The 492,787-nt window shown below is 40.5% G+C and overlaps 6 protein-coding genes, 1 long non-coding RNA gene and 3 pseudogenes across 26 annotated transcripts; 6 read left to right on the plus strand and 4 right to left on the minus strand.

Annotated features, from left to right (window-relative positions):
* Positions 1–24,741: 24,741 nt before the first annotated feature.
* Positions 24,742–251,297, plus strand: DIP2B (disco interacting protein 2 homolog B). 4 transcript variants are annotated; one of them, XM_047866182.1, is made up of 38 exons: positions 24,742–24,973; positions 132,809–132,880; positions 152,263–152,391; positions 171,852–171,977; positions 182,748–182,960; positions 185,803–185,958; positions 186,401–186,523; positions 189,820–190,017; positions 192,575–192,666; positions 194,255–194,365; positions 196,206–196,329; positions 196,946–197,055; positions 200,152–200,254; positions 201,401–201,465; positions 203,504–203,597; positions 204,086–204,205; positions 205,819–205,933; positions 206,750–206,889; positions 207,545–207,681; positions 210,700–210,780; positions 213,931–214,058; positions 215,857–215,971; positions 219,520–219,721; positions 224,397–224,506; positions 224,629–224,709; positions 228,312–228,435; positions 229,652–229,773; positions 231,004–231,115; positions 233,306–233,415; positions 233,904–234,034; positions 235,648–235,816; positions 236,847–237,017; positions 238,039–238,100; positions 239,278–239,335; positions 241,364–241,438; positions 242,918–243,095; positions 244,904–245,027; positions 247,157–251,297. In XM_047866182.1, exons 1-38 carry the CDS (start codon positions 24,874–24,876, stop codon positions 247,407–247,409), a joined length of 4,734 nt encoding a protein of 1,577 aa, XP_047722138.1. In that variant the 5' UTR covers positions 24,742–24,873; the 3' UTR covers positions 247,410–251,297. The 4 variants fall into 4 exon arrangements, with proteins under 4 accessions (XP_047722138.1, XP_047722140.1, XP_047722139.1 ...); XM_047866184.1 differs by having other exon boundaries at positions 194,255–194,347; XM_047866183.1 differs by having other exon boundaries at positions 186,401–186,520.
* On the minus strand, positions 142,700–147,710 carry LOC125169790 (60S acidic ribosomal protein P1-like; annotated as a pseudogene).
* Positions 250,137–265,625, minus strand: LOC125170072 (uncharacterized). The gene is made up of 4 exons (XR_007153888.1): positions 265,537–265,625; positions 256,114–256,201; positions 255,557–255,753; positions 250,137–250,304 (listed from the first exon to the last, which is right to left on the minus strand). It is a non-coding gene; the product is annotated as an uncharacterized LOC125170072 (long non-coding RNA).
* LOC125170070 (proteasome subunit alpha type-6-like) lies at positions 254,132–255,048 on the plus strand (annotated as a pseudogene).
* Positions 265,501–348,084, plus strand: ATF1 (activating transcription factor 1). Of its 12 annotated transcripts, none has more exons than XM_047866211.1 (9): positions 265,833–266,182; positions 266,519–266,655; positions 272,418–272,516; positions 315,237–315,356; positions 318,060–318,160; positions 334,898–335,028; positions 339,371–339,553; positions 339,639–339,798; positions 346,584–348,084. In XM_047866211.1, the coding sequence occupies exons 3-9, from the start codon at positions 272,424–272,426 to the stop codon at positions 346,726–346,728; spliced, it is 933 nt and encodes a 310-aa protein (XP_047722167.1). In that variant the 5' UTR covers positions 265,833–266,182; positions 266,519–266,655; positions 272,418–272,423; the 3' UTR covers positions 346,729–348,084. The 12 variants fall into 12 exon arrangements, 11 of the variants coding, with proteins under 11 accessions (XP_047722165.1, XP_047722172.1, XP_047722167.1 ...); XM_047866212.1 differs by having other exon boundaries at positions 266,579–266,655; XR_007153887.1 differs by lacking the exons at positions 265,833–266,182; positions 266,519–266,655 and adding exons at positions 266,735–267,919; positions 342,544–342,663 and having other exon boundaries at positions 346,584–346,720.
* Positions 348,085–366,085: 18,001 nt separating this feature from the next.
* TMPRSS12 (transmembrane serine protease 12) lies at positions 366,086–392,995 on the plus strand. Its single transcript, XM_047866207.1, has 5 exons — positions 366,086–366,674; positions 367,347–367,542; positions 379,319–379,587; positions 389,225–389,367; positions 392,468–392,995. Exons 1-5 carry the CDS (start codon positions 366,443–366,445, stop codon positions 392,717–392,719), a joined length of 1,092 nt encoding a protein of 363 aa, XP_047722163.1. The 5' UTR covers positions 366,086–366,442; the 3' UTR covers positions 392,720–392,995.
* A 9,704-nt stretch (positions 392,996–402,699) lies between these two features.
* Positions 402,700–412,565, plus strand: TMT1A (thiol methyltransferase 1A). Its single transcript, XM_047866220.1, has 2 exons — positions 402,700–403,563; positions 410,977–412,565. The coding sequence occupies exons 1-2, from the start codon at positions 403,066–403,068 to the stop codon at positions 411,211–411,213; spliced, it is 735 nt and encodes a 244-aa protein (XP_047722176.1). The 5' UTR covers positions 402,700–403,065; the 3' UTR covers positions 411,214–412,565.
* Positions 407,708–409,464, minus strand: LOC125169791 (heterogeneous nuclear ribonucleoprotein A1-like; annotated as a pseudogene).
* Positions 412,566–428,054: 15,489 nt separating the features above from the next.
* HIGD1C (HIG1 hypoxia inducible domain family member 1C) lies at positions 428,055–443,484 on the plus strand. The gene is made up of 3 exons (XM_047866221.1): positions 428,055–428,226; positions 432,733–432,867; positions 442,963–443,484. Exons 1-3 carry the CDS (start codon positions 428,055–428,057, stop codon positions 443,025–443,027), a joined length of 372 nt encoding a protein of 123 aa, XP_047722177.1. The 3' UTR covers positions 443,028–443,484.
* SLC11A2 (solute carrier family 11 member 2) lies at positions 428,207–481,252 on the minus strand. Of its 6 annotated transcripts, none has more exons than XR_007153886.1 (18): positions 480,532–481,240; positions 468,370–468,441; positions 466,297–466,445; positions 465,632–465,757; positions 464,639–464,758; positions 463,143–463,249; positions 462,541–462,611; positions 462,370–462,437; positions 460,899–461,054; positions 460,088–460,246; positions 459,183–459,269; positions 458,110–458,229; positions 457,816–457,965; positions 456,489–456,562; positions 455,725–455,878; positions 453,868–453,921; positions 448,253–448,418; positions 428,207–428,915 (listed from the first exon to the last, which is right to left on the minus strand). XR_007153886.1 is itself a non-coding variant. In XM_047866188.1 (18 exons), the coding sequence occupies exons 2-18, from the start codon at positions 476,102–476,104 to the stop codon at positions 448,341–448,343; spliced, it is 1,836 nt and encodes a 611-aa protein (XP_047722144.1). In that variant the 5' UTR covers positions 476,105–476,107; positions 478,581–478,664; the 3' UTR covers positions 447,151–448,340. The 6 variants fall into 6 exon arrangements, 5 of the variants coding, with proteins under 5 accessions (XP_047722144.1, XP_047722143.1, XP_047722146.1 ...); XM_047866188.1 differs by lacking the exons at positions 428,207–428,915; positions 480,532–481,240 and adding exons at positions 476,014–476,107; positions 478,581–478,664 and having other exon boundaries at positions 447,151–448,418; XM_047866187.1 differs by lacking the exon at positions 428,207–428,915 and having other exon boundaries at positions 447,151–448,418; positions 480,532–481,252.
* Positions 481,253–492,787: the final 11,535 nt, after the last annotated feature.

The raw sequence follows: 492,787 nt of genomic DNA on the forward strand, positions 1-492,787 counted from the left end.
TAAGGTTTGTATCTAAATGATGCCTATGAGTTGTGTGAACTTGTTTGGGGTTTTTTCCAGCAGTTCTCTGTAACTGATGCGGGTTGGGCATTTATTGTAGTTCAATTATTTATTTGGTTCTTTAGAAGGAGGAATTTAAATGTCAGTTTTTTCTCTTCATCCTTCTGACTTAACACTTCTTGGGCTGTTGAAGGCTAAAAGTATATACAGATGATATTGAGTGCATAGTACAGTGGTTTTCTGTCATAGTTCTTACTGCATGAAGAGAATAAGAGTCACACAAGTTCATCGCTTTGCACTTCATAGAGAAGGTATACGGAGATACTGCAAACCTGTCTCTCTTTCCTATGCTGATAATTGAGGTTTTCATAATCTCTAGGGCCTGCCTGTCTCTATCAGTTTTGCAAGTATAGACACTGGCATTCAAAAGAGTGATCCATCTATAACTTTATTCAACTGGATTTTGGAAGAAGATAAGATCTTTCAGTGATAAGGGTTTATTGTTGTTATGTGCTCGATTTGCATGTGATCAAATGACATGCCGATTTTTATTTTCAGTTCCTAAAATTAAGGTAGCTTGAATATTGTTTCACATTCCTTTTTAAATAACCAGGTTGGCTTTGCAAAAGGCTTAATAATAATGGAGTGTTAGCATCTGCCGGAGCAGAAAATAGTATTTAAAAGTTACTGAACACTTTCTTGAGCTTTATTAGTTACAGCCTTAATATTTAGTCTCTTGGCTTAAATATCCACTGGTTTTACTTTGACACAGTTGAACAGCACTAGGGTTAGGTCTCCTGATATTTGTGTTGGGCATGTACATTAACCCTGTTTTAAAATAACATACCCATTTTGTTTGTTTTTACAGAAAAGATAAAATGCAAAGAGGACAGTGTGTTCCTTTTGAGGATTTTTATAAATTCTTAATTATATGATGAAGTTTTTTCCCAACTTTTTATATTTCCTTACGATTTGATGGTCATTAATTTAACTTTAGGCTTTTTTGGTGTATGCTAACTTAGCTAGTCTGAGCTTCCAAGAAGATACATAGACATTTCAGTTTTTAATTAATTGAGGACATTTTAAGAAGTTGAAAGAGAATTTGTTTTCAAGTTGAGAGTAAATTCTCTTTCAGAATCGTCTGATTATTAAATAATTTAAAGTTTATTTTAAAAAGTAGCAACTTTTTATGAATTGTTGAGTAGACTGTTCCTAAAAAAGTACAACTCCTATGTCAACAGGCTGTGTATAAAATAAAATGGTTTTATTTTCAGTTTTTCAGCACAAAACACTGATCAGTATATATAAGGAAACATCTATATCAAGTTGGGGTTTTTTTTTGTTGTTTTTTTTGCCTGATTTACATGTCTTTTGAGTGACCCCTGTCAAATGTTCGGGGTCGGGGATCAGAACCAGTTATCCGGCTCCTGTTTTGTCCATTGCTTAGGTTTGTTCCTGTTGTCCAAACTGCTCCCTCCCCCCAACCCCCCCCCCCCACAAAAAAGATGGTGTGACACATGCTCATGCATACTATGTTAAAATGAGTACATCCTTGTATTTGTATTTTTGTTTTCAACATTGCCAAGGTGCTACGGGAAATTAAAGTAACACAAAATTAGAAAAAATAAAATTATTTAAAAGCAGAACTGGTTTCCTTTTCTCCAGGTGGTTTATGTCTAATGACTGCTTGTGTTTATTTTTCCCTAATTTTATATGTTGCCCACTCTCTAGTTCCATCATTATTCTGGTCTCAGCTCTTTTTGGGGGTGGGGTTGGTTTGGTTTGGGGGAGTGGGGTATCGGCTGTGTGAAATTTCTTCTGCAAAGTGAGGGAAGAGAGAAGATTCAGCTTTATGATCCTAGGGTTTTCTTACATTCTTTTACTGTCAGAAGCAGATGTTGATGGGGCGGGGGGAAGGGGGCGGTAGAACCAAGGGCAATGTGAGGTTTAAGGATTTTGCTTTCATGAGGCAGATTATAGCCTGACCTGAGTATGTAGATTCTAGGCTTTCAAACTTTTTATTTCTAAGAGAAAACCTTTAGTTTAGCTCTTCACCACACCTTTGCTTTGTATCAAACTCTAGATAGAGCTAAATGATTTGGGGGGCTTTTTAAAGGGAAAGTTCACTGGAGAATTTAAATGAATCTTTTAATCTCTCCGTCTTTAAAACTATGTTACGGCAATAATGGGAGAAAAAGGCAAAGATGGAAAAGCTGAGAGAATCTCTGGCTCTAAAACAGCTGATTATTGTAAAAATGTGAAAGCCCAACATTTCTTTTTTAAGTTTATTTATTTGGAAAGAGTGCCTGCAGAGTGTAGGGAGGGGCAGAGAGGGGGAGTTGGGTAGAGAGAATCCCAAACAGGCTCCATCCACACTGTCAGCACAGAGCCCAATGTGGGGCTTGGACTCACAAACTGTGAGATGACCTGAGCCTTTTGAAACCAGGAGCTGGATGCCCAACCAAGTCACCCAGGTGTCTGTATCCGCCCCCCCTTTTTAAACATTTATTGAATATAGTACTAAGAAAACACTAAAGTATTTCATAGCCATCCTGCCACAGTTTATTCTTCAATTGTTAAGATGAGCTTTTTTATGTAGCAAAATGCTACTTAGTAGCATTGCCCTTTAAACAGCTTTAATTTGATAATGAACAGTTAGCTTAATGAAGATAATATCAGTTAGTAAAATGTTTCCAGTAATAATAGGTTTACAAAGTTGTACATTAGCAAAGCCTTAGGGCCTTAAGTCAGTAGGTTAGTAGTTTATTTGGGCAAGAGATGGGGTGTATAATTTAAATTTCTTTATCATATCAGGACACAGTGTAATTGTGTATGCTTTTTAGTGGACTAATAACCAAATTGGTGAACTCAATTATGTAGGCTTTGTGTTGTATTTAAAATGAATGGATGTGCCAGGAGCCTTATGACTAAAATAATACATATGTAACCATGCCCTTTATATTTTAATTATGCCTTTTGGAAAATATTAATCTAAATATATATGTCTCCCAAGTTTAAATTTCAGTTATATGCCCAGAAATTTTTTGCACAGTTTAACAGTTACTGTTAAAGGATTGTGAATTTCCTTAAAACTCTGGGATAAAAACTATCGAGGGTGTTCTTAGTTTGTATGAGGGTTGATAGGATTAGGAATACACAGGAAATGATCAGCCCTCCCGGGAGGGGAAAGCATTAACTTCCAAGCTGACTCTTGATCAGTATGTGTTGGCTAGGTAGGTAAAGGGATGGGAAGCATACCGGCAAATAGTGCAAGTGAAAAAGGCAAATTCAGCATAATAGTTTGGAATGAATAGAGCATAGATTTCAGTAGCGTGTGGCAAGAGAAAAGCTGAAGAATTTCATTTGTAGATAAATCGTAACCAATCATTGTATGCTAAGAAAATGAGTTTTCACTTGATTCTGCAGGGAATGAGAACCACGAGAAAGCAGAGGGTTATGGTTAGATTTGAAGTTGAGAACACAATTCTGGTGTCTATGTAAATAGTTTGGGATTGGGTTGTCCAGGTGAGCAGGATGTTTGGAATTAAGGGAACAGCCATTAAGATAGTGTGGTAGATTAGGACAAAGGTGTCTACATCCTAATCGCCAGAACCTCTGAAAGTTACTTTATATAGCAAAAGGGATTTTGCAGCTGTAATTAACGACCTTGAAATGGAGTGATTATCCTGGATTATCCAGGTGAGCTCAATATAATCACAAAAATAATCATAAGAGGGAGACTAGAATCAGAGTCAGTAGATGTGATGATGGAAGAGCAAAGTGATGCATCCAAGAGCCAAGAAATGCCGGCAGCTTCCAGAAGTTGGAAGAGGCGCAAGGAAAAGATTCTCTCCTGGATCCCCCAGAAGGAACCAGCCCAGGCAACATTTCGTTTTGCCCCATAAAACTCAGATTTCTGACCTCCAGAACTATAAAAGAATAAATGTGTTCTAAACCACTAAATTAGTGGTAATTTGCTACAGCAGCAATAGGAAACTAATCAGATGGAGAGAAAGGGTCAGATATACATGCTTTTAAGGAAGTAGAATGAACAGGATCTGTGTTGTCTGGTTGGATGTGAGAATGTGGGGAAATTTTTAGGATGCCTATAAGACATGTTTGGTAAGTAACCTGACAAGTCATGAGTGACTTAAGATCAGAAGTAAGTTAAAGAATGAGAAGAGGGCTAAGTATAGAACCCTGAAAAAATGTCGAAGTTGGCACGCGTGTGTGTGTATAATCCCCATGTTTTGGCAAAAATGAGGAAAAATCAGTTTTATGTACTGTTACAAGAGTATAAAATGATAAAACCATTTTGGAGAGCAACTTGGCTATATTTAGAGAAAGTGACAAGCACACCTTGCAAAATCATGATTCCACTTCTGGGTTCTATACCCTGGGGGAACTACTGGACTTTATTCATGGACACTACAAGAATGTTGCAGCTTTTTTATTTTTTTCCAAACAATGAGATGCTAAAAACAATGTCCCTCGATATAATGTCCAATCAACTATAGTATGTCTTAATGATGGTATACTGTACATCATTTAAAATGAACAGGAACAGCTCTTATGTGTCAAAACAAGTTAGATTGGCATATAGAGTTTGATACCTTTTTTAATAGTCTTAAGATTACTATATATTACGGGTACATCTTTTAAAAGTTATAAAAATGTACTAATATGTTTGGAAATGATACAAGCTGCAGGATGGTGCATACCTTTTAAGTAACCATCTTTGGGGAATCAGGAGGGTGTGAGATAGAACATTAGGGATGCATGTATAGGCCTTCACATGTATCTATAATGTCTTCAAAGTTCTGAAGCAGAAATAGGTGGTGAGATGGATAAACAGGTATAATTCTTTACACTTAAATATGTTTTCAAGGGGCACCTGGGTGGCTCAGTCGGTTAAGCATCCGGCTTTAGTTCAGGTCATGATCTCATGGTTTGTGAGTTCAAGCCCCACATTGGACTCTGCACTGACAGTGCAGAGCCTGCCTGAGATTCTCTCTCTCTCTCTCTCTCTCTCTCTCTCTCTCTCTGCCCCTCCCCTACTTGCAAGCTCGCTCTCCCTCTCCCCCCCTTCTCTCAAAATCAACTTAAAAAAACTTTTCAAATAAAAACAATTTTTAAAAATATAAAAGAAAAAGTAGCAGAAGGGATGTTAAAGAAATTAAAAGAGAAAATGTAGAGTGTTCAAGATAAATGCCACATAAGTGAGATGACTGAAGATTCCATTGGATGTGAAAATTGGGCAGTTACTGGTAACAATTACCAAACTGATTGAATAGACTATGAATGGAAGCCTGGATAATACAGGGTTGAAAAGAGGTTGGAAAGTAGGTAGAGGGAAGCCAATTGCCTATTTTAAATGTCCAGTGGTGGAGCTGGATCCAACTACATAATCTTACTCTAGCCCCTATCTCTCCTTCTCTACCTTCTTCCCTCTCTCTTTTTTCCCCTACCCTTCTCTCCCATGCCCAGTCTACTAGCTGTGTATTGGCTTCTCAAGTGAGCTTTCTCCATGTGACAGGAAAGATTGAACAGTAGCTCTTGCAGATTTATAGGGCCCTTGCAGCAACTTCCAGATAGGGAACGTATTCTCCTCCCTAGTATCCACATAGCAAATCTTTTACACAACAGGACAGATCACCCTCAAGAGTTCTGCACTTTTATGGTCTCTTAGCTTATGATTTCCAGAAATCAAGAGACATGATACTAGCATCCATGTATCATTTAAGTATCTCTTATCTGTTACTGCTAAAATTAGATTTTCTTGATTTATGATGAGTTTTAATTTTTTTCATGTTTATTAGCCATTTATTAGTATTACTTATTTTTCCATTAGGTTGTCATTTTTTGTTTACTGGCATGACTCTTTTTCACGTTCTGGATATTTCATTGTTAAATATATTGGAAATAGATTCTTACCAGTATTTTTTAAGATTTTTAACTTCTGCATTGTCTCTTGTACTTTTAATTGGTTTTGAGGCCCTATCAACCGTTTCCTATATGACTTGCTTAAAAAGCCTTCCTTATCTTGAAGTTATTAAAAATTTTTTTCTATTTTCTTCTAATACTTAATAATTTTGCTTTTTAAATTTTAGCTTTAACTTTTTAAATGTTTGTTTATTTTGAGGGGGAGAGGGAGAGAATCCCAAGCAGGCTCCATGCTCCACATGGATGGACCCTGATGTGGGGCTCAATCTCACAACCTTGAGACTGTGACCTGAACCAAAATCAAGAGTCAGATGCTTAACTGACTGAGCCACCCAGACGCCCCTTAAATTTTAGCTTTAAATACATTCAGTTTATTTTGGTGCATTATGAAAGTGTTTAACCTATTTTCTCTGAATAGCCTTTGGTTCAAAAACCATTTGCTGAATACATGATCTTTTTTTCCCTTATTTGAGATGCCACTTTTATCATAAAGCAAATTCCCAGTTATGAATAAGTCTGTTTCTTCAGTATTTATCAAATTTCTTTTATCTTATTCCTGCATTAATAACACCCCATTTTAACTCCTATAGCCTTTCAGTATATTTTGCTGTCAAAGGGCAAACTGCTCCCATGGTTGATTTTGTTAAAATCTCTGGCTATTCTTGTGATTTTTTTCTTTAACATGAATTTTAGAGTCACCTAACAAATTTTGTTTTAAAATTCTGTTGGGGTTTCTATGGATATTATATTGCACTTACAGGAAATTTTGGGGAAAGTAACTTTTTGGTGTTGAGGCTTATAGCTTTATAGCATGCTTTGATCTCTTCAAGAACATCCTCCTTTTAAATTTTTTACTTTTAATTTTTCTTAACTTCCCTTGAGCCTTTTATCTTCTATTTAGCATTAGCTTCTCAAGTTACAATTTAGAAAATTGGAATAGGATTTTGATAAAAATTGCACGGATTTTTAGAGATTAATTTTTGGAGTATTGATATCTTTTTTTTTTTTTTCCATTTAGGTCTTCTTTATTTTTTGTTTGTGTATTTTAAACGTTTATTTTTGAGAGAGAGTGGGAGAGGGGCAGAGAGAGAGGGAGACAGGATCTGAAGTGGGCTCTGTGCTGAGAGCAGAGAGCCCGATGCAGGGCTTGAGCTCATGAACCTTAGAACATGACCTGAGCTGAAGTTAGACGCTTAACTGACAGAACCACCCAGGTGCCCCTACTTAGGTCTTCTTTTTTTTTTTTTTTTTTTTTTTTAATTTTTTTTTCAACGTTTTTAATTTATTTTTGGGACAGAGAGAGACAGAGCATGAATGGGGGAGGGACAGAGAGAGAGGGAGACACAGAATCGGAAACAGGCTCCAGGCTCCGAGCCATCAGCCCAGAGCCTGACGCAGGGCTCGAACTCACGGACCGCGAGATCGTGACCTGGCTGAAGTCAGACGCTTAACCGACTGCGCCACCCAGGCGCCCCTACTTAGGTCTTCTTTTAGAACATTCAGTTAGCTTTTATAGTGTTTTTTTATAGTGTTGTTCATTAAGCTTGTGCATTTCTTATTAGGTTCATGCCTACTTATCTTTTGCTGTAACTGAATGGATTTTCTTTCAATTCACTATTGCTCTAGAACAGGAAAGTTATTTATTTTTACATGTTGACCTTAATTTTAAACTCTATGAGAGGATGGGCTTATTTCAAACACTGTATCCCTAGCACCTACACAGTGCCTAACGTGTTATATTAATTCAATATGTTTGAGTGAATCAATTAATGAATGAATGATGGTACTTTAGTCAATTCTGTTGGACTTCTAGGTAGACAATATTTCTAATTTTTCAGCTATTATAGTTATGAGACTTTTAGTAAACATTGTTCTGCATGTTCATATTTTGAAGTATTCTTTCTCATACATAGACAGCAATATTAGATAAAATTACAAAGCGATGGCCTTATGCATAAATAAGAAATGTTTCTCTGTACTTAAAAATGTTTGGATATTGGAAATTTTTAAATATATACAAAAGTGGAAGAGTATAAACAACCTGCCTATTCTCATCGCCCAACTTCTGTTATGATCTTAGCCAGTACACGTCAATATCTCTGGTGAGCATAGATGCAAAAATCCTCAATGAAACATTAGCAAACAGAACATAACACATTAAAAAATCATTCAGTATGATCGAGTGGGGTCTATTCCTGGGTTACAAGGGTGGTTCAATATTTGCAAATCAATCAATGTGATACATCACATCAATAAGAGAAAGGATAAGAACCATATGATCATCTCAATAGATGTAGAAAAGCATTTGACAAAGTACAATATCCATTCATGATAAAAACACTCAAAGCAGGTTTAGAGGGAACATACCTCAACAAAATAAAGGCCATTATTGTAAAACCCTTAAGAAAGTAGGGATAGAAGAAACACTTCAACATGATAAAGGCCATATATGAAAGACCCACAGCTTACATCATCCTCAATGGGGAAAACTCAGAGCCTTTCCCCTAAGGTCGGGAAGAAGACAAGGATATCCACTCTCGCCACTTTTATTCAACATTGTATTGGAAATCCTAGTCTTAGCAATCAGACAACAGAAAGAAAGAAAAGGCATCCAAATCGGTAAGGAAGAAGTAAAACTCTATTTGCAGATGGCGTGATATGTGTAGAAAACCCGAAAGACTCCACCAAAAGACTGCTAGACCTGATAAACGAATTCAATAAAGTTGCAGGATACAAAATCAATCTACAGACATCTGTTTGTTGTATTTCTGTACACCCATAATAAAGCAGCAGAAAGAGAAATTAAGAAAATTCCATTTTCAATTGCACCAAAAATAATAAGGTACCTAGGAATAAACCTAACCAAAGAGGTGAAAGACCTGTACTCTGAAAACTATAAAACATTGATGAAAGAAAATTGAAGAGGACAAAACACACGGGAAGAAATTCCATGCTCATGGACTGGAAGAACAAATATTGTTAAAATGTCTATACTCTGCAAAACAATCTACACATTTAATGCAGTCCCTATCAAAATGCCAACCGCATTTTCCACAGAACTAGATCAAACAATCCTCAAATTTGTGTGGAACCACAAAAGGCCCTGAATAGCCAAAGCAATCTTGGAAAAGAAAAGCAAAGGTGGGGGCATCACAATTCCAGACTTCAAGTTATATTACAAATCTATATTAATCGAAACAGTATGGCTGGCACTAAAATAGACCCGTAGGTCAATGAAACAGAATAGAAAATTTAGAAATAAACCCTCAAATGGTTAATTAGTCTTAGACAAAGCATGGAAGAATATTCAATGGAGAAAGACAGTCTTTTCAACAAATGATGTTGAGAAAATTGGACACCAACATGCAAAAGAAAGAAACTGGACTGCTTTCTTACACCATCCACAAAAACGAGCTCAATATGGATTAAAGACCTAAATGTGAGACCTGAAACCATAAAAATCCCAGAAGAGAACATGGGTAGTAACTTCTTTGACCTCAGCCATAGCAACTTTTTCCCAGATATGTCTCCTGAGGCAAGAGAAACAAAAGCAAAAATTAACTACTGGGACTACATCAAAAGAAAAAGCTGCTGAACAGCGAAGGAAACAATGAACAAAACTAAAAGGTGACCTACTGAATGGGAGAAGATATTTACAAATGACATGCCTGATAAAGGGTTAGTATGCAAAATATAAAGAACTTATAAAACCCAAAGCCCAAATAATCCAATTAAAAATGAGCAGTAGACATGAACAGACATTTCTCCAAAGAAGACATCCAGATGGCCAAGAGACACATGAAAAGATGTTCATCATCACTTACCATCAGGGAAATGCAAATCAAAAGTACAATGAAAAAAACAAAACAAAACACAAACCCCCACCCCCTACAATGAGATATCACCTCATACCTGTCAGAATGGCTAAAATGAACAATTCAAGAAACAACAAGTGTTGGTGACGATGTGGAGAAAAATGAACTGTGTTGCACTGTTGGTGGGAATGCAAACTGGTGCAATCACTGTGGGAAACAATATGGAGGTTCCTCAAAAAGTTAAAAATAGAACGACCCTGGGGCACCTGGGTAGCTCTTCCCGTTAAGTGTCTGACTTCGGCTCAGGTCATGATTTTGCATTTTGTGAGTTCGAGCCCCACATTGGGCTCTCCACTGTCAGTGCTGAGCCCACTTCCAGTCCTCTGTCTTCCTCTCTCTCTGACACTCCCATGCTAATTCTGTCTCTCAAAAATTAAAAAACAATTTTTTTAAGTTTAAAAAAATAAAAATAAAAATAAAATAGAACTACCCTATGAGCCAACAATCATACTACTGGGTGTTTACCCAAAGAATACAAAAACACTAATTCAAAGGGATACATGAACTCCTATGTTTATAGAAGCATTATTTACAATAGCCAAGATATAGAAGCAGCCCAAAAGGTCCATCTATCGATGCATGGATAAGAAATTTGTGGTGTATATAAACAGTGGAATATTATTCAGCCATAAAAAATGAAATCTTGCTATTTGCAATGACATGGATGGAGCTAAAGTATAATAATAAGCTAAATAAGTAAAGACAAAGACTATGATTTCACTCATATGTGGAATTTAAGAAACAAAACAAATGAGCAAAGGAGGGGAAAAGAGAGAGAGACCAATCAAGAAACAGACTCTTAATTGTAGAGAACAAACTGATGTTTACAAGAGGGGAGGGGGTTAAGGCAAAGGGTTAAGTGGGTTATGGGGATTAAGCAGTGCACTAGCCATGATGAGCACTGGTGATGAAAATAAAAACTTAAAAAAGAATCTCTTATCTATAGGCTACACTTGCATCTATTTATTTTCTTGGTAATTTATTTATGGTCTGTGAACTTAAATTTTTTTTTGATGTTTATTTATTTTTGAGAGAGAGAGAGAGAGACTCCGAGAATGGGTAGGGGAGGGGCAGAAAGCGAGGGAGACACAGAATCTAAAGCAGGCTCCAGACTTTGAGTTTTTAGCACAGAGCCGGACTCAGGGCTTGAACCCACGAACTGCGAGATCATGACCTGAGCTGAAGTCGGACGCTTAACCGACCTAGCCACCCAGGTGCCCCTAGTCTGTGAACTTTAAATGTAACAAAAACATAAAGCAGTGAGCATAGAGCCAAAACTTTTGTCTTGTGGGACTTATGGGCGAAGAACAGACATAATAGGCAATGAGTTTGGATCCAGCAGGATAATGGGAACCAAAATTGTTTTGCATGAAGGAGGAATGAAGGACAAGTCTCATTGCTTTCGAGTGAACACTATAGTCAGTCTCCCAGATATGAACAATTGTTTAAAAAAAAAAAAAGCTGCTGCCACATGAAGAGAAGTCTTCATTGAAGCCGTGAGCACGAAGAATTGGAAAGAAATGCTGGCAAGGATGTGGAGAAAAGGGAGCCCTCATGCACTGTTGGTGGGAAGGTAAACTGGTACAACCACTGAGGAAAACAGAATAATAGAAATATATGACCCAATAATTCAACTACTGGGTATTTACTCCCCCCCCCCAAAAAAAAATCCCAAACACACTAATGCAAAAGATATAGACACCCCTATGTTCATTGCTGCATTATTTACAATAGCCAAGGTATGGAAGTAACCCAAGTGCCCATCAATACATGAATGGATAAAGAAGATGTGGTATATATGAATATATCTATATTCATGAATGGGATGTTACACAGCCATATTGCCATGTGAAACAATAAGGATGGACCTAAATTATTACGCCAAGTGAAATAAGTCGGACAGAGAAAGACAAACATCATACGATTTCATTTATATGTGGAATCAAAAAAAAAAGTCATGGAAATAAAAGGTATAGCATAGGGAGGACAGTCAACAGTATTATAATAGTGTCGTATGGTGATAGATGGTAGAGACACTTGTGAGCATAGCATAATGTTTAAACTAGTTGAATCACTATATTGTACACCTGAAACTGTATATGTGCTGAAATGTAACATTATGTTTCAGCTATGCTCAAACAAAATAATAATAAAAATGAAAACATAGCCGTGCATCTAGACAAATAACTACTTTAGAAGATATATCAGTAATTCAAGAAACTGAGGACATATAACAAGACAAAATGCTATGAAATTATAGTCTTGTAAACATTATATTAAAACTGTTCAATGGCAAAAAAAAAAAAAAAATGTCACAGACTTGAGAAAAGGAATTGAATCAAGCCACTTACGAAAGCTTAGTAACCTTGATGATTACACTGGCCATATCTTCAATATTATTATGGTGCAAGTACTTTGAATATACCTAGAATAATTTCCAGAAGAATCAGTGGAAGTAAATGGCAAAGAAACAACTTTTGGTTTGTTTTGAAAGAGAGAGAGAGAGCACAGTGCAAGCAGGGGAGGGGCAGAGGGAGAGGGGGAGAGAGAATCCTAAGCAGGCTCCACACTTGGCATGGAGCCTGACACAGGGCTCAATCCTATGACTGAAATCATGACCTCAAAAAATCAAGAGTCAAATGCTTAACCAAATGAGCCACCCAGCATGCCAAAGAAACAACTTTTGAGGAGAAAATAACAGTTCTCACTGAGCATCGAAGAAAACAATGAATCTTAACACATTCTGAACAGCTATGCAAGGATGAGATAAATTAAATAGATACCTAGCCACTTTGTAGTGAAACTATAAAACATTAGGGATAAAGAGAAAATCTTAAAAGTTTACAGAGAAAAAACGGGTTACCTGTTTTCTGAATAGGAAATATTCAGTGTAAAACAGGTAGGAATAGGAATACCTGAATAGGAATACCAGCCTGATAGCAGAATTCTTACCAACAACTCTACCTGCCACAGGACGATGAAGTCTCAAAATGCCAATGAAAAATGATACTGAACCTAGAATTTTATACCCAAGTAAGCTATCTTTGAGGAGTAAGGCAAAAAAAAAAAAAAAAAAAAAAATATATATATATATATATATATATAATGATTGATTAATTAATTAATTAAAATAAAATAAAAATGGGGCACCTGGGTGGCTCAGTTCGTTGGGCACCTGACTCCAGCTCAGGTCATGATCTCACACCTTGTGAGTTCGAGTCCCGTGTCGGGCTCTGTGCTGACAGCTCAGAGCCTGGAACCTGCTTTGGATTATGTGTCCCTCTCTCACTCTGCCCCTCCCTCACTCATGCTCTGTCTCTCTGTCTCTCTGTCTCTCTCTCTCTCAAAAAGTAAAAAAAAAATAAATAAAAATAAATACATAAATGTTCAGACACTAAAGATCAAGGGAATTTATTTTCTATATACCTTCTCTGAAGAAAGTATTAGGGATGTACATCAGCAAGAGCAAGCCCAGGGGGGAGACATGAGATACAAGAAATAATGTTAAGCACAATGATAAAACATCAACCAAAGTTAACTTGATTATGCTTTTTATTTTTATTTTTATTTTTAGTTTTAATTTTTTTTTTTTTTTTTTTTTTTTATTTTTGGGACAGAGAGAGACAGAGCATGAATGGGGGAGGGGCAGAGAGAGAGGGAGACACAGAATCGGAAACAGGCTCCAGGCTCCGAGCCATCAGCCCAGAGCCTGACGTGGGGCTCGAACTCCCGGACCGCGAGATCGTGACCTGGCTGAAGTCGGACGCTTAACCGACTGCGCCACCCAGGCGCCCCTAGTTTTAATTTTTTTAAACGTTTATTTATTTTAGAGAGAGAGAAACAGTGCAAGCGGGGGGAGGGGCAGAGAAAGAGGGAGACACAGAATCTGAAGCAGGCTCCAGGCTCTGAGCTGTCAGCACAGAGCCTGACGTGGGGCTCGAACTCACTAACCGTGAGATCATGACCTGAGAGGAAGTGGGACGCTTAACTGACTGAACCACCCAGGTGCCCCTGATTATGCTTTTTAAATGTTTGCATTTAAATAAAACTAAAATTAAAATTCTAGATCAAAATAATAAGGATGGAGATTAATAGTTAAAGATAATTTGGATGCTCTGTTCAGGATAAAATTTTTTTTTTTAATTTTTTTTTCCCCAATGTTTATTTATTTTTGGGACAGAGAGAGACAGAGCATGAACGGGGGAAGGGCAGAGAGAGAGGGAGACACAGAATCAGAAACAGGCTCCAGGCTCTGAGCCATCAGCCCAGACAGAGCCTGACGCGGGGCTCGAACTCAGGGACCGCAAGATCGTGACCTGGCTGAAGTCGGACGCTTAACCGACTGCGCCACCCAGGCGCCCCACAGGATAAAAATTTTTTTTTTTTTAATTTTTTTTTTTTCAACGTTTATTTATTTTTGGGACAGAGAGAGACAGAGCATGAACGGGGGAGGGGCAGAGAGAGAGGGAGACACAGAATCGGAAACAGGCTCCAGGCTCTGAGCCATCAGCCCAGAGCCCGACGCGGGGCTCGAACTCACGGACCGCGAGATCGTGACCTGGCTGAAGTCGGACGCTTAACCGACTGCGCCACCCAGGCGCCCCAGGATAAAATTTTTTTTAAGTTTATTTGTTTATTTTGAGAGACAGAAAGTGTGCACATGCAAGTGAGGGAGGGGCAGAGAGAAAGGAAGAGAGAATCCCAAGCAGGCCCTGCACTGTCAGTGTGGAGCTGGACGTGGGGCTCGATCCTAGGAACCACGTGATCGTGACCTGAGCTGAAATGAAGAGTTGGACGCTCAACCAACTCAGTCACCCACGCACCCCAAGAGAAAATTTTTATTGTTAGAACTTTCAAAATAGTTGCAAAAATAATAATACTATCTGTACCTCCCAAACCAGCAGAATAAAGAAGTATTCAATACTTTATTAATTCAACAATGGGAAGAAAAGACAAAGATTTATAAACAAAGCCTTCAATAAAAAGGAAGCAATAGGTCTTAATATGTCAGTAATCATATTAAATATAAATACATCTAATTTGTTAAACAACCACACGGAGAAAGGGAGAAAGGTTGAAAAATAAAGTAATGAAAAAATATATTACAGTAAATACTAATTTTAAAAGGGCTGGTATAATAATATTAGGACAAAAAGAAAGTGAAAAGAACATTAGAAATAAAGTATATATTATATGACAATATAAGGAATAGTCTAGTAAAAAAGTGGCATAATTTGTTGTAAGAGTCCATCAAAAAGACACATCAAGAATTCATATGCACTTAATTATAAATTTCAAAATGCTTAACTAAAAACAATATAATAAACTAAAAACCATAACAACAAACTCAAATGGATTAAAGATCTAAATGTGAGACCCAAAACCATAAAACTCCTAAAAGAAAACATAGGCAGTCATCTCTTGGACATCACCCTTAATATATTTATAGCAAGGGAAACAAAAACAAAATTAAACTATTTGGACTACACCAAAATAAAAAGCTTTTTCACAACAAAGAAAATCATCAACAAAGCAAAAAGGCAATCTAGTAAATGGAGGAAGATATTTGTAAATGATATATCCAAAAAAGAGATTAGTATCCTAAGTAGATCAAGAACTTATGAAACTCAATGCCCCCAAGCCAAACCACCCAATTAAAAAATGGGCAGAGGACCTGAATAGACAGTTTTTCAAAGACATACAGACGGCCAACTAATACATGAGAAGATACTTAACATCACTAATCATCAGAAATATAAATCAAAACCACAATGAGATGTCACCTCACACCAGTCAGAATGGCTAGCATCAAAATGATAAGAAGTAAGTGTTGCGGGGGGGCGGGGCATATCGAGAAAAGGAAACCTTGTGCACTGTTGATGGGAATGCAAACTGGTGCAACCACTGTGGAAAACAGTACAGAAGTTCCTGAGAAAATGAAAAATAAAAATACCATATGAGCCAGTAATTCCACTGGTGACTATTTACCCAAGGAAAATGAAAACATCAATTTAAAAAGATATACGCACCCCTATGTTTCTTGCTTCGTTATTCATAGTAGCTAAGAAATGGAAGCAACCCAAGCGCCCATCAATAGATGAATGGATAAGGAATATGTGACATCTATCATCTATCTATCGTCTATCTATCTATACAATGACTATTATGCAACCGTAAAAAAGCATGAGATCTTACCATTTGCAACAACATGCATGCATGTAGAGGGTATTAGGCTAAGCGAAATAAGGCAGACTGAGAAAGACAAATGCCATGTGACTTCAATCATATATGGAACCTAAATTTAAAAAATAGGAACTCTCAGGGGCATCTGGATGGCTCAGTCGGTTAAACGTCCAACTTAGCTCAGGTCATATCTCGTAGTTCTGGAGTTCGAGACTCGCATCAGGCTCTGTACTGACAGTTGGAAGCTTGGAGCCTGCCTCGGATTCTGTGTCTCCCTCTCTCTCTGCCCCTCCCCTACTCATGCTCAGTCTCTCTCTAAAATAAATAAACATTAAAAAAATGTTTTAATAGGAACTCTGATACATTTCTATGGGAGTATTAGCTGCTACAACTTTGGATAGCCATTTGACTTTCCAATAGGTAGTATAGGTCAAGGTGATCAAATGCAAAGACCAAGGTATATATAACAAATTCTCAAATATGTACTCAAAAAGATATACACAAGAATATTCTTGCAACTTTGAATGCAAAAGACAAAAACAAAACAAAACAAACCCTAAATCATAAATGTCCAATAAGAATAAATTATAACATATTCTGACAATAGCATATCAATCAGCAGTTAAAATGAATCATCTAGAACTACATGTAGCTACAGAAAGATGTGTACAGTATGGTACCGTGCTCATAAATATACAGAAGATAATATACATTTGTAGAGCTATATTATTTACAACATACGTATGTAGCAAAAGTATAAAATCTTGCAGGAGATGAAAGGGTTCACAAGGACTCAAATTCTTCATCATGTATTTCTTGTAAAAAGCAAGATGTGGTAGGGGCGCCTGGTTGGCGCAGTCGGTTAAGCGTCCGACTTCAGCCAGGTCACGATCTCGTGGTCCGTGAGTTCGAGCCCTGCGTCGGGCTCTGGGCTGATGGCTCAGAGCCTGGAGCCTGTTTCCGATTCTGTGTCTCCCTCTCTCTCTGCCCCCTCCCCCGTTCATGCTCTGTCTCTCTCTGTCCCAAAAATAAAGAAACGTTGAAAAAAAAATTAAAAAAAAAAAAAAGCAAGATGTGGTAAATGTTAATATTTCTTAAGGCAGTATTAGTAGGTAGCCACGTGTTATATTACTCTTTATACCTAACTGTATATTGGGAATATTTTATAATTTTCCTGCTGGTCCTTTATTTTAAGTGAACATTTTTAGAAGAGTTTTAAATTTACTGAAGATTGCAAGGATAGTACAGAGTTCGTAGGTCCTCCTAGGCTGGTTTCCACAATCGATAACATCTTACATTACTATGGTATATATGTTACCACTAAGGAATCAGCTTTGGTACATACTATTAATTAAACTCCACAGTTTAGATTTCATTAGTTTTTCTCTAGTGTCCTTGTTATGTTCCAGTATCCCATCCAAATGCTACACTATTTGTCATTGTCATGTCTTCTTATGCTCTTCTGGACTGTGACAGTTCCTTAGATTTTTTGTTGTGTTTTATTTTTGATAACGTTGACAGTCTTGAGGAATATTGGTCAGACACTCTATAGAATGTCATAGAATGTTGATTTGGGTTTTTCTCATTATTAGGCTAGAGTTAGGAGTCTTGGGGAAAAAGACCGTCAAAGTGAAATGTAATTTTTATCCCATCATATCAAGGGTTCATACTAACAACATGACTTATTATTGATGATGTTGATGTAGATCACCTGGCTGAGGTAGTGTTTGTCAAGTTTCTTCTTTCCACAGTCTACTCTTTTTTTTTTTTTAATATTTATTTACTTATTTTTGATAGAGAAGGAGAGCGCAAGCGGAGGAGGGGCACAGAGAGAGATTGGAAGACACAGAATCCGAAGCAGGCTCCAGCCTCCAAGCTGTCAGCACAGAGCCCGACGCGGGGCTTGAACCCATGCACTGCGAGATCATGACCTGAGCCGAAGTCAGATGCTTAACCAAATGAGCCACCCAGATGCCCCCATACTCTACGCTTTGGAATCAAGTCACCAGCTATGGCCCACACTCAAGTGGGGAGGAGTTAAGCTCTACCTTATAGAAGGGAGGAGTTAAATTATCTGGAATTAAATTAATAAATTTCTACATAATTTTGTATAGGTTACTGTTTGCCTTTATATCATTTCCTACAGGGTATCTTCATCCAAATAGACTTGTTGTTGTTGTTGTTGTTTTTACCCCTTGTTATACACACACTACATGATGGATAGCACTAGAAATAGAAAAATTTAAACAGGTTGGTCTCATCTATGACAGCATTCTAGTCCTTACTCTGGGTCTATGACTATGGTTACGACAGCTATGGCATAATGGGGATGAGTCATGCAAAGTAATTGACTATTAGAGTTTAAAAGGCTCAACTAGCTTATTCTATTTTATTCTTTGCCTGCCAGGATTTCACTTAAGATCAGAGTGAGGAAAGATGCCTTTCCTTTTGAAGCACACCTCAGCCTGCACCAGTAACATGTCACAACACAGGAAGAGACCCTTCTTCCTGATACTTTTCTAAACCCTCCTTAGTTGAAAAGAGTTTACTGTACATTTCTGCTGTTTTTCCAGTGGTTTCATACAGACTTAAGAACATAAAAATCTCCGGGGTGTCTGGGTGGCTCAGTCGGTTGAGTGTCTGACTTCGGCTCAGGTCATGATCTCACAGCTCGTGAGTTCGAGCCCCGCATCAGGCTCAGTGCTGACAGCTCAGGGCCTGGAGCCTGCTTCGGATTCTGTGTCTCCCTCTCTCTCTGCCCCTAACCCACTCACATTCTGTCTCTGTCTCTCTCAAAAATAAATAAACATTAAAAAAAAAAAAAGAACATAAAAATCTCCCAGTTGATCGTGAGATGTTGTTTCATCTCCCAGAACTCGTTCCTTTGTGGAATATCTTCCAGTTTCTATAGGACTTTATTATATAGTTTCAATTATAGGTAGGTTTTATGTAACCTAAATTTTCCCAGTATTCAGTTTAGGGGTACAAGTGAGAGCCTATTAACCTAAATGCAAAAAATGTATTGCTTCTTCCTCCAGGTGAGAGACTCCCTGACAGGATTCTTTTCCTGTTCTTTACCCGACTCAGGCACCTTTGGGTGTTCCCAACAGGTGGATCACAAGTCATTCCAGGTTGCTGCTTTCTGCCACCATCTTCAGGACTCGGTGGCTGTCCCTCTGTTCTGACCTTTTGTTTGCCAGCCTTACCACTGCCACTCTCTTCTGAGGGTATAATTATCCAAGAACCTAGCAGGTTCTCAGGATTCTCCTCAGATGTTCTCTGTTTATCAGGGTGTAATATGTTTCCCAGAATTCTGCTCCCTGACCCCTAGCTGACTTCCATCTGGGCCCCTTGACCAGGATAGGGTAATATAATAACCTAGCAGCAAGGAAGGCTGAGTATCTGGCAATTTCAGCCTCTGTGATGGTAGCTGGGCTCTCCGGACAAAGTAGAAAGGAGGGGAAATGAACTTTGGGTAGACAGCTCCCAGCCTCTGTTGCAGCCCACTCATTTGTGGCAAACTTTTATTCCATTTACACATAATTATGAATGTGTATGATTCAATCCAACAAGAGGCTATAACAACTGTAAATATCTATGCACCCAACATTGAAGCACCTAAATAAATACATAGAGCAAATATTAATGGACGTAGAGAAATTGATGGTAATACAGTAATAGCAGGGGATATGAACACCCCACTTACGTCCATGGATATATCATCCAGGCAGAAAATCAGTCAGAAAACTGTGTTTTTGAATGACACATTAGACCAAACATGTGTATAATTCGCTCACACGAAATTTCATTTCGTCTCTCAACGGGAGACAACCCCACCGCTACTTCCTCCAGCTCCAAGTCCAGACCTCTGGGACCACGCAATTTTCTCCTTCATATCTGGGGATGATGCCTCATGGACCAGCAACCTGGAGTTGTAAGTTAACCGTTTCCAACACATGCCATAGACCAATGGTCTAGCAAACATGGTCCTCCCATCAGCAGTAGCGGTGTCATCGTGGGACTTGTTAAGGATGTGAATCGTTGGGCCATATCCCAAACCTATGGAGTCATGACCCAGAGACTTGGGTTGGAAGTCACAATTTGTGTTTCATAAGCTTTCCATGTGATTCTGATGTATGCTAAAGTTTGAGAACTACTGCGTAAGACAATGCCAGACAACGGATTGTAAGTACAATGATATTCCCATTCAGAAAGGGGAATATTTAGCAGACACTGTCCCTGAGTACATATCATACCTGTTTTTATTAGTTTTTGCTGTGTAACAAATGAACAAAACTTAGCAGCTTAAAATGGCAACCATTTTTTGTGCACATGGCATTGGCCATCTGAGCTGGGATCTGTGATCAACTGGCAGTCTATGGCCTCACTCTTATACCTCGGCAGGGTGGGTTTTTTTTTTACCTAGCTAGAGCAGTGGGGGTAGTTGGGCCATGTCTCTCCTCATCTAGTAGTTTAGCTCCTGCTCATTCACAAGGCAGTGGTCTCAAAAGCAGAAAGACAAATGCACAAGCACTTGCCAAGTCTCTGGGTCATGCTTATAATTGTCCCATTAGCCAAAGCAAGTCATATGATTAAACCCAATGAATAGGAGGGATTTACCTAAGGATATCGAGTACAGTGAGGGGTAAAAGGGGTTATTGCAGGGGTGCCTGAGTGGCTCAGTCAGTTAAGCGGCTGACCGGCTCAGGTCATGATCTTGCAGTTCACCAGTTCGAGCCCTGCGTCAGGCTCCGTGCTGACAGCTCAGAGCCTGGAGCCTGCTTCAGATTCTGTGTTTCCGTCTCTCTCTGCCCCTCCCCTGCTCATGCTCTGTCTCTCTCTCTGTCAAAAATAAATTAAAAAAAATTTTTTTTTAAAAAACAGGGGGTAGATTGCAAACAGTCTACCATGTTGCCTGACAGGACTAGTGAGGATGCCCAACCCTGGTAAATGGAGTGAATGTGTTAGCTAGTCTGGCAGCCTCTGGTTCTGATCTCTGGAAGTGGCGTGTCTTAGTTATCCACTGTCCTTCATGGGCATACCTAATATGGGCATTGGGTATATGTCCTTAGGGGCAGAACTCTGGCAGCCATTTTTCTGTTGGCAGGAGTTGGAAGTTTCGAGATTGCTTATAGTGTTGAATAATTAGTGGCAGCTAAAGCCAAGTTTGGAATATTTTTGGCAATACGTATGGTACAAAAACTTAGTGGGGTTCTGGACTGTTTAATCCAGTCAATTCCATGTGCTAATAAAGCAGGTAAATATCTAGACCTGCCCTGTCCAACCAGGTAGCCACTAGCCATAGAACACTTGAAATGTAGCTAGTCTGGATTGAGATATGCTGTTTCTTTTTACTTTTTAATGTAGTAAAATTTAACATTATACATGTGGCTCACATCGTGTGTCTGTTGGACAGCACTGATCATTCCATAAACCTGAGAATTTCAGCCCCATAGCTCTTGTCTCTCTACTCAGCAAATATCTTCTTCTCCTTTACTTTAAAGGACCTTGAGGCAATTTGAAATTAATGACCTCAGAGGGAGGAATATCACCTTTAAAAACATTTCTTTTAGTTTATTTATTTAAACATTTATTTATTTTTGAGAGAGGAAAAGCTTGAGCAGGGGAGGGGCAGCGAGAGAGGGGGACAGAGGATCCAAAGCAGGCTCTGTGACAGCAGATGTGGGGCTCGAACTCATGAACTGTGAGATCATGACCTGAGCCAAAATCACTCAGCCGACTGAGCCACGCAGGCGCCCCTGTTTATTTATTTTGAGAGACTGAGAGAGAGATACAGAGAGAGAGGGGGAGAGAGATTCCCAAGCAGGCTCAGCGCTGTCAGCACAGAGCCCTACGTGGGATGGATCCCACAACCCATCAGATCATGACCTGAGCCCAAATCAAGAGTTGGATGCTTAACCAACTGAGCCAACCTGCAGCCCCAGGAATCCCATCTTTAATGTAATCTTTCCTGCTAAGCTTATTGTACTCATTACTAAATTTACCTCCATCTGACAAAGACTGTTTAATGAAAGGTCTTGAGGTTCTTCAGACATCAGCAGCCACAATCTTTTCAATTTTGTCACCTGTTAAATCTCCCATGTTCTTTCTTCTGTTTATCCTAGCCTTAACTTGAGAGATCTTGGCTTTCCCAAGCCAGCAAAGCTCCACCCTGTCATCCATGTCAATTTCAGTTGCAGTCAGAAAAGCTTCTTAGCAAAGACAAACTTACCCACCTGTCCTCCACTGGGACGTCTTCAGACAATTTTTCTTTTGTATGAATTTACTGAAAGCCACACCAACTTACTCCCCAAATCTTGAATTTTCCAGTTATTTCAGCTGCAAAACACCCCCAATCTACATGTGGTGGCATAATAGCTCACTGGATGTTTTGCAACCGCACTCAATCATTTCACATTTTGCTCACTTGTAATACTCCATTTTTTGTTTTATTTTTATTTTTACTTTTATTTTTATTTTTATTTTTTTTTGGAGAGAGACAGAGTGAGTGTGAGTGGGGTGGTGGGGGAGCAAGGGAGAAAGAGAAACGTAAGCAGACTCCACACCCAGCATGGAGCCTGATGCGGGGCTTGATCTCACCACCCTGCGATCACGATCTGCACAGAAACCAAGAGTCAGATGCTTAACCTACTGAACCACCCAGGCGTCCCATAATACTCCATTTTTAGGTAGTAAATTGAGCATCACATGGGAAGCTTTTGGCTGTAAACAGCAGACTATGAAACTAAAACAGGCTTAAACCTATTTTCTCATGTAAGGAGAAGCCTAATATAGGTGGTTCCAGAATTCGTTATTTTAGCAGACCAATTCTGTCAAGTTCTAGGTGATGTCTCTGTGCTCCTCTTAGCTTTCCTCTTATGGTTGCAGGATGACTGCTGGCACCCTAAAGTGGACAACACCCAAAGACAGGAAGGAAGTGAAGGGGCATTTTCTCCTTGTGCATGTATCTGTCTCATCAATAAGGGAGATCATCCACAGATGTTCCCCCTCCACTAGTTCCCCCAGGGGATCACACACACGCCAAGGAGGGCAGAAAAGTGTGTGTGTAGCATATTCAGCCTCAATAGGGTTGGTGTGGTCTAGTGACAAGGAAAGAGGGGGTAAGGGCTATTGGGAGGGTAAACAAGAACACCTGCTAAGATCTTTCTTGTGGTATTCTGTTGTATAACAAACCACCCCGAGCTTAGAGGCGTAATAGGATAACCATTTTATTATGTTCGCAGGAAATTTGGACAGGGCGTGACAAGCATGAGCTGTCTTTGCTCCACATTGTTTGGGACCTCAGCTGGGAAGACTCAAATGTCTAGGGGCTGGAGTCATCTGCAGGCTTCTTCATGTTGGGCTAGGATGATGATAAGGCTGGGCTGAGCTGGGGAGGTTGGGCAGAGCACCTCATGTGGTTTTCCATGTGGACAGCTGCCTGCATGGCTACTGAGTTCTCAGAGCACCCTGGGAGGGAGGATCTTCAGAGGGGTTCTCTGGAGAGGGAGAATTCCAAGAGAACCAGGGGAAGCTGCATGGCCTTCTAGAACCTAACTTCAGAATTTACATAGTATCACTTGTGCCATATTCTGTTGGTCAAAGCTGTCAGAAGCCCTTTCAGATTCAGGGGAGCGAACCTGGACCTCACTTTTTGATGGGAGGAATGTCAACCAATTTGTAGACCTAAAAAAATTCTCAACAGTCCTACCTAAACCAGAGGACACACATATATATTCCTAAGATTCTCCTTACATTGTTGCAGTTAAAAGGAAATTTCCGTCTACTCCTCAATCAACCATGGTGTCACATTTCTTTTTTCAAGCTGAAATTCTTTTCTCAACTAAAAAATAATTTTCCTTTCAGCCCATAAATGGTACAATACTGTCTAGAAACTCCTACTGAATAGATGTTGTGGCCTTTTCTCTCAAAAGACCAATTCTGGATCAGTACAAAAGGGGCTGAAATCTCTCAAACTGTGAAGGGGAACTTTGGCATAAAAAATATATGTATAATACTATGATAGAACATGAATGAATGACTATTTAAAGCATCTGCTCCAGTATTTCCTGGTAAAAATACACAAATGTTTGGATCCTCCTTACATTGAATTAAATATTAATATTTTTGGAATATCTATTAAGTCAAACATTGAAGAGTATAAAAAGATAAGATTAAGTTCCCCACTTACAAGTAGTTAGAATTTCTAGGTAGAAGGAAGGAGATTCTCCATCCATTGCCTTAAATGCTAGAACTGAAATAGAAACAGCTCCCGGGAAGTGGGACTGGGAAGTCCCAGTAAAAGAAAAGGCCGGTGATACAATTACAAAAAAAAAAAAAAAAAAAAAAAAAAAATCATTTATCAGTCAAAAAAAAAAAGCGGCCTGAGTTCTGGTCCTCAAAAATGGGTAGATGTCAATCAGGGGGAAATGGAGGAGAGGACAAGACAAAGGCATACACTACTAAGAGAAGTGGAAAAGGTGAGGCTTGGGTCCTCTGAAAACTTGCTTATGAGCTCGTTAAAAGGTAAACGCTACGCCCGTCCACGCTGACATCAACACCTCGAGCTCCTTTCGCCTAGAAGAGCTCCGGGTAGCGGGCTTGGACTCGTCGTTTTAGGAGATTCCCAGTAGAGGGCGCCGTAAGCCCGCGAGTCCTCAGCGACGCCTGGCTGCGGAGGCGGTGCGTCCTCGGCCCGGGGGCGGGGCCACCGCGCTCACGTGACTTTTGCTCATGGCGGCGGCGGCGGCGGCGGCAGCGGCGGAGCTCGGCGGCCGGAGCCGGATCCTGTAGCCCGGGTGTGGGCCCGCGTCAGTCCGTCCCTCCTTCGGCCCCCTCTCTTGTCTTCCGGAGTGTGGCTGGCGGAGCCCGGATGGCGGAGCGAGGCCTGGAGCCCGCGCCGGCCGCGGTGGCGGCGCTGCCGCCCGAAGTGCGGGCGCAACTGGCGGAGCTGGAGCTGGAGCTCTCGGAGGGTAGGAGCCGGGCGGGGGGAGCGAGCGCCCGGGCGCCGCTGCGGATCGCGGCGACAGGGAGAGCAGGTCCCCGCCGCGCGCCCTGCTGGCCGTGCGGGCGAGGTGGGAGGAGGGTGCCGGAAATCTGGCCCGTGCTCCGAAGGGTCGTCTTCCCTGCTCTCGCACCCCATGAAGTGGGTTTCCTGAGGCGTTCATTGTGTTCTCTGGGTGGGGGTTAAGCAGGGGCTTCGGGGAGAAGTCCTCCCCGGGCCCGGGCTGTTTCTGCACTCCCTGCCCCTCAAAACCCGAGACAAAGCTGCGCCCTCCCGCTTCTGCCCGGGCGTCTGGGCACGGTGGGGGTGGGGGTGAGGCTGAGGCTGAGAGCAGGGTGGCTGACAGCTTTCGCCTGTCCTCTACCCTTTTCGAGGGGAGGGCCCCATGCCTGTTTCAGCTCCCCTCCCCCTTCCAGAAAAAGAGAAAGATACATGGGAAATCCGCAGCATTTCTTCTTCCTCCTTCTTTAACAATGCGAGATGCCTCCCCAGTGACAGGAGTGAGCTAGGAGCAGGGTGGGCCACTGAGGGTCCTAGGGAGATTGGAAGCAGTGGCATTAACCCAGAGAGAGACCCACTGTGCTGTTTTCACACCACCTTTGTCATAAGGGTTTTTTTTTCCTGGTGCCTGTATTCGGGGTGAATTTTCCGCATCTGATCACCTTTTGGAGTCTTTGAAGAGAGAAGGAGGGTGACTACCGGTTACATGCAAATCCTGGCCGGCACCCTCTTTCTTCTGACAATGGGTCGGTGCAAGGAGGGTTGGATTTATTTTGAGAATTAAAAGAATGGAGTAAATCGAGCCACTGTTATTAGAGAAGTCCCTTGGACAATAATGAGAGAAACGTTGCTCTGTTGTGGGCATGTGATCAGGCTTCTTGTGCAGTTGTGATCAGTTCTCCATAAAGTTCCTGTTTTTATCAGGGGCTGACTCTGAGACAAAAGCAGCATTTTCTACAAGCTTGATGTCAGTACTGTGGTGGTGTTCTCAGAGTTGCATATTCTTACTGAGTTCCTTGCCAAAGGCCCTCTTTGCTGGCGTTTTTCAAGTGGATTAAATACTGTGGATTTGGAAGAGAAGAATGTGACAAGTTCCCAGGAGAGTTCGGACTTTTTGTTTACTTATCAAGACATTCTCTCCCCCAGCCCCCTCCCCCCCCCAATCCTTTACAATGAAACCCCAGAAGTGGATTTTGAACGTTGCAAATCCTGTTGGGCATACAAGGAAATAATTAATTTTTAATAACCCTGTTAGGTTTTCCCAATATATAGGGAGGTGCTGTTTTCATGTGCACTTAATTGCCAACATATTATTTTTCAATTAATCAGATAGGAAGGTGTTTTTTGCCCATCCCCAGAATCAGTGGTGGTGGATGAGTTGGTTTCTGTGACGTTATTTAGAGCCTTACCATCGGTTCTGCCTCTCAAGATAACCTCATTCTTCTCCTATACTAAAATATTGTCATTAAATCTGTAATGATTTCCATTCAAATCTGACTTTTAAAACAGTTAACTTCATAATAACAGATCACCTATATTTGATTAGCCAGAAAAGGGAGCGCTTTGGCTGGTTGTTTGTGTCAGAATGAGATTAAAAATAGGAGTTGATTGCTTTTACACAGAGGGAAATCCTGGAAGCTCCTTATTCTTGGTATATCGGCTTCCAGCTGATTATTGTTTACTTCTCTGAATGTTTCTAGAAATGATTCCGAGGAACTGTTTCTAGGACTAACACTGATTAGCTCACCTTTCTCTGGTTTAGAAAGGTGTCAGACTCCTATAAACTGAATGTCAGGACAAGTTCCTGGTTTACTTTCTGATGCAGGATTGCTTTGGTTGACATATACTTAGTTTGAGTTAGTTTCGTGTAGATTTGTGCTACGTTGTCCTGTATCTCTTTTAGCAATGGACAACTGGGAAAAATACAGTTGAAAAATCTTGGGCCTGCAGTATCAGCATCTTGGCCATCTGTCTTTTTCTCTTGCTTAAAAATACAGTACAGAGGATGCTTGACTAGAGAAATAGGTAGACGTTTTTAGGGCTTCAAGTGAAGTGAAAACAACCCACTATCCCCCAGATCTATAGCACGGGGTGTATTTGTGATGTCTGTAGTATATTTTGAGTGAATCCTGCCTGTTTATTGTACATTTTCTCTACAGCTGCTGCTCTGACAAAAGTTTTTTTGTTTTTTTTCTTCTTTTTTCCTTTCGAAAAAAATGTGCTTTTAACTGTGTGTTTGTCATGTATTGCTGGTTTGGGGGAACTTATTCCGTGATTTTATTCTTTTTTTTAAACGTTCGGGCCATAGTTGGTCCTAATTATAGTGATAGCCTGAGCTGTATACTGTGAAAGAAATTTCTTTGTGCTTGTCTGTATTTTCGGCTGCAGGCTTTGGTCATAGCTCCGCCAACTCTGGGCCGTAATGCAGGTTTGTGCCTCTGTGGGCTGTTTGCCGCAGAGCGCGTTGCAGAGCCCAGGGCTGTGTCTGGTGCTTCAGGCAGGTCACCGTGGACTTAGCGGAGAAAGCTCCTCGAGAATCATTTAAAGTTGAAGTTACAAATAATCGTGAGCTTCTCTGGAGATGAATTGAATAGGTAGGAGGTTTCTACAGGTATTCCCCTGCTGGGTATTTTCTTCATGATCCACATATATTCTTGTTCCTGCCATATCTATTACATGTTTGACAATGAACTCTGTTGTCTGAACTTTATTCACATGTTTTACTCGAGTGTATGCATCTAAAGTAACACTAATGATGAGATTTATTTGTTGAAACCTGTCATACAAAATACACTGTATAATGATCCTGTGCATTATGTCATCTGGGCTTTGCTGCAACTTGGTGATTAGGTAGAATAGATAGATGTTATTACCACCTCTCTTACCTTTTCTTTTCCTTCCTTCTTTCCTTTCTGTTTTCACAGAAGGGAAAACTTCGAAAGGTTAAGAGGTTAAGTGTTTTGGCTAAAGTTGCTCACGTAATAAGCGCCATTATCCTAAGCTGCCATGTAATTATGGCATCTGTTACCATCGGATGATTTAAATATCTTTACTGTTAGGGCACACGCTGTTACCTCTCATTTTTACTCTAAGGAAATGCTATGTAACAGTTGTGTGCCACAGTTCTAAGTAGTCCCCTTGATTCTCTTTCTGAAATCTCTTCCTAGTCTGTCATTCACTTATTTGCTTCAACAGACATTTATTTTGTGCCTACTATGTGCTACGGATACAGAGGTGAGCAGGGCTCTGTGTCAGCTTTTAAAGAGCCCTGGATCTGGTAGGGATGTCACCTAAATACCAACCAAACAGTATATGAGACCACGATAGAGTTTTGTACAGAGGCTGCCTTCTAAGAAAAGAGGAAGCTATCTGCTTTGTCGTTGTGAAAAAGAAACAGCAGAGAACTATAAATATAAGATGGGATTGTGTGTCGAGACGGGTGTGATCTTGCCGGTGCAGTTCAGTCGTAAGTATGAAGGGAAGAGGGACATAAATCCCATACTTCTGTGGCTTGTCAGAAGGAGCTGAAGTCTTTCAGTGTCCAAAGATGACAGTTGGGAAAGTATTCAAGACAAAATAACACAGGAAGGACTCCTGCCTTTTGTGACTTGAACACTTCTCTGAGCACAAGCACAACAAATTCAGTCACATCCTCCCTTCTCCTATTCCATCACTTATCTCTGGAGTCCTCAAAGCATGGTGTAGGGCCCACCTTGAAGGTGGAGGGATAAGAGAGGGCCCCTTGCTAGGAGTTGAAGGGAATCCTCTTTAGGAGTGGGGAAGCAGTGGGGGAGTGGAAGAGGGAAAGGGGACGATGCTGGCTAGAGATCATATTTCACAAGTGGGCAAGTAAAATTAAGGGACCAGGAAACTGGGGAGGCCCTCCTGCTTTATCTACAATTGGGAAAGTGGTCCACTTTCCCCAAAATACGTAGCACAGTTGTGAATTCATAGGATGTCCGTTTATCAGAAAATTACATCTAAGCAGTTGTCCTACCTAATGCTCGGAGTATTAAGGAAAACAGGGGTGTGGATTTTTAAATAACACAAACTGGGCATTAGCTAAGTGGTTTCCCCAAAACTTGCATGTGTATGTTTTTGGTGGGCTACATTTGTCTTACGCTGGAACTCATCTTTAGGAACTGCAGTCAGAGCCTGTGGCACATTCCTTTGAAAATCCTCATGGTGACACATTTTCTTTGAGGGTGGAGCTTCATTTTATAGGTTACTTGGAATCAAGTAGAGAAAAACTGGTGATGTTCTTTTGGAGTCCATTTCGGATCTTTTTTTTTTTTTTTTTAAACGTTTATTTCAGAGAGAGAAAGAGCGCGCGCGCGCGCGCGCGCGCAAGCAAGTGGGGGAGGAGCAGAGAGAGAGAGGGAGACACAGAATCTGAAGCAGGCTCCAGGCTCGGAGCTGTCAGCAAAGAGCCTGACATGGGGCTCGAACCCACGAACCACGAGATCATGACCTGAGCCAAAGTCAGGTGCTTAGCTGACTGAGACACCCAGGCGGCCCCTATTCTTTTGGAGTCCAAACTAGGTGTGATCGAAAAAATTAGAGCGATTGTAAACTGACTTGAGTTGTGACTGTCAAAAAAGTAGAATGACGTAAACTGGTTTTGAGGGCAGTTCCAGAAGACAAGTGACAAATTGGTTGGTAGAATGAGTCACCTACTGTAAAGGAGAGTGCTTGTTTGGACACCCTCGTTCTGATGTGTTTTTTGAAAAATTCTTCTTTTTTTTTTTTTTTTAATTTTTTTAACATTTATTTATTTTTGAGACAGAGAGAGACAGAGCATGAACGGGGGAGGGGCAGAGAGAGAGGGAGACACAGATCGGAAGCAGGCTCCAGGCTCTGAGCCATCAGCCCAGAGCCTGACGCGGGGCTCGAACTCACGGACCGCGAGATCGTGACCTGAGCCGAAGTCGGACGCTCAACCGACTGAGCCACCCAGGCGCCCCGAAAAATTATTCTTGTTTGACAGCCCCATAGCATCGGGCTGGAGTTTTGAATGAGAGAAATCGTTAACCCTTCACTTTCAGCCCAACCCCTGGTGGCTGCTTAGCACCTGTGTAAGGATTAGCACCTCAGGGGTGAAAGTTCGGATGATCAGCCAGAACGGGCCCTCACACTATATTTGTATCATGATTAGTACACTTCTCCATGGTCCTCTCTCAGGAATGCTCTTTGAAGAGCTCCTTCCTGCTTGCTTGCCCAATATATTTTCTAATATATTTTGATTGTTTTTCATTTCACCCCACTGTAAGCTCCTCCAGAGGTAATTCATATCTTAAACTTCTTTAAACAGCCTCCCAACTATTTCTTTCTTGTACTGTTTCTTGTAAATTTTGGCTCACTTCACTTTGATTTGAAGTGAGACATAAAGTCCCTGTCTTGGGGGTTTGACTTTGGTCTGAGGCAGGGTTGTGTAATCATTTGAGAAGCACAGATTTTGGCATCTGTTGGGCCTGGGTCCAATTCCTGGCCTTCACTTACTAGCTCTGTGACCTTGGACAGACTTTGTCCCCTCCCTCTATTTAGTGTTTCCAGTTCTTAAAGGAATGACAATCTCATTGGAGTTGTAAGGTTTAAAATGAGCTGACTATAATGTGTGGCATTCAGTGGTCACTTGGTATGTGTAATCTTTATTGTTTCTGATAGTGAATGGATGCATAGTGAGTGGCTGTTTTTAATATCTTGTGTTACTTAGCAGAATATGGTTCTGTAGGAAGTGATGACTGGAATCAATTTGTACACGTATTTTTTTAAAGTAAGACCTCACTCCACCATCAGTTGCTCCTGTCGGCACCCTCTACCCTTAGTTCAACACATGTTGGGTCACTGCAGACAGTTGACTGGGGCAAAAAAGAGTAGCTGGTTTGTTTCATACAGACATCTGGTGTGTGTACATTTCCAAGCCTGTAGGTTCTGGCAAATGGCTTTGAAATTTAAGCGTGGTTGCTGAGACTCAAGCATCTAACAGCTATGAAAAGGCACATGTGGGTCTCAGAGCCCTCAAATAGTTTTTGTCTCTTCCTTTTCTTAGTCCTCCGTTTGTCTTTAGTGAACAAAATCTTTCAGTTCCTCCTTCAAAAGTTTTCTTGGTCCTCTTTTTTTTTGAGTTGTGCTTACCACCAACCTTGTCTGGTCATCTATCTTTAGAGTCTGATTTTTGTCTCCCTTCAGCTCTAGATTGATCCTTTGTTTTTTAAAGATACTGCTTTTATCTAAAGTCATTGCTAAATCCAAGGCTTTTGCCTCTCATTTCTTTAAATTCTAAGTTTCCTAAAAGCAAGGATGGTCTCCTATATCCCCTATTCCTAGAGTCTAATGTAGTGCTATTGTATACATCAAGTAGTGCCCTCTCTTTTCGTGATTGATCATAGCCTAGAGGCGTAAGTGAGAGTTTTTCATGTTATTGTGTTTTTTAAAAAAATGTTTAATGTTTCTTTATTTTTGAGACACACACACACACACACACACACACACACACACACAGTGCGAGTGGGGGAGGGGAAGAGAGAGAGGCGGGAGACACAGAATCTGAAAGCAGGCTCCAGGCTCTGAGCTGTCAGCACAGAGCTCAACGCAGGGCTTGAACTCATGAGCTGCAAGATCATGACCTGAGCCAAAAGTCAGATGCTTAACCAACTGAGCCATACAGGCACCCCATATATTTGTGTTTATAATGAGCAGTTTGCTTTCCCGTGTGGATGCTTGTCCATGAACAAGATCACTTCTGAAGGCCATTTCTTTGGAATTCCATTGCCAATCTCTTTGGATTCATGAGTTGGCTTCAGTGGACCTGGAAATGCTGAAATCATGTGTAGAATTTTGAACATGAGTGCTTATGCGTATCTTTTTGGGGAGCAGAGTTTATAGTTTTCATCAGTATCTTAAAGAGGGCTATGAAGCGGAGTTAAAAACTGTTCTTATTGGGGCATCTGGGTGGCCCAGTCAGTTAAGCATCTGACTCTTGATTTCAGCTCAGGTCATGATCTTGTGATTCATGAGGTTGAGCCCAGGGCAGGCTCCAGAGCATGCTTGGGATTCTCTCTCCCTCTCTCTCTGCCCCTCCCCACTCTCAAAATGAATAAATAAACTTAAAAAAAAAAAAAAAGAACCATTCTTAATAGCTTGTGAGGAAAGCCAAACTCCCTCCACTTCCCTCCTCAATACTCAAAGCCTTATCTATGTCAGTTCCCACCCTTATCCCCTTTCCTTCTTTTCTCAGAGGAAGAAATATCCCCTTTGCTGTTCTACGGTGTATCCCTCTGACTGTATTCTCAGTCCCATCACTTCTCTGTGATCTTGGCATCTTACTCCATTGATTGATCTGTTCATTCATAGTCTTCATTCATAGTCTTTTTTGTCTTTGTCTCTCTCTCATCTTCAGCCTCTCACTTAACACTTGGTTCTCAGTTCCTTCCCTTCAGCCTATAAATACGCTGAAATTTCTCCCAGTTTAAAAAAAGCAGCTTCCCACAGTCGTGTATTGGAACTGTTTACTCTTATGTGCATGCATTCTCTCCCTCTCATAGCTCCTAGAAGGTGTGGCTTACATTTCCTCTCCTTTCTTTGTTTCCTTTGCTCGTTCCTTCATCCATTGCTTCTGCTTATCAAGCCTCTGAAACAACAGTCTCCAAGGGCACCGATGACTTCTAATTTCAGACTGAAAAGTACCCACTGGACACAGTATCTTTCCCTGCAGCATTCAATATGGTGAACAGTTATTTTTATAAAACTCTCTCCTTCCTTACCTTTTACGGCATCATTTCCTTCCGGCTCCCTAACTGTTCCTTCTTATGCTGTCTCTTGAGCTTCTGTTTCTCTTATCCGTCTGATATGGGTGTTCCTGCTATCAGTCATTAGCCTTCATCTCACTTCACATAAACTTGCTGAGTAATCTCATCCATGCCCAGGGCTTTAGCTCTCTTGGCTGTGAGGTGGCTCTCTGGTGTGTATCTCTAGGCCTGACTTCAAGCACTCTGCTCCAACATCCCACTGGTTCCCCCAGACAGCCGTAACTTAGTCCGCAACTGTTCTCCTTATTTCAGCCTACTTCACAAAACCCTGCTTCAGAATGTCCATTTACTTGGGTCAAAAATTTGAGGGTCATCCTTAACTTCTAATGGATCACTAAATCCTGTCAGTTCTTGTTCCTCCCCTCCATTGACCTCGTTTTGGTCTTTGTTCGGGCTCTTATCACCTCTTGCTGAGATTGTTATTGTAGTCTCGTAAGTCATCCACCTGCCTCCAGACCCTTCTCCCTCCAGTCCGTCTTTCTCTATTCTGTGATGGAATGATCATTCTGAAACACCGATCTAATCATGTCCTTGTCCCTGTTTAAGACTTTTCATTGGTTTGACCCGTGACCCACCCACAGGATAAAATCCAGGCATCCTTTGTGTACCAAGATCTGCTTGCCTTTGTAGCCTCATTTCCTGCGCCTTTCGTGATTTTCTCCCCTCTCTCGCCATGCATGCCTAGCTACTTGAGCTACCCTGAATGCACTGGGTTTTTTCATTTCCCTGCCTTTGTACACGTTCACTTTCTCTGAGAAATGCCCACTCTGGCATGTTCTTCCCCCTTTTATGCCTGGTTTACTTCTTTTCCACTCAATTTCTTATAAGAAGCCAGCTTTTCTTAAGCTCTCTTAAGAAGTTAAGATCTCTGTGTAAGTAGCCATCAATTATCGAGTGCTTATTATGTAACAGGCCCTGTGCTTAGCTCTTTATATACCCTAGCTGGCCGGTAAGTAGCTGCTGAATAAATAGCTCTTTTACCATAATGCGAGAACTGAGCTAGCTTTTAAAAAGCACCTGAAATGGAGAGGAATACAGTGTGTACCGGACCTGGTCTCATAACCTGATCTTTCCCTTTCTCACTACCAGTGACAGTATCATTCTGAAACAAATGGCAAAGAGATCAGAACAGTGGATTTAACGGGGCATCTGGGTGGCTCAGTCGATTGAGTGTCCGACTTCGGCTAGGTCATGATCTCACAGTTTGTGAGTTCGAGCTCCATGTTGGGCTCTGTGCTGACAGCTCAGAGCCTGGAGCCTGCATTGGATTCTGTCTCCCTCTCTCTCTGCCCCTCCCCTGCTCATGCTCAGTCTCTCTCACTCTCAAAAATAAATAAACATTTTAAAAAACCAAACAGGGGCGCCTGGGTGGCTCAGTCGGTTAAGCGGCCGGCTTCGGCTCAGGTCATGATCTTGCGGTCCGTGGGTTCGAGCCCCGCGTCGGGCTCTGTGCTGACAGCTCGGAGCCTGGAGCCTGTTTCAGGTTCTGTGTCCCCCTCTCTCTGACCCTCTCCCGTTCATGCTCTGTCTCTCTCTGTCTCAAAAATAAATAAACGTTAAAAAAATTTTTTTTTTTAGGGGCGCCTGGGTGGCGCAGTCGGTTAAGCGTCCGACTTCAGCCAGGTCACGATCTCGCGGTCCGTGAGTTCGAGCCCCGCGTCGGGCTCTGGGCTGATGGCTCAGAGCCTGGAGCCTGTTTCTGATTCTGTGTCTCCCTCTCTCTCTGCCCCTCCCCCGTTCATGCTCTGTCTCTCTCTGTCCCAAAAATAAATAAACGTTGGAAAAAAAAAAAAAAAAAATTTTTTTTTTAAAAACCAAACAGTGGACTTAATGGTCATTTAGAATTGGGTTAGGTCTTGTGTTTGCCATTTATTGTGTGATCTCAGGCAGGTCTTAGAAATGTGCTTCTAATCTAAAACTGCTGAAGATAGGTGTGTGATTTCCGTTTTGTAGAGACTTGTTAAAGAACGTGAAGCCTGAGAGTACAGTGTGCTGGGATGGGAACCCAAGTCTGCTTGGCTCCAAACTCCATGGGTTTCCACACTGCCATCTGCCTCTGTCTCCCTGAATCATGTTTCAAATCATTTCAGCAAAATTCTTTTCCATCCTAACTATTGGGCTCTAGTTTTCTTAGGATGCAGCTTCTGTCTGTGGAGTTTTGGAGGCGGGGCTGCCTGGAGAGGAAAGAATGGGAATGTTCTGTCCTATTTTCTTTTTCTTTTTTTTTTTTTTTTAATGTTTATTTATTTATTTTGAGAGAGAGAAAGAGAGAGAATCCCAAGCAGGCTCCATGCTGCCAGCACAGAGCCTGACGCAGGGCTCGATCTCATGAACCGTGAGATCATGACCTGACCCGAAATCAAGGGTCAGACGCTCAACCGATTGAGCCATCCAGGCGCCCCTGTTCTGTCCTATTTTCAGAGAAGAGATGTGAAATTAATTTTTCTTCCTTGAATTGAGATGATGATGATGAGAAGCTGAAAGGGGGAAATGCAAGAGGAAAATATTTTGGATGCTACACAGGACAGTCCTAAATGAAGATCCACGGGTCTGTTGTCTTTGAAAGGTCTTTGGTTTGCACTGATCTTGAGCTGTAGAGAGGATTGTGGTTACATTCTTGTTCAGAAAGTGTTTTTAGTGTTTTGTTTTTTTCTTAGGGTATTTAATGTTCAAATTTAAAGTCAACGTAGAAGTTAATGCAGGTACTTCTGTGACATGCACTTTATTTATTTATTTATTTATTTATTTATTTATTTATTTATTTATTTATGAGAGAGCATGTGCATGCACAGTGGAGGGGCAGAGAGAGAGGGAGAGAGAATCTTAGGCAGGCCCCATGCCCAGTGCAGAGTGCAACTCGGGGCTTGATCCCATGACCTTGAGATCATGACCTGAGCCGAAATCGAGAGTTGGATGCTTAATGGACTGAGCCACCCAGGTGCCCCTGTAAATGACATGTACTTCAATTGATTATTTTCTTGGAATTATTTCTTGTTTTGTGAAGGAATAGTGCTCTAATGTCTCTTTATTTTTAGAGCATTATTGCTTTCATGGATGAATTAAAGCGTCTTAGGGTTTTTCTTTCTTTCTGTCTCCTTTTTTTTCTGAAGAACTTGGATTCTGTTGTTTCAAGTTACTCATAGCCTGGAACTTGTGGGTTTTAACTCAGGTCAGGCATGCTTGCGTTACAGTGCTGACCAGTCTTGTCACTGAATCTCCTTTTAAAAAATCAACCCCGCAGGAATTACTAGGTAGAAACTTCTGATAGTTTTTTGTTTAGTAAATCTGTGACTGAAGCAAACAGGCTGTCTTACATTTTTTTTTAATTGAGGTAAGGTTTCACATACAACATTATATTAGTTTCAGGTGTACAACATAACACTTGGATATTTGTGTATATTGTAAAATGATCATAGTAACTATAATAATTTTCATCACCATACGTAGTTACAAAATTTTTTTTTCTGTCTCAAAATTTTAAAGAGTTGCCATTCTTTATTGGATTTTTCTCTGGTCTGGAGACACTTTCATTTTTAAATTAAACATGTAGAAAAAGCATTGGTATGAATTTTTCTCCCATAGTTCTTTGCTTGTTTTTTTTCAAGGACCAAGGGAAGTACTGGAAGATGAACTTCCTGTTCAAAAAACCACCTTCCTCATTTGTTGGTTCTCTAAGCTCTGATTGCTAACATTACCCCTGTATGATAGCTATTTTTCAGATGATCTCAAACATAGAAGTTATTTGCATACATATTCTCACCTCCCTTTGTGAGCTGTTTGAGGACAGCATGTGACATCCTTCAGCATAAGTGCTTTTCAATACTTATTCAACCAGTGAATGAGTCTAGACCCTGTCATCAGCCTCCCTGTCTATTCTTATTTTTTACTAGTCTCCACCGGACTCTTCTATTATAGTCAGACTGGTTTCCTCACCCTTTTTCCTGATCGGCTCATTCTTTTCTTTCTGCCTTTGCAGTGACTCCTTTCTTTGTCAGGACTGCCTTCTTTCCTATTAAAATTTCCCCATATTCTAGGGTCTGGCTAATGTTCCCTTGGTCATGAAGCCAGCTGACTGCTTTAGTTCATATTAATCTCTTCTATTTTTAGACCATCGTATGCGGTAACAGAGTTTAACACCTAACTGACCACTATTATTTGTTTCAATTATTTTGCCCCCTCATTTGGACTTTTGTGAGTGTAATGGCAAGGTCTTCTACCTTTTGGAACTCATATAAAGTGCTCAGCATATCAATATATTAGTAAAGGTGTGCTGAACACATTTATTTATAAGACCTATTGAAAGGATGAGAGATGCAAGGAAGGCAAATTGCCTTCTTTCAGGGAGCTTTCAATCTAGTAACTTCCCAACAAATAGCTGTTTGGGCTTAGACAATATTAATATGTTAATTTAAGTAATTGTTTTTTAAGCACGTAGAAGCATTTTTGTTTTCTGCTTGAATGATGACATAGCATTTAAAAGGGTCCCATTTGAAATGATTCTGGGAAGATGGCAGCTTTAGCACATCTCTACTGCCCTCTTTTTATAAACCCAGTTTAAATTTGAGAGCTTAGAACAAGAACGCCAAGAGTTAGAGTGGGAACTTACGAAGGCAGAGGACTCAGAGGCTAGATCCAGGAAACCTAAGATGCATACAATAAAATTTTAGAAGGAGAAATAAGTAATAGAAGAAAAATGCCCTGAGCTGAGAAAAGATTGCAAATTGAAAAAGACTGCAGATTTGAATGAGTGTGCTGTGTTCCAGGCAAGACTGATGAGGAATGGCATAAACCTAGGCATCTCCTGATAGAATTCCTGAATTCACTGATAAAGAAAAAGACATCCTATGAGCTCCTAGATAGAAAGATGAAGTTAAAACAGCAACAACAAGAAAACAGACTGTTCTCATTTGCAATACTGCAACTTTGATGATGGTGTGAGAAACATCCAGAAACTATTGAGAAAAGAGGTCTCTACTCCAGGAATCCTGTATGCAGAATAGATATGTACCCTTTGGGGAAAAGAAAGCTCTGTGAGTGTGCAAAGATGCAGAGATTGTATCACCCACAGGCTCCAATCTAAGCAGTGTACCCTAATGAAACAGATAATGTGAAACAGAGACCCCAAGATTGGAGGAAGAAAGGGAACAGTGATGGATAATGGACTTTGACGTAAGGGTATATATGTTATATTTATATAATTACATTCATAGCAAGTGACAAAGAATGTGTAATATAAATGCTAAGTAAGAATTTTTGAAACAGAAGAGACCTATTACAGCAGAAAACCTGGTTGTCTGAATGAAATAGACTAGGGGTGCCTGGATGGCTCCGTCAGTTAAGCATCTGATTCTTGATTTCAACTCAGGTCATGGTCTCATGGTCGTGGGATGGAGCCCCGCATCGAGCTCTGTGCTGAGTGTGGAGCCTGCTTGGGATTCTCTCTCACCCTCTCTCTCTGCTCCTTTCCTGCTCACGCTACATGTCCACACTGCATGCAGTGCTCTCTGTCTCTTTCAAAATAAATAAATAAACATTAAAAAAAATAGTCTAAATGATTTCAGCAAAACTCAGACGTTGTGGATCAGGGTGGTATGGGGATGGGTGGGGTGTAATAGCATTCTTTGCTATCATTGGGATGTTGGCAGGGGTAAGTATGGGAATGAACTGCCTTGGTGAGGAGAAAAAGGCTTTGTAATAGTATTAATTTTTTTTTTCAAATACTTCAGGGTAAATATCACAAAAAAGGCACAGGATCCATGTGAAGAAAATTATAAACTCTCAAGGATGTAAAAGCAAGATCTGAAAAAATGTAAATATATAACATATTCCCAGATGGGAGGACTAAATATATATAAAATTAACAGAAATTCATTACAGCTTCAGTGGAGAGTTCTTTGGGTAGTGGGGAATTAGATAATGATCTCAGTGTGCATATAGTAGAATAAATGTTTTGGAATAGCCAAGCAAATTTAGAAACAAAATAGTGAGGTGGTCCTTGCTTTACCATGTATTAAAGCAGAGTCTAAAATCACTATGCTCTAAGCGGGATGGTATTAGCATTTGAATAAAGACGAATGAACAGAATAAAGTGCCCAAGTCCTTGTATATGTAGGAAAAATAATTCTAAAAACATGAAAGTTTCGTGAGCTTAGACCACTTGTCTTCTCAAATTCTCAGATTAGCAAAGATCTTAAAATAAGCTGGCTGGGACTCCATAGGACATCAGAAATACTGAACTTCTTTAAAAAATGATTTTTAAATGTTTATTTATCTTAGAGAGAGAGGCATGAGCAGGAGAAGGGCAGAGAGAGAGGGAGGCACAGAACTTGAGGCAGGCTCCAGGCTCCATGGTGTCAGCACAGAGCCTGACATGGGGCTCAAACTCAGGAATTGTGAGATCATAACCTGAGCCGAAGTCAGATTCTCTACTGACTGAGCCACCCAGGAGTCCCAGAAATACTGAACTTCTTGATGTTCTATTTATGCTGCCAAGAGGAGCACACTGGAACCAGAAACAAAAGACCTTTCCTCTTGCAGTGTCTGTAGACCAGCTACAGACTAGCTTAACGTTCAGGCATCAGGCAAAAGAAAATTATTTAAAGGGTCCATCTTAATTTTCTCAGAACAGGCAATGAAGGGTAGATTGGGAGCTGAGAAGCAATAAATTGAAAGCTGACATACCCTTGATTCTTCTTTTTCTTTCAGTCCAACTCTCCATATCTAGTTCTTCTGTAGTTTTTTTCATTTTTTATTTTTTTCATTTTTCATTTTTCATTTTTGAGAGAGAGGGAGAGACAGAGTGTGAGTGGGGGAGGGGCAGATAGAGAGTGAGACACAGAATCCAAAGCAGGCTCCAGGCTCTGAGCTGTCAGCACAGAGTCTGACATGGGGCTAGAACCCAAGAACTGTAAGACCATGACCTGAGCCTAAGTTGGACACTTGATTGAGCCACCCAGGCGCCTTAGTTTTTTTGGTGCCACCTTGAAAAGTATCCTTAGTCTGTTTCTCTCTAACACTGTTCACTGCTAATCATTGCCTGGCCTGTTCATCTCTGGCTTGGCTAGCTCCTTCCTAGTATCCTTGCTGTCTTCTCTGTCACTGATTTCCACATAGCAGCTACAGAGAGCTTTTTGTTTATTTAGGTTTTTTTTTAAAGTTTATTTATTTATTTTGAGAGACACAAAGAGAGAGAGTGCGCATACAAGTTGGGGAGGGGCAGAGAAGAGAGGGAGACAGAGAATCTCAAGAGGCTCCGTGGTGTCAGCACAGAGCCCCATGCGGGGCTCCATCCCACGAACCGTGAGATCATGACCCAAGCTGAAATCAAGAGTTGGCTGCTCAAGCGACTTCACCACCCAGGCGCCCCTACAGTGAGCTTTTTAAACCACAGATGTGATCATGTTGCTTTTCTGCCATAAGACCCTTCGATGGCTTCTTTTTGCATTAAAATAAAATTCAGACTCCATTCTGTGGTCTCTAAGGCCTACACAGTCCCAACCCCTCATCTGTTGATCTCATCCACTGTGCTTCAGCCACATTGGCTGACTTCTCTCCTTCCTCTTCTCTTCCTTGTCTCTGTTCTGTTTTTTACTCTTTCCTCCCTCCCCCTGTTCTCTTTCCCTTTCCCTTTTATTTATTTAGCTGCTATTTATTGTGGCCTACCATGTGCCACACAAGTACAGGCAACAGAGCAGTGGTTACAGTAACAAAAATCCCTGCCCTTAGGGGGCTTACATTCTGTAGGAATAGACAAAAATTAGTAAGTAATCTATTTTGCTTGTCAGATGGTAAAAATTTCAAAGGAGATGAATCATGAAGAGGGATACAGAATACGGGGGCTGAGTCCGTGGGTACAATTTAAAATAGCGTGGTCAGGGATCCTAAGATGGCATTTGAGCAAAAACCCAAGGGCAGTGAGTCTCTTTTCCTCTTCCTTGAACTCACCATGCTTGTCCCCACTTCAAAGCCTTGTTTTTTGCTTTGCTTCTGCTTGGAACACTCCTCTCCAAGATCTGTGCTTGGCCAACAACTCTGCCTCCTTTCTGTCTCAGCTCAAAAGTTACCTTCTCAGAGATGCCTTCCCTGACTGCCAGGTTCAAATAAGTAACTCCTCCCATTTCTCTCCATCACATCTCTCTTGTTACTTTCTTTTTCTGTTTTAAATTTTCTGATTAATGCATACCATCATTTGAAATGATCTTGTTCCTGTATTTATTTATTATCTGATGCTCCCCTAGTAAAATGTTAGTTCTGTAGGGGACCTTGCTGTCTTGTTTCCCTGCTGGATGTCCACGGTCTAGAATAGAAGACTCTCAGTAGACACTTGTTCAGTGAACAGATGGATTTTGCAGGCAGGAGATTCCAATGGGATTCCTTAGATGGTGTAGCTTTACAGAGTAAAGAAGTGTGGGCTTTGGCCCCAAGGCCTCTGGCAGGAAAGAAAGGGAGCCCCTGTGGGAACTGGTCAGGACTGGAACTCAGGGGCTCATGGTGTTCCTGGCATTTTCTGGTTAGTTTCTGAAGTGAATTTGTTTTTCCTTTGTTTCCTCACCTGTTTGTGCCCTCTGATTTTCCATATGACTTTTATAGCGGGTGATGTGTCACAACTTTCCATTTCATCAGCCTACCTGGCTACTTTGCGCATTCAGTTCGGCTGGTGTTTATTACAGAAGATCCATCCCACACCTGGTACAGTGCTTCACGACCACTGGAGCCACACCACTGAGCACCTCGCTCCCTGCATGCAGGGGACGCACACCCCTTCTGTTTCACTGTATTTTGCCCATGCAAAGTTGATTCTCTTTTTGTTTTACTTTAACCAAATGTATTACCCACATGATCTGATCTGAGGTGTAAGCTAATTGGGTGGGTTTTTCTGTAGACCAGATATTGTCAGCAACCTTCATTTTGGTTTAACTGGTTGGTCCTGGTTGAGAAAAGCTAAATATTTCATATGCCTGTTTTTCGTACATCTTTTCTTGGCCACATTATATCTTTTGCAAAATGTTGGAAAACCAGGGGAGTGAAATATTTAGCCGTGTGATAAATATTAGGTTTGTTGAACTAGATCAGGCCTTTGGTCAGTTTAACCTAGCATGTGCCAGTTAGACTCTGAGGACACTCATGAGCCACCCATAGTATGTCCAACTGTACACACATAACACTTTTATTCTAGGTCCTACCAGTTTTTTCTCAGGTGCCTATTTGAATATCTGTGTCCAAGATATTGTTCAAACACTAACGTAAGTTGGCACATTGCATAAATACAGTAAAATCTCAAATATTCCATTTATTTATTATTCTGTCATGAGCTTCTAGTTTATCTTTGTGGTTGAGAAATAGAGCTTGTGAAACATCTTAATAATTAAGGTTATCTTATTTCAGTAAAGACTGAAAGAAACATGATTAAAATGATTACCGTGTTGAAAAAACATTACTAAGGTGATTGTTGTTAATTAGCAGAAGATCACCATTGTCAGAAGAAGTAAATTCTTCAGAATCCTGAATTTAATTTGATCACCTTCTAAGTTTTCCTTATAATTGTTCAAAGAAAGAGTTATTCATTAGTGGTGGGGCTTCTTTCTTTTTCATTTTCTTGTACTCAGTTTCAGTTGTCTCAGTTTTCTTACCGGTAAAATGTGGATAATAATAGTGTTTATTTTATAGGATTTATGTGGGAACAAAATCAGTTAATACATAAAAAATATTTACCTGTTACTAGAACAGTGCCTGGCACCTGATTAGCACTGTCTTTTATGCCACTATGCTGCTGTTAACTTTATATATTCCAAAACTGCTATCCTTGCAGAAGTGGTGATCAGTGAAGACTATCAGAATCGGGTGTATGAACCCAAATTTGGTTTCTAGCTTTATCTAAGACAGGATGATAGTTAAAGCCATGAGAATAGATGAGTTCACTCAGGAAAGAGCGTGTGTCATGAACAGACAGGAGTATTTCAGACAGACCCCTAAGAAATGCTGACATGGGCAGAGGAAATGAAAACCTGTAAAGTCAAGTAGGAGGAAGTGGTTGGGGGTTTAGCAAGAAAGCTGGAGAAGGAAAATCAGGAGCGTTTGAGGTCAGAAAGACAAAAGAGGAAATGATTAAATGTTGCAAACACAAGAATGATAAGGATATGATGGATTTGTTGGATTTAGCCACCAGGTGGTTTATGAATTTGGTGAGAGTGATTTTAATGCAGTGATGTGGGAATCTGAAGCCCAATTATAATGGGCTAATCAATGAATGAGAGGAAATAGAAGAATTTCAAAAACAAAACAACTTTCAGTAAATTTGACTGTTATCAGGAGGATGGGACATGACAGTTTTTTGGTAGTTATTTGTAGAGATAAGATGTTGTGAACAGCATCTTTATTGCCTCATAAACCACCTAAAGAATGCACGTATAAGCACTGAAGGTGCTTATGCAAGGGGCATTAGTGTACCTGGAGCATTTTTGGGAAGGAGCACCTGTAGTAGTATTGCACGGTCTCAGAGTTGACAGTTGAATAGGAGTTCGGTGAGCACACAGACAAGGGAGAAGGATACTTTAGGTTTTGAGAAAAGCATGGATTTGTGCATCATTGTAGCATGTTTGAGGAATTCTGATGATTTAGTAACTGCTAGAGCATAAAGGTAATAAGCTCAGTAGTCCAGTGGGCCTGGACAGGTGAGCAGCGTTGAGAGCATGGCAGGGGTGGGCCTTAGAATCTTAAATTTTATCGTGTGGGTCCTTGCTTCTCAGCGGAGTTTGTGTGGATGTGCCAGGAGGTATGCAAAGCTATAGGATACACACAATACGTCTTCTTGGAGTAGACATTTAATTGGATTTGGGGGAAATTATGGTTGTATTAAAACATGAATATATTATACAGAATCAAAAATTAAAGACAGAATATCATTTTATATTTAAAGATTTTTAAATAACATATTTTCCTGGCTGGCTTCTTCAGGCTGTGCCTTGTGCCTCTTCTAGCCCTCCATCCCCCATCACTTTTCTTCAGGTGGAAGAGTTGATCCATCCATATAGGTGATGTGCAATCATTGCAGAATTGTAAGTAGGAGTGGTTGACCTCTGTCTTTGGTAAAGATTGCCCCAGAGGAGGGTGATTTCAGCCTTCTGGGTCATACAACCAAAGGGCACCACTCCCATTGAATATAATGAAGAATAGCCCTGAATAGATAAGAACAGAGCAGGAGGACAAGACAGGACAGGGGAACTTGTTTTTTTCTTTTTTTTTTTTTAATACGTGAAATTTATCGTCAAATTGGTTTCCATACAACACCCAGTGCTCATCCCAAAAGATGCCCTCTTAGGACAGGGGAACTTCTAATGAGGCCACTGAAATGAGCTAGTGGTCTCTGCAGTAGGATTAGGGAAGAGGGAACAAAAAGAGGTATTTGAGGAGGCAGAATTGATGCAACTAGTGTAGAAGAGGAGGGCCTATGATATGATAGCAGAACCGGGGCTGACTCCAAGTTTTCTGGCTTAGCATCTTGAGAGGATGATGGCACAATTTCCTAGTACAGGGAATAGAGGAAAGAAGAACAGTTTTGCCTACAGGAAGAGATAAATTCAGTGTTATTGAGAGGTCTTTGGGCCATGCAGGTGGAGAAGCAGGTGGTTGGCGGTGTGTGTGTAACTCTTTAGAAAAGCCTGTCCTGAAGATACACATTCAGTATTCCTGAGTGGTCATCACTGACCATGGAAGCCGTGGGCATGACCGAGGTGGTCCAAGGGGAGCACACTGAATGAGAAGAGATTAAATGTAGAGCTCTGGAAGTACCACCGTTTAAAGAGGAAGCTGAAGAAAAGGAATCTGAGAAAGAGTGGCCAGGGAGGTATGCATGACCAAAGTGGGAGAAGAGCAGAGTAACAGGGAATTGCAAGAAGTGCCTGTTGCTGCTGAAATTTAACCAAAAGTGGACTGAGAAATGCCCTTGAAATTTACAAGTGGAGGAAGTCATTGGTGATGACTTTTCCCTGAGCTGTTTTAATTGTGTTGTGGCAGGGGACTGCACACCTGTTGGGAGTAGTGCAATAAGGAATCCAAGGTGGAAGAAGAAGTGGAAGTAGAGGCAGGCAGTGTATACTGCTCTTTCAAGCTGGGCTGCGTGAGGTGAAGGAGAGAAAGAATAGTAACTACAATGCTTATACGTTTATCTCTCTGCATACGAGAAAGCAAAGTTGCGTGAGGAGAGGAATTTCCTTTTATTCACCCCTTTAGCTTGAGGTAGAAAAGAGCTCCTGGCACCCAGTAGGCGCTCAATAAATATGTGGTGGCTGTATTAATGAATTATGTTAAGAAGGGAGAGACTTGAGCATGCTCCTTTGTGGGGGCAAGGGTAGAGGTTTTGGAGAGGAGAGGTTGAAGGTGTAGAGTAGAAAGGACATGATGGAACGTGGTCTCCGTGAGTCAGGAAAGTGAGATCCCAAGTACTGCTGGAGTGGTTATCCAGGATACAGGAGTGACTCCTGAAGACACAGAAGGAAAGGAAGAAAGGACGGGAACAGGGGCAGATATTTATAGGTGGTGGAGGAGGAAGTTGGGGGAGTTCTCTCCTGATGGTCTTATGAGTATTCTCTGAGTTAAAAATAAGAATGAGTATCATGTATATATCCTTGGAAAACGCTTTGTGAGGTCATACAAAAAAGCCACTCCCACTCAAGCAGCTATGCTTATGTGGAAAGTCCTGGATACGTAATTGTAGGCACACACGAGGTTGTGGTCAGTGACATAAAGGGTAGGTGAGGTAAGGCTGTGCCAGGGAGCATGAGTAAGAGTAGGTGAGACAAGAGGTCTCCAGTCTCCGACATAAATGTAGGGAGTGGCTGAGAGCTGAGAGAAGGGAATATACATACCAGTGAGAACCCCAGTTTGTTGAGACCCACAAACAGCACGAGATTGTCCTTGGACTCCCTAAGGAAGTCAAAGGAAACGCAGTGCATGAGGCTCACTTTTCCCACTTTGAGATACAGTGAAGAGAAACTTGAGCCTTGAGTCAGGTAGAGTAACTCTTTGTTAACAAGTCCTCTGGTTCTAACCAGGCTGGTTTTCCAGTGATTTATTTCTGATTCATTTCACAGGAAACTGCTTTCCCAACTTTTGACAACCTGTTATCTAAAATGATTGGTCTGTTTAGAAGCAGAGGTAGTAGAAAGAGGATGTGACAGTATCTCAGTGAGTCATAAGGAACAAGACATGACCATATTTGTTCACCTCGTCAGGTTTTATCTAGAATTAAAGAATATTAAAGTGTCCATTTTGTTTCAATTAACAGTTTAGTAATAAATTCTCACTTGTTGAGAAGTCTCTCTTTTTGATCTCATCAATTTCAAGACTACATATTTCTCAGGAATTTCTGACAGGGAAAATACAGCAGTCAGGATGGGTTTTATGGTCTTCTAGATTTCTGTTGAATTTAAATAACCCAAACAAGCTGATTTTTTTTTTTCTTTTGCTATTAACCTTATGAGCCATTATTACAAATTGACCTCTGACAGTGAAGCTGTACAAGGCAGGCTAGAGTTGGCCTTGAGTCTGGCTGCTTCTGTTTTTGCATTTCTCACATGTTAAAACATGTTCCCTGTAAAGTGAACACAGGATCTTTCAGAAGGGGATCAGATTCTAAGAGTAAAAGGTGTTTTGCTTAGAGCAAGTTGCAAATTGTAATCACTTACTTAACTGCCCTATCAGGGAAAACAAGTTCATAATGTGAAGAGCACCTGTCACTTTTTGGAGGTGGAGAGAAGTAGCTTTTTTTCTTTTCTTTGACATAAGGTGAAATCAGAGGCTGACTAAGCTATGCTAATTATGGCTTGGTATCACAATTAGCTCAATACTTAGAATTCATTTTTTTGAAGCCATCCAAGATTTGATGGGTGGTGGGGGAAAACCCTCTGTGTCCCCACCTCACTCCCCCACGTTCTAAGCTTTTTAGCCATTAGTTGAATAGTTAGAACTCCAGGTAGGCCTTTATTTGGAGGAAGAAAATTAACTTTATTGGCATTCTTGATGAGAACCAAGGGAAGGAGAGTTATCTAGTCAGTTTGGCATCAACAAGCTGAGAACCCATTTCTCATTTTCATGGACAACTAAGTTGTAGCCAGATCCCTATTTTCCTGAGTTTAGTTGTGTGTGTGTGTGTGTGTGTGTGTGTGTGTGTGTGTGTCTGTCTGTCTGTCTCAGAGACAACACTCAAGAATTCTGAAAGAGACCAGACGTCTGGACCCTTTTACCAGATTCTCATTTCTGTTGGCTTTTCTGGGAATCAACTGGGAAAGCATTCTGAGGTGAGAGACACATCAGAGGCAGTGAGTGAGGTAACTTGGAAAAGATCACTGAGTTCAGGTCCCATTTCTGCTATTTACAAGCTGTGACCTCTCTTAGCCTCTGGGAGATGAAGTGGCTAGATGAGAGAACCTAGGTCTTTGCAGCTTTTCATTCCTGTGATGACCTGTATGTTTATGAAAATACATGAAAAGGAAATCCTATTTTAAATTCATCAGGATAGTTATTATTTAAAGAAACCCGTATATAGTGGGAATCATCACTGCCTAATATGTAGTCAGTCAAAACTTATGTTGAGTTTTCTCAAAGTAAGGCACACACTTAACTATTCAGGATGTGTGCTGTTGTTGTTTTGGTCTGTTGAGGATTAAGGGACAGGACTTTAGTTCTGAGTCTTATAATTTACAGCTTGTTGAATTCCCCCTTTAGTTTATCTCCTCTCCCCTTTGCCCTCCCCTCCTCTCCAACCTCAGCATCCTGTGCATTTTTCATCTGTACTGCTTATCAGATTACTTTATAGTTGTTTGCTTACATTTCTCTCTGTCCTTCCCAGAGGCTGGAAACCACGTCCTATTCATCTTTACTTTTATAAAACATTGAGGAGAAGAAAGATGGTGAGATGTCAGGAAATAGGCAGCAGTAGAGTCAAAGATGGCCCAGGGAAGCCCGGGTGGCTCCGTCGGTTGAGCTCCTGACTGTTGATTTTGGTTCAGGTTGTGATCTCAGGGTTGTGGGATCAAGCCCTGTGTTCGGCTCTGCACTGAGCATGGAGTCTGCTTGGGATATTCTCTCTCTCTGTCTCTCTCTGTCTGTCTCTCTGTCTCTCTGTCCCTCCCTCTCTCTGCCCCTCTCCCTAGTTGGTGCTCGCTTGCTCTCTCAAAAAAAAAAAAAAAAAAAAAAAAAAAAGCCCAGATTTTGGTTTGGGTGACCAGGGGAATGATGGTGTTACATATAGAGACAGCTGAGGTGCCGGTTTGGAAAGAAGGTGGTGTAATCTTGGACAAGATTGAATCTGTGGCACTGTCAGAACATTCAGGCAGACTACTCAGTAGGCAGTTAGCAGTGATGACTTATGTCCTGGGGCAGTTGAAGGATTTGGGCATCATCTACAGGAGGCTCATCAGGGTGAATCAGATCTTTGAAAGGGAAAGTAAAAAATGAAGGTAATGGGGAATGCTGCCCATATTTAGGAAACTCCAGGATAAAGAAGAGTCCTCCAGAGTGCCAGGAATGATGACAGAAGTAGGAGATGGACTGGGGTGTGCGGTACCATGCTTTTATGGAGGTAAAGACTTAACAGTGTTAAAGCTGTAGAGAGGTTAGGAGAATTAGATGAGGGAACGCAGATGGTTGGATTAGTCAGTTCTGGTCCTGTGGCTGAATCAGAGGCTAGATTAAAAAGTGATGAGGACATAGAAACTATGAGTGTAGGCTTCTCATTTTGAAATTGGGAAAAAGGGTTGAAAGAACAAGGGCAGATTCAAAGGAAGACTTATTTTACTTTGTTATTATTTTTTAATAATAGAGGTTACTGAGGAATCTTTATAGGCCTGGGGAGACTAAGAAAGGAGGCTAAGAAAAGATTGAGTTGGCTAGGGGGGTTTGGACACAGACTAGATCCCTGAGGGTGTAAGGTGAGCTTGAGATCAGCAGGATTGTGGGGCTGCCGTCCTGCTGCAGTGGTGGGAGGGGCACCTCTCCCAAGACTGTAGGAGGGTTTGGTTGTAAAAACTGATTGGGGCTGGGAAATTGGTGTGGGATTAATGGGAAAAGATTCTTCAGAAAGACGGAAGCATGGAGTTTTGAGAAATGTGAAAAGAATTAGAGCTGTGGGAAAGTTTGAGAACAATTAATGAAACAATGAAAGCAGAGCCAGAACCCGTGAGGCCAGAGCCAGTGTGGTCAGCATGGATTTGGAGTGGACACGGTTGCGTGATGTTTGTGTGGAACTATGATATCAGGATGTCATACAAGTCATTAGTGTGAATGTCAGTGGCCCCCTGGTCCAGAGAAAAGCAGAAGGCAGGTTGTAAAGATGGGAACGTGCTCTGAGGAGGGGTGGGCTTCAACACTGTGCCATCGTCCTTGACTTCACAGCTCAAACTGTCCCATGTTGTTGATCACTGAGCATTCCTGTGTTACTGTTTTTGCGTGTATGTGTTTGAAGCAGGAAAAAAGATTATCTTATTTAAGGGTTATTGAAGGGAAAAAAGATATGAGAATACTTGTAAGAATGCTATGCTCCCCCCCACCCTTGTAATTTAAAAAAGAATGGCATGGGAATTGTTGAAAAACTCTGTGAAATGGAAAAATAGTTTCCTGCCTCCCCCAGTCCTGCTTCCCAAATGAAATCACTTTTTATCAGTTCTGGTGGGTAACAGTATAATTTTCAATAATATGTTAAGTCAACTTACAATGAGAAATTTATCCATTCCTGTATTCTTTTCCTCCTGAATTTTTTCAGTTATACTATTGTTCTTACATTGTCAAGGTAAATAATGTTTATATTGTTTTGTGTAACAAGAAGTAGTCTTTGTGCTGTGTATACACATTAAGCCTAAGGGTTTATACCCCACAAATACCACTTTGCAATATTATTATTAAATAAACATTACTTTAGAACCTAGAAGTGCTGTTGGGCATGTGGAGAAGGAAATAGGATGCTTTATCATCAAACCCCTGCCTCAAAGAGAACGGTGCAAACAACAAGATCTACTGAATCCACTTTTAATTTCTTTTTAGCTTTCTATGCTCTGTCTAGGTCTTACTCAGCCTATTGTTTCTCATACTTTTAAGTTGTCATTTTCCTTATTTTTAAAAGAATTTTGGAATAGTTATTTTTAGTACGGGGTGCATGAGTGTTAAACTTTAAGTCCTTGCCTAATGTTGTTACCTCCCGTTGATTGTCATTTCTCTGAATGTAACCTATTTTTATATCATGGAGGCTTTTCGGATTTGCCTTTTGTCCTTGGAGTTGTGAAATTCATTAGGATGTGTCTAGGTGCGTGTCTTCTTCATCCTGTTTGGCACTTGGTAGACTTCTTTCAATCTGTTTTTATTGGCTGTCTTTCTACAGCTCAGAGGGACTTTGTTTTATTACTTCTTTCCTTCCATGTGTCTTGTTTTTAAAGTATTTTGTGTTTTCTCTCTCTTTTTTAAATTTCCTCTCTTTTAACAGCAGTTTATTCTTTTTTTTTTTTTGCACATGATAGCCTCTTGAATCTGTGTAGATTAAAAAAAATTTTTTTTAATGTTTATTTATTTTTGAGAGAGACAGAGTGCAAACTGGGAGGGGCAAAGAGAGAGGGAGATACAGTATCCAAAGCAGGCTCCAGGCCCTTAGCTGTTAGCACAGAGCCCGGTGTGGGCTGGAAACCATGAACCACAAGATCATGACCTGAGCCGGAGTTGGACACTCAACCGACTGAGCCACCCAGGTGCCCCACTCTGTGTAGAACTTTTTAAAAGTTCTCTTCTTTTTTTTTTTAATTTTTTTTAATCTTTATTTTTGAGAGAGAGACAGAGTGTGAGGAGGGGAGGGGCAGAGAGAGAGGGAGACACAGAATTCAAAGCAGGCTCCAGGCCCTGAGCTGTCAGCACAGAACCTGACGTGGGGCTCCAACCCACGAACCGTGAGATCATGACCTGAGCTGAAGTCGGACGCTCAACCGACTTCAGCCCCTTTAAAAGTTCTCTCCTAATTCCAGAAATATTTCATATTTCTTTTGGGGGCAAGTTCTCCCAGTGGTCCATCTTGGCCCATTTTTTCCATTTCGTAGGGAAACATTTCCTCAAATGTCATCATTGTTCATGATTAATGTGAACGGCTAGGTTGATTAATTAGTATAGGTAGTTGGCATGGTTTTCTTCTGGAGTTAAATTGGTCTTATTATTTGAATTTTTCTTGTGGAATATCACATACAAAAGAGTATATATTATGTGAAACACTGTTTAAGTAAGAGTAGTAAATTATCCATGATCTAGTTTAGCAACTAAAATCTTAATAGACCCTTGAGGGCCCTGTGGACTGATTATTCTCCCTCACCCTCAAATGTAACCATCATTCTGAATTTGGTTACTCGTTACCTAATTTTTCTTTATAGTTTGTTTATATCCCAACAAAATATTTAGTTTTGTAAGTTTCTGAACTCTTCTAGTGGAATCATGCTTTTTTTTTTTTTTTTTTTTTTTTTTTTTTTTGCTTAGCATTGTTTATGAGATTGATTCCTGCTGATGCAAGTTATTGTACTTCTTTTTGTTTTCCTGCTGCTCTAGCATTCCACTGCATGAATTCATCTCAGTTTGTTAGTCTGTTCACCACTTGGCAGATATTTTAGTTGTTTCCACTATTTTGCTATTGCAAACATCATTGCTATGAATATGCTTTTATATGTCTTCTATATTTAAACATATGTGTATATGACTCTAGAATGAAATAGAACACAATCTTTAGATAGGAAATTGTGAGGGATTAAAAATTCTTTAATAAACTTCTTTGTATTTTCCGTAGTTCCTTAAATGCCCTTGGTTTTATGTTCTGGAATTAAAAAAAAAACAAAAACTAACATCTACACTCTTTTCCTTTGGAAAATACAGAAAAGGGTATGGCTTAATAAGAGAAATTTGCATTAGTAAATGTGGAAAGAATCAGTGCAACTTTCATGTGTTAAGTATGATTTTTGCAAGCTTACTGATTTTGTAGAATCTTTGGCAGTGCTTTTGTATCAAATAAGTCTATTTGTAACTACCTCCAGGCTTGAATTATAAGTGTTTCTGTCAAGTTTGTAACTTTTAAAACTTGTTTTCTGTTATTTTCTTATTCATCTGCTGTCAGTCACTCAAATTGCCTTTGCCAGCGTTATTCCCAATAAAGGAGATCCATCAAAAACTGTTGGTATCTTAGCCATCAAAAAGAATGAAATCTTGCCATTTGCAAAGACATGAATGGAACTAGAATGTATTATGTTAAGCCAAATAAGTCAATTGGAGAAAGACAAATACCATATGATTTCACTCATATGTGAAATCATAGGAGTTTCATGTTTCATCAAAACAGATGAACATATGGGAAGGCAGGGGAGAGAAGAGGGAAACAAGAGACTTTTAAGGATAGACACTCTTAAGGATAGAGAACACACTGAGGGTTGATGGAAGGAGGTGGGTGGGGATGGGGGATGGGCTAGATGGGCGATGGGTACTAAGGAGGGCACTTGTGATGAGCACTGGGTGTTGTGTTTAAGTGATGAATCACTGAATTCTACTCCTGAAACCAATATTACACCGTATGTTAACTAAAGTGTAATAAAAAAAAACAAAAACAAACTTTTGCTATCTAAGCAAATAGAATAATTTTAAAGTGTTGAAAAGATTTAAGAGTTTTATTATAGGTCAATTGGCTTATGGATTATAAAGTTTTGGGGTTTTGTTTTTAGAGCCTCAGTTTCTTCAGACTAAGGCATACCTATGCTTTTGATAATAAGCTTTGATACTCTGCCTAAATTACATAGGCTTGCTTGGGGTAACAATTTTTCTATACCTCACTGACTCGGCTGAAGTTGATTGAGCAAATAGAGGCATTCAAAGCAACTGATCACAGAGCTCAGGAAGTTTTGATTGATCGATAATAGATCTAATAAACTTGGCCTCAGACATAGAGGAAATCCATTTTAAATGCCTCTAAACTTTGTGGAACCATTTTGTGTGGGCCTTCATTTAAAGACGCACCCCCTCGGATAAGCAGTCATGGGCCTCTGGAGTTCTCTCTCTAAGGCAGGCATCCTTGAAATATTATGGGAGTTGGTTGAAACTTTTCTGGTGATCACCATTGTAAGTAAATTTGGATAATGGAACTGGTTTGAATACAAGAAAGTGCAAGCAGTTTTCCTCAGTTGGGTTTATGAATGAATGTATACCTTGGATTTTGGAGGGATTCCATAAGTTTCTTGCACCATCTCTTTGCAGCAACATGTACTGAACAGACTCGGGAAAAATTTGGCTATGATGCCAGTCTCGGTTCAGGAAAGTCAAGTTTCAGAGTTGGGGTGGATGAAGAAAGTTTCTTGATAATAGCTCAGACTTAGCGTATGGCTCAAGAGATCAGAAAGTAAAAATTGGAGTTGATGCAACAACCCAGTTAATGTTCATATTGACTAAAATGTGAATACTTAATTTTTGTATTGTCTCCTTTTTATATGTCACCAAACAAAATACTTGTGATCTTTCTGTGCCCTACTGTGGGAAAGCCTTATTAGAAGGTGTATTGTGGTCCTGGCTGACTTAAAAATATTTGTGAAAGTATTGTAGAGCAATGTTAGTTTTTCCCATACAGTATGTAATATTCTTTTTTTTTTTTTAATTTTTTTGATCTTTATTTATTTATTTTTCTTAGAGAGAGAGTGTGCAAGCAGGACACAACAGAGAGAGAGGGAGACACAGGATCTGAAGCAGGCTCCAGGCTCTGAGCTGTCAGCACAGAGCCCAACGCGGGGCTCAAACTCACGATCCACAAGTTCATGACCTGAGCCGAAGTCAGACGCTTAACCGACTGAGCCACCCAGGCGCCCCTAATGTTTTTTTTTGATTAGCCCCATCCCAAACAAAATTTAGAGAGTCTGGTGGAGAAAATGACTCAAAATGTTGTATTCAGAGTTTTTGTTACTACTTTTAAGACATGTTAGTAAGTGAAAGGGATCCACAGGACTTGGTTTGAATGATACTCAAAACCCCTGAGAGTGCTTAATGTGTTAGTAATAGTTGTAATTCTGGTTTGAAATTTGCATCACAGCAGTATGAGAACTGAACTGCTGTACTTAACAGTTGGAAGGGGAATTGTTTTTAATCCATGGTCACAAACAACTTCTGTTTAGAGAACAGAGGGAGGCAGACTAGGAGAAATACAAATGGAAAATGTTACTCTTCTGTTGTGGTTTACTGTAGTATTTCATATTCCCTTAGGTTTTGGACTAGATTTCTGCAAGAATTCCATAAACTTGAGGGGCAGGTGTGATTGTAGGCTATCTGACCTTTCTAGGTTGGAACTTTCTGGAATCCAATGTCTTCTACTTTCTAACTTGTTTGGTGAGAAAGTACACACACATGTGCGTGCATGCACACATACAAATAGGCAAGCAAGAAAATCTCATAAATAGAATGGTGAAAGGCTGCAGCTGTCTTAAAATTCATAAATGTGTTCCAAAACTTAAGTTTTTTTCATCGCTGTAGATGTGTGTTGCAGTATAGTTTTTCCTCTCTTCATTTTCCCTTATGAAAGGAAAAGATTTGATATTTCTGAGTTACCACTTTCCTAAAATCTACTCATTTTGCTCAGATCTGTGCTATGTATAGGGTGTTATATTCCTGCCCACGTCTGATGTGGAAGAAGACACACAGACAGGAGAGTGGGTGACTGACTCAGAAAGATGTAAATGATCTTATTATACTTGAGCTGCGACCACACCTAGAAACCTTGACAATAACAAGGCCTGTGTTTGATATACCTCACTTGTTAAATCCTGTCTGGATTTTAGCGTGTCACATGTGTGTTGTTCATCAGCAAAGTTAAACAGGTGCTAGAACAATTACAAAGCTTTAATCAGACTGATGATTACACTGTTTCCCACTTTGACCATACAAAGAAAATGAAACATAACCAAAACAAATTTCTAGTTGTTTCTTGTATTGTTGGTTCTAGTTCAGTGGTTTCAGTGCCCTAGGTCCTCCACCAAGATAGATTTTCATAGGCAGATTCATTAAGGTTAAAGTAATTGTAGTATTTGTGGCAAGTTGTTAATGTTTTTAAAATAGCTTTCACCTCATTATAAAAACAACTCATGTTGTTAAAAAAAAATAAAAAGGAAACGGAAGAAGAAAGTGAATATTTCCTTATACCTAACACCCAAGTATAAATACTAACGCTACTTAAGTAAACTTTTTTCTGTCACTTTTCTATCTAGATCTTTTTAAAAACAGAGGTAATACAAACACTGTACATTAATTATTATAATGGAATTTTTAAAAATAAAAATAAGAAAATTGAGGTAATACAGTAAATTCAGTTATATCAACTTAAAAAAAATTTTTTTAATGTTTATTTATTTTTGAAGGAAAGAGAGACAGAGTGTGAACAGGGGAGGGGCCGAGAGAGTGGGAAACACAGAATACGAAATGGGCTCCAGGCTCTGAGCTGTCAGCTCAGATCCCAACGTGGGGCACAAACTCACAAACCGCGAGATCATGACCTGAGCTGAAATCAGTCGCTTAACCAACTGAGTCACCCAGGCGCCCCAGTTATAGCAGTTTTTATTTTGAACATTTCCTATTTCATTGTTCTTTAAAAGCACTTAGTAATGTTTCATTGGTTTGGATATAACATAATATTTGAACATTCACCTACCATTGGAAGTATAGTTACCTTTAAATTTTTCTACAGTAAACTTTTTAAAGTAAACTTAAAAAAATTTTTTTTTTAAATGTTTATTTATATTCGAGAGAGAGAGACCGAGCACGAGCTGGGGAGGGGCAGAGAGAGATGGAGACTGAATCTGAAGCAGGCTCCAGGCTCTGAGCTGTCAGCACAGAGCCCGATGTGGGGCTCAAACTCAGGAGCTGTGAGATCATGACTTGAGCTGAAGTCAGATGCTGAACCAACTGAGGCACCCAGGTGCCCTAAAGTAAATTTTTTAATAGACGTGTAAGTTACATGTAAAACAGTCCAAATAATAAACATATAGCTTAGGAAATTTGTAGTGACTTTTTACAAAATGAACACACCCCTGAAACTACCACCTAGATCAAGAAAGAGAGCATTTTTTAAAAGTTTATTTATTTATTTTGAGAGAGAGAGAGAGAGAGAGAGAGAGAGCGAGAGAGAGCGCATCAGCAGGGGAGAAGCAGAGAGAGAGAATCCAAAGCAGGCTCCATTCTGTCAGCATGTGCTGTCAGTGCAGAGACCAATGTGGGGCTAGAACCCATGAACCGTGAGATTATGACCTGAGCCAAGATCAAGAGTCAATGCTTGGGTGCCTGGGTGGCTCAGTCGGTTGAGCATCCAACTTGAGCTCAGGTCATGATCTCATGGTTTGTGAGTTCAAGCCCCACATCAGGCTCTGTGCTGACAGCTTGGAGCCTAGAGTCTGCTTTGGATTCTGTGTCTTCCTCTCTCTCTGCCCCTCCCTGCTTGTGTTCTGTCTGTCTGTCTGTCTGTCTCTCAAAAGTAAATAAACATTAAAAAAAAAAAAAGAGTTGATACTTAACCCACTGAGCCACCTAGGTGCCCCAAGAAAGAGAGCATTAATTACCAGCATCCAGGAAGTCATGCCCCTTCCCAGTTATTAGATTCCCGAAGTTAATCACTACTGTGACTTCTGTCATCAGTGATTCGTTTTGCCAATTCACAGTTTGCCAATTGAATTTGATTGGGTTTTGAATTTCACATAAATAGACTCCTACCTATGTTCTCTTTTATGTCTGACTTCTATTCAACATTGTATCAGTGAATTTCATCCATGTTGTTACTTATTAGAATAGTTAATTCTTTTTCATTTTGTACAATATTTAATTATATGACTGTACCACAACTTATTATTCATTCTGTTGTTCATGGGCATTTAATTTGTTTCCAGTTTGGGCCCTTATGAATTTCGTATATATATGTCATTTATATGTATATGTGGATATATGTCCAGTAGAGGAATTGCTTGACTGTAGGAATGTGTATGTTCCATTTTAACAGATTTTTTTTTCCAACGTTTATTTATTTTTGGGACAGAGAGAGACAGAGCATGAACGGGGGAGGGGCAGAGAGAGAGGGAGACACAGAATCGGAAACAGCCATCAGCCCAGAGCCTGACGTGGGGCTCGAACTCACGGACCGCGAGGTCGTGACCTGGCTGAAGTTGGACGCTTAACCGACTGCGCCACCCAGGCGCCCCCAGATTTTTTATCATACAGTTTTCCAAAGTGTTTATACCAACTTGCATTCCCATCAACAATATGAGAGTTCAGTTTGCTCCTATAGTCATCGACACTTAGTATTGTTATTTCTTACTTTTAGCCATCTAGTAAATATGTAGTAGTAGAATTTCCTAGTGATTTTAATTTGCATTTCCTTGATGTCTAATGATATTGAACACCTCTTCATATGCTCATTTACCTTTTGGATATCCTCTTTTGTAAAGTCGTTTGTTGAAGTGTTTTGGCAATTTTTAAATTGTGTTTGCCTATTTCTTATTGTTTTGTAGGCATTCTTTATCTGTCCTGAATATGAGTTCTTTGGTTGTATGCATTGCAAATATATTTTTTCTGTGGCTTGACTTTTTACTTTCTTACTGGTATCTCTTTCTCACATAGTGCCCTTTAAGAAATTGACAATGTTATTTTGGTAAAAACGTACACACTTACATATCCAGGACACTCCCTTGGAGGGTAGTGCATAAAAGGAGAATAAAATCAGAAGTTGTGGTGTAGTTAGCTCTGCCCAGCATCATGGCGATGGTTAGCGTCTCCGGAGGTGCTCTCTGTCTTACAAGTAAATATGGGCCCTTGGCTGCAAGAGGAACCAGTGGAGCACATGGATGGATCAGTAAAAAATTTTCTCTAACCCTGATAGACTACTAAAAGCTCAATCCCTGATAATACTGCCTTAGTAGAGTAATTGTGTTTTAAGATTTTTTTTAAAAAAAAATACAGCGTGGAGCTCAAACTCACAACCCCTGAGGTCAAGAGTTGCATGCTCTACCAACTGAGCCAGCCAGGTGCCCCGGTAATTTTTATATGAAGTATTGCACAGATAACTTAATGCTTAAGTTGCACACAGTAGTTTAGGATCTCAATACATTTTAATCTGCCCATTTGAAAAATAGGGATTATATAAACAAGTAAAAGTTGGCTTTATTTTTCTACCGAGTTAGAATAAAATGAGAGCTGCAAGCCAAAAGTTAAAAATGTAGGTACCAAAGGCAAAAAAAATAGAAAGGTAGTATGATTTAGTGGCTAGGAACTCAGGTTCTGTGTTAAATTGGAATTCTCGCTCTTGAATTTACTGATTTGGCAACTTAGGTATGTTATTTAGCCTCCTTAATTAAGCTTTAATTTCCTTATCTTTGGAATGGGGATAATAGGGAACGTTAGGTTTTGTGAGGATTAAATGTGGTAATTAATGGTAAGTATCTGGCCCATAGTGAGATCTCAGTAAATATTTACTATTATTAGGAAGTAGAGGTTAAAAATAAAGATTAAAAACATTTATTTATTTGTAAGGACAAACTAAATTTACACATGCTTTCAGGAAACAGGGTTTTTAAGGGAATGAGAATAAAATAGATATTGGTGATTTCAGAGAGTTAAAATTTTATATATTCAAAAATTGTTTTATCCCACATTTCTTCTTTTGGGTTCACAGTCATATCTGGGTTTCAAGTTGCCTCTCCTGTTGTCTGAGTTTTTGTTCTTTGCAGGCTCTTCCCGTCAGCATGTGGCCATGGACACCAGGAGTTCATCCTATACAGCCCAACCATGTGCACTTAAAAAAAAAAAATTACTTGCACAGTGTTTTAAAAGAACTTTCTTTGCTAAGAAATTTATCTCCCTCAAGAATACTGCCATAATTTTTTGTGGCAAATCATCCTTTGATTCCTTTGGAGAACAGTGTGGGGATCCCAGAATTAATTATCTTCTTTAAGGGTAGAGAAGTAACACATAGGCACTGCCTCCTGGTTAAGAATTCATCTCTATCCTTGCCATGATTTGAGGTTCCAAAAAGAAAATAAGATGTATTTTTAATATCTCGTAAGAAGGGAACTGAGGACTAGTTAAGTTTTTAAATACTTCTTCTTCCATAGATCTTTAAATGAACGAAAGGAAGGAAGAAACTTCATGAGTATCATTCTCTTCTCTACTGTTATAGATTGTCTAGTGCTTTTTTTTTTTAAAGCACTTTTTATTATGGAATATCTCAAACATTAACAAGAGTGGAGAGATTAGTATGGCGAATCCCTGTGTACCCATCACCCAGCTTAACAATTATGAGCTTATGACCAGTCTTATTTCATACATTCCTGCCATCTTCTCCCCCACCCCCTTACTATTTTAAAGCAAATTGCAGGTATATCATTTCATCTCTAAATGCTTCAGTATGTAGCTCTAAAAAATAAAAACAAAAAAATCTTGGAAATAAAAACAAAAGAATCTTTAAAATACAAACAAAAACCTTAATACCATTGTCACCTAAAAAACACCTTCATTTCCTCAAATACTGGGGCATGTGTTCAGAATTCCTCCAGTTGGCTCATTGATTTCTCTCTTTAATTTTTTTTTTTTTTTAATTTTAGAGAGTGTGAGTGGGGAAGAGGGGCGGAGGGGGAGGGGAGAGAGAGAGAGAGAGAGAGAGAGAGAGAGAGAGAGAGAGAGAGAGAGTGAGAGTGAGAGAGAGTATTCCAAGCAGGTTCCACGCTCAGCACAGAGCCCAAAGGCAGGGCTTGATCCCATGACCCTGGGATCATGACTTGAGCTGAAATCAAGAGTCAGCCGCTTAACCCACTGGCCACCCAGGCACCGCTTTTCTCTCTTTTTTTTTAATGGTTTGTTTGAATTGGGTGATTACAGTACTGTTTTGGCTGTTGGGCCTGACTTCTGTTCCCTAGGCATGCTGTTTGGACATTGTATTTCATGTGTGGATAGTTTATAGCCTTGGGATTTGGGGGAGGGTGAGGTAGGGGACTAGTAGGGAACATAAGAACCTTTAATGAGCATAGGCCGGTTTGTGGTTCTGATGATTTGAACAGGAGGAAGTGCGCATTGGCCTGTTCCTTCAATTTCACAGCACGACTCTCCTATGCTCACTGTTGCCACTCTCCTACTTTCCATACTCCCTAGGTTCTGCCTCCTGCCTCCTTCACTTCCCTGGATGCGTTTAATCTGTAGCTCAAGTATTTTATGTTCTTCTGTTCTTACCCCTCCTTGGTTCCTTGCCTCATTATCTTTTTTTTTTTTTTTTTTTCTTCCTTATCTGCATGTAAACCTTTGGAGGACAGGCACTTCCTGTTTCTACCTAAGAATTCTGGTACCTAGCACAACTTAGATTGAATTAGTGCTCAGTAAACATTGTGGAATTACAAACTAGGTTTTTTTTTATTTTTATTTTTTTAACATTTATTTATTATTGCGAGACAGAGACAGACCGTGAGCAGGGGAGGGCAGAGAGAGAGGGAGATTCAGAATCCTAAGCAGGCTCCAGGCTCTGAGCTGTCAGCACAGAGCCCGACGTGGGGCTCAAACTCACGAACTGCAAGATCATGACCTGAGGCAATGTCGGACGCTTAACATACGGAGCCACCCAGGTGCCCCTAAATTAGGTTTTTAAAATTAATATTGTTATACTTGATTACAAGATTTCAGATCCATTATAACACATCCCTTTGTATTGAAGTAAGTCATGATGACTGAAAATCTATGTTAGGCTTTGCCCTTGGCCCTTTACATGAATTTTCTCTAATTCTTGTGATCTAATAAGATGGAATCCCCCTTTTCTATTGGTGGAAACAGAAGCTCAAGAGGGTAAATAGTTTTCTTAAGGCCGTACTTGTCTATGCTTTTCTGGCTCTTAAGCCAGCCGTCTTTCCATTACACCACAGCCCCTAAAGGGTTGGTATTGTCTGTGGGGGAGAGAGAAACTGATAGGAAACCTAGCGTACTGTCTTTGCCTCCTGAGATAGTATTCAAGAAGAGTGGGCAGAACCAAATCAGAACACAGTTATCAAGAAGGCTGTATAAAAACAGTTTCCATGAAAGGACTAGGGAGATAGGAAATAGACCAGGAAATAAATTGGGAGGGGCAAAGCAGGAAAAGCTACTTAGACATCAGACTGGAAGGACTGGGGCAGATAGGAGGCTGGAGAGGCAAAGATAGAGAACAGAAAAAGGTCAAGGTACAGACATGTGAGGTTTGAATCAAATCTCACAGACATGGAGTTCTTCTAACAACAGGTCCCCTTATAGCACAGTTTAATGTTTCTTGCTTGGCTGGAGGTGGGTCCTCAAAGTGAAGCACTAAACTGAACAGAGCATGAGAGCCAGGAATGCCTGATTAATATTCTTAGCTGCTTGCATGGTGCCTGACACATAGTAGATACTTCATACAGGTTTTTGAGTCAGTGATGATCTTATTTCTAATCTTTAGCGTTGCTGACGTGGAAGAGATGCTGAGAACACTATAATTTTGTAAAAGCACATTTATGTTCAACTAACAGTGTTCAAAAAGGAAGAAAGAAGTGGCTTGAGATTTGGGCCTGACATTTGGGAGAAATACTGAGAGATGTGTTCAGAAAAGGAATTCCTTTCATATTTGGACTTCGAAAAGGAAAAAAAAAGGGGCAAGATAGCTGAGGTTAATAACTTGATACTTGGTCACCGATGTAATTAAAGTCAGTAAATGCCTTTTGAACACCTGTTAATGTGCCAAGACAGTATGCCAGATACTGTGCTCAGCTGGCAATATTGCATAAATTTGTAGCACCCTCTTTGGGAACTCACAGTCTAGACTAGAGGGAGACAGCAAACAAAAACAAAAAACCAGCGGCAGTGCTTATCATTGGTGCCTTTGTGAGAGTTTCCCAAAGGGGTCAAGGGAACACAGGGAAGAAATTCTGTAATAGGGTTAGCTTCAGCTGAGATAGAAAACCCAAATTAACAGTGGTTTAAGTGAGATAGAAGTCTGTTCCCTCTTCTCTAAATGTTTGGTTGTGTGGATTAGGGCTGGTGTGCTATTTCATGACGTTAGAGTATCCGTGTTGTCGCTCCGCCGTGTGTGTGGTCCCAGACTCATGGTCTGAGGTCGCAGCTTCTTCCCTCAGGCTGCAGGATGGTCAAAGCAGTGAAGAAGACGAGGCGTACAGCTACCTTTTAAGGAAGGTCCGTGGGAACTTGTGCTTACATTACATTGGTTAGAGCTTAGATATACGACTCCATACCTACCCATGTGCTTAGTTAAAATGGGGTGGAGTCTCTAACTTAGGATAAGGGGAGGATGAATTTTGCAGATCAACTAAGTCTTCCGCCACTAGTATCAGATTTTACCTTTCATAGAAGGTGATGCTGAAACCAAGAACCTGAAGGTGATCAGGGTTAGCCAGAAGGACAAGATAAGGAGGGCCGAGGAGGCACAGAGACGGGAGAGGTTGGCAGTTCATAGAACTGCAGGTCTTAGATTTGGCTTCAGCATTGGGGAAGTAGAAGGGAATGGCCTCAGATGAATCTAAAGAACTATTTTAATGAATTTGTATTTCATTCTGTAGTCAGTGAGAGCCCCTGAAAAATTTTAAGCCGAGGAGTGACTTGATAAATTTTGAAAGACAAAGTTTTGTGCGTGGTAAGCCTAATTCAGCTCAAAGGCCACTGAGAGAATTGTAGTGTTCTGGGGGAGAAATGATGAGGTGAATTTCAAAGTGATCATAACAAACTACTTTTAGTTCCCCAAGCCTGCTAAATGTTTTTTGTTTTGTTTTGGTCCCTCACTTTTTATTTTTATTTATTTATTTATTTTCGTTTCTCAATTTTTAAAAATCAAACTCACATACCATAAAATGCACTCTTTTAGTATATGTGCTGCCGAAGCGAGCACAAAATGCACTCTTCTATAGTGTACAAATCACGGGTGCCTGGCTGGCTCAGTTAGCAGGGCATGTGACCGTTGATCTTGGGGTTATGAATTCAAGCCCCATCTAGGGTGTAGAGATTACTTAAAATAATAAAAATCTTTTTTAAAAAGTGTACAAATCAGTGGTCTTTTTTTAAATTTTTTTTTCTTATTTTTTTAACGTTTATTTTTGAGACAGAGAGAGACAGAGCATGAACAGGGGAGGGTCACAGAGAGAGGGAGACACAGAATCTGAAACAGGCTCCAGGCTCTGAGCTGTCAGCACAGAACCTGATGCGGGGCTCGAACTCACAGATTGTGAGATCATGACCTGAGCCGAAGTCGGCCGCTTAACCGACTGAGCCACCCAGGCGCCCCAAATCAGTGGTCTTTAATAGATTACAAAGTCATGCAACCATCAACACTTTCGAATTCCAGAACATTTTTATCACTCTAAAAAGAAACCCTAACCTATTAGTGGTCACTCCCCATTCATCCCATCATCCAGCCCCTGGAAACTACTAATTATATTCTGTCTGTGAATTTGCGTATTCTGGATGTTTCATATAAATGAAATCATACAATATGTGGCCTTTTGCGTCTGACTTCTTTCACTTAATATAATATTTTTTCAGTATTCATCTTCGTTGTAGCATGTATGATACTTCATTCCTTTTTTGGCTGAATAATACTCCATTATATGGATATAACATATTCTGTTTATCCATTCGTCCGTTGATGAATGTTTGGGTTGTTTCTCCTTTTTGGCTGTTATGAACAGTGCTGCTGTGAACATTCACCTACAACTTTATGTATAAACATATATTTTCAGTTCTCTTGGGAATATACCTAGGAGTGAAATTGCTAGATCATATAGTAACTCTAAGTAGCTGTACCATTTTATCTATCTATAAATATTCAAAAAAAATATAAAGCTATTTGGCTTTAGTGAGCATCACTTTCTAAACATTGAATTTCACTCTTTTTTTAGGGGGGAGGAGGGTATCCTTTTTATAAAAGTGACAGACTTACATGTTTAACTTTATTGATTCAACTGGTAGTTAAAATCTGGCTGAAAAGAATGAAAGACTTCTGAGAGGTAATAGTTTTCCTTGTGTGATTGAATGATGACCGTACAGAACTAGCCAAGAGTAATTTAAAAATACTTAGTGTCAGTATTAATTGGTACCATCTTTTTTAGATCATTTGGCAGTAACAGCAGGGTTAATTTTGTATAACCTGGGATACCACAGTTGCACATCTAGGAATCTCTCACAATAACAGTAGCATGAACAGTAAAAATATATGCAGCGAGATGTTAATCGAAGCATTATTTGTAAGAGGAAAAGTGGGAAATATCCTAAGCTCTTGCCAGCAGAAAAACAGTGACATTATCTTTACTGTTCATCCATTTTTAAAAATGAGCTAGAAGGGCACTTGGGTGGCTCAATTAGTTAAGTGTCCAACTTGAGCTCAGGTCATGATCTCACTGAGTTCGATCTTCCTGAGTTTGATCTTCCTGAGTTCGAGCCCCACATCAGGGTCTCTGCTGTCAGTGCAGAGCCCACTTGGAGTTCTCTGTCTCCCTCTCTCTGCCCCTCCCCTGCTTGTGCTCTCTCAAAAATAAATAAACGTTAAAAAATAAAGTAAAAAATGAGTTAGAGCTGTATACGTGTTGAGCTAAAAAATGTTTATGAAATACTGTTAAGTGAAACTAATCAGGCTGTGACACTGTGTATAGCATGACTTCATTTTTGTTTAAAACGAGTGTGTATATATTAAATTTTATATAAGCATAGGAGAAAACATGAATTTTAGTCGTGGTTTCCTCTGGAATTGGGTTTAGAGAGGCAGAGTAAGGAACTTTCATTTACTGGATGTACTTTGAAAAAAAGTGAGAATTATAGGTGACTTTTACAGTTTTTGTGTGTACTTTTCTCTCATTTTTCAAATAAAACAATCTTAAGAAAAAACAATAACAGAAGGTATAGATCCAAGTAAGCTACTTTAATTTTTTTTAAGTTTATTTCTTTTTGAGAGAGCAAGAGCACTTGTGCGTTTGCACGCGTGCTAGAGCAAGGGAAGGGCGGAGAGAGAGAATCCCAGGCAGGCTCCACGCTGTCATGGCAAAGTCCAGCATGGGGCTCGCTCGACCTCACGAACCGAACCGTGAGATCCTGACCTGAGCTGAAATCAAGAGTTGGATGCTCAACTGACTGAACCGCCCAGGTGCCTCTACGTTAATTTTTAATTTAACAAAGATGTCCTTTAAAATTGTGTGTGCATACCCATGTATATATTTACATATACATACACATGCACAAACACACTTACAGATTGAGTATAGTTGGATATTCAATTAAACACAAATGCTTCGTATTGGCATTTATTTAAAGTGCAAAACACAAAGAAGTATTTTTTGCATATCACAGTATACAGTAATAGTTAAGTTCTTCAAGAAGTGACAGGATTTGTTCTGGAAATGTACAGAGAGATTTCTACCTTTGCAGTGGTATGCGTTAGAGTTTCTTCAATGCAGGTTACAGCTTGTTCATGTCTTTGAGTTAAAGTTTAAATTTTATGGTAATTAGCCAACTGCATGACCTTTGAAACTGAACAAAGAAAATACTCCAGAGCAGTGAAACTCTCATTACAACTGCTCCAGGTTTGGACAATGAATTGGAATTCCTTTACAGTGGGCAAGTCAGGGATAAGAGTCGGGGCTGTTAGCTGTTAAAACACATGTGTGGTTAGTTGTTATGATTTCTAAATATTATATTTCAGAGGACATTGATAGCCTATTTAAATTTATCTTATAATGATCTTCTTGACACATGGAAATGTGTAGTTTATGTCTGTGAGTTCCTAATTTTGTTTTATCTGAATGATTTTTAAAGAATTTAATGGGGCGCCTGGGTGGCTCAGTCAGTTAAGCGGCCAACTCTTGATTTTGATTTAGGTCATGATCTCATGGTCAGTCGTGATGAGATCAAGCCCTGCATGGGGCTCCAGTCCCAACACGGAGTCTGCTTAAAATTCTCTCTTCCTCTCCTTCTGTTCCTATCCCACTCTCTAGCGTGCTTGCGTGTGCTCTCTTTCTCTTAAAAAAAAAAAAAAAAAAAAGGAAGAAAAAAGAAAACTTAATGACTTGTTCTTTTTCAGGTATAGAAATTTAAACTCTTTACATAATGAAGGAAAAGTCCTACTCCAAATTTAAGAATCAATGTATCTGGTTTTACCAGGTTTGGAAATTTTCTTGAACTTCCCTTCAGTGTCATTGGCAATTTAGATTCTAGGGACTATTCAGTTTGCAAGTTAGCTAGGCTTCTGTTTTCCTTCTTCAGTCCCCTGCCTGCAGAATAGTGGCCATTTTCTTTGCGCTAGTGAAGGAAAATAAGATGCCTGGAAACTATGAATTTTAGTTTTTAGGCCTGATTAGTTTTGTATGTTAATGGATAACATTAAGTTCTTAAAATTTCTATGAGAACTCATGGGTTTTAAATTTAGAGTTAGTAACAACAAACTCATGGGATCAGCTTACTTTTTGAGACTTGAAGCTTCCTGCAGATTTGGACAGTTTCTTCATTGGGTTGTTTTTTTTTTTTTTTTTTTTTTCCATTCTTTTTCATGAGACCATGGCATTCGCAACTGGATTGAGAAATTGAACTACTCAGAATCTTGACTATGAATGTTTAATGAGAGACACCCAGTTTAAAAGAACAATTAGCCTCTAAGATATTATTTATAACCATTGGTATATTAATAGCTCTATAAAAGTTTCCCATATTCCCGAGTTCCTGAGGGGAATGGGTAACCTACCAGGCTTTTCCATCCATCATGATTCATTTTTACCTTATTGAAAAATTATCTTGAACAGAAGGAAATGAATAGGCCTGGTAGAACCAGATTTTAAACAGTGCTGTTTCAGCTGGAAGGGAGTGATTTGTCAATCAGTGCTTGTGGTAGCTGTTAATCTGCAGGCAGCATATTGGCCAGCTTCTGTGCAGTTAGTAATGTAGGCCAGCAACAAGTGCTGCCTACAGCCGTCTCAAAGCAAGTGACAAATTGTTATTTTTCTAGGGATTGCATTTAGCTACAAATTTAAGTTTTATCAATAGTGTTTTTAAGACATGAAGCATTTTGAGGACTAGACTGTCATTTACTTCTTTTGAAGTCTGTAGTCAAAAGCAGTTTACATAGTGTGTATATTTGATTATCTGCTTTATGCCAAGCACTGTGCTAAGTGCTTTACATATATTCTGCAAAAGCCCTGCAAAGTAGGTAATGTTATTTTCATTTACACATGAGGACTAAACACTGATCAGATTTCTTTTGGGGTCAACTTTCGCATTTTCCTTTCCTTTACCTCTTTTTTGTTTTTTTTTTTAAATAACATCTGCATTGAGATATAATTCACATGCCATAAAATTCACACTTTTAAACTAAATGTACAATTTAGTGATATTTACTACATTTTCAGAGTTTGGAACGATCACCACTAATTTTAGAATATTTTCATCGTCCCATAAAGAAACCCCAAACCCATTAAAAAATCACTCCCCATTTCCCTCTCCCACAACTGTAGGCAACCACTAAATTACTTTCTGTCTCTGTGGATTTGCTTATTCTCGATTTTTCATATAAATGAAATCATAATAATATGTGGTCTTTTGTGACTTTCTTTTACTGACTTTTACTTTAGCCTTTTTCTTTTAAAGTGTCAGTCACATGTTAAATCAGTCAGAGTGGTTGACTCAGTGACTCAAAAGAATTTCCTACGTGACCGATGCCATAGTGCATTTTAAGAGCAAAAGCCATTTAAATTTGAGTCATGGTTGATGGAAGTCAACCAAAAGTGTATGGCATATTTCTCTAATTTCTTAAACAGAGCACAATTCAACTCTTTATTAATAACATTGTGTTCGTTATTTTGAGTGTTTAGGGCCCTGTGTGCTATGTTGCTATGTTGTCCTTGGGCATTAGAGGTACACAAGACTGTTCATCTCTGTACTGACTGGCCTCTGACTGCTGTGCTTTAGCAGTTTCTGATACTTCTGACATCGATTAATTTACTTTGAATTTGAATAAAATTTTTTCTTAATTTTCCCCACATCGTGCAATGCGTACACAGTATAGGAAAAGTAAAAAGATCGTAGGTAAGCAGAAGCAATATGAAAAATTACACATGTACCACAGAGATAACCATTTTTAATTTTTTGGTAATATTCCTAAAGAGAATATGTGTGTGTGTGTGTGTGTGTGTGTGTGTGTATTCTTAAAAAAATAAATAAATGAACACAGGGGTGCTTGGGTGGCTCAGTTGGTTAAGTGTCTGACTCTTGATTTCAGCTCAGGTTATGATCTCGCAGGTTATGATCTCGCAGTTTGTGAGTTTGAGCCCCGCATCGGGCTCTGTGCTGACAGCACAGAGCCTGCTTTGGATCCTCTCTCTCTCTCTCTCTCTCTCTCTCTCTCTGCCCCTCCCCTGCTCTCTCTCTCTCTCTGCCCCTCCCCTGCTCTCTCTCTCTCTGCCCCTCCCCTGCTCTCTCTCTCTCTCTCTCTCTGCCCCTCCCCTGCTCTCTCTCTCTCTGCCCCTCCCCTGCTCTCTCTCTCTCTGCCCCTCCCCTGCTCTCTCTCTCTCTCTCTCTCTCTCTCTCTCTGCCCCTCCCCTGCTCTCTCTCTCTCTCTCTGAAAATAAATGAATATTTAAAAAAAAAATAAATGAACACATGTCAAAGAATTTTTACAGCCTAATCAAAAGAGAATCCAAACAGCAGATACGTGTATAGGCAGTCAGGAATGCTGAAATGAACCTAGTAGTAGATGTAAAGCTGGTGTTTTTTTAAGGGTGGGGGAGAGCCAGGTAAGTAGTAGTGATAACATTTCCTCTGGACAAAATTCATTTGCATCATTATGAATTTTCATTTAAAAAAAGCTCAGGCAGTGATGGTGATAGGCCCAGACTTCTGCAGAATCAGATAATCCTGAAAGAGTGTGTCTATATTCTATTAAAAGGACATCAGTAATTTTTCTTACAAAATAACTTTTAATAATTGCATGCTATTTCATAGTATGTTTGTAACATTGCATATTTAACCTTTTCCTCATTCTTGGACATTTAGGCTATTTCTCTTTTTTACCTTTATTCATTTATTTATTTATTTTTAAATTTTTATTTATTTTTGAGAGAAAGAGAGCCAGAGAGCTGGAGTGTGAGTAGGGGAGGGGCAGAGAGAGAGGGAGACAGAGAATCCAAAGCAGGCTCCAGGCCCTGAGCTGTCAGCCCAGAGCCCAGTTCAGGGCTTGAACCCACAAATTTCGAGATCATGACCTAAGCTGACGTCGGACGCTTAACTGACTGAGCCACCCAGGTGCCCCTGTTTTTCAACTTTATAATAAACAAAGCGTGTTGCAGTTTTAAGCGCTGTATCTTTTCTTAATTGTTTCTTTGGAATTGATTTCCCGTGTCCTGCCTGTCTTCTTTAGCCCTACAGTTACACTGGAATAAGCCGTGTGTTTTTACATCTCTGTTCTTTTACGTAATATACTCCTTTTGCCATTGTAATTTTTTACGTCAAAATTTAAGTGGCTCCTTTTCTTATCTTTCACTCCTCAGGCTGGCTTCTAGGTGCCTTTCAGATGCCACATGTTAGTTCCTTTTCTCAGTTCTCTGGAAGCACTTCCCACACTTTTTTTCTGTTACCTTTCTGCTTCTTCCATTAGACTTTGAGCTCTGGACTGTGAGCTCATTGTGGGCAGCAGTGGCATCTTCTCTGTCTCCAACATTGAAACATTGCCTGGCATGTGATAGACCTCTTCCTGTTTTTATACAGGTGTTTTTTCTATCCTCACTTTGGGAATTAAAATTTGCCTTCTCAATTCTTGTACAGCCCTTATGTCTATACTACTTGGGACCCTATACTACTTGGTATTGTAGTTCAGTGCTGAGTAAATCTTCTTCATAGACTGTCATTTCATAAGGCAGAGCTGCAAGTCTCATTCTTTGTAACCCCCAGAGAACATAGGGCAGTGCCTTGTGAGCAGCCATAAATGTTTGCATTGAATTGATTCATATGCCCCAGAGGGCCTGTGTTATTCATTATGCCTCTCTTCCCACTCATCTGCCTCTTGTTTGCTTGTTTCTTCACCTACGCTTTTTCCTTCTTACAATTTTGTGTGTATGTCTGGTAGAAAACACATAGCATAACATTTACTGTCTTAACCGTTAAAAAAATTTTTTTTAAGTTTATTCATTTTTCAGAGACCGAGAGAGACAGAGTGTGGGGGGTGGGAAGGGCAGAGAGAGAGGGGGACGTAGAATCTGAAGCAGGCTCCAGGCTCTGAGCTGTCAGCACAGAGCCCGACGCAGGGCTCGAACTCATAGACTGTGAGATCATGACCTGAGCTGAAGTTGGATGCTGAACTGACTGAGCCACCCAGGCGCCCTGTGTCTTAACCATTTTTAAGTGAACAGTTCAGTGGTGGTCAGTATATTCACATTGTTGTGAAGCAGATCCCTAGAACTTTTTTATCTTGCAAATCTGAAACTCTGTACCCCTCTTGCAGTTGCCCTTTTCTCCCTCCCCCTGGTAGGGAGTTACCAGCTCCTCGTAACCACTATTCTACTTTCTGTCTCTATGAATGTGACTCCTACAGATAGGTCATGTAAGTGGAATCCTATAGTATTTGTCTTTCTGTAATTGGCTTATTTCACTTAGCATAATGTCCTCAAAGTTCATCCATGTTGTAGCATGTGACAGGATTTCTTTCCCTTTTAAGGCTGAATAATATTCCATTGATGCATATACCAAATCTTATTTATCCATCCATGGCTTAGTAGATACTTAGGTTGTTTCTACCTTTTGGTTATTGTGAATAATGCTGCTGTGAACATGGTGTGCGAACATTTCTTCCAGACTCTGCTTTCAGTTCTTTAAAATATGTACCCAGAAGTGGGATTGCTGTATTAGACTCCACATCCTTGCCAGCACCTGTTATTTTCTGTTTGTTTGTTTGATAGTAGCCATTGTAATGCGTGTGAGGTGATATCTCATTGTTTTTTATTTGCATTTCCCTGATGACTGGTGATGTTGAGTATCTTTTCATATGCTTGTTGGCTATGTATATATCATTTTTAGAGAAATGTCTATTCAAGTCCTCTGTCCATTTTTTGATTTATAGATCTTTTTTTGTGTGTGAATTGTAGGGGTTGTTTATATATTCTGGATATTAACTCCTTATCAGATACATGGTTTGTAAATATTTTTCAAATATCATCTTTATTGATATAATTAACATCAAATTGTAGGATATTTAAAGTGTACATCATGGTGATTTGATATATGTATACATTGTGACACGATTCACCTTATCTAGTTAATTAACACATCACGTCACATATTTTTATTCACATATGTGGGAACATTTAAGTTCCATACTCTTAGCTAATTTCAAGTCGACGATGCAGTGTTATCAACTGTAGTCACCATATGGTACATTAGATACTCAGACCTTATTCATCTTAGAGCTGAAAGTTTGTACCTTTTCACTAACCTTTCCCTGTTTCCCCCACCCATCAGCCCTGGTAACCACTTTCTTACTCTCTGTTTCTAGAAGTTGTTTTGTCTATAAGTCTGTAAGACTTGTTTTGTTTTGTAAGTGATGTTTTTCAGTGTTTGTCTTTCTCTGTCTGGCTTACTTCATTAAACATAATGCCCTCAAGGTCTATCCATGTTGTCTCAAATGGAGATTTGTAAATATTTTCTCCTATTCTGTAGGTTGCCTTTTTACTCTTGTGTCCTTTGATGCACAGTTTTTGAGTTTAATGTAGTTCCCTTTATCTATTTTTGCTTTTGTTTCTTGTGCTTTTGGTGTCAGAGGCAAGAAATTATTGCCCATTCTGATGTCATAAAACTTTTCCCATGTTTTCTTCTAAGAGTTTTATAGTTTCAGATCTTATGTTTAGGACTTTAATCTATTTTAAATTAAATTTTGCATGTGGTGTAAGATAAGGGTCCAACTTAGTTTTTTCTCGTGCAGATATCCAGTTTTTCTAGCACCATTTGTTGAAGATTCTGTCCTTTCTCCATTGACTCCCTCTCACCAGAGCTGTTTTGCAAATTGTCATTTTATTTGTGTGATCACTTGATTAAATCTCTTTCTCCCACTGTACTGCAGTATCATGAAGGCAAAGGCTTAACTGTTTTGCTGACCACTGACCACCTAGCACAGTGCCTGGTGTGGCACTTACTATAAATACTCAGTATTCACTGATTGAATACTTGTTCTAAGCAGTCCCGAAGGGACAATCTGTGAATTGCAGATCAGTTTGAGAATCATTGCCAGGGTGTGGTAATGTAGGACTAAATTATATACCTAATGACGTTATTTGTTTCCTATAAATGAGAATGTTACTCTGACAGCCAATACTAAGTACTTTTAAGATTTTCCTTAAAAGAGGACTTTGGCCATTTTTGTTTTCCTTTATTCTTAATTTTTTTTACTGAAATTTTGTATTGAAGTTTTACACGCACATATTTTTTTTAAGTTTATTTGTTTTGAGAGAGCACACGTGCACTAGCACCAGTGGGGTAGGGGCAGAGAGAGGGAGAGATCTCGAGAATATCAAGCAGGCTCTGCTCTGGCAGTGCAGAGCCTCACGCAGGACTCGAACTCACACACTGTGAGATCATGACCTGAGCCTAAGTCAAGAGTCAGACACTTAATGGACTAAGCTATCTAGGCACCCCCACATGCACATATTTTATTTATTTGTTTCTTTGTTTGTTTATTTATTTTTAATGTTTATTTTTTGAGAGAGACAGAGCATGAGAGGAGGACAGGCAGAGAGAGAGGGAGACACAGAATCCAAAGCAGGCTCCAGGCTCTGAGCTGTCAGCACAGAACCTAATGTGGGCTTGAACCCACGAGCTGTGAGATCATGACCTGAGTGGAAGTTGGACGCTTAACCAACTGAGCCACCCAGGAGCCCCACAAAGAGTTAAATAATTTTACAAGATTTCACCACCCTTTCCACCCAATTTCTTTCTGCAGAGAGAACCTCTTTTAATGAATTGTTTTAGGTTTTACCTTTATGTCTTTAAATAACGTGCATACATTACTTCTTGATTTTTATTTTGTATTGGCTTCCCATCTTTGCCATCCACCTATACTTTCCATACCACTTTTCTCTCCATATAGTCATGGCATAATTTTGATTAAATGTTAGACCAATATTCATTGTTTACACTATTATGATAATGTAGATGCTGTTCACAGCTAAATTATGTAGTATACCATGATTATTTCTTTCCTGCTTAAATTTTGGGTGTTTTTTTTTGGAGTTGTTAGGCTTTTAATTTACTAATTTTCTGTATATTTATCATTGGTAGGTCTTCATACTGTCTCAGTTGCATGAGTCTCCCTCTGTGTGGTCATTCACATTAAGTGTTCTGTCAGTCTTGCTTTCTTGAACAAAGTCCATCCTCGAGTCTTCTGACCCACTTGGGTTCATTTAATTTTTTAAAATATATTTTTAAGTAAACTCTACGCTCAGCATGGGGCTCGAACTCACAACCCTGAGATGAAGAGTCACATGCTCTACTGACTGAGCCAGCCAGGTGCCCCAGACCCTCTCTGGTTTAGATGGTTTGATCTCTGGGTCTGTGGCACAACAGTAGATTGCTTTTGTGTCATCAGTTGCATTTTCTGTTTTCTGGGTCCTGTATCTTTACCTTTTTGGGTTTACTCCCTCACTTTGGCTGAGTGCATGTCTGAAAGACATCTCTACATGTCTCTTATTTTTTTCAGTATAGAGTTTTACCCTCAGCTGTGCCTGGTATTAATCCATTCTAGAGATGCTCTATTTTACTCTCTCTCTTTTTCTATTTTACTCTCTTTAGAGAATAAATCTGTAGTCTCTAGTAGGGTGAGGAAAGGGCATTCTCTTGACTACATGGAGGAAGGGAGAAAGGATCTGGGAGTCTAACTTTTCTTAAACAGACATTCAACAAATCTTCCTGTTTGTAACTGACTTTCCCCCCATTTCCAGGGGGGAACTGATCCATTCCTGAACCTTTTGGATTTTCATAGTGTAAATCACCCAGCTCCCCCATTGCCACCTAGATTCAGCTTTCTTGGGTCTGCCAAGTCATCCACCCGCTTTCCAAATATCAGAATTTTGTTGCTGCTGTCTTTTAGTAATTTTTTGTCTTTGTGGGTTAATACTTATTTTTTCCCCCCTTTTCTGCTCTTTAATGAGGAAAGAGAAAGCAGAAGCTGTGTGTACATTCTACCGTCTCTGACTGGAAGCTCCTGGAACTACCCTTCAGCTCTTCTCTTCCTTGTGAGCTCGTCTTCTACTCTACTTTTATCTACTTTGCTTCTGACTTCTAACTTTTACCTCATCTTATTCCAACCCCAGTCATCTGTAATACTTATTTTTTTTCCAGCTTATTGGACCTTTTACGTCGTGTTTCCTTTTACCCCACACTTCTGTGGTATCTCATGTTCTTTATTTCTGGGTTCCTCTACTAAGCAGAGTAATAAGCCTTCTCTGCCTTTGCTTCTTGTCAGTTTCCCTGCTTTCCAATATATCCACTGATCAAAGGGTAGGTTCTAGCCTGTTTCATTAGTTACTCAAGAAACTGTTCTGAACAACAGCAAAAACCACACACACATCTTTAGAAATTAAATCTTTGTTGACTTAACACATGTCCTAACTTTGCTTCTCTTTCATTCTTGCTATCCTTTATGCTGTGTAATGTCTCTTTGACTTCTCATCTTTTACGAATTACTCATCTATGAATATGTCTTCTTCCCTACAGGGAAGACAGGTATTGCCTTTTTTTTTTTTTTTTTTTAATTTTTTTTTCAACGTTTATTTATTTTTGGGACAGAGAGAGACAGAGCATGAACGGGGGAGGGGCAGAGAGAGAGGGAGACACAGAATCGGAAACAGGCTCCGAGCCATCAGCCCAGAGCCTGACGCGGGGCTCGAACTCACGGACCGCGAGATCGTGACCTGGCTGAAGTCGGACGCTTAACCGACTGCGCCACCCAGGCGCCCCAGGTATTGCCTTTTTAAGTAGACTAAACATTGTGAGCGAGAGAGGAAACATTATGTCAGGAGGGCTGAGTTTATTGCCGTAGATGACATTAGATATTTTGAGACTTTCTGAATGGCTAAATCTTGATCTTTTGCCTATAAAATGGGGGTGCTGATTTCTTCCTACTTTATAGGACTCTGAGAAGGAAATGAGATAGATTGAGCAGAGTGACATGTAAGTTGTGTGCCCTGCCCCGTCTTGCTTTCTGCAGACGGTCCAGGCTGAGGTTTCGGAGCTGATTTCCTGTGTGTGGTGTGTGGCCACCAGTGGGACTGCGTAGATCCCCAGGGGACATGGCCGTGGCTTGGGTGATCTCTCTCCTTTTGGGTGGAAGCCATCCTTGCTCTGTCTCCGTAGTCTGGCAGATCGGAAGTGTCGGCTGTAGCATTTTTATAGGGACACTGGTGTTCTCAGAACAGTGGCAAGGCCCTCCCAGGCAGAAGCATCTGCAAGGAGTGCTTGATGGTGGCTGACACCTGCTGAACTATGGGTAATGGCCTGCTCTGGAGGAGATATTCTCCCTGAGGGATCTGCTGGAGCTCATGGTGGGTAAGAGACAGCAAAAATCTTGTTACCATTAATGTGACCGCTTTTGTGTGCACAGACTGCTTAGCCCTGGAGGAATTTAGGTTATATAAGCTTTGTGATTCTTTGTATGTGGATTCTAGCATTCTTGTTTTTTTCTCGTAAGGGTGAGCTTGCCCCTCTGCCATGTAATTGGTACTACTGATTTGTTTAGCTAACCATTTCTTCAGGTTTCCAGGTTAGAACCAGGAAAGCCGAATATATAAATGGTAGTGGTGTAGCTAGTAAAAGGTTAACATCAACACAATCCAGTGTAAATTGTCACAAATTTGAAGGCTTATGGAGTTCTATTCTATAAATGAACTCAGTCTCGCTCAAAGACTTTTTAGATATTGCATTGTTTTGATCAGTGTCCTTAGGGGTAATATAAATAATACAAAGAAGTGAATAGTTCTGGATAGAGCAGTGCTGACTGAAGACATCAAGGTGATTTAAGTTTCTGTGCTCCTGCCGAGGGTAATGATTGAGAATCATACACTACTAGAATTAAAAAGAACCTTAGAAATTCTCTGTTCTAACATTTTTTATAGATATGGAAATTGAGTTCCTGAGAGGTGAAGTGGTTTGCTTGAGGTCGTGCTTAGTAGCAGCACTGTATTTCTGAATGTGTTTTCTGTCTTCTGTCTCTTTCTCTCTCTCTTACACAAATAAAAGTAAACATTAAAAGAAAGAAAGAAAAAAGAAGGAAAGAAAGAAAAATAAAGGAAGAAAGAAAAGAAAAGAAAAGAAAAGAAAAGAAAAGAAAAAATCTCTGAATGTGTTTTCTGCCAGTGAGGAGTATCTCAAGAACAATTTAGGAACTTGCAGTCAGAGGCCCGACAGCCTTTGTTCTTTCCCATCCCTCACTAAATGACAGTAAAGAAAAAAACAGTAAGCGTTAACTCACAAGGACAAAACAAAACCCTAGAAAAGGCGACAGCAACAAAATTTTGGAAACTGGAGAACAGGTGGATGGTAACTGACTCAGCAGACCCAAGAAAGCTGAACCTAAGTGGCAGTGAGGGAACAGAACGATTTACAGTAGGAAAATCCAACAGGCTCAGGAATGGGCTGGACCAGTTCCCCCTGGAAGTGGGGGGAAAGTAGGTTACACGTAGGAAGATTTGTTGAAAGTCTGTTTAAGAAGAGTTAGACTCCCAGACCCTTTCTCCCTTCCTCCATGTAGCCAAGAGAATGCCCTTTCCTCACCCTATCAGAGACTACAGATCTTTTTCTTTCTTCCTCCCTCCCTCCCTCCCTCCCTTCCTTCCTTCCTTCCTCTCCTTCCCTTCCTTCCTTCCTTCCTTTTTTCTTTCCTTTCCTTCCAGAGAGGGTGCAAGTGAGCAAGGACAGAGAGTCCCACGACGGTCAGGGTGCGGAGAGAAGCAGGGCTCACCTGAAGCAGGGCTCGTGTTCACTAGAATTGGGGCTTGAGCTCACCCAACGTGAGGCTCGAGCTCACCTGAGGTGGGGCTCGAACTCATGAACTATGAGATCATGACCTGAGCCAAAGTCAGATGCTCAGCCGACTGAGCCACCCAGGTGCCCCAGATTTATTTTCTAAAAGGAGTAAAATAGAGCCTCTCTAGAATGGATAACACCAGGCACAGCTGAGGGCAAGGAGAGCATACTGTCAAGGCAGATCGAACTTCTGTGTGATTTTATCCATACTCAGTATCATATACTCAGGTTGATTTAGTTCCAAACACAGAAGAACATGGGTGATTAGGTGATCCCCTCCTCTCCCCCCACGTTCCCACCTTCCCACCTTCCCACAGGACACACTTCTTATTAACTATTCTTCCACTGAAGCAATCATTTAGGTTTTTGGATAACATTTCATTTTTCCTTTTCTTTCCTCTCCTTAATCTTAACATAGAAGAGGAAGGTGGTGTAATGCAGTTTACAAGGTTGATGGTAAATGTTTTGTTGGATGTTATTTCAGCTTTATCCCAACAATTGTACTAATCAATAATGGTGCTTTAAAATAATTGTTAGATTTACTGGTCCCTAGGTCTTTATCACTTACAGAGTATCTTAGATGTTTTGTCCATGGGTGTGGGGATGCAGTACAAAGAAATCTAAAATGTATTCTTTGGCCTTGTAGAAAGGAAAAGGTATAGCACACCAAGTTAACTGTCATTCTTTGTGTACAAGCACAAAGACCGGGTGAAGAGTAAAAGAAAAATCTTGTTCTCTACCCTCAGAGAGTTTGCAGTCTGAAATGGTCTTTCTCAGATTAAGTTCTAATGACTATTAATTTTAGTTGGGGATTACATCTCTAAAAGATTCAGTGGTTTAGTTTCTTCTTTTTGAGATTCACATTAAACAGTAGCACATTAAATGCTTAGGCAGTTGTCTCGCAAATAAACTGTTTTAACATTTTTATGGCTCAGTATTTCCAAACTATTCCATAGGATAAAAAACAGAAAATAGCAACCTGTGTAAGAGCACCTTCCTCTAACTCCCATGTGAATTAGATTGACAGTAAATTATATTTAAAACATCAGCCTTTCCTGCCCTATTTACTCAATATGGATTGTTTAAGAAAAGTTAGACCCCCACATCCTTTTCCTTTCTCTTCTCAGCCAAGGTGATTAATAATGTGAATATTTGAGATTTTATTTTTGTTGTTATCCTTCATTTACTATGCTTAGGAGCCATCATTTTATTTTTTATTTTTTAAATGTTTATTTATTTATTTTGAGAGAGAAAGGGAGAGAAAGCATGAGCAGGGGAGGGGCAGAGGGAGAAGGAGAGAGAGAGAAAGCCAATCAGCCTCTGTGCTGCCAGCGCAGAGACTGATGCGGGACTCGAACCTGCAAAACCATGAGATCATGACCTGAAAGCAAGAGTCGGATGCTCTACTGGCTGAGCCACCCAGGTGCCCTTCAGAGCCATTATTTTAAATCAGAGACATTTCAGGTTTTTAATGAAAGCTGACAAAGTTGTTTTTATGTTTCTGCAGTTTGTCATAGTATTTCTAGACATGTTAAAAGGCGGAAGACTCTTCTGTGGACATTTTCTAGTGCTTTTATACAAAGACCTTTATTTATTATTGCTATCTCAGGTTGTAACTTTGACGTAGTTAAATTGTTTTTTTGTTAAGGAGAGCTACAAATTCTTTCTACAGATAGTGTCTGTGGAACTCCTCAGAATAGAGTGAATTAAATTAGTGCAGCTGTAAAACATTGCCTCTAAGATGATGGAATACCTTGATTTATGGAAATTACATTCCCAAGAAGTTGTCTATAAAGTAATTTTTATATGTAAAAATTTGTTTTATCACATAAATAGGGAAATTAATTGACTTAGCATAATATTCTTCGATCTCTTTTGTCTGTTTTTCTTTGAGTTCTTAATCTAGTAGTAAGGGAACATGTTTTTTTAATCTCTGTATTGCTAGGACCATCAAGCGCTACTTGATTGAATTAAAGAGAATAAATAAATAATATAGTATCATAATTCAAATATTTGGAATCACTTTCCCAAGTGATATGTGAATTGTTTTAGTTATCTCACTGACCTTGACTGCCAGGAACAAGCTTTCAAATAAAGGGTGGGTGGAGGAGGGGAAAGTGTTACAAGCTGTTCTTCCAGATTTCAAAGCAAGTCTTAAATAATGGTTATACCTCATTACAGAATACAAAAGATTATGGGGCATCATGAGGGAGTGTTTATGGTGATAAGGTTAGGAAGGAAGTTATCATTTAGGTCTCTTCTGCACACAGGGTTGGAGCAAGTGCTTAAAAGCACAGAGCAGGGCTTCCCCATCCCTGATTTTCAGCAATGCTATTTATATATTTGAAAGTTATGAAGGGGGCGCCTGGGTGGCTCAGTCAGTTAAGCGTCCGACTTCAGCTTAGGTCATGATCTCATAGTTCGTGAGGGGCTGGTTCGTGAGTTCCAGCCCCGTGTGCGTCTGTGTTGACAGCTCGGAGCCTCTAGCCTGCTTTGGATTCTGTGTCTCCCTCTCTCTCTGCCCTTCCCCTGCTCGCACTCTGTATCTCTCAGAAATAAATGGACGTTAAAAAAAAAGAGAGAGAAAGTTATGAAGTTAATTTTCTTTTAAAATATCCTCAGATTTTTTTTATGGTCAGATTAATTTGTCACTTAAATATGATTCATTAGGACAACTTTATGGTTATTGTGGGGTGGGGAGAACTAACTGATTATAAATCAATATTGAAATGTAAGCGAAATACTTAGTCATGTTGGTGCCAAGGGAATAATTTTAATTCTTATGGACCACCAGATCCATTTTCACTACCTTGTAAGATCAGCATTTCAGTTGACTTAGTTGCCACAAAGAATGTTTGTCAAACAATTTAAGGTTAAAAACCACAGCTCGATTTACTTGTGGAACCAGCAGAAGACCAGTGCATCAATTTTCATTCAGTTCATTTGTTTGGGAGCTGCTGGTTGTTTGGTTTCAACACATGCTTATGTTTTGTTGAGATGTAATTTCTTCCACTTCTTTTCCACTTCTTTTATTTTTTTAAAAGCTGTTTTATGTACCTTATTAACTTCTTTGATTCTGAAGTCTTGAAATATTGACATGACATGGGGTGAGTTTATTTTTCACTCCTTAGGTGACACAGATTGAATTAATCATCTATCTCAGTTCACGGTCCACCATCAGCAAGTCTGTGCGAGTCCTCTCCCCTCACTTTTAAAATTAATTAATTAGGGGGGCCTGGGTGGCTCAGTCGGCTAAGCATCCGACTTCAGCTCAGGTCGTGAACTCGCGGTTTGTGGGTTTGAGCCCCGTGTCGGGCTCTATGCTGACGGCTTGGAGCCTGGAACCTGCTTCGGATTCTATGTCTCCCCCCCCTCCCTCCCCCTCCCCCACTCACACTCTGTCTCTCTCTCTCTCTCTCAAAACTAAACATTAAAAATTTTTTTTTAGGGGCGCCTGGGTGGCGCAGTCGGTTAAGCGTCCGACTTCAGCCAGGTCACGATCTCGCGGTCCATGAGTTCGAGCCCCGCGTCAGGCTCTGGGCTGATGGCTCGGAGCCTGGAGCCTGTTTCCGATGCTGTGTCTCCCTCTCTCTCTGCCCCTCCCCCGTTCATGCTCTGTTTCTCTCTGTCCCAAAAATAAATAAAAAACGTTGAAAAAAAAAATTAAAAAAAAAAAAATTTTTTTTTAATTAATTTCTCTTTTACCTCCACTTTCTACTTTTGTTCCCCGTTTCCCATAGTTAACTGTTCCAATGGGGTTGGTTTATATCCTCTATATATGTATTTTTGTAAATATGTAGTAGGTTTTTTAATTTTTATTTTATTATTGATTAATTAATTAAATTTGTTTTTTTGGTGTGTGTTGTTAAATCTACTAAATGGTACTGTGCTATATAGGCTTTGTTCTGGTTCTTATCCCCATCCACTTCCCCTGCCCCCACTTTTGAAGGCCTATTTAAGGACTGTCTTTATTTCTGTGTATATATCTAGTTCTTTGTTTTGAACTGCCATTTACTCTTTTGTGAAATGATTTGTTCTCTCAGTGTTGGACACTCGGGTTACCACAGATAGTGGGATACACAGCCTCGCACTCATTCTCTTACGGTTCTGTGGGAGAATTTCTCTGGACGTATGCACAAGAGTAGATTGCAGTACTTTGTTTGATGGAGTGCTGCCAGATTTGGGCTGTTCCTCAGTGTGTGCAAAAGGGTCCTGTTTCTCTTACCTTCCTGCCAGCACTTAGCTTTAGCCATCTTAATAATTTTTGCCTATCTGATAGAGCTAAAATGGTATCTTAATGTTTTAATTTGCATTTTCCAATTACTAACAAATTGCAGGATCTCTTTGTATACCACGAGGGCCATTTACAATGCCTCTTCAATGAATTACCTGTTCATATCTTTTGCCTGTTTCTTTAATTAGGGTTCCTGTCTTTTCCTGGTTGATTTACAGAAGTCTTTTGTCTAGTTTAGAACATTAGCCTGGTATTTGTCTTTTCCTGGTCTGTCATACATTAATTTTTCCAGTGGTGTTTCTTGTTGAATGGAAGCTAAGTGTGATATAATAGGTCTATAATATTTTACATTATGGCTTTCTAGGTCTTATTAAATATAATGATATTCTGCATTTTTAATTACATGTTTTATAATTCAGCGTTTCACATTGGGTCTTTAATTTATCTGAGTCCATTGTTCTATATGGCTTAGAATAGTAACCCAATTTTGTTTTTCTCCACATAGTGAGACTCTTCACCGAACCTCACGAACTAATTTGTGGTACCGCTGTTCTTATATTTTATATATCATGTTTCTATATTTCCAAGGCTACGCATTTTAGTTTGTTTTATTATTGGGTGCATTTACTTATTCTCACATCAGTACCACCTGTTTTTATTACTCTACTTTGGGCTGTCTTAAAAAGTCATAGCGTACATAAATTGAAAAGATGTATTCTTCCTCAAATTAATCTTATAGAGTCAGTGTTGTCTCAGTTAAATTCCATGTTTTTTTTTTTCCTTGAGAGATTTGGCAAACATTTTATAATTTGAGTGGAAAAATAAAGGTGTTTTTCAAAATTGATTTACCTCTTTCAGATCCTTTTAAAATTATCCTTAGTAATTTAAGTTCACAGCTTTTCTTGTGCCATCTTTGGCATTTTATATTTTCCAGAAATTTATTCATTTCATCTCTTTTTTTAAGAATATAATTTTTATTTTAGAATAAGTTTAGATTTATAGAAAAATTGTGAAAATGGTACAGAAAGTTCCACCTGCTGTTGACAAATTCTTTTGGCCTTCCCTCATATTTGTTTCATCTTCACTCCTGAAGAATATCTTCAGTGAATTTAGAATTCTGGATTGACAGTACTTTCAACACTTTCAAAATCCAGTTCCATTGTCTTCTGGCTTCCATAGTTTCCGATGAGAAATCTGCATTCATTTTAACTATTGTTCCCCTATGTGTAATAAGACATTATCTCCTGGCTACTTTTGAGATTTTAAAAATAATTGTTGGTTTTTAGCATTTTGATTACAACGTGTCTGGCTGTGGTTTTCTTAAGTTTATCCTGTTTGTAGTTCTCTTCAATCTATAAATTTGTATCTTTCAAGTTTGAGGGGTTTATAGCCATTATTGTTTCAACTACTTTTTCTTCTTCATCCAGTTTTTTTCTTCTCTCCTTCTGTGGTTTTAATGACATGGATATTAGGCCTTTTCATAGTGTTTCATAGGTCTTCTGAGGCTGTTAAATTTTTTCTTTTTTTTCCTCTTTTTCAGATTGAATCATTCTGTTGATCTGTTTTTTATCTTCACTGGATTTCTCTTCTGTTGTCTCAGTTCTGCTATTCAGCCTATTCTGTGACCTTTTTATTTGACATAGTTTACTTTTCTATTGTAAAATTTCCATGTGGTTCTTTTAAAAACACTATAGGGGCACCTGGGTGGCTCAGTCAGTTAAGTGTTCGACTCTTGGTTTCAGTTCACATAATGATCTCATGATTTCTTGGGTTTGAGCCCTTTGGATTCTTTCTCTCCCTCTCTCTCTGCCCCTTCCCCACTTGTGCTGTCTTTGTCTTTCTCAAAATAAATAAAGGAACTTAAAAAAAATAAAAACACTATATATTTTAAAATAATTATGGACTTACAGGAAGTTACAAAGAAATGTACAGAAAAGTCCCAGGCACTTTTCCCTCAACTTGTCCTTATGTTAGAATCTGGTATAACTATAGTATGTTATCAATACCAAGAAGTTGACATTGGTACAATCCACAGAGCTTATTCAGATTTTTCCACTTACACTTTCACATGTGTGTGTGTGCATGCACACACACACGCGTGCCTGTGCAAGCATATGTGTGTGTGGTTTTGTACAATTTTATCACAGGTGTAGTGTCATGTAACTACCACCACAATCAAACTACAGAATAATATCATGATCTATTTGTTCTTGTTTATAGTTTCTATTTCTCTGGACACCATCTACCTTTCTAGAGTGCTTACTTCATGGAGCATATTATAATAACTGCTTTCAGTTCTTTAATACTTTGAGTATCTGTTTAATTTTAGTTTTAGTATCTATTAATTGTTTTTTCTCCCAATAATTGGTTATATTTTCTTGGTTATTTGTATGTTGAGTGATTTTGGATTGTGTCCTGGACATATTGAATATTATGTTATGAGACTTTGGGTCCTGCTAAAAACCCTCTGAGAATGTTGAGATTTTTTTTTTTGTTTTAACAGGTAGTCAACTTGATTAGTTTCAGATCTCAGGAGGTTTGTTTTTACCTTCTGTGGGTGGTAAAACCACCCACTGTCATTTCAGTTCTTTGCATTTGCTGTGCTGTTTGGAACTACTCTGCCTGTGTACCAGTTAGACTTGGGCAGTGCCTTATGTTGTAATTCAGGCTCAGAGCCTTTGCTTTCCTTCTTTGATTTGTTTCACACTTACAAACTTGGGACTTAGCCTGAGGCTTGGATCTGTTCATATATAGAATTGGGATCCTCTTTCAAGTTTTCTCTTGCTTGATATATCTCCCACATTCTTATACTCCCAGGGGTCTCTGTATGTATGTAATTTTGTGACTGGACCTGACCTCATGCAGGGCCAGGAGAAGGAAAAAGGAGAGAGAGAAAAAAAAAAAAAGGGAAACTTATTTTGTACTCTGGCTTGCTTTGACTGTTTTTTCCAGTCCTCTGGGCAGAATAAGGAAGTTTCTCTCAGTTTCAGGAAGTTTCTTCCACATATTTTTAATGTGTGGATCTGCAGTGACATTTTGTGGATTGGGCGACCTGGACCAAGCCATTCTTGGGTCAAATCTGAGCTATGAAGGAGTTAAAAAAAGAAGGGGGGGGGGGCAGGAAACTCACCAGTACTATATAATTCAAGTTTTGACTTCCTTCACTTATTTGTCTGCTATTTCTTTACTTTTCACAGTCCTCAGGTGAGTTTCTGTTTATATTTATTTCAGATCTTTTAGTTGTAATCAGTGGGAGCCATAGGCTGTAGTGGGCTTATTCCAACTTGGCATCTTTGGTAGAGTATAATTTGTTAATTTTAGTGCCGAGGAGCATTAAATAACAGAACAACTAGTTAAGGACTTGGATTTGTGGAAGCAGAGAAATTAGCCAGTCCTCAATAGAAATTTTCCATGTAATTGCCTCTTGGTCTGGGTAGATACTGAGCTGTTAGCATCCATGAATGTGTTAAGCCTTGTGGGGGTCTTTGAGTAGGGAGCTTTGGATGCGGTTAGTACCTGATCCACCTTTCTGCAGATTAAACATATTAGGTTGAATCATATGAAATTGGTAATGTTTGACTTACAAAAATGGCAGTTTTACATGAATCAATCTACAGTTAACTCTCTGTTGTGAAAGTTGAAGAAAGTAAAATCTCAAGTTTAAATACTATCCGTATTAAAATAAGATCATGCTTGCTGCTTTCACAGGCATATTTAAAATCTCAGATGTATAATAAAGTCAAGAATGGACATTCTTGTCGTTGGACAGGCAATGTAGGAAACTGTTCAGGGGAGTCTTCCAGAGACCCAGAATAATGAAGGCTTTTCCATTGTTCATACATGACTTTCAGGTGTCCTACAGGAAACTGGGAAAGGGAGATGGTGACATAATGAGAAAGAATGACACAAGCATACCAAATTTTTTTGTTAAGAGATATTTTATTTCATTTTTATTTTATTTTAAATAGGCTCCATACCCATTGTGGGGCTTGAACTCCCGACCTTGAGATCAAGAGTTGCTTGAGCAACTGAGCCAGTCAGCTGAGCCAGCCAGGCACCCCAAGCATACCCACTGTCGTAATCTCATCCCAGAGTGGTCGTATTGAGTTGGTGAGAATGAATCTAGGTACGAAAGAGGCAGAAAATGTAGTAAATGTAGTCTGCATTTGTCACCTGCTTTCCAGCACCAGTTGTGAAGGAAAACATGAATCTCTGCGGGGCAGCTAGCCATCTTTGCCATACCACCTTTGGATCACGTGGAAGGTATCTTTTTTACCGTGTGTATTAGTGTGCCAGGCTGCCATAACAAATACTACAGCCTGGGTGGCTTAAACAACAGAAATTTATTTTCCCACGGTTCTGGAGGCTAGAAGTCCAAAGTCAAAGTGTCAGCAAGTGTGGTTTCTTCTAAGTTCTCTCTCCTTGGCTTCTTGCATAGTGTGCCTTCTCATTGCATCTTTACACGGTCTTTTCTCTGTGTAGGGGTATTCCTGGTGTCTCTTGTGTGTCCAGACTTTCTCTTCTAATAAGAAAACGAGTTTGATTGGCTTAGGGCCCACCCTAAGAGCCTCATTTTCATTTACATACCTCTTTGAAGGCCCTGTATTTCAAATACAGGCACATTCTGTGAGGTATTAAGGGTTAGGGCTTCAATATGTGAATTTTGTGGGAGGACACAATTCAGCCCATAACACACATGGTATGCTATAAATGTATGTGTTTTCACTAAAAGTAGTCATACTTCATTAACAAAAGGAATAAAAGAATGTTAGATCTGTAATTATACTTTCACTGGATCTTTAATAAATCTTGAATTATATAGATAAATGAAGATTGCCAGTGTCTCATAAGGCATTTTCCCTTATTTATTAGTCAAGGGGAAAAGTCTAGTGATGTAGACAGTTTGGTTTTCAGTGAATGTGATCATGTGTTTTTCTGTCTCCCAGAGTCTGCTAAATGTTGAGTCCTTATTGTAGTTTTATCTAAGGAGTGTGTTAACTACTGTGATAGTAAGGAGAGTTACTAAACATGTCACCTAGAGGAAATTCTGCATCATGGGCTATTCCCTTCTCCCCACACTCTATAATGTAGAAGTATATCTTTAGTGTATATTGGACTTTTGGAGGAGAATTTTGTTTCATTGTGACTTGTTAAATGGCATTCTGTTACTAAAAACCAAGGCTGTGTTATCTGGTTGGTAACATCCTATTAACCTACCAGACATTTGAAGGTGGAATAGAATGTGCATATGCATTCCACCATCTGAACAGTTGGACCCCTTCTCTTGGCCTGCTGTTCTGTCACACCAATTTCTAGTGGGTAGAAGTGAGACTTTTAAGGGAAGAACGAAGCTCTTAAACCCTTTATACATGGTAATTAAAGATTGCTTAGCCTCACTGTTGACTGTCAGACTTTCTTTTTTTTTTTTTTTGAGTTCTCAGTACATACTGTCTTTCACCAAATAGTTGCTTGAGATTCATCTCTTTTATAAAACTATATACTCCACCTTTACGTGAACTATTATTTTTAAAAGTTACATAAGTATCAGATAAATACTGATCTTTTAAAAGATTTTGTTTTGCCATGTTTTTGTATTTATTATGAAACTAATAAGTTTAAAAATTATCTAACATCCAAGGAGTAACAGTTGAGCTTCTCTGTTGATACCTGCCGCTAGTTTTTAAATTTAGAAATCTTTTGCAATTTGTTGTACAAAGTGTTCATTTCTTTCTTTTTTTTTTTTAACGTTTATTTATTTTTGAGACAGAGAGAGACAGAGCATGAACGGGGGAGGGTCAGAGAGAGGGAGACACAGAATCCGAAACAGGCCCCAGGCTCCGAGCTGTCAGCACAGAGCCTGATGCGGGGCTTGAACTCACGGACCGTGAGATCATGACCTGAGCCGAAGTCGGCCACTTGACCGACTGAGCCACCCAGGCACCCCCAAAGTGTTCATTTCTATGAATGAAGTTATCTGACTCCTTTGTGAGAAATTCAGTAGTTTGACTGGATTTTTGCTGTCATGATTCCTTTACGGCTCCTGAAAATGAACTCTACAACATTTTCTAAGTCCTGACTGAAAATGAGAATGTTCTCTAATTTTCCTTTAGATGTGATTTAATATCTTCAGATCTTGGAAACAGATCTAGGAAATTTGTCTTTACATTCTGTAGTATATAGTATATATTCATTCTGTCTCTCTGTGTGTATGTATGTATGTATATTTGAACACCCAGAGTGTTCTAGATGTATTAATTCATTAATTATTAATTACCTTCTCAGTGCAGACATTGTGGTGCACAAGGCTGTTGCTGGCATTCTAAGGTGTAAAGATATAGGCAGACAATGTGTGGATATATGATGCATAAACAAATACTTTCTTGAGCAGTTTTAAATTTGTAGAACAATATTCTCAGAAGTTTTGGCTTCATTCCCTCAACAAAACTTTTACTGACTGCTTACTGTTTAGTAGACACCGGGGATAGCAAAATGACTATGACCCAGTTCCTGGCCACAAAGTGCTCCTCGTCTAATCAGGAACTGATTTCTAATAAAAAGGAAATTAAAATTATATGCTAAGGTAAGTGATAATGGAGATATGAAAAGAAAATGCCACGGCGACGTAGGGGAGGAGTTGGTAAAGGATAGGATTGCCAGGAAAAGCCCCACACAGAGAATGCATTATTGTTGGCCGCCTCTTGAAGAATGACTTGGCTGTAGGTAGATGGGAGTCAAATTCTCTGTGACCCTTGGCTTTTTAATGATTAATAAGATTTTAACACATCTAGGACTGGGAGTTTATTTAAAAGATGCATCTGTCTTTCCAGTTTAACCTTTAGTGTAACTAGTCCTTTAGGAAAAGACATTTATGGGTGCAGCTGTATGACAGCGTTTGATGTTTGTTCTTTTGAGTCCCTTACAACAGAGCTCCAGTTATACTGCTTTGCTTAGGTTGCCCTTTCCTTTTTAACACAACATATTTCTTACTTGTCTTCATCCAGTCTGTACCAGCAAAGCAAAACTTAAAACACACACACACACACACACACACACACACACACACAAACTTGGATCTATTATTCTACTTTCTCATCCTTATTTATCTTCCTTTTCTCTTCAAAGCAAGGATGTCCATCACATGCTGATATACAAATATTACTCCCAGAATAAGAACATAGTTACCTCAAACTTTGCTGAGTAGTATATGACTCCTTTAAAAAAACACACAAAGGAGATTTGGTTTTTTTTTTTCTTCATTTGTATATTTATATATTTCTTCATTTATATATGATGGAGTTAAGATATGTTTTCTAGAAGAATATTTTTGCCGTTAAGTAGAACTGAAAGCATTTGCTAAGGAGAGAGTTAAGGGTTGCTAAATTTGTGGCCAGCTGGATTGGTGGTGTGCTGAGAATGCTTTTGCAGCAGTTTGATTCGGCAAACATTTACTGAACACTGTGGTCAGAGCCCTACTCCTAGACCCTCTGATGGATAGGAAAATGAACAAAACACAGGCTCTGTTTTGAAGGACCTTCCAATTCACTACACTGTTTCTGAATCTCCTCTTTTCCATTATCCGGCTTTGTCATTTCCCAGATAGTGAAAAGCAGAGCTCTAATCTATCAATTCTGTAAGCTGAAAAGTCTGTAAAATTAGTTTGCTTAAAATGTTGGTGGCTTTTTCTCCTTCATGCTGCCAGTATTAAATAAAACAACAGGAAACATTTTGTGCCTCCTTCTGTAAATTAACATTTATAGAAGTGGCTGCTTTTCATAAAGCATCTTGATCCAGTCCCTCTCGTGCTGTGACTCTTCATTGATAGTATTAAATCGGATCTGAGCAGCTCTAGGAGACAGTTGAGAGTTTGAGAATATGCCCAGTGTCAGCAGCTTGGCTAGAGTGTGCTGTTGAAACAAAGAACACTCTTGGCATCCCAAAACTGATTAGACACGAGCCATTCTGCATGTGAACTCTAATAAATAAAGCCACATAGGGTGTTCCCTGCTTTCATTTGGGCAGAACTAAACATTTAAGTATCTTTTTAGGCTTCCCCCCTAAATCTAACCCTCACTATTAGCACATAATCCAGAAAATTTCACAGAATTTTTTGTGAATTTGTAAATTTCACAAAAAAATCTTCAAATACAGCTATTTATCCAGAAGCCAGAATTCCGGCTTTATCGGCCACAATACCCAGTTCCATTCTGCTTGAACATTTACTATATAAAGCTCTGTGCTGGGGTGCTTTGGGGTGTAAAGAGACAAGTAAGATTGAATACCTTTCAAGTAACTTACAGATTTAGTAGAACACTCTCCTCTAGTCAGTCCACCTGCCATCCTGCTGTAAGTCCGTTTCTTCCTGGCCTTCCCTGCTCTGCAGCTACCTACCGTGTGGTGTTGACTCAGACTCATTCCATATGGTGATTACAGCACAATCTGTGTAACCTTTTCCTTAATGTACAGTAGGTGTTGGAAACAGTAGAGATGTGTCTTGAGCTCTGGACAGCATCTACAGTGATTGGCGGAAAAACCCGTTGTCGCTCTCATCACTTGAGGTACTATTTCAGGGCAATTTTGTTTTCCTAATGGAGCCCCATGATTTTCATGGTTCAGACGAACAGGACCCAGGTGGGAGGCAGTCTTTAAAAATGGTTAGTCTGATTTTGATTACATTTCCTTGTTCTTCAGAATGTGTATTTTCCCTTCTTCAGACCAAAAACTGCACGGTGCACTGAATGACAGTGTGGGCGGTATTTTGCGTGAAGTCGCTAAATTCACTTATTCAAATGATTTGTCTTCTCAAGTATTTTTAAAGTGACCAGAGATAAATATTTATGAATTATATGTAAGTACTTTGAAGGGCATTTTGGAGATGTGTTTTTCTTAGCATGAGAGCTAAATTGCCTTGCTAACTGAATTCCAAAATTAGGCAGTCCTACTCCCTGGTCACAGTGGTGATTAATTGAAGGCATATGTGGTATACAGCCCTCCACCCACCCCATCTCCTACAAGTGAGGAAGAAGGGCACAACCAAACTGTTTCTTTTCCCCAGATTTACCAGCCAGATCAATGCCTTCCCTCCTCAGGGTAGAATCATCTAAGTGGCAAAGAAATGCCAGAGCTGTTACTCCCCTCTAGCACTTGGTTCCTTCTCCCATGCGTGGCTTACACAAAGAATCTCCTGGTACTAGGGTAGGAAATGGGAGCCTAAGTAGGCCGGAGAGTAAACCTTTGTTTTGGGAAACAGACCTTGAAAGCAGTTGGCCTCTTGGACATTATAGCAAATGTTTGTTTACCAGAATCATGAGAATTGTGTGTCCATAGGCACTTCTTGATGCCTTTCTGAAACAGCTGTGATTTAGCATTCTTTCCTGGGCAATAAGGTCCACAACTTGGTTTTGCGTTGTCCTTTAGCATTTTAAAATACATCTGCCTCCCTGTCTCTTCTCTGTTAATTTTCTTCACAGACCCTTTTTCTCACCGCCCCACCCCCCACCCCAGTGTTTCCCACAATTATAGACAATTTTCTTTTCACTTTGCCATCAGTCACTTACATGGTTTTAACTGTTTTGTATCTTGATGATTTCCAAATCTCTCTCCTGCCCAGATCTAACTCCATACCCTGCTCTGAACTCCATATTAGTCTATCTGACACTTTGTTTCACAGTTTCATCTAAGAATAAACTTATCTCTTCCACCCGCTCTCTCAGCAGCAGCTCGGAAACTCTTGCCCTTTTTTGTGTGTTCACGGTTTTTGTGAGCGGCACCTCAGCCTGTCCACTAGGTTAGGCTAGAAACCTGCATGTCACCTCCAGCTCTTCCTCCCTCTTTATTGCTTATCTCTCAGGTCAGGGGTCAGCAAACTGTGGCTGCTGGGTCAAATCCAGGCAGAGACTTGTGAGCCACGTATGTTTTTAAGCAGTTATTTTAAACAATCAAAGAGCCCCTATGTGACCTGCAAAGCCTAAGTATTTACTGTCTAATCCTTTACAGAAAAAGTTTGGCCAACCCTGTCCTATCATTTCTCTCTCCAAAACATCACTTTTAATTGTTTCCTTCTCTCTATCCCCACTGTCCCCCTCAATCTTGCCTGTGCTGTTTTTCACTTGGACTAACTTGGTAGCCTGCTCACTTGTCTCTTCCTCCTGTACTGTTGTCAGATTTCTTTATACAAAGCTAATCATGTCCCCTCTTGTTTAAAATCCTGCATTGTATTTTGCCCTTTTCTGCCTGGCACAGCCTCTTCACCCTTTAGAATTCTGCTCAGTTGTCACCGTTTCCATTAAGGCCACCTGTCTCCTATGCAGTTATGCCCCATTCAGCCTTGTTTGTACCTCTGCAGATTGCATTCTGAGAACTCATTTGCCATTCAATCATCCGTACTCCACTATGCACACCTTGCAGGAAGGTTCTGTGTCCTATTCAATTTTATATTCTCTTTTCCTAGCAGTGCCTGTCCTGTTGTAGGAACTGTAATGAATTAATACTTATGATGAGTGCTTTGAAGAATAATTTTTATTCCTAAGATATGAAAAATATTAGTAGTCTAAAGGTATCATTAATCAGTTTGACTTTAGTAGGCAGGATTAATAGCTTCTAGGTATGGGGACACCTGGGTGGCTCAGTTGGTTGAGCATCTGACTCTTGATTTCAGCTCGGGTCATGATCCCAGGGATTGTGGGATTGAGCCCCTTGTTGGACTCTGCTCTGAGTGTGGAGCCTGCTTGGGATTCTTCCTTCCTTCCTCCCTCCCTCCCCCCCTTTCTCTCTCTCTCTCTCTCTCTCTCTCTCACTCTCACTCTCTTTCTCTCTTTCTCCTTTTGCCCCCTCTGTAACTAGCACCCCCTCTCTCTCTCCAAAAAAAAATTATATATATGTATATAGTCTATACATGTATATATGTATATTCTAGATGTTTGGTACAATCATGCTACATTCTATTGATTTCTCTGTTTCTTAACTTTGAATAGTAAATTTAAATTTTTTGAGATTATTATAGATTCACATGTGATTATGAAGAAATAATACAGGAAGATCCCAGCTATCTTTTATTTAGTTTTTCCAATAGTAACATATTTCAGAACCATAATACAATATCACAGCTGGGATATTCACATTGATAGACATGATATAGAACATTTCTATCACCACAAGGATTCTTCCTGTTGTCCTTTTATAGCCACACCTGCTTCTCCACCCAGATTAGCTTCACCCTCCCCTACAGCAACCACTTACCTATTTTACCTTTCTGTAGTTTTGTCATTTCAAGAATATATAAATTGAATTAGAGTATGTAAACTTTTAAGATTGGATTTTTTGTTCATTCAGCATAAATTCTCTAGAGATTCATCTAGATTGTTCTGAGTATCAGTAGTTCTTTTTGTTGCTGAATTTTCATAACTTAAAAGATGAAGCAGTCTCCTATTTGTATATCACTTCAGTTTCTTTAAAAACTACTTAAGGGGCGCCTGGGTGGCGCAGTCGGTTAAGCGTCCGACTTCAGCCAGGTCACGATCTCGCCGTCTGCGAGTTCGAGCCCCACGTCAGGCTCTGGGCTGATGGCTCAGAGCCTGGAGCCTGTTTCTGATTCTGTGTCTCCCTCTCTCTCTGCCCCTCCCCCGTTCATGCTCTGTCTCTCTCTGTCCCAAAAATAAAATAAACTTTGAAAAAAAAAAAATTAAAAAAAAACTACTTAAAATTTTTACCTCTTGTTCTTTATGTGCAAGAATGTTTTTCAAACTTCGTGCTCTTAAATTATTTAGGCTCAAAGAGCTTTTATGTGTATTGTATCTATCATTATCATATTAGAAATTGAAACAAATATTTTTTAAATATTTAATTTATTTAAAACATCAATAATAAGGGACACCTGGGTGCCTCAGTCAGTTAAACCATGATCTTGTGGTTTGTTTGAGCCCCGAGTCAGGCTCTGTGCTGACAGCGCGAAGCCTGCTTAGGATTCTCTCTCCTCTGCCCCTCCCCGGCGTGTGCGCCCCCCCCCCCCCCACCTCTCTCTCTCTCAAAATAAATAAACTTAAAAATACCCAATAATACATCTATTTTATGTTATCACAAGTAATACATTTTTATGAGAAATTATATTTTCCAAAACAAAACAATTTTAATGAGAAGAAAAGCACTGTTTTACATTCTTGTGACCCTAATGTCTAGATTCCCATTTCTGCTTCTTCATTTAGTCTATTATGATAAATTGTTTTGTGGAAGTACATGAAGAAAATTTGGCCTCAGTTGGAAAAGTCAGGAATACTTTAATAGACTTCTTATATAACTGTGGATATTCTTCTTTGATACTATACCCAAACTCAAGTGGTAGTTTATTTACTTTTTAAAGTTTATTCATTTATTTTTGAGAGAGAGTAAGCAAGCAGGGGAGGGGTAGTGATAGAGAGGGAGATAGAGAGAATCCCAGGTGGGTTCCACACTGTGTGGAGCCCCATGCAGTGCTCGAACCCATGAACCACGAGATTATGACCTGAGCCGAAATCACGAGTTGGATGCTCAACTGAGCCACCCAGGCACCCGTCAAGTGGTAGTTTATTAAAGGTTAGTTATAATATGGAATATGAAACCATGTAGATTAATATTTCATAGTAATGTTAAGCTAAAATCCTTCTACCTGTCTTGTACTTTGAATGGAACTCTTTAAAAAATCATGTATGATTTTTTTTTTTTTAACATCATGCATTGGTCATTTGGAAAATATTGAATCATTGAGTTGTGTACATCTTCTAAATTATCACACATTTCAGTATACAAATACCAAAATTTATATTTGTTAATATTGCCTCCAATGTCATAAGGAAAAAATGCTAAGTATTGAGAAGCTGTCAAGGTCAAGTTTTCCAAAATTTTGAGTTTTGCTTGAAATCACTAAAATTTATCATTGTCATCAGTGCTGCCAGTAACAGACTCACTTCCTTCATTTTAAAGAAAATATCTGCCAGATATTCAAATCTGAATACCTACAGTTTGTCCATCATTTATTCCTTCACATAGAAATGGTGTTAAATAAAAAGGCAACCGGTTCAGCTCATAACTCATTTATGCAAGTGCTTTTCCTTGAGACAACACAGAATATTAAAAAGATGTGGCCTTAGGCGTCAAGATGTAATGAAATCAATAACTTCCACTGTGAGTACGTAGCCTAGGTTGCTACCATCTTGATTTATGCTAAGGTTCCAGCAGGTTTACTCACATTACTGTTTACACCATCAGTGCAAATAATTTGAGTGTGAAGTTTGAAATCCATTGTTATGGATAAAGAATGAGAGGTAAAATTCCAAATAGCCTTTTCCACAATAAAAAAGGCAAATAATGTCCTCTATCATTATTCAAATATTTTTTCTTTGTGGACCTCCGTAAGTTCTTGCGGGACCTCCAGAAACCCATAGACATGTTGGCGAATTGCTGATTTACAGTAAAGTACTTTCTTACTCAACTTAGTTCTTTCTCCTTTCTCTAATTATTATTATTTCTCCTCGTCCTCCTTTTTCTCTTCTCTTCTCCTCTCCTCTCCTCTCCTCTCCTCTCCTCTCCTCTCCTTTCTCTTCTCTTCTCTTCTCTTCTCTTCTTTTCTTTTCTTTTCTTTTCTTTTCTTTTCTTTTCTTTTCTTTTCTTTCTGCTATACCTTGTAGGTCACTAATCTGGGTTGAATATCATTACTGGTCAAATCTCTACTCCCAGCCGGCAGCCTCTGACAGGTACTAGGCAAATGCTGGGAATGACCTTGGGAACCTAGGAGAAGACCACTTCACAACCTCCCTCACCTTGGCCTTGAGGGACAAAAGCAACAGGGAAGGGCCACAAACCTGCTAGCCTTGTTGGCTTGCTGTGTGTGCATTCAGGAATTGGTCACATCACATGGACCTGAGTCCACAGGGAGATATTAACTATGAGTCAATGCTTTCCTTCTGAAGGAGTCTTTCAGGCTCTAGGGCAGGAGAGATTCTCAGGCTCCTCCATTGGTCTCTCAGACCCACACACTCTAGCCCCACACCTTTTGAGTCATACCATAGTCTTCTCGTTCTAATTATCTCCAGGAAAGGGCCTCCAATTTCTTGGCTGTAATAAACCTTAGGAGTTAAGAAGTTTTCCTTTTGAGTACTCTAGATGTTCCCTTTTGTAATTTAAGTCCATTTCCTTTAGTTTTGTTTTTAACGAAAATAAATTGCTGTGAACAGTGCTCCTCTTGCTATTGCTTTACATTTTGAAGACAGTTTTATTTTTTGTACCTTCGCCCCCAATCTACTTGAACCTTTCTTCTCCTTTCAACCAAGTTTTAGTCCAGTAGTTCTGGACTGGGGTGATTTTGTCCCCCATGGGACATTTGGCCATGTCTAGAGACATTTTTGGTTGTCACAACTTGGGGGGATGTGATCAGCATCTAGTGGAGAAAAAATCAGGGCTTGACTTAATTTCAACAAAATCACTCATTATGCTGTTACAATGAAATTTTCATAGGATTTATGTTTAGATGATAGAAGCATCCTACGATGTGTAGCATAGCCTCTATTAACATAGAAGTGTCTAGTCCAAAGTGTTGATACTGGTCGTAAAAGATTCAGCTTTGTAATTTGTTACCTCTTTATTAATGTGTTTTGCTGAGTGAACAGTTTGGTTTTACTTTATATGTGATCTAGAATTGTGGTTATATTTTGGAGAAAATACTTTGATTATGTTCGGAATAATTAAGGATTTTAGAGGTAAGTTACTCTTTTGACTGTGACTTACTTTTTTACCTTAGGTCATAACGCATCATCAGTTTCTAAACCTGAGTGAGTAAACTGCCTGATGACTTTTAAAAATACAGATTTTGGGGCCTCAGCTGAGTCTTAGGGAAAGGCCTCTAGAAATTCCTCTAATTAGCCAGATTTGGGAATCACTGAAATAGATATGTATTTATAAGCTAAAAAACTTCTAAGACTGCCATTGCAAAGAAAATGTTCTTTGTGGCTCTCAGTGATAATGCACACCCTCCTGGGCAACCAGTTCTGTCAGTAAAACCAGTCAGGTAACCCTCAGATTGGCAAGGCTGAACTAGAGCAGTGGTGTCCAATAGGATTTTGGTTCTTTCCAGCCTTATGGCATCCAGTTCATCTTATTTGCCACAAGTTTGGTTTTAGAAGAGGGTGGGGTGAAAGGAGATGTGGGAGGGATGGAGGAGAATGCCAGTAGAATAAAAGAAATAGGCTTTACCTGCTGATTTCTCTTCCATAACCTCCATTTGCTACCCACATTCACTACAATGATAATTGTCCATAAAAGCTATTTCTGGTATAAATAACCCCGACCAAAGCAGTGGGGACTGCCCAGTGGAGAAGCACAGGACTATTCACTCCATTCCTGCTGTTAAGCATGCTCTGGACCCAGTCCTTACTTTACTTGTGGTTGGCTAAAAGGGAAATCAGTGAAGATAAGGTTGTCTATTACAGTGAGTCTGTGCACTGTGGAGATTAGAACATTGTTGAGGCAGGAAAGAAAAGACAATGACCATTATTTTACTTTTTTCTTTTCTTATGACTAAAATGCCATCTTAAAAAAAAATTTTTTTAATGTTTATTTATTTTTGAGAAAAAGAGAGACAGAGTGTGAGTAGGGGAGGGACAGAGACACGGATTCCAAAGCAGGCTCCAGGCTCTGAGCTATCACCACAAAGCCCGAAACGGGGCCTGAATCCATGAGCTGTGAGATCATGGCCTGAGCCAGTTAGACGCTTAACCGACTGAGCCACCCGGGTGCCCCTAAAATGCCACCTTTAATAGTGTGATCAAGGCAGAGCCTAGTGTGAGAGAGCCTGCAGCTGAGTTTTCGAGTCAGGTCATGGTTACCCTCCTCATCTCAGGCTGCGTTGGCCCCGGGCAGGCCTCATACACTAAGGTACATGGCACAGTGGGGTCGGCTTGATCCCCAAAAAAGACAAACAAAAAGGGTAGGAACTTTGGAAAGGAAGCACATTTTGTTTGCAAGGCTCATTAGCTTCTTTTCCTGATTAGTTGTTAAGGAAGCAAACTAGAAATTTATGAAACTGTGGAATATTTATATTCGAAGCATAATTACATTATTATTGTTTTTACCTTTTTTTAATGGAGATTTTCTAACATATACCAGAGTAAGTAGACTAGTGTAAGGAATCTCTGTGTACCCATCACCCAATATCAATAATTACCGACACATGACTAATTTCATAATACTCTTCACTCACTTTCACTATCTCCTCCATGCCACCCTTTATTGTAAAGCATATCTTAGGCATCAGTCTATAATGTCATCCAGAAATATATAATATATTCAGTCTGTGGTCACATTTCCCTGATCATATAATTTTTTTTTTTTCTATTTGGTTTGTTGTCTGGTTTCTTTTTAAAGGTGCTGATAATCAGATGACTGAATCAAATTCTGGGAACGTGTAGAGAGCCCGTGTTATTCTATTGTGTGTATCTGTGTGGAGGGAGGAACATTTACTTGTAGTAGATCAGTGATTTCCAAAGATGATACCACAAATCTAATTCTTGATATAAATTTACATAATAAAGTTGGTGGAAGGAAATATTTACTGTGTGCAGAAAGTGTTGCTAGAGTTCCACGTAGACATAAGCCCAAGCCTCCCAACAGGCCCATCACTGCCAAAAAGCCCAGCTGATTATTTGCGTTCTCAGAACTGTTTTGTACCTTTTCCTCAGACCTCACAGACTTCTGTTCTCTCAGCTGATGGCTTTGTTTCATGCTTCTCTGAGAAAATAGATCTGTCCAGAGGGATACCCTCACCTTCCCTCCACCACATCTGTAAGTTTTGGGGTAGCGGGGGCTACTCCACTCTCATGTCCCTCTGGTTGGTTATAGTGGAGCACATATTCACTTCATCTGGCCCCCAGCCACTGCTTCAGTCCCTTTGTGCTGAGCATCCCATCTCCTTCACAAGGACCATGCCACTTCTGTGACCACCCCCCCCCCCCCCCCCCCCCCCGCCAAATCTCTTCTCCTTCAGGCTCTCTTTTTCTGCTGGAGCATTCCTGTTCATATACAGATGTGCTCTGGTGCACTCCATCTTTAAAAAAAATCATCCCTTGTGAAGTCAACTTCTCTCTATAGTCAGTGACACATTTTTCTCCCTTTCACAGCAGAACTTTTCTTTTCTCTTTTCTTTTCTTTTTTCTTTTCTCTTTCTTTTCTTATCTTCCATTCAATCTTTTAGACCACTCAACTCTGGCTTCCCTTCCTCACGACTTCATTGAAACCATTCTTGCTAGGAGCACCAAGGTTCTCTGTGATGGAATCTCGTCATTTTCATTCTGTCTCACAGACCAGCCCTTCTTGTTCTCTTTTACTGCCTCCCCTTGCTTTGCCTGACCTCCAGATGCTGGCATGCCTCCAAGCTCAGTTTTGGGGCTCGCTTCTCTTTATTTGCACACCCTCCCTGGGTGATTTCACCCATTCCCATGGCTTTGAATTTCATCTTTATGCTGATGACTCCTAAATATGTATCTGTAGCACAGAGCTGTCCTCTAAGTTCTACCTGGAGATCAGTAACCAATGATTCAGACTTTATGGGCGCACAAGAGAGTTCTGCCCCCCCCCCCCCAGTTCTTTTTAATTTTAGTAAGTGGACCCTTATACATACACCCAGTTGCTCAACTCAGAATCTTGGGAATCATTTTTTTTTAAGTTTATTTCTTTATCTTAGAGAGAGAGAGAGAGAAAGAGAGAGAGCGAGCACGAGCAGGGGAGGGGCAGAGAGACGGGGAGAAAAAGGATCCCGAACAGTGTGGAGCCTGACACAGAGACCAGTCCCACAAACTGTGACATCATGACCTGAGCCGAAATCAAGAGCAAGACGCTTAACTGACTGAGCCACCCAGGCGCCCGCTGGGAATCATTTTAAATCCTTCCCTGTCCCCATTCAGCTGTTAGCATGGCTTATCAATTCTTCCTGAATACCTGTCTCAAATATTTTCACTTCTCTCTGTCTGCACTTCCACAGCTAAATCACTATCATTTCTCAGCTGATAACTACTTGAGTTTCCTAATTGGTCTTTATGTTTCCATTTTTGTCTCCTATACATGATTCTGCTTGCAGCAGGTAGAGTGCTCTATTAAAAACGTTTAACCATATCATGTAACTCCTTGCCTAGTGCTAAATGATGGCATTTCGTGTAGAATACATTATTACTGATTCCCATTTTATTCTATTACTATAGCAGTCAAGGTCCTGCCACCTGCTTCCAGCCTTATCTACTGCTTTTCTTTCTTCCTCATTATGCAGTGGCTACACTTGTGCCCTTTCACACCAGGATCTTCCACCCCCAGGGCCTGGTCACTTGCTGTTCCTCCACATGGACTGGCTCTTGTCTTTATTATTCTTCGGGATGCAGGTTAAATTAAAAAAAATTTTTTTTAATGTTTATTTATTTTTGAGAGAGAGAGACAGAGCACCAGTGGGGTAGTGGCAGAGAGATAGAGGGAGACACAGAATCTGAAACAGGCTTCAGGCTCTGAGCTGTCAGCACAGAGCTCGAGTGGGGCTTGAACTCTGGAAGGGCGAGATTATGACCCAGGCCAAAGTCAGACTCTCAACCGACTGAACCACCCAGGTGCCCCAGGATATAGTTTAAATGTTACCTCTTCTGAGAGCCCTTTTCTGATCACTCTTCCCAAAGTGTCCACTTAACCCCACCTCAGTCTGTTCTTTGTCATATGATCTGTTTTTTTTCCAGCAAATATTTAGTAAGTGCCTACTCTGTCTCTGACACTGTTCTAGGCACTGGGGAGATAGTGAACAAGGTAGACGCACTCAGGAAGCTCACATACAGCGGGGAAACAGAAAGACTGCAAATATATCCTATTCCGACTGTGATCTCTGCCGTGTAGATAAAAGAAGCAGAGAGGGTTTTGAAGTAAGGGATGCTATTCTAGACAGTGGCCAGAGGAGGAGACATTTCAACAGTGATTTCAATGAAGTGAGAGAGAATTCTGTGAAGGCTTGGGGGAAGAGTGTTCTAGACAGAAGAAACAGCAAGTGAGTCACAGAGGAAGAGCGAGTGGGGTGCCTTAGACTGGCCGGTAGGTATGAGGCCAGAGTGGAGTGAATGAGAAAGAGCAGAGGGAGCAAAGCCAGATCTCGGGACCTCATGGGCCATGATAAGGAATTTGGTTTTTATCCTGACTGTGAGAACGTTTGAACAAAGTAGAGGCGTAATCCGATTCACATTTTAAAAAACTCACTCTTTCTGGTGTGTGGAAAATAGGGCAGAGGCCAAGAGAAGACACAGAGAGACTAAACGGAAGTTGACTGCGATAATCTAGACCCACAAAAACGGTGCCTTTGTAATTACCTTGGGGATGTGCTTCTTTTCCTGAAATGCATCTGGAAATATAAGCTTTATAAGGTCAGGGATCTTATCTGTCTGTTCAGTGCAGTTCCTGACACCCAGCACAGTGCCCAGTCTTCAGTCAACATTTATGAGTAAATGAATGAATGACCTTTAAGTTCTCATAATGGTGGCATTCTGTGAACCTGTGCGTTCTAGATGTGGCCCACTTACTTGTGTCTGTGGGGGCTTCTGTCTTTTCATGTGTTTAGTGAGGAGCTCCGACTCAGGAAGTGATCTCTATCAAGGCTCTGCCGATCTCACTGTGGATGATCATGTACCCTGTTCCCCGTTTCACCAAAATGGAAAAAAAAAAAATTGCAAAGGAGTTGAGCATGCACATAAAAACAAGATTTGCATTTAAAAAATTATTTCAGCTATGGTCTTGAGTAAAATGGCTTGGAGAAAGCAAGAGAGTTCATTACTTGGAAGAGACAGGGGAACTGGGGCAAGTCCGGGCAGGAGCTGACAGTGGCCTGGACACGGAGATAAGGGAGAACGTCAGAGAGGTAGGGGGACTTTCCCAAACTTGCACAGAGCTGAGGCGGGAGCCCAGACTTCACATTCCATTACAGCACTTCTACTTTGCCACGTCTCTCGAGACATTTTTAGTATCTTAAAGAAGCCAGCTTCTTAGGAAAGTTGTGATGTATGACACCAGTGAGTCTGGTTAAAAGGAAGGCTAGTGGGAAAAAATGTCACTACAAATATCTAGATCAAAATTTGCCTGCGCGAAAATGTGATTTGCTTGTATATGTGTCTTTAGACAGATTCTCAGGAAAGCACTAGACTGGAAAACCGGAGAATGATATTTTCACTGTATGTATATCTTTTTTGTATCTTTGAATTTTGAACCATGGGTGAAATAAGTAGAAAGGTGCCTGGGTGGCTCAGTTGGTTAAGCGACCGACTTCAGCTCAGGTCATGATCTCGTGGTTTGTGAGTTCAAGCCCCGTGTCGGACTCTGTGCTGATAGCTCAGAGCCTGAAACCTGTTTCAGATTCTGTCTCTCTGTCTCTCTCTCTCTGTCTCTCTCTCTCTCTCTCTCTCTGCCCTTCCCCCACTCACGCTCTGTCTCTCCTTCCTTCAAAAATAAATAAACACATAAAAATAAGTAGAACACATGAATTAAAACTTACACTGGCCTGCTCTTAGGTGTCTCTCTCAGGTGCAGCCACTTTGTTTTTACACCTGTGCACCTTAGGCAGATGACTTTCTGCACTCCAGATGGAAGCATATATGAAGCTTCTAGATAAAATTGGAGCTCGATACAAAGTCAGGAGCCCCTTGTCTCTTCTCTTACCCTTTCCCTTGTCCTCTTATTCATTTATTTTTTTAGGGTATACAACTGTGATGATTTGATACAAGTATTCCCTTGTCCTCCTGGATTCTGTGTATATCTGTTATTGACTCTGCCCAGCCTTTAGACCCCCTTCACATTGCCTTTCACTTGCTATCTGGACCTTATTCAAGTATTTATTTGATGACTGATTAATGCGGTTACTTTTCTGCCACTCCCTCTTTTGGATACCTGCCCTGTTAGAGGCTGTGGAGGTGTCTGATGGAGAGAGAAGATTTTTCATGAGGCAGTTTGTTAAATTTTGTCTGAAATAAAACTAACATCATCATTATAATTCATAGAGATGCATAGAAATGACTTAGAGCAGACTGTGATAGCCTAGGAATTTGCCAGGACTGTCTTACTATTTTTGTCCTTGTCTCACTATTTTTTCGTTTTTTTTTCTTCCTCCCCTTAGTGTCTCCTGTGCTTTGAGATCTTACATTTTAACCTTTCACAATTCATTCTGAAAGTCTGCATTATACATTGTATGTCACCCATGCTTTTCTCATCTCCTCTTCCTGGTTCTTTTCAGTTTTCCATTTACTTGTCAGATATGCAGGTGATCTGCCTCCATTTCTGTGTTGGGGCCTCAGAGAATAAAAAGACAAGCAGTGTTATACTTTAAACTCTATCCTAGTTGTGTTTGAAAACTCTATGTAGGAAAGAAATTTTAAAGAAAATTGTCTCTTGAAATCTTTTGCCGTTATATAGGGTTGGTTTTTTTTAATCCTTTAAAAAAATGTTTATTTATTTTTGAGAGAGAGAGACAGCATGAGCAGAGGAGGGGCAGAGAGAGAGAGGGAGACCCAGAATCTGGAGCAAGCTTCAGGCTGTGAGCTGTCAGAACAGAGCCCGATGCGGGGCTCGAACTCGTGAACTACGAGATCATGCCCGGAGCTGAAGTCGGATGCTTTAAGGGACTGAGCCATCCAGGTGCCCCTTGTTTGCTTTTATAAAAATGTAATCTATAGGCTTGGATGTGTTTTGGTAGCTGTAGAATACCTACAGATGTGAGGAAAGTTACACTTAAATGTTCGGATACTGCTCACCAAGAAAACATGCCTTGAAGTAATGTATTGGTGAAACAGCTGTGGAGATTGTTTTGTTAGTACTGCTGCTGCACCGTATTTACACAAGATTCAGAGCTTCCCAGCACCTTTTTTAAATGCATGTACAGTAGTTATTTCCTTCATAGTCATTTCACTGACGATCAGAAGGACTTTTTTAGGGAATGCTATCTGAACAACATATCTTTCTATCCCCCAGGTTGTTTCCCTTTACTGGGTGAACAGGCACCCATGACAAGACCATGTTAACTCTAATTCTATCTTAACCCAGCTGCTGGGTTCTATCTTTATAGCCCCTACTGTCTGATCAGGTTTTGTGCCCGTTTTTATAGAACGTTACAAGAGTGGCAGTGGGGTCTAGTGAGGTAAAAGCATGAGGGAAAAATCTCTTAATGTTCAGAGCTTATATTACCTCACCTTTACTTTTATTATTATTATTGGGGGTTTTTTTTGTTTGTTTTTAAGGAAGAGAGTAAGTGGGGGAGAGCAACAAAGGGGGACAGAGAGAAAATCATACCAAGGCTAACGCGGTTAAGTTATTTTGCATTGTTAAAATAAACCAGATAATCTTATCTAAAAACCAGTCAGGGAAAATAAAAACAGCAAAACATTTAAATTTATAGAAGACCAAGACAGACAAGCAAAACATACTTTATCATACAGCAAACTATATCTTTAAATATGTTACATCTGGGGGCGCCTGGGTGGCGCAGTCGGTTAAGCGTCCGACTTCAGCCAGGTCACGATCTCGCGGTCCGTGGGTTCGAGCCCCGCGTCAGGCTCTGGGCTGATGGCTCAGAGCCTGGAGCCTGTTTCTGATTCTGTGTCTCCCTCTCTCTCTGCCCCTCCCCTGTTCATGCTCTGTCTCTCTCTGTCCCAAAAATAAAAATAAATTGTTAAAAAAAAATAAAAATAAAAAAATAAAAAAATAATAAATATGTTACATCTGAACTAGGCTACACTTTTAAAATACATTATTTCAATATTTCTGGTGACCTTATCCTATTTGACAGTTAATGTTGAATTCCAGATTGATAATTTGATCATTAAGCCAGTTCACACTTAGCATAAAGGGTTACACTGATTAAGTATAGAACTCTTAATCTATGTCACATGATGAGATAAGACATACCAAGCTACACATTAATAGATATTGATTTTACTTCATAAAATTTTTTAAAACTCTGCTGAAGTTCTAAATTTGGCCTAAACATTCTTCTAGAGACCTCATCTATTAAAAATTATACCTAAAAACTAATTCACACAAAATCCCCTGAAGTAAAACCTATCCTTATAGGTGTGGGTATCAGATCAAAGACAAAAGAGCAAAAGAAGTCATGGTTCAGAGTCAAATTCAGAATGACATTTGGTTCTGGGCTCAAATTACTGAGACAGTAGAGAAGGGTTGGTTGGGCTCTAACATCTCATACCTGACATGAAACAAAGAGGTGTGTTCCCAACAAGAACTACTGATTTCCCGATAATGCCCACACATCATCTCCATTTGTGGCCTTAGGTGATTCATTAATCTCTAATGGGCTCTTTGTCATATGCAAAATGAGTGGAATCATTAGTAAGGTTGGGACATATCTTTAATGAGCTGCTGCTGTGTGTTTAACACACAGTCAACATGTTTTATATCTCTAGAAGACTTCAGCTCTGGTCTTACACCAGGACATTAGTCTAGAGCTACACATAAATTCTACTTAGTGTATGGGTTTTAATTTCAACAAGTGTAGAAAACAATGAGAAAGGTTAGAGGTGAAGTGCCAAATTCAGGTTTAGCTCAGACTGAAATTTAGTTGCCTACCAGAGAAAAAGAAGTAAAATAACCCTACCAGATGGATAAACAAAAAGAAAAAAAATCAATATAATAAGAACTTAGAATTTCAGGCTCAACAACTGGGTATTAGATTTATGACCCAGCTTCTTGGCCTTCAAAGTACATGGAGAAGTGAGACAAATTCTTTAATTCCTACTCTTTGAAAAGATGGTATACCTAACTTGTAGAAGAAGATTCCCATGTGGTCCATAAAAAGGCTAAAATTTTATAACATCGAAATTTGATCAATGTATATTTTTATAATAAAGTCTAAAATCCTGTTTTTAAAAAAAAAAAATGCTTTCACTGGAAATGATGATCATAGTAATGACCCCCCAGGAGCTGGTGCTGTAACAATTACAATGATATACTCCTTGGCCCACAACTATGAACCCTCAATCATTCTTCATTGGGGGCCACAAGTGGCAACTTTGAAGAGAGAAGAAAACCACACTGTAAATGTTACTGAGAAGACAGAAAAGAGAAAGCAGCTTAAGGATCCTGGAAGATAATTAGCTCCAATCAGCATATATTTCCACTGTAATATTCAAGTTTCTCCTTTTGACCTCTTCGAAGTTTTTTTTTTATTACAATTTTTTTAAGTTTATTCTTTTTTTTTCTTTTTCTTTTTCTTTTTTTTTTTTGAGAGAGAGAGAGAGAGAGCACAAACAGGGGAGGAGCAGAGAGAGAGGGAGACACAGAATCTGAAGCAGACCCCAGGCTCTGAGCAGTCAGCACACAGCCCAACGCAGGGCTCAAACCCATGAATCGTGAGATCATGACCTGAGGGGAAGTCCGATGCTTAACTGACTGAGCCAAGCAGGCGCCCCTAATTCTTCTTGATGATCCTAAATCACTCAATTGTTAAAATTTCAGTAACACAAAGAGTCCTCTCACTGATTCACAAGAGCCTGTGGTATCTGGCCCGTTTATGCAAATCTACTGACCCCATCTCCCCTCTCCTCCTGACCCACCCGCCTCACACTCCTTGCAGTGGCTCAAATACACTAGGTTTCAGGAGCCTTGAGCCAATCATCTCCTATGCCTGAGACACACCTTCTCTAGACTTGCTCATAAACTGGCTCCTCTCATCGGTTTCAGCTCAAATGTCACCTCTTCAGTAAGGCTGTTCCTGACCACCCGAGAGAGAGCAGCACTCTCTTACCTATTTTGTTTTTCAAAACGGCAAATAACACACTATGGCAATTACTTGCTAAGGAAAATCAGCCATCTTAAAGTAACCGGCAGGATTAATATCACAATTTTAAATTAATAAGACATTTAGCAATCACTTCATTTAATCAAGTGATTTTAAAGGTGACGAAATATGGGGGTGCCTGGGTGGCTCAGGCAGTTGAGCATCCGACTCTTGATTTTGGCTCAGGGCATGATCCCAGGGTCATGGTATTGAGCCCCATGGTATTGAGCTTGGTATGTCTTATCTCATCATGTGACATAGATTAAGAGTTCTATACTTAATCAGTGTAACCCTTTATGCTAAGTGTGAACTAGTTTAATGATCAAATTATTAATCTGGAATTCAACATTAACTGTCAAATAGGATAAGGTCACCAGAAATATTGAAATAATGTATTTTAAAAGTGTAGCCTAGTTCAGATGTAACATATTTAAAGATATTTATAGTTTGCTGTATGATAAAGTATGTTTTGCTTGTCTGTCTTGGTCTTCTATAAATTTAAATGTTTTGCTGTTTTTATTTTCCCTGACTGGTTTTTAGATAAGATTATCTGGTTTATTTTAACAATGCAAAATAACTTAACCTCGTTAGCCTTGCTGCGTCTTGAATGACAAGTCTTAAAAGTCCTGTCTTAGGATCTGTGATCCACCTTTTAGATTTTAGCTGTAATATAATTCTCTTGGTTTGCTTTGACATTTTCTTCTCTGAATAACACGGTATGTCGAAAACATTGTTTTCATAGTACCATTAGGTTAAATTGGCCATATAAATTATCCTGGAGCTCAGGTTCAAGGTCTAAAAGGAATAATACTTTGGCAGCTGTTGCCTGTAATGAGAGCAAAACTATGTCGACTCCGATAATGCGTGTTAGCAAGCTAGTGGTGCAGATAGCTGGTAGGTTTCCTGTCCCTTTGTGTATCGGTGAATATATTTAGACCCGGAGAGTAGACCAGTAAGGTTTTATTAACAGAAAGCTCTAGGTACACAAAGATTATACTTAATGTAGTCATTTAGGAGGTACTGCATCCGTGTTGCTCAAGTATGGTTTTCTTTTACTTGTGACAGTTGAATGTATTAACCAAAAGGATGCGCATCGATTGACATTGTAAGTCATTTACTCACAGAAGAAAAATCTCCAGCTGAACGAAAGTAAAAATGTATGAGAAATGAGTTAAATGAGTTGTCTCGCACTTGGCCTCCTGGGAATATATTGAAGGGCACCTACCTTCTCCTCTTGTACGTTTAGCTGTCCCTCTTCTACCCTCAAATAGTAGGATTTCTTTGTGCCTTTATAATCTCCTAACTCTATTTCAGCTTCTGGAACATAGCTTTTTTCCTGTTCTGTTTTATGTATTTACAATGTTCAGTAAAGCTGAATAATTTTATAGCACTTTTCACACAGAATATTCCAGCCCGAGAGCTCCATGGGTTTAAGACTTGGGTTCACATAAGAAGGATTCCATCTTATTTATCTGTCCTTTATATAACTTTGCATTTAAAAGAGGCCTGTGGCAGAAACAGAATTGTTTTAGAAATATAAAATAATCATAAGTAAAAGTGAAAAATTACAAGAGGGTCTTACAGATAAAAGTTTTGACTGTATGAGTAGGATTGTATCTAAAAGTTTTGCCTCCTGGTAAAATACGTTAACAAAAACAATGTATGTGGATAGCTGGAGGATGGTCATTACTATGCATAGCTGGTCTGGGGCTATTGAATCTTAGAGCTTTTCTTGCTCATCTAGTCCTAATGACTGTGGAAGTGCCAGGCCAGCCTGTACTTCCCATTTGACACGTGTCCAAGACCAGTTGACCTGGTTTGGATAATCCTAAAAAAGACAGCTTTCAGTTGGAATTAAAATAGACTGAGGATTCAGTAACTGAGGAGGTCGATAACCAAAAGGTATGTAGTTAAATCTGATTTGCGTGTTTTTAAAAATAGCTATCACTTGCTCAGTTTTATTTCTTTGAAGCTTGGTTATTTTTACTTTTTATGACAGAATAGGTAATATTTATCTGAGATGTAGTCAGATATGTATATAAGATCAGTAAAAATTTCCACTAATTCCTTTTAAAAATTATATTAGTTTTTTGTTATATAGGTGGTTTCAAGCTCAAGTGTTTCTCTGGCCTTCTGTGAATCCTGCTAGCACAGGCATGCAGAGATACACTCTTTATACAGGAGGGGCTCCACTCTACAAACTCTCCTGCACTTTTGTTACTCGGTGTATCTTAGAGAACTTTCCATTTCAGCATATACAGATTTACTTCATTCTTTTAAGGGCTGCATAGTGCAAATTGGAATTGGGAAATCCATCATTTATTTGACCACAAAACTTAAATCACTTAAAAAATTATTATTATTGTTTTAAAGTTTATTTATTTATTTTGAGAGAGAGAGCACAAGCAGGAAAGGAACAGAGGGAGAGAGAGAGAGATACACAGAGAGAGAGAGAGACAGAGAGAGAGACAGAGAGAGAATCCCAAGCAGGCTCCACACTGTCAGCGCAGAGCCCAATGCAGGGCTCGATCCCACGACTCTGAGATCATGGCCTGAGCCTAAATCAAGTTAGATGCTTAACCAACTGAGCCACTCAGGTGCCCCCAAATTATTTTAATTTAAACACAGTTGTTTAAAAAGCCTCTTATTATATTCAATATTCCTTGTCAGCATTATGATGTTTCATATAAGTGATATTCTTCATTTGTCCATTGTGCTAATAATTAGGAGCTTTAATAATATTTTACCGCTTCTCTTGTATAATTCTCTTTTCAGTCTTTGTGAATATAAAATATATGTTGTATTAAAGTGAATGCTCACATTTAAGGAAGAAGGTTGCAAACTCAACAGTAAAGTTCTTTTGATGGTTTTGCTTACTGACTTGGTTGTTTTCAGCCCTTTGGAGTTTTCTTTATCCCACTGGCACGAAGTGAGCACTCTTGCAGAATGTGGTCACACTTAATTCTGTCAGGTTGGGTCCAAAGCAGCCATGTGACTGACTGATGTAAGATTCAGAAATAACTTCAGTAATTTCTAATTATGAGTTTGACTTATTTTCTTTTCTTTAATACCATCACGTCATCCACACCTACCTATTTCTTCATTAATGAGCAGAGGACTTTTTCTTTTTTTCTTTAAAGTAAGGGCAAACTAAGAATCCCAATTTATAAAAACTGGGTAATCTACCTAATTTAGGTAACGGTAATGACAGTGTCTTGGGAACAGTAGATCCAACCTGCATCACATGACATATTCTTCTTGTACATAATTTTGTTATGTAGTTTTAGCCCTGGACTTACACCCTTAAGGAGAATCTTAACAGGAGTCCTTTTGTTGGCCTGCCTCGGGTCCCTCACACACACTACCCTCCTCCTTTATCCATCCTCCAACTTCCCCTCCTTAGAGACTTTTGGAACATATTATTTTTCCTGGCTTTTTAACTGCTTCTCACGTGGCTCTAAAATGTATCCTTATACAGCTCCAGATTCTTCATGAATGCCACTGCTGCATCTCTCTGGTCATCTGTAAATGGGTAATTTTATAAGACAGTCTGTTTTCTTTTTCTCCTTTGTCTAGCAAGAATATAAAGTACCATACCTCCTTTTTCTTTTTTACTCATTCTTTCAAAAGCAGCTTTGATGATGATGATCCTTCACTAACATCTTTCAAAAGGTTTTTAGACTTATTACTTTGCTTTGGTCCTCACATATGTGAGGTAGATATGTTGGATATTCATATCCCTACTTTACAGGTGAGGGCACTAACAGATGGCTGGAAATGACTTGCTTAAAGTCACAGAGCTAGTTAGGAATGGAACCAGATCACCAACCAGATCATTTTATATCATGTACATTATCTACCTTGTATATTCAAAAAGATCTTTTCCTAAACAAAGATAGTTTGTTTTTGCTACAGGAATTCTTAGTAAATGTCTTTTTTGCTAGATACGTAATATTCCAAAATAAATTTTAAACTGTTCCCAGTTGTTGAACTTTGGATTTTTTGCGGTTTGTCACTATCAAAAGAGCATCGAGTGGACAAATTTTTGTCTTTCTTTTGGATAGATTCCTAGAAGACCTATTGGGTCAAAACATACAAACATATTAGACTCTTGGACATTGCACAATTGTTTTTGCCTGAGGGGATGTTCTGATTTTATTATTTCTTCATATAACCAGGTATCCATATAACATAACATAGAAAGCTTGACAGGGTGTAATTATAGCCTTTGCCGAGGGAGATTAGAGTCACTGGTTGTTATTTATTAGTTTAAGTGTTATCATCAACACCATTTCTATAAAAATTACCTGTTTTCTGTGATGGCAGTAGGAGATTTTGAGATTATGATCTTTTGTATTGTTTTGCTCTTTTCCTGGTCGTGTAATTTATGACAGCAGTTCTGTAAGGACATCCGTATTTACATTCACATTCAACTGCTTCCATTTCCTGCAGCTCAACTGAACAGGAAAAAAAAATTGAAATATTGGGAAACTTTGTTTTTAATTAGTACGCCACCTCAGATGGCTGTGAGATGGTGTCAGTTTATGGAACCAGAAAGAGCTATTTTCTTGATGGTTAGTAGTTGACATTTATTCAACTCCAGGTGGGAGGCAAGTAAATTCCAGAAGCATATTTGTTTGAATTAAATACATTTCCACCCCTCTGCCTTGTACATATGGCCAGGACAGTTAATTTAGACATCTTTCGATGTTTCAAGTGATTTCCAAAACAACCCTGTGGCCTCTACTAGCTAGTATTTGATGAAGCCAAAATATTTCTTAGAATTTACTGTTTTGATTACTAGCAGTATTAATACCAGAATAAGTTGATTGCTGTTCTCCACAGAAAAGCCACTGTTACAGTGTGTATAAATGTGGGTGTAAATAACACTTTACAAAAGAGAAAACAGATCTCCCTGTTAGCAGTTCTAAACTGGATGTGCTTCCTGAGTGGGGAAAGAAACATATGATGATATCTCCCTGGTAGCCACATGGGGCAGGCCTGACAGAGAAGTAGGGAGGCTGGGCCCTGGGAGCCTGGCCTAGCATTAGCTGTCCACGGACTCACTCCACCACCCCCTCCCCGTTGGGTAGCTCAGGAGGACATTCACTTATCTGTTCAGAGAACCATTTTTTTTAACAAAAAAATTTTTATGTTTATTTATTTTTGAGAGAGACAGAGTGCGAGTGGGGGAGGGGCAGAGAGAGAGGGGGACACACAGATTTCGAAGCAAGCTCCAGGCTCTGAGCTGTCAGCACAGAGCCCGACGTGGGGCTTGAACTCATGAACCATGAGATCATGACCTGAGCTGAAGTCGGACGCTCAACCAGCAGAGCCACCCAGCTGCCCCCAGATAACCATTTTAATTGATTAGATTTTAAATTGGAGGCTTGCTTTTAAAATATTTCCATAAAATCCAGGCACTCCTATTTATCTTCTTTTACTGCCTCAGACAATTATTTTCCGAAGATGAGCAAGTGTTTGGGAGAAGGCTGATATTTGCTTCTAGTATTAAAGCTTAAAACATGTTTCTGTTTCTCAATTCATTGATTTGTGTAGCTGATTCCTCTTCCTGGAAGGTGTCTACTGGAAAGCTCTTCCCAAGATGTCTGTGTGGCTCTTTCAGCTTTTGCTCAGATCTCACATTTTCAAATGAGCTCTGTTTGCCCTATTGCATACTACAGCCTGCCTCCTCCGTCTGAATCCTCTGTATATGCTGCGCTCCTTTCTCTTAAAAAAAAATTTTTTTTTAATGTTTATTTATTTTTGAGAGAGAGAGAGACACACACACACACAGAGTGTGAGCTGGGGAAGGAGCAGAAAGAGGGAGACACAGAATCTGAAGCAGGCTTCAGGCTCCGAGCTGTCAGCACAGAGCCTGACACGGGGCTCGAACTCATAAGCCTCAAGATCATGACCTGAGCTGAAGTTGGACGCCCAACCGACTGAGCCACCCAGGCGCCCCACTGTGCTCCTTTTTCTAATCTCTCCTTTTTCCATAGCACTTTCCACTAACACTCAATGTCATTTATCTACCTCTTATCTTTATGGGTTATTGTCTGTCTCTTCCTCACATGGAAGCGCCACGAGGGAATCTTTGTCTGCCCCGGCACTCCCCAAGTGCCTAGACCAGTGCCTGACTCCCAGCATGCCATCAACACTGGCTGAATGAGAGATTAACACATGTGTATGTGCATGCTTATGTATGGTTATGTGGACAGTACAACGTGTCGGGCAGGCTCATCAGAGAGAACCTTTTCATTAAAAGGATGTTTGCTTTTTTATTTTTTATGTAAAATATTCTATGATTTTATATACTTAGTTTTTACCTCTTAGCCAGTTCAATGAACACTTGCTTCTGTAGGCTGTTTTGTTGGCCTTCTTAATGTTTCTGTGCATTCTTACTACATCTTGCTCTGTATTTAACCTGTTGTTTTTATACTGGCACTTAAATCTTACCCTGTCTCGTGCCAGTCGATAAAGAACACAAATCTGTTTGCATATAATTTTGATGCTAGGCACCGTCTTCACCGTGTTCTCTGCTCAGTCCTATCCTGGTTTGCCACAGTTATTGCTTCGATTATATAATTGAACATTCTGATCCTGAGATCAGAGAGCAAAAATTTTCTCACTCTTGTTATTAGTCACAAGGGACTGGATCACAGAGGAGCTCTTGGAGTTCTGGAAATCCCCCTTGTCAGCCTTGAGCAGGTTCATATATTTCCAACTTGAAGCTTTTATATTAATTTACTGAAGTAGTTCCTGCTTTTCCCCCCTCTTAGGAATCTATGAGTTGGAAGAAAAGAGGCAGGAATAGAGCAGGACTTTGCAGACTCACATGGTATGGTAGTACCAAAGTTTATATAATTTAATACATACATATCTCAGCAGTATAATTGGTATGTAGTTAAAATCCAGTATTTAATTCAATATTTAAAATGACTTTTTTCAAGCAAATAAACAAGTGATATAGATATCAAGGAGAAAAGACAAAGTCATGCCTTTTTATAAATTAGCAAAGCATGTAGTATCCAGAAGATATGTCCAGGTTGGAAAAGAGGCCCAGGCAGAATGCAGGAATTGGGAAGAGAGAATATCACAGCGCAGGAAATGGATGCGTAGCTTTGTCTCTGTCTGACGACTGCCTAGTCTAATAAGAAGCAAGTACGGTAGTTGGGAACTGAGTCTTTTTCAAAAGGCTCACATCGGTCAGTGACATTGAGCCTGGAAAGGATAAGGAAGAGTTATAACTGGGTACGCCATTTTAACCATGAGGAAGGTAGTTGGCGTTATTTCAGAGTTTAAAGCTAGTTGGTTCCCTTGGGTGATTAAAGCCTGGCCCCATTTTTCTGCCGGGATAGGACCCAGTGGAGGCCTTTTCTCAGGAACTGCTCAAGGATAAATCCCCAATGATGATAAAGCCATGGACTGGTTCCAGTCCTTGGCTTGCTGAATTAGAACACTGGGGGAAATGTTGACCTTGGCACTGACCAGAGAACCAAATTCCTTTCTGTGCATTGTTTTGCATCTCATGCAAGCTCCTGATGGGTTGTACTCTCCTAGATAATGATAGTACAGTGAACACTCTGCTAAATACAGAATAAGCTTTTGAAAGAAAGAATTAGCTACATATGAATTAGGCAATAATTATAATACAGATAGATTTACTCCATGAATCCTTCAAATAGCAAATTCTCTAATGCTTCTAAATATGATTGATTATATACATTTTTTTTTTTGAGAAACAAATGTATTAAACATAGCGAGGAAATCTGTTGGCAGTAAGCAAACATATATCCAACCTCAGCCCATTTTCTTACATGCTAATAACTTCAAGTGATAGTATACTATGAACTCAAAATGGCACAGCAAAAGTCCATTTTTTATGGCTGGGCTTAAAAAAAGTTATCTTTTACTGATTTATAACTTGGTTACATTGTTGACAGATGAAGTGGTCTGTATGATACGAGTTCTTTGAAAATTTTGTAACTTGCTTTATGTTCTCATGTGTGGTCAGTCTCAAAGTATTCAATTTGTTTGAAAAGAGTATATATCAGTATTCCACAAGAGAATTAAGCTGTACAGAAAATTGAGCGGCTCTTCTCAGTTTTCCCAAGTAAGATACAAAGCTGATACAGTTTTAGATGAAAACTAGATAAGGCATCCATGAAATGTAATGAATAGAAATAAATAACATGGCAGACTGCTAAAAGTTCCTATACGTGACTTAGAAATTTAAATACACATGCCCACAATGTATTTTCCAGATGACTAGTATATTTTGAATAGCTGTGATTTGGCTTATTAAATTTTAGATGCAGTGTAATTTGTTGTTGTTGTTGTTGTTGTTTGTATCCAGCCTTTATTTTTGTTTGTTTGTTAAAGATTTTATTTTTTAAGTAATCTCTATGCCCAACATGGGGCTTGAACCTACAACCCTGAGATCCAGAGTTGCATGTTCCACCAACTGAGCCAGCCAGGCTCCCCTATTTAATTTTTAATTATATAGTTGACATGCAATGTTACATTAGTTTTAGGTATACAACATAGAGATTCAACAGCTCTATACATTATGCTGCGTTCACAAGTATAGCTACCGTCTGTCACCATACAATGCTATTATTATACAATTGACTGTATTTCCTGTGCTCTACCTTTCATCCTGTGACTTATTTGTTCGATAACTGAAAGCCTGTATACCTCCCATGGCCTTTCACCCATTTTGCCCATCCTTCCCTCCCCTCTGGCAACCTCACTTTGTTCTCTATACTCCTGGGTCTGTTTCTGCTTGTGTGTTTGTTCATTTGTTTTGTTTTTTGGATCCCACATATAAGTTAAATCATATGGCATTTGTCTTTCTCCGACTTCATTCTCTGACTTCTCTTACTTCATTTTATTTTTTAATTTTTAAATTTTTTTTTTTACACAGAGAGGGTGCAAGTGCAAGGGGCAGAGAGAGGGGGAGAGAGAGAGAGAAGCAGGGCTCACCCGATACTGGGCTTGAACTCACAAACAGTGAGATCAAGACCTGAGCCGAAGGCACATGCTTAACTGGATGCTTAACCGACTGAGCCACCCAGGTAACCCTGACTTAATTCACTTAGCATAATCTCCTCTAGGTGCATCTATGTTGTTGCAAAGGGCAAGGTCTCATTCTTTTTTTATGGCTGAGTAATACTCTATTGTGTTTATTTAAAAATTTTTTTTTTCAACGTTTATTTATTTTTGGGTCAGAGAGAGACAGAGCATGAATGGGGGAGGGGCAGAGAGAGAGGGAGACACAGAATCGGAAACAGGCTCCAGGCTCTGAGCCATCAGCCCAGAGCCCGACGCGGGGCTCGAACTCCCAGACCGCGAGATCGTGACCTGGCTGAAGTCGGACGCTTAACCGACTGCGCCACCCAGGCGCCCCTACTCTATTGTGTATATACACTGTATCTTCTTTATCCATTCATTTATCAGTGGATACTTAGATGGCGTCCGTGTCTTGACTATCGTAAATAATGCTGCAGTAAACATAGGGGTGCATATATCTTTTTGAATTAGCATATTCTAAGTGTTTTGGTTTTTTTAGAGCTTTATCGAGATATAGCTCCCTTACCCATTTAAGTATCAATTCAGTATTTTTTAGTAAGTTCACAGTGTTGTGCAGCCACCATTATTACAATCTAATTTTAGAACATATTCATCACCGCCCCCCCCCCCCAAAAAAAAACCCCATACCCATTAGCAGTCACTTCCCATTCTCCCCCTCTTCTGGACATTTCACATAAATTGAATCATGCAAAATATGGTCTTCTGTGAATGGCTTTGTTGACTTCGAATATTACTTTCAAGGTTTATCCATGGTATAGCAGCAGGTAGCAGTGCTTCCTTTCTGTTTATGGTTAAAAGTGTTAACATTATTTGGATATATCACATTTTGTTTATCCACTCATCAGCTGATGAACGTTGGGCTTTTTTTCTATTTTTGGTTATAAATGATGCTGCTATAAACATGCATGTACAGATTTTTGTGTGAATGCATGTTTTTCTTCAGAGAAGTGTTTAGCCAGTCTACAACATAAATATCCCCCATTGCAAAAAGGTATTCAACCCACACTAGAACCCTTTCATTTGTAATTCATTTTGAGACTTTGATGGTTGATGGTAAGAGCAGAGTGGGTGGAGAGGGAAACTAACAATTATTGTCTACTCTGGATTAAACATTCTGCTAGGAGCTTTGCTTACATTATCTCACTTAATCTTGTTAACAGTCCTGTGAGATAGTGTGGCTTTCCTCATTTTACAGATGGAAAAAACAAGGACCCACAACCTTAAGTAACTTGTTCAAAGAGACAAAGCTGGTAAGTGATGAGCCAGGCTTAGAATCTAGATCTGACTTGTAGAGGATCACACAGATATAGAAGATCCAGACATTTTTAAATGTAAAAAAATAATAAAATTTAAAGATAATATCACTACTTCTTTTCATCAAAACAGTTCTTTCCAGTGATCTCTCCTTTTTGTTTTTTGTTTTATTTTATTTATTTATTTTTTTAATGGGGGGAGGGGGACAGAGAGAGACAGAGCATGAACGGGGGATGGGCAGAGAGAGAGGGAGACACAGAATCGGAAACAGGCTCCAGGCTCTGAGCCATCAACCCAGAGCCCGACGCGGGGCTCGAACTCACGGACCGCGAGATCGTGACCTGGCTGAAGTCGGACGCTTAACCGACTGCGCCACCCAGGCGCCCCTGTTTTTTGTTTTAAAGTAAACTCTGTGCCCATCGTGGGGCTTGAACTCACAACCCTGAGATCAAGAGTCGCATCCTCTGCTGACCTACCCAGTGAGGGTGCCCCCCAATGGTCTATCTTTCTTCCTTTCCTTTACCTGACAGCATTTCTTTTCAACTACTGAAAAGAAGGCTGTTCTCTACAACTATCAGCTATATATTCAGTAGTTTTAAAATTTTTTGACCGAGGTGAAGGTCTTTGTTCAAACACAATCTTATACTAAAGCATGATTTAGGGTAATCGGTAAAAGCAGAGTTTCTCTGGTTGAAGCTTGGAGAATTTCCTGGAATAGCTCTGGTACAGCAAGCTTTTAGTTTGAAAACAGAGGAAAAGCATCATTCCTCATACAGCTTGCTTATTTCCAGGCTGTAGTTCTTCAACAATTGGCAAATTAGTAATTGGAATTGTGTTCACACAGACTTTTTTCTATTTTTAACTGATAGTTTATTTAGATAACATTTTGATGGGGAACTCTTAGCGTATCAAGTGGTTGCTGTTTCAACTTCAAGAATAAAAATAAACACAATACAATGCAGAAATGCCATTTTAATTGTGTTAAAGCCTTTCATGGAAATAATATCAGAAGAATTAACACTGGCACAATGTATGGCTGAACCCAGTTCAAGACTCTTAGTGTATGTACTTAGATAATTTTACATTAGTTTAAGGGTTGTTTTGCAGTATTCTGATTTCAAGTAAGTAAACCAGATTTACTTTGTAAGAATTCAGCTTAGATCAAAATCTCATGATGTAAGATGGTGTGAAAAAAAGATTTATCAAGGGGATTAACGTTGAAAAGTTTGTGAGAGTATATTTCACCTATATAAGAGTTAACTTTTAAAAGTTTCAGTAACCCTGGTTTATAGTTCTGGTGAGGACATCAAGTAGCAGCAGTTACTTGCTGCCACTGAGTGGAAATCAGCTCATTTATTAGGTATTTGTTTGATTTTGGGTTTGTATGTAACAGAGGTCCCGAATAACAGGTATTAAACAAGATAGAAATTGATTTCTCTGGCATGTAATAGTCTGCACTAGCATGGCAGGCAACTCTGTTTCATGAAGTCTTGGTCTTCAGGCTCTTTCTGTCTTGTTCCTTCACCATCCTTGGATTTGTCTGTCAGCGCATGGTCTGAGAGATGGCTGATTGCCAAAACCCCAGTTCAGCCATCAGGAAGAGAGAGAAGGGGAGGATGTATTCTAACACATTTTTTCTGTCTGTACCACATTGGCCAGAACTTAGTTATTTGACCACACCTAGCTGTGAGAGGACTGGGAAATGTGGTCTTTATCCAGTGGTTGTTTTGCCCAGCTAAAAATTCTATTGTGAAAGACAGAAGAAGAGATGATGGGGGCACTTGTCTTTCCTTAAATCCCTTGGCACACAGATTGCTTATGCTTGGCTTTTTTTCCTTTTATACTTGGCTTTTTATACTGATGTTTCCTCATCTTTCATGTTCTGTGAAAACATCCTAATTACATTCTGAAAAAATCGTATTACAAAAACTCATTTCAAATGGGAAAGGGAATAAGGAAATATTATTTCAAATTCATAATGACAGTATTTATAATGCAAGAATTTTAATAAAGTGTTCAAAAAGTCTGAGTATATAGCTATACTATAATTGAACAAATCCAACATTTGATTATTTCTAGCACTTACTGTGGAATAATGGTTTTTCTTATGACTACCCCCACTGTCATTATGAGAAGTGTTTATCCTGCTTAATATTCACATTTGATATATTGACAGCATTCAGGGCTTACTCGTTTGTAATACTATATTCAGACGTGAGGTGGTGTCTTACTGTTTGAGGGGCAAGTGTAGCCAAAGAATGCTATACTTGGTTTTTTGTTGTCATTGGGGGTGTGTGGCAGTCGTGGTGTTTTTTTCCCTTTAATTCCTAATTTTGATTGTGATTAGTACATTGAGTGAAGTACAGGAAATATCTGTTCAAACTCTGAAGTATTATTCCTCTCATTGTTGTCTTTGCTATTTTAGGAAGGAATTTGTTATTGTTTTTTTCTTTTTTTTTTTTTTTTTGCTTCAAGTGAAACTACAGGAAAGAGGTGGATTTTTTGGTAATGATATTGGAGGTTTAAATATCTCTAGGGGAACAATAGACACACACACATACACACACATACACACACACACACACACACACACACACACACACACACACACACACCATACTTTGTCAGCCAAATCGAAAGTTACATCTCCTAAACATTGGTGGATAGGTGTTTATGAAATTACAAGTCATTTATAAAAATCTCTAAGCAGTTCATCATATTTCATTCTTTCACTCTACTTTTTTCTCCTGCTAAGAACATCAGCTCTTGGACTACCGAAATGCCTCGACAGCTTTCTTTTGCATATTATGTGGCTGCAAGTTCATTTTTGTTCTTTTTGCTTGTTTTCCTACCCTTGCTCAGGGAGCCTCTCTATTCCTGAGGATTATTAACATTGAGCATTTATTCTTTTCCTGAGACTGCATTGAGGGGTGTGGGTTGTTTTTGTTTAATCTTTAAAAATAGTGACCACCAGTTATTTTAAATTTTGCCATGGTAAAAGAGGAACTGGTGGCAACATCTGGCAACATCTGTCTTTTATGAATGTTTGATCCAGGGTGGACCCTGCTGGATTTAGGAACTCCCTTTTCTCCACTACTGCTTCTGATGGTTTTCTGCTTTTCCTCTCCCTCTGCCTCCCTCTGCCTCTTCCCTTAGTAATCCATCCCTTTGATCTCTCTTCCAAGAGACCTGACCCCCCTCCCCCACCTCCACAACTTCCACCAGGTCCCCCAAAGCTGCTCCCCACACCAATAATAATCCCTTTGCTGACTGTCTCTGTTCCTCCCCTGGACCTTTATGAGGCCTAGGAAATTTTCAATTTTTAGTGTTTCTTCTAAAACATAAAATGATCTTCAGTCTTCTCTGTTCTTTATCACCTTTTCATGATTTTTGTCTTTAATAGTTTTTTTGTTGTCTTGTTTTTAATAGGTTCAAAGTGAGAAGAGAAAAGCAGGTGTGGGAAGCAGGAAAGGAGAACTGGCCTGGCAGGGAACCTTCGTATACCCTCCAGACCTCCCTTGCCCAATTGCTTTCAGCTTTCTCCATTTGGAATCCTGTCATTTCTTCCTGAGGGTGATGTGATCAGCCAACCCAAGATGGATCCTGACTGTATTTCCCCTAGAAGCTTTAAAAAGTTACAGAAGTTAGGTTGATAGTACTGCACATCATTTATTCACCAAGTATTTATTGCTGGTTGATTGGTTATTGATGAACAAATACTTGCTAGCCTGGATCCCATCATCCTTCCTTCCTTCCTTCCATCCTCCTTTCCTAGTAAACCCCAGCTCTAAATTATTCAAAGCAGCAGCAGCCTTCCTGCAGTGAAATTTTTCCCACTAGGGAAAATCACAAAACTGGAAATTAGTGCCGCTAGAAGTTCTGTTCTTGTCTCCCTGGACCCGCAGCAGTGCCTGGCACACTCTCCATTTCTTTCATTAATTCCCTCTGCCATTAGAGTAGCAGGTGTCCTTGAGTGCTTATTACTCTGTGCCAGGAACCAAGAACTTTGCTTATGTTATCTTTTTAATCCTTATAACATCGAGTTAGGTTCTATTATCTTTGTTTTACAGTTGAGGTAATTGAAGCTTAGAGAGGTTAACTAGCTTTTTCAGACACGGCTGGCTAACAACTAACTGGCAGAGCCCAGACTGTAGTCTGTATCAGCTTCAGAGCATGTTGCCTCCCTTTCGTCTGGTGGCAACTCAGTGTCTTTACTCTCCTCCAGCTCTCCATCCCTCTCAGCAAAGTACCTTAGAGAGGCAGCTTTCAGTGGTGGTTTCGGAGCTTGCACACTGGAGCCAGACTGTCTGGTTTGAAGCTAGATCTCCCAGTGTGTGTCCTCGTGCAGGTCACTTAATCTGCCTGTGCCTCACTCTGTTACCTCAAAACTGGGACAAAACTGGGACTAATAATAATACTACCGCATGGGATTGTTTTGAAGATTAAATGAGTCAATACTCACGTTAATGCTTTAGATGAATGGTACCTGGCATGAGATAAATATTAAATGAATTCAGAGGGGGAAATGGATGAAAACTTTTACTGTGATTCCTCCCCAGAAAGAAATTTATAGATCATCAGACCAGAGCCCTGTTGCCTTCTGCCCTGTTCCCTGTAGTCCCCCAACAGCTGTAGTTACTTATTCACCCTTATTTCCTTTCTTAGAGGAAGAGATACTAAAGTCTGACCATACTTCCAGTCTTTAATGCATCTTTTTAAAAAAATTTATTTATTTGAGAGAGAGAGAAAGGGAGAGAGAGTGCACGCGGGGGAGGGGCAGAGAGAAAGGGAAAGAATCCCAAGCAGGCTCAGGGCTGTCGGTGTGGAGCCGCACACAGGGCTCGAACTCACGAACCGTGAGGAGACCATGACCTGAGCTGAAATCAAGAGTCGGACATTTAACCAACTGAGCCTCCTAGGCACCCCCAGTCTTTCATACATCTTGACAAACACAGAAACTGATGATATTTGTTCAATACAACAGGATAAGAAGTCTGTTTGCCTACTTGAGGTGACTGCCCCAGGTTTCCAGCTCCTGTAAGCTCTGCCTGGCTGGCCCAGGGGCTGAGGATAAACATCTCCACGCCCATAAAGCACTCACAGATGGAGGACACATACCACATTCCCAGCATAGGTTCAGAAGCCCTGGAGCTAACTCATGAGGGAACCCAGGCCCCAGCTCTGGATCTTATTCCTTCTAATCTTTTCAGGAATTTTAGTCTTTATCAGATACCTTGTTCCTTTGCTCTATTTGATCACCTTCCTCCCCTGCTTAAAAGCCTTTGATGGCTTTCTCTCTCATTTGTAGTAAAATCCCAAATTCTTGGAATGGTGTTGAGGGCCCTGCAGGATCTGGGCTTCCCGCTGTCTCCAGAACCTCGTATCACCCCACTTGCTGCACTGCCCTGGCTTTCAGCTGTGCTCCTGCCCAGACCCACCCCATTCATCTTCTGGGTTGGGGGGTGGGGTGGGGGGGAGGGCTGGATATGCTTAGCATACCAGTGCAGGTCCACAGCCCTCCCGCCCCCAGCTCCTGTTTCATTTTCAAAATATTTAGACATAACTGGTTTTTTTAGGTCTCAGCTTAAATGTCACTTCCCCAGCTGCCCAGGCTAGGTCGGGTCCGGGATTGGAACCTGCCTGCAGTGGCATTGAGCAGTGTGCCTGCCACAGTCTCTTAATCGGGGGTCTCAGCCCCCCTGGACAACTTCTTTGTAGCCCTTATCCCACTTGTCACTAATTATATGATTGGTTTTGAATGTCTCTCTGTGCTCGAAGAGACTATGAACTTCATTACCATGGCTAAATTTGGGGACCATGTCTGTTCTCTTCTGTCTCCTACCCCTGAAGTAGTGCTTTGCAGGTAGGAAGCCCTTAGTATTTGTTGGTCGAGTCAAAGACTCACTCTCCTTGACTTTGTAGCCTCTCGTAGACTTCCCCATATCTCGTTCACTTTATAACAGAACATGCTGAAAGAAAAAAATCTGTTACTCTCACTTCACCTCTTATCCATTCTTCAGTACTATGCAATATTCTGTCTTCTTTCACTGTTCTGTTAAAGCTATTCTTGTCTGGACCACTGTTGATCTAGCTGTCAAATGCAGCAGGTATTTTTCTATCCTTATTTTACATCTGTGACAGTTCATTATTTTCTCCTTCTCTCTTTCCGTCTCCCTCCTGTCTCTCTCCATTCCCTCCTGGTCTCCCTGCTGTGCCCCAGTGTCATCTCGTTTTCCTCTGCTCATTCTTCAAATGTTAGTTTTCTCCCAGATTCCTTTTCTGGCTGCCTTCTCCTCTCACACTGCATTCCTTCTGATGATATCATTCACACTCAGGCCCTCACTTACCACCTCCTACGCTGATGCTGAAAATCTATATATCTATCCTGGAGCTCATCTATCATATGGCTACTGGATATCTTTCTTCGGTTTTGACTTGCCACACATGCCAGGCAAGTGGCATTCATCACACATTAGCAGCCTTAGATTTAATGCTCACTGGATCCTCCTTCCTACACGTGAGGAAAGCGAGGCCCAGAGAAGTATAGTGGCTTGCCCAGGACACAAAGAGCTGGTTTGGAGCAAATAGGGAAGAGAACATATCTCCTGACGCCTGGAATCTGAGATCCTAAATCTGTGCCAAACGCATACAGATAATCTGTTTTCTGCCTCACTGGGAAAGCCCTTTCCGCTGACCCCACACGAGCTGCTTATTTTGTGATCTGCGTACTAGCAGCGGTTCCGTACTTCTGTTTTTCCCTGTGTATCTTTGGTTTCCAGTATGAATCGGCTACCAACAAAATTCTTCATCTTTTTTTTAAATTTTCGCTTTATTTCTGCATTTGCAAGATGCCATACTTAGGTTTTGAGCGGGTGTTATTTTTTTCTATACCATTGATAAGGAATGCTTGGCGCATGACCTATTTACTTCAGTTTCAGTGATTGGTGTAGATGTTATTGCTTATGCCGTTTTAAAAAATGATGCTGGTGGAGACCGGTAGAAAGGCAGAGCAACTGAATATACCTAGCTGTTCTCAAAAGAAACAGTTATTTGGTTTTTCTGAGGAAAAATAAAGATAAAAGGAAGGTAAAGAAATGATAAAGAAAATCACTCCCCCTCACTTTTTCTAGGGTTTCTTTCCTAGGCATTTGCAGTTTTAGCCCTAAATCATCACAGCACCCATAGTTAGATGCTTATAATCCTGTTTTGTGCACAGTGGCACTATTTTATTTATACAAATTTACATATATTCGTTTAAACTAATCTCTACTCATTTCTGGTTTAGATATTTGTACTTCCTCTTTGATGTCAGCTTTCCTTCTTTCAGACTGTTAGCACCCAAAGTAACTAATTTTGTTGGCTCTTATTGCTAAAGATCTAGTACCCTGATGTGTCTTTAGAGGGACTCTTAATTCACTCTCTCCTCCGTTGTTGTTGTTGTTGTTGTTGTTGTTGTTGTTGTTGCTGTTGTTGTTAAAGAGAACCTACTAAACCAGAATTTTCTAGATAACCCTTTTAAGGATAAAGCTATTGTTGGGACTTAAGGGTGGGGCTAGGGCTGGAGTGGTGTCAGCTAAAACTAGTTGAATGTGTGCTTATGTGCCAGGGACTTTTGCGTTTATTCTCATTTAAGACTCATCATAAGCACTAAAGCTAGGAGTTATTCCAGTTTTACCTATTATGAAACTGAGGCCGACTTGTTCAGTAACTTGTCATGGAGCCAGGAAATCGGAAGACTCAGGGTCCAAACCCAGACCCGCCTCATGCTAGAACCCACGCTTTTTCTACCTACTGAACCATCTCAGGGATTCCTCCTGCTCTGTTTAGACATTCAGGGCATTTGTATAGCAAATTTCTTATTTGCAGACATAGTTTTTCTAATGGACAAATGAACATACCTTTTGCATTAGATGGATTAATTGAGGCAGCTGCCTGCTTAGAGTTCAGTTTCTCAGTGTGTTTCAAGTGCTTTACTCTGTTGCTTTTTATTTGTTTGAACTTGCTTGATGCCGTAGGTGAAATACCATCTGTAAGAAGTCATGTATATTTGACCTAGAAAACAGAACTGTGCAGCCAAAACAATTCTATGATTTGCGTTTTGGAAGAAAGCAATCTGGGCTTATTCTCAAGTTCTTGACATGGAAAATGTCTAGTTATTGTCCTAAATGAGGTGAGAGGACGTCTACTGAGAATGGAAATTTGAATGTCCTGAAGTTAATTTCCTTGAAAATCTTTTGTAAGATTAGCAAGTTTGAGTTAAAAGAAGATAAAACTATAGCTTTTGTAGGCTGCCAATGGAAGACTTTTAGAACCACTGATTTTTTTTTTTCCAAAAGAAAAATTAGATTAAAATAAAAATTCTCATCTTCTTTCAACAGATTGAAGTATTTTAACAGATTTCTTTCTGGCTAAACTGGGTATATTGTAGCTTTCACCCTTCTCTCAACATAAGATTAATTCTACATATGTGTAGAAAGAAACTACAAGGAGTTTTTAAAAAATAATTCAAGGTTTTTAATTCTTTAGAATCCTGTTGGCCACTTTCAATTCAGATATAGCAAGAAAACTGGGGAAAGACAAAGGCCAAAAAACCCCATGGCTGGTTTAAGGGGTGAGGCCATTGTTCTGTGTGGCCATGAACCTCTCCCACTCCTCCTGCCGCTGCAGTGGTTAGGACTCTGTGTACATAAAAACAGTGCTTTTGGGGGAAAAAAATGTATATTTGTTGTGAGCCTTTATATATTACCTCTGGAAGCGGAGTGGGGGGGGATATTTGGAGGATGGGTGACAGGTATATGTAATTCACTGAATAGAATTGTTTTAAGGCGAACATGATAAAAATTAATAAAAATTGTTCTTTGTCTTGTAGCCAGCGTCTCCTGGGTAGCATCCAAACCCTCTGCCTTTTAAAATTTTGCTAAGATCTGCCTCCATCACATTCTCAGCTATATTTCTGGCTCTTTTCTATGTGTCTACTTCCATTCCTTATGTATAAATGGCTGTAGCCCCGTCCTAGTCCCCATCTCCAGCCATAGCCAATATGTACCACCTTCCTGGCCTTAAGATTTACATGTAGAGGATAGAATAGGTTATTAGCTACAGCTGTAGATTAGAAGGTGATGACTCTCGAAGTTTTTCTTCTTAGTTTCTCATTTCTTTCCCTCCTAATTACTCCTAAACAACAAAAAAAGGCCACATTTTCTGTTAGCTGAATACTTAGTAATGATGTATAATGACTTTTTGCTGATTGTTTTTTAACTGCAGTTGGACAGGGTTTCCACAGTTGGCTGTCTCATTTAAAAGATAATTAAAAGACACAATTCATGCAGGGTTCTGCTTGGGGGGTGGGAGATGGGGGATGGGGGTGGATTTTTAATGCTTTCTGGAAAGTCATCTATATTTTGGAGTGAGTCAGAAAAATTGTTTATCTCATGTTATTCATTTTATGAACAATAGATTAGTTTTATACTTTTATTGCATCTGATTTGGGGGCCACCTACGAGTAAACAATGGACAAAGAACAATAAGAAAAGGCCAGAGACCCAGATGCTTGTCTAGCTCTGTATCTTTAAGCCAGACATTTACCTTTTCACCTCTGTTTCTTGTTCTGTAGTAAAGATGTCTTTTCTGTTTATTGAAGGGGAGTTTTAGGCAACTCAGACGAATTGCTGTCAGAATATTATGAAAAGTTAGAATGCTGGTTGTATTATATAGTGGCATTTAGTTAAGAAAGAAGTAAATTGATGCCCCGTGAGATAAATGTCAGCCCATTTCAACCAGGTGTCTGAAGAGTCCCTGTGGAGGCCCGGACGGTGGAATCCCCCAAGGCAGCAGGGCCCGGAGGAGCCACTGTAGGGCCAATGTCTGTTCCTCAGAGATTGCGTTCACAGCTTTTCTGTCCTTCTGTTGCTCCAGGTATGGTACTGTCTTCCGCAGCTGTGGGTTTGAGAACAGTCCTGACAGTCCTCCTTCAGGACCCAGCCTAAGAGACTGTGAAGTCTTCCCAGTCTTTCCGAGGCTAAAGTTGGAGCTTCTCTCTGAAGAATGATGATAGGGTAGTATTTAAGAGGAGGGGCCCTGGAGGCAGGACTGCCTGGGTTCAGATCCTGAGTACAGCGCCTACTGGGTATGACTGTGACAAGTAGCTGAAACTTTTTGTGGCTCGGTAACCTCACCTATTATGTGGGACTGATAAAAATACCACTTTATAAGGGATGTTGCGAGGCTCTCGGGACAGAGAGCCTACATAGTAGGCCCTCGATGAGTATTGTTGTTATTTACTTATTCTTAAGAGTGTTATTATTGTTATTTATCACCACTCTTTTCTGTTTCCATAGAATCTTTTACGTGATCTTTAGCGTAGCGCTTGCCACTTTTATTGTAATTATTTGTTTAAATTGGGAACTTTTTTTTAAAGTTCATATATTTTTGAGAGACAGAGAGCAACAGAAAGAGAGGGAGAGAGAGAGAATCCCAAGCAGGCTCCACGCTGTCAGTGCAGAGCCAGACATGGGGCTCAGTCTCACAAACTGTGTGATCATGGCCTGAGGTGAACAAACTCAAGAATCAGAGGCTCAACTGCCTGAGCCACCCAGGCGTCCCATTAGACTGGAACTTCTTAAAGACATAGATACTCTTTCTTTCCTCTTTGTTTGACACTCTGGATATCATCCATTCGGTGCTCAAAAAAGTTTTTGTGACCTCCCAAAGTCCCCCAAGCCACTGCCACCTCTGACTGAATCGGTATGAGTTTAAGGCAGGGCTGTGGTGGCACCTACCTTTTTATTTCCGTTGGAGCAGAAAGAGTTTATGGCTGAAACTGTAACCCTTGCTCTCTGTCCATCAAGATTCTACATACATACCATTTGGTGACCCTCCAGAAGTTCCCAAACCCCGTGTTTGTTTTGCTCAGGGTGCGTGCAATGTCATCTCTGAAAATTACCGAGCATTGTTCTGCTTCTCTCTGGCAGGTTAAATCGTGCAGGAACCATCAAACAGGGCCATATCCATACAGAGCAGTCAGCCGCAGGGCAAACCACTAGGTGGCTGCATCATTAGGAGTTTATGTCATATTTCTGATATTAGAATGAAAGGCCACACCCCACCCAGAATGTCACCTGCTCTGTTAAAGCTTTCCTTTCCCTACCCGGGCAGAGATCATGATGCTTCCTCTGGGTTCCATACTGTGTCTGATGTGCATCTCTCCCACAGCACTCAATTATGGACTCTTAGCACTGTTGCTTGCCTTCCTCTTCTCTCTTTGCAACATAGCTGCTGGCCCCGATCCCCACCTGGCCAGTAGTAGGCTTCAGTAGGCTTTCGGTAAAAGTTTGTTATATAGCCCAGACCCCATACCAGGTAGTCTGAATCACCATAAAAACTGCAAGATAGAGATTACTGTTAACCATTTTACACACATGGACACCGAGATTTATCAAGGGGTCAAGTAAAACCCATCTAGAGCCAAAATGCCAGGACATGGTAAGGCCGTGCTCCAGATGTAGTTCTGTCTGACACAAACTCTGAAGTGCTAACCACAGCACCAAACCACCTCACCGCTGCAAATATACATTCAAACGGCTTGACCCGTTTGTAGGACTCCTCCTCCTCTCACTGCTGACCTTCAAGAGGCTTGTGTGGCTAGTGGCTCTCACACACCTCTTGCCAGCCCCCTCCTCACTCTGCTTAAAGATGATTCCTGGGCTGCCTGTGCCAAGCTGCTTTCGTTGATCCCAGCTAGGCGAGGAGAGAAATTGGGAATGTATTTCCCTTAGTTTCTGCCTCACATATGTATCTTTCCATTTGTCTGGTGTCAGCTATTCAATATCGTAGCCGTGACCGTGCCAGAGCAACTGGGCAGTCCTGAGTCATGTGGGTCCCTGCATCTTCTTACAGGCTGCGTGCCTCCACACCTGCCGGGGGGCTGTGAATCCCTGCAAGTGGCTGCTCTTCTGTGTGCCTATGTGGGTGGAGAAATAACATTACCCTGGTGGCAAGGGAAAGCTAATCCTCTCTTTATTTGCTTAGCTCTCAAAAAACTTGAACGACAGGTTTAACTTAGATCTGTGCCGTTTTAATGCAAATTTTATACAGGTATAGTTACGGCATTCCTTTTTGTTTTATATGCCAGATGGCAGAAAATCTGTCCTGAGTAAGAATGCCTATGGTGTGACTGAGTGTCTTCGAGCTCCCGAGGTTCCTGCTCTCCCCTGAGGTTCTGTTACCACCAAGACAACATTCTTCCTCTCTTCTCCTGTCCCCTCCTCACATTAAGTGAGCAGAACCGCCCAGCACGCTCTAGACGTGATTCTTCAGTGCAGTGATTTCCAGACCTGCTTGATTTTTTTAAAGACTCATCGGAAGGCACTGGTTAGAATTCCAAGTATCTGTGTCTTAATCGAGACTTAGTGAGTCGGAATCTTCATGGGAGGAGCCCAGGAATTTGTATTTTTACAAGTCCTTCAGGTGATTCTCAAAAACTGGGTGTTTGGAAAATGTTGCTTTGGCGCAGCAAACACTGGTTAACTACTGGTGGTGAGAATGGCAGGCTGAAGGTGGGCAATGACAGAAATGTAGACTAACAGACTCAGTTATGTGTGCTAACTGAATTCCTTCAGTCGGGTCTTGCCCTCCTCTGGCTAAGGGATCCATCAGTATCTGGTGGAGTTCCTTCAGTTTTTCATGCCCAGTGATTTTATGTATTCCTCTCTTCAGGCAGGCCGAGTGCTGCTTTTCTGGTCACCTTTGAAGTCTAGCTGCCAAGTTTCAAAAAACTTGGTTCACTAGATTTCTCTCCCTGGGCCTTTCAGCTCCTGCTAACGTAAAGACTGCTGTTTCTCCCATTTCCAGTTTTCACCCAAGTACACACGTCTCTTTGATTGGTTATTCTCTCACTGCCTCCACCTTACTAATTCATTCAGTCATTCATTCAGCAAGTGTCTGTTGTGCCAGGCTGTGGGCGGGCTACAGAGATGAACATGACACAATCCCTGCCCTCAAGTGCACAGTCTAGTACGAACACAGATGTGTAAACAATTAAAATGCCAGCGATGTGCTAAGTGCTATCAGTGAAGTGTGTGCAGAGTTGAAGGGGCACCAGGAAGAAGTGACTTAGAAGTTGTAGCAGGTGTCACAGAGGAGGTGGCTTTTGAGCAGGGTCTTGTGGTCATAGAAAAGGGGGAGGGCATTTTAAAGGCTCATCACCACAGTCCTCACATTCTCGTCGCAGTTCATCTTCTGGGTCTCCTTAATGTCTTTGCTCATTTCTGGATCTAATGGAGCTGGTTGTCATGACTGAATTAGACTCCCATTGATTGACTTTTTTCAAAACTCAAGATGGTTAGTCGTTGATGAATGTCCAAGATCCCAAGTCTACTAGTCCTTCCCACAATCAGTTACTGAGAGTGAATGATTGAGACTCTAAACCCTGAAGAAAGCTTATAAAGGCCTTTTACTTTATCAGATGTGTTCTGAGCCAGCAGAAGTGGTCTTTGTGCCCTTCAGGGAGTGGGATGTGTATGTACAGTGGAGGTAGGGAAGCTTGTGAGGGGGAAATGGGGCAGGAGAATGCTCCTTTGTTTCTTTTGCAATAAAAGACTTGATTTCCTCTTTTTCCTTGGTAGGCTCCCACATCTCTGTTAGTTGTGTGTATTGTTGGAGATTACCTAAACCCTTCACTTTGCTAATTGACAAGGTTTGGTTTTTATTTCCAAAGAATGCACTATGGGTTTCCCTTATTGCCCTAGAAGACCAGAGATGAAGGGCCGTTGTGATTAAACTTGTATAGTCTAATAAGTATTTGTGATTGTACTTTTGAATATTTATTGTTTCTTGAAATAGTGGATGTTCATTATAGAAAAGTAAGAAAATACAGACAAGCAAAAAGGACAAGAAGCTAAAATCAGTCATAACTTTGCAAGCCGTGGCTAACCACTGTTAATATTTTGGTGCATAAAACTCCAGACTTTCTTTATGTATACATTTGTATGTGTAGAAATATTATTATTCAAAAAATTGAATATACTGTGTTAACTGTTTACTATCTTGCTTTTTCCCTGTTATATATATATATATATGTATATATATACACACACACTGTGACCATCTTATTGTGTTTACAAATATGTATTTATAGAACCATTCGTTCTTAATGAAAAAAATATTTTTGAGATTATGCAAATCATTCGGTCTTGTTTTTTTTAAATCAAACTTTGTTAAAGTATGTAAAACCAGTGAAACCCCTCATATTCCCGTTCCCCAAAGGGTAAACATTTATTTAATGTATATATAGCCTTCCAGACTATTTTCTATATATATGCAAACATACCTATTGCTATTTTGTACAAAATTAGATCCTATTATACTCACTGTTCTGCAACTTGCGTTTTTACCCTTTCTGTATTTTAGATATCTTCCTGTGCCAGTGCATTTGGAATACCGGCCTAGTATTATGTAGACCAGGGTTTCTTATCCTTAACACTATTGACATTTTGGACTGGCTAATTCTTCATTGTGGGACTGTCCTGTGCGTTGCAGGACACTTGGCAGCATCCCTGGCCTCTATCCCTTAAATGTCAGTAGCATCCCTTCCCTCTGGTTGTGACAAAAATATCTCTAGACATTGTCAGTTCTCCCCTGGGGAATAAAATCATTCCCAGTTGAAAGCCACTGGTATAGATGGTCTATGATGTAAACATCCAGATTCATTCCAGTGTTTTCATTGTAAAGAATGAGTCAGGTAATATTCTTATTTGATTTTTGTCACCTGTGTGCATATTGTCATTGTATAAATTCTAAAAAGGCAGGTGCTGAATCAAAATTTTGATAGAAATTGCCACATTACTCCAAAAAGATGGTAATAGTTTATTTTTCAGCTATATCCTGATCGTTCCAAAACTGTCTCCTCTTTCCTGAGTTCTAGATCCACATATCCAGTTGCTGGTTGGACATGTCCTTTTGTGTGTTTCATGGGCCTCTCCTAAGCTCAACTCCGGTTTTCTTTAGCCCGCCAAACTTGCATTTCTTGCTGTATTTCTCTGTCATGGAATAGCACTACCATCTGCCAGAAACCTTCTCACCCATATCCATCCAGTCCAGTCTTTCTCCCTAATATCTCTCTTAATTTATTCACTTCTTTTCATCCCTTATACCACTGTCTTTAAGCTACTCCTAACTTGCCCAGATCACTATAGGAAGTAGCATAAGGGTAACAGGTAGTCTCTCTGGCTTCTGCCCTTGATCTCACTCTCCTCAGGAAGAGTGAACTAACTTGCTGCACCGTGTAGCCTGTGTCACTCCCCTGCTTACGCCCCTCAGCGAGCCCTGCTGCCTCCCCACCATTGACTCCATCAGTCCTGTGCTGAGGTGAAAGGCAAATGACATTCACCACTCGTGGTTTGGAATCTGTGTCCATCAATGTTGTAAATGTTAATGTGCAACTTACTTTTTATGCTAAATTTTCACTTTAAACTTTTTTTTAATTAAAAAATTCTTTTTAAATTTATTTATTTTTTTTTTTAAGAGAGAATGCACAGGTTCATGGGTGGGGGAGAGGGAGAGAGAGAATCCCAAGCAGGTTCCACACAGAGCCCAGCGCAGGTCTCACGACCAACCGTGAGATCATGACCTGAGCCAAAATCAAAAGTCAGACGCTTAACCGACTGAGCCACCCAGGCGCCCCTGAAAGTTCTTTTTTAGAAAACAATGCTCTACCGTGTCACCTCACAACATATATTTATTCCCCCAGCTTTGAATTACTCATTCTCCCTTGATTAACTTTTGTTCTCCTGTGTTTCCTTTTCCTTTTAACCCTGCTCTCTACCCATTCATCTGCTACTCTTTCTTTAATACCTAGCATATTTCTTGGCACTTGAACCACACATTTTTTCCTCTATTAATCAGTTTATCCTTACTGCATTTGTCGCATGTGTAATTTTTGTGTGCTTCAAGTATACTTTTTAATTCAACCTTGTGAAAAGGACATAACATGTACATAAATAATACAAACCAGTGAATCAAGGGGAGGGGATATGAGAATTCCAGCCCTGGTTCAAGCATGGCTACTAAGATGCAGAGAGGCCTTTCAGGTATCCCACCCCAGTGTCTGAACCTTGACTCCTCCCCTGAACTAGACTCTTGATTTTGCGTGGTTCCATAGAGTACCTCCCATGCCAGTGGCATTCGTGCGGCCAGACTGAAACTTGGGAGAGATCATTTGTCTGCCAGCCTTGCAGCATTCCATTTTGGTCTATCTTAAATACCAAGGAAACGAGGGGTGCCTAGGAACTCGGGAATCTCTGACATGGTATGCAGCGTATTGCTGTGCTGGCTTGGTGTGGAGACAAGCCCTACAATTTTCCACAAGGAGTCGGCTCCAAGACTGTGGGAAATCACACATAGCAAAATCCTTGGCAAAGAACTATCCATTTTTTTTTCCTACTCTCTATGTGGTAATTCTATAACACTCTGTAATTAATTTTATTTTTACAGTGAACAACCGCAGAGTAAGAATAATGCATAACCTATTTCTGTTTCTTGCTATTTTAGGGGACATCACACAGAAGGGATACGAAAAGAAAAGGTCAAAACTCCTGTCTCCCTACATCCCACAGACACAAGGTAGGCAATGAGAAGTGGTTTAAGTCTCTTCAGTATTTTTACACCAAAGAATGCTATCTTACAGGAGATCTGTCTTTTGTTGGTTCCTGTTTTTTCCCTCCCTTCCTTACCAGGGGAGAGAAAAAAAAAAAAAAACGGAAGGAAAGAAAGGAGGAAATGAATCTTAATTGAGCATCTGCTGTGTGCGAGGCACTTTTAAAATACCTAAGTCATCAAATCACTTACACAGAGCTTGGGTGATAGTGTGTATGTGCACAGCTGACATGATTCAATGGTAGAAAATTCCAGGTCATGGAAAAGCTGCATCTTATTTATGCCGGAGCACAAACTGTGGTGGAGAGGAGCAAGGGCAGCAAAGATAAGAAGGATGAACAGACAGATTGAGTACTGCAGGGCAACTCAAGGATTAGTACCTGAGGATTTGGGGGTAAGAACCCTAATAAACTTGTCTATTAATTCACTTATTCCTTCTGCAAAGACACTGGTGGGTTCTTTCTATGTCAAACAGTCCTGAGTCATTGTGTGCTTAATTCCAAAGGGCTTGCTGTAACCTTTGCCTGTAGGCAAGGCTGTCTTGTCTCTAAGTCATCATATTTTTTTTCAAGTTACTCAGATTTGAGGATTTCCTTTGATATCCTGTTTCTACTTTAATCACTTTTACTATGAGGAATTTTTTCTTTATTTCTAATTCCTCCCCTGTAGTCAAAGTCCTATTTCCTCAAGCCTGCTCTTTGTGGAGCTAATTGCTTTTCTTTCTGGGTTGTAAATACCTTGTGGACTTTGTATTCCCCATAGTTCTAATAGTAAGCCTTGCACAGGGTATATGGTCTGTAAGTACTGAATGATTAATAGAACAAGAAAATGAATAATGGTGATGTTCCAATATATTTCACTCTTGTTTTATTTCCTGTATTATTCTTGGAAATTTCCCCCTGCAAAAACTAGTAGGTCAGTGCAGTGACAGCAATATCTTAATGAACAGACAGATGTCAAAAGGAATTGAGAGAGAAGAGGTAGAAGTGGGTCCAGTGACAACTAATGAAAAGCCAGCTTTTGCTGAGCAGGGCATGACAGAGGCTGCTTAAATGTGGATCTGGCCCATGCCCCTGTAGGGCCAGAGATTTACGTTAGTCACTTTGTGAAAAAGCAGTCGGATCCTGAGAAGGTAAGTCAATAAGAAATAGGATCAATATAAAAAAGGACTATGATCTGTCTGTTATCTGTAGTCAGGCTACATAGAAACCAGATTATGTTCAAAAACCAGTTTATCGGTTTATTATGAGAAACCACTGAGACATACTCAAACCTGTGTGGTCAGCACATTCTTGCACCTTGGGTAGGCCTACATGGGGAACCAGATCACAAATAGAAGGTGGTTCAGTGAGTACGAATCAGACATTTAATTGCGGTAGGCCAAGAGAATGGAACATAGCCATTTCACAGTAGGAAGGGTCTTGCAGATGATCTCGTGCGGAAGATAGAAGCCATTTGATGATAGCTCCTTCGGCTTCCTGCTCTCAGACTTCAGACTTGCCACATCTGTGCCCATCATGTTTACCTCCTTCCTTCTGGTTAGAAAGGTAATCTCTTCCTCTTATCTAAGGCCAGGACTTCCGCCTGTGCCTTGGATCCCCTCCCTCTTCCTTTCTCAGAGACCTTATATTATCATCCCCTGACACCAAGGACAAGGCAGTGGGAGTGGGCTGCCCCTGGTATGGGCAATAAGGTGTGCAGTATCTGTAAAAACTTAGAAAGCAGTAGTAAAGCCAACAAAAAGTTGGTCTACTTTTTATTATCACCCTGTCCAGCAGTTCTAAAGTCTGTAAGTATAAGATGCTCCTGCTGCCCTGCCCCCTTGGTGTGCCCTAGTCATGGCCTCCAGTTCCCGGCTCGCTTGTAAACTCGCTCTCTCCCTCTCAGCCAGATTCTTCCCTCCGCAGTCCATCATGCTTGCTACTGTTCTGCTAAAAAAAAAAAAAATCCTCCCTTGTCAGCCTCTTCCATTTACTCCCTCTCTGCTTCCCCTTTGTGATCAAACTGCTCCGAGCTGTCTGTACTTACTGTCTCAATTTTCTCAACTCTTCAGTTCTCAGCCTGTTCTAGTCCCTGCTAGAACTAGTTCAAGTGACATCACAGAGGAAGTTACCACTCTACCTCTCGAAACACTCCTTTTGAAACTTCTCTTCATTTTCTTACTCTCCTCTCGCTGGTGCTCCTAGTCATCCTTGACGGCTCGTCCTCCTCTGTTAAATGTTGGGATTTTCAAGGGAAGGGCCCAAGCCTTCTTGATGTCTCACTCGATGTCCGTGGCTCATAGACTGCAGCCTGCATCACAGTCGCTGGAGGGCTTGTCAGTACACAGATTGGAGGACCCCACTCTCAGGGTTTCTGATTCAGTAAGTCCAGGATGGGGCCCACGAATTTGCGTTTCTGTTGAATTCCCAGGTGGTGTTGAGGTTGCTGGTCCAGATACCACACTTTGAGAACCAGCGCTCTATCTCCCTCGAGTATTTCAGCCATACCTGTGGCTTTAATTACCATTTAAATACAAGTAACTCCAAAATATGTATCTTAAACTCATATCTCTCCTAAGCTTCTGACCCATAGATCCAACTACATACTTAACGTCTCCATTTATATAGCTTAAAGGAACCTCCATTTCAACATATTCGTCAAATCGATGACGTACACACACCATCCCTACCACCACAACCAACCCTTTCATACATGTACACACACACACACACACACACACACACACACACACACACACACAGCCACACACAGCAAAAAATAAAAACAAGAATCCAACCACAGTGACATTCAACCTGCTCTTAGGCTTCTCTTCTTGTTTTCTTCTTCTGAGTAAATCAGACTCACATCTGAAAGCCCAACAAGTTAGAGACTTAGAAATCCTCCTCAGCATCTCCTTAATTCCTCATCTCTTGTCTGTCACCAAGTTCTATCACTTTTCTGTTTCTTCATTTTTGGCAAGTTTAATTTTTTTCTAGGAAATCATCTATTTTGTTTATATTTTCAAATTTACTAAGTTGTCCACAATGTTCTCTTTATTTTTAAAGCCTCTGTTTGTTTACATTATTTACTTGGATCTCTTTTTTCTTTTGATGAGTCTTCCCAGGGGTGCCCGGGTGGCTCAGTCAGTTAAGCGTCTGACTTGGGCTCAGGTCACAATCTTGCGGTTCTTGAGTTTGAGCCCTGTGTCGGGCTCTGTGCTGACAGCTCAGAGCCTAGAGCCCGCTTCAGATTCTGTGTCTCCCTCTCTCTCTGCCCTTCTCCTGTTCATGCTCTGTCTCTGTCTCTGTCTCTCTCTCTCTCAAAAATAAATAAACGTTAAAAAATATTTAAAAAAAAAGTTTGTCTTTGCAAAGAATAAGCTTTTGGTTTTGTTGAAACTTTTTAAGTATGTCTTTATTTTCTGGTTTATTATTTTTGGCTTCCTCTTTTTTTTTTTTCCGGTGCTAAAAGGTGGTTTTATTAAAGCATGGGGACAGAACCCGTGGGCAGAAAGAGCTATTATTTTAGGCTTCCATATGTATTTCCTTCCTTGTACTTTTCGTTTACTCTTTTGTACTCTTTCTGCATTTCCTGAGTTGGATGCGTTAGATTTTTCTGCCTTGTTTCCTAAGTTAAGTGTTTCGTAATTTCACTGTGGTCACAAAACATGCTTATACAAAAGCAAATCTTTGTTATTTGTTACGACCTGGCTAGCATTTAGCAAATCTCTGTAACTCTTCTATTTGTGTTTTATTCGTTAAATGGATTGTTCTGGCCCATTAATTCAAAGAATTAATTGCATTTTTCAGATCTCTTCTATTCTTAGTAACTTTCTGACAGTTTGATCTATCATTTCTAATAGAACTATATTGAAACATCTGTACCATGACTGTGTGTTTGTCGATTTTCCTTGTAGTTCTGTCAAGTTTTGCTTTATATGTTTTAAAGCGACAGTACTAAGAATAAGACAAGGATGTCCACTCTCACCACTTTTATTCAACATATTACTGGATGTCCCAGCCACAGCAATTAGGCAACATAAAGAAATAAAAGGAATCCAGATTGGTAAGGAAGAAATAAAACTCTCACTACCTACAGATGGCAGGATACTCTCTGTAGAAACCCTGAAGACTCCACCAAAAAATTACTAGGACTGATAAATGAGTTCAGTAAACTCACAAGATACAAGATCAATGTGTAGAAATCTGTTGCATTTCTATACGCTAATAATGAAGCGACAGAAAGTGAAATTAAGAAAACAGTCCCATTTACAATTGTACCAAAACCAATAAAATATCTAGGAGTAAACTTAACCAAAGAGATAAAAGACCTGTACTCTGAAAACTGTAAAACACTGAGGAAAGAAATTCAGGATGACACAAAGAAATGAAAAGAGCATGGAATCATGCTCATGGGTGGGAAGAATTCATATATTTTTTTATTTTTATATATTTTTTAATTTGTTTAACTTTATTTTGAGAGAGGGAAAGAGAATTCAAGCGGGGGAGGGGCAGAGAGAGAGGGGGAGAGAGGGAATCCTGAGCAGGCTCCGTGCCATCAGTGCAGAGCCCAGCACAGGGCTCAAAACCACAAAACCATGAGATCAGGACCTGAGCTGAAATCAAGAGTCAGACGCTCAACTCACTGAGCCACCCAGGTGCCCCAGAATTAATATTTTTAAAATATTTTTTAAATGGCTTGCTTAAAAAGCAATCCCTATCAAAAATGCCAACAGCAGTTTTCACACAACTAGAACAAACAATCCTAAAATTTGTATGGAACCATAAAAAACTTCGACTAGCCAAAGCAATCTTGAGAAAGAAAAAACTGTGGAGGGATCACAATTCAGATTTCATGTTATATTACAAAGCAGTAGTAATTAAAACAGTTTGGTACTGGCATAAAAATAGATACATATATCAGTGGAATAGAGCAAAAAAACCAGAAATAAACCCACAATTATATGGGAAATTAATCTTCAATGAATGAGAACTGAATATACAATGGGAAAAGATAGTCTCTTCAACAAATGGTGTTGAGAAAACTGGACAGCAACATGCAAAAGAATGAAATTGGACTGCCTTATACAAAAATAAACTCAATATGGATTAAAGGCCTAGATTTGAGACCTGAAACCATAAAAATCATTGAAGAGAGCACAGGCAGTAATCTCTCTGACGTCAGCGATAGCAACATTTTTCTAGATATGTCTCCTGCAGCAAGGGAAATAAAAGCAAAAATAAACTATTAAGACTACATCAAAATAAAAAGTTTCTTCATGGTGAAGGAAATAATCAACAAAACTAAAAGGCAACGTACTGAATGGGAGAAGATACTTGAAAATGACATATCCGATAAAGGGTTAGTCTTCAAAATGTATAAAGAACTGATACAAGTCAATACCCAAAAACCAAATAATCCAATTAAAAATGGGGAGAAGAGGGGTGCTTGGGTGGCTCAGTTGGTTAAGTGTCTGACTTTGGCTCAGGTCATTATCTTGCGGTTCATGAGTTCGAGCCCTGCATCAGGCTCAGAGCCTGGAGCTGCTTCGGATTCTATGTCTCCCTCTCTCTGTCTGCCCCTCCCCCACTCAGGCTCTGTCTCTCTCTCTCTCAAAAATAAATAATAAAACATTTTTAAACATTTTTAAAGAAATGGGCAGAAGCCACGAACAGACATTTTTCCAAAGAAGACATCCACACTTGATCTTAGCCAAAAGGCGGAAAAGCGATCCAAAGAAGACATCCAGATGGCCAACAGACACATGAAAAATGCTCAATATCACTGATGATTAGGGAAGTGCAAATCAAAACTACAATGAGATATCACCTCACACTTATTAGAATGGCCAAAATCAAAACCACAAGAAACAACAAGTGTTGACGAGGATGTAGACATAAAAGAACCCTCTTGCACTGTTGGTGGGAATGCAGATTGGTGCAGTCATTGTGGAAAACAGGATGGAAAATAAAAAATAGAACTACCCTATGATCTAGCAACGACACTCCTGGGTATTTGCCCCGAAAATACAAAAACTCTAATTCAAAGGGATATATGCACCCCTATGTTTATAGCAGCATTTTTTACAATAGCCAAATTATGGAAGCAGTCCAAGTGTCCATTGCTGGATGTACAGGTAAGGAAAATGTGATACACACATGCATGCACACGTGCGCGCACACACACACACACACACACAGGAATATTATTCAGTCATAAAAAAGAATGAAATCTTGCCATTTGCAACAACATGGATGGAGCTAGAGAGTGTAATGCTAAGTGAAATAAGTCAGAGAAAGACAAATACCGTATGATTTCACTCGTATGTAGAATTTAAGAGACAAATGAGCAAAGAAAAAAAGACACACAGAAACCAAGAAACAGACTCTTACCTATAGGGACAAACTGATGGTTTCCAAAGGGGAGATAGGTGGAGGAATTGGGGAAATAAGGGATGTGAATTAAACAGTACACTCATCATGATGAAAAAAAGAAAATGATTAAAATATAAAGAAGTTTATAAAGTAAAAAAAAAAAAGCTATGTTACTAGGTACACATGAAGTAAGAATTACTATGTCTTCTTTGTGAATTGTTCCTTTTATTATGAGTAACTGTCATTGTCCCTGTAGTGTTTTTTATCCTAAGGTTTTTTAAACAGTCTAAACTGTCTGGAGTTATTAGACATCTTAAGTCTCCTCCCAGACAACACAGGTACTTTAAAAATGCTTCACTACCAACTACGGTTACTCTTGATCTTATGTTTTAGTATCACCTTGTTTATAGACCCCCTCAATTATCAGTTACTGTCTTATGTAGCTAACAGTACTTTATTCTTTGCCTGCTGTTTCTTCATACATCTCACTCCTTCCTTTCATTTTAATCTCCTTCTTCCTACAGTCCGTCTGGTAGTAGTTACATACTTTAGGGAGGGTTTCTTAGTGGGGAATTCTCTGCATTTGTGCTTATCACTTGGCCCACCTGTGATCTTGGATCTATTCATATCTGTCCCAAAATGGGATTGTATGTAGGACTGGATAATCTATATCATATAGGTTCTGTAGCAAAAGAAGAGATTACCCCTTGGGAGTATTTACCGCAGATATCTTTGTAGATTTTGCAGAAAGCTTTAGTTTGATTTCTTTTAACAGCATTGAAATGCATGTTTTAAACTTACTAAATTATATTAATGTCTCATATAGAATTAAATGAAATAAAATTTATTTTAATATTTTCTCTAAGAATTTCCTAAATCTTCCTTTTGCAAGGATAACATCTTCTGAACTCTTTCTGTTACCTTGTGAGATCTCATTAATTTAATGGCAAGAAGCTTCATTGTGAAGGTAGCTACTTGAGTGTAGTGTATAAAAGTGGTATTCTTCACTAATCTCTTTTGTTTATCTAAAAATTTAGCGAATGATTTTCTGTGTGGAATTTATTTGGAGTTGAAATTATCTTGGATTCCCTTATTTATGTATATTTAGATTTCTTTATTCAAATGTTAAATAAATCTTTGAAATAAGATTAAAAAAATTTGACAACATAGCAGGAGAATGGAAAAATGTGCAAGAGAACACAAGGTTGAGGAAAATACTTACAAATTAAATAGAGGAGGGGCGGGGCCGCCTGGGTGGCTCAGTCGGTTGAGTGTCCGACTTCAGTTCAGATCATGATCTCACAGTCTGAGTTCAAGCCCCGTGTCGGGCTCTGTGCTGACAGCTCGGAGCCTGGAGCCTGCTTTGGATTCTGTGTCTCCCTCTCTCTCTGCCCCTCCCATGCTCATGCTCTGTCTGTCTGTCTCTCTCTCTCTCTTGAAAATAAATTTAAAAAAAAAACACGTTAAAAAATATAAATAAACAAATAAATAGTGGAGGGACACATGGGTGGCTCAGTCAGTTGAGTGTCTGACTTCAGCTCAGGTCATTGTCTTGCGGTCCATGAGTTTGAGCCCCACATTGGGCTTGCTGCCATCAGCCTGTTAGTGCAGAGCCTGCTTGGAATCCTCTGTCTCCCTCTCTCTGCCTCTCCCCCACTTGCACTCTCTCAAAAATAAATAATTGTTTTAAAAAGAAAAGAAAAGAAATTAAATAGTGGAAATTTGAGTAAGGACAATATGGGTTAATAATAAGCATGGTATATAGTTCAGTGGTATCATAGGGGTTAGGTTCTAAAGTCACTATATGACAAAAATCTGATGTGTCACATTACTTAAATCTCCCAACATTGGAACCGATTGTGGTTTCTGTAGTTAAACAAAAACCAGATTTTTATCTGATAAATGAAGAGCCATGTTATATGAAAAATAGGTATCTTGATAAAGGTTCAGATCGTACTCAGAGACTCAAGAATCTCTCACATTGAAAGTCATGGGAGAAATGAAGCTTTGGCAGGTTCACATCTACTCATTCTGAGCCATAGCCTCTCTGCAATGAATGGCCCATAGATAGCACATCTTTTAGTATGGAAACTACTGGGCCTGGATATAGAGCTTCTCCCACACCTCAGTTAGCAGATGTCCAGGGAGAAAAGGCTAGAAATTAACTCTTTTGGCATGGTCCAAAGAGTTGACATTTGAAACCACAGGTGCTCTAACTCCTCTGTAAATTAGTCACTCTTGGCCACTCTTAGAATTGTAGGAAAATGGAAGATTTTATGTAGGGAGAAGCAATTTCCCTGGACTGATCCTGGGTCTCTTCTTTAAGTCAAAATACTTTGGATATAAGTAACTGATACTTCAGCTAGCTTTCATAGAAAAGAGTTTAATGATACAGAGACAGAACCTTAGGACAGCACGTATTTACTAAGCGCATCTAGGGTTCCAAGTACTATGGAGACACCAGGAGACAGCATCGGACAAGGCTGATGAGTCTGCTTGGGACCTCCCCTGTCCTGGCTTACTCCCTCCCTCTACTCGGTTTGTTCAACTAGGATTTCCACAGAGAAGCCTCCTGGACCAGCCCTATCAAAAACAGTTCCCACTTCCTTTATCTGAGCTGCATTTTTAAAAAGTTCTCTCTGACTGTCCCATTGACTATGGTTTATTCATGTGTCTTACTCTCCTGCTAGACTCTTAAAGTCTTTAAAATCAGGAAAATTCTTTTTTCATTATTACTTTTATTCTTCATGTCCTCAGTTTCTAGTATTAGGGCCTGACATATAGTATATGTTCTAGAAATGTTTGTGGAACTGAACAGAAGGGGCATTCAGAATTTCCAGTATCTCTTTTAGTAAACATCTGTGAAGATGAAAGTTGTCAAGGAATGAAAGAAATGGTTTACTGTACTGATGAGAGTGATGATCCTGTCAGCTTGTCTTCGCCCTCAGTAAATCTTTTATTTTAATTTAGACCTGCTCCAGCTCCAGGAGACTGTGCAGAGTATTTTGATTTTCATGTGAGATTTGGCATTTCTCTTTAATTAATTTTTATTTTTAAATGAAATTAATGAATCTATTTTAAATAGTCAAATAGGACTACAAGGTTTCTAACAACAAAAATGGGCAGTGTCTTCTTCCCTAGATTCTTTCAACTCATTTAACTCTTTCTTCTGATATTTACCTCTGTGTTTCTAAGTAACATTTTTATCACTATTTCTTGACTTTTTTTTTCAATTTGAGGCATTATTTATTTCCTACTGTAAAAGATCAGAATCTTCCTCTCTTACATATTAGTCTCTCAACTACATAGACACCACACACTCCCTTTTCCCCTTTACCCCTTCCTTCACATCTCCCATCTCAAACTCATTCTGAGCAGTATGCGTAATATATTACTGTTGTTGTTAAACTGGCATTCAGTGCTTACATTTTTTTTTAAGGAGTTCAGTTTTTTACTGAACAGGTTACAGAAGAGGTTTAGTCAAAAAGACCAAAACTGATGTCATCATCAGACTCCTTTGATTCTTCTTTCTTTGCTTCCACTTTCTACTCCTCAGCTGGTACGGGGAGCGGGACCTCCTGCTGGTGCAGGTCCACCAACCCCTACGTTGCAGATGAGGCTCTCCATGTTGACATTGGCCAGGGCCTTTGCAAACAAACCCAGCCCGAAAGGTTCGGCATTTACGCCGGCTGCTTTAATGAAGGCATTGATCTTCTTTGTGACAGTCACCTCATCATCGTGTAGGATGAGGGCCAAGCAGATGGAGGCAGGGTCCAAGACGGAGGCAATGGCGCGGGTGAGTGCTGAGTGGATAGTCGCCCAATGAAGTGAGGGCCTCACCCCAGCCTGGCTTTAGCTTCCTCGGAAGACCAAGCACCTTAGCAGCAGCTGAGGAAATTCAGTGCTCAGATTATTATCATCCCATAAATATTCACAGCTAAGCCATTTGCTTTACTAGGATTGCTAAGCCATTTGCTTTACTAGGATTATGGGCTCTTTTTTTTTTTTTTTCTTTTTCTTGGAATTATCCATTGGTTTTATTATTACTTTTGCAGAGACAGCTCTCGGTGCTGTCTCTCTTCCTGCATGGATCTGAACTGTTATCTTGTTCTGCTGCAGGTCTTCATCATCGTTCTGGTGGCGTTTTGGGAAGGAGTAGGGATAGATAGAAGTGTCCAGTCTGCCATCTTTAATCAGAGTTCTTTTTTTATTTCTATTTATTTTTTTATTCTAGAGAGAGTGTACGCAAGCAGGGGAGAGGGGCAGAGGGAGGGAGGGAGAGAATCCTAAGCAGGCTTCACGCTCCGTGGAGCCTGATACGGGGCTCTATCCCATGACCCTGGGATCATGACCGGAGCCAAAATCAGGAGTCAGACGCCGGACACCCGACCAACTGAGTCCCCCATATGCCCCTCAGGATTCTTTATCCTAACATTTTTTGGTAAGCATTATTCAAAATTTGTACAAAGGTAATTTCTATCAAACTAAAAGATCTCTCAAAGACCTTAGTACTTCGTTTTCAGTGTTCACCAGCAAGCTGATCATACGGTCTCCAAAACAGTCTGATTCACGTGTTCAAACTGGGAGGCCTCCCTCCTTTGGGTGGGTCTGCCCTCTCCACTCTTTAAAATTGCCCTTGAAGCTCAGTAGTGGCATCTTCTTTGGGGCCCGCGTTTCTTGCTTTAGGGCATCACTACAGCTTCTATTTTTGATTCCATTGATGTAAATAGTCCATTCTGTCTTCCTGTATTTCAGATTGTTTGCGACCTTTGTGTATGTGTTTTCCTTCTTCATCCTTAGCATTTGTCCCACTGTCTTTCACTTCATTTAATTGTGTTTGTCTCTTGGCTTTAGAATAGAATCTTACCTTTTCCATGTCCCCTCCTGGTCTAGGTTTGCACATCATTTTTTCCCCGGTCCCTCACCTAATGCCCTTTTGGGGATAAGACCTATCAGTTTATGAATTCGGTTATGTGTTGACTTTCTCTAGCTTGTCCTGGTAGGACGTGACCCAGAGGTTTTTCCCAAACTTGGATTTCTTTTGTGATCCCTGCTTATTTTGCTAGAGGATATTTGCTCACCAGTTCTCCTGTCTGTATACCTTACTGCGTTTGCCCACGGCTCCACGCTGCTCGCATCACCGATCGCCTTCTCTGTTCAGCCCTGCCTTTGAGATTGTGTATATGAGCAAGTTAAAATGAAGCCAAAGAAAACCTGGTATTGTGCTGTTGCTCTGAAGCCTCTGATAACCCCTCTTGAGGATAGTCTGTGACCCTATTTTTCTCTCTTTAAGTTTCTTAATGACCTTGCATAAGCATGAAAATTGTGAAAGGCACTTTTTTTTTTTTTTTTGCATAACACTTGTATAGCTTAGAGATACACAAATAAGCAGGCTTCTCAGATTAACATTTAACCACGTGCTTTAAAAAAATTGGTATCTTTCCATTTTTGTCTGTTTTTCCCAGCCACTCGCTATCACTGATGGAGCTGAAGAGACATATAAGATCTTAATTATTTATTTCAGCCAAAATTTGGGGTACCTACACTATGAAACCCAGAGCCAATTACTGCAGGAGATACAAAATGAATTAAGACCAGACTGTGACCTCGAGTTATTTATGCTGTAGTAGGAGAGATAAGACAGGTATACAAATGAGGCTTATAAAAGATACAGTAAAATTAGCATTGTAAGGGAGTTCTAAACAACGTACTGTGAAAATTCAAAAGGACGTGAACTTAAAACCACCTATTGAGGGGCGCCTGGCTGGCTTGGTCGGTTAAGCGTCCGACTTCGGCTCCGGTCATGATCTCACGGTCCGTGAGTTCAAGCCCCACGTTGGGCTCTGTGCTGACCGCTCAGAGCCTGGAGCCTGTTTCAGATTCTGTGTCTCCCTCTCTCTCTGCCCCTCTGCTGTTCATGCTCTGTCTCTCTCTGTCTCAAAAATAAATAAACATTAAAAAAAAAATTAAAAAAAAACCCACCTATTGAAATCAGAAAGGGCATTTTGGAATGCTACAGAACATTTCCAACTATATAAATATTAAGTAGGCAGCATGCCTGTTTGTGTGTGTGGGTGTGGAGGGGCATGGGTGGGATCTATCTTACCTGTGCCATTTTGATTTAAAAGTTCCTTCCCGAATGAGGGTCACATCCTAATGGAAAGAACTTGGAATTTTTTATTCCAGTCCCAGTGCTGCTGTTTCATTTGCTAGGTTTGATAGTATTAGAGTCTGGAGTGGACACACATTGCAGTCATATCTGTTCCCCGTCCCTTATCGGAAGGAAGTCCACTGTCTTCGTCTGGGGGCTTCTCTGAATTGTTCAAGGACCCCGCGGGAGGTGGCTAGCACAGGAGAGGTAGTCAGGACCGCTTCCACCCTCCAAAGGGAAGAGCCCATACATAGTCTGCTGCTGCTTTTCAGCGCCTCATGGGGTTCTTTTAAACACTGGTCCTCACCTTGTGACCAGTGATACTGACCCACTGCTAAGCATGCTTCGGTGGAGGAGCTTGTCTCTGCTCAGCTCAGCCAAGAACCCCTAGCTGACCTCTCAGGACAGAGCTCTTGGTATTGTGCTCTTTCAGCTCCGTGCTCAACCGTTCTCTTCGTGCCAGGTGGCCCAGGAAGCTCTGGGGCAGAATCTTTTCAGACACCTGCCACTTCACAGACCCAGAACCCCTAGCCCCCCTTTCTCCAAGAATCCACCCCTAGGAATCAGGCAGGTGACCCCTTTTCCAGACTTCAGATGCAAACACTCATTCTTTCCTCCCTTTCCCCATGCAGTGAGGTTTATCACTCATCCTTGTAAGGCAGGCTGGGGGTACTTTTGCTCTAAAGGGAAGATTTCCCAAGTGATTCAAGGTGATTATTGGCATTCTCTCAGTATGGAAAAATGAATTTAATCTGTGATGGGTGTTCTGCTTCCTTAATGGTGTCTATCAGATAATGTTATTGTGAAGCTAAAATGAGATGGTGTTATGAAAGTTTAAAGAGCTGTAGAAACGTTATTATCATTGTTATGCTATCATTTCCCGTTTAAATCCCTTCAAAGAGTGACCTGACCCAGCTTTTCTTCCAGCCTCATTTTGTATTGCTCCATCTCTTTCGCTGTGCCTACCAGTCTTTCTTACTCTTGTCAAGGTTTTTCTCCCTCACTGGACTTCTGCAAATACCATGCTTTTGTAGAAAGTGTCTTTTTCTTCTCTCTGCGTCCCGAAAGCCTACATCACTGTCTCCTCTTAACAGACCTTCCCTGAAACTGTAATACAAACTAAATTGCCCATGCTTTGGGGTTAGAAAGCCCAAAGGTTTTTTTCCTTCTCAGTACATAACGCAGTGTAAAAGATATACGTGAATTGGTGATCACTTATTTAATTTCTTCTCTGAACACCAGCACCAAGAGTGAACATGCTCTGTTTACTCTAAAAAGTAGCATTATTATGTTATTTGGTTCTCAGAGCACATCGTGCTCTACTATGTTACTCTTACAGGTGAGAATATCTGTTAAATCATAGGCAGAGTTGAAAGATAAGAAGCTGAGATTGGCTTTCTTCCATCTTTCTGAATGGAAATTTTGCATGCCTTCTTTTTCAAGTTATCACTGTTAGTGACTCTGTTCAAACAATGGCATCATGGAAGACTTTCTTTGCCAAAGAACAATAAATTATGTGTTGATCATTGAGAAGGAAGGCTTTGTGTTGTAGAAGAAATTAAAATCTGTGGTTTTTCTGAAATTTATTAAATCTAAATCATCACTGTTTAAACATAATGGCGACCCCTAGTGGGTATGCTGTACAACTGACCAAAATATCAGGAACCCTCAAACTGATAGTCATTGTGTAGTAATTAGAGAGTAATCTTTTTCTTTGAATGTCAAGTATGTTTCATACTTGAATTTAGGAATTTTGACAAAGACTTGATTTGTGAGGTCCACAGCTCTTGTTCCCTCACTTATCTGTATTTACTGTTTTTTTTAATTACTTTGATTTATACCTAACTCTGTTAACAAAAGAATGAAATGGTAAAGAACTACAGAGTGCCTCATTCAAGCTACTTCTGGGATTTTATGTCCTATTTGATCCTTATAAGCGTATATAAGTAGTTTTTACATACACACTTGTAATCACATTATGGGCATAGTATTTTGTGTTCTTTTATCACTTGACATGATTTCATTTAGACTATCTCACATGTCTGCAGTCAGCATATTTTTAATTTTTTTGTGATGTGTAATATCTTATTATGTTGATACATGTAATGCATTCTATCTTTGCTTTTAGTTTCTTACTGTGATAGTGAAACTGTGCACATCTTATTCAAAATCTAGAAATCTCTATTTTCAGGCCCCAGGTAATTCCTGAGATCTGTTGGAGTGTGAAACCCTGGCCAGGGAATGATTCACCTTTAAGCAGCATCTTGCCTGCCCCACTGACATTGGACATGTTGTCAAATAATGCCCTGCTGTGCTCCCATGTTCCCTGACCGCACCCACCCCCCCTTCACTTTGAGGAGACCTGAGGTACATTGTTCTGTATCCCTTCCATGACAAATTGTTGCCCTGGCAAGTAAGCTAAGGTGGGAATAGACTTCCAAAATTATTTTAATCCAGCCAGGACATAGTGTCTTCCCTCTCCCAAATATGTATTGACTTGTCAGTTACTTTTGGGAAAGGAGACATGATTTTCCAATTAAAAGATTGGAAAATCCTGCTGGTAGAGTCATAATTTATCTAAAAAGCTGAAAACTGAATATTAATTTTAACTTATTTTGGTCAGAATCTATTCAGTGGAGTATGATCTTTGAATTAAGAAGATCCCATATGATTTTAATTTTCTTCTTTATACTTAACTATTTTCTTGATGTTCTATAATGAACATATATTATTTTTATATTCTGAAAAAGGTGAGTTTTCTAAATTATAGCATCCCAGTAAACCCTATAGAAAAATATATAAAACATTCAGAATCTCATCCCCTAGAGATCATTGCTGTTAACATTTTACTGTATTTGCTTCCAGTTTTTTCAATGCACGTGTAAAATATATTTATAAATATTATATTTTTAAAAACAAGTTCCAGTACATGGGAATACAACTTTATAAAATTCATACAGATTGGAGGGTATTATTTACAATCAAAAGGATTATCTACAGGGGCACCTGCCTGGCTCAGTCAGAAGAGCATGCTACTCTTAATCTCAGGGTGGTGAGTTTGAGCCCCACATTGGATGTAGAGATTACCTAAGGAAAAAAAAAAAAGGACTATTTACAGTTTCATTATTAAGCTCCCCTGTTATACTTAAAGAAATTCAATTCCTAAGAATTCATTTTATTTGGGGGCGCCTGGGTGGCTCAGTCGGTTGAGCATCCGACTTTGGCTTAGGTCACGATCTCGCGGTCCGTGAATTCGAGCCTTGCTTCGGGCTCTGGGCTGATGGCTCGGAGCCTGGAGCCCGCTTCCGATTCTGTGTCTCCCTCTCTCTCTGCCCCTCCCCCGTTCATGCTCTGTCTCTCTCTGTCTCAAAAATAAATAAAAAACGTTAAAAAAAATTAAAAAAAAAAGAATTCATTTTATTTGTTTTTTTCTTTTCTTTCTTTCTTTTTTTTTTTTTTTTTTTAATAACTTCTCTTGAACTTGAAGCCAGGTATATTGCACATTTGAGCCAAGGTTCTGTCAGAAATCCATGTTTTTGCAGCATTGCACTTTGTGGGCACTTGAGGAATGCTCACTGAATAAACTTGTCAGGCATTTACTGAAACTGCATATTGACCTTCTGGTTCCATTTCTGACAAGCTACAACAAAATGATTGTCTTGCTTTTAGACCCAAAAAGGACCTGGTCTGTTTGGATGACTAAATTCCTGAAAGAACTGAGATAAACAGTGCAGAGCATCATAGTAATGTTGCTTGGTGAATAGAGTGTTGTGAGGCCTGTTTTGTGTGGGGTTTTTTGGTTTTGTTTTGTTTTATTTTTTTTGCTTGTTTTGTTTTTTGTACCAGCTCAGTAGATCGCTTGCTAAATGTCATCTGACTGTCAGTTTCATCAGATGTCTGTATTTTTGTTACATTTCCTTGTGATTTGATCTCTGATAACGCCTAGATAATCCTGAGTGGAAATGTTCATTCTCTTTAATTTTTCCTCAAATGTATCAACTCCTTGTTCCCCTATCACTGGTCTGTCATTTTTTTTTTGAAACAATTTTTATTTTTAACCTATCTTATCTTCTTTCTCCTAATTAATTACATTGAAAAATACAAAGTAAAAGCAGGAGAGGATGATAAAAAAATACATAAACCTTTGGTCCATCCTTTGTGAAATGAGAATCCATGCTCATTCTTTTCATCTTTTGGATCATTAGCTGTCTAATTCAGAAGCCCTGTGTTTCAGAGCAGGGTGGTTTGGTCAGTCCTAGAAGATCTATTTATTTAATTTAAAAAATAATCCATGATGGGTAATTCAAATACATATTTACTGTGACACCTTACCCCCCAAAGTAATACAAAGCTAGTGTTTTAAACATAGTACTCTATAAGTCAAACCAATTTCTCTGTGCATACTTACAGGCAAAGTAGCTCATGGGTACTAATCTGATTTCCTTTCTCTATAGATCATGTGACAATGCAAATAAGAATAGCCCTTTTATCTTTTTTGTTCTCTCTTTAAAGTTAATTGGACTATGTTTTAAATTATTTCTCTGATGAATGGCTGAAAACTTAATTTGGAGGGACTTTTTGCAGAATCATGTACATGAAAGCAAGTGATTTTTTTTTTAATTTGAATCCGAGTTAGTTAACATATAGTATAATAATGATTCCAGGAGTAGAATTTAGTGATTCATCACTTACATATAACACCCAGTGCTCATCCAACAAGTGCCCTCATTAATGCCCATCATCCATTTAACCCATCCCCCCACCCAAAACCCTGCCACCAACCCTCAGTTTGTTCTCTGTATTTAAGCGTCTCTTATGGTTGGCAAGTGATTTTTTTTTTAAAGAACTATTATCTAGCTGCTGACTATACCTCCTGAAGCATTTAGATGTTCCTAAATTACATTATTAATTCTGATTGCTTTCCTCCTAACAGTCTTGGGAGAATTTTCATAACCTTTTCTTTCCCTTTCCTTCCTTCCTTCTTTCCTTCCTTCCTTCCTTCCTTCCTTCCTTCCTTCCTTCCTTCCTTCCCCATAATCTTTTCTGATTGAGAACCAGTGGAGTTAGACAGATCTGGGTTTGAATTCTGCCTCTTGCCATTCCCTGCCTCTGTGTGGCTGCATAAAATAATCCATGTCTCTGATTCCTTTTCTATAATAAGTTGAAAGTGTTACTGCTGACTTTGTAGGATTGTTGTGAGGAGTAAATAACATATGAAAACTTCTGTATGCACAGTGCCTAGCAAAAACAAACCTTTAAATGTTAGCTTTTATTATAGACTGGGAGTTGGTAAGCTTTTTCTATAAAGGGCCAGATAGTAGATATTTTACACTTTGAGGACCATCAGTCTCTAATTACTCCGGGTACCTTTACAGTGTGAAAGCATCTACAAGGCAGTATGTAAACAGATGGGCATGGCTATGTTCTGATAAAACTGCTTATAAACAGACATGGGCTATAGTTTGTCGATTCTTTATATACTAAGAGATGAAGCAAGGTGTGAAAATACTAAGAACTCAGTATAGCTCTTCTGTGAAATGGATTATCAAAAGAATTTAGGTTGATTTAAAACTTCAGTTTACAATCCCAGGCATTACATTTCAAAAAAATTTTGTAACATTTATACATTTTTGAGATACAGAGAGAGACAAAGGGCAAGCAGGGGTGAGACAGAGAGAGGGAGACACAGAATCTGAAGCAGGCTTCAGGCTCTGAGCTGTCAGCACAGAGCCCGATGCGGGGCTCGAACTCATGAACCCCACGAGATCATGACCTAAGTCAGATGCTTAACTGACTGAGCCACCCAGGTGCCCCCAGACATTATATTTCAAAATATCAGTGTTAAAATAGGTTCTGCTCTGTTAATATATTTTATATTAAAAATTTCAGCTGCCAGGAACCATCAAAAATAAACATTTCTAGATCCATAAAAGCACTTTAGTGGAGAGCATTCTAAAATATATTCTTCTTGCCTTCTTAAAAACAGTATATGAGGTGCACCTGGGTGGCTCAGTTGGTTAAGCGTCCAACTCTTGGTTTCAGCTCGTGGTTTGTGGGACTGAACTTAACGTGTTTCTCTTCTGATTATTTTACCTGTTTATTTCCCACTTCCCCATATTCTTGATAAGACAGTGAATGTTGATAGGACAGAGAATGGGGTTAGTCCAGGTACTGGAAAGGGGCAAGTTCAGTGGTGATTCTAGTTGAAAGAGGTTGACTCAAAAAGCTATGTTTGCATAATAAGCACTATAGTTTTTGCTTAAATGACATGTTTAATTGGAGTAACTTATAGTGAAGAGGCTAAAGGTCCCCAAGCTATTCTTTGTACCATTATGCAGGATTAGGGGGTCATATACACCCCTCCATCCCCCCCACACCCTCAATTCTTAAACTCTTTGGGGGTGCCTGGGTGGCTCAGTCAGTTAACTGTCCAGTTTTGGCTCAGGTCATGATTTCACTGTTCACAAGTTCGAGCCCCACATCAGGCTCTGTGCTGACATCTCAGAGCCTGGAGCCTGCTTTGGATTCTGTGTCTCCTTTTCTCTCTGCCCCTCCCCTGCTCAAGCTGTCTCTCAGAAAATAATAAACATTAAAAAAAAATTCTTCTGGAGTGGCCTTTTCACTTTCTCTCCTATTTTGCTATTTCTTTCCTATCATCTGTTGAAAATTATGACTCTAAGATTATATTTTTTAGCCTGGATGTCTTTTTAGGTATGTATATTGAAGCCCTCTAATGGGGTAATAGTACCTGCCTCAGAGTGTTGTGAGAATGCCATAAAGTGCTCAGAAAACTTTAGCTACTATTGTTATCAGATAACCATATTCCAAATTTCCTTTTTTAGAAACTGAGTCAGCAGTACAGAAAGAACATAGAAACCAGACACCTGCTCCATCCGCAGCTCAAACTTCTGCTCCTTCTAAGTACCACCGAACTCGATCCGGGGGAGCCAGGGATGAACGATACCGATCAGGTGAGAAAGAACTGAAATTTACCAGCAGAATAGTTTTTAGTGACTGTAGTATGAACTCTGTATCCTGAAAGCTTTTAATGTTTGTTTGTTTCCCTTGAAGGGCCAAGCAAGTCTATATTAATTCATTCATCAGTCATTATCTATTATGTGCCAGGTGTGATAGATACTCAATATTTGTTGGGGCTCTAGCCCCAAATATGGCATTTCTGCACTCAAGGTCAGAAGGGGAGCCAGACAAGTACAAAGGCAACATGAGTACATAAATAAGAAAGTAGAGGGCTAGGGTCACGTGAGGTGGTACTGAGAGGGCTCAGTGGACTCTGTTGGAAGTGGCCTCTGTGTTTGCCGGAGCTATGGATCAGTCTTTTTACTAATGGAACTGGAACAGAAACTCACAATGAAATTTCAAATTAGTAAACTCTTAAACTTTATTTCTTCTGACCCAAAAGGTACCCATGAGATGGAAAAAGGCAACAGGCTGTGGCCGGCAGTGGGTACATGCCTCTGCAATATCATGGCCAGGACCGATGAGCAGAAAAACAAATCATAAGACACTCAGGAGGACCGGTGGCATGGCAAGCCTGTCCCATGCCCACCTACTGTCCACTGTGCTAAGACAATCTCTGCAACACATTTACTGTCTTCAGAACTAACAGAATTGGGGTGCCTGGGTGGCTTAGTCAGTTCAGCATCCAACTTCAGCTCAGGTCATGATTCACGGCTCACGAGTTCAAGCCCCACATTGGGCTCTGCACTCACAGCCTGGAGTCTGCTTCAGATTCTGTGTCTCCCTCTCTCTCTCTGCCTTTTCCCTGCTCATGCTCTGTCTCTCTCTCAAAAATAAATAGACACTTAAAAAAAAAATTTTTTTTTAAAGAAGTAGTGGAATTAAGTCACCAAACTAATTGCAGTGTTCTTTTACTTTCTTCAGATTTTTGACTCCTGTACCAGCTAACCTTTTAACCTTTTCTTGAATTAGAAAACAGGGTGAGGGGCACCTGGGTGGCTCAGTCAGTTAAGTGTCCAACTCTTGATTTCGGCTCACATCATGATCCCAGGGTTGGTCGTGGATCAAGCCCCTCATTGTCTTCAGTGTGGAGCCTGCCTGGGATCCTCTGTCTCTCTCCTTCTGCCCTGTCCCCCGCTCGTGAGCATGCATGCTCTCTCTCAAAAATAAATTAAGAAATTTAAAAAAAGCAGGGTGTATGTCATATCCTTTCAGAAACTGATTTAGAGAAAATAAGGAAAAGGACATGGTTGCCGACCTGTGTCAGACATTTTGGGAGCTGATTTTATTAGATAGCTATTTTTATACACTGAAAGGAAGGAATGAGAAGTGTTACATTAAAAAAAATAAAAATAAGGGGCGCCTGGGTGGCGCAGTCGGTTAAGCATCCGACTTCAGCCAGGTCACGATCTCGCGGTCCGTGAGTTCGAGCCCCGCGTCAGGCTCTGGACTGATGGCTCAGAGCCTGGAGCCAGTTTCCGATTCTGTGTCTCCCTCTCTCTCTGCCCCTCCCCCGTTCATGCTCTCTCTCTCTCTCTGTCCCAAAAATAAATAAACGTTGAAAAAAAAAATTAAAAAAAAATAAAAATAAAAGTAGAGGTTAGGGGCCCCTGGGTGGCTCAGCCGGTTGAGCATCTGACTCTTGATATCAGCTCAGGTCATGATCCCAGGGTTGTGGGATCAAGCCCCACGTTAGGCTACTCACTGAGCTTGGAGGCTGCTTGGAATTCTCTCCCTTCCTCTGCCCCTCTCCCCTGCTCAAGAGCACCCTCTCTCCCTCTCTCTTAAGAAAAAAAAGAGGTTACATGCCACCCCAGAATTTTCCCTTATACCTAACCTGGTCTTGATCGATCAGAGGAGGCTTTCTCAGAGAGTGAGACATCTAAACTGTCACAGCAGACAGACTGAGGGAAATAGCATCAGATAGTAGACCTGAAAGGAGTTCATTATGGAACGTAGAATGCGAGAACCCGGAAGTAGGTGGGAGATGAGGCTAGAAAGATGACCAGGGATGAGATCTTAAGGAATCTTGAATACCATTAGAGGGTTTCAGCGGAGCGGTTACATTTGTATTTGTTCTAGTAGTTTGCTCCATCTACAGACCAAGTGCTCTACCATTACTGTATCCCAGTGCCTGGCACAGGGCCAAACATACGTAAGAGCTAAAAGATATTTTGGAGAAAAGAAAGAATAAAAGTAGTTGTTCGTTAAAGAGTGGATTAGAGGGAGGTACAACGGGATATAGAAAAACATCTCAGGAGCTCCTCTTTGTTGCCAGGACCCAAGCCTGATTTCCTGGGCACTTTTGACTCTGGGGCCCAGGTTCAGCAGCAGTGGGTTCTGGCCAGTCCAGAAGGGTTTCGGCCTCTAAACTCTCATCTCTGGACTTCTGAGAGTTTTGTGGGGGTTCCCCCCCTTGTTTGTTTGTTTTTACAGCATATAATAAAAGAATTAGTAAGGAACCAAAAAGATGATTCTCTACATCCTATATCCAGGCTGATCACATACAGAGAAAGGCTATAGTGACCTTTACTGTAACATTTTGACCTCAATCAACGAAAACCTAACTGATCTCTAGCCCCTTGCTCTCTTGTACCAATTCTTTCAGATTTACCCCAAATGTGGGAAAGCGTAGTCTGTGAACCAAATGTCGGTTAGCCGACTGTGTCTCTTAGTTTGGTGCAGAGATCTTGAAGAGGGTTTAAGAGTAAGTTTGGGATATTTGTCTCACAGGGACTTTTTTTTTAAGGTAGTAACAAGAAGACCAGAGAAGAGGTAAAATAGGGAAGAAAAGGCCATTTAAAACCCTGAAGATATTGAAAGATATGAGAGCACCAGAGTACTATCATGAGGGGAACATGAAAGTGGAGGCATGCAAGCATGGATTTTGGGTAAAAAACACATTTTTCAGTACATTAGGAATTAACTAAATTGCAGAGGAAAACTCAGCAAATTGCGGCTTCTAATGAATAAGAAGGAATCAACAGCAGCAGCAGAAGTAGAGCAAATAAGTTGTAGAAATTGTTGGGAGTCGAACTTCACCTCTTTGTCACTCCATCTTTAGGAACGGTTATGTTTACATGTCCCATGCAAAAGTGGCATAAGAATGCAGGGTGTGTTTAGTAAAATGACAAGCATTCACAGTAAACTGAGAGGTACACCGAAAGGATTTAATGGTGTTATTAAGTGTAACTAGAAAATCCTTTCTTATTTGGTGGAGGCTTATTAATACCTATGACATTTCAACTAATGTTAATCAAATCTAAGTAGACTTAGTATTTCATGTTGCAGACATGGTATAAAGAGCTTATATTTATTCACAGTCAGATATGATCCGATTCCATTCTTTGTGCTTAGCCAAGAGGTTCTGACATTTCCAATACATTTACTAGTACCTTTTTTTCCTGCACATCAAGGCATGATACAATTTCTACACGTGTGTTATGGTCACAAGTGTAGAAAATACACAGTTGATGCCTGAGATGGAAAGTGATAATATGATAAGTAATTCTGACAACTCCTTTAAAGCTCGGTTTTTGAGTAATTAGCTACCTCAAACAAAACAACAACAAAAAAGGACTTTAGAGTATTTGTATCGCCTTTTCAGCTCAAACGTTAGTGCTGGAAAATGATACCCAGCTTTCACATGTGCTTCTGGCAGAGATATCCAAAGTCAGCTGTGTCTGGGGACTGAACTTCGGAAGTGACTTCTTATCAAAGATCAAGATGAATTGTATGGTGGTAAATGAGTCAAATCCAGTTAAAAGAGTTGCCTGTTCTTATCAATAAGAGGCTTTGCTAATGTAGTAACTGTGGACTTCTTGTTTTGACACCAATATATGGGCCAGGGCTTACCTTGTTAGAAAAATAGATGGGTGGTTTGATTTGTTTTGTGTTCTGCTGACAGAAACCTTACAGCAGAGAAGAACATGCTTTGTAGTTATTAATTATCCAAATGTCATGGGCCTTGTAAAGCTTGATTGTTGTGAAGAATTCCCTAGTTGTAGCAAAATACTTTTGGAAGTGTAGTATTTAAAAAAATTTTTTTTAATGTTTTTTTTATTTTTGAGAGAGGAAGAAGAGACAAAGCACAAGTGGGGAAGGTGCAAAGAGAGAGGGAGACACAGAATGGGATACATGCTCCAGGCTCTGTGCTGACAGCAGAGACCCCAACGTGGGGACCGAACTCGTGAACTGCGAGATCCTGTCCTGAACCGAAGTCGAATGCTTAACTGACTAAGCCGCCCAGGTGCCCTGGAAATGTAGTATTTTTAATTAATAAGTCTGAGCATTTGATTTGCTCTTGTTGAGGAAGTGCTTTTTCTCAGTATAAGCAGTTTATCATTTGTTTTCCGGGACAGCTAAGAACCATGATTTCATCTAATATAAGAAGAACACTTTTCACATTTTAACATGTCTGAAATCAGGATATGTTTTATATAAGATGGCATCATAGATTCAATAAGATATGGCAATCTTGATTCAACTAAGTAAACCTCAGGGACACTAAAGCAGAATAATATAAGTGCAGTATAAAATTATTTCGGAGCCATTAATAAGTTGGTACTGTGGTCTTAAAGGTAACAGCACAACAGTTTGGCAATATCTTTAAAACTTTGAACATTAATACCTTTTTTCCTGGAGATTCCACCTCTAGGAATTTATTTTACACAAACACCTACAAATGTGCACAAAGACGTATACGCAGACATTTGTTGTAATAGCGTTCATAATAATACAGTGGTTAAATAAGTTACAGCATGTCCACACAAAGGAATTCTATGAAAGTGGATTTTAAAATCCTGTGAAAAAGAGGTAGATTTTTTTGTGCAGATATGGAGAGATGTGCAAAATATATTTTTAATAAATGCAAGATAGTATGTAATGCATGACCTGATTTTTAGAAATATGAATAACAACATTACATATATTAAGAACACAGATACAGAAACCTGGAAGAATAGGTAGCAAACTGTTGAGGTGGGATTAGTTTTGAGACGCAGTGGATCTCAGAAAAAATTTCACTCCAGCATTATATGTGCTTACATCTTTTTCCAATATGTATATTAATTTTTTCTAATATGTATACTAAGGGTTTTTTATTGTGGTAAAATGCAAAATACATGTAATGTAAAATGTATTCATATTATTTTTTTTTTTTAAAAAGTAGCAGTTTTTTTCCTTTTATTGAGGTAGTATTATATTAGGTCAGGTATACAACACAGTGATTTGATACCGTGAAATGATCACCACAGCGAGTCTAGTCAACATCCACCACCATGCGTAGCTATACAGAATTTTTCGTTGTGGTGGTGAGGACTTTTAAGATTCATTCTCTTAGCAACTTTTCAAATGTACAATATATTAGCTACAGTTACCATGCTGTACATATATTCCCATGACTTAATTATTTTATAAATGGAGGTTTGGGAAAGATAGTTTTAAAAATGATAGCCCTGGATAAATGATTTAAAGCAATAAATCAGTTATTGTTCTTAATGATTTTTACTCTAAGTATGGATTCTTCTGACTTAGTAATGGGAGCTAAATGCAACAGTAACTCCCTATGTTACCCTAATTGAGAACTTTCTTTCTCAGTCTAAATCTGATCTCTGGGGCACCTGGGTGGCTCAGGCACGCTTCTGACTTCAGCTCAGGTCATGATCTCATGGTCTGTGAGTTCGAGCCCCTCATTGGGCTCTCTGCTGTCAGCACAGAGCCCGCTTCAGATCCTCGGTCTCTCTCTCTCTCTCTCTCTCTCTCTCTCTCTCTCTCTCTCTCTGTCTTTCTCTCTCTCTCTCTCTCTTTCTCTCTCCCTGCCCCTCCCCCACTTGCTCTCCCTCAGAAATAAACAAACATTAAAAAAAATTTATATCTGATTTCTGACATGGTGGCATTTGCTAAGGGGGCTGCCACTGGTATACCAAGACTATTTTATTTCCATATTAATACTCTTCCTTGTGCCAAGGAAAGTAAATTGAGTTTAGTTCAGTTCATCAAGAATTTATTGTAGACCTGTGAGTTGAGCACAGTTTAGATTCTAGAGAAGCACAGACAGAAACCCAAGAATCTTTTCTTAAACACAGGTATCCTTTATAAAAGGTAGAGGCAGAAAAAAAGAGGGGATGACAGGGGAAGGAGCCTGGGAACTGGCACTGTTAAGGGCAGGCTTCATGGAGGTGTTGATGTCTGCACCAGTTTGAAGGGTGAATAGCTGTTTGCTATATAGATATTCCAGGTTAAAGAAACGTAGTCTGGGGCGCCTATGTGGCTCAGTCGGTTAAGCATCCGACTTTGGCTCAGGTCATGATCTCGCGCTTTGTGAGTTCAAGCCCTGCGTCAGGCTCTGTGCTGCCAGCTTGGAGCCTGGAGCCTGCTTCGGATTCTGTGTCTCCCTCTCTCTCTGCCCCTCTCCCACTCATGCTCTGTCTGTGTCTCAAAAATAAATAAACATTAAAAAAAATTTTTAAAAAAAGAAACGTAATCTGTACAAGGGAATGTGAAATGCACATGAAATTTTATTTAAATTTAAATTAAATTAAAATTGCATTTTCCCTCTCCACTAGGCACACAGTATAGTGCCAAAATTAATGTGATACCCTAATGTTCCAGAATTTAATAGTTGCTGTCTCTGTCATAATTAAAAATGTTAAAGTGGTTGCTGCTTTAGAAATTGGTGAAAACGGCATGACTACTTGATGGCTTGCAGGTAACTCTTTGAACTGTGCTTCTCTACTTAATGATTGAACCTGTCTAAGCATCTGCCTTTCAGTCTGTCCATATCTGCTAGTCTGTTCATTCTGTCCATATCTGCTAGTCTGTCTGGCCATCTGGTCATCCATCCATCCATCTATCTAAATAGGTAAGGGCACTTAGTGTTTGTTCTGCCCCTGATACATAAAGCCCATCTATGCTACTTTTGCATCATGTCGTAACCACTTCATAAAAACGAGCCAAGAATAGGAATGGCTACTTTAAAACTGTAAAATAACACTTTCCAATTACCTCTTGGGAAAAGATGAAAAAAATAGTTCAGTGTTGTCCATAGATGTAGGGAAATGGACACTCTCATACCCTCTCATACCTTGTTGGTGGAAGTGTTACAAATGAGATTGAATTTTTTTAATATGGCTTTTTTATTTTTTAGAGAGAGTGTGCAAGTGAGGGAGGGACAGAGGGAAAGAGAGAGAATCTTAAGCAAACCTCATGCTCAGCGTGGAGTCCAACATGGGGCTCCATCCCACAACCCTGAGATCATGACCTGAGCAAAAATGAAGAGTCGGACGTTCAACCAATTGAATTACCCAGGCGCCCCCTTTTGAATATGTTAATTGACCTTTTATTCTTCTTCTATAACCTACCTGTCCAGTGCCTCAACTTATTTTTTAAAATTGAGCTGTTTTTTTTTTTAAATTTATTTACAAGAGTTTTTGTTTTTTGTTTTTTGTTTTTAATTCTAAATTTAAATTGCACTAGAGGTGTTAATACGAGTAGACAAGGCAAATCAACTAGAGGTGTAAGAATTAGAAAAGAAAAAGTAAAACTGTATTTGTACTTGATACGATGTTTACTTAGAAAATCCAAGAGAGTGGGGGTGTCTGGGTGGCTCAGTCAGTTAAGCTTCCGACTTTGGCTCAGGTTATGATCTTGGCGGTTTGTGAGTTTGAGCCCCACGTTGGGCTCTGTGCTGACAGCTTGGAGCCTGGAGCCTGCTTCAGATTCTGCATGTCCCTCTCTCTCTGCCACTCCCCCACTTGTGCTGTCTCTGTCTCTCTCTCTCAAAAATAAATAAACATTAAAAAAAAAAAAAAAAAGAAAAGAAAACCCAAGAAAGTCAATAACAAAATTAATCTAATACAATAATTCAGTCAGGTAGCCAGATATAAAACTAGTTCAGAAATCAGTAGCCTTCATATATGCAAGCAATAACCAATTAAAAGATAGAGTAGAGCAAACCTCATTTACAAAAGCAATAGAAAAGATAAGATATATTTAGGAAAAACTTAAGAAATATGTAAAGCCTTTACAAAGGAAACTTTAAGACTCTGAAAGACACAACATAGACATGATAAATGGAAAAGCATTCCTTGTTCTTTGATAATTCAACATCACAAAGATGGCAGGACTCCCTAAATTAGTTTATAAATTCAATCCAGTCCCAACAACATTATTAAATTTATTTATGGAGCCAGAAAACATGTTTTTGAAGTTCATTTGGAAAAATAAACATGTAAGAATAGGTAGGAAAACACTGAGAAAGAAAACCTATGAAGAGTGACTATACCTACTAGATATTAAAACATATTCACTCTAAAGACTCTATAATTAAAACAGTGTGGTATGGCAGACAAAGTGGCAGGCAGACCATTGGAATAGAATAACATTGGAATAGAGTAACAAGTGCAGAGGGGCACCGGGGTGGCTCAGTAGGTTAAGCGTCTGACTATGGCTCAAGTCATGATCTCATGATTTGTGAGTTTGAGCCCTGCATTGGGTTCTTTGCTGTTAGCACAGAGCCCATTTTGAATCCTCTGTCTCCGCCCTCCCCCCCCCCCTTTCTCTGTCTCTCTCTCTCTGTCTCTCAAAATAAATAAACTTTAGAATAACAAGTATAGAAATAGAACAAAGTACATCTGGGATTTAGTGTATAATAAAGATAGCATTGCAAATCATTGGGACAGAAATGTACTTTTTAATAGATGGTGCTAGGACACAGGGAAAAATATAAAGTAAATCCATATCTCATACCATATGCCAGGAAAAACTTCAAATGGATCAGAGATCTAGATTAAAAAAAAAAAAAAAGGTAAGTACTAAAAGAAAACACCAGTGAATTTTTCAGTAACGTGGGCTTAGAGAAAGTCTTATGGGAAAACAGCTGGAACTCAAAATCCAGATGTGATGAAAGACTACATACAAAATGTTTTTACTGCAGTAAAAAACACATATATATACCCTCTTAAAATTTTTTTTTAATGTTTATTTATTTGGAGAGAGAGAGAGAGAGAGCGAGCAGGAACAAGGAAGCGAGCAGGGGAGAGGTAGAGAGAGAGAATCCCAAGCAGGCTCCACACTGTCAGCACAAAGCCTGACTCAGGGCACCATCTCACAAACCATGAGATCATGACCTTAGCCAAAATCAAGAGTTGGATACTTAACCAACTGAGCCACCCAGGTGCCCCGCCTTCAAAATTTTTAAGTGTACATTTCCATATTAACTATATGCATATTGGTACACAACAGCTCTTTAGAACTCTTTGATCTTGCATCAAACAGTGACAACTCACAACTCTCTGTTTCCCTCTCCCCCTAGTCTTACTATATCTAAGAATTTGAGTCCTTTGATATCTCTTGTAAGCAGATTTTGGTTTTTTGTGATTGTTTTAGTTCACTTAACCTAATGTCCTCAAGGTTCATCCATGTTGTAGCATGTGAGAAGATATCCTTCTTTTTTAAGGTTGAATAATAGTCCATTGTATATATCTAACACATTTTCTTTATACATTCATCCATTCATGGGCATTAAGGTTCCTTCCATGTCATGGCTGTTGTACATAATGCTGCATTGAACATTTGTGTGCAAATATCTCTTTGAGACCCTGCTTTCAGTTCTTTTGGATATATACCCAGAAGTGGGATTGCTAGATCATATGATAGTTTTATTTTCAGTTTTTTGAGAAACCTTCCATACTGTTTTCCATAACAGCTGCACCATTTCACAGTCCCACCAACAGTGTGCAAAGATCCTAATTTCTCCATGTCCTCACCAACACTTCCCTTTCTTTTTCTCCCCCCCCCCCGCTTTTGATTTGTTTTCTTTCCAGTAACTATCCTTTTTTTTTTAAAGTTTATTTATTTATTTTTGAAAGCGAGAAAAAGCATGAGCAGGCAAGGGGCAGAGAGAGAGGGAGAGAGAGAACCCCAAGCAGGCTCTTTGCTGTTAGCACAAAACCTGACATGGAGCTTGAGATCATGACCTGAGCCGAAATCAAGAGTCGGACACCTAACTGACTGAGCCACCCAGGCCCCCTTTCAGTGGCTATCCTGATTGGTATGAAGAGATATGCCATTGTGGCTTTGACTTGCATTTCCCTGATGATTAGTGATGTTGAGCATCTTTTCATATGATTGTTGTCCATTTGTTTATCTTGTTTGGAGAAATGTCTGTTCGAGTCCCTTGGCCATTTTTAAATTGGGTTACTTGTTGTTATTGAGTTGTAAGTATTCTTTAAATATTCTGGACATTAGTGCCTTATCCAATACATGGTTTGCAAATATTTTCTCGCATTCCATAGGTTGCCTTTTCACTCTGTTGTTTCCTTTGTTGTGCAGAAGCTTTTTAGTTTGATGGAGTCCCACCTATTTTTGCTTTTCTTGCTTGTGCTTATAGTTTCATATCCAAGAAATGATTAACCCGCTCCAGAGTTACGAAGCTTTCCTTTTATGTTTGCTTCTAAGAGTTCTATAGTTTCATGTCTTATGTTTAAGTTTTTGATTTATTTTTAGTTAATTTTTTTTTTTTACATTTATTTATTTTTGAGAGAGAGGGAGAGACAGAGCGTGAGCAGGGGAGGGGCAGAGAGAGAGGGAGACACAAAATCCGAAGCAGGCTCCAGGCCCTGAGCTGTCAGCACAGAGCCCGACGCGGGGCTCAAACTCAAACCACGAGATCATGACCTGAGCCGAAGTCGGATGCTCAGCCGACTGAGCCACCCAGGCACCCCTTTAGTTAGTTTATATGGTATATGGTATAAGATAAATGTCCAACTTCATTCTTTTATATGCAGATATTTCAGTTTCCTGGCAACATTTGTTGAAGAGACTGTCATTCCTAACTGAACAGTCTTGGCACCCTTGTCAAAGACCATTTAACCATATACACAAGGGTTAATTTCTGAGCTCTCTATTTTATTGCATTGGTCTATATGTCTCTCTTTATGCCAACATTATACTATCTTGGTTACTCTGGCTTTCAGGAAATATATATTTTTTGAAATCAGGAAATATGAGGCTTCCAGCTTTATTCTTCTTTCTTAAAATTGTTTTGGCTATTCTGAGTTCTTTGAGATTCCGTATACATTTTAGGATTTTTTTTCTATTTCTTCAAAAGTGCCAGTGGATTGTTACAGGTATAGCATTAAATCTGTAGATCACTTATATTTTAACAATATTAAATCTTCCAGTCCATGAACATGGAATGTTTTTCCATTTGTTTCTTCTTTAATTTCCTGCAGCGGTTTTCATGGTATACAAGTCTTTTGCCTGCTTGGTTGTGTTGATTTTTAAATTTTTATTATTTTTTATGCTACTATAAATGAGATTATTTCCTTCCTTTCCTTCTCAGATAGTTAACTGTTTGTGTTGAGAAACACAACTGGTTTTTGTATCCTGATTTTCTATCCTGCAGTTGTTGAATTTGCCGATTAGTTCTAACAGTTTGTGTACGTGAATAAAATCTTTAGGATTTCCTATGTATAAGATCATGTCATCTGCAAACATAAATAATTTTACTTCTTCCTCTCCCTTTGTATACCTTTTATTTTTTTTTTTTTCTTGCCTAATTACTCTGACCAGGACATCCAGTACTATGCTGAAAGAAGTGGTGAGAGCAGGCATCTTTACCTTGTTCCTGATCTTAGAAGGAAAAGCTTTCAGCTCTCGCCGTTGACTATGTTGCTGGCTGTGGGCTTTTCGTTTATGAATTTTATTATTTTGAGAGAATGTCCTTCGGTTCCTAGTTCGTTGAGTGTTTTTATCAAGTGTGTTGAGTTTTGTCAAATGCTTTTTCTGCATCTATGATGGTCATATAATTTTTGTCCTTCATTGTGTTAATGTAGAGTCTTACATTTGTTGATTTTCATATGTTGAACATCCTTGCAAAACAGGGATAAATCCCACTTGGTTATGGTACATAGTCCTAAATATAAATATGAATATGAATGTTTTTATTTATTTATTTTGAGAGAGACAGAGACGGCGCGAGTTGGGGAGGGGCAGAGAGAAAGGGAGAGAGAGAGAGAATCCCAAGCAGACGCCACACTGTCAGCACAGAGCCCAGCGTTGGGCTCGAACTCATGAAACCGTGAGAACATGACCTGAGCCAAACCCAAGAGTTGGACGCTTAACTGGCTGAGCCACCCAGGTGCCCCGGTACATAGTCCTTTTCATGTACTGTTGAATTCAGGTTGATAGTATTTTGTTCATATTTTTGCATCTGTATTCATCAGGGATATTGGTGTAGGGGTTCTTTTCTTTTTTTTTTTAATTGAAGCATAGTTGACATACAGTGTTACATTAGTTTCAGATGTACAGCATGGTGATTGAACAAATCTGTACATTATGCTATACTTACTGCAAGTGCAGCTGTCATCTGTCACCATACATCGCTATGACAATACCATTGACTATATTCCCAGTACTGTACTTTTTACCTTTGTGACTTATTCCATAACTAGAAGCCTGTATCTCCCACTCCCCCTTACCGACTTTAAAAAACTTTTTTAACTTTATTTATTTTGAGAGAGAGAGGGAGGGAGGGAGGGGCAGGGAGAGGGAGACACAAATAGGCTCTGTGCTGACAGAGCCCAGAGCAGCCCTTGAACCTACAAACCCTGAGATCATGACCTGAGCTGAAATCAAGAGCCAGATGCTTAACTGACTGAGCCACCCAGGCACTCCTTTCCTTTACTCATTTTTCTCATCCCCCTACTCCCCTCCCCTCTGCCACCATCAGTTTGTTCTCTGTGTTTATGGGTCTGTTTCTGCCTTTTAAAAAAAATCTGCATTTAAATTTTTTATTTATTTTAAAAATTTCAGTGTGATTATCATTCAGTGTTACATTAGTTTCAGGTGTACAAAATAGTGGTTTAATAATTTTATACATTACTCAATGCTCATTATGAGGTGTCATCACTGTACATTTTTTCGATATTATTGACTTCCCCATGCTCTACTTTTCATCTCTGTGACGTCTTTATTTTATAATTGGAGGTTTATACCTCTTAATGCTCTTTATCTATTTTGCCCATCCCCCACCTGCCTCACCTCTAGCAACCACCAGTTTCTTAACTGCATTTAAGAGTCTCTTTGAGTTTTGTTTGTTCCTTTTTTTAGATTCCACACATAAGTGAAATCATATGGTGTCTGTCTTTCTCTGACTTATTTTACTTAGCATGATACCCTCTAGGTTCATCCATGTTGTCGCAAATGGCAAGGTCCTATTATTTTTAATGGCCGAGTAATATTCCACTGTATATATATTCCGTATCTTTATCCATTCTGTCGATGGACGCTTGAGCTGCTTCTATATCTTGGCTATTACACACAATATTGCAGGAAGCGTGAGGATGCATATGTCTTTTTGAATTAGTGTTTTTGTTTTCTTTGAGTAAATACCCAATAGTGGAATTACTGGACTTTTTGGTGTTTCTATTTTTAATTTTTTTACCTTGTTTTCCACAGTGACTACACCGATTTACATTCCCACTGACAGTGTACCAGGGTTCCTTTTTCTCTACATCCTCACAAAACTTGGTATTGTCTTTTTCATCCTAGCCATTCTGACAGGTGTAAGGTGAGATCTCGAAGTGGTTTTGATTTTCATTTCCCTGTGGTTAGTGATGCTGCGTGTCTTTTTATGTCTGTTGGCCATTTGTATGCTTTCTTTGTAAAAATGTCTATTCAAGTTCTCTGCTCACTTTTTAATTGAATTATTTGTTTTTTGGTGTTGTGTAAGTCCTTTATATATTTTGGATGTTAACCCCTTATTGGATATATCATTTGCAAATATCTTCTCCCATTCAGTGGGTTGCTTAGTTTTAGGGGTTGTTGTTTTGTTTTATTTTGGATTTGTTTTGTTTTTTGCAGTATCTTTGTTTAGCTTTGGTTTTAGGGTAATGCTGGCCTCATAAAAATGAGTTTGTATTTCTTCTTTTAAATGAGAAGTATTTCTTCTTTAGTTTTTTGAATGAATTTGAGAAAGGTTGCTGTTCTTAAAATGTTTTATAGATTTCTGCGGTGAAACCTGGGCTTTTCTTTGTTGGGAGGTTTTTATTACTGATTCAGTCTTCTTAATAGTAATTTGTCTGTTCTGATTTTCTCTTTCTTCATGATTCAATCTTAGTAGGTTGTATGTTTCTAGGAATTTATCCATTTTTTTAGGTTATCCAATTTGTGGTATGGTAGTAGTCTCATGGTAGTCTTATAATCTTTTTTATTTCTATGGTATCAGTTGTAATATTTCCTCTTTCATTTTTTATTTTAGTTATTTTACTCTGTATTTTTCTTTTTTAATTTTTTAAAAATCTTTATTTCTGAGAGAGAGAGCATGAGCAGGGGAGGGCAGAGAGAGAGGGAGACACAGAATCCGAAGCAGGCTCCAAGCTCTGAGCTGTCAGCACAGAGCCCGACGTGGGGCTCGAACCTGTGAACTGGGAGATCATGACCTGAGCCCAAGTCAGACGCCCAGCCGACTGAGCCACCCAGGTGCCCCTGTATTTTTCTTTTTCTTTTTTTTTTTTTTTTTAATTTTTTTTTTTTAACATTTATTTATTTTTGAGACAGAGAGAGACAGAGCATGAATGGGGGAGGGTCAGAGAGAGGGAGACACAGAATCTGAAACAGGCTCCAGGCTCTGAGCTGTCAGCACAGAGCCCGACGCAGGGCTCAAACTCACGGACCGCGAGATCATGACCTGAGCCGAAGTCGGCCGCTTAACCGACTGAGCCACCCAGGCACCCCAGCCCCTGTATTTTTCTTAATCTAGTTAAAGATTTGTCAGTTTTGTTCATCTTTTCTTTTTTTTTTTTTTTTTTTTTTAATTTTTTTTTTAACGTTTATTATTGAGAGATAGAGAGAGACAGAGCATGAGCATGGGAGGGGCAGAGAGAGAGGGAGACACAGAATCGGAAACAGGCTCCAGGCTCCGAGCCATCAGCCCAGAGCCCGACGCGGGGCTCGAACTCACGGACCGCGAGATCGTGACCTGGCTGAAGTCGGACGCTTAACCGACTGCGCCACCCAGGCGCCCCTTGTTCATCTTTTCAAAAAACCAACTTTTATTTTTGTTGATTGTTTTCTGTTTTTCAAATTTATTTTTTTAATTTCTGTTATAATCCTTGTTATTTCCTCTTTTTACTAACTTTGGTTTTAGTTTGTTCTTTTTTAAGTTCCTTCAATATAACATTAGGTTATCGATTTGAGATATTCCATGAAAATTTTTTAAAAACCTTCTGTGTGGCAATAAACTACCACAGTGTCAAAAGACAAATGACAGATTGAAAGAAACTATTTCTGACATTCAGAGATAAAGGGCTAGGGGAAAAATTAAAAATTTAGGCTAAAAATTCGGGGAAAATAAATGGAGAAACCCAGTGGAAAAATGATCAAGTGACATGAATATTTACTTTCACTTACCAACAAATATTAAATGGTCCTTAAATCCAATGTTTAATCTCATTAATGATAAAAGAAGTACAGGGTTGCTTGGGTGGCTCAGCCAGTTGAGCGTCCAACTCTTCATTTCAGCTCAGATCATGATCCCAGGGTCATGGAACTGAGCCCCACATCAGGCTCCATGCTGAGTGTGTGGAGCCTGCTTGGGATTCTCTCTCTTTCTTTCTCTCTCTCCCTCTCTCCCCCCCACTTCCCTTTGCCCCCTCCCCTACTTGCACATTCTCTCTCTCTCCAAAAATAAAGTAAATCTTAAAATAAAAAATAATAATAATAAAATAAAGGAAGTCCAAATTGAAAGTATACTGAGACACCATTTCTCAGCTACCAAACTGGTAATAGTCAAAAAACCAAGATAATACATTCTGCTGGTGAGGCTATGAGGAAACAGACACATAGGCACATTGCTGCTAGTAATACAGTATGATACAACTCTTTGGAGAGGAACTTGGCAAGATGCAGCAGAGTTTAAAATGTATTCACTTTTTGACTTAGGAGTCTCACTTGTTGGAATTGGCCCTGAAGATATACTCTCATCAGTATAAAAGTCTACTTGCACAAGACCCTTTGTTGTATTATTGTTTGTAATTGTAAAATATTGGAAACACTTAAATGCCTACACTTAGAATAGTTGAGTAAACTAAATTATATAATGGAGTGCTATGCAGCTTTAAAAAAAAAAATGAAGTGGGGTGCCTGGGTGGCGCAGTCGGTTGGGCGTCTGACTTCAGCCAGGTCACGATCTCGCAGTCCGTGAGTTCGAGCCCCGCGTCGGGCTCTGGGCTGATGGCTCAGAGCCTGGAGCCTGTTTCCGATTCTGTGTCTCCCTCTCTCTCTGCCCCTCCCCCATTCATGCTCTGTCTCTCTCTGTCCCAAAAATAAATAAACGTTGAAAAAAAAATTTTTTTTTTAAAATGAAGAGGGGCACCTGGGTGGCTTAGTTGGTTGAGCGTCTGATACCCCAATAACACTGAGCACTCCTTCTTTTAAGGTCTTGTTTTCTAAATACCATTCTCCACTAAGTGAGGTCAGGGTTCCTTAGAGAAATTTTTAATTCTAGTGCTGGAGAAGGGAACATACCTGGAACATCTTATACCAGAGAACAAAAACTGCTCAAAATGATGGGAATATGTCAAAAGGACGTAAGAGCCCGTTTGATTTGGCCTCATTGGTCAAATCTGGGGTATTAGGACCATCAAAATAAGTAATGGTAGTAACAATAGCCATAGAATAAAATGAGAGTCAATAGGTCTGTATTGATATAAATAAATTGGGAGAGAAAGGGATGCTTTTTCTTATAGTAGAAAAAGTAACTAATAAATACAGAAGGAATGATAGAGTTATTAAATCAATGTTTTGTAGCCATTATGGTAATAATTGATTCAGCCAAGAATCATCAATGAATGCTAAAACCAGTAGGTAAAAGTTCAATGAAGTATGTAATATTTATATCATCTGAAAAACATTCACCCATAATTTATTTGTTAATTACACTAAGGGAAGAATAATAACCTTACAATGAATTACTTTAGTAGACATCATCTTAACCAAGTAATCAGTTACTATCACCAGTAATAGGGCAGACACTTCCTGACATCATGTTTCAAGAAGACATATTACTTCTGTGGTATTCCTACCAAAATGTATAACCTGAATCTAATTATGAGGAATATCAACAAACTAAAATTAAGGGACATTCTACAATATAATTAGTCTGTACAATAATGTCAAGGCAATGAGAGACAAAGGTTAAGAAATGTTCCAGATTATAGGATAATAGAGAATTGTGACAACTAAATGTAATGTATGATTCTGTGTCAGGTCCCAGATCAGGAACAAAGGAGGAAAAACTATAAAGTGCATTACTGGGGAATAGTAGGCTAAGTTGGAATATGGGTTGTGGGTGACATAATAATTTGTATCAATATTTAATTTATTGATTTTGGTAAATGTATGATAGCTATATAAGAGTAAAATCATTGGGTGTCTTGGCTCAGTTGGTTAAGTGTCCGATTCTTAATTTTGGCCCAGGTCACAGTCTCGTGGTGGTGAGATGGATCCCCATGTTGGGCTCCGAGCTGGGTGTGGAGCCTACTTGAGATTCTCTCTCTCCCTCTCCCTCTGCCCTTCCCCTGCTTGCACTAGCTGCTCCCCCTGCTCAAAAAAAAAAAAAAAAAAAAAAAAAAAAAAAATTAAAATCCTTGTTCTTAGGAAATACACCTCAGCAATTGGAATTAATCCTACAAAAATAGGATTAGACGTATGTACTAAGGTGAAAATACTGAATTCTTTTGCTGTGAATCGTTGCTATGAATAGTAGCAAAACTTTGGAAACAGGTTGCTTAAATAAATCATGGCACAGACATACAGTGGAATTCTATGCAACCTTTAAAATTATGTTATAGGTCTGTATTTACACAGAAAGATGTTTCTGGTTATATTAGTGAAGGTTTTTGTTGTTGTTGTTGTTGCATGAAACAGGCCAGCTCAGGCTACCTTAAATAGCTAGAGTAGGTCATAGAAGCAAAGCAACAGTTGAGAAATCCCTAGAAAAGGAGAGACAGCTTCCAGGGTTTCAACCCTGAAGTTTAAGGACATTCCTTTTCTCTAGGGAATTATCATTAAAGTGACTCAGTTCTAGAACCTGCATTTTCTTGACTTATTTCAAATTCTTCCACACAGACCCCCATAAAAGGATCTGATAGGTCCAGCTGTTATAAGAGGTACATTTACATAGCACAGACAGGCCTCCTAGGATAGTTTGTCCCTCAACTGGGCCCATCCCTGAGAAGAGGAAATTCTTGTGAACTAGGAAGCTACTTCAGTTATCTACCTTCACAGGATTTTGTAAGAGTTTTAAAAAATCTCAAAGGAGAACACCAAAGACTATGAATAGTATGATCCTTTTTTTGCAGAAATGTAGAGCACATTTTATGGCGGGAGTGGACAATCAAGTGTTCTGTTGGGAAATGTTAATTTTGAGACCCCTATTAGACTTCTTTTTTTTTTTTTTAATCTTTATTTATTTTTGAGGGAGAGAGGAGAGTGTGAGCGGAGCAGGGGCAGAGAGAGAGGGAGACAGAGGATCCAAACCGGGATCTGCTCCAACAGCTGAGAGCCCAGTGCAGGGCTCGAACTCATGAACCGTGAGATCATAACCTGAGCTGAAGTTGGACACTTAACCGACTGACGCATCCCGGTGCTCTAAGGTTCCTTCCTCTTGGACTTCAAGGGGAGAACTGAATTCTCTTGTGGCCACAGTGGCAAACAAGTGCCATCAGCTCTTATATTTTTCTAGATCAGATTCAGCCCTTCTGATCCTGTGGTAGAGAACTGAGTGGTCTCAACCACTTTCAGGCAGTTAAACAAATCCTGAGCTGCTTTTCCTGAAGAACAGTGAGTGTCTTTTAGCTACCTGCACAGCACTCATTCCATTCAGAGGTAGGATCCCTGCCTGGCACAGGGGCATATTAGACCCCTTCCCCTTTCCCCACCCCTGCCTATCTCCACTAGCCCCTTGTTTGCTCTTAAAGCAGTCACATAATCATTCTGGGCTTCATTTTCCTTCTCTGTAAAATTATCCTTGACTTCTTTCTTTTTTTGTCTCTTTTTTTTCATTTTTATTTTAATTGTTACAACACAAACTGTAACTAAAAATCACCTAAACATCCCTTTTCAACAGGTGAGGCAGTAATAGTTCAGCCCACAGAAGTAAACACTTTAAGAACCAAGAGCTGGGGCGCCTGGGTGGCTCAGTCGGTTAAGCGTCCAACTTCTGCTCAGGTCATGATCTCGCGGTCCGTGAGTTCAAGCCCCGCGCCGGGCTCTGTGCTGACGGCTCAGAGCCTGGAGCCTGTTTCAGATTCTGTGTCGCCCTCTCTCTGCCCCTCCCCCGTTCATGCTCTGTCTCTCTCTGTCTCAAAAATAAATAAACGTTAAAAAAAAAAAATTAAAAAAAAAAAAAGAACCAAGAGCTAATAAATGCAAATGTTTAATCTTTCAGATATCCATACAGAAGCAGTTCAAGCCGCACTGGCAAAGCATAAAGAACAGAAAATGGCTTTGCCTATGCCAACCAAAAGGCGGTCCACATTCGTCCAGTCTCCTGCAGATGCCTGCACACCTCCTGGTAGGTTTGTCAGAACCTTCCTCTCTGACAGTTACTCCTGTGATGTTCCTGACATAAGTTCTGCTTTGTCTTTTCTGAGGTAGGAGCCTGCACTTTCCTCGTCATCCAAGGTGTCTAAGAATACACATTGAAGACACAAGTTTTGATTGTCACATTATAAATGCATACAGAAAGAAGCCTTAACAATAATGCTATTAAAAAAAAAAAAAGTTTTCCTTCCGAATTTTTAGCATTTCCTTAATACAACCCCCAAACTCAAGTAGTCATAAATAAACACAGGCCAAAGCTTAGGGTCTTAGAAAATCCTTCTGTGGTTTAATAGCTATTTTCGTTGACCTCTAAAATATGACCATGGTCATAATTTCTTTAACAAATTTATACGTCTCAATCAGATGCTTTGCCTCTACAGAATAAGTGCATTTGGGATAAAATTTTGTGTGTCATTAAAGACGGAGTGAGAGCAGTCATGCAAAGGTTTAAGGGATCTGAAAAAATACATATAAGTGTGTTTGTGTGTGTGTTAATATATTTTGTATACATTTATATATTTTTAAGAACCCACTTGTTATAATGGGTTCACAAGATCAGAGAGAACTAAGTGTCTTCATCCCTTTCTCGTTCCCCAGACTTGGACTCTGTACCCGAAGAGTTATATAATTTGCTATTTGAGGAGCAACCGGAACAACTTTAAGTTGTCTTGTTTATTCAGAATCTTTCCCAAAGTTTCGAAAAGCCTTAAGATTTTTTAGATGAAATCCCAGACAAGATCTCCCTGTAGGCCGCTGAGACTAAACATAATAAATCTGTCCCGGAGCCTCAATATAGTGTCTGGGTGTCTCCTGTCCTGTTACTAGTAATGAAATCTTTGGGGGAAATTTTTTCCCTGTAGTTTGGGTCTAGAGGACTTACCATATCTTTGGGGAGAAGGTTACATCATTGTGATTGACTTTGATTCACAGCTGTCAAGTTGAGCTGTTTACACTGATCCTAGTCCCTGGTCTGGGTTCATATTAATAGTTTTCTGCTAGGTTTTGGCTAACTTCTCAGAGCATTTGGGTGTGCTGTGGGCTCATTAACTGTGTGTGCTTCTTTTCCTTACATCTGTGGTGTCAATATGTTTGAGAGAGAAATAGCTCTGTGGCTTCAAGTGTTTCTCAAAACGTAACACAGGATACCTCTAGCAGACCTTCACAGTGAAAGACATTTTGTGTCTGTAATGGTGCGTACTTCCAGCCTATTCATTCAAAATCTTGGCTGGTTTCCCTTCCACAGTAGTATAGCACCAGTTGGGTCCTGATAGACAAAGGGGCCTCTCAGACCCGGAGCAGTTCCTCGTGGGCAGATGCTGCCGCAGCGCGGCTGAGGGCTCAGTTGTAATAAATGGCAAAGGGTAGGGAGCACGTGACTCGTACTTGTTAGAAACAGGCCTCTCCATAGCTGTAATAAAGAAATACAGCTCTACAGTAAATAGTCTGCTCTCATGGCCTTGGGTTAAATGTGAGAGTGCAGCAAAGGATCTTGAGAATGCTCAGAAGGAATGGAAACCTTTTTTATCCCCTTACAAAAGTCACTGCCCGAGGGGACATTATCAACTCCAGCAACAAAATCGTGGCTATTCACTACTGAATGAGACCATAGTCCTTGGGAATTCACTACAGGCCTGTTTCTGAACACTAATGTTGTACTGCAGCCTTACAGAGGTGGCATAATGTTCCTGATCACCTTATGTGTCTTCATAATTTCATGATTATGAAGGTACGATCCTCTCTCCTAAGACCTTTATTCATCAGATCAGAGTAACGAAAAGGTCTCCTATCTGTTTATCTCCAGAGCTAGGGATCTCTGAATAGCATATGAGAAACCTTAATGTACTACTAGGGACGTGCATGTTGTCATATAGAAGAGGAATTCTCTCTCATCATGAAGAAACATTGAGAGCACCCTACAGAGTGATTTCTCACATGGCCCCCACACGGAGCTAGATCCTGATGCTCTCATTCTGCAGCTGCGCACATGCCTGTGTCTAGCGTGAGGAAATGTGCAAGAGCTGTATCATAAGGCATCCATCAGCACTTTTCATCTTAGGGAATGGAATTTGCTGTTCCCCAGTCAGGGGATTCAGATTCCATTCTCTCCAAGCTCCTGAGAACCACTGGTTAGATCCTTGGCTGTGTCCTCTTCCTACTGCAGTTTAATCCTGTGTCACTGTCTCCCTTTATCTTGCACTGAGAGCCCCTGAAACACTGAAGTCTAGAAGAATGCTGAGGCTGCCCTGAGGGTTGGGGAGGAGGAGGAGGACCTTAATTATTGCTGGTTATAGGCTGTTTTAAAAAAATCAGTTCTGGGCAGCTATACAAATGACCTTGCCATGGCACTCTTTCTAGAAAAGTTGTACTAACCTTGCAGGGAAAAATTAACCTCAGATTTTATAGTAATTTAGTCACGTTGCCCTTTGTGCACTGTCTGAGCAGTCAGGATGCACGTCACAAAGCAAGTTTGCAGTCAGGGCCGTCGCTGTGCACGTGCTGTCCCATGTGAACCCAGTTCCTGGGATACCTGTGAAAGCACACTAGCCAGTGAGGCTGTTTGGGGCGCACCCAACACATAACTGTTGGCATTACTAAACTGATGAAATTTTAGAGCTATTTTTGGAAGGATTTAATAAAAAGGATTTAAGAAGTAAAATATGTCATAAATCTTGGCTTTATTCATAGTATTACATAGGATGGAAAATATGGTATAAATAGTGGCCATGGGAAATAATTGGCTTTTGTTCACATATCATTTGGAAATAATAAAGTGTCACTCAACCTAAAATTTGTTTATTGATATGTACGCTGGTTTTTGTCTTATGGATTGGAAAATTTAAATTCTCGGAGTTGGTAGCAAATTACGGTTCTTTAGTGCCTGTGGCCTTTTCAGTCTCTTAGACTGCTTGAATTACTGCCATCCAGTTCCCTTTATGTGCTGAAATCATTTACTAATGTCATGAGGCCATTACCTCAGCTCTTTCTTTGTAGGGATTCTTTGTGTAATTCTGTTTCTCATTCATACCGATAAACAAAATGCGAAAACTGCAGCATATATTGTTTTCCCCTCTAAATTTTTTCTGCATCCTTGTGGACTTACCCTGTGCTTCATTCGGAGGGTACTCGGATGACCAAATAGACCACATGATGACCCCAGAGCACAGTAAGCTATTTCAGCTGGCTTGGGTAGAATGAATTTATGTGCCTGTCCCACACAGGGCCCTGCTTGGCAGTGACCGCAGTAGTAATTCCTAGGGTCAGATAAGGAGGAATTTACAACTTAAAAAGTATAACAATATCCCAGGTCTGTTCATGGGCATCACTGTCGTCTATAGAAATGCAGGGATATTATTGAAAGCAAATTAAATAGCTGTTGCCTTCTGAGAGCTTATAGCCCAAAACATGTTTTAGTCAGTTAATTTAAATTAAAAAAGAATACCTATCTGAATTGCCAACTTGGGGAATTTTCCCCAAACATTCTAATTTCATTCAGAAGTGCAAAATAAACAGAGTTGGCAAATCAGACCCCTATAAATGTGCTCTAATTAATAGACTTGGATCATGTTAGTAGCATACTTTCATTATTGGTGTGGGTTATGAGCAGTGGTCTGCAGTTACTTGGGAGACCAGTAAATATTCAATATTCTTTAAGCCAAAGCACAGTAAAAACCCACTTTGATAGACTGAATTTATTTCAACAGCTAATGGTAAAATTTACAGCTTGCCAGTAAAACTGATTTCATAGTTACCGTTTATTGAGTAGCCTTGTGTACTAGTTAAAGAGCTAAATGCTTAGCACATATTTCCTTTTCTTTTTTTTCCATTGCCCTCTGTCCCATTTTACAAATGAGAAAACAGGTTTAGAGAAGCTCAATAACTTGCATAAGCTTTGTTAGCTGTGTAGTCAGATAATCTGAAAATTCTCTCCTAGAACAGAGACAAGAAAACTTCCCATTAGAAATTCTAGATAGACTAGAACCAGTTTCCTTTTAAATACATACAGGAGAGAGAGAGAGAGAACAGTCACTGAACATCAGAATGCTGAGATGGTGCTCGCTTTATCTGTCCTGGGGAGCAGGGAGGCAGGAAAAAAGGGGCTTAAATAAATTCTAATTACCATAAGGATGGAAAAGATAAAACCTTGGACCTATGTAAGCTGGCTCAGTTGGTAGAGCGTGTGACTCTTGATCTTGGGGTTGTGAGCTTGGGCCCTACGTTGGGCCTAGAGCTTACTTAAAAAAAAAATAATAATAATAATAAGTTGGTTGTTGGAATTGAGATCCCTGGAGGGACTAACAGCTTCAGCAGACAAATGAACTAGAAAAAATTAACATGCCAGCAAAAGAAAATGTTGTTAAGAAAGCTTGAGTTGTGCCTGGCCTTGGGATAACAGAAGCTGGGACCTTCCCTAAGAATTTGGGGTCAAGTGGGTTCTAGGTTTGAATTTCACTATACTGCCTGGTAAGAACTAACATTTAAAAAATGGTCTTTGGACTGATGATAACCTTGAGACACAAATAGTTTCTGGAAGGATACAACGTCAACCCAGGGATTTAGGATTCCAGAGATAAAGATCCACTGAATTTTGTGAGTAAACAGTCCAAAAATAGAAAACACTCACCATGAGAGAGAATAGAAAAAGAACAACAACAGCAAACAGCAGAATTAAGACCCTTAAGAACTGATTTGCCCAAGAGCTCTCAGTCGCAGAGCTAAGGTCGGAATTCAGACGAGTCTGACTTTAAAAGCCCATTCTCGAAACCACTTGGTATATCGCCTCTCCTTCTACCATAGAGTCAAGTAAATATTTTGCGGTAAATCTGGAGCTCTAGCAGTTGCTGCATGTTTGATCGGACTTTTCAAATAGGCAATAAGTTTTTAAAAATCTCTTTTTTTTACCTAAACACAGTTGACCCATGGGCAATACAATTTGAACTGCGTGGGTCTGCTTATATGTGGAATTTTTACAATGTAGTATTGTAAACATATTTTCTCTTCTTTATGATTTTCTTAATATTTTCTTTTCTCTAGATTACTTTATTGTAAGAATACAGATATAATAGGGGCACCCGGGTGGCTCAGTCAGTTAAGCATCTGACTTCAGTTCAGGTCATGATCTCACAGCTCGTGAGTTCAAGCCCTGCGTCTGGCTCTGTGCTAACAGCTTGGAGCCTGGATCCTGCTTTGGATTCTGTGTCTCCCTCTGTCTCTGCCCCTCCCCCATTCATGCTCTGTCTCTCAAAAATAAATACACATTAAAAAAATAGAATACAGATATTTGTAAAATACAAAATATGTGTTTGTTGTTTATATTATCAGTAAGTTAAGTTGGGGGGGAGTCAAAAGTTATACACGGGCTTTCAGCCATGCATGGGGCCAGTACCTCTAACCCCTGTGATGTTCAGGAATCAACGGTAGTTTTTTAAAAACTTTTATTTATTTACTAGGAGAGAGAGAGAGCTTGTGCGTGCACCCATATTTGCGTATGAGCTGGGGAGGGGCAGAGAGAGAAAGAGGGAGAGAATCCCAAGCAGGCTTCATACTGTAAGCATAGAGCCCGACCAACAGTGCAATCATAACCTGAGCTGAAATCAAGAGTTGGATGCTTAACCAACTGAGCCTGCTCAGGCACCCCAAGGGTCAACAGTATTTGTAATATTAATTCATTTTGTGAACTGTTTTTTCATAGACATGGAAAAATACCTAGAAAAACAGTGTTTGGAGATCCCTTATAGGTAGAGTGACCCTAGAGTAATTATTAACAGTGAGTACCCCTTCTCTTAGAGGGATTCCAGTTTGGACATTAATGGTCAGACAACTCATGAACCTGCCAGTCAGGTTTTACATAGTTATTTTTGATCCCAGCCAAGCTTCTGTGCACCCAGACACATTACTGTGGGATGCCAAAATATCTCTTAGATAGTTCTGAAAGTCTCCCTAACCCTTGTCTGGTGAATCAGACACCCTGGTTGGGTATAGCGCTATATCAAGCTGCCCAGAATTTGCAGCCCAAGGTTGGTTCAAGATTGGCCTGCTTCCAGAGCTAACCTTCTAATCTTCTCTTCCATATATGCTTTTACTCCTAGGTTGCTTCCTCTTGGATCTCTAAAGATTTTTCTTTTCTTGTCTGCATAGAAACTCCACTTGCCTTTCTTGAAGGTTCTGGAAGTCCTTAATTCCTCTGACCCAACAATGCAAGAGAACATATTTTCCTGCCTGATGTCTTTCCACTCTACTTACCCAAAATACACAAAAATTCTTTCCATGATCTCTAGAATATCATGCACTAACCACCCTAGTGGTTGTTTCCTTTATTTGTTCTTTGAAGCTCCTATTTCTTGGCCTGGCTTATGTGGTATATTTTGTAGTAGTTATTAGGATAAGATCTTTCTTTTGGTGAGTCTTGACTTAGCTACTGTTCTAAGCTGATGTCTGGGCCTAATTTTGGTATCAGCTGTCAGAGCCCAATGGCAGTCACTGTCTTTCCAAGAACTTGTCCAGTTTGCACAGTACCCCTCAGATTGTGTAGACTGACTGAGATGTTACCATCCTCTCACCAAGCCACCATTTTCACCCCCGTGAATCTTTTTCAATGAGTTCTTTTGACAGCTTTATTAAATTACAATTGACATACAATAAACATACTTAAAATGTGTAGTTTGCTAAGTTTTCATAGCAAAACCGTGAAGCCATTACCACAATTAAGAAAATGAGCGGTATCCATCATGCCCCCCCAAATTTCCTCATAATCCCTTTGTAATCCTACTTCTCTCCATCTCCATGATCTGTTTTCTGTCATTAGACATTAGTTTGGATTTTCTACAGTTTTGTATAAATAGAATCATACTTTGTTGTACTTTTTTTTGAGGGAAGAGGTCTGTCATATTTCACTCCACATAATTATTTTGAGATTCAACCATGTTGTTTTGTATAGCAGAGGCTCATTCCTTTTTATTGCTGAGTAGTATTCTGTCCTATAGATATACCTTTTGTTTCTCCTTTCAGTTCTTGATGGACATTTAGGTAGTTTCCAGTTTTTTCCTATTAAAATAAAGCTGCTATGAACATTCACAAACAAGTCCTTGTATAGATATATGCTTTCATTTCTCTTGGGTAGATATGTAGGAGTGGAATGAATAGATTATTCCACTAGTAGGTGGAATTGGTAGGTGTTTAAACTTTTAAAATAAACATTTTTAGATATAAAAGCTGTATTTTCTGCCAAAAAGAGGGATGTCATTTGCACACATGGCTAATGACAAAAAGTGCTACAGTGCTCAAAGACAGCAAATTTGGGACCTTTCTCCCCTTAAAGTCAACAAACTAATTGTTATGTATGTTTTGTAATTGGTTAGAAATGGATTTTATAGGCTTCTGCCTATCAGTATAAAATGGTGCTGTGTTAAAACCATACTAACTAAAAACTGAAGAGCAAAGCGTGTTTTCAAAATTATTTTCTGTTTTAGAGGACCTATTGTATTCATCTTATACAAGAGTTTAAACAAGGGACCTTAGTTATGATGGATAAGAGTTGTCGGGGCGCCTGGGTGGCGCAGTCGGTTAAGCGTCCGACTTCAGCCAGGTCACGATCTCGCGGTCCGTGAGTTCGCGTCAGGCTCTGGGCTGATGGCTCGGAGCCTGGAGCCTGTTTCCGATTCTGTGTCTCCCTCTCTCTCTGCCCCTCCCCCGTTCATGCTCTGTCTCTCTCTGTCGCAAAAATAAAAATAAACGTTGAAAAAAAAAAAGAGTTGTAAGTTCATGTTCAACTGGAGCAGAATCAGTGAGAAAATATTTCTATTATCATTAATTTAATCTTGCCAAAATTTCTACTAATCCACAGCAATTTCTTGGGTGACAGTTACTTAACAAAACAAACCAAAAAAGCTACCAAATAAACATATAAATATTTAAGGGAGCTTGTTTTTTTTTTTGTTTTGTTTTGTTTTTTAAGATACCGTCTTGGAGCAGTGCTTACGTTTTGCGCATTAAGATACACGATCTGCTGAAAGCTTTGCACAGCCGGTTTTGTGCCTGTGAGCTAACCTAGAATGGATGATTCAAGGAAGAGAAGGGGAACCAATACTTATTGGCCAACTGCTATGCGCTGCCACTGCTGGGGGTGTATTCTGGACAATGTCTCATTTTATGGTCTCCTGTGCATTTAGCACAAAGACCCTTAAGAGCCCAGTGCTGTCTACTTGTCCAGCCTCATCTTCCATCAGAATTGGAAGTAACTGCTGTTGCGTCCTGTGCTGCAGCCAGTCCCGTTTCTTTCAGGTCCTCGGATGTGCCTTGTTTTCTGTGCCCTCCCCACTTCCTCACATGCTGTTCCCTCTGCCTGGCTCTTTGCTCCCCCCACCTCCATATGCTTTAGAGCCGATAGCTACTTACCCTTCTGGCCTAGGTTTAGGTCTCACTTCCTTGGGTGTCTGCACTGTAAGACACTAAGTCCTATTGGAGTAGGGACATGTCTTCCTTGTTCACCATTTTATTCCTACCAACTAGTGTAGTGCTTAGTAGTATTTGTCGAATGGGTAAACAAGCAAACCTTCTCAGGCGGATAATGTTATTCCCCAAGTCACATAGCTTATGAGGGGTGGACCCCAGAGTTCAAATGGAAGACAGACACCAAGCCATGTTTTCTCCACTACACTGAGACGCCCACAGTTGTAGTCACTAAACACGGAGGAGGACTGGCAGGCAAATGAGGTCATTGAATTCAAACAATGCACCTAGTGACATAATTGATCCAGTATAGAAACACAGTGAAGCCAATTTGCCGTAAACCTAATCATGAAAATACTGGTTTTGCTATCTTTTGAAAATTGGGTTATTCTGATTTTAGACTTAATGCAGTTTAAAATAAATGATGCAATAAAGACAGCCTGCAAATCCAGTGGAGTTTGTTAGGGTCCTGAGATGTATTACCCTTAAAATACTGTGTTCTTAGGGTCAGATACACCTGTTCCACACCGCCCACCCATTGATCTTTTCTTTATCATGTTTACAAAGACAGAAATCTCTGCCTCCCAAGGTACAGTTGAAATGTTGGAATATTTTTTGAGAATTATGCAAACCTCGTTCCTTAAATAAAAGGTTACAGATGGTGTTACTTTTCTTTCTCTGTATTTTCCTTAAGTCACTCTCCTTTTGTATTCTAGATCTCTTTCTCCTTTAAAGAACCTCATCAGTTTATCCCTTTGGGGTCTGGTCACTGTTTCCCTCTCCAGCCTCATATTTTGCCCCTTACTCCTCAGAGTCTTTGCTCCATTTACATAGGAATACTTGAATTCCTCCCCCGGGATTGGTGCCCCTCTTGTGAAACCCTTTCTTACCCCGTTTCTCAGCATCTCTTGAAGTCTTGTGAGATAGTCTGTAGGATTGTGTCTCCTGTACTGGACTGTAAGCCGTTTGAGGGCACTCTCTCCCAAGAACTTATACATCTCAGAATCCCCAGAACCTGGCATAGTTCCCAGCACATACTGTAGTTATGTAGTACATTGTGAAAATAATCAGTCGTGGGCCTCATACTTCCTTCAATATGAGATGATAAGTTAGAAGTGGTTCAGAGCAGGAAGCAAGAATGTGGTCATTATTTTAACTCTTACTTCCTTGCTTGCTCTGGACATGCAGAATCTGACTTCTAGATTAATTTAGTCTTTTGTGGTTCAAATTTCCATTGTCGAGCAGCATTCTAGCCCTGTTAGTTAGTTATCTCTTTGGCCCATTGAACCGAAGTCGAACGCAGACTTACAGTTTCACCTGAGTTAGAGTGCTCAGCAGGACTAACCACAGAATGTTTTATTTTTTAAAAAATTAAATGATATCCAATCTACAGGCCATTAATTATAACCACCAAAATCACGTAGAAGGGTTTGTCTCAGATCAGACCAAATGCCCCCTTAACTTCTATGCCTCTGAAGCTGAGAGCCTTGAAATAAATTCCTGACTTCTGCTTCCACTGGCTGTCTTATATTTGGTTGAACTTTTCCTTTTTTATTTTCTCAACATGCTTTTCTAATTTAGGCCTTATTTCCCTGAGGTCAGAGCCAGGCCAAATACAGTAAATTTGTATCAGTAAGTTTCTCACAGTTCTTGGAGAGTTAAGGAAAGCAATACAGATCGGGGCCGTCCCCTGTCACATTTGGGAGGCTTACCTGTGCTGAGTGACCACTTGCCGCTAAAACCGTGAATGCCTCCAGACTGAGCACTGTTTCTAATTCCATCTCTAGTTCCCCCAGCACCCAGCCCACTGTTTGACACTGAAGCTGTTATTAACAAAAGTAAGTTTTTATATCACCCTATTAGGATCATTGCCTGTTGAGTAGACACTAATTAGTAAGTACTTGTCAAAATCAGTATAGCAGCCTATCACACGGTTCTCCAATTAAGAGGTCGAGGGAGCCATATAAGCACTTCAGTATTACTTGAATATAAATAGATAAGCCAGAAAAATTCAGATCCTGATTCAGTTCAGAACAGAAAAGCATGAAGTTTAAATGTTCCAAAAGGGATTTTTTAAGAACTTAAAATTACCTATAGATTTAGGCTGTTTTGTGTTTTCAGGCTTTGGTCTGTAGACCTTTCTTTGAGGTTCTTGAAAACCTTTACACACTAGTCTGCCTTGAGAATGTGAATATTTTGCTGGTATCAAAATTGAATGTGTTGATCAATGAGTAAGAACTGAAAGGTCTCTGTTCTAGGCAGGATCGAGAACTTCTTTTTTTCTAATTCCACACAGACACGTCTTCGGCCTCTGAGGATGAGGGCTCTCTGAGACGCCAAGCTGCGCTCTCTGCTGCCTTGCAACAGAGCTTACAGAATGCTGAGTCCTGGATCAACCGTTCAATTCAGGGATCGTCCACTTCTTCATCCGCATCTTCTACGCTGTCCCATGGAGAGGTCAAAGGAACCAGTGGGTCTCTAGCTGATGTATTTGCCAATACCCGAATAGGTAGGAGCTGGATCTACCCGAGCAGCCCAAGTCATGTTCCATTTGGCTCCCAGCATCCAGGAAATAGTTTCTGATTTGTATTAGTTTTTTCAGCGTGGCCTAAGAAATAAAATTAGAAAGAACATAACAGTTAATGGGGCAAAGAAGAAAACACCAGCAGTACATTTGGAGTGATAGGTATCATCTGCATTATTGGTGCATAGTATTGCCCACCTGAAGCCATAGCTATTTCCATAAGCAATACTCAAGCCGCAAGATATAACACCAGTCTTAGTGTGGGTTTATCCCTGTTGGAGAATATTCCACATATTAAAAGGTGTTAAAATATGTAACATCTTAGATTTTCCTAGGATTGTTACCTGTGTTTTCTCAAACAGAAAAACATGAAACCTGAGCAAATTCTGCACTAATATCAGTGAAGCTCCTTGTCTTTAGCATAAAGACTGGATTTATGGTCCTTGCTGCTGTGTTATTGCTACAACTGGAGTGTGCAGGCTGACCGTGTTGGTACCCTGTGAGCTGCTGCCTGCTACCAGTGCTCCTGTATGGAGGGTAGCTTTCGCTTGGCTCTGCTTTATGTCTGTGTGTATGTGTGTGTGTATGTGTGTGTGTGTGCGCATGCACACGCACTTTAAGGGTTTGTGACATCTGCAGGTAAAGATATAGCTCAGATCTCTGCTTTTGCTAAATTGGTTGGTACATACTGTGCTGAGTAATGTATTTGAACATCATGTGTCTGTGGTGTCTTAATTTTCATATCAGTAGTCTTTCTATATCAGTATATATATATAGACACTATATATATGTGTGTGTGTGTATATATATATATATATACACACACACACATAAATATATATACACATATGTAGATCTTTAATCTATTAATTGATTTCTGAAAAGAAAAATTTAGAAAATTTGCAATTCAAGCCTGTAATTAGTAAAGAACATAGCTACCTTGAGGGTATGATTGCCCACATTAAAAAGCCAAGTGCCAACAGCCAGTGGCTTGTCTTGCAGCTTGGCTCTGCCCTGTAATTCACTGAACCTCTTAAAGCAGCTACAGAGGAGCATGCTCACCATCTTTTCTGTTCGGGAGGGTACACAACAGAGCCATGGTCGGGTCAGATTTTATTTCCACATTTGTCTAAAAGAAAGCAACTTCACTTATTAAAAACACTGTCCTAATACCCAGTTAACTCTGTCTAGGTTTTTGTTAACTAGATGATTTCATCTGACCTTATATTTTTCTATTGCTTCACTACTCTATGAAAAGTTTTTTGTTAAGGTAGTCACAAAAACCATTTTATCTAACTAACATTATTGCCTTTTGGATGTTTGCTCTAACAGAAGCAATTCATGTTCCTAATAGAAAAATTCGAAGATACAGATAATATATCTATATCTATATCTATATCTATATATCTGTAAACCCACTTCCCACAGATAACACTCTAATGTGTGTCTTCCTAGACTATTTGCATATGAATATGTAGGGTTTGGGTCTTGCTTTTTAAAAAATGAAATTGTACTAAACATAGTGTTCATAACCTGCTTTTCTTAGCAGTGTATCACAAATTGGTAAATCTTTTATGTCATTAATACAGAATTATACTATTTATGGTTTCAAAGTATGCTGTTATATGGCTATGTCCTGGTTTATTTAGCCATTCCCCTGGTTTGGACATTTGGGTAGTATCCAATTTTTGGCCATTATAAAAACTGCTGGAATGAACATCCTTGAACACAGAATTTGGTGCATTTGTCTGATTATTTCCTTAAGACATATCCCTATAAGTGGAATTTCTGGGGTCAAATAAAGATGAATATTTTTAATGCTTTATTACTACATTATTCTACAGAAAGGTATGCTGTAGTCTACTTGTGCTAGTATATATAAAACTTTAAAAACCATTGAACTAGGGGGGAAAAACAACAATTGAACTTAGTAACATCAGACTTTGGGGGCATAGAGACCTTACTCCCAAATTGATTTTAGAAATTGTTTATCTTATGCATTTTGCCTTTTTTATGGTTTTGAGTAGCTTGTTGTTATTGTTGTAACTCATATATTTTACTTCCTCTAATTTTCCTTTTCTTCCCCAGATGTTTTTCTAAGTTTTCTTACGTAACACATCCCTATTGAATGGCTCTCTTCCAACTTAGGTCATTTTAGTTTCTTGATATTAAGAATCCCTACCTGAAGCAGAACAAAAGAACATTACACAATCATGCTTAGAGCAAGGGAAGAACCTTGTCTGTCAAGTAGATCAGTTTCCTGTGGGTTATTTTATAAAAATTGGAAGTAGGCCTTATCTGGTTTTCTTCATTTGGGAACTTGAGGGATCTGACCCACTCCCAAGACACTCTTCCCCATTTCCGGTGGAAGAGGAGATATTATGGACAAACCAACATAAACATGAAGAGATGCTCGAGGCTAGAATATCAGTAGCACTATGACCACAGTCACTTTGCTTTCATTTTGAAGTCACTCGCAGTTTTTATTATGATTATTAACGCTGAATTTCTACCAGACTTTCTGTGGAGAAAAGAACATTTTGGAGGAACATTGGATATGTGATTGGCTCTTAATAAGGCTGTTCGAGTTCTTGAAAATAATAATTTTGAAAAAAGGAAAAAATAATTTTGATATGCCCTGGCTTATACTCTTACTCTCTCATTATATCTTACGAGTAGAATTTGATTTCAAAGGTTATTTTACAAGAATTGATAGCCCATTTTTGTAGTTTTTTCCTTGTTAAGAAACAACCACAAAAAGATTTAAAGATTCTTGTTTTTATTGCCAATGTCGTATAATTCTGAATTTTGTTTTCTCCTCCCTCAGAGAATCTCTCTGCTCCCCCTGATGTCACTACAACTACCTCTTCTTCATCATCATCTTCCTCAATGCGCCCAGCAAATATTGATCTGCCCCCTTCAGGGATAGTCAAAGGCATGCACAAAGGATCCAACAGGTCCAGCCTTATGGATACAGCTGATGGTAGGGAGTTCTTTTAGGGAGCTATATAGGGAATATTAGTTAAATTGGAAAAATGCACATGCTGAACAGCAGCACCTGAGCGGTAGAGCAGCTGCAGAACTCCACTGCAGCTGGCCGTCCAGCACAGGTCCTCTGGAGGGCCCTCTTTTCAACAGCCTGCACTGTGGCAGCGCTGTTACTTGTTCAGACAGTCTGCATGGTCAGAGGATAGCTCTGAACAAGAAACAGTATGGAAAAAAGGAGGGCTAGATGAAATCTGGAAGCACATGTTGCCATAAAACTTGGCGTGTACGTATTTGTATTTCTTTGGCCCAGTTGAGATAGAATAAGACTCTGGGCAAAGGCCAAACATCATTAGAAATAAAAATTCCATAAAGAGTTGAGAAGCTGAGATAGCCCTAAAATCAGTGGATTTTCACTTACTGTTTTCCCCCCCTTACAGGTGTTCCTGTCAGTAGCAGAGTATCCACAAAAATCCAGCAGCTTCTCAACACTCTCAAACGACCCAAAAGGCCTCCCTTAAAGGAATTTTTTGTGGATGACTCTGAAGAAATTGTGGAAGGTAGTAGTAATAATACCAAAAACATACATTCCTTCAACAGATATATCTTAAGCAATTACTACATGGTATTTAAGGTATGGTAGGATTTAAGGATGAACAAGGCAGCATTTTTGTGAAAGAATTCATAGTTCTCTGCTCTTCTTTCCCTAGGTATTTACATGTTGCATTATCCTAGAATACACATGTCAAATTTGACCTCAAACATTTACCTGGCCCTTTTTGATATAGTCTTTTTGTTAAATCAACCAGCCAACACACATGTCTGCTTTATACAGGACAGTGTGGTAGATGGTGAAAAGTTCAAAGATTTATGAAAATATAGCCATTCCTTCATACTCTTTGCACCTAGAATATTCTGGTACTAAAATGCACGCACCTGAAAATAGTTTAGCCAATAAGTATGTATCCACTAATACAGCATTTGGGAGAAGGGCAGAAAGTGGAAGTGGCAGTAGTCAGTGATTTATTTAGTAATTTGACAAATATTTATGGCTGAAATCGTATGATGTTTAGGATTTAATAGGAAGAATTGGGAGTCAAATGAGAAGGAGCATAGATGAAATGAAGGTGGCTGGCATTTGATGATTCTTGAAGTTGAATGACAATAGGTTTTGTCCAAAGAACTGAGCCTGGTAGCTTTTGTAGTTCATTTTTATATCCTGAGACTAATGGTAGGCTTTGATCACTTTGGACATGTTAATGATGCTTGCACTAGGCACATTAATAGACTAGATCTGGTCTTAGTCCACTTTATTCAGCTGGAAGCAACAAGCAACCTGGCATATGAGGTTAAGATGACCTTCTGTTCTGTAGGAGTCACCAAACTCTTTGAACTATGGACATCTTCCTACATACACTGACATTCAAGGTGCTAACACCAATAATAGCCTCTTCAGAATTTCTGGAACTGTGTATTGACCAGGCAAATGAAGGTCAGGGTTTAATAAGAATCACACTTGAACAGTTTTCATTGACAGAATAGCACTAACAGCTTTCCACTAATTATAAATAGACAGCAATTGCTTATTCAAATCATGATTATCTTTGGAAAAGGAAAATATCCATACGTCTTTGGAAGTCTGAAAGAGTGTCCGCCAGGGTCTGCGTTGAGGTCTAGTGGATGGCAATAATGTACACGCTCTTATGACCAGAAGACTATGCCTGCCATATATACAGTCTGTCCATAAAACCAAACTATTTAGAATCACCCATGTTTATCTTTTTACTTAATCTTGGTGGTTTAGAGTCTGGGGCTATATGAACTAGAAGGGCAGTTGAAACATAATTTACCTAGGGCAGTAAATTGGGAAGTGAAACTATTTCATTAGTTCTATGTCAGTAGAAAAAAAGTCAAGACATTTTCAGTAAGTTTCCCAAATCTGTTGTTAAGTTGAGCTATAAAATAAATTTCATACTTCATTTGCTCTTCTAATACGTGGTGCTTATTCTGTTCTTCTCCATTCTATGCCTCTTCTGTCATCTCCCACTCACCTGGCTAATTCCTACCCTTCCTTTAAGATTCTCCAGCCTGGGTGATGTGGTCTTCTTCTGCCCTCCCTATAAAGTCTCTGTCATGCACTGCTCTTGTTTAGTCGCCTTAGCTCTGGGTATGTGCACGGGTCCCTCTCACACTTCAGATACCTAATGAGGGACTCTGTTGCTTGCACCTAGCACTGATTAGAAACAGTAAATGTTAGGGGCGTCTGGGTGGCTCGGTTGGTTGAGTGTCCGACTTCAGCTCAGGTCATGATCTCACTGTTCGTGGGTTTGAGCCCTGCATCGGGTTCTCTGCTGGCAGTTCAGAGCCTGGAGCCTGCTTCAGATTCCGTGTCTTCTTCTTTTCTATCTGTCCTCCCTGGCTCGTGCGCTCTCTCTCAAAAATAAATAAAATTTTAAAAATTAAGAGAATAAATGTTTGTTCCAAGAATGATGAACACTCAGTGTTTATTACATCTATGCATATAATTGGCACTCAATAAATACTTGACTTTGTTCCATGTATCAGTTATCTTTTCTGCTATGAAAGTAGAATTTTTTTTGCTTTTTATTATTGAAATAATATTAATTTGTTGTAGAAAAAGTAAGAGGACTTTTGTTTATTCATATGAAAAAATATGAAATATTATTTACCTCCAGTCTGTGGAATGACCATGTTAATAGTCTAGCACGTTTGTTCCCCCAATCCAGTTTTATTTATTTATTTATAGTTCATTTATTTTTGAGAGAGAGAGTGCAAGTGAGCAGGGGGAAGAGAGAGAGACAGACAGACAGACAGACAGACAGACAGACAGACAGAGAATCCCATGCAGGCTCCACACTGTCAGCACAGAGCCCAGAATGGGGATCAAGCTCACGAACCATGAGATCAAGACTTGAGCTGAAGTCAAATGCTTAACCAACTGAGTCACCCGGGTGCCTCTAATCCAGTTCAATTTAATTAACATTGATTAAGAAGTACCACTATGTATTAGGTACTATAGGCAATAAAAGGACTAAATCCATGCCTTCCTTCAAGAAGTTGTCAGTCTCGGAGAGAAAAACTTACACAGTAAAAGAAGCCCTTAAAGACCCTTGGTGCTTTAATAAGGGTTGACAACCACATGGGTGGGAGCTAAGGAAGGAATGACTGGGGACGGCTTCCCAGAAAATGTGCCGTTTGAGCCGCATCCTGAGGAGGATGAGTCCAGGTATACCAGGAGCAAAGGGATTGACCAGATGAGATATGGAAGGCATGGAGACATGGAACATTGTCATTTGTGCTCATTATCTGTTTGAGTTTAATACTGACCTTGTGGTAGAAGTGTTACTATCCCCATTTTACAGATAAGGAAATTATGTTTTACTAGTAAAATGTAAATGTAAATTTGGGTTTCCGACTCACAGTTTAATGCTTTTTCATTAAATGTAACCTGGTGAAGTGGAACCTGGCTCTCTAACTGGAGACACAAACTGTAAGGATTTTAAAACAAGTTGAGTAAAAATTACAAAATTACTAAAAAGAATTGTATGCTTTGTGCTTTTCTGTATGTTCAGTGATTTTCTTTGTTAGGGTCAGGATTTGTTTATTACATAAACTGTATTAAATATTGATTTCACAATTATGTGGAAGATGAATTAAGGCCCACTTGGTGGATTACTGTTTCTAACGATGTCCTTTCTTTTCTCAGAGTGAGTTGAAACCAAATAAAGATGAAGAGAAAAGGGAAATATATTTGCGATTAGAGACCTGAGTTGTGTTAGTTGGTATCTGTATGTATTTCAGATAATATTTTTTAACCCATTGGGGTTTTTTGGTACAGTACCTCAGCCAGACCCCAACCAGCCCAAGCCTGAGGGTCGGCAGATGACCCCTGTGAAGGGGGAGCCATTAGGAGTCATCTGTAACTGGCCTCCTGCTCTCGAGTCGGCCCTACAGCGCTGGGGCACCACTCAAGCAAAATGCCCGTGTCTGACCGCACTGGACGTGACGGGGAAACCAGTTTACACTCTTACGTATGGTGAGTTTGCAAGATTTGCAGCTCCTTCCTTTTCTCCTAATAGTTCTTCAGATTATCACAGGTAGTGATAGATCTTGATATTTAGCAGTTGCTGGTCATTGTGTTTCATGAGATCTTGTAAGTTATTTTAACAGGATCCTAAGTTCTAAGTAGAGCTACTGTCAGATATTTTCATTTGCTAAATGATATTTGCAAAGCAGCTAATATTTAAAAGAGCAGAAAGAGGAAAGAGGCTTTGTGGATCCACGGCTGAGTTAAATACTAGAAGACAATTTGGAAAAGACATTTGGGCTGGAAATATGTTAAAAATATGACAGTTTTATCTAAAAATTGAAAATTAGATCTTTTATTTATTTATTTGTTTGTTTGTTTGTTTGTTTTAAGAGAGGGAGGGAGAGAGAGCACATGCAAGCATAAGCCGGGGAGGGGCAGAGAGAGACGGAGAGAGAGAGAGAATCCCAAGCAGGCTCAACACACAAAGCACGAGATCATGACCTGAGCCAAAATCAAGAGTGGGACGCTTAACTGACTGAACCAACCAGGTGCCCCATCCTTTTTGTTTGTTTGTTTGTTCTTTTAGAGAGAAAGAGAGAGAAGTTGAGTCAGGAAGAAGGGCAGAGGGAGAGAGAGAGAATCTTAAGCAGGCTCCACAATCAGCATAGAGCCCAACTTGGGCTTGATCCCACAACTCTGGGATCATGACCTGAGCCAAAAATCAACAAAAGCTGGACTCTTAGCTGACTAAGCCACCGTAGGAACCCTTTATTTTTCTTTTTTAAATAGCTTTTAAAAGTGGGGGGGTGCCTGGGTGGCTCAGTCAGTTCAGCGTCCAACTTCGGCTCAGGCCATGATCTCACAGCTTGTGAATTCGAGCCCCACGTTGGGCTCTGTGCTGACAGCTCAGAGCCTGGAGCCTGCTTCTCCTTCTGTGTCTCCCTCTCTCTCTGCCCCTAACCCACTCGCATTCTGTCTCTGTCTCTCTCAAAAATAAATAAACATTAAAAAAAATTTTTTTAATAACTTTTAAAAGTAACTTGAGTTCACTTAAAATAACTTTATTTTTCAGTTTTTAACTAACAAAACAAATGGATTCAACTAGAGTGTATTATGCTAAGCGAAATAAGTCAGAGAAAGACAAATAATTGTGTGATTTCACTCATGTAGAATTTAAGAAACAAAACAGATGAACATAGGGGAAAGGGAAGCAAAAATAAGATTAAAAAAAAGGAGACAAACCGTAAGAGACTCTTAAATACAGACTGAGGGTTGCTGGCCTGGTGTTAGGTGGGGGATGGGCTAAATGGGTGATGGGCATTGAGGAGGGCACTTGTTGGGATGAGCACTGGGTGTGTTATATGTAAGTGATGAATCATTAAATTCTATTCCTGGAAAAAAATAAAAGAGAAGAATGGATTCGACCTGGGCTCTGAGAGTTTGTACTAGTTTATTCATACATACTCCTTTTTCCCTTCAGAAGTGAAGCACATTGTCCATAGACCTAGATACAGAATAATTTTAGGGAAAAACAGTTTTTATTTAAACAATTGGACAGGTTGACATGAGTTTAAATTTTAGCTGCCCCTCTGAATGAGTTATATGTAAAACTAACCTATCTACTCAAAATGGCATGACTTGTCCTTCACTTTCTACATAATCTATGATAAGAATTTCTAAGGGTGTTTGGAGAGAGGGAGCAGGAAGAGAGGAAGAATAGGCTTTTTTCCCTCCCAAAAATTATTTTTAGCATTCATTTCAGAAGCTGTATATTAAACCTTAAAGCAGTTAGCTGGCCAAATCTTTACATGTTTATTTAACATCTCTGAATGTATCTACATGTTTCATCTAGTTAATTTCCATTTTGTCTGTTTTCACTGAAATACATTGGTATGGAATGCTTAATCATTTGAGTCATACTTTTGATTTGCGGTTAACCTCAAATATCTAATACCATATATGTAAGTGATTCTTCAGAAAAAGCTCAGAACAGAAGTAGTCTTCTGATTTTCATCCCTGTGATAAAAATTGTTGCCCTCCTTTAAATGTGACCAGCCTAAGGGTGCCTGTGTGGCTCAGTAGGTTAAGTGTGACTTCAGCTCAGGTCATGATCTCGTGGTCTGTGAATTCAAGCCCCATGTCAGGCTCTGTGCTGACAGCTCGGAGCCTGCTTCAAATTCTGTGTCTCCCTCTCTGTGTTTCTCTCAAAAATAAATAAATGTTAAAAAAAATTTTTTTAATTTAAAAGATAAATGTTGGATCAGCCCACATCACATTACTTCTAAAGACACTCGGATTACTTCACAAGAGAATTTGAAATATTATCTAAACCAGAATGAGCATCTGGTGATGTTTTCTTTTGTTTGGAAACAGGGCTGGCTTTTGTAAACTCCAGTGAATATAAAGCATTTTTTTGTGGGGGAGGGACTTTGTCTTGGGGGGTGATGTTTGTCTAATGAGTCATTTGGAAGTGGCCATTGTCTTATTAAACATGCTGATGAACTGAATGCCTCCTCGCTGAGGTAGGCCTGTTTTTTTCTATATGATTCTTTTCTTTTTCCAGGAAAGTTGTGGAGCAGAAGTTTAAAGTTGGCCTACACACTGCTTAATAAACTGGGGACCAAAAATGAACCTGTATTAAAACCTGGAGACAGGGTAATTGGTTTTTTGGTTTTAGGGAGGTGATGTTTTATTGTTTTCTAATACGCACATTCTGAATTTTTAACGTACAACAGCACAGTTTATATAACTTTTATTCTTAGAAAATGAAAATGGTTTGGTTCCAACCAAAGTTAGCTGAATACCAGGTGATAATTTTTGTATTCGTAGATGAAGGAAATTCACATGTCCCTTTCTGTAGCTGCTAAATCAGTTAACTCTTGTGCTAATAAAAGAAAGAGGAGCCTCTTTCTGGAAATAAATAGTTCAATAATCAGACAACAAAAATAGCAATAAAGTTTAGTCTGACTTTTTTTATTAAAAATTGCCCCATAAAATTTTTCAAAAAATTTTCTGTGGTTTTATGTAGAAAGGGAGGGAGACCCATATTCTTAGAAGAAACAAAATGATATCATTTAATTTCTTCTTTAATTGGAGGTGACATGAAACAAAAAAATATTTTTACTTTTTGAAGATTTTTTTCCTATCAATGACTTTCTGTATATGATTACTTCTTACCGTCAAACATGACTTTTTATTTGGTGTTTGTAGAACAAAGCACCAACTCACAGCAGGGCTGTTTTGAGTAGACGCATGATCCAGAACTTCCTGAACTAGCCTTTTAAAAATACCTGGAATTCGTATTTTTCAGAACTCTAGGAAAGATTAGCAACTTCAGAATTGAACTTAACTTGGGAGTGAGTTAACAGAATTTGAAAGTTAAAGAAGGGGAAACAGCAGTCTAGTGACACAATTAAGTTTCACATGTCAATCTATGAACATCTAAGCCAAGTAACAAGCTTCACAATGATCATGACTTCTGGGGTTTTGCATTCCTTGAGTAAATTGGGAAGGGTCAGTTATCCCTGTCAGACATTACAGGTGAGATCACAATTTTGAACACATTACACAAGCTTCACTGTTTGTCTTTTGTAGAAGAATTAACTTTTTATCCATAGCGGTTTGTGCCGGTGTTACTTACACCTGTTACCAATGCCTTCATGCTAGAGTACTTGCGTTGTTAGTTAAGTGAGTAGGGATTAAAGTTAAGTGAGCAGTGAACTCATTAAAGAATAAGAAACCTTGAGCTGGCCCTACAGTGGCAATCAAGTCAGTCAACACTTGTGAGTTCTCTGAGAGTTGTAAGGCTTATTCTCTAATATGCTGGCCTATCTAGAGAGATCCATTACATTTATTTTATTTAGTCCTGCACTAAAGTAAATTGCCTTAGGTTTCACAAGTAATTAACTTACTACTTAAGGTGAGCTGTTAATTGCTCAATCACCAGTAGAATTCAGTGCAAATTTTTTCTTATCATGATGATGAATTGCATTACAGTTTCTAAAATGTGTCTAGTGTAATCCTGGGGATGCTAGAGATCTTTTTAGATTTGTGCATCTTTCTCAATAACTTAATTTCCTTTAGGCTATTAAATAGTTTGTGTTCATGATATGTGCAATATATGTATATATATATATACATATATATATACATATATATATGTATATATATATATTTATCTTAGAGAATGATACTGAAGGTATTTGTTTTTATTCCTGTTATTGAATGTCATTATGCATTTTAGGTAGCCCTGGTTTACCCCAACAATGATCCAGTCATGTTTATGGTGGCTTTTTATGGATGTCTCCTGGCAGAAGTGATTCCAGTGCCTATAGAGGTACCTCTTACCAGAAAGGTAACATTGCTGAATTTAAGAGGAATGTAGCCTGATGTGACATGGTGGGCATCGGGTTCTTGGATCAATTGATTCCATCATGACATTAGAAACAGCCTAACCGTTTTCTTAAGTACTCAGCTTCACTTTCTAAAAACATGAGAGTTGTAGAAAAATAATTATTATTATTTATAAGTTTCATGAAAATAATACATTTTCAACTAAGATGGACTTTATATAGTATATATATCACTTGAGAATCATGGGGGTATACCTGACTTTTCAGTAATTACTGTTTATAAAGAAGACCCCTATTGCTTCAGAGACTATAGATAATCCACATTTACAAGGTGGGAACTTTGTATAAAGGGTTTTCCTTTAACTGTATCATACAGCCCAGGGTTTTCCTTAGGTTGAAGGATGACACAGTGATGATGGCATGTTACTACTCTGGGAGATAAGATTTTACTTTAATGTCACATCAGCCCATGCAGCATATGTAACAAGTTTTCAAGTTTAACCGAATGATTTCTCTGTGAGCTGTTTGACCCTAATTTTCTCATATAGTTTATTATTGAGAGATCATGATAAAGACAAATATGGTAGATACTGTGGATTTACAAATACATATATATATATATATATATATATTTTTTTTTTTTTTTTTTTTTTTTTTTTTTCTGAAAGGAATGAAAAACAAATTGAAAACATCCCTGAAACTTTGGTTGATGGGATATAGTATCTTTAGATCAGTCAGGAAATCGTAAGGTTGTTCTTAAATTATTGAGTTGGCTGTGTTTGTGTGGTTTCATAATGATACTTTTAAGGTGGTATTTTAATGGAAATACTTTATATCTTTTGTTGTTTTCTCTGCTCTTGCCATAAGTCTTATATCTTTTTTTTTAATGTTCAGTTTTTGAGAGAGAGAGAGAGAGAGAGAGAGAGAGAGCACACAACTAGGGGAGGGGCAGAGAGAGAGGGAGACACAGAATCCGAAGCAGGCTCCAGGCTCTGAACTGTCAGCACAGAGCCTGATGCTGGGCTCGAACTCACGAACTGTGAGATCATGACTTGAGCTGAAGTTGGACACTTAACTGACTAAGCCACCCAGGCACCCCAGCCATAAGGCTTAAATATTATCTCCTTTAAAATATAATAATAAAGAGTATATGGATTTGGGTATAACCATCCATTCACTTTCATTGTAAATGTAGACCTTTGGTGTCCATTTACATTATTTTATTCTGACCTGGGTTGCTTTGCTTTTGAATTTGGGGATGTGGCTAGGTCAACACAGCTTAACCATGTTCACATCTATTTCACTGGCCTGAAATTAACTTAAAAAAAATTTTTTTTTAATGTTTGTTTTTGAGAGAGACAGAGACAGAGACAGAATGCGAGCCAGGGAGGGGCAGAGAGAGAGGGAGACACAGAATCTGAAGCAGGCTCCAGGCTCTGAGCTGTCAGCACAGAGCCTGACGCAGGGTTCGAACCCATGAACTGTGAGATCATGACCTGAGCTGAAGTCGGACGCTTAACCCACTGAGCCACCCAGGCACCCCTGAAATTAATTTAAAAGAGAAGCATTGCTAACTTTTGAGTAAAATCGTCACATTGACTGGTAGAATTCATCCTCAGCGATGTCAGATTAATGAAATACTTGATTTGTACTCAGGAAATCATTGTACTGTAGAAATTATTTGGAAGAACATATTGTCATTGGATGTTGACAACTGCCAGGTAGCAGTGGGGTTCCATGAATGTTATCACACAAGTGCCAGAGCATTGCTAAGTGCTAGGTTTGGGGCATGGGTGTGCTCATGCTCACTCCCCTGTCGTGCTCATTACCTTCTCTCCACAGGATGCCGGAGGTCAGCAGATTGGCTTCTTGCTAGGAAGCTGTGGTATCGCCTTAGCTCTGACCAGTGAAGTTTGTCTAAAGGGGCTGCCAAAAACCCAGAATGGAGAAATTGTACAGTTTAAAGGTTAGTAATATTTATACTTTGAATTGTCAGTTAACAGTTAAAGCTTAGTGGTTTGATCAGTGTCTTAATTTAATAATAGCTAACTACTTAACATATATTTTCTTATTTAATTTTCACATTCTTATGAAGTAGGTACCATTATTATCCCCGTTTTACAGGTGAGGAAACTGAGACACAGAGAGGTTAAGTAACTTGCCCAAAGTCACAGCTAATAAATGGCAGAGCAGCGATTTGAACCCAAATCTGTCTGATTCCACAGCCCACACCCTTAACCTTTATGCTGATGGTTGGAAAAAGCTACCACTCTGTTCACTAAAGCTAAATGCTACATGTAGAGACAGAGGATAGACCACTAACCTCAGTGGACTTCCATTGCCAAATGGACCTCCCAATTGTTGAGGTAATGTCAAGGCCGAAATTAGCATGTGGAACGATTGTACTTTTGAAAGAAGGTATAATTGTCTGGTGATCTATCACTGAAAACTAATAAATATAGTATGTTACTGACTATAAGATGACCTCGATTTGGTCTCTTGATATTTAAAACGACCAGTTCAATGTGAACTCCTTCCCTTATGGCTTAGGCAATTCAATTTTCATTTTGGGTTTGATTTAGGTTGGCCCCGGCTCAAATGGGTCGTAACAGATTCCAAGTACCTTTCAAAGCCACCTAAAGACTGGCAGCCCCACATCTCACCTGCCGGTACAGAACCAGCATACATTGAGGTAAGTCCTGAGACTAATACATTGTGGCTTCCTGTGGCTTCAGTTGCTATCTTATAAAAGTCAAAACTAACCTTTGGCAGCTTTAATGTTAGAAAAGCCTCCTGGTTTGTTAGAGTTCCATCTTTTGGCTTATAAAATGCTTGTGGTGGGCCTTCTGTTCTAATTATTTTTAACATAAATACACATTCAAGAGAAAGCAAAAAAAAAAAAAGTGATCCTTCTCATATAAGAAAGTTACACAAGACTTAGAGATGTGCAAAGGTTTAAGAAATGTATACTGACAGAGATGTTTCTCTGCTGCTTTTGGTGAGGTAGGGGAGTGGAAAGCAAAAGAATGGAGACCTGAGGAAGGAGAATACCTGTACTTGAAAAGAACAAATTTAACAGATGAAAAAGAGCAAGAAAAAACAAATGGCTAGAGGGTTTGGTATTGAAGGTCAGTGTAGCATCTGGAGTGGTTGCTAGCATTCAGTTTGAGGGATTAAGTCCTTCTGCATACCAGGCACCAGGCTAAGAGCCGCTTCCAATGCATTATCTCAGTCAGCCCTCACACGAACCCTGTGAGGTCAGGGCTGACATTAAACCTGCTTTATGGGGGAATAATATTCCATTGTGTGTGTGTGTGTGTGTGTGTGTGTGTGTGTGTGTGTGCGCGCGTATACACACACACTACATCTTTATCCGTGTATCAGTTGATGGACATTTGGGCTCTCTCCATAGTTTGGCTGTTGTTGACAATGCTGCTATAAACCTTACTCAGCCATGAAAAAGAATGAAATCTTGCCATTTACAATGACGTGGATGGAGCTAGAATGTATTGTGCTAAGCAAAATAAGCCAGTCAGAGAAAGACAAATACCATATGATTTCACTCATATGTGGAATTTAAGAAACAAAACAGATGAACATATGGGAAGGGGGGGAAGAGAAGAGAGGGAAACAAACCACACGAGACTCTTAGAGAACAAACAGTGTTGACAGAAGGAGGTGGGGAGGGGATGGACTAGATGGGTGATGGGTATTAAAAACAGCACTTGTTGTGATATGAGCACTGGGCATTGTATGTACGTGATGAATCACTGAATTCTACTCCTGAAACCAATATTGCACTGTATATTAACTAACTAAAAAAGAAAACCTGCTTTTGAGATAAGGAGACTAAGACTTAAATGAACTCAAGTAACCAACCGAAGGCCACATGACTCAAAAATGACAGAGCTAGGACTTACACTCACATTTGTTTCCCTCTAAAAGCTATGCCCTTGATGACTCCACATCCTGCTTGAGACATCTTAGTAAGTGCTTACCAAGTGTTTGCTAAGTTTTAAATGATAAACCGATCAATAGATTTAAAAAGTTTGAGGGAAAAAAATCCACTCAGCCTTGAGCCCCGTGGTGATAACTGGCTATAAAAGGGAAGAGAGTGGGCAGTAGCTTTGAGGCGTGATGTGTTAATGTTGGAGGCGAGGAGGATTGCTTTGAAAGATGGAAGAGATTGGAGTGTGTTTAGATGACAGACAAGTAAACAGGCGATTAAAATACCAAATGTAGCCATCATCCCTCAGTCCACATCATGTCTCATTGAGGACATAGTTCATCACTCCATCCTCCTTAACACTGCTCACTGGCTTCCCTGACTGCTCCCTCAGTTCTCCTGCCTCACTGACCACTCCTTTTCAGACTTCTTTATCGGTTTGTCCTAAAAAATGAAGGGTGCTTCATTGTGTGGCCCCTGCTTAACTCTCTGGCTTCACCTAGAACGACTCCCCTCCACATCTAGACTTTGGCTATTCTGAATTAACTTGCAGTTTTCACTTAGGACCCTCTTATGACCCACAGGACATTGCTAGTGAGTTTAAAGTACGCTATGAGTCATAGGGAGCTATTAAAGGGTTGTCAGAAGAGTTTGATAAGAATAAATATGTTATTTAAAGACGTATCTGGTTTGATTAGATTAAGAAGGTAAACAGAGAGTCCACGTTTTACAGTTATCCAGGTACGCCCAAGCTCATGGTGATAGGGATAGAGAAGAGTGGGTGGAATTGAGAGATAGGAAGGAAGGAAGGAAAAGAGACAGGATTTAGGGACAGACTCTGGAGAGGGAGGAGGCAAGAAAGACTCTCAGGTTTCTGACTTGAGCAACGGGTAGATGGTGGCATCCTTTACCAAGATAGAAAATACAGCAAGAAGAGTTCATGGGCATGGGGTGGGGATGAAGAATACAGTGGTGGATGCATGGGGTTTTATAGGACTATGGGTCATTCAAGGGGAACAATTGACTCTACGAGTCTAAATGTCTGAAAGGAGGGCTGGGTCAGAGGTTGAGAACTGGAAGCCATCAGGCGCATGTGGTATCCTGATGGAAGAAAGTAAAAAGAGGAAGAAGAACAGAACTTTCAGGAAATGCCAACATTTAAGGGATGGGCAGAAGAATGGAAGGGGGAGAGAGATGGAGAGATTGTGAATAGGAGAGAGGAATATCACAAAAGCTAAGGAAGAAGACAGTGTCAAGGAAGGAGGTGTTACATGTTACAGAAATGTTGGATAAAATAAAGTATGTCTTGTGTCCTTTTGACTTAACAATCAGAAGTTGCTGATCTTGGTAAAAAGCGACTTGGATGGAACATTGAGGAAAAAGCAAAATGAGAGTTGATTGATTTATAGGAGTGAGTAGGCCATCTCTAGGTGTTCCCCTCCCAACCTGGGAGCTTCTGACAGACAGGAACCACACCTTACCCACCTAGAACTCTGCGGTGCCCTGCTTGCCATGTTTTTGATACGGTGCTTCCATTAATGCAGCTCAAGTCACTTGTTTTTTTAGCTTCTTTAACAGCCACTTGACACTGATGACTAATTAAACTTGTAAGAATTTTTCACACATCCTTTCTTGAGTTTTGTCACTTGTCAATGCTATCTGCGTGATTAGAGTTTGGGGCCCTACCATATAGTCTTAAATATTCATATGAAACATATTAAATGTAGCCCATTACCATGGCTTATCTGGGTTTCATTTTGGAATTCTAGTTTGTCATTTGAAATAACCCATTTTATTGTGTTTCTTATGCTTTTGTTTTTTGTGATTTTTTTTTTTTCCTAGTATAAAACAAGCAAAGAAGGGAGTGTGATGGGAGTTACAGTATCCCGCCTTGCGATGTTGTCTCACTGCCAAGCTCTGTCCCAGGCCTGCAATTATTCTGAAGGTCAGACTTCATCTCGTGACTGCCCTCATTGTGAGCTTCAGATATATGTGACTGTGAGCAGAGTGCTCAAAGATTGGATTCCAGTTAATGACCAAACTCAGAGTGAAGTGCTTTAGGACACATTCTTGGCTTGCTTTTGCTTTTCTTTTTCACAAATATGCTGTAATTTAAAGGAACTAAAATGCTGGGCAAACCAAATATGTAAAGCATGATTTCTAGAGTGCAGAAATAGGAAACAAATTAAAACCATGTGTTTATTAGCTGCAGAATGTTACATATCTCCATCTCCCTGTGTTTATAGAGCTGACACCAGTTGTACATTTGGAGTTAAAGAAATCCAGCTACCAAAAAGCACAAATTAAAACACAAAAATGTATTCTGTATTGTGAAAGTTTAGATGTGTTGATATAGTATAGTGACTCTTTGCCTTAGAATGTTCTTTGCAATATTAAATTTTTTTAGTACTTTATTTTCCTTTCATAAAATGAAGCAAGTTATACATGTTCATTATAGAACAGCATTCTTGTCTGGTAAAATGCATATATATAATGGAAGCAATCAAAAGCCAAAAAAATGGGGATTGACTAAATTATAATATGCTCAAGTAGTGGGTTATACCCTGAGGCATTAAGACTCCTGTTCTTGAATATTAAAGATCTAAGGAAATTATTTCAATATACCATTAAGTGGAAACAAATTAGATACAGTGCAGTATGCCCGTTTTGTTATGGTAGATATCTGTCTAGATATAAGGATGCTTAGAAGTATGTGTAGATCTATATAAATATATAGATATAGATATACACCAACTTTTTTTACTTTCTCCAGAAAGTATAATTTTTTACATGTGTTTCTGAAACATGCAGTTCTAAAATAAGCATGTGTTCCTTGTATAATTAGGAAAAAAATACTACCTCTTGGAAGACAGTGCCTATGTCATAATAAGTTTCAGACTCCTTATCTCTTCTGTGACCTTGTTCCCCTGTGATCGGTCCCCTAGCCAGTTTGAGGGGACCCTCAAGTAATCAGAAGCTTTTAGTGATTTCTTCAGAAATATAAAATCAGTTGTTTAATAGAGACAAATGAAACACATCTGCTTGCTTAACACTGAAGATGATTTCCTTTTTCCTATTTTTTCAATCTTAGGGGAGACAGTGGTAAATGTTTTAGACTTTAAGAAGGATGCCGGGCTATGGCATGGCATGTTTGCGGTAAGCTCCTCAGAATTATGGCCTTTAGTGTAAATTGTGCTTATAATTCAGGTCGGTATGTAAGCTGTGTAACCAGAGCATCTCCCAGTGGTTATTTGAAATGTAATTCCCCCCAAAATCAATAATATTTTCCAGAAGAATTTTGTAATACAGATGGTAACTTTTTTAAAGGAGAATGTAATTCTGTTTTTTCTTCAGTGTGTGGTTGGACATACTCTTCACATAACTGTGTAGGAGAACTTAGGATCAAAAATTTTTTAAACATCTGCTATGACGGCTCAAAACTATTATAGTACCACTTTCCTACAAATGACTATATATGTATGATTAAAGTACATTTGAGATTTACTTCTTCTCTTTTCTGAAGAAAGGATTTACATGAATGTATTTAGAGCCTGGTAACTGTGCTTAATGACATCTAACTTTTCCATTGGGCAAAATATATTGAATGACTCCAAGCAACAATTAAAGAGTAAAGTAACAAGGTAGATCAGCTCCTTTCCACAATAGAGGAACAGGTAACATGCTGTGGGAGTTAGAGAAAGATGAGTCCCTCCCACCTCCAGGATCAGGCCATTTTTATAGAAGAGCGACAATTGAGTTGGACTTTGAAAAATGGGCAAGATTTAGCCATATGGAGATATCTTGTGGGTGGAGGTAAAGAGGGGATATTTCAATGGGAAAAACTACCGTATATAGCGTGCTGATTTGGAAGGAAGAGAGACAAAGGGTCCAAAAGTTGAAGAGGACCTTCAAGAGATTGTCTCTTCCAACTTCCTTGCGTATTGCAGGAATCTGAGAAAGAGTAGCAAATGAAGCCTAGGGGAGGAGGAGGAGGATCCCTTTTGACCCAGGACACACTTCAAAGTAGTAAGAGCCTGTTCCTTCAGTGTACATAATTTCTAGCTCCTTTCTGAAGCCCTTTTGATTGGTTAAAACACCCTTTTGAGGGGTTAGAGAGAATTTTCTACCTGTGATACAAAGAGCAAGATGGGGATGTGTAGAAGAACTAGTATTAACACCGTTTTGTCCTTGAAAATCCAAAAATTTGTCACCATAGCTAGAAACGTGGGGGAAGGAGGTAAAAGAGGTTTACAGTGGTGTCTTGTATTTTGGGGGGCCACTTAGGTGATGATCAGAATGGCCAATCTAAATACCAAGACTTAATTACTCTGTGGGCTGGATCTCTTTGGGAACCGGGGTCCTGTGTATATTCGGTTTGGGGGGCAGGAGAGACACCAAATTCCATGACTTGCTCAGCTCACTCAGCTTTATCTACCCAAACACTTAAGAAGTCTGAGCAGATCCTCCTGTAAGAATCAGGGAAACGCTGATTTCTTGCTTTGTAATAGCCAGCTCTTTGTGGGATGTAGTGAGCATGTGCATGATGAAAGTGCTTAGCGGGTTGGAGGGCAGTTTGGCAGTATCTGGTGAATTTTAAAAGCACATATCCTATGACCCAGCAGTACTACTTTCTGTATCTACTGTAGACAGACACTTGCACACGTGTGCAGGGAAGTGAGTATAAATATGTTCCTTGAGAAACACTGTTTGTAATAGCAAAACGTTGTCAATGATAGAGAAATGCCTAAATAAATTGTGCTATAGTCATACCGTGGAATAGTATCCAGCAGCTCAAGAAGTATTATGTAGATCTCTTATACTCGTGTGCACAGATTTAGCTCGAAAACATTTTAAGTGAAAAAAAAGCAGGCTGCCAATCTATGTATGATATGATGCCTTTTAATGTTAAAAATACTTTTATCTTCCTTTGGGGACAAATATATATGAGTTATACAGCAAAAGGGCCCGGAGGATACATGCCAGTTTCATAACCAGTAATCTCTGAGGAGGAGAGGAACGAACCAGGTTTAAGGGTAGATAGCAAATAAGACTTCAGCCTTAGAGTTAATATTTCAGATTTTTTTCAAAGAGCATATGTTACTTCTGTGCCTAAAACCATTAATGATAGTTCAGTTTTAAAATGCTGAGTATGTGTTGGGTATTGATTACTTTTTGTCTTTCTTTGCTTTTTCAGAATGTAATGAACAAGATGCATACAATTAGTGTACCCTACTCTGTTATGAAGACTTGCCCGCTCTCTTGGGTCCAGAGAGTACATGCCCACAAAGGTAGTTGCACACAACATCTGAGCTTTAATTATGTGACTGTTTGAACTGAGATTTCAGGGATTTTCAAATTGCTCTTCTGGAGACATAATTCTGTGCCTTGGTGGCTTGACGGGTTTTAGAGTTCAATCACTATCAAATTAGGTATGTTGTCTGTTTCATCTCACTTGATGTCCTTTCTTATGAGCCGAGGTGAATTTGCTTGAATCTGAACCCTGAATTAGATTCATTGGGTGTTTCAGTGTTCAGAGTTTCCTTGGCTGAGCTATGTGGCCTGCCTGCAGGTCACAGTAAGCAAAACAATTGTGCGTCCGTGTCAGTTGCTACTGCTTCAGAGCACCTGGCACAATTTCTTTGAAGCCTTTTTTATTTTCTCTAAGTGAAAATCATGATCCCTAAAATAAGTAAAAATGTTTTTATTATAGTGTATTAAATGCACACCAATTTTAGCATGTATGTGTGTGTTAACTTTATCCGTTTTGAATTTATAGCCAAAGTAGCTTTAGTAAAATGTCGAGACTTGCATTGGGCTATGATGGCACATCGGGACCAAAGAGATGTCAGCTTGAGTTCCCTCCGGATGTTAATTGTAACTGATGGAGCTAATCCCTGTGAGTATTTCTAGAGTGTGTGTGTGGGAATAGCCTTTCCTTTGGTAGGTTGAGGTTTTTCCCCCTTTCCGTAAGCATTTTTTTACATCTGTATTGAAATGTAATTCACATACCATAAAACTCGTCCATTTAAAGTGTGTGGTTCAGAGGCTCCTGGGTGGCGCGGTCTTTTAAGCATCCAACTTCGGCTCAGGTCACGATCTCACAGTTTGTGAGTTCCAGCCCCATATCGGGCTCTGTGCTGTAAGCACAGAGCCTGCTTGGGATCCTCTGTCTCCCTCTCTGCCCCTCCCCCACTCGTGCTCTCACTTGCTCGCTCTCTCTCTGTCAAAAAAACATTTAGTAAATGAAGAAATGTATAAAGAAATAAGTGTGCTGTTCAGTGGTTTCAGGATATGCACAGTTATACAACTGTCACCATGAACTAAGTTTAGAACATCATTACCTCCCCCCATTAAAACAAAACAAGACAAAACAAAACAAAACAAAACATAACCATTGATAGTAACTCCTTATTTCTCCCTCTCTGTTCCCTAGCCCTAGGCAACTGTTCATCTACTTTCTTTGTCTACAAACTTACCTACCCTGGACATTTCATATACTGTATGTGGCCTTTTGTGATTGGCTTCTTTCACTTAGTATGTTTTCAGGATTCCTCAATGTAGCATGTGTTCATACTTCATTCCTTTTCGTTACCATATAATACTCCATTGAATAGATATACCACATTTTATAAGCTTTCAGAAACACCCCTTATTGCTCACTCATTTATATCCTTTTTCTATCATGTGACTATAAGGAGTGATAAGAAGTTGACTTGATGTAACCCAAGTGTCTGGACTTTATATAAATTCCCCCTATGAACAAATCAAAGGACTTGGGGAAAGCTTTTAGAAATCTTACCATGTTACCTGCTTTTCCCTCCAAGCACAAACACCTGAGCCTCCACACAGTAGAATCAGGTAAAGTGTTAGAACTATGCTCTCAGGGTGCCTGAGTGGCTCAGTCAGTTAAGCATCTGACTCTTAATTTCGGCTCAGGGCATGATCCCGAGGTTATGGGATTGAGCCCTGCATCAGGCTCTGCACCGAGCATGGAGCCTGCTTAAGATGATTCTCTCTCCCCCTCCGCCCCTTTCCCCTATTCATTCTCTCTCTGTCTCTCTCTCTCTCTATCTCTGTCTTTCTCAAATTAAAAAAAGAAAAAAAAAAAGAAACTGTGCTCTTTGCTGTAAGTGCATTTCTGTCAGTAGTCACAATGGTATAAACACAGATATGGGGTTGACCTTAGAAACAAATCTGAGATTATCGCATAGAAGAGAATGGCTGCAGTACATCTCTGCTATTGATTGCACAGTTTGGTAGGAGCAGCCCTATTCCAATTTGTGACTTTAAATAGTGTCAGTGACCTTTTATGGGCTGACTGAGCATTTATTTGTCCTTGAAATGTATCCACCATCTCACAGGCACAATAAAATATCTGTATGGAATTAAGGAGGTACAGTGAGAGTTCTCATGAAAAGCAAATGTGTTGGCTCTCCACTCTTTACCAATTTTCTACAGTAATGAAAATCACAATTTTAGCTTTCACGTTGATTTGTTCCAACTCCTTAGGGTCTGTGTCATCCTGTGATGCCTTCCTGAGTCTATTCCAAAGCCATGGACTGAAACCTGAGGCCATCTGTCCATGTGCTACTTCTGCTGAAGCCATGACTGTCGCAATCCGCAGGTATTGTGCAGAATGTCAGTGTTCTTGATGTATGTTACAACTTTAATCAGATGTGTGCTATTTACTGGGCGATGACAAGAGGTGCTAACTAATTTTCTGCTTCATCAGCCTAAAAGTGAAAATGACTTTGTAAAGCAGTTGGAAGCATCTCATTTATTTTTCCCACTCTTGCCGTAAGGGTAACTGGTAAACTGAAAATATACTTTAATTCTTCTCTCATAGTTGTGAACGAGTTCTTTTTCTGCATTGTTTTGCTCTTCAGACTCCTTAGTTAGCATCTTAGACGAGAAACAGGCTGTCCTTGTGGCGCCTGGGTGGTTCAGTCAGTTCAGTTAAGCATGTGACTCTTGATCTCGGCTCAGATCATGATCTCACGTTCATGAGTTCAAGCCCCACGTCGGGCTCTGTACTGACAGCATGGTGTCTGCTTGGGATTCTGTCTCTACCATTCTATCTGCTTCTCCCTTCTTCCCTCTCTCTTTTTCTGTCTCTCTCTCTCAAAATATATAAGTTATCTAAAAAAAAAAACAAAAAAAAAACCCCACAAAATAGGTTGTCCTTGGTTACAGCTTAAGTGTGGAAAGTACACACAAGCCAATATATTCTTAATAATAGATTGAAATTTGTTTTTTCCACCTGAATGAATGTGGACCATGCTTTATACATGTGAATTTGATTAATTTAACATGTTTTTGGCGGAGAAAATGAGTATTTTGTGTGTGTGTTGTAGTCAGAGGAAATTTGCTTTTATATGTACATACTTTTACGTTGATATCATTTAATTTGCCAAATTTGACAAGTTTATTTTGTTTTCAGGCCTGGAGTTCCAGGGGCCCCCTTGCCAGGAAGAGCTATTCTCTCAATGAATGGATTGAGCTATGGAGTAATACGGGTCAATACTGAAGATAAAAATTCAGCACTGACGGTCCAGGATGTGGGCCATGTAATGCCTGGTGGTGAGTTCTTAGGAGCACCATTTGGTTTTTCAAAAAGATTTGTCATTAGAGATAGTAGAACCTGATAAAAATGAGATCCACAACCAGGAATAAAAAATTTAGTTCTTAGCCTCTTCTCAAAGCCTCTCTAACAGTTCAGCGATTCTAATTATACTTCCTTTCCAGCAGTATTGTATGATTTCATTATGAATGATTCCATTACAGTTGTTCATATGGAAAGCTTAAGTACTGAGTTGCACTAAAGTTGTCTGGTTTTCACCGTAATTGCCAAGACATTGGGACTGGCAGAAAGTTAGATCTCAGTGCTCCCGTGAGTGTTTGAGTTTGATTTGCCCAAGGGTAAATTAATTTCACCTGTTTTCTTTGGACACTGTAGTCATTTTTAACATGTTACTGTCTTGGAAAGCGGTGGTCTGCATCTGTTGTAGTTTTATTTGCTGAATTTTAAAAATAACTTGTTTATCATCGGGACTAAAAGATGGGAATTCAGATATACCTATGTAGTATCAGGTCTATTTTTGACATGGTTGTTTGGCATTCTTACTTAATTCCGTTCAGTAAATGCAAAACTTTCCTGGGCTCAGAAGGATGAGGCTGTTATTTTACAAAGGTTTTCCAGAATCTCTGTCTCTTAACTGTATTTTCTGCACCCTAGGGATGATGTGCATTGTGAGACCCGACGGACCTCCCCAACTCTGCAAAACAGATGAAATTGGAGAAATCTGTGTCAGCTCTAGAACAGGAGGCATGATGTACTTTGGGCTTGCTGGTGTGACAAAAAATACATTTGAGGTACATGATATTAAATTTGGGGGGGAACTTATCTAGTGAGGTCAGGGTGTCACTAGGTCAAATGACCTGGCCGATGGGAAACAGCACAATATAGCAGCTGAGAAAGTGTATTCTGGAGCTAGGCTGCCTCAGTTCAAATCCTAAGTCCGCCACTTACTCGCTGACCTTGGAGGAGTTGCTTAACCTCTCTGTGCCTTAATTTCCTTATCTTTAAAATGTGAGGAACCATAGTACATACCTCATAGCATTGTTGTGAGGACTAAATGAGTAAATGTTTGTTTGTTTGTTTTTAACATTCATTTATTATTGAGACACAGAGAGAGAGCATGAGCATGGGAGGGGCAGAGAAAGGGGAGACACAGAATCGGAAGCAGGCTCCAGGCTCCAAACTGTCAGCACAGAGCCCAACACGGGGCTCGAACTCGGAAACCGCGAGATCATGACCCGAGCTGAAGTCGGATGCTTAACCGACTGAGCCACCCAGGCACCCCAACGAGTTAATGTTTGTAAAATGCTTAGAACACCCCTGGTGCACAAGAATTACTGTTTATCTGTTACATAAATGAAGAGTAAAAGGCCTCATAAAAGTTCACTCTGGTGAATATGCCATACTTTGAATTTCATAAGCCCCAAAATTTAATTTTAAGAGTACAGTGACAGCAGATCCATCTCTCCAGAGTAGACTGAAGTTAGCTGAGCCTATGAGGACTGATGCCAACCAGAACACCAAGTTACTGATGAAAAACTGTCCTGTCACAGGGGCAGGTTGCTCCCATTATTCAGTCTTTCATTCAACACATGTTTACTGAGCACCTTCTGTGTGTCCCAGCAGTATTCTAGATGCTTGGTACCTCAGGAAAACAAACGGAGCTCCTCAAATAACTCCTGTTCTAGTGAAACCAGCACATTGTTTTCCTGCGGACAGTTCTGAGTGTAAAGACTAACAGTAATGAAAGTTTGCCTAGTGAGGCTGGAAATCAGAACAGGCATAAGGAATTATCTATATTTCCTAATTGGGATTAACCTGCCACAGGGTAGCTTTTAGGGAACAGAAAAGTCCATCTTATGGGCCATGATATTATGACCAACTGCCAATTTTCAGTTCTTTGAGCTTCCTTTTTTAATACTTGACTCTCAGTCTCAGTATGGCAGGGCATATCTATCTACCATACCATTATTGGCACATACCATTACCTAATTATGTTGTAATAGACCTGACAGGAGAGTATTACCTATATGAGTAGTGTGGTAACTGGAAAAGGTGAAGAGCTCCTGGGCTGTCCATCATCTGTTTACACGGCCTAGAATGGTGTAAATTATTAAATGTCTGTCTGTTGTGACCATCCTTGCATCATCAGTAACACTATTACATTCTTGGCCTTCCTTCAGAAGTTGCGATCCACTCACCTCAGTAAGAGTGGGCATTGATAAACTCTTAAAGCACGCGTTTACCGCCAGTAACTTTGCTCTCACAAGTGACTGATTACTTGCGCTGTCTATACATTTCACTAATTTAAATGTCACCCTAAAAGAAAAAAAAATCTCACCCTACTCTTCTTCTTTTTAAATGCTTGGACTACATATGTTTCCAATATCTGAATTTTTCGTCATTCCATTTTCCTTACTATAAACAAGATCCTCAAGCAGTGTTTGAAGACACCGATAGTATTTTATTACATTGCCTTTCCGATAAGAGCAACTGCCTAGCCAAAATTCTCAGATTTTAATATCAAACTGCCAGGTCCATAGTGATGAAGGGATTCTGAAATCTGCAGTATAAATTTAACGATAGGGAAGTAGAATAAAAATCCTAACCAAAAAAGGAGAAAACAATTGCCTTTTGTTTGGGTTTGTTTTTGTTTTTTTGTTTTGTTTTGTTTTGCAAATTGAAGTTTCTAGTGTTTTCTTACTGGATTTTCTATTTAAATTGTGAGAGAGTTTTCCAGTGCGGTTAACCTTTCACTGGGACAGAAGACCTAGTAATGACTACAAAACGAAGCAAAGTATATCTTTAAAAATAAGCTGCTGGTGAGAAAAACTTCAAAGAGCTCATGCCTTTTGTACAAATACACCGAGATCTGTACAGCAATATTCAGTAAAGCACATTTATAACAGTAAAATTAGATGGCCTTCCTCACCGGAAAGACGGCTTACATTCTAATAGTACTAATTCTTGTAGTTTCCTGAGTACCGATTCTGAGCCAAACACTGTGCTTATGCCTGCAAATCTGTTTACGTTCCCTGAATCTTTACCCTAAACCTGTGAGAGGCATTGGGAGCTCTGTTTTATGACCAAAGACACTGAGGCTTCGAGAAGTCCAGGAACTTACTAGTCAGTGGCAGAGCCAGAAGTTGAACTTTCATTGGACTCCAAGGGCTGTTCTGTCTTGTCCCCCATGCGATGATATGTTGCAGGACTGTTGAACAAAGGGAGCTAGAGCAACTGTCACCAACTTTCAGAGATATCCCAAATACATATGTTATGTGAAAAATATATAGTATGTGAAAAAGCGGGTTGTGAAACAGTATATGTAATAGGATTCTTTTTTTTTTTTAATAAATTCTTACTACATTAATACATGCGTGTAAAAAAAGTCTGAGAGATATACAGCAGATTGTAAATGTTTCTTTCTTAAAGGGGTGGGGATACTGAAGTCATTATTTATATAATTTTAATTTTTCAATAAGCGTATATTACTATTATAATTTTTCTAAGACATTTTAAAAATTAAATACAGGGAGCCTGGGTGGCTTATTTGGTTACACAGCCAACTTTGGCTCAGGTCATGACTCGTGGATCATGGGTTTCAGCCCCGTGTGGGGCTCTGTGCTGACAGCTCAGAGCCTGGAGTCTGTTTCGGACTCTGTGTCTCCCTCTCTCTCTCTATCCCTCCCCCACTCATTCTCTGTCTCTCTCTCTCTCAAAAAATAAACATTCAAAACAATTTTTTTATAAAATAAAAATCAAATACATATTTTAAGAAAAAGCTAAGATTTTCACTGCTTTCTATCTTTTAGGTAATTCCAGTCAATTCTGCAGGCTCTCCTGTTGGGGACGTCCCCTTCATCCGGTCAGGATTACTGGGGTTTGTAGGGCCGGTAAGTGATGCATTCATGTTTGTTTTGGTGTATCTGATCCAGATATTTAGACTTTACAAGGTTTTCGTCACAGAACAGAACAAATTCAGATTAGTTCAGAAGTGTTAAAGAGTGTTACAGAGTGGTTTCTGTAAGAATGTCATAAACTCACCTAATGTTTATTGCTTTCATTACCCACATTCACTTGACTCCTTTAAGCTGAGATATTTTTTATTTTCAAAAATTCTTTTCATTTAGTCTTGCTACATTTCTTTGATTTGATTTGTATGTTTCACTGAGTTAGAAGAGCGCTAAAAAAAAGTTACCTTCAATAGCAAAGGGAATGACACCTGAGAGGCTCATTTGGTTAAGCATCTGACTTTGGCTCAGGTCATGATCTCACGGTTCATGAACTTGAGCCCCATATTGGGCTCTCCTCTCTCAGTGCAGAGCCCACTTCAGATCCTCTGTCTCCCTCTCCCTTTGCCCCTCCCCAGCACGCTCTCTCTCTTAAAAATAAATAAATATTTTAAAAAAATTTTTTAAATAGCAAAGGGAAGTCATAATAGTGTGCAAAGCATTTTCATACAAATTATCGGCACTATACCATGTATAATAATAAATTTTTCAAATATTAACAGTTTGTTTTCCAGCAAATGGTATTCACAGGCACTGGGTTCACGGAGACCATTAAGATACAAAGTCTGTTCTCAGAGAGTTAACAGTTTTATGAGCCCACAGAGAAGGCAGAGAGCCAGATTATGAAGGGTTTTGCGTGATGTTGTGGGAAGTTTGGGTTGTATTTTGTAAGTAACAGACATTTGTGGTCATAGTTAAACCCATATGTCTCCATCTACCTCTCTTTTACCTCCCTACTCTTTCATCTCCTCTTACCAGCTCAAGTTACATAAGAAAAGACCTAATTTTACTTCTTCCCCACCATTTATGGGGGCAGGGGGTGTGAGGGCATGCCACTAAGACGATTGCTATCCTAGAAAGAGAAGTCTGTACCTACTGTCTTAACTAATCCTGTCAGCACCAAAAAATTCTCTAAAACCTAGCTCCTTTTAAAGCTTACCTCTCCACGACTAAAGTCCAAGATGGAGCTACAGGATCCCGTCTGCATTCCAGAAAACGGGACAGGGGAAAGAGTGTATCCCACCATCTCTTAAGGAAGATTTCCTGAAGCTACTGAGCAACATGTCATATCTTTTTTTTTTTCTTTTTTTTTTTTACATCCAAATTAGTTAGCATACAGTGCAACAATGATTTCAGGAGTAGATTCCTTAGTGCCCCTTACCCATTTAGCCCATCCCCCCTCCCACAACCCCTCCAGTAACCCTTAGTTTGTTCTTCATATTTATGAGTCTCTTATGTTTTGTCCCCCTCCCTGTTTTTATATTATTTTTCTTTCCCTTCCCTTGTGTTCATCTGTTTTAGTCCTATCTTAAAGTCCTCATATGAGTGAAGTCGTATGATATGTGTCTTTCTCTAATTTCACTTAGCATAATACCCTCTAGTTCCATCCACGTAGTTGCAAATGGCAAGATTTCATTCTTTTTGATTGCCAAGTAATACTCCATTGTATATATATACCACATTTCCTTTATCCATTCATCCATCGATGGACATTTGGGCTCTTTCCATACTTTGGCTATTGTTGATAGTGCTGCTATAAACAAGGGGGTGCGTGTATTCCTTCGAAACAGCACACCTATACCCCTTGGATAAATGCCTACTAGTGCAATTGCTGGGTCATAGGGTAGTTCTCTTTTTAATTTTTTGAGAAACCTCCATACTGTTATCCAGAATGGCTGCACCGGCTTGCCTTCCCACCAACAATGCAAAAGACATCCTCTTTGTCCGCATCCTCGCCAACATCTGTTGTTGCCTGAGTTGTTAATGTTAGCCATTCTGATAGGTGCAACACCTTTTATCTGAACTGGTCTGAACTAGTCCCGTGGCCACACTTAACTGCAAGGGGACGCTGAAATGCAATCTTTATTTTGGTCACCCATGCCCAGCTAAAAATTCTACTGCAGTGAAAGAAATGGAGAAATGGACAGAGCAGTGTCTGTCTCATTCTCTTTACTTACGTCCACCATAGCACTTTTCAGACTGTGTTGGAAATGGCTGGTTCTTTCCTGTCTTCTCAGATTAGCCTGTGGTTTCTTGAGTCTAGAAGTTCTATCTTACTTACATAACCCAATCAGCATATGGCACTACATTGCGCTCAATAAATCACTAAGTGACATTCACGTAGAGATGACTACTAGATAATTGAATATGTATAAATTGTCCAGGAAATTTAGGACTTGTGTAATGAATGGAAAAGTCAATTTATTGCAAATGGGTCTAGGAGAATTTTTGAGAAGTATTATTTGTACAGTGATGTCTTTAGGGCGTTGACAGCAACATTTCCTGCAGCTATGTTATCTTCTTGGAGAGACTCCTATAGTGTTTCTCAGACCTTTCTTTATTAGCCTGTTTCTAATCTTGCCAGATGGAAACAGCATTACCCTTATAAATCTCGAACAGGTGTTCTCACATTCAGCTGTTTTCATCTCTTCCTAATTCCAGTATTAAATAAGTTAACAATTTTTTTCTTTGCATCCATCTCGTGAATAGGTACAAATGAACTAATATGACATAATCATGGCTGAGAAAATAAAATATGCTTGTGTGGAATCCTAGTTGCTTTCTTTCTTTTTTTTTTTTTAATGTTTATTTATTTTTGAGACGGAGAGAGAGCATGAACGGGGGAGGGTCAGAGAGAGGGAGACACAGAATCCGAAGCAGGCTCCAGGCTCTGAGCTGTCAGCACAGAACCCGACACGGGGCTCAAACTCACGGACCGTGAGATCATGACCTGAGCTGAAGTCGGACGCTTAACCGACTGAGCCACCCAGGCGCCCCAATCCTAGTTGCTTTTTTATAAAATTCCTCCCTAAGAATAAATATAAACAAATTCTTTTCTTATATACTGTAATTTTTGTAAAATGCTATAGATTCCTCCTCTGATCTCTGAGATATGAAACACTTCCTTAGAATCCATAAAATACAGTGTTGTTTTCTTACATTTTTGATGAACTATATTTCAAAGCAGAAAGTAAAATACCTGTTTTGCTATTTAAATAATGGAAATCAAGGTAAATTTTTATTACCTTTCAGGGCAGTTTGGTGTTCGTGGTTGGAAAAATGGATGGGTTACTGATGGTTAGTGGTCGAAGACATAATGCTGATGACATTGTTGCTACTGGATTGGCTGTTGAATCAATAAAGACTGTTTATAGAGGAAGGTGAGTAGTACAAAATTCAGATGTTAGCACTTGCAGTGGAATCTAAATGTATCTTTACAGGGTAATTTGAGTTGTATTCTGTAGAGTAAGTGATTGGGGTTTTTTTTTTTGGTTAAGCATAGCAGGAATTGGGCTTTAAATATTTATCTCAACATGGCTGGGTTTGGCTGAAATTAAGAGGAATAAGATATAACCATATCCTGTATTTCAGTTTTTAATTATTACTATTTGTTGAATACTGAGGAGAATTCTAAAACATTGAACTTCTTACATTCCATCAATATAGAAGTAGTGCCATGCAGACTATCATCTAAGATAGATGCTACTTTGTAGGAATTTTACATCTGAGAACTGTTTCTCTTATAACTCATCTCTAAATTGTTATAACATTTTAACACAGAGATTGACATAGTACCTAAGTGCTAATTTCAAATTCCATGGATAAAGTCAACTACAAACCCTCTTTTCTTTGCTTATTAATACAAGAAAAGATATTTGGTACATACTTGAGTAGTTGATGTCTATCCAGTAGTTTATTTACAATCATGGATATGTATCCTTAAAGCATTCCTGGTATCCCTTTAGTTTTTTTAAGAAGTAGGAAAAACTAATGAAACCAGTAGAGAACCAGTTCCTAAAACGTGTAGTGTTTATAATAACGTGGCTTCCTCTGAGATGTAAACTCCGTGGGGCACTCGACCTTCTGTCTTTGGTCACCGTTATATCCCCGGCACTCAGCACAGCGCCTGGCACACGGTAGGTATTCAATGAATATGTGTGGAAGGAAGGAAGGAAGGAAGGGAGATGGTCCCGCGTGCTGGCACATTCAGCTCTCTGGTGACTTCCCGTTCTTTCGTGCATCCTTTCAACAGATATTTATTGGCTGCCAACCGTGTGCCACTATCATGCATGCTCAGAGTGTGGCATGTGGCAGTGAACAAAACAGGCCAGGTTTCTGCCCTTGTGAAGCTCACATTCTCACTGCAGGAAACCGAGAGTAACTACAAAGTCAGGGACAGAGAGAACATGTGAGATGGTGATAAGGGCCACCTAGAAAGAACACCCTGGGGGTGGGAGTGCGCTCTCCGGTTTCTCTAGGGTGGTCTGGGAATGCCTCGCTAGTAAGGGGACGTTCGAGCGGAGACCTCACTCAGAACATCCCCCTCCCCTCAGCCTGCCAGGTCCCCCTGCCTGCCCTGGCCTGGCTCTGACCTCTCCCCACCACTCTCTGCTTACCACTCTGCTCCAGGCACACTGGCCTTCTTGCTGTTCCTCAAACCTGCCAAGCTCGTTCCTACCTCAGAACCTTTTCGCTTTCCGTTCCTTCTGCCCGGAAACCTCTTCCTCCAGATCTTCGCATGGCTCGCGTCCTCACTTCACTCAGGTCTCTGCTCCAGTGTCCGCTCCTCAGGGAGGCGCTCCCCAACCACCCCGCCTTCAGGAGCGCAGCCGCCCCGCATACCGCTCTGCCCCTCGCCCTGCCTTGCCTTTCTTCCTGGTGTAATACGACATGACATTATTTTTATATTTATTTGTTCTGTCTCTGACGTGCAAGCTCCATGAAGACAGGGACTTTGTCTTGCTTACCACTGCATCCCAACGTTCGTGCCGGTGGTGCTTACTAGTACATGTTTTTTGAGTCCTCATTTTGATGGTAATGACTGTGGCATTTTCTTTTCGAAACCACTCGTTTCTGGGTAGTGTGGTGGGGACAACTCCTCTCTGTAACTCCAACTGAGCAAAGCAAATAGGACTGGTTGTGAAGGGAGTCCTGATGTGTTTGATCTGTCTCTCTTAGAATTGCTGTGTTTTCTGTGTCTGTATTTTATGATGAGCGCATCGTGGTGGTTGCGGAACAAAGACCCGACGCCTCAGAGGAAGACAGTTTCCAGTGGATGAGCCGTGTGCTGCAGGTGAGCGCGCCTGGGGTTATTTGTCGGAGCAGGTTGGCTTTGTTGTCAGAGGTGGTGGCAGCCACTGATGAAGCCTCCTCTTTGTTGGGCCAGTCATGCCATCGTATTTCTTCTTGCCAGTAACTGCTCAGATATTCTGGGTACTGTTAGCAAAGTAATATAATCGGTACCATTTCTCCCTCCGGACTACATAGGATTGTCCTGCTCAGGTTGCCAAGAACAATTGAATTGACCTGCCTCAGCAAATTCTCTCACTTTTTTTGTTCCTGAGTGTTCACTGCCCGTGAAAGTTTAAACTGACCGCGTGTGCAGTACATCTTTGACAGAAATCAATCCACTTGTCAACAACGTGTGTGTAACCTGGTGCCTAGTGTGCAGGGATCCCAGCAAACGTAAGATGTCATTTTTGCTCTGAAGGAGCTTGCCTGTGGAGTTAGAGAACTGGAGAAGGAGAAGATCTGGGCTCCATGTAAGGGATATGTCACTAGTAGTTGGGGGCGGCGGGGGGAGAGTGGGTAGGAGGCGTAGAATGATGAAAAGAGCCTAGTCCTCAGTTTGAAATTACAGCCTTTGAATCCCAGCACCTCTCCGTACCAGATATGCACCTTTAGGCAAGTTACTTAACCTCACTGAGTTTATTTCTCAACCCATAAAGTGGAGCTAAAATGATCTTATGGAGCTGTGGGAAGGATTAAATGAGATCATTATTTGAAGTATACTGTGTGCATTCAGTAAATAACGATAGTGATTATTATTAACATCAAAAATAATCGTAAGCATAATCTCCAATAAGGAGTTTAGAGAGACCCACTATTTTTAGTAACATTCCCTTTCATTCCACAGTTATTGTTTGCTGCATCAGCCATGGTCAAAGGCCCGTGAAGGCTGGAACCTCCTCTCCTGATAGTCATGCTAGCACATCAGCATAGTATAGGCCCAGCAAATATTTGTTGGATAAATGTATGATCCAAAGAAAACATGGACTGTCCTTCACAAAGAAAATTCTATGTTATTTTAAGTGTTCCCAACATCTGTAAACTTGTCTACTTGGGGCGTTTGGATGTATTCACTGCCAGTTAGTAGTCATGTTGTAGAAATAATGCAAGCCTGAGATGAGTGATAGGGCTAGATAACTTTTAAGATTTCTTTTTATTCTCGAGGTCTGTGGTTCTGAATTATCAGCTGGCAGAGTGTAGGCTGTTTGTAGTGACAAGACAAGAAAGAAAATCTGAGGATGGGATGGACAGAAAAGACTGAAGAGTGGGGGTGGGCTGATCGCTGAAAGATGGCTAAGAATCAGACTTGCATAGAGAGTGTTTTTCATATCATTCATGTTTTCAAATAAAATGTTTATTTCATTCAGAATAAATTGTGAGGCATAATGGTAGAATGTTGTGATGAATTAGATGTTTTTTCCCTATGATAGGAAATTGCCCAAGGTATTTCTTAGTTTTCCCTGGAAAGCAAGTATAGGAATTATATGCAGGAATTACTGCAAAATTACATGCTAAGTTTCTAATCCAAATTCTTGTAAAAGTCATTCAGGGTCTCATTTGGTCATGGAATAAAAGGGCATTATTTCCCTAGTTTCCATAGCTTCTCAGCCTAGAGCATTTGGAACTATACAAGAAAGGTAAGGACGCCGTATGTTCTGGTAGATGAGAGAGCCCAGAGGTTAACTCCAGATCTATATATAATATGAACGAAATACTTAACTCAGCACCTTTTAAAGAAAGTAGTCAATAGATAACTTGCCAGATGGTGTATTTTCAGTGGGGAATCTAGGCTATATGTAATAACATTTGCTAACTCTCTGTATATTCTTAAACCCAGAGACGTAGGAACCCTGCCAGACTTTCTATTTCCCAGTTGTCTCTGTTGATTAGTAGGATACTCTGAGGAATATGATATTCATGTTTATTCCTTTGCCCTATTAAGTTGTTTTAATAAAAGGCCTTGTCTGTCTTTTATGACTGTTGGTCCATTCTTCTGAGGCTGTATCTCATTTTCAGAAAGACTTATGAGTGATACAGTAGAGTTCTCTTGGCTGGTATGTTTGGAACCGGTATTAATAGTTGGTCAGTTTCATTATTATTTTTTTGAGAGGAAGAGCGTGTACAAACATGCACACGCGAGGGAGAGGGGCAGAGGGAGAGGGAGAATCTTAAGCAGGCTCCACGCCCAGTGCGTTTTAAAAGGTGGTTGAAGCAGAGAATCATAAAAATGAGAAATTCTTCAAGTATTAAATTTTAACCCAAAACATACATATCCTCCTTCATTTGATAGAGAGTAGCATGAATATGCATACACCAGTTTGCATTCCAGTCAACCTTCTTCCATAAACCACATCACATTGCATGGTTTTGGTTTCTGTTTTCATTTGTTAGACTAGAATGCAAGTATGTGCAAAGGGGCTAGAATACATAATCTTTTAGAATTAACTTGTGTCTATCAACAGTAGTTTTTTAGGAGCTTACCTTCATTGAAGTCTTTCCAAAGCGTAATTCTCTCTGTCCTTTTATGCTCAGTTTTATCAATTGATATAATAGTTAAATTATGTGAACACAGGAACAAGCACAAACGTAAAAGGTGTAGAAGCAAGCCAGCTGATGCTCAGCGAGGGCACAGGTGCATGGCTGGGAGCGGAAGTGCACTGAGGAGGCCAGTGGCCTCTGGGGTTCAGTGTGTAGTAGCCTCACCCCATTGTTTTGCAGATGGGATTGTGGGTAACTTTGTGAACCATTTAAGCAGGGGCCCACTTCCAGTGCTTTTCATGTCCATAATAAAAATACTCTGCCTCTGGGGCGCCTGGGTGGCTCAGTCGGTTAAGCAAGCATCCGACTTCAGCTCAGGTCATGATCTCACAGTCCATGAGTTCGAGCCCCGCGTCGGGCTCTGTGCTGACAGCTCAGAGCCTGGAGCCTGTTTCAGATTCTGTGTCTCCCTCTCTTTCTGCCCCCTCCCCTGCTCATACTCTGTCTCTGTTTCTCTCAAAAATAAATAAAAACATTTTTAAAAAATTAAAAAAAAATACCTGCCTCTATTGAACTGAGCTATGTTGTATATTAAAAGAATCAAATCGGGTGCCCGGCTGGCTTAGAAGGGTGCACAACTCTTGATCTCAGTGTTGTGAGTTCAAGCCCCATGTTAAGTGCAGAGAGTACTTAAAAATAAACTCTTAAATAACATAACATAACATAACATAACATAACATAACATAACATAACATAACATAACCAACATAAATTTCTAGGTGTTGGACATTATCCAAGAGAGAACATACTGAGGCTTACAAATCAGTATCCACTTCTGTCCATTTAGATCGTACCTTACCCCTCTTCTGTTGATCGCTGCCATTGCTGAAAGAATTAGGTAACTTCAGGTGTATGAGATCTTAATAATCTAGCAGATTCTAGACCTAGAATGGATTCTAGACCCAGAATGGATAGAAAAGGAAAAATCCTAGAGTAGAATAATGGATTATTTTAGGAGGATGTCAAATGTAGTAAAATTAATCTCACTGAATATTTTTCTTTGTATCTTTCTAGGCAATCGATAGCATTCATCAAGTGGGGGTTTATTGTCTCGCTCTGGTGCCTGCCAATACATTGCCAAAAACTCCACTGGGAGGGATCCATATATCTCAGACGAAACAGCTCTTTCTGGAGGGATCTCTACATCCTTGCAATATCCTCATGTGCCCACATACATGTGTGACCAATTTGCCAAAACCCCGGCAAAAGCAACCAGGTAATATGCTAGCTTTGAAAACATCATATTAAAATTAGAACTTCAAGAAGCTGACTTTTTTCAGCGTGATTCTTTCTCTAGATTTGGACTTTACAAAGACTAGTAACACAAGAATAGCATTAGATGACCAAAAGCAGGGAGGATTGAGAACCTGCAGAATAGCCTTCTCTGACTTTATTCCTGGCTTCCTCTTCTGAGTAATTCTCAGTAGTGTGCCTCCATGTCCCCTGGGTGTATAAAGATGGGGTCAAGATGATCAAAATCCCACTGGTGGGACTGGAATAAAACAAGTTCTATAAGAGAAGGTTCTGATAATAATAAGAATAGCTAGTATTTATTGAGTGTTCAGCAAAAGCCAAATACAGATTAAGCATTGGACATACGTGATCCTGAAGTGTTAGCCCCGAGCTGTGGAAAATAAAGTTCAGAAAAGGTAAGAATTGTGCTCAAAGACATGTAGCTAGTTAATGGCAGAGCTGAGATTCACACCAGTTGTAATTCTAAAATCCACACGCTGAATCACTGTTATACTGCCTTTCTGTTGGGAATCACTTACCTAGAGTCATCCCGTATTCCTTTTAAGCTTTAGGGGTCTGATTTAGGCCTATAATACCTGTAGGGAGCAAGATAACTTAATTTTGAAATTTTGTGGATTGTAAGCACAAGATAAATAATGCATTTTGCATTTGCCATATTCCTGTGAATTCAAGATGCAAGTAAGTATGTGTGAATTGCCATATGGAAAATAATCCATTTCACCTTTTTGCCTACTTTCTGAGGTTAAAGGGCTGAGTAGGAGGCTAAAGGAAGGAGTAATTGATTGGTGGTGAGTCATGTTGAAATATCTGTTCACCCAACATGAAATCATTAGGTTTTAATGCTATTTTATTTTAATGGAGAAGTTAATAAAAGGATCCTAGTTTCCTGAATGCCTGAAAACAATCAAGAGCCAAAAAATCTGGCCTTTACAGAACCCGCCACCACTACCCACTCACCCACTTGCACGTGCATGCACACATAGACAAACAGAGTGTACATCATCTTGTTGAGCTCCAGATGTGTTGGGGAGAGAGAAGGTAGTGGGAAGTTTAGGAAGGGAAGGGTAAGTGTGGCAGTTAATCATATTCTGTAAGACAGCTTTTGCTGAAAGGTAAACATGATGTACAATAATAAAATATAAAGTAAGCCACTTTCTAGAACATTTTTATTCTAGATGTGATTCTACCATTATTAAAATGTTAACATACTCTGCTCTACGATGGTTACTTCAGTCGTCCGGTGGCTGAAGATGATGTCCTAGTTGTTTATCTAGATATGATTGTCAGCTCATCAGCTAGCCTTATCTTAGTAACAGTAGGTATGGAGCTAAAGGATATATGGGTATTTACCAGTTTCTGCTTGTGGAAATAAGTTTCTGAACGTAATTCATCAAGAAATGTATAAGAAGTGCTTCTATGTTGCCTTCCCAAGCGTCTGGCAGATGCATAGAACACACAGGTCCTCACATCCTGGTTTACTGAAGTCCTACGTTCATTTGTCATAGGAGTAAAAGCCCATTTTTTTAAGTAGTTTTTAATGTGTTAAATATCTTTTTTTAATTGAAATACAATTAACATACAGTGTTATATTAGTTTGAAGTGTACAATATGATGATTCATCAGTTCTATACATTACTCAGTGTTCGTAACAATAAGTGTACTCTTAATTGTCAAATCCTGTTGTTGTTTTTTTTAATTTGTTTAGTGTTTTATTTTTGAGAGAGAGAGTAAGACTGAGCATGAGCAGGGGACGGGCAGAGAGAGACAGAGACAGAATCCAAAACAGGCTCCAGGCTCTGAGCTGTCAACACACAGCCCAGCCTGGTGCTCGAACTCACAAACTACGAAATCATGACCTGAGTTGAAGTCAGACATTTAACCAACTGAGCCACCCAGGTGCCCTGTCAAATCCCATTTTAAAGAGCATTTAATATAGGATTCTTTTAACAAAAACTTTATGTCATAGTAGATGTTTAAAAGTTGCCACCTAGAGGCACAGTAGGTGCTTAAAACATTGCTTTTGCTAGCCAGATTTCAATCAACTTTATTAAATGATAAAACCTACATAAAAAATTTATTCCTAAGCCCCCAGAGGCATGGTATCTGCCTGTGCGATGAAAGCATTAGGTTTGGATGGAACAGAACTGTTCCTTGTGTCTCCTCATCATGGGCCCAGTAGCTACTGGGCCATATTTTTCTCAAGGCAGATGGCAAAAGCAAGAAGGCAAGCCAAACCATACAAGCATATTTAAAGCTTCTGTTTGTGTCATGTCTCCTAACATGTCATTGTCCAAAACAAGTCAGACCATGTCCAGAGTCAGTGGAGCAGAGAGGTGTGCTCCTCTTATGTAATCACAGCAACAACAGGAAGGAAAGGAAGGATTATAAGAAAATAAAACAGTCTGCCACAGCCATCCCAGCATATCACCTCAGGGCCCGGTTAGGCCTCCTGACCTCCCGCCATCATTCTTGCATTCCAGCTAAGTGGGACGAACAAAGGCAAGGAAAATTTAAACATATTTTCTAGAAATTGTACATATTATTTCCTCATATATTTTGTCTCCCACAAAAGAATGTAGTCTTAATTCCAGACATTTACTTATCCAGCTTAAAGCTGGGGGGTCTGTTACTAAGGAAGAAGAGGAGAATAGATGTTGGGATTGATGACTAACAGCTTTGCCACAGGAAATATACATAATTTTGTGGAAAAAATCAGAAGGTGTATTTACAGGTATAGCAAGGTGTCAGCAATTAGCCTTCTAGATATTATTGCTGTTGGTTATTTTTCACTCTCTGTGATCCTTAGACTTAAGAAATGCACAAGAAGGACCTCAAGAAATTGCTGCTGAATTATTTTTTTGTTTTAAATTACCCTGAAAAATTCACTTTTAAAAAGGCACACCTTGGGGTGCCTGGATGGCTCAGTCGGTTAAGGTCCGACTTCAGCTCAGGTAATGATCTACAGTTCATGAGTTTGAGCCCCACGTCCAACTCTGCTGACAGCTCAGAGCCTGGAGCCTGCTTCAGATTCTGTGTCTCCCTTTTGGCCCCTCCCCAGCTTGCACGCTCTCTCTCTCTCTCTCTCTCTCTCTCTCAAAAATAAATAAACATTAAAAAAAATTTTTTTAAAGGTACACCTTTATAACTTTTATAGTCTAATTTCAGGTTTGGGTAGCTAACACAGTCAGATACACTGTGAGTCCTTGTCTATATAAAAGGCTATCTCCAATATGATCTATCTGTAACTAGTTACACTTCTTCGTAGGAAGGAGTTCTACTGAAAATTGCGGTAGATACTTTGTAGACAAAAATTTTTCAGCAGAGTGTTGGAGTACTTTATGCTTCTTGAGTTTTTTAATTTGATTTGAAAAAATCTTTTAACTTTTCTTTTTGAAATAATTTCCCACTTAAAGTTGTCAAACAGTACAGAAAATTCCCTAACATCCTTTATCCAGACTTCCCCAAGTATTTATTTAAAGTGTATAAGTTTAGTGATTTTGTTCCAGCTGTTCCAATACATTTAGGATCAACAGATCTGGGTAATAAAAGATATTTAATATGAATTCATATGTAGCATTAGCATTACTCAAAACTTAGCTGGCAATAAGTTTTATTATCTTTTAGCCATCTGCCTAGTTTAATACGATACAGTCTTCAAGTGACCATCAAAAAAGGCATACAGCATCCTAGCACTTTTTTCTTGAAGAGAGGGAGAGTTCTGCCTTTTTATTTGGAAGTGTCAAACCTATGGACAAGTTGAAAGAATACCACGGTGACACCTATAAACTCCCCCTTAGTGTCAACAGTTGTAAACATTGCTTTACTGAACTCCTTGAAAATAAATTGCAGACATCACGACACTACACCCCTAAAAAGTTCAGTAATGTCATCTCCAAAGGAAAAAAAAAAAAAACTTCTCCTAAAGTTTTCCTAATCAACCACAATGCCATTATCCTATTAAAATATTTAACCTTAATATAGTGCTATCATCTAATAATACACAGTCTGTATCCAGAATTCTTCACTTGTGTATTATAGCAGATTTTTAAAAATTGAGTATCCAGTCAAGGTCATGCATTGCATTAGGCTGCCCTTTAACTTAGAAGGTCCTAGCCTTATTTTCTCTTAAACACATAGTTTTTGAAGAATCCAGGCCAGTTGTCTTATAGAATGTCCCACAATCTGGATGTCATTACTCACTCTTAATAAAGCACTTCTGAGATTCCTGAAGAACCCACTTATAGGGTCATACTGTGATTGGAGCTGATGAAATTATTTGTCAGTAGGAACCAGTGGAACCTACTGTCACCTGAGAGTAAACTCCCTTATACCCAAGATACAGGAGCCCACCTGCTCCCCTCCAACCTTGCAAATCCCAGTCTCTTCTCTTCTGTTTTTTTCTAACACTTCCTACTACCTGACGTTATTTATCTGTGTATGTATTTATTGGTTGCCTTTCCCCACTAGAATACAAGCTGTTTGTCTTGTGTGCTGCTGTGTTCCCAGTGCCTAGAAGAATGCTCAGTCTATATTGTTGAGTGAATATTTGAAGTAGTTTGGATCAGTCTGGAAATACTTCGGGAAGATGTAGTTTGAATTACCATCTCCAGAGAGTTGATTTTTGCCTTTTCTTACAGGTGTAGGCCCTGCTTTTGTGATGGTTGGGAATCTGGTTGCTGGAAAACGCATAGCACAAGCTGCAGGAAGGGATCTTGGGCAAATTGAAGAGAATGACTTAGTGAGGAAGGTAAGTGTTCAGATGTGTTGATTTTTATAAACAAATGAAGGACAGGTGGTAGATGGAAGCTGCATTATCCAATTTTCACAGAATTACTGACCCTGATTCTTGTTTCTGTTTTACAACTTCAGCACCAATTTCTGGCCGAGATTTTACAGTGGCGAGCCCAGGCAACCCCTGACCATGTACTCTTCATGCTGTTAAATGCCAAGGTATTAAAAATTCAATTGCATATCTAATCAGATGAACATTGTGGTAGGATCTTAGGCACTCGTGATCTCTTTCATCAGAAAATTTCTATTGTCAACTCTCAGGAAGGAGTTACTGCTTCCTCCTTGTTTTGACTATGAGGATAAATTGTGCAATCACTTCAAGGTTGAAACGAGACCTCCTGGAGTGTTATTTAATGCTGGCTCTCCTTGTGTTACAGTCAAGTCGCCTTTATTCAGTTCCAATAGGAACAGTTGGGCCAGCAATGCAGCTCCATGGATCTACAGATTATAGGATGCATTATGTCATGCCTTCTTTTACCCAGTTTGACTCTTAATTTTTTGACTTCCCCCAGGAAGAAAATGACTTTAGAGAAACATTTTCTAAAACAAGGTTATGTTTACTATATACCTAAGCGATTTATTGCTAACAGATATAAAACAAATTGACAATTATTCAAAAGTACATTTAACTCCTACTTTATAACAGATGGTTCATCAGAATATTATATTTTTTAAGTTACACATTCTGTGGGAAGATGCTGATATTTGTTTTATGGCTGAATCAGAGGCTGAAATTACTGTGACCATGGCATATAACATTATGTGCCACCATAGGGGGAAGACTGGAGGGCCTATTGAAATCCCCTGCGGGGGCGCCTGGGTGGCGCAGTCGGTTAAGCGTCCGACTTCCGCCAGGTCATGATCTCGCGGTCCGTGAGTTCGAGCCCCGCGTCAGGCTCTGGGCTGATGGCTCAGAGCCTGGAGCCTGTTTCCGATTCTGTGTCTCCCTCTCTCTCTGCCCCTCCCCCGTTCATGCTCTGTCTCTCTCTGTCCCAAAAATAAATAAACGTTGAAAAAAAAAATTAAAAAAAAAAAAAAAAAAAGAAAGAAATCCCCTGGGGACTTATCTAAAGGGTCCCCTTCTGCCCAGACCCCCCTAGATTCTGATATATTTTATACAGTTTGTACAGAGATTATGTAGTGATAGGACTTAATGAGGGAGAATATGCTGTGCATCTTAATGAAAAGTCATTAAAAATCATCAGAACCATTGCTCTCTGGTAGAAAACTTTGGGATTTGCTTGCTCTGCCTCTGTGTGAAGTGGGTTTCCCTCCAATCACATGGATTCATTAGGGTCCTCATTTCAGTAAGAAGATGTCAATCCTGCTTACTTCCCCACTCCACTCCCAAGCTGGGCTACAGTTGAAGCTATAGCCACATGAAATCTGTACCCCAGGTATTTGTTAGAAAGCATAAGTTTAAATTTACTTCTTGGTTAGAGAAATGATATATATTTAGTCCATTTATTCCGCATAGTCTAATATTTTACCTTGGATTAGCCCAAACCGTCAGAAAGCTTAATAACCGTATCACATTGTTCCCTCATGCCCAGAAAACTGTTTTTATCGAAGGTTTAGTTTGCTGCTATACCATGGACCGAAAAGAAGAATATTGTAAGATGTAAGAAATGGCCTTAAGAATTTAACCCTGACTTTTGCCAAAGGGATATCCATTTTAGGGTTAAAACCTTAATGTCCAACAATAGGCAACTGACTAAAACATAGCATATAAAATTATGGCATGAAATACTATGCAGCCATAGAAGAATATTTGATTATGCAGAAAATATTCATGATGTATAAGTAGCAAAAATAGTTTATAAAAAACTTCAGTAAAATAATCAAGTACCTACTGAAGACCCTGTTCTGGGTGCTATATATTTCATAGGTCATTTTGAGGTTGAGGACACTGAGGCCCAGAGACATAAAATAAACTCCCCTGAGGTCACAGTGCTGGTAAGTGGTAGGACTAGGAAATGAGCTCTTCATTTGAACCCAGCTGGCTTCTGAGCCCACATCCTTAATTAACCAATGCACCCTATAGCTTCTGGCAGACTGTATAATATGGTAAATTTTTTTGTTAATGTTGCATGTGAATTTACATGTAATACCTAACTCATTTTTTAAAAACCAGGAAAATATACACCAAAATGTTAGTAGTGGTTATATCTGACCTATATTTTACTTGTCTATATTTTCCAGATGGTCTGTATTGAACATGTGCTATTTTATATTAATGAAGTTTTTTAAAAAAATTTTTTTAGTTTATTTATTTTTGAGAGAGAGAGAGCACAAGCAAGGGAAGGGCAGAGAGAAAGAGGGAGACACAGAATCCAAAGCAGGCTCCAGGCTCCGAGCTGTCAGCACAGAGCCCAACGCGAGGCTCAAACTGACAAGCTGTGAGATCATGACCTGAGCCGAAGTCAAACGCCCAACCAACTGAGCCACCCAGGCACCCCTTGTATTACTGAAATATAAAAGTTATTTTTAAAAGAAATAGCTCAGGAAAACTTGTTTTTCTTGTGAGACTTTTTGAGATATAAAGTTACAATAATTAAGATAGGGTGGTATTAGCACAATAGGCAGAGAATAATTTGGTTTTATGTAGTGAAGTTGAAGATAGGCGTACCCAGTGACCCCGCAATTCCATTTCTAGGTCTGCACCCTGCCAAAACTCATATTTATGCCTGAGGAGACATGTATGAGAATGATATTATCCAGCAGCAGCAGAATGAATGAATAAATTGTTATATGTTTATACAGTGGAATACCACGCGGCAACAAAAATGAGTGAACTACACCATTCCCTAGGGCATAGATGACTCTTAAGATAATCTTGAGAGAGAAACAAAACACAAAAGTATATACAGCACAATTACATTTATATAAAATCAAATACTTCATGGGTAGTGACACTATAAAGAGAAGGAAATCAGTGATTAAGATGAAAAAGTCAAACGTAGTGGTTGTATATGGAAGGAAAGAAGGACTAGACCAAGGAGATCCCTGGGGGTGCTTTTGCACTGCTGGCAGTGGTCTTTTTCATGCCATTCTGGTTCTCACACAGAGGCTTGCTTTGTAATTTTCCACTAAGCTACACATTCATATTTCACGCGCTTTCATATCCGTGTGTTTTATTTTACACACAAAAGGGGTTCCCAAAGCCCAGCTCAGTGAAACTTGAATTGACACTAAGGAATTGATGAAGACCTGCAGGAGGAATTATTCTCTGGATCGGGAATAGTTGGCCATCTTCTGATCTGCTCCTCTTTATTATTAGCTAGTGGACTCTGATTCACTGTTCCTTGTCTTGTTTACATCTTTGCTGTTAGAAAACTCAGAGCAAAATTTGTGTCATGCACAACAAATGCACATGGCCACGTGGCCAGCAGTTACTGTCCTGACCCCGCTCCCGCCCTCATTCTGCTTTTATTTCCTTTATTTTCCCTCTACTCTTATTTCCTCCTTTAAATAAAAAATTCCTATGTATTTTTGAAGCTACCTTAAACAAAAAATGACTATAAATACGTATGTTTGAATTAGGTTAATGCTGATATTCCTTAAATACCTTCAAGCATTGAAAAAGAAAAAATACCACACGTTCTTTCATTCAATACCAAGGGAATTTTCACTGGTATGGATAACTTGCTATAGACAACCGACCAAGGCACAAGCCTTTCCGATATAATGTTGAGTTGGCTGTGCTTGTCGCCGTTTTGTTTCCTGAGTTTTGACCCACTTATACTTTCTTCTATTTAAAGGGAACTACAGTGTGCACAGCCAGTTGCCTTCAGCTTCACAAGCGAGCAGAGAGGATTGCGTCAGTTCTTGGTGATAAGGGGCATCTCAATGCAGGAGACAACGTGGTGTTGCTCTATCCACCTGGTAGGTGTTGGGTTGATAAACTAGACTCGAGGTCCATTACCAGACTACAAAATAGAAGAATTGAGGAAGTCAGGGCCGCCATCTGTGCCCATGCAGGCTGTGCACTTCGCAGCTCCGGGAGTCCCAGGCACCTAGGCCAACGTAAGAACCAAGCCTCACCCCCTGGAGCTGTGCAGTGCCGTGGGTCTGCTGGGCTGTGTCTGCTGCATTTGCTCTTGTATTTCCACTGTCTAGCCTAGTTCCTGGTGCTATGGTAAATATCAAATGAATTAGTGAAGACTTTCTGACTTTTGGAAACCCTCGAAAGAGGTGCTCTGTTTCTAGGAGTGTTCAGGAATGGAACCATTGCACCCAGTTCCTGAATATTGTGTGTGAACTCTTTTGACTTTGCGTTCTTTATATCCCGATTGATGTTCAGTATTCCTCAGTTATTGCTGCTTTCACATTCCACGCTCTAATTTAGTGTAATAATGTTCTTATGGTGAGAGGTACTCGGAATTATTTGGTAACAGTCTGGTGTAAATATTCAGAACATTGGGTGAAATATTTGAGTTGTTTTTTTTTTTCTTCTTCTCTCACCTACCCCTCTCATACATCTGGCCTTGTCTGGTGTTCTGTCCCCCTCAGTTCATTTTGTTCTGTGATTCTTACTCTGCTATTTTATTTACACTGACGCAAAGCTTTCTTAAAAGGTCATCTAGTGAAAGAATCCCTCCTCTGGTGTTCCTGTGAGATTGTCTTCCATCTACCAGTGAATGACATGGTGGTGGACCAGAGCACTTCCAGAGGAGGCCACTCTGCATGTGCTGGTAGTTCAGTCTTCAAATTGAGTCACGTTTTGCCTCCCTCAGAGTTGCACTCCCTGTTAACTACTCACTCAAAGTAACTACTCACTTAGTAGTTACTTCTCCTAAGTAATATCAAATAGAATGACCTCAAAATATCTTCCTCAGGTGTCTTTCAAGAGTTTTCTTTACTTCTGACTACCTTTCTTCTTAATTATTCTTAGCTTCTCGGTATGTTTGAAATTGTTTTATATGCTTCCTTCTCTACATTCAGTTCCTCCTTGATTTAAAAGACTTCTTCTGCTGTTATCACGTGAAATCACGATCCAAAGAAGCTATCTGGCACATGATTTAATAAACTGGTTTTGGAAGATCTGCCTTAAATTTAGTTTCTCACCGATGGTGGGCAGCTAAGTGTCTCTGTCTTGCAGGCATCGAGCTAATAGCTGCGTTCTATGGTTGCCTGTATGCGGGGTGCATACCTGTGACTGTCCGGCCTCCTCACGCTCAGAACCTTACTGCCACGTTGCCCACTGTCCGCATGATTGTTGATGTAAGTACCAAGTGTATTGTGCCTTGTCCTCATCTCATAAAATCAAGAGACAGTTAAGGATCGTTGCTAATTTTCTAGTGTTGTTAAGTGGGAAGTCAAATCTGTCTCCCGAAAATCCCTTCCTTTTCATTTATCTGACCAAAACGACTAGCATTATTTCAGTGAAAGAATGTGGAAAGTATCATTGGTGCGGTACAGAATTGTGTTGTTATGAACGTTAAGGAGGAAGCTGTTGTTAGTAATTCTCCATAAAACTTGGTTTTTTTCCTCCCTTCTTAAAAAATGTTCTCATTTTTTCTGCACAAGGTGATTTTATATGCCATAAATTTATATGGATCATTTTTATTTTGGTTAGTTTTATAAATTCACTTGGTATAGTATTAATAGGTACCCAGATCTTGCCCTGGAGATGACAAGTTTCTAGAGGCTATGCGAATTGAAGGAGGTAACATAAATCTGTATTGCATCATATCGCAATTTGCATTTCAGCAAAGAGACAGAATTCTAATTTGTGTAACATTTGTTTCTCTAAGAACTGCTGCTCTGTCAGCAACTGAAACCTGCAGTATAAAGGCCGTGTTCACCATAGATGATTTTATTACAAAATTCACTTCAGCAAAATGCCCTCTTTGCATTCTGCAAAGTAGGCCAGAGCAGCAGGGAGGGCAGTTTCCTTCTGTTGACAGTTTAGGGGGAAGTTGGTCGCTTTGCATTTCTGTGTGTAGGTGTGAAGGAGAGCTTCGTTTCTGTGACATCTCCGCGTCCCTCAAATTCAGGATATGTTCTAGGTCGGGTAAATTTCACCATTCACCAGACTGCAGCAAACACGAACTCCTACAGAGATGATCCTCTGACTCCTCTCGTTCCCTGAGCCATACAAAATCCACATTTTTACTTTATCATAGTGTTCATGAAATCAATAGATGTTTGGACCCATGCTGAGATTATAACAATGAAATATTTGAGAATCACTGTTGTACACAATAACTTTTGTTGTGAACAAGTCCATCCTTCTGAGACAATTCAGCGTTACACATTTCCAGGAAGACAAATGTAAGGGAAACACCCATCCATTGTACTATTGTGTGTTCTTTGAAAAACAAATACTGTCCTGTCCAGTATGGTGTGCTTTTTAGTCCAGTGTGAGTTGCTTTTAGCAGCAGCCAGAATCTATGGTGCCACATGGGGGCTAAGCCTCCTGGGTGCTTATTTCTGTCATTTGTTTTCTAGGTCAGCAAAGCAGCCTGCATTCTCACCACACAGACCTTAATGAGGTTATTGAGGTCCCGAGAGGCAGCGGCAGCTGTGGACGTGAAAACGTGGCCAACCATCATTGACACAGGTGAAAGGGAGATTTCCTCAGAACTGTCAAAGGAGCAAGAACACTCACTCCCTGAAATTTCCCAGATTCTTATGCCAAAGATGTTTACACAACTCTTAGGTTGCAACACGTTCCACCTGCTAAGACAGAGGCAAAACTTCATGTCCGGTTCACTTGCATTCCCAAAGGACTGGATGCTACAACAACCAGACTCAAAGATGCAGATCACAATATGCTAAGAGCTCTTGAGACAGAAAGTGTCTCGCTCTTACTCTTGACATCCTCAAACGGTGGTTAGGTTTTTATGCAGACTATAACTCTGTACACATGTAAGGCCATTTAAAGTCTTGAGACGATCTGATCCTTGCCTTCCAGGTGTGACACAGTTAAAACAGCATTGGACTAGGAGTCAGAAGGCCTGGTTCTAGTTCGAGCCTCAGTACTTATTTTCTGTATAACCTTGTCTGAGATTACCCTTTCCTAAAATGCCACCTACCCTTACCTGACTCACATATTTGTTGAGAATATCCAGTGCAACATAACATGAAAGTGCTTTAAAAACCATGAAGCGCATGAATTTTAGATGGCATTCATGCTAAAAAAGTGGGTGGGGATAAGACATGGCAATATCTGGAGAATGATGGTAGAGGGAAAAGCAGAGTGTGCTCTGGAGTCGAGTGGGCGATATTTAAATCCTGATCCTCTGTTACTCTCTGCGTATCCCCACTAACTTGGGCGAAACTGTCAAGTGGGAGTCGTGATAACCACTTCATGGAGTTGTAGATATTAAATGACATAACTTACGTAAAGCACCTTGCACATAATCATAATAACATCTTTTATTGAGCCCTGGATGTGTCAGTCATCTAACATACATTACCTTGTTTTATCCTTACACCAACCCTATTAGATAGGTGAGTTTCATTTATTTTACAGATAGAAAAACTGAGGTATAGGGAGGTTAAATAAGGAGCGGAACTAAAACTCAAACCCCGTCTATTTGGCTCCATTCCCAGCCTCTTACCCAGAAGTCTCCTCTCTACCTGTTTTTGGTACGTACCACATGGTAGCCATCTCAGGAACATTTATGTGGGTTTAAATGCAGGAATGGCATGTATTTGTGGTTATTGTGTGCCAGGTGCTGACCTAGAGTTTTTTGCTTTTGTTACTTAAGGACATAAGCACAGTTGTATACAATATATAACACAAATGGCCTGTGCTGATGTTCATGATGCAGAAAGATCTCCTATGGTTATTGGACTCAGTCACATTTTAGGAAGACTTGAGCTGTGGGCTGATACAGACAACAGGAAGGTTTCTTTAGGAACATGAGTGACCTTACCCTATACAAAAGTGGGCTGAAGGTGATAGATAAAGTCTTTGGTTTGACTAGAGATGGGTGTCCAACGATACAGAGATTTAAAAGTCAGAGTCAATTGTTTCTTGATCCAGAAAGCCACAGGAACCATTAAAGAGGTATGGTTGGGGCCAGAGACATCCTTGACATCCTTGGTTTTGACACGCTGTACAAAGCAAATTTGCGAGGAAGGGAGAGGTATATAAATAAATGAGCAAAGGAAGATAATTCCCTAATTCTAGTTTACCCTTAAAAATCTACCATGTTAACTTGGGGGAAAAAGACACGACTTTTAAAGCAGTCCATGATTAATGTAGCATGTACTAATCTGTAAATAATGAACTTTAAATTGGAAACAGCATGATTAACAACTAAGGCTTTTAAAGCTTTTTGAGTTGTTTTAGAAGTACTTTATGTGAATTTACTTCCTAACAGTTGCTATGAGGGTAGGTATCATTCCCATTTTAGAGATAAGGAAACAGACACAAAGAGGTTAAATAACTCCAAGGTCACGTTGGTGGTAAATGGCAGAGCTGGGATTTGAACACCAGTGACCTGCTTTCTTGGTTCGTGTATTCTACCGCCGTGTTACATTACTCCTCACTTGCCTTCTAGTAAATACATTTACCTGATGTAGATTTGCTTGTTTATATTACCTACTGGTGTCCTCAACCTCAACCCACCTCTAGGAGTGACATACATGAACTGTTCAGTTAAATACGAGAAGCCAAAGCCTTAGCAGATCCCAGAAGCTGTATTTGTCCGTAGCAGAGCTGTAGAAAGCCAGTTGAAGAGCATTGATACTCACTTTCCACTGGGTCTGATTGACATCAGTTTTTTTCTTTTCATTGCAGATGACTTACCCAGGAAAAGGTTACCTCAGCTGTATAAACCACCCACTCCTGAGATGTTGGCATATCTTGATTTTAGTGTGTCCACAACTGGCATGCTTACAGGAGTGAAGGTAAAGTAGTCTGAATATGTACTCACTCACTCTCTGGATGCTGGTAAAATGCCAGGGCTGCAAAAATAGAGATGACCACTGCCACAGGGACTTCAGATGTGGAGGCCAACTGGCCTCCAGAGACCAGAGACCAGTAGGCGGAGGATCAAAGGTCCCTGCTATATTTAAATAAAAGCATTGGCTCTTCCGGAATAAGTTATCCCGAGGAATTTATGTTACGAAGTGTTCTAAACCTGGCCTAGAAGCTAATAGATAATAAGAGTCACAGTTAAAGCCAATATGAAGCCATAGATTCGTATTTCATAGAACTCGATATTGACTAAGGAACAAGAATATGTTAGACTTAGATAGGCTTTTTGAAACAATGAAAAATGTACATCATTTGGAGGGGTTTGGGGGAAATTAAAATTTTTCAAAACTGTCATTAGAGATTTTTTTCTGCCTGTGGGATGCCAGTTCCATCCTGTTCCATGTTCCCTACTTTCCAGATGTCCCACTCTGCAGTCAATGCTCTTTGTAGAGCCGTCAAGCTCCAGTGTGAGTTGTATTCTTCTCGGCAGATCGCCATCTGCCTTGACCCTTACTGTGGACTTGGCTTTGCACTCTGGTGTCTCTGCAGGTAGGAATGGAAGAGCAAAGAAGGACTGAGTGGGGATGTCTTTGGGGCTATAACCATCTCCTCCTTCCTTCTGCTCCCTTAATTTGGTAATGTTTCAATAAAATGCTGATGTTTCCAGAATGTGTACACCTAAATAGGATCTCCAAAGTTCATTTAGTTTTGTTTATACTCCCTTTCTTTCTTGTCTGTTAGTTTTATGCCTCATACTCTTGTATGTCAGTGATCTTATTACTTGCTCTCTGCTCCATCCTGTAATCCTCATTTTAGAAGCAGAGCCAAGTAGAAGAGTGATACTTGGGTGAAATATGTCATGCTTTGACAGCCAGAACGCACCCCCTAGGTTTGGCAGGAAGGAATATAATGAGATTGGATGACAGCGTGTGGCTGGAAAGTGGCATGCCTGTCCTGGCCAGATTGTGTCTTATGGAATAGCAGATCCCCACTCCTCCCAGGGAACCGTACCTCAGCCCTGCATTTTCATCTCCCCGGTGGACATCTCCATGAATGCTTCACAGACACCTGCAACTTGGCATTCTTGTGTGTCCTCATCTTTGTTAGGATGGGACCATTCACCTTAGGGGCACCTAGATAATGCCCACTAGGAACGTGGGCATTGTCTTCAACTGTATGTCTCACATCCAATTAAGTGTCCTGTCCTTTGTGGCTCAGTTGTTCTTAAACCTGTTTGTACATAAGAATCACATAGGGGTCTTTAAAAAGGCAAGTTAATGGGCCTTCTCCAGACTTACTAACTTAGATCTCCAGAGGTAGCAACCACAATTTCCTGTATTTTATAAATACAGGATTCTTGGGCTCCTCGGGATTCAGATCTATACACAGGTTTAAGAAGTTGAGGATTCATGGCAGTAGATTATACATATAATATGTGACATTCCTTTCTTTTTATCCTGGCTGCACTGTCGGGATTTAAGCCCTCATCATCTCTCACTTGTTGTAACTGTCTCTGTCATCAGTGTCTGTGTCTCCAGTCTCTCTCCATGGTGCTAATTTTGCCCCAGCTTAAAGCTGTAGCGACTGCCTGCTGGGTAAAGTCTCAACTCCTTCATACAATAATTATACTTTTTTACAGTTTGGCCCCAACCCTTCTGGCCAGACTTCACACCACTCCCTCATGCATCCTGTGCTATAGGATTTCATACCAGGATGCTATTTCTGATGACTTTAAACACACCATATACATACATCTGGGCTTCTTTTCCTTTGCATATGCTGTTCCTCTGCCTGGAATGCTCTCACCATCACCCCCATTTCCTCCAGCCACTGTCAGATTCTTGGTCATTCTTTAGGCCCCAGCTCAAGTGATGCCTACTCAGCGAAACATCCCCTGCCCCAGCTTTCCTGATTTGAATGACTTGCTCTTTGTTTTATGATCTTCACATCTCAGTTACTGTCCATGCCACAGTCTGCATTATTTTAGTTATTGTATCTTGTGAGGTGGACAGGAACAAGGTTGACTCTTCAACCTTTATGTCTAATATGACCCTACACTGCTCTTCCTGCTCAGTAAATATTTGTTGAGTGGATGGTGTTCTAAAACATCGAGATATCTAGGATGAATTGATAATGTCAGCTGCTGCCTTTTTTCATTGCAGTGTCTATTCAGGTCACCAGTCCATCTTAATTCCTCCTATGGAGTTAGAAAACAACCTTTTCCTCTGGCTCTCCACTGTCAACCAATACAAAATAAGGGACACTTTCTGCTCCTATTCAGTAATGGAGCTCTGCACCAAAGGGCTTGGAAACCAAGTGGAGGTGCTAAAGGTAAGAAGCAACTCCAAGTAGCCAGTCCAGGGAGGTTTTATAGAAATGGGCCAGTCATGATGATACCTAAGTAGGGGTTAACAGGCGTATCTGCCTGTTCTTTGCTAGCCAGTCAATATTTTGTAAACCTCGGGAAGTTTATTTCTTCCCTTTTCTAATGTAATGCACTCTTTCAAAGTTGAATCTTACTCTTCCTTTATGGAGAAGAAGGTGAAACGAGTCGGGAAGCTGAATGAAAATGACTTCATGTAAAGGTGAAAGACAACTGGGACCTCCAATAGGACTTTTTCCAAAAGAATTTCCAACCTCAGAATATTAGAGATTGGAGACTGCCCCAAAGATAAGGGTCAACTCGTTTATGTTTGTATCCAGGGATGATACATCTGACCAGCATAGGAGAGAGTTCAAAAACACTGACTTTTATTTAATAAAGAATTATGACCCTAAGAAGGAAAAAAAAGAGATTAAGATTTGGGGCGCCTGGGTGGCTCAGGCGGTTAAGCATCCGACTTCGGCTCAAGTCATGATTTCATGGTTCATGAGTTCGAGCCCTGCATCGGGCTCTATGCTGACAGCCTGGAGCCTGCTTCGGATTCTATGTCTCCTCTCTCTCTGTCCCTCCCCCATTCACACTCTGTCTCTCAAAAATAAACATTAAAAAAGAGAGAGAGAGGTAAGATTTGATCTCCAGCGTGCTAGATTTCTTTTTCTCTCAGTACCACCTCTCCATTTTGAAATAGACATCTAAAGCACAGAAATGGAGAGGTATAAAAATGAATTGCTGAAGAACCTAAGATTCTTAGATAAAAGCAGAAAGAATTAGAGAATGAACAGATTTACCAGTGGGTAGTGATTTTAGTGGAATGCCTTGGCGTTTCTAAAAATTTTTGTCTTTTCTCTGGGTGTCTTGAGGTGAGAAGACACAGTTCCTTGAGTTTTCCTAACCAAAGAGATAGAGCAGTGGCCCTACCTATTCATTTCTTTTCCTGATCCTACTAACTTGAGCTCCTGTGCCATTGGCGTCTTACAGACCAGAGGAATCAACCTCTCCTGCATCCGAACGTGTGTGGTTGTGGCCGAGGAGCGGCCCCGCATTGCCCTCCAGCAGTCCTTCTCCAAGCTCTTCAAAGACATTGGTCTGTCCCCTCGGGCTGTCAGCACCACTTTTGGATCAAGAGTCAATGTAGCGATATGTTTACAGGTGACTTTCATGAAATCTTCCTTGATAACAAATGGAGGAGAAGTGTGTGGTGCCCCACAGCAGAGGCTTCAAAGCCAGACAGCCTGGCATGAGCCCAGTTACACTTACTTGCTCTGGGACTGCAAGCTTATCATTTGGATTTCACTCTGCCTCATTTGCTCACCTGTAGGATGAAGATAATAGTATTGTTCTTCACGGGGATCATTCTGTAGAATCAATGAGTTACTAGGTGCACACACTTGGAGCCATGCCCAGCAATTGAGCACCAATATAAGTGTTTACTCTAGTAGTTTAATGGTACATGATGATGAATCAAGAAGATTTTTGAGTCTTATTTGAGTTTTATTAATATCTTACCTTCTGTTTTTCTGTCTCCTCCTTTTTTTTTTTTTTTTTTAAACAAAGGAAGCACAAATAAACCTGTATTCTTTTCTCCAGCCAGATGGCAACTTTGCCATGTTACTCTTGGTGGGTAAATAACAGAAAAGAACTAAGTCTGATTTTATGTAGCTTGGAGGCTAATGTGGTAAATATAGGCGTGGACAAGAGTGAGAGTAAAGGAAGATGGCATACTGGGGTGGGTGCTTTCAGGGCTTCTATGACCACAGGCAAGTGACTTTCAAGTAGCCTGATCATGATGGAGCCCCATCACTGTCCACTTGGGCCAGTGTTGGTTTTGAGAATCCCATGGATGCTGGCCTGTGTCATCTCTGCCTGGAGTCCAGGGATGAGGATCCTCCTCAGCCTGCTAACCTTTCAGGGCTGTTCTAGCCCTTGTGACCGGGCCCCTGGCCTACTCTCTCAGGGGAGGGAGGGAGAGAAACACGAGGCCATGAGCCTCTTTCAGGTTTTGACTGCAAACCCACCTCATCTGGTTGAAGAGAGGGTGAACTTTCAAAATAGAGTTTGGATTTTTCATGTAAATGGCTAAATTATCTGTTTCTTGATTTGAGAATGTGAAATATGGAAATCAATTCATTTAAATTTTAAGTGAACAATACATTGGTTTATTTTTCTTTAGGGAACCTCAGGGCCTGATCCAACTACTGTATATGTAGATCTGAAATCATTGAGACATGACAGGTACAGTATATTTATTATGTTCACTCCCTATTTGAGCGCTTTTTTTTTTTTAAGTTCATTTACTTATCTATTTTGAGAGAGACAGAGACAGCTCAAGTGGGAGAGGGGGAAAGAGAGGAGGGGAGCGAGAGAGAGAGAGAGAGAGAGAGAGAGAGAGAGAGAGAGAATCCCAAGCGGGCTCCACACTGTCAGCACAGAACCCGATGCGGGGCTCAAACTCACTGTGAGATCATGACCTGAGCTGAAACCAAGAGTCAGACACCCAACTGACTGAGCCACCCAGGCGCCCCTCTATTGGAGCTTCTAGGCATAAAAAATTCTGAGCCTCAAGAAAGCCAGCACTTTTCCCGCATTCCTTTTGTTTGTATCTTCCAGGGAGGGTTGGGAAGAGGGAAGGAATTAGTTTTTATTAATACCTGATTAAGATTTATATTTGTAGGGAGAAAGTTTTATCACGGTAGCTGTGCTGTTCGTTAATATTTAAATGTAACACTTTGTTCCTGTCTATGTAAAAATGTTTTGTAATATTTGATATGAACCAAAATGGATATACTCTTTCCTCTGGGAGTTTAAAAATAAAAGGTGGAACAGACAAGATAAATGAGGCAGAGTAGAGTTTTTGAAACAACACTTTATCCAAACCCCGGGAATAAAAGCCTTCTTCCTCATCAGCTTATAGGCTTTTAGCTCTATCCCACGGAGTCCCAAAGGGCTCTGGGACATTTTTCCCAGGTCCCACTGACTTTGGCTGTGTTCACTGATGTCCCCGTGACCCTGACCCAGCCTGCACAGGTAGATCATCTCTCTAGTGCAGTGTTCCTCAGCCTGGGGAGGTTTTGCCCTCCAGAGGACATTTGACAATGTTGACGGTTTGGGTTGTCACAACAAGGGAGTTGCTACTGACATCTAGTGGGTCGAGGCCTGGGATGTTGCTAACCATCCTGTAATGCACAAGATAGATAGCCCCTCACAAAAAATTATAGTCGAACATTCTCTGACCCAAAATGTTAATACCGAGTTTGAGAAACTGTTCTAGCATAAGGAGAGACAAAATAGAGGTCTCAGGAGGGCAGTATATAGAATATATAGCTGTAGTAGACGTGGGGCAGCCATTTTTTTAAAGATAGATATATATATGCACATACATATCTATAAATTAAATATTGTTCTTCTACAGAGTTCGTCTTGTGGAAAGGGGTGCCCCTCAGAGTTTACTCCTCTCAGAGTCTGGAAAGGTAATTTGTTCTATTAACCACTGGAAGGTGGTCTCCCGGGGAAGTGGTTCATTTTAAAGAACACTGAAGCTATATAATAGATTAGTACCTGGGGAAAAACTTAATTGAAATCTGGAGATGATTCAATAATTTTAACTCCACTAAGACTTTGAAATTCGTATGGGTACATAGATACGAAGAATTCTAGGTTCGAACTTTCTTAATTTCCACAGATTTTTTTGTTTCTTAATTTACATCCAAGTTAGTTAGCATACAGTGCAACAATGATTTCAGGAGTAGGTTCCTTAATGCCCCTTACCCATTTAGCCCATCCCCCCTCCCACAACCCCTCCAGCAACCCTCTGTTTGTTCTCCATATTTAAGAGTCTCCTATGTTTTGTCCCCCTCCCTGTTTTTATATTATTTTTGCTTCCCTTCCCTTGTGTTCATCCACGGATTTTTTTTAATCCAACTGACGTGTTATTCTTACTTGACAAATTAGTAAAATTCACTGTTCGTTATATTCAAGGTGGAGAGATGAACAAGAGGCAACTCTATTTTTGTCAATGTTACGAGGAGAAAAATAGGGGGGAGTAGTGAGGTGTGGTTGAAGATCAGGGAAGACATACATGTATTTAAAATTGAGAGAGAAATCAAAATGACGAAGAGATTACAGATATATAGAGTGAGTGTCTATGGGGATAAGATTTCTTAGATTAGAATGATGCTTTAAAATGTTCAAGGAGGGACACAGCTATTGTCTTAGTCCATTTGGGCCACTGTCACAGAATACCATAGACTGGGTGGCATATAAATAACAGAAACTTCTCACAGTTCTGGGGACTGGGAAGTCCAGGATCAAGGCACCATCAGATTCTGGTGAGGGACTTTTGGTTGATAGGTGGCCGTCTTGTTGCTGTATTATCACACATGATGGAAGGCTGCAGGTCCTAATACCATCACATTGAGGATCTGGGTAGATTACATGCAACCCAACATAGGAATTTTGAAGGGACACAGCATTAAGTCTGGAGCAGTTCTGAACAATTTACTAAGGGTGATCAGACATCAGCCTAAGCTATCAAGTTTCTCACCCTTTTGAAGACATAGCGATGATGCCTCAGAATTCCTTCTAGTAATTCTGAAAGGCAGAGGGGGAAATTATAAAGAAAGAAAGGAATCCTGCATAACCTATCAAGCAGCGGATCAAGCCCACGAGGTGCTCACTCCAGTTTCTCTCTTCCATTTAACCTCTTTGGAGTGGAGTTGGGTTGATCTTACCATCTTGTCAGATCTCCATCTGCCTCAGCTAGTGGTTGGGAGCCTCAGAAGCTTTTGCACAGTGCCTGGCCCAGACCCGCGCAAACGATCTGTTCTCTTCCTTCCTTGAGGTCTTAGGTGTATGAGACCAGATAATCACTGTAGCACTTCTCAACTAACCTCATACTCTAGAAACCCACGATGAAAAAGGAGGTTTAAGGGACAGAATATGGGTAACCAGAGAAGCTGTGAGCCATTCTCACAGCCAACACCTGTTCTTCCTGTCTCTCCTGAGGGAGATCCCAAGCATGTGATGTCTCTCATGATCCCAGGGTCAGGATCCATTCTCCTGCTACGCTGCCACCGTCCTCTCTTATTCTTCAAGTTCCTCTAACTGGCTTTCACTGTAGATCAGAGCCAAGCCTCTTGGACAGTCCCTCCCTGCTGCCCTTTCTGCTTTAAGGGGTTTTACTGCAGTCACACCAGTGAACAGAATAGGTCATGAGAAGGAGCAGTCACATGAGTACAGATCCTTAGTCTTACGGTTCTGGCCGCAATTTCTCAACCCTTTGAAGAGAAGGTAGACTGGTTGGTTCCCTGGTTTATTTTTGAGGATGAATCTTATTGTATCTCTAGTCTCCACTGAGGACAGTCCAGGGAGCATCACATCAATTAGCCCCTGTCTTTGTGCACTCCCTCACCTCACTAGAAGAGGGGTGGGGGGGTGACTGCATTTCCTAGGGATCACTAGATTTGATTTAGTCTTTGTGTTTTCCCTTTGATTCTCAGATTTTACCTGGAGTGAAAGTGGTTATTGTTAATCCTGAGACCAAAGGGCCTGTAGGAGACTCTCACCTTGGAGAGGTATGTGTCATTTTTATCTTTACTCTGAAAAGTCGGCAGTAAAGACTTTAGGGTTCATATTCGAGAAGTCAGTGAAACTGTGGATTTAGCTTTTCCTCCACTGTGAATTTTCGTCTTTTAAAGAGCTTCCATCTTTCTCCGTCAGGCTCGAGACTAAAAAGAGGGAGGTTGAGGCCAGGATGCAGAGAAGATTTAGGCACCCAGATTAGAACTACTCCCAGATTTCTCCACTGACATTCCCTTAGCTGAAAAGGAAAATGGCAAATCCTATCTGCCAAATAGAACAAATCCTATCTGTTCTCACCTATTAAGTAGTAGAACTGAAAGGAGCCACAAATACTAAATTTTTTTAATTCATGGAAATTTTTTTAAGTTTATTTATTTTGAGAGAGAGTGAGGGAGCATGAGTGGAGGAGGGGCAGAGAGAGGGAGGGAGGGAGAGAATCCCCAGCAGACTCCATGCTATTTGTGCAGAGCTCCATCTCACAAACCGTGAGATCATAACCTGAGCCAAAACCAAAGTCAGATGCTTCACCAACTGAGCCACCTAGGTGCCCCTAAAATTCATTAAAATTTTATATTCTATTCTAAAATGTATCTTTGTATTAGTATAAAGACTCTTTTTTGTAAAGATTTTGTAAAAGACTTAATTTCTCTTCTCTCAAATATCTGAGGGGCACTGATGTTGCATCCCGTAGTTTACTGGGAGGAGTGTCGGAGGTTCAGGAGCCAGATGGCCTGGGCTTGCCGGTTACCAGCTTCTAACTACTGAGCAAGCTACTTAATCTCTCTGAGCCTCCGTTCTCTCATCCATAAATAATAATTGCACCTATCTCACTTACCTAATGAAATTGTGTGACAGTTAAATACATGAATACCTAGATCTGTTATGCACATGGAACAGTGCCTGTCACATAACGGGTTCTCAGGAAATACTAGTGCTATCATTTTTAGCTCTTGCTATATTTACATTGTAAATTCAAATACCCTGTAGTGTTTTCCTGAGGGTGTTATACCTGAGTTTCAGAAGCGCAGAAACGATCCCCACTGCATTTGTGGAGCTCTGAACGTGGTTGAGAAACGAGCCAGCCAGGGAGGCAGTGTAGCATCGTGGTTAAGAGCACGGCCTGTACAGCTGTAGCTGCAGCCTGTGTATAGGCTTGGGTGGGAGTCTCGTAGTTTCTGCATCCTCTGCGAGTTCCTTAACTCATTTTTTCATCTGTAAAATAGGAATAATAATAGTATGTAACTGTATTGTCACGTGTGTCATGATTGATGGGGATGAGGCATATAAAGTACTTACCTCTCTGTTTAGCACAGTGGAAACACTTGGTAAGCGTCAGCTGCCTTTCTTGTTGTGTTGTTGTTGTTGTTAACATAAAAGTGAGAATTGAAAAAAAAAAACTGTCCCAAGAGAATTGAATTGATACAGTTCTATGTTCCTGGTGAAATGTGACCTATGCCTTTTTCTTGTTGTAGATTTGGGTGAACAGTCCCCACACAGCCAGTGGCTATTACACCATCTATGATAGTGAGACTCTTCAAGCCGATCATTTCAACACTCGCCTCAGTTTTGGGGATGCTGCGCAGACACTCTGGGCTCGGACAGGATACCTTGGTTTTGTCCGCCGGACCGAGCTCACAGCAGCCACCGGAGGTAGCTTCCTCAGCAACGCTTCACCCTTCAGCCTGCTTTGTGTTTCAGCCAGTGTCTCCCGCTGGCCTTCCTCAGCCTGCCTTTCCGTTGTGGAGTGTGTGTGTTTCATTATTCCCTTCTGCCATTCTTAAACCCATACATGAATTTATATTCATTTGAAGAGTCCCTGGGATGCAGGCGCCAGGGTACCACGTCAGCATCTCTGAACTACGGGGTAGCATGGCCGACGGCCGTGGAGATATGCCTGATGACGACCGAGTGCCCCTGGCAGACCGTGTACCCTCGGCCCCTATGGAGCCGATCCTACCCCTGCACAAGCTCCTAGGACAGGTGTTTCATCTTGTAGCTCTTCTACTCCCACATCCCATTTTGGGAGCAGACGAATCGAGCCTGATCCCTGATGTGGAGGAGCCGTCTTGCTGAAGTGCTCTGTCCCTTCGGCACCTCACGTTAGATACCAGACTGCTTGGCAAGGCTCTGGTGTAGGCAGCCCCCCATTACCCTCTCCTTAGTTGATTGTCTTGGCGTCCCTGCTGCCTGCCTTCAGCTCTTCTTCCTGATGCCATTAATGGCCATGTTGAAATGCCCAGCGCTGTGTCGTGCATTTCAAGAACTGATACAAATAACTCCCTGGACTTTACAGGCCTGAATTAGAGCCAACTCCTTTCTCCTAAGCTCCTTGTGCCTGGTCCATAGAGACCAGCAGCCACAGTTTCTTCCGAGTTTCATGGACAAGAGGAAGTTATCCTTCCCAGGTCCCTTGGCTTTGAAGCCTACCTCTGTCTGCCATTTGCTTTGTGACCTTGAGCAGTCAAAGTCTTTATGAGCTCTTCTCATATGATGGGAACCCTGCTGGACCTCCTCATCCTTCTCTCCCCAACAGCTTCTAACACTTTGTTTTGCTCAATTTTTCAGAAATGTTACCTTTTCCTGAAAATATTATATTCAATAGACTTAGCAAAATCATCTCTTGCTTCAAAATGCAATTTCTATATAGACATAAACCATGTAGCCTTACGTATATACAGTGTGTGCATAAAATTTTTTAAAAAAAGGATTTCTTCCAAGTTCCAGCTGGATGACAAGCCTATTAATAACCAGGACTAGTCTCTCCATATTCTGTGATCCTGCTCCTTCTACCTGGACTCCTTGAAGATGTCTGGGGATCACAACACGTGCTCATTTCTTCACCCTCTCAAATCTTCTCCACCCCCCACCCCACCGCTCTCCCAGCTGTCACTGGCTAATTCCTATTTATCCGTAAAAGCTCAGCCTGGTTTCGGCTTTTCTTTCTCGGAAGCCTCGAGCTGAGCTCCGGCGGGGGTGTCCTCTGCTCACCTCAAACCTTATGCCCGCACCGGGCCCACCACATCACAATGCAGTACTTGTTGTGTGTCTGTTTCCCCACTAGACAGTAAGTGTCTTCAGGGCAGGAATTGTGTTTTGTCATCTTTGCTTCCCAGCACTGGCACAATTCCTGGGACATAAAGGTGGTAGCAGCAGCAGCAGCAGCAATAATAGTAATAATGGCTAATTTTTTTTTAGCACTTACAATGTGCCAGCCATCATGGGAACTCCCTTACATGGACTATCTCATTTAATACTCGCAGCAGCCATTTAGAGTTCTCCCTGTCTCACAGAGGGGGAAACAGGACCGGAGACTCCAGTAATTTGCTCAAAGTTAACCCAGCTGGTGAGCGGTGGAGTCAGGGGACACGGCGGGCCGTCTGACCTTGTGCCCTGAACTCCACCATTGCATCGTACTCCTTATGTCTGATGAACCAAATTTCTCTTTTTCTTTCTGTCAGAGCGTCATGATGCATTATATGTGGTGGGAGCTCTGGACGAAACGCTGGAGCTGAGAGGATTACGATACCACCCGATCGATATTGAGACCTCAGTGTCCCGGATCCACAGGAGCATTGCCGAATGGTAAATTCCCCTGCACGGAATAGGTTCCCCACCTCAGCGGTAGCGTCCATTAAATTGATCTAGGTAGTCAGCCTTTTGTACCCAGTAGCACCTACAGACGTAGAACTCCTAGGGGAGTAAGAAAATAAATGGACCGATTCTTTCCTGTCTTGGTGTGCCATCTGCTGTGGCAGAGGAGGCCGTGGAGACACTGAGACAGGCTCCATAGAACCATCGTGGGGTTGAGTCCTTTCTACGGATAGACTCTTACCTTTGGAAGCGATCGAACTGGTCATCTGCCTCTAGAAAGTGGGTGTGATAAGGTGGAAAGAACCATGACTGGAAGTTCAAAAGACCCAGCTTGAAGGCCCAGCTCCCCCACCAGGCAGCTTTTCTCATGTAAAATACTTTCTCTGCTGTTTCCTAATTATGGTGAAGATCAAATGAGAATGTGCCTCACAAATTGTCAAATGATAAGCAGATGAAAAGCATCATTATTATTTCATCCAACTTCCTTCTCAGTGTAGGAATTTCCCCCACATTCTCCCTGATAAAGGATCATCCCGCCTCATACTGACTAGAAATTCCTTAAAATTAAAACACTTTAGTTTTTACCTGGCTTTCATTCTGGATTCTTGATAATACAGAATCTTTACAGTTTCTTTTTCAGGTTTTTTAGTTTTTTCTTAGTGTTTATTTTTGAGAGAGAGAGAGGCAGAGCATGAAAGCATGAGAGGGAGAGGGGCAGAGAGAGAGAGAGAGAGGGAGACACAGAATCCCAAGCAGGCTCCAAGCTCTGAGCTGTCAGCACAGAGCCCGATGTGGGGCTCGAACCCACACAGCGAGATCATAACCTGAGCCAAAGTCAGACACTTAACAGACGGCCACCCAGGCGCACTTTTCCACATTTTTAATGTAGTATGTCCTTCCTTGGTTGTTTTTTGTTTTTTGTTTTTTACCTATGCTAAATTGCCACAGTTCTTTTCATGGTTGCTCATGCTTTCTAGATGTTTCTTTGTCAGTATTTTCATTCACTTTGCTCAGAGTCTGTCCCCAGACCTGAACAATGCCCATGAGTTATAAGAATAATAGAGAGAAGTGAGGTGCCATGATTAACCTCTAATTTTAGACCTTTGACTTTTAATGAAACCAAAGGCTGTGTACCTTTTTTAATGATGGAATCTGGTTTTTTTTTTTTTAATTTTTTTTTTTCAACGTTTATTTATTTTGGGGACAGAGAGAGACAGAGCATGAACGGGGGAGGGGCAGAGAGAGAGGGAGACACAGAATCGGAAACAGGCTCCAGGCTCCGAGCCATCAGCCCAGAGCCTGACGCGGGGCTCCAACCCACGGACCGCGAGATCGTGACCTGGCTGAAGTCGGACGCTTAACCGACTGTGCCACCCAGGCGCCCCTGGAATCTGTTTTTTAAAGCCATTTAACACTGCATATCACAAGCCTAACCCAGTAGTCCCACTCAATGTAAGGCAACTTTCTACCTTATGGCACTTTTATGGCATGATGGAAGAGACACCTGTATGGGGCACTTTAAGCTCAGATAAGGACAGGTCCGCTCCCTTCCTGTTGGCCCTAAGAATATTATCTTAGTCAAAACTCTTCTGTTGTAAATAACAGAAACTCTGCAAAAAGAAAACAAAAAGACAAAAACTTAAGCAAAAGAGAGAGCTAATGGAAAGAATACCTAGCTACCTCAGAGGTTCCTCAAAGTCTCTCTGGGTCTCAAGAAAGGTAGAAACAAAGGAAGGGAAGGCCATCAGGAATCACTGTCCTCTCACTTTCTAGAGCCATGTGGGCATCCACTTCATTCTTTCTCTCCCCCCTGAAGAGCCGTTCCCTATGCTTCTTTGGACACCTGGCTACCGCAGACCTTTCACATGTGGCCAGTTCACGTGACCAGCTGACCAACTTCCAATCTCATTTCCAAACCCCCAAGAGATTGTGGATGGCTCAGCTGATCTACTGTGATCACAGGGGCAAGGCCATATATTACAGACATGGCTGCCAGCCTTCTGGTTGGATCCAAGAGAGAAGGCAATCCTCAGGGAAACGGGGACAGGTTTTGGGCAGGTACTATAAAAGATGACTGGTAAATGGACTGACAGGTTAACTGAGTGTCGTTGGAATTTCAGTGCCGTGTTCACGTGGACCAACTTGCTCGTGGTGGTCGTAGAACTGTGTGGCTCTGAACAGGAAGCCCTAGATCTGGTTCCTTTAGTGACAAATGTGGTCCTGGAAGAGCATTACCTCATCGTTGGCGTCGTGGTTGTGGTGGACCCAGGTGTTATCCCCATCAACTCCAGAGGAGAGAAGCAGAGGATGCACCTCCGGGACAGCTTCCTGGCTGACCAGTTAGACCCCATCTACGTGGCTTATAACATGTAACCCGCCTTGTGGGGCTTGCAGGGGGCCGTCCTGAAAAACCACAAGGACCAAAGACCGGCGACTAGGAGCAAGCTTTCAAATGATGTGAAATAAGCTGAGATGGTTACATTATACCCTTCATCTCATCCTGTGGGATTCCGCAGTCACAGGACACACAGGCAAGGGCAGTTGTGTGGTAGCAAATGAAAAAAATGTTAACAGCCCATTAGTCATGAGCTTTGACATAGCGTGAGCAGCACGTTACTAAAGCAATTACATGCATGTTGCATTTTTTTCATCTGTTGTAAATACTTGTATTTTTATCTAATGCTGTTTTAGAATTTTGTAAGGGAGTTTAAATGAATTCACACGAAGGGGGTAGTCGGAGTTCCACAGCTCCCCGCTCTGTACTGTATTCTGCTGTTTTACCGTAGCTGGACGTTCTGCGGGTTTTATTAACACGGATACTCAGCTTACTTTCCGCTGACCCATAAGCAAATCAGATATAACCCACTGAATATGAGAGTTACTCTATATATATACTTCTTGACAGGAAAACATTTTGACCAGTGTTTTAAACATGTAAATAAGAAGACACACACAATTCAGCTAAAAAACTGACACATTGGCTTGTATAGTCCTAACAACTAAAGTAGAAACATTTCTCCTTGGAGAGCATCTCAATGTTCTCTTAATGCAGTGTAATTGAATAGGTAACTAAAAAGTGCAAATCGATCACAGGTTTTGCTGCACATTGTACTATGTCTGTTGGCTGATGTGTTTTATAAACTAAAGCTGCCTCTGTTTGTTTTCAAAGCTTGCATTCCCAGAATCGGCTTAAGCTTTTAAGAACTCAACCTGTTCCTACAAGCTGAAAATCTCAGTTTAAAAATCAAAATGTTAATGAAAAGGCTAAGCTTCATTAGATCCCACCCTATGCTAAGGAACCACGATAACTCACTGTGGCCCCCAGTGTTGAAACTGTGTTTCAAATTTCAAGTGACGATGTAAGAATTTAGGATTTCCTCTTTTTCCAGGCCCATTGTCAACTGCGTCTACAGTTTATACATGTAGCTTCTCTTTTCTGAAAACTGAAAAGCGTCCTCTGTTCTTCCAGTTCATGAGGGCAGGGATTTTAGGAACAAGAATGACAGGCTGGGAAGGCACTGGGATCGACAGTCACGTGAAACCGCAAAGGCGACATAACTCCGTATCTCAAAACTGACTGATTCGGGTTGCCAAGATAGCTAGGCTTACGCTGAAATAGGGGAAGTCTGATGTGTGCAAGAAACTCTTTTGAAATAACTGTGGTGCCCAGGCCAAGTGGACTGAGCATGGGACTGAATTTGGCCTCTGGCTCGGTTTCCTTTCTTTGGTCTGATACTTCATGTATTTGAATATAGTTGAATTTTATTATTTTTTTCTTACAGAAATATTTTTAAGAATTTAAAAAAAAAAAAAAAGCTCCAAGTGAACAGAGTTAACTTGTTAAATCAGAATGGTTCTCTTTGACCCACTCTGGTCTATTGTGTAAATATTTATTTAGACTATTTTAATAATACATATTATTTACCCCACTGTAACATCATGTAAACTAAATATGTTTTTAAACAATTTTTAAGACTTGTAATTACCCTGAAAATAAGGTTTATAATGCAAAGCCCAGACCCTTCACCATGGTGGCACTCCCAGGGGCTGCCCTCAGTCTCGTGGCTCAAAGCCACTTTCTTGCCTCCCTTTTACACAAGCCTCTTTTCCTCCCAGTTCTTTCTCCACTGAGGGCAGACCCCAAGGCATGTTCCAGTTCCAGATCTCTTTTTTGACATTTTGGATGAAATTAGTTTACACATGACAGAAGAGGTTCTAAGATGTACCAAAAAAAGCACTTAACGCTGGGACAAGAAAGCCCAGTAGACTAGCTACGGTTCGGTTTGCGGAAAAAAAACAGCTCGCTTATTTGGAAAGTAATTTTCACCTAAAGTAGTTTTCAGTAACTCACTAAACAAAGCAGGGGATTTCTGAAGATTAAAGAGTTCTATCTCCATAATCCACAAGTTCTAAGAGAAAAATAGGCAGAGTATTATCCTTTGGGTTGCTGTGAAAATTGTCACTATACAACTGTGGGTGTCTGCTAGAATTATAATGGGAGCCACGTCTGTCATTTTAAATGTTCTAGTAATCACGTTTTAAAAAGTAAAAGAAACCAGCGAAGTTGATTTTAATATATTTTTGTAACCCGGTATATCAAAAATAGTATAATCTCCATGTGGAATCAGTATGAAAAGTGAGATATTTTATTTTCTTTGTTTCCTATTAAGTCTTTGAAATCCAGTGTGTATTAAGCACATTTCAATTCGGACTACCCATACTTCCAGTTTTCGGTAGCCACATGCGGCCAGGGGCTACGATATTGGACAGAAGTGATCTGTACTCATTCTTTCAAATAAGATACTCCATTCCTCTCAGAGTATGGTCAACGCCCAGTTACTTAGAATCTGATTATCTGGATTTGTAGTTCCTCAGACCTCTGCTTTATCTCTAGTTTTTGCTCTCTGCCTTGTGGCTGCTTTATTGATCTTTTGCCTATCCCTCAAAGCCAGAATATGCTAGTGGAAGAAAGAAAGCTGAGCTGTGTCTTTGGGAAGTTCATTAGTAACTGTGGTGAAGTGTCCTCCGGAAGGGGAAGAGAGTCCAGTCATTAGCCTAGAGGTGTTTGTGGGGTCATCTGCAGATTTAATGCCTGGTCTGTTACAGACTTGAATAAGAAAACTCCCTCTTGAAGACGCAATGCTTATGCTCTTTCCACGTCAAGTAGAACCTTTGTGGTAGAAGGTCTTAGGACAGACCCAAAAGGCCATTATTGATAGAAACAGCCTAGCCAAAACTCTGGAACACATTCTGTCTGGGTGTTTACGCCTGTGAAAAAGAAAACTAGATTAATAGCAAGGCCCATTCCAGTTAAGAGAAATCCATTCATCTGAAAGCCTTTGAACCTCTTTCTGCCTCTCAGCAGAAGTAATTGAGGTAGATCAGGAAGGGGCTGCCTCAGGAAAATTCCTAAGCCCAAGGGATTCTTAGAGCTGCACAAATGTCATCTCCTGCATCAGTGAGACCCTGGGAATGACCGGCATGCCAGCGGGCATCAGTGTGAATCCACAGCCTTTATTTACTTCCTGCCTCACAAAGGGCCCCCATCCAGACCGCCACAACCACCAAGTCCTTTCCTCCTGAAGTTGTGCTGCCTCGGGCTGTTTAGGGACCATTGCCTGTCTGTTGGTAATCCGAGTGTTTCTCCTGTCTTTAGTCCCTGAGCAGTGCTTGCTTAATGCTTTTGTTGAATCAACAAAGGGCCTGAGGCCTTAGGTTTTTTGTTAAGGTCTCTGCCCCAGGCATGGTGCTCAATATCTTGGCCAAATAAATTACTTTCCTTGAATACGCAGCAATCTTTTAGACTAAAGCAATGAGGAGTTATCACCTCACCCTCAAACTCCAACATGACCTATGCCTTAGTGTTGTTGTTTTCGTTGTCTGCTCTGATGTAAAAGCAAGAGTATTTGGAGCAAGAAGCTGCACTACTCCAGATACACAATAGGCCTTTTCTTTATCATTCATAATAACATTTCCGGTTTAGGTATATGTAGATGGGCCATGTTATTTGTCCACAGGAAGAGAGTGTAAAGATATGAGAATAATTTTTTAGTCCTAAATGATGTTTTGTTTACTTTCTGTCAAGGTATTTACCAGTGTCAAATTCAAACTATAGTACTGTGTAATTATGTATAAAGTTTTTTTATTTATTTGAAATTAGACTAGATATACATTTTTAAATTTAACATCTGGCTGGACAGTGTTCTATTAACTCATTGAATGTGTTTCCTTTGTCTTGTGTTAATAAATATTGATGCCTGATTGTGTTTAATGCTTCACACATTAGGAGGATGGATAAATTGGAATTGATACATCTTAAATTTAACTTCAGGTAGCAAAACCTACAGAGAGCTGAAGTGGTCTAAGGAAAATGAACACAGAGATCCAAAGTTACTGCAAATCACTGCTGTTACCGGAAGACAGATCAAGGAACAAAAGGGAGTCATTTTGAAAAAAACTAAGAAGGCTTTTTCAGGAAAAATGAAAGTTTAGTTTTCCTCCTACCCATGTGGCATTTGGTTAGTTCTAAACTATGGATCATAAATTGTATTTTTTTTTTCCTCATGTGTGATTGGGCTGGATTTCAGCCTTTACTAAAGCAGTAAGTCATTTGCTCTTCATTTCTTGGTTTCAAGAAACTTGATAGGAGCCCATCAAATTGTGCATGTTCTCCAACACTAAAACTGGTCCTTGAACGATTATCCAAGCTGTTTAGGCAGCTGGGAACATTCTTTCACCTAACATACGTTTATTGAAGGCCTACCCATTAGGCCCAAGGCACTGCAATAAGAACCAAAGTTAGAGAAAATTAAGTCCCTGCTTTGGAGGGGATACAGGAAAACAGTACAGTATATTAAGGGTTATGAGTAGAGGTGGACAGTGGGAACAGGTAGGACAGGCACCCAACCCAATGATGAGGGAGAATAATGAGGAATATACATGCTGACGGAGGTACCCCTGAACTGAGTTTTGAAGGATGAGACAGCCAGATAAAGACAACAAAGCAGAAAGGCAGAGTTGCATTCTCTGGGAGCTACAATTCGTTATTAGGATGGAGGGTTTGGCGGGGGGAAAGTTACAGATCGTTATCCATGGGGGCTTGATCCAAGGCTAGATCACCAAGGGCCTTGGGTATCATGCTAGGAACTTCGGACTTTTATCCAGGGAGTTAAAGAGCGCCAGTGAGGGATTGATAGCAAGGGGATAATATGCTCAGATTTGCAACCTAGAAAATTATGCTGATGGGTGGTCATGTAGAAAATGGATTCATGTGCGCAGGGAAAGCCAGGTAAGACCCAAGGCGGGGAGACCAGTCAGGAGGCCTTTGCGGGAACTGCGGTGATCAAGCCAGAGGACTTCAATGAAGGCGGTGACGGGACGGAGACAAGAGGCAACACATGCAAACTTGGGAGACGGTAAGATTTCAACTGCTGGGCGTTTCAGGTAAGGAAGGAGGAATCCAAAACAACTTCTGGGTTTCCGACTTGGGGAGTCAGGTAGATGTGGGGCCATTTACCAAGGTAGGGAACAAAAGGGAAGGAATAGATGTCGGGAAAAAGACGGTGCTCCATTTTGGTCATATTCGTTTGAGGGTCTGTGGCACATGCAAGCGGAGAGGTCCAACAGGCAGCTGAACATGAGGTCTCTGCCTCAGGAGAGCTGTGACCATGAACTAGATATTTGGGAGACATCCGTTTAAAAGTGGTAGTTGAAGCCGGGGAAGTGGATGGTATTGCCAAGAAAGATCATGTGGAGGGAGAAAAGGGTTGGTAATGCAGCTATGGAAAACAACAACTACGAAGATGGGCGGAGGAAGAAGGGAGAGCCAATCTCTGGAGAGGTAGCAAAACCAAGAAAGAACATGGGCAAAGAAGTCGTAGGGAAGAGTTTTAAAGAGGGAGTGGTCAGCAATGCCAAAAACTACAACGAGGCTGAGTAAAACCTGAATTGACTAGCATGTGCTCTATCTGGCAACGGAGCAGTCATCGGTGACCTTGGTCTTCGAAGTTTCACTTGCCGCCGTGGGGGGCAGAAGCCAGAAAACTGGTTCAGGAGAGGAGGGAAGTGTGACTGAACGAAGGCTACTCTTCCCAGAAGTTTCTGCCCACAGGAAGGAAAGAGGGAACAGTAGTTCAAAGAGGTGTGTAGGAGTCACGGGAGGCTGTTTTAAAAAATATGGAGGAGAGGAGCCTGGGTGGCTCAGTCGGTTGAGCGTCCGACTTCAGCTCAGGTCACGATCTCGTGGTCCGTGAGTTCGAGCCCCACGTCGGGCTCTGGGCTGATGGCTCAGAGCCTGGGGCCTGCTTCTGATTCTGTGTCTCCCTCTCTCTCTGCCCCTCCCCCGTTCATGCTCTGTCTCAAAAATAAAGAAATGTTAAAAAAAAAAATTTTTTTTAAAGATGGAGGAAATAAAATATTCCTGCATCAGGGGAAAAGAGTCAGTAGAAAGGGAAAAGTTCCAAATACTGCAATGAAGGATAAGACAAAGCAAGGCCATTGAGGAAGCAGGAGGGGCAGGGATTCAGAGTATGGGTAGAAGGATTAGCCTTTGAGGGGAGGAAGCATTTCCCACCCCCCTACAAGGGTAGAGGCAAGATTCTGATAGTAGGAAGTTGATAGAGGTCTAATGACCTCATTCACTTCTCTGAATCTCCGTTCTCAACCTATGAAGGTGAACACTCCTTTCTGAGATCATTTCTATGAATAAGTATGACACAGCTGACAACACAACATGGAATCTGCAAATAATGGGAATTCCTAAGAAGCAGATCTAAGGGAAATTTATATTAACTCCATTTATTAAGAAACAAACACTAAGTTGTATTCAACTAAACAAAGGAAAAGACCCTCTAAGATGGAAGGAAATAAGGAGGAAAACAAATTAATAAATAGAAAACAAGGGAAATATACGGTTCAAGAATTTGATTTCTTAAAAATAACCTAATAAAATGTCAATAATATTTGCACACACAACTAGTAGGAAACAAAAAATATAACTACAACTCTGGTATTTTTTTTTAATCTTAAGGGATTATTATAATTTGGCCGTAAACTTGAATTTTAAATGAAATGGATCATTTTCGGGGGACTCAGAGACAGTGCTTGAAATGGCGGGTGCGCCAACATATCCCGTGGTTCCAGCGCTGGGTTTGATCGCCACGTTACCATTTTTTCACCCGAGGGCCGGCTCTACCAAGTAGAATATGCTTTTAAGGCTATTAACCAGGGTGGCCTTACATCAGTAGCTGTCAGAGGGAAAGACCGGGCAGTAATTGCCACACAGAAGAAAGTACCTGACAAATTATTGGATCCTAGCACAGTGACTCACTTCTTCAAGATCACTGAAAACATTGGCTGTGTGATGACAGGAATGACAGCGGACAGCAGATCCCAGGTACAGAGGGCACGCTATGAGGCAGCTAATTGGAAGTACAAGAATGGCTATGAGATGCCTGTGGACACGCTGTGCCAAAGAATTGCTGCTATTTCTCAGGTCTACACACAGAATGCTGAAATGAGGCCTCTTGGTTGTTGTATGATTTTAATTGGTGTAGATGAAGAACAAGACCCTCAGGTGTACAAGTGTGATCCTGCGGGTTACTACTGTGGGTTTAAAGCCACTGCAGCAGGAGTTAAACAAACTGAATCAACCAGCTTCCTTGAAAAAAGAGTCAACAAGAAATTTGATTGGACATTTGAACACAGTGGAAACTACAATTACACGCCTGTCTACTGGTCTATCAATTGATTGCAAACCTTCAGAAATAGAAGTCGGAGTGGTGACAGTTGAAAATCCTAAATTCAGGATTCTTACAGCAGAGATTGATACTCACCTTGTTGCTCTAGCAGAGAGAGACTAAACATTGTATGTAGTTAGTTTACCAAATCCATGACGCCGCTTGCCTGTGTGTTTGGTAACAACAGACCAACATTATGGAGGCCCCTGGATTGAAAAAGGAACCTCTTCCACTCCTCCCGCCACTGAAGTGGTTAGGACTCTGTATGAATAAAAAAAAAATAAAAAAAAAATAGTGCTTTTGGACAAAAAAAAAAAAATGGATACTTTTCTATAAACTATAGAAAATTCATTCAAGAATAAGAGAATCTGAATTTTAACAAATTCACAAGGCAGAGAATCCCTGTTTCACATAGAAAAAGCCATCCCGACTCCTCTTGATACCAAAACCAGACTAAGGCAGTTTTCAAATAAATCAGTCTCACCCATGAAAAGATGAAAATTATAAATAAAATCTGTTTCGGTCGCTGTGTAATACACCACTCCAATTCAGTGGCCTAAAACAGTCATACCTATATACTCTATGCATCAGGAACTGGGCAAAGTATAGCAGGAATGACATCTCAACTCCAAAATGTCTGGGCTTGGCTGCAAAAGCTCCAATATCTGGAGGTGATTGGAACAGCCTGGGGCTGGAATCATCCAGGCATCCTTACTCACATCTGAAGCCCAGGCTCTGATAACGAAGACTAGGCTCAGCTGGACTGTTGCCCAAAGCACTTACTTCAGTGTAGCCTCTCCTCCTAGCTTGGGATTCTCGGAGCAAGCAGCTGGATTCTCAAAGGAGACATCAGGGGCAAGAGCAGGTTAGGCTGTAAACTTCTCATCCAGTCTTGGAGGTCATACACCACTTTGGCTGCATTCCACTGCCCAGCCCAGATTCAAGGGAGAGGACTCTACGTCTTGAGAGGCAAAGTCACACTGTAAAAAAAGCACGTGGGTTAGGAGAGACTTCGGTGGACGCATGTGAAGACAACTGCATTGGAAAAACAATATTCCACCCCAGCAAGCGAAACCCAGTAGTGGGTAAGAAATAACAGATGGGTTTTGAAGAGGGTCAGAACAGGGATAGTTCAATATTAGAAAAATCCTATTTATAGAAGAAATCTTAGCAACAGCTTAAAGGTGAAAACTCTATGACCATCTCTCTCAATAGATTGAGATAAACACGATAAACGTCAACGTTGACAAATGAAAAAAAAATCCAACAAGGAAGGAATAGGAGACTTCTTGAAGTGATAGAACATCTATCAGAAACCTATAGTTAAAAAGAATACTTACCGATGGCACTTCAGAAGCACTACTATGAAAGGCAAAATTGTGATGAGGATGCTCACTTTCCACTCAGCCGTTGGACTTGAGATTATGGCTACCGTAATTAGGGAGAAAGAAATGAGCTATATGAATGGGATATAAAGGAAAAAAAAACATTTGGAGATGATACGCTAGTCTATGTAGAAAATATAAGAGGATCTACGCATTTTTAAACAGAGGAGTTTTTTGTTTTTGTTTTTTTTTTTGAGACAGAGAGAGACAGAGCATGAACGGGGGAGGGGCAGAGAGAGAGGGAGACACAGAATCAGAAGCAGGCTCCAGGCTCTGAGCCATCAGCCCAGAGCCCAACGCGGGGCTCAAACTCACGGACCGCGAGATCGTGACCTGAGCTGAAGTCGGATGCTTAACCGACTGAGCCACCCAGGCGCCCCTAAAAAAAGGAGTTTATAAGATTGCTGAATACACGGTAAACATAAAAATCAATAGCATGAGTCTCCATAATAGTGGAATAATTTAGTCAGAGTAATCCTCCCATAGATGGAATTTTTGAAATTTGAAAAAAACATATACATATATGTATATATATTTTTAAACCTATTTGAAGGCACTGGGAAATGACCACAAGGAGACAGAAATGGGAGAGTACTTCTAAAAGATGAAATGCAATAGGTAACATTTGTGTGTTTGTGATTTTTCTGTCTGAGGACATTGCCATAATTCCAAGGAACTTGACTGATAACCACTGCCTACTGGCTTAAGGTGTAAAAGGATAGAGTTCCATGTTGTCAGGGAAGTCAGAGTAGTTAGGTGGGAAATCTGTGAAGGGAGAGAGCCCCAGAAGGTAGGAGTCCTCAAATCTGCATATAAGATGTGTCAAAATCTTTGGCTGATGACTAAACTAAATTATATGGAGAAAAATCCAGAGTTCCGGGGTGGGGGGGGGGGGTGCGGGGGGAGGAAAACAAAAAAGCAGCTAGAAATGGAAAGAGGCAGGAATTTCGGCCGTTGTCCATGACAGAGGAAAAAGATTGGAAATTAAGTCCTCTCAAATTAACTGCCTTCTGAAATAAAAATCACTCTGTAAAGCAACATAATTCATTCCAGTAATAAAACTATTAGAAGGGTGAATAAACAGAAAAGGATGCCCTATACTTAAGAAAATCAGTCAATAGATACCAACCGTAATTAGCAGTCAAAAGGTGTCACAATTAGCAGTCAAAAGGCTTAAATCAGCTATTACATATATATCGAGACTTAAAGGGAAACGTAGGGTCACCTGGCAGGCTCAGTGGGTAGCGCATGCAACTCTTGACCTCGGGGTTGCAAGTTTGAGCCCCAGGCTGGGTGTAGAGATTACTTTTTAATTTTTTTTTTCAACGTTTATTTTTATTTTTGGGACAGAGACAGAGCATGAACGGGGGAGGGGCAGAGAGAGAGGGAGACACAGAGTCGGAAACAGGCTCCAGGCTCTGAGCCATCAGCCCAGAGCCCGACGCGGGGCTCGAACTCACGGACCGCGAGATCGTGACCTGGCTGAAGTTGGACGCTTAACCGACTGCGCCACCCAGGCGCCCCTAAAAAAGAAATTTAAAAATCAATTCTAGGGGCTCAGTCAGTTAAGTGTTGGCATCTTGGTTTTGGCCCAGGACATGACCTCCCAGTTTTGTCAGTTCGAGCCCCGCATCAGGCTCTGTGCTGACGGCTCAGAGCCTGAAGCCTGCTTCAGATTCTGTCTCCCTCTCTCTCTGCCCCTCCCCGGCTCACACTGTCTCTGCCTCTCTCAAACTAAATAAACTTTACATACATACATACATACATACCAATTCTATTTGGGGCACCCAGTTGGCTCAGTTGGTTAAGCATCGGACTCTTGGTTTTGTCTCAGGTCATGATCTAGCGGTTTTGTGAGTTCAAGCCCCCTGTCGGACTCTGTGCTAACAGCTCAGGGCCTGGAGCCTGCTTGGGATTCTCCGTCTTTCCCCGTCTCTGCCCCTCCCCTGCTTGCACTGTCTCTGTCTTTCTCAAACTAACTAAATAAACCATAAATAAACAAATAAGTAAATAAATAAATAAATAAATAAATAAATACAAATCAATTCTATTTGGGGTGCCCAGGTGGCTCAGTTGGTTAAACATTGGATTCTTGATTTTGGCTTGGGTCATGATCTCATGGTAAGTGAGTTTGAGCCCCACGTTGGGCTCTGTGCTAACAGTGTGGAGACTGCTTGGGATTCTCTGTCTCTCCCTCTCTCTGTGTCCCTCCCCCACTCATGCTGTGTCTCTCAAAGTAAATCAACTGTAAAAAATTAAAAAACTTTAAAACCAATTCTATTTAACATAACATCAAAAGGAATAAAATACATCATAACTTAATGAAAGTACCAACTTGCATACTGAAAACTACAAAATCATTGAAAGAAACTAGAGAAGATCTAAAATGGAAAGTCATCCCCATGTTCATGGATTGGAAAGTTTTAAATTGTTAGGATGGCAATTCTCCACAGATTGATCTAGAGATTCAACACAATCTCTATCCAAACCCCAGATGCCTATTTTGCAGAAGGGGATACGCTGATCCTAAAATTCATATGGAAGTGCAAGGGATTCAGAAAACTCAAAACAATTTTGAAAAAGAGCAAAGTTGGAGTACTCACATTTCCATATTTCAAAACCTACTATGAAGCTAGGGTACCGGCCAAAGGATAGACCTATCAATCAATGGAATCGAACCAAAAGTCCAGAAACGGAGAAGCCTCTGGACCTGACCCAGCCAGATAATAAATCAATAACAGTAATAATGTTGCATCTCAGGGGGGAGTGGGGAGATGAGTGCCACCTGTAAGTGTGTCAGGATTCAGAGGTAATGGTCCCTGGTCTGGTATATACCAGTCTGGTTCTACAGACTCCTGGAGGATGGCAGTTTACCAGGCCAAGCTTAATCAAACAGTAGCCTCAGCTGTAGCCATTGTACCCAGTCTGATACCTTTGCTAGATCAGATGAATATGGTCTCAGGTACACGGTATGTAGCCATTGACTGACAAATATGTCCTTTTCTATTCCAGTCCAGTCTCCTCACTAGGAAAAAAATCGTAACAATGCGTGACGATGGATGCTAACTATTGTGACTTACTGTGGTGATTGTTTTGCAATACATACATATCAAATCATGATGTTGTACATCTGAAACTAATATAATTTTACATGGCAATTATATCTTGGTGTTTTAAAAGTTAAAAAAAAAAACTTTTTAACGTTTGTTCATTATTGAAAGATAAGAGAGAGACAGAGCATGAGCAGGGGAGGGGCAGAGAGAGAGGGAGACACAGAATGGGAAGCAGGCTCCAGGCTCCGAGCTGTCAACACAGAGCCCGACACGGGGCTCGAACTCACAAACTGTGAGATCATGAGCTGAGCTGAAGTCGGATGCCCAACCGACTGAGCCACCCAGGCGCCCCTTGGTGTTTTAAAAGTTTTTAGAAAGGGGAATCAGAAGGAGTTCACATTCATGTAGAAGGGATAAGAATATACATGTATATTTTATCCCAGGGTTATGTTACATGACATTACTCTGAAACAGATGGAACAAGATGTAATTAGTACACTGAAGGTCTTGGTAAACTGCAGGAGATCCCGAGGATGGGAAATTAAACTATGAAGAGTCAGAGGTCTAGCAATCAGGGGCACGCTGACGTATCTCCTGACATAGAAACAAATTACTGAGGCACCTGGCTGACTCAGTCAATAGAGCACGCACTTCTTGATCTCAGGGGCATGAGTTCAAGTCCCATGTTGGGCATAGCTTACTTAAAACAACAACAACAACAACAACAACAGCAGCAGCAAATGAATGGATCTTATGTGCCCTTTCTCAAAGAAGGAAACATGGCCCTGGCTAGGCCTCTTCAGGTGGTGGAGACATACATGCCATCCCTGGTAATACTGCTGTGCACAATATATCAGGTGACAGCTTTAAGTATATAGCTTTGGAGCTGATGATATGGCAGACCAATGGTGGTGAAGGCGACAGTCGTGGAAAAAGAAATGGTGCGTAGTTGATGGCGAGATCCAGTGGAAACTCTGGAGCAAGAACATGCCAGTTGTAGCGGAGTGTGCTACTAGGCCATGATAAGAGATGGAAAACCTGCCCGGGGGCACCAGGTGACCACGCGTCTGGAACTGTCCATCACTGACTGGATTCTGTCAGACACAGCAAGTCATAAAGTCAGATGGGCCCAGCACCAATCCATCATAAGAAGGAAATGTCACATGTGATATCAAGCCTAAGCAGGATCAGAGGACACAAGCCATCTGCAGGAGCAGGCGCCCCAGAAACCCACGTTTCACACTACAGTTGCACCTACCTATGGCTGTAATGGAGCCTGGGGGGAAGAGTATAAATTTGATCTATGGGTGGGTGATGGCCATTCTGTTGCAAGGGAAATGTATCTAATGGGCAGATTTTAAAATGATCACCCATTCTGTGTACTATGTGAGAATATAAATGGACTCATGGTCAGTGGCAAATGGCCTGGCCAGTCGGTCAGTGTCTCGAAAGGAAAAAGACTGGAAGACTGGATACAATAAGGTCTGGGGTAGAGGTCTCTGCATCACATGTCAACGCCCACTAAAAAGCATCCACTGTGGGCAAGACACTGAACGTCCAAATAAACACATGACCTGGCCAGTTGATGTCAGCCAGCCACTAAGCATGTCAGAATCGGCACAATGGGCATATGTATGGAGTAGCCACAGTGGCAGAGGTGGAGACTATATTGGGGCCCAGTGGTATGGACTCCCACTTACCAAAGCCTATTTAGCTACTGCTGTCTCTGAATCTTCAACTAAACATTGACACGCACCAATACTGAAATAATAGGACACTATTTCTTCAGGAGTTGATAACACTAGGCTTCTTCCATCCTAGAAGGGCCAGGGATTTGTTCTCAAATGAACACATTTTTCTGAGGGGGGGTTAAGATATGACTCATAGCACCACTTGGTGTCACTACCAAGGGGCTTACAAAGGCTCATGACGCAGGCTGCTGTGACCAACATAAAGAAGGTTCCTCCAATAAGCTGAACTTCAGTTCCAAGCTGACTTGCTGCAACTGGTTAGTAATAATCTTGAAGGTGAATAGTTTGCTTATACAATCCAACTACACAACAATAACCAATTCTTAGCTGTTATAAGCTTTTACTAGTGGCACCAGCTAGGAGGCCATCACAATACATAATGCAAGACGTAATGACAGCGTGGACTAAGGTGATGGGGTGCAGAGAAGGGGACGAAGTCACAAGGAAATTATTTCTCTTGCACCCAGGTGTATTAGATAGGACTCTAGAAAGAACAGCAACCAAAGTAAACTAGCTTAAATAGAAAAGTGCTATTTATTTCAAGGACAAAGGATGGCTTGTGGAACCTAAGGGCTGTGGCAGGCAGCTGTATCTCAGGCAAGTTCTAGAACTGGGGCCTAGAAAGCCACTGGTTCGCTCTCTTAGCTCTGCATTGTTCACAGATGGAAGAGGCTCATTACAGAGCTCCCAAGCATTAGGTCCATTTATCTAGAGAAAGATGAATTTTTGGCCAAAGACAAATTCCACAGGGGAGACTCTGATGGCCAGCTTGGGTCAGGTGCCCATTATTGGTAAGATAGATTTGACTGTGAGAAGTTTCCATAAAAAGTAAGAGGGATAGTTGTCCACCACTCTCAGGGCTCATAGACTAGTTCTAGATGTTCAGTTCAAGCACAGTTAACATGAAGCAGCAAACAGTTTCAGGGCTGATTTATCTGAAATAGTATGGTTGTAGGAACTACAACCCCCTGCAGGGGGTTAGGTTTTCCTGTGTGTTTAGCCTTGAGTATTGAAAAAGGACAAAACACAAAAGAAGACAAACACAAACCTATTGCTTAGACCATAAAGCCTACATTTACTAGCTTTTGTAATTTCTGCCTTTTGAGAGGTGAATTGTTCCAAATGCTGTTTCATGGCTCTCAAGTCCTCTACTCCAGCTCCATCCTTTTGCTAACCAATGAAGCTTCTCAAGGTGTGTGTCCCCTTAATGGTTTTTAACTAAATTTCCATAGTTACACTGCAGCATTTTCCATATTAATATCCAACATTTATTTAGTGTTTCCTGTGTGCCCGGAGTGGCTCTAATTTTACATGTATTAAACTCATTTAATCTACAAAACTTTACAGGACAGGTAGTATTACTTAAACCCATCTCCTTTAATATAATGTCTCTCCCTTTTAATAGAAAACAGTGCACCAGAAGAGCCGAAGAGGTGCCACCACTGGCTTGACCAGTTTATGTAAAAATTTTTAATTTTATGGGGCGCCTGGGTGGCTCAGTCGATCGAGCGAGCAACTTCAGCTCAGGTCACGATCTCATGGTCTGTGAGTTTGAGCCCCGAATCAGGCTCTGTGCTGACAGCTTGGGGCCTAGAGCCTGCTTTGGATTCTGTATCTCCCTCTCTGCCCCTCCCCTGCTCATGCCCTGTCTCTCTCTGTCTCAAAAATAAATAAAAACACTAAAAAAAAAAAAAAAAAATTAAACTGCGGGGCGCCTGGGTGGCGCAGTCGGTTAAGCGTCCGACTTCAGCCAGGTCACGATCTCGCGGTCCGGGAGTTCGAGCCCCGCGTCGGGCTCTGGGCTGATGGCTCGGAGCCTGGAGCCTGTTTCCGATTCTGTGTCTCTCTCTCTGCCCCTCCCCTGTTCATGCTCTGTCTCTCTCTGTCCCAAAAATAAATAAACGTTGAAAAAAAAAATTAAAAAAAAAAATTAAACTGCAACCCCACATTCAAAAAAAAATTTTTTTTTTAATTTTTTTTTTCAACGTTTATTTATTTTTGGGACAGAGAGAGACAGAGCATGAACGGGGGAGGGGCAGAGAGAGAGAGAGGGAGACACAGAATCGGAAACAGGCTCCAGGCTCCGAGCCATCAGCCCAGAGCCCGACGCGGGGCTCGAACTCATAGACCGCGAGATCATGACCTGGCTGAAGTCGGACGCTTAACCGACTGCGCCACCCAGGCGCCCCTCAAAAAATTTTTTTAACATTTTCCTTTTTGAGAGAGAGAGAGACAGAGTGTAAGCCAGGGAGGGGCAGAGAGAGGAGACAGAATGTGAAGCAGGCTCCAGGCTCTGAGCTGTCAGCACAGAGCCTGATGTGGGGCTCCAACTCACAAACTGTGAGATCATGAACCTGAGCTGAAGTGGGACGCTTAACTGACTGAGGCACCCAGGCGCCCCTGACCAGTTTATTTTGGACAATTGCCTTTGGCTCTTGAGTGTTAGGTTATTTCATTTCACTTTACTTCCTGACTTCTAAAGTCAAAGACCTGTCCATCTGGTTTATAAATTCTTACTACTCAGTACTGTGTGTGGCGTAACCAAGCCTTCTTTTTTTCTTCATCTGCAGTTATTTCTCAAAGTTCAGAGCAGTGGTAGGTACAGCAGGTGGCACTTCCGTGAGAAACAAGTGTGGTGGAAATACTTGTGAGCGGCACGTTGCACAACATAGTATCTAAGCTTAAGATGCTTTACAAGTGGAAGAGGAGCTGAAGTGGATCAGTCCATCCATGCACAGTTCGAAGGTTTGTGTACAACTTAGTTTGTTTTTATGGTAACATTTTTTCAGTCCATCCACCCCCTTTTGCCAATCAGCATTTGTTAGGCATTCTGAGTTCAAAGGAAGAAACAGCCAACACAAAAAGAACAGTAAACTTACAGCCAGCTTTCTAGACTTTAATATTCTGGATTCAAGAATGACGGGCGCTGGGTTTTGTTAATCAGGAAAGGCTGATGTCTGAGAACCTCTTCATGGTTCCTTACTTTTACAGGACACTTTGCTTTTCTATGGGAGATGACCTTTTGCTTCTTTGAACAATTCTGGAACAAGGCTTGAATATTATATTTTCCCCAATTTTGATAACAGGAAGATAAGCTTAGAGAGATTTGGGTAATTTGCCTAATCAAAAATCTAAAATAAGGGCAGACACCTGTTTTTGGTAGGCAACAATGTTTGCTGAATGAAAGGCATTAGCGAAACGTTAGTGAACTCTTTGAAGTGTCTGGCAGAGTAACTCGAGTTTTAAATCACATTATCTAGTCTTGAAGGTCAAAACCAGGACGGGCTCTATCCACTAAATCAGTTTCCTACTAGATCTCACACTAGTAAAACTCCAGAACATCCCGGGACTTTTGTCAAGCACACACTAAAAGATGCATCATTTGTTGTCTGTTATCACAATAAAGCCATAAAGTAGTATTTTGCAAGGAAACGGATAAAGAGACAAATCAGAACAATGCATAATCCCTTCTCCAGAAAGGTAGAGACACACTTGAGAATATTTTTAAGTTTTTGTAATGCATTAAAACGACAGCGTAACATTTTACAACGCTCCCTTCTAACAGCTGGGGTAAATCCGTTTCAGGTGCCACGCGAAGTGGCGCTCAAAACACCCTGCCGGCATCGTGGGTGCGTGTGCAACCAGTCTTTGGAGAAAATTCTTTCGTATGGGATAAAGGATGCAGCTCAACACAATTGGGGTTAAAAAGAGTCCGGGGAGGGGCGCCTGGGTGGCTCAGTCCGTTAAGCGTCCGACTTCAGCTCAGGTCATGATCTCGCGGTTCGCGAGTTCGAGTCCCGCCTCGGGCTCTGGCCTGATGGCTCAGAGCCTGGAGCCTGCTTCCAATTCTGTGTCTCCCTCTCTCTCTGCCCCTCCCCCGTTCATGCTCTGTCTCTCTCTGTCTCAAAAATAGACGTTAAAAAAACAAAAACAAAAACAAAAAAAAAAAAAACAAAGAAAAAGAGTCCGGGTAAACTACGAGAAGATGAGGAGGGCAAACCTCCACGCGTCAAGTCACTTCTCTCTACAAGACCCGGACAGGTGAGGTGTGGATCAAGGCCAAGGACGACCGTTCGGGACCCGATCACCCAACCCAGACCAAGCAGCAGCTGAGCTCAGAACGACGCTTCGAATCGATGAGAGCGGCCCCGCACCGAGCGGCCTTCCGACGCCAGCAAGCTGTCGCCAGTCTCCGAAAACAGAGGTGAGGGAGGAATAAGGCAGACTTCCTGAAGCGAAAAACGACTCCAGGAAACCTTCGGCAACTATCACCGGAGTAGCACCTTCCGGAAGTGCGCCAGGCTTTCGGAAGAAACCCGGCACAAGATGGCGGCGCGTCACGTGAGCAACGCGGTGACGTAGGACGCCGGCCCGCGCGGAGGGACCGCCTTAACTTCACCCCCCCACGCTCAATTACTCAGTTTTGCCCCCCTCTCCTACCCCGCCCCCGGCCTGGTGTAGATCATGCCGCCAGTGGCGGCCCTGACTGCCGAGGAAACGGTAGCCTAGGACAGTTGGCTGTTAAGTGACACAGATTCTCCCCGCTCCGCCTAATCCCTGGGAGAGGCACATACCCCGCCGCGTGAGGGCGTGGAGAAGTGGGTAGAGAATTTCGGATCCACCTGGGAGGGGGGAGTGGAAGTTCCCGCCCCGGACAGCGGCGAGGCGGCAGCCACAGGTAAGCAGGGGGCGGGGGTGCGACGCGTTCCCGTGTCCCTGGGCAGCGGCAGGGCGCGGGGACTAGGCGTCGGAGGGGACGCCGCGTCGGGTCTTGCGCCGGGTGGGGGTCGCGCGCGGCGGCCGCGGTGGGGGAGGGGCGCGGAGGGCGCGCGGCGGAAGGGGGAGGGGCTGCCCGCTGTCCCCGCTCCGAGCGCGCTTCCGGTTCTCGTGCTCGCCCGGCTGTTTCCCCTTCAGTCGTCAGTCTCCCTTTGGCCCCCACCCCTCAACCAAAATAAAACCGGAGACCTCCCGCCGGGGGTGCCTTTCGCTTCTGAAGCGGCCCCTCTGCGGCCCTAGGCGAGCGCCCTTCGTCGCAGGTCTAGGAATGGGGCGCGGAGGGCAGCGTGGCCTTGGCCTCCGAGCGTTTTCCGCCCAGCTGCCCGGGACCGGTTTAGGTCCGCCAGGGATCCCCCAGAGCGCTCCGGGCGCCCTAGGCGTGCCAGGCCCAGCCGCTGGCGGTGGAGGGTTCCAGAAACCGCCCTTGCCTTCGGGGAGCTTGCAGTTGAGTGGGGTACAGTAATGACACAGACGGACAAAACGGTAGCGGAAAGGTGGAGCTGATGAGCGAGAAGGAGGGTGTGGGGTGATAGAAGCTCCTCTTTTTATCTTTAGGCAGGATCAAAGCGAGGAAACGGTCCTTTTGATTTTCTCCTTTATCGCAAAAAACAAAGCATGAGATCTCCCGGCATCAGCTACACGGTGGAGCGTGCAGCGTAATCTGCTCTGAAGTTATATTGTCCGTGTTAAATGATGGTTATTTGGTTAGCTTTTGAGGAGCAGTGGGCTAGTACCGGTTCCCTCAGCTATCCGAGCATTCCTGTGAAACCTGTCCTTCAGGGAGAAGTGGCCTAAAGCGAAGAAGCAATTACCATGAATGTATGCGGAAATTTTTTTCAGTGGTTCCAGACCCGGAAAAGAATCTCTCAGGCTTTTCTGCTCCCTTAGGACACGTCTTACTAACAAAGTAAATCGAGGTAAAGTCTGGATGCTCACAGACAAGAGTTCAAAGCCACGGACATGAGATGCTGGGTGTAGTTCTGGGGGAAGGCTGCGAAACACACACTGAATGGTGTTTTCGCTTTTCTTCTTTTTCCCTGAAAGTGAAAATCCTCTTTCTTCGGATTTCTTTTGGTTAGCGAAATCAGGTATTCGTGTGGGTTTTTTGTAAAAGTGAAGTGATGGAACACACATTTTCAGTAAGCAGGGGGATAGCTGTAATACTCCTTGAGAATACCCTTCTGAGGCTTTTTCAGCACAGTTTTGGCAAGCATCTTTGTCAGACTGACCTGGGCTGTGATAAGAGTTCGTATGTTAGGTTTAGGTTGCAAAATGCATTTTGTCTCGAGAATTTCATTACCGGCAGAAATAAGCAGGTTCATTAAAATGCTCCTTTTCCGATGGAGTTTATAATGTGCAGTTACCTCGGTGTCCCAGCTGGAATCAGTACTGTTGTCCTAACGCTGAATGTGTTTGTTCTATGATTTGTAGTTAATCCTTTGAGGTTCTGTTTGGTCTGCGATGTATACAGATGTATACATCTGTACAGTACTGTTATATCACCAGTAGGTGGTAGTCCCGTCTCAACATGCTTTTTCTTCCCATATCATCCTACTTAATTATAATGAATTTTTAACTCTAAAGTAGGATGTTTTCTTGTGTCTGAATTGTCCTGAGTCTAAAGCTGAGTTGAAGTAATTGTCTGAATATGTATTTTTTTTTAATGTTTATTCATTTTTGAGAGAGAGAGCGAGCGAGCAGGGGAGGAGCAGAGACAGGGAGGGAGACAGAGGATCCCAAGCTGGCTCCATGCTGTCAGTGCAGAGCCGAAATCAGGAGTCCGATGCTTAGCCTACTGAGCCACCCAGGCATCCCTAAATATATTTCTTTAACCATTATTTTCATCTATAGCTAGATAAACCCCAACTAAAGACATTGATCTATTCACCTTTAATAAATATGCAAGGTATTAGTGCTGTGTTGGGACAGGATATGGTCCTTAGCTCCCTAGAGCTTGCATTCTGGTGCTGTTCAGAAAACAGGCCGTTACAGTACTGGGATAAGTGCCATGAGCAGAGGGGGTAACATGTTCTATGGGGAGGTAGCCAGAGCTTCTAGACTTGTCTGAGGGAGTAATGAAAGTTTGCTTGGAAGAATAAATAACTCAAAGGAGTAGGCCACATGAAGAGAAGAAAAGGAGTGTCTTCTGGCAGAGGGAATGGCATGTGTGAAAGCCTGAAGGTGAGAGAAAGCAAGGCAGACACATTTGAAGATCTGAAAGAAATGCAGTATGACTAATAGGAACAGTTTTGAGGGGAGATCATGAATTCACTTGTGGAGATGTCGAGCAAGAGCCTTTTTGCCCTCAAGCTTATCATAGTTCAATATTCTCTATAGGTGAGGAAGCTAAGACCCTCTTCATTCATCAAATGAGATTACTAACTGTATTTGTTGATGTTTATTGTTTACTGCATACATGAGGGTCTCTGCTGGGTAGAGCACGCATTCACAGGATACAGGCCCTGTCCTTAGGCACCTTAAGACTGGGGGAATCAGACATGCCAATAAACAGAATTCCCAGTGTTAAGTAACCTCGTTAGAAATAACCGCAGGGCACAGTGAAGTAGGAAGAAAGGACCTGGAGCAGTTGGGAACATAATGTTTGAGATGAAACTTGAAAAGAGTAGGTGTTTGCCAGATGGACAGATTGACAATGTGAGAGGAAGAGGGGCAGTGTGGAATAAAAACACAAAACAAAAAAACCCCCGTGGGTTTTGGATTAAATAGTTACGGTTTCAGGTCTTGTATTCACATCTTACCATGAGATCCATAGTAAATGATAGTTTCCTTGAGCCTCAATTTACGTATCTCTCAAATAGGGCATTCAGGAAATGATACTTTAAAAAGCTGTTAGTTTAGTGCCTAGTGTATAATATTCCTTTCTTTGCAAATTTTCTTAAAAGTACCCTGCTTTTTACTTACATTTTTTTTTAAACGTTTATTATTGAGAGAGAGAGACAGAGCATGAGCATGGGAGGGCCAGAGAGAAGGGGAGACACGGAATCCAAAGCAGGCTCCGGGCTCTGAGCTGTCAGCAAGAGCCCGACGCAGGCTCGAACTCACAAACTGCGAGATCATGACCTGAGCCGAAGTCGGGCGCTTAACTGACTGAGCCACCCAGGCGCCCCTCTTACGTTCTTTATATGTCAGCAAGATCACAGCCTGCTGCCTTTTCAGTTCCCCAAATTCATTCCCATTGATGGCACTTTTGAAACTGTGTTTCACTGCCCCCCTGTGATTCTGCCCTACTTACCCTTGTCTAATGTTAAGCGTCCATCTGCTGCTGGGGGCTACTTTCATGGAAAATGCCTTTGTACACATACAGTTTATTCTGTGTTGAGGAACCAGTTTTTAACGGATGGTTAATCTTTAATTTTAGGAATAATAGTTCAAAAGTGAGTAAAGATTATACTCTTAACATTAAACATATATAGTATGTATTGTTTACAATGAGAGGAACTATAAAGCTGTTTTCATTTTGGAAAAAAAGATTAGTTGATTCCTCTTTATTTTTTTTATTAAAAATAAAGGGTTTTGTTTTTTTTTTTTAATGTTTATTTTTGAAGGAGAGAGAGACAGAGCATGAGTGGGGGAAGAGCACAGAGAGACGTGAGACACAGAATCCAAAGCAGGCTCCAGGCTCTGGGCTGTCAGCGCAAAGCCCGATGCGGGGCTCGAATTCACAAGCTGTGAGATCATGCATGACCTGAGCCGAAGTCAGACACCCAAGCGACTGAGCCACCGAGGCGCCCCTCCTCTTTATTTTTTTATTTTTATTTTTTTTAACATTTATTATTGAGAGAGAGGCACAGAGCATGAGCAGGGGAGGGGTAGAGACTGGGGGAGACACAGAATCCGAAGCAGGCTCCAGGCTCCGAGCTGTCAGTGAGAGCCCGATGCGGGGCTCGAACTCACAAGCCGTGAGATCATGACCTGAGCCGAGGTCGGTTGCTTAACCGACTGAGCCACCCAGGCGCCCCAATTTTTTTAAAGTTTATTTTGAGAGAGACAGAGACCTTGTGAGTGGGGGGAGGGGCAGAGAGTGAGGGTGAGAGAATCTCAAACAGGCTCCACTGCCAGCGCCCAGCCCACCTGGGGTTTGAACTCAGGAGACCATGAGATCATGACCAGAGCCAAAACCAAGAGTTGGATGCTCAACTGACTGAGCCACCCAGGTGCCCTTAGTTGATTACTCTTTAAAAAATTATAGAAAATAGGCTGTCTTATTTTCATAGGAAATGTGGTTGTAATAATTGTCCAAAATCTTATTTGCTTACTGTAGTGGTTTTTACTAGGAAATGTGTGTTTTGTTGATTGTGTTAGTTTCCTTTAGAGATAGGGTTTCTTAATGATACCGTTATGGAGGAAAAATCAGTGAGTCACAGTGAAACAGAAAAGTATCATTTCCAGTAATTTAAGGTTTTTAAACATCTTTTATAGTTTCTTTCAGTGCTTTAGCACTATACATTTTTTTTCTGCATTCTAACTTACGTCTTCTGAAATGGAGTGTTAAAAAAGGCATTTTAGGGCTGCCTGGCTGGCTCAGTCAGTAGAGCATACCACTTTTGATCTTGGGATGTAAATTTGAGCCACATGTTGGGTGTAGAGATGACTTAAAAATAAAATGCTTAAAAAAATAGAGGCAGTATGTAGAAAATAGATCATTCCATTTTTGATGCTGTCTGTATATTTAGTCCGCGGAGATACGCTTGTATCAGTGGAGATTAAAAACCACTATGCTCTTCCTAAAGAAGGGACTGTATGTGACCTTAAAAGCAGTTGAAGAAACAACATAGGAAGGAATAGATGAATTTGCCAAAATTAAATTTTTAAGGTAATCGTAGTTAAATCACATTGGAAAAATATTTATATCCACGTGATAGAATGAAATTTATATTAAGAAATATAGGCTAAAAAGAAAAACTAAAATCTGGTAGATGGATGGACAGATAACATGAACAGATATCTCACACAACTAATAGAGAATTAAAAGAAATGTAAAACAATATATTGTTTTTCACCTATCTGCTTTTTCATGTGGTTCTGATAGAGTGTAATTCCTTCAGAAAACTTTAAATATTCAAACCCTTTGATCAGGCAATTCTCTTTTTTGGAATGTATCCTATAGAAATAATTTTAATTGTGGAAAAGCTTTATGTACCAAAGATATCAATCACAATATTGTCTTGTTTGGTAAAAAATTATGAATCATATCTACTCACTGGATGGAATATTGTGTAGCCTTTAATATGTTTCAGTTTTCTTTTCAATTTTTATTAATATTTTTATTTTTTAGAGAAAGGGGCACAGAGTGCAAACAAGGGAGGGACTGAGAGAGAGGCAGACAAAATCTGAAGCAGGCTCCAGGCTCTGAGCTGTCAGCACAGAGCCCGATGCGGGGCTTGAACCCACGAATGGTGAGATCATGACCTGAGCCAAAGTCAGGTGCCCAACTGACTGAACCACCCAGGCGCCCCTAAATATGTTTCAGTTTAAAATCTAGAAAATGCTAGTGGTAAGTGGGAACAAGATACAAAATTATACGTAGGGGAAGTTTACAACTTTTGTTTTCATTTACTTAGAGACAGCACAGTGGGGAAGTGGCAGAGAGAGAGAGGGTGAGAGAGAATCCCAAGTGGACTCCGCACTGTTAGTACAGGGCCGGACGCGGCACTCAAACTCCTGAACCTGAGCTGAAACCGAGAGTTGGATGCTTAACCAACTGAGCCACCCAGGCGCCCCAGCAGTCTTTTTCTAAGTGGTTCTCTTCCCATTTGACATATCCCATCTCTCATAACCCATTCATTCTCATTCTTACCAAGCCTGCATATCCTGTAGTTGATTATCTAGATCTTTAGAACCTACTTAGGTATGGTGTTACTTACTTAGTTCAGCTTTTACTCAGTGAATTCTCTGTAAAGAAGTATATGTGCAATGAGAAAACTGTTCCCTAGACTGGAGAAGGATGCTTGTGTCCATGGATAGGAAGACTATCATACTTCTTTTTTTTTTTTTTTTTTTTTTAACTTTAAAAAAGGTTTCTTTAATTTTTGAGAGAGAGACAGAGTGTGAGCAGGCAGAGAGAGGAAAACATAGGATCCAAAGCAGGCTCCAGGCTCTGAGCTGCCAGCACAGAGCCTGATTCAGGGCTCAAACCCATGAACCATGAGATCATGACTTGAGCCGAAGTCAGACACTTGACTGAGTCACCCAGGCACCCAGAAGACTATCATACTTCTTGAGTGGGATAACATTTGAAAATGTCACAATGATTTACATGTATATGTGCCATTTATTAAATTTTAACATGTTCATGTGGGTCAAAATTTTAAAAATGAAAAAGAGTATGCAGGGTAAAGTCTTTACTATCACTGTTCCATAGCTACCAATTCTCTTCTATGGAGACATCCATGTTGCCAGTTTTTATACAACTATGCAGTATGTTATACATATTCTATAGCACTTTTTATTTGCCTATTTCTTGAGATCTTATAGTTAGATTTCTACACAGAACAGAGCGTCAGAACATAATGAGTCTGGATAAATTGAGCTCAGACCACAGCATAGAAAAGCTTCGTCTGTTCCTCTGAAAAAGTACATGTTTAGAAAAGAAATGTCTCAGGATTTCTTGAAAATGAAGTTAGGAAGCATCTTTTAACTGACTTTTTTCCTCTTATAGTTGATTATGGAAGATTCCCACAAGAGTAACACTTCAGAGACAGCACCGCAACCGGGTTCTGCAGTTCAGGGAGCTCATATTTCTCATATTGCTCAACAGGTAAGGCCTTTCCCAACCAAAATACCGAGCTAATTAGGAATATTTCATAAAAAGAACCAAGCAGAAAGAACTGTAAAACGTTGAAATGTATGGAAGGAAGGTAGATTGGATTTAAAAATCCTGTCAAGATCACTCAGTTTTATTTTCTTTCATGTGAAGTATATTTAGTGTTGTTTTAATATGGATATACTTCTCAAAACTTGAAGAAGTAGGTTTCATTTTACGTGGGGCATGATTGTTTAGATGTTTTTCAGACTGATTTTGTTGCTATGTGAGAAAAATGAAAAATTAACTGACTCTTTGAGCTAACTTGAAACAGACGAATAGTTTTAAGAGGCAAGCCATCTTTAATTCAATAGATTTATTATGGATAGATAGGAAATATTTCTGCTTAACTGGAAAATAGGCGTGTATACGTAAGAGAACTTCAATTGATAGGCATGCATATTATAGAATTGACATTTTACAAATTTCAAATTGTCTGATCCATGCATCTGATCCATTTCAAGGAAACAACTATTTGTTGTCAGCGATAAGATTTGAATTTTCAAGCAAAAATTAGAATTTTGGAAAACTTGTATTCACAATTGCGAGCTTGACAGTTTTCCAGTAGTTATAGACTTTTTAGTTGCAAACTTGTGTACAAAATCATGCATGAGTATAAGATTTGGTCAAAGTACAAGGTAGACTAATGGATTTTAATGTTAACAGAATATGCAGTGCAACGTTCAGAGTGTACATTGCAAACAACCTGTTGAGTTTTAATGTGGTATCGAAGAATATCCACAATTATCTGAAAAGACTATTAAAACAGACTTCCTTTTTCCAACTACATGTATGTGTGAGGCCAGACTTTGTTCATATATCTCATCCAAAACAACATATGGCAACATATTTAAGGTAGAAGCAGCTAAGAGAGTTCAGCCGTTTTCTATTAACTCAAACATTAAGGTAATTTGCAGAAATATAAAACAATACCATTCTCTCACTAATTTAGGGCGGTGGAGTTTAGTTATAGAAATGAAAACATTATATTAACGTGTAATAGATTTATATTATTTTAAAATAAACTGGTAAATATTTTTAAATTTTTTGATTTTTTTTTTTTTGCTGTTGTTTACTTATTTATTTCGAGAGACAGCAAGGGAGGGACAGAGAGAGGGGGAGAGAGAGTCCCAAGCAGACTCTGTGCTGTCAGCATGGAGCCCAACGTGGGCTCGATCTCATGAACCGTGAGATCATGACCTGAGCCAAAATCAAGAGTTGAGTGCTTAACCGACTGAGTCTTGTAGGTGTCCCTTGTTTTAATTTAAGTGTAAGTGTTAGTAGATTAAAAGCCCATAAAATAAGAATTTTGTGGGGTCCTCAGTTTTTAAGAGTGTTAAAGGGTCTTTAGACCAAAACCTTTGAGAGCCAGGGCCCTAAAGGGTTATTAATCCTTCCAGCTTGATGTATCCTTCTATATTATTTGGCTGTATCTGTGTGGAATAATTATATCTACTCCAGAAGGTGCTGGAAAAACAGTTATGGAGTCTTTCAGTTATCTTTCTGTTAATAGCGCCCTCCACAGAGATGTTTAAATTCACTTGGCTTACGTGTGTATTTCAGTTATTTTGGTGAGATGTGAATGTTTTTCAAGTTTCCTTAGAAGCATATTTATAGTGTTGTAGAATAAGTACATTTCCAAGTGATAAAGTAATTTTGTAGTGATTTTGAAAAATAACCTGACTGACTTTATGTTCAAATTCTTGTGGCTTGTCTACTTGATTAGACTCTACATATTGTAAAGAAACAGTATCTAATACAGTAGTATCGCAGTGAACAGAAGTCTCTGCTCTTATGGAAATTACATTCTAATTTTGAGGAGACAGGCAATAAAACAGATATCAGTTCATAGTATGTATTGTGGAGACTGATAAAACAGGGTAGGAGGGATAGGGAGCTGGTGGGGACAAGTGGACTTGCCTTTTTATTTTTATTTAAAAAAAAATTTTTTTTTTCAACGTTTATTTATTTTTGGGACAGAGAGAGACAGAGCATGAACGGGGGAGGGGCAGAGAGAGAGGGAGACACAGAATCGGAAACAGGCTCCAGGCTCTGAGCCATCAGCCCAGAGCCTGATGCGGGGCTCGAACTCACGGACCGCGAGATCGTGACCTGGCTGAAGTTGGACGCTCAACTGACTGCGCCACCCAGGCGCCCCGGACTTGCCTTTTTATATAAAGTGGTCAGAGAAGAGTAGTAGAAATAACTCTTCAATTACATGGACTAACAGTCGTAAAATGCTGAGACTGATATGTACTTGGCACGGTTAAGGAACATCATGGAGGCTGGTGTGGTGGGAGATGAACGAGGGGAGAATGACACAAGATGAGGCAGAGAGGTTTGGAGTAGGAAGGGGAGTGTCAGATAAGGTAGGGCTTGTATGCCACTGGAAGTCTTTTGGCTTTTAATCTGGGTAGGATGAGGACCCTTTGGAGTGTTTTGAGTAAAAACGGTATCTAACTGATATTTTAGTAGGACCATTTTGGCTGCTCAGTCGAGTGGAAGCGGGAAAACCGCTTAGGAGGCTGTTGCAATAATGCACATGAGAGGTGATAGTGACTTGAACCAAAGTGGTAGCAGTGGTGGTAGTGAGATAAAGTTAGATTGTGGATATAATTTGCTTGTGAAACCAACACTTTTTACTTTTGGATTACGTGTGGATTTTGGAGAAAAAAAAGAAATTGAGATAGACCCTGTAGTTTTGGGCTTGAATAACTGGAGGAATGGAGTTGCCACTTAATTAAGATGGACAACACTAGAGCATGTTTTTTCTTTTGGAGGTATTATTGGCAATCAGGAATTTGGCTTTTAGGCGTGTTAAATTGGTGATACTATCTATATTAGTTTTCTGTGCTGCTAAACAAATTACCACAAGTTCAATGGCTTACAAGAACACAGCATTTATTTATTTTTATTTTTATTATTTTTTTAATTTTTTAACGTTTATTTATTTTTGAGACAGAGAGAGACAGAGCATGAACGGGGGAGGGTCAGAGAGAGGGAGACACAGAATCCAAAACAGGCTCCAGGCTCTGAGCTGTCAGCACAGAGCCTGACACGGGGCTCGAACTCACGGACCGTGAGATCATGACCTGAGCCCAAGTCAGCTGCTTAACTGACTGAGCCACCCAGGTGCCCCGAACACAGCATTTATTATCTCACAGTTTCTGTGAGGTCAGAAACTTCTTAGCTACATACTCTGATATTGGCTGGGGCTGGGTTCTTACCTGTGGGTTAGACTGGAGAGGAATCACTTCCAAGTTCACTCGGGTTGTTGGCAGAATTCATTTTGTTGCAGCTGTAGGACTGAGAGCTTCAGTTTTTTGTTGGCTGGAAGCCACGCTCAGATCTTAGAGGTCATCTGCAGTTTGCTGCCAGGTGGCCCTCCCCATGCAGTTCACAGCATGGCAACCTGCTTCCCTTACCTGTGTCAGAAGGGTGAGAATGAGTCGGCTAGCAAGACAGAGTCTTTTATGATACCATATAATATAATCAATGGAACGATATCCCATTCCTTTGCCATAAAATGTAACGTAATCGCGGAAATGATACCCCATTGCCTTATTCTGTTGATTAGAAGCAAGTTGCAGGTCCCTCCCACACTCAAGGGGAAAGGATTATTCAAAGGCATGAATACTAAGAGGTGGGGATCATGGGGGTTACCTTAGAGTTTGTGTAGATTTGTCCAGTAGGCAGTTGGATATATATGGTCCAGAGTCTAGGGAAGAAGTCCAGACTAGAAATGTAAATTTAGGAGTTGTGGGTATATAGATTGTATTTAAATTCACAAAGTGATTTCTGGCTTCCACTTAGGATACAGAAAGCTGAAAAGAGTATTGCTCCCATCTTAAAATAAGAATGAGCTGTAATGTACAAAGTCATAATCTCTCTTGATCCATCAGAGGTGGGGTGTAGGCCTGGCTAATCTGTAACGGAGCACAGGAAGAAGACAGGGCTGTCATACAAGGGGAAAGGAGAATTCAGCTAAGTTTTTAATGAATTGCTAAAGCCTAAATGTGGGCTGCATGAGAGTATAGAATCTTTGAGAGCTGCAGATACATGGTAGATAACCCCCAGCTGTTGGTGTTTCTCCAAGGTCCTCCCAACGGTTTCTCTTGAGAAAAATTGGGGAAAGCAAGGGAGGCCACAGAAAGGCTTATTAGGTGGTACGGGCCTGCCTGGACCCTTTTCTCCCTGTGGAAAACAGCTTTAAGCCACTGGGGGAAGGGGATAAACTCCATTTTCTATTGTGGCTAGGAGGAATGAAAGGAAAAAAAAAAAAACCATAAACCTTGAGAGAAGGGGAGGAAACTGTTCTGGGTTTAAGACCTTTAGTTTTCCTACTACTGGGAGAAAGCCCAACCCCTGAGACCCAGAGATACAGGGCTTGCCTGAGACTGAGCCAGGATAATGGAGAACTTCCCTGTTCCCTGCTAGCAAGTAAAAGCAACAGCAGTTGCCCAGGGGAGGGGCAAGACTATGGAGAGAGTCTCTGGAGAAGGTGCCCAGAGAAAACCTAAAGCTGAGGGTGGAGCAAGAACATTGAGAAAACACTCTGGGCAAACCAGCTCCCACCCTAAGCAGAAGGTGGCACTAGAGGAATTTGAAGCAGATTGTACACTTAAGGTAATCCTAACAACAAAACCCAAGCCCAGCCCAATTCCTGAATAGATGACTCAACCCTTCCCCTCAGTCCCCCAACTAACAGGTTGGAGAAGAAGAGCCATACCCATTTTTTAAATGTTTGTTTATTTTTGAGGGAGCGAGTGAGCAAGGGAGGGGGGCAGAGAGAGAGGGAGACAGAGGGTCTGCACTGAGAGCACAGAGCCCAGTGTGGGGCTCCATCTCAAGAACTGTGAGATCATAACCTGAGCCGAAGTTGGTTGTTTAACCAACAGAGCCACCCGGGCGCACTTAGCCATACCCATTTTTATACTGTTTCCTCAGTCTGTGTTGTTTTATACATGATGTCCATCGTTCAGGCAAAAATTATGAAACACGCAAAAAATAAGAAAAAATAATCCACTGTTCAAGAATCAAAATAATCAATAGACTGAGGATGACATAGTTACCAGAATTGTTGACAGTGAATTTAAAAATACCAATGAATAGGGGCGCCTGGGTGGCTCAGTTGGTTAAAGCATCTGGCTCTTGATTTCGACTCAGGTCATTATCTCTCAGCTCATGGGATTGAGCCCTGAATCAGGGCTGCTTGGGATTCTCTCTCTCCCTCTCTCTCCCTCTCTCTACCACTCCCCTGCTCGCTCATGCACGTGTACCTGCTCTCTCAAAAAAAAAAAAAAGACTTCAAAGAAAAAATACCAGTGAGTAACATAGTAAAGGCTCTAGTGGAAAAGGTGGACAACATGTATAATGGTAAATTTCAGCATAGGAATGAAAAGTATATGAAGGTCAAATGAAAATGCTAAAATTGGGGCGCCTGGGTGGCGCAGTCGGTTAAGCGTCCGACTTCGGCCAGGTAACGATCTCGCGGTCCGTGAGTTCGAGCCCCGCGTCAGGCTCTGGGCTGATGGCTCAGAGCCTGGAGTCTGTTTCTGATTCTGTGTCTCCTTCTCTCTCTGCCCCTCCCCCGTTCATGCTCTGTCTCTCTCTGTCCCAAAAATAAATAAACGTTGAAAAAAAATTTTTTTAATAAAAAAGAAAATGCTAAAATTAAATTTTGATATAGATGAAGTATATTTTAGGACACTTGTTAGCAGATTTAACATAGCCAAGGAAAGAATCAGTGGACTTAAAGATAGATCAGCAGAAATTAAACACACTGAAAACAAATAGGGGGAAAACAGACCAGAGCATCCAAGAGCTGTGGGACAATATCTTTGTAACATAAGTGTAATTAAAGTCATGAGACTAGATGAGATTACTGGGGGTCTTGTATACTCATAGATGAGGTCAGTGGATTTGACTGGGATAGGTTGGTCAGTGAGGTTAAGAGGAAAATCAAGAGAAATTAGAATCTTGGAAATTAAGAATAAGGCGATGGTCTAATGTAAAATTCTGCTAGCATGTCGAATAAGGAATAAAAAGCAACCCTTACACAGTCAGTCTTCATTATTCAAGGATTCTGTATTTGCAGATTTGCCTACTTGATAAAATTTATTTGTAACCCTGGAATCAATCCAGGACTTCTCTGGTCGTTAGTATACATGCCCAGAGTGGTGAAAAAATGGAGTCATTTAATGCACACCATTCCAGCTGACATCGAACAAGACGCCAGTGCTTTGTCTTATTTTAGCTCTCATACTATAAACAGTTCTTTTTATAGTCTAGTTAGTGCCATATTTTTTGCATTTTTTTGCTTTTTGTTGGTGATTGTGCTGTTTGAAATGGCCTCCCGGAGTTGTACTGGGTGTTGTCTAAGTGCAAGGAGGCTGTGATGTACCTTATGGAGAAAATATATGTGTTAAATAAGTTTCATTCAAGCATGAGTTGTAGTTTTGCTGTTCTTGGGTTCAGTGTTAATGGATTAACATTATATATACTAAAAAGGTATCTTTAAACAGGAACACTGGTTATATGTTGACCAGTTGATGCAAATAAGGTGCCCAGGAGCTTGCAGGAACCTACCTCCATATTCCCTCTGGAGTAGTGGTTCAGTATTTGCCAATTCTGTGCACATGCAACTTTATAGAATGTAACTACCACAAATAGTAAGAATTGACTGTATTTAGCAACATGAAATTTATTGACAGCCTTAAGAACTATTTCAGTGGGGGGGGGGGTGGTAAAAATCTAATTAGATCCAAGAGAACATGGAAAAAGAGAAGAAGAAAAGAATTGGACACTCATTGACAACAAAATGAATAGACAACTCCTTTGAGGAGTTTTGTTGCAAAGAGGGCTAAGAAATAAAGTTGCTGGAGAGGTTTGTAGGTCATGGGAGCTTTGCTTTTATTATTACTTTTTGAGATGGGAGGAATACCAACAGTCTGTTGGTACACTGATGTGAATGATACAATAGAAGGGGAAAATTTGATGATACAGGAAAGAGAAGTCAATTTTGGGATGAAGTCCTTAAGGAGAGGGAACGAGATTTAGTCTACAGGTGGAAAAATTTATTTTATACGAGCACAGGTACGTCATTCATAGTAAGAAAGAAAGTAAATATAGAGTAGGTGGGTAGATTGGGGATGAGATACTCTGAAAATTTTCTTTTGATAACTTCTTTGTTTTTCAGTGAAATAAAATGCTTTGAGAAGATAGGAAACAAGGAGAACATGTGAAGTAGTCTGTCTGTTGGGACAGTGAGAAATGTAAATGGACTACGGATATGTAGCAGAATTGCTGGAGATCATTAACAGTACACTTGAAGTTTTGTTTTTTTTTTTAATGTTTATTTTTGAGAGAGAGAGAGAGAGACAGAGCATGAGTAGGGGAGGGGCAGAGAGAGAGGGAGACACAGAATCTGAAGCAGGCTCCAGGCTCTGAGCTGTCAGCACAGAGCCTGATGAAGGGCTTGAACCCACAAACTGTGAGATCGTGACCTGAGCTGAAGTCAGACGCCTAACCAGCCAAGGCACTCCGTCAGTCCACTTGAAGTTTGATCATGAATTTAAAGTGAGACTGTTAAATTCAGTTGTGTATTTTTTCTCCAGTCCAGTTCAGGTATGGTTTGCATTCAGGTTACACGTGTAGAGTAGGGGAGTTAACAGGGTTGATATTTAGTTAAGGACTACAATGAAGAAGGAAAAGACAAGGGCATTGATGGTGTGCGTGATACAGTGATTATAATGCTGAGCCATGAAATTTAAGCTGTATAAGGAAGGAAGTAGGTACTTGATAGTGTGAAGAGCAGGGGAGAAAATAGTAGTAGGCTCATGGATTATAGGTTCATGTGGAGTCCCAAGAATTGTTGAGCGTCCAAATAGAGGTAATGAATTGGAAGTAGGTGATATCTCAGATAGATACTTGAGTTTGAGAACAGGATATTCCTGCACATGGAAGAATTGTCCTGCCCAAAATGCCTGTTTAGAAACCTTGTAGGGTATGACCACAGGAGCAGGTAGCTGAAGAGGGTAGAAGACAGGGTTTTGGAGAAGAATAAAAGAGGTCTGGGTGTGGAAGGTTACTGGATGTTGCATATTGAGAATACCACACATTATATCAGGAATAGTATTAGAAAGAATAGGTTGGTCTGCAGGCTAACGTCTTAAAGAAATGAGGGGACGTGACTGCCATAAGGACGGTCTGTTGCTATGAGCCTTGAAGTTGGATGCTTTTAGGGGAGGACTTTGAAGGGACAGTGGTCTGGAAGTACTGATGAAAAGCAAAGGGAACACACACCCTATCTGTAGGCTTATGGTATGAGTGAAGGAGAGAGCTATAGGAGAGGTAGTGTTCTTCAGAAGAGAGCTGAGGTTCAATTTTGGCAGGAAAGTGAAGGGGAGGGACTTAGTAATTGGTGAATTTCATTTAATTACAAAGTATATGTAGATTGAGAGGCAGTCTTACCTGATAACAAGAATGATGGAAGCGTTCAGAAGACCTGGTCTGAACTCTGGTTTTGTTACTAAGTTACTTATTTAGATTTGATGTTCATCATCTGGAAATTAAGAGTGTCAGACTTGGTGATCTCTAAGGTCTTTTCCAGCTCATAAATATCAGTAATTCTCATGATGTAGAGAAATTTGTATATTTTAACTGGGTGTGAATGGGGAAAACAATGATGATAGTGACAGCTAACATTTATTGAGTGTCCACTGTGTGCCAGGTGCATTTCTAAGCATTTTACATATTTTAATATCTTTAAACCTCATGTTAACCTACTGTCCTTTATAACCTCTACACAGCTAGTAAGGCTAGAGACATGATTTCATTTCTAGCAGTTTGACTTCTGTCACAGTTTGGGTTTCCTGGGAAGCAGACCCTGAGATGGAGATGAGCGTGTAGGAGGTTTATTAGGGAGTCTTCCTGGGATTACAACCTGTGGAAAGTAAAGGAAGAGAAAGAAGCAGGATTGGGCGGGAGGAGAAGTGGGACTGGGATTCAGTCTCCGGGAAGGCCTCAACTGACCCCCTAGAGAGAGCTTTGAAGCTGAGATAGCTCTTCAGAATTAGGGGAAGGGAGCAGCCAGGCCTTTAAATCCCAGCATGCACCAGTCATTGGATCTTGACCGACCTGAGAAGGGGTGTGTGTGACCTCAGGCAAGGTGACTCATCAGCCAAGCCAGTTCCTAAGAGGGCCAACAACTGAACACTGTCTGCTAGCAGCTGTACTCCAGCAGCTGGGGAATAAGTCTTTTACTAATGAAAAGGGATCTGTGAGTTGCATCATAATATCCACTAAAACTCCAGAGTCTGTTGTCTCCAGGCATAGGATGAGGATGAATGAGGATATGGAAGAAATTACAAATAGGCTTGGCTACAAAATACCTTTTTAAAACAGCTTGATCTGGGGCGCCTGGGTGGCTCAGTCGGTTAAGCGGCCGACTTCAGCTCAGGTCACGATCTCGCGGTCCGTGAGTTCGAGCCCCGCGTCGGGCTCTGGGCTGATGGCTCGGAGCCTGGAGCCTGCTTCCGATTCTGTGTCTCCCTCTCTCTCTGCCCCTCCCCCGTTCATGCTCTGTCTCTCTCTGTCCCAAAAATAAATAAATGTTAAAAAAAAAAAAAAAAAAAAAAACAGCTTGATCTTCATGCCATCCATATATTTTTTAAATTCAATTTTTTAAATTATCTCTACACTGCAGTGAGGGGTTTGAACTTAACAACCCTGAGACCAAGAGTCAGTCACATGCTCTATTGACTGAGCCAGACAGGCGCCCCCATACCATTCATATTTTTTGACATGAAAACTTAACTCAGGGTTCATCCAGGGATAAGCTAAGAATGTGTGTGTGTGTATGTGCATCGGTGCCTTTGATAATTCTTTCTTACCTTGGAGATACTCTATCTAACATCTTGGACATTCTTTGTTAAAGAAAGATTCTCCTTTCTTTTTGGTAAATAAAGATTCTCCAATAGGGTAACTTAGAAACATAGGTGAGTTTTATTTGGATTTTTCCAGCTTGGATGGTATGGGAGAGTAGAAGAATGATTTTTCTTTTTCATTCATTTAACGGGGTCTTTCACCGAGCCAAAAGTTTTACATTTTGACCAGGTCCATTTTATCAAGTTTTCCTTTTATGGTTTGTGCTTTTGATGTCTAAGAATTCTTTCTAGTCCCAAATTCAAAGATTTTTTGTTTCTTCTAAAAGTTTTTAGTTTTGTTTATGTTTTACATTTAAACCCATCCATTTTAAGTTAATTTTTGTGTAGATTTGAGAGGGTCGTTTTTGCTTTTGCTTACAGATGTACAATTACAGCACCACTGCATTACTTTTGTACCTCTGTCAGAAATTATTTGGGCATATTTGTCTGTTTCTGGTTCTCTGTTGTGTTCCATTGATCTATGTGCTCTCCCCCTGTCAGTACCATGCTGTCTTAATTACTCTGTATAGAAAGCCTTAACATCAAAAAGAAGATTACTTCCATTTTATTCTTCTTTTTCAAAATTGTTTTAGGGCCTTTCCCTTTCTGTATAAATTTTACAATAACCTTGTCTATGTCAGTTGGGGAGAATTGATATCTGGTTGAATCTTCCAATCCTTGAATATAGTAAATCTCTCCAATTATTTAATTTCCTTTGCTTTTTTCCATAGTGTTTTGTCTTTTTCAGTGTACAGATCCTGTACATGTTTTGTTAGATTTATACCTAAGTGTTTAGGTTTTTTTAGAACAATTGTAAATAATATTGCGTATTTTCATTGGAGCTATTATAAATTCCATTGTGTTGATTTTTACTTGTTTCTTGTTAGGATATAGAAATGCAACTGACTTTGGTTTATTTATCTTTATACCTTGTAACATAGTTTTAGGAGTGATGATTTTTTATTCTTGTTATGTTTTTAATATTCCTTGTGATACTCTATGTACACAGTCATCTGCAAATAGAGATGGTATTATTTCTTTTTTTTCCAGTTATTCCAGTTTATTCCAATTATTTTATACATTTTACTTTTTTTATACATTTTACTTCTTTTTTTCTTGCCTTATTGCACCATTTAGAACTCCCAGAACTATGTTGAATAGAGTAGTGAGAATGGACATCCTTTCTTTGTACCCAGTGTTAGAGGAAAAGCATTCATTCTTTCATCAAGTCTGATATAGCTGTAGGTTTTTTTATAAATGCTCTTTGTGAGTTTGAGGAAGTTACCTCTATTCCTAATTTTTGAGAGTTTTTTTTTTTCCCCAGGAAATGAGATTAAATTTCATGAAATGAGATTTTTCTGCATCGATTGGAATGCAGTCATGATTTTTTTCTCCTTTTGCCTGTTGATGTGGTGGATTACATTGATTGATTTTTAAATGTCGAACCAGCGGGGCGCCTGGGTGGCGCAATCGGTTAAGCGGTTAAGCGTCCGACTTCAGCAAGGTCACGATCTTGCGGTCCGGGAGTTCGAGCCCCACTTCGGGCTCTGGGCTGATGGCTCGGAGCCTGGAGCCTGTTTCCGATTCTGTGTCTCCCTCTCTCTCTGCCCCTCCCCCGTTCATGCTCTGTCTCTCTCTGTCCCAAAAATAAATAAAAACATTGGAAAAAAAAAAAAGAATTAAAAAAAAAAATAAATGTCGAACCAGCCTTGCATACCTGAAGTAAATAGCACTTGGGCCATGGTGCTTTGTTTTTTGTTTTTGTTTTTGTAGTTTATTTACTTAGGAGAGAGAGAGAATGAACAGGGGAGGGGCAGAGAGAGAGGACAGTATCTGAAGCAGGCTCTGTGCTGACAGCAGAGAGCCTGATGCAGGGCTGGAATTCATGAACTGATCATGACCTGAGCCAAAGTCAGACTCTTAACTGACTGAGCCACCCAGCACCCCGGAGCATGGTGTTATGTTCTTTTTATATATTGCTAGATTCAATTTGCTAACACTTTGTTGAGGTTTTTGCATCTAAATTCATGAGATACTGGTCTGTGGTTTTCTTTTTTTGTAATGTCTTGGGCCTCATAAAACAAGTTGGGAAATAATTCCATCCTCTTTTCTGGAAGAGATTATATAAAATTGGCATTCCTTCCTGAAATGTTTGATAAAACTCTCCAGTGAAACCGAGGCCTGGCATTTCTTTTCTTTCTTTCTTTTTTTTTAACAGGACTATTCAGACTGTTTTTTTCATGGCTGAATTTTGGTAGTTTGTGGTTTTCAAAAAATTGATAATTTCTTCTGAGTTGTCAAATTTATGAATGTACACACTAAAAGAATTAACCAAGTGGATTTGGGAAGATACAGTGCAGGTATAAACATGAAGCAATAGCTGATGAATAAAACCTCAAAGCCATTTTAAAACAGCATTGTTATCTTGAAAGGACTGTTTGGAACCAAATATGTTACAGTTTGTTATGGTTGCAAACTCAGAGACCTTGAATTTGGGTAAGAATCTAGAGTCAGTTATTAGTTCAGGTGAAAGAAAGACTTTTGTGGATTCTGAATCTTCTAATTCTTTAGAAGAAGTGAAAAATTAGTTTGTCATGGGATCACAGTGAGGCTGTTTCTGAAGGGCCATAATCAAAAGAAGTTGTTGCCCTCCTTCACAAGGTTTTGGGAAATGCATACAAGGGCATTCATTGTCTTTCCACAAGAGAAGAAGCAACAGTGAGAAAAAGGTATACAGGCCTCGTGCAGACGTCTTGGGAAAGCTGACTCGTCATCCAATGTTGTCTGCTTCAATTCCGGGAAAATCTTTATTTTTCAGGTCACCAGATGGCTTGCAGGTCCGGTCACGGTTTGGTGCTTTCTTTAGAGGTGTCACATGAATCCAGGAGTCTGTTTCTTAGAGTTTGGCGGCACAAGGGTAGTTAGTAGTAACTGGTAAGGCCATTTCTAGCAAGGTTGAGAGTGTTTCTGGAAGTGTCTTTTTCAGTAGACGAAATTTCCAGGTTGCAAGGTGTGATGCTTAAGGTCACCAGGAGTGCATGGTGAAAAAATTGCTCTACCAAAGCATGGTTATTTTTAATAGAAGCAATTAGGATTTACAGTATTGGAGTATATCTCCTTTTATCAACCATGGGTCAGAGGAGGTGGGGGCCAAATGTATCAGCATCCTGTGACTATCTCAGAGTGAGTATCTATGAGTCAAAGAGGACGGATCTGAAATTTGAAAGACTAACATCAGTACCTTTGGCCAGGGTATTTGGAGAGTCTACAAGTTTTGAGTCTTAATAGCGCCACTTACATATTTGACTAACCTTGGTATGCACAATGGAAGTGTTGTAAAACTGGCCAAACAGCACAGACTTGTTGAAACACCTGACTGGAAAAATGGGTTTCCCAATCACTATGAAGTTTGAGAAGAGGCCTCCAGGTAGGGGTAATCTTTTCTATCAGAATTTTAGACACAGAAAAAGCATTGGTCTGTCTACAAGGAAAAGCTTCAGTCTGCTAAAATGTATGCAGACCATAACTGGATCATGAGATTTATCCATGAGATGGGGAAGCTACATGAAATCCACTTGTGTGAATGAGTTTTTCCTCAATTAGACTTTGTTTGTTTGTTTGTTTGTTTTTAATCTTACATAATCAGCAGTTTACTGTGTGTCAACCTAGTTTCAATATCTTTTTTTTTTATATGAAATTTATTGACAAATTGGTTTCCATACAACACCCAGTGCTCATCCCAAAAGGTGCCCTCCTCAATACCCATCACCCACCCTCTCCTCCCTCCCACCCCCCATCAACCCTCACTTTGTTCTCAGTTTTTAACAGTCTCTTATGCTTTGGCTCTCTCCCATTCTAACCTCTTTTTTTTTTTTTTCCTTCCCCTCCCCCATGGGTTCCTGTTAAGTTTCTCAGGATCCACATAAGAGTGAAACCATATGGTATCTGTCTTTCTCTGTATGGCTTATTTCACTTAGCATCACACTCTCCAGTTCCATCCATGTTGCTACAAAAGGCCATATTTCATTTTTTCTCATTGCCACGTAGAATTCCGTTGTGTATATAAACCACAATTTCTTTATCCATTCATCAGTTGATGGACATTTAGGCTCTTTCCATAATTTGGCTATTGTTGAGAGTGCTGCTATGAACATTGGGGTACAAGTGGCCCTATGCATCAGTACTCCTGTATCCCTTGGATAAATTCCTAGCAGTGCTATTGCTGGGTCATAGGGTAGGTCTATTTTTAATTTTCTGAGGAACCTCCACACTGCTTTCCAGAGCGGCTGCACCAATTTGCATTCCCACCAACAGTGCAAGAGGGTTCCCGTTTCTCCACATCCTCTCCAGCATCTATAGTCTCCTGATTTGTTCATTTTGGCCACTCTGACTGGCGTGAGGTGATACCTGAGTGTGGTTTTGATTTGTATTTCCCTGATAAGGAGCGACGCTGAACATCTTTTCATGTGCCTGTTGGCCATCCGGATGTCTTCTTTAGAGAAGTGTCTATTCATGTTTTCTGCCCATTTCTTCACTGGGTTATTTGTTTTTCGGGTGTGGAGTTTGGTGAGCTCTTTATAGATTTTGGATACTAGCCCTTTGTCCGATATGTCATTTGCGAATATCTTTTCCCATTCCGTTGGTTGCCTTTTAGTTTTGTTGGTTGTTTCCTTTGCTGTGCAGAAGCTTTTTATCTTCATAAGGTCCCAGTAATTCACTTTTGCTTTTAATTCCCTTGCCTTTGGGGATGTGTCGAGGAAGAGATTGCTACGGCTAAGGTCAGAGAGGTCTTTTCCTGCTTTCTCCTCTAAGGTTTTGATGGTTTCCTGTCTCACATTTAGGTCCTTTATCCATTTTGAGTTTATTTTTGTGAATGGTGTGAGAAAGTGGTCTAGTTTCAACCTTCTGCATGTTGCTGTCCAGTTCTCCCAGCACCATTTGTTAAAGAGACTGTCTTTTTTCCATTGGATGTTCTTTCCTGCTTTGTCAAAGATGAGTTGGCCATACGTTTGTGGGTCTAGTTCTGGAGTTTCTATTCTATTCCATTGGTCTATGTGTCTGTTTTTGTGCCATCAATTAGACTTTGGACAGGCGGGACAGATGAGGGTAGGCACTTTTTGTAGCCTTATTAGTATTTCTCCACCAGTACTGGTTTGTGAATGATAACATTTTGCCAGCAGACCAATAGTTTAATGCATGCATAGTAGTAGGAATTTAGAATTTTTGGTAGGACCAGATTGTTAATTTGGTCCAAACCAGCATCTTTTTATCAAAACAACAATTACTAGATTTCTAATACTGTTTTTCCTTCCCTGGGGCTAATTGTTGGGTATCTCTTGTTAGTTTTCCCAAATGATATTTTGGGAGAACATCCCTTTGGACCATGACAAAAGTTTGGCTTTGGTTTCCTTGAGAGCAGTGTTTTTCATGGCAATATCAGCAAGGTGGTTTACTTTAGCACCCAGAGAGTTGAGTCTGGAATGTCCAGGAACCTTAATAATAGCCAGAGCAGCTGGCAAAATATGGCATCTGGTAAATTGTGGACAATAGGAACCATTTTTAGTTTTATCCCCATTGGAGGTAAGGAAGCTTCACCATGTCCATAACATTCCAAAGTCATGAGCTACCCCAAAGGCATATGGACTATGGGTATAAATGTTTGCAGTTTTACCTTTGGCTAGGGTACAGCCTTGCGTAAGGGTGTAAAATTCAGCCTATGGAGTAACCAGAGATAAAGGTGCTGCCTCTGCGTCTCAAAAGGAGTTGCAATAGCATATCTGGCATGATATTTACCATTTTCACCCTTTAAATAAGAACCATGAGTAAACCATTAAAAATCTGCAGTGGTTAGAGGAGTTTCCTGTAAATTGTCACAGGGAGTCGAAAGGTGATCTGTCAGCGTTAAGCAGTCATGAGGGGTTTCTTCAGGGAAGGAAGGGAGAAGACTAGCAGGGTTAAGGTTATTGCAGCCAGAAAGAGTTCTATGAGGAGCCATTGGCAGCAGGATGTCACAGGAGGTGAGATGACTGAGAAGTGCTGAGAGTGAGGAGAGAATTCAGGAGGGCCTCTACTTTGTGGGGCACAAGGATGGTTAAAGGGTATCCCAGGGTTATTTCTTCAGTGACTTTAACTAAAAGGGAAGTGGTAGGAATGGCTTGGCTCTGAGGCAACGAGGACATCTTCCACCACAGGGTCCAGTTATGGGTTATAATACCCTATGGGTTGATGATGGCCCCCATGTTTTTGGATGACTACTCAAAGGACAGTTCCTTCTCTCATGCCAAGAGGAGAAAGGAAAGTTGATAATTAGGATGTCTGAGGGCAGGGGGCTTTATTAGGCTTTTCTTTAAAGTCTCGGAAGCTATGTTCTTCTGATCTTTCTGAATAATAGCATCAGGCTTGTAATTTTTTAGGAAAGCATGTAGAGGTTGAGCCATACAAAAGAAGTTTGGAATCCAGTTTCAACAGTAGCCAGACAGTCCAAGAAAACCTTGTAATTGGTGTGTAGTTTTAGGTATTGGAAAGTTCAGGATGCCATGGAGCCTCCTTGGATCCAAATATAGTTCTTGTTCTAAGATCAGGTGCCCTATGTACTAAACCTGAATTTAGGCAAACTGTATTTAAAAAAAAAATTTTTTTTTGAGACTTTATGTCCCTTTATGGCCAGGTGTTTTAAAAGTGGATGCTGTCTCCTGTGAAGTGGTTGGAGAAGAACGGCAGAGAAGCTAATCATCTACATGTTGTAACAAAGTAGAGCCTGCAAAAAGCTTCATATCATCCAAATCAGCTTTTAAGGATTGTGAAAAGTCAAAGGACTGTCTTTATAACCCTGGGGGCATTGCTGTCCCAGTGTATTCCTGTTCTTCCCAAGTGAAAGCAAAAAAACAAAACAAACTTCCTTATCAACTGGAATACTAAAAAATCATCACCTAGATCAATTACAGTGAACAATTTACTTTTGGTGGGAATGGATGTCAGTAGCATATGGGAGTTAGGAACAACAAGGCGCCAAGGGATGATGATGATGATTATTTCGCACAGGTCCTGGACAAACCTCTATCCTTAGCCATTGGGTTTTCTCACAGGAAAAATAGAGGTATTACAGGCACTAGTGCAGAGGGTATTGATGTCCTGAGCTTTGTATTCTGTTACGGGCCTGATGCCTTGAAGGATGTCTTTATTTATAGGGTATTGATTCATTCTGGGGAGCGGTTTTGAGGAATCTGAATATTTACAGGAGGTGCACTGTGGATGCTGCCAATATCAGTTGAAGATTCTGCTCACGAAAAGGAAAGCAGTGGGAACAAATGACTAGTGTCCCTAGACTCAATATAGTGCCATCAGAGACAGAACAAATAAAAGGTGTCAAGGGTCATTTAATTCCCCTGGTTAGCTATCTTGATTACTGCTGTCAAATTCTAGAATTATTTCCCTCCTCTGGGAGAAAGAAATTTTGGCATAATATTTTTTAAGAAATCTCAGCCTGATAAATAGGGGTGGAGGAACAAAAGGAGAAAAAAAGATGGGTATCTCTCAAAGGGCCTAAACAAAAGGGAATAGGTTCAAAGACAGGAACCTGTTGAGGTTCATTAGCGACTCCACTATTTGAACTGTTGTAGTACTCTGAGACAGAGCTGCTTTATAGCAATGGAGTTGAACACCAAGAGTATAGCTCCCATGTCTGTAAGGACAGAGAGAATTCTTCAATCTGGAGAATGGTTTCTCTAACTCAGTTAAGTCGGAGGATCGGTAGTTTCTTGGAGCTCTGTCATTGGGAATTAGGAGGGCATTGGAAAAGCTGGCTGGAGGGCTGAAGCTCCTGAAGCACTTAACACTTTTTTCCATTGTGCTGGCCCTTTGCAATAATAGCAGAAACTGGTGGGTTTTGGTTAGGGTCCTTCATTTGCCAGAGTTGAAACTTGAGGACTTTAGCAGTCTTTATTTTAAGGTGACTCATCTGGGGTATGAGCAAGCTGGTTTGCTAAATTAACTAAATCTGGAGTGGATATATTTTCCCATCGTGGAAGATCTGGTTCAGCCCATTAATAAACATAGTTAAATGCTATCTAGGTAGATTCAACATTTAAAGAAAGGTCAAAAAAATGTGTCTAATGTTTATTATTTTTGAGAGACAGAGCATGAGCAGGGGAGGGGCAGAGAGAGAGAGGGATCCAAAGCAGACTCCAGGCTCTGAGCTGTCCGCACAGAGCCCAATGCAGGGCTTGAATTCAACTGCGAGATCACAACCTGAGCCGAAGTCGGATGCTTAACTGACTGCGCCACCCAGGCACCTCAGGAAAGTAAAAAAAAAAAAATTTAAAGACAATTTGGAGTTGATTGCAATGCTGATAAATAGGTTCATCAGGCTTTTATGTACAAGCCTGAATTTTGTTCCAATCAGCAGGCTTAGGAAAAGCTACTATAGTTGCTCAGTGGAAACTTCTAGCATGTGTTCTAGCGTCTTGCCAAAGTTAGGAGTTTCTTTCTCTAAATCCCCTTCCGGATATTGCCATCAGGCTGGCTTCATCCAGTGTTTGGCCTGGCCCTCACCAACAAGCATGTGGACTAATTGATATAAATCTGAGAAACTGTGAATTTGAATATCTTTGTTAAATTCTTTAGCAAAACTATAGGGGTAGTCCTTTGTCTCTTTAGGAATCTCTTTAACTGTGACTCACAATTCAGCCTTAGTCTAGGGAACCTAAGAAATTTAGGGTTTACTTGGATCCTCAAAAGATAACTTTAACAGGGACAGGTTCTGATAGGCTTCGAGGAAGAGGGAGTGGAGGGAGATTCAAGGGGAAAAGGAAGTTTGGTGAAAGGATTAGCATGAAGGAGTAGGGGTCATGGGGAGGAGGTCAGGATGGTGCTGGAGGTGGGGCCTGAGCTTTAGCTACTGCAGTTCTGAGGCACAAACAAGGGCGGGGGAAAAGAGGCCTCAGAGGCCTTTTTGTCTTTAATGGTTTGTCTCAGTTAGAAATTCTGATTTGTAGAGAGGCAATTTTAGATTCCTGATAACAGTTGGAAGCTTCAACATATAAATCAAAACATCCCCTTCAGTTTCAACAATTTTATTTGTTTATCTATTAACATTTTAAAATTTTATTTTGAGAGAGAGAGAGAGTATGAGTGGAGCAGGGGCAGGGAGCAAGGGAGAGAGGGGAGAATCCCAAGCAGGCTCTGCATGAGCTCAGAGCCTGACACGGGACTCCAACTCAGGAAACCTCAAGATCATGATCTGAGCTGAAATCAAGAGTTGGACACAACCCACTGAGCCACCGAGGTGCCCCTCAGTTTTCACAATTTTAGAGCCATAGCTGTTCAATTCAGATTTGAGAAAAGTAAGTTTGGAAAGATTGAAAGTTCCCCATAATGGCCATTTGAGGTTCTAAGTTACTTGTAAGTTGGTATGTTTACTAGAAATGTACATGAGGAAGGATTATAGTATTTAAATATAAAATCAGGGGAACCTGCCTGGCTTATCTGGAAGGGTGTGCAACTCTTGATCTCAGGGATGTAAGTTCTAGCCCCATATTGGGTGTAGAGATTACTTAAGTAAATAAAACTTAAAAAAATTTTTTTTCAGTACAATAAGCATAAAATTGGGCCGGGGTCCCAGTAGGGATGCCCTCAAAGCATTTTGATGACTAGGATCCCATTTTTTAGTTTTTTTTTTTTTTTTTTTTTTTCATTTTCTAGAGCAAAAACCAAAAATTCCTAAACAGCACACTTTCATCAGGAACAGCCTGATTCCAGAAGAAATCAGACCAAAGGCCAACACATTCCAGTATAAACAGCCCAGTTCAAAGGAAAGGGACTGAGGGTTAGCATACTAAAGTAGGAACAGTCTGGTGCTAAAAAGGAGTCAGACTGTGAAAGCCTAACAAGTATTCTCAGAAAAGACAGATCCTTAAAGTAGGTCCTTGATAAAGCCCAGAGAGCCCAAACGTAGAGAGCAGAGTTGGAATGTAAGGGGAAACTTCAAACTCCAGAGTGGGCAGGAAAGTAGTGAGCTCAGTTAGTTCTCTGGCACCTGTTTGCTTACAAACGTCAGAGATACTAGGGGTCTTCCCTTGACTTCACTTCTCTTCACCAAATGAGGTTAAAAATTAACCTCAAAAATTAAATCAAGGGGCGCCTGGGTGGCTCAGTCGGTTGGGCGGCCGACTTCGGCTCAGGTCATGATCTCGCAGTCCGTGAGTTCGAGCCCCGCGTCGGGCTCTGTGCTGACAGCTCAGAGCCTGGAGCCTGTTTCGGATTCTGTGTCTCCCTCCCTCTGATCCTCCCCCATTCATGCTCTGTCTCTCTCTGTCTCAAAAATAAATAAACATTAAAAAAAAAAAGAAAAAAAAAAGAAAAAAAATTAAATCAATATTTTACCTGCAAAAGTGGGTTTATTTGGGAATAACAGAGAATTGCAATTTGGGGCATGCAAGCTATGGCAAAACTATAGACACATCCCACAAACACACAGGAGAGGAACATTGTTTCATGGAGAGGGAAGGAGGTTGCGAGGGGGTTGTTTCGAAAGAACAACTTTCGAAAGAAAGTTCATTGGAGAAAAGCATGAGTTCAGGGTGATGATAGTTTCTCATTAGCTGAGATGCAAAGATAGTTTCTTGTAGGAGATGATGCAGTGTACATCTTTCCGTGTCCCAGCCTGTGATTGACATCGAGTGAGTACAGCTCCCCTTTTGGCCACCCAACCCCAGTTTAGTGAGGTTTCCTTTAATTTTCACAGGTCTATAATGTCCCCCTATTTCCTTACTTGTGTTGGTAATTTGTGTTTCTCTTTTTTTATCTTTGTCAGTCTTCCCAGGGGTTTATAGATTTTATTGACTATCCTTCCCATCTTCTGCCTAAAGAACTAGCTTTTTGTTTTATTGATTTTGCTTTATTTTCCTGTTTTCAATTTGATTTCTGCTCCTATATTATTCCCTTCCTTCTGCTCCCTTTGAGTTTATCTTTTTCTAGTTTCTTTTTTTTGTTTTCTAGTTTCTTGAGTGAGGAACTTACATTCTTTTTTTTTTTTTAATTTGTTTTGTTGTTATTTTTTAATCTCTATACCCAGCATGGGGCTCGAACTCCTGACTGTGAGATCAAGAGTCTCACATTCTTCTGACTAAGCCAGTCAGGTGCCCTGGAACTTAATTATTGATTTGAGATCTTTTCTCTTTGTTAATGAAAATATTTAATACTATCTGTTTCCCTCTTGGCATTGTAGATGCTTCCCACAATCGTAGTATGTTGTATTTTAATTTTATTCACTTCTGTGTATATTTTAAATTTCTTTTCAGGCTTCCTCTTTGACCAGTTGCTTAGTTAGGAGTGTGTTGTTTAGTTTCCATGTGTTTAATGATGTTTCTGTTTTATTTCTGTTACTGATTCCTAGTTTGATTCCGTATGGTCAGAAAACATACCCTGTGTGATTATAATTCTTCTAAATTTGTTAAAGTTTTTTTTATTATCTAGGATGCGGTATCTTGGTGAATATTCCACAGGTGCTTGAAAAAAAATTTTCATTTTGAAAACAGATTAAGAATTACAGAGAGCTCAGATGTTCTAATCATCTGTTTTGTAGACAGTGTGAAATGAGTATTTTACTGAATGGAATGATTCTTAGCTTGGGAAACTATGAGAAAATATATTTATAAGGAATATCTAATTTCTTCGGTGGGATGTGAGAATAGATACAATTTGTAAATATACTGTAATAAAAATTTTTCCCATATTAGACATTTTAAGATAATTTAGATACATCAGTGTAGGGTTATAATATTCTGGAGTCAGCCTATAAAAATGTTAGATAACAGCCCCAAATTCCATGCAGTAATATGTCTGAACTAATAGAGCAGATGGGTTCATAACTTAAGTTAAGCAGTATATGTGGAGGAATTTAACACAAGAGGTCTCATCTTCATGTACGATAGATGAATAGTCCCCCAAATACAGAGTGACTGTTCTGATCTACAACTGAAGAGTGGTAGTAGCAAAACAGTACGGCAATGTGTTCAGATTGAGTTGGTGAGTTTACTGAAAATGTCTGGATGTTGGAAACCCAAGAGGTCTTGATTATGTATGAGATTATATATGAGATTTTCCAAAGGAAACAGGATTACACACAGCGTTCTGTTGATAAAAGAGGCTTTGTGGTAATAAGACTAAGGACAATGTGCTTCATAAGGAAGTTTAGTACATTGTATCACCTGCAACCATTCAGAGGCACAGTGAGTAGGAAGTTTTTGTCCTAAGGTAAGACTCCCAACTTTTCTGAGTTTATTAAAAAATAATGAGTTTGGATCTCAAATTTTTCATATTTAGTGCATTTTTCTAAATAATGATATAATTTTGAGTATTTAAAAAAGTTTTTTTAATGTTTACTTATTTTTGAAGAGAGAGAAAGAGCATGAGCTTGGGAGGGACAGAGACAGAGAGAGGCAGAATCCGAAGCAGCTCCAGGCTCTGAGCTGCCAGAGCCCGACATGGCACTTGAACCCACGAGCCGTGAGATCATGACCTGAGCTGACGTCTGACATTTAACCGACTGAGCCACCCAGGCGCCCCATAATTTTGAGTATTTTACTTGAGAAGCAATTTTGTGATTCTTTAATGTCTCTTTCCATGAAGTAGTAGAAGTGTAGGATTTTGGTCCCCAAATTAATAAACCAAGAGCTAATCTGCAATACAACTTTGCTCTCATAGAATCAATGGTAAATTTTTTTAAACGCTTAGTGTGTGCTTAAAAAGAAGGTGTATTCTGTGGTTGTTGGATGCAGAGGTCTATAGATTACGTCACGGTTGTTGATTTCATTGTTTAAATCTTTTATATCTTTATCACTCTGCTTGTTCTATGACTGAGAAATGTGTTAATCCTCCAATATAATTATGGACTGATTTCTTCCAGTGGTCCTTCAATTTTCTTGTGATTGTGTGTTATAAGGAGTTGTTATATGATTGTGGGTTTTTCAGTTATTTTATATTCCAGGAGAATTGTCTCTTTTCTCTGTCTCTTTATTTCTAGAAATGCTTTTTATCTTAAAGTCTAATTTCATAGTATTTGGCTTTAATTTGGTAGTTTCTTGAATGGCATCTTTTTTTCCTGTGCTTTCACTTTCCAATTTTCTCTGTCCTTATATTTTATTTATGTTTTTTAAGTTTATTTAATTTTGAGAGAGAGAGTGAGCACACAAGGGGGGGAGGGGCAGAGAGAGAGGGAGACACAGAATCCAAAGCAGGCTCCAGGCTTTGAGCTATCAGCATACAAGCCCAATGGAGGGCTCAAACCCATGAACTGTGAGATCATGACCTGAGCAGAAGTTGGACACTTAACTGACTGAGCCACCCAGGTGCCCCTGTGTCTTTATATTTTAAATGTATCTCTTGCTAACGGTATATAGCTAGATTTAAAAAAAAAAATTTTTAGTGGTTTTTTTGTTTTTGTTTTGTTTTTTTTTTTTTTTTGAGAGAGTGCTTGAGTGGGGAAGGGGCAGAGAGAGAGAGGGAGACACAGAAATTGAAGCAGGCTTCAGGCTCTGAGCTGTCAGCACAAAGCCTAATATGGGGCTTGAACTCCCGAAACGTGAGATCATGACCTGAGCTGAAGTCAAACGCTTAATGGATTGAGCCACCCAGTCGCCCAGATTTTTTTTTTTTAATCTAGTCTCCTGGATTCCCCCCTCCTTCTCCCCACCCCCCCGGTTTTAGATACTGTGAATTGTGCTTCATGAACGTTTTTAAACATTTTTTTAAAATGTGTATTTATTTTTGAGAGCAAGAGAGACAGAGCATCAGAGGGGGAGGGACAGAGAGAGAAGGAGACACAGAATCCAAAGCAGGGTCCAGGCTCTGAGCTGTCAACACAGAACCCGACGTAGGACTTGAACTCACGAACCACGAGATCATGACCTGAGCTGAAGTCGGACGCTTAACCAACTGAGCCAGCCAGGCTCCCCTTAATGAATGTTCTTGTACATGTCTATGCTACACATAATTGCTTCATCACAGGGCATGTGAACGTTTAGTTATAGAAGATGTCGCCAATGGTTTTACAATCTTGTGGCAGTTTATAACACCATCAGAAGTGTATGAGAACTGTTGATCCACTTAAGTGCCCAAATTGGAAACATGAGTTTCTTGTTTCTTTAAGTCGAAACCTTCTGGTGGATGAGATGTAGCAGTATCTCATTGTGGGTTTGGTTTGGTTTGGTGTTTTGTTTTTTGTTTTTGAGATATAATTGATATACAACATTATATTGGTTTTAGGTATACAACATAATGATTCAGCAAAATGATCGTCACAATAAATCTACTTAACATTCACCACCATAATAGTTACAATTTTTTTCTCATGATGAGGACTTTTAAGATTTGTGCTCTTAGCAACTTTCAAATATGCAAAATGGTATTAAGTGTAGTCATTATGCTGTACATTACATCCTTTTGACTTATTTATTATTAAAAACAATTTTTTTTAATGTTTATTTATTATTGAGAGACAGACACAGAGCATGAGCAGGGGAGGGGTAGAGAGAGGGGGAGACACAGAATCTGAAGCAGGCTCCAGGCTCTGAGCTGTCAGCACAGAGCCCAACGCGGGGCTCGAACTCAGAGTGCAAGATCGTGACCTGAGCCGAAGTCGGCCGCTTAACCGACTGAGCCACCCAGGCGCCCCTGACTTATTTAACTGGAAGTTTGTACCTTTTGACTACGTTCACCATTTCACTTACTCCCACCTCCCAACTCTGGCACTTACAAATTTGTTCTCTGTGTGAGTTCAGGTTTTTGTTTGTTTGCTTTAGATTTCACATATACCTGAGATCATAGGTTATTTGTCTTTCTCTGACTTAATTTTACTTAGTATAATGCCCTGAAGGTCTATCCATGTTGTTGCAGATGGCAAGGTTGCATTCTTTTTTTATGGCTGAATAGTTATGCCATTGTAGTCTCTTAGATTTTTTTTTTTTAATTCAAGTTAGTTAACATACAGTATAATACTGGTTTTAGGAGTAAAACCCAGTGATTCATCACTTACGTATAACTCATCCCAGTAAGTGCCCTCCTTAATGCTCAGCATCCGTTTAGCCCATCCCCCCCATGCACCTCCCCTCCAGCAACCCTCAGTTTGTTTTCTGTATTTAAGAGTGTCTTATGGTTTGCCTCCCTCTATTTATATTATTTTTCCTTCCCTTCCTCTGTGTTCATCTGTTTTGTTTCTTAAATTCCACATGAGTGAAATCCTATATTTGTCTTTCTCTGACTTATTTTACTTAGCATAATAATTCCATTATTATGGAATTCCATTCATGTTGTTGGAAATGGCTAGATTTCATTCTCTTTGATTGCTGAGTAATATTCTATTATATGTATACACCACAGCTTCTATATTATTTTAATTTTTATTTAATTTTATTTTTTAATTTATTTATTGTTTAATTTACATCCAAGTTAGTCAGCATATGGTGCAACAATGATTTAAGAAGTAGATTCCTTGGGGCGCCTGGGTGGCGCAGTTGGTTAAGCATCCGACTTCAGCCAGGTCACGATCTCGCGGTCCGTGAGTTCGAGCCCTGCGTCAGGCTCTGGGCTGATGGCTCGGAGCCTGGAGCCTGTTTCCGATTCTGTGTCTCCCTCTCTCTCTACCCCTCCCCCGTTCATGCTCTGTCTCTCTCTGTCCCAAAAATAAATAAAAACGTTGAAAAAAAAATTAAAAAAAAAAAAGAAGTAGATTCCTTAATGCCCTTACCCATTTAGACTATCCCCCCTCCCACAACCCCTCCAGAAACCCTGTTTGTTCTCTATTATTTAAGAGTCTTTTATGTTTTGACCCCCGCCCTGTTTTTGTATTATTTTTGTTTCCCTTCTCGTATGTTCATTTGTTTTGTATCTTAAATTCCTCATATGAATGAAGTCATATGATATTTGTCTTTCTCTAATTTTGCTTAGCATAATACTCTCCAGTTCCATCCATGTAGTTGCAGATGGTAAGATTTCATTCTTTTTGATTGCCGAGTAATACTCCAGTATGTGTGTGTGTGTGTGTGTGTGTGTGTGTGTGTGTATACATGTATATGTATATATATGTGTGTGTATATATATACATATACATATACACACACATATACCACATCTTCTTTATCCATTCATCCATTGATGGACATTTGGTCTCTTTCCATACTTTGCTATTGTCGATAGCGCTGTTATAAACATTGGGGTGCATGTGCCCCTTCGAATCAGCATTTTTGTATCCTTTGGATAAATACCTAGTAGTGCAATTGCTGGGTCATAGGGTAGTTCTTTTTTTAATTTTTTGAGGGCCCTCCATAATGTTTTCCAAAGTGGCAGAACCAGTTTGCATTCCCACCAGCAGTGCAAAAGGGATCTCCTTTCTCTGCATCTTCACCAACATCTGTTGTTTCCTGAGTTTTTAATTTTAGCCATTTTGACTGGTGTGAGGTGGTCTCATTGTGGTTTTGTTTTATATTTCTCTGATGGTGAATGATGTTGCACCTCCTTTCATGTGTCTTTTAGCCATCTGGATGTCTTCTTTGGAAAAGTGTCTGTTCATGTCTTCTGCCCATTTCTTCACTGGATTATTTGTTTTTTGGGTGTTAGTCTTCTAGACTTTTAACAGAGAACTTTTGGTCCATGTACATTTAACACGATTACTGATAACATATAGGTTTAGACCTGCTATCTTACCTTATGCTTTTGATCCACATGTTCCATGTTTCTTTTTCTTCCCCTTCTTGTCTTTTGAATCATTTCTTCTCATTTTGTTTTCTCATTCTTGTATCAATTTGGACTGCACATAAACTTATTACTTTTTTATTTTATTTTTTTAGTGATTATCCTAATTACAGCACACCTACTTAGTAAAGTTTAAAGTTAATACCTTTTCTCTTTCTTAGATGATCCAGTAACTTTAGAACATTTATTTTCATTTATCCTCTTTCTAACTTATTAACATTATTAGGAGTTAATTTTATTTTTTTGTCTTTTAATTCCATAAAACATCATAATTATTTCATGCAAAGTATGTTTTTTCCCACATACTTATCACTTTCTTTGCTGTTCATTCCACCATACATGTCTTAAGATTTCATTTGAGAATTCCTTTTTTTTTTTTTTTTTTTTTTTAATCTTAAGTATATGCTTTAGAAAACCTCAGCACTATAGATGTTTGGGGCTGGGTAGTTCTTTGTTGTGGGAGACTGTGCATTGTGTGATTGTTAGCAGCATTTCTAGCCTCTGCCCACTAGATGTCAGCAGCACTCCACATTTTGACAACCCAAAAAGTCCCCAGATGTTGCCAAATGTTCGTAGGGGTCAGAATTATTCCTTACTGAGAACTACTGCTTTAGAATTTCTTTTGATATAAGTCTGCTGGTGTGGTGACTTCTTTGTTAAAAATACCTATTTCATCATTCTTAAAAAAATTTTTTTTAATGTTTATTTTTGAGAGAGAGAGAGAGAGAGAGAGAGGGCATATGAGAGGGAGACACAGAATCTGAAGCAGGCTCCAGGCTCCGAGCTGTCAGCACAGAGCCCAACACAGGGCTCAAACTCAAGAACTGCAAGATCGTGACCTGAGCCAAAGTCGGATGCTTAACTGACTGAGCCACCCCAGCACCCCGATTGCTATTTTAAATATAATCTGTCTTTTTTTTTTTCCCTTTGGTGGCTTTTATAGTCTTCTCTTTATCTTCAGGTGTTCTGCAGCTTCCACTGTGCTGTGTTTATGTATAGAACTCTTTTTTTTATTCCACATGGGAGTTACTAAGCTTCTTGAATCTATGGATTGGTGTCTGTCATTAGTTATATAACATTTTCAGCTGTTATCTCTTCACCTTGTGCCTTTGAACATCTCTTTGTCTTTCTCACTCTATCTTCCATGTCTCTTAACTTTTTATGTGTTTTGTATCTGTCTCTGTTGCAGTTCATATAATTTCTTCTTTTCTGTCATTCAGTTCATTAATTCTCCTTTTAACTCTAATGTGGTATATCTGATTCATTTTCCAATATACTGTAGTTTTCTCTTTTCTGAAGATATTTTCAAGTTTATTTTGAAACAGTCTGCTTCTTTAAACATAGTTAGCATAATTATTTTATAAGATGTGCCTGATTATGTCAGTGTCCAAAATCACTTGGGTCCGATTCTGTTCTCCCTTGTTTTTGCTTTTTGTTCATGCTACTTTGTATGATTAGTTATTTTTTATTCTTTAGTATCTGTTGAACTTGAAAAAATTGTTTATGAGAATTATTTGTGGCCAAGGATGAGAGTCAATTTCTCAGAGAGAATTTACTGTTACCAGGTACCTGGGGAACCATTTTTAGCATTTGAAGCTCTTTTTTCCCCCCTTTATTTTATTTTAATTTATAGAGAGAGAGTGTATGAGTAGGAGAGAACAGAGGGGGAGAGAGGTAATCTTAAGCAGTCTCCACACACAGCATGTGAGGCTCAATCCCACAACCCTGGAATCATGGCATGAGTCCAGTTCAAGATGCTCAACCAGCTGAGCCATCCAGGTGCCTCGAGGCTCTTTTTTCCCCTAAGTAATGTTATTATGGGCCATAAGTCTGCTGGAGAGCTAGTTACATCTTCAGCCCTTCCCTTCCCCGTATCCATGCAACTTTCCTCCTTTTACCTTACCTTGAGGGTGTGGCCCTTTGGAAGTCCCAGGTTAATAGGGGGTGTCCTATCTTTACATAGAAAAAACCCTGGCCTTTCATGTCCCCTTCTCCTTTGAGAGCAGTCAGTTCATCTCTGCCTTGAATAAGCAATTCTGTTTATTCTTTATTTGTTCTTGTCCTAAAACTTTGCCCTGGTGATTTAGAATCTAGAGTCTTCAGAACATAAGTGAAGCAGAGGACAGAGAAATGTCAAGAAATATGAAAGGTCTGACATTTTACACTGTGTGCAAGCTGATAAGCTAGGTTGCCTCAGTTTCATGGTTGCTGGCAGAAGACATGAGAATTCTGGTTCAGAAAAAAGGGCTTTTATAACTCATGGCATAGCAAATAGCATGAGTCTCATGTTTGCTCAGTTCCCCTTGCCCTCCAAGTTGCATGGAATACTGTAGAGTTTGCATCATTGCTCAGGGGAGACTTCAGGCGTAAGAAATCCCAGACTTTTGAAGCACCTGGGTGGCTCAGTCAGTTTAGCAGCCAGCTCTTGATTTCGGTTCAGGTCATGATCTCATGGTCATGAGATCAAGCCCTGTGTTGGGCTCTGTGCTGTGTGTGGAGCCTGCTTAAGATATATTCTCTCTCTCTCTCTCTCTCTCTCTCTCTTTCTCTCTCTCTCTCTCTCTCCCCCCCTCCCCCCCTCCCTCCCCCTCTCTCCCTGTCTCCCTCCCTCCCTCCCTCCCTCTCTCTCTCTCTCTCTCAAATAAAAAGGAAACCCCAAACTTTTAAAGAAAGCTGCTAGCACGCCTGTCCAAACTTTGCCCTAGAGGAGACATTACTTTTATTATTCTGGACAGCAAACAGATCTGTCCAGATTTGTCTTTCTCTTGTCCAGATACTAACTTATCTTTCAAAGATGTTCACCATACAAACATCCTTGAAAAGAGTCCAGAACAGAAGTTGCCTCTGCTTGGAAGACATACAGAAATACAAGAGACCCATAGAGAATTAGGTTATATCCTTCAACCAGAAGGATATAAGAATATATCCTTTTTGTCCTGCTTTCTCCTTGTTTCTGTCTTCCCAGCATTTTTTTCCTAGATGACAGAAAACTAGATAGATTTTATTCTTTTACTTTTGTCACATATATCTTTCCACCCAACCCCATTCTCATACTTTTTTTTTTTTTTGGTGTGAAATATACTTTTTAGCCAGGCTTCTGAGAACAAATAAATGCCATATGTTGAGGCATATGTGTACTGAAACAGTATGTTTAAAACTTTTTAATTGGTTTCTTTGTGATTGGCTCTGAAGGCAGTGACTGTCTATTGTCTTTTTTATTTTGAAGGTGTAGCACAGTGCCTGGCAGAGAGGTGACACTTACTGGGTCTTGTTATCTATTTAATCTAAACTCTTAGTCCTGATATTCAAAACAGTGTTGCCTGGGTTTGCTTACCTGACCACCCCCACCCCTATTCTCTAGTGTAGTGTTTCTCAAAATACAGTATACATTCCACCACTGGTGGGACTCCACATCTCTTTAAGTGGTGCATAGATGAACATTTTTATTATGTTATTTTTTTTTAATTTATTTATTTTGAGAGAGAGAACGCATGAGCAGGGGAACACATGTGGAGCTCAAACTCAAAAATTGTGAGATCATGTCCTGAGCTGAAATCAAGGGTCAGACGCTTAACTGAGTCACCCAGGCACCCACATTTTTGTTTTAATGTGTTGAATTCAAAGATACCAGGTTGCTTATTTGAAAGTTAGGGCATTGGATGGAACAAGATGGATTGTCAGCAATGAGAATGACCTATTCAAACTTAGAACAGAAAACATTTCTCTCTGGCCATGTTGACATGAAGAAGATGGGAAGGTTAGCATCATCTCCTGTCTTCCACCCCTTACATTGCTTGGCTGGAAATAAAAATATTGGTCAAATGCCCTGAAGTGAGGAAATGTAGAATTCGAGTTAGAAAAGTCAAAGATACATCCAGAAGAAAGCATAGTAATAACTTCACTAAGTTATAGTGTCCAAAATCAGAAAATATTTCATTAATTTGCAAAACTTAATTTGTTCAGCATCACATGTGCCAGTTGGGTTAAGACCCTAGCTTGAGAATACAGTGTGGAACAAAAAGAGGCAAGTTCCTCATCTTCAGAGCACTTGCTGTCTGGTGGAGGAGACAACACACGGACCAGATACTCACCCAGATAAAACTAACACTGAGAAGCGCAAAAGATCATGCATAAAGACATAGGATAATATGAGAGTCTATATGATAGGGGATTTGACCTTGTGGGGAATAGGACAGCTTTTCTAAGGAAATGATGCTAGAGTTGAAATCTGAAGGATGAGCAGGTGTTAACTTACAGGAATGAAGGGAAGACCTTTCTAGGCATGTGAGGGAATGTCTATGCCAAGGCCTTGGGAGGGAGCAGAAGTAAAAGGAACTGTCAGGCTCCGCTGTGGGCAGAACTAGGAGAACATGTTTAAGATGAAGCAGGAGAGGGAGGAAGGAGACAGTCTGTGCAGGGCTTTGTAGACCATGATGAGTTTTTTAGTAGGTGTTTAAGAATTGTGTGGTTTTTATTTTATTTTATTTTGTTTTTTATTTTTATTTATTTTTTTCCACTGGAGAACTATTGGGATCCCATGTTTTGTGTGGTTTTTAAATTAAAAATACAATATACATTTTTTTAAAGTTTATTTTGAGAGAAACAGAGACAGCACGAGCAGGGGAGGGGCAGAGAGAGAGAGAGAGAGAGGGAGAGAGAGAATGAGAATGAATGAATGAATGAATCCCAAGCAGGCTCCATGCTGTCAGCACAGAGCCTGACCTGGGGCTTGAGCTCATAAACTGTGAGATCATGACCTGAGCCGAAACCAAGAGCCAGTCGGTTGAACATCCAACTTCAGCTCAGGTCACAATCATGTGGTTCGTGAGTTCAAGCCCCACATTGGGCTTGCTGCTGTCAGCACAGAGCCTGCTTCAGATCCTCTGTTCCCCTCTCTCTGCCCCTCCCCTGCTTGCACTCTTTGTCAAAAATAAACATTAAAAAATGCTATTTAGTAACAACATTGTTTTGATTATATTTATTTTTATATTTCCCATAGAGTTATGGCAAATGGTACTACTTTTTACTTATAGTGAAAAAAGTTTTTGTTTTTTTTAAGTGCATTTGAGTCTACAAAGGAGATACTTTAAAGAAAACTATTAAGTAGGTAGGTGTATAGGAGATACATGGATTTGGCATTCTGAAAGCATGTAGTTGAATGTGAATTCTTATCCAGTCACTTCTGTTTACCATGTGTAAATCCTAACTTTCCAAAGATCATTTGAATCTTTTGAGACTTAGGAAGAGTGACATTTTGGAGCAAGTACAGCATACACTTAATTACAGAAAAAAATTTAAAACCACAAAGTTATGGTTAAATTATCTTTACATTAAATAACAAACTTAGATGTAATTATCTGGTTCATTTTATTTTTCATTTGTATTTTGAATTAATGGCTCCAGTCCATTAAGAACTGAGCAGATACCCTGGACTTAAGGATATGCCACCGTTGATGCTATAGTAATTAACAAATCATAATTTCAAATGTCAAAACAGTCTTGTTTCTTCTTTTTCCTTGAAATGAAAAAGCAAAACAAATATACTTGATATGTTGGAAGCAAACTGAGAACATAGAGTGAGAGGTTGTAAACTCTTTACTTGGCATCAGGAGGCACAGGGTGTCTTGGAAAAGAGCACTGGGCTCTGCAGCTAAATAGGGCCAACCACTGTTGTGGTCACTATTGTGCTGGGTACTTTTCAAAAAACTTACTATGGACAATTTAAAACATATTCAGAATAAGATATTTATGTATATATATGTATGTATGTATGTATGTATGTATGTATATTAAAAGACAGAACACAAGCAGGGGAGGGGCATAGAGAAAGGGAGTCAGAGTCTGAAGCAGGCTCCAGGCTCTGAGCTGTCAGCACAGGCTCTGTGCTGACAACAGCGAGCCCAGTGTGGGGCTTGTACTCACGAACTATGAGATCATGACCTGAGCTGAGTCGGAGACTTAACCTACTGAACTACCCAGGTGCCCCCAGAATAAGACGTTATATGGCTCTTATGACCCACTTTGAGCATTTATTAACTCAGGGCTTCTTGTCCTCCCCCTACCTACCCCACCAACCAAATGGATTATATTGAAACAGATCCTAAATATCATCATTTTAGCCTTCAGTAGTTCAATACATTTCTCTGAATTATGAGGACTCCTTTTAAAAAACCAAAACCACAATACTATCGTCACACCTAAAGGAATTATTACTTAATATTGCCAAATATCCATTCAGTGTTTAAGATTTTCCTGATTGTTATTTATTACCTGATTGTTATTTATTGTATGTGCACACACATACTTAAAAAAATTTAAGAGTGCCTAGGTAGCTTAGTTGGTTGAGTGTCCCAACTCTTGATTTCTGCTCAGGTCATGATCCCAGGGTCATAGGATTGAACCCTGCATCTGGGATTCTCCCCCCTCTCTTTCTGGTCTCTCTTTCTCTCTCTCTCTCTCTCTGCTCCCCTCCCCCCCCACCCCTCTCACCCACTCGTGCACTCTCTTGCTTTCTCCCAAAAAAATTTTTTTTAATTGAAGTAAAATTAACATACAATGTCATATTAGTTTCAGATGTACAACATATTGATTCAGTAGTTCTTTTTTTTTTTTAATTTTTATTTTAGAGAAAACAAAAGAGTACACCAGACAGGGAGAGGGGCAGAGGGAGAGAGAGCAAGAATCCCAAGCAGGCTGCATGCTCATCAAGGAGGCTGACACAAGGCTCGATCCCACAGGTGCTCCTGATTCAGTAGTACTATACATCACTCACTGCTTATCGTGATGTGTAGTCACCATTTGTCACCAAACAATGTTACTACAATATTAATGACTATATTACCTATGCTTACTTTACATCCCCTTGACTTATTTATTTTATAACTGAAAGTTTTTACCTCTTAATCCCCTTTATCTAATTCAATCCATCCTCCTCCAACCTCCCCTCTGGCAACCATCAGTTCTCTGTATTTTAGAGTCTGTTTTTTCTATTCTACATAAAGGTGAAATCATACAATCTCTGTCTTTTTATGTTTGATTTACTACACTTAGCATAATATCCTCTGGGTCCATCCATGCTGTCACACATGTCAAGATCTCATTCTTTTTTATGGCTGAGTACCATTCCATTGTGTGTATATATCACATCTTCTCTTTCCATTTTATCTGTCTGTGGACACTTGGGTTGCTTCCATACCTTCACTATTGTAAATAATGCTGCAAAAACATAGAGGTACATCTATCTTTTTGAATTAGTGTCTTTGTTTTCTTTGGGTAAATACCCAGTAGTGGAATTACTGGATCATACAGTATTTTACTTTTCATTTTTTAAGGAACTTCCATACTGTTTCCCATAGTTCCTGTACCAATTTATGTTCCCGCCAGCAGTGCATACGTTCGTTTTTCTTCACATCCTCACCAACACTTGTGATTTCTTGTCTTCTTGATTCTACATCTGACAGGCATAAAATGATATCTCATTGTGGTTTTGATTTGCATTTCTCTGATTATTAGTGATATTGATAATTTTTTAATGTGTCTGTTGGACACCTGTATATCTTTGAAAAAAAATGTTTATTCAGATGTACAGTTTTTTTACTCCGGTTATTTGTGGTTTTGGTTTTGAATTGTAGAACTTCTTTATTTATTTTGGATATTAATCCCTTATCAGGGATCATTTTCAAATATCTTCTCCATTTCAGTGGGTTGCCTTTTCAACCCACTAATCAATTAGTGTTAATGATTTCCTTTGCTGTGCAAAAGTTTTTAATTTTGGTACGTTTCCAATAGTTTATTTTTGCTTTTGTTTCCCTTACCTGAGGAGACATATCTAGAAAAATGTTGCTAAAGCCAATGTTATTGCCGGAGTTTTATAGTTAGTTTCAGGTCACATTTAGGTATTTAATTCATTGTGAGTTTACTTTTATGTGTGGTAAAAGAAAGTGGTCCAGTTTCAATTTGTTGCACGTAGCTATACAGTTTTCTCAGCACTATTTGTTGAAGACGCTATCTTTTCTCCGTTACATAGTCTTCCTTTGTAGTAGGTTAATTGACCATATAAGTGTGGGTTTATTTTTGGACTCTTTGTTCTGTTGATATATGATTATGATAGCTTTGTAATATATTTTGAAATCTGGGTTCCTTCAGCTTTGTTATTCTTTCTCAGGATCTCTTTGGGTGTTTGGAGTCTTTTGTGGTTCCATACAGATTTTAGGATTGTTTATTCTAGTTCTGTGAAAAATGCTGTGGGTATTTTGATAGGGATTGCATTGAATTTATAAATTGCTTTGGGTAGTACGAACATTTTAACAATATTCTTCCAGTCAATAAACATGTCATATTTTTCCATTTGTTTGTGTCATTTCAATTTATTTTTATCAGTGTTTTATAGTTTTCAGAGTACAAGTTTTTCACCTCCTTGGTTAAGTTTATCCCTAGGTGGTGGTGGTGGTGGTTTTAATGGTGGTTGCCAAGGGCTTGCCAAAGAGTTAGGAGGAGGGGTATAGGAAATTATTGTTTAATGGGTACAAAGTTGTTGTTTTTTATTTTAGAGAGAGAGTAGGGGAGAGGAGCAGAGAGAGAGAGAAAGAATCTCAAGCAGGCTCCACACTCAGCAAGGAGCCTGATGTGGAGCTCGATCCCATGACCCTGGTATCATGACCTGAGCTGAAATCAAGAGTCAGACGCTCAACTGACTTAGCCACCCTAGGAGCCCCATTGTTGTTGTTGTAAAGATTTTTTTTTGTTTTCAAGTAATCTCTACATTCATCATGGGGCTCACACCGACAACCCTGAGATCAAGTGTCACATGCTATACTGACTGAACCAGCCAGGTGCCCCAATATTTTATTATTTTTGATAGAATTGTAAATGGAATTGTTTTCTTTTTCTGCTATTTCATCATTATTGTATAGAAATGCAGCAGATTTCTGTATATTTTGTATATTTCTGGTATATTTTCTGTATATTAGTTTTCCATCCTACAGCTTTACTGAATTTTATCAGTTCTAATAGTTTTTTGGTGGAGTCTTTAGGGTTTTCTATATGTAGTATCATGTCATCTGCAAATAGTGCTGTTTTTACTTCTTCTTTATCAATTTGAATGCCTTTTATTAATTTTTCTTGTCTGATTGCTGTGGGTAGGACTCCCAGTACTATATTGAATAAAAGTTGTGAGAGTGGACATCTTTGTCTTGTTCCCAGGCTTTAGAGGAAAAGCTCTATTTTTCAGTATTGAATATGATGTTAGCTGTAGGTTTGTCATACATGGCCTTTATTGTGTTGAGGTATGTTCTCTCTAAATCTTTGTCAAGAGTTTTTAGCATGAATGGTTATTGTATTTTGTCAAATACTCTTTGGCATCTGTTGAGATGATAATATGGCTTTTATCCTTTCTCTTATTATGTGATGTATCATGCTGATTGATTTGCAAATCGTGAACACCCTTGCATCCTGGAATAAATCCTGCTTGATTTTGGTAAATGATTGCTTTTAATGTATCCTTGAATTCAGTTTGCCAGTGTTTTGTTTTGTTGAGGGCGTTTGCATCTATGTTCATCAGAGCTATTGGCTTGTAGTTTTCTTTTTTTGTAGAGTTTGTCTGGTTTTGGTATCAGGATAATGCTGGCCTCATAGAGTGAATTTGGAAGCTTCTTTTCCTCTTCTATTTTTTTGGAATAGTTTGAGGAGAATAGTTGTTAACTCTTTAAATGTTGGGTAGAATTCACCAGTGAAGCCAGTTGGTCCTTGACGTTTGTTTGTTGGGAGTTTTTTTTTATTACTGACTCAGTATCATTAGTAATCAGTCTGTTCAAATTTTCTATTTGTTACTCTTTATTTTGGAAGATTATATGTTTCTAGGAATTTATCCACTTTCTAGGTTGTCTGATTTGTTGGCACATACATTTTCATAATATTCTCTTATAATCCTTATAATCTCTTCTAATAATTCTCTTATAATCTCTGTGGTGTCCGTTATTTCTCTTCATCTCTGATTTTGAGTCCTGCATTTTTTTTCTCCTGATGAATCTGGCTAAACGTTTATCAATTTTGTTTTATCTTTTCAAAGAATCAGTTCCTGGTTTCATTGATCTTTTCTATTTTTTTTTTTCAAGTTTCTATTTCATTTATTGCTGATATAATCTTTGTATTTCCTTCCTTCTTCTAGCTTTGGGCTCTGTTCTTTTTCTAGTTTTCTGGTGTAAGTTTAGGTTGTTTATTTGAGATTTTTTGTTTTTCTTGAGGTAGGCCTGTTTTGCTATGTACTTCCCTCTTAGAACTACTTCTGCTGCATCTCAGAGAATTTGGACTGTTGTGTTTTCATTTTCATTTGTCTCTGTATTTTTTTTTTTCTTCTTTGATTTCTTGGTCGACCTATTGTTTGGTAGCATGTTATTTAGCCTTCACATAATTTGTGTTCATTTTGTGTTTTTTCTTCATACAGTTGTGTTTGAAAAGATGCTTGATATGATTTCAGTCTTCTCGAATTTATTGTTTCATTTTGTCCTAAAATGTGATGTGTCCTGGAGAATGTTGCATGTGCACTAAAAAAAAATGTGTATTCTGCTTGTTTTGGACGGAATGTTGTGTATATATCTGTTGGGTCCATCTGGTCTATTATGTCATTCAAAGCCAGTGTCCCTGTTGATTTTCTGTTGTGTCTGGATGATCTATCCATTGATTTAAGTGGCGTGTTGAAGTCCCTTACTAATTATATTACTGTCCTTTTTCTCTGTTTATGTCTGTTAATTGCTTTATGTATTTAGTTGCCTTTATGTTGAGTGTATAGATACTTACAGTTGTTATATCCTCTTGTTGGTTTTTTTCCCCTTTATCATTATGTAGTGTCCTTTGTCTTTTGCTACAGTCTTTGTTCTAAAGTCTATTTTGTGTGATAGAAGTATCGCTATCCTGGCCTTTTTCTTTTCACTTCCTTTTGCATGGTACATGTTTTTCTAGCCCTTCACTTTCAGTCTACATGTGTCTTTTGGTCTGAAATGAATGTCTTGTAGGCACCAAATAGGTGGGTCTTTTTTTTTCTTCCTATTTTGAATTTTTTTTAATGTTTATTTTTGAGAGACAGAGCGTGAGTGGGGGATGGGCAGAGAGAGGGAGACACAGATTCCAAAGCAGGCTCTAGGCTCCAAGCTATCAGCACAGAGCCCAACATGGGGCTTGAACTCACGAACTGTGAAATCATGACCTGAGCCAAAGTCGATGCTTAACTGGATACTTAACCGACTGAGCCACCCAGGTGCCCCAGGTGGGTCTTTTTTAAAATCTGTTCAGTCACACTGTGTCTTTGGTTTGGGGCATTAAGTTCATTTACATTAAAGTAATTATTGATGGGTATGTATTTATTGGTATTTTGTTACTTGTTTTCCAGTTGTTTTTGTAGTCCTTCTCTTTTACTTTCTTCTCTTGATCTCTTCCCTTGTGGTTAGATGGCTTTCTTTAGTGTTAGGCTGGGATTCCTTTCTCTTTATTCTGATAAAATAAAATAACTCTTTTGTGAAGTCCAGTGAGTGTCTTTATGATTATTACTTCAAATTCTTTATCAGGCATATTGTTTATTCCTGTTTCTTTTAGCTCTTTTGCTCTGATTTTGTCCTTTGGGACATATTCCTTTGTCTCCTCATTTGTCTAACTCTCAGTGTTTATTATTTGTATGTATTAGAGAGGTCTGCTCTGTCTCCTGGTCTTAAAAGTAGTGGCCTTGTGTAGAAGAGATCCTGTGGTGCCCTGTAGCAAAATGTTCCCTTGTCTCTAGAGCCAGGTGCTCCAACGGTGTCTCCTATGTATGTGGGCCGTGTGCACCCTTTTGTTGTGGCTGAGTCCTGTTTGCCTTCAACCCAGTTGATTGCAGTGACCCATCTTTCCTGTTGTGGGCTCACGGGGCAGGGTTTGGTCCCTGCAGCGTTGAGGGGTCTGATGCCTCCACAGGCAGGAGGTGCACATGGCCAGCAGTCCTGCTAGCTGGCTGCGGTTAGTCTCTCTGCCACAGCTGCGGGCCCACCAAAGGGCTTTCTCTGTGCTCAGCCACTTGAGGGGTTTTGGTTGGTGGGTGGGTCAACATTCAGGGTAGATGTCTCCCATCAGTCTGTCACAGTTGGGGGCACACTGATGGGCAGGATTTTTCTCCCGCTGTGGCCAGCTAAAAGGCTTGCAGCCCAAACGGCGTGCACACTTGCATGTGTAGCCGTCTTCCCCTCTCTCCTGCAGGAGTCACTTTGGAGTAGCATCAGTCTCTGCTGGGGCTGCTTGCCAGGTGTGGTGGGGCGGGAGCTACTTCTGAGGGACGCCCCCTGAGGCATGTGGGTGGATGGGGCCTATTTGCTGGAGAACACCGGGGTGGGGCACATGGTGCTGGTAAAGTTAGCACTGGTTCCTGCAAGTGTCCAGCTCATGTCATTCGCCTTCACTTTTGTTCTTGGAGAAATCTCTGGAAGAGCCTTGCCCCTTTAGTAAGTAAGTCTATCTCCTTCACGTGTACCCCAGGCATTTTTCAAACGGCTGCTTCTATGCTGTGTCTCAGGCAGGGTTATTTATTATGCTGGCTCTTTACAGTTTCCTATCTCCCTCCAGCTCTCCCAGAGTTAAGCCCAGATTTTTAAAGTACCTCAAGTTAAGTCACACTGATTTTTAAAGCTCCCAAAGTTAAGCCCCACTGGTTTTCAAAGCCAGTTGTTAGAGAGGCTTCTCTTCCCATCGTGGTCCCCAGCACATGGGGTACCTGGTCTGGGGTGTGATCCTCTTGCTTCTCAGTGCTTGTGGGGTCTCTCCCATTTGTGATTAGTCTCCTCAGTGGGGTTGGTTCTCAACCCCCTCTCTGCTCCTCTTACCCTTTTCAAGGTGGCCTCCTCTCTCTGATTTAACTGCGGAAGGTCTATTCTGCCAGTCTTTAGGCCGTGTTCAGTTAGTTGCGCAGATGGAGCTGTTATCTTCATGTGTCTGTGGAGTGACATGAGCTCAGGAGCCTTCCACTCTGCCATCTTTCTCACATCCGCACATATATATTTGTCAACAGTTTATTGAGCCAGGATCCAAATAAGAGACAATATATGTAGGCTCTTTCTCTTCACTGTTTCCCTCCGCCCTTTGTTTTTACCTTATTACTCATTTAATCTTCATTATAACTGTGTAAAAGATATTAGTTCCATTTTCAAAGGAGGAAGCTAAGGTCCTGAAAGGTAAAGTAATTTGCAGAGTTAGTGAGTGCCTTTAGCTGAAAATCAGCCCAAGGCTATCTGTCTCTAAAGCCTGTGTGCCTTTCAGAGTTAAAAGACTTTAACGTTTATTTATTCTTGAGACAGAGAGAGACAGAGCATGAAGGGGGGGAGGGTCAGAGAGAGGGAGACACAGAATCTGAAACAGGCTCCAGGCTTTAAGCTGTCAGCACAGAGCCTGATGCGGGGCTTGAACTCACAGACCACAAAATCGTGACCTGAGCCGGAGTCAGACACTTACTGACTGAGCCATCCAGGCGCCCCATCTGTGTTTCAACCTCATGTTAAAATTGGGGGACCAGCTCCTTCTTTTTCTCTTTTCAGAGTGATCTCAGGATTTAGATTATGAAGTTTGAGAGTGGGAGTAGGAAAACACTGGCCTTTGGGACCCTGAATAATGAGTATTTTGTGAGGTTAGAACTGTGATAACAAGGGTGAGGGATTACTAATACCTGAAACAAAATCTGGTGCCTTTTTTCCACCTGCCAGACCCACAATCTGCACAAAATCACAAGGATTGCCAGAAACCCTGAATGAATGATTGCTTTTATCTTGTAGAAATGTAAATTAATTGCACCACAAGCTTTCCCCATTAGTTGAATGGTTGGCTTCAGTTGGCATCTGAAACATAAGACGACCTTCATTTATTTTCTCTGAGTGTAATGGTCACTCTAGAGCTGGACTCTTAAGATTTGTGAATCCTATTTTAACTCTTTAATATTTGTGTCCCCCTAATGGGGTGCTGTCAAAGAGAAAGAGCCAGACGTATGTTAAAGGTAGCAAGACATGCTTCATTCAGATGAAGGCAGTAGAGAAGAGAGAGTGCCGCAAAAATTGAGCTCAAATCTGCTGAAACAAAAGGTACTTTTTAAATGCCAGGGTGTGCTAAAGGACAAGTACCGAAGATGTTAGGATGGGAGGTTGGTCGCTGTGATTAGGACGTCTGTGTTTGCTAATTGATGCTTATCAAAGTTACCCTCCTACTCTCCCAGAGACTGGGAGACGAGGGCTCTAATCTTGCTGATGATTACATTTCAAAGGGATGGCTCCCAGGTCTTGAGAGGAGACATTTCTGGGTTATGGAAGATTTATATCTCAAGAATCAGAGAAAGGATTTACAACTCTAAGTTTCTTAAAGTAAGCACTGTAAGCAAAGTGCGGTCAGGGGCCTTAGGTTTTAACTGGAACAAACAGTACATTTTTTGGCAGCATTGAGCTTTCTCGGGCAGGCATTTTAAGGGGGCTGGAGTCATCCTAGGGACATGGCCGTAAGCTGATAAAAGCAGTTCTAGAATTTGGTTTATGTCTTTTAGTGTGTGATGAGAGGGGTTGATGGAAATCGTTTGTGTGGCAGTTTGCAGTTCTCAGTACCCGGATAAAATTTTATATACAAAATTTCATGACCTGCGCATTTTGGGGGATGATGAGGCTGGAATTTAATCCCATCTTGGGAAGGGGAAAAGAACCTTCAATGAAAGGGAATAAGGCATTGTTTTGGGGCTTTATGCAAACAAAAAAAGAAGGGAGCAGTCAGGAAGTTGATTTATAAGACCTGAGAAGCAGCCTTGGATTTTGTTATTTAACTCTAAGATGGATGGTATGGACCAGAGTAGTCCACAGGAAGGTGAGAGATCATTGTTAACTGAAAATATTAGAAAGCTTCTTGGAAGAGAGAGAACCTGAGCCTTGAAGGTTGATGGGTGGGCCTTTCTTGGCTTAGCATTTTATTGTGGTATTTCCATGACATCCCATCGGATTTCTATAGAAATAAATTATAATCTCATAATTGAATTATTTATTTTTAAATATTTGATTTTTTTTTTTTTTTCTTTAAAAACACCACACAAAGTTGATATTTCTCTGACTTTTTGACTCTTGATCTCTGGATTGGTTTTCAGCCAGATCTTTTCAGAATAACGTTACAATTTTTTAAAATGTTTCTTTATTACTTAGAGAGAGAGAGACACACACACAGACACAAAGCACAAGCGGGGGAGGGACAGAGAGAAGAGAGGGAGACACAGAATCTGAAGCAGAATCTAGGCTCTGAGCTCTCAGCACAAAGCCCAGTGCAGGGCTCGAGCTCCTGGACTATGAGATCATGACCTGAGCTGAAGTTAGATGCTTAACTGACTGAGCCACCCAGAGCCAAAGTTGGATGCTTAACTGACTGAGCCAGCCTGGCACCCATCTAAATTTTTTTTTTTTTAATGTTTATTTATTTTTGAGAGACAGATCACAAGCAAGGGAGCAAGGGGCAGAGAAAGAGGGAGACACAGAATCTGAAGTAGGTTCCAGGCTCTGAACTGTCAGCACAGAGCCCGACCCAGGGCTTGAACTCACAAACCATGGGATAGTGACCTGAGCCGAAGTTGGATGCTTAACCAGTGGAGTCACCCAGTCGCCCCAGAATAACATGTTCTAAGCAGCCTCCACATTTTTTGCACAATCAGTTCTCTGCCCCAGATACCTCCCAACCCCCCCCACCCCCCATATACAACTTCAGTGAATTGTTTATCCTTCAAGACCCAGATGAAGTAGCACCCTTTCTTTGCTCAAACGGTATTTTCTGCTTTTCCTCTTCTATTACAGTTCTTATTGTGTTTGTTATAGTTTGTAACGTCAACCCCCTAGTACAGTCTCTGACCCATAGAAGATACTTAATGTTACTAGATGTGGTTAAATATAATAAGCTCTGAACTATGTTTTCCAGTGTTAAGAACTCAGTTATCTTATATGCATAGGTATAATATGTTAATTGAATTTTTATTTGTTCTTAGATGGCATTAAGAGGATCTGCACCAGTGACAATTATACCTCTTCCTGGAGAGCAAGTACAGGTTCAGGGGGTCATCCAGACAGCTCAGTCTTCTGTAATTCACCCACCACACGTGCAAACGGTACAGAAATTCAAAGACTTAGTGGTTGAGAGAAGGGACTTTTATACACTAAGTCTTTGGACACAATTGAAGTTGCTATAGTTACAATATTATAAACCAAGATAGTAAAGTTGTCTTAGAAATTAGGCTATAGGGGCGCCTGGGTGGCGCAGTCAGTTAAGCGTCCGACTTCAGCCAGGTCACGATCTCGCGGTCTGTGAGTTCGAGCCCCGCGTCAGGCTCTGGGCTGATGGCTCGGAGCCTGGAGCCTGTTTCCGATTCTGTGTCTCCCTCTCTCTCTGCCCCTCCCCCGTTCATGCTCTGTCTCTCTCTGTCCCAAAAATAAATAAAAACGTTGAAAAAAAATTTAAAAAATTAGGCTATAGAACAAATGAGGCAAATAGAAAAGTTTGTGAATTTCTAATTTCATGTATGGACTACCCAGTGAAAAAGGAAAGCAATTTGGGGGGAATTTATTGCTTGGAAATGAAGGACTTTAAGAGACAGAATCTTTTTGTCCCAGTGGTATCTTTCATGAGAAAGAGAATTCTGAAGCAAGGGTGATGGTGTTAGTGTCAACAAAGTTTAAAAAAAAAAAAAAAAAGTACCTACTTTATGCTTTGTGGAAGTCAAATAAGAGCGTTCTCATAGTAGAGGCAAGTTCTTATTTATATCTATGTACCTTCATATTACCAGCTGACAGGAGCAGGAAGGAAAAGGTGATCCTGGGTTCTTTTTCCTTCTACTCTTTCTCCCCATTTTATCTTCGGGCTCTTGTGAGGCTCCAAATGCCTCTGGTCATCCCTCATTTCTTCCTCCTGACTATTTAGTATCTGGTGGTGCTGTCAGCTCTAGAGCTGCATGTTTATGTGATTTTTCTATTTGAAAGGTGACAACTGCATGGATTTGTGAGTTTTTACTCTTAGTTGCTAGTCGTTAAATAGAAATACTTGATCTTAATTATATAAGTAAACTCTTAGTTCCAGAAATTATTTCTTGAGTTCAGTGGGACACTTTGGAGTAAATTTAGGGACAGTGAAAATAGTTAAGGGTTTAGGTTAGAAATGGAAATCCATGATGCTTGAGGAAATATGGAAGGGACATATCTCTTAATTACTTTGGGTTGTGATCATTCTTTTCTGCCAAAAGATACAGATTTTAATATAAAATGTAAATAGCTGTACATTAGAACTTGTTTTTCAGGGAGATTATAGAATGTAAAACAGATTTATAGAAATTTAAGATCTACATCTGATTGGGGAAGGCTTTCTGTAGATAGTAATGTACAGCACTGATTTGTTAGGTCCTTTCTAGAAACCTGATTGTGTTATTTTATTTTTTAAAATAAAGATGAAGTATTTCCTTGTCTCTCTAACCCTCCCCCACTCAGGCTCTGATTCTCAAAAGTAAATAATAAACATTAAAATAAAGATGAAGTAAAAAATCTATCCATAGTGCAACTTTGGACAAATATTGGGAAATTTAATACATTCTAAAAATCGAAAATAACTTATTTTCTTAATTATACTGTAGGGGCACCTGGGTGGTTCAGTTGGTTAATCCGACTTTGGCTCAGGTTATGGTTCACCGTGCATAGGTTCTAGCCTTGCGTCGGGCTCTGTGCTGACAGCTCAGAGCCTGGAGCCTGCTTCGGATTCTGTGTCTCCCTCCCCCCCTCCCCCCCCCCCCCCCCACTCACGCCCTGTCTCTGTATCTCAAAAATGAATGACATAAAAAAAAAAGATACTGTTATAGTTTAAAACTTGCATGTGGTTATTATCGTGTTGACATAATTTTATAGGATTTATTATTAACAGTTACCATTTAATATGTCCTTGCTATATGCTATGCACTCAGTGCTTTACAGGTATTTGTGAAGTGAGATGAAGCCTAATTAGTACAGTTTTCTAAGTTGCATGTGCTTATACCTGCCCTTGCCAGTGAACTCCATCTTGCTATACATAATGGTCTGTTCTCAGTCCTTGTTTTATTTCATCTGTTAGCAGTACTTAACATGGTTGATCATTCTCTTTGATACACTGCTTTTGCTAGCTGTCTAGGACACGTCACTTACCTGGTATTTTTCCTGCCTCAGTGGTGGCTTATTCTTGGTCTTATTTGCTGGTTCGTCCCCTTCTTCCCAACCTGTTAATGTTAGAATGTTCCTGGGTTTTCTTCTTCGTCATCTTCTCTGTGTATTGAGCCCATCCAGTCTTAGGGCTTTATGGACTACCTAGAGAGCTGTGACTCCCAAGTTTATATGTCTAGCCCAAGACCTCATGCCTGACCTAAAGTCTTGTATATTTAGCAGTCTCTGCAATGTTATTATCTAATAATTTGATAATAGTTGGATATCTAGTAGCACTTCAAAATGAGCATGTCTGGAGTCCAAATCAGATTAATGATTTAAAAAACTGAGCATCATTTTTTTATCAGTATAGAAATAGGGTGGAAATCAGAGACTGGCCTTTATAACTCTAGTATTTGCTTTATTTAGGGATAGACTTTCTTCTTTGTTCTGAGCATGCTGTATTGTACATTCCTTTAATTAGTTTGGGCTCTTGAAATAAATTTTGTTTTTTCATTTGCTCCTTTATTTTAGACCGTAGATTTAATGACAAATGAATTTGGTTGGCAGGAAGACAGATCGTATTTTCTGAAAGTAAGATTAAATTGTTTTCCACCTGCATTGTTTATCACCATAAAACCAGTTCTGTTTTTCAGGTGTCATCTTTATCAGAAAGTGAGGAGTCTCAGGACTCATCAGACAGTATAGGCTCTTCACAGAAAGCCCACGGGATCCTAGCACGGCGCCCATCTTACAGGTGAGTACTCGGCATTTTGGATCCTGTGTGTGTTCTATAACCAATAAGTTGGAATGGTGCTGTGCAAAGCAAACTATATAAAGAGGGAGCATGTGTCCGTATAGCATGGGAAATGTTAAGAGCGAGAGATTTGAGCCAGACTATGAAGGGCCTAAATTGCTGTGCTGAAGAGGAATTTAATCTTACCTTCTGGCAAAGCACTAGATTTCCATATTTACTTTTAGATAGTTAACTTTAAAAGCAACATGACTATAGATTTTAGGAATTGAACTGCTTTGTGTTCCCTTTCTTAGCTTCCTAACTCTGGGCCTTCGTCTTGTCCCTTTGCTGAAACACATTTTTCTGCATTCTGCATAATTCCTGCACATACTTTAAGCCTTATTTTCTCCTAGAAGTCTTCTGATTACCTTTATTCCAACTCCCAAGACCAAGTTATGTCTTTCTTCTGTGGCATTCTTTTTACTGACCCTTGTTACAGTATTTATCTCATCCTGTTGGGATTCCAATTAATAATACATGGGCCAGGGGTACCTAGTTAGCTCAGTCAAAAGAAAATGCAACTCTTGATCTTAGGGTTGTGAGTTTAAGCCCCATGTTGCCTGTAGAGATAACTAAAAAAATAATAATACATAGACTGTGCTGGGTTTTTTTTTAATTTTTCTTTTTACATTTATTTATTTTTGAGAGACAGAAACAGAGCACAAGTGGGAGAGGGGCAGAGAGAGAAGGAGACACAGAATCTGAAGCAGGCTTCAGGCTCTGAGCTGTCAGCACAGAGCCTGACGCGGGGCTCGAACTCACAAACTGCAAGATCATGACCTAAGCTGAAGTCAGATGCTCAACTGACTGAGCCACCCAGACGCCCCTAGGTTGTGGTGTTTTTTAAAAATTTTTTAATGCTTATTATTTTTGAGAGAGAGCATGAGCAGGGGAGGGGAAGAGAGAGAGAGACACACACAGAATCTGAAGCCGGCTTCAGGCTCTGCACCGTCAACATAGAGCCCAGTGCAGGGCTTGAACTCACAAACCGCAAGATCATGATGTGGGCTGAAGTCGCACACCTAACTGAGCCACCCAGGCGCTCATGGGCTGTGCTCTTAAATAAGTTTTTGCACTGTAAAGCAATCATACAAGAGTAGATGCTCAATAATTACTTGTTGAACAAAACTAGAAGGTAGGAGGAAAGGGAGACAGAAAAGGATAAAGGAAAGGAAAGAGTGCAAGCAGGGAAGAGAAGAGAGAGAATCCCAAGCAGGCTTCATGCTGTCAGCGCAGAGCCCAACGCAGACCTTTAACCCACAAACTGTGAGATCATGACCTGAGATCATGACCTGAGCTGAAATCAGAAGTCAGATGCTCAGCCAAGTGAGTCACCCAGGTGCCCCTAGATTAATTATTAAATAAATTAATAACTTGTAGATTAACTTATTAAATAAATAACTGGAAAACACCAAAGATAACAGTAAGATCTTAAAATCTTCTAACGAAAAAAGGTAAATTACCTTGAAAAGAATGACCATTAGGCTAATAGGTTTTTGAAGGTAATATTAGAAGACAATGGACTATAAAATCTTTAACAAGAGAAAGTAACTATTGCTCTGGAATTTTATACCCGATGGAACAATCACTCCAAAATAATGGTGAAATAAAATTCATTTCAAACTGATTTAAGAATTTACTAAAGGTTACACCTCAGGAAGAAGAAAAATGAGTCCAAATGGAAGGAATGTGAATATAAGAAAGAGTGGTAAACTAAAACATTCATTGATTTTTTACTTTTTAGAACCTTTGATTTTTAGAACAGTAATGATTAATTTGTGTAGTTTAAAAACAAAATGCAAAGAATTATAGCAGACAGAAATATGTGAGATAAGGAATGGCTTATTAGATCCCTGTATTGATTACTTATATTGTTATTGATTAGATGACCTTAGATTATTGGAGGCAGTCACCAAAAGAATGCAAATGAAAGTTTAATTTCCAGGGTGCCTGGGTGGCTCAGTTAAGCCGACTTCTGCTCAGGTCATAATCTCCCGGTTCGTGAGAGCCTGGATCCTGCTTCGGATTCTGTGTCTCCCTCTCTCTCTGCCCCTCCCTCACTCGCACTCTCTCAAAAATGAATAAATGTTAAAAAAAAAAAAATTTTTTTTTAAAGTTTAAGTTCCGAACAGGGGGGCTCTACCAGCACAAAAGTTCCTGGATAAAGTACTTGTTAATGTATTGTGCATTTGTAGGAAATAATATAAATATCATATTCCCCCAATAATCATAAAAACCATATATATACTGTTTGTTATACTCACAAAATTTAAGTGAGTAAATTTGAAGGTCCAATTGACTATTAAAGGGCACCATCCCCTCTGAGAAGTTGTACAAAATGGAAGATTTGTATATAGGAAAGAAGGAGGGACAAAAAAGTTATTGGTAAAAGAATTTTTCCAGGCAAGGTTATCTTTCCCTTAGGCCTAAGTGCCAGGAGGTCTTATCATTGCAGATTCTCATCTTCCTTTGGTGGGATGGAGAAAGCCCATGTGACAAATTACCTCATTGGTGCTGATCTGAAACTTTCTGACTAGTTAAGACTACATTTTGGGGGGAAGGTTGAAACTGCAATTAGATTAAGTACTAACCCCCCCAGTTTGGGGACTCAACCTAAGTGATGCCATTTAGGGCTGTGGTTTTCTCTTTAACAGTTCCTTCCTTTTAATCAGACGTTCAGCTTAGAGATGTGATCAAATTTTAAGGCATTAGTGCCACTCTCAGTTACCATTCAAAAGTTCTCGCAGTTTTTGTTGTTCCTTTTGTGTGATCTCAGACGTGTATGTACACGTGCTTAATGTCTGTGATATTCACAGGTCACAGCTTCAGGTTCATATTCTCTTCGTGTTTCAGTCTTAGATCATTTGTTTGGTGGTTAGTGGCTATGAACATGCATTTAAAGCTTTTGAGAGAATACAACGCACACAGATTATTATGATTCCTATAAGAATAAATCTCAATATTTGAAGTGCACTCTAGAGCCTTGGTCTCCAAGGCCTACGCCAGTCAAAATCAAGTAAGTCAAAGAAAGAACCTCGTGGAAGGAGTCAACTTTTTAAAGCCAAATGTCTTGTTCTGTGATCTTTTGTAATTTTAACTTTTCAAAAGTGTTAATTAATCCTGGTACAACAGTAGGTGGTGTTGGCCACAGCACAGACAACTCCTTCTCAGCTAACAGATGAATCAAGACAGTCTGTCTGTTATCAAGGACCACTTTGGCTAGAGGATCTAAGGATCCTAGCAGATAATGCAGTAAAAGTATGATCCATCGTCTTGGATAGAAACAGTCTACCTTGTTGTAAGCTACTTCTCTCTCTTGTCAATTTGATTTAGAGATCTCCAGCATCTGTACAAGACCAGATGGAGCCTTCTTTAGCCGTGTGGTGTTTACCCAGGGCTTAATACCTTTTAGTTTTGCAGCAGTGTCAGCAGTCAGGAGCACTTGGTAAGGTACTTTCTAACAGGACTTGAGAGCTGGGTGTTTGTTTCTGGTTTTTTTTTATGACCTTTCCAAAATACCAGTCACCAGGCTCCAGACTGTGACCAACAGGATCCTTTGATACCGTCTGGGAAAGCTTCTTTAACCTGTTGATGATAGGCTTTAGAATAAGACATTAAAGACTTCTAGTAACTGGTTATACTAGCATGAGACAGACAACAAGGAATCAGCAGAAAGTTGTACACCGGTAGACAGTGAGTGGTCTGCCTGTGACTGTCTCCTATGGAATGTATTGCAAATAGTGAGCAGAGCCAGTGGCAGCACTTTAGGCCAACGCCTTGCCGAATTCAGCAAGCTTAGAGATGTTGAGAACTTCATTAGTTCTCTCCACCTTGCCTGATGATTAAGGGTGATGGGGCAGTGATAATTCCGAGATATTTGTAAGGCCTTTATCAAGGCTTGAATGATTTGCCCAGTGAAGTGCGTGCCTCAGTGGAAAGTACAGCCCAAATATGGGAAACACGTTTTCTAAGGGTTTTGTTTGTTTGTTTTCCCCTGCTGCAATACTAATGCCCTCACACTGGCAAACTTCAGTCTATCCAGAAAACAAACATACACTAACAAGAAAATATTAATAGCCCATACGAGGTGGCAAATGAATGAAGTCCAGCTGCTTTGAGGCCTCTGGGAACAAAAAGTATTTCCAGGATTATGGATTTGACAGGTTAGACATTGATGGTAAGTTCTTTTTGCAATCTTCTAGAAGTCTCCACACCAATGTTTATTTATAATTGGAGTCCTCTTATACCATGGTGGGTGAAGAAATGTTAAAACCAAAAAATGAGATTTGCCAGAAAGTGAGAAAGAACCTAGAGGCCCGTCTTGGAGCAGGCTTTTGCCACGTTGTAAGGACATCGTGACAGCAGAAGTCTGGCATTTAGGGGCCATTTTTGCAGAAGCAAAATCAACTTACCCACACATGGCCACAGTCTTAAAAATACAATATAAAGAAGGCTTAGAATTACTTATGTAAACTACATGGGAAGCATTGTCAAATATCAAATAAGCGTAACAAATCCTTTGGGATATTCCAAATCAAAAAGACTTTAGAACTTAATTTTGGGTGTGGCTGGCTTCATAGGTAGAGCATGTGACTCGATCCCAGGGTCATAATTTTGAGCCCCATGTTGGATATAGAGATTCCTTAAAAATAAAACCTTAATTTCCGATTCTATGTCTCCCTCTCTCTCTGCACCTCCCCCATTCATGCTCTGTCTCTCTCTGTCTCAAAAATAAATAAACGTTGGAAAAAAAAAATTAAAAAAATAAATAAATAAAACCTTAAAAAAATAGAACTAAATTTTGGGGCACTCATCAAAAATATCAAATATAGGTTCTAAGGCACTTGCCTAAACAGGATCACAGATCATTCTGAAACTTAAAGGAGTTTTCACAATATTACCAAAATCAGACCAAAGTCCAAGAGAACTTTGGTCTTTCCCTCTATTAAAATAACAAATTCTAATTTTACACCAGCTTACTTTTGATTTTAAAACTCATTTTTAGGGGTGCCCGGGTGGCTCAGTCGGTTAAGCGTCCAACTTCAGCTCAGGTCATGATCTCATCTGTGAGTTTGAGCCCTGCATCGGGCTCTGTGCTGACAGCTCAGAGCCTGGAGGCTGCTCCAGATTCTGTGTCTCTATCTCAAAAATAAATAAAAACATTAAAAAATTTTTTAAACTCATTTTTTAAAATAAAATTATTTTAATCTTAACCAGTTGGATCACACATGATATAGTTGCTTTTCAGAGATTCCTCTGCCACAAACCTACTACAACAGTTTTTTCTACATTCTGATTTGTCCTATGTTTTTCATCTTTAGACAACCATCCTCATTTTAGAACAAAAAAAATATATATTTCTCATGCCCTTTTTTAACACATCTTTCCTGGCACATGGAGATGTTTTATTCTTACTAGCTTTAATTACATGTAGCAATTAGACTTCTTAACCCTTAGAAACCTTAATTTCTACTGCAAATTAAAGCGTTCTTAAAATTTGCAAATCAAAATTTCCAAAAACATGTCCTTTAAAATTGTCCAATATAGCATTAACATATCTAAATATCTTTTGGATTCTCCGTGATAAATGTTATTAATGTTGCAGTATTTTATCTTATTTGGAAATGATTTTGGTATTTGATGAGTTTAGTGTTAGTTAAATCATTTAATCTATCTCAGTAAAACTAAGGTTTTAGATTCTGCCACCCCCAAATTGGAGAAAACGGTTTAAGTAGACATAATATCACTGAAAAGTTCATTGATAAACTTTTATCTTGCATACATATATTTGTCTCTAATAATTATGTGTAGATTATGTACAAATACTTCATTCAACATTTAACAAAGTCAGCCATTATCCTAAGCTATTATTTTTTTGTTGACAGAGTAAGAGATAACATGAACTTATGTAGAATAAAAGTTTTCTATTTAATGTCGATAACTCTAAAGCCATGTCTGTTTTAATTAAACCATCAATCTTAAACTAGATTTCATGTCAAATATTTTTTCAGATATATGAATTTGAAAAAAATTTTGTTAGTTTCTTTCTGAGAGTTTCAGAATGCCCAGTCCTTACAAATGCTTGCCTTTAAACCAACTAAATGGAGCTCTTTTACAAATTAAATTAAGCAATACCAAATAACTACAACACCTCTGTATAGACACATGTGAACATACAGACTGTAGAGACCTTATAGCTTCGGTTTTAAAATTATTACCATGAAATGGGTGCAAAAAATAGTTATAAAAGTTGGATCTGAGTTTGGGTTCTTTTTTTTGTTTTTTGGTAGATGGAATAAGTTAAGGTTATCTGTTTGAATGGCTAAAGCTTTTTCGAATATTTGTGGAGAAGACACTTCAGATTTGGATTTGACCTTGGCAAGGCAAATTCTTTTTTTTAAGTTTCTATTTATTTTTTTAAGTACTCTCTATACCACATGAGGCTCCACTCACGACCATGAGATCAAGAATAACATGCTCTTCTGACTGAGCCAGCCAGGCGCCCCTTGGCAAGTCAGGTTCTAAACTGCCTTCCCCCCTTTTGTTTTTTCCTTGATAAAAATTACCTCCATTGAATTTGCATTTTATTTTATTTTTTCTAAATTTATTTTGAGAGAGAGAATCCCAAGCAGGCTCCACACCAGCAGCACTGAGCACAGTGCAGGGGCTAAGACCCACAAATCATGAGATCATGACCTGAGCCAAAACCAAGAGTTGGATACCCAACCAACTGAGCCACTCAGGCACCCCTAAATTTGCATTTTAAAGAGATGGACTAGATAAGAGTTCCTAGAGAAGACCAGATAGAACATTGAACATTTATACTTTTTTTTTTTTTTTTTTTTTAAAGTAATCTCTATACCCCACATAGGGCTTGAACTCACAACACCAAGATCAAAACTTGCATGGTTTACCGACTGAGCCAGTCAGGTGCCCTGAACATTTTACATTTCTTTTTTGTTTATTTATTTTGAGAGAGAATCTCAACCAGGCTCTGTGCTGTCAGGGCAGAATCCTACGTGGGGTTTGATCTGAAACATGAGGCCATGATTGGAGCCGAAATCAAGAGCCACCCAGGCACCCCAATTATAAGCCTTTTGAGATAAATAGGGGAGGTTTGGACATTGGTGATCCTTGAATTGTTCTTAGAACCATACCTCTTGTCCTATAAATACTAGATTCTTAAAACAAGGACAGCTCTTTTTAATTCCTCGAAGAATTGGGTTGTTGACAAAAGGATACCAAAGTACTGACACCCATCCCCCTAGGAGAATGTTTTCTTTCTCTCTGGGTACATTTAGCTTAGGGGAGAAGGCTTTTAAGAAAAACTATCAGGTTTATGGGTGCCTGGGTGGCTCAGTCGGTTGAGCGGTTGAGCGTCCAACTTCGGCTCAGGTCATGACCTCACAGCCCCGTGTTGGGCTCCGTGCTGACAGCTCAGAGCCTGGAGCCTGCTTTGGATTCTGTGTCTCCCTCTCACTCCGCCCCTCCCCCGCTCATGGTCTGTCTGTCAAAAATAAATAAACATTAAAAAAAATCTTTTTTTTTTTTTTAAAGAAAAACTATCAGGCTCTCAATATCAGCATCCAGTTTGGTCAAATTTCTGATTATAGAGTTATTAAGTCCTTTCAAATATCTTGTTAGGTTTCAGCAGGACAAACAGTAAATATTTCTGGCAACCTTATGGACCCAAGATGCCTCCTCAAAGAGGGAGTGAAAGGTACTATCTTAAGAATATCTAGAGGTGGGGTGCCTAGGTGCCTCAGTTGGTTAAGCATCTGACTCTATCTCAGCTAAGGTCTTGATCTCAGGGTTGTGGATTCAGGCCTGCGTTGGGCTCCTCACTGGGCATGAAGCCTACTTTAAAAACAGAAGAAGATCTGGAGTTACTCCCAAACACAGCCAAAGAAAGAAGAGACGGCCTCCTGTCCCAGGCAGGCAGAAAGCCAAGCCATGTTCTTAGGAGGTAACAAGAAGCAAAAAGAAAATAGTTATTTCCAGGAGAGAAAGGATCATTATCCACTGGGTTTGGATTTGGAAAGGAAGGGACAACATGAATTTTCATTTCCCTTCTCTCAACTCGGCCCAGGAGATCATCTATTTATAAAAACTCTTGAGGGTCCTCCCTAGTTTAAGAAATTCTTTAACTACAGCCCTCGGTTCAGCCTTAGAGTAAGGAATGAGAGATACCTGAAGAGGATCACCAGTAGCCCCAAGTGGTCTTCTTTCAAAAGGTCATTGTCTTTTCAGAGTGGAAAGGCAGTTCAGACAGAAGCTCACTAAGATGAGTACTCAAAGGACAGAAGAGAGTGGCAGGAATTACATCAGTCTTCTGTGTAGTCTTGTTTTAGATAATTTTTCTGTTTTTCATTAGCTGTTTGCCATGAGTCTTTTAATGAAACTATTTTGGGATTTTGAAATCTTTTGGAGGCCTCTTCTTGCCAATTAAAACAGGTAATCAGCCCTTGCTTTCAAGTGTACTTCTTAAATGAATGATCTTGTCTAATTCAGCATTCCTCATAACAGCCATCATAATTCCATGTTGTTTTGGTAAAAAAAAAAAAAAATTTTTTTTTGCTAGGTATCTAACTTCTGGGACTATAGTTCTTAAACATAAAATAAGCAGGTTTGCCAGAAGGTGGCACACTAACTCTAGATCTAAAGGATCTCTTGTTTTAACTAGGCCTTTGGGTTTCTCAGAGCCAAACTAATCCCTAAGAGGGACTTGCTTTGGGGTTGGAATTTATGGGTTGTTTTACAGTGTGCTTCACTGCACAGAAGTTTTCTGGAGATCAGTGGGTGACCTAGTGTCAATCTAACCTGTTCATTGACTAGCTTCTACTATGTTGAAAGTCTTTGAGTTAGGTGGTAAGTGCTGTAACAGCTCTTAAGTGATTTGACCTGGACCCGCCAATTTTTGTGGCTTTTTGGTTTCTGAAATCCCCACTAGCAATTACCTTTATTTACATAAAACAAGACAAACATGTGCCCCTCAGCACACCACCAGTAACCAAAACATGTCACTGCGGAGTGGTTAAGAGAAGTCTTTGTGCACTACCAGCAATTCCCAGTGTGAGCTAAACCAGCAGACTCTCATTCAGGGAGACTGTGGACTGGAAATGAATAAGACTAAACCAGCATACTCCAGTAAATGGGGACTGGAGACTGGAACTAGGAAAGGATTCCAAGGTGGAAGTATGGTCTGAACCAAGGGCTAAGGGCTGGTGCTTCCTTAGAACCTCCTATTAGTCTAGCCTGATCCATTAATACTTTATTGGAAAGTCAGATCTGCAGCTTGAATGCAAAAAGAGCAGAGCTAAAACTGAGAGGGACTTACCAATGGCCCTTGGAAACAGGGAGAAAGATGGTGAACTCTGAAGGGTTTGCAGGGCTCGTGCCTGTGTTTTTCATTGTCCCCAGATACTGCCAGAAGTTCGTTTCTGATCCTGAAGCCACCATATCTGTTAAACAGAATTCAGCCACGTAAATTTGAAGGTCTAAGTGGCTTTATTAAATAATTCCTGAATTGGGCAGATCCTGTCTAGCAAGTAGAGGGGAGCCAAGGAGCTATACAGAACGGAAGTTTTTGTTTTTTTAATGTTTATTGATTTTTGAGAGACAGAATGCGAGTGGATTAGGGCAGAGAGAGGGAGACACAGAATCCGAAGCAGGCTCCAGGCTCCGAGCTGTCAGCACAGAGCCCGACGTGGCTCTGAGCACAGAGCTCGAACTCACAAGCTGTGAGATCATGACCCGAGCTGAAGTCAGACACTCAACCAACTGAGCCACTCAGGCACCCCCAAAACAGAAGGTTTTTAAAGGAAGGAGGGTGGGGCAAGAAAGTTTTAGCAAAAGAACAGTATTGTTCCAGCAGGGTATCTTTCTCTTAGTGGGAAGAGCAGTGGTTCTTTTGATGCAGATGACCTTGTCCTCCTCTGGGAGAAGGAGAGGGCCTGTGTGGCCCTCACTGGTACTGATCTGAAAAGCTCTGACTAGTAAAGACTACATTTCTGGAAGAGGTTTATAGATTAGGTATTAAGCTCTGGGTTGGGGATTTGGCCTAAGTGATGCCGTTTTGGGCCTGTGGTTTTCTTTTTAACAATACAAATACATGAGCTGAAACCAGAGTGAGAAGCAGAAGCAAGCCTGGAAACCAAAGTGCACACATTGCTTTAGGTCTACTGCAGGAAAGGACTCTGAACCTGAGAGTTTTGTATTAAGCTGGGATTCCTGCAGGAGGCTAGAACATCTGAAAGGAAGCTTCCCCCAAAGTAAGCTTTCTGCATTATACCAAATTAGGATCAACCAAATATGAATTCAGAGTGAAAAATCATCAAACATACAAGGAAATAAACCATGATAAGTGAGAATCCATACAAACAATATATAATCAACTCAGAAATGCAGGAAAAGTATTTGATAAAATTCAGCACCCATTTATAAATTTTTAGCAAATAAATAATAAAAACGGGCTTCCCTAGCATATATAGACCTAAGGAATTGAATGAACTACACATACGACATGCAGTGGCTCAAGTCCCAGACTGAACAGGAATTACCTGGTGCACATATGGACCAGATCTGAATAACACTGCAAAAGCTTTGAAAACTGAAATGACATTGGAACCACAGTCCACTGAATGCTGGTCAAAATCAATGGCCTGGACACAACTAGGTTGATAGCCTGCTAAAACAAGAATATCAAAATTTCTCCATAGGATTTAAACAAGATCCCAGAGTCTGGTATCATAATATTGAAAATGTCCCATGTCCCAAATTACTTGGCATACAAAGAACCCAGAAGAATCTTAATTTGGCATGGGAAGACTGTCAGCAGATGCCATCTCCTAGATGACACAGATGTTGGAGTTATGGGACAAAAACTTAAAGGAGCTATTAAAATGTCCTAACAAGTGTGAATTCTCTTGAAATGAATAGAAAGTTAAGAACTCCTAGCAAAAAGTAGAAGCTATAAAGAGAACTAAATAGAAATTTTAGAGCTGAGAAATACAGTAACAGAAATAAAACCTCACTGGATGGGTTGAATAGGAAAATAAAGATGAGGTAGCTTCAAAGATAGTTCATTGGAGATTATCCAGTCTGAACTAAAGATTAGAAAAATACACTAATTTCCAGAGACTTGTGAGACAATACCAAAAGTTTTAATATTTGTGTCATTCGAGTCATAGGAGAGGAAGAAGCATGTTGCAGAAAAAAATATTTAAAGAAATAGTAGCTGGAATGTTTCCAAATTTGGTGAAACCCACAGATTCAAAAAGCTCAGCAAACACTAAGCCATAGATAAACACAAACCCCTCCCCAGACAAGTCATAATCAAACTGATGAAGACTAAAGACAAAAATCTTGTGCACAGAGAAAAATGACATTACTTTAAAGGGAACAGTGTAAATCACTATAGATTTCTGATCAAAAACGAGGCTAGAAGGAAATGAAATACATTCTTTTAAAATTTTTTAAGTTGGTTTATTTTGAGAGAGAGAGCACATGTGTGCATGCACAATTAGGGGAAGAACAGAGAGAGAGGGAGAGAGGGAATCCCAAGCAGGCTCTGCACTGAAGCACAGAATTTTATTTATTTATTTTTGGGACAGAGAGAGACAGAGCATGAACAGGGGAGGGGCAGAGAGAGGGAGACACAGAATCGGAATCAGGCTCCAGGCTCTGAGCCATCAGCCCAGAGCCTGACGCGGGGCTCGAACTCACGGACCGCGAGATCGTGACCTGGCTGAAGTCGGACGTTTAACCGACTACGCCACCCAGGTGCCCCGAAGCACAGAATTTTAAAGTGCTGAAAGAAAAGAATTGTCAATCCAGTTTATCTAGTGAAAATATCCCTCAGAAATGGGAGGTGAAATATTTTCAGATGAAGGAAAACTAAGAGCAGTTATTGACAGCATACCTGCTCTAAAGTTAACTGCTAAGAGGGGTGCCTGCGTGGCTCGGTTGGTAAAGTGTCTGACTTTGGCTCAGGTCATGATCTCACGGCTTGTGAGTTCGAGCCCCACATTGGGCTCTGGGCTGACAGCTCAGAGCCTGGAGCCTGCTTCAGATTCTGTGTCCCTCTCTCACTCTGCACCTCCCCTGCTTGTGCTCACTCGCTCTCCCTCGTGCTCTCTCTCAAGAATAAAAAAAAGAGAAAGTAACTGCTAAGAAAGCTCTTAAGATAGAAATCTGGAAGGTTAAGAATGAAGAAACAGCAACAGCAAGATCTGGGCAAGTATAATGAACTATTCTCCAGTTGAATTCTTTAAAATATGTTTGGTTGACAAGAAAATATGGCATTGTCTGATGGGGCTTTTAATGTGTGTAGATGTAATGCAGATGTAATGCGTAAGACAACTATAACATAAGGGGGGAAATAAAGAGACTCATTCTGGAGGTAAGGTTTCTAAGGTTCACTTGACATGGTAAAACAGTGATTCTAAGTAGATGAGGTCTATTAGAACTCCTTAGAGCAATTACTAAATTATATGAAGAGATTTTGTCAAACATGATGAATTAAAGTGGAGTTCTGAAAACTCCTCAAATCCAAAAGAATACAGAAGACTTTTTATTTATTTATTTTTTTAAGTAAGCTCTATTCTCAGTATGGGGCTTGAACTCATGACTCTGAGGATCAAGAGTTGTGTGCTCTGGGGCACCTGGGTGGCTCGGTTGGTTAAGTATCTGACTTCAGCTCAGGTCATGATCTCACAGTTCATGGATTCAAGCCCGCATCGGGCTTTGTGCTGACAGCTCAGAGCCTGGAGCCTGGAGCCTGCTTCAGATTCTGTGTCTCCCTTTCTCTCTGCCCTCCCCTGCTTGCATTGTCTCTGTCTCTCAATAAATAAACGTTTAAAAAAATTTTTTTTGCATGCTCTATCTACCAATTGAGCCAGCAAGGCACCCCCAGAAGACTTTAAAAAAAATTTTTTTTAAACATTTATTCATTTTTGAGAGATGGAGAGAGAGCACGAGTAGGGGAGGGGCAGAGAAAGAGGGAGACACAGAATCAGAAGCAGGCTCCAGGCTCTGAGCTGTCAGCACAGAGCCCGACATAGGGCTCAGAACTCATGAACCATGAGATCATGACCTGAGCCGAAGTCAGACGCCTAACCGATTGAGCCACCCAGGTGCCCCCAGAAGACTTTTTTAAAAACAGAAAGCAGGGATCCTGGGATGGCTCAGTTGGTTAAGCATCTGACTATGGCTCAGGTCATGATCTCACGATTCGTGAGTTTGAGCCTTGCATCAGGCTGTCTGCTGTCAGCGCAGTGTGTGCTTCAGATTCTTGGTTTCCCCCCTCTCTTCCCCTCTCCTGCTCACTTCTTTCTCTCTCTCAAAAATGAATTTAAAAAAACATAAAAAAAAAAAACAGAAAGCAAATAATTGGTAGGTCAAATGATAGCAATAATTAATATTTAGAAGACATGGCTTCAATTCATTAATTGAGATTATAAAACTATAAGCCAGTATTACTCATGAATATAAACACAGCAAAATAAGAGCTTTAGCAAACTAAATCCAATGACACATAAAAGATGTTACACATGATGAAAAAGTAAGATTCATACCAGGAACGCAAAATTGGCTTAACATCTGAAAATCAGTCAACGTAATACATCATATTTATAGAATAAGAACAAAAAAATGTATGATCATCTCAACGGACACAAGAAAAAGCATTTAACAAGTCCATTTGATAACATGCTCATCAAACAAATAGAAGGGAGCTTTTCAGGGGCTCCTGGGTGTTTGACTCTTGATTTCAGCTCAGGTCACGATCTCACAGTTAGTGGGATCGAGCCCCGCATCAGGTTCCGTGCTGAGCATAGAGCCTGCTTGGGATTTTCTCTTTTCCTCTCTGACCCTCACTTGCTCATGCGCACATGCACTCTCTCAAATAAATAAAGAGGGGGGTGCTCTTCAGCCTAATAAAGTACATCAATAAAAGCCCATAGGTAAGCATATTTAGTGATGTAAGAGTGAATGTTCTCTCCCTAAGATCATGAACACAACAAGGCTGTGGATGTGTGCTCTCACGACTTCTACCTAACATTGTATTCAGGCATTTAGGCAAGAAAATGAAATAAAAGGCGTTCAGATTGGAAAGGAAACAATTTGTAGACGACATGATCTCATATACAGAAAATCTTAAAGTACCCACTAAAATAAAGTAACAAGTTCAGCAAGGTAGCAGGAAACCTTACCATCTATTGATTCTTTGGCACATAGGTGTCTTAATTTCTGTACTTTAAAAAAAAATTTTTTTTTTAATTTTTTTTTTCCAACATTTATTTTTGGGACAGAGAGAGACAGAGCATGAACGGGGGAGGGGCAGAGAGAGAGGGAGACACAGAATCGGAAACAGGCTCCAGGCTCTGAGCCATCAGCCCAGAGCCCGACGCGGGGCTCGAACTCACGGACCGCGAGATCGTGACCTGGCTGAAGTCGGACGCTTAACCGACTGCGCCACCCAGGCGCCCCTAAAAAAATTTTTTTTAATGTTTACTTTTGAGAGAGTGGGGGAGGGACAGAGAGAGAGAGACAGAATCCAAAGCAGGCTCCAGTCTCTGAGCTGTCAGCACAGAGCCCAACGCAGGGCTCGAACCCACGAGCCATGAGGTCATGACCTGAGTCGAAGTTGGATGCTTAACTGACTGAGCCACCCAGGTGCCCCTTCTGTACTTTTCTTTATACTCCAAATGTTGCATAACTTAAAAGTGAAAAAGAACTGGGCGCAGCATTCTGCAGTCTCATGCTAGGCTGGCTGCATAAGACCACACAGACATCTTGTTAAAGGGATTCTGGAGCTCTGTCCTGACCTACTCACTCAGCTGTTCCGGGTATCAGATGGGAATGTGGATTCAGTAAACCAAACCTCTCCAGGCAATTCTGATACAAGCAGGTTTAGGAACCAGTGTGACCATTCTCCAGATGCCTAACATGGAGTCCTATAGGACTGCCCCTCCCTTATTCTCGATGTGGAACATCTGTTGATACAGTCTACAATTTTATTAGCTTTTGGTGGGAAGATCGTCCAGAGTAAGGAGACAGTCTTTTTCAGTGTGGAAAACATTTTTCAGTGTGTTGTAGAAGAAGAGCTGAAGGAACTAAAGTTATCTGGCCTCAAATAAAGAATTGTAGCAATTGTCAAATGTTACAAAGTAGGGCATGGATATAGAATTTTGGTTAAGCTTAAATTTCTTTAGCTTCAGTGGGTGGAACCAGCTTTTGGTCTAAATAAGTAAGGGCTTAATAATTGAATGGTTTGCTATTTTGAAGTTGTAGATGACTTATTCCCGGAAATAGAGGCTGTTAGGAATGCTAGGGCATTCCTGCATAGGCTGGAAGGTTGGCATAAATAACATAAAAGATCCTTTTCAATGATAAGGTTTTTTTCCCCCTTTGTGACTATTTTTTGTTTTTTGGTTTTTTTTTTTTACAATGAACATAGAAATATTAAGATTTCTTTTTTTCTTTTTCTTCTAGAAAGAAATAATGCTTAATTGTCCCTCTGCCCCCAGTTGTGTTTTGGAAGTTCTTTCTTTTCAGCAAAGGAATCTTTTTCTATCTCCATATTCCTGTCATAAGTGCCATTTTACCAAGTCTGAGGGATACCTGTGGGATTATATTTACTTCTGTTAAACACTTTTATTGAGGCGCCTGGCTGGCTCAGTCAGTGGAGCATGCAACTCTTGATCTTGGCGTTGTGAGTTCGAGCCTCACTTTGGGCATAGAGATTACCTAAAAATATTAAAACCATAAATAAACAAACAGTTTTACTTATCACTAGTATTGTGTGCTTTTTATAGTAGTATTCTTATTTCTTATTGGTTTCTTAAAACTGTGGGCTTCTCACTATAGAGTTGAAGGGTGGAAAGACAAATTTGGTCTTTTTATTTATTTTTAATGTTTATTTATTTTTAATTTTTTTTAATGTTTATTCATTTTTTTGAGAGACAGACTGAGAGTACAAGCAGGGGAGGGGCAGAGAGAGAAGGAGACACAGAGTCCGAAGCAGATCTCAGGCTCTGAGCTGTCAGCATAGAGCCTGATGCGGGGCTTGAACTCATGAACTGTGAGATCATGACCTAAGCCGAAGTCGGCCGCTTAACCGACTGAGCCATCCAGGCGCCCCAGTGTTTGTTTATTTTTGAGAAAGAAAGCGAGCATGAGTGGGTGAGGGGCAGAGATAGGACACAGAATCCAAAGCAAGCTCCAGGCTCTGAGCTGTCAGTGCAAGGCTGACACGGGGCTCAAATTCATGAACCTTGAGATCATGACCTGAGCCAAAGTTGGACACTCAACCAACTGAGCCACCCAGGTGCCCCAGATTGGGTCTTTTTAAATAAAGGTCACTATTTAGAAAATGAATACTGTTCTTGTTAATTAATAAAATACCTTACAACGGAATCATCTCTCTTGTAGGGGAAAGAGACATTCATACCTCTGTAAGGGCCTTGTACCTGTGTATTTGTTCATTGTCTCTTTTCCAGGAGCCATAAACTTTAAAGCATAACTCACCTGCAGTACATCATTACAGTAGTCTGTGCTGAACTGAGTGGCTCCTTGACAAAACAGTTAAAATGTCTAGTAGATTATTGTACTTCTAACCTGAGATTGAAAAAGGTTTGGCGGTTTGTTTTTATAAAGCTGTCCTCATTACCAGCATTAATTGAGTTTTATTTTTCACAGAAAAATTTTGAAAGATCTATCCTCTGAAGATACACGGGGCAGAAAAGGAGACGGAGAAAACCCTGGAGTTTCTGCTGTCACTTCTATGTCTGTTCCAACTCCCATCTATCAAACTAGCAGTGGACAGTACAGTACGTATAGGAATATGTTTTTCCATGATGGATACACAAACGCTAAAGAAGTGGTGTATAGAAAGACTGTCATGCTTTAATAGTGAGGATAATTAGTTGAAGGTTAGCATTTTGAGCCCAAAATAATGCAGAATACCTTTTTCAGCATTATCTCATTTACTCCTTACAGCAACTTTGTGAGGTAGGCAGTTATCAATTTATGAGGAAACTGAGCCTTAGAGAGGTTAGACAATGTCCCTAAAGTTACCACACAGCTTGTAAGTGATGCTTACTTTGGAGTTTTGACAGATGCATGGAGTTGTCTAACCACCACAGTCAAGATATAATTTCATCACCCCATGGAATTCTTTGTGCTGTCCATTTGTAGAGGATTTTTCCTCCCATTCCTAACTCCTGTTCAAGTCTAATTGACTCTTGCCACAAAATCTGTGTCCCGTCCCCTCACGTCTCACACCTCCAATCACCACCATTACCCTGGCTTATACTCCTATCTGAATTACTGCAGTGCATGTCCACTTGGTCATTTTGCTTCCATTCTTGCTCTCGTTTTCCATACTGCAGCCAAAGCAGTTTATTTAAAATGTCCATTAGATCACACCACTTTTGCTCCAGTGACTCTCCATCACCCCTAGAATAAGTCCTATAAGGCTAAGTTCCATTCAAGATCTGGCCTCACTTACCAAACTCCAGTCTCATCTGCCACTGGCTAGCATTCTAGCAACACTGACTTCCTTGGAATTTCTCCAACATGAAACTTGTTTCTGCCTCAGGATATTTGGGCTTGTCACCCCACTGCCTGGCACATTCTTCTCCCAGAGTCTCATGTGGATGGCTTTTACAGCCTTACTTCTGCTCAAGTGTCACTTCTCAAAGAGACCACTCTTCATTAAAATGTGCTCTCTTTAGTTAGCTTTCTTACCTTTTTCATAGCATTTATATGTAATTATTAAAAAGTACATATTTAATTATAGATTATACATAATTATAGATCAGTTTATTTATGATCTGTTCTCAAAGATAAGTTCCCTGAGAGAAAGAACTTTGTCTTGTTCACAGCTGTATTCTTGGCCTGGAGGCCCTGGCGCATAGTAAGCTTTCAGTGAAATTTGTCAGGAATAAGTTATTTAAAGAATATGTAAAAAACACCTCAATGAGGACACATAAGAAACTGAGAACAGTGGTTGCAAGGAAGGAGACCTGGGAACAAAGATCAGAGGCAGTTGAGAAGTTCACTTTCATTTTAAACAAAACTGATTTTTCTTTCCATACACATCCATTACTGTTTTCAAAAATCTTTTTCTTTCTTTGTTTTAAATTTTTTTAATGTTTTTATTTATTTTTGAGAGAGAGAGAGACAGAGCACAAGCAGGGGAGGGGCAGAAAGAGAGGGAGACACAGAATCTGAGGCAGACTCCAGGCTCCAAGCTGTCGGCACAGAGCCCGATGTGGGGCTTGAACCCACGAACCATGAGGTCATGACCTGAGCTGAAGTTGGACACTTAACTGACACCCCAAAATAAATACAATTCAAACTGGTGTTTAAGACAGCATGATCCAATAGAACTTCCTTGCTGAAAATGTTTTATATTTGCATTGTCTAGTATAGTAGCCACTAAGCCATGTGTGACTGTTGAGCACTTGAAATGTGGCTCGTGAGACTGAGGAACTGAATTTCTTATCTTGCTTTCAGTTAATTAATAGTCCTATGTGACTAATGGCTACCGTATCAGTGTAGATTTAGAGTAGATTCAACCAGATAAATATACATGTTAAAAATAGGAAGATAGGTTATAAAAATGAAAACAATTCTGTATTATTACATATGTTTAACATCAAAAGATGTATCTCTCGGGGTGCTTGGGTGGCTCAGTCAATAAGCGTCTGACTTCAGCTCAGGTCATAATCTTGCAGTACGTGAGTTTGAGTTCCGCATTGGGCTCTGTGCTGACAGCTCAGAGCCTGGAGCCTGCTTGGGATTCTGCCTCCCTCTCTCACTCTGCCCCTCCTCTGCTCATGTTCCGTCTCTGTCTCTCTCAAGAATAAATAAACATTAAAAAAAAAAAAAGGATTGTACTTATTTCAATTATAACATATGAAATATCTCCCTAAGTTTCTATGTAGTTTTCATAATTCCTGATTTTAATTGTTTTAGAATAAGCCATATTAATTTGTCATAATTTTTAACGTGCTGATATGCTACTTTTCTTTTTTTTTCAACGTTTATTTATTTTTGGGACAGAGAGAGACAGAGCATGAACGGGGGAGGGGCAGAGAGAGAGGGAGACACAGAATCGGAAACAGGCTCCAGGCTCTGAGCCATCAGCCCAGAGCCTGACGCGGGGCTCGAACTCACAGACCGCGAGATCGTGACCTGGCTGAAGTCGGACGCTCAACCGACTGCGCCACCCAGGCGCCCCGATATGCTACTTTTCTTAAAGAATTTTTTAGGGGTGCCTGAGTGCTCACACCCTGTCTCTCTCTCAAAAGTAAATAATAAACATTTTAAAAAATGTATACATATGTGTGTATGGATACACATTTTGATGTGTGTTAATGTATCAGTCTATATGAACATAGGAAATGATTAGGAAGAGGATGTACATTGAAAATGGTTACCCCAGAATAAGGGTGTGGGGTGGCCAGTAGAATAAATTGGGATAGAGAATAGGACTTTTTATTTTACTTATATATTTACATTTATATATATGTATATATATAATGTGTGTTGGAGAGAAGGCGATTGAAAACAATTGCTAATATAAGTTTATTTTATTATTATTATTATTTTTTAACGTTTATTTATTTTTGAGACAGAGAGAGACAGAGCATGAATGGGGGAGGGTCAGAGAGAGGGAGACACAGAATCTGAAACAGGCTCCAGGCTCTGAGCTGTCAGCACAGAGCCCGACGCGGGGCTTGAACTCACGGACCGCGAGATCATGACCTGAGCCGAAGTCGGCGGCTTAACCGACTGAGCCACCCAGGCGCCCCGCTAATATAAGTTTAAAACAAATGTCTGCATCTAAAAAATCTTAAACTGTCATTACTTCTAAAGTCATATAAATTAAAGTATGTAGAATATTTGTTGTGTGGTAGTGGATGAGAGATAATTATATACTCCTGAAAAAAAATATTTTCAATTAAAACATACATTCAGATAAGTGTGTTTTGGCTTCCTGGTACCCAGAGTATAAAAGGAGAAAAAAAGTTGCATAATTATAATCTGATAAGAGGGCACAGAGATGAGGCATTAGAGTCTGAAGGGGATTTATTTCGTGGGATTGCATAATGGTAAAATGTTTTCCATTTGATCATATCTTATGGGTGTTTCATGTAAGGTTTGAGAGGAAAGCATTAACATAAGTATAATTCATTGAGGGGCGCCTGGGTGGCCCATTTGGTTAAGCATCTGGCTCAGGTCATGATCTCACAGTTTGTGAGATGGAGCCCCGCGTTGGGCTTCTGCTCTTCTGCTCTGCGCTGACAGCGTGGAGCCTGCATGGGATTCTCTCTCTCCCTCTGCCCCTCTCCTGCTCACTCACTCTCAAAATAAACAAACATTAAAAAAATATATATATATATATGTGTGTGTGTGTGTGTGTATATATATATATATATATATATATATATACACACACACATAACTCATTGAAAAATGCTGTGGGGCACATAGTAATGTGACCTCTTTCTCATGACAACCTTATTGGTGATTTTCACTAGGAAGTAACTTGAATAGATTACATTTTTAAAATATCACTTAAGTAAATAACATTTAGTACAATTTAATAGTGGTTACCCCTAGACAGCAGAGCTCAGAAACAAAGTATGAAGATATATATATTTTCATTATGTAACCTTCTATCCTCTTAAAAATTTTCCCATAGGCATAGGCCCGTTTAATCTATTCAAAAATATTTTTAAGCTTATCATCTTTTTAATGCTTCTTTTGAATAAAAATACACAGTGTGTTAATGTTTCCTTCTACTGATTTTTCCTTTAAAAGTTAGCCATTGGTACCCTCTCCTAATGTTCCAGAACTGCTGTGACAGCATTAGCAATTAGCATGCAGTGCTCCATTGAGCCCATAATGTGTTTTGACTAATCTACAGTTTGAGACTAAATTTAATATTAGTGCACCTGAACTATAAAATTTTATAAAGAAATGCCATTTTATTTATTTTATTTCTTTTACATATAGTTCACCCAAAGTAGTTAACAGTTACCAAGTGGAACTGCATTCAGACCTGTTTTAATAAGTAGTGGCTGGGTTTTTTTTCACCAATCCTTTGCAATTAGTGTATTGTACAGCCTTACAATAGCTATGTTCTCTCTTTGGTTAAAGTTGCCATTGCCCCAAATGGAGCCTTACAACTGGCCAGCCCAGGCACAGATGGAGTACAGGGACTTCAAACATTAACCATGACAAATTCAGGCAGTACTCAGCAAGGGACAACAATTCTCCAATATGCACAGACCTCTGATGGACAGCAAATACTTGTGCCCAGCAACCAGGTGGTTGTACAAAGTAAGTATGTTTAAGTGTCTGTGGAAAACATCCCAATGTACTTTCAAAGACACTTAGGAATTAACTCACTCTTCTGACCACACAGCTGCATCAGGAGATATGCAGACGTATCAGATCCGTACCACACCTTCAGCTACTTCGCTGCCACAGACTGTGGTGATGACATCTCCTGTGACTCTTACATCTCAGACATCTAAGACAGATGACCCCCAACTGAAGAGAGAAATAAGGTTGATGAAAAACAGGTAGGTGGTAAAATTGTGCTGCCAGAATGGGTAACGTTTCTGTAAATCTCAAAACGTAACCAAGTGTTAACTGGAATTGTGAGTTAAAAATGAGAGCGTTTGGGGTGCCTGGCTAGCTCAGTTGGTGGAGCACAACTTTATCTTGGGCTTGTGAGTTTGAGCCCCACACTGGCCGTAGATAGAGCTTACTTTAAAAAAAGAGAGCTTTATTTTACTGAGTGTTATGTTGTATCTAGTTCATTTCCAAAGGATCCCATTGCTCAATCTCTTTACTTAATATATGACCTAGAGTTCTTTCATTTTTATTTTGTCTTTTGAATAGTACTATTAAGCAGAGCTTTTCAAACAATATATTTTGTTCTTGCTGGGCTGACAAAAGTTAAATGAAAATAATAATTTGCTGCTTGCCATTGACAGTGAGAAGAGGGAAGAATTCCTAAAAAACCGATGGACACAGAAATGCTAAAAATGAATTTTACCCATGAATATATATCAGTGATTTAACCTCCAGAAACATTTACTTTCATTTTAAATGTATTTTAAACATAGTTGTATCAGCTATATGTACATCAGCCATGAAAACCACCAGTTCTTTGAGAAAAAGAATATAATGGGTACCCTTCTGTAGTGAGTTTAAGGGGAAAAAAAAGAGAGAAAGGACACTAATAAAAACTATATTAGGAATCAAAAAGGGTAGATACCCACATATAAAACAAATATTTAAAAAATTACAGGATTCTGTTTTTAACTCCTCTAAGTTAGAAAATTAGAATAAAAGGATGATTTTCTAGAGCAATAAAAATGATCATACAAGGACCAGAAGGATGCATGTAATTACTTCAAGATAAAATTTTTCTTTACTAAAAACTAAGAGCGAGCATCATTGTAATGAACTTAGTCACATGGCAGGGATTGTCTGTTGTCTTGGAGGTTCCAACAAATGCAATAAGACAAGGATCTGAAGTAAGTTATGTAAATACTAGAAAAGAAGAGCCGTCTTTTTTTGTTGATGATATGGTTGTGTACCTAGGATACCCAAAAGATTTGTTAAGAATTACGTGAATGAGGTTTCTCTTTCTGATAATACGACCTCACTATGTAATATTATTAAAAGCTTGATGAAATATAAAAACCACCCTTTTAAATGATTGGATGAGCCTCCAGGGAAGTAAGAGATATCTATTGAGGTTAGGAATCAATCAGAAGCACAAGACCATGAAGTTCATAAGCACTGAAGCAACCCCTGTATAATCTGTAAATAAATTCATATCTTTGTGATTGGTATAGCTTTGGTATGCAGAGGGGACTAGGGGCAAAACCTGGGGTCTGTGCAACCTGGGGGAACTGGATCAGAGATTGTTATTCTTCATGAAGTCAAGACCCAAGCATAGTTGACCCTTGAACAATGGAGGCGTTGGGGCGCTGACCCCCACCCCCATGCCATTGAAAATCTATAATTTTTGACTCCCCAAAAACTGAGTTGACTAGAATCCTTACTGATAACATAAACAGCCAATTAACACATATTTTTTATGTTATATGTAGTTATATATACTGTATTCTTACAACAAAGTAAGCTAGAGAAAAAATACTAAGAAAATCATAAGGAAGAGAAAATACATTTATGGTACCATATTAAAAAAAAATCTGCATATAAGTAGACTCACACAGTTCAGACCCGTGTTGTTCAAGAGTCAGCTGAAATTTAAAAATGGTCTGGGTCCATAGTTCCCCAACTTTTTGGAAGAAAGCAGTCTTAACACAGCCTTTAACAAATTCCCATACATTGAGTTCTAACAAATACAAGTTGAAAAATCACAGACTGTCCAAGGAATTAGGCCTCCATCATCATATGTGCCAAGCCTTTATGTTACTTTCACAAAAACCTTTGAGGTGTATATAATATTATTTCCAGTTTTTCTGAGATGAGGAAACTGAGGCTTAGGTTAATTTCTTTGCCCAAGGTTAAACTACTCAGTAAGTGGTAGAGGTAGGATTTAAACACACGGGTCCAGGTTTCAGAGTCCAAAGACTTAGATATTCGATAATACTGCACTACCTTTCAGGAGCAAGAGTCATCAGAAAGAGCACACAACAGAACAACCTTTGTCAAGCCTTCAGTTATCTGTCTACTAGATTTAAAGAAAAAAAAGGGTGTCCTTGAAAATCATCAAAGATCAAGAGACTATAAAAATGATAAAAATTGGAAAAGAAAAAATAAAATCGCTCTCCGTAGCAAATATTCATCTGCTTAGAATATCCAGGAGATCATGTACAAAGTATTCGAAAGCTTGAAAAATAACCAGCATTGTACTGGAAACCTTTAACCATTTAGTAGTAAAACAAGAACAGAGGGTATTATGAGGATTTAAATGAAAGGAAATCCTTACCTACTATTTTTTATATAATCGCCTATTTTTTAAAATGGACTTACAGAAAAATTATTAGAAGTAATGAATTTATAACATTGCTAAATATAACACCAGTATTCAAAAATCGCATTTCTTTACATCAGTAATGGTTTGGTGAATAATTATTTAAAAGACACCATTTATGTTATCAACAAAATATCAGAGAAGAAATCTAACAACAAAAGATCTCCAGGACAATTATGAAAAATATTGTACAATGTCTTTGAAAGACCTTAAGGAAGATCTAAATAAAATGGAGAAATAAATACTATGTCCATAGATATGGAAACTCAGTATTATAAAGATGACTATTTTTCCCCCAATTGATCCATAGATTCAATGCAGTTCCAATCAAAACCTAAACAGGTTGTTTGAAGAACTTGACAAGTTGATACTAAAATTTATAGAAGAGTAAAGGGCCAAGAACAGCCAAAATATTCCAGACAAGAATAAGGTGAGGAGATATCAAGTTTTATTTAAAGCTGTGGTAATTGAAATAATGTGATAGTGGCATTGAGGAAAAAAAAAATTGACCAATGAAATAACTCAGAAACTGATCCATGGACACAGGACAGATTATTGGGGGAAGGAGGGACTCTTCAATAAATGGTATTAGGATAATTATTGATAAATGAAAAAATACTGGATTTCTTCCTCACACCATACACAAAATCATTGCAGAGAGATTAAAGACACAAATGTGAAAGATGAAATTTTGAAACTTTTAAGTGAAAATATATAATCTTATGGTTTCAGGATTAGGAAAAGATAACTTAAAACAATGCACACCCCTCCCACAAACATTAACACAAAAGATTAATGAATCTTCATTAAAATTAATAATTTCTGTTCATCTATAGAGTGAAAATACAAGCTCCAACCCTATAGAAGATACTTGAAACATATCTAACAACAACAAAAAGATTTGTTAGAAAAAACCAAAAATATCTTCTAAGTTATTAAGTACAACCTAATGGAAGAAAAATTGGCAAAATATATGAATAGGCATTTCTCAGAAAACACAAGTGGTTAATAATCGTATGAAAGATTATTCACCCTTATCAATCAGTAATCAAAGAAATGCAAATTAATACCACACATTTAGTTACCATTTATCCCCACCCAATTGGCAAAAATCTTCAAAGTCTAACCAGGAAGTGGCAAGGATTTGAAACAGTGAAACTCAGAGACCGCCTATGGCAGTGAAAGTTGGTACAGTCACTTTGGATTAATTGGCCTTATCTTGTACAATTGACCTGGATATGCTCTATGAGCTGTTTCACTCTGTGTATGTGACTGAGACTTTTGCAGGAAGTATGCATAAAAATGTTCACAACAACAAAAATCAGGAAACAACCTAAATAGTAACAGAATGGACACATACATTTTTGTTGTCTTTATTCAGTCTGATAGTGTTCATGTGTATTGATTGATCACTGTAACATGAATAAGTATTAGGAAAATAAAGTTAAGTGAAAACAAGTTGTAACAGAATACATAAAGTGTCATATTTTAAAATAAGTTTTAGGGGTGCCTGGGTGGCTCAGTCGGTTAAGCGGCCGACTTCGGCTCGGGTCATGATCTCACAGCCCATGAGTTCGAGCCCCACGTCGGGTTCTGTGCTGACAGCTCAGAGCCTGGAGCCTGTTTTGGATTCTGTGTCTCCCTCTCTCTGACCCTCCCCCGTTCATGCTCTGTCTCTGTCTCAAAAATAAATAAACGTTAAAATAACTTTTAGAATATAAGCAAACTAAATTATATACAATTTAGAGATGTATAAATATTACTGAAACCATGAAAATAAGTAAAAGATTGAAGCTAGTAATTGCTTCCGGGCAAGAGGCAGGGGTACGGAATCAGGAAATAGCACAGAAATTTCTTCAACAGTATAGATCATATGTTCTCTTATTAAATCAGGTGTTGGGTTTACATGTGTTCATTTTATTTATTATTATGCTTCATAACATTACACCACATACAGTCTTTTGTGTGTATAGTATATCATAATAAATTTTTTTAATTACAGTGATTTATAAGGAAATTTAGTAAGTTTTTCTACTATGAATTACCATCTTGAAAATGAGAAGTAATATTCGCATTAGTGGCAAAAAATCATAAAACCCTTAGTAAACTCAATAGGAAGATCACATTTAAGTTTATTTATTTTGAGAGAAAACTAGAAAATGAGCAGGGGAGAGGCAGAGAGAGAGGGAGACAGAGAATCCCAAGCAGGCTCCACGCTGTCAGCACAGAGCCCAATGTGGGGCTCAAACTCACAAACCATGAGATCATGACCTGAGCCAAAACCAAGAGTCAGATGCTTAACCAGTTGAGTCACCCAGGTGCCCCTAAAATACACATAAATTTATTGTGATTCAAACTAGAACCTCTTTAGGCCTCCATGGAATTGGACAACATAAGATGAGAGTTTACATGAAAGAAAAAAGTGTTCTAGAATGGTCAAGAACAGGAAGAGGCTACTTGTTCCATTAGGCATTAAAACATACTCTCTAAAACCACTGTAATCAAAACTTGGTATCAGCACAGGAGCAGACAATAACATTAGCAAACAAGATAGAGCCCAGAAATAGCTTTTTATGCTAGTTAAGTACAGTACTTCTAAAAGGTGGCATATTTAATAAATGTTAACTGACACCGCATCTGAAAGAAAATTAGACTCCTCTATTTTATATCACATCTGAAAGTAATTCCAAATGGATTAAAGACTTAATTGTGAAAAATTAAGCAATAAAATTAGCTTTAAAATTAAGAGAGAAATATACAGTGCATGGAATTTTAACCTAAGCCAAGAAAAAGACTAAAAAAGAAGCATTTATGGTATAAGATATAAAAATATGAGAAGTCAAATAATAGATTAGAAAATAATATATAAAAACAGGGGCGCTTGGGTGGCTTGGTTGGTTAAGCATGTGACTCTTCAGCTCAGCTCAGGTCATGATCTCATGGTTTGTGGGTTTGAGTCCCGTGTCAGGCTCCATGCTGACAGCTCAGAGCCTGCTTGGGTTCTCTCTCTCCCTCTCTCTCTCTGCCCCTCCCCTGCTCGCACTCTCTCTCTCTCTTCCTCTCTCAAAATAAATAAACTTTTAAAAAGGAAATCATATAAAAACAGATAAAGGATTAATATGTATAATGCACACAGAGTTCTTAGGTTGTCTTTATAATTGCTCATCGTAAAACAGGAAAAGGTATGAATGGAAAAAGGGTATGAATAGGCAGTTTACATAAGAGATCCAAAAGACCGGGGCACCTGGGTGGCTCAGTTGGTTAAGCGTCTGACTTCGGCTCAGGTCATGATCTCACGGTCTCTGAGTTCAAGCCCCGTGTCGAACTCTGTGCTGATAGCTTAGAGCCTAGGGCCTGCTTCGGATTCTGTGTCTCCCTCTCTGACCCTCCCTCGTTCATGTTCTGTCTCTGTCGCAAAAATAAACGTACCTTAAAAAAAAAATTAAAAAAAAAAAAAAAGATCCAAAAGACCAATAGGCTTTTGAAAAGATGTTCAATCTCACTAGTAGTTAGGGATGAAAATGAATTAACAATAAAGTATACATGACAAGGATCTATACCTACTTGGAAACATCATTAAAATAAAACAGTGTAAAAACAAGTTGCAGATAATACCTACAGTACATAATATAAAAAATACTCAAAATAATACCTCTCTACATATGGGATACATGTATGTGACTTCACAGAAATAATCTAAGAGGACATTTACAAAACTGAGTATCAAGCACTGTTTGTAATTAAAACTTAAATAAAAATTGAAGAAACAGTGTCAAAAGCCATAGGACCCATAAATTTCACTCCTTGGTTTTGGGACATATGCTCACAAAGAAACTGGTGTTAAGAACATGCATAGCAGCTAAAATGAGAAACAGCCCCAAGGAATAGATCAATACACTATGGTGATGGTCACACAATGGAATACACTCAGCAACAGTAAGGAACAAACCACCTCGAAGCAACATCGATGAGCCTCAAAAGTATACTGAGTGAAAGGAGACCAGACACAAGGGCGCATACTGTATGATTCTGTTATTTGAGGTTCTAGAATAGGAAAATCTTCATCTGTGGTGGTAAAAATCTGAACATTAGTTGTTTGGGGAGAGGACTGACCAGGAATGGGCACGAGGCAACTTTCTGGGACAACAAAGAAGTTCTATGTCTTGATAAGTGTGGGGGTTATATAGGTATGTGCATTTGCCAAAACAGATTGAATTCTGCACTTAAGATCTATGTATTTTGGTTCTGTAGAGATGTAGAGAGATGACCAGGGAGGATTACTGAGGTGCATTTACCATTTAAAGAATGTGAACTTTTTTTCTAACATTGGTTTTTAATGCCTATATTTAGAGAAGCTGCTCGAGAATGTCGCAGAAAGAAGAAAGAATATGTGAAATGCCTGGAAAATCGAGTTGCAGTCTTGGAAAATCAAAATAAAACTCTAATAGAAGAGTTAAAAACTTTGAAGGATCTTTATTCTCATAAAAGTGTTTGATTAAGAAAGAAAATATTTTTGCAGACTTGCCTAAAAATTAGATGGATTTCTTTTCTTTTTAGTGGAGTTTTATAAATTAAAAGGTCAAAAATGAAGCTTTTTATTTAGGCTTTTGCAACTCAAAGATAATCTTATGCAAGAGATCTGGTGACAGAAGATAAAGTGGAAAATGACCTCAAGGAAGTCACTAGCACAGGTGGAAGCCCTGGAAAAATGAAACCCACTCAAGAAGAGGGAAGTGAGCTCTCACACCAATTTGAATTTCCTAAATGACAATAACCCAAAAATGCCAGAGAAGATGAAATTTGGTAAATTATTTTTAAAATCAGTTTACCCTGTAGGTTTGCATTTCTTACTGTTCCCTAAAATTTACCTTTTTCACTTTGTGTGTGTGCGCGCGCGTGTTTTATTTCTGCCAATAAATTTTAAATTACAAATAGAAAAGCTAATACATAACTAAATATATAAATTATGTGTTCTGATTACGTATACTTGTTCTATCGTCAGATCGTTGAAATGGGTTTTTTAAAGTTTGTTTCTTGGACTTGAGAGGGGTTTTGAGACTTGGGTTTAACTGTTTTTGAGGCTTTGTCCTCAAAGGCATTTAAGGTACATGAATGGAGTATGGTGATTTTGTAACATTTTTTATCAGGATGGAAAGAGAACTTCTGTTTGAAAGTTTGATACTTTTAAATAGTTTGTTTTTTGGTTACTCTGGGAATGGAGATTTTCTACAAATATATAATAAATTGTTTTTTGATTCTATATTCTGTATGCAGTTGAATATACATTACCTATTCTGTTGTGCTTTAATAGAATGGAATGTTTACAGGCCCTTGAGATATTAGAGTATTTTTTAAAAATCTTCTGAAGATACATACCAAAGTTTTCCAAGAGGATTTTATAATCAATTTAATGTAAGGTTTATCAGATTCTAAAATCGTATGGTTATTAAGGCAATTTTATGTTAGAGACTATTTTGTAATGTAGTGAATGGTACATTTCTAAGAAAAGTGACTGCCGATATATTTTTATAGCTAATCTTTATAAATTCTAAAGTTGAGTTTTTAATTATTTTAAATGTTTATATAGTTTAGTAAAAAAAAATATTTTGCATCTCAAAAGTATCATTTTTATATTATGAGAAGTAAAGTTTCCAGATTGGCTAATATTTGAATTGCAAGTTTTGTATACAGTTTATCCAAAGCTCAAGAAAGCCATCCGTACCCCAGTGTTTAACCTCTGTATTCCAGTTTGTATACACTCTGAAATTGTACTGCAGAACTATTGTGCGCTTCTTACACAATATGTATCATATTGTTGTCTGTGAAATTAAAGGATATTTGATAAAATTAAGTTTGCTGAATGTAAAATATATTGTTATGTGAACAGCAAGCTTCCTGATGGCCATTCTGTTAATTATACTAACTACAAGACCTTTCTAGTTTTAAAATAGAGGATAAATTTAAAATTCTGGTCTACACAGCTTGTTTTTAAAAAAAAATTTTTTTAACGTTTATTAATTTTTGAGAGAGCATGAGTGGGGAAGGGGCAGAGAGACACAGAATCTGAAACAGGCTCCAGGCTCTGAGCTGTCAGCACAGAGCCTGACACGGGGCTCAAACTCACGAACTGCAAGATCCTGACCTGAGCCGGAGTCAGATGCTCAACCGACTGAGCCACCTGGGTGCCCCTACACAGCCTGTTTTAAGGGCGGATATCTTTAGGTGTTTGATTCAGTCAGAACCAATTATAATAAACTAAAAGTAGCTCATTTTTTTGTTCTGCAATTGTTTATGGTTAAGGAACCTGTAATGTGGAAATCTCAACACAATGAAAAACTCCATTAACAGTATTTTTTAAATGAGACTCTGTTGATTTGGCAGTTTATGAAAAGAAAAAAAAGCTTGATCACCAGTAGGATTACTTATATCACTTATTATTTGATATGAAGCCAAGAGTCTCAGGCCCATTAGGCCCGAAGAACATGAGGAGGTATGGGGTCAGTGTGTTATACCAAGAGTATTTTAAAAGGTTACATTATATATAGGGTATTTTACAAGATTTTTTTTTTTTTAATTTTTTTTTTCCAACGTTTATTTATTTTTGGGACAGAGACAGAGCATGAACGGGGAAGGGGCAGAGAGAGAGGGAGACACAGAATCGGAAACAGGCTCCAGGCTCTGAGCCATCAGCCCAGAGCCTGACGCGGGGCTCGAACTCACAGACCGCGAGATCGTGACCTGGCTGAAGTCGGACGCTTAACCGACTGCGCCACCCAGGCGCCCCACAAGATTTTAAGAGAGTATTTGTTAATGTTTGGCTGCCATAGAGATCCTTTAGCTTTTAATGCCTTAACAGGTGGACATCCACAAACATTTATAAACTTAACACTGCCTGCAGACTTCTGGTGTAGGGCCTTGCTTTCAACTAAATCAAGTTAGGCTAGCAATATGTAACAGGCATGAGCAAGCTACTACTGAATCCATAAATGCATACCAGATTATCTTTCAAGAGGTTGGTTTTTTAATTTTTTTTTAATGGTTTATTTTTTATTTTCAAGAGAGAGCAAGCAGGGGAGGGGCAGAGAAAGACACAGAATCTGAAGCAGGCTCCAGGCTCTGAGCTGTCAGCACAGGACCTGATGTGGGGCTCAGACTCACAAACCGCGAGATCATGACCTGAGCTGAAGTTGGGTACTTAACCAACTGAGCTACCCGGGCGCCCCAATGTTTATTCTTGAGAGAGAGAGAGAGATACAGAGCACAAGTGGGGCAGGGGCAGAGAGAGAGGGAGCCAGAATCCGAAGCAGGCTCCAGGCCCTGAGCTGTCAGCACAGAGCCCAACGTGGGACGTGAACCCATGAACTGAGATCACAATCTGTGCTGAAGTGGAACGCTTAACCCATCGAGCCACCCAGGTGACCCTCAAGAGGTTTTTCTAACTTGAATCCAAGAAGGGGCTTATGAAATCTTAAAAGTGATTATAGTCCAAACCTGAAATTACACTCCAAAAGTTCAATAGGCCAGTGAAATTATTTCATTGGCTTAGTTTTCTATTTTACATATATTATCAGTTTATTATGGAAATATTGTCCATCAACAGTCTTGAGTATATAAATTAAGATACCCCTTTAGTTTTACTGTACTATGAATGGCACCTGTTGGAGCTTTGCAAATCTTAACTACAGTTGACCCTTAAGCAATGCAGGGGTCAGGGGCATAGACTTCTGTTGCAGTCAAAAATCAATGTACAACTTTTGATTCCCTAAGAATACAAACCTACTGTTGACCAGAAGCAGCCTTACCACTAACAGTCAACATATACTTTGTATGTTCCATGTGTCATATATTGCATTCTTAGAATAAAGCTCAAGAAAATACTAAAATCACAAGAGAAAATACATTTCCAGTACTGTTACTGAAAAAAATCCATGTATATGTGGACCCATGCATTTGACACCTGTGTTGGTCAAGGATCAACCGTGTTTTGGTTCATTTAGCAATTATTACATTTGAAGTTACTGTTTAAATCTGTGTTTTTCTCCAGTTAAAAAACATGGACATAGAAATGATATAAGAATAAATGTTTATGGCTTGTAACTACATAGTTTTAATGGCAGTTCAAATTCCCAGAAAAGATGCTGTAAAAACGATATAAAGTGAGTGAAATTTGACCAAGGGCTTGATTTAAAGGAAAAGTCACAGGTTATAGTGAAACAATGTCAAAGTATATGAAACTCTAATTACATTTGTTATACAAAGTAGGTTTTTATTTTTTTTTACATTTATTTATTTTTGAGAGACTGAGACAGAGTGCAAATGGGGGAGGGGCAGAGAGAGAAAGAGAAGCCGAAGCAGGCTCCAGGCCCTGAGAAAGCTGTCAGCACAGAGCCCGATGCAGGGCTCAAACTCACGAACCGTGAGATCATGACTTGGGCCGAAGTTGGATGCTTAACAGACAGCCACCCAGGCGCCCCAGGTTTTTATTTTTAATAACTACTGCTGGTTTTTACTATAAAACAAAGGAACGCTTACCTCAAGGTTGTGGAATTCAGAAGCCTATCCTAGGCAGAGTTTAGCAAGAATTTTTTTATTGTTTATTTATTTTGAGAGTGAGTGTGCATGCACATGAGCAGGGGAGGGGCAGAGGAGACCGGGAATCCCAAGCAGACTCTCTGCCAGCTCACAGCCCAAAGCGAGACTCCAACCCACAAACTTTGAGATCGTGACCTAAGCCAAGATCAAGAGTCGGTCATTTAACCAACCGACTGCACCACCCAGCCACCCCTGGCAAGAGTCTTGAGGGACAGTCATTTAGAGGAGGCCTAGGCCATTTTTTTTTTTTTTTCAAGTTTATTTGAGAGAGTACCCGCACATGAGTTGGGGAGGGGCAGAGAGAGGAAGAGTGAGAATCCCAAGCAGGCTCCGCACTGTCAGCTAGGATGGGACCCGTGAACTGTGAGATCATGACCTGAGCCAATACCAAGAGGCCGACGCTTAATCCACTGAGCCACCCAGGTGTCCCTAACATTTTTTTTTAAAGACCCATTCTGATAACTCTGTCCCCTTGTGTCAGTGTAAGTTTCTTTGTAGCAAACAGGTGTTAGAGATCAAGTCTTTATCATTTCATGATTGGAATCCTTTTCCTTAAAACTGACAGATATAGTTTGCTGCCTTCCATAAGTATATATAACAGTTTTTAACTGGTAACTTATGTAAATATGTATAAGCTTAAATTGTTACAAATTCAGAGTTTCCTATATACATAATATACACAGTAGTACCATTTCTTTAATATCTACTGAGTGCAGCAAGCTTAGTAAATGTACCCAGAAGCTGTATTAAAGTAAAGCCATTCAGGGGCGCCTGGGTGGCGCAGTCGGTTAAGCGTCCGACTTCAGCCAGGTCACAATCTTGCGGTCCGTGAGTTCAAGCCCCACGTCGGGCTCTGGGCTGATGGCTCAGAGCCTGGAGCCTGTTTCCGATTCTGTGTCTCCCTCTCTCTCTGCCCTTCCCCCGTTCATGCTCTGTCTCTCTCTGTCCCAAAAATAAATAAACGTTGAAAAAAAAAAATTTAAAGTAAAGCCATTCATTCATTCATTCATTCGTTCAGATATTTATTAAAGGCCTCTTATACGTCAAGCTTTACTAGGGAAAGTGATGAATGAGGCAGTGTTACAACTCTTGTGGAATGTAGATATCTGTGTCATCCTGTGAGCTTGTTAACTTGCCTAAGATTATAGAAGTATTAATAATTAGGGATCTGAGACTTAAACCTAATAATATCTGACCATTCAATTGAAAATAGTAGTCTTGGGGCACCTGGGTGGCTCAGTTTGAGCGTCTAACTTCGGCTCAGATCATGGTCTCATAGCTCAGGAGTTCGAGCCCCGCATCGGGCTCTGTGCTGACAGCTCAGAGCCTGGAGGCTGCTTCAGATTCTGTGTCTCCCTCTCTCTCTGCCCCTCCCCCACTCACACTCTCTCGCTCTCAAAAATAAACATTAAAAAAAAGAAGGGCTCCTGGGTGGCTCAGTCGGTTAAGTGTCCGACTTCACTCAGGTCATGATCTCACAGTTTGTGAGTTTGAGCCCCTCGTCGGGCTCTGTGCTGACAGCTCAGAGCCTGGAGGCTGCTTTAGATTCTGTGTCTCCCTCTCTTCTCTACCCTTCCTCTGCTCATGTTGTCTCTGAAAAATACACATTAAAAACTTTCTTTAAAGAAGAAGAAAAATAGTCTTGGGGTGCTTGGCTGGCTCAGTAGAAGGAGCATGCAGCTCTTGATCTCAAGGTTGTGAGTTCAAGCTTCGTGTTGGGTGTGTAGAGTTTACTTAAAAATTTTTAAAAATAAAAGGGCACTAATCTCATTTACCAAAAAGCCCAGTAGTCTCTACTTGTACAACAAATCTAGGATTCATACCTAGGTGTGGCTCAACTCCAAAGTTTGTGGTCTTAACCACCAGAATGGACCTTCTTTCGTATCTGTGTTGTTGAAGAAATGTAAAAAGCTTTGTTCCATTGTATCTTTACAAAGATTTTTAAAGTTCTACTTAAATGTGTCCACTAGATGGCAACCTCCATTTTAAAATCACAGTTTTACAAACTTAAAACTATATAAAAAACTACACAAGTTTAACACAAAATCCTTATACACCTACCATTCATAATAATAAATGTTAATGTTTTAGTTATCTTTACTTCAGATCATTTTCTGAAGCCTAATCCAATTTCCCCCCTCGAGTCCATGTTTTTTATTTTTTAAGATTTTATTTTTTAAAGTAATCCCTAAGCCCAACATAGGGCTCAAATTTACAACCCTGAGATTAGGAGTCATAGATTCTACTGAGCCAGCCAGGCGCCCCTAGTTCACATTTTTATGTTTATTACATGAATCCATAAATAACACGTTAGAAGATAGTGTCTCTTTTAGAAGTTCATAAATGATACCTTACTGATGTACCATTCTCTAAATGAAAGGTCAAGAACACCAAAGAAAACTTGGGATTTTATCTATGGTAATTTAATATGTTGTGGTTTTTTTGGGGGGGGGAAGCAGCATCAAAGATTTTTTTCCACTGGCAACAGATACTTAATATCACATCTGGGAAAAAAATGCTTGCCCCCGCCCCCAAATTTTTTTTTAATTAAGGAAACATTGTGCAAGTAACACTTGGGTTAAGTATACAAAATGCTAAACAAAAATGGATGTAGACAGAATTTCAAAAAGGAAAAAGGCCACATTCCTTTTTTGCCCACTACTCTTTACCATCATAACTAATCAAGTGCAATTTTTATGAATTAACTGTACAAAACATTGTGCTTGATGAAGATACCAAAAAAAAAAAAAAAAAAAGAAACAAACATGGTCTTTCACAAGCTCAAACTACTTGGGGAAATGACAAAAGAGCCCTCTGGTTTTCTCTGTGTCACTGTACATAATAGTACAATATCTAGGGACGCCTGGGTGACTCAGTTGACTGTCCAACTTCAGGTCATGATCTCACAGTTAGTGGGTTCAAGCCCCGCATTGGGCTGTCTGCCATCATCACAGAGTCTCTGTCTCCCTCTCTCTGTGTGTGCTTTCTCTCAAAAATAATAAACATTAAAAAAAAAATCTAGAATTCTATACTTACTGGAAAACACTCGTCAATCCAAAAGAAAACAGGAAAGGAGGGAAAAGAAACAGGCAGGACAAATTGCCCAAAGTAAAACGGTAGAAATCTTTATGCATCAGTAATCACGATAAATGTAAATGCACTGGGTGTTTTAGTTAAATACTAAAGATTGCCATGTTGAATTAGAAAACAAAATCCAGCTATATGTTATTTACAAAATAACAGCTGTGCTGACAGCTCAGAGCCTGGAGCCTGCTTCAGATTCTGTGTCTTCCTCTCCCTCTGCCCTTACCCCACTTGCGTGCAGTCTCCCTCAAAAATAAACAAACATTAAAAAAATTACAATAGGGGCACCTGGATGGCTCAGTTGGTTAAGTGTCCAACTTCAGCTCAGGTCATGATCTCATGGCTCATGAATTCAAGTCCCACGTCAGGCTCTGTGCTGACAGCTCAGAGCCTGGAGCTTGCTTCAGATTCTGTGTCTCCTTCTCTTTCTGCTCCTCCGCAACCCCCCCCCCCCAAAATAAACAATAAAAAATTTTTAAATTAAAAAAAATAAAAATAGGATACAGAAGGCTTAAAGGAAAAATATGGAAAAAGTTATACCAGTCAAATACTAGCCAAAGGAAAGTACTGATATAGCTACATTTATATTGGACAAAATAGACTTTAAAGAAAAAAATATTACTTGAGACAAAGACGGTCACTATGAAATGATAAAAGATTCAATTCACCTGGAAGATAAAACGCATCTGAACTTGTAGGCACATACTAATACAGGATCAGGATGTTAAAATGTAGAAAGATAATGAGAAAGAAAAATACACAATCTTAGTAAGTTTTTAACATCCCTCTCATAAGTGATACCAAAAAAAAAAAAAAAAAAAAAAACCAAACATGAAAACAATCAGTAAAGACATTGATTTGAACAAGTAAAAAGCTTGACCTAATATACTGAATTTCATCAATCATAAACCACCATTGATAGTAAGACACCCTATTATCTCAAGTACCCATAAGGAAGAAAAACCACCGCCAGTGAAAGTATGAGATGCCCTTGAGAGCCAGATCATTCTGATTTCAGAGATGTTTAAACGTGAAAAATGTGCATCTTCTAATCGAAATTTGGTGTAGAATACAAAGCTAAAAGTAGTTCTTTTCAGGGGCGCCTGGGTGGCGCAGTCGGTTAAGCGTCCGACTTCAGCTAGGTCACGATCTCGCGGTCCGTGAGTTCGAGCCCCGCGTCGGGCTCTGGGCTGATGGCTCAGAGCCTGGAGCCTGTTTCCGATTCTGTGTCTCCCTCTCTCTCTGCCCCTCCCCCGTTCATGCTCTGTCTCTCTCTGTCCCAAAAATAAATAAACGTTGAAAAGTAGTTCTTTTCAAACACATAAGAGTGTTTATAAAAAGAGAACCATATATTAGGCACTAAAATAAGTCCAAAATTTTTTCAAAGGATTTGTTTCAAACGACTATGTTCCATTGATCTATGTGTCTATCCTTTTACCAAAACCACACTGCCTTGGTTACTATAGCTTTATTGTCAGTCTTGAAATTAGTATGAATTCTTCGAGTTTTAGTTTTTGTTTTTCCTTTTTTCCCCATTAAAATTGCTTTGGCTATTCTGGTCCCTTTGCCTTTCTATATAAATTCTAGAATCAACTTGCCTATATCTATAGAAAAAAAAAATCCTGCTGGGTTTTGATTGGGTTGTATTTAACCTATATATAGATCAATTGGGGAAGAACTGACACCTTAACAATACTGAGGCTTCTAGTGCATAAGCACAATGTATCTCCATTTATTTAAACCTGTTTCAATTTTCTTCCTTAGATTTTCTTTCTCAGATTTTCTTTCTCTTTTTCTTCCTTCTTTCCCTTCCCTTCCCTTTTGTTTATGTTCTTCTGGCATAGAGACTCTGCATGTATTTTGTAAGATTTATACCTAATTACTACTTCTTTTTCTTTTTTTCTTATAGCGATTTAAAATGTTTAAACTTCAGGGGCGCCTGGGTGGCGCAGTCGGTTAAGCGTCCGACTTCAGCCAGGTCATGATCTCGCGGTCCGGGAGTTCGAGCCCCGCGTCGGGCTCTGGGCTGATGGCTCAGAGCCTGGAGCCTGCTTCGGATTCTGTGTCTCCCTCTCTCTCTGCCCCTCCCCTGTTCATGCTCTGTCTCTCTCTGTCTCAAAAATAAATAAAAAACATTAAAAAAAATTTTTTTTTAATAAATAAAATTAAAAAAAATAAAATGTTTAAACTTCAGTTTCCAGTTGTTCCTGACTAGGATATAGGAAGAGGCCTTGTGTCCCCTTACCTTGCTACATTCACTTATTCTAGGAGGGTTTTTTTGTTTGTTTGTTTGGTAGATTGCTGGGGCCCTGGGGACAGAAGGAGTGGGCTCAATGTAGATAATGTCATCTGTGCATAGAGATAGTTTTGTATCTTTAAAACCAATATGCCTTTAACTTATCTTGCTTTATTTTACTGCCTAGGATTTCTAGTACAGTGTTAAATAGGATTGGTAAGAGTGGACCTCTTTCATTCTTAATTTCTCCCAGTCTTAAGGGGGAAACCACTCGGTCTTTTAACATTAAGTATAATATTAGCTGTAGGAGTTTTGTTTTGTTTTGTTTATAGAAGCCACTTCTCATGTTAGGAGAGTTTCCTTCTGTTCCTAATCCAGGAGATTTTTTCTATCAAGGACAGATGTTGAATTTCATCAAATGCTTTTTCTACATCCATTGATATCATCATGTGGCTTTTTCTTTAATGTTTTATGTTTATTTTTGAGAGAGCACAAGCAGGGAAGGGGCAGAGAGAGAGGGAGACACAGAATCCGAAGCAGGCTCCAGGCTCCGAGCTGTCAGCACAGAGCCTGACGTGGGGCTCGAACTCACAGACCGCGAGATCGTGACCTGAGCCGAAGTTGGACAGTCAACCGACTGAGCCACCCTGGTGCCCCTCATCATGTGGCTTTTTAAAAAATGTTTATTTATTTATTTATTTTGAGAGAGAGCACGAGTGAGCAAGGAGGGGCAGAGACAGAGAGAGAGGGAGAGAATCCCAAGCAGGCTCGGCACTATCAGTGTGGAGTCCCACGTGGGTCTCAAACTCACATACTGTGAGATCGTGACCTGAGCGGAAATCAAGAGTCAGTTGCTTATCCGACTGAACCACCCAGGCACCCCATGTGGCTTTTCTTTATTAGTTTGTTTAGATGATAGATTTTATTAATTGATTTCCTAATATTGAACCAGTCTTGCATTCTCTGGAGAACTATCACTTGGTCACGATGTATAATCATTTTATTAATTCTGGACTTGATCTACTAATGTTTTATTGAAGACTTTCATTCATGAGGGATATTGGTCTGCAGTATTATGTTCTTAAAATGTCTTTGTCTGTTTTGGGGTATCAGGGTAATGCTGGATTTATTTAATGGGTTGCTATTAAAGAATTCTTATTTTAAGTGTGATATTGGTGTTGCAATTATGTTTTAAAATTCCTTGTATTTTTGAATAAAAAATGTTTATATATAAAAGTACATAATTTTTGGAATTTACTTCAAGATAATTTTGGTGGTGGGGGAAAGTAGATAGGGATATAAAGGTAGCAAGATTGGCCATGAAATTATAATTGTCGGGTTTATTCTATTTTTGCATATATACACGTATGATTTTTCCATATAAAAAGTTTAAAAAAGTCAATAAGGGGTGCTAGAAGTACTGGTTATTCACATAGGAAAATGGAAATCGGATGCATACCTCACACCATGCACAAAAATCAATTCCAAGTGGATGGAAAACTTAAATACGGGAGACAAAAACTATGAAACCTTTAGAAGACAATGTAAGGAATACCTTTAAAACCTCAACTTAGGGAAGGATTTCTTAAGTCATATAAAGTACATCCTAAACAAGTCACAAAAAAAGGACAAAACACAGACATTGTTGGATTCAGTTATAAGTAAGCAGATGAAAAAAATAAAAATTAGAATCTGTGAAATCGAAAACAGGAAATCAGTGGAGAAAATCAATGAAACCAAAGCTGGTTCTCTTAAAAGATCAATAAAATTGAGAAGACTCTAAACAGGTTAAGAAAAAAAGAAACACAAATTATTATTAAAATGGGAAGAGGGGACATCATTATTGAACTCATCGACGTTAAAAGAAAGAAGAAAGGAATATTCTGAACAACTCTGTGCCAACAAACTTGATAACCTGGATGAAGTGGACCAATTCCTTAAGGCACAATCTGACAAAACGCATGCAAGGAAAAACAGTCAATCTGAATTAGGCCTCTATTTATTATGGAAATTGAATCAATAATGAATAACCTTCCAAAATAGAAAGGACTGGGACACCTGAGTGGCTCAGTCGGTTGAGCATCTGTCTTTGGCTCAGGTCATGATCTTGCAGTTCATGGATTTGGCCCCGCATCAGGCTCCATGCTGGCAGTGCAGAGCCTGCTTGGGATTCTCTCCCTCTCCCTCTCTCTCTGCCCCTCCCCTACTTGCACTGCCTCTCTCAAAATAAATAAATAAACTTAAAAAATTAGGGTCTCCTGGGTAGCTCAGTCAGTTAAGCGACCAACTTCAGCTCAGGTCATGATCCCACTGTTCTTGAGTTTGAGCCCCATGTCGGCCTCTGTGCTGACAGCTTGGAGCCTGGAGCCTGCTTCGGAGTCTGACCCATCCCCCCGCCTCTCTCTGACCCCTCCCCCACTCGCGCTCTCTGTCTCAAAACTAAACATTAAAAAAAAATTTTTAATAAATTAAAAAAAATAGAGAACAGTATACCTGAATGGGTTCACTGGTGAATTCTACCAAACACTTAAAGAATTATAATTATAGTAACTAAATTAAACCAATTCTCCACAATCTCTCTCAGAAGGTATAAACAGAAGAAATAATTCCTAACTCATTTCATGAGTTACCCTAAACCCAAAACCAGACAAAGATATTCTTTTTTTTTTTTAATTTTTTAATGTTTATTTGTTTTTGAGAGAGAGAGAAACAAAGCACAAGGTGGGGCAGGGCAGAGAGAGAGGGAGACACAGAATCCGGAGCAGGCTCCAGGCTCCGAGCTGTCAGCACAGAGCCCGATGCGGGGCTCAAACCCACAAATTGCGAGATCATGACCTGAGCCGAAGTCGGACGCTTAACTGACTGAGCCATCCAGGTGCCTCCCAGACAAAGATATTCTAAGAAAACAGAACAATGCTTCTCATGCACAAATGCAAAAATTCTCAAAATATTAGCAATTCAAATCCAACAATGTATAAAAAGAACTGTAGTAGACCGTGACCAGGTAGTATTTATCCTAGGGACGCAAGGCTGGTTCAACATTTTAAAAGCAATCCATCACAGGTCACCTGCCTGGCTCAGTGGGGTGAGGGTCTGACTCCTGATTTCAGCTCAGGCCATGATTTCATCATTCATGGGATCAAATCCCACATCAGTATTTGTTGTCAGCAAATCTGCTGTCAGCACAGAACCTGCTTGGGTTTCTCTCTCCCTCTCTCTGTCCCTTCCCTGCTCACACACATACTTTCTCTCTCTCTCAAAAAAAAAAAATTTTTTTTTAAATAAAATAAAACTAAGCCATCACAACAGGCTGAAGAAGAAAAATCACATAACAATAGATGCAGAAAAAGCATATGATAAAATTCAACACTCCTGATTTAAAAAAACAAAAACAAAAACAAAACCTAGTAAACAAGAGGGGGAACTTCCTCAACGTGATAAACATCTACTAAAAAACCTACAACTATCCTCATACTTACTACGGAGAAACTCCCAAAGCTTTCCCACTATAGTCGGGAACAAGGCAAAATGTCCCCTCTCACCACTGCTTTTCAACATTGTACTGTTAAGTCCTAGCTAATGAAATATGAAAAGGAAATGAAAGGTATACAGGTTAGGATGGAAGAAATAAAACTGTATTTGCAGAGGACATGATTATCTATGCAGAAAATCCAAAAGATTCAATAAAGAAACTCCTAGAATAAATAAGTGAATACAGCAGCATTGCAGGATACGAGGTTAATAATACAAAAGTCAATTGCTTTCTTACATACCGGCAATGAACAACTGGAATTTGAAATACAATACTATTTACATTAACCGGCCCCCAAAATGAAGTACTTAGGTATAAATCTAACAAAAATAAGTATAAGAGCTATATGAGGAAAACTACAAAACTCTGATAAAAGAAATCAAAGAACTAAGTAATATGCCATGTTAATGGACAGAAAGATAATATTGTCAGGATTCCCACCTTGGTCTATAGATTCAGTGCAAGCTCAGTCAAAATCCCAGCATTTTGTGGATATCAACAAACTGATTCTAAAGGTTATACAGAGAGTAAAAAGACCCAGAATAGACTACACAATATTGGAGGAGAAGAAGAACGTTGGAGGACTAATGGTACCTGACTTCAAGACAATACTATAAAGCTACAGTAATCAAGACAGGGTGTATTGGCAAAACGAACACACAAATACATCATTGGAAGAGAACAGGGAGCCCAGAAATAGACCCACACAAATATAGTCAACTGATCTTTAACGAGGGAGCAAAGATGGTCTTTTCAACAAGTGGTACTGAGACAATTAGACATCCACATGAAAAAAAAAAGGAATTTAGACACAGACCTTACATCCTAAAATTAACAAAAATTCACTCAAATTAATTAACTCAAATTCACAAAAATTAACTCAAAATGGATCACAGACATAAATGTAAAACACAGAAGTATATAAAAGTCTTAGAACATAGGAGAATAACATAGATGACCTTGGATTTGGTGATGACTTTAGGTGAAATTATATATGAAAGATTATATATGAAAGAAAGAATCGATAAACTGGACTTCATTAAAATTGAAGACAATGAAAAGACAAGCCACAGAAGCAGAGAAAGTACAGTTGGTCCTTGAACAACGTGGTTTTGAACTGAGTGAATGCACTTACATGTTGATTTCTTTCAATAAATACATTGGAATATTTTTTGGAGATTGGCGACAATTTGAAAAAAAGGTGCAGATGAACCACTTGGCCTAGAAATATCAACAAATCTAAGAAAGAGTGATGTCATAAATGCCTTCTAGGGATACTGGATTCCAAAATAGATAAACCCATTGTGTCATATTCCCAGTACAATAAATGAATTACAAATATAGATAGCCACATGAGTGAAAGTCAAGAACCTAATACAAATAAAATAAAGCTAGCTGCAAAAGAAAACTCAATGTATGATGCAACTTATGTAAAGTTCAAAAACATGCAAAACTAGACAACATACTGTGGAGAGCAGAGCTGTCCAATGGAGCTCTGCAATGGTGTAAATACTCTAGAACTTTGCTGTCCAGTATGGTAACCACTAGACATAGGTGGCTATTAAGCACTTAAAATATGGTCAACATGACTGATCAACTGGATGTTTATTTAATTAAATGTAAATTTAAATTATCATCTGTAGCTAATGGCCACCATCCTGTACCCCCAGGTTTATAAAGAGAACCAATGGAATAACAAGTACAAAATTCAGAACATTTCCTTCTAAAGGAAAGAGAAAGGCAAAGAATCAGGGAGGGATACGCAGCGGATTCAAAAGTAACAATAACGTTCTTTTTCTTAAGTGGGTATCCTTGTATCCTTGTACAGTGTTCTTTAAACTGTACATAAATTCTACTATAAATGTTCTTCTTTAGGGGCCCCTGGGTGGCTCAGTCAGTTAAGCGTCCGACTTTGGCTCAGGTCATGATCTCACGGTTCATGGGTTCGAGCCCTGCATCGGGAGTGCGGAGCCTGCTTCGGATCCTCTGTCTCCCTCTCTCTCTGCCCTCCCCATCTCTTGTGTGCAATCTCTCTCTCAAAAATAAACATTTAATAAATAAATAAATAAATAAATATTCTTTTATATGGACTATTCAGTAAAACAAAAATAGTGAATGAGGTGGTAGGTATGTGGATATTTACACTGTTGTTATTATTTAAAGTCTGCATCGAGGGGCGCCTGGGTGGCGCAGTCGGTTAAGCGTCCGACTTCAGCCAGGTCACGATCTCGCGGTCCGTGAGTTCGAGCCCCGCGTCGGGCTCTGGGCTGATGGCTCAGAGCCTGGAGCATGTTTCCGATTCTGTGTCTCCCTCTCTCTCTGCCCCTCCCCCGTTCATGCTCTGTCTCTGTCCCAAAAATAAATAAACGTTGAAAAAAAAAATTTTTAGAAAAAAAAAAAAAATAAAGTCTGCTTCGTAAAAAATTTCTATTAAAAAGATTTCTGGGCTTCACATGCGCCCCAAGTGGAGCCCTTGGGCACAACTAGGAAGAATAAAACTTGGCCCAACTCCAGACCTACTCAGCCCTGACATCTGCCTTCCCCCACACAGCCAACCAACCAACCCCAAGCTCTAGACACAGCCCCAGCACTAATGCTCTCATCCTCCTTCAAAGGTAGGAGAAACAAGATGTATTCCCTGTTGCTGCATAACAAATTATTCCAAACACTCAGTGCCTTAAAACAATAAAAAATCATCTCACAGTTTCTGTGGGGCATGAATCTCGAGTGTGGCTTGCTAATCCTCTGCCGTAAGGTCTCTGATGAGGTTGCAGTTGTGGTGTTAGCCAGAACTGTGCTCTCATCTGAAGGTTTGACCAGGGGGAGATCTGCGCCCCAGCCCCCTCGTGTGGTGCGGTAGGATTTGGTTCTTCCCGGGCCATCAAATCAAGGACTTCAGTTCCTCACTGGCTACTGCTAGGAGCCACTCCACAGAGCAACTCACAACATGGCAGCCAGCGTCCCTCAGAGCAAGACAGGTAGAGAGAACGTCAAGAACAAGTCACGGGGCGCCTGGGTGGCTCAGTCGGTTGAGCGACCGACTTCATGATCTCACGGTTTGTGAGTTCGGGCCCCGCATTGGACTCTGTGCTAACAGCTCGGAGCCTGGAGCCTGCTTGGGATTCTGTGTTTCCCTCTCTCTCTGCCCCTCCCCCGCTCATGCTCTGTCTCTCTCTGTCTCAGAAATAAACATTTAAAAATTTTTTTTTCTTTTTTTTTTTTAACGTATATTTATTTTTGAGACAGAGAGAGACAGAGCATGAACGGGGGAGGGGCAGAGAGAGAGGGAGACACAGAATCTGAAACAGGCTCCAGGCTCTGAGCTGTCAGCACAGAGCCCGACACGGGGCTCGAACTCACGGACCGTGAGATCGTGACCTGAGCCGAAGTCAGACGCTCAACCGACTGAGCCACCCAGGCGCCCCCAATTTTTTTTTTTTTTAAAGAGCAAGTCACAATCTTTCTATAACCTAATCTTGGAAAGGATGGCCCATTACCTCTGCCACTTTCTATATGCTAGAAACATGTCACTAAATCCACCTAACCCTATAGGCAGTGTGGGGGGGCAATGATTAAACAAGGGTGTGACTACCAGGAGAAGGAGGATTGGAGGTCATTTTGGCGGCTGCCTACCTCTGCGGATGGGCGTGATTCCACAAAGAAAGGAAGTGATGGGTACAGAAGAGTGAAGATCTAGAAAATGCAGAGGAAATCCAGGTGCAGGACCTTTGCAGTTACTGGCCCATTGCATTTTTCATTGCCCTTGCATGACTTGGCTACATGCACCTGTTTTTGATCAGAATCTGTAAAAGAATGTGTTGCATCCCTGTTAACTGTCACACCAAGACCTGTCATTTGACTTGCTTTCAAAGCCAGTCTGATCACATTCCCCCCATACAGAGAAATATACCCTAACTGTGTTTCTCCCCTTTCAAGTATCACCTTCCACTAAGATATTCGGGGAATAGGAAGTTTGTTTCTTGTCTGCCCCTGGGTCAGTTCATGCTGCAACTTGTTTCATTCCAATATGCACCCTCCCCATTTCAGCGTGGCCCTGATCTGTTCCCTTTCCCAAGTGTCACCACCTGTAAACCCCCACTAATAGCCTCCTTTGATTTTTAAAAAAAGTTTTTTAAATGTTTATTTATTTTTGAAAAGAGAGAGAGCATGAGCAGGGGAGGAGAGAGAAAGAGGGAGACACAGAATCCCAAGCAGGCTCCAGGCTCTGAGCTGTCAGCACAGAGCCCAACGCGGGGCTCGAACTCACAGTCCGTGAGATCATGACCTGAGCTGAAGTCGGACGCTTAACTGACTGAGCCACCCAGGCGCCCCTAGCTTCCTTTGATTTAATGCTGCCAACCATGACGACCTCAGAAAGATAATATGAGCAAGGTGGCTGTCCTTTTACTGACCCATACTTTAATTCCTCACCAGGTGACCGACCTCCTAGACTAACCACAGCCCACATTGTTCCCTTGTTACTGACAGTGTGGGATTAAGAGAAGCAGCCTTCAGCACAGCTCAAGATAGCAACAATAAAACAATTTAAAACCAAACATTGGATCATTACTGTTTTAAAAACCCTGGGTCAACCCACCACAGTGAAACTCTCCTAGATCTCTTTTGGGCTCAGGCCTGGCCTTCTGCCATATTATTGGGCTGCCTGCTTCTTTCCTCCCTCTTCCCCAGCTTCCTTTGCACACTGAAAATTTCTCATAAGTTCTGCTGAGCAATCAATGCCTTTACTCTTAAGTAGGAAGCAGGCTCCAGGCTGACTACTGCATATCCAAAAGCTGTATTAAATGACTCTGCTAAAGGGAAGAGGGCCACACATGTTGATTCTGGACTTTAAAACAAAATCAAATCAAATACAAAACCAGGAAGAAGCCTTTAACTTAATTTTTGTCTTACATATCCTGATCAAAAATTTTAAGGCATGACTTCTCTCTTTTCTCTCTGTAAGACAATAGAAAACAGTAAAAACAATAATAAAATTACACACACACACACACACACACACACCCATTACATTATCATTACTGTGATGGTAAATTTGATGTATCAACTTGACTAGACTAAGGGATGCCCAGATAGCTGGTAAAACAGTATTTCCGGGTGTGTCCATGAGAGTGTTTCTGGAAGAGATCAGCATTAAGTCAGTAGACCTAGTAAAGATCTGCCCTCACCAATGTAGGTGGGTGTCATTCAATCCAATCCACTGAGGGCCCAAATAGAACAAAGAGGTGGAGGAAGGGTAAATTCCCCCTTTCACCTTGACTTGGGACATCCATCTCTCCTGGCCTCCCACACCAGAGCTCCTGGTTCTCAGCCCTTTGGGTTTGGACTGACTGATACCACTGGTCTTCCAAGTTCTCTAGCTTGCAGATGGCCTATCATGGGATTTCTCAGTCTCCTTAATTGCGTGTGAGCCAATTTCCATAATAAATATATTATCTCTACATATCCTGTTGGTTCTGTTTCTCTGGGGAAATAGGCATGGATATATGTCCATGCCTTTGTTTATGCTGTACCATTAGCCCAGCTGGTCTTCACTACATCTCCTTCCTCTTCTTCATCTTCCCCCTCAATCTAGGCCCAGCTCACAACCCCCTCCTTCAGGGACCTTCCCAGACTGCCACAGCCCACATCAATCCCTTGCGTCTGAATTTGTATTAGGTTTGGGTGTCATAGTTTATTTCTTTGTTCCCCAGGTGATTTTCTCTGCTAGCCAAGTTACAAAGTTCCCTGGGTCAGAGGGACGGGTCTTAACACTCCTCCTGTGATGTGATATTTATTTCAGGACAGGTGCATAATGTGAGGTTAATACCTACTTGTTCAATGGATCAGTTAACTGGTGCCACTTATCTTGTCCTCTCCCCACAGTGTTTGGAATGTCAAAGGTCATCTCAGGGGTTCTGATAGGGGCCAGGAATAACCCATCTCTCAGGCTTGGGACTGAAGTGAGTGAGTGAGAGAAAGAGAGCGAGCAAGCGAGCAGTTCCCATCAGGCAGTTTTTGTCAACTTTGCAGGTCCTGCAATTTGATTTTATCAGCTCACCCTGAGGTGACCACTTGAAAGCAAACTACTACAAAACACGTATCACAGAAATTGGGTTCCCCAGTGGCTGTATTACCTCGGATCCCCACCTTGCGTTTGCTTTGTTCTCTGCTTTCCCTCTCCCCTTCCCAGCTTCCGTGCCTCAGTTTAGCTGCCCTGACTTCTGGAAGCCTTCCGGGTCCTACAAGTCTGAGCTAGCAGTGCCCAGGGGCCCTGCACGTCCCCTCCCACAACAGCGGCCCAACTGTACTGTATGAGCGCAGTGGATCTGGCCAATGAATGAAGGCTCGGATACGGCGAGGGCAGCACTCCTCAGGTGCGTCCGCCCCGTGAGTAGAAGCCAACGGGCACAGCCCCATCCGGGCCACTCCGCCAGCCTCGCTGGCCTCCTGCCCCTGGCCACCCCGGTGTGCCGGGGCCCACCGCTCTGCATGCCCGTACACCCAGTCTCCTAGACTGCGGCCAGCCAATGCACACCCGCGTCTCTTAGGCCGTGGCCCATCGGCGCACTGCCCCCCATCTCCTAGGCCACGGCCCACCTGTGCACCGCCTCCCCCCCCCCCCCCAGGCCGCGGAGCACCTGTGCCCCCCACCCCTGTCTCCTAGGCTGCGGACCACCGGCGCACCATCCGTCCCGGTCTCCTAGCCCGCGAACCGCCTGCACACCCCCGTCTCCCAGCCCGCGGCCCACAGGGGACAGACAGGAAATGCCTGCCGCCATCTTGTGCGCCGGGAGTTTCAAAATGGGGCTGCGGCTCCTGAGTGCTGCCCTGCTGTTTGTGGGCAGCGCTCTCCCGTACGCAGCACACTACTCACTCTCTGAAAGGACTGGACGCGGCCCCTGGCAGGAGCAGGTGGCTGCCCCGGGGTGGCCTGAGGCCCCGCGAGCAAGGCGGAGGGCACCCCAGGCCCAGGAGGAGGGAGCAGCAGACGAAGAGGGCAGTATCTGTTCATTCCTCTCTTTGGACGGTGTCCTGTGCGTCTTCCCCACCTCTGTAGTGTTTGGATTTGGGTCCCTCCCTTTCTCTCGTTCCAACTGTCTTTAAAACGTACAGACCTAAGCAGTCCATTCGTGACAGGGTAGTAGTCGTTGTAACAAAAACGCCATAGGCTTGTGTGGCGCATCTATGTACGTTCAAAACACTGAGGTTTGTCTTTCCCATTTTAATGACGAAGGATTTAGTGGATTCAGGGTCGAAAAGGCCCGTAGGTGACCTTTTCATACTACACTTGAGAAAAATTAACCTAACAAGTTAAATGCAAGTATTGTAACTTGTAGTCCGCGATTCATCAGTCCCAGGCTCTCTAATTGCCATTCTGCACAGGAAACAATGTGATACCTGGTCAAAGAAACCTATCTCATTTACAGGAATAGAGTTTAAAATTAATGAATTGTGTTGATCTAACACCCATTTGCAAGTGATCAGTTAAGCCTGTTTGTCTCAACGCTCCTTTAATTTTTTTTTTTTTCCCAGAAGATGGGCGTGCCTTAGGTATCCAGCTTGCTATCCATCTTTTAAATAGGAATTTAAAAGATTAGTGTGTTAAGATTAGGAGGTAGTGCGTATTATTAGATGTTCAGTCCAAATAATATATGACTTTTATTTTTAGATTGTGGAACAGCACCACTTGCAGATGCATTGAAAGGGTCTCGGATTATAGGGGGCACAGAAGCTCAAATTGGTGCATGGCCATGGCTAGTTAGCCTGCAGATCCAATCAGGCAAAATTCTTGCTCACATATGTGGGGGAAGCTTAGTGAAAAGTCAGTGGGTCCTCACAGCTGCCCACTGCACTAAGGACACTAGGTATGTATTCAAAACACAATTCCTATTTTTTTTGTCTGAGGGAGTATTTTATTTTATTTATTTTAAATGTTTTTATTTATTTTTTTGAGACAGAGAGACAGAGCATGAGCAGGGGAGGGGCAGAGAGAGAGGGAGACACAGAATCCCAAGCAGGCTCCAGGCTCTGAGCTGTCAGCACAGAACCCGACGTGGGGCTCGAACTCACGGAGTGTTAGATCATGACCTGAGCTGAAGGCGGATGCTCAGCCGACTGAGCCACCCAGGCACCCCTCTGAGGGAGTATTTTAAAGTAGTAGAGGACCATTTTATTTCAGTCATGTTCAGTTAAGCTGTGTGTTTACAAATAGCCATAATGCTTTACATGTAGCACACTATTTATTGACGTGAATCCTATAAATCAGAAGTCAACACACTTTCTGCAAAGATAGCAAAAGTTTTAAGGACTCTGTCACAACTACTCAACTCTGTCGCTATAGAACCAAAGTAGCCATAGACAGTACAACTGAGTAAGTGTGCTGTGATCCAATAAATTGCTTATGAACACTAAAATTTGACAAAATACTATTGGGGGAGAGTCCCAACCATCTAAAAGTATAAAAAACATTCTTTGTTCGTGGGCTATACAAAAATAGGAGACAGGTAGATTTGGACTATGGGTTGGAGCAATGGGTTTGGAGCAATGTCGGACGTTGCTTTAAATACTGACAATTTTCTTTTAGCTTTTACAATTATATTGCGACCATGTGTTTGTCTTTCTCATGATTGGATCATGAGTTTTTTAAGAACAAGAGCTACATGTTTTATTTTGTATTCCTTGGACTAATATAGGACTTGGCCTACTTTATAGAAGACCTAATAAATGTTTATTGATTCTACAGGTGATGTCAGTCTTAGAGAAATAGGATTTCCACAGTTAGAATAGAACTTCATGACCCTCATAACCATTTTATACGAAGCTCTAAGAAAAATATTTTGGGAATGATGGTACCTGTCATATAACATCCCTTTAGCTGTTTGGTTGTTTTTTTTTAAATTTTTTTTCATGTTTATTTTACTTTTGAGAGAGACAGACTGTGATTGGAGGAGGGGCAGAGAGAGGAGACACAGAATCTGAAGCAGGCTCCAGGCTCTGAGAGCTGTCAGCACAGAGCCCAGTGTGGGGCTTGAACTCACGAGCAGTGAGATCATGACCTGAGCCAAAGTCGGCGCTTAACTGACTGAGCCACCCAGGTGCCCCTTTAGTTTTTCATTTATAACAGAACATATCTCTTGGAGAAGAATGAAAAGTCTTTAAAAGGGACTAACAAGGGGCGCCTGGGTGGCTTGGTCGGTTAAGCGTCCGACTTCAGCTCAGGTCATGATCTCACGGACTGTGAGTTCGAGCCCCGCGTCGGGCTCTGTGCTGACAGCTCAGAGCCTGGAGCCTGTTTCAGATTCTGTGTCTCCCTCTCTCTCTGCCCCTCCCCTGTTCATTCTCTCTCTCTCTCTCAAAAATAAATAAATGTTAAAAAAAAATTAAAAAAAAAAAAAGGGGACTAACAAGTTCAAAATTCAGTTGAGGGCAACTGGCCTGATGGGGTACATAAGGTTTTAGTCTGTGTACTACATTTTTTGTAAGTAAGCTCTATGCCCAACGTGGGGCTTGAACTCATGACCCTGAGACCAACTGAGCCAGCCAAGTGCCCCGGTATACTAAATTTTTGAAACATGCATTTCAGTTCCATAAATTGGCTTTTTGAGGAACAGAGGTAGAAAAATAGTAAGATACTAAGGTATAAACCAAACGTGGAGATCTAGAAAAAAAGTTTCAGAGTTAGGAATCAGTTCTGTTCTTTCAAGGGTGAGTGCTTTACAATTGTTTTCTAACATGCTATCTTTAAAAACTGCTTTTCCGCAGCATTCAGACCTCAAATCAAGGGAGGAAAACCCTGCTTGATATGGTTTGAAGATTCTTGGAAAAGCTTTTCTTGCCTACCAAGTCCCGACATCGTGCTTTTTACTGGTCTAGTCCTTTGACACAGTAGGAAGAAAAATGAGTTTAGATTGAGGAGACCTGTATCCTAGTTTTCCACTGACACTCTGGTGCTGAGGCTTTAAGGAAGTTTCCAAAACCTACCAGATGTATGACCTTGGTCAAATAATATAGCTTTGTTACATTGTCATAGAACCTTAGACTTCAAAGAGGCATTTTCTTTTTTTTTTTTTTTTTTTTTATTTTTTTTTCAGTGGGTCTCTTTTTGCATTTCTTTTTCTTTTTTTTTTTTATGAAATTTATTGACAAATTGGTTTCCATACAACACCCAGTGCTCATCCCAAAAGGTGCCCTCCTCAATACCCATCACCCACCCTCCCTTCCCTCTCACCCCCCATCAACCCTCAGTTTGTTCTCAGTTTTTAAGAGTCTCCTATGCTTTGCCTCTCTCCCACTCTAACCTCTTTTTTTTTCTTCCCCTCCCCCATGGGTTTCTATTAAGTTTCTCAGCATCCACATAAGAGTGAAAACATATGGTATCTGTCTTTCTCTGTATGGCTTATTTCACTTAGCATCTCACTCTCCAGTTCCATCCATGTTGCTACAAAGGGCCATATTTCATTCTTTCTCATTGCCACGTAGTACTGCATTGTGTATATAAACCACAATTTCTTTATCCATTCATCAGTTGATGGACATTTAGGCTCTTTCCATAATTTCGCTATGGTTGAGAGTGCTGCTATAAACATTGGGGTACAGGTGCCCCTATGCATCAGTACTCCTGTATCCCTTGGGTAAATTCCTAGCAGTGCTATTGCTGGGTCATAGGGTAGGTCTATTTTTAATTTTCTGAGGAACCTCCACACTGCTTTCCAGAGCGGCTGCACCAATTTGCATTCCCACCAACAGTGCAAGAGGGTTCCCGTTTCTCCACATCCTCTCCAGCATCTATAGTCTCCTGATTTGTTCATTTTGGCCACTCTGACTGGCGTGAGGTGATACCTGAGTGTGGTTTTGATTTGTATTTCCCTGATAAGGAGCGACGCTGAACATCTTTTCATGTGCCTGTTGGCCATCCAGATGTCTTCTTTAGAGAAGTGTCTATTCATGTTTTCTGCCCATTTCTTCACTGGGTTATTTGTTTTTTGGGTGTGGAGTTTGGTGAGCTCTTTATAGATTTTGGATACTAGCCCTTTGTCCGATATGTCATTTGCGAATATCTTTTCCCATTCCGTTGGTTGCCTTTTAGTTTTGTTGGTTGTTTCCTTTGCTGTGCAGAAGCTTTTTATCTTCATAAGGTCCCAGTAATTCACTTTTGCTTTTAATTCCCTTGCCTTTGGGGATGTGTCGAGGAAGAGATTGCTACGGCTAAGGTCAGAGAGGTCTTTTCCTGCTTTCTCCTCTAAGGTTTTGATGGTTTCCTGTCTCACATTTAGGTCCTTTATCCATTTTGAGTTTATTTTTGTGAATGGTGTGAGAAAGTGGTCTAGTTTCAACCTTCTGCATGTTGCTGTCCAGTTCTCCCAGCACCATTTGTTAAAGAGGCTGTCTTTTTTCCATTGGATGTTCTTTCCTGCTTTGTCAAAGATGAGTTGGCCATATGTTTGTGGGTCTAGTTCTGGGGTTTCTATTCTATTCCATTGGTCTATGTGTCTGTTTTTGTGCCAATACCATGCTGTCTTGATGATGACAGCTTTGTAGTAGAGGCTAAAGTCTGGGATTGTGATGCCTCCTGCTTTGGTCTTCTTCTTCAAAATTCCTTTGGCTATTCGGGGCCTTTTGTGGTTCCATATGAATTTTAGGATTGCTTGTTCTAGTTTCGAGAAGAATGCTGGTGCAATTTTGATTGGGATTGCATTGAATGTGTAGATAGCTTTGGGTAGTATTGACATTTTGACAATATTTATTTTTCCAATCCATGAGCAGGGAATGTCTTTCCATTTCTTTAAATCTTCTTCAATTTCCTTCATAAGCTTTCTATAGTTTTCAGCATACAGATCCTTTACATCTTTGGTTAGATTTATTCCTAGGTATTTCATGCTTCTTGGTGCAATTGTGAATGGGATCAGTTTCTTTATTTGTCTTTCTGTTGCTTCATTGTTAGTGTATAAGAATGCAACTGATTTCTGTACATTGATTTTGTATCCTGCAACTTTGCTGAATTCATGTATCAGTTCTAGCAGACTTTTGGTGGAGTCTATCGGATTTTCCATGTATAATATCATGTCATCTGCAAAAAGCGAAAGCTTGACTTCATCTTTGCCAATTTTGATGCCTTTGATTTCCTTTTGTTGTCTGATTGCTGATGCTAGAACTTCCAGCACTATGTTAAACAGCAGCGGTGAGAGTGGGCATCCTTGTCATGTTCCTGATCTCAGGGAAAAAGCTCTCAGTTTTTCCCCGTTGAGGATGATGTTAGCTGTGGGCTTTTCATAAATGGCTTTTATGATCTTTAAGTATGTTCCTTCTATCCCGACTTTCTCAAGGGTTTTTATTAAGAAAGGGTGCTGGATTTTGTCGAAGGCCTTTTCTGCATCGATTGACAGGATCATATGGTTCTTCTCTTTTTTTTTGTTAATGTGATGTATCACGTTGATTGATTTGCGAATGTTGAACCAGCCCTGCATCCCAGGAATGAATCCCACTTGATCATGGTGAATAATTCTTTTTATATGCCGTTGAATTCGATTTGCTAGTATCTTATTGAGAATTTTTGCATCCATATTCATCAGGGATATTGGCCTGTAGTTCTCTTTTTTTACTGGGTCTCTGTCTGGTTTAGGAATCAAAGTAATACTGGCTTCATAGAATGAGTCTGGAAGTTTTCCTTCCCTTTCTATTTCTTGGAATAGCTTGAGAAGGATAGGTATTATCTCTGCTTTAAACGTCTGGTAGAACTCCCCTGGGAAGCCATCTGGTCCTGGACTCTTATTTGTTGGGAGATTTTTGATAACCGATTCAATTTCTTCGCTGGTTATGGGTCTGTTCAAGCCTTCTATTTCCTCCTGATTGAGTTTTGGAAGAGTGTGGGTGTTCAGGAATTTGTCCATTTCTTCCAGGTTGTCCAATTTGTTGGCATATAATTTTTCATAGTATTCCCTGATAATTGTTTGTATCTCTGAGGGATTGGTTGTAATAATTCCATTTTCATTCATGATTTTATCTATTTGGGTCATCTCCCTTTTCTTTTTGAGAAGCCTGGCTAGAGGTTTGTCAATTTTGTTTATTTTTTCAAAAAACCAACTCTTGGTTTCGTTGATCTGCTCTACAGTTTTTTTAGATTCTATATTGTTTATTTCTGCTCTGATCTTTATTATTTCTCTTCTTCTGCTGGGTTTAGGCTGCCTTTGCTGTTCTGCTTCTAGTTCCTTTAGGTGTGCTGTTAGATTTTGTATTTGGGATTTTTCTTGTTTCTTGAGATAGGCCTGGATTGCAATGTATTTTCCTCTCAGGACTGCCTTTGCTGCGTTCCAAAGCGTTTGGATTGTTGTATTTTCATTTTCGTTTGTTTCCATATATTTTTTAATTTCTTCTCTAATTGCCTGGTTGACCCACTCATTCGTTAGTAGGGTGTTCTTTAACCTCCATGCTTTTGGAGGTTTTCCAGACTTTTTTCTGTGGTTGATTTCAAGCTTCATAGCATTGTGGTCTGAAAGTAAGCATGGTATAATTTCAATTCTTGTAAGCTTATGAAGGGCTGTTTTGTGACCCAGTATATGATCTATCTTGGAGAATGTTCCATGTGCACTCGAGAAGAAAGTATATTCTGTTGCTTTGGGATGCAGAGTTCTAAATATATCTGTCAAGTCCATCCGATCCAATGTCTCATTCAGGGCCCTTGTTTCTTTATTGACCGTGTGTCTAGATGATCTATCCATTTCTGTAAGTGGGGTGTTAAAGTCCCCTGCAATTACCACATTCTTATCAATAAGGTTGCTTATGTTTATGAGTAATTGTTTTATATATTTGGGGGCTCCGGTATTCGGCGCATAGACATTTATAATTGTTAGCTCTTCCTGATGGATAGACCCTGTAACTATTATATAATGTCCTTCTTCATCTCTTGTTACAGCCTTTAATTTAAAGTCTAGTTTGTCTGATATAAGTATGGCTACTCCAGCTTTCTTTTGGCTTCCAGTGGCATGATAAATAGTTCTCCATCCCCTCACTCTCAATCTAAAGGTGTCCTCAGGTCTAAAATGAGTCTCTTGTAGACAGCAAATAGATGGGTCTTGTTTTTTTATCCATTCTGATACCCTATGTCTTTTGGTTGGCGCATTTAATCCATTTACATTCAGTGTTATTATAGAAAGATACGGGTTTAGAGTCATTGTGATGTCTGTATGTTTTATGCTTGTAGTGATGTCTCTGGGACTTTGTCTCACAGGGTCCCCCTTAGGATCTCTTGTAGGGCTGGTTTAGTGGTGACAAATTCCTTCAGTTTTTGTTTGTTTGGGAAGACCTTTATCTCTCCTTCTATTCTAAATGACAGACTTGCTGGATAAAGGATTCTCCGCTGCATATTTTTTCTGTCTAGCACCCTGAAAATCTCGTGCCAATTCTTTCTGGCCTGCCAAGTTTCAAAAGAGAGATCAGTCACGAGTCTTATAGGTCTCCCTTTATATGTGAGGGCACGTTTACCCCTTGCTGCTTTCAGAATCTTCTCTTTATCCTTGTATTTTGCCAGTTTCACTATGATATGTCGTGCAGAAGATCGATTCAAGTTACGTCTGAAGGGAGTTCTCTGTGCCCAAAGAGGCATTTTCAAGGTCTGGTTCAATCCTCTGTCCTGTATTTGAATCCTTCTTACAATATCGAAGTAAGAGGCTGTCGAGTCTGAAATAATGATCGCTTCAATGTGCTGAGCCATGCACGTTTTCGTACTTAATTTTACTAACATTTGCAACCATTCTTTGCTGTAGGGAGACCCTGAGACTTAAGCATTAAGTACCTTGCTCATGGCTAGAGAGCCACCAAATCAGGGACCAAATCCAGGTTTGTCAGAATGAAAACTCACACATGTGACCGTAACTACAGCATACGGCTCTCTACTTGAAACATTTCTTGCGATGATACACTGCTACCTTAGGAGGAATCTCACTTCTTTTTTGGACAGCTCTAATTCTTAGAGAGCTTTTCTTATGTTAAAGTAAGTGCCTTGATTTTTTTATCTGCTTTCTGACGCCAGATATATTGAAGCCAGTTCTTCGAGGATACTGTTCATATTCCACTTAACGTTTCTCAAGGCTAAATCTCATTGATGTTTTTACTTCCGCACTCAACATTTACTGGCTATATGTTATCTGCTAGGGGCTGGGCTGGGCTGGGTGCTGAGGAAGTAGACATTACTGGGGCATAGTCTCTACTTTTCAGAAGCGCCCCCTCTGTCAGAGGACTAACTTTGCCACCTTTTATTCCGGTTCCTCCTCACTTATCTTGCACCGTCAACGATCCCTTATTCCTTCTTATAACGACCATTTATCAAAGACTTGCTCTGAGATTAAGTACTAAGGATGTTAAATATAATTCTGTGTTAAAAAAAAAAAAAAGCCCTCCCAGTAACCCTCTGAGGTAGATAGCTATTATTCTCTCTGTTTTACGCCTGAAGAATCCAGAGAGCAGGGCGATTTGGTAACTTGCCCAAGATCACACTGCTGTTAAATAGCAGCCCCCTGATTTCAAGCCAGTTCTCAAATCTGTGCTGTTTCATTATACTTCAGTGTTGCTTTAGTATTTTTCAACCTCTCTCTGGTTTCTTCCCTGGAATCCTTACACGTGTTTAGGTCACTCTGTCATTATTTAAAAACCCAAGCAACCTACCGATTAACCCTACCTGTTCCTGTTCTTCCCTTCCCTGTTAAACACTTTGAGAGACCCCCTTTTGCTTCCTCTGCATTGACTCATAAGATCCCAATTGCAGTCTGATATCTGGGGCCAAATCACACTGTTAAAGATCCCCCTCCGTGCCAAATCCAATGACATCTTGTTAGTCCCCATCTTATTTGATCTTTTTTTTTTTTTTTCAGTTTCTTTATTTATTTTTGAGAGAGAGAGAGTGTGTGTGTGCAAGCGGGGGAGAGGCATAGAGAGGGAGGGAATCCCAAGCAGGCTCTGCACTGTCAGCACAGAGCCTGATGCAGGGCTCAAATTCACGAACCGTGAGATCATGACCTGAGCCAAAACCATGAGTTGGATGCTTAACCGACTGAGCCCTGCAGGGGTACCTCCTATTTGACCTTTATAGCATGTGGCGAAGTTGACCGCTGCTCTCCTCCAAACGATCTGTTTCCTTGATTTCTTTCTTTTTTTTTCTTGATTTCTAAGTCACCGTCTCTTTTTTCTTTTCTCCTTTTCCTTGATGAGTCTGTCATTGTCTAAATGGCAATATTTCTAGAGTTCCCCTTGTTATCCTTTTGCCTTATCCTCTGTACTCTTCGCTGGAGATGTCCCGTCTACTTCTGTTTCAGTAGTCACCACGTCCTGGAAACACCCAAGTCTCTCCAGGGGAGTCATATTTCCGGTTCTCTACTACACATTTATACTGGAGTTGCCGTCTCAACAAGTCCGATCGATTCTTCCACATAACACCATCACTAATGGGTCCATTACCTAGAATTAGCTCTCTCTGCACAGTAGCTCTTAAATTTGTTTCTCGTCTCCCAGTACCCCACACTGATTAGAAATCGATTCAGAACATCAGTCTCCATGTGCCTAGCTCATCGCTTACACAACTTAACACTTACACTACTACTATGGTAACTATCCCAATGCACGTGAAGTGTATCTCACGGTGGCTTTTGTGTTTTGTCTTTGTTTCTGTTTTTGTCTTTGTATTTTTCTCAGAGAGAGCGTGCAAGAGTGGGAGTTGGGGGCAGGGGTAAGGGGAGAGGGGGGCAGAGGGAGAGAGAATCCCAAGCAGGCTCCACACCCCACGTGGAACCCAACTTGGGGCTCAATCTCACACCCTGAGATCATGACCTGAGCTGAAATGAAGAGTCGTTTCAGCATTCGGTGCTTAACCGACTGAGCCACCCAGGCGCCCCTCACTGTGATTTGGATTTACATTTCCCTAATAACTAGTGATGTTGAGCACCTTTCAATGTGCTTATTGGCCATGTGTATATCTTCCCTGAAGAAACATGTATTCAATCCTTTGCCCATTTTTAATTAGTATTTTTGCTGAGCCGTAGGAATTTTTTTTATATTCTTGATATTAGCCCCTTATCAAATACAGGATTTGCAAATATTTTCTATCATTCTGTGGTTTGTCTTTTCACTCTCTTCATAATGATCTTTGATGCACAAAAGTTTTTAATCTTAAAGACGTCCTATTTATTTATTTATTGTTACCTGTGTTTTTGGTGTCATATCCAAGAAATCATTGCCAAATCCAATACCATGAAAGTTTCCTCCTGTGTCTTCTTCTAGGAGTTTTTTTGTTTTACTTTTATAGTTAGGCCTTCATCTGTTTTGGTTTAATTTTTGCATGTGGTGTAAGGTAAGTGTCCAGTTCATTCTTTTGCATGTACATACACAACTTTGCCAGCAAAATTTGTTGAAAAGGGCTGTCCTGTCCCAGTGAATTGTCTTGACATTTCTGTTGAAAATCAGTTGAGCCCATACGCAAGGGTGTATTTCTGGGCTTTCGATTCTTTTCAGCTGGTGTGTGTGTGCCTGCCAGTACGATACTGTTTTGACTATTGTAGCTTTGCAGTTGGTTTCAAGTCTGGAAATGGGAGTCCTCCAACTAGAGTCTTCTTTTTCAAGATTATTTTGGCTACTTGGGGTCCCTTGACATTCTGTGTGAATTTAGGATGGGCTTTTCTATTTCTTCAAAAAAAAATCATTGGGATTTTTATACAGATTGCATTGAATCTATAGATTGCTTTGGGTAATTACTGTCATCTTAACAATATTAAGTTTTCCAGTCCATGAGCACAGAATCTCTTTCCACTTATTCATGTCTTCTTTAATTTCAGCAATGTATACATTTCAGTATACAGCCTGGGTCGTGTGTGGTTTTTTTTGTTTGTTTTGTTTTGTTTTTACTATTATTTGAGAATGAAAGAAAGCAGGGGGAAGAAAAGAAAGAGAGGAGGAGGAAGAGAGAGAAAGAGAAAGAGAATGAATCTCAAGCAGACTCCACGCTCAGCACAGAGCCTTATGTGGGGCTCGATCCCATGACCCTGGGATCATGATCTGAGACAAAATCAAGAGTTGGATACTCAACCAACTGAACCACCTAGGTGCCCCTACAGCCTGTTTTGTAATCTTATGGTCTGAATATAAACTGAAGTAAGGAATATAAGTTGAGTAAGTTTGGAAAAGAAAAGAAAAGACCATTATTTCAAAGTAGCTCAAAGCAGTGATTTCTTTTTACACAAAATAGAACTAGGGCTTTACAATTTTTTGGTAAACTTTCTAGAAGTTACCTAACCCACTTTTAGGATAGCTAAATATCTTCTATTTCCTTGGGAGAAATTCTAGGAAGTACAATTGCAGAGTAAAATACAATGCAAATTTTATAGGCTATTGATGCATGCTGGCAAAGTACCCATCTGTTTATACTTCCCACACGAATAAGAGTTGCTTTGTTTTGGTGACTTTTGTTTATCCTGAGCATTACACACACACACACACACACACACACACACACACTCATAAACTTGGCCAGTTTGAAGGATGAAAAGGAATTTCAGCATTTGTAAACAACAGCCTATAAAGTAAAAGGTCCTCCTTCCCAGTCCAATTCCAGATGAACAACTATTAAATTCTTAAGGTTTTAATTGTTGATTTTGACCTACAGAAAACATTTTGGTTTTTTACTTGTTCTTTGTTTTTGTTTTCTTAAGATTGTCAAGATCCATAAGTGCATCCTGTTTTATATATTTAGAATGTTGTGCTTGATCAAGTCCTTTTTCCTATGTATGCTATGTATTCCTATTCCTATTTCCTATGTATGCTATGTATTTCCTATCAATGCTATGTATTCACCTACACTTTCTTCCTAGTTTTTTATAATTCTCATGCTAATTTCATATCCAAAGCTTTCGTTCTAAAATTTCAAAAATTTACAAAAGTAGAAGGAATAGTTTAGTGAATTCCATGTACCTAGCACCCAGCTTCCAGTTATCAACTCTTACCTGATCTTATTTCATTTTTATCCCCACCAACTCCTCCCCCCTTCAATTATTTGGAAGCAAATCTCAGATCACTTTATGTATCTCTAAAACGAAGATGTTATTTAAAAGATTTCTGCATTAAAAAAGATTTTTGCATTTAAATATTTAATCCATTTGGGGTTCATTTTACTGTTTAATGTTTTTCAGAGATTTAATTTTATCTCACTTTTTTTTTTTTAGTTTTTTTTTTTAATTTAATTTTTTTTTTTAATTTTCGTGGGGCTCGAACTCACAGACCGCGAGATCGTGACCTGGCTGAAGTCGGACGCTTAACCGACTGCGCCACCCAGGCGCCCCTTATCTCGCTTTTCAAACTAGTTAGTTTAGCTAGATGTCCCCATGCCATCTATCAAGTACATCATTCTTTTGTCCACTGGTAAGAAGTGCTACCTTCATCATATATTAAAGTCTCATGTACTTAAATCTGTCTTAGGACCTCTGTCCCATTGATCTTTTTCTCCTTTCCTATGGCATGATATTTTTGGCTCTTATTTGATGTGACTTCACGTACATGAAAGTAAGATTCAATTTTTCTGATTACCCTGAGAAAAACAAAAACTAGTGGGAGATGAAGAATACTGACTTAATAAACATGTTTATAACAACATTTATTCTCTTTCAGAGATCCTTTAATGTGGAGAGTTGTGATTGGAACTAATAACATACACGGAGGTCCTCCATACTCCAAGAAGATAAAAGTTAAAGCAATCATTATCCATCCAGATTTCAATTTGGAAACTTACGTAAATGATATTGCGCTTTTTCATTTAAAAAAAGCAGTGAGGTATAATGACTATATTCAGCCTATTTGTCTACCTTTTGATGTTTTCCAAATGCTGGACCAAAACACGAAGTGTTTTATAAGTGGCTGGGGAAGAACAAAAGAAGAAGGTAATTATAGTCTGAATTTTATGTGTATATTTTTTTCCTGATTATTAGAGAGGATGAACCCTTCTATACGTGTATCTCTTTATATCATGAGCTCGAGCAGTTAGTCTTTATAAACCATTGAAAAGGAAATGTTCTTTTTTTTTCTTGTATTTTTTTCTTTTTTTGTGGGAAAGATGAAATTATCTTCCAAAGCAGAAATAGAGACTTTCTCTGGTTATACCTGCCAAGACCCTTGAACCTCTAGACATTCTCAGAGAGGATGAGAGAGAGGTTTTAAGTGTTTCTGTTGTTCCAGCTCTGTAACAGAATGGCTTATCTTTTTATTAAATTTTTTTTATGTTTATTTATTTTTGAAAGAGAGCACAAGAAGGGGTAGGGCGGAGAGAGAAGGGGACACAGAATCTGAAACAGGCTCCAGGCTCTGAGCTGTCACCACAGAGCCCAACGCGGGTCTCGAACTCACACACCGCGAGATCATGACCTGAGCCGAAGTCGGACGCTCAACCGACAGAGCCCCCCAGGCGCCCCCAGAATGGCTTATCGTAATAAGCTTCTGGCTATAAGGGATCAAATTTAGGGTCCTTTTTACTTAATGTCCTATTTAGTATCAAGCAGGTTGATTGCCATACATTTTCTTTAGTGCACAAACAGGCACTAATTATTGATTGATTGAACTACTGGGAAGAACAAATAAATGTAGAAACTAGTCTCTGCCTTTGGTGTTAACAATAGCTACTACTTGAGAGCATTTACCGTGTTTTAGGCCCTTTTTCTAAATATATCATTTTCTTTTATCTTCAAAATATTCCTATTAGGAAGTTAATGTTATTATTCCCATGTAACAGACCAGGAATTGTGGATCTTAGAGCCTGAAAAGGTAGGACACAAATTCAGATCTTCCTCATTGTAAAGCCTGAATATATAAGTACTACATTAAGTACAAATTGCCCTCAAAGGAATCCAAATCTAGTTAGCAATACATGATCTCAAGCGTTGAGTCTCTTTTCTATTCCCCACAGAAACTAGCCATTTAAATATGTGTAGATTAGGCGTGCCTGGATGGTTCAGTCAGTTAAGCATCCAACTTCAGCCCAGGTCACGATCTCATAGTTGGTGGGTTCAAGTCCCGCATCAGGCTCTGTGCTGACAGCTCAGGGCCTGGAGCCTGCTTCAGATTCTGTGTCTCCCTCTCTCTCTGCTCCTCCCTGCTTGCACTCTATCTCTCTCAAAAATAAATAAAGATGAAAAAAAATTTTTTAAGAAGTAAATAATTAGGTGTAGATTAGATAGAATACCAGATAAATGTATGAAAGATCTGTGAATTATTTTTTTTCCCCTGAGAATACTGTTTAAACAAGATAAAGAGGTATGGGCTTTAGGACCAAAGACCTAAGTCTAAATCTCAGCCCTGCAGCGTACTAGCTGCATGACCATGGGCAAGTTACTGACTCTTGAACAACAATTAGAGCAATGATATAGCAGCAGCTTCCATTTATTCAGGTCTAGGAACTTAATAAAATGCTAAGCACCTTAATGCGTTTCTCACTTAATGCCCCCAGTAACACCATGAAAAATACTATGACATGAATGAACTGAGGTTTGAAGATGTTAAGTTGCGCCAAATTACACAGCTAAGTGGGGCATAAAAATTCAGTCCCAGGTTGGCCTGCTTCAAAACTCATGTGTTTCCACTATATTATATCATCTGTCACAATGTCATATGTTTTCATGATCTGTGAGATGAGAGCAATCATACCTGTGAGAGGGGCACACGGGTGGCTCAGTTGGTTAAGCGTCCTACTTCGGCTCAGGTCATGATCTGGTGGTTCGGTTCGTGAGTTTGAGCCCTGTATGGGGCTCTGTGCTGATAGCTCAGAGCCTCAAGCCTGTTTTAGATTCTGTGTCTCCCTCTCTCTCTGCCTCTCCCCGGCTCATGCTCTGTCTCTCTCTCTCTCTCTCAAAAATAAACATTCAAAAAAAATTGAAAAAAAAAAGAAGTGTTAAGATACTGATTAACATTAGATTGAAGCATGAACGGTCAAATCTCAATAATAGAAATAGAAGATACAATGTGTAAACTAGTAGCAAGAAACAAATGGAATAAGAAAATGAAGACAAAATCTCAATAAATCAAGAAAGAAATAAGAAGCATAGGAAAAGTGAAAAAAGTAGAAAATATAAAATAAGACAGCAGAAAAAAGCCCAAATATATCCATAATCACGATAAGTGTTAATGGAGCAAACCACTAGTTAAAAGACAGATAATCAGATTAGGGAGTAGGAAATCCAGTTTACCTAAAGGGATAAGTAAAACAATAGTAAAGAAATATATCAAGTAAATCCAAATTAAAAGAAAGCTAGTATCACTATGCAAATTGCAGACAAAATAGACTTTAAGACAAAAGAATTATTAGGGATAAAGAAGGTCATTTTTATTTAGAAAAGGTTTAACTCACCAAGACGATAGAGCAATTCTAGACTTCTGAACCTAATAGGACCCAGATAATATTAAGGAGAATTATAGAATTGTAGGATTGTATAGAAAAGTAGAATTGTACAACACACATTATACTCCTCTGTGATGGTAGGGAATTTTAATACAACACTATTTTTATTATTAACATATCAAACAGATGAAAACCTAGTAAGTAAAGGTTTGGAATATTTGAACAACATAATTAGTAAGCTTGATTTAATAGCCAAATCACTGCCCTCAAAAAGTTAGAGAATTTTGGGGCGCCTGGGTGGCGCAGTCGGTTAAGCGTCCGACTTCAGCCAGGTCACGATCTCGTGGTCCGTGAGTTCGAGCCCCGCGTCGGGCTCTGGGCTGATGGCTCAGAGCCTGGAGCCTGTTTCCGATTCTGTGTCTCCCTCTCTCTCTGCCCCACCCCCGTTCATGCTCTGTCTCTCTCTGTCCCAAAAATAAATAAATGTTGAAAAAAAAAAAAGTTAAAAAAAAAAGTTAGAGAATTTTATCTTTTCGAGTATAGGTAGAATCTTTATAAAAATTGACCACCTTCCATGGGTTCAAGCCCTGCATCAGGCTCTGTGCTGACAGCTCAGAGCCTGGAGCCTTCTTTGGATTCTGTGTCTCCCTCTCTCTCTGCCCTTCCCTGCTCGCACTCTGTCTCCCTCTCTCTCAAAAATAAACATTAAAAAAATAATAATAAACTGACCACTTACTAGCCCATAAAACAAATCTTGAAGTTCAAAGGGTAAGTACTGTACAAACTATCAACTGTGATTATGAAACAATAAAACGATAAAAGGGATGGGAATTTGGGCTGTGATGGCATGGGGAGGGTGGCAAATCTTTACCCCCCCCCCCAGATATAAACTGGACAAAATTGCCAAAAGCAACCATTTCAGGGGCTTGAAAATCAACCAAAGTACACAACACATTGAGAAATATTTGTTCATCATAAACGGCTATAAACTGGGTAAAAGAGGAATTTGCAGCTTTCTTGTTTGTGGTCGGTCCAAAGTCCCCTCTTATTAGTCAGTGCAGTAGTTTTACTAGGGTCATGAAGAACAGAATCTTGTTACCAGAGGGGGTGAACTCTATCTGGAACAGCAGATGAAAATCCTGGCTAACAGCATTCTCAATAAAAAGTAGAAGACTCAGCAAGAGACAAATGGGGAAAACCCACAGCCTCTGCTAGTCCTGGATATGGCCAGCAGTAGAACAGTCAGAAATTTGACAGATAAATCCTGAAAATGTGAGAGCTATAGAATAGCTCAATAAGCTTTCCAAATATCCTTGGCTGGTTGGGAAATCATACATGTGTCAGGAAAATCCGAGAGAACTCACAATAAAGAGAAAGTCAAAGTAGATTTGAAAACTGACTGGACTTTGAATACAGTCCCCAACCCAAACACAGATTTATTCATCAGCAGCCCAAATCATTGACTGACCCCTAAACTATACAGATACACACGCAAGCCCCATGAAGCTAAGCTAAAGGTAAAAATCACAATTAAAACACTGAGCAGAAACATCAACAGTCACGACAGACGAGTCTACAATTTAAGTCCGGGCAAGTTACTTTAAGGATGACAACATTCTTTTTCTTCTTCTTCTTCTTCTTCTTCTTCTTCTTCTTTTTAATTTTAGAGCATGTGAGCAAGGGAAGGGCAGAGGGGGAGACAGAGAGAGAATCTTAAGCAAGCTCCACACTCAGTGCAGAGCCTGATGTAGGGCTCAATCCCACCATCCTGGGATCATGATCTGAGCTGAAATCATGAGTTGGATACTCAACTGACTGAACCACCCAGGTGCCCCTGACAACAACATTCTTGAGGAAGGAATCAAAATCCAGGGTTGTTACAATATACTATCTAAAATGACAAATTTTCTTTCTTTTTTAAAAAAAATTTTATTTATTTATTTTTGAGAGAGAGAGAGAGAATGAGACCATGAAAGCAGGGGAGGGGCAGAGAGAGAGGGAGACAAAATCCAAAGCAGGCTCCAGGCTCTGAGCTGTCAACACAGAGCCCAATGCAGGATTCAAACTCACGAACCATTAGATCATGACCTGAGCTGACGTTGGACTCTTAACCAACTGAGCCACCCAGGCGCCCCTAAAATGCCCAATTTTCAACAAAAATATAAGACACACAAAACAAACAAACAAACAAAAAACCCAAAAGTGTCACCTATTCTCAGGTGGGGGGAAATGGTCAATAGAACCAGACTCTATATAGGCTCAGATGTTGAATTTAGCAGATAAAGACTTCAGAGAAGCTCTTTAAAAAATTATTCATTTACTTTAAGAGAAAGAATGCAAAACAGATTGGGGGCGGGGGGGGGTGGGGAGAGAGAGAGAGAGAGAGAGAGAGAGAGAGAGAATCCCAAGCAGGCTTGGTGCTATCAGCACAGTGTCTAACACAGGGCTCAATCTCACGAACCATAAGATCATGACCTGAGCCAAAATCAAGAGTTGGATACTGAACCGATTGAGCTGCCCAGGCACCCCAAAGAAGCTCGTTAGGTGTGCATAAGTCAAAGGAATTAAAGGAAAATGTGATGACAATAATTTACCAAATAGGGAATATCTGTAGTGAAAGAGTCAATTTTCAAAAGAACTGAATAAAAAGTCTAGCGAAATGAAATGGCGCAAGAATCAGTGAACTGAAAGTGAAACAGCAAAAGAAGTGACCTAATCTGAAGAACACAGAGGAAAAATATTGCAGAAAAATCAATACACACTCAGAGACATGTGGCACAACATCAAGTACACCAACATGTGTGCAATGGGATTTCTGGAAGGGGAAGAGAGAGAAGATGGGGAAGAAAACATAATTCAAAGAAAATATGGCCCCGAGCTCCTGAAATTTCATGAAAAACATTTACAAAAGCTCAATGAATCCCCAGTTAAGATTAAAAAAAAAACAAAGAGGGGCGCCTGGGTGGCGCAGTCGGTTAAGCATCCGACTTCAGCCAGGTCATGATCTCGCGGTTCGTGAGTTCGAGCCCCGCATCGGGCTCTGGGCTGATGGCTCAGAGCCTGGAGCCTGTTTCCGATTCTGTGTCTCCCTCTCTCTCTGCCCCTCCCCCGTTCATGCTCTGTCTCTCTCTCTCTGTCCCAAAAATAAATAAACGTTGAAAAAAACAAAACAAAACAAAAAAAAAAACAAAGAGATTCACACCTACATTCACTGTAGTCAACAAAAGAGGTGCAAGGTCTATACATTGAAAACTTCAAGGGGCACCTGGGTGGCTCAGTCAGTTAAGCGACCGACTCTTGATTTCGGCTCAGGTCATGATCTCATGGTTCGTGAGCTCAAGCCCCACATTGGGCTCTCTGCTGTCAGCACAGACCCTGCTTCAGAGCCTCTCTGTCCCCCTCTCTCCTTACCACTCCCCTGCCTGTGCGTGCACATAGTGTTCTCTCGTGCTCTCAAAAATAAACATTAAAAAAAAGTAAACATTAGGGGCACCTGGGTGGCACAGTTGGTTAAGCGTCCGACTTCAGCCAGGTCACGATCTCACGGCCCGTGAGTTCGAGCCCCGCGTCAGGCTCTGGGCTGATGGCTCAGAGCCTGGAGCCTGTTTCCGATTCTGTGTCTCCCTCTCTCTCTGCCCCTCCCCCGTTCATGCTCTGTCTCTCTCTGTCCCAAAAAATAAATGTTGAAAAAAAAAATAAAATAAATAAAATAAAATAAAGTAAACATTAAAAAAAAAACCTGCAAAACATGACATAAAGAAGACCTAATAAGTGAATGTCATACTGATTTGTATTAGAAGATTCATTATTGTTAATACTACAAGTATCTCTAGATTGACCTCTATATTCAATGCAATCGCTATCCATATCCCAGCAAACTTCTTCATACAAATTGACAAACTTAGATGAAAAGGCAAAGGACCTACAACAGCCAAAATTATTTTGAAAAACAACAAGGCTGAAGGAGTTACTCTGATTTCATATAAAACTCTAGCCATCAAGACAGCAGGGCATGGGTTTGTTTTCTGTACTGAGAGCGTAGAGATCAATAGAACACAATACAGTCCAAAAAAAAAAAAAAAAGGCGGGGGGGATCCTAACTTACATTTGTGGATTTCTTCATACAAACTTTCTAGAAAAGGCAAACCCATAGTGGCAGTAATCCTATTAGTCATTTTTTGAATGTGGGTTGGAGGTGGGAATTGACCGCACATGGGCATGGGAGGACTCTTTGGAGTGAAGGAAATAGTCTAAAACTGGGTTGTGGTGCCGGTATAAATTTACCAGAAATCATCGAACTGCAAGCCTACAGTGTGAGAATTTTGTTATGTAAATTAAACATTCGTGAAGCTTTTTAAAAAATGACAAAGAGAATATTTTTTTTTAAAAACTCACACATTTAGAAAATTCAAAATACACTACGAAATAACTCCTGTGTCATAACTTTAAACCCTTAGACCTGAACTGTAATGTATACACTGCACAGAGAAGCTTGAATGTTGCAATTTCAGTGCCACATAAAGGGAAATGTAAAGCTTTAAATACATACGCCTTTAGGCTCAAAAATATCAAAGAGTAAATATTTGACCTATTAGAGAAAAAAGGCTAAACACCATGCATTAAATATCCAACTGGAAAAAGTTTAACAGAACATTACATGACCCATAGAAAGAAGAAGAAGAGAAATCGAGATAAGCACAGCAATTCATGAATAGAAAATAAAGTTAGAAAAAAGAGGACCAACAAAGCCAAAATCTAGTTCTTTGAAGAAAAAAAAAAAAATAGCAAACCCCGGTGAGACTGATGAGAAAAGGAGAGAAGACACAAATACAAATAGTGTTACGAATTAAAAGATAAAATACTTTAAGCTATGTTAAGTTCTCCATTTTAATACTTAGATAAAATGGATACATTCCTAGAAAATTCAAAGTAACCCAAACTGACTAAGTAAGAATAGTCCTATAAAGAGTAAAGGAGGGGCGCCTGGGTGGCTCCGTCGGTTGACTTGGGCTCAGGTCTGATCTCACAGCTCTTGAGTTTGAGCCCTGCGTTGGGCTCTGTGCTGACAGCTCAGAGCCTGGAGCCTGCTTCGGATTCTGTGTCTCCCTGTCTCTCTGCCCCACCCCTTCTTGCTCTCTGTCTCTCAAAAATGAATAAACATTAAAAAACACTTTCGAAAGAGTAAAGGAAATGATTCAGTAATTATTGTTTTCAAAAATAAAACACCAGAATTCAGAACAAGTGAGTCCTACCTTAATTACCAGAGATAAGCTGTTTAAATTTCATATGAATACTTCCAGAGAATCCAAAAAGAGGGAACACATCCTCTTTTTAGTAATCAGTTTATGATTAATAAGTATAGTACAAGAAAGGCCAATATTATAAAGGCAGACATGCCAAACAAATTACAAGCACACTGAATCTGTCAAGAATAGTATAAATAGAATTCAACATAACCAAGACGAATGTATCGAAGGAAATTAAGGGTGGTTGGATGGTAGAAGTCTCTTGACGTAATCCACCACATTAACTGATTAAAGGATTTTTAAAAACATGATTATTTCAATATGAGCAGAAGAAGCTCTGTTAAAAACATAACGATCTAGGGATGCCTGGGTGGCTCTGGCTAAGCCTCTGACTTCAGCTCCGGTCATGATCTTACGGTCCGTGAGTTCGAGCCCCACACTGGACTCTGTGCTGACAGCTCAGAGCCTAGAGCCTGCTTCGGATTCTGTGTTTCCATCTCTGTCTCTGTCCCTCCCCTGCTTGCACTCTGTCTGTCTCTCTCTCTTAAAAATAAATAAATGTTAAAAAAAAATTTTTTTTTTTTGAACAATAGCAATCCAGACACAGAAGCGAACTTCCTGAACCTGGTTAAGGTTATCTACCTCCAGACTACAGCAAACATCATTATTATAAACGAACATTTCTCTTAGAATCAGGCACAATTTCCCCCACCATCACTACTTTTGTCAATATCATAGTAGAGGTTCTAGCAAGTGCACACTAGAAAAAGATGCACAACACCTATGACTTAGGTAATAACAAAACACTCACTATTCACAGATGATGGGACTACCTACGTTAATACAGTCTACAATACACTGGAATTAAGAGAGTCCAGTAAAGTGGCCAGATATAAAACCAAAATGCCAAAATCGATTTCATTTTTATACACTACCAATAGTTAGGGAATGTAGGGGTGCCTGAGTGGCTCAGTTAGTTAACTTCCTGACTTTGGCTCAGGTCATGATCTTGCGGTTCGTGAGTTCGAGCCCCGTGTTGGGCTCTGGGCTGACAGCTCCGAGCCTGGACCCTGCTTCAGATTCTGTGTCTACCTCTGTCTCTCTGCCCCTTCCCTGCTGGGACTCTCTCTGTCTCTCAAAAATAAATAAACACGAAAACAAAAAAAAGAATCAGGAACAGAAACAAACCCCAGATCTTTTGATCTGCAGATATTTAAAAAAATTGTTAGGAAATGTAATTTTCAAAGTTAATAAATGTCACACCCACAAGGATGTCTATAATCCAAAGTTAGACGGGAACGAGTGTTGACAAGGATGCGAAGAAATTGGAACCCTCGTGCATTGCTGGTGGGAATATAAAATGGCACAGGTGTTTTGGAGCATAGTATAAATTAAAATTTATAGTTCCCGTATAATTCCGAACCTCCACTCCTATGTCTATACCCAAGAGAAATGAAAACACTTGTCCACACAAACACCTGTACTCAAATGCTCACAGCAGCATTATTCATATTAGCAAAAAAAAAAAAAAAACAATCTAAATATCCATCAACTGATAAATGGATAAACAAAATGTGGTATATTCATACAATGGAATATTATCTAGCCGTTAAAAGGAATGAAGTGTTGGTATATGCTACATTATACCAAGTGAAATAAGCTTGACATAAAAGCTCACATATTGTACGATTCCATTTGTAGGATGAAATGTCCAGAATGGGCAAATCGTAGAGACAAAAAGTAACTTAAAGGAATTAAACTATGAACAATCAGATAATCAGATTATTCTTCCACGATCTTCCTAGGCACACGTGCATATATGGATACAACTTTACATAATTGTTGAATCACTTTGGAAAGAAAACCTATTCAACACGAACATTTTATATTGCCGTCAAAATGCCTGCTCTCCAAAATAATTTACTGGTATTTTTTTGTTAATAGGTAATGTTACAGATGTGTTACAGGAAGCGGAAGTACATTATATCTCTCGAAAGATCTGTGATTCTGAGCAGAGTTATGGGCAAATAATCCCTAACACCTCATTTTGTGCAGGTGATGAAGATGGAATTTTTGATACTTGCAGGGTAAGACCAAATAATTTTCCTCTGCAATATTTGCTAAAGCTAGAGGGAAACTTGAACAGGCCTTTGATCACTTTCTGCGAAAGTCTTGAATTATCAAATTTAAAGGTACTAAATTCTTTTTTCTCCTTGTAAACTACATTCCAACAATCCAAATCCTATTGCTTTCCTGATTCCTTGGTTTCGTGGTCAACTTCAGGCGAAATTTGTCTTGAATCTTCCTTTTCTTATTACCACCTTTATTGAGATATTAACATACATATGTGTAATTCACCCATTTAAAGTGTATAACTCAACGGGCTTTTAGTGTATTTACAGAGCATTGCAACCATCATCTCAATCTAATTTTAGGACACTTTTGTCAACCCCAAAAGAAGCCTCTACCCATTACGAATCACTCCCCATTCTCCGCCCACCTGCCCTCAGGCCTAGGCAGCCAGTAATCCCTACAGATTTGCCTATTCTGGAAATTTCATACGAATGGAATCATTATGTTTTGTGATCGGCATCTTTCACTTAACGTAGTGTTTCCAAGGTTCATCCATATTATAGCATGTACTGATACTTTATTCATTTTCTTGTCAAATAATAGCCCACCATACGGATGTGCCGCATTTTATCCATTCATTAGTCAATAGACACTTGAGCTGTTTCCATTTTTTTGGCTATTGTGAGTAATGTCGCTGTACACATTTATGTATACGGTTTTTATGTGTGGGTATGTTTTTTATTTCTTCTGGAAATTCCACCTAGGACTGGAATTGTTGGGTCAATGTTTAACATTTTGAAGAACTGCCAAAGCCTATTCCAGATGGCTGCACTATTTTATATTCCTACCAGCAATATGAAAGCTCCAATCTCTCCACATCCTGCCAGGACTTGTTATTGTTTGTCGTCTTTTTTTTTTTTTTTAATTTTTTTTTCCTTAATGAGAGAGAGGGAGACACAGAATCTGAAGCAGGCTCCGGACTCTGAGCTGTCAGCACAGAGCCCGACGCGGGGCTCGAACTCCCGAACCACGAGATCATGATCTGAGCCCAAGTGGGACGCCCAGCTGACTGAGCCACCCAGGCACCCCTATTGTTTGTCCTCTTGACTATAGCCACCCTCATGGGTGTGAAGGGGTGTTTTTACTGTGGTTTTCATTTGCATTTTCCTAGTGACTAATGATGTTGAGCATCTTTTCATGTGCTTCTTCGCCAGCCATTTGTACATCTTCTTTGGAGGTGTGTCTATTCAAATAGTTTGCCCATTTTAAAACTGAGTTATTTATCTTTTTATTATTGAGTCATCAGCACTTTGTATAGGTTTTAGATACAAGTCTCTCGACAGATATATGATTAGCAAAATTTTTCTCCCATCTGTGGTCTCTCTCTTCATTTCCTTGATGTTACCATTTGTAGCACAGATTTTTATTTTTAGGAAGTCCAGTTTACTTGTTTTTTGGTTTTGTCTCTTGGGCTTTTTGAATCTTTCTTTATTCTACTTCTCAATCTATCAGCACTTCACTCCCAAGCAGAACCCCCATGCTCTACCCTTTTCCTACTCGGTCTGATTTCTGCAATCCAGCGTTTATCTTTCCAGTGTCCTTTTTCTTAAAACTTTTACTGAGTAAAACAGTAGGGAATCGAAATCTAATTGAATTGCATTCATAAGCAAAACATCCTCATTACTGGGGCACCTGGTGACTCAGTCAGTTAAGCGTTCTGCCTCAGCTCTCAGGTCATGATCTCGCGGTTCGTGGGTTCGAGCCCCGCATCGGGCTCTGTGCTGACAGCTCGGAGCCTGGAGCCTGCTTCGGATTCTGTGTCTCCCTCTCTCTCTCTCTCTCTGGCCCTCTCCTGCTGCCGTTCTGTCTTTCTCTTCTTGAAAACAAATAAACAGTAAAAAAATTTTTTTTAAGCCTCACTATCAAAAAGTAATTACTCATTCAATGCCTACCTTATAGAGACACACTGAAAACACCTTAGAAATACATTCCTGAATCTTTAGACCCTGAAACAGTTCTCTCAAGGTTCTAGTTGTTTTGAGTGATTAACAGTCCTTAGTAATAGTGTTTTGGTGCCCTGACAGTCTTGTATAAACTATGACAGACATTCATTATTGTAACGCTACCGAGAGGCTTAGCCATTTATTCCTGTTACCCCTGCAGCAGCCAACGTTAACACTTGGAAAGATGCCATCTCCTGCAAGATGCCAGTTTGTCCGTCTCTTCTAGTGAGCAAACCTTGCACACAACTTCAAGAATCCTTTATCCATTTAAAGTTACACTTTTCACATACAGCATTAAGCAATAAAAAGTATTCTAGCAGTATTTACGGTATTTTGCACACTACTCCCTAAATTATGTCTCTCCTGAGTAATTACACTAAAAACTCCAAACAATTGGATTTCTAGTATCCTGGTGCAATAGCATGCAAATAGGAGGTTTATCTACCAGCTTTATGGTTCCTCTAAGTATCAGGCCAGACAGAATGCTTTCTGTCTGAGTTGGAATGCAAAAGTGAAAATCTATGGATCTTTATAACTTGAAGATACGTTGAAAATGTATATTGGGGCGCCTGGGTGGCTCAGTTGGTTAAGCATCCGACTTCAGCTCAGGTCATGATCTCACGGTTCATGAGATCGAGCCCCACGTCGGGCTCTGCGCTGACAGCTCGGAGCCTGGAGCTGCTTGGATTCTGTGTCTCCCTCTCTCTCTGCCCCTCCCCCGCTCATGCTCGCTTTCAAAAATATTAAAAATTTTATTTATTTATTTTTAATTTTTTTTAACGTTTATTCAATTTTGAGAGACACAGAGATAGCGTGCGAATGGGGGAAAGGCAGAGAGAGAGGGAGACACAGAATCTGAAGCAGGATCCAGGTTCTGAGCTGTCAGCACAGAGCCCGAGGCGGGGCTCGAACCCACGAACCGTGAGATCATGACCTGAGCCGAAGCTGGACACTCCACCGACTGAGCCACCCAGGGGCCCCTAAAAAAAATTTTTTAAAGACAATTTATATTTATATAAATGTCTGATTAATGGGATTAATTTATTAAAGCATTCCTGTTGTTTAAAGACTACCAGAAGCAACTAATGCTATTTTGGGACTTTTTTAATAGGGTGATAGTGGTGGACCATTAATGTGCTACTTACCAGAACACAGACGATTTTTTGTAATGGGAATCACCAGTTACGGATATGGCTGTGGTCGGAAAAATTTCCCCGGTGTCTATTGTGGGCCCTCCTTCTACCAACAGTGGCTGACGGATCACCTCTACCGGGCAAGCAGTAAAAGCATATTTAACATAAATGTTCTACTTGGACAGGTCCTCATAGCCTCAGGTTCTGTTGTCTTACTGGGAATCCCATAATGAAATTCTGAAGAATCTTTATCTTGCGTCGTGTCCCTTTGCATGTTCCACCTAATGAAACCCATTTATTCTTTTGGCAAGTAATTGCCCGCTTGGCACTTCTCATGTGAACGTTTTTTTGGAACAAAAGGATTGTGACATATTAGATATGTTTTCATAAATTTGGCACTGACACGCCTCTTTGATGTATTTTGATTTTTTTTAACTTTATAATCATAATAATTTTGCATTTGGAATACTTCCCTAGAGTGTGTATAGAATATTCAGTTAAATATATGCTTTATGTATACAAATGCCAAATAATAAAGAGTTTATAATTAAAATGAAAGCTGCTCTTTCTTAAATTAATCGAAACCATTTCCTTTTAAGTTAGATTTTCTTGAAAATTAGATATCTTGAAAATTTGAAAATTCTTGATATTTGAACTTTTTAAACGTTTATTTACTTTTGAGAGACAGAGAAACAGACTGAGCACAAGTGGGGGAGAGGCAGAGAGACTGGGACCCAGAATCCAAAGCAGGCTCCAGGCTCTGAGCTGTCAGCCCAGAGCCTGATGTGGGGCTCAAACTCACAAACCACGAGATCATGACCTGAGCCGAGGTCAGATGCTTAACCGACTGAGCCACCCAGGTGACCCTATAGTGTATATTTTTAATTACCATCCTGTTTCTGCTTCTCACTTGGAGGAGAAAAAGTATTTGCCTATTTGTAAAATTCTAATGAAAATAATTTTTAAAATATTAATACTCCCCTTCTTATGCCCAAAAAGAACCATGGTGCAGACACCCCCAAAATAATTTACTTTTTCTTTAAAAATTTATCATGTGACTTTTAAAAAAAAATTTTTTTTAACGTTTATTCATTTTTGAGACAGAGAGAGACAGAGCATGAATGGGGGAGGGGCAGAGAGAGAGGGAGACACAGAATCTGAAACAGGCTCCAGGCTCTGAGCTGTCACCACAGGGCTCGAACTCACGGACCGCAAGATCGTGACCTGAGCCGAAGTCGGATGCCCAACCGACTGAGCCACCCAGGCGCCCCTCATGTGACTTTCTTAAAGCCCTTTATCTACTTCTCTCTTCTTGTAAGTTTACTTATTTATTTTGAGAGGTGGGGGGAGAGAACGTGGGAGAGGGGCAGAGAGACAATCCCAAACAGGCTCCACACTGTCAGCACACCACCAGACATGGGTCTTGATCTCGCAAACCCTGAGATCATCACCTGAGCCAAAATCAAGAGTTGGACACTTAACCAACTGAGACACCCAGGTGCCACTTACCTACTTCTAAACCTATTTTCTTGGAGCCCATGCTCCAATTTTGTATTCCTTGGACTCTCTGAATTAACTGTGAGGAGAGGTGACTAAAATCCTTGCTGGATAAAAGAGGGAATCCAACCTGAGACAAACTTACATAAAATAAATTATTAAAGCAAAAGAACAAGTTGCCTCAGTATCTACGATTAATAAATTCACATCTCCTTTGAATTTGGGGAACCCATGTTGTAAAAGAGAACTAATTTTCTCATCCTTGTTTTTACATTCAATAAGCTAAAACCAAGTGTTTCGTTTTGGCTGTTGTTTTGCTTTGCTTTAACCTAATTTCAGGATTTAAACTGAAAGGAAGGATGAGTTTTCTTTCCATTAATTCGCTTAGGGATCATTGTTGGTTTAAGACTCATGGGATAGAAGACTGTGATTTGTACAGGCTTGTAAGCAACAATGAGGGGCTATTGACTGTTCTTTCTTAAAAGAGACCCTAGATTTCCATGAGCAAGGTCTTAGAAGGAATTCGTTGGTAATGCTTGTATAACAATCAGCACAATGTATTAGGTTTTTCCTATTTATACTCCCTGAGTACCTTTCAGATTCACTTGATAGCCCTGAATGTTAATATTAAGTAACTCTTCCAAAATACATTCAACAGCACTGGGGGGCAGGTCTTGCGGTTCGCTTCAAAAGTATGCCTTGGGGCGCCTGGGTGGCTCAGTCGGGTAAGTAGCTGACTCCTGATTTCGGCTCAGGTCACGATCTCGTGGTTTGTGAGATTGGGCTCTGTGCTGACAGTGCAGAGCTTGCTTGGGATTCTCTCTCTCCCTCTCTCTCTGCCCCTCCCCCGTGTTCTCTCTCTGTCTCAAAATAAAGAAGTAAGCTTTAACAAGAAGTATGCCTTAATTACTCTTCAGGTATGTATTTCTAATCAGGCAGGAGCTACAACAAGCAATTTCTTATCTGTTACCCAACTGAGTTCACTTATTTCAGGCAACTGGAATTCAGGTATATGATGCTTCTCTCCACCAAAAGAGACTAGTAGAGTATACACTGCAATTTATTTTTATTTTTTTACTTGAGTATAGTTGACACATGTCACAAAATGGCAATAAATACATACATATCAATAATTATTTTATATATAAATGGACCCAAGGCTCCAATCAAAAGACATAGAGTGACCGAAAGGATAAAGACAACAAAACAAAACAAAACGAACAAAACAGAAAACCCCCATCTGTATGGTGCCTATAAGAGACTAATTTCAGACCTAAAGACACACGCAGAATGAAAGTGAAGGGCTGGAAAACATATACCATGCAAATGGAAGGGGAGAAAAAGGCCAGGTAGTAATACTTGTAACAGACAAAATGGGCATTATTTTATTTCTTTAAAAAATTTTTTTAATGTTTATTTATTTTTTGAGAGAGAGAGCCAGAGCGTGAGCAAGGGAGCGTGAGCAAGAGAGAGAGGGAGACACAGAATCTGAAGCAGGCTTCAAGCTCTGAGCTGTCAGCACAGAGCCCGACGCGGGGCTCGAACTCACAAACTGTGAGATCGTGACCTGAGCCAAAGTCAGACGCATAAATGACCAAGACACCCAGGCACCCTACAAAATAGGCTCTAAAACAAAGACTATAGGTGCAAAAACCCTCAACAAAATATCAACAAACTGAATTCAACAATACATAAAAAAGAATCATTTAGGGTTGCCTGGGTGGCTCAGTCAGTTGAGCATCCAACTTCGGCTCAGGTCATGATTGCACCGTTCGTGGGTTCAAGCCCAGTTACAGTATCAGACAAGAAAAAGAAAAGGCATCCTAATTGGTAAGGAAGAAGTAAAACTGTCACTATTTGCAGATGACATGACATGTTACAAAGAAAAACCTAGACTCCACCCAAAATCTACTAGAATAACTGAACTCACTAAAACTGCAAAATATAAAATTAATATGTAGAAATCTGTTGCGCTGTTACACACCTAAAATGAAGCAGCAGAAAGGGAAATTAAGAAAACAATCACACTGAAAATTGTACCCCAAACAATAAAATACCTGGGAATAAACTTAACCAAGGAGGCCAAAGACCCGTGCTCTGAAAATTATAAAACGCTGATGAAAGAAATTGAAAACAGTACAAATAAATGGGAAGATACAACATGCTGTGGATTGGCATGAACTAATTAATTAATATGAGTAAAATGTCCATACTATCCAAAGCAATCTATAGATCCAAGGCAATCCCTATCAAAATGCACATAGCATTTTCACAGAACTAGAACAAATAACCCTAAAATTTGCACGGAACCAAAAAACACCCTGAATCAACAAATCAATCTTGAGAAAAAAGAACAAAGATGAAGGTATCATACTCCCAGACTTCAAACTATACTACAAAACTATAGTAGTCAAAATGGTATGGTAATAGAACAAAAACAGACACATAAACCAATAGAACAGAATAGAATGCCCAGAAATAAACCCACATGTATATGGTTATTAATCTAAAACAAAAGAGGCGAGAAAATACCATGGGGGAGGGGCACCTGGGTGGCTCAGTCAGTTAAGCATCCGACTTCAGCTAAGGTTGAGATCTCACGGGTCTTGGGTTCGAGCTCCGCAACAGGCTCTGTGCTGACAGAGCACAGCGTGGAGCCTGCTTCAGATTCTGTGTGTGTGTCTCTCTCTCTCTGCCCCTCCCCTACTCATGCGCTATCTCTCTTTCTCTGTCTCAAAAATAAACATAAAAAGAAAAAAGAATATACCATGGGGGGAATAGACAGTCTCTTCAATAAATGGTGTTAGGAAAACATATGAAAAAGAATGCATACATGCAAAAAATGCAAAGAATGATATTGGAACATTTTCACACACCACACAGAAAGATAACCTCGGGGCGCCTGGGTGGCTCTGTCGATTGGGCGACTGGCTCTTGATTTCAGCTCAGGTCATGATCTCACAGTTCGTGAGATTCAGCCCTGTGCCAGGCTCTGCGTTGACAGTGCTAAGCCTGCTTGGGATTCTCTCTCTGCCCCTGCTCTCTCTCTCAAGCTCTCTCTCTGTCAAATAAATAAACTTAAAAAAAAAAACTTAAAAAAAAAAAGAAAGAAAAATAAACTCAAAGTGGATTAAAGACCTAAATGCAAGACTTGAAATCATAAAGATCCTAAAAGAAAACAGAGGCAGTAATCTCTTGGGCATTGTTCTTAGGGGTATTTTTTTTTTTTTTTTTTGGATCTGTCTCCTCAGGCAAGGGCAACAAAACCCAAAATAAATAATTGGAACTACATCAAACGAAAAAGGTTCCGCAGAGTAAAAGAAACCTTCAACAAAATGAAAAGGCAACCTACTGAATGGGAGAAGATATTTGTAAATCATATATCCAATAAGGGGTAAATATCCAAAACATATAAAGAACTCATACAATGCAACACCAAAAACAAAACAAAACAAAACAAACCCACAATCTGACTTAAAAATGGGCAGAGGACCTGACCAGACATTTTTCCAAGGAAGACATACAATGGCCAACAGACACATGAAAAGATGTTCAACATCACTAACCACCAGGGAAATGCAAACCAAAACCACCAAGAGGTATCACTTCCTACCTGTCAGAATGGCTAATGTCAAACCCTCACGCACTATTGGTGGAAATGTAAAGTGACGCAACCCCTATGGAAAACACTGTGGAGTTGCCTCAAAAAATTAAAAATACAAACACCATACAATCCAGCAGTTCCACTACTGGGTATTTACCCAAAGAAAATGAAAACACTAATTTGAACACATAGAGACACCCCTATGTTCCCTACAGCATTATATACAACAGCCAAGATATGGACTCAGCCTAAGTGTCCATCAACAGATGAATGGCTAATGAAGTCATAGTATGGAATATTATGTAGCCATAAAAAAGAGTGAAATCTTGCCATTTGCAACAACATGGAAGGACCCAGAGGGTATAATGCTAAGTGAAATAAGTCATACAGAAAAAGACAAATACTGTATGATCTCGCTTACATGTGGAATCCAGAAAACAAAACAGGGGCGCCTCGGTGGCTCAGTCGGTTAAGCATCCAACTTCGGCTCAGGTCATGATTTCATGCTTTCATGAGTTCAAGGCCTGCGCTGGGCTCTGTGCTCATGGAGCAGAGCCTGCTTGGGATTCTTTCTCCCTCTCTCCCTCTCTGCCCTTCCTTCACTCGTGCTGTCTCTGTCTCTCTCAAAAAAATAAAAAATAGGGGCACCTGGGTGGCTCAGTTGGTTAAGCATCTGACTTCAGCTCAGGTCATGATCTCACAGTCGGTGAGTTTAAGCCCGAATCAGACTTTGTGCTGACGGCTCAGAGCCTGGAGCCTGCTTCAGATTCTGTGTCTCCCTCTCTCTCTGCCCCTCCCCTGCTCACGCTGTCTCTCTCTCTTAAAAATAAACAAACATTTAAAAAAATTTTTTTAATGAAAAAATGTATAAATTGGACTTTATCAAAATAAAACAGCTAAGGCACTCTCTCAAAAATTAAAAAAAAAATAAAAAACAAAAAACAAAACAAATGAACAAATAAAACAGAAAGAGATTCATAAATACAGAGAACAAACTGGTAGTTGCCAGAGGGGAGGGGCATCAGGGGATAGGCAAAATAGGTGAAGGGGATTAAGAGGTACAAACTGAACTGCAATAAAGTACGGATATGAAGTATACAGTGATATAAAGTATAGTGTAGGGAACAGAGTCAATAATATTATAATAATTTTGAATGGTGATGGACAGTAACTAACCACATTTATGGTGGTCAGCATTTTGTAATGCATATAAGTATTGAATGGCCATGTTGTACACCTGAAAGCAATAGAATATTATATTATGTATATCAAGTAGCCTTCAATTAAAAAAGCCCTCTAGCTAAATTCACCAAAAAAAAAAAAGACACAAAATACCAGTATCATTTCTATAGATCCTACAGATATTAAAAGGATTATAAGAGAACATTGTGGCCAACTCTATACCAATAAATTCAACAACTTGGACTTTATAGGTGGCAAATTTCTGAAAGACACTTTACCAAAACAGACACAGAAAGAACTAGAAAATCTGAACAGTCCCAAATTTCCTAAAGAAATTACATTTTCCATTAAAAATTTACAATATGTATATTTCTATAATTTTAAAATTTGTAAATTTTATATAAAGACGCAAACGACCTAAAGAGTCAAAGCAGGGGCGCCTGGGTGGCGCAGTCGGTTGGGCGTCCGACTTCAGCCAGGTCACGATCTCGCGGTCCGGGAGTTCGAGCCCCGCGTCGGGCTCTGGGCTGATGGCTCGGAGCCTGGAGCCTGTTTCCGATTCTGTGTCTCCCTCTCTCTCTGCCCCTCCCCCGTTCATGCTCTGTCTCTCTCTGTCCCAGAAATAAATAAACGTTGAAAAAAAAATTAAAAAAAAAAAAAGAGTCAAAGCAATTTTGAGAAAGAAGAACAGAGTCAGAAAGCTTAAACTACTTGATTTCAAGATTTTCTATAAAGCTACAGTAATCCAAGCAGTGTGATCCTGGCATATGGATGGATAGAGAGACAATAAAGCAGAATTCCCAGAAATAGACCCACATGTATAGATGACCAATATATTTTTAACAAAGTTGCCAAAATAATTCAACTGAAGAAAGGATAGTTTTTCAACAAATTGTGCTAGAATAACTAGATATCCATATGGAAAAAATATTAACATTCATGCTATCTGAACTTATAAGGTTCTGTCAATTATATTTGAATAAAACTGGAAAAAGTTAACCTTGTCCTTTACCTTAAATATCATACATTAAAAAAAAAAAACTTTAATTGAATCATAGACCTAGATATAAAATCTAAAACCTCAAAAGATGTAGAAAGAACATATAAGAGAAACTCTTTACAACCATAGACTAGGTGAGGGTTTCTTAGGAAAAAAATCAGGGATCATGAAAAAAAAATGTAGGGGCGCCTGGGGGCTTCAGTTGGTTAAGCATCCAACTCTTGATTTTGGCTCAGGTCATGATCTCACAGTTTATGAGACTGAGCCCTGTGTGGGGCTCTGTGCTGACGGTGCAGAACCTGTTTGGGATTCTCTTTCTGCTACTCTTCCCATTCATGCATGCGCTCTCTCTCTCTCTCTCTCTCTCTCTCTCTCTCTCTCTCAAAATAAATAAATAAACATTAAAAAAAAGAAAAAATGTGGCGCGCCTGGGTGGCTCCGTCAGTTAACTGTCCGACTTCAGCTCAGGTCATGATATTACGGTGTGTGAGTTCAAGCCCCGTGTTGGGCTCTGTGCTGAAAGCTCTGAGCCTGCAGCCTGCTTCAGATCCTGTGTCTCTCTCTGTCCCTCTGCCCCTCCCCTGCTCATGCTGTCTCTCTCTCTTAAAAATAAACAAACATTAAAAAATTTTTTTAATGAAAAAATGTATATAAATTGGACTTTATCAAAATAAAAGGCACAGCTAAGACAACATGGATGGACCTTGACGGCATTATTCTCAGCAAAATAAGCCAGTCACAGACAAATACCATATGATTGCACTCATCTGTGTAACCAAAAAACAAAAAAACAAAATCACCCCACAAAAAAGAAAAAAAAAATAACAAACACACAGATACAGAGAACAGATTGGTGGTTGGCAGAGGCAGGGGGAGCAGGGGAGAGGGGGCAAGATGGTGACACCATTAAGAGGATAAAAAGACCGGTCACAGGGGCGCCTGGGTGGCACAGTCGGTTAAGCGTCTGACTTCAGCCAGGTCACGATCTCGCGGTCCGGGAGTTCGAACCCCGTGTCAGGCTCTGGGCTGATGGCTCAGAGCCTGGAGCCTGTTTCCGTATCTGTGTCTCCCTCTCTCTCTGCCCCTCCCCTGTTCATGCTGTGTCTCTCTCTGTCCCAAAAATAAATAAATGTTGAAAAAAAAAATTTAAAAAAAAAAAAAAAAAAAAAAAAAAGACCGGTCACAGACTGAGTGGGAAAAAGTCACCCATTTGATAAATGACATACTGAGAATATACAAAGAATTCTCCATCTTCAAGAAGAAAACAACCCAATTAAAAAAAAATTTTTTTAATGTTTTATTTATTTTTGAGACAGAGGGAGACAGAGCATGAACAGGGGAGGGGCAGAGAGAGAGGGAGACACAGACTCTGAAACAGGCTCCAGGCTCTGAGCTGTCAGCACAGAGCCCGACGCAGGGCTCGAACTCACGGACCGTAAGATCATGACATGAGCCGAAGTCGGATACTTAACCGACTGAGCCACCCAGGCGCCCCAGAAAATAACCCAATTTAAAAATGAGTGAAAGATCTGAACAGAGACCTTACCAAATAAGACCACAAATGGCAAATAGGTCCATTAAAAGATGCTCAACATCATTAATCATCAGGGAAATGCTAATTATAAGTACAAGGGGAGACTACTACAGACCTTTTAAAATGGCTAAAATAAAAAAAGACAATTACACCAAGTATTGGTCAGGATGTGAAACAGCTAAATCTCTCGTACCCTTACAGTGGGAATATAAAATGGTATACCACTACGGAAAACAGTTTGGCAGTTTCTTAAAAAAATATTTGCAAAAAAAAAAAAAAGTGAAATATTTGCCTAACATGTGACCCATATATCCTACTCCTAAAAATTTATCCAAGAGAAATGAAAGCTTTTGTCCATACAAAGACCTGTATGCTGATACTCACATTAGCTCAATCTGTAACAGTCAAAAACAACCCAAATGTCCATCAGTAGGTGAACAGATAAACAAACTGTTATACATCCATACAATGGAATACTACTAAGGGACAAAATCAATGGATTCATGCAACAATGTTGCTGACTTTCAAAATAATTATGCTGAGTAAAAGAAGTCAGACAAAAAAGCACATTATGCCTGATTCCATTTATACAAAATTCTAGGAAATGCATAACTCGTCTCTAGTGACAAAAAACTGATGAGTGGTTGCCTTGGGATGGGGAGGGCAGGAGGGAAGGATCACAAAGGGGCAAGAGGAAACTTTCGGAGGTGATGACTAAAGTGATGGTGTCACAGGTATGTACCTACGTCAGAACTTACCAGACTGTACACTTTATATAGTTTATTGTATGTCAATTCCACCTCAAGAAAGCTGCTAAATATGGAAGAGATATATTTATATAGAGGATCACAAATAATGAATCAACAGAACACTCCCTGTATCCATCACCCAATTTAAAAAAGTAAACGTTACCATAATTTTTGAAAATTTCTGTGTTCCCCGACCCACCCGAAAGCCAAGGCTTTCTTGTTAAAAACAGATGAATGCTTGAAACTACTTTCTGTATACTTTAGGGTTTTAGGTTCCCCAACACGAATATTCTGGGGGCTATTTTTATCTAAATTTAGCTGAGTGACGGAGCAGTCATGCACAATTTGAAGTTGAAACTTGCCCTTTAAAAAATGGGAGGCCCAGAACTGTGACTCAAAAATAATCCTGTTGAGTTATGAACGTCTGAGAGCCTCGATCCAGAATGCGAAAGGGGGGAAACTCTCGTTAACTGTGGTCAGGCAAGCGTGTCTTCTCATTTCCTCTTTTTAAAAACAGGGCTGGGGGAGGAGAGGGACCAAAGGGTGACAGGAGGCGGTCACTTGGCAGCAGCCTCCTAGTACGGTTTAGCCAGGCTCCACCCACGGGTTCTGTTTTCTTTGCAGATGTCATTGGAGGACCCGGATGGGGTGTGTACGAGAGCAGCGTGCATATAAAACTCCAGCAGGAAACCAGCGCTAGTTTCCAAACCCAGAGAAGGAGAAGCAGCAATAGCTCTGGAAGAAGGGACTGTAATCAACTTTCCTTCTAAGGAGAAGCTGGGAAATTTCTCACTTTGCTTCATGAAAACGAAGCTGAATCTTTTGCCCAGTGCCTATTAATTAGGTGAAATGGGCCTCTCGCCAACAATTTGACTTGAGCTGTGTCTCTCTAGCCCGGCCAGTTCTTCTTTCCTCCGCAGCGGATTGGCTCTGGCTAGAAGCCTACCTCCTGCAATAAAGGAGTCTGGTTGCTGGGTCGCTAACCCGTTGATCCTTTTCTCTTGTTGGTGATGGCGCTTATCATCTTTACCCTCCGGCTGGCCATCGGCATCCTGCTATTTCCCATGTTCCTGCTGAACCTTCTGGGCTTGTGGAACCAGATATGCAAAAAATGGTTCCCCTACTTCTTGCGGAGGTTCACCGTGATGTACAACGAACAGATGGCGAGCAAGAAGCGCGAGCTCTTCAGCAACCTGCCGGAGTTTGCGGGCCCCTCCGGGAAGCTCTCTCTGCTGGAAGTGGGCTGCGGCACCGGGGCCAACTTCAAGTTCTACCCGGCTGGATGCAGGGTGACTTGTATCGACCCCAACCCCAACTTTGAGAAGTTCTTGATCAAGAGCGTCGCCGAGAACCGACACCTGCAGTTCGAGCGCTTCGTGGTGGCTGCGGGGGAGAACATGCAGCAGGTGGCCGATGGCTCCATGGATGTGGTGGTCTGCACCCTGGTCCTGTGCTCCGTGCAGAACCCGGAGCAGATCCTCCAGGAGGTGTGCCGAGTGCTGAGGCCGGTGAGTGAGGCGGTGCAAGGGGGACTGGTTAGTGGCAACCACTATCCCCAAGGGTAGTTAGTTCTATCAATTTCAGGTGGATCGGACGTTCAACCATAAAAAGGGCAACTAGGAGAGAAGGCACTGTTGAATTTTGTAGAATCTTAGAGTTGGGAAGAAGCTATAAAGGGAAAGACTGATTCTGAATACACAAAAAGTGTAAAACTTCGACAGAGGAAAAAAAATACTATAAACACAGTACAAAAACAAAGAAGTATTTGCCAGGGATGATAGACAAAAAAGGTTAACTTCCTTCATATTAAAAGACATTACAAATCAAAAGATCAGTAGGATTTTTTTTTAAACAATAAGAAAAACACAAGAGAAAAATAGGCAAATAGCAGGAATGGAAATATAAATAAAAATAGCCAATTATACGCCGGGGGCCTGGGTGGCCCAGTTGGTTGAGCTTCACCTTGATCAGGTCATGATCTGACAGTCGGTGAAGTGGAGCCCTGAGAAGGGCTCCATGCTGACAGTGGGGAGCCTGCTTGGGATTCTCTCTCTCTCTCTCTCTCTCTCTCTGCCCCCTCCACCCCCCCACTCTCTCTCAAAATAAATAATTTTTTTTAAATAGCCAATTATGTGATAAAAATGCTCAACCTTACACACAATTAAAGAACAAAATAAAGCCAGATACCATTTTTACCTATTAATACACTATCAGAGGCTTTTAAGGCCAATATGGTATTACGGTTTTGGGAGGCAGGACATCTTCCTTTACATTGGAGGAAGTGCCCTCTTTCGAGGGTAATTTGATAATATCAAAATTTATCAAAATATCAAAAGGTGCACAGAGTCTTTTCTCCACTAATTTATCCCATAGTTATACTGCACAAATATGCAAAAACGTGGCCATATGCAAAGATATTGGTTAGAGTATTTATAATAGTATAAATTGGAAATAGCCTACATGTCCATTGACAGGAGGCCATTCAAGTAAACGGTCACAGAGTATAGAAGAATTCTGTGCAGTTGTTAAAAAGAACAAGGAAGGGTTACCTATGTTGATATGGAAAAAATCCCTAAGAGATCATGTTGAATGAAAAAAAGCAATCAAAGCATAGACAATTAGGTAGAGTATAAGTGCATGGGATATACATATGTATGTATGTGTATATATACATACACACACACATATACATACACATATATATGTGTGGGATATACATATATATGTATATGTATATATATGTATACACACATACATAGACACATATATGCATATGTATATATGTTAAAGTGTGGGATATACATATATATGTATGTATATATATGTATACACACATATATGTACACATATATATGCATGTGTATATATGTTAAAGGAAATGACAGACAAAAAACTATTAACAATGGTTACCTCTTGGGAATGGGATTGGATGCAGGGGAAGAATCACTTTTTTTTTTAATTTTATTTTTTATTTTTTAAAATTTATATCCAAATTAGTTAGCATATAGTGCAACAATGATTTTAGGAGTAGATTCCTTAGTGCCCCTGACCCATTTAGCCCATCCCCCCTCCCACAACCCCTCCAGTAACGCTTAGTTTGTTCTTCATATTTATGAGTCTCTTCTGTTTTGTCCCCCTCCCTGTTTTTATATTCTTTTTGTTTCCCTTCCCTTATGTTCATCTGTTTTGTCTCATAAAGTCCTCATATGAGTGAAGTCATATGATTTTTGTCTTTCTCTAATTTCACTTAGCATAATACCCTCCAGTTCCATCCACGTTGTTGCAAATGGCAAGATTTCATTCTTTTTGATTAGTGAGTAATACTCCATTGTATAATTATACCACATCTTCTTTATCCATTCATCCATCGACGGACATTTGGGCTCTTTCCATACTTTGGCTATTGTTGATAGCGCTGCTATAAACATGGGGGTGCGTGTGTCCGTTCAAAACAGCACAAGTGTATCCTTTGGATAAATGCCTAGTAGTGCAATTGCTGGGTCATAGGGTAGTTCTGTTTTTAGTTTTTTGAGGAACCTCCATACTGTTTCCCAGAGTGGCCGCACCAGTTTGCATTCCCATACTTTTCATTTTATATCTTTTGGTATTGTTTGGAATTCTTTATACTTGCATGTAATTTTTACCTATTACCTTTATTATGTTTTAATAGTTTTATTCTAAACATAGCTGAACATAGATAAAGTATGGATGTCTCAACATTTGAATTCACTGCTCTAGTAGAACAGGATGCTCTGTAATCCCCAGTTTTATTTTCTAGTAGAGAAAAGTTCCTCAGGAAGAAAAGGACTTGAGATGGAGTTTACAGGCAATGATATAATTCTGTCTTTGGTTCAAGGATAGGCCGACATCAAAGTAGTAAATGAAAAGGTTCTGCCTCTCGTACCCAAATGCTGGGTTTTTGTGTCCTGAGACTGGGCACTAACTGGGCAATGTTAGCAAATGTTTTGCTTACAGTGTTATCCCTACAAAACAAGTAATTCTGACCCCTGTTTTAATAGCACTCTTAAGGAGATCACATTCTTTTTTTGTAGCCTTCTACTCTCTACTGAATAGAACCAGGGGCTTTATTACATTGTCATTTAACCTTCACAACAGTCCTTTAAAGCAGATACTGTCTTCATGTTGTTTTGAGGAAACAGCCTCAGAGAGGTTAAGAAACTTGCCCAAGGTTACACAGCTAGTAGGTCTCACTTCCTTTTATTTATTATTTATTATTTTTGTTTGTTTGTTTGTTTAGAGAGAGACAGAGAGAGAGAGAGAGAGACAGAGCGTGAGTGTGTTGGGGGGCAGATGGTTTCTAAATCTAAATATCTAGCCCAGATCTTTCTTCTAACCCCAAATCTGCATATCCAGCTGTCTATTCAATAGTCACTTGAATGGGGGACAGGCATCTATCTCTAGCTTAAACCTGTGTGACCCTTGGGGTAACACTGGCCTCCGTGGGTCTCCTCCTTTCTCTCCTGCTCTAGTCTATGGATTTTTTTTTTTTACCCAATCAGGAAATTCCAAGTTTTCCATTCCTGAACTTATACTTACATTCCTGTCTTATACTTACCCACAGAAATGGGAAACTCCCACCTCTAAGCTCTCTGCTTGGGATAGGCAAGATTAGGGTAGATAGAAGAGGCTAAGAAGAGTGTGGCCGTCACCACAGGTTTTGGAGGGGATTTGGAGGTCCCTTTCCCCTTACTTCCCAAAGAGGTAGATAGGTAGGAGACTTCTGAAATCCCCCTGATAGTCTATACCCTCCACTGTGTCTATACTTCACCTACATCTATAGGGCTGCCCTAGATGAAAGCAGCAGTTGCTAATTCCTACATGACAGTGACTTACATATCACATCCACCGAATAAAATACCTAATGACACAATGGTACTGTGACTTCAATAATGCTTTTGATGCTTCAGCGTTTTATTATTATTATTAATTATTATTTATTATTTATATATTATTATATATTATATATGCAATATATTATATGTTATTTATATTAATATTATATATAATATTATTTATTATAATTTATTATTTATGATTATTTTTGAAAAAGACACATTTATTCAGTGTCATGATGAGACTATTATATTTAGCAATCAACAGCAGGGGTGCAAAAAAAAAAAAATCTACACTAAAACCCTTTGTTGGGAGGCTCCCGGGTGGCTCCGTCGGTTAAGTGTCGACTTCGGCTCAGGTCATGATCTCATGCTTTGTGGGTTCGAGCCCCGCATCAGGCTCTGTGCAGATAGCTCAGAGTCTGGAGCCTGCTTCAGCTGCTGTGTCTCCATTTCTCTCCACCCCTCCCCTGCTTGCACTCTGTCTTCTTCCCTCTCTCAAAAATAAACAAACACTTAAAAAAAAATTTTTAAAAAACCAAACCTTTGTTGGAATGCTTTATGCTTTCCATAGAACAGAAACTAAAATACCCTGTTATACAATTAGTCACAAAGACAGTCCTCGAGTTTTTTGCCCATACACATGAGTATTGTCTAAAACGTGTCTTCTTTGTAGCAGCTAGGCCCTGCCACCCCTGTGCTTGGCTGAGTTCACAAATCTGTTGGAACCTGTAGCTTCCCTGTCACTTCTCTGACTCTTCTCTCCTGCTAAGCTTTGTTTTCTGGTAGCGATTAAAACCTAAAACCGGCTGACTTCAGCTCAGGTCATGATCTCACAGTTTGTGAGTTGGAGCCCTGCATCGGGCTCTGTGCTGATAGTCTGGAGTCTGCTTCAGATTCTGTGTCCCCCCCCCCCCCCCCACTCCTCTCCTGCTCATTCTCTCTCTCTCTCTCTCTCTCTCTCTCTCTCTCTCAAAGAATAAACATTAAAAATATTTTTTTAGGGGCGCCTGGGTGTCTCAATCGGTTAAGCGGCCGACTTTGGCTCAGGTCACGATCTCTCTGTCCGTGAGTTCGAGCCCCGCGTCGGGCTCTGTGCTGACAGCTCAGAACCTGGAGCCTGTTTCAGATTCTGTGTCTCCCTCTCTCTGACCCTCCCCTGTTCATGCTCTGTCTCTCCCTGTCTCAAAAATAAATAAACGTTAAAAAAAATTAAAAAATAAATAAATAAAATAAAAATATTTTTTTAAACCTCTGCCACTGCCATAGCTGCTGCTGCTGCAACCACCATAGCCACGCTGGGTTTGTGGTTTGGCAAAGTATTGGCCTCCATCACCACAGGGGCCAGAGCTTCCGCCCCCGCAAATTGCCTCCTTTCATGGGTCTAAAGTTTGAAGATTGGCCGTTGTAACTGTCAAAATCATTACAGCTTCCGCCACCTCCAAAGTTGCTTCCATCATTACCAAATCCATGACAGCCATCCCCACTGCCACTGTATCCATTGCCACCTCGACTGCCACCAAAGCCACCTTGCCCACTGCAGTTTCCTCCACGACCAAAGTTGTCATTCCCGCCAAAACCACCCCCGTGACCACCACCGAAGTTTCCAGAACCACCTCGACCTCTTTGGCTGGACGCAGCACTGGCCATCTCTTGCTGAGATACGGCTCTTCTGACTTCACAGTTGTGGCCGTTCACAGTCTGGTATTTTCGAATGACAATCTTGTCTACAGAGTCACGGTCATCAAACGTCACACAAGCAAAGCCTCTCTTTCTGCCACCGCCTCGGTCAGTCATGATTTCAATCACTTCAGTTTTCCCCTACTGTTCAAAATAATCTCTCAGGTGATGTTGTTCAACGTCTTCTTTTTTTTTTTTTTTTTTTTTTTTTATTTTTTTTTTTCGACATTTATTTATTTTTGGGACAGAGAGAGACAGAGCATGAACGGGGGAGGGGCAGAGAGAGAGGGAGACACAGAATCGGAAACAGGCTCCAGGCTCTGAGCCATCATCAGCCCAGAGCCCGACGCGGGGCTCGAACTCCCGGACCGCGAGATCGTGACCTGGCTGAAGTCGGACGCTTAACCGACTGCGCCACCCAGGCGCCCCGTTCAACGTCTTCTTTAATGCCACCGACCAAAATCTTTATCACGGTTAAGTGCGCACCAGGTCTCTAAGAATCTTCTCTCTCTCTCTTTGGTTCCACAACTCTCCCATCCACCTTGTGTGGCCTTCATTCACGGTTGCATCCACCTCCTCCACAGTGGCATAGGTGACAAACCCAAAGCCTCTGGAGCGTTTGGTGTTTGGGTCTCTCATTACCATACAGCCCGTGAGCATTCCCCATCTGGCTCCTCAGATGCTCATCGGTTGTTTCAAAGCTCAAACCTCCAATGAAAAGCTTCTGTAGCTGTTCAGGCTCTTTAGTAGATTCTGACTTAGACATGATGGCTGGGGGAGGGGAGACTTTCACGATGCTGACTTGGCGGTGTCCACGGGCTGATGCTTCAGTATTTTAATTCATCATATCATTTACATCCTTGTGGCAATGGTACAAAAGTGTAAGATATGCTTATTCAGTCTCAGGCAATGCTGGGTGTGGATTCAGACTCTCCCACAGGTTTGCAAAACAGAACCCAAGAGCAATTCTCAGATGAAGTAAAAAAAAAAAAAAATTTGTATGTATGTATGTATGTAAAGTTTATTTATTTTGAGAGAGGAGGGGAGGGACAGAGAGAGACAGAGACAGAGAATCCCAAGCAGGCACCATGCTGTCAGCATGGAGCCCCATGCAGGGCTCGATCCCACTAACTGTGAGATCCTGATCTGAGCCAAAATCAAGAGTTGGGCTGACTGAGCCACCCAGGCACCCCCAAATTTTTGTTTTTAAATAAAAGTAGAAGTTAAAAAAAATGTGCCATTAAAAGGCAAACAACAAACTGGGGGAGACATTTGTAGTATATGTTGCCTTATCATACTAAATGCCCCCACTAAGCAGTAAGAAAAACCCAACACCCTACTAGAAAACTGATGAAGGACATAACAGACAAATCGGAAGAGAAGAAATCCAAATCGCCAATAAGGTTTAGCGAAAGATGTTATCTATATTAAGGATATTAAAGATGTACACATTATTGAAAATGAAATACCATTTTACCCATCAGCTTGCCATGGATACAGAGGAAAAAAGGATTGAGAAGAGTTTATTGGAAATGGACACTCATATGCATTGCTAGTATGAATGTAAACTTGCTATGACTCTTCCGTAGGGCAATTTGACCACCTGTACCAACAGTTTAAGAAGGCACAGACTTTGGACTCAGCAGTTCCACTTTTTAGCAAGTTATTTTTTTTGGAAATAATTAGAGGTTGTCACAGAGATGTACGGACAAGGCTATTCACTGCGATAGTATTTATAATGATGAAAAACTGGAAATAACTTCAATGAGAATGGTTAAAGGAGACATGGTACCTTCAGTGGTGTGAAATGTTGTGTGAAAAGTTTTTAAATCATGTTTTAGGATAATATTCGAATACATAAACAAAGCAGGTTACAAAAGAGAATGTACATTCTAATCCTAGTTTTAGGGAAAAAATAGATATTCACATAACATGAATTTTAACGTTTGACAGAGAGTGCTCATGCAAAGGAGGGAGGGGAGAGACAGAGAGAGAGAGAGAGAGAGAGAGAGAGAGAGAGAGAGAGAATCCCAAGCAGACTCCTTGCTGTCAGCAAAGAGCCCAACGTGGGGCTCAGTCCCACTAACCGTGAGCTCGTGACCTGAGCCAAAACCAAGAGTCGGACGCTTAACTGACTGAGCCACCCAGGCGCCCCTATATGATCAGAAAATATGTGTTAATTGCCTGAAATTGGCAGCTCTGTATAAAATTTGACAGAAGGTGAGACTATTGGCCAAAATGGTGCCTTAGCAGGTTTTAATTTATCCATGCCTTTTCATGAAGTTAGCCTCTGGGGCCACTGAAATCGAAGCTTCTTCAGTCATCTTATAAACCTGTTCTGACAAAACCAATATTCGGGGTTTGTTTGTTTGTTTGTTTGTTTCTCAGGGAGGGGCTTTCTATTTCCTGGAGCATGTAGTCGCTGAGAGCTCAACTTGGAATTACTTCTGGCAACAAGTCCTGGATCCTGCATGGTACCTGCTGTTTGATGGGTGCAACCTGACCAGAGAGAGCTGGAAGGCCCTGGAACGGGCGCGCTTCTCTAAACTTGAGCTGCAGCACCTCCAGGCGCCGCTGCCCGTGGAGCTGGTGCGCCCTCACATCTGTGGATATGCTGTGAAATAGCAGGAGCGGGGGGCGGAGAGCTGCCTGGCTCAGATGGCTTAAGGCTACAGTTTTACTTACACTCACAATACTAATTGGGAGAAAGGAAACCTTTTTTTTTTTTTTAAGTAAAGTTGAATTTCATCCCTAGAAGTTTATGTGATAACCCGTTTAGCCATTTTCTGTTGGCTCCCAGAGGATCAAAACCAAAGCAAACGCAAAACAGGACTCTCCCTTAAAAGGAAACACTGGGCTTTCATAATTGAAGTTTACCATTATCCCCAAACTTAAGTCTGTAACTTCAAAATCCTCCCAGCCGTCTTTTTTGTCTTTTAATATCATAGATTTTTATAATTTTTTCATGTTTTATTTCTGAGAGACAGAGAGCGAGCACAAGTAGGGGAGGGCAGAGAGGAGGCGGCAGGATCTGAGGCAGGCTCTGTGCTGAGAGCAGAGAAGCCAACGTGGGGCTTGAACTCACGAACCATGAGATCATGACCTGAGCGCAAGTCAGACGCTTAACCGGCTGAGCCACCCAGGCGCCCCACAACTTACATGGTTACCTGACGGATTTTAATTGTACCCGCTTTTTGAGAGCTTGGTGCTAATAAGCCGTCAAATCACTCAAAAGAAGACTTTGAAAGGGGAGACGTGACAAGATCTTAATAACTCGCAAATTGAATAAAGAAATCCTACCCAGGCGAAAATCCTAATCTGAACAGCCCAGATTTTTTCAGAAAGAAAGCTGAATGCATGTGTTGTTCTTAGGATCTCGGGGCTGGTTTTCAAAATTAATGGACCAGGATGCCACACCTAGTTCTGCCCAGCTTTACTGTGTTTTCTCCAGTATTCCACCCACATTTGTTTTCCTGCATTCCAGTCTTCAACTCTTAAGGTGAAGAGTGTGCTTGACCCGTTAGTATGTCCATAAAAATAGTTGAGATACTTAAGGTTCTTGACTCCATTTTCCTGATTATGTGGCATATACTTTGCTGGATGTCTTACATTGTAGGCAAGGAAAAGGGCCACTGTAATTAGGAAAACCTTGGGTAATTAGGCATATTTTGTAAGAACCCCTATAACCCAGGCAATCTGTGAATCTGTCAAGAAGTAGACACATATTTTGGAGATAATTCTGACCAAATGTCCCCTCTTGTCCCAAGATGATTTCTTTGTTCCTTGCCACTCTGGGAACCTCTGAAGTGTTAGGTTGGTCAGAGGGCTTAAGAATAGCGTTTTCAGCAATAGTCTGTATGTATTTTAATAAATTTAGTATATTTTCTGAGATGACTTTACAAAAGGACTATTTTAATTATCAAATCAATATGTTCATATAGATTTTAGGAATGGAAATAAATGGTTTATGTCTTTGCTGGCTTGGCTTCATTTTTTTCTTTTTTTTTTTTAATGTCTGGAAGAGGAAAATTAAGCTATTTGAACATACAGATTTATGTTTCTAGAGCCAGGTAATTGCTTACAGAAAGCAGAGGGAGGATCAGAATGGATTTTGAAAAGTTCAAGTCCAAAGACCTCCACTTGTAACCTTCATAAAGCAAAAAGGAAGGAAACATAACGATTCTAACTCTCTTGAACATGAAGACAGTTACTGTTATGGTGAGGTTAGGATAGTTACCTAAGGCCTTCTGAGCTCTAGAACAGGGATCTCCTCCCTCTGCCGTCGCTCCAAAGTAGGGACCTCCTTAACCACCCCACTTCACTATCGGTTAAGGTAGTCCAGTGCTTGAGAAATATGAAAAACCACAGGTTGACATGCTGAAATGTTATCAGCATGTTGAAAGGAATGCCATATAGCACAATGTACTAGGTACATTCTTATCAATTCCCTCTTGTCTGAGTGGTGTGGCAAAGTTGATCCTTTCTGTGGAGAAATAAATAAAGTTTCTTACATTCCACGAGTTCCCGAGCAAGTCTAAGAAGCCCTAATTCCCGAAACTACAAGACCTGTCTTGACATCATGGCTGCCATAGCACCTCCCCACTGCTTTCCTCCACAGGCCAGAAGACACACGTTTGTGGTCATTCCGACAGCCTGTGGAAGTGACCTAAGCCCGTGCAAAATGGAAACCGGAAAAGGTAAAACGGGTCCAATGTCTTTTGGGTCCTGTGTTGGTTAGGATTCCTTCGATTGCAAGTGACGTGACTGTTCAACCACAAAAAGGCATAAGCAGAAGAAAGACCTCCAGACTCAAATTAGTGAAAAGCACAGGGGCAGAAAGCCTCCCGCACAGCTTGAGCAGGGCTCAGCTGATGTGATCAGATGTCACATCTGCCCTTCCTGACTGCCCTACCGGGTGGTGAGTCTGTGGAAGTGGTGCCAATCTTCATGCTTCCCCGGGGCCAAGGCCAGTTGGAAAGATCAAAGCTATTTTGCAAATGCTCCACCCAACTTCTGCACTGAGTCTCAGCTGGCTCTTGTTGACTATCTGGGGTCACAAGTCCATCCCCGAACCAGTCATAATGTTTAGACCAAATGGATTAGGCTGATTTGGCTCAAGTAAAGGTCACAGTGCTTCATCCCCGGGGCTGAGCACACCCAGACCCTTGTGAACGGAGACAAGGAGACTTGTATATCCTCCAAATGAAACAAGGCTGGGGGAAAGCGGGAAGGGAGGCTGAGAAGGCACGCCGCAAATGCTCGTTATGGGCACATCGCTGCATTTTGATCAGACCCTGTTTGCTTCTGGGTGGTAGATTACGTAGTACCGCGCTGAGAACCCTGGCTTTTCACTAGGATAGTTGCATGCACCGAGGAAGATAAAAGACAAAATGACACTGGGTTTGGCATCCAAGTGACTTAGGTCAAGTCCTGGTTGTGTCATCTGTTGACTGTGAGACCTTGGGCAAGTTATTTCTCTAGTGTCACCTTCTTTATTATTATTATTATTTGTATTTTAGTCAGTTCATATACAATCCAAACTGGTTTCAGGAGTAGTACCCAGTGATTCATCACTTACATGTAACACCCAGTGCTCCTCACAAGTACCCTCCTTAATACCCATCAGGCACCTAGCCCATCCCCCACCCACCTCCCTCCATCAACCCTCAGTTTGTTCTCTATCTTTAAGATTCTCTTGTGTTTTGTTTCCACTTTCCTCATCTGTTAATGAGGATAATGTCTACCTCAAGGGTTACTGAGAGGAATTAATGAAGTGAAGCATTTGGTACTTAACAAATGTTAAACTTCATTCGACAGTTACTGAGTGCCTACTGTGTACTCCACCCTTGGTGCTTGGCTTAGAGCCCTGAATAAGCTAGACTTGTTCTCTGCCCTCACGGAGCAGAGGCATAGGCGGTGATAAATGCTAGGAGGGAGAAGCACCAGGCACCAGGAAAATGGAATCGGCAGCTCTGGGGTGGGGGAGGGAGGGGAGGATCAGAAGTTTCCTTGAGGAAGTGACATCCGAGCTGAATTCCAGAGGGTATTAGTATTTCAGCCTAACAGAACAGCTGGTACCACACACAAATAAAAGGAGGAAACACAATGTGTTCAAGGAACTGAAGGCAGGCAGGGCTGGGTACGACAGACTGAAAGGAGGATTTGGGGATGGCTGCTACTTACCCCAGGCCTCTTCCTAATCTTGTTAAGTCCCTGGACCCATGATCCCCGTACTTCATTTTAATGGCAAACCAAACCAAATACCATTGAAATTTCTTATGTTTATATTATAAAACACTCTGTTCCTAAGTGTGTTCATATTCTAATTGCTTCTTCTGAATTCCTACATATTTCATACTTGGATAGCAAGTGAAGCAAATATTGCATAATAGTACCTTGTGTACTCTTAATCCTTAACATAAGCCTTCCCCTTTGGTATTGCTTTAGAAGACCTAGAACTTAACTGAAATTCAATTCCCATTAATCTGTTAATGCAATTGGGAGCGTAATGATCAAGGAGCCTAGTGCCAACAAAAGCTAAAAAGAAAACTGTCCAGTAAGTGTCACTTGAACTCTTTCAATACTAAAACCAAAAGCATTCAGGCTACATTAAAGGAAAACCAAGGGCGCCAGGCTGGCTCAGCCGGAGGAGCATGTGACTCTTGATCTCAGGGTTGGGAGTTAGAGCCCCACGTTGAGTGCAGAGATTACTTAAAAATAAAATCCTTACGAAATAAGAAAAGAATAATCAGAAGTCCCTGATCCATGGAACTGCCAGAATCAAGAACAGAGGACATGTTGATTGAGGATACAGGAAATGAACGTAGAGGGGCCAGTATTCCCAATTTCTAGCTCATTTGGAAACAAACAAAAAAAAACAAACAAAACAACAACAACAAACAAACAAAAAATAAAACATAGGAATTTGCTGGCCAAGCAAGTTATTATTTTATTCCTAAAGGAAATTTGGGGAACCTGTAGAGAATTACATACAAACAAGGACAACTGCCATTCAGAATTTACCGTTCTAAAAGTAAAAACCTCTCACAGCCTTAATTCAGGCTGTGTCCTTCTCAATCTTTAAAATGGGTCCAACACTGATGTCAACCTTCTCCTTGGAATGATCCTTCTATTCCAAGACTCTAATAGCTAATAATAAAAACTTTCATTTATTACATGCCTTCTTTATGCCAGGCACCAAGTTTTTACACAATTATTTCATAGAATACTCATAACTCTATAAGGCAGATACATTACCTGCAATTGACAAGCGAGAAAGGGCCCGTGACAAATGGTCAATGTCACTTGCCCAAAGCCACTTACTGAGTGATCACACCAGTATGCCCATGAAACTTACCTGATTCCAAAGCCCAGCCCTCCCCACAATGTTGTGATGCTTCTTGAGGTCTCTTCAAACCCAAGTCTCTGTAATTCTGTCTCCTTTCTCTACCATTTCACTGTGAATGGCCCCCGAGACTCATTCAGTGTGTGTTTCATCCCTCGAGCCTTGCTTATACTCCTAGCTTGTGAGCTATCACCCGCGTGGAAGAGATTCTTAAACCTCACACTTTTGCCATTCCTTTGACACTGAGAATTTAACATGTCAAAAACAAAACTCGCCCCCGTGTCCTTCCCTAAACAAGCGACACTTGCTAATTTCTTCAACACCTAGGATTATTTCCCAAGGACCAGATAAAGAGACGCCCTTCTAGAAAGCATTTGCTGGCTGTTTCAAGAAGCTTCCTCTTTGAGAAATCCCTCGGCATTCACTAATACACTTGTGGGTATTAGTGCACAGGCCAGACACAGTGCTTACTACATAGCAGATGCTCCCAGCGTAGTTACCGATTAATTCGTCATCAAATCCTCTTCTCCATACCTCTTAGATGGCCCCTTCTACATCTAGAATGGCCCGCCTTTCCACAGCCACCATCTTAGTTTGAGAACTAACCGCTGGATGATTATATGTATAGATTGAGTGTGGACAGCTCGAATCACAAACCATGCGTGCAGGAACTTGCTAGGTAATGCATGATTCAGGGTGTCGGCAGCAAAATAGCTCCAGGGTGAGGGGAAGATACGACATGTAGATAGAGTAGTAGAAAAACACTCCTTTTGCAACTGACTCAGCTTTCTTTGCCTTCCTTCACTCAATTCACCCCAATAACCTAGGATGGAAAAACCATAACTCAGCAAATAATTTTCCTGAGGCACAAAGAAGTGGTTTCCTAGGAAGGCACCAATGTCTGATCTAAGTCACAATCTCTCATGCCAGAAAATGCTTCAAACTGGTCTCCATGCCTCCAACACCACTGCCTTCAAGCTCCTAATTTCCAAAACACTTTACTCTAGCCATTCCTGCAACTCAAATTATGAAGGCAGCTACTCAGCTTCCTGAGTTGAACTGAGGTCGCTCAACTTCGCACTTGGGACTGTCAACAGACACCTCAACGCTTCTCCCTGCTGTGTAGGCCAGCAGGGAAAGGATGGGGTTCGGAGTGAGAACGTCTGAATCTTACTAACTGAATCTAATTGAATCTAATCGTACTAACATTGCGTCTTACTAATTCACTTGTTCACTTAAAAAGAGAACACTGCTTACATCTCCCAGGATTCTTGTGAAGATTCAGGACATAAATGCAAACAGTGCTTTGTAAACTTCAAACTGTTTGCCGTGAGCGCTGGAGTTCTTCACATGGTCCCTTACTTGGGTCGGGGCCCGGCCTCCTTAAGCAATCATGAGAGGAACAGAATAAAGTTAATTTGTCTATAGGAAAAGATATTTTACTTCTTTCTTATTTTTTTTTTAATGTTTATTCTCTGAGAGAGAGAGAGAGCATGAGCAGGAGAGGGGCAGAGAGAGAGGCAGACACGGAATCCCAAGCAGGCTCCAGGCTCTGAGCTGTCAGCACAGAGCCCGACGCGGGGCTCGAACTCACGGACCAGGAGATCATGACCTGAGCCGAAGTCGGTCACTCAACCGACTGAGCCACCCAGGCGCCCCAAGATATTTTACTTCTATAAATGCAGTCCTAGAATTCCAATCGGCTGGATTACTATACACCCTAATGTTTTTCTGGAGACTCAGTATACTGTTAAAGAAATCTCCCGTAAAAAATAACTTGACAAAGCCCTCATGTTTGCACCTAACAATAAAATGTTTGACACCTACAGGAGATGCTGCAAAGAACTTCTACACAGAGCGCTAAAGATACAGATGTGATTTCCCAAATCCCTCTAATCTTGGCTCACATTTTACCTGTCAGGCTAAGTAGACAGTATTAGAACTGTAAAAACAGCAGCACTCAGTTCAAATTCTATCTCACCTCTCAGGTTATGGGAACGGATTATTTGCTCTGGTCTCAGAGGAAGCGTTTCTTTTAAATTTTATTGTCTGCCACAGCTTAAGGACAAAAAAAGCTAAAAACTTTTTTTTAAAAGCCAAGACTGCAATATTAAAATACACAATGTTTATAATGTTTATTTGTTTTTGAGAGAAAGAGACAGAGCATGAGTGGGAGAGGGGCAGAGAGAGGGAGACACAGAATCTGAAACAGGCTCCAGGCTTTAAGCGGTCAGCACAGAGCCCGATGCGGGGCCCGAACTCATGAACTGTGACATCATGACCTGAGCCGATGTTGGACCCTTAACCGACTGAGCCACCCAGGTGACCCCATAATATTTACTTATAAATATAAATGTTGCCATATACCAAACTACTTACCAATGGATGCAACCTCATCTGCCCAAATGTTGAAAGTGAGAGAAAACACTGGAGAACGTGGCCACAATCAATAAATCAATAATAACCTGTCGGCCCCCCTTTTTGCTACTGTGCTTTTATTTTCTTCCCTTCGTATTCTGGGAAGGAGGCCTTCTGGGATCCTGAGTAAATTTCATAAAAAATATTTGCCTTTTGCACACACAGCAAATACACATCCATACCTGGAGGACATTTTGCACACACAGCAAATACACATCCATACCTGGAGGACATTTTGCACACACAGAAAATACACATCCATACCTGGAGGACAGGTATGTCTGAAAGTGTAAGAATTAGGTAAAAATGGTGCCACCTGGGGGCGCCTGGGTGGCTCAGTCGGTTAAGCCACCAACTTCAGCTCAGGTCATGATCTCGAGGTCCGTGAGTTCGAGCCCCGCGTCGGGCTCTGTGCTGACGGCTCAGAGCCTGGAGCCTGCTTCAGATTCTGTCTCTCTCTCTCTCTCTCTCTGCCCCTCCCCTGCTCGTGCTTTGTCTCTGTCTCTCAAAAATAAATAAATGTAAAAAAAAAATTTTGTTTAGATCACTTCCTGCCTCAAACCTTTGGATGGCTTTTCATGGTTTTCAGATGAAACTTCAAAATCCTTAGGTTAAAATGCAAGGCTCTCGAGATCTGGCCCCACTGGCCCTGCAGCTTGATTCTCTACAAGCCACTCCCATCCCTGACTCTACACTGTGCTGTCTGGACCTTCTGCCTCTGAGCCTTTCCACGCGCTGTGCCCTCTGCCCGGAATGCCCTACCCTCTCCTCTCTTCACCTCAAATCGACTAGTTCTCTACAATATCCCGTAAAAGTCACTTTCTCCTAAATGAACTTCCTTAATTCTCCAGTTGGGTCTTTAGGTCCTTCATCCAGGCTCCTACGAGCCCAGGCCTCCTCCTGCCACGTTCTCATGTGCTGCCATTGTTGCTTTACTCATCTGTCTGCCCCAGACTGACTCAAAGCTTCTTGGGGGACAGGGGGTTCCTCTTAACTCAGCTTTTACCTGCAGCACTCCATCTGTGTGAAACGTACAAACGATCCCACTCATTTGTCTCTTCTGCTGCCTTTAGGAGAGAGCCCAAAGCCCCCGTTAGACTTCTCAGGGCTGCTCAGAAACTGCTAATGTACCCTCAGCTGCCACAGGGTCCCGCCCGTCCTTGACCATGCTCATTTCCACATCGCCACGCCTCTCCTCTCAGCAGAGGACTTTTACTACTCCACAGAGGGAAACACAAACAGAGAGCCATTGAGCGGGTCTACAGATTTAAGAACCCCACCGGATGCCCTCTCCTGACCAGATCTGCAAGGCCAGCCCTGGGCCCTGGATTCATTTCTTCCCGGTCTTTTTTTTCCTGCCAAGTCGCACTCTTTTTGCATCTTCACTCTTCCCCTTGTGTTCAAATATCCTAAAATCCAGGGGCGCCTGGGTGGCGCAGTCGGTTAAGCGTCCGACTTCAGCCAGGTCACGATCTCGCGGTCTGGGAGTTCGAGCCCTGCGTCAGGCTCTGGGCTGATGGCTCAGAGCCTGGAGCCTGTTTCCGATTCTGTGTCTCCCTCTCTCTGACCCTCCCCTGTTCATGCTCTGTCTCTCTCTGTCCCAAAAATAAATAAAAACGTTGGAAAAAAAATTTAAAAAAAAACAAATATCCTAAAATCCATACCACCTTCCTCCAGTAAAAACAAACAAAAAACACCAAAAAAACCTTAGCTTTGCTTTCCCCTGAAATTGCTATGCTCTTTTCCTCCCTTCAAATCTCTTAAAAATATCAAATCCATTTTTTTTTTTTTTTTGCCTACTTCCCACTCACTCCTCAATCCATTCTCATTGGGTAGCCAGCCCTCCCTGAAACTGTTCTCCTTGAAACCACCACGGATATCCTGCTTCCCAAATATAAAGGCTTTGTTCTTTGGTGGTTGTTTTTTTTTTTAATTTTTTTAAATGTTTATTTATTTTTGAGAGAGAGAGACAGAGGGTGAGTGGGGGAGGAGTAGAGAGAGAGGGAGTCACAGAATCCAAAGCAGGGTCCAGGCTCTGAGCTGTCAGCACAGAGCCCAATGCGGGACTCGAGCCCACGAACCGTGAGATTATGACCCGAGTGGAAGTCAGACGCTTAACCGACTGAGCCACCCACGCGCCCCAAGGCTTCCTTCTTTGTATGAACTGTGTACTATCTCATTCTGACCGCTCTTCTGGAGATCTTTCCTCCTTTTTCTTGTGAGTCTTTTTGACCCTCTGGCTGCTCCATCTCGAGCTCCTTGGCTGCCTTTTACTTCCCCAGAATTCCACCCGTAGTCCTCTCCATCCCTACAGACTTCCCTTTGTAGGAGTTCAACAGAACTGCCAAGTCCATTTCCACATCACCTCCCTCTCCTGGCCTTTGGGGCAGACTGGCTATGTGGGAGAATGCCAGGCCCGTGTCAGCCATATTAGTTTCCTATTGTTGCCATGACAAATTACCACAGATTTAGTGGCTTAAAACAATACAAACTTTTATCTTCTGGTTCTGGAGGACAAAAGCCCCAAATGGGTGTCACTTGGCTAAAACCAACGTGTTGGCAGGGTTTCGTTTGTTGGTTCGTTTTCTGTAGGACCCCTGGGAGAAACTGTTCCCTTGCCTTCGCCAGCTTCGAGAGGCCACGCTGGTTCAAATCTCTGTCTGAAACGGATCTGACTTTCTTGTCTCCCAGTTTCACTTCTAAGGGCCCTTGTGATTACACAGGCCCTACCGAGATACTCCAGAATAACCACATCTCAAGGTCAGCTGGATAGCAAGCTTAATTCCACCTGCAACCTTAGTTTCCCTTTGCCTTGTAACATAACACATCCAATAGGTTGCGGGTACTAGGATGGGGAGATCTCTGGGAGCGGGGTAGAGGAGGCATTATTCTGCCTACCACATCAGCTAGACTGGACAAAGAAAGAAAAGGCAAATATGTAAATGATAGTGGGGACTTTCACGAAGCTCCAGCTGGCCTAACACAGAGCCAAGGTGAGAACGGTGCAGAATGGCAAACGAGTTGTGGGAAGAACTGAACGAGGGATACAAAAGGACAACATGAAACTCTGGGTTTCAAAAAGGCAATTCGGCTGCACTTTACAGGACAGCTCGTGTTTGTCTCTGAAGTCTCCTCATGCTAAAATGATCATTTCTACTTCTGGAGGCTTCCTGTACCGATCCCTGAACTCAGAATCCTTTGACGAGTCTGGGGATATCTGCCAACCCTCCCCAAATTCCTCAGGAACTTTAAAATTATGAAAGCAAATAATTTTTACTATGCAAAAAGGGCCCTAGACGTCATGCTCAATCTCGCTCACAATCCACAAAATGCGAATTAAAACTACCGGGGGATACCACTTCTCACACATCAGGTCTGCCAAGACTCCAAAAGTCTGACAATACATTCAGTTGGGCAAGCCATGGGGAAACAGACATACCTGCGTATCGCTGATGGGGATGCCAAAGTGTTCAACTCTTGTGGAGTTTGGCAATACTTGACAAAACTATACCTGCATTTACCTTTTGGCCCGGCACTCCCACCTCCAGAATTGCATCCTGAAGATACGCTTCCAACCACAGGAAAGTACAGAAGCACAAGACAGTTCATTGTCGCATCGCTTGTAATGGTTCCAAGCTAGATGCTCATACATACGAATATGCTTGAATAAACCAGGGCACTTTTTGCACAGCGGAGCACTTACTACATATCTGCATAGCAGCATGACAAAGAGCTGCTAGAGTCTATGGCCACACCACCCTGAACGCGCCCGATCTCGTCTGTTCTCGGAAGCTAAGCAGGGTCGGGCCTGGTTAGTACTTGGATGGGAGGCAAGGAGCTGCTAGGGTGATAAGGTGTGATTTCAAGGACATATTATTGAGTAAACAGAAGCTCTGTCAGCTAAAACTAGCTATAGTGTGATACCTTCTCTGTAAAAAAGAAGGATAAATAAGAGAATACCCACGTATATGTTTATTTTTGCAAAAAGAAACTGCAGAAGAATAAGCCAGACACTAGCGAGATTGGTTGTCTATAGTGGTGGGTGGGAAGAGAGCAGAAATAAAAGGGAGAAGAGCAGTGATGCAGTTTTAAATATACCCTTTGTATAGTTTTGATTTGGGGAACCATGTTAATGTCTTACATAAAATATGCAAAAGAATGTTTTTTACATAAGATGAAATGAAGAATGGGGGGGGCATCCCTAAAATCGAAAAATAAAAAACACCTAATGGTATTCTTTTGTGTGTGTGTGTGTGTGTGTGTGTAAAATTCTTTTCTGCTTTTTTTTTAAGTTTTATTTATTTATTGAGAGAGAGAGAGAGAGAGAGCAAGCACAGGCAAGGTAGGAGCAGAGAGGAGACACAGAATCCCAAGCAGCCTCAGCACCGTCAGTGTAGAGTCCAATGTGGGGCTCGAACTCACAAACCGTGAGATCATGACCTGAGCCTAGATCAAGAGTCAGACACTTAACCAACTACTCCACCCAGGTGCCCTAATTGTATTCTAAATGAAGACTAACCACATTGATGCAGGGGGAGAAAATTCAACCCAAGTAGCTTTTTTTCCAAGTAACTTGTGTGTGTGTGTCATTAGATTTATCTATTTATTTTTTAATATGAAATGTATTGTCAAATTGGTTTCCATACAACACCCAGAGCTCCTCCCAACAGGTGCCCTCCTCAATGCCCATCACCCATCCTTCCCTTCCTCCCACTCCCCATCAACCCTTAGTTTATTCTCAATTTTTAAATTTTTTTTTAATGTTTATTTATTGAGACAGAGAGAGACAGAGCATGAACAGGGGAGGGTCAGAGAGAGGGAGACACAGAATCTGAAACAGGCTCCAGGCTCTGAGCTGTCAGCACAGAGCCTGACGCGGGGCTTGAACTCACGGACCGCGAGATCATGACCTGAGCCGAAGTCGGCCGCTTAAATGACTGAGCCACCCAGGCGCCCCTATTCTCAGTTTTTAAGAGTCTCTTATGGTTTGGCTCTCTCCCTAACTTTTCTCTTTTCCTTCCCCTCCCCCGTCAAGACTTTTTTTTTAAACAACTTTGTTAACATATAATTCACATATCCTAAAACTTACCTGAAATATACAATTAAGTGATTTTTATTATATTTAGCATTGTGCAACCATCATCACAATCTTTATTTTTAAATGTTTGTTTATTTTGAGACAGAGAGAGAGAGAGAGAGAAAGCACAAGCAGAGGAGGGGCAGAGAGAGAGAGAGAGAGAGAGAGAGAGAGAGAGAGAGAGAGAGGGAGAGAGAGGAGAGAGAATCCCAAGGCAGGCTCCATGCTGTCAGCACAGAGCTTGACGTGGGGCTTGATCTCATGAACCACGAGATCATGATCTGAGCTGAAATCAAGAGTCAGATACTTAACTGAGTGAGCTATCGGTGCCCCCAACACAATCTTTTTAAAAAATTTTTTTCATTACCCCCTGAAAAGCCTCTGTAACCATTAGAAGTCACTCCCTATTTTCCTTCCACTGTCTCACAGCCCCAGGCAACCACTAATCTATTTTATTTTTTAAAATTTATGGTTTTAATTTTATTTTTTTTTATTTTAGAGAGAGTGAGTGAGCATAAGCAGGGGAGAGGTGCAGAGGCAGGAGAGACGGGGTGGGGTGGGGGGAGAGAATATTTTAAACAGGCCCCACACTCAGCGTGGAGCCCAATGCCGGACTCAATTCCATGACCCTGGGATTATGACCTGAGCTGAAACCAAGAGTCAGGCGCTCAACCAACTGAGCCACCCAGGCAGCTCTCTATTTTCTATCTCTATAGATTTGTTTATTCTGGGTATTTCATAAAAATGGAATCACACAATATATGGTCTTTTATAACAGGCTTCTTTCACTTAGCATGTTTCAAGGCTCATCTATGGTATAGCACATATCAGTACTTCATTTCTTTTTATAGCCAAATAATTTTCCATTGTACATTTCCATAAATGTGATTTCCGTATCACATTTTCTTTCTTTTCTTTTTCTTTTTTTTTTAAATATAATTTTGTTGTCAAGGTAGCTAACATACAGTGTATACAGTGTGCTCTTGGCTTCAGGAGTAGATTCCCATGATTCATCGCTTCCATACAACACCCAGTGCGCATTCCAACAAGTGCCCTCCTCAATGCCATCACTCGATTCCCCCTTTCTCCCACCCTTCCCCATCAACCCCCAAGCCAGCCTGAAGGGGCTCCCATTAGACAAATCTGGGACAATTTGACCATCAAAATAAATAATGGTGGTGATGGATAAGCACTGAATAAAATAGAAATTCACGAGACCAAACCGATATAAATAAATGCATAATAGGAAAGAAGGAAAAGCAATTCCTTATATTAGAGTGCCAACTGAAAAATGTAAAAAGAATGATGTATTTAGAAAGTTATCATTTGGCAAACATAACATTAATTGATTCAGGCAAGGATCATAAATGGATGCTGAAGTTAATGAGTAAAAGCCTGATACATAACAGTGTATTTGCATAATACTAAAGGATCTCCTCACAAAATACTCATTATGAATAAAGGGAAAAAAGAGGAACTTTACAGTGTAGAAACTGGCGGACCCCACCTTAATCCAAATGCTCAAAACTGTGGCGTGCCAGAGTCAACTCACCCCAACTCAGGGGCAGCACGTCTCTTCCCAACTTTGTGTTCAGCGATGACATAACAGTAGCTTGAAATTGGCCATTTACAAGTGGAAAGTGACAAATATTACAAGTCAGGGCTTCTCTTCCTCTGGATAACCAGCTGTTAGACATTTATCAGCATAACAGTGGATCAAAGTTACTGCCACCGGACGAACTAAGTTATGTGCCTCCGGATACTGCACACCAACAACACAGCATCACTCTGCCAAAAACGTATAACCGCAACCTAATGATGAGGAAGTACCAGCAAAAAACTAAATTGGGAGACGTCCTACAAAATAAGTGGATGTGTTAGCAAAATATCGGGGTCATGCAAGACAAAAGAAGATTTTGATGGTTAATTTTACGTGTCAGCTTGACTGGGCTAAGGGATGCCCAGATAGCTGGTAAAACCTTATATCTGGGTGTGTTTGTGAGGGTGTTTCCAGAAGAGATTATTAGCATTTGAGTTGGCAGACCAATAAAGAGCACCCTCACCAATGCAGCGGAGTATTATCAAATCCACTGAGGGCCCGAACAGGACAAAAAGGCAGAGGAAGGGTGAATGTGTTCTCTGCCTGAGCAGGAACATCCATCTTCTGCCCTCAGACATCACTGCTCCCGGTTCTCAGGCCTTTGGGGTTGGATAAGGACTTAGACCATTGCGAGGTTGCAGATGGCAGATCATGAGACTTCTCAGCTCCCACAACCACATGAGCCAATTCCTATAGTAAATTTCTTCATATATAAGTATATATACATGAATATATGCATACGGAGATATGCAAGCTCATATATATATATATATATATATACACATACATGTATGTGTGTGCGTATATGTGTGTAAGTATATATGTGTGTATATATATCTCCTGTTGGTTCTGTTTCTCTGGAGAATCTTGACTAATACAACGACTAAGGAAATGTTTCAGATTAGAGGGGGGGATAAAGCGACCTGACAACCAAAGGCAGTATGTAATCCTGATTGAATCTTAGCCTAGAAAAAAAAATGTTTGTTATTAAGGTCATCATTGGGACCTTAACTGCTGAAATATGAATGAAATCTTTATATTATAGTATTATAGCAAAACTAACATCCTGATTTTGACCACGGTACTATGGTTACATAAAAGAATGCCCCAAATGCATACAGAAGTTTTTAGGGGTTGGGGCGCATCAGTATATGACTCCCTCTCAGGTGGGTCTCAGGAAGAAAGGAAGGAGGGGAGGAATTTTCGTTGAGAAAAATGATAAAGCAAATGTGGCTAAATGTTAACAAAAGGCAAGCTGGGTGTCGGACATCCAATTTTTTGTACTATTCTGGGCACTTCTCTGTAAATTCGAAATTACTTAAAAGTTTAAAGCCATAAGGAAAAAACCGTGAACGCTACCTGGTGCTCTGCGCTCATCTTTGTGGATGCAGTCAGATGGAGACGGTGAGCCAGGACTTTTCCGAGGCCTCGAGCACCCGAAGGCTGCGGGGTCACAACAGAAGCAAAAGCAGCGTCCACCACCGACCCGCCCGGGGGAGCCACAGAAGGCTCAGGCTCCCGGCACAGGCGCAGGACAACAACTCCCTCAGCACCTTCCTGCGCCTATCCGGGCTCTCACATTGGCCGGGGGCTTGGTGACGTCAAGTGCTTTACAGCCTGGTGCTCAAGCTGCTCGAGACTCTGCGGGAGCCTCAGGTGTGAGGGCCTCGCCTCCAGGTGACCCCAGGTGCAGGCTCGTGGCATCTCAGTCAGGGATCTGGGCCGCAGTGGGCGCCCCTTTAGCAAGTGCATATTCTTTTTTTTTTTTTAATGTTTGTTTAATTGATTAATTAATTTTTGAGAGACCGAGTGTGAGTGGGGGAAGGGTAGAGAGAGAGGGAGACAGAATCTGAAGCCGACTGCAGGCTCTGAACTGATGGGGGGTGGAGGGCCTGAACCCAGGAACCAGGAGATCATGACCCGAGCTGCAGTGGGGAGGCTTAACCGACTGAGCCACCCAGGCGCCCCCAGAGTCGTTAAAGACTCTCAGCCTCAGATGGCTAACATCCACCCCCACCCAAGCCCAATGTTGTAACCACGGGCCCACTTTCCTCTTGATTTGGGGTCCTGGTATCAGGTTGTGGGGACTCACAGCCACGGAGAGAAGTTGGGAGCTCCCTGTGAAGGCAGAATTCAGTAAAAGCATCTTCTTCAAAATCCTTAATGTTTCCTTAGTGCTGTCTTCAAAACCCCCAATGTTTGTGGTCCAGGTGGTGTTAGTAAATTTCCAGCGGGGGAGGTGGAAACCTCGGCAATACCAGCTGGCCACGCCCCCCCCTGGGGCGGGGGCGGGGGCGAGCAGGTTGTTTCTGGGCTTTCTCATGATCAATTCGTAGGAAATTGCACATAAATGTGTCCCAGCCTTTCAAAGCCTGTTCTGATCCACAGCGTCCTGCTCAAGGAGCACTGGGACAGGCAGCAGGTGGTGGGGTACGCCAAAGGTATGGTGCTTCTGCCGTTTACCGGGTTCCATTTTCCGATGAAAACCGATTTATAGGATGAAGCCATGGTATTTGAATTTTGAGGTAAAAAGAGTGGGTGGTGCAGATAACAGACTGAGGTGCTGCTAAGCCATGTTGATGACTGTGAGTTTCCTCATTCCTGTATAGACAAGGAGGATTATTTCCACTGTCTCCATCATTTTATAGTGCTCTGCACATTCTGAAGAATTGGAGTGATCATTCTGCCATCAGCTGTGAATCGGGAAGTAATTCTGCGTATGTGGCACTGCCATCATTCTTTAAAATGTTTTGTAAAAGCACTGTCTTCCTGTTTGTGGAAGAAGTTTTGAGATTCCCCATGTTCTCAAATGCTGAGCAGTGAAAGGAGACTGAATAACCCAGTTATGATCTGTGTCTTCATTCTGTATTCACGGAATCTGATTATCATCACTTCTCTTTTTCTTTTACCCCCTACCCCCAAACAAGATGAAAGGATTCCATAATGAAAAGGGTGAAGGAAACAGGACTGTTTATTTCAATGGAGCAAGCAGGCAGATCAAGCAAACTGAAAACACATAATCGACAATGTATTGGGAGAGGGTAAATGGATTTTTAATGATTCACAGCAACCACATTTATCCCCTACTGTTACTAGAGAGAAAAATGTCTTCAGATAACCAGTGGTCAGCAGATGGGGAGGAAAGCCCACTCTCACGACTGATTAGGAAATCTAGAGACTCCCCCTTTGTCCCCGTAGGTAAGTACAAGCCTTGACTGGACCCTGGAGAACTGTCTGTAATAATAATAATGCCTTACCCAGTATCTTTGAGAATGGAGATGTTTTACATCGTTGAACTTTTAAGATAACTGAAGCTAAGCCTCTCTAAGCAGAAGTTAAACTTTCAGAACAGTTTCTAGTAGATGGCAAATCCCCAGTAAATGTTAGCTGTTTTTATTACGAAGCTTCAAATCTTACTTAACTCCTCTTCATTCGAGGTCTATCTCGGATTCCTAGTTCCCAGCCACTCTAACTGGAGTTGAATGAACTTTAACACTTCTATGATGACTACATCATTAGCAGCACCAGTTTATTACATTGAAAGTCTAAGAGTGACTACTGAGATGTGTAGGTCTCTTTCTGTGCTAACTCCAACCTTTAAACTCTTGTGTCTGATGTTTATAGATTTTTCTGTCTCTTCCATTAATGTTGAGTGCAATCAAAAACTTCTGCTTCACTATAGTATTCTGTGGCACCAGAAGCTAGCTACCCAAGTTTAAAAGAACTGTGAGTCATTTCAGAGTAAAGAAGCTCTGAATGAAAAAGCCTAGGCCTACCTACTTGTCTGTACACTTGAGAGCGTGGACTTTGTGATGTTCATGTTCAATGGCCCTTTTTGCTGGTTTCCTGAAGTGTTCCAGATGTTGAGGTTGATGGTTAAATAGACTCTAGATTAAAGAAGTGGTATTATAATTAGACCTGGAGACTTAGCCTGTTTGTCTTTTCCCGACACAGACTTAATATGCCTACATTTAGAACAAATACTATATGTAAGTGGACTTAGACACACACACACACACACACACACACACACACACACACAATCTACACACCAATATTATGTTTTAAAATCTAAGTTTTCTCTTTCTTCTTTTGGATGCTTTAGCTGATGCAAGCATTATTGTATACTGCAGCCATGCCTCTTGCCTGGTGTTCATTTGGTCTGGAAGCTATTAAAATAACTTATTTAAATGAGACTTACATTATGTAAGTTACACTGACATAGGTGATTAATTCCCTAAAACTTTCTGAATAGGTATATCATTGGGTTTCTATTACCACTGCAAATCTAGCAACCCCGTGTCATTATTCACATATTAAAAAGAATCAAAATTTTACTTTATACTAATATGCTGTTTATACGTTTAATTTCATTTGATTAAAACTTGATAATAGCACCCACAAGAAATGGAAGCAAATAATGTTATAGTGATTCATCTTCCTTAGCATTGTTAACTGGAAAAACAATTCAAGAATTTGTTGCCACTTGAACAGATCACTATCATGAATAGAGAGATTAATCACTGTGCCCACTGCAAATTAAATAATTTTTCCAGAGACAATTAGGGTGATTAAAGTAGTAAGATAAAAGTGTTTCCAGCTAAATTCAATTACATATAAACTACACAGAGACACTACATGGAAAACAGTAAAGGTTCTGACTTTAATCTCCAAAAGAAACAAAACCAATTTAACTAAGAACAGAGCCTTGATTTGATAAGGGAAGAGAATCAAGTTTTTGCTAGAAAAATAAATGACAAAATCTGAATATATATTATTGAATAGTTTGTTTAGCTATTGTTATTTTAATAATATCTACTATATATTTCCTGCTGCAGGGAGTGAGCTGTGCCGAAAACTCACAAAACATTTTTATTTATCTTCAACAACTTCCATCATTAAATATATCTATAAAGAGATATATTTACATTCCACCAATAAATATTTTTATTGTCTTCAACAACTTCCATCATTAAATATAAGTAGATATATTTCCATTCCATCAATAAATACAATCTATATTGCTTAAAATTATTTTATGATCATTGTTAAGGTCTCTGCACACATTATACATATTGAAACTCCTTGCTATGCTTATCATTTTTTTCGTAGCTATGGCAGTTCTTCCTCTGTTTGGGACATTTGGGTTGTTCAGGTTTTCTTCATACATAGTGTAGCCATAAACATCTTTGTGTCAACTTCTTGACGTTTCTTTTGCTTATTTCCTTGGAGTATGAATTTTTAGGGCAGGAAGTACATCTGATTTAACACCCCTTATTATATATTTCCAGAAATCTTTATAGAGTTGGCTAAACTCACAGAGCTTTCAGCATTGTACCTGTTTCTCAACATGCCTGCCACTATTCTTACTTGTTTTTTGCTGTTTTTGTCATTTTAATTTTGATTTCATTTGCTAATCGGCCTACAAAATATACGTGTCAATGCGATTACTCTCTTACTTCCACTTATTAAATGGATTCTGAAAGAATAAATATATCCTCACCCACCTATAGAGGCATACATGTGCCAACATAACTAATCAAAATTTGCTATCCTACATAAATATCAACTGAATTTCCATGTATTAACATACAGAAACTGAAATTAAAAACATAACCTCATTTCCAGTCACTCCAAAGGCAATGAAATGCTTAGATATATGCTTAACAAAACATACATGCAATCTGTATGCTGAAAATTATAAAATGTTAATGAAAGAATTAAAAAAGGACCTAAATAAATGTAAAGACCACAGGTAGTATTGTGTTCAGGGACTGGAAGACTCTCCCCAAATTGATCTACAGGTTTGTGTACTTCCCATCAAAATCCCAGTAAGTTTTTTAGTAGATAAGCAATGCTTACTCCAAAATTTACATGTAAAGGGGTGCCTGGGTGACTTAGTTGGGCTCTGATTCTTGATTTTGGCTCATGATCTCTGGGTTTGAGTTTGAACCCCACGTCATTGGGATTCTCTCTCTCTCAAAAATAAATACACTTAAAAAAAATTTTTTTAGGGACACCTGGGTGGCTCAGTAGATTAAGCGTCCGACTTTGGCTCAGGTCATGAGCTCACGGTTCATGAGTTTGAGTCCCGTGTCAGGCTCTGTGCTGACAGCTCAGAGCCTGGAGCCTGCTTTGGGTTCTGTGTCTCCCTCTCTTTTTGTCCCTCCCCTGCTCACATTCTGTCTGTCTGTCTCTCTCTCAAAAATAAATAAACATTAAAAACTTGTTTTTAAAAATTGTTTTAAAAATAGTTTAAAAAGTCAATAAAAAATAAAATTTACAAGTAAAGGCAGAAGTCCGAAAGTGGCTAAAACATTAAAAAACAAGGATAAAGTGGGAGAAATCACTCTACCTGATATGGAGGCTTACTATATAGCTACAGTAATCAAGACAGTGTGGTGTTGATGGAGGGACAGATACACAGACCAACAACATAGGAGAGAAAACCCAAAAAATAGACCCATGTTTTCATTATGCAAAAGTTTTCTTTATTCGTATGTCAAAATGGCACTTTGCCCTTATCATTTTCTCTTAAGTCTATTTTACCCTCTTTTAGATGTTACAAATATGCTGTTCCTCTTTGTTTTTATTGGTGTTTTTGTTTTGTTTTTACATTTAATTCTAACTCCTGCAGAATTTTTTTTGGAGGGTCTGCTGTGAGATACAAATCCAAATTAGTTCTTTAAATTTTTTTTTTTCAACGTTTATTTATTTTTGCGACAGAGAGAGACAGAGCATGAACGGGGGAGGGGCAGAGAGAGAGGGAGACACAGAATCGGAAACAGGCTCCAGGCTCTGAGCCATCAGCCCAGAGCCTGACGCGGGGCTCGAACTCCCGGACCGCGAGATCATGACCTGGCTGAAGTCGGACGCTTAACCGACTGCGCCACCCAGGCGCCCCACCAAATTAGTTCTTTATACCAACAAATTGTACTGATGGAATTTATTAAATAATTACTCCTTTATCTGTTATTTGGTTATTTTGATTTGTCATGAATTCTCAGTGTTCTCACAGTGTTTTAAATCTGTTTCTAGAACATTTCCTATTCAGTTGATTGGTTTTCTGTCTTAGAGCCAATTACATAGGATCTTGGTTGTCACAGCAGCATATTCACCCCTTGACACTGGTAGGGAATACAAAAATATTTGCCCTTCTGGAGTCTCCTAGAGTCATAGTTCTTTTTGGAGTCACACACTTCCTGTGCAAATATTCATACCTTTCCATGTCTCATTACAATTCAAATATCTCATTTTTACAGAAGATCAAAAATGTTCTCATTTTACGAGATTTACTTCTTATTTGATAACAAGTAGACAGGAGTAAAGGCAAACATTCGAAAGCTATGGATGCTGGGATGTTTGTTGTTGGTTCACTCACTGGCTAAAGTGACTTGCCCCAAATAAAAGTCTCTCAGCATGCACAATCTGAAATCATGCCTCAGGAAAAAGAGAAATTACTACACTCTATGATTCGGGGTTTTCTGGGAAGAGTCAGAAACTGCAAATATTGAATCCATAAATGTTAAGGGTCTCTTTAAAAAATCTGTGGATCAAATCCAGCATGGTTCTTTTTAAAGTATTCTCTGGTATCTTCCCTGCTTATCTTCCAAGTACTGATCCTTTGGACAGTCTTATTCAGCTCTCTAAATGTTGGGGATTCTAGCCTACTATTTACATAACCTCTACTTTTTTCTTTCACAGGAATAGCAGGCTTTATGACTGTGGTGTCCTATGGTCTTTACACGTTAAAGTACAGAAGGGATCAGAAAATGTCCATTCATCTTATTCACATGAGAGTTGCTGCCCAAGGATGTGTTGTAGGAGCTGTGACTCTAGGTAACCTGCTTAATTTGTATCTTGTGCTGTCTTTGTGAGTATTTTTATTTATTTTATTCAATCATATTGGAAAATGAAAATTGGGTTAAGATGATATAATGGAGGAGGAATGGTAAGAAAGACCATGAACTTCACTTGGTTGAAGTTGCTTCCCCATAATAGGCTTAATTTCTTGGTATTTTAAGCACTGAAAGAAAAACAACCAGTAGACAAAAAGTACAAACGTCCAGTTATAAAATAAATAAGTGCTGGGGATGTCATGTACATAGTGGTGACTATAGTTCATAATATAGTTCATATAGTTTTGCATATTTGAAAGGTGCTGAGAGTAGAGAGTAGATCTTCAAAGTTCTCATCACAAGAAAAAAATTCTGTAAGTATTCATGGTTACAGACATCAACTAGGCTTACTGTGGTGATCATTACAACATATAGAAATAACAAATCATTGTTGTACACCTGAAACTAATATAATGTTATAGGTCTATTATAACTCAGTTTAAAACAGAGGGGGCACCTGGGTAGCTCCGTCACTTGACAGTCTGACCCTTAATTTCGGCTCAGGTCATGATCTCACGTTTTGCCAGATCGAGCCCTACATTGGGCTCTGGACTGACGGCGTGGCACCTGCTTGGGGTTCTCTCTCTCCCTCTGCCCCTCTCCACTCTCTCCCCCTCTCTCTCTCAAGATAAATAAATAAACATTTTAAAAAGGTAGAGAACTAGGTTTTGGGTTCTGTTATCTTGTATTATGAAAGGAGCAGTGAATAGTTTGTACCCTCTGTAACCCAACTAAAGCAGTGGTTCTAGATTCCAGCCTTTACTGCTCACCTAAGAGCAGCAGTCATAGTTCTTGGCCTATTTGAACAGCAGATATAATTACTGATGTAGTTTAACTGGGAAGAATACATTTTTTGGAGCCCACAATCTCCACATCTGTTCTCCTTTTAGTCCCGGTCTAAGCAATAGGCAATCCTTTTTTAATCAGTCTATAAATTAGGCTATACTTAACATAGTGAAATCCAAAGAACAGGTGTAAAATTACCTGGTTAATTCCAGTTATATCAACAGCTAAACCAGATAGTTCTAACAAGAAATCTACTTTGGGGATCTAAATTATCTTTTTTTTTTTTTTTTTGGTCTACATTAATGAAAACAAGTTACAATGTTCTTAGTTCTCTTTCATGCTGTGCAGAGTAGAATCAGCCTAAGAGTAGGTCTAGGATTATGGAATGAGCAGTGTGGGGATTGTGTATAGGGAGTTATATGGTAATTATCTTATTACCATGAGCTGTGATACACAGGTGTTAACAAAATACAAGAAGCCTCACTACAAAGTTACAGTGCTCATTTTCATCATTTAGCAAACATTTATTGAGCTCTTGCTATGTGCAAAGCACTGCACTGGTCTAGAGATACAGAGATAAGACTCAGTCCCTACCCTCAAACAGTTTGGTCTCCTTAGGGAGAGACACCAACAACAGAAGACCATATAAACTCACAGATGCTATGACAGAGATAGCACAGGTTGTTGCTATGGAAGCACATGCAGAAAGGAGGGGCATTTAACTAGGGCTGAGAGTCCAGGAGAGGCTTCCCTAAGGATTAAACCATATGAGGGGTGCCTGGGTGGCTCAGTCAGTTAAGCATCCAACTTCAGCTCAGGTCTTGATCTCGCAGTTCGTGAATTTGAGCCCTGCGTCGGGCTCTGTGCTGACAGCTCAGAGCCTAAAGCCTGCCTCAGATTCTGTATCTTTCTCTCTCTCTGCCCTCCCCCACTCACACTCTGTCTCTCAAAAATAAACATTAAAAAAAAATGAAAAGTAGATGTGGGGGTACGTGGGTGGCTCAGTCAGTTGAGCGCCCAACTTTGGCTTAGGTTATGATCTTGCAGTTTGTGAGTTCAAGCCCCACATGGGGCTGTCAGCACAGAGCAGGATTTGGATCCTCTGTCCCCCTCTCTCTGCTCCTCCCCCGCTTGCACTCTCCCAATCAATCAATCAATCAATCAATCTTTTTTTTTTTTTTAAGTAGATGTAAAGTGAGAGAAGCAAGAAAAATCTGGAAGCTACAAGGATGAGCTGAACACATAGGATAGACTGGAACCCTTGTGGGTTTCTCACCATCTCTAAGCCTCTGAATTCGATGATGGGAGTGACAGAGGGAAAAATGATGCCCTTCATCTTGGAGATAAACATGAACCAAGCCAAGGAGTCAGAAAAGGTGAAGGAGGAAATTAAGCAGATCCACAGTAGATGCATTCCTAGTTGTTGCCCCATGCCAACAAAGTGGACCAGCAGATAAACAACCATGTGCTGCCTTCCAAGAAAAAAATGAATTTAGCTGCTGCTTCACTTCTGTCCTCTAAATCTTATGCAAAGTGTTTCTTCTGCAATAACTTAGGGAATAAACGGAAAGGAATTCTGGAAATGTAGTTATTAGTTTAGGGTTAAGTTGACACAACACAAACTTACCACTAGGCCTTGTCAACCTGGCATCCATGTACATCTCTTTTAATACACTTAACTTTCAAATAAAGACAATGGCAAAATCAACCATCCATTGTATAACCAAAAACATGCTAATTCTGTCCCAAAAGAGGATACAAAAATCCTTTTACCCATCTTTGGGTGGTGTTGATTTGTCTTTGAATAGAGTCACATTCCTGTTTGATATCCTGTAACCTAAATCCCGAAATGTAAGATTAAGTATTATTAACACTTTTTACATTAGATGGCAGATAAATGGAAGTAGCAAATAGAAAAAAAATTAATGTATATACAAATGTATTCATATCAAAATAAGGAAGAAATATTCCCATCAGACTTTGTTTCTACAACTGGTCGGATGGTCATGGCTGGTATTATAACTATGTTCTTCCACTAGTCATTTCTTACTCACTTTGCCTTCAGCAAGCACCTTGGCTATTCCAGGTTATTTGACTAGAATGGTGACCCACACCTTCATTCCTAAATGGTCTGGGTCCTTAGCCAGTCTGCTTGTATTGGGTATAGTTTTCCACGGTCTTTAATCACAGGACATGGGAGTACTAAAAAAATGCCCAGGGGCGCCTGGGTGGCACAGTCGGTTAAGCGTCCGACTTCAGCCAGGTCACGATCTCACGGTCCGTGAGTTCAAGCCCCGCGTCAGGCTCTGGGCTGATGGCTCAGAGCCTGGAGCCTGCTTCTGATTCTGTGTCTCCCTCTCTCTCTGCCCCTCCCCCGTTCATGCTCTGTCTCTCTCTGTCTCAAAAATAAATGTTAAAAAAAAAAATTAAAAAAAAAAATGCCCAGAAGATACATGCATTCCACACATACCTCCTTACCTTACCATTATATAGTAGTACCGTAATCTCCCCTTGATAGATCAGATCAATGTAATGGATTAACGTGCTGTCCTGTGCAATGGAGCGATGATCAAAGTCCTTGCAGACCAGATTATGGTATAGTCTGGAGAATTCAGGCAGCCCTGAGACTGAGTAGTGAAAGTATACTCTTGGCCCAACCGGGTGAAAGCAAAATGCTTTTGGTAGTTTTTATTAAAAGCTCTAGAGAATAAAGCAATCAGCCAGATTCATCGCTGCGAGTCAAACAGCAAAGATGCTTGTATTGATAGGCTCTAGCAATGAAACCACACCTGGACAACAGCTGCAATTAGAGTGATCATCTGATTAAGTTTATAGAAATCCATTATCATTCTCCAAGAGCCATCTGTCTTCTAGCCAAAGAGGCAAACTGAATTGGTATGTGGTAGGAGTCCCCACCCTAGCATCTTTAAAGTCCTTGATGATGGCACTAATCTCTACAGTCCATCTAGGAATGCAGTACTGCTTTGGTTTACTCTTTTGGTAGATACAGGCAAGTAGAACGGCTTACAGTTGGCTTTCCCCACCATAATAGCCCTTACACCCCAGGTCAGGGAACTGATGTGAGGATTCTGACAGTTGCTGAGTATGTCCCTTCCAGTTACACATTCCAGAACTGGGGAAATGACAATCCAAATGACATATGGATTTAGGGGCCCACCAGGCCAACTGCAAAATGGGCCCACAGCAAAACTCCACTGATCACCTGACCTTCATAAACTCCTAGCTTGACTGGTAGACCGCCCTAATTCTCCAGGCATTAGTATCAATTCAGAGCCAGTGTTTCATAATCTCACAAATGTGATCATTTGCCATTCCTTATGCATAGGCATCTTGGTGAAGGGCCACAGATCTGTTCATAGTATTTACTTTTTGGTCGTGTTAACAGCATCTTTTCTTAAGGAGATCTGACTTCTCCTTTATTCAAGGGACTCTGGGTCTGTGAAGTGACTCAAATCTGGGAATTGGTTGGGGGCCCATGGCTGTCTACTGTGATGATTCAAGTTAAACTTTTATTCACCAAACCTAGAGCTTTTCTGCTTAAATGTTGCCCACCACTTTCAACTCTAGGGACACCATAATCAATTAGACAATGCCAAAGGTCTTTGTGGCTTAGCCTATTCTGATTACTGTTTAGTCTTTGCTGCCCATTACAGTAATCACACTTTCCTCGTCTTTGTCAATTAAATGGTGCTCCTTGACCCCTGCTTCTCAGGATCCCACCATCTCCACTGAATTCAGGAAGCTTAGCAGTTTCCGCCGTCATTTCTGGTTACAGAAGATAGTTGCCACGGAACTCTCCGAGGATGCCAGGACTCCCTTCACAAATGTGTTTTTCCCAGCCTTAGTGAAGGGAGTAGATATATTTAGGGGGTGAATGAGCAGGATAAATCTACCTTAACATTCCAATCTCCCTAAGCCTTTGGATACCTTCCCAAATGTCAGGGTTTCTTAGTCTCGGCACTACTGACATTTTGGACTAATTGCTCTTTGTTGTGGAGGGCTGTCTTGTGCATTACAGGATGTTTAGCAGCATCCCTGGCCCCTACCCTCTAGATGCCAACAGCACCTACCCACCCCCAGAGTGACAACCAAAAACAGCTCCAGAAATTGCCAGATTTCCCTGGGGAATAAAATTGCCCCAGTAAAGAAGAATCACTGCCAGTACAGAATCACTGCTGTACCTTAGAATTATACCAAGAAAGCTCTGGCATTGCAGCTTCATTTAGTGGAGATTACCTTTCAGTCCAAGTTTCAGTCGTTCTCTGAAAGGAGTGGAGACGGGTCTCTGTCAGATACAGGGATTTAAGGACTCCCTTTCACTGAAATCTGCCCACGTATCCCCATCCTAATTTTCAGGGTCCCACTCTTTCCAAAGCAATGCCCTAACTTTGACAAAAGAGACTCTGTGAGGGTGGGAATTTTATGATTGTAGTGATTAGCCACTCACAGGATTAGTCCCTGTGTTGTGTTTTTCAAAAATATCAGCCTCACAGCTACAGGAGTTGAGTTTCTTTCTGGGAAGTCATAAAGCTTTCAGGTCCCCTCATCGGACTTTAAACGAGGAGTTAAAAGCCCTGAGCCCATCATTTTGTTTTCCCGAGTTCTCCAGCACACTTAGAAGAAACCAACCTAATTATACTTCTCTTTTCCACTAAATGTTCTATGACAGTAAATACTTGATCACCCAAAGCCTTGTTTTCTACAGGCACCTGATTAAGGGTATCTTATCTATAGGCGACAATCTTTTTAAAAAAAAATTTTTTTTTTTAACGTTTATTTATTTTTGAGACAGAGAGAGACACAGCATGAACGGGGGAGGGTCAGAGAGAGAGGGAGACACAGAATCGGAAGCAGGCTCCAGGCTCTGAGCCATCAGCCCAGAGCCCGACGCGGGGCTCAAACTCGCAGACCGCGAGATCGTGACCTGAGCCGAAGTCGGACGCTCAACCGACTGAGCCACCCAGGCGCCCCTATAGGCGACAATCTTTAAAAAATGCTTTGCTAGCATGCCATGGGCTGCTAGCATTGTCTTTACTACTGGAAAAAATGACCATTAATATCTTTAAATCTCATCACACCAGAGAGCCAATTCGAGGTGACCCAGAACCTATTCAGAGCACCTGCACTCATGGTTATGTTCCTCTGGAAGCTTCTGATACCAAAATCTGTATCAGTCAGGGTTCAACCAGAGAAGTAAAACTATGAGTGGTGATCTATACAAAGGGAGTTATTATAGAAACATGACCCTAACCAACTTTGGGAGCTGGTTAAACAGTCCATGTGAGGCTGTTGCTTATGTTTCTAATACTGGAGCCTAAATTTAGCCAGGCAGCAGTTGGGAAGGAAAAATAAACTGGAATCTGCAAGGAAGAGCTGGAACCCACAGAGAAATAGAAACCTGAGTCAGTCTCTAACTGACTCCAACTTCGATCATGGTGTGACCTGTAGGAGAAGCTGGCGCCGTCTATCATGGAGCTAATCCACTGGCCTTGTAGCCAAAGAAGCTAAAGGAGGAGCTCCAGAAGAAGCTGAACGATCTGTGGGTCTGACAGCTGCCCAGCAACGGCAAGGTGAGCCAGCAGATAAACAACATGCACAAGCTGTAACAGCGCCTAGTAACCCTGCACTGAGCCTTCCAAGTGTGAAAAGAATACAGAAGCTATACTGCTTCAATTTTACCTTCAAATCTCAAGCAAAATGTCTCTTGTGAGCCAAGCTAACTCAGAAAAAATGCAGCGATGGGAATTACAGTTTAGCTAACCTGATAGAAAACAAATCCCCAATAGATCTACATGGCTGCGAGCTGAGAAGTCAACGAGATGAAGTGAGCCAGTGAAAGATTTAAACAGGGGAGTAACGTAGTCAGAATGGCAGCTCAGAAAGATGCCTGCCTTATCGAAGCTCAAAAACAGGCAATATGAAACTGTTTGTTTAAACAGATGGTCACAGTATAAAGACAAGGAAAAAACCTGTTACCATAAAAGTCAGAACGGTGGTTATCTATGGAAAAGAGCGAGATACAGCCAGGCTTCTAGGATGCTTGCTATATTCTATTTCTTGACCCACAATTACAGGTATTCAGTCTACAACTGTTTGTTAATCTAGTCGTTTAACTTGTGTCTACTGTTTTCCATGCATATTATATTTCACCATGAAAAAAAAATGTGAAAAGGAAAAAGAAAATGATTAGAGATGATTGGCAAAGGAGGGGAGAAAATAAAGACGGAGAGGCCAATGAGATGATGAACTGGGTCTGAATTAAAGCAGTAATGGTGAAAACGGGAGGAGATGGAGTCTACGAACATTGAGGACTCAGCAACTAAGTGCGTGGGAAAAGGAAGGAAGGAGGAGTCCAGGATGATTCCTAGGTTTCTGGTTTGGGCAATCCGATATAAGGTGGGCCTTGCACTAATGTAAAAAATGAAGCAGAACAGGGTTGGTAGGAGAGTAAGTCCAGTAAGTACTGGACAAAATAATAGCTAATAGTTAATGAGTGTTTATGATGTGGAACCCACTCTAATTGCTTTATATATCACTACCTCACTTAACCTTTTTTTGTAGGTAAACTTTATATTATTATCATTTTCATTCCAGTATAACATACAGTGTTATGTTAGTTTCAGGTGTACAATATAGTGATTTAATCCTAATGATTAATACCTCTTTACACCACCTGGTGTACTGTAATACAATTCAATACTGACGCCAACCACTGCAGCTCACCTCAGATGCCACAGGTTTAAGGACATGGTTCCCGAAGGGACTGCTGTTACTTCAGACACCAGCCATTGGGGTTCCCAGGCCCCCTGCCCTTCTGACCAACTAGCGACAAATTCAGGGGTTCCCAAGACTCCTTCAGGTTTGATATTTCACTAGAACAACCTGTGAACTCAGGAAAGCTCTATACTTACAATTACAGTTTTATTGCAAAGTATACAGATCAGAGGCAGCCCAAGCGAAACACATAGGGTATAGGTCTGGGAGGGTCCCAAACTCAAAGCTTCTGTACCCTCTCCCTGTGGAATGCCACCCTTCCGGCACATCAGTGTGTTTACCAACCAAGAGACTCTACAGAGCTTCAGTACCCAGAGTTTTTATTGTGGCTTCGTTACGTAGGCACCATTGATTGAATCACTGGCCCTATGACACAACTCAGTCTCCAGTCCTGTTCCCCTCCTGGAGGTCTAGTCACATAGTTGGTCTTCCTGGCATGACTAGCCATATCCTGAAGTTATCTAGGAGCCCACCATGGATCACACCATTAACGTAAACTCCGGTATGATCCAAGAGGCTCATGAATAACAAAGATACTCCCATACCTGGTAAATTCCAAGCATTTTGGAAGCTCTATGCCAGGAACTGTGGACGAAGACCAAAGTCTTTATTAAACAATACCCTATGAGGTAGGTACTGTTATAATCCCATTTACAGATAAGGAAATTGAGGCTTAGAGAGGAAAACTTTCTTGCTCACAATCACGGGGGCTCTCTACTCCAGGGCCTGAACTCTTAATTCTATATTATACTGACTGAGGTACCTGTGGCAGATGTCTCTAAATTAGAGTACTCATACCCTAGGAGATGTAGAAGGAAATCCGTGGGTATGTAGGAAGAATATATTTCTATCTTAAAAACAAAAAGCTTTGGGGCGCCTGGGTGGCTCAGTGGATTGAACGTCCGACTTCGGCTCAGGTCATGATCTCACACCTCGTGAGTTCGAGCCCCGTGTCAGGTTCTGCGCTGAGAGCTTGGAGCCTGCAGCCTGTTTCAGATTCTGTGCCTCCCTCTCTCTCTGCCCCAACCCACTTGCATTCTGTCTCTCTCTCAAAAATAACATTAAAAAAAATAAAATAAAAATTAAAAAAATTAAAAAACCAAAAAGCTTTACTAATAGACACACTGACCAATAGTACATTTATGTAAGTTTATAAATAAATGAACATTTTGAGGAGCAAGCTCAAATTACTGATTTGTGCACAATTTAAAAGTCTGGCAGCCACCTACCCATGTATGTGGAAATGCCACGTATAGTATAATGAATATAAGTCTCATGTTCAGAAGAGAGATCTAATAACTTGCTTACCAGTGAAGCAACAGGTATGAGTGAGGCGAGAAAAGAGTTGAGATTGGAACTCCAGGGAACACCAACATTTAAAAGGTAGGCATGAGGTAAGAAATATCTGTGTCTAATAAGCATAGGGAAATGAGTTCTAGAAGTCTCTCTGCATTGGAGAATGTTATTTCCCTAGATATGACAATGATTCAGGTAAGCATATTTTGCCTTGGATCTTATGCATCTATGATAGTTACACTCCTGTTTCGTTAGAAAATTGTGCAGACAGCTGCCTCACGTGACTACCATGTTGAGATGAGAACAACTAACTTACTGACCCCTTATTCTCTGTGCACTCTTTGAAGATAACAAGAGGTGTAAGAAAGCAGAAGAAAATGGAGGATTTAGATTAGACAATCTACTAGATATCTGAAGCCTTGATAATTGATACGGGCGGGAATGGGAGCTGAGTGGACTCCTTAACTTGCTTTGGGTATGAACATTTGCTGACATCCCCACAATTCAACGAAAGCACTCTATTCCACACGCTATTTCCCCTGACTCCTTACCCTTTTCTGCATGGCCCTAGGACCTCATCCTGGTGAAAGACCCACATCTATGTCATCTGCCTAAACTCACAGCTAATTCACCCACTAGACTAAACCCCAGAAGCAGTTTTGCTTCTCTTGAGATATTGAGCACAAGCAGACACTGAATAGAGGTTTGCTAAGTTGAGGTGTCTATTATTTCTATTTTATTATCTAGCCAAATCTCCCCCCTCTCTCTTTTTCACCAATATTTTAAAATTCAAATTTTAGGATGACATAGTAACATTATAAATTCAGATTTAGATTTGTACTGATCTTAATGGGCTCTAACTTTTTTGGGCTTCTTTTTCTGGAGCCACTTATATACTCTAAGCCAAAAGTTAGTGAGATGGAAGGCATTTGTTTTTAAATTAAGGGATAACGGGGCCCCTGGCTGGCTTAGTCGGTAGAGCATGTGACTCTTGATCTTGATGTTGTGAGTTCAAGCCCATCATTGGGGTGTAGAGGTCACTTAAAAAAAAAAGGCAGCTAAACTGAGGGACAGTTTTGGAAAAATACAAGCAGAATACAATAAATTCAGTGTTTGTTTCCCATAGATACCGTATTGATGTCTATTTTTTTGTTTCTAGGTGTTCTCTATTCTATGTATAAGGATTACATTAGACCTCGATTCTTCAATGTGTCCAAAAAATGAAGCTACATACAAGACAAGAAGGCTTCTGAAAACTATTTATTCTGAAGAATAAATTTTCAGTATGTAGTAAATTATACTGCAAAAGTATGAGACAGGATTCGCATAGCCTTGTATAGCAAGTCTCAGTTGTTTATGTTGATTTCCAAATCAAGAGTCATAGTCAACTCAAAAATATCCTTGTTGTTTTTCAGAACCTAGGACATGATTTTCTGACTTTTAGAATTTTTATTTTCTAGTTAGCGGCAAAAAATAATCTATATTACGTCAAACCAATCTGAAAATTAGGAGTTAGTTATATAATGGCTACAGAAAAATTATCTATATCTGTATTAAATGTGTGATGGTCTAGCCTGGGTGGCTCAGTCGGTTAAGTGTCCAACTTCAGCCCAGGTCATGATCTCGCAGTTTGTGGGTTCAAGCCCCACGTCGGGCTCTGGGCTGACAGCTCAGAGCCTGGAGCCTGTTTCGGATTCTGTGTGTGTGTGTCTCTCTCTCTTGCTGTCCCTCCTCTGCTCACTCTCTCTCTCTCTCAAAATAAATAAATAAACCTTAAAAAAAAAGATGCTCCATTCATTGTTTAATTCTCTCCAAATAGGGCAAGGCAATTAAAGCTTTCATAAATTCCTTTTGAGAATGGGAAACAATTATATCAGAGGAGAATGGCCATGTTGTTATTTAAATTTGATTTACCATTGTGTGCTTCGCTCTTATCTCAAAACTTGACTATTTTGCCACAAACATAAATGTTTAACACTTAAAAATATCTATGTATTCATTTTTATACTTGAAAGCATTTCTAGGAGTACAAAGATGAATTGCTAAAAAAAAAAAAAAAAATCCCTTTTCCCCAGATGACAACGGTAGGGGTGAAAGGAATTAGTCCAGTGCTATTGCTAATCTGGTATGACACTCGAAAACACAGAAATCAAAACAGACATTAAATGTTAATTACACCTGTGACCTGAAACTCCTCTACAACTGCCCTAAGGTTCTAAAAAATTAACTATACTGTTGAAGTCATTACATCTGTGACTCAGATCTACCTTCTAAGACTCCAAGCCTGGGGAGAAAGGGAAAAAAAAAAAAAAGCAAAACCAGAAACAAACAAATGAAAAAAGCATTCACTGAAAAAAAATCAAGAATGCATTATAAAATTATCTGTGGTGGTTACTTCCTTTTCTTTGATGTCTCCTACGGTGGAGAGTTCATCTGAAAGGAAGGTGAAGTCTAGTATTTGGGAAAGAAACAATGTCGGAATATCTGAAATTAAGTCTGCAGTCCAGGCATTAACCCCCACTGTTCTGTGTATTAATTGGCACAGGCAATTATTTTTAAAATTGTCATTTGTACCTGTCATGGGGCTCTCCTAGTTCCACCAACAAGTATACATATTTTGGGCAACACTGTCCTCTGGGGAAAATAGGCAAGGCAAGAATCCAACGACTTTATTCCACTAAATAGTCCTGCAGCTGGACCTAATATGTTGCATGGAGGTCAGGGAGATTGAGAACAGCAGGCATAGAAATGTCACCCTTCGTGTTGATTCCACAATGGAGAAGTACTTCTATTCAGGGTCCTGGAAAGATTCCATTCTTTCAATGTATACTCTGCATTAAAAATAGACTTAAGTGTTTAATTAGAAATGGGCTTTTTTCAAAACACCCAACAGGTTCCAGAATTTTGTAATTTTACTGAGAGCTGAATATATGTATTGCTTGAAACAGAAATGCAAAGTATTTATTCACCAAGAATAGCTATGCATGAGAACTCACAAACTGTATTTAAATTAACGTGTAAAATCATTTGTGTAGAAAAGAAGCAGGATGCTCATTTATCCACTTTAGCTTGCGTTAAGAAGAGGGGTCACAGTGTTGAAGACAACACTTCTGGGGCAAAACTTTGGAGGCTTGATATCATAATGTTTAAAGTTGAGAAGGCTTTTTTCATTAACTACTGAAACCCCTGATGCCTCACTTGCTAAACTATTTCATTTGCCTCAATATGCTCTGCCTTTTATTTTTTTTAATTAAAAATTTTTTTCAACATTTATATATTTTTGAGAGATGGAGCACAAGCAGGGGAGGGGCAGAGAGAGAGGGAGACACAGAATCCCAAGCAGGCTTCAGGCTCTGAGCTGTCAGTACAGAGCCCAACATGGGGCTCGAACCCATGAACTGTGAGATCATGACCTGAACCAAAACTGACTGACTGCTTTTTATATTAGGTGGACATGTGGTTATGTAGCGGAAGCTGCCCAGTAACTATTATTTAGTTGTATTTTTTTGACATTCTGGATATTCATTGTCAGAGCATCCTCTTATAAATTGACTCCATAATGTTAAACCTGAGGAACTGAGTTGAGTGTATGCTTCTAGGTTTATCTTGCGATTGAATATGTTAATAGCCATAAAAGCATATAATATAAAATCCAGATTTGTAAATATAAATTAGAGAATGATTAAAAGTTCTAACTTAGAAAAAAAGTTTACCCAAGACTCATTCTTTAGAAATCAGTCTCCTCTACTGATTTTGGTGTGACTCAGTTTATCAACTTTTCAGATTACAGGAGTTGTATGACCTGATGGATAAATTTATAAACTTTTTTTCAACTTATTTTAAGTAGCTTCCACACCAACATGGGGCTTGAACTCACAACCTGAGATCAAGAGTTGCATGTTCTACCGACTGAGTGGGCCAGGCGCCCCAAACTTAAAAGCTTTTGTAAACTCCAGTCTGTTCCATTAATGTACAGCCATACGATGGAGATGAGAGCTAGACTCCCCCAAGTACTTAGTCTCTGTTTAACCAAGCACTTCATCTTTTTATGAGTGGCAAAACAGAATTTTGTAACCTTTTTCTTCTTTCTCCTAACACTCTCTGGTCATGAAACTAACTACCTGAGAAATTGAATTTCCAAGAGAGGCAGGAAAATCCACATTGGTTCATCTAGAGTTGCTATCTGTGTATAAAGAATATAAAATACTGTGGGGCAGCTGACTGGCTCAGTCAAACAGCATGTGACTCTTGATCTTGGGGTCATGAGCTCAAGTCCATGTTGGGTGTAGAGATTACTTAAATAAATAAAATGTCTTTAAAAAAATCTAAAATACTGAAACTCATTTAAAAAATCTCTTTTTCAGGGCACCTGGGTGGCTCAGTCAGTTAAGCATCCACTCTTGGTTTTGGCTCAGGTCATGATCTCCAGGGTCATGAGATCAAGCCCCACAGCAGTCTACGCAATGGGCATGGAGCCTGCTTAAGATTCATTCTCTCTCTCTCTCTCTCTCTCTCTCTCTCTCTCTCCCTCTCCCCCCCCCCGCCCCTCCCCTGTATGTGCGTGTGTGCTCATGCTCTCCCTCTCTTTCAAAAAAGAAATCTCGTTTTCAAATGAAAGCTGATAACTGATGTTAATTCAGTTTCATTTTTAAGATCAGAAGGACTCTAACCTACAAATGCTACTCTTACCAGAAGTTTCAAGGGCCTCTGAAATAGAAATGAGAGAATTTTTAAAAAGTATTACCTTAGACAACTCCCTGCCACTTAGAGGGCCAAGTCTTTATAAGTGAAGATAAACGATGTCTGGAATTTTAAAAAGTCTTACTGAAAAAATACTAACTTTTATTTTTTAATTTTTTTCATTTTTATTTTTTAAATTTTTTAATGTTTTTGTTTATTTTTGAGACAGAGAGAGACAGAGCATGAGCAGGGGAGAAGCAGAGAGAGAGAGAGAGACAGGCTCCAGGCTCCAAGCTGTCAGCACAGAGCCCGACGTGGGACATGAACTCACAGACTGTGAGATCATGACCTGAGCCAAAGTCAGACGCCCAACCGACTGAGCCACCCAGGTGCCCAATACTAACTTTTAAAATAAGACAGAGAGGTCAGATATTTCACTTCTAAGCTGAAAGAGGAAAATGATGCTCAAAGTCATACAAAAGCTGCAGGGTTTGCAAACTCAATGTCTTTGGGGCTAGAAGGAAACGAATCGAAGAAGTGTGTGCCACCCTGAGTATAGTCCATTAAAACGGACTAGCCACCATCCAGTTCCAGCCAACTGCAATTCCATGCAGGAATGTAAGCCCAGTGTGGCAAATCTTCTTTTCAATCAGATAATTATGCAACATTTTTCCAATTTTTAAATATTAATTTTTATTATAAAAATCTTAAGGAAAAAAGTCCTGGTTAAGAAGAGGGGTCAAAAAAAGTCTATCACCCACATGTAGGCAGGCAGTTTATGACAGGAGAACTAGTCGTCCACGTCCTGGTCTAGTTCTGCTCTCGTATTACTTGATATAAGTATCTTAAATAAAATGCTTAGCATTCAAGGAAATTCAACACTAGAAATATTAACCATTCCTGGAAATAGACTTTGGACCTAGAAATGGTGTCTGTGGAGTTTTAGTGGGGAAAAATGGGAAGAAAAGACATGGTAGAACTCTACAAACGTTAGAAAGAAAACAAGTAACCTCCATCATTTTCTGTTTGGGACTTACAAAGTTAAATGTTAGAAGGTTCTTCTTTTTATCCCTAAAGCTTGAATGCTAGAATGGGCTGAGTTACGATGTCACATGGAAAACTGATCATTGGTTAGAGTATGGTTTCTGAATCTTCTGATGAGGTACTAAGCTCTTTGGGAAATACCACCATACCTCTGACAAGATTTCAAGAAAAGCAACAAAGAATAATAATTGCAAAGCACACAATATAACCAGGATAAATCTGCTGAAAAGAAGAACTGTTTCCTTTAGAAATGATGTGCTGCTAGTCAGTAGTCGCTAAGGGTCTGGTTAAAACTGAAATCGAATTTAACTAGCCATAGTCAAGTGTCACTTTAAAAGGCAAGTCAATTTGACCAGATCATTCTGAAAAAGAGCATTACTCCCTTTCCTCTGTCACTTGTGACCCAGAGAAAACAAATATCTGATTTATCTATAGCTTTTAAAAAAATAAGACCTATCAATTTCACATAACCTTAAAACTCTACCCAAACTGACATGTTCAGGTTTACATAAATATATACACATATATATTTTTTAAATTCCAGAGGTCAAGACACAAGCCCATAGGGGTGTGTGGCCACCGTGGGCCAATCATGTCACTCTGGCTACTGTAGGACCATCGTGAGGTGGGTGGGTCTCTGTCCTACACTTAGAGCTGGCAGCTTTTAACACCCTTCCCATGAGGAAATCTTTGACTTTTGTTCAAAACATCTGAACAAAACTCACCTCTGAACTAACAGAGATATGTTAACAGGACACCTGGCACAAAAGGACTAAGACAAAGTGGTTCTTAAACAGTCTCTCAGGCTGTCAGTCATCTAGACACAAGTGAGTCAGCATCCACGGTGTTCAGAAGGTAGAGTTCAGGCTGAGCTGTCAGTCCCAGATGGTACTAAGGACAAAAAAATGGAAAAGGGTTAGACTGATGTGCAAGTATTTGTTATTCTTTTTTTATGTCTATTTCTGAGAGACAGAGGGAGTGCACACGTGAGCGGGGGAAGGGGGGAGGCAGAGATGGGGACAGAGGATCTGAAGTGAGCTCCAGGCTGACAGCAGAGAGCCGGAGAGCCAGATGCGGGGCTCAAACTCACAAACTGATCATGACCTGAATGGAAGTCAGGCGCTTAGCCAACTGAGCCACCCAGGCAGCCCTGATTTACGAGTATTTAAATACTGAAACTGGCACACGAGCACCTATCATCAGCACATCGGTATAGGCCTTTTTTCAGTACTGCTATATTGATTTTTATTTCCAAAGAGAAATGGCTTACAGAAACGGTTTACATAAAATACTAGCTTGGAGCTGAATGAAATAGTTAAGAACTGAGATAATGCCAAGCGCCCTCATGAAATCTGCACTTTGACTATTCTTGTGACACACTTGTTCCAGAGGGGTGCTTGCTGGCGACAAGGACGAGAGCAAACAAACACTCTGAGCACTTTTGTATTCTAGTACTGTGTTTTAGAAATCAAATAAGCCCTAAATAATTAAAATAAATATTAGAATCAAATACTAATTCTAACTCTTGAGCTCACTCTAACTCCTAAGCCCAATATCCAGGCCCCATGATCTTCTGGCGCCTGAGCCAACTCTTTCCCTAAAAAAAAAAGAAAATAGCACGTGCTATTTTTCTCTCCTCTGCATACCATCGTGAGATAATCACTGAATCTCACTTTAGCCCTACTGTTATTACTTAGGGCTTTAGGAATGTTATCACCCCTTGGCATCAACAACCTGTGAGTTAAGGCAGAATGTAGACTATGAATCCACAGGAGGAAAATATTCCTATTATAGCACAGTGGAAAAGGCACCAGAGTCGAGTTCAAGCTCCAACTCTGCCGCTTCCTGTGACCTTGAGCAAGTTCACGTATCCTTTCTGGAGCCTTATCCTACTTATTTGTAAAATGGGAACACATGCTACATTTGAAAATGCCAAGTACGCTGATATTGCTGTTAGTCTTCAACAAATATGATTTTTTAATGTTTATTCATTTATAGAGGCAGAGAGAGAGAATCCCAAGCAGGTTTGCATTCTCAGTATAGAACCGGTTGCAGGGCTCGAGCCCACGAACCGTGAGATCATGACCTGAGCTGAGATCAAGAGTCGGATGCTTAACTGACTGAGCCACCCAGGCACCTCGACAAATGGAGTTTTTTAACACGTTACAAATTGCCCTGTATACCTCACAAGCTTCTGATGACCCCGTGGACACCAAATGAACCCCCAAATAATTCTAGGCATAGTGAGCTAGGAAATTACTAACAGTGGCCTTAGGGCAGAGAAACAGCTCTTCAGACAAGCCTCCTTATTCATTTCAGGGTCTTCCATTTCAGGTGTTAGTAACCAAGAGCAACTGTCAGATACACTATAAATTCATTGCTGCCTTCTCACAAGAGACCTGAGCTGGTGGGCTTCCTCATTACGTAATAAGCAAGAGTTGCCTTATTAGTCCTGTGATCCCCAGACTCTTAGAGGACTTGTTAGGGTTCCTTCACTGGAGGAGTCTGTCATATTGTTGGGAGACACTGAGAAGTGGCGCGGAACGGCACAGGAATAGGCTAACTGCTGTCACAGGGGCAGAGAGATAATGCAAATGAGTAAGCTTCATAGTTCTTAGCTACTCCTGGGGTAGGATCAGAGAGGGCCCTGTCCGCCTTCTGTGCCCACCAAAAAGCATTCGCGGTTGTTCCAAATTTAACACAGGCCAAGCAAAATCAGTCTGTCAGTTGGCTAGAGTACGAATCTCTCACTAATCAGAGTATCAAGCGAGATGCTCTGACGTGTTCCTGTAATGCCAGACACCAAAGCTTGGCGTCTTAACCTGGCATGAAGAGTGTACTACGTATTACACAGGACGGTTCGGTAATGGCAACGTGGACTCTGGAGTTTAGCTATTCAAGTTGACATGCCAGCTGCTCATTTACCAGTGATGTGATTCGAGGAAGTTAACTTTACTTTTTGGCCTTCCAGTTGCCTCATCGATGTAGAGGCCGATCCTCTTGTTGTAACAACTGAATGAGGTCCTAGGAGTGCTCAGACCAGGACGAGCACATGGGGGTCAGTGTCAGCCGTTTTTAACCTTCATAAGCTAAGGTGCCAAGGGAAGCTGACACATTTAGATTCATTGGCCCTACCTATCGAATAAAGGAGTAGAAAGCATTCCAGAGGGCAGAGCTAAAAGAAATGTCTCAAATCAGGATCTTCAAACTACTGCATCCTATTCTAGTTTGGAAAGTAAACCCAAGAGAAGAAGGGAGAGCTAAACGAGGAAGGACAACATGGAGAACAGAATTCCCAGATTACTTCTATGGTGTTACAGTATTCAGCTCCTATAAGACAGGCAGAAAAGCTTATGACAGAGAAAGGGAAAATGAAGTTCAAGTGACAATCTTGGAATAAATCAAGTGTTCACTTAGATTTTCCTGTCATTGGTACGGTGACAGGGCTAGTAGTTTATTAGGCCTGAGCTTCGTCTTTGTTTTCATTAAATGGCGCCAATGTTTCCATTTATATCCGTTCCACCCAAATGCTTTCAATTTTTAAGCTAAACAATTTTGGTTTCTCTTTTCAAACACTTATACTTTTTATGGGCAGCATACATGGAATATAAAAGCCTATTCCAACGGTGAAACAAGACTACGGACAGAAAAATGTTCAGCTTAGAGCAAAGAAAGGCTGAATAACAATTTTTTTTCGAGTTTAAATAAGGCAATGATGTGACCTTTAGCAACAGCAAGACAAACAGTATGTGACTAAATGGGTAGATTGATATTCGTGTTTGCTGTCTGCAGTTCATCAAGTCTTCTGGGGACTAAAGCTATTTATACCTCCATCCCTTCACAAGAGAAAATCACTAACACTGTGGGCTTAATATGTCAATCCAGGTGGCGGCTGATGTTTCAGTATTTCAGAAGTTAAATATTTTCAAGGTGAAAAAAAATACCCAGGAAACCAAACAGGAAAAAGAAAAAATTTTTAATTACAAACCAAGTTTACATACTGTTAAGTGGTCACTAACAGCTCAGTTGTCACCACTTGGAATACGACTAGCAGGACCTCACAGGAGCCAAACTACAGCTCGTCCCCATCCCTATGAATTCCCAAGATGCTGTACCAGCACAATTATTTCATGTCACATTTCTGGAGAACAAGGACGGATTTACATAAGGTACAATTGTATATCCTTAACATTCCACACACACACACTGCACATGCTGGCACCGGAAGACTTCATAAGCATTGTTTATTGCACCCAGAGTACTGGCTAAAGGACACTCTCTAAGAGGATCAAATGGAATATGGTTTGGGAGTGCTTTTAACACTGTAAAACACTCCACACGTAGTATTATAAAATGCCACTTAAGTGGGAAGAAATTTTCCATCATCGTAAGTCATAAATAAAACTTTAAAAAAGAAAATAAGCAGCTTTACTTGAACTTCTAAAATACATATTGTGAATCTGAGACTGACTGGGCCCACCAGACTCAGGGCAAAGGGAAGTGTCACTGTACTGTCTTTACAAAGAATTTTTCTTGTCAATTTTGCCTTCACCTAGCACAGCCAGATGAGAGATAAAGACGTCAGTCTCCAACATCTTCACAGAGTGCCCTTATGACCAGGCATGATGATAGGGAGAGGGGAAGATGTGAGGAGGAACAGTTGGGGAAATTTGTCTTTCATGATCCTGTCAGATATTACTTGAGGGACTAAGAGAAGGTATAGTCGGTGAAACAGTAGTTTATCCTTAATGCCTTATGAAAAACAATCCATCCAGTCTGTGCTTTTGACTGTGTGCAAAATATGAGCAATAATGCTTTCAGGGGCTGAGATGAATACATAATATCAATCAACCAGGACTCCAGAAGGAAAGCTCCAAAAAACGAGAAGTCCTTCAATGCCATTCCCGTTACTGTTCTCACCAAGTCAATGGCTATAAAAGACTTGATTATTTATCTCCACCAGACAAATGAGATTTGATTTGATATAATCACACAATCTCAGGCTCCACATGTAAAAGTATCAGAAGTGGCTGAAGAGCAGCAGCTTCATGCCGAAGGGACCCATTTCCTCTGACTCCAAAGCTCCACCATCTGGTCTCAAAATTTTTCCCTCTGAGGGAATGGCTGAAGAGAGGTAGCCCAGCGCAACCTTGCTGAGAGAACTCTGCAACCACAGTGATACCTACTGACTTGCTGAGGGAGAGAGAAAGAGCTTTGCAACAGTTAGGTCCACAGCTCCTGAGATCGCCTTGCAAGTGGTCTTGGGCATGCTTCGGAAAAACGTGACAGTTCTGGTAGGAGATGGCTTTTAGGAATAAAACAGATGGCTCTTCTTTTCCTTTAAGTCTTTTCTCCTCACTCCAAAATCTCATGAGAACGTCAGTTCATAAATGCTACCATCTTTTTCTATAACCAACTTCCTGGATGAGGAAGCTGAAGGTTTTACAACTGTATGCACTCAAAGAGGAAGTGTCAACGGGAAAGCTCGGTACTAAGATGAAACTTAGGAAAATCAGGACTCCCAAGAAATTCCTGATAAGCTTTCCATCTCTGAGGAAAATGTGCTCAGTGATGTTCCAAGGTGATTAATAACCACCACCTGCATGTCAGCTTTGCTATTTGTTCATTTATCACCTTCTAAATTTATGCTTTCTCATCCCTCTTAACTTCCACCAAAAATTTAAAGTGGAAAGAAGTTAAAAGAATCCTGAACCTGAAAGAGGTAGAGATGTTTCACAATTTCATATTTAATATGGATGACACCACCTTAGGTGAGGTTTTTTTTTTTTAATAATTAAAGTAACTGAAAGGGTATGGATAAGAAAAGTATTTCTCAGCCTCTTAAAATCCAGAATCTTTTGATAAACAAAACCTGCATACCCATTCTATAATTTGTATTATGAAAAATTTATTACATTTTCCAATTTTTTTTTTTTTTAAACACACAGCCTAGTTAAGAATCATGCCTATAGGATTCTCTCTCAAAAGGATAAAACAAACTGGCCCTTAGGCAGCTACTTAAAATTTTAGTGTTGGAATGATAGCAGCAAATGTCAGCTTTTCACAGATCCTATCTAATCCAGTTCCCAGGTTAGGAGGTCAGGAAGAAAAAAAATTCCATCTTTCAAACATATATTGAAACAAAGTCTTTCCCAACAAACAGTTGAGTCTTAAATGAAGTCTGTGCAACAACACATACTTTTGTCTATGTTCACACAGTAAACCATAGAAACACACTGGCTCTGATGGCTACCTGTGGAGGACAGACAGACTGATCCAGTGTTTACTTAGTATAGCCACTGGTGGCTTCTTCGGTCAGCAGGACTTTAGAGATGCTTACCGTGTGCCCACAGTCCAGGAAGGACATGCCCAGTGCAATCAAACATTGCCAACCCTGAAAGATAAAGTATGGCCATCATTCACCAGCCTCTCTGAAGAGCCCTCTTACCCACCATGACTGCTCACGCCTCACTGCTCAGACACAAATCTGCTCTCTTCCTTGCATATCCAGCTTTGCTCATCTCCTACCACCAAGGTTGCACAAAGTCATTCTCCCAACCCCACAGCCCCTTCAAAACATCCTGGAGTTTGCCTTCCTCAGCAACGTTTTTTTGCATACTGTTTTCAATACTGAGCTCCCTGCTCCTACCGCTTTTCGTTTGTCGTTTGTTTCTTTCATCCGACTGGGAGTTCCCTGAAGACCCCATTCCTCATGATGAAGGTGGAGGTGGAGGGAATGACGGACAGACTAATACAAATGGAATAGTATCCTGAACTGCTCTATGATGTCCATGTTTTGGGGGCTTCGTAGCAGTAACCCACCCTGGAATCAGCCCTCAGCCTTAAAATGGGTCTTCAACAATCTCGACAGTCTCAGGGTGACTGAGGACAACTCGGACCCTCCATACACAATTTGCAGGAAGGAAAGGTTCCTTTAACTTCTACGGTGAATTTTTAAAATATTCCCTGTCAAAGACACATTCAATTACTTGGATTTCCTTAGAGTAAATCCCTAGAATATAGGCTCAGCATAATCCTAATGTGCCCCAGGTTTACTGGGGAGAAAAAAAAAGAAAAGCTGTATCAGTCCAGGACATAATTTTTCAATAGTCACTAAAGCAATTTTCTCAATCTAGTACCTAACCTGTGGCAAACACTGGCATGGGCATTAGTTAAATGTTCAAAAGATTGGGTTTCCAGCCTCTGTCCTTAACCATTCTCTGCAGCAGATATGGTATAAATTCTGCTGCCCCTAAATTCCCCCAAACATGAATTTTTCAGAGAAACCTGTATGGAACAGGGAGGTGGATTTGTTGTTTTTATTGCTAGAACTATTTCCATTACTGTAAGTAATGTGACAGAACATTTGGGAAATAGAGAAAAGAATGTATCTATGATGGTACCATCTTTTTTTTTAATGTTTATTTATTTTTGAGGGGGGGGGGGATGCAAGTGGGGGATGAGCAGAGAGAGAGAGGGACACAGAATCTGAAGCAGGCTCCAGGCTCTATGCTGACAGTAAACAGCCCGACTCAGGGTGACCTCATGAACCATGAGATCATGACCTGAGCCGAAATTGGACGCTTAACAGACTGAGCCACCCAGGCACCCCCATGATGGTACCATCCGAACATACCTATCGTCATGTTCACATAATCTACCCTAGACTTTTGAGAAGGAACTTGATTATCTCGGAACACATTACCCCGTATTCATTTTCTACGTAGTTACGATTTCATAACCATCATTTTTAAATCACTCTAGAGTAATTCAATGAGCGAGTATCACTGTTATTTCTTTACGAGACAGTTATTAAATGGCAGAGCTGAGCAGGGCCGTGAACTCACGTGTATCCCGCCCCAAAGCTCTGACATCTCACCGACCCCATCTCGTACTTCCCTCTACTTTCTATACTGCTCTTCTTTTAATTCCTCAAACACAGTACACTCTCTTATTAGGAATTACTAAGAATGGAAACCAGCAGAAGTGACAGGACAGCTCTTAGGAGTGTAAATTTTACGGTTAAAAATATTGTTTAACCACAGCTGACGTTATTAACAATTTCATGTAAACTGTTCCAGTAACCTGGAGATAAGAAGGCTATGTGCTCTTTTGAGTCCTTTCATTTTGGTATCAGTAAGCCCCGTCTCTACCAACTCTGATACATATACCCCTACTCCCTCCTGAATGGACTTACCAAGTATAACACAAAGCTCAGATAAGCCACACTGACCACAGCAGCTACCACATACAATGCCACATGCCCTAGTTCCTGGACATAAACCATGACAAAGTACATGTTGATGGAACAGACGATAAGGACCAAGATCCCGCCTGCAATCCTCCAGCCTCTGTAAAAGAATCAGCAATCATTGGTGGAATAGTCCAACCTATCTGTAAGCAGAAAAGGACACTCGGTCTTGTGGGGCAGACAGGACAGGAGTTAAGAGGCATTTCAAAATGAACTGAAAATTGTCTTATTATGTCCCAATTAAATGAGCCAAATAGACACCAGTAGGGAGAAAGAGGTGGGGGAAATACTATCAAATAATCCCTGATATTTAAGTCCCTAAAAATGCAACAAGCCCTAAAAATGCAACAAGCCCGGAGTTCCTAGAGATGCAACAGACAATTTCAAATGCCCCACACTCTTAGGTATTAGGTATTAGTTTATGCCTTTCTCATTAAGATCATTTAACATGAAATTAAGGCAGCTTCAGTGGCTGCAGCTGAAGAATAAAACCCTAAGAGCTGACCTTTCTCTCCCCAAAAGTGAAAAATTGCTTGCCTTCTTTTACTACATTCAGAGTCTCCATTTTCTAAGCCAAAGATTGAGGGGCACCTCTAGGAATCACCTCTCAAAGCATGTGGTTCCCTATATGACTCATTTTCTGACTGGCCTGTTGGATGCAGATACCATTTCCCCACTTATTTTGGGGGCACTGAGAGAAGTACACTCACATTCCATTGGCAAAGTCACTCATTACTGGCCGCAAGCTCGTAAATGTGAGGATGGGTATGAGAGCAAAGGGAAGCTGGAAAAGAAAGAACAAGGATCAGACAGGACTACTGGAGATACTCATATTACCCAGCCCTGTTAGCAAAAGGGAAACACACACCCTGCTTCATCTGCCCCATGAGAAATTATTCCTGTCATCCCAACATGCTCATGCATTACGTTGAAATCTATAGAGGCATCATTAACTTAGCATCGATCATCATCCTTTGAGTCCTTAAAAACATTTGTTATCTTCCTTGTCTTCTTAACCTCCATAGGACCTAACGATGTCCTATGTTATTTATTATTTAATGTTTGCTTGGATTAAGAAACAATAATTTTATACTCTGTACGTAATTATAGCAGATAATTCCCATTCAACAAGCTTTTAAAACCAAACCATGTCCAAAAGATTTTATTTAGAAAAATGTTTTAAAATTCATTTGAGGGGCGCCTGGGTGGCGCAGTCGGTTAAGCGTCCGACTTCAGCCAGGTCACGATCTCGCGGTCCGGGAGTTCGAGCCCCGCGTCAGGCTCTGGGCTGATGGCTCGGAGCCTGGAGCCTGTTTCCGATTCTGTGTCTCCCTCTCTCTCTGCCCCTCCCCCATTCATGCTCTGTCTCTCTCTGCCCCAAAAATAAAATAAAAATGTTGAAAATAAATAAATAAATAAATAAATAAATAAAATTCATTTGAGAGAGAAAGAGAAAGAGAGAAAGAGAGAGAGAGAGAGAGAGAGAGAGAGAGAGAGAGAATAAACGGGGGAGGGGCAGAGAGAAGAAGAGACAGAATCTCAAGCAAGATCTGCACTGTCAGTGCAGAGCCGGATGCAGGGCTCAAACTCATGAACCGTGAGATCGTGACCTGAGCTGAGGTCAAGAGTCTGACGCTTCACTGACTGTACCACCCAGGCACCCTAAAAGCTTTCATTTATGCATTTATTTATTTTTGTTTGTTTATTTATTTTTGAGAGCAAATGGGGGAGGCGCAGAGGGAGAGGGAGACAGAGAATCCCAATCAGGCTCTGCGCTATCAGCATAGAGCTTGACTAGGGGCTCAAATCCATGAACAGTGATATCATGACCTGAGTTCAAGTCAAGAGTTGGATGCTTAACCGAATGAACCACCCAGGCATCCCTAAAAGGTTTCTAGATACCAGGGCCAAGACTCTGCCTCTTTCTTCCTCTCAATTTTCCCCAGCACCCAGGCCTATACACTCAGTACCTAGGGACAACAATATATAATGCTGCCTGATTAAATGGAATGGGAGTTTCCTCAGCTCCTTCCTTACCTGTAAGCTCTGCAGAACATTTAGGAAGTCATTCATCCCTGTTAGATGCTCTACATCCTGGAAGATGGCAACAAGCAGAGTGGGGATGATGGCAATAGAGCGGGTCAGAATCACTCGGGCAAAGCGTGACCACTTTAGGTTCAGGAATCCCTGGAAGAAAACACAGCAGGATGAATGTCTAGAATAGGAAACAGAGAGAGGTCTGGGAAGCCCTTAGAAACATGGGAGTAAGAAGAAGTAACAAAAGGACAATGTTTTCTTCCTCTTATGTATACCAGTCACAACAGCACATACCTCCATGACGAACTGGCCAGAATAGGTTCCTGTCATGGTAGAGCTCTGCCCTGCAGCCAGGATCCCCACTGCCCAGATGTAGAGTGCAGCAGGCCCAAAGTAACATCCCAGTACAACACCCTGGGAGAAGCAGGGAAGAAAGATGTTTGTGTCAATGACCTGCTTAGACAACACCCAAAACAGAATTCCTCTGCAGCATTTCTCCCTCTTCCTTCCTATGTACCAATCTACACCAAGTGCTGTGCTGGGAACTACCCCAGAAGCTAGACTCAGGACCTGTCCTCACTTCAGAGGCCCTCAACCTAAATTTTCCTGGATATTCCTTCATTCCTCTACCTCTTCTCCAAGTTCTTAAAGGCTTCGTCTTCAACACAGATTTTAAATATGTGAAAAAAAAAAGTCTATACCACATTTCTCAAATTATATTACTTAACACACTATTCTGGAAGATAGCAACAGGAGTGAAGAAAAAGGTCAAATTAATTTGGGAAGTGCTACATAAGCTATGTGTTCTACTCTTGGAGGTTCGTAATGTAACCAACATAAAAGGGACTGAGAGGTCCCAATAAAGAATACTTTATCAGAAACACTTTCTTCAGTCTCCCCCAATAAATACCCTATAAAAAGGGGTGCCTGGGTGGTTCAGTCGGTTGGGCATCCAACTTTAGCTTCATGACCTCGCGGTTTGTGAGTTTGAGCCCCGTGTCAGGCTTGCCACTATCAGTGCAGAGCCTCTGTCCCCACCCCCCTCTCTCTGCCCCTCCCCTGCTCACTCGCACGCACTCTCTCTCTCTAAATAAAAAACTTTAAAAAGAAACTTTAAAAAATCCCATAAAACAATAAACTACCAGCATAACTCTGGGAATGGCTGATACTGTTCATCTTTCTCTTTCAGCTTATCCTCTATTCCCTCCCATGTAATCCAAAAATGCTTGTCTGGCATCTAGACCTCTGAAATAAATGGCACTCCAGAGAAGATATATTCAGTTCTGAAGTGAACCCACAGAAAAGACCAGATACTATTCCAAGAATATTGATTCAGGAGCAATGATCACAGATCTGAATAGGCTTACCCCTTTGTAGATGTCCACAGCCAGTGTCGAGTTATCGTCAGGAAAGAGGCTAGTGTGGGGACTGCTGGCATTTCTACAGACTGCAACCTGGAATGCAAGCAGTTTAGGAGCAACTTTTATTTTTGAGGCAAGGACCAGATCAGAAGAACTCTCCAGCAAATCACAAACTACACGTCATACTCAAGTCATCTATGAGACCTAGGGTGGAGGTAAGACACCGGATACACGTTGTAAAGGGAGGAGAGACTGGCACCAATGTCACGTGTGGTCTTCTTCCATAATCTTTCTACACCCCCCTGCCATCAAAAATATTTACCGAGTGAAGAGTGTGCATGGTAATACGTGAATGCTGGCTCACTTTAAGCGATGACAGGAGGAGAGGGCCCCTAAGAAACAGGAGAGGACTCCTGAGTCAAAGCAGAGCCAGAAGTCTGAGTTCCTATAGACAGGCAATCAGGAATCAAGACGACAGAGAATTCAAAATGCAAAAGAGTGAGGAAAAAAGAAAATGCCAAAGAGTGTATCTTAGGCGGTTTCTGTTTTCTGTTTGTTGACTCCTCCCCACTTGTCCTCATCACCAAATGGCAGGACTGGCAAGCAGGCTGGCAGTTGATAAACAGGAAACAAAAGGGGATGACAAAGAGCCAAACAGACACGAAGCCACTAACAGCAACATGAGGCAATCTTTAATCTGAGGCAAGCTCTCTTCTGTGCCAAAAGATGGGAAAAATGGGTCTAGGCTTAGTCTGCCCCCAGACTCCAGACCCTAACTAGTGCAGTGATTAGGGGGCAGCCCTGAGGTTGGAGATCTGTTTCCCCTGAGCTTCAAGTCACTGTCATTCTGCCTACCCCACTCCTTCACTTATCCTCACATTCACTACCATTCACGACCCTGGCTTACTCACCACCTGGTCGTTGGTTTTTTCAAAAAATGCTTCGGCAAAGACGGAGACGACAAAGACGTTGATGATGAAGGAAACAAAGAGAGCAATGCAGGATTCAATGAAAAAGTACTTATTAGCTTCTCGTACCTCCTGCTTATTGGCTCGGTTTACCTGTCTGGACTAGAGAGAGGACAGCAGTAGTCGTTAATTAGTTAGAACAAGTCTCCTCATAATATTGCATGAGTTTGAGTCAGAGGAAAGATGCAGAGGGCAAAACAACTGACCATATGAAATGTGAGAAAACGCACTTTAACATCCTAGTTCATGAAGTGAGCAAGAACTTCGTGACACTTTGACAACGTTGGGCATGCCCCAAACAGGAAATGATGACTATGAGCTCTCAGTTATTGTGGCCAGAAGAACCACCGACATACAAAAACAACCTGATTTTCAGTCCTAATAACCTTAATTATAAAGGTCTCTGAAATCTCCCAGCGAACTACTGTAGAAGACTGACTGAGAAAAGCTTTGTTGGGTACTTTACTTCTGATCTCCTCACGGTCACTCAGACTTTTGAGATTCAAACACAAGAGACTTGGTGTACTTTTGGACCTTTTAGGTAGAACTTTAGTCCCAGTTTTTCCGTGGGGTCGCTTATGTCTGGTCACCTTTGTGATAAAAACAGTCTGAGTGTGTGGAGTTTATAAACACCCAATTGTGGAAAAATACTTCTCTCCTTTAGGGCTCTAACAGTTTTAAACTATGCGTGTGTCCCTTGCAACTGAAGGAACTATCAACTACCTGGGGGCATGGAGATAAGGGCCATGCTCACCTTGACTAAGGCAGAATGCAGGTACATATTGTGTGGCATGATGACAGCTCCCACGATGCCCACAGCCTGCTCGATCTGTGGGGTGTGACAGCCTGGACAGGATGGCAGGAACATGCCCTTGAGTACCTGGCTCTGGCTGGGTTTCACTGTAACATACTATATGCCAACATAACAACTATTAGGATATGAGACCGGGGGAGTAACACAGTGCTAGGAAACACTCAGCATCCATTGTTCCTTACAATACTTTCTTCAACAACTACCTGGAATAATGAGGAACACAGAACCATTAGGAAACCAAGAAGCATAAGAGGGGCTTGCTGCCAGAGGTCTGAGAATTCAGGACTGGGTACCCAGACATTTTACATCACATTCTAAATATACAAAGTAGATGTGTGGAGAATGTAATTAATATTCTAAAGAAACAGTCAGCAGCTGCTAAGGGCCTCACTGAGAGCAGCTTCACAATCACTCCTGTGAGACAGACCCAAGAATACAGTCAATTCTTGATTACTCACTTATGCCTCTATTCACCTATGTTTATCTAAAAATCACTTATGTTTGCCACTAACGTATGCTGAGACTCATTCATAAATACTTCCCATATATACTTTTTCCTGGTTCCGCGTTTCTCTTGGAAGCCTTAGACTAACCTACTGCATAATCTATTCACAGATTAGATATACTTTTCCAAGTTTAGTGAGGCCATTAAGCAAAAATCAGTTTATAACAACTGAACATAGGGGCGCCCAGGTGGTTCAGTTGGGTAAGCATCCAACTCTTGATTTCGGCTTAGGCCATGATCTTAAGGTTCATGAGATCGAGCCCCAAGTGGGGCTCTGGGCTGACAGGGTGGGTGGAGCCTGCTTGGGATTCTCTCTCTCCCTCTCTTTCTGCCCCTCCCCTGCTCACGTGTACACGCATGCTTTCTCTCTCTCTCTCTCTCAAAATAAATAAATATTTAAAAAAACAACTGGACACAGAAAGGTACTATTACTGCATAAAACGATACTGATTCCTAGGAGCGGCTGAGTTGGGGCACAAAGCAGGAAACGTCGGCTATATCCCTTAGAGTTCATTAACTGTTGCAATACGGAGAAAGTTCAAGCTGCAGTTGGTATAAGCCAATATAAGTAAAACCCCTCCAAGTTCACAGCCAGGAATAACCCTGCTTCCTCCCTAGCCCTCTCCTAGGATGCTCTATTGTTGGGATGGCCAACTTGGAACCAGGGAGTCTAGTCAAGGAAGTCCTAAAAAATCTAGTCACTTTTGAACTAGGAGTGCCAGCAGGCCTTCCTGGAGACTAGCCTTTGCTACAGATCCTATTCCTTCAAAACTGGCCTAGACTGAATTGGCGTTTTGTTAATGCATGGGATACAACTAAACCATCATAGCATTATATGATTGTAAATAAAAGGCAAAAAAATCTTTCCTTTATTGTAAAAGCTAACGAACAGCCTATAATACTTGCCTCATATCCAAATGTGAGGGCCATAATAGTGATGAGAAAGCCAAAAAATGCTTCTAGCTTCCGTAAGCCTAAAAGGGAAAATGCAGCAGTGAGCTCACAGAAGGCAGACTTCTCCATCAGCTACATGATGGAAAGTAGATTCTTTGACCCCTCCATTCCCACTCTCCTTACCGTACTTGTCCAAAAAGAGAAATACAAAGGTATCTGCAATGGTGATGAGAACTCCACCCCATAGAGGAACCCTAGGTCAGAGGTAAGAAATGGAGATTAAAAGAAAGAAAGAAAACATTGAGAAACACTTTCTCTCCAACAGGTCTCCAGATATACAATACTTGGAGAAGCAAGGACTTGGGGGAGAGGTGACAGTGGTGGGAGGTCAGGCCTTGGGTAGTTTAGGATCACAGCACCAACTGAATTAATTACATTCATTCCAACACTGATGGTCTACTAAGTCAGACATTTCGGATACACAGCTGAAAAGTATAGGTCTTACCCCTCTAGGAGCTCACTGTCTAGTGGGATAAGCTGATATACAGATAAATAATTGTAACACACAATGTCACATACTATACAATAGTGGGATGTATAACCCAACATGAGAACATGGGACATATAGAGCCTACAGGCTGCTGGGAGAGAAGGTGGCTCCAGAAAGGCTCCACAGAAAAAATAATACTCAAGTTGAATCTTGAAAACTGAAAATGAGTTGGGTGGTTTTTACATTTGTTTTGAAATTTAGCAAAATATTACTCTCTGGAGGAAAACCCCCTCACCTTCCTACAGACAGGAGATTGATGGCAATGGCTGAGCCAATAACTTCTTGCATATCTGAGCCAATGATAGCCAACTCCACCATCAGCCATAGGATAATTCGTGGGACCTAAATACCAAACAGCAGAAAGACATGGTTCTAATTAATCATTTCTAAGAACTTTCCTTAGAGTTTGGAATTCGCATCTGGCACTGACCCATCCACAGTCCTTTATAAGCTTCCAGTCTAGGGATGGACTACTGCACTGTGGCCCCGCGCTGGAGAAAGCAAGGGTGTTTCTACGTGGTAGAACCTATGAGCCGAGGTCAGGGCAAGGGCTGATCCTAATTTTTTCTCTTTCCCTTCCACTCAAGAGAGGAACAGAATTTCCATTCATTAATTTCCACTTAATTTCCCGCCTAAAAACAAACTTAAAAGTTTTAGGGGAAGATGAGGATGCTCATATGGTCAAAATGTTGTTCAGGAGAGAACAGAAAATGACCACAAGAGAAAATATCTTGACCGTGGCTAAAGAGACAAAACAAAAATGAAAAGGCTGGGGTCATCCTTAATGTAATAATAATACACAAGCAAGTGAAAAAGGACAGACATGTAAAGGGACTTAGGGTGAACTGATTGGAATTGAGTGGCATATAAGAGGAAACTAATCTGGTCAAATAATCCAGCTCAAAGACAAATTTAGTTAATACTGGCTAGCAGAGGTCAAGAAAAAAAAAAAAAACATCTTCAGGTATTGACTATACAAAAAAATTGTCACAAAAAACAACTGTTAAGATACATGAAGAAAAAGAAGCTACAAGAAATTATAAATTACCATGGCTTTTTTGAGAAGCATATATGGGGAAATAAGGCAGATACAGATAGTTTCTCACAGCCATGAAAGGAGATTAAACATTTAGGACAAACCAGAGGCAGATCAGTATCTTATCTAAAGATGAACCTAGGTTAAAACTATCTTCCAGACACAGAGTCCATTCCTGCCTTAGATACCAGTGAGAAAGGGCCAAAATGTCCAGAAAAAAGCTGCAGAAGACAGTATAACCTCCAGGGTCATGGTAAATTGAAAAATAATTATTAACAAATCCAAAGATCCTGCTACATATAGTAAAGTAAAATGAAAAACCTTATTTTTCAAATTGATGACAAAGTCAATCAAAAAAGAAAATATGTATGATAGTAATAAAGACGTATGACTCAAAGTGCTTAGAGCACTCCCACCCCTCCATGGGCTGGGCATTGCAAGATGCCAGAAGGCAGAACGAATGGCAGGTATTTATGCAAACTGAGTTTTTCAAAGGAAGCTTTCTGGCAAAAAGCGAATCTCAAGTTAAATTCTGAAGGAGTAGAGAAATATGGGTTGGCAGCAAGAGGAACTAAATAATATTCCTTGGGACTCATCCTCAGGGCCCCTGACTGCCAAGCCCTCAGGCCAGCAAGTATCACCAGACACACAGGTTCCTATGAGATGAGTAACAAACAGCACACTACATTGCTCACCCTGGGATACTGACGGTGACACACTTCAGCAAGATGCAACCCCGTGACCACTCCCAGTCTAGCTGCAAGGCGCTGGAGTAGGAGCCCCACCATGGTGGCCAACAGAAGAACCCAGAGCAACTAGAAAAGAACAAAATCCCATCATAACACTCATTAGACAACTGGGGTGTTTTTGTTTGGCTGTTTAGCAACATGAATGAGAAATACAACATTCAGGAAAGAGCCCAGATCCAGAATCAAATGACCTGAGTTCTGTATCAGGTTCTGTACATAACCTGCTAGGTCACCTCATACCTTTCTGAGTCTTAGTTTCTCCCACCTACAGTTTCTCCTTTGTTCAAGGAAACTATGTGGAGTAGATAAAACAAAACAAAAATTTAAAACCAAGTATGTGTCCAAAATAAATTAAGGGGCACCTGGGTGGCTTGGTCAGTTAAGCATCCGACTCTGGCACAGTACATGATCTCAAGGTTCGTGAGTTTCAGCCCCACATGGGGCTCACTGCAGACAGCTCAGAGCTTGGAGCCTGCTTTGGATTGTGTCTCCCTCTCTCTCTGCCCTCCTCCGCTGGCGCTCTCTCTCTCTCTCTCAAAAATAAATAAACATTAAAAAAATTTTTTTAATAAATTAAAAAAAAAAAAACAGAAGGGTGACTCAATCAGTTGAGCATCCAACTTCAGCTCAGGTCATGATCTCACAGTTCTTGAGTTTAAGCCCCACATTGAGCTCACTGCTGTTCAGTGAGGAGTATGCTTCAGATCCTTTGTCCCTCTCTCTCTGCCCCTCACCCACTCACATTTTCTCAAAAATAAATAAACATTAAAAAAAAAAAAAAAAAGCAGATGGTGGAAAGTACTTTTCACCTAAGCATTACTGTCAATGAAGTATTTGCATGTAACTCCTGAGGCTGACATCCGACAGGCATTGTACGGGGAAAGGATGTGAGGGTGTACTGTGTGTTTAAAAGGGACAGGGGTAAGACCAGATATTCACCTTAAATCCAGCCACTGCTCCAGACTGCAAATCAGACTCGATGTTTCCTGGATCCAAGTAGGCAATACTCATAAGAAAGCCCGGTCCCGTGAAAGCCCAGAGTTTACGAAAGCTAAAACAAGAATACTACACGAGAGAGGAAGACATCAAAAGAATTACCACCTCCAAATTACTGATCTAATTTATCTGTTATTTTGTTACATATAAAACAACAATATGAGCTTCATAAGATCGAAAGACTTAGGATGTTGGACACTGCGTGCGTCCAAGTTCAACTTCCATGTTACCCACTTCTTATCAATAAGCTACCTCTTCTCTGTCCAAATAGGAGCCCTTTCTTTACCTGTTCTTTCCATCAATCAGCCTCTCAGTCTAAAACTATCAGTACCCCTATGCCCAATCACTACCCAAATGGGACACTGTAAAAAAAAAGAACATGAAATTCATACTTCTAGATCAAAAAATATTCACTAGGTCAACGTGGCAACTGTTTTTCAAGGCCCTCATTTTCCCAATCAGTTTCTACTTATTCTGATTACAAAAGCTGTCTTCAGAGACTGCTTGCCAAAATTAGATGTGAGGCCATTAATCTTGAGTTATCCAACAGACTTTTCACTCCTAAGTTTTCTCTAAATAAAGTTTTCCTCCAAAGATTTGTCACTAACCTCCTCTTCAGGAATGGCAATCTTCTCATCAAAGTAGGTGGTGAAGGGCTCCTGTGAGTGCCCAGTGGACTGGGAAAGAGATGAGTTACTATAGGCAGGGTTGAGGGTACCAAGACTGGCAGGGTCCCCATGGTCTCCAGAAGCATCATCTAAATTAACAAATTTGAGAAGAAATGAAAATGAACATAATACACTGACAACTCATCCTTAGTAACTTTTAAATTAAATCTTTTAATACCTAAATGCACAAGACCAAGCGGACTCTACTCAATTTATTTCTAATATTTTATTTATATTTTTAATAAACTAATTCCTTTCTTAAAAGTTTATTTATTTTGAGAAAGAGAGCACCAGGGGGGGAGGGGCAGAGAAAGAGAGTGAGAGAGAGAACCTCAAGCAGGCTCCATGCTGGCAGCACAGAGCCCAATGCAGGGCTCAAACTCACGAACCATGAGATCATGACCTGAGTCAAAGTCCAGAGTCAAATGCTTAACTACTGAGCCACCCAGGCGCCCAAAATAAATGAATTCTTTAATAGGCGATATATTCACAGGGATGGAAACTCAGGAAATAAAAAAAGCTTATGGTAACAAAGCTCCCTCTCACCCCTCTTCCCCAGTCACTCAGCTCTAGATCAGTTTTAACGCTCATCTTGCAATGGTTTTCCTACTTTCACACTTCTATATTCCCAGGTAGCAATTTTTAGAACCACTTCATTTTCTTCTAAAAACACGGATGTCTAGGGCTCAAAATATAACATTCCCAGGCTGGTAAAACCTAAAATCTTAACTTTTAGAAGAAAGGAACCAAGTCTGTCTAGTTCTGTCTCCAACCCATCATTTGGTAGGACTTACTCAAAGAATCATCCTTGGACATTATACCTCTGTCAGGCTTCTCAATAAATGTGGAAGTTGAAAAATCCTGCCACAGTTCAAGCTAAAATCTGAACCTGCAGGAAAGCCACCAAGCAGGAACCCTTTGCCTCCTGACTACAGTCTGCAGTGAAGACCTTTGGGTCACGGGGTGTGGGCATCCTTGTGATAGGAGGTCTCATCTTAGACTGGTAATCAGTGTTTCCCTGAGTCCTGCATTTCTCAGTTAATCTTAAGTGCTGGGAAGGGGAGGGTCTGGAAGAAAAGGGCTAATCTGCCAGAAGGACACAAAGCCTAGTTTGGTAGCCATCAAATGGCTATTTTGAACCACAGAGCTCTCTAATGTTAGGGTTTCCAAGAAATCCTTGCAACCTCCAATTAGAAAAACAAAAGCTTTCTTTCTATAAGGAGCTGACCCACTGAGGTGAAGTGGCCCTGAATTAATGAAGATATTTAAAGAAAAGGAATGAAAATTCTAAAGGGGACATTTAGAATTCGGAAGGATTAGAGCACTCAAGAAGCTCTAATGGAATACACAGTTTAAGGTGCTTGCTCGGTATTTTATTGCTCCTCACGTTAAGTATCTGCAGTGCTGTGAAAAGCCAAAGCATTCTAAAGAATTTTATGCCAGGTCTGTGATTAATACTGCCCTTGCAAGCATTACTGCTATAGAAACCAAACTTGTAGCTAATCTTGGCTCATCTCAGAATTGGAAATAAGACAGGAGACAGATCTCTCTAGTTATAAACCAATTTTCATTTACAGCCTAAATTAGCAGATGGTGACTGGATCGGACCTGATTGGAGCAGGTCTCTGTGATGATACTGTTGGCTAGGGAAGCTGAGTTAAGGACAGTTCTTGTTACCACAGATGACAAGAAGGAAAATATGGTCAATTTCTGTTACTGATTTAAACCTAATTCCAGGGCGCCTGGGTGGCTCAATTGGTTAAGCGTCTGACTTCAGCTCAGGTCATGATCTCATGATTCGTGGGTTCGAGTCCCTCATCGGGCTCTGTGCTGACAGCTCAGAGCCTGGAGCCTGCTTCAGATTGTGTGTCTCCCTCTCTTTCTGCCCCTCTCCCATTCATGCTTTGTCTCTCTCTCTCTCTCTTTCAAAAATAAGCATTAAAAAAATTAAAATAAAAAAAATAAACTTAGTTCCAAATAAAAATCAGACAATAACACAAAGCTGTAAATTACCATCTGGCATCTTCTGTTCAGGACCCAATACCATGGTGGATGACTGAGTGTCCAAGTTCTTAGAATAGGATTCTGAAATGGAGAAAAGGAAGAGAGGAATCAGCAAGAACAAACTAAAAGTTTAGAACCAGCATTTTGTTACTCTGTACAACTGATCCCGTATTATATGAAAAGAATTAATCCTTCTACTGAATTAGATAACCTAGAAAATAATTAGTTTTCAGAGTATGATTGAGATATTTAATAAAAATATAAAAGTCTTGCTAATAAGACTTCTAAGCCAAACTGAAGCAAAAGGTGTTTCAGGGAAGTAGGCAAATACCTTTTAATAAGCATCCACAGAGAGGCTGCTAGGCGATTCCCCAGTTTCTGCCCTTTGCTTCCAGATTAACTCAAATATTTAAAACCAGATTGGTCCCCCTGCCTTTTACAAGTTTTTTATTTTAATTTTTTTTAATGTTTACTTATTTTTGAGACAGAAAGAGACAGAGAATGAACGGGGGAGGGTCAGAGAGAGAGGGAGACACAGAATCTGAAGCAGGTTCCAGGCTCGGAGCTGTCAGCACAGAGCCCGACGTGGGGCTCGAACTCATGGACGATGAGATCATGACCTGAGCTGAAGTCGGACGTTTAACCAACTGAGCCACGCAGACGCCCCAAAGGACAAAGATCTGTAACCCTTTTTGATCTAGGAAACAATTTAAGCTCATGCTTCAATTTTCTGAGAAGGGGGGAGAAAAGGAGGGCCATTATTCCCCAGGCTCATATTTCCCTGAGGAGAGAGAGACTTCTACGACATTTCTCATTCCCTAACCCTTCAACAACCGGGAGCAGAAACTAATCACCATGGCCTTCCCTTCTTGGGCTCTCAGGGAAAGATGAGGTACCAGGAGGAGTAGGCACAGTCTGCAGGATGCCAGAACTTCTCTCTGGCCTGCAAGGCCCAGGTGGGGGTCAGGGGACAGCGGGATGAGTGGTTGTCCCAGAGGTCCAGCATCCTGTTGGGTTAAGTTTAACTGGGGAGAGGGGAAGATGGTAGTAAGCTCATCTAGCCACAGATCTATGGAGTATTCTCCAGTCAACCCCACCAATCAGGATGATTTTTTAACATTTTGATCTGCTGATTAAGGAATTTATTTCTCAGTTGATTTCAAATTTAGAAGGAGAAAGACAAGGCAATATTTATTGTTTTTAAAAAAAATTTTTTTAATGTTTATTTCTGAGACAGAGAGAGAGCATGAGCAGGGGAGGGGCAGAGAGAGAGAGAGAGAGAGAGAGAGAGAGAGAGAGAGATACAGAATCCGAAGCAGGCTCCAGGCTCCGAGCGGTGAGCAGAGACTGACACGGGGCTCGAACTCACAAACCGCAAGATCACGACCTGAGCCAAAGTCGGCCACTCAACCAACTGAGCCACCCAGCCACTAAGGCAATATTTATTGTTAACCCTAACCCCCACTTAAATCCCAATAAAAACTATCCTCCTAAAAAGTTATAAAGCCTCTCCTTAGATATCTTTTACTGTATAAAGTCTTCATCTCTCTTGTCCCTTGTTCCTATCTGAACATTCCTCTACTTTCTTTTTTACATAATCTATCTACCAACATATTCTGTACCTATTTTAAAGAATTACAGAATTCAGACCTGAAGGGTTTTAGGTTTCATCTATCTTCCCGATGTAAAACATACTACCACTTACTAATTTGGAAAACATAATCTTTTACCTCTATAATCACCAATATCAAGTATTTTGTTGCAATGGACAACTAGCCATGTCCCTCCTATCAGGTTTTAAGACACCAGATGTCGAAAAACCAGCCAACAGATGCCAGTAATACTGATGATATTCAAACCCTCTTTAGCACCTCATCTAAATGAGATTTACATAGCTGACCACTCAGAGTAGCAGTAGCCACTTGGATTCCAATCACAGCACAGCCCTTTGGACCCATCCAGAGCCTTTTTATTTTACATAGAATTCTAAGAAGCTAGGTTATCAGGTTATCCTAACCCATCATAAATCAGGCACTGCAAATCAGCTTTGGGACTATGGCTCTTACGGGAAAAGGTTTTGGGCCACTTGGTGTGAGGTAAAGAGCCCTTCTTTATACTTTGATCAACTCTGAGAACATTATTATTACTTAAAATTATGTTATTAATATTTTATTATGTATTATGTTATTATCAAGAATAACTCAACTTTCTTCCAGTGTGGCCCCACTCACCAAGAACTGACTAAATTAGATTACTTTTATAGTGATGACTGAGAGCCTCTTTAAGGCACAGAATTGTTTAATGCATCTGGTGAAATTTTCTCCCCAAAATAAGCTTTCAAATTCTGAGAACAAACAATTCAGATAGTACTGTGTTTTTCCCCAAGCCTACAGTCTACAAAGGTGATAAATAATTTTAGACAGAAATATTTCGTGATAAAATTTTTTACAATTGTTATTTGTATTCTAAGGGACTATTCCTATACTAATTACATACAGAGCCAATAAGATACAAGAAGTCTGACCTTCTCTCTGAAATCTCAGGAATGTATTATTTTAAGAAAGGAAAAGCGATTATAGATTCCATCTTTCTCATCAAAACTTTCAGTTAACAAACTAGAAGTTCCACTGTTTCCAGTGTCTACAGAACATAACAAGAGCAGGGAATAGAGAAGGTCAGTTATGCTTGGTATTTAAATCTCCATGAAAATTTAAGACTCGTATGGAAGCACTGAGTTAATATTAAGACAGTTTTCCTCCCTAGGACTATGCCACCAGATCATTTCAGTCATTTAACTACATTAATAAAAAGATCAAGTTGAAATATAAGCAACCAGAATCAATCCAGCAATACTTGGTAATTATGATTAATATACCTTTGATAATATTCTAGCTCACCCTCAACCATAAAGCGTCACCTTCTTCCAAAGCCAGTAAGTTTCCTCCTGTCAAACAGCAACAACAGAAAAAATGGCACTCCTGGATACATGTACTATAAACTGTTTTATCCCATTCCTTATCAAAAGTTGTAAGAATGAGGTGCCTGGATGGCTCAGTCGGTTGAGTGTCCAACTCTTGATTTCAGCTCAGGTCATAATCCTGGGGTCGTGAGATAAAGCCCCATGTCAGGCTCCTCACTGAGCATGGAGCCTGCTTGGGATTCTCTCTCTCCCTCTACCCCTCTCCAACTTGTGTGTACCCACTCTCTCTTCCAAGACAAAAAAAGGTGTAAGAATGTTTACAAGTGGGGTGCCCGGCTGGCTCAGTCGGTAGAGCAATAGAGCCATGTGACTCTTGATCTCGGGGTCATGAGTTCAAGTGCCACATTGGGGTCATGAGTTCAAGCCCCACGTGAGATCAAGCCCCACAGAGATTACTTTCAAACAAATGTTTTACAAGATAAAAAGGCTAATAAAATTACATTTTCTGTCTCAAACATTAAAAGCACCCTTTGACCCAGCAATTCTGTTTCTAAGAATGTATCCTAGAGAAACACTCATACAAGGAAGTATGTGCAAGGAAATTTCCTGTAATGCTGTTTGTAGTATCAATAGACTAAAAACAACCTTGATATCAGTCAAAGACTGGTTAAATAGACTATGTACATTCACAGGATAGAATGCCATGCAGCTATTATAAGAGAGCATATCTAACTGTACTGATAGGAGACAATCTCCAAGATATGTTTTCAAGTAAAAAATCCAATTTATAGACAGTATGGAATCATTTATATGGCAAGAAGAAAAAAAGAGGAGGGATGATAATATACATACGTACATGTATGGACTATCTCTCAAGGAGATACCAAAAACTAATAATGCTGTCCCCAAGATGAAGGAGTAGGGAAGTACAAACAAGGTCAGGTGAAAGGAAGACCTCTCACTGAATATACACCATATACCATTTTGCACTTTAAAAAAAATCATTTTGTCATGTACTTGTACCATTTATTTATTTTTTAATGCAAAAGTCCTATGGATTCACTCAGCTCCCAAACAAATACTTTCAGAATGTGTAGATGAACTCTGTCTGACAAAACTTCTGTAATGGATAATCAGAGATCTGCAGCTGTCCAGCTGGCAGGCATATAATATACTATCTTGAGCTTAACTTATTACTACTTTGTCTTAGTGCCCAAACAGCCATGCTCTGAAATTATGAATCGGGAATTTCACTTGAATGCAAAAATTAGAAGCTGCCTTGTCAGGAGTTTCCTGACTCCTTAATTTGGGTATCCCCCCAAACACATACTAGCCATAATCAATTCTGAACATCTAATTAACATTATCTCATGTGTTCTCTTAGCATTCACAAGAACTCTGGAAGAACAGTTAATTTTTTAAAGAACAATTTAGATAGCCCAAATCTGTTTTTAAATTGCCCCCAAGAAAGTATGAAATACTGAATGTTAAAAAACATGTAAGTTAAGGGGCGCCTGGGTGGCTCAGCTGGTTAAATATCTGACTCTTGGTTTCAGCTCAGGTCATGATCTCATGGTTCCTGAGATGGAACCGGCCATAAATTGGGCTCCACACTGACAGTGCGGAGCCTGCTTGGGATTCTCTCTCTTTCTCCCTCTCTCTCTGACCCTCCCCTGCTGGTGCACAAACTCCCTCTCTCAGAATAAATAAATAAACCTGGGCACCTGGGTGGCTCAGTCAGTTAAGCATCTGACTTCAGCTCAGGTCATGATTTCACGGTTTGTGGGTTTGAGCTCTACGCTGACAGCCCAGAGCCTGGAGCCTGCTTCGGATTCTGTGTCTCCCTCTCTCTTTGGACCTCCCCTGCTCCCACTCCTCACTTGCTCTCTCTCTCTCTCTCAAAAATAAACAAACATAAATAAATACATACATACAAACTATTTCACCGATTTCAGAGTAGTGTTCAATATTGCAAAAGTCTCCCTAAAATTAATTGTAAAGTTTAGAGAGTAATGTTTTTGAACATTCCTCTAATTCATCCCTTTTTACCTCCCCTCCTCTCCCCTATATAAATAAAATCAAAGACAGCATTAAGAAGGCAACAAACTCTCATAGAGGGAACCAAAAGCGTTTATATGGAAGCAACTGGCTAAATAAATGTGAACAGGAATGTTTAAAGCTGACTGGCAAAATTCACAAGGTAGTCAGGAATCGCTTTTGCAAAGCATGGAAGGACTGAACATCCCCACCCTGATTTATTTTTTATTTTTATTTTTTTAATTTTTTAAAAATGTTTATTTCGGAGAGAGAGAGAGAGAGAGAGAGAGAGAGAAAGACAGAGCATGAGAAGGGGAGGGGCAGAGAGAGAGGGAGACACAGAATCCGAAGCAGGCTCCAGGCTCTGAGCTGTCAGCACAGAGCGTGATGTGGGGCTCAAACCCACAAACCGTGAGATCATGACCTGAGCTGAGGTCGATGCTCAACTGACTGAGCAACCTAGGCGCTCCTCCCACCCTGATTTAGACCACAGGTGCTGCCCCAAGACCCCCACCAAAGCCCATGTAAGGAGTAACATAACATAGCATAACATAGCACCTAGAGGGTATTATGCTAAGTGAAATATGTCAAAGAGGGAAAGACAAATACCATATGATTTCACTTATATGTGGAATTTAAAAAGCAAAACAAACAAATGAACAATCTCTTAAATACAGAGACCAAACGGATGGTTACCTGAGTGGAGGTGTGAGGGAAGATGGGCAAAATAGGTAATGGGGATTAAGAGGTACAAACTTCCAGGTGGCTGGGTGAGTCAGTCCATTAAGCATCTGACTTCATCTCAGGTCATGATCTCATGGTTTCTGAGTTCAAGTCCTGCACTGGTGAGCTTGAGCCCTGCTTAGGGTGAGCCCCAATTCTCTCCCTCCCTCTCTCTCTCTCTCAAAAAAAAAAAAAAAGTACAAACTTCCAATTTTAAAATAAATAAGTCATGGAAATGAAAAGGAAAGCATAGGGAATATAGTCAACAATACTGTAATAACATTTCACGGTGGCAAATGGGAACTCCATGTACCATGGGAAGTGTCCCATAATGTACAGAATTGTCAAATCACTATGTTGTACACCTGACTCTAATGTAACATTATATGTCAACTATGATAATTAATTTTTTTTTAACGTTTATTCATTTTTGAGACAGAGAGAGACAGAGCATGAATGGGGGAAGGTCAGAGAGAGAGGGAGACACAGAATCCGAAACAGGCTCCAGGCTCCGAGCTGTCAGCACAGAGCCCGACGCGGGGCTCGAACTCACGGACCGCGAGATCATGACCTGAGCCGAAGTCGGACGCCAACCGACTGAGCCACCCAGGCGCCCTGATAATTAATTTTTAAAAAGCCTTGTGAATTTCTAAATTATTCTTGAGGATACAAAGTTTAGAATTTTTTAAATTTAGATGTAAGTGCCTCCTATTTTTCTGTTATGAAAATGAATTTGATAGAAAATGATAAAATGAAGAAAAGACAGGTTGAGACTGATTACACCTACTTCTGTGAAGGAAAAGTGAAAAGTCCCTGTGGTGTTAGTTTAAGAAAAGGCCTGAAAACTCTAATCCTCACTACCTAAGTAGAGAATGTCTTCATATTACAATGTCTTCAGCCAAAGCCACAGAAACACACCCAGTTCACAAAGTACAAACAGTACTCTTATTGTACAATGTGCTTAATACGCATCAGGGCTTCTGTATGTGTGTGTCTCTTTCTCACTCTGGCACGATGGCCTAATATTAAGATACCAGTGTGGACTGTTTTTCATTCTACTGACTTTGTATACTGTAGTAATAATCTCAAAATTGGGATAATCTTGCTTAGTCTCCCAGAGAACCACAATTTCAACTCAACATCAAGTTTGCTGTTTCTCACTTGAGCTGGACTTCTGAGAATCTGTTTTACAGTTGAAAGAAAAACATGACATTGAGAACACTGAATGATAAAAAAAAAAAAAAGAAGAAAAAAAATGTTAAGCAGCAAGGAGAGAGGGAGTAAGAAATGGGGAGAAAGATAATGAAACTGGCTGCCTGGGTGTCAAAGATGATAACAGCTGGGAGAAATGTGGCCAGGCTGTCCAGAAGTACTGATCTTTCAAAAAATATATCACTCATCAACCAGAGACTTCAGAATTAGAAGGACCTGATACCTACTAGACAGAACACTTTCTCTGCTCATTGCTGAGGGTTAACCAGCTTTCAAACCTCTATGCTCACAAGTCAGGGTCCCTGAAGTCTTACCTCTAGAGACTGTAGCTGGGTCTTTGTTCCTCCCAATTCTCACACAGAGAGCTTCCTCTGATTTCTTCCTAACCAGAAGTAAACAGCAGTGCATTTCCCTTTGGGGGAACCAACCTGGCCTCCCAGCCTGACGCATCTATCCTGCAACTCTACGCTCTGTACAATTTCAAACACCCCTTTATATTGAAATAAGAAGGTCAGTATTAAATAAGCCTATACCCACTCATGCCTCAGAAAAAATGTTTTGCCCTCACACTTGCATGAGTCATTTTCCTCTGGCAAATGTGAAGAATGATTATTACTAGACTACATTCAATTCATTCATTCCAATGACACATTCTGGCCCCTCGGACGTAGCCTGGCCTTAACAATTTGAGTACATATTTTCCTCAACACGTCTTTTCTTAAAGTAAAGAAAAATTATATGTACAGACAAATAACACTTACTACAAGATTCTCCAGCTGCACACCTGCCTCCTTTTGCTCTTTGGAACTTGTTTAAAATTTTAATCATTAACTTGCAGCCTTCTCCTTTCATTACCTAGGGGTTTTAGCAGTCACTTGATTACTAGCGATTAATGGGACCAAAACAAAAATAACCCAAACAAGATCACCTACCAGCAATAAGCATAAAGACAAGACTAAGAACCCCAACTTCCCAATTCAAGGTTTTACTGGAAACTTTGGTCTTCACATTAAAAAATATAAGCGACTTCAGCCTTAAAATTAAAAGTGGAAGAGGAACTAGATGATAAGTATATCTTCTATCATTCCTGGCCAACTATTTTATATTTCATTCCCATTTTATTATAGTTTATAATACAAACAATGTTGTATGTTATCCATGATGTCCCTGATGATGTCTGAAGGGTCTTTCTTTGTGTCTCCAGGGGCCCCAAAATGTCATTTGTTAAATATCTGTTTGTTAAATTATCAAAAGAATGAATAGCATCTGATGAGACAAAAGGGGTCTAGCTTTTCCAAAGCCTTATATTCTGCACATTCAAATGCTCCCTGCCTTCTTTTCCAAAATATTTTATTCAGACCACAGAGACTCAGATGGTAAGGATGACAACAACATTAGAGCAAAAGGCTTCCTTTTCTGCCTTAAACACTCAACTCTTTGAAGATGCCACTCCCTTTCCTCCTTACTCAAGCACAAGTAAAGAGGTTTCGAGAAGACACCGTCCTCTACCCTCACCAAACCCACATCCAACTTTCAACCCTACAGAAGTACTAAACTGTCTCATTCCAAAGCTAAAAAACTGAACGTATACCATCCGTACTTCAGCCAAATCGGGACAGCATACTCTTTTTCACAAATTCGGAGTTTCTCATTTTGTGATTATGCTATGTGTGTAAAGAGCAGCTTTCATGGAAGGGGAGAATTGGAAGACAAAACAGTCTTCCATTAGTGCCTTCCAGATAACACCGTGAGAACTTAGGAGAGACTTTTAGGGGCACCTGGGTGGCCCTAAAATCAAGTGTCTGACTCTCGATTTCAGCTCAGGTCACGATCTCACAGTTCGTGAATTTGGGCCCTGCATCGGGCTCTGGAGTAGAGCCTGCTTGGGATTCTGTCTCCCTCTCTCTCTCTCTGTCCCTCTCCCCTCTCAAAATAAACAAATAAACATTAAAAAGAAATTTTAAAAAAAAGAGACTTTTAAGCTCATGGAAAGGGTATAAATCTGTCAGCAGACTGTATTTATGTACATGGGGAGGAGACAAGGAATAAAGACGCCTTTCACTCCACAGCACCCACCCAAAAGATGCTACTTTATGGATACTGTTCTCTAACCTCTAACCTTGACGTCACTGAGTCAAAACTGAACTAAAACTGCTTAGTAGTTGCTCTGTAGAGTAATCCAAGGAACCACTGCGGATTTCCTAACAGTAAAGTAAGATTAGATTCATACCAAGCTTCCCCATTCATTAACAAGAAGTGTTGCCAGGCTGCCCAGAAATTCCCCTCCGAAGTCCCACAGCCATCCCGGAAACATGAGAAACCAAGTATACTGCAATCATGGCCTTTTTGGTAGTGGATCCAAAATAAACCGTGCCTGGGCCAAGACTGTCAATGAAGTATTTTCCAATGAAAAACTAAACAGCCCAAAAAGTTCTGAGGCTTCGTTTACTCAACACAGCTATCACAGCCATATCTAGTATAGTGATAGTTTCCAACCTTATTTAATGATACAGTAAACACCCAGTAGGAAGCCTCTAATCACCCGGAATTATACTATACCTTCAGGTCAACGTTAACACCAGGGATGGAAAACAAGGGCCTAAGGATTCATTCACAATAGGCTCACACGATTCTGAGCAAAGGGTAAGTTATAAGATCAGAATTCTTTAGACGGGAATCTTTAGCGGAAAGAAGGCACGTGTAAGTAATAAAAATTCCTACACGCCAAGAACTAAGCACTTCATCTGTATCAACTTATTTTATACTCACTAACAACCCTGTAAAATTTATATTATCAATTCTCATTTTAAGTTCCTGGAGACAAATGAACCAGGAGGCTAAGCAACTTGCTCAAAGATTTACACAGCCAAGAAGTGGTGCAAACTGGTGGGCCTTCCATTCACAGGAGTCACGGTCAACAGTATCCCCCGGTTTCACCGATATTCACTAAAATAATGGCCAGCAAAAGTTTCTGGAAGCCCATTTGCCCTTGCTTCTCCTTCCACAGAATTTCTGCTTTTGCCTTCCACTTTAAAGATATGCCGCGTTCCCTTAACTTCGCAGCACTCTTCTGAAAGCAACAGACAATATGAAAATATGCTCATTTTACACACAGGAAAACTCAAGCCCAGGTTCCTCAACTTCTTCCCTAATGATGCTCTTTGAAATCGTCTGGTACATGAGTCGGGGAATTGGGGCGCGGGGGAGGGGGGGAGTGGAAAGGAATCCAAAGACGGAATATCGCAGCTTTAAAAGCAGGGACACAAGAAACCGAACAGTCGGAGAGCATCCACCCCACTTCCATACCGTGTGCCCCCTATAAAAGTACCTGGAGCCAGGAAGCGGCACAAAGAGCCCTAAAACCAATCTACACGCGAGTACTCAGCGGCCTGCCCAGGCCCTTCACTCGAAGGCGCTCCACGGATGTCGGCTGCACTAAAGTGATCTTTATTGTTGAAGAGGAGCGGCGGGAGGCCCAGGGAACGGGCGCGGCCCCAGGGCTCCGCAGATAAGAAGGCGGCTGCGGGGACCTTGCCCTGTGCCCGTCGCCTCCTCTGCGGCGTGAAGCGGGTCAGCGCACCCTGGATCACGGGTTCCGGCGCGGCGGCAGGTCCAGCCGGGGGTTCGGCCATTTCGCCTAGGCCGCGGCGGGGAAGGGACGAGGCCCCCACAACCTCAGGCGTTCGCTCCCTGCCCCCACCCCCCGCACCCCCCTCTGTCTTCCTTCGAATAAGGCGGCTCTGTCTGGCCCCCCGCGCCTCAGACCCTCCCTGCCCGCACCGCCCCTCGCCGTCCCGCATGGCGCCCCGCGTGCCCCATACTGGCCCCGGCGCCTGCTCCCTGGCCCACCCCCGCGCCCTCCCGGCCGGCTTGGGGAAACTGGTGCGGCCGCGTGACCCCTGACCTCGCCCTCCGGTGGCCTTACCGGTTCCGCAGCCACCAGACAGGATGCCCTCGCGCTGGCCGCTCCATATCCCGGGAGCTAGCGCCAAGCCGGCCAACCCCCTACACGCCCCGCGATTGGCCGATAGGACCGCAGTTGCACATTCCTATTGGCTGGACTCCTCGTATTCCCGGTAGCTGCCGGCGCGCGTGGCCAGCTGAGGGCGTCCCGAGGGTCCGCCCACCCCAGGGTCAGGCTGGAGGCGGGGCGACGACGGCCTGGGCTGGAGCTGTTTCTCGCCGAGCCATTGCGGGCGCGAGCCGTGCTCAACTGAGTGTGGATGTAGGGGCTCCGGCGGCCCTGCGCCCAGTCCCGGGTCAGATCAATTTCCTACCTCAGTTAGCCGCTGCCTCACATTAGATACTGGCAGTCAAGCCCCTTTTTTTTCTGGAGACTTTGTTCAGCGAGGTACAGCTCCACTCCATAAAGTTTAGCCAACCTGGCAGGACCATATGCTCCATAGTATCTGCTGCTTCACCATACACCATACACCATAGTATCTGCTGCTTCACCGAAAGCAACCCACACCCGGGAGGAATCGCGAGACATCAGCTAGTACAGCCAGTTCCACCGCATCAGATGCCCCACTCCCAAGCTTCTGTAATGAATTGTTTTCCTCCATCCTACCCGGCTGGTTCGCTTCTTCCCCCAAGCTTTATCTCTGCCTACCTAAAAGCGATCCCGCCCCAGCCCCAACCTCACAACGCCAGCCTTTCCCTGAAGATGATAGCCAGACTAGTGGTGCTTTAGAGGGAAGAAAAATTGTCTGACGAGCCACCCTCATTTTCTACAATGCCCTTTAGAGCTTCCAGTAACATTCTTAGACACCCCCCTACAGCTTACGTTGAAGATAACCAGGCTTATCTAACCAAATTGTAGGCTTAGAGAGGAAAAGAAGCACAAACCCCTCCAACTTCTTTCTCCACGTAAAAAAAACTGCTAGGAGAAAATTTTATTAGATAGTAAAAAGAGTCCAAGAGAGGAGGAAGGAGAATGAACTGCAAAAAGAAAACTCCAAATCAAGTACAAAGTAAAAATCTCAGGGACAAAAAAACTGGGCTGAGTATCCTCAGTTACTCTGGTACAGGCTGGTTTCCATACAGAACTTCCCCTAGAGAGAAAAAGAAAATGCACAAATTAGTTCTGAGAATCTCTCTCCAACACCTCTGGGTAGTTTTCAGAAAGGCTTGATGAAGTCCTTCCAGACCAGAACCTTTCCTGTGGGAACTTCTGCTGCAACTAGAAAGTAATATGGCTGGAGCCATTCATGTCCCCCTAACGGGTCTGCTCAGCTAAGCAACCTCTTTGGGCTTCCGCATGGTTGCTGGCTACTTACTGAGCTCACAGTGTGGAGCTTCATCCTTCTTAGGTTGCTTCTTCATTGTGCAGGCTGGATTTGACTTTTCCGAGTGTTGGCTCCTGCCTGTATATATGCAGACAAGTGCGCCTCCCTTGGTTAGATAAGGGCATTTGGGCTGCTCTGGGCAACACCACGTTGGTAAAGACACTGCCGGGAATTTCAAGAGGCAAACCACACCCTTCAAAGCATAATCAAATTTCATCTTTGACCTGCCATGAAAAGGGAAGCATCGTATATCTGCCACTCCCGGATATTAATGAACAATTAATTGAGTTTGAAAACGTGTATTCTAAGATTTCGTCTTTGATCCACCGGGCAGGAGCTGGAGGCCAATCTGTGAGTGGCAGTGGATGAAAGGGGTGGAGTCAAAGGAATTGCTTTCCTTCAGGATGCCACTCCCCTTGCTGTGAAGCTAGTTAGGGCACTTGTACCACGGCAGCATGTGCACAAGGACTCTGCTCCCATAAGGTGTTAGCTGAAACCAATTAACCCCAAGCCTGACAGTCCACTAGTATTTTCCATAGGTACGTGCAGCACTGATGCAATCATAAGGAGTCTCACGGTGTGGGTAAAAGCACCGCCCAGTCTGTCCCTTGGGATCTGAGGGACCCGCTGACTCAGGCTGGTCAATCAGTGATCCACAGGCTGACAACAAAGACATGCGAACCCAGGACTGGGGCATCTGCTGGAAAAGAAAAAGAAAAAACAAAAACGAAAACCTGAGACTGTAAAAAAATCCAGAGCAAGCCCAGAATTTCTCAATCTGGGAGAAGGAGAATTGAAAGAATGAGGAAATCATGCCTCTGGCAAATAGTTTAGTAGGCCAACTGGAGGCAGAGGTGGAAAGGAGACATGGGGGCGGGGCAAGTAAGAAGAGTGAAGTGGGATACTGGGAGGAAGAAGTTGCTGCCTTCAGAAACTTTTCTCATAGTTTTAAAGAAAATCTGCTTAATACCACAAAAACATATGCAAATAAGTGCGATAGAAAGAAATGTCTTAATCCTGAGAAACTTGGCAGGAACCCATGGGGGAGGGGAAGGAAAAAAAAAAAAAGAGGTTAGAATGGGAGAGAGCCAAAGCATAAGAGACTGTTGAAAACTGAGAACAAACTGAGGGTTGATGGGGGGTGGGAGGGAGGAGAGGGTGGGTGATGGGTATTGAGGAGGGCACCTTTTGGGATGAGCACTGGGTGTTGTATGGAAACCAATTTGTCAATAAATTTCAGAAAAAAAAAAAAAAAGAAAGAAATGTCTTAGAATGGAAAAGAAAGAAAAGAGTAATGGATTCGTATTGGTCAAAGTAGGCTTCTAGCAGGTGGCTCTGCTTCCTATTCAGAACAACTGTAGGGTCAGAAGATCTACAAATCTCTTTCCCGGATCCCAGATGAAGATCTCTTTGTTCCAGGGCACGCACAAATGCTAAAAGTCGTATCATTACAATGTGCCCTGCTCCTTGTCCTTGTGCTACCTCAGACAAGTTCCCCAATGCAGAGCTGCCTTAGATTGAGTGGGGCACCGATTTGTCCCCCTTCCCGGGAAAATACGTACACATGAAATCATCCCTGAACTAAAATGTTGGAGGAAGAAGCCCTATTTTGGTTTAGGAGTTCCAAAAACAGGAATGGATTTTACAATGAGACTCTACCATAGCTCCTGTTTTGTTTACTCAACAGGTCCCCTGGTATATACACTCCACTCATGCTGACATTATGTCATGCTGACACTGACATTAATTGCATTCTTATTATGTATCCGTATCAGACACCACATATAACATGTCACAAACATGAGCCAGGCTTTGAACACAGATCTGTTCTTGAAGAACCAGCGCTCAACTACCATACCATTCTGCCTCTGTTGTGTACACCTAAAACAATTCCCTTTCATTCAACTCCAGCTCAAAAAACGATCTCTTGTAAATTCCCTGAATATCCCACATTACCACAGTAGCCAACTCGTTTCTGGGTAGATGTTAATATGTGTTTGTGTCGCGCGTGCCCTTTATCGAAATAGGAGACTTTTCCTTCCATGCTTTACCTTTGACCCACCCTCCAAGTATTCTTTTTCATGCTTTTGTTTTCCCTGAAACAGCTGCTAGGAATTAACTCCTCCCACCCCTCCCCTTCCTTACCTGGAAAACTCGGTATTATCATTTAAGCTTCCCTTAAAATATCCCCCTCCGTGATGCATTCCCTGCCTCCTCCAGGCTGCATTAGCCCTCTATTCTGTCTTTGACCCAAGCACTTTTTGCTCTACTCTAGCACTGGCTCATTCTGTATATACCTACTGAGAATCTACCGTGTGCCAGGCATAGATGGGGTGGTACAGATATAAACACAAATAAGATAAGCACAGCCTCTTATAGGGTTATTGTTTTGGCGCATCCCTTCTCCCACTAACTTGTTAGCTTCTCAATACGGGTGATTATCTTATCTTTGTACACCTGCTAACAAAGGCCAGCTATATGGGAGGTGTTTCATAAACGGATTAGCCCACTTTTTAATATGTTATGGCTGACATATTGCCTGACAAGGCAATACAGAATAATGATTAGCATATGTTTATGTTAATGTATCTATTTCCAAAGTTGAGTCTTACTACCCTAAAAACATTCCTCCCTCGAATCTGCTAGCCTTGTAAAGCTACTGCTGTGATAAATGTTGGAATGCACAGGCAGGATACCCCTTGAGAATAAAGGACTTATGACCCCAGCTGTTGAAGTGGGCACACTGCTGGCAGATGGCCCTCAGCTGTCACGTCATGCCTCTTTCTTAGGCAGCCCACACGGAATGACTGATTTATGTAGGAGCATAAAGATTCATCACTCTCACCCCAACCAGGAACAGCTCTGAAGGCCAGCTGAGCTTTCGTCCTGCCTCACAGCCTGACTTCTCCTTCGGTGCAGATTTGCTTCCCTTACCTTCGTGGTGATCTCAAGAACGCTTCCTAATAAACGTAGTGCTTCCAACACAGAGTTGGCTTCCCTTCTTACTTCTTCCTGTTGTAAAACCCAAAATCAAGGTCTCTGAAAAAGTGACCAGTACTTACTCTGCTTCCTGAACACTCCTTTATTTTTCCACCCTTTGTGATCTACCCCGGTAATTACTTTCTTGTTAGCTAAATAATATCATCATTGGCCATCTATGGTCAGAACCCACAGACTCTTGAGCTCTTACCACATTTGAAATGTCATACCACTCCTCTTCCTTCCAACTCTGTGTCTTCGGATTCCATCATACTGTGCTTTCTGGGCAGTTCTATTTGGATCGCGCTTCCTCTACTTTCTTCAACTGCTACTTTTCTTCTTCTTCCTACTCCTTAAATGTTGGCATTCCTTAGGTTCAACCCTTGGTCCTCGAATTCTACACAATCCCTACAACTTCAGTGTAACAATACCGGGACCTACCCAGCATTAGAGACACTATGGGACAGCTTGGAATAACGGAAAGAGCAACCTCTTAAGAGTAACACGGACCTGGATTTGAGGTCTAGCCAGCTGGGAAACCATGGGTACGCTCTTAAATCTTTGTGTTGATATGGTATGATAAGTGGGCATGATACTAACCTCTGAAGGATATTCTCTCTATCGTTTGTTCCCCAAATGCACCAATGTTCTTTCTTGCCTCCCCACCTTTTCACATGCTGTGCTCCTGCTGGAACATTCTTGCTCTACACATCTTTCAGCTGGGCCTATTCCTACTCACCACTGAGGTCTCACTTTAAATGCTTCTTCCTCCAAAAGCCTTCCACGAGCCCAAGTATCTGAGTAAGGCATGTTTTCTATGTACTCCTATGATATACTATACTGTATTCTTCCCTTTCCCATAACACTGAATTGCTTTTGTGGTTTGTATTTCTCCTTGAGAGCCAGAACTTTATCATGTTCACCGGTGTGTCCTTGGGGAGGAGTCCCAGGCTGTGATAGCATCCCTTCACAGCCATGGCACCATTTCACCTTCTTGACAATGATTCCCAAAGGCCATTACTCTCTGTACCCTCTTTCCCTGAGCTACACCTGCCTCTTGGACTTTCTCCTCGCATGTCCAGCTAGAAAGTCAGCATTACTATATCCCCAACTATCCTCCTTTCTCTTCAAACCAGGTTGTTCTTACCATTTCCTTATATTCCCAGTTTCTAGGACTTGAAAACTGAAGGTTATCATGGATTCCTCATCTTCCCTTACATAAAATAATGGTAATTATGTAGCCTACCTGCGCAAGGTCAGTTGTCCCCTTCTATTTCAACTGCTACCTTCCTGCTTAGGCCCCCATAGCTCTGACCTCCACAGCCTCAATTTCCTCCTGATCAATCTATTTCTCTTCCCCACTTGGAAACTTCCTATAGCCTACAGAGTAAAGAAGGAAAGAGGAGATCACATCAACTGAGTGCCACTTCATGCCACGTGGAGGATATTTTACACACATTATCACATTAAATACAGAATAGACTTTTCATCTGGCATTCAAGATCCCCCACACCATGGTTCCAGCCCTCCTTCCACCTCATCTTCCACCTCTCCACCACGCGAACCCTTCCTTCCAGTTGAATTTCCTATTTTCTTTCCCCAACACACCCCGGGTTTGCCTGACCCTACGCTTTTGGCTCGTTTGTTACCTCCACTCACAGTTCTAGTCTCCATTTTTTCAATGCTTTTTATCAAAATTTGTTTTTAAGTTTGTGTATTTGGGGGAGGGAGAGCACGAGAAGGGGAGGGGCAGAGAGAGGGAGAGGGAAAGAAAGAATCCAAGGAGGCTCCAAGCTGCCAACACAGAGCCTGATGCAGGGCTCGATCCCACAAACCGTGAGATTGTGACCTGAGTCAACATCAAGAGTTGAACATTCAACCAACTGAGTCACCCACGTGTCCCTCTAGTATCCATTTTCCAAGGCTCAACTCAAATACCACCTGCTCCCTTAAAGCCTTTCCTGATTCTCACGGGATATGACTTCTGCTGCTCCAGAATCTTTGTGAGGGCTTTTTTTTTTTTTTTGGCTCAAATTTTTCCTTTTATTAATTATTTGAGCTTATTCTCTAATTTTTGCCAGTAGAGTATGAGCTTCATAAAGATAGCTGTACATACATTATTTTTTTATTGTTCACTGCACCTAGTAATATACTTAGCACATCCTTTAGCACTCAATAAACATTTGTGATCTTGAACTTTAGCTTGGATTTGACTTTACATATATGTGACCTGTACAAGTGTTTTTCAAACTGAGTCTCAATCCATCTTACTGAATGATGAAGTCAATTTAGTGGGTCACAATCCGAATTTTTAAAAAATGAAATAGGTTGGGGCACCTAGGTGGCTCAGTCGGTTGAGTGTCTGACTTTGGCTCAGGTCATGATCTTACGGTTTGTGAGTTCAAGCCCCGCGTCAGGCTCTGTGCTGACAGCTCAGAGCCTGGAGCCTGCCTTGGATTCTGTGTCTCCCTCTCTGTCTGTCCCCCCTGCCCCCCACCTCAAGAATAAGTACACATTAAAAAAATTTTTTTTAATGAAATAGGAAATATCAAAGAATGTTATAAGTACTAAGGTAGGTATTGCTTTGTAAAACTTTAATGATGTGTGTGTGGCTTCTTACCGTAGCAGTCAAAAAAAGGTGGAAAAGCACCATTTTAATACATATGCATTATTTCAGTCAGCTGATTACAAGTTCCTTGATGACAGAAAGCAGATCTGACCAACTCCAGCCTTACGATCAGTGAGAGCCAACCCCCTACTCCTGAACCTCACTCATTCCAGAAAGCTGCCCTAGGAATTAAAAGAGGGACTCAAGGCAAACAGCAAGGTCCTATTAAGTGAGCTTCTCCTCTGTTAAGAGAGACAAAAAATAAATAAATTCATGAAGAAATTCTACAAATACTTAAGAAAGCAGATGGAAAACTATAGACCAGGCCTTGGATTTAGCACCAGAAGACCCACATTAGAGTTCTCGCTCTGCTGTTCACTGTGTGATGCTGAATGAATTGCTTGATTCCTTGAGCTTCAGTTTTAACCAATTAAAAGAACAACATATACCCCGCCTCACATAACTGTATTAAAATTAAATCTTATATACACACGAGATTATTTTGTAAACTATAAAAATGTTCAAAAGTTTTAGATAAAAACCTGCATGTGTCATTCAGTAAAAAAGTGAATTGGGGCGCCTGGGTGGCGCAGTCGGTTAAGCGTCCGACTTCAGCCAGGTCACGATCTCGCGGTCCGTGAGTTCGAGCCCCGCGTCAGGCTCTGGGCTGATGGCTCAGAGCCTGGAGCCTGTTTCCGATTCTGTGTCTCCCTCTCTCTCTGCCCCTCCCCCGTTCATGCTCTGTCTCTCTCTGTCCCCAAAATAAATAAACGTTGAAAAAAAAAAAATTTAAAAAGTGAAAATTGATGGGGCACAAATTATACAGCTAAATGGGCACAAGGTGTGATTTTCATTTTGTTTTTTGATGGTCAGTGACACCCAGAAACCCATTCAGACTGGTGTGCTCAAAGGGAACTGAATCGTTCACCTAAGTGGGAAATCCAATGGCACATCTAGCTTGAAGCAGGGCTGGATCTGAGGACTCAGATAATATTGCCAAGCTACTGTGCACCTGCCTTTATCTAACTCTCTCTCTCTCTCTCTCTAGACTCTGTATCCATCCTAGAATGATTTTATTCTCAAGCAAGTTCTCCTTGCATGGGGGAACAATGGCCACCGTCTGCTCTGGGCCAATGTGATCCTCACAGCTTGGAGTATCTCTTTCCCTATTGTTCCGGCAAAAGTGTTGGGGAGGGCTCTGTCTGATAACCTAGCTTGGGTCACGAACCAAGTCCCAAGCTGAAAACAGTGCCCAGGGGTGCCTGGGACAAAAGCTGACCATTAGAGCTAGGGGGTGTGGTCAGCCCTACTGGAGTCATCTGAACTGAAAAAGAGATTGGTAGGGAGTCTTCTCCAGGGGTCAGAGATGCAGAATGACAGAGATTCAGAATGACCAAGTTTCTAAAGCTGAATAGGATTAGTTTAGAGAGACTTCATGGTTCCTTCTGTTTAGCTTCACCATAGAACAGCAGAGGAATGTTTGTTCCATTTCATTTCATTTATTTAATAAACATAGCACCGAGGATCTACTATGTGCAAGTGCTGTTCAAGGCACTGGAATATTGTAATGATCAAGATATACAAATGTCCTGCTCTCAGAGAACTTACATTCTGTGGGGGAGACCAATAATAAACAAGTCAAGAAATATAAGTGAGAAAGTAATAAATTCTATTAAAAAATAAATTTGAGGGGCGCCTGGGTGGCTCAGTCGGTTAAGCGTCTGACTTCGGCTCAGGTCATGATCTCACGGTCCGTGAGTTCAAGCCCCGCGTCGGGCTCTGTGCTGACAGCTCAGAGCCTGGAGCCTGCTTCGGATTCTGTGTCTCCCTCTCTCTCTGACCCTCCCCTGTTCATGCCCTGTCTCTCTCTGTCTCAAAAATGAATAAACATTAAAAAATAAATTTGAAAGGTAAGGTAAGGAGCAGCAAGAGCCAGAGGTGAGAGGTAAGGATTATTTGACAAAGGATGGTTAGAGAAGACGTCACTGGGTGACTCTGAAGCAGAAATCTGACCAGAGTGAGAAAGCAAACCACATGATTAGCACCTGGGAAAGAACTTCCAGGCAGAGGGATCAGCAAGTGCAAAGATCCTGAGACAGAGCCAATAACTTCCCCCTGGAGCAATACATGTACACTTATTAACATATATTTGCATGTGTATGTGATCATGTTAATTATTTTTCTACATTAAATCGATGACTTTTAGGACAGTGATACTAAACTGCAAAACCCTGGGGCGCCTGGGTGGTTCAGTCGGTTAAGCATCCGACTTCGGCTCAGGTCATGATCTCGCGGTTTGTGGGTTCGGGCCCCGCATAGGGCTCTGTGCTGACAGCTTGAAGCCTGAAGCCTGCTTCGGATTCTTGTCTTCCCCCTCTCTGCCCCTCCCCTGCTCATGCTCTGTGTCTGTCTCTCAATAATAAATAAACGTTAAAAAAAATTTTAACTGCAAAATCCGTAAAGTCTTTCTACTATTGATTCTTCTAAGTAAGATATTTATGAATCTTGTTGAGTGTGCACAGGTGCCTAGACTTGAGGCAGGGACTTCCTTTGCCCAATAGAAACTGAACCCAGCGGAAGCTCACTAAATGGTGCTGGTGGGATAATGATCCATGCAGCACAGTGAATACCAAGACTGATGGGACAGAGACCCTGGGTGACCCAACTAAAGCTGGGCGGGGAGAATTTCCTTCTAGGGATTTTCTTACCTCTGTCCTTTTGCTCTAATTGCCGTGGACGTGCCAGGCGGCACAAAGTGGCTCCTGAGGGTGGTTCCTGCTGCTGCTGGGTAAAGGTCCCTTATCCAAAGCCAAGGACTAACACAAAGGAAAAATTCCTCTGATCTCAATCCTTAGCAAGGGTTATGTCACCTGAAAGAGAAAAGCTTGGGGTGGGGTACGTGTGTGTGAAGGGTGGAAGGGAGTGAGAGAAGTCAGAAAGCAAGAGACCCACCCTCCCTAATTGATCGGTGACAGTTTCCCTGACCTTGGAACCCCTATAACCCATCCCTACTTGGCACTGTTTTTCATCCAGTGATGCCCTTATCCTTAAATTGCACTACTTCTGGCATGTTTGATGTTCTTTACTACCCCCAGTAGCTAGATTGGCCTACTTTTAATTGTCAGGTGGATAGGTCCTTTGCTTATCTGTTTATATTCATTTTCATAGAGTATGAAGTCTTAGACCATGTTCAGGAAAAGCATATTCTAAATGTAGCTCAGTGTCTACCTTAATTGCTCATTACGAACAGGCACTCATAAAGGCTTTTTGATGATGATTATGACTGCAGTGATTACACTGGAAATCAAAGGCTACCTGTTATAATTTTGGACTGCTGCTCCTCCGGAATGCTAACCTCCTCTTTTACAAGTCTTCTCTCACAAACTGGTTTCTACTGGACTCCACCCGAACCCTTCCCATTTGATGGCCAAGAGACCTATGTTTTTAAAATTTTTTTTTTTTCAACGTTTATTTATTTTTGGGATAGAGTGAGACAGAGCATGAACGGGGGAGGGGCAGAGAGAGAGGGAGACACAGAATCAGAAACAGGCTCCAGGCTCTGAGCCATCAGCCCAGAGCCTGACGCGGGGCTCGAACTCACAGAGCGCGAGATCGTGACCTGGCTGAAGTCGGACGCTTAACCGACTGCGCCACCCAGGCGCCCCAAGAGACCTATGTTTTAATCTCAGATCCACCAAAAACTTCTGTGTGTCTCTTACATGCCTTAGTTTCACAGTTTTCTAGTGCAAGATGGAAGAAGCTCACAGGACTTGCAAGTAGAAACAAGAGGTAAAATTAAAAAGTAGATATGGTAGATGCGGAAGGGCTTCAAGAGTAGGACGTGAGGAGGCTGTCAGAAGCTTCTCCTTCAGGGCCAGCCCTCTGAGACACTCTTCTTTCTCCCTGTAGACACACTTCTTCTTCCAGGATCCTCAGGCTCCTGGTCTGAAGGAGGAACCGTCCTTGCACGTCATCTTTCGCAGAGTTTCCTCCTGATGGCCCTCTTGACCTCATTTTTGCCGCTTGCTTCTTCCTTACAGGCCTTCAAACCGATACTTTTCTAAGCCTGGAGGTCATTTATATCCTCATTCTGTTCTTGCTAAGAGAAAGACTTGGAGGAGGGGGTAAGACACCTAGAGTGCCAGAAAACAATGACTGGAATGAGAAATGTGCTGGAGTCAAACGGTGAACCCCGCAAGCTTCAGAAGACAGAAAAAGAACAGGCAAAAATAAACTCCAGGTGAATTAAAGACCTGAAATGGTAAAACAAAATGAAATAAAACCTTCAAAATCATCTGAAAAAATATAAATATCTTTATGATCCTAAGATAGAATTTAAAAAGCCAAATTATGAAAAAGCAGAAGTTATAATAGCCAGTTTTGATAAGCCTGACTGTAACAAATCTGTAACAAATACTAAAAACTCATATACAAACATATATGTATATATGTGTATATATATACAATTTTTTTTGTAGGTTCCACACCCAATGTGGGGCTTCAGCTCATGATCCTGAGATGAAGAGTGACATGCTCTACCAACTGAGCCAGCTGGCAGCCCCTCTAAAAGTATTTTAAACAAGGTCAAAATACAAGTAACGGATGGGGAGATAGGGAGAAGGTATCTGCAATGTACATGCATATCAGAAAAAGATTGGTATTTAGCATCTGTAAAGGCTTCCTATAAACCAATAACAATAAAAAAGAAGATAAACAACCCAGTGGGAAGATAGACATAAGGTATGAATAGACAATTACCAGAAGACATTCAAACAATGGTACATATAAAAATCTATTCTACCTCTCCAGTATCCAGGAAAATGCAAAGTAAACTGACAAAGAGTTTCATCGCACATCTACTGGATTAGCAATAATTTAAAAGTCTGACCATTTTAAGTGTTGGTGAGAAACTAGGACTTGCATATCCTGTAAAACTGATACAACCACTTTGGAGAGCAACAGGGCAATATTTACTCAAGTTGAAAATGCATGTATCCTCCGATCCAGAAAGTCTACTGCCTTGGAACAGTGTTTTTCAGTCCATTAGTGGGTCATGAAATCGTTTTAGTTAGTCGTGTCCAGCATTTTACAAAAATGGAATAGAATAGTAAATAGAGTGCAGATAGGGGCGCCTGGGTGGCGCAGTTGGTTAGGCGTCCGACTTCAGCCAGGTCACGATCTCGCGGTCCGTGAGTTCGAGCCCCGCGTCAGGCTCTGGGCTGATGGCTCGGAGCCTGGAGCCTGCTTCCGATTCTGTGTCTCCCTCTCTCTCTGCCCCTCCCCCGTTCATGCTCTGTCTCTCTCTGTCCCAAAAATAAATAAACGTTGAAAAAAAAATTAAAAAAAAATAGAGTGCAGATAGCCTAAGTATTATTTCACTAAACTTTTATTTTGTATATTAAATGAGTCTTGATATAAAATGCATTTTTTTAAATTGTTCATTTATTTTTGAGACAGCATGTGCGCACTGTCAGCGCAGAGCCTGATGCAGGCTTGAACTCATGAGCTGTGAGATCACGACGTGAGTCGAAGTTCGATGCTTAACGGACTAAGTCACCCAGGCGCCTCATAAATTGTATTCTTACTATGAGTTATGGTTAAAAAAAAAACCACTCTGAAAACACTGCTTAAGAGGAACTCTCATACATAAGAACAAGGAAGCCTGTTCAAGGATGCTCCCCTACAAGGCAGTGTTTGTAATAATGAAACATTGAAAACAACATAAATGTTTATCAGTAACAAACAGAATAACAAATTGGAGTGCATTCATGAGATGGAACACCACACAGCAGCTAAAATTAATGAACTTGGTCTACATGGATGAATTCTGAAAGCAAATTTGAGGGAAATAAAAATAAATGCCACATGAAATCAATTACCGTTGACCTTTGAACAACACAGGGGTTGGGGTATTGATCCCTCACGCGGTCAAAAATCCATGTATATCGGGGTGCCTGGGTGGCTCAGTCAGTTGAGCATCCGACTTCAGCTCAGGTCATGACCTCGCGGACTGTGAGTTCGAGCCCTTCATCGGGCTCTGTGCTGACAGCTCAGAGCGTGGAGCTTGCTTCGGATTCTGTGTCTCCCTCGCTCTCTGCCCCTCCCCCATTCATGCTCTGTCTCTCTCTCTCTCTGTCAAAAATAAATAAACATTAAAAAAATTTTTTTTAAATCCCTGTATAACTTTTGACTCCCCCCAAACTTAACTATTGACCAGAAGCCTTACCAATAACATAGTCAATTAATACATATTTTGTATGTTCTATGTATTATGTCCTGTATTCTTACAATAAAGTGTGCTAGAGAGAAGAAAATGTTATTTGGAAAATCACAAAGAAGAGAAAATACATTTATAGTCCCGTACTGTATTTATTGAAAAAAATCTGCTATAAGTGGGAGTGGACCCACATTGTGTCCCAGCTCACATTATAAATTAATTTACAAATATAGAATTGTGTTAGAAACAATATTTATAAAAGTCCATATGATTTTTCACATAGAAAAATATCCATAGAAACGGGTTTTTGTACACACAGTCGGGGGGGTGTAGGTAGTCTGTTTGGTTGTCTTTCTTCATAATATTTAAAAAGTAATAGTGATGTTATTTATACCTCAATAAACTGAAAATAACTTTCTGTATTGTATATTTCAAAATAAAAT

This window comes from Prionailurus viverrinus, chromosome B4 (genome assembly GCF_022837055.1).
Source record: "Prionailurus viverrinus isolate Anna chromosome B4, UM_Priviv_1.0, whole genome shotgun sequence".
Lineage (NCBI taxonomy): Eukaryota > Metazoa > Chordata > Mammalia > Carnivora > Felidae > Prionailurus > Prionailurus viverrinus.

Excerpts from the sequence above, each read along its gene's own strand:
- ATF1 (XM_047866208.1), top strand. The coding sequence starts at position 267,860 with ATGAAGAGAAGAAAAGGAGTGTCTTCTGGCAGAGGGAATGGCATGTGT. Across the intron at positions 339,554-339,638 it reads CAACCAGGTGGTTGTACAAA|CTGCATCAGGAGATATGCAG; the intron begins GTAAGTATGTTT and ends CTGACCACACAG. Across the intron at positions 339,799-346,583 it reads ATAAGGTTGATGAAAAACAG|AGAAGCTGCTCGAGAATGTC; the intron begins GTAGGTGGTAAA and ends GCCTATATTTAG.
- HIGD1C (XM_047866221.1), top strand. The coding sequence starts at position 428,055 with ATGTATTGGGAGAGGGTAAATGGATTTTTAATGATTCACAGCAACCAC. Across the intron at positions 428,227-432,732 it reads CTCCCCCTTTGTCCCCGTAG|GAATAGCAGGCTTTATGACT; the intron begins GTAAGTACAAGC and ends TTTCTTTCACAG. Across the intron at positions 432,868-442,962 it reads TGTAGGAGCTGTGACTCTAG|GTGTTCTCTATTCTATGTAT; the intron begins GTAACCTGCTTA and ends TTTTGTTTCTAG.
- SLC11A2 (XM_047866187.1), bottom strand. The coding sequence starts at position 480,757 with ATGAAATTTGATTATGCTTTGAAGGGTGTGGTTTGCCTCTTGAAATTC. Across the intron at positions 468,442-480,531 it reads AGCTCCACACTGTGAGCTCA|AATCCTATTCTAAGAACTTG; the intron begins GTAAGTAGCCAG and ends TCTCCATTTCAG. Across the intron at positions 458,230-459,182 it reads CTGTGGACATCTACAAAGGG|GGTGTTGTACTGGGATGTTA; the intron begins GTAAGCCTATTC and ends TGCTTCTCCCAG.
- TMT1A (XM_047866220.1), top strand. The coding sequence starts at position 403,066 with ATGGCGCTTATCATCTTTACCCTCCGGCTGGCCATCGGCATCCTGCTA. Across the intron at positions 403,564-410,976 it reads TGTGCCGAGTGCTGAGGCCG|GGAGGGGCTTTCTATTTCCT; the intron begins GTGAGTGAGGCG and ends TTTGTTTCTCAG.
- TMPRSS12 (XM_047866207.1), top strand. The coding sequence starts at position 366,443 with ATGCCTGCCGCCATCTTGTGCGCCGGGAGTTTCAAAATGGGGCTGCGG. Across the intron at positions 367,543-379,318 it reads CACTGCACTAAGGACACTAG|AGATCCTTTAATGTGGAGAG; the intron begins GTATGTATTCAA and ends ATTCTCTTTCAG. Across the intron at positions 389,368-392,467 it reads GAATTTTTGATACTTGCAGG|GGTGATAGTGGTGGACCATT; the intron begins GTAAGACCAAAT and ends CTTTTTTAATAG.
- DIP2B (XM_047866182.1), top strand. The coding sequence starts at position 24,874 with ATGGCGGAGCGAGGCCTGGAGCCCGCGCCGGCCGCGGTGGCGGCGCTG. Across the intron at positions 132,881-152,262 it reads CTACATCCCACAGACACAAG|AAACTGAGTCAGCAGTACAG; the intron begins GTAGGCAATGAG and ends TTCCTTTTTTAG. Across the intron at positions 224,710-228,311 it reads TCATGCTGTTAAATGCCAAG|GGAACTACAGTGTGCACAGC; the intron begins GTATTAAAAATT and ends TTCTATTTAAAG.